The 554,469-nt window shown below is 46.5% G+C and overlaps 2 protein-coding genes, 1 long non-coding RNA gene, 1 other non-coding gene and 1 pseudogene across 14 annotated transcripts; 4 read left to right on the top strand and 1 right to left on the bottom strand.

Annotated features, from left to right (window-relative positions):
* Positions 1 to 84,881: 84,881 nt before the first annotated feature.
* Positions 84,882 to 399,485, top strand: ZBTB7C (zinc finger and BTB domain containing 7C). Of its 4 annotated transcripts, none has more exons than XM_072952317.1 (5): positions 84,882 to 85,962; positions 147,672 to 147,889; positions 260,326 to 260,387; positions 385,183 to 386,409; positions 396,532 to 399,485. In XM_072952317.1, the coding sequence occupies exons 4-5, from the start codon at positions 385,199 to 385,201 to the stop codon at positions 397,184 to 397,186; spliced, it is 1,866 nt and encodes a 621-aa protein (XP_072808418.1). In that variant the 5' UTR covers positions 84,882 to 85,962; positions 147,672 to 147,889; positions 260,326 to 260,387; positions 385,183 to 385,198; the 3' UTR covers positions 397,187 to 399,485. The 4 variants fall into 4 exon arrangements, with proteins under 4 accessions (XP_072808418.1, XP_072808419.1, XP_072808420.1 ...); XM_072952318.1 differs by lacking the exon at positions 84,882 to 85,962 and adding an exon at positions 116,703 to 116,960; XM_072952319.1 differs by lacking the exons at positions 84,882 to 85,962; positions 147,672 to 147,889; positions 260,326 to 260,387 and adding an exon at positions 304,264 to 304,610.
* On the top strand, positions 130,653 to 130,830 carry LOC140690537 (ATP synthase subunit ATP5MJ, mitochondrial pseudogene; annotated as a pseudogene).
* TRNAA-GGC (transfer RNA alanine (anticodon GGC)) lies at positions 276,158 to 276,231 on the top strand. The gene has a single exon. It is a non-coding gene; the product is annotated as a tRNA-Ala (tRNA).
* Positions 399,486 to 478,246: 78,761 nt separating the features above from the next.
* On the bottom strand, positions 478,247 to 481,722 carry LOC116286064 (uncharacterized). 3 transcript variants are annotated; one of them, XR_012065786.1, is made up of 4 exons: positions 481,613 to 481,722; positions 480,439 to 480,513; positions 478,952 to 479,052; positions 478,247 to 478,846 (listed from the first exon to the last, which is right to left on the bottom strand). It is a non-coding gene; the product is annotated as an uncharacterized lncRNA (long non-coding RNA). The 3 variants fall into 3 exon arrangements; XR_012065788.1 differs by having other exon boundaries at positions 480,439 to 480,510; positions 481,613 to 481,649; XR_012065787.1 differs by lacking the exon at positions 481,613 to 481,722 and adding an exon at positions 481,251 to 481,575.
* SMAD2 (SMAD family member 2) lies at positions 481,406 to 554,166 on the top strand. Of its 6 annotated transcripts, none has more exons than XM_072952310.1 (12): positions 481,952 to 482,086; positions 482,418 to 482,501; positions 505,549 to 505,837; positions 527,009 to 527,098; positions 528,104 to 528,297; positions 529,124 to 529,258; positions 531,932 to 532,006; positions 537,945 to 537,998; positions 539,200 to 539,412; positions 542,180 to 542,317; positions 542,475 to 542,619; positions 545,830 to 554,166. In XM_072952310.1, the coding sequence occupies exons 3-12, from the start codon at positions 505,602 to 505,604 to the stop codon at positions 545,951 to 545,953; spliced, it is 1,404 nt and encodes a 467-aa protein (XP_072808411.1). In that variant the 5' UTR covers positions 481,952 to 482,086; positions 482,418 to 482,501; positions 505,549 to 505,601; the 3' UTR covers positions 545,954 to 554,166. The 6 variants fall into 6 exon arrangements, with proteins under 6 accessions (XP_072808415.1, XP_072808413.1, XP_072808411.1 ...); XM_072952311.1 differs by having other exon boundaries at positions 482,006 to 482,141; XM_072952314.1 differs by lacking the exons at positions 481,952 to 482,086; positions 482,418 to 482,501 and adding an exon at positions 481,406 to 481,424.
* The last annotated feature ends 303 nt before the right edge of the window (positions 554,167 to 554,469 follow it).

Below are 554,469 nucleotides of genomic sequence, written 5' to 3'. Positions count from 1 at the left end.
AGGAGCAGACTACCAGGATGGAGCGTAGATGGGGCTGGGAGATAGTTAGGGAAGGCTTCCTGGAGGAGGTAGTACCTTAGCTAAGAATCACTAAGATTTTTAACAAAGGGAAAGGAAGGGGTGGGCCTCTAACTAAGGCTCCAGATGAGAGATAAGAGAGCAAATTCTGAAAGTCCCAGCAATTCGGCAGGGCAGAAGGAGGGCCACAAAAGTGGGGTCCAGGATAAAGGGTGGGTCTTGAGGGCAGAAGGAGCCTAGGATGGCTTTTCACCAAAGGTGGGGCTTGCAGTGGGCCTTGGAGGAAGGGTGGGGTTTTTTTTGAGAGTGTCCTCCTGTTTTGAGACTTAGCGTTCGAGAAGCCATCAAAGGAAGGAAGCTGCATCCACAGTCACATCCAGTAGGGCAGCTCATTTGACTTGTACTAAAGGGCATGGAGGCGTGTCACCCCCTCCCTTCTAGAGGGAGGCGGCAGGCCCATAGTCATGTATTTGTAAGAGGAAGAGTGGGTACCAGAAGCCAGCTGTCTGGGTGCCAGGCCCAGTCCCTGCGCCAGAGGAACGTGTTTAAGCACACCTGACTCTTCCCACTGGTTTGTCCCTCAGCATTTATACCTCATTGGCTCAGCAGTTATTTTTATGTTGTAAATCTGGATGATTTCGTGGGTTTACAAAATATGAAATGATAGTGCGCGAGTCTCTCCACTCAGCAAATTCTCATTTATCTGCCTTTTGTTGTCAGTGCTGTTTTGCACATTGTGTGATCTGTGTGCTATCTGCAAAGAAACGAGAATGGAATTGTCTGGGTCTTGGTTTTGCGTTTGTTTTAAATCACACCCCCGGAGGTGAGAACAGGATCCACCCCCAGAGGTGAGGAGAGCTTGAGCAACATGCAGAATGCAAAACATCTGTGGAGAGCACACGCCTCTGTTTCTGGGCTGTGCCTGCAGTGAGGCCAGTGGTGGGGACGCAGACTTAAGAGTCAGCCTGACCCCTCAGCTTGAATGCCAGGCATGACACTTCCTGGATCTGTGACCTTGGGCGGTTTACTTCACCTCCAGATTAGTGACCTTGGACAGCTTATTCAACGTTTATTGGCCTTGTGAGAGCCAATGGTGACAGTGCATTTCAACCGGCTCCTTTGCACAGCAGTGCTCCATGATGGCTGATCCCTTTCCCTGTCCCGTGGTCTTTCTGGGCCAGGAGAATGATCCTTCAATTTTTTACTGCACTTAGGCCCGCAGAGCTGGTGCTGCAAGGAGCGTTCCTGGAGATGACTCATCTTCATGTGTGAAGTAGGCTAGGTTTGTCTTCAAGGAAACTTCACCCAGTTTTAGTCCTTGGCTCCTGTAGGCTCAGCTCCCCTAACCCTCCCCAGCTGACGGTGGTTACACTCTCCCCTCCCCACCCTGCCGCTCAAGTGCCCCATCAAGTGTCACACCATCCAAGGCCACTTCTCTGGACAGTGTCCTGGGCTTCCCACCCATCAACGCTTCCCTCCTGCTTTGCACGTCCCCAGAGCCTGGCTCTCTGCTTTACTGCCAGTCTAATCAACCTTCATCAGTGGATGATCAGATAGTCTTTTCATGCTCTCATCCGACTCTGACATTTTTGTCTTCTTATCGAAAGCTCTCTGAAATGGCCTCTGCTGATGGGGCTCTCAGGATGGAATGGGGGTCTCTGAGAGGAAGACTCTGTGGGTCACTCAGACTGGAAACTGTGGGCTTCCCAGTGCGGGAGGCCTGGGGCTTACTTGGTCCCTCTGTGGTGTCTTCCTCTGTTCTGCAGTCAGTCTTATGTCCAACTTGCAAGCTTAGGTCAGAGGCGCTGCTGGATGCAGAGTCAATGGAGCGACACTGGATTTGGTTAATTATGGCAGATCTGAGTTGCTGAGAGTTGCCTTTGTCTGGCTTGTCACCACGTAGCCTAGAAATTAAGAGCCAGACTGTTTCTCTCTGATTTTAGCTTTTGCGTTTCCTAACCCGTACTTTCCTCAGGTATTAGCCAAAGGGAATATTTCTCTTTTCTTCCCATTTTCTCTTCTTCCTCCTGCCAGCCCTTCCTCCATCAGTCAGTATGTTTACTGAAGGCCTGGTGGGAGCCCACCAGACTGCAGGGGCCAAAAAATGGCCTGCTTTCTGGAACTGCGGAGGCCAGGCTGGTACCCATGAGATAACAGAAGAACTGATGGAGTGCTGTCCTGCATGAGGGTGCTGTTCCGTGAACAAAGTGTTCCTAGTAAGCTGGAATGGTCAGAGAAGACTTCTGGGAGGAAAGTGAGACTGGATCCACTTATAACTTCCCATCAGGAGGAGGTCAGCAGCGACCTAAATCCCAGTTTTGTAGCATTGGCCTGGGAGGGATTGCAGAAGTCGTGTCTTTACGTGAGAGCTAGAGAGTGGGTTTATCCTGCATCAGTTTGGTGGCCAGTGACCCCGCAGAAGGAAGGTAGTTATCTTAGTGTCTCCGTTCTGGTACTGTGGTGTTGGCCTGGAGAGATAACGGCTTGATAGAACCAGGTTAAATTTCACCCTTGCCTCATCTCAACTTCCGCTACAGAATCCCGAAGACCAACACCTGAAAGGCAGATGGAACGTGATCCTCCAGGCTTGAAGCTGGTGGTGGAGAAAGAGCATCAGTAGAAAATGATGAGCTTGAGAAAAGCGAAAGCTGAATAAGAAATAAACCAACAAAAGTTTGTTTGGCATACGCTACTCATAAGGCATTGCCAGGCACCAGGGGAACCAAGTGTGTGAAATGAGTTTCCAGGCCCCACCTGCCCCTATCCTGCTGTGTGACATCCCCTCTCTCTGGGCCTCAGTTTCCACACCTGTAAAATGGGAGGGTCTATGCTGTCTAAGATTATTTTCAAAACCTGAAGTTTTCCTTTCAAAAAATTTTTAGTCCAGCTGTCAAAAGAAGCTAGAAGTTGAGTAGCCAAAAGCATGAATTTTAAGCTGTTTAATTCCAGCCCAGCAGGAAGGGTTTGTAATAGTCATTTAACAAAGCCCTGAAATCCATGAGGGAACAGAAGACAAGCAGATCTTGTCTCGCAAGATTCAAGGGCAGTAAGTGAAATCCATGAATCGTCAAGCATTCCTCAATTTCTTTCACGGTCAGACCTCACAGGTCAGTGGCATGAGCCGCTCATCCATAGACGGACTTGCAGATGCCGAGGACTTGGGCAAAGATACACCCCCACATGCCTGCAGGAGACAGGTTTCATCGTTTGTCAGGCTATACTGTAGAAGAACTGTGCTCCCTTCATCCTGGGAGGGGCGGCCAGGCTTATTGGTCCAGGGGCATACACCTGATCCGAGGGATTCCAGGCCATTGGCTAGGCCTGGACTTAGGTGGCCCTGGCTCCAGCAGATGAACTGAGCCAATCAGATTCCCTTTTGCAAGAATCTGCAGGAAGAGGCTGAGAGACTACTGCTCAAGGTGCCTCTGCTCTCTTCAGGCAGGTGAGGGAAGGAGGGGCTTGCTGCCTTGATGGACAAGGTGCAAGAGGAGGATGTAGAGGAGGAGGGTAAAGGGAGGAAGAGGGAAGGAGAGAGGTGTATGGAGTAGCTGCAGTTCTTCTACTATACCTCTCTTGGATTCCTGATCTCTCTGTATCTTTATAGCAATTCCCTTTAATTTGCACTAGGTTGAGGGGGCTTCTGATTTCTGTAATGCAAAGATCCACATCTAGAAGAGCCTGAAAGAGAAAAAGTGCAGAGAGACATGCAGCCCGTATGATCCCTGTAGCTTAGAGTTTGCTCCTCTAAAGATGTTCTTCCCTTTCCCATCCTAGGTGTCTCCCTCTTCAGCTAGTTTGTAATCCCTGGCTCCTAAATCTTATTCTCAAATGTCTTCAGAATAACTTGGCCTTGAACCTTCCACAGCCTCTAAATGTCCTTTTCCAGAAAAATAGCTAATGTATTAAGTGAGCAATTACTATTTGCCAGACAAAAAACGAAACCCTTTCTGTGCTTTGTTTTATGTAGTCAACATAGCAACTTTTACAGTAGAAGGAACTGAGGCTAGGAGGGGTGAGAAACCTGCCCAGGGGTACACAGCCAGCAAGTACGTGGTGGTCCATTCAGGGCTGTGGACCCCAGAACCAGGGAGCTTAACCATAACCCCTTATCTCCAAACATCAGGATCCACCTTCCCTAAGTTTCTGGGAAGCACCTTTCCTTCAGCTGCAGGAAACATCCTTCTTCCTTACTGGTGCGTTTATAACGAGGTGCTTATTTTCCTTCTAAACCGAGACTTCGGAGATGAGTGTGTGCATTTATTTGCATACATCTGAGGCCCCAGGTGAGTCTATGCTGTACAAGAATGATCACTGTTCCTTTACCTCATCGGTCAAAAACAATTTTTGATCTACATCGATGTTTGTCATTTATTTAGTTATTTATTGCTTTATTACATTTATCAAAATAGAGATTTTATTTTTTTTTCCAGTTTTATTGAGCTATAACGAGCATAAAAGTAGATATTTTAAATGAGGGTCTAAAGATGAAATAAGTATTTTTAAACAATTTGAAATTTTTTTTTTTTACAAATTAATGATTCCTTTTGCTCTTAGGGAAGCTTATTTTTTGTGTAAATTTAACATAAAGGTGAACATCAATAAATATCACAAGATTTTCTTCTGGAATGCAAGTGGCTTGTTTTAGAACACACACACACACACACACACACACCTGTGGGGCCCGCATGCCATACCCTGAATTTGGGATGTTTGTCATGTTCCCCAGTTTGTTAATAATACAAGAGTTTCAGGAAATAATGAAGATGCAGTCAGCTAGATCTGAGTGACAGTTCATTCCTTTTCTGACTTATTTATTACCCCAGCAGTTTTTATTTTTTGTGTTTTAAACCAGTGATTTATTATGTATAATTGTAACAGTTTGAGATAGCATTACTTATACATTATTCATCCAGCTTTTCAGTCACTTAATAAAATGAAAAACAGATTTCTATGTTATTAAAAAGTCTTTAGAGACACCATCTGAAAAATCACTTAAATGACCTCTTTTTTTTAACCTAATGTTTAAGTATATCCAATGTGTTTGCTCGAAGTTTGATATCATGAATGAGAAATACACACAAAATATGTACTCTTCTAGGCTTAGAGGACCTCACTGTTTAGGTCAGATGAAAAGACAGACACATTTTAAGCAAACATGGCAGCATAAGACAAAAATCTGAAACATGCCCGAGGTATGTTCAGGGAAAAAGGAGCCTGGAGAACTGAGTGGCAGGGAAAGTATTACAGGAAAAGTGGCCTGAGCCAGGCTTTGAGGTCTGAATGTAGTTTGCATGGGAAGCGAATAGGAAGGTGCCTTCCCTGTGGGCAAACAGCAGGAGTTTATAAATGGGAATCAACGAAGGGGTAAGGGGGAGGAGAAGGACAAAGGGAAAAAGGAAGCAGTAAGTCCAGAAAGGCAGTGATGGGGAGATGGTTTGAGCCTGGACTCAGAACACACACAGACCAGAGTGTGAATCTCTCCATCACCTTTTATCACCAGGTGACAGCCTTGGGCAGGTTAAGCTCTCTGAGCTTCTGTGTCTTCTATAAATTGGAAAAATAATTGAGCCTTCCCTGGTAAATTGTCATGAGGATGAAACAAGATCATGTGTATGGAGCACTCAGCGCGTTGTAAGGGCTCAGTGAAGGTATTTTTTGGTTTTATTTTTTGGTTCTTGTTTTTGTTGTTACACTGGAGACACGCTGGATGGGACCTCGAATGAAAACCTGAGCAATTTGGACTTCATCCTGTGGCCCAGGGAAGAGAGGTTAGATTCTGTTCCTGGGTGGTAATTCGAACATAGTGGGATGTGCCCCAGTCATCCATTGCAGCTTGAGCTGAGGTCCCGTCATCCTCATCCACACCTTCAGGGTGGCCTCTGCAGGGTCAGCAGAACCTGGGGAATAAGGATAAGACCTCTGGGTGCTCCAAGGAGCCAAAATCCTCTCACCCACGTGCAGACATAAAAACGCACATGCCACCTCTTTCTGCGTTTTGACAATATTGATTATCAAATTTGTTTATACTCCATTCTTCCCAGAAAAGACTTGAGACAGCTTCTTAAATTCTAAAGTATACGTTGTATATGAAAATAGGAGTTTACACAAAAGACACTTTATGAGATGATTATACCTTTTACAAAAGGAGTAAACATAGTTTCTTTAAATAGCAGCTCATCTGGTGTATTCAACATCAGATCTGATTGACAAAATTTTGCTCTGCTAGCAACTTTTCCAGAATGTGTTGATGGTATTAGTGTGATTTATAGCGCTGACTGGTTCTGATCAAGTTTGGTACTTGAATAAAGGGTATAAGAGGCCCTTGAACTTGTTTTGTGCCACCTTAAACCAAAATAAGGGCTCTGCTATATTTTTTAATGAATTTCTGTAAAATCTGAGATGTGCAGAGCTAAGCTATTGAATTGACACTGGTCTAGAGACCACTGAGCTGCCTGCTGGTCAGGGAAGCCTGCTTGGAGGAGGTGGCAAAGGAGGTTTTCAGAAAAACAAGGAAAGATGCCAGTTGGCTGATGTTGAGTGCGAGACCATCCCAGGAGGAGGGAGAAGTGTGGGGAACTGTTGGGGCTGCCCCTCTCCCTGCAGGGCAGCAGTAGAGGTGGCCTGCCAGCCTGGAACCTTGGATAAGCCACAGAAGAGACAGGTGCCGACTGGTGACAGTTCTCCTGTCCCCTATCCTAGAAAACAGTTTTGGTCTGACACAGAAATCAGGTGTGCAACACTCCCTTCCGTCTATACTTGATTTCAGGCCTTATCAGGCGTACCCTTTCAGTGGGCATGTTGCCATGACAACCTTATAGTCACTGGAGGGCATCTGTAATTGGTAGAAAATGGCATTAATTTAGTCAGTTTTTTTTTTTTCCTGGGAGGAGTTTCAGTCCAGGGCTACTTTAAGTATGAGGATTCAGATGTAATCTTTTTGCCTGAGCAGACTAATAATCACCTTGTAATTTAATTACTAAGCCAGCACCAGTGAACTCTTCTGCTGTCGATTGAGTTGTAATTTTTGAATATCAGCTTCTTGGGCGGGGCCTAGTGCTGTGGTTACCCAGATGCAGGTCTTAACCTACGCTCTGCTTCATGAAGCCACTCGACTGTGGAATGCGCTCCAGGGGTGCTTGTGAAATGTGAGCACGTCCCGAGTGGCCCACCTGTCAGCTAGGACAGGCGTTCATTTCCGCCAAAGAACAGATTGTCCCCACTGTCACTTCTCCTTTTTCTACAGGCTCCTGCCCCCTGGTATCTTCTCATTTCCTAGGCGTAGAAAACCTCCACTCTTGGAATCATAGGGTTTATTTTTTTTCCTCAAATTTTTAAATCTTGGGGAGGTGGCTATAGCTTAGTTGTAGAATGCATGCTTAGCATCCGTAAGGTCCTAGGCTTAATCCCCAGTACCTCCATTAAAAAAAAAAATTTTAATCTTAAAAAATTATAGTGAAAAAAATCTAACATAAAATGGACCATCCTAGCTTTGTCTAAGTGTTCAGTTCAGTGGCTCTAAGTACATTCACACTGCTGTGCTACCATCTACTCACACACCTCTTCGGTTTGCAAACCTGAAGCTCTGGACCCCTTACACAAGAACTCTCTGTTCTCCCCTCCCGCCGGACCCTGATGACCACCATTCCACTTTTTGTCTCCATGAATTTAACTACTTTAGGGACCTCAGGTAAGTGGAATCATATAGCACGTCCTTTTGCGACTGGCTTATTTCACTTAGCATGATGTCCTCACGTTTCATCTATGTTATAGCATGTGTCAGAATTTCCTTCTTTTTTAATGCTGAATAATATTCCCTCTTATGTGTGTATCACATTTTCTTCGTTCATCTGTCAGTGGACATTTGGGCTGTTTCCACCTCTTGGCTGTTGTGACTAATGCTTCAGTGACCCATGAGTGTGCAAATATCTTGAGACCTTGCTTTCAGTTCTTTGGGGCATATACCCAGGAGTTGAACCACTGGATCAGATAATAGTTCTATTTTTAATTTCTTGAGGAACGACCAGACTGTTCTCCATAGTAGCTGCAGCATTTTACTTTCCCACCAATAGTGCACAAGGGTTCCAACTTCTCTACTTCCTGGCCAACATTTTTGTTTTGTTTTGTTTTGTTTTGTTTTGTTTTGTTTTGTTTTGTTTTGTTTTGTTTTTCTACAGTGACCATCCTAATAGGTACAAATGGTCATAATAATTTTTTATTAAAGAGAAGGCCTGTCTAACCTAATCATTTATTAACACTTCTACTAATAGCAATTATGCTAGCTGATATTAATTGAGCACATAGCACATGGTAGCTACTTCTATTAGGGGTCTTCAAAGAAAGAGAACCAATATGCTAGCTATATAGAGATGTAAGAGGAGGCTTTCTATAGGAATTGGCTCACACAATTATGGAGGCCAAGGAGTCCTAGGATATGCCACCTGCAAGCTAGACACCCAGGAAATCCAGTGGTGTAATTCAGTCCTCAGAAGGCTTGAATCAGGAGAACTGATGCCCCAGGACAGGATTAAATGGGTCTCTCAGCTCAAGCAGAGAGATAGAATTTGCCCTTCCTTCACCTTTTTGTTCTAGCCAAGCCCTCGGCCGACTGAATGATGCCTCTCCACATTGGTGGGGAGGTGGGGGGCAATCTTCTTTACTTAGTCCACCAATTCAAATACTAATCTTTTCTGAAGACACCCTCACAGACACACCCAGGAATAATGCTTTATCACTATCTGGGCATCCCTTCGCCCAGTCAAGTTGATGCAGAAAATTAACCATTATAACACTCTATGTTACTTATCCCATTTAATTTTCATATCAACTTCATCATTTCCATTTTATAGATGAAGAAACTGAAACCCAAAGAGTTTATAGAAGCGATGATTTGCCCAACCAAAGTCATACAACCAAGTAATCATTGTATACCACCAAAGGAGGCTACAGGATCCCTCAACACAGAAAGAAACCCTCTCCGGAGAAACAAGACAACCTCTAATAATGCAATCCTTTTCTTACATTTCTAAAATTAAGTGTCTTTCCTGGTGATGACAACAAAAAATAATGAAGACAATAATGATGTTAAAGAAGAAAAAAGGAATTGAATATAACCAAATGTTCAGCTATAATCTCCATAATGTGAAAAAAAACCCTCAATATTTGAGTATTTCATATTCACAGAGAACTAAATTAGAGGGTGATTACTCATATAATGGAATTATTTGCTTTATAGAAGGATTCGCTGAATTATCCTCTTCTGTGATGAGCTTTCCCCATTTATTTAAAACAGGAATTAATTTATAACAATGTGATGTACATATAGATCCCCCAGAACACATCTATTGCACAGCTTGAAGCCAAGTCAAGTTGCTAAAATGGTTTTGATTACTGGATAATGATAGTGGGGAATACTTGTTCACTTCAGCATTGGAGGATTCTAACTATAAACGGATTTGCAGACCCAACTATCAAACCACTATCCTTAATCTTGGTGCAGTGACGAAGGACCAGAGAAATGCCAAAAGGTGAGCGGAGGAGGTGATTAAGCAAGTGATTTGCAAGCACCCACCAGAAGAAGGGATCCCTTGAAAACTCCTTACAAGATGTAAATAACAATCCAAGCCAAACAGAGATCTTTTCCAGTATGGCTAATGCTAATAGGGACCTAGAGGACGAGTGAGCCATGGCTTTGCTATGCATTTGGCAGCCTCTCCTGACCTTCTCATGGAAAAGCAGAAGAAATGTCCGTGGAAGACAACGTGTGACCAGATGAGCACTTTCTTCTGGCTTTTTGGTTAAGATGTTATGTTGGTAGGTTTCTGTCCAGGGAATCAACACTCAGTAGGCACATACATTCCCACCTTATCAATTAGGAATTTCAGCTTCAGAAACTCAAATTACATTGGCATAAAAAACAATAGGGATTTTCTCTCACATTAAAAAAAAAAGTTGGTGCAACCACTTTGGAAGACAGTTTGGCAGTTTTTTACAGAACTAAACAAAATCTTACCATGGGATCCAGCAATCACGTTTTTGATTATTTACCCAAAAGAATTAAAAATGGACGTCCACACAAAAACCTGCACATGGATGTTTATGGCAGCTTTATTCATAATTTCCAAAACTTGGAAGCCACCAAGAAGTCCTCCAGTAGGTGAATGAGTAAACAAACTGCGGTACCTCCAGGCAATGGATTATTATTCAGCAGTAAAAGGAAATGAGCTCTCAAGTCATGAAAAGACCTGGAGGACATTTAAATGTATATTGCGAAATGGAAGAAGCCAATCTGAAAATGCTGTGTGATTGCAACTGCGTGACCTTCTGGAAAAGACAAGACTGTGGTAACACAGTAAAGAGACTAGTGGTTGCTAAGGGTTCCGGGGATTTTTAAGGCAGTGAAAATACTTTGTATGGTACTGTGATGGTGGATACAAATCCTTATATATTTGTCCAAACCCATAGGATGTACACCACCAGGAGTGAACCCTAATGTAAACTGTGGAGTTCAGTTAATGATAATGAATCAATGTTGGCTCATCAGTTGTAACAAATAGACCACACTCAGGCAAGATTAATAATAGGGGCAACTGGGGGGTCGGGAGGGGAGATACGGGAACTCTCTGTACTTTCTGCTCCATTTTTATGTAAATGCAAAACTGCTCAAAAAGTAAAATCTATTAATTAAAAAAAAAAGAAAAAAAGCAAGGCTGAGAGACAAAAAAAGCCCAGAGTTCAGCAAGCTCATGTTGGAATGATGGCTCCGTGTTTATCAGAGCCCCAGCTGCTTCCGTCTTCCTACACGATCCTCTGCAGCACATGGCTCCACCCACTAAGAGGGCCGTGGTCACAAAACCATGACTTGAACTCTGGCCACCTAAATGCCATATAACAGTAGGGACATGGAAGGAGAGGTAAAGGGACACTTGATTCTCTTCCAATAAGTCCCCTTTAAAATAGTTCCCAATCACTATGCTGCACACCAGAAACTAACACAACATTGTAAGTCAACTGTATTTCAATTAAAAAAAAAAAGAGAGAGAGTTCTTATTTACAAAACAGAAACAGACTCACAGATGTAGAAAAAAGAAAACAAACTTACATTTACCAGGGAGGGTAGAGGGTGGGAATGGATAAATTGGGAGTTTGAGATTTGCAGATACTAACCAATATATATAAAATAGATAAACAACAAGTTTATACTGTATAGCCCAGGGAACCATATTCAATATCTTGTAGTAATTTATGGTGCAAAAGAATATGAAAACGAATATATGTATATTCCTATAAGACTGTGCTGTACACCAGAGATTGACAGAACATTGTAAACTGACTATGCTTCAATATATATATATATATATATATATATATATATATATATAATAGGGGGGAAAAAAGAGAGTTCCCAATTAAGACCAGATTGGGAATTAGATGATATTAAGAAGTGTTAATTTTTTCAGATATGATACTGGGACTATGGTTGTGTTAAAAAAGAAATGACCCCTTGGAGAGACACGCAACTCAAGGAGGTAGGCACTCATATTAATTCCATTTTACAGATGAACTTGAGGCTTGAAAAGTACAGTATTTGCCGAAGTAACCCAGGTAGTAAGTGCTGGAGCTAGGACTCAAATTTGAGGCATTAGGCCTCAGTACTCTTCAATAATACAGAATACTCTTTCCTCCAAATTCTTGTGGAATTTAAGAATACAGGCTTTTCATGAGCTATATGTGCATTATCAAAACTTCAATGTTTCTGGTGGTGAAAAAGAAAGGGGGTGAAATCAAGCCCAGAGATTCAAAATTTGGAGACAAGGAAATACCTTCTCTCTCAATCTCCGCTCATCAATTCTGCAAATATTTATTGCATTGGATTTATGTGAGCTCAGAGCTGAGTTAATAGCTGTGGAAACAAAGCTAGAAGAATAGGTGGTATGTTTCCAGCCCTTGAGGACTTGCTAATGTGGCTGGAGAGACAATGACACAGCGGAGAAGAGCCTGAGGAGGAGTCTGATGCCAGGGCCGGCAGTCAAGGAGGCTGGGACCGAAGTGGGACTGGGGTAGGGGTGGGGGGTCGGAAAGAGGGTCACGAGCACAGAGCAGAATTGCATGAGAGAAGGACCTCCGTGCTTGGACTTTTAAGGATGGCCTGGAAGTCACCTCCCATGTGTTGCCGAATTTCTGCACCACGCCCTCCAGCTTCATTTCTATAGCTAAGAATGGAAGTTGGGGTTTTGTGGTTGGGCCAGGACAGAAAGGGAGGCTGTTCTCCAATTCCCAAAGAGCCACTTCATTTGCCCTGCGTCCCCGTGACCTTCTGCGGTGTTTCCAGGAAGGCGGCTAGTGAGTGTTCCCGTAATGGAGACTTGAGGGCTGCTGGCTTTTGAAGACCTTCACCTCTCCATTCTCTCCCTGGGAAAGCCAGGGTATAATTGGATATTATGTGCAGTCTCTAAGACACAGGGCCCTTTCAGCATGACTGTCCTGGGGGAGCAGCTGCCTTTGTGTTGATGGCAATTTTCCCCGGGCAGGTGAAATGAACAGGTCAGCCCTGGGGCTGCCTTTTTAGAGCTGGGACTCATACCTGGGTTTGGGGACTGTGGTAACATTCACAGTGATACAAAGCAGGTAACAGTGGAAGCTGTGACAATGACCATGGAGTGTAACTTTAGGACTGAACTACCTTCTTCTTCCTCTGGTGGGGGCTGTGCAAAGAGCTAAGATGGTTGCCCATCAGCACTACCTTCTCCTTGGGTGAAGAGGGGTGAACTGGACTGGCTTCTCCCCCTGGCTCCCTCTCTTCTCCACTCCTTCCTCCAGACATCCAGGACCCTTGGTCTTGCTCCCAGCCCTCCTCTCTCAGAGGTTGCACTTGGGAAGAGCAGCATTTATAGTTGTGGACAGAAGGAAGAGTTCTGAATGAGAATCTAGGGGCTGAGATTTTGGTGCGGATTTGGCTACTTCCTGGCTTTGTAACTTGGGGCAAGTCATGTCCTCCCTTCTCTGGCTCTGTTTCCTCATGGGGCAAGGGTGGGGACTAGATCAGGGGTTCTCAACTCTGGTTTTACAGTGGAACCATCTGGGGTTGCTTTTTAAAAATATCCATGTCTAGGATCCAGTGCCAAACATCAAAATCAGAATATTTGGATAGGGAGCTGCTGCTGATGTGAGACTATGTGGTACATAACTTTCTGGGTGGGTTTCCAGTAGAATGGGGTCATTTTCCCACATGAAGAAGATGTTTGCTTGGGAGTGTGCCAGGAAGAAGTGTAGGGGCCACTGCTACGTAATACAAGCTTTTAGAGAAAACCTGGAGATTTGTCATAATAACCGAATTCATTGAGATGTCAAAAAACAGTTTCACAGAAGAAACAGGATTATGTCAGTTTGCTAGGGCTGCCATAGCAAAGCATCGCACACTGATTGGTTTAAACAACAAAAACTTACATTCTCACAGTTCTGGAGGTTGGAAGTCCGAGATTAAGATGTCAACAGAAAAGGAAACCCTCCTGCACTGCTGGTGGGAATGTAGTTTGGGGCAGCCATTATGGAAAACAGTATGGAGAGTCCTCAAAAGACTAAAAATAGATTTACCATATGATCCAGCAATCCCACTCCTGGGCATATATCCAGAGGGAACCTTAATTCAAAAGGATACATGCACCCCAATTTTCATAGATACTAATTATAATAGCCAAGACATGGAAGCAACCAAAATATCCATCGACAGATGACTGGATAAAGAAGATGTGGTATATTTATACAATGGAATACTATTTGGCCATAAAAATGATAAAATAATGCCATTTGCAGCAACATAGATGGACCTGGAGAATGTCATTCTAAGTGAAGCAAGGCAGAAAGAGAAAGAAAAATACCATATGATATCACTCATATGTGGAATCTAAAAAAAGAAAAATAGAGGACACTAATGAACTCATCTACAAAACAGAAACAGACTCGCAGACATAATAAACAATCTTATAGTTAACGGGGAAAGGGGGTGGGAAGGGATAAATTTGGGAGTTTGAAATTTGCAAATGTTAGCCACTATAAATAAAAATAGTTTTAAAAGAACAAAATTTCTTCTGTGTAGCATAGGGAACTGTATTCAATATCATGTAATAACCTTTAATGAAAAAGTATATGAAAATGAATATATGTATGTATATGCATGACTGGGACATTGTGCTGTTCACCAGAAATCGACACAATGTAACTGTACTTCAATTAAAAAAAAAAAGATGTCACCATGGTTAGTGTCATCTGAGGCCTCCCTCCTTGGCTTGTAGATGGTCATCTTCTTTCTATGTCTTCTCTTTGTGTGTGTCTGTGTCCTCCTGTAAGGACACCAGTCACATTGGATAAGACCCACCCTAATGACCTCACATTGCCTTACTTACCTCTGTAAAGGCCCTTTCTCCAAATGCAGTCACATTCAGATGTAACTGAACTGGGGGTTAGGACTTGGACAGGTGAGTTTTCGGGAGGGACACGATTCAGCCCATAACAGAGTTTGAGGGGCCTGGACAGGAGAGCCGCGTCTGAGCAGGGCAAAGGGCAGAGCCTCCCTGTCCAGCATCCTCGCTGTGGTGTATTCAAATGCCCTTGTGGAGATTAAACTTCTTTTCTCTCTCCCTTGGTGAGGAAGATGCAGAGAATCACCCTGGTTGAGTTGACCTTAGGAGCATGAATCACCTCTGAGACAAGGAGGTGCCTCGTTGCCCCAGTTAGATCTCTGGGTTGTGCTGGCCTGAACCCCGTTTGAGGCATTTAGTTGCCACTCCTCGAGGGAGGGGAAATCATACTTTTATGCATAAGAATCTAAAGGAGAAACTCCCAGTTGAATATCATCACCCCCTGAAGATCCAGCTAGTACATTTTGGGAGACACATCCTGGGGAAGTCGTCCCAGCCTGACTTCACAACGCTGAACTGAGCTGTGGTCCTGGAGAAGGGAAGAAAGATGGGAGAAGGCCTCAGGACCAGGCTAGAACTACCTAGAATAGGAGATCCAATCTGGCATTTACTACTCCGCCCTACTTCTCAGCATCACCCAGGACCCCCGGAGCTGGAGGCTAGGTCTTGAGATCAGTTCTCTGGGCATCAGTTGGGGTGTGCTGATACTCTTGGAGCGAAGGGAAGACAGCACCCTGGTTACAGCGCCATCATTCTCGCCCGTCCACACTTCCCCGCTTTCGTGTGAGTGATCGCATCCTCATTGTGCTGTATCCCCTCTGCCCCTCCCGCCTCCTCCTCGCTCCCCCGGTCCCAGTCAACTTCCTGGTTTTAGCTAAAGCCTGATGCGTGGCAGGACAAACTTTCTGCAGTGGCTCTCGAGAAAAATGGGGTCATTTTCATACATGATGGAGATGCCGTGCTTCTGCTAGAAAGCGGCACTGCCTTCCCATCAGACCCAGCTCTGACAGCCTTTTGTCTGCTGCTTACGGTTCTGCCAAGCTTTTGCCGTGTCCTGCTGGGCCTGATTAACAAATCTGGGCCCGCTTTTCTGTTTCTGACCAATAGAAAAGGAGCTGACTGCCAGCGAGGAGGGTGATGGTTCCTTGCCAATGGTGGGGGTGGCAGGGGCAGAGAATTCTCCAGCTGGGCAGTTTGGACGGGCACACAGCATCCCACTGGGCCAGCGGCAGGTGTTCCAGATGGCCAGCCCTGAGTCTGTTTGTCTCCGTTGCCAGCTTTTGTTTTTGTCCCAGCGTCATCACTCGCCCCATCAAACACACGGTGAGTGTCCTGGCACACCTGTGACTGCAGCAGGGGGCTTCTTGATGGAGGTGGCATTTTTAAGCTATGTTTCTCTTAAAAAGGAGGACAGATGAGAGAACTTTATTGTGGAAAACAGTGCAGGCCAAAGGGAATTGGACTACATGTCTGTTTGCAGCATCTGGGGATGTCAATTAGGAATCCAATTTTCAAGGAAGTAATGTTTTTATAACAGCCTATTTGGAATGAAGAGTAAGTAACCTAGAAAATCTAGATGGGATGGTTGTAATTCCTAGAAATCATTCGTTGGTTAAAATGTTGAGTGCCATGATTTCATTTACAGGAAATTCAACAACACACACAACTAATTGAGGTGAGAACAGTCAGAATGGCGGTTACCTAGGGAAGGAGTTAACTGGGAAGGGGCGGAGAGGAAATTCTGGGAGGCGGGCAGTGGTCTACATCTTGACCTGGGTGGTGGCTACGGAGGTGTACTCATGTGTGAAACTCACTGAAATAGGTATCCACTTAAGGTTAGTGCACTCACATATGTGTGATAAACCTCCGGACAAAAGTTCAAATTTTTTTCCATTTCTACTGTGTGCCAGGTACTGCACTGGCCACTCAGGATACACATTCTTGTCGCAGAGACAGACAACCAGGAATTACCACGTGGCATGTTAAGTTGAGTGGGCAGAGACTACCAGTTGCCTGTCCATATCACTTTTCTCCCTTGGTAGTAATAGAATCCTGACCCTTAGCTGGGAACATTGCTACCCAAGGTAAAGATTACATCTCTCGCTTCTTTCCCTGTGATTAGTAGCCTCTGGACTAGCTCCGTGCCTGTGTGATGTGGGACATCCGGAAAGACTGCTTAAAGGGAGGGCAACCTGTGGCCCCTTCAGCCCCTCCTGGTGTCTGCATTGTGGACCAGAAGGCTGCATTTCCAACCGCCGTTTTGGATCATCTGGTGACCTGAAGGATGGAAACCATGCAGAGGGGATGCTGGCGCAGAAGAAGCGGATGACTTCACGGAGCTGCCACGCTGGCCTCAGACTGCCCACCTTCACATTTTTAAATGAGGGAGCAAACTGGTATATGTTTGTCGCTCGGTTTCAGATCTGTTATCACTGGCTAACTGCAGGTTAAGATAAAGGCCAACGCAGGGTGACAGGGGAGACCCAGGAACAGCATGGATGGCTGGCTGGCATTGGAGATGATTTCTTAGACAAGGTGCCACTGGAGCTGAGTCTTGAAGGATGAGTAATATTTGGCTAAGAGATATAATGCCTTTTAAAATGCTTTTGTGAGAGAGTCCCATCTGGGCAGGAAAATCTGTTAAGGGCTGTTCATTTCCAGTCAAAGAGACACTCTCCTACCTTCAAGGAGCTGATAACTGGACCTGCCTTTTGGACAGGTAGCTAGAAATGCCTCATTTCATTATTTGAACTTCGTTGATAGAAATGAATACGTGAAGTTTCTTTATTTGATTTGGAATATACCCCTAACAGAAATAAAAGCTGTTTTATGCTTAGAGGCCATTTTTTCTTTTTGTAAATTCAAAACTTTATGGTGAAATATGCCCAACACCTCTAGTCTAAAATTTACAAAGCATTGCTGAGATGTATCAGAGGAGATCTAAATAAATGTTTTGAGCTGCTCATTATTGTTGAGCCCCTCAAATTGAGACCTTTCTTCATCTTCTAAAATGATAACTTGATGCTGTAATTTCCCTTTAAGTGCTGCTTTAGCTGCATTCCACAAATTGATATGCTTTGTTTTAATTTTCATTCCAGCCAAAATATCTTCTAATTCCCATGTGACTTCTTTGACTCATGGGTTACTTGGAAGTATGGCACATAATTAATAGATATCTGCGGATTGTCCAGATATCTTTCTGTTATTTATTTCCAGTATAATTCCATTATGATCTGAGATCATCCTTTCCATGATTCCAAGTCTCTTAAATGAGTTGAAGTTTGTTTTATGGAATATCTTGGTGAGTGTTCCATGTGCACTTGTAAAGAGTGTGTATTCTGATGTCATTGTTTGAAATGGTCTACAAATCCAATTAGGTCAGGGTGGCTGGAAGTGTCGTGCAGGCTGCTAGGTCTTCATTGGTTTTCTTTCCACTTGTTCTATTGATTTCCATCACCATGTGCTCAGGGAGGGGCTGGGATGCTAGAAGGATTTTTCTCAGTGCTCCTTCCCTCCCTTCAGCTTCCCTGAGTGGCTGCACCACAGAGGGAGTCTCTTCCCATCCCCAACCCTCCCCCAGGGCTGCTGTTGCCTGTCACCTGGTGCTTGCTGGCCTGGCAGTGGGTGCGGAGGAGGGGGGGTGAGATTCTCTGTTGTTCTGATTCAGCCCAACCTTGGGCAGGCACTGGTCTCTGTGTCTTGGAAGTTGGTTTTTCTCAGTGATCCTGACCTTCCTCCAGTAACCAGAGACCCAAAGGTGTGGCCCAGCCCCTCCTCTGGGAGTAGAGGCTTCTTCCTCTTTGCTTCCTCCAGCTGCAGGGTGTCTTCCCCTGTGCTCTAGGGGCCATAGGGTGGCTTCCCTTTCCCCAGTGGCTTAATGCTGAATTTCACAGCGAGGGAAAGATAGGGGTGTGGTCTTATGGGTCTTGTGGGAAAGCCCACGGCTATGACCACTCCCCTCTTCCAGTCCTGAACCAAGGAGGAAGGCTTTCTCTGGTCTCCCTCCCTGTCCCCATCTTTTTCATGAGTGCCTGGTGGGGGCCACGGAGAAGAACTGCTGAAGGATGGGGGCTCTCCCACGTCTGCAACCCCCGAGGGTTTTATGGTCTCATGCTAGCCCACACCCGGCCTTTGTGTGTCCTCCGACATTTTGGCTGGGTGCTTCCTCTGACTTGTCTGGGGGCCCTGTCTTCCTTCTTTGCTCTGTTGCAGGTGGGCCAGGGCTCATGTCCTGTCGATCTTTGGAGGAGCCCATTCTTCCTTAGATTTGATGCTAATTGTGTTGCCCTGTGACATCAGTTTTTTGATGCGCTCAAGAAAAGTAATGATTTTTTTTTTTTGCATTTTCTTGTGGTTAATGCAGGAGTGACACTCTTTTCAGCTTTCTACATCCTAGATGGAATCCAGAAGTCAAAATACACTTTTAGATGATTCACTTTTACCTGAATCACTTTGGGTTCTCTTCAAAAATCGTATTTAATCTCTATGAATGAAAACTTATTGTCATAAAAATGATTCTCAAGAAGAGGTACTTCAGTGTGTGTGTGTGGCAGGGGGTGGGGGATGAAAAGGGTGAAGGGGGTCAAAAGGTACAAATGTCCAGTTATAAAATAAATAAGTCATGAGGATGTAATAATGTGCACAGCAAGGTGACTCTAGTTAATAATATTGTGTTGTATATTGAAAAGTTGCTAAGAGAATAGATCTTAAGTTTTCATCACAAGAAAAAAAATGTAACTATGTATGGTGATGGAAGTTACCTGGACCTGCTGTGATGATTTTGCAATTTATACAAACACCGAATGGTTACATTGTACACCTGAAAGTAATCTAATGTTATATGGCAATTATATCGCGATACAAATAGATAAAAATTTTTAAAAATATGTGCACCTCAAGTTCAGTGGGACATTCCAGAAGCACAATTCCAAATGTGTACAGTGACAAACACCATTGAAAGCTGTATAGTTTCTCGAGATGTGTGCTCCCAGCAAGGAGACTCACGTAGAAGTTCTAATGGTTCTTTACCGTCCGATTACTGTGTAGTTGTAGGAAAACTGAAACCTATTTTCCCCTAGACTTGGGTAAAGCTAATTTTCCAAGCCTCAGTTTTCTCATCTGTAAAGTGGGGGATAATAATAGTTCCCACACCATAAGAGTATAGAGAGAATAGAAAGAACTGAACACAACTTAACAAGTGCTGAACAGATATTGTATCTAGTATTATATACACTAGAAACATAAATATTTATCATTTTGCTTATGAGAGGAATGCCTAACTAACTATTATATATAAAACAAATCTACAAGACCCTACTGTGTAGCACAGGGAACTCTATTCAATATCTTGTAGTAACCTATAATGGAAAATAATACGAAAAAGAATATATATAATGTGTGTGTGTATAACTGAACTGCTCTGCTGCACACCAGAGACTAATACAACACTGTAAATCGTTGTACTTCATTAAAACGAATTTTTAAGAAAGAGAGGGATGCCCATACATTCTACTGCCCTTGTGAAATCATTAACAATATCCCCTTTCATTTTGTTTATTACTATTATTATTTTATCGAAGTATAGTTGCTGTGCAATATCATGTATGTTACAGGTGTACGATATAGTGATTCGCGATTTTTAAAGGTTATACTCCATTTGTAGTTAAAAGTATTCAGCTCTATCCCCTTGGTGTACAATACATCCTTGTAGCTTATTTTATACGCATTAGTCTGTGCTATTTACGCCCCTGCCCCATCCTGCCCCTCGCCCCTTCCCTCGCCCCACCGGGGACTAGTTTGTTCTCTGTGTCTGTGAGTGTGCCTCTTTTTTGTTATATTCCCTAGTTGGTTTTCCCCTTTCGCTTTCTAAAGTGTCCCAGTTTGGACAATAAATGACATGTCCCCCTGTCAAGATCATGCAGCTAGTAAGTTGGGGGAGTCGGGACTTGGGCACAGGTCACTCTGAGTTAGAACCAAGGGAATCACAAGGTTAAAAAAGTAAGGAGAATTTCTGGTGCGGAAGCCAGGAGCTCGCCTTTGTCTCTAGCCTTCGCACAGGCTTTGTTCCAGGCTGCTCCACAGACCAGGAATAAAGCCACCGGTATACTCTGCATACAGAAGGCCTCCCTCTCTTCTTATCAACCTCCTTTCCCATCCTGTTTGGTTTGGTTTCTCATTCCTTACACTTTCTAACCTGAATAGTTCTCATTTTTATCCTTCTATAATAGTCTCATTTAGGATTTCGTAATTAGGATTTCAAGGCAATTCTACTTCAGCTCAGAGAAGTTCCCTTGAACTTTATGACTTGTAACTAGTATTTCAGATCTGGTTAGTGTATTTTAACCTAGAAGCATCAGATAAGTGTAGGGACACCAGGGAAACAGGGAGGGCATCCTCTGGGGGCACATGAAAGGCAGGCTATTGACATTTACTAAGGGCTGTCCCGGTGCCCTCTCCCCCTTCTCCTGGGAAGGGCACTGTCATCTTCCTCTTGGGAGGCACATCTCTTCTCTGTTAGGAATGGAGCTGAGACTCAGACCTGGCCAATCGTTGACCGCAAGGACCTATGGGATGCACCTGGGACACCACCTGAGCTGCTGGGGGTCATTCCCGGGCTTTGCGTGAGGTGCTGGGATAGAGACAGTCTCTTTCAGTCAGGGGGTAAGTGGCGGAGAGTGGGAACAGCCTGGGGCTACTGGTGGTCCCCTCTGCCACCTCATGGGGATGTGGGAGAAGGATGTCACCCCAGAGGAAGGAAGAGCCAAAGGTGGAGAAAGATTCCTGGTGAGTTGCGTTTCCGCCTCTCTTGTAGCTGCTAGAGCCCAGATCACTGCAAGGAGTTCTCTAGGGAACTTAGTGGCCGTAGGGTAGTTACCTGGGTTTGTCTAGTGGATATTGTCCAAAAATATCTAGTAGTAACACTGCCCACTGTATACTGAATGCCTAGCATGATTGATCGATTGCTCTGTTAATGACTTCTCCTATCTCACCCTCTGAATGTGTCTTTGCAGAGTGTCCTAGCAAGAGCTGGAACCCACTTCCCCAATTCTTGAACCTGGGCTGGCTTGTGACTTATTTTGAACAGAAGAGTGAGGCAGAAGGGACAGAGTGCCAGTTCCAAGTCTAGGTCACTGCCATGGGAGAAGGCCCAGGCTGGCCTGCTGGGGGCTGAGAGACAGCGTGGAGGAGAGCCGCAGAGCCGCAAGCCACAGCCAGTCAATGCGGGTGAGCAGAGCCACCTCCCCACCCTGCCCCTGACCACAGAGGCCTGAGGGCGCCCAGCAAAGACCGGAAGAACCACTCAGGGGAGCACAGCCTAAGTTACTGGCCTGCAGAATTGTGGGCTGAATAAAAGCTGGTTGTCTCAGCCCACTAAGTTTTGGGGTGATCTGGTTCCTAGCAGAGTGAACTGATACTCTTACTATGACTGAGGCACTTTATAAACATTCATTAAGCACATGAGCTTTGGAAACAGACAAATCTGATTTTCAGTCCTGGCTTTAGCTGTGTGACCCTGGGCAGGCTTTTAAAAAGCTGTCTCTGTTCAGATTTCTCATCTGTAAAACAAGATAGTAATAGTAGCTATATAGTTGTGTTAATATAAATGAGATGATGCATGTGAAGTACTTAGCACAGTGCCTGGGGTATGCACTAAATCCTTATCCCTACGGTCCATCTTGCGAGGTAGCAGCTGTTAAGCCCATTTTACAGATGAGGAGACTGAAGCCCAGAAGGCTGACTCGATGATAACAGCTACCAAATATGGAGGATCCACTATGTTCTAAACTTTTCTTAAGCTCCATCTTCTAGAGTTGGAGCCATAGCGTTGGTGGGTGCAGCATGAGCCAGGGGAGCCCAGGTGAGGCTGGATTAGGGCCAAGGGAGGGAGAAGAGTCTGCCCCCTCACCTCCTGGAGAGAGCGTGACTTCTGGACCTGGAGCATTTCCAGGACAAAGTTTTGTCAGGGAGGAGTGAGCCTGGGACCAGGAGAACGAGGGAGGCCTGTCAGATTCCAGGGAGGTGTCACCTCATCCTCATTTCAGCTTTTACCAAGTGCTGAGAGGGCGGGGGTCCTGACAGCTGCAATTCCTTGATCGCTGTCTCATTCTGCTTCCCACAGCTGGGTCATCTGCCACTGAGCCCCACAGGGCACCTTGTCTAGATTCTCGCCCTGCCCCGGTCCAGACACAGCCAGAACCATGAATCATAGAATAAGTAGGTCTTGGACTCTCTGTTCCTCCCCAAATCAGAACAATTCTACCTCAATTAGTGGAAAGCTAAGATTAGGTCCATCTTCTCCTGAAGTGGGGCTAGAGAGCCGAGCATCTAGATGGAAAGTGAAGGCGAAAACAAGAGCAGCTGACAAATGCATCACTATTTTGATTTTATTTTTCTCCTGACTCCTCTCTTCTTGCAGGCAAACCCCAGTCCCCCAGCTAACTTGCTCATGCACCAAAGATAGGCTTAAATAGCTTTTTTTTTGGCACAAGACCCAGGAAGAGATCTTCTGCTGTCTCTTCCATCTTCTGATAAACTCAGGATGATAGCAGCACGAGATTTCTGTTTCATTTTCATATTTGAAAAACTTTGAACGAAGTGTCTTGACTGGAGCTATTTTTAGAAACCCTAAGGAGAATGTTCCTTCCTCCTTTCTCGCACTTTGCAGTTAAGCCAGCCTCCCTCTCTCTTCTGGGAAAGTGTTTGTTTCAATCTGCACCTCAGTATTTTCGGGGAGCTTCAGCAGGAGACAGCGAGTGGAGTTCAGAGCCTTCATTTGACTCCAGCTTCTGTCAACTAGACATGAGCCTGAGAAGTTGCAAAAGAGAACACATGGACCGGGTTACTGTGTTCCCCATGGTGGACAGCACGCTAGCGCTTGTGGGTAATTCAGGAATTGGGAGAGGGGAGATTTTCCTGTTGCCTTTCATAACCTATTTTCTCTATCTCTATGATCCAGGTCTTAATTGTCTATGTGGAGAGCTGTGGGGTTTATCACAATTCTTGTATTATTTCAATTCAATTCAATTCAATTCAATTCAATTCAATTCAATTCAATTCCTGTTTATTGAGCAAAATGTATAGAAGCAAGGCCAAGGAGCAAGATGATCAGAGCAGTTAAATAACAAAACAATATTGTAAATACCCCTCTTGTTCTCAGGAATAATTCCTAATGCTTAAGATATTGCCTGAGACATGTAAGGGACTTGGTAAATACTTCTTAAATGAATGAATGAATGAATGAGTATCCTAAATGCCAGAAGGGATAATGCCTCTCCAGGCCTTCTTAATGTCTCCCTGGATGACCACAATTTTTTCCGAAGGTCTCTCCCCGCCAACCTATTCTCCACCTGACTGCCACTGGGGTCTTACTTTAACAGTCTTTCATGGCTCTCTGGTGCCCCCAGGCAGGACCCAGTTTATTACATCATTCATTTACTTACTGAACCGAAGACCTCATGAGGCTGCGTTCTGAGCTGTGCTTGAACAACTCTAGTGACAGGGATCCCACTATGCACTCATCACACATTTAGGCAACTCCGGTTATTAAAAGGTGAATGAAAGAGCCAGGACTGGACACTTGAACTTCTGTGTATTAGTCAGGGTTCTCCAGAGGGCAGAACCAATAGGGTCTGTCTATCTATCTTATCTATCTATCTATCCATCCATCCATCCATCCGTCTATCCATCTACCTACTTATGTATTTATCTGTCTATCTGTGAGGCAATTTACCATAGGAACTGGCTCATGTGGTTACAGAGGCCAAGGAGGCCCGTGATCTGCTGTCTGCAAGCTGGAGAACCCGGCAAGCTGGTGGTGTAAGTCAGCCTGGGTCCGAAGGCCTGAGAGCTGGGGGACTGATGGTGTAAGCCCTGATCTGAGTCAACAAGCCCCAGAAGCAGGAGCACCGGTGTCTGAGGGTAGGAGAAGATGGATGTCTCAGCTCAAGCAGAGAGAAGCAGTCCACCCCTCCTCCACCTTCTTGTTCAGTGCGAGCCATTGGATGACGCCCACGTGCTCTGAGGAGGGCCCTCTGCTCAGCTGGGTCACTCTTACGTCGACCACTGACGTTCAGAGCGATTACTGATAGCTGTAGACGTTTGCCACAATTGTCACTGCTTCTATTTGCTGTTCTTGATCTTTATTGCTATTTTTCTCTTCCAGTCTTTTTCTATCTTTCGTGGTTTTCATCAAACATTTTATATGATTCCATTTTCTCTCCGGTCTTAGCCTGTCGATTATAGTTTTTCTTTTTCTTTTTCAATTTTTTTTAATGGTTGCCCTGGAGTTTGAAATATACATTTACAACTGCTCCAATTCTACTTTCAAATAATAACACTATGACATTTCGTGGGTAGCGTGAGTACCTTATACTAACAGAATAATCCTAATTCTTCTAATAATCCTAATAATGATGCAGATACTAAGCAGACATAATGAAACACGTTACTAAGATGCTTCCACTAGGAAGCCCGCCCCTATGCAAGGAAAAGTCCAAGTCCCAGATGGAGGCCACATGTAGGCTCTCCCGTCAACAGCGCCATCTGAGCTCCCAGCCAACAGTATCAGCTGCCAGCCACACAACGGAGATATCTTGGACGGCAGCCCATTCACCTTCAGACAACTCTAGGCCCACCTGCCATTGGACCTCAAATTCATAAGAGACTCTAAGTAAGAGGATTTTTAGGGCAGTGAAAAGACTCTGCATGATACTATAATGGTGGGTACATGTAATACTTTTGTCAAAACCTGTAGAATGTACAACCTGATGCACACTATGGACCTTGGGTAATAATGCTGTGTCAGTGTAGGTTCAGCATGGTAACCAAGGTACCACTCTGGTGGGAGATGCTGATAAGGGGGTGGATTCTGCACGTGCAGGGGGAGGGGACGTATGGAAACTCTCTGTACCTCCCTCTTAGTTTTGCTGTGCACCTCAAACTGCTGTAAAAAATTTTATCAAGGGTGGGGGAGTTATATTTAAAAAACGAAACCGCATCTTTTTAGTTCATTTCTTCTCTTTTCTTTCTCTGTGGGTACCTTGTCAAAAGCAGCTAAAAGAAACATGTTGGTCCTTAGAACCCTCAGCTGGGAAATCTCTTTAGTCAAATATACCAGTTCACTAGGTACATTTTCTATGTGATGTCACTGAAGTTACCGGGGTTGTGACTTCCCCACTGCGTGAGGGTGGAATCACCTTCTCCTCTGTGCTCTGCCTTCCTGTCCATCAAGCTCTCACCAACTGTCTCCTCGGAGTCTTTCTAGCTTCTGTCTGTTCGCTGCTCTCAAAGCCAAAGCCACCAATCTTAGATTAAAAAACAAAAAACAAAAACCAAAAAACAACCACCCCAGCAGGAGGAAGGTAGAGCTCAGTGGCGAAGTGTGTGCTTGGCATGCATGAGGTCCTGTGTTCAATCCCCTGTACCTCCATGAAAAACAAACCAACCGACCAATAGCACCCTGCTTCCAGGAACAGGTATCTATTTATTTTATTTGTTGCAGCTTAACAAACCACCCCAAATCGCAGTGGCTGAAACAACAATTTTGTGACCGCATCGCCTTCCTGGTTGACTGGCTCAGCAGGGCAGGTCTCACCTGGGATTTCTCATATGCTTATATTCAGTGGTGCCTGGGACTGAAGGCTCCACAGGGTTCGACGTTCGAGATGATTTACTCACACGGCTGCCAGTTGGCTTGGGACGCAGCGGGGGGTGGGTGACAGGGCACGTACGCATGGCCTCTTCTGGTTTGAGCGTCTCCAGCAGGACAGCTGCTTTCTGAGAGGGATGGTCCCAAGAGTGAGGGTTCCAAGAGACCCAGGCTTCTGAGGACCTAGCCTGGGCCATCCCAGAATATCATTTCCAACTCGCTCGGTTGGCCAAGCAAGTTACTATAATCAGCCCAGATTCAAGGTCAGGAAAATGAGACTCCATGTTTTGATGTGAGGAACCACATGCACACACCAGAGGAGTGGGAATGTTTGGGACCATCTTTGGAGATTAACTATTACAGATTTTTTTCCTTCTCATTTTTCCCCAGGAAAGCTCCAGTTTTTTCAAAGTCCTGGCCCTGTGTAAACTCACACTAAGTCGTTAAGGGCTGACTCTGGATGAATGTGCCCTGCTGGTGTATCAGTCAGGATGGAGCAGTTATACCATCATTACACATAACACCAAAATCTTGGGGCTGTTACCACAGAGCTGTTTCTCACTCATACTGTGTGTCCATGGAGGTTGACATCTTTCCCTGGGACCCAGGCTGCTAGACCCGACACTGCCTGGAGCACTGCTGGTCACTGTGGTGGAGGGACGGAGAGGGCACAGAATCGAGCATGGGGGTTGAAAAGCTTCCGGCGGAGGTGTCTGGCACCACGCCTACTCACATTTCATTATCCACGGTGAGTAGCGTGACCACTCTCAACTCCACGGGGACAGGGTGTGCCATCCTACCATGGGCTTGGATGGACAGCAGCTAGAAGTGTTTGGTGAGTGACACTAAGACCACCATGGGTAGTATTTGTATTTTAGCAGAGGCCGATGGATGCTTTAAGTCAGATAAATGCATCTGTAAAGGTAAGGGCAGGGGAGGTTCCAAGCAGCAGTTAAAAGTTGGGATAAGGAGCAATTTTGAGGCTTTCTGTAGATCCTCTCAGACCCCACCTTACAGCACCTCTGCTGGCCCTGACCATAAACTCGCCACCCGCACCCCCAAGGCAGTGCTCCCGCATCCTCCCGAGTTGGGGCAGACACCTGCTCCTCTCTGTCCACACCCAGGTAGGGGTGGGAGGCTGGGGGTGGGGGGGTGGTTTGCATGCAAGGTGACAGACCTTGTCCTCTTCTGATTCTTTTAAAGCAATTCTTGAAATAGTTCAGAACAGCTCAGCCCTGTCTACAGTGAAGGGCAGGCCGCTCAGTCCTTTATGGTGTCCCTAAGCCTGCATAAGTGACCCACGTGGGCCTAAGGACACCAGACCCTCCCTGTGAACTGATCTTTTTCTCCCTCTCAGGGAAGATAGTTTGTCTTCTGTTTTGTCCTGAGTCAAATTGACCTAGATTTGAATTCTGCTTCTTTGAATTCTAGGTGTGTAACTTTGGCCTCTTAATCTTTCTGGGCCTGGATTCCTTATCTGCAAGATAGGAAGGATGACACCTACCTTACAGGCTGTCCTGAGGATGAAATGGCCCAAATGACCATACTACTTACTAGCTGTGTGACCTTAGGCAAGTTACTTAACCTCTCTGTATTTCTCTACTTATCTCCTGGATTGTTGTCAGGCTTAAGTGTGTCAGTATTTGTAAAGAGCATACAACAGTGTCCCGTACACACCAAGTATTACTTAGTGTTGACTGTTATTAATCCGAAGGTATTTCGTGAACTGGCTGACATGCAGAAGGTCTCCAGTAAATGTGAGCTCTCTCTCCTCCCTCTCGTGCCCACAGCTTTGGCTGCGGAAGTTCAGTTTCTCTGAAGAGCACAGGATTCCAGGCAGCCCACTTAATCTGGCTTTGAATAGTTTTTTTCATAGTGGCATTTGTTTGTCTTCAATCATCAGAAAAATAAAGTAACAGAGCCCCCTAGTGGGACCCGGGAGCAAATGCTCTGGGTGACTTGGGTGCCTGTGAGGGATTCTGGGTGGGGACCTGGTGGGCAGTACAGCTGTGGTCCTCACTCCCCAGCAGAGTCTTGTCAGTGCACGGCCCCACAAGAAATGATATCTCTCTTCAGTTAGTTAAGTCCTCTTTAAAAATATTAGAGCATTTTTATAGTTTACTCCCTAAAATTCTTTCATATATTTTGCCAAATTTGTTCAAGTACCTTTTTAAAATCTTTATCTTATGCTTCATTTTAAAAACTCTTCGTTACTAATGTGTAAGAAAGCAATTGTTTTTGTATATTGGTCTCGTATCTACAACATTTGTGAACTTTCATCAATTCAATAATCTGTATATTCCGTTGTGTTTTTTACCTCATCTGCAAATAATTATAATTTTTATTTATTTGCTTTATATTATTATTACTATTATTATTACTATTACTATTATTATTATTATTATTATTATTATTATTAATTATTTGATGGGGAGTATCCTGTCTGGTCTGCTTATGTGTCAAGAGTAAAAACTAAACTGCCACTGTGACTACAACACCCTTGAGTTATGTTCTTAGTTAATTTTTTTTCTAATTTTCTAATATATAGATTTAAAGTTACGAGTTTTCTAAATTCTGTTTTTGTTCAAACTCACAGATTTGGTATGTAAGGCTCTTGCATCATTTATTTTTTAAGGATTGGGTAATTTCAGTTTTGGTTTCTTTTTTTAACCCACGATACCTGTTTTTTCCTCTGCTAGCTGTGTAGATTGCAGCTCTCTGGTATGCCGCTGAGGACCGGGTATGGAGTTTCTGCAAAGCTTCCAATGCATTCTTGTAGGTTCACGGGCAACCGGGTAGCAAGAAAGGGGCCATTTGATAACACCGGAGACTGAGCGAGGAGACAGGAAAAAAAGAGAGAAGAGGCTGGTGCAGTGACCCTGAGCAGCAATTTCAACCACAGGGCCCTCTGCCCTGGGTCTGGTTCCCCTGGTCAATCTAGACTCACCCCTGCATCTCCCAAAGTGCGTCCCTTAACAGTTTCCAGTATAGTCACATCCATTCCCTCTCTCATTATTCCCAATAGCCGAATGACCTGGTCCAAAAGCTTCCCCCGCAGTCTTGTGACTTGGCCATCCCCACAGCTAGCATCCACCCACACTGGTCAAGCTTGTAATTTCAGGCAGCTCTACTTGAATCCTAGTTCACACACTTGTATACATGCATGGAATTGTCCTTAGAGATCAAATATGCTGGAGGTTTCCAACCAATTTTAGCAAATAAACTCTTTTCAACAAATGAAATCGTTGGTGAATCTTCAATATAAAACAGGTAAAAAGAGAGTAAAGGATCCCCCTGGGAGTTCACATTTTTTTAATTTATGGAAATTTTATGACTGTTGTGGAACGAATGATGTACCTCCGTGAAGCCCCAGGTTTCACTGGAACAGTTTGAAAACCACAGATTTCTGCAAACTCTTTACAGATGAGGAAATGGAACCCAGAGAAATGAAGGGAACTAACCAAAAGCACACACAGAATGGCAGATCTAGGGGTGGGGGAACTCCGGTATCTCGGCACCTAGAATAGTACTTTTTCTATCACAAGCAGCTGCCCTCTGGTGACGAGGACCTTAATAGGAACAAGCTGACTAGTTGTTTAAGGAATTGCTTCTCAAGTGGGTTCTGGAGAAATTCTTTCAACGTTTGAATAGCAGGTTACCATGTTCTAATAAATTGTGGAAATGCTATCCTATAATTCCCAGTAGCTGACTCTCAGAGCACATTAATATGCTTAAGGCTCAGAGAAGTCCTGCAGTATAGAAAGCTATTTATCTTTGCTTAATCCAGTTTTTCCAAAAAAATCTTTTTTTTTTTTCCGGGGGAAAAAGGTGCTCTCTTTTTTCTAGATCGACTTGCATTCTGCTCTGAAGCCCAGAGAAGGCTTTCTCTCAAGGAATGAATTTCTAGGGGCTAGTGCGGGTCGGTTGGAGAGAGGGCTCAGGCATCACTCCAGTAGGTACAAGATTTCGGGTATTGTCACCTGTACCATTTCCTTTGCCTATGAGTTAGTTGGCCAGCCTCTCTGGCCGGTGTAGGGATGAGGCATAAAGGAGACAGACGAGGGGAAAGCCTGAGAGAAGCGGATGGTGCTGACTTCAGATTGCCCGATGGAGCTTTGTACTCTCTGTACCTTCTGGGGGAGGAGCAGTCGGTAGTAACCTGGCTCTGGCCAGTGTCCTGGAACCAGGAGCAATCTCCTAGCCTATTCTTTCATGGTTTTCCCTTCTTCCTCTCATTTGCGTCCTCTTCCAAACCCTGTGGTTTCCCGTGTTGAAATACTTGCCCCTCTCCCGCTGACCCCTCCTGTCACCTCTCTCATCTACCTCCAGGCAGAGTCCCCTGCCGTCAAGTCTCTGCCATCAGGCTCTTCTTGATCCAGCCTGGTCTTCCCCAGAGCTGCGTGTGTGAGTGTGAGTACCTGGATCTTGAAGAAGGGTGAGGTTCCAATGCTCCGGCACCGGCATTTCCATCTTACCTGCGAAGTCAGGAACAGACAGACCTGATTCAGTTCATAACCACCAGAGGGCGCAGCAACTAAGGACGTTGAAAGAAGACGAAAACTTCCGAAGGAAGCCAGATCACACAGTCTTGGAGAGTTTCAATCTAAGCAGTGCAGAGTGGAAGGCTGTAGCGTTGGTCACCACTTGTGATGTCTTCATCACCTTTGTTCCAAACACAGTAGAATTTTGATGTAACACAACTCGTGGTCGCACCATTTCAGTTATGCCAGGGCCTGATTCCAGCCCTTCAAATATGTGCAGGCAAAGAGTGTTTACAGTCGCTTTTCAGTCTGTTTTCAAAGACATGAATTCCAATGGAGGGGGAGAAGTCCCTTTACAATAAAAAGGTGGCCTTTTGGCTGCAGTACAAAGCAAGGCTGGTGAAACGAGGCATACAGTGAGACTGTCCTGGGCTAGCTGTCAGGAAACTGGGTGCTGACCCCGGCTCTGATGTTACTTACCAAGGATGCACCCATGTACTTGGTACCCACTTCTATGGGGCCATCTGCACATCTCTGCCCCGGATTTCCTCATCTCTGATCTTCCAACCTTTTCCTTCCAGGACCTTGACCAATTGGCCAAGCTACCTAATGCTGCCAAGAAAGCAGTGTGCACATCTATGTCTCGGGCCACTACTCTCTCCACACCAAGCGGATGGCCAAGTGAAGTGGTCCAGATTGTTTCACTGGAAGAATTACCTTCAGCCTCATCTTTAAGGGCCACCCTTGATTGAGGTGACAACGCAGAGCAATCCTGTTCTGTAAACCAAGACTGAGTTCAGAAGGGCATATGCTAGGAGGAATGCAAGTATGGAACAGTGCAGCAGAGATGAGTGAAATGGGAGTCCTGAAGACCTATTTACGTAACTTACTTAAACTCTCTGGATCTGCTAAAGACTAGACTCAAACCTACCACGTCCATTGCATAATAGATCGCTGACATATATGTCCGAACTCATAACTCTGCAGGTTAGAGAACATGCCACTCACAATGGGGACTCAGACTGCGCAGTAACGATTTGTCCCACGGTCAGCTCCCAAGTCTCTATCAGGGCCAATACGGTGCCAGGAGTTACTTTCCAAACAGCACAGCTCTCTGCCATAGTGCATGGCCTTGCTCCGGAGTCTGAGGCCTCTGTTCTGACTCTTCTACTGGGGACTGCCACACCCTTATCCACCACAGACACCTCTAGCTCCTTTGGATCTGTTTGTCACGTGGTCCAAAAAACAGTAACCACAACTTGGACTCGTTGCCCACTCAAAACAGGTGGCTACTAAAAGAAAGTAAAGAAACAATCCCCTTTAAAATAGCACCCAAAGTAATAAAATATCTGGGAATAAATCTAACCAAGGAGGCGAAAGAATTATACACAGAAAACTATAAACCATTGATGAAGGAAATTAAAGAAGACTTTAAAAAATGGAAAGATATTCCATGCTCTTGGATTGGAAGAATCAATATTGTTAAAATGGTCACACTGCCCAAGGCAATCTACAGATTTAATGCAATCCCTATCCAATTACCCAGGACATATTTCACAGAACTAGAACAAATCATAATAAAATTTATATGGAACCATCAAAGACCTAGAATTGCTAAAGCATTACTGAAGAGAAAGAATGAGGCTGGAGGAATAACTCTCCCAGACTTCAGACAATACTATAGAGCTACAGTCATCAAGACAGCATGGTATTGGTACCAAAACAGACATATAGACCAATGGAACAGAATAGAGAGCCCAGAAATGAACCCACAAACTTTTGGTCAACTCATCTTCGACAAAGGAGGCAAGAATATACAATGGAATAAAGACAGTCTCTTCAGCAAATGGTGTTGGGAAAACTGGACAGCAGCACGTAAAACAATGCAGCTAGAACACACCCTTACACCATATACAAAAATCAACTCAAAATGGATTAAAGACTTAAACATAAGACAAGATACAATAAACCTCCTAGAGGAAAACATAGGCAAAACATTATCTGACATACATTTCAAAAATTTTCTCCTAGAAGAAATAAAAGCAAGAATAAACAAATGGGACCTAATGAAACTTACAAGCTTCTGCAGAGCAAAGGAAACCAGAAATAAAACAAGAAGAAAACCTACGGAATGGGAGAAAATTTTTGCAAGTGAAACCGACAAAGGCTTGATCTCCAAAATATATAAGCAGCTCATACGACTCAATAAGAAAAAAATAAACAACCCAATCCAAAAATGGGCAGAAGACCTAAAGAAGCAATTCGCCAAGGAAGACATACAAATGATCAAAAAGCACATGAAAAAATGTTCAATATCACTAATTATCAGAGAAATGCAAATCAAAACTACAATGAGGTATCACCTCACACCAGTCAGAATGGCCGTCATTCAAAAATCCACAAATGACAAATGCTGGAGAGGCTGTGGAGAAAGGGGAACCCTCCTACACTGCTGGTGGGAATGCAGTTTGGTGCAGCCACTATGGAAAACAGTGTGGAGATTCCTCAAAAGACTAGGAATAGACTTACCATATGACCCAGGAATCCCACTCCTGGGCTTGTACCCAGAAGGAAATCTACTTCAGGATGACACCTGCACCCCAATGTTCATAGCAGCACTATTTACAATAGCCAAAACATGGAAACAACCTAAATGTCCATCAACAGGTGACTGGATAAAGAAGAGGTGGTATATTAATACAACGGAATACTATTCAGCCAGTAAAACCGACAACATAATGCCATTTCCAGCAACATGGATGTTCCTGGAGAACGTCATTCTAAGTGAAGTAAGCCAGAAAGAGAAAGAAAAATACCATATGAGATCGCTCATATGTGGAATCTAAAAAACAGAAACAAACAAACAAACAAAAACAAAGCATAAATACAGGACAGAAATGGACTCATGGACAGAGAATACAGACTTGTGGTTACCGGGGTGGGGGGCGGGGTAGAGGGTGGGAAGGGATAGACTGGGATTTCAAAATTGTAGAACAGGTAAACAAGATTACACTGTATAGCACAGGGAAATATACACAAAATGTTATGATAAACCACAGAGAAAAAAATGTGACAATGAGTGTGTATATGTCCATGTATGACTGAAAAATTGTACTGAACACTGGAATTTGACACAACACTGTAAAATGATTATGAATCAATAAAAATGTAAAAAACAAACAAACAAACAAAAAAAACAGGTGGCTACTTGTGTCATCAGAGAAATGGAACAGAAGTCTAGGCTATGTTGGCTTCAACATCTAAAGAAACCCCGAACATTATGCTTCTGTCTTAGTATTAGTAGATGCAAGGGGCAGCAACTTGCCCTTTACCTTAGAGGGATGTCTCAACATATCCCAAACAAATGGAACTTGAAAAAATTCACCAATGTGGAATGCTTCTCAATCTTTGTGGAGTTTACCTCCCACTTTCTGGCATGTATGTGTCTAGTTAGCACATTTAGGATACTTGCTAGTTCTGCTCACCAGTTCCACTTAGCACAATGCCATCAATCTACTGGACCAGCAGATGCTCTGCTGTATCAGGACAGAGCACAGGAAAGTTAGCATGGCCCTGGGGCAAGACAGTGACTGTGTACTGCTGTCCCTGCTGAGTAAAGGTAACTCTTTTGACTCTATCCCCTGAAGGACTGCCAGACACTGTGTGGACCTGCCCCAGTAAAGATCCATTTTCAGACCAGCAGCTGGAAATGGGTTCAATCTTGCTGTGGTCCAATGTCACGAGTGAATTTAATCAAAATGCAATAGGGACCACCTCCTTCATCTTTCACATCTTTGATGATGGTGCTAACTCTGAAATTTCTCCAGAAAGGTGACATTGCTTCTGATTTTTCTTGGAGGTTGGTGTCAGGGATGGGGAAATTTCCAGGGCTTCCACTTGACTGGTCCTCCTGTAATGACCCTTTACTCCACAGATCAGGTCAGTACTGTGAGGGATATGTCAGCTGCTGAGTACATGCCAAGTATATCCACCCTAACTATATATTTGGGAACCGGGAGAGTAACGGCAGGGTAGGTTTGCAGATGCACTGGGTCTTCTGGAGGCTGACTTTGGCTGGGACTTAGAGTCCTGGAATAGTTCTTCACCATGGGCTCTGGGTCTATGAACTGGCTTAGAGGCGAGGGCTGCGGCTTTCCTTTGCAGTGGTTAATGTCAGCCTACTGTTTTTCAGATCTAGATATTTTTCTGAGTATATAAATATGACAGCATTTTAATTGGTTGTCCATTTATCTACTCCCAGGACACCAAAAGCTATTTAAAACTGATGTAGACCGCTATGGATCAAGGCATCTGAATCTGCCACTCCAACTTTCTTCTTGTTAAGTAATTACTTTCATTGTGCCTCTGAAAGCCAATACTGAGCTTTTCTCAGATGCTGACACCTTCCTCCCCAATGGATTTTTTTTTTTTACTGCCTTAGTGAAGAGTGTGTTCTCTGAGTGGTAGGTTTTTGAACCATACAGGATCTAAATCTCTGTTTAATAATCCCACTTCCCTAAGCCTTCTGACTTCTCCTTTAATGCTATACCAAGCTGGGTTCTCCACTTGGTTTACTGTCATTTCTTGTGGAGTCCAGGCTTCCAGTAGTCAGCCCAGCAAACTACCCAGGTGTTCTTGGCACAAATTAAGTGAGTCATAAATGAGTTACCACATGTCAATGAATTCCCCGCTCTCCAGCCCCATCTCTGCCACCCCTGGGCTAACACCCTCAATATTTGTTTGCATTTATGTTCTTCAGTTCCTGCTAGGTTTTGTAATTTCTTTCCAATCTAGATAATTTCTTCCTGAAACAGAGATTTTGTTTCTGCATCTGAGCTTGCTGAGACCTGAGACCTGGCTATCAGTCTGGAGACAAGGAAGGTGGCTGGAAGTTAATTTGTCTTGAGGATGACAAGCATCATCTTGAGAAGAAACTGCTTCAGGTGAGATCACCGAACACTCTCCAGGCAAGTAGAGTCTAGTCTCCTCTGGCAAAAGTGAAGGTGCTGCTTCTTTGGGAAGGAGGCTTAAGGGAGGCTGGAGTTTCAAGATGCTTGTTTCATTCACGTAAATGCCTCCATCCCAGAGCTTAGAGTCCTGTGCATTCCCTATCAGGGCTCTGATGGGACATAGAATATTTTCCAAGCCTCTGCATTTTATCTTAATGGCAGTTCTGGAACATTTAGCACCAGATTCTTGCCCTGATTTTCAGCCCAGTCTTCCCTGAGGCTGCAGGAAATAAAGATGTGGTTTAGCATTGCCATAGAGGTCATCCGGATTTTAGATCGTGCCTTAAATTGACTTCCCTGAGCCTGTTGCTTATTTAAACATATTTAATGCTGTCATCAGCATTCACCCTAATTCACAACCCTTGTCATTAATGTTGTTTCTATGTGAGTTGGGTGCCATGACCACTTGATTCTCCCTGGGCATTGCCTTGGCCTACCTCCACCTGCACTTTATCCCAATTGGCTACAGTGAAAGTTGAAGAATTCATGAATCTACAAAATGCAGAGGGATTACTCCTATTCCATGTACCACCAGCAACGAAGTACCTATTACTTTCAGACAGGTGGACCATTCAATTCCCTAATTCCTTCCTAAGGGTTGTTTTCTAGAATCACTCTTGGACAATTGTTTTAGTCTGCGTTTTCTAGAAAGCAGAGCTTGAAGCAAGGACCAAAATGCTAATGTTATGTTTGTTTTTTGTTTTGTCACTTGCTTTTATTTATTATTTATCTATCTATCCATTGATTTTATTGAAGTATAGTCGATTCATAATGTTGTGTTAGTCTCTGTTGTACAGTGTGGTGATTCAGTTATACACACACAAATATATTATTTTTCATATTCTTTTTCACTATAGGTTACTACAAGATACTGACTATAGTTTCCTTTGCTATACAGTAGGACCTTGTTGTTTTAATGTTATATTTGTGAAATGTAAGACCGGAGGTTATGAGAGTGATGAAAAAGGACTGTCAGATACACTTTGCTTCAGGATAACGGGAACAAATTAGGTTCATGTTACTCTTTCCTTAGAGACTATTTAGCCAGATGCAAGTTTGTTACCTTCAAGGGCTCTACACACTATAAATTAAGGCTTAAGTGTGCTAACACTGTCCATGAAAGCACCCAAGTGTACCTAGTTTTATGCAATAGCTCTGCTCCCAAAAAGCATGAGAGAGCCCCAAGTTTCAAGGATCCTGGTGCATGACCCTTTCTGTCAAGTGTGGATTTGTTTGCTGATATGAACAATCATGCTCTAATTTAGCAGTGGGAAGAGTTTAGTTTCAGCATCATAATGGGTTTTCTTAAAGGTCCACGTAATCCAATGTATCCTGATCTCAGAAATCTAATTTGTTGTTTTCCCAAGTCAAATTGAATCTCTATTCACTGGGGATAAATCCAATGGCTTCCATATAGCATACATTGGCAAGTACATTTGAAGGGCATGCAATTCTGGACTGGGTTCTGTGGAGCTCCCTAGGCTAGGACAGTCACAGGTGCTGATGAAGGAAGACCAGAGGGAAGCCTTCACTATCTTTTGATGGCAGGACATGCCAATGACCAGATAAAGAATGAATTAAGCTAATTGAGCTCAACAGCGTTGACTTTTTAGGGTTTAATGGAGGAGATAATCACTGCAGTGACAGGTTCCCATTTCCTCAGTAGGAAAACAATACTTTTCACTGTGAAAATACTGAGATGCTTTCTCTTTCTTCCACAGATTTATTTCTTCATAGAGAGACTTGTACCATGATATTTGTTTGAGAACCATGGGTGAACAATATAATGTTAGCATAAAAATGCTTTCAAAGCCATATTACTTTAATAAAAATCATGTACAATTCTCTTAAAACCCACCAGCAATGAGGTCTATTTTCAACTCAAGGCCCAAGTCTGCCTCTATATTGAAGGGATAGAAGAAATTCTGTTTTCTGCCCTGGATAAGCCTCAAAAAACATGTTTTCTCTCTTCCTTGTGCTCTTTGTCTGGATCAATGTGGCTCCCTGGCCCTGGAAAACTGTCCCAAACTCAACTGTGCATCAAAGCCCCCCAGAAGCTTTAAAAATACAGATACCTATGGTTATATCCTCACTGACTCAGATTCTCTAGGGTTGTAGCCTGAGCATGATCTGTAATTTTGAAAATTCCTTATGTAATTCTAATACAGGTCCCACAATTCTTGGATATTCTCTTCTTCTTCTTCTTTTTTAAATTAGGGAATGGTTAGTAATAGCTTATTTTTATCTGCGCTGATACTTTTGAGCTACTTTTTGGATTCAATTTTTGAGGCTACCTCTAGGTACCTCCTTGGTAAGTGTGGGTTTCTCCTGAGTTTAATAAAGGATCATTTACCCATATGTTCAACTGGGTATGTATGTATGCATCCATCCTTCCATCTAGTGAACATATGTTTATTTATTTTTCTTCCATTTTTCCTAGGATATAATTGACAAAAATATTTACATCTTGTTGCTTACTACAGGGATAACTGCAAGTAGAAACCCACAGGATGACTTGAGCCTTACCTGTGTGGGGTCTGCATCTTTTACTGAGTCTGTGCTGGTCTGTGATTTCCCTGGAGGTAAAGACCACGTCTCACTACATGGTTGTGTCTTTAGTAATTCTTTAGTGTCATAACTGTGGAAAATTCTAGACATTTTCAATTATTGAAATGGAATGAAATCGAGTCACAAACTCCTGTTCTCTATCTGTTCCACCATACAAACAATACAGAAGTGCTGGGGGTTTTCCAAAGACCCATTACTTATTGGTATGAGCATTCAATAAGACTTAATCTATATACTTGAAGTCTGAAAGTCAGGGTAGGTCCCAAGGGGTTCTTGGGAGGCTGAAAGCATTTTCTCTAAGATCAGAAATAAGACACAGATGCCCTTTTTATTCAACATTGGAAGTCCTAGCCACAGCAATCAGACAAAATAAAATGGAATACAAATTGGAAAGGAAGAAGTAAAACTGTTACTGTTTGCAGATTGCATGATATCATACATAGAAAATCCTAAAGATGCCACCAGAAAACTAGTAGAGCTCATCAATGAATTTGGTAAAGTTACAGGATACAAAAATTAATATACAGAAATCTGTTGCCTTTCTATCCACTAACAATGAACTATCAGAAAGAGAAATTAGGGAAACAATCCAATTTACAATCATATAAAAAAAATACAATACCTAGGAATGAACTTACCTAAAGAGGTAAAAGACCTGTACTTGGAAAACTATGATACTGATGAAAGAAATCAAAGATGACACAAACAGATGGAAGGATATACCATGTTCATGGATTGGAAGAATTAATATTATTAAGATGACCATACTACCTAAGGCAATCTACAGATTCAATGCAATCCTTATCAAAATGTCAATGATATTTTTCACATACCTAGAACAAAATTTTTTAATATTTGTATAGAAGCACAAAAGACACCAAGTAGCCAAAGTAATCTGGAGGAATGGTGCACTCTGATTTAGACTGCAGTACAAAGCTACAGTAATGAAAACAGTATGGTACTAGCACAAAAGCAGGCACATAGATCAATTGAACAGAATAGAGAGCCCAGAAATAAATGCACTTATGATCAATTAATCTGTGACAAAGGAGGCAAGAATATGCAATGGAGAAAGACAGTCTCTTTAGGAAGTGGTGCTAGGAAAATTGGACAGCTACATGTAAAAGAATGAAATATTTTCTAATACCATATACAAAAATAAACTCAAAGTGAATCAAAACTTAAATGTAAGACTGGAAACTATAAAACTCTTAGAAAACATAGGCAGAACACTCTTTGAAGTAAACAGATGGGACCAAATTAAACTTAAAAACTTTTGCACAGCAAAGGAAATCATTGATAAAACCGAAAGACAGCTCACTGAATGGGAGGAAATATTTGCAACTATGTGACCAATAAAGGGTTAATATCCAAATATATAAATAGCTCATACAACCCAACATAAAAAAACACCAAACAACTCAGTTACAAAATGGGCAGAAGACCTGAGTAGACATTTTTCCAAAAAAGACTTACAGATGGCCTACAGGCACACGAAAAGATGCTCAACCTAACTAATCGTCAGGGAAATGCAAGTCAAAACCACAATGAGATATCACTTCAAACCTGTCAGAATGACTGTTATCAAAAAGACAAGAAATAACAAGTGTAGAAGAGGATGTGGAGAAAAGGGAACACTTGTGCTCTGTTGGTGGGAATGTAAATTGGTGCAGCCACTATGGAAAACAGTCTGGAGTTTCCTCCAAAAATTAGAAATAGAATTATCATGTGATTCAGCAATTCCTCTCCTGGGTATTTATTAAAAGAAAATGAAAACACTAATTAGAAAAGATATATGCACCCCTATGTTCATTGCAGCACTATTTACAATAGCCAAGAAGCAGAAACAACTCAAATGCCCATCAATAGATGAATGGATAATGAGGATGAAGTACACACACACACACACACACACACACACACACACACACACGCACACAATGGAATATTACTCAGAAATAAAAAAAGAATAAATCTTGCCATTTGTGACAACACATATGGACCTAGAGGGTATTATGCTGAGTGACTGAAATCAGAGAAAGAAAAATACTGTATGATTTCAATTATATGTGGAATCTCAGAAACAAAACATATGAATAAACATAAAACAGAAACAGAGTAATGGGTACAGTGAACAAGTAGGTGGTTTCTAGAGGGGAGAAGAGTGAGAGGAGTGAAATAGGTGAGGGAGATTAATAGGAACAAATTTCCAGTTGCAAAATAAATGAGTTATATGTATGAAATACACAGTATTGGGAATATAGTCAATGGCTGTGTAATATGCAATACCTTTGCGTAGTGGCAGATCATAACTAGATTTATCAAGTTGATCATTATGAAATGTGTACAAATATTGAATCACTGTATTGTGTGACAGGAACTAACATAGTGTTGTAGGTCAATGACACTTCAGAAACAAGCAAACATAAACAAATATATAGATTAAAAATAAGGAATTGAGAAAGATATACCATGCTAACACTCATCAAAAGAGAGCAGGGGTAGCTATACTAATTTCAGACAGCAGATTTCAGAATTTTAAAGAATTACCAGGGCTTAAGAGGAGCATTACATAATGATACAAACATCAGTTCTCCGAGATGACATAGCAATCCTTAGTATGTATGGGTCCAACAGCAGAGAATAAAAACACATGAAAAAAAATTGATAGAACAGCAAAGTTTGAGATCTCAACACCTCTCTATCAGAATTGAACAGATCCAGCAGGCAGAAAATAAGTGGGGACATTGTTTAAAAAAATAGTACCACCAATCAACTGGGCATAATTGCTGTCTATTGACTACTTCATTGAACAACAGCAGAATACATATTCTTTTTAAGCTCATGTGGAACATTCACCAAGATAGACCACATTCTGGGCCCCAAAATACACCTTAACAAATTTAAAAGAGTAGAAAATATATAATGTCTGCTCTCAGACCACAATGGAATTAAACTAGAAATCAACCATGAAAAGATAACTGGAAAATCCCCAAACACATAAAGATTAAAAAAAAAAAACTTCTAAATGACACATGGATCAAAGACTAAATCTCAAGAGGAATTAAAAAATATTTTGAACTAAATGAAAATGAAAATAGGACTTACCAAAGTTTGTGGGAAGCAGTAAAAGCAGTGCTTACAGGGAAATTTATAGGAAAGAAGATTCAAATTCAATGCCCTAAGCTTCCAGCTTAGGTAACTGGAAAAAGAAGACTAAATTCAATCCAAATAAAATTGACAAGACTCTAGCTAGGCTACATGAGGTAAAAAGAGAGAAGGCACAAAAACCAATTTCAGAGATGAAAGATAGGCAGTCACTGTAGATCCCATGGACAATGAAAGGATAATAAAGGAATACTATGAAGAATTCTGTGTCCACAATTTTTAATCTACATGAAATGGACTAATTCCTTGAAAGACACAATCTGCCAAAACTCACAAAAAGAAACAGGACATTTGAACAGGCTTATATCTATGAAATTAATTGAACCAATACTTCATAAGCTTCCACAACGGAAAACACAAAGCCCACGTGGATTTGCTGGTGAATTCTACCAAAGACTTAAGGAAGAAATTATACTTCTTTACACAATTTTCTGTAATTTCTTCCAGAAAGTAGAAACAGAGGCAGTACTTCCCAGCTCATTCTGTGAGGTCAGCATTGCCATAATATCAAAATCTGATAAAGAAATTATAAGAAAATCAAACCACAGGCCAATATCTCTCATGAAAAAAGATGCAAAAGTCCTAAAAAAAAATTTGGCAAATCAAATCCAACAACGTACAGAAAGAATTATGTACTATTACCCAGTGGGACTTATCCAGGCATGTTTCACAATCTATGAAACAGCTGATAAGCTGGACTTCCTTAACATTAAAAACTTCTGTCTATGAAAGATGCTGTCAAGAGAATGAAAAGAAAGCCTCAGACCATGAGGAAATATTTGCAAAAGTCATATCATCTCTGATATAGGACTGCTATCCAAAATACGCCAAGAAACTTAAAAGTCAGCAATAAGAAACCCAAATTAATTAACCCAAGCCCAGTTAAGAAATAGGCCAAACACCTCACCAAAGAAGATATACAGATGGCAAATAAGCATATGAAAAGATGTTCCACATCGTAAGACATTAGAGAAATGTAGACTAAAACTACAATGAGATACCACTGCATGCCTATTAGAGTGGCCAAAATCCAGAACACTGAAGACACCACATACTGGTTGAGATGTGTAGCAACAGGAGTTGCTCATTCTTTGCTGGTGGGAATGCAAGCTGGTCTAGCCACCTAGAAGACACTTTGGTAGCTTCTCACAAAACTAAACGTGCTCTTACCATATAATCCCAGCAATACCATTTCTTGGTATTTACCCAAAGGAGCTGAAAACTTAATGTCCACATGAAGACCTAAATGTGAATTTTTAAGGCAGCTTTATTCACAGTGGCCAAAACTTGGAAGCAACCAAGATGTCCTTCAGTGGCTACCTGGAGAAATAAACTGTGGTACATCCACATAATGGAGCATTATTCAGTGCCAGAAAGAAATGGGCTGTCGAGACGTGAAAAGACTTGCAGGAAACTTAAATGCATATTGGTAAGTGAAAGAAGTTAATCTGAAATGGTTACACACTGTATGATTCCAATTATATGACATTTTGGAAGATATAAAACTATGGGAACAGTAAAAAGATCAGTGGTTGCCAGGGGTTGGGGGGAGAGAGGGATGAACAGGCAGAGCACAGGAGATTCTTAGGGCAATGAAACTAGAATGATGGACACGGGTCGTTATACATTTGTCAAAACTCATAGGCTGCACAATGCCAAGAGTGAACCCTGAGGAAAACTATGGACCCTGGGTGATAAGGACGTGCTCATGTAGGTTCATGTAACCAGTGCACCACTGTGGTGGGGGATGCTGACCGTGGGGGGAATTGTGGGGGGCCGCAGACATATGGGAATCCTTTGCATTTACTGGTTAGTTTTTACTATGAACCTAAAAGTGCTCTAAAGAGTGAAATTTTTAAGAGGAAAAGAAAATGATCTGGAATTTCCACACAAAATCTCAGCATTTCCACCCATTCTTCAGCAACTGTTAAAAAAAAAAGGCTCATGCTTCGTGCTGGGACTCCTAAGTGCCAGGTCTTGGTGACGCCCAATTGAATGGTGCCGTCATTGCATGGAAACTGCCAATTTGTTGCATTGATTTGTATACATTTTAAAGTCCTTGGAGCAGATTGTATCTGGGATTGGGTAGCTCTTCTCTGAAAATTCTAGCCCTGAGGCATCAAAGTATAAAGCTTCTTTTGTTTGCTGCTCCTTCAATTTTCTTACTGCTCTTTATTTATTAAACTTGACACACATAGTAGGAGAAATAAAGAAGAAAAAAAGAAGGAAGGAAGGAAAGAAAGAAATCAAATTGCATCAGTCACAGAGCAAAGCATTAGTGGGTGGCGCCATCTTTGTTTAAGATTTACCTCCCTAAACCCTCTCTGACCAGGATTACAGTACCCATCTCCTTGGTGGTGGCAGGGCTGATGAGTGGGTGATTTGGCAATGATACTATTTTAGTATGATTTTGAGGGTGTTTCTGAGCTCAGATTTTCCTTATCCATTTTAAAAAATTCATTCATTCATTGATTCACCGCAGTTTTTAGGCTACTGGATGCCAGATATTCTCTGGATGCCTCCAGTCTTTTCCAGTGTGTGAATCTGCGCTTGGTCACTTACTACGCTGGGTGATCTTGAGAAAGCTCCTTCACCTCTATGAGTCTCAGATGACTCTTTCTTAGTTCATAGAATAAAGAAGAAAATATGTGTGAAGTACTAATCAAAATGCCAGGTACATGTTATTATTCAAAACCACTCCCCCGGCATCAGTTTCTCCCTCAGTGAACTCAGCTGCAGGTCTAGGTGGTAACAGCCACCAGACTGTGAATCAGCTCTACGCCAGGCACTGTGTTCTGAGCTCTATAATCGGAGCCTCTTTTAACCCTCACAGTAACCACTCGGGCGAGTTTTTTTTTCAAGTATTTTTTTTATGTCATTGTATTCTTTATTTCTTTTTCAGATCGTTTGTTGTTAGTGTATAGAAATACAACTGATTTTTTTTTTTTTTAGTGGAGGTACTGGGGATTGAATCCAGGACCTCATGCATGCAAAGCGCTTACTCTACCACTGAGCTACACCCTCCCCAATACTGGCAAGTATTTTTTTTTGATGTTTCACATGGGCTTCAAATCACTGGCTTTTGGGACTCCAAACTGCTTTTTTCACCAACTGCACTGCTTCGTGGGATCTTAGATGATCTCCAAGGTCCTTGCTGGCTTTAATCAGCTCTGTGATCTGCTAAGAGGAAAGGCTTGAGGCTGCTGGGGTGGGGTGGGGGTGAGGGGCCTGGGGCAAGGAGTGCAGCTCCTGGTCTGGCTGAAGGGAACTCCAATAGATCCGTGTTGGTGTTCAGCGGTGTAGCCTCCATTCTGGATCTGGTAGGGAGCTACCCTGATTGGGCTTGTGGTTGCACTGGAATTATTCTTACATAACCATTTTCAAGAGTTTTCTAGCCACAACAGTGAAAGCCAATAGGGTTTCCAATATCTAGAAAATATCAGAAAATTCCAGCCCCTGGACACTGTAATCATAGTAGAGGTTTTGTTCAAAGGCTGCTTTGTGTGGTAGGGGGTCTAACTTATTCTGCACCCTTGCTGGAGCCCAATCCTTACCTCTCAGAAGGAAGAGGGGCCGGGGGGGGCCTCATATCTGCCTTCCTCAGGGCCTCCTAGCTTCCCTGGGGAGAGAACCTCATCTTCTGGGTTTGTTTGTGTTAATTGGGGGAGGGGGCTGAAGGAAGAGGATGGGTTGCAGGGGTCTGTGCCTTGGGAACCTCATTTTTGGCGTCATCCCAGGCATCCTCATCTTCCCACAGTGAGCCAGTAAATCATTAGTAACATACATGCCAGAGCTCATTGCCTGGACTCGCAATCCAGCAAGTCACTCAATCTCTCTGTACCTCAGTTTCCCCATCTGTAAAATGGTAATAGTCATAGGATCTATTTCATAGACTTGAAAGGATTAATGAGTTAATAGAGAGCATTTAGAGGAGCATCCAGTAAGTGTGTCATATAAACTTGATGTTGCTGAGCCCAAGAAGTAGGAAGAAAGGCCACATCCTTAAAAGGTGTCTAGAATCTTAGAAAGTTGGAGCTGTAGGTGGCCTGGTCTAAGCTCCGTGTCAGCGTTAGTGACTGCACAGAATGCAAACCCATGTCTTCATCTCTGGTCTGTCTCCATGGAGACCTTATTTTCTGAACCCCAAGCCCAGATCTCATAGGGAATCATATGCTCTTTGAAACTTCCCTTGTACAGCACTGCATCTGGCAGTCGCTGGCTCTGAGGAAGAAGAGCCCCTGTGTGAGTCAGGCTGTGACAGCTTCCTGGGTAGATCAGGAGCCTGTGCCAGGGCGGGGCTCCCCAGGTGAGTGGAGAAGCCCGCCCTCCTGCTGCCTGCCTCTCCCTGGGCAGGGCTCCCTCAATAGACTCTTTGTTCTCAGGACTTTCCCCAGCCCCACCCAGTCTTTAGCGTCCCACAATCTGGGCTCTAAGCTTTACTTAAACCACCAAGCTCTTGCATCAAACCACAAGAAGAAAACCACATGTCCTTTGAATTGGGCTGTTTTCTCTTGTTTTGTTTTTTCCTTTCTCTCGTCTTCCCTCCCTCTTCCTTGCTTCCCCACCCCGATACACACACACACACACACACACACACACACACACACAGCCTTTTTCTCCCCAGCAATTTTCCCATCAGGAAGCTGCTTCGTGATTTCATGAAACAAGGCTGCCCAGGATTTGGCCCTGGAACACGGAAACAGCAGACTACCCACAGCCCTTAGGACACTCAGGAGACAAGCTAGCCCCTCTCTCGGAACCAGAGGTCTCCCCTCAGCTGCCTTTGGCACTGCCTCAAAGCACGGCAGATCTGGGGTGCAGGCTGCCTTGGGTCTGCACCTCCTTGGGCAGTGACCCAGCCTTGCACCCAGAGACTTGGCCAGGGCCAGGCTTGTGGATTCCTGGGTCTGGCGAAGACTGTGGAGTTAGTGCTGAGAGCCCGGCTCCCCTTTGCGCTGCCCACACTCAGCGGACTTCTGGCCGTGGGCACACAGCCTGCCTGTCTAGGACTATGGAGTCCTTTTTCGGGGCCAGTGGGGAGAGCCAAGGTGGGTGGAGGCGGGGAAGGGTTAGAGTCTCATCGTTTTGGCTGGCAACGTGGTCCAAATTCTCACTCTTGGTGGACAGCCCCAGAGTTCCTCCTGAGGGAAAAAAGGTGAAGTGCCTTCAAAACAGGAGAGTCCCAGGACACAGCCACGAAGTCATGGTGGAGGCTGAGATGGGCTGTACCAGGGGTCATGGATTCAAATGCTTTCTGGGCCCAAGCAGGTAATTAATATGCACAGGGCTAGAATGTAATAAGATACATGGCAGTCTAGACATTTAATCTGAATTCAAAAGTTATATTTTTGAAATATTCTTTTAGCTAAATAAAATGCATTTCCTGACCAGATACACCCTCCCTCGCCCCCAGGCTGAGTTCCCAACTCTCTTGTATACAATCCACAGTTCTGCTGTTCTGACACAGAAGAGGTTGTAAAGAGAACCATCAGAATCTCTCACACATAGCACTGGGTTGGGTGTGGGTAGAACTGGGGCTAAAAACACAGGTTTTGGTGTTCAGCTGGGATGGACATTCCTAATTTGCTTCCTTTTAGCTGTATGATCACTGGGCAGATTACTCAATCTTGCCAAGTCTGCTTCCTCCTCTGCAAAACAGGGATGATGAAATAAATGTATCTCATAACACGATGAGCCCCTTCACATAGCAAGCATAGCTCAATGAACAATTACTAGGCTATTCTGCCCCCCTCACAACAAACCCACATAAGAGTCAATGCCTTTTGCCAAAGAGCAATAGTTAGGTGAACTGAGGGTTAATGTTTTCCGTGGTTCTGGTCTGAAGCAAGTGGGGTGTGGTGTGGTGAGAGTCAGAGCCAAGGTCAGCGCTGCACAGGCCATTTCCCTGTGAACATAGAACAAAAAGTCTCTTTGCAGCTGGGCTGTTAATTTTAAATTCAGTAGAGGAAGGCTGGTTGGGGAAGTTTTGCCCTCAGGTCTTGGAATTTCTCACCAGACCTTCAGTGCTCACCTCTAGCTGGGGGTGGGGGTGCCTGGCCCACCTCGGTAGGCCCTTGATCTTAGCAGAAGAAGCTGGTCCGCCCAGCACCAAGGGGCCTGGTGGGTAGGGGCAGCTGCCCAGTTCCCTGGAGATACTTGAGAGAAGGGCTGGGCTAGGCTTCCTGAAATCCACCTTCCACCCCTCTAGGACCTGTGCCCTTGAACTTGCTACTTGCAGACGCCTTGAGGGTGGAGACTGGCTGATCTCTCCGGATTGCCACGACCCCAGCACAGCATCCTGGAAAAAAAGCCTGCTTAATACACACTGAAAAACTATATGAAACTCAGACTTGAAAGCAGGAAACGAGGAGACATTTTTCACATTTTTAAAAGGAATTTTCATTTTACAAGACATTTTCCCGCTGGAGTTCTTTAAATGGAAACTTGCTTGGTTATTTAAGATGAGATTTTAATTCAAGGGGCTGAAACGTAAACTGCTGGGCTAAGTTGATCTACACCATCCTCCTGCGCCTCCCCTTTCCCCATCATCACTGTAAGTTCAAATCCCACCGTCCTTAATAGCAGCGAGTGGTGGCTGGGACTGATTTCCAGCAGACCACCTCCTCAGCGCTGTGTACGCGATCAGTCTGCACCATCACAGCCACTTCATGGCCAGCGACAGTCTTTTTCCCATTTTACTGCTGAGACAACGCATGCTCAGAGAGCTCAGAACAACACGCTTGTGGGATGGCCGAGTCAAGACTCACATCCAGCCCGACGGCTGAACCACTGCTCAGTGCCAACTCTCACGGCACACCAGCTCCTCCACGGAGGGCTTCCTGTCCTGAAACAGTCAGGAACATCTCATTTCTCTGGTTCCTAGCGCTTCTCTTAGTCTTCTCGACTCCACATTCTACCCTGGGTGGCGGCCACTTAGGTGTTTGCTGCTTCACTGCTTCCAGTGTCCACACAGGACTGGGGAGGCCTCAAGGGGGGATGCCCGCCCCACCCCACTTTGGGTTCCAAGTGGTGCCAGGCTCCACTACAGCCCCCAAGGGGCCTCACTGAGTATTTGGGTTCAGTTCATCTTCTGTCCCTGAAGAGGGCGCTGATGTTCTCCAAGAAGGAGTCTAGCAGAGGCGACAGGCTGCTGAGGGCTGGGATGGGGTGGTTCCTGGGGGCTCATGCTGTCCTGGTTTAGCCAGGAGTACTGTCAGGTGCCCTCTAGGGCTGTTCCATCCCAAGGAAATCTGGGAACAAGCCACGAGGCTCCAGCTGGCCTTGTGATCCTACAATCTTCTGCTCTGCCCACCTGCCTGGGACCCTGAGAGGCCCCAGCTAGCCCTGTGGCACAGCCCTGAGTTCAGGCCGGCCCCCTGTCCTCGCTGGTTGCACCAACTCTCTATACTGTGGACCCAGGCCTGCTTCCAGCAGCCTTGCTTGCTGACTTGCTGAAACAGGGCAAGCAGATCCCAGCTGGGCCCCTCCCTGATCACTGTATGTCCATCTGATCATGTGATGCCCTTCTCTGATCCTTTGTCAGTGGAGCAGAGGTAATAATAATAATAATAATTAACCTGGAGCCCTGGGTGGTTCATCCTGGACCTCACTCCCAGTGTCTCCTGGATCCTGCTGGCAGCCCCCGGGGAGTGAGAAGAGGTCATCAATGGAACTAAGGTTCAAACTCATTAAGGAAAGACGCAGAGAGGGGCCTTGTGGGCTGGGGAGAGCTTGCCTGAGCTGAGAGTCAGCTGTGTCTTGCCCTGGGGCCAGCAGGGGTGGAGCTTTATGGCAAATCGTGGCAGCCACAGGAGTGCTTCTGGAAGGCCCAAAGTCATAGAAGTGGGATGAAGTTGGCCCTGCCTGAATGCCTGCCCTGAGTCCTGCCCAGGGACCCCACACTTACATGGGGGCACAGGAGGTAAATGGTTCACCTGGCCCTGCCCTGGGCCAGCTCACAGCTGCTGGCCAGGCTGGATGAATTTGGCAGCCAGTTCCCAGAAGGGAGCTCTTGCCAGCAGCACCTACATGGTGTGGTGAACCCAAAGGAACTTTCCTACAGTGCAGACTGGAGGATGGGGAGGCAAAAATCTAACCACTGTCTTCTCTCTCTTCCCTCTCCCCTCCTCTGCTCCCTTCTCTCCTCCCCCCTCCTCCTGCCACAATCTCTCTTCTGATTTTACTAGGGGAAGAGGTCTGGACAGGGGTGGGGGTGGTGGTGGTGGTGGTGGTGGTGGTAATATTATGTCGTCCTTTGCACTCACTGCCCTGCATTTGGAATATTCCAACTCAAACTACCCATGGATGAGATTCTCTGGGAGAAATGAGATTTTACAGTTCTGGGAACCAGGGTGACCCACTGCTCACCAAAATGGACGAGCCTTGTGAGGCCTCCAGACACCTCCTCCCGTGCTCTGAGTTATGCTTCCCGTCCTTAGGACCCTGTCTGCCACCAGACGCCACTCTCCCCATCCATCCTCACTTGGCTCATGTGTCGGCCCTGAGGGGCTGGGTTGGACTGCTTGCCGCTCAGCGCACGCGGGCAGCTCTCGCGTCTAGGCCTGGTGTACGACAGACAGACTTTAGAACAAATGCTAATAACTTGCATTCGACAAGGTTTGGTGCCCATCTCTGACCTAGAATCCTTTTATTCTGCAGAAACTTAGCTAGCGCAACAGATTTTTGCCTGGGTCTCCACCTCTGCATACACTTCCCTTAAACCCAGAGACTTGTGGGCTGCAGGATACTTAATAATGCGTTGGAGATATTTGATTTCATTCAACACATATTTAGGAGGGTCCTGCCCTGTGCTGGCCTATGAGGATATAAAGATGACCCCTGGTGTGTCTATGGCTGGTGCTAGACCCAGAGTTGAGGCGCTGGCATGCTTTCTCTATTAGGCTTCTGCGTGGATTCTCCCACTGTTAGCCGGGTCTAATTTGAGAGACCGCATCAGTAAAAGGGTGATGGGATCTTAACCACATCACTGTTCCCGGACTTTCTGGATTGCCTCATCCCTGAAGGCCCAGTTCAAGTCCCAACCCTGCTGTGAAATCTTCCTTTCATTCGTTTAGCCAGCAAACCGTCAGAATGCTAACACTGTGATAAGTATACACAAGATTGCAAAGAGTATAAAGCATGGCCCCAGTTGAATTCGAGTAGAGGAGATTCCTCTGTCCAGCAAGTGCTGATTGAGGGCTCATCACGGTTTAGGCACTGCACTAGGCTTGGGGCACGTGGCAATGAACTAGACCAGCGTGGGTCCTCCCTGCCCAGGGCGCTAAGCCCGCTGAGGGGCAGACTTGGAAGCAGCCCGTCCCGCTGCGCTGTGCTCCGTGGCACGGTGGAGGGAATTTCAGAGCCCTGGAGCCCACAGACAGGTTTCCCTGGAGGGGACGGGGGCGGGGACGGGGCCGGGGCCCACCTAGTCCCTAAACAATCACAGCAGGAGGCGGTGACCCTCACCACCACACCCGAGGCGAGGCACAGATTAGGATTGGCTCCGCAGGACCTGCAGTGGGGAGGGCCCCTCCAGGCCTGGAGAAGCCTTCCCAGGAGGAGTGAGCTTTGAATTGAGCCTTAAAGCTTCCAGAATGACTCCTGCCCATGGTCTTTCTCTAGAAGCACCTCCCAAGCTGTTTCACAAAATTAACTCAATTGTTTATGATATGACTACATAATTTTTCTCCATCTTGATTTGTTCTGTTTTGTGTGTGTCCCCTGCCCATCCCTTATGTCATAACTCCTTGGAAGACTCTGGGAACCGTAGCTTCTCTTGGGTCCCCCCATACCAGCTTGGTGCTGCGACTGGACCAAGGGCACCAGCCTGGGAGCCCAGGTGCGTGGGCAGGCGCTCCTCGCTGCCTCCCCGCCCTCCCCGCCCTCCCCAGGACACGCGATGCCCCAGGGCAGTCAGTGCAGTGCTGTGCGGTGGGAACTTCCCAGCAGGTTCGAGGGAAGCCAAGCCTAGGTTCTGCCCAGGAAACGTCTTTTAATGGAGCAGAGGAACACTGTCATCGCAGCCTGCCAGAGAATTTGCTTACACTTTCCATTATTCATTTACATTGGGAACATTAACTGAATTAAGTTTTGAACGAAAAGGGCTCCATTTTCAGAACAGTCAGGAGGGCATCACAGGGCAGCAGTTCCCTCCAGAAGCCCGCCATCTGACAATGTGACTGCAATTTGGAAACCAACAGGTGTTCCCGTAACGCAGTACCGAAGTGAGACAGAGAAAGGCGGGAGGGACAGCCCAGGCGGACACCACCTCTGATGGCTTCCCAGGTGGGTGGGGCAGGCGTGTGAGCCTGGGGTGCCGTCTCCTTTGTTGAGGGCTTTCAGACTGAAGAAACCATTAGCCTAAACTCAGGAGTTAGTCCTCCGGTGAGAGGGGGCTGAGCTAAATGCCTTCCTAAGGCTTCTTGTTCTGCGCGCTCACAGGTGGTAGGTCATTCCCCAGCGTCCTGGTCTGAGGACCTCGGCAAGGCATGTTCCCACCGCTCCTATATCCTCCCCATCCATCTGTGTCCATGCCTGACACCTGCAAAAAAGGTTAATTCTTTTGGGTTGAGATGGCTGTTTCCCAGGAGTTCCTTGCGATTTCACAACTTCCTCTAGTAGGCAGGCCAGCATCCTTCATCCTTCAACACAGTTTCTGGACACCTGGTATATTCCCAGCATGGTACGCAGAGCTGGGGACACAGCAAAGAGCCAAACAAAATCCCTGCTCTCTTGGAGCTTACGTTGCGGAAGTGGGACAGACTGTAAACAAACATAATCGATTAGGGATGGTGGGGCTGTGGAGGAACATAAAACAGGATGATGGGGCAGCAAGCTATTGTATGCAGGGTGGTCACAGAAGGCCTTGCTCATAGCTCAGAGCTTCCAGAAGGACTGCAACCCACTCTGACCTTTCTCTCTCCAGAGATGTACATGAACGCCCAGGCTGTCTTGTAAAATTAACTCAATTTTTTTCTGCTATGATATATACTCATTCTCCACCTTGCTTTGTTCTGTTCCATGTGTGTGTCCCTTGCCCACCCCTTACACCATAAGCCCCTCAGCTTTATTATGTCGTGTTTATTACAGTGTCTCAGGAAGCTTGAACAGAGACCTCAAGAAGGTGAGCCTGAGTCAAGAGGCTCCGAGGGAAGGTTCCAGGCAAAGGAAAGAGCAAGTGTAACAGCCCCAAGGCAGGAGAGACTGATGTCTTGGGAACAACCAAGAAGCCAGAGAACTGGGTGCAGGGGTGGAGAGGAAGAGCAGTGGGAGCTGAGATCAGATTGTGGGGCCAGGCAGGCTGTGCAAAGGGCCTTGGGTTTTACTCTGAGCGGCACAAGAGGCCACGGGGGGACTCTGAGTGGAGGATGTGATATGATGATGCTTTCCAAGACCACTCACCAGCCATGACCTTTGTGGATGTTCCACAAATTGAGACCAGAGGGAGGGGGAGGGCATAGCCCAGTGGTAGAGTGTGTGCTTAGCATGCACAAGGTCCTGGGTTTAATCCTCAGTTCTTCTGGTAAAAAAATAAATTAACTTAACACCCCACCTCCCCACCAAAAAAAAAAAAAAGAACTCTGAACAGAGCTTATTAAAAAAGAAAAAATAATAAATGTGAGGCCAGAGGGAAGGGCAGGGGTTGGAGACACCAAGGGCGTTACAGGCCAAGTGACAGGACTGGGACTTTATTATGAGGTCAGTGGGGATCCTTGGAGGATTTTAGAGTAAGAGGAGCTCTACCCCTCATTTTGGAACAGAGGGCACTAGCACAGAGAAGTGAGGTGACCCATCCCAGAACGCACAGCTGATAAAGGTGGAGCTGGGACGGAAAGCCAGGTCTTTGGACTCCTGTTTCAGTACAGTGTGAAATTTCTCCTGAATAAGAAGAGGGGATATTATTGAGCACATCCTAAGTGCCAGGCACGGCTCCGCTACCATCCCATCTAATTTTCAAAACCACCCTACACTAGGATTATTCCCATCTTACAGAGAGGGGCACAGGGCGTAAAGGGGTTAAGCAACTCATCTGAGGTTACATGGCTTGTAAGTAGTGGAGCCGGGGTTTGAACCCAGGCAGCCTTGAGCAGGAGTCCATGCAGGTAACAGATGTGCGACAGGGACTTGCTAAGTCTTCTGGACACGGATAGGGGTGGGTGGAGGGGACCAGGCACTGGGACCCACTGACTTGGAGTTTCCAGGGCTGAGCCAGCTCCAGACTTGTCTGGACTCAGGCCCCTGCACTTTTCCTGTATCCCCATCATGGACCCACTGCTAAACAGGATGTGGGCTGCAGCTCAGTTACCCCAGATCTGATGGAGCCACACCACCATTCGGGAAGCTGGAGAGGGCTCTGCTTAGAGTTTTTATAAAAAGACTGTTCCTTTATTACTTCAGCCCTTGCTGTTCTGTGCTTTTCTCTTAGCTCCAGATGGCCATCCACATGTATTTCCTGATGAATCCAGGGCTGGCTTCACATGTAGGCAAACAGTAGGGGACAGTGCCAGGACCCTCGGAGCCTTCCCCTTCCCCACCCACCTAAACCTCGGACCCTTCTGCTGCCTGGAGGACTCTTGAACAACCCCACTTAACTACATGTGTGAAGTCTCTAGAGAGTTTATAAAAACTCCTGGTGGCTGGCTGGGTCCCGCCCCCACACCAGATGAGTCTGACTTTCCGGGGTTGGCCCCAGACAACAAAGGATACTTTTTAAAAGCTTCCTGGGTGATTCTGACATGCAGCTAAGTTGAGATTCACTGGCTGGGACTAAGCCCCTTGTTATACATAGAGAAAGTGGCTTGTCCAGGGTCACATGGGGACATGGCCATCAGTGGCAGGATTGGAATGAAAATCCATCAGTGGTAGGAGTGACTCCTAGAAAAATGTCCTTTTCGGAAAGAAATATAGGTTGGAAAAGGCAAGTCTTCCTGGCAGAGGCACTTGAAGTCAGCGCACAGAGATGTTTGAATAATGGAAGGTACATTATGAGGATGGGCCCCAGAGATGGGGGACGGCAAGAAATGGGCCTTGAAAAAGGCCTGGGGAGCCTGGAACAAAAGCTGAGTTCTACCAGGGTTACTGCTCAGCCATGGATGGGCACCACCAGGGTCGCAGACATCAGCATGGTGGTGAAGGTACGGGCCAGGGACCCTGCCCCAGGCTGAGAAAGCAAATGTGTGGACGACCTTTGCTGGGGGTGAGGAGCATGCAGCCTTCAGCCGGAGCAACTAGTCCATCCAAAGGAGCCCGCTCACCAGAAAAACGCTCTCCTTAGTTCACTGAACACCTAGAAGGAAGCTGTCTGCTCCCACTGAGGCCTCAGCTGTGGGAGGCACTGAAGGAACAGGAACAGGGGGAGGGTAGCTCCTCAGCGTCGGGGGGTAGATGCCAAGGAGAGATGGCTCCTCGTAAGGAAAATTCACAGCTGCCTTTTTAGCCACTGGGCCCCAGTGCATCTGAAGATTTTGGGTGACTTCTCTGCCCAAAACAGTCCAGAATGCCAAGTCTCTGGGGGCGGTTTGATGGTATGAATTGCCCAAATGGAAAGATGAAAGTTATCAGGTTAGGAACGAAAACGATTCCTTCTGTCGCTCTGGACACACACCAGAGTCCCCAGGAGGGAGGCTGGGCTTGTGTCGGGAAGGAGGGGCCTGGTGGAAATGTCTGCAGTGGATTCTCAGGCTTTCTCTCCCAGCCTGCCTGCCTGCCTGTTTCTTTGCTTAACAGGCACCGGAGCGTTCCGGCCTACAGACCACCAGGGGGCTCCCACAGACAGGGCCTGGGAGGGCACCGGGGAGACTCCCGGTGGTTGATGTCAGGGCACAGCAGAGGGAAACGCATACACACTCACCATAATACACTGACAGACCCAGGAAAGGGGAACGTGGCACCCATCGCCACATACAGTGGCCTTTTCCACACTATGGCCCCGGCCACCCTCCCTTCCCGGCAGGTACCCCTGTGGCTGATGCACCTAAACAGTCCCTGAAGGATCTGGCTCAGAGACAAACTGGGATTATGTTTGTCCTTGTTTCCAAGATTAATTTGAAAGAGTCAAGTTCTCTGCAGATGTGCAAAGACCATGACTGGAAGGGACTAGTGACGCCACTTCATTAGCCCACCATGAAGGCCAGCTGACCCAGCCTCCAAACGCATGATCTGAATCCGGGTGACAATGACCAGTTTTAGCCCAAACCTACGTCTATGTAACTACATTTCTCCTGCACTTATCACATGGAATGAGAATTATCTGCTTATTTACATGTCTCCAGAACTCAGCTGGGTTCTCTGAGAGCAGGAACCATATTCTGCGAGTCTCTGGTCCCAGTAGAACTGAAATCGATTTCACATATATAGACCATGTGGTTTCATTTCTCCAGTGAGACCTGGGGGACAACAGGATGCTTGATTGGATCCCAAAGAGAGAAAACCTTTCTGTTCCACGTCCTGGAATTATTTTCAAGTAGGCTGGTCCATGACTCTAGGCCAGACGTCAGCAAATTACAGTCCTCGGGCCAAATCTGGACCACCGCCTGTTTTGTAAATAAAGTTTTATTTGAACACAGTCGGGGCCATTCATTTATGTATTTACGTGGCTGCTTTTGTGCTACTGCCGCAGGGCTAAGTATTTGCCGAAGAGACCATATTGCCTGCAAAACCTAAAGTATTTACAGAAAAAAAATCTGCAGACCCTGGTTTCAGGAGAACAAGTGGTCCACTAGGGTCTGGCTGGTGGCAGGGCGTCTCCCTCTGTGCTCTGGGACATAGTGGGGAAGATGATGTCACTGGAGCCTCCCAGGGCGAGAACCATGCTCCGGACAGGCCCAGTCTGCTCTGTGGGGAGAGACAGCCTTGCTGAGGGCCAAGGGTCTCACGTGGGCCCCTTCAGTTCCTGGTTTGGGGCTGCGGTGCTGGAGTGTCCCAGCAGAGCCTGGGAGGGGCTGGCCGTCTGACAACAACTCTATTGTCTCTCTCTGAAAAAGACTGTGATATAATTCACATACACCCCTTTGAAGTCTACAATTCAATCGAACATTGTCTTTTAACCTCTTCGTCTTGTGACTTTTTTTCTCCCCACTTCCTGAAGCTACACCTGTATGAACTTGTTTTCTGTATAGATTTCAGTGACTTCATTCACACTCAGGTGTGAGTGGTAACAGAAAAACCTCGAATCTCTGGGTGACCCACCCCATGCTGTATCCTTTTGTCTCAGGTAGGGTTTTCCAGAAGTACAGGCTGAGGTGGAGTTTGAGGGGCAGAGGAAGATGCAAACCCAACACAGCCTGGGCTAACCTACTCCGGAGTGAGTAGCGCCCGTCAGGGTATCCTGTAGCCAGCCTGGAGGTCCAGCCTTTGTGCCCCTGCTGCTCCCTGTCACCACGTGCAAGCCCCAGGAGGAGGCTCCCTGCAGCTGAGGCCGACCCTGAAGAGCTGACACTGGAGGCTCTCTGCCAACCACACTCCACACAGCTGGGCAGCAGTCTTTTCTGGAAGGGGATCTAGGGGCCGCATCTCCACATGCACCCACTCTTTTCACAGAATCCCATCACCTGGTGGCCAGCTAGCTCCTGCCTCCACTCTCCCAGGGCAGGGATGCTCACTCCCGGCTGAAGCAGCCCACCTGCATTTCACAAGGCTCCAGGCTTCCCTTTGCTAAGCCCAAGTCTAAAACTAGGTGAGCACCAGTCTGCATTCTGCCCTCTGGGGCATACAAATCAATCCGCGTGACAGAAAGAAGCTCCCCCCAAGTCCGCCCACCACTGGTCTCCTCCATTCTACATGAGATGCTTGTCTGTCTGCGATCTGTGTCCAGGCTGTGGCCGATTAGCCCAAGTCCCTCGGAGGTGTGGTTGCAGCTCTGCATGCAGCACTCCAGGAGGATCTGCCCATGCAGCTCAGCCATGCAGCACCGTGTCCTTCCTGCTCTGGAGGACAGCGTCGAATCACAGCGTTGACTTGACTGAAGTTTATCAAAATCCTCAGCTGTTCTCACCAGCTACTGCTAATCCAGCCAGCCCCAGACTGTCCTGCTGTCACTGGCTTCCCAGGTCCATGTATAGAACCTTAGCCTGGTCTTCGTTTGGTCCAATTTTTAGACCATTCCCAAGGGAATTTGCATTTTTACAGAAGAGAGGACAAATATCCGATGAGGGATTTCCAGCCCTGGAAAATGAATTTTTAGCCCTGGAAGCTCTGGTATCCCTGAAAACACCTGCGGATTGGTGCTTCAGCTCAAACAACTTTAACATGAAATCCTTTCCGGGAGGGGGCCATTTTATACTAAGATATGGGGATGAAAGTTTCTAGTTTAAATAACTTAGTAATAATGTAGAGAAGAAAGCAAATTTTACATGAATTTCTGAGGGAGATTAGAGCTTCAAAGTCATTTCACACCACCTTTGTGCAGCTGTAGGCCTGCCCAGGCCTCCCTGGAGCAGGCCACATGGTCACTCTGTAGGTGGGGGGAATTGATGTAGATAATTGTGTTGTCCACCCAGGATAGACGGCCATGCAGGCCAAGACACAGACAAGAAAACCAATCAAACAGAACCAAAGTGACACGTCACCTGCCATTCTAGCCCACTCGATTTTTAGAGCATGAGTGTCCTTCAGAGATGAACTAGCTGATTCTTTTGTTTGACAGGTACAAAGACTGAGACCCAGGAAGGGAAATCAATAGCTCGAGATCAGAGACGGAACCAGATTCACGGTGCTCTGATGCTGAGTCTCACTAATGGCATTTAATACGGGTGGTGCCAGGGAGATACTACTTGAGTAGGGGGACTGTGAGGTCGGAACGTGAAGGTGGGGACTTACTTCTCAGGTTCTGTTCCTGGTGATCACGGGGCAATGGGCCTGGGCACAGAAGGGGAGCTGCTGGAAAACCCTCCTGCTTGATGTGCAGAAAGGTAGATGCTCCCTGAACAATCTGTCAGTGGCCATGGAGAAGTGAACTGGGTAGGGAAGCCACTGATGCAATCTTGCATCCGATTGGCAGGCACTACTAAGGGCCATATATTTAATCTCCCCACGTATAAAATGGTCCTTTCTCATTTATCCAGCTTGGGTTATGGGCTCTCCTTTTGGTTGGATGCTCCTGTTTATCAGTCCATGTTAGAGTGTCAGTTATGTGTCTGAGACTGCATTATGGTGTCCAAAAGAATTTTAAAGGATCTCTGCACAGCGGGAGCTTGCAGGCTGGCGGGGACATGACCTACACACACGATACACACCTGAACACTAACAACGTGGTGCAGGAAAAAAATCTCCCTGTGGGTAGCCTCAGGCTTGGCCAGGTGACCAGGCGTTCATCCCAGATCCACTCTCTGTATGTGAAGCTACCCACAGAGCCACCGACCACGACCTGAGGAAGAAGCCACATTTCTTTACCAACAGTCATTTCAGACGGTTGATTTTTCCCTCCCTGATCAGTTCTTATAAAAAACAAGACAGCTTTCCCCCAAGTCCCAAAAGACTGTTTTCCTCGATCCTGCCCCAGGGGCAGTGCTCATGACCCTGACATTTGACATTTAGAAACCAAGCGGGATGGGGTTTCCAAGATCTGAGGCATGGTCCTTGCCCTTGAGAAGCAGCTAGTAATCTAGCTGGGAGAAGACGAACACAAAGCTGAGAACAGTAAGATGAGGGTGTGGTTCCGACTGCGACTGGGAGGACAGCTCTTAGATGAGAAGGATGTTGGGGACTGAGCAGTTCGAGTAAGCTTCTAGGGTCGGGTCACTCGTGTAGGTCTTGAGGTACCAGTACAAGAGCATCAGACTTGGAGTTTGGGGTACAGGCTTAAATTTGGGGTCACTCAAATTAATTTTGCAAAGGGACCCATCTCCAGTTTCTCTGCCCTTCAAATCCCCCACCCGCAGTGTCCTTAGTGCCTAACAGTTGCGTAACTCCCCAAGGTCAGGAAGTCTAGGGACCCAGCAGCGCACATTTTCTCAGGCTGGCCCTGCTGCGCTGCCTTTAGTGGCTCTTTTCACACAGTCGTGAGTCTCTGCAGTTTCCTTTAGCCTCAGTTTCCCCACTTACAGAATAGACAGGAGGCCTATTCCCCTGCTCCTTTCTAACAAGGCTGGGAAGATGCGTGGCAACCTAAGCCAGACCTATTTGGCACCAGCCCAGTGAAATACTATGCAGGAAAACTTCATTTAAACTGTCCTCAGTCTGTGAAGCATTGCCATAAAGACTGCTGGTAGAGGAAATTTAGACAATGGTGGCAGCCTTTCTTTCCCCGCCATTCAGTTCACAAAATAACCATTTGTGAGTTCAAAGAATGGAGGGAGGACAGTCATCCAGAAAGTACATAAGTGGGTCTCCTTGTCACCTCTCCTGGGTGTCTTTGGGCTGAAGCAGCCGGGGTTGGACGTGGCACTCGGAGATGTGGCACTTGGAGCCGGCTCAGCGGCTAGGGCAGACCACAACCAAACCAGTAAATACTTTTCCAGACGCTGCAAACCAGCCTTTCCGGGCTGGAGAGTGTGAGGCCCTGCAGTGCAGCTTCCAGTGCTCCGACCCGACCCATGTCAGGGGTCAGCTGAAGACTGACGTCCCCTTTTCCAAAGAGGAGGCCAGGACACTTCCGGGACGAGAGCCTGGGAGGAGCCCAGCTTTGGAGACCTTGGCACGAGATCTGCCTTCTGCCCCCGAGGCCTGGATCTGAGCGTGGTCCCAGAGTCTTGGCAGGAGGCCATGTTTCGTTTGGCATCTTCGGCGGCGGCGGAGGAAGCTGACCATGGCTGGACATCCTGTGCCAGTTTGGAGGGGCTGGGCGCGCCTTCCAGAGGAGTCCCGAACCCCGAGCACACACAGCCCCACTGCCTTCACTCAGCACAAAAGTCTTGGTTCTAAGTTCAGCGCCAGAGGTGACTTTAAAAATGCACAAAAGGAACACTGGGTTTCAGGCAAACAGAATCTCGCACGGCATTTGACTGTGATGACGTGATCATCACAGACTCCCTCTGCAAGTCTGAATTCCTTTAAGCCACCTTCCTGGTAGAGGGGTCCTGCCACAGAGAAACCAGCCACTGGGTCTGAGCACTTCCTCCTCGAGTTGGATTTGGAGGACTGCTGGGGCTGAGTGCTCAGCACCATTGTGCAGTGACTGGCTCCTGTTTCCTTGGGACTAGAGTTGGGGGAACAGGGTACAGTGGTGGCAAGATCCCTGGGAGTCGGGGCTTCTGGAGCGGAGTCCTTTCCAGGCCACTAAACAGCATAAGGCTGCAGGCACTCAACTCCTTCCCTGGGTGGTAGACTCAGCTTCCCTCTGGCTCTGGAATTCTAAGCAGGATAGTTCCAAGTGCAAGCGAAGATTATCTTTTCAATATGAGTAGGGGGTTGTTGACCGTCTCCAGTGAAGGTAAAGATTTTCATGAGTCCATAGACATTTGCTTTCCCTTAAAATTGCCATCTGTATGATCGATGTATAGTTTACATACATCTATATGGTTATAATAGCTTAAAGACATTTCTGGTTGGATCTGGGTAAGTAGAAAGGACAGAAATCCACTCAAACTAGTGCAAGGGAAAAAAGAGGTTTACTGGATCTCATAAAACCCAAGGTCAGGGCAGGTCTTACACGGGCTGGAGCTGGGAACTGGAAAGTTACTGGGAACGGAGACTGGGTTCATTCATTCTCTTTCTCCCTCTACTGTTAGCTTCCTCTGCTTATCCAGGGGCCCTGCTCACTCATAAATATCACTTGGCTTCAGCTCGCTGTGCTGCTCACTTCACCTCCCTCTGCTTTCCCTTGAAACTTCACCACTGGCGGATGGATACAGTCGTGGGTCAAGTCCCTCTTTGTTCTAATCAGCTTCGAGGGGAAGGAGAGTGATGTGGTGCCTGGACAGCAGACTGGAACGTTTCTCTAGAAAGAGCTGGGATGGGGCAGGTGGGAAACCTATGCAGGACACGAGCATCGTGGCTGCTCGCCCCAACCCCCGCCCTTTCCACATTGCTCCATTGCAGACATCCTCTCTCCGTTTGGCTCCTGGGAATACACATGCTGTGGTTCTTCTTTTTCTTTGGTGGTTACTTTTCTCCTTTGCCCTTCGTCTTCTCTTGCTGCTGGTCTGGTCGGTTTTGATACTCCCCAAGGTTCTGCCCATCATCTTTTGCTTGGTCCTCAATAAAGGACCTAGTATGTACCAGATACTGGGGATACAGCAGAGAATAGGGCACAGCCTCCATCTTCCCAGGATTTACAGCCTAGTGAGGAGACAACAGGGAGTTATGACTGATTATGACAAGCTCTGTGATGGGAAGGGAACAAGGGTGATGGTAGCCTGCAACAGGGACTTAATTACATCCAGTTCCAGTTCTTTCTTGGACTGCAGACTTTCTACCACTGCTTACTAGGCACCTCCACCAACAATTCTGTAGCAGCTTTAGATTTAAACATATCCACAATGGAAATGATTCTATCCTACCTGGAGCTGTTGTAAATCCAGGATGAGGAATAAGCTGGGTACTTAGGAATCCATTGACTCTTCCTTTCTTTGATTACCAAAATCCAATCAGTTTCTAGGTCTTAATCAGGTCTCCCTTAGGAATGTCTGCTGGATGAGCCAAAGCCATGTGTGTGACATGGGATGGATGTCTCTGTCCCTACTGCTACCATTTTTGTTCAAATACATATCGTCTCTTTCCCTCCCTCTTGCAGTGGCCTCAATTTCTCCTTGGCTGGTTCCTCCCTGCCCTTGACACCCCCTCCCTGCCCAGCGTCTATTAACCACATAGCATCTGGAGTGAAGTTTTCATTGCTTTTATGTTTTCACCTAGTTCTGCTAGTTTTTCCATTGAGATAAGCAATTATCCAAGCCCATTTTTTCAGAGTGTGTGTCTCCCCAATGTTGGTCACATTTTAGGGTTCCTTCTGTGTATTAGTAAATCTCAGGTCCCTCTATTTGGTTCTCTTGGCGTATTCTTTCTTCTGTGCCAGTACCACTGCTAATTTATACAATTTTCTGCAAAATTTTATTATCTGTAAAGCAAGTCCCCTGCTGGTTTGTTGTTCAGTCGCCTTAGCTATTCTTAGATCTTCCTACGTGTGTATGTACGTGTGTATGTGTGTGTGTGTGTGTAGCATGAATGTTTCCTGAATTTTGGAAAGAGTTATGCTAAATAAGCACAAACAATTTGGAAGATTGAGCATATATGACGGAGCTGTGACATTTCAAAATATCAGCCAGATTATAAATACTGACCCTCACAATTGTTCCTGGGCCTCATTAGCTGTGAAATATCTTTTACTTGTATGGCATTTTGCAGTTTTTCAAACCTGGTGGAATGGTAAGTGTCGGTATTATTTCTACCATTTTACTTCAAAAAATTTTATTTTTAAAATTCGTACTTTTATTAAAGTTATACATAAGCACAGTCAAATTGTTTTACAAGCTTTGTCGTGCAAAATAGCAGCTCCTCACCCTACTCCTCCCCATCTCCCTCCCTAGGAGCAATCGTTTTCAGCTCTGATTATTTTGGTATTTATTTCCATGTCTCCAAATAATATTTCTTAACTTGTGTTGCTACCTCGTAATTTTTTTCAGTTTTAATCGTTAAGTTTTAAACTTTAGTCTACTGAGAATTTCTCTGCTCTCTTCTGTTCCCCAGCCCCTCAGTGAGGTTAAGTCATAATTCTGGTTAGACTGATTTGGGGGGTTCACATTAATCTGGCTGTAAAACCATGTAGCAAAGCACGCTGACTTTCCTTCGCCACACAATTTTTTGTGTCTCCCGGAAGTAATAATTATCTTGCTTTTTTGTTTGCTTGGCTTTCTGTTTATGTAAATTTAATTCAACCATTGTCTAATTCTCCTCTCCACAATCATTTGCTGTTAAGTCAGTTAAATCTGAGGAGTCTTCCCTGGAAATTGCTGATGTGTTCTCAGGTGGACCAGAAGCCTCTACGTCTGATGAACATCTGTCATTCTGGGTCTTTCTTTCACCGCCAATCTCTCTTTCCTGTTGGATCTCCTGGGTCCCATTTCTTCCTTGTTACTGGTTTTTTTATTTCTTGGTTCTGGGGGCACGTGTCCATTCCTGGGAAGCAGTGGATGGGAGATAAATATTGTGAGGTGTCTGGAAATATCTTTATTCCCGCTTCCCAATTGATTGGCTCTTTGGATGGATGTGGGATATTCTAGATTGGAAGTACTTTAGCTTTAGAATTTTGAAGGCATTCACCATTATCTTCAAGCTTCCAGTAGTGCTGCCAAAAAGTCTAAAGCCTTTTTGATCTTTATAAACTTGTAGAGTTGTTTTTTTTTTCCTTTGTAGGCAGTGTTCTAGAATTTAGTAATGTTTCATCTGTTATGCTAGGTGCTTGGTAGGTCCTTTAAATCTGTAAATGTGACAATGAATATATACATGTTCATGTATAACTGAAAAATTGTGCTCTACACTGGAATTTGACACAACATTGTAAAATGATTATAAATCAATAAAAAATGTTAAAAAAATCTGTAAACTCATGTCCTTCAGTTCTGAGAGGCTTCCTTCTTTATTCTCTTCTCAGATTTTCTTTCCTCCCTCCCTCCATCCTCCCTCCCTCCACCCTCCCTCCCTATGACTCCTCTCTTCCACATTTTCTGTTGTTTTTGCTGGAGCTCCTATTGTTTATATAGCAGAGCTCCTGGATTAGTCCTCTAATTTTCTTCTCTTTCTTATTTTCCATTCCTTTTTCCTTGTCCTCTTTCTTCAACTTTGCCTTCTATTCCTCTGTTGAAATTTTCATTTCTGCTGTGATGTTTTTAATTCTCAGGAGTACTGGTTTATGTTCTCTGAGTGTTCCTTTTCCAAAAAACCTCTCCTTGTTCTATGAGGATATTAGTTGTAACATTTTTTTGAGTTTTCTTCCTCTCGAATCAACTTTGCTTTTTCTAAGTTTTTTTTTTTTTTCCCACTTATTCATTAGGGTCTCTGTCTTTCATGCTGGTGGCTTCCCTCACGTGTCTGGAGATCTTTGTCTATGTCCTTACGGGGACAAAAAGCTGCTTGGAAGCTCTGGATATGTGAGTTAGATTATCCTGAGATGATCAGTTTAGATCATCTCTTAGAGATTTTCTTTCTTTCGGTGGGGGGGCGGATAATTTGGTTTATGTATTTATGTATTTATTTAATGGAGGTGCTGGGGATTGAACCCAGGACCTCGTGCATGCAAAGTATGTGCTCTGCCCCTGAGCTATACGCTCCCACCCGACCTTGGAGATTTTCAGTATCAGTTAGGTTTTCCTTCTTTACTGATCAAATTGTTTCTTGTGTTGAGGACGAATGCCTGGCCTCCAGGGTTCTTGGAGGAGAGGCACAAGAGAGAGCTGCGAATCTCAGCCTCCAGTGCACATGTCCTCCTTAATATTCCAGCTCTTAGTAGGAGACTCTTGCCCTCAGCTTTGCCCAATTGGGGGACCATCTCCAGTTTGGTCTTCTCTGTAGAATAAACTTGCAGACTTCTTGCATGATGGGGTGGTGGTGTCTGGCTGTGCAGAGCTGGGAGAGGGTGTAGGAATCCAGGTCTTGCACAGAATTTCAGCTATTTCTTTTTGCTCTGCTTTTACCTTTATTTTCAGAGATAACTGTTTCCACCCTTTCCCGAGCCTTCGGAGAGTTCTAGCATCCAGTCATATGGCTTCTTACTTTTCCCCACTGTTAGCATAGAACTCGGTTTACTCAGATGCACTCAGTTGGGCTAAATATTAGTGTGGCCAGTTGCTTACAAGGCCGGGGTCACTGTATGTGTTCACACTCTAGGATCCACAACCCTTTGCAGGGTGATTTTGCCAATCCGCCCTGCCTTGAATCCAGGCTGCCCTGAAGACTTGCTTTCATCAGGGAAATACAGTGCAAAAGCTGTTGCATGTCTTCAGCGCCTGGATCTCACTCAAGATGACTTGCAGGTTCTGCTTTTACCTTCCTGGAACTCTTCCACTGCCACGTGGCTGAAGAATGGTGGCCTAGCCAGCACCAGTTCCAACCACCAGATGCTTGAGTGAGGGCATCTTATAACATGCAGCCACTGAGACTCCAGCTGACTGCAGCTGCGTGAGTGACCCCAGGTGGGACCAGCAAAGGAACCACCCCAGCTAAGCCCAAACCAGGTCTCGGACCTCTAGAACCAAGAGCAAATAGAATGTTGCTTTAGGCTGCTGAATTTTAGGGTGGCTTATTCCACAGCGATATTTTTTGAAAAAAATTGAGGTAAAGTCAGTTTACAATGCTGTGTCGATTTCTTGTGTACAGCATAATGTAACTATATATAGATATATTCCTTTTCATATTTTTAATGTGTTATTATAGGTTACAACAAGATATTGAATATAGTGCTATACTTGTTGTTTATCTATTTTATATGTAGTAGTATCTATTTTCCATGGTGGCCGCACCGATTTACATGCCCACCAACCGTGTAGGAGGGTTCTCTTTTCTTTATACACTGATATAGTCAATTTGTTAATTAGTTAATTTAGGATGATTGTATCCAAGTTCACACATGAACTTGATCTTTACTTTTTATTCCCTGTGCGATCTCTGCATTTGTAGCAGGGGTCGTAGTAAGCCTCATAAGATGGGATGGTTGGTTTTCTTTTTCTATGCTCTGAAAGAGTTTGTAAACAAAAGGAATTGTCTGTTCTTCTAAGTTTTGATAGAATATATGTAAAACTATCTGGGCTTTTCACTGTCTTTTCTTCTCCCTCCTCCTCCTTTTAAATTTGGAAATCATTTTAAACTAATGGAAAAATTGTCAATCAGAACAGAGAGTTCCGATAGGATTTTCACCCAAGCTGACCCAGACTGGTTTGTTTTTTTCATGGAACACGAACCCCATGACACGGCCTGACAGAGTAAGGGTCCAGCTGGTTCCTTCAAGGAGCTCATTCCCTCCATCCTCAGGGTCTAGATTTTCCTGACCACATCAACCCTCATGGAGACTTTGACTCCGTGGCTGTCTGTACATAAAGTGTAGGTAACTGGTAAAAAATCCCAGCACGTTACTGAGTATTCACAGAGCCCCTGTCCTGATGCTGCGGAGCTCTGAATGGATCGCAAAGATAATCAGACATGATCCCCAGCTTCATGGAATCTGCCTTCTCACTGGGAGGCAGATCTGAGCTCAGATCATGATAATACAAGGTGGAGTTCAAACCTGGGAGGAGCTAATTAGCCTTAATATAAGAGGGGGTGACAAGGGTTGGACAGTTGGATCATGGAGCAAAGGGATGTTGGTAGGAGATGGGGGTCATGGGGCAGGGGAGTAGGGAAAGGCTCAGGTCAGGGCTTCCCTATAGGGCAGGCAGCTGGGCTTCCAGATGCAGAGTAGGACATGTCAGAGGACAGAGCCAGGGCAGGGTGTGTGTGTGTGTGTGTGTCTTTGTATGTGTGTGTGTGTGTGTGTATTTGGGGGCAGGGAGGATGGAGAAAGATGATGAAATGGAGGGAGTGACAACAGTAAAAACACACTTTCCTCCTGCACAGTTTTGCCCGGGGCCAGCCCCAGGCCTGTGAGCCATCTGGCAGGACCTGCAATTTCACTCACATGAAATTGTCGAATTTCCCTTCCCCTCCCCTGCTCCCTCACTGCCGCCCATGGGTGTGTGCATGATGGCACCGTGCAATTGACAAAATTAGTACATTGCCGCTGACCCCACCCTGCACCGCCTTCCTGGTGGCCCTGTGATTTCACGGGTGACGTGTTTGGCAGACTCCTTGTAGCCCACACACTGCTGAGGGATGTCAGGCCCTCAGGCCTGGAAACCCGCAAGGGTTATGGGTACCTCCCCCTCCCTCCCCAACTCAAGTCATCCCAGCAAGCATTTGATTGAGCACCGAGTGTGTGAGACGTACCAGCCAGGTGCTGGCAGGCGACAGTGGGAAAGAAGGGTTGGACAGAAGGATGACCAAGATCTGATCCCCGTCCTCAAAATTTTCTTGACCTTTCTTCTCTTCCAAGAGTGTTTGTGTGTGGCGGGCACTTTCCAGTTGGCAAATCATTTCCCTTTGTAACCTCCCAATGTCCCCTACGGGAGGCAGGGAAGATTGTATAGATCGCTCGGTGAGGAAACCAAGCCGTATGCTCGACATTATGTCACTGGTGAACAAGAGGCTCAGGAAAGAACCCTGGATCTTCGGGTCCAAAATGGAGGGTAACTATGTCTCAGAAAAGAGGAAATTCAGACCCCAGCCTGAAAGACGTCAACGACCCACCATGCCAATCCTGTAGAACACTGTGGGAACTTCCTTCATCTCACACTTGGCTTTGAGTATTTCTTAAAGAAAGGTGAAAAGGCTAAGAGAACGAGAGACAGTAAGTGAGGGGTTGGGAGCACTAAGAGAATAGCCGTGTGCCTGCCTCACAAAGATCTCCCACACCCAGTATGTCACGTGAGTCCTACACGTGCGGTAACAGCCAACACGTATTGAGCTCTTACTCTGCGGCGGGTGCTGCTCTCCACACCTCACTCACCTTAATTCAGTTCACCCTCATCAACTTTATGAAGTAGGTATACCCCCATATTACATATTATTATCCTCATATTACAATTGAGGGAACAGAGATGTTGAGCCACTTGCCCAAGGTCACACAGCTTATAAGTCAGGGAGTCAGAATTTGAAACCCAAGTGGTCTGCCTGCAGGGCCAATTCCTGCAACTCCACTGATGAGGCAAGAGAGGAAGCACCTGAGCATGGAAAGGTGCAGGGACTTACTCAAGTCCCCAGAGTCAGTTAGCTTCACCCAGTCTTTGTGTGCAGCCTCCTTCCTGCCACACCATGGCCAGGAGGAGAGAGGGTAGTGTACCTGCAGCAGACAGGCTCTGATTCCAGCTTCATGGAATGGGGTGAGGGGCTGGCAGGGAAGCACTGCGGGGGCCAGTGCAGAGGTGAGTGTGGGAAAAGAGAGGGAGAGTAAATTGGGCAAGTGGGATAGGGCTGCTGCTGGTATAGAGGATTCTGGACCCTGCTAACACAGGTGGATGGGAATGGAAACTTCCAGGGGGCCAGTGGACTCAGAGAACCAGCATTCCACCTGCTTTTATCATTGGTTATTGTGTTATTGCTGGTGAGGGTTTCTGCCTGGAGGACTTATGCTTCAGTTTCCTGCAAACCCCAGGACTGAGGAAATTAACCAACATGCCTATGCAAAAGGAGTAAGATTCCTTCCCGAGTATATTCTAAATGTATAGAAAATCCTTCCAAAAAAGACCTCCTACTACTTTTGAATTACTTAGTTCTATTCAAAAGATGGAGAGATGGGAGGAAGAGAGGGAGGAAGCAAGATGGCCAGGGTCATGCAGTAATTAGACTCCAGGCCCCCTGATCCAAGAGCTGTCAGACAGGATGTGACTTGTTTCATGTAGGGAAGACCTCTGCTTTTTTCCAGATGAGGCTAAGCATGAGATCAGCTTATTCATTAGAGCTGATCGTAGCAACTCATGAGACCAGGGCAAAAAAAATGCATGAACTATCAGAGCATTTTCATTGGTACAAGAAAACCTGGTTTTGGCCATAGAGATGGTCCTGAAAAGCTGTGAACAAAACCAATTTTAGGAAAGGAAATGTGATTTTAAATGTATGAAGGGCTCTCTGTTTCTAAAGGGAGCTTGCCTGGAATGACTGAGGGGGGATTTTCTTTATGAAGAATCCTTTGTAAAGCAAAATTTTTTCTCCCATTCATCGCGCGCGTGTGTGTGTTTCTTCAACTGGGGCATCTGTATTCCAAATCAGTCCTCAGAATAACTGCAAGGTGGAAAAATTTGTCTTCAGGGCTTCTTCTCTCATTGGGTGCCCTGACTCTTTCTCTATGCTTGGAGTTCCTCCCTCCCATCACCTCCCACTTCTCTTTGGGAAAACTGCTTAGAATGGATGGAGCTAGGGGGTGAACAGGTCATTAGATGATAACAACATAAGCATGACCCTGGCCAGGAGCACCTCGATTTTTATGATGTCTTTTTTACAAAACTGAAAAACGTTGTAGATCCTAGTGAAGGGATCACTATAGATGATTTTGATCAATTTCTGTCAGACATTGCTTGTCCTGCTTTGATTTGGGAGATGTCATGCCCATCGCCCAAGGTGATTCCTTGGATTATTTAGCTCCTTCATTGTGTGCTGATTTCACAGGTTTAACACTTAGTGAGTAACTGTCTCCAACTTCTTGGGTCCTGTAGTAGGTTGAATGGTAGCTCCCAAAAGTTAAGTCCACTCTGCAGCTGCAAATGTGATCCTATCTGCGAAAGGATATTTGCAGGTGTAATTAAGGTAAGGCTCTCAAGATGAGATCATCCTGGACTAGCGTGGGCTCTAAATGCAATGACAAGTGTCCTTATAAGTGGAGAGAAGGGGAGAAGTCACGAAAGAAAGCAGGCAACGTGAGGACAGAGTCAGAGATCAGAGTGATGCATCAAAGGTTGCCAGGGGCCACCAGAAGCTAGGAGAGAGTCATGGAAGGATTCTCAGTCAGTGCTTCCAGACAAAACCAGCACTGCCAACACCTTGATTGCAAACTTCTGGCACCAGAACTTTGAGAGAATAAATTTCTTTTTCTTTTAATTGAAGTATAGTCGGTTTACAATGGTGTGTTAATTTCTGGTGTACATCATGGTGATTCAGTTACACACACATATTGTATATCCTTTTCATATTCTTTTTCATTATAGGCTATTACAAGGTATTGAATACAGTTCCCTGTTCTATACAGTAGGACCTTGTTGTTTGTCTGTTTTATATACAGTAGTTAGTATCTGCAAATCCCAAACTCCCAGTTTATCCCTCTACTCTCTTCTCCCTCTGGTAACCATAAGTTTGTTTTCTGTGTCTGTGAGTCTCTCTCTGTTTTGTAAATAAGTTCATTTGTGCCATTATTTTTAGATTCCACATATAAGTGATAACATATGATACTGTTCTTTCTCTTTCTGACTTACTTCATTTAGTATGATAACCTCCAGATTCATCATGTTGCTGCAAATGGCATTATTTCATTCTTTTTCATGGCTGAGTAGTATTCCACTGCATATATATACCACAGCTTCTTTATCCAATCATCTGTTGATGAACGGTTAGGTTGCTCCCATGTCTAGGCCATTGTAAATAGTGCTGCTGTAAACATTGGGGTGGATGTATCTTTCTGAATTAGAGTTTCCTCCAGATACATGCTGGATCATATGGTAAGTCTATTTTTGGTTTTTAACGGAATCTCCATACTATTTTCCATAACGCTGCACCAAGCTACTTTCCCACCAACCGTGTAGGAGAGCTCCCTTTTCTCCATATCCCAAGAGGATAAATTTCTGCTTGTGGAAATTTGCTATAGCATCCCCAGGAAACTAATACAGGTCCCCTTATTGTAGCCTTGTTATAACACGGAAACAGTAAGAACCCAGCTGCCTGCGTGGTGTCATATTATGAGTGCCCAGAGGGACTTCCCTGCGTAAAAAAGTCTTTTCACCCACTTACCATCACAAGTGCCCCTGAACCCACAGTAAGTCTATTCTGATGTACAGGGTCAACAGAACTGTATGATGCAGCAGAAATGAATGAACTGTGGGCAGGTGCAGCAGCACAGGTGACTCACACGTAAGATGTCGAGTGGAAGAAGTCAGACCCAGAAGAATATATATTAAATAAGTATGTTTACATAAAGTTCAAGAGCCGGTAAAGTTACCTATGGTGTTAAAAGCCAGGATGATGGCTAGGGAAGGGGGTTGTGTAAAGAGGAGAATCAGCAAGAGAGGGGCTTCTGGAGCACTGGCAATGTTTAATTTCTCGATCTGGATGATGGATACGTAAGTACTCATTTTGTGATAATTTATTGCCCTTTAAGAGGAGTGGTCAGATCAGGCTTCAGTGAGACTTCACCTCCCAATTCAACTGCTTGCAGTGAATCCTTGTCTGATGGAAGGTGTAATTCTGCAGGAAACTAAGCTAAACACATCTAATACAGTTCTGCTCACAGAAAATGAACCCACAGAGAGGCTTTGGGGGACCACGAGCTGGCTTTTGGACTGTTGTGGACTGCTTAAGGGTCTCCCAGTGTAATGTCTGGGAGGTGGCTGGACATCTGGATCCTTGGCAGCAGAAAGCAGCTGGGGCTGGAGAGGCAGACCGGGGAGGTCGGGGCACTTGTCCCTCTGGTCTAGTCTCCCCAGGGATCATGTGGTGTAAGAAAGCTAGGGAGGGGAGGTGCACACACAGAGAAACACAGACACATCCAGCTCAGGCAGAAGGAGGTGGGGGCTGGGAACAGCCCGAGAGGGAGGGACCAGAGGGGTGGGAGGAGCCGGTGAAGTCCTGGGACTTCAAGGAGAGAGGCTCAAGGAGGAGGGAGAGGTCAGATCACCCAACCTATTATGGAGGAGCAGGATGGGGAGCATGGCCCCCTGGGGTGGGACTTAGAGGTCCCTGGTGCCATCAGTGGGAACTGGCTCCTTGGAGCTGCGAGGCTCCAGATGACTGCAGGCTGAGAAGTGACTGGGAGATTGGGAAATGGAGAGGAGCCCTTTGGGAATCTTGGCTGTGACCTTGGGGTGGGCTGCAGAGGGAAGATTGACAGCTAAGAGTTTCCTCTAATGTTCATATCCTGAAAAATCCACGGTGGGTAAGGAAGTGCAGAATATTAAAAAAAAAATGAAAGTGAATGATGGTAGGGAAATATATTTAAGGAGGAAGGTGTAGAAATCATGTGGATAGAGGCAGGGAGGCAGGAGGAGACGCATTAGCAGGCTTTTGACTTTTCAGAGCCGTTCACACCCAGTCAGGACTGTCACTGGCCCCTAGAGCCATGCTGTGAGGTGACAGAATCCGGCTCTCTGTCTTCCAGGTGGGGAACCAGAGCACAGAGAAGTTCGTGCCTGGCCCGCAGCCCCACAGGGGGACACAGAATCTCTGATTCCTCATCCTGGGCACCGCCACTGGATCCCCCCACCTTCTGAATTTCCTCATGCACTTTCCAAATGCACCTGGGACAGTGCAGATGCTGACCAGTCTCCAAGTTGCTTTGAAAATGAACACTAGAGGCAGCAAGTGACTTGAGGAGGCAGGACCCGTATTTATCCAGGTCAAAGAAAGCCTGATAACCTGAGGGATCAGCAGGTGAGAGGAGGAAACCTGATTTCTGCAGTCTGTGACAGCAGGAAAGCTTCCTAAGAGCCGGCACACCTCGCCAGGGGTCATTCGACAAGCGTCGAGTGTTTCCTGTGTGCCCAGTGCTGCACCTGGATGAACTGGAGGGAGGAGGGGACTTGTGGGTACTAGAGAGCCTGGAGGCCTATAAACAAAGTGCAGCAGGAGGTTGGAGGTGGTAGCGTTGGATGGGGGCTGATTTAGAGCCAAACAAGCCGGAAGTGAGTGAGATGTCCTTGCCAGCCAGGAAGGGTGAATTGAGGAGCTAAGCATGTCTGGGGTGTCCAGGAACCTGGGCTTCAGTCCTGGCACTGCTAGTGATCGCTTGGACAAGTCTGCAGGCCTCAGCCAGGTTAAGATGTTTCTGAAGCCCTCCACCCTCATCACAAGATCCTATGTGAGCAGCAGACAGGTTGGTCCTGATCCTCTGCAGGGGATGGGGTGGGGGGATGGGTGCAGGGGATGTCAATGTAGAGCGCTCTAGGGTGGCAGGGAGGGAGGGGTGGCTGCAGTGACAGACCAAAGAAAAGTGCCATTTACACCGAGTTTCCATCCCAAACAGGTGGCAACGCCCACAGGTGCAATTTTCAAAGGCTGGTTAGCGCTCCCTAGATGAGAGCTCCAGGCCTCCAGGTGGCTCTGGACTCCTCACACCTCTGAGGGGCTCTGATCTCCAGGCTAGAATTTCCATGGAGACCTGAGCCAGGTTTAATATTTCATCCTGTTGCTTTAGATAGTCATATTTTATAGGCATCTGATTAAACTTTTTAAAACATAAGACTTGCTCTTTAGAAGCATATTAAAAATCAAGAAAAAAAACTACACCAACATAAAATGTTTTATTGTAAACTCTTTTACACCAAACTCTTTCACAAGTGCCCCTTGGGGATCTGCATGAACTTGGCTTGAACCTGCCTCTGTGGCCTCCCCATGATTTCTAAGTGGTCAACATTGCCCCTTCTCTGCTTCCCACAAAAGCCCCACTCACACTGGGGATTTTGTGGTTTTCATGGGTGTTTACTGAAGATCTGGCAGGTTAAGGGGAGGACTGTCCCAGCACATTGTCTAACTGCCTCCGAACTCCGGCTCCCCTCTCTGTTTCTCTCCTCGCAGCTCCTCCCCCCGCACACCCAACATATTCTGTCTCCTTTAGCAGAGCAGTCACGTTCCCCATTAGCCAACTCACCACCTCAGTGTCTACCCCAAGGGCAATTCTTACTAAATACAATGTTCTACCTAAAGAAATCTGGAGGATACAATTTTCTACACCAGGTTTTCCACAAAAGCATCTCATTTGATAGTTTCAACTCTCAATGTGCCTTACAGTTGCAAATCAGTGCGTCTGGGCATGGCAGTCAGGAACCTACACTTGAAATGGATCACTGTCATCCTCATTTCCCTCTCGCCCATGTCCCAGCCCCTTGCAAGCTTGCTTCTGTTCCTGTCACTTCCCAGAATCTACTGTAAGGCAAGTGCTGTCCGACAGAACATTCTGTGAGAATGGTAATATTTTATTCTGAGTGGTCCAGTATGGTAACCACTAGCCATATGTGGCTACTGAGAATATACAACGTGGCTCATGGAACTGAATTTTAAATTTTATTTAATTTTAACTTGAATTTTAATTGCTGCATGTGGCTAGTGGCGATCATATTGGACAGAGCAGCTCTAAGGTACTTGGTGACTTTCTAGTGACCAAATTCAATGCTCATGTTTCTGTCTAACCTCACTTTCTGTCCCTGAAGCATCCTTGTCCCTCTTCCAACCATCGCAACTTGTCGTGGCCCTTCTCCTTTGCTCCCATAACAGTAAACACCTTCCATACACCTATAACTCAAACAAACCCATTTCTTTTTGATCATACTTCTTTCTTGGGCTCCAGGCCTAATTTCCAATTGCTTTCTGGATGTCTCCGTAATAATCTCAAAATAAATATGTCCCAAAGTAAACTTATTATTTCTCCCTACTTTTCCATACCCCCTTCAAACAAACTGAGCTTCTCCAGGCTAAAAGTTGGGCGGGAGTGTCTTAAAATCCTCCCTCTCCCTCCATATGTAATCAGTCACTAAAACCTATGGAATCCACGCCAAACTATTTCCCGAAAGCGCCCCCTTGTCTCTATGTCCACCACTGACACTACTATACGTTCAGAGCTGACTCTGTAATTTGTGGGTCCAGTGTAGAGTGCAGGGCCCCGGCTGGGGGTGCATAATCAAGGTCCCTTCCTATGGGCCTCCACCCAACTCACAGGTGGATGGGCAGACCATAAGGGATTGCAACCAAAGAGAAGCTGGGTACCTGCTTTGGGGTTGGGCAAGGGGTCCCTGCCTGGTCACCCTGCAACGTGCCAAGGCACAGCCAGCCTGGGGCAGTGATGACCACTGCTTTACCCTATCCAGATACACCGAGAGGCCTGCACTCAAGCTTGGCCCTCTCTGAGCTTGACTTGACCTCCGCTGGGGGTGGAGGGCAATACAGAAAGTGACTCCCCTCTCCAGCCACCAGTGTGATGGGGTCAAGTGATGAGGGTGGGGAGGGGAAACTGGGTGGAGCCTGATGTGCGGGGGGCATGGAGTGGGTGGTGGAGAATCCATCCTGGGGAGACGGCAAGAGGTGGGAGTGCACAAGAGCAGAAGCTTCAAGCCCTCAGCACATTCTCCGTTGTTCATGGACTCTATCCCCCCAAAACAAAAATTCAAGGGTAAAAGGATCAAGAATGTCAACACTGTAATCTCAGAGCATTAAGCAGGACCCTTTTAAATGGGGGACCCTGGGCAACTGCTCCAATGGTGTGTCAGTGAACCCCCTTGCCCATGTGCCCTGGAAATAGACCAACCAGAAGCTAGCTAGGGATGGTACCCACTCTCCTGGTGGCATTTGGAAATGTGTCAGGTGCATGATATTGTCACAGTGACTGGGGAGTCCTTATGGACTTTAGCAGGCAAAGATCAGAGATGCTAAATGTCCCGCTGTGCCTGAACAGTCCTGGATCAGATGACAATAGAGCCCCCTACAGAAACATGGCCAGGGATGCTGCTGTATCCTGCGGTACATCCTGTTACTTCTGCCCAGGATGCCTGCCTTGGGCTCCTTACCTTATATAACTCCTTAGCTATTCATCCCCAATTCTCTGGTCTAACCCTGGAAAGCAGAGCCCATGGCTCCTCTGTGTCTACTTTCCTTAGAGTCCCTATTTCATTTTGCTGTCATCACTGACTCACATGTCATTTCCCTCATGGCTGCATGGGTGCAATCGCATGGAGAGCTTCATTCAACAGGGAACAGCCCTGGGTTGGGAGCCAGCCCGTCCATCCATGCCTCTAGTGCTGTCCTTGCCAGCCAGGAGCTGGGAGGACCGGGTAAGTCATTCCTCCTCCCTGAACCCGCAACTCTACTCTGCTGCCATCAGAAAGCCCTCAAGTGCTTCTCTGAAAACAATTCTTCAGCTGACACCATAACCTTGGTGAATGATGCCACATCCTCTCCTTCATTTCCTCTGTCTTTTTTCCTGTCCAGCCTTGAAGTGAAGGTGTAAATCATCTTTCCTTTTCTCCAGGATACACATATCTCTAGGTGGAGAAAGGACAAGATAAAGAGACAGGGGCAGAGGTCCCTACCTGTTCTTTTTTTAAAAAAATCGTGGTAAAGTATACATAGTATAAATTTTACCATTTTAGCCATTTTAAATGTACAATTCAGGGGCATAAATTACATTCACAATATTGTACAACTACCGCCAGTATGCATACCCAGAAACAAACAATTTTCCATACTGAGAAGCAGATCCTCATTTCTCCCTCCCCACAGTCCCTGGCAACCTCCATTCTACTTTCTGTTAGTATGAATTTGCTTACTCTGGGAACCTTATGTAAGTGGAATCATACAGGATTTGTTCTTTTGCATCTGATCTATTTCACTTTGCATGAGGTCTCCAAGGTTTATCCAGCTTGTAGCATGTGTCAGAATTTCCTTCCATTTAAAGGCTGAGTAACATTCCCTTGTAGGTCTAGACTACATTTTGTTTATCCATTCATCAGTTGATGGACATTTGGTTTGCCCATCTGTTCTTTTTAAAGAAAAGTGTTTCTGGATAACCCATTTGGAATCCAGGGGAGTTCAGAGAAGGATAAGTGAGGGCTCCAAGTGGATAGGATCTCTCAGGAGTGACTGAAGCCCAGGGATGCAGAGAGGCAGAGGAAGTGGTCCATGAGCCTCCAGGGCAAAGCGCCACAGCTTCAGGATGTGAGGGGAGAAGGGGGTGGGTGCAGATAGGGTAACTGGGATGTGCACAGAGCCCAAGGACCCGGTGGGCTGGTCTCTGTGAAGGAAGGAGGTGAAATATGTTAAGGAAGGTAAATGGAGAGATGTGGTAATGACTGTTTTGCTCTTGGTTAAGAAAAGGAAGGGCATAGGGAGGGAGAATGCGAAAGAAAGAGAAATAAGAGGGAAAAGGAGAGAACACTTTTCTCAAGTGGTGAATGTGGACTCAGAGGAAGGAACCAGGCATGGGGACTGAGCTGTTGATGGGAGAGTGAGGGCAGGACCAGCTCTATAATTTGCAAGGCCCAGTGCAAAATGAAAATGCAGTTAAAGGTACTAAAATACAAGGCATTTCCCTTTCTTCTGTGATCCTCTCAACCTACTTTTAAAAAATTTGTCATTTAATGTCATTATAAATAAAGCAAAATTAAACATTTAAATGATTAACATGAATTTTGCTGTTCATCTTTATATTGTGTCAATTATTCATTCATGCATTCATTATCTTTTAATTGTGGTAAATATGCATAACATAAAACATCATTTTAATCATTTAAATCACATTAACATTGTTCTACAACCATCACCACCATCCACTATGAACTTTTTCCCTCTTGCAAAACTGAAACCCTGTACCACTGCACACCAACTCCCACTCTGCTCCCCTCCCAGGCCCTGCTCTATTTTTTGTCTCTATGAGTTTAACAACTTTGGGTGCCGCATTCATCCACCGATGGACGCCTGGGCTATTTCCACCCTTTGGCTACTGTGAATACTACAAAGCCAGTTTTAAATATAAATATAAAAGCATTTCACTTGTATGCCAAATCACCAAAATTGCATACTTCGTATTTCATAGCTTGCAAATTCACGTGTATTTTATTTTTACCTCTGCCGAGGAAACACTGGATAAAACTAACTGAACTATCTCCATTTCACTTTTTGTTATACACACCCACGCCCACCTTTGGTTTACTGGTAGGTAAGGAAGGACTTATAGGAATTCAGGCTGCCCTTTCTTTTCCTTTCTTTTTATGTCATCATTTTCATCATAGTTGCTTGGCTAATACAGAGAAGTAACAAGAGAGAAAAGGATATGATCCATTCTTTGGCCATTCGTGTTTCCTAGAAGTGCCACTGTTGTCCTTCTGTATTTGAAGCAAGCTCTGGTTTGAGTGGGAAGAGTGGTCTCTTGGGGCTGTCAGTGTCCCGATCACTCAGCTGCAGCCTTGTGGACACGGTGCATGAGCACGGAAATCCTGCGGGCCCACAATACGTGGGAGTTCAGCCAGACACCAAGAGAGGACAGGCTGAGGGAGAACAGGTCTCCTTTCGCTCTGTGCACTGTTGCTGGCTTATTTGCAGCGTAGAGAGAAGGTAAGGAATGACCCTTGGGAAACATGACTTCCTTTTTGGTAGAGGTGGATCCTATTCAAGGTCCCTTGGATCGGAGTCCTGATGGGAGTAACAGATCCCTGGGGGATGGAGCCTTGAAGTGGTATGTGGCTGAGCCAGCCTGTTAGAGAAAGTCCAGGTCACTGGTCCAGTCACTGAGTTTTCTTTGGCAGAAGAATGTCCATCCTCTTCATGTAGCGGGTGCCAAGCAGGCCAGGCGTAGTGAGCTCATGGTGTTTCATGAGTCCTGGAGCTGGAGACTGAGGGTGGAGGGAAACAGAGGGCTGGAGATAGCTCTAATGGCTCCAGGTTTGCAGCAGGCAGGGCTCAGGGCCAAGGGAGACAGGAAATCATCTGGGTGTTCAGACATTGTGTCATATGATTGTTTATTTGGGAAGAGGAAGCCATCCAGGGAGCGCTGGTGCCCATCATCAGCTCCTGAGAGAGAAACTCAGCTGGTACATGTGTTATCCTCCCCACCCACGTGCCCGTGGAGCACATGTACGCACAGGAGCACATCCCCTCATCACCTGCCCACCGCCGCCCACCCCATGCTCACAGGTGGGGTGAGTTTGTCATGTTCAACATGAAACTTTCAAATAAGAGACCTCCAGATCCCCGCTGTCCCCAGTTTTTACCCAGATCGTGCCACAAGGGACCCATCACTTCTGTCTCTCTGGGGCAAGTCGTGTCTTGCCGAACCTCGGTTTCCCCATCTGTACAATGAAGAAAGGAAAACTTCTTCAACCTACCACCTGTGAAAACAGAGGGTGAAGAGCTGTGTAGCCCAGAACAGCTCCATCCAGCCCAGGAGCCATCTTTGTCCTCTTGACGGCCACCCAGACCTGAGAGTTTTGGAGTCACAGCAGACTCCTTTCTTGCCCTCAAGTCCTGTTGACTCTTCCAGGTACCTAGCAATCATCACCTCCTCTCTATCCCCACTGCCTCGGTCCTAATTTAGACCCCAGTTACATGCACCTGAGCCACTGCAATAGCCTTCTCACCACCTCCCTGCCTCTGTGCACCTACGCCCGTCTGTCCTCACACTGCCCTAGGGGTGGCTCTGGTTAGATGCTCCCTGTCCCCAAACCCCTCAGACCTCCTCCTGGCCTCCTTGCCTTTAATTTCAAATTCCTCCCTGATCTTAATTCATCTGCTCTTCCAGTGATATCTTCTGTTTTTCCCACATGAGTCTCCTATGCCATAGCCACACTAAGCTGCTCTGTCTTGAGCTAATCTTTGCAAATTCTTAACTTTCTACATTTGCCTTTATTCTGGGATGTGCTTTTTTTTTTTTTAAGTATTCTTCAGATCTATCTGTTTGGAAAAATGGCAAAGTAAGTTCCTTACCTCAAGTGACAGTCTACATAAGTTTCAGATTATCTAAAGACATATGTGAAAAAAAAATGAAACCATAAACACATTGGGAGAAAATACAAGTGAATATTTATATATATTTTGGAGTCAGAAAGGTGTTTCTAATAGGACACCAGTCATACAGTGGATGACATCTAAATCAAGCTTCAGGAGGTAAATCATTTAATAAAGTAAATTTGAAACTTTTACACATCAAAACAAATGTTAACAAATATGCATAAGAAAGAGTTTGGAAAGTCATCAACAAATTATTAGAGGTGGTTGTCTCTGGGAGGAAGAGTAAAATCCTTGTGTTTTGTGGTTGTGATGGTGAATTTAATGTTTTAACTTAATATATTTATGTATTAATAGAAGCGTAGAGAGAGGATCTATTTCTTTGTAATTTAGAATATTAAAGACATCAATAGAAAACATTTAAGAGCTAATGGCAAAGTGATAAAAATATTTGCAATATATGTGGCAGTCAGGGGATTAATATCCTCACTACGTGAAGCCCTTTTACAAAAGGAAGGAAAAAAAGGAACAACCCATTAGGAAATGAGCCAAGGGCACAAATAAGCAATTAACAGAAGAAAAGATATTAATGGCCAAAGTGCTTATGGAAAAATATCAACCTCATTAATAATTTAAAAATGTAGATTAAAACAAGAAGTTTGGCAAAGATATGCAGGCAGATTGATTGATAGATAAATTAAAAGATAGTTAATCTATCTTTGCCAAACTTCCTGTTTTAATCTACATTTTGAAATTACTAATGAAGCTTTTATTTTCCATTTCTTTACCACATATGTGGCGAACTCTTAGGTACTCTTCGGTACTGCCAGCAGGAAAGCACGGTGGTCACATCGGTACATTATTTTGGCAGGCAATTTGACAGTAGCTATTTAATCTTACAAATGTGTATATATTTTGACCCAGCAATTTCTTTCCCACATGTATGCTTAAAAAATTTTTTTTAAATTGAAGTATAATTGATTTACAATGTTTCAGGTGTACAGCAAATTGATTCAGTTATATGTGTATATATATTCTTTTCCATTATAGATTATTACAAGATATTGAATATAGTTCCTTGTGCTACTCTGTAGGTCTTTGTTGTTTACCTGTTTTCTATATAATAGTGTATATCTGTTAATCCCAAATTTCTAATTTATCCCTCCCCACTTCCCCTCTAGGAACCGTAAGTTTGTTTTCTGTGTCTGCGAATCTATTTCTGTTTAGTAAATAAGTTCATTTGCATCATTTTTAAAAGATTTCACATATAAGTGATGTCAGATGATAGCTGTCTTTCTTTGTCTGACTTATTTCACTTAGTATGGTAAGTGTCCATCGTAGAAGATCATAAAACATTACTACAGACAGCTATATGTGAATAAAATGGACAAAGAAGAAATGGACAAATTCCTAGAATTGTACAATCTCCAAAGATTGAACCAGGAAGAAACAGAAAATGTGACCAGACCAATTACCAGTAACAAAGTTGAATCAGCAATTTAAAAAAAACCCCAAAAAACTCCCAACAAACAAAAGTTCAGGACCAGAAGGCTTCACAGGTGAATTCTTCCAAATGCTTAGAGAAGAGTTAACACCTACCTTTCTCAATCTATTTCAAAAAATTTCAGAGGAAGGAACCCTTCCAAACTCATTTCATGAGTCCAGCATCACCCTAACCAGCATCATTAAAACCAGGCAAAGATATCACAAGAAAAGAAAATTACAGTCCAATAAAACTGATGAACATAGACTCAAAAATCCTCAACAGAATACTAGCAAACCAAATCCAACAATACATTAAAAGGTTCATATACCACAATCAAGTGGGATTTATCTCAGGGATGCAAGGATTTTTCAATACCTGCAAATCAATGTGATACACAGTAATACATTAACAAATTGAAGAATAAAAACCATATGATCATCTCAATAGCTGCAGAAAAAACTTTTGACAAAACTCAACATCCATTTATGGTAAAAACTCTCCAGAAAGTGGGTATAGAGGGAATGCACCTCAACATAATAAAGCCCTGGTGTTACGAGTAACAATGTTGTCACTACCTTTTCTCAAGGCGGAAGGAATGAAATTAACTAAGAATGGTGCATTTGACAATAGTGAACAAGAAAGAAAATGAAAAGGTGGTTTTTAAACTTGAACAGGAAGAAGTGGTGCCTGGACATGGTGAAGAATCATTACATGGACTGAAAAAAACCGTAAATAAATATCTCTTCTCTAGCTGTTATTCTAAACTTTCATCATTAAATCACTGTACTTCACATGGGGCATGGGCTTTGTAATGCATTTTAAAAATCAAATTGTTTATGAAGACAGGCACTCTGCAAAAAATATTTGTCCGGTGCCTTGCACATCCTACTGAAAGCAGCCCTCTCCTTCTGTACAGTCTCTGAGTAGGGAGAGGGCTCCCCATTTAATCACGTCCTCAGAGTAATTGTACAGCTCTGACCTGGTGCTTGGCTAACCAAGGGAAATCCCAGTGGGGACCCTGGCTCAGAGACAGGTCACTTCTGGATTCTCATGGGGGAACTGGGCAACGATTTTTATCTTTGTGTCTATCTCTATATCTCAGGGAGACAGGGTTGAAGGAAAGAAAGTAGTACTATGGCATTTCACAAAATTTAAGGTAACTAGAAAAAATTTTCTCTGATCCTTATAGATTTAGACTGAATCACCTCTGAGAATTGTCCTTAGACGCTGTGTGGGGAAAGTGTGCATTTTAAAGGACTGAGTCAATTGCTAGTCCCTCTCAACCAAGATTGCACCCTGCCCCGCCTGCCTTGTGGTAACAGGGACCACTGTTTTCAAGCAATTCTCTCAGCCTTGATGTCCTTAAAGGCTCTTCCCTCTTTTTCCTCTACAGGCAGCATCTCAGGATGGGTGGCTGTTGCATTCCTAAACTCACAAACCTGGGTCCCAAAGTTGCTTCTACCATTTCCCAGCTTTGGGACCTTGGTCAGTACCATTGCTATTGATACCAGACTTTTCATCTATAAATGGTTATAACAAAATGCATTGCACACAATCGTCCTAAGGAACATAAAACCATGAATGCCATGATTGATTCTAGAAGGAGCTTTATAAATGTTAATTCCCTCCTTTTCCTTTCTCCTGAATCAGCCTTTCACTGCCATTGGGACATAGGTGAATGTTTGAACCCAATACTCTGGTAATTTCTGTAAAATTTATTCCAATAACCAATATTGACAATTTACAATGTACTCCACAGTGCCTAATACAAAACAGCCCCTTAATGCACGTTGTTCACGAAGTAACACTTGCCCATGCCTTTTCTCATCTGGTCATCCTATTATTCCTAAGGAGTAGAAACATTCTAATTCTTATCTCCTCTTGACAGATTTGGCAGTGGAGGCACTGAGGAGCTGAATGAATGACATGCTTTCCTAGCTTACATGACTGATGAGTGCAGAGACTGGTATGAGTGAGTAAATCCTATTATTTATGGCAACACTTACAGCTGCACTTACATACAAAGAAGTAAATTGCAAACGAGTCTTATGAAGTTCACTGGATTTTTGTCCTTATGTGTTACCATGCTGACTCCACCATTCTAAAATCACTCTTCGTTCATTTGGTTTATCAGTCTTTTAATGAGCACCTATCAGGCACTGAGTGTGCGTTAAGTACTGGGTGTACAAAGATGGGTAAGGAGTTCAAAGTCTTGTTGAAAATTGACACTGAATAAAAATTGTGACACAGTGTAAAAGCTGCTCTCTTTAAAAATATTCCAGGGTGTGGGGCAGAGTATAGCTCAGTGGTAGAACGTGTGCTTAGCATGCACGAGGTCCTGGGTTCAATCCCTAGTACCTCCACTGAATAAAATACTCCATAATATCACTTATGCAGAGTATTCCCATCTTGTTTGCTCTTAAATTTATACAACTTTTACCTGTGGTGATTAGTGACCCAAAGCTTTGAAACATCTGCTGTGACCCAACTGTATCCAGAGAAGGAAGGAGAACCTTTCCGATTTAGGGGCACTTCTAACTTAGTACCCGTATCCCTCTTTTCTTAAACAAAACACCCTTTTCATGGTCATAGCTGTCCTTGCTCCCAGGACGCACTCCTGTCATCTGCACGTGTCTTGCCATTCCAGGGCTCACATTGGCCAGGTACTCCCTAAATGCACCCCCATGCTTCTGGCTTTGATGTTTGGCTGCATCAGTTGGGTTAGTAGTCTCCAAATGGCTGAAGATGCTTTAATGAAAAGAAGTGAGGCAGACAACCTAATTTAGATGGAAGACAGACAACCTAATTTGGGAGGGCAAAGGCCTCCAGTGCTGCTTAAAGCAAGTATATTATTTTGCCACTGGAAGCGTTAGCTACTTGGAAGTCTGACATCCTGAATCTGGAAATCTTAGTTTCCACGAGAGACTTCCATAGACTTCTATCATCTTTGAAAGTTTGGGTAAGGTGGTTGTTCAAACTGTCAAATGAATGATGTTTTCTTACTAGGAAAAGCCAGGCCTCTCTGGCCAGTGAAACATGATGTACACAACCCTATGTTTCAGCTCTCCCTTTCATGTTTGTGCCTAGCTTTCCACTATCACATCCTGTTCCAGAGCCTTTCCCCTTGTTTTCATTTCACCAGCGTGGTGCCATGCAATGTGCATTTGTTACACGAACGGATGAAACGATAGGAATTCCCAGTGAGCGAGCAGCACTGGCAAGAATCACCAAGCAAAAGGTCTACAGATTTATTTTTGTGAATTCTGTAAAGGACGCCATCGAGTATCTTCAACATTCAAAGACACTACGCAGACAGTGGCAGCCCCACTGCCCGTTCATTAGTCATTGGCCAGAATGAGGACAGGAGGGAGAAATTCGCTTTCTCGCCTGTCCCGGGCGTCCCGCGCGGCTCAGATAAGCGTAGTCCTTGTAAGACTTTGAGGACCGAAAACTTCCCCGCGTCTGAAGGAGGAGCCCCGGAGGGTACCCTCTGACATTAGAGGGTGTAGTCGCAGATGTCGCGCTACGGCGGCAGGCAAGGGTTTCCATGTCTGCGGGGAGTGCGGAAGGCAGGGGTTGTAAAAAGGTGGAACTCCAGTGCTCCCGGCCTGCTAATGGCCAGAACATCTGCCCAAGATTCCCCTCGCCCGCGACCGTTCACACCAACGCTCCTGGACCAAGACCCTCTCCTCTTCCCTCGGATGGGCCATTTGCGGTGTGGGTCACCGCTTCGCGCTCACTGTGCGTCTGGAGGATTCTCTCCAGCGGGTACCGTATCCGCGGAGGAGGAGCTTGGAGAGGCAGGGCGGAGCCAAGTCCTCCCAGGACCCGCCCCTTGGCTGCGTAGCTGGGTTATTGGATGCATCGGAAGGCCGCCTTCTAGGCTGTCCCGGGAAGTGACCCGTGTGGCCGGAGGCGGGTCCCTGGCGCGTGCGGTATAGAGTGCGGGGTACCTGGCCGGCGAAGGGTGGGGGATCCCGCGCCCAAGCAACCTCTAGGGCTGGGCTGCCCGCAGGGATTTGGGAGCTCTGGAGTGCTGCACGCCTGTGGTTTCTCGTGTCGGAGAGGAGTCTTTCTGAGCTCTCAGGAATTCCGAGAGCATTTGGGAAACTTCTCGCCCCCACTCCTTGCTCCCTACTTTCTGTTGGGAAAGCAGTTGCTGAGTTGTTTTATTTCCTCCCCCAATCAGACTCTGTAAAAATAGCCGTGCGCCGGGGCGACCGAGCCAAGCTCTGCCGCCCCGCTGTCCCGGGCCGGGTGTGGACCTAAAAATACCCGGCGGTCTGGAGCCGGTGCTCCGGGTGCGGGCGGGTCCGGCCGGGCCGCAGAGGGCGTCTGGAGACCGGAGAAACGGCCGTCGCCTGGCCCCTCGCCTCGGCCGGGGCTGTCGCTTTAAATCCTGGAGGAGGCAAAGAGAAAAAGGGAAAGAAAGAAAAAAGACGTGGAGCCCCGAGCGGAGGGTGGCTCTGCCCGGCCCCCAACTCTGCCCCTGCGCCGCGTCTTGACTGCCGCCCGCCGCCTCTGCGGGTCCTGGGTGCCCCCCGCAGCGCCGCCCACCGCCACAGTTACCGTCAAAATAGAAATTAATTGGAGCCAAGGAGGAGGTTTAGACGCAGCAAGTGCATGTGTGGCAGGGCGGGGAGGGAGCGCAGCGGAGGGGGCGGGCGCGAGCGAGAGGCGACCGCAGACATCCGGGCCCTTTAGCCCACTGCGCCCCCCGAGCCGGTGGCGCGGGCAGCGCGGGCGCCGGGCGCGGGGCGCGGGGCTGACAGCCGCTGCGAGGGAGGCGGGGCGCGAGGAGGGCGGAGGCGCAGCGCGGGGAGGGAGGAGCTGCCGCGCACCCGCCGCTGCCGCTCGGTTCCACACCGCGGGCGCAGCCCCGCCACGAGACTCTGACAGCCGCGCGGCCCGCGCTGCTCCGGCGCACAGGGACGGACGGACCGCGGCGGCCAGCGGCGGCGAAGGAGGACGCGAGGACCGCGGCCCGGCGCCAAGTGCGGGAGGCGCGCGGGTCCGGCGGCGCGCAGAGGTGAGTGGCTTCGCGCGCCAAGCCGGGGCACTGGCAGCGAGCGTCGCGGTCTCCTCCGCACCTCGGCTGCCGAGGCAGGTCGGGGGTCGCGGGGCTCCCGGAAGGTGGCTCTGCATCGCTGGTGCGGGAGAGTGATCTCCCGGACTGTTGCTAGGCGGCTGGCGGTCCGCGCGCCCCGGGGCGCGGGCGAGGGCAGGGGTGCCCTCAGCGCGGCGGGCAGGAGGCGGGGGGCTGCGGTGGCTATTCAGGGGCTCCGAGCGGCAGCCATGCAGCGAGAGGAGGCGGGAGGAGGGAAGGAGGGAGGAGGGGAGAGCCAGCGGAGAGCGAGCCAGCGAGCGGGCGCCGCGCCTCCTGGCTGGCACCGTGGCCCGGAGCGAAGTGGCGCGCGGGGCTGGAAGGGAACTTTTGCGGGCGCGTGCGGCCCTAGGCTCGGCGGCGCCTTCGGGCCCTGGCGGGACGGGCCTGTCGGCAGCCACAGGTGGTTTCTGCCAAAAGTTTTACCACACTTCTATCGGGAAGGCGCGGGAGCAGGTTGGAGAGTGGCGGTTTCCTGAGACTTTGGCACCCACACCTCATACCATCTTATCTTGAAGATTAGGACAGGGGTTGGAAAGTCTGGGATTCTGCATCTCGCGACGCGCCTCGAGGTCTTCGTGCTGGTCCCTGACCGAGGTGGCGTCTTTGCAGCACCTTGAGACCCATGCTGCTGTTCGTTGGGAAGTTGTAGGAAATGGGTGCACGCAACGGTTCCTCTGTGTCTCCGGAAAGCTAAGCCACGGCCAGCCGGGTACCTGTCGCCCGCTCAGGGCAGCGCGGTGCCTCTTGCAAGCGACACGCACAGGAACCGGGCGCGTCTTCCCTCATGGTGTGTGTGTCTCTTGCGTCTTTGAAAGCGAGTCCTCTTTGGCCGCTGTGTTGTTTTGTTACGCGGGCTGCTTCTCTGATTTCTTTAGGAAGAGGGCGGAAGAGGAGCCAAAGAAAAGCGAAGCGGCAACCACTCTCGTTTCCTTTGAATCCAGCCGCGGAGGCTAGTATCCTAGGCGTCGAGGGTCCAGGACCAGGGGAGCCAAGAGTTGGTGGCGTGTGCTGCCTGCCTAGGAAGCCTCGCAGGACCATTCGCTAGGCTAGGGCTGGGTTTCTCAGGTCTCTGGAACGGAAAGAGGGATGAGAGTGGGAAGGGAGGACCCTCAGAATAGGAAGATGTGCCGTGGTCAGCTCTGGGGAGAGAGGCTCCGACAAGTCCAGCGGTTTGGCCCCGTTCCTCACTGGCCAGGTTGATGAATCTAGGGCAGCGAGGTTAGCACCACCCGGGTAGGTCCGTCCTGGGATGAAAGAAATCATTATCCCGGGAGTGGGTCTGATACCCGGGTGTTGCAAGTCCATACAGAACTGCATGAGAGTTGGAAACACTCAGTCCTTCATTCTGGCTGGTCCTGCTCCCACTCCCTGTTCCCCCAACCCCAACAAGTATCTGAGGAGAAAGCATGCCTTTTGCTTTAAAGGAAGTCACAGAATTTTAGAGCTGAAAGAGACCCTAGAAATATTAGGAGCGCTCATTTTACAGATGAGCAGACTTGGGCCCAGGGAAGGAGAGAGACCTGCCACAGTGGTTAGAGGTCCAGGGGGACTAGAAATGACATCATCCTCACAGGCCAGGGTGGAAAGAGTTCCCTCAGCAAAGCCTTGGAGGGCCTGAGATCAGAAATGCCACCCCCACACTCCAAGCCCATCATGGGCTCATTATCTGGTACTTTCTACATCCATGCTTGCCAGCTAATTTCCTGTCCTCTGCCCTTGACTTGAACAGAATCAGAACTGTCACTGCAGATTTCCAGTCTGACATGATCCTAACTTTTCCTGCTCCCTCCTCACCCCGAATCCCTCAAACTCCTTTTGTAACATAATGTGGCTTGATTAGCCAAGATGAGTTTGCAGCTTGTCTCACTGTGAAGCACCCACTTTCCGTAGGATGCCAGAGCTCTGTTTTCCTGGTAATTAGGTTTTACAGATATTTTTGAAAGAGAGCCCAATTCTGGATCAATTACACTTGGACACAAATGCCGTGCTGTTGTGGATACTAAATGAGAAAGATGAGCAATTATCTGGGGGAATTGGAATAAATGTTGTTATGAGGATTTGACACAGCTATTAGACATCAATGAGTGGGTTTGCAGTAAATGTTTTTTACGCTGTATTTTATTGAGCAAACAAAGTGTCTTAATTAAAAAGAACTGCGAGTTGGCCACTTAAATTTTAGTCACTTGTTTCTTACCAGCGTACATGGGTGGGAAGGATTTGAATGATAAACAGAATGATTGTTGAGAGAACTTTCTTTTCCCTCCCAAACCTAAATACTCTAGCGCAATGCTTGTTCTTCAGTCTATAATGTCATGGTCTGGCCTGCAGAGCCATAGGAAATCAGAATCGGTCTGGATGTGGTGTATGTCAATCTGTATTAGTCAGAAATGGCCTGTAAGTGTGATGCTTTCAAGGGCATGCAGTATCAAGAATTCAAGGCTAATGCAATGTCACTGAGCATAATTCTTCTCTGGTGAACAGATAAGAATCAATGTCCCCAAAGCTATGCTTGGGGTGCCTGTGGAAGAAACCAAAATGGGTACCTTCATGATAATACAGTGTTGTTTTTTGACACGACCTTTTCAATTTCCATTGCATGCTAATCTCATGGGTAGTTCATAGTTCAGCTCTTGTCCCTCTTACAGATGGGGAGACTGAGGCAGAGAGAGGGGAGAATGTTAGTCCTGTAACTTTGCTCACTGCATTCACATACTCTGAGCATGTAACCTGGGGTTTCTGGGCTGACCAGGGTGTAAGAGGCCCCCCGATAATGTGGCAAGCCCCTTGCCCCTCTTCAGCGCTGTAATTACAAAGGGGCATAGAGGTGTGGTGGGGTTATAGTCACAGTTCATAGGAGGCCACTCACTCTCAGGGGGACCTGAAGGACTTTGTTCCCCACCCCCACTGTGGGCGTGCCGTTTCCCTCCCTCTTGCAGCAGGCTGTGGGAACTTGGGCGAGGAGGGACCAGCTGGCTGAGGCTGGGGCGGGGGTGTGGGATCTGTGCCTGTGTCGGGCTGAAGGAGTCTAGGCTATTTATAACCTCTCCTCCCCTCCTGGGAAGAAGAGACTCAAGGGTCTGGAGCCATGCTGGGCGCTGACTTCTCCCCCGGATGGCTGTGCCCACTGGGCAAAAACCTGCTGCCTGGCAGCATGGCGGGTGTTGGAGTGGCCGCTGGGGAGGGGTCTGCAGGGCTGCTCGGAACTTCGGCTGCTCTGGGGGATTTGGGATACAAACATTTCCTAGAGCCAGTGGGTGCACTTTTCCTTGGGCATGGAACCCCCATTTGCACAAAATGAGGCCACACCCCAGAAACCTCACAGGGCAAACCCAAAGTGGGGGTAATTGGCTTTTCTGAAATAATGGCAATAATGATTTTTATGCAGGAGGAGATTCCAAAAGCGACACGTTAGTCGTTAGTTGTGGTTCCCTGTGACTGTGAGCTCTGGCTTTCCTGAGTGGTGCTGGCTGAGGGGGTTCGAGGCCCACGCCCAGAGCTCTTTCCCCCCTTCCCCACCCCTTCCCCAGACCAGTCCCGGTGGTCCCCCTCACCTCCCACTCTTCAAGCCAACACCAAAACCCTCCTGTGTCCTCAGATGAATAGTACCTGCCGTCCCACCGATCACAGCTTCATTCCTGAGACCGGGCAGGCGTGTTTTCTCCTTGGGTCAGTGGAGGGAGGGATGAGGGTGGGGGCAGAGGAAGCAGGCCAGGCACCGATTAATCCCTTGGAGTGAGTTAATCCACCCTTCAGAACCATGTCAGGCGTTCACAGCAGGTTTTCCCAGGAGGCCTGCCTGGGGAAGTGGGTGCTGGGCAGCCCCTGACTGAGGGCGATGCCCCGTGAGCCCGGTGCAGCTTTGGGGGTCTGGACTTGTGTCACTCATCTTCACATCCTCCGCGCTTGGCACAAGGCCTGGGCACGGAAAATGTTTGCTGAACGCCCACCAAGGGCTGGGCGCCGTGAAGAGCCTGTTGGGAGGGCAAGGGTATACAGTGGGGTGTGGATGAAAAGAGACAGGATTCCATAGGCATTCTGAGAGCCCTGAGTCAAGCTGATTGGCCATCAGAGATGGAGGGAGCACCCGGTCATCGAGTCACCTGAAACAAGAGATGCAGTCCTTCTCCACGGGCTGTCACAGCACAACTCAGCCTCAAGGAGCTGGGGACTGAGTTTCCTATAGTAAGGCAGGGGGGCCACTCCTGTGCGCCCCTCCTGTGGGCTCTTCGGGGTCTATGCCCTGCCTGCCTCTCTGACCCCACTCCACTCTCTGTCCTCCAACCACCTGAGTCCTTTTTGTTCCTTGAACACATCAAGTTCACCTGTTTCTCCATGGTTGTCCCTGTCTGCCAGGCCCTTCCCATTGATCCTCCCACAACTGGCTTTCCCTTGTGGTTAGATCTCAGCTGAAACAGCCTGGTAATCTAGTCTTCATAGCAGCCCAGTCTATCTGGGGTATAGTCTTTAAAAAAAATTATTTACTTATTTTGTATATTATTTATTATTATTATTATTGTTATTAATTTTGGCAGGGGGTGGAGGTAATTAGGTTTATTTATTTTTAGAGGAGGTACTGGGGATTGAACCCAGGACCTTGTACACGCTAAGCATGTGCTCTATCACTTGAGCTATATACCCTCCCTATTCTGGAATATAGTCTTGATTCTCCTTGCATTTATTGTCTGCTTCCCCCACTAGAATGGAAGCTCTGTGAAGGCAGGGAGCTTGTCTGTTTTGCTCCCCATTGTATCCTCAGTGCAGAGCGGTACCTGGCATGGAGCAGTGGCTGAGGAGGTAGTTGGTGAGCAGATATGCCCATTAGTGCTAGGGGGCGTATGAAGATGAGCCAGCGGGGGATGGGGGAGCCCTGCCCTGGGGGTCTCTTTAGCCTAGAGGTGGAAGTAAAGCTTGTTCTTACATACTCAGATGTGTGGCAGGGAGGGAAGGTGACATTCAAGGGGTGCAGCCCAGGAGGGGCCGTGGTCAAGCAACGTTAGCCCTGATTTAACAAGGGTGGTTGGCGCAGGCAGAGGGGTCTTCCTCCAGATGCTGAGTTAAGAGTTGGGGAGCCCTGGCAGCTGACCCACCTCCAAGGCTGAAGTTCCTCCAGCTTGCTTGGCTGCCATCTTTCCCTCTCTTGCTCTGTTTATTTACTTCTTTGGTGAGCGAGAGTTCCAAGCATAATGCCATCCTTGGAGAGTCAGGAATGTAGTGTTTTTCCACCAGCTCCGTTCATTTGCAGCCTCCTCGGAACAGCTGTGGACAGCTGGCTGCCAGCGTGGATGCAGGGAGAGCTTCTCTTCAGGGCCAAGGGGTACGCTCAGCCCTGCAGGAATGGGGAATTTCATTTGTGTTTCACACCCTGCTGATTTCCAAACCCCACTGAAATGGTGCCTGTAAAAACAGATTCATGAGGAAATTAAAAAACTATTAGCGTTCAGTGTACTGCTTATTTTCTGATTATAAAAGCAATAAGAGTCATGATAGGAAATTTGGAAAATATGAAAAGGTGTAAAACTAAAACTCCAGACTGCTTACAACACGCCAACTTTGGTGTGTTTCCTTCCAGTCTTTTTTCTGTATCCACTACAACACACACACACACCCACACTCACTCACATACAAATATAATTAAGATTAAACATTGTTTTCTAAAACTTTAAAAATTCATATCATCTTTTCATAAACAGAAAGATTTCTTTTTCTTAGGAGTCTGGGACATTCCCACTGCGAATCACTGATATTTAGAATAAAATGTATTTTCCAAGTCTCCTCACTGGCTGAGAATATTTCATTGAGGTTTATCATCCGCAGTTTGAGTTAGGAAAACAGCTCCCCCATTCCGCCCCACCTCCAATACTTTGCGGATGTGCTTCGAAAAGTACTTCTCACTACACACCTCCCTCCATCGTTGTGTTAAGAGCTACTGGTACATGGTGTTGCAAGCTGTCCCTTACTGAACATTCTATCATTTTTACCAATAATGCCATCCTGTTCTTTAGACACATATTTTAATGGATGTGTTGCATTCCTTCAAGGAATGTATCATACTTTGTTTACCACTGTGAATAGCAAAACAAAACCCACTGCCCATTAACTACTCATTCCTTGACCTAAAAATAACAGCAGGAGAACCCCAAGAAATATGAACCTGTATCATTGGATTCATGTGTTTAGGGCATCGCTGTTTGGGGGAAGCCTTGGCTCCTTCAGGAGCCCGGGGGCTTTGTCGCTGTCATGGCTGTGCCCAGGGCCTAGTAGGATGCCCGGCCCGCCGTGGGTGCTGAAGAAGTGTTTTGCTAAGTGAGTGAAATACAGAATCCTTCCTGTGGGAGGTGAGGCCCTGATTAAGCCCACTGATGTCAAGGCCTCTGTTGAGAGTGAGTTCACGGGGGAGGGAGGAGAGTGGAGGGGTGGGGGAGAGCATCACCTCCTGGGAACCAGAGGGCGGGAGGGTGGCCTGGGATGGGAAGCAGCTTTTTGACTTAATATTTTATTTTATTTTATTGAGTTACAGTCAGTTTACAATGTTGTGTCAATTTCCAGTGTAGAGCACAATTTTTCAGTCATACGTGAACATACATATATTCATTGTTGCATTCTTTTTCACCGTGAGCTACCATAAGATCTTGTATATATTTCCCTGTGCTATGCAGTATAATCTTGTTTATCTGTTCTACATATGCCTGTTGGTATCTACAAATTTCGAACTCCCAGTCTGTCCCTTCCCACCCCCCTCCCCCCTGGCAACCACAAGTTTGTATTCTATGTCTATGAGTCTGTTTCTGTTTTGTATTTATGTTCATTTGTCTTTTCCTTTTCTTTCTTTCTTTCTTTTTTTTTAGAGTCCATATATGAGCAATCTCATATAGTGTTTTTCTTTGTCTTTCTGGCTTACTTCACTTAGAATGACATTCTCCAGGAGCATCCATGTTGCTGCAAATGGCACTATGTTGTCATTTTTATGGCTGAATAGTATTCCATTGTATAAATATACCACATCTTCTTGTTCCAGTCTTCTGTTGATGGACATTTAGGCTGTTTCCATGTCTTGGCTATTGCAAATAGTGCTGCTATGAACATTGGGGTGTAGGTGTCTTTTTGAAGTAGGGTTCCTTCTGGATACAAGCCCAGGAGCAGGATTTCTGGGTCATATGGTAAGTCTATTCCTAATCTTTTGAGGAACCTCCATACTGTTTTCCACAGTGGCTGCACCAAACTGCATTCCCACCAGCAGTGTAGGAGGGTTCCCCTTTCTCCACAGCCTCTCCAGCATTTGTCAGTTGTGGACTTTTGAATGATGGCCATTCTGACTGGTGTGAGATGATTGACCTCATTGTAGTTTTGATTTGCATTTCTCTGATAATTAGTGATATTGAGCATTTTTTCATGTGCCAATTTACCATTTGTATTTGACTTAATAGTTTTGATGGATTTTTGAAGGCAGTAAAGTTTAGGTGGAGCCTTGATGTAAGGGGCTAGAGGCACTTAACTCTGTGAGACAGGAAGTCGAGGGCACCCAGGTAGGAGGCATGGGCCACGTGGAGCCTCAGGGTCCAGAGAAAGGGGACATGTCTGCCAGCCTGGCATGTGGGGTGCAGCCCAGCCAGGGAGTGGCTAGAGTTGGGGACCCTGGAGACTGGAGGCTCTTCAGGAGCCCAGAACCTACTCCCGGGGAAAGCTGGGTCCCTGGGGACCACGGTGCCCCCAACTCTGCCTTCAGGCAGGTGTTGTCCCCATACTGCAGAGGAGGAAACTGAGGCCTGGAGAAGTTAAGGGGTGGTGAGGAGTGTGGGTCTGGAGCTGCTCAGACCTGAATTCTGACTTGGCCACTTTCCAGTGGTTACCCTCGGCCCAGTCCTCACCCTCCCTAAGCTGTAGTTTGCTTATCCAGAAATCAGTGATATCCAGCTTCACTGGGTGGTTGGGACAATGGGATGAGAAGATGCACACAGAACACTTGGCACAGCTCCTGACAAAGATGAGGGCTCCCCACAGGGAAGCCACTATTAGCCATGTGTTTTGTGAATTTCTGTTTCTAACCTGAAGGGAGAGGAGAGAGAAGACCAAGGATTCATGTCAAAGGTCATTCACAACTTTCTTTCCTTCCACCTCCTCCTTCCCAAGCCACCACCTGACTTCAGGGGATGGAAATCCTACAAGGAAGATGAGCTCTGGGAAGCCAGTGCCCACGTGTAGGTGGAGTTAATGTCCCTTGAGGGGCGGCAGGATTCCTTTTCTTCCCTCCCTTCTGCAGAAGGGGAGACACACGTCTGATGCTCACCCTGAGGCTTCGGAGCCTCAGTGTCGCTGTCGCTGTCGCTGTCAGGGGCACCATGTCTACTAAGGCATGCCTGGCACGGTTGGCCTTGAGAAGAGAGAATGGCTGCACAGAGGATGAGACTGGGGACAGGTCATTTTTCCTGATTGGGAGCTGAATGGATAAACGGCTTATGACCTGGAGCAGCACAGCCTAGCAGAGATACACTGTGAGTCATCCTGGTAATTAAAAGTTTTCCAGCAGTCACATTTTTAAAAAGTAAAAAGAAATGGGTAAAGTGAATTTTAGTAAGGTGTTTTGTTTAACCCAGTATATCCAAAATATTATCATTTCAACGTGTGACACTAGTCACATTTCCAGAGCTCTGTAGTCTCCTGGGGACGGTGCGGTGAGCCTGGGACACAGGTTGGGAGGGCCAGTCTTGGGGAGGCTGGTGCTACCTGGGGCCCTCTGTGTGGTGAGGGGAGGCAGCGGGGCCTCTGGCAGGGAACGTGTCAAAAGCAAGCAAACGAGGGAAGAAGTGAAGGGTTGTGAGACCTCCCCTGTTGTCTGGGCCCACGGTGGGCGAATTGTGTATTCCTGAGGGGGAGCGGGTCCACTATAGGCCTGTTTCCTCATCTGCAAAAATGAGGTTGTGCCATGTAAGAACCCTTCTGGCTCTGGTGTTCACTAATCCCTGTGAGAAAGACACGGAAAGCAAACTTAGCCACTTCCTAAGTTTGAAGTGGGTAGAGGTGGGGCTTAGAGAGAAAGTTCTGGCAAAAGAGAAAACTGTGGGGCCCCACGTTTTAAAGCATCTCGTTAGAAAGTTCTGTCTGGACAGTTTAGGGAGACGTATGTGTCTCTCTAAGTGTCTCCAAGGATGGACAATATCAGTCACTGCCGTTAAGCTGCATTTATTTAAAAGTATGTTTTGGGGGCGGTGGGGAGATATGTGTTAACTATTATTTTTAAAAAATGACATGTTTTCATTGTTTTTAAATCCTGAGGCTGCCTCTTGTTCCCGGTCATCCCAGATGGCTGTGAATGACAACCATGAAAGAGGGGAGCGGCCCTGCAGGAAATATTAGAGCAAAAAAGGAAATATTTCAGCCCCGTCATAAATGGGCGCTTGGCCTGTCCAGAGAGGATGTGGGAAGAGAGAGGAAAAAAGCAGCAGGTGTGTTTGGAGGGAAGGGCGTGTCCGCAAATGTATTTTAAGCTCCTGAAGTCAGAGGCCCTGGTCTCATCACACTGGGGAGGAGGAATTTGAGGTTTTTATCTCCCTGCCACAGGCTTCTGTGGGGGGAAGGAAACGCTTTCTCCTTTTTAAGGAGTGTCTCTTCGTTTTAAATTAGGTTGTCACTAAGTAACTAGCTGCGTCTACCTGAGGATTCCCCATTCCTGCACAGGAAAGCGCTGCGTGCTGTAAAGAGCTGATCCAAACACTTGCAGTCAGCGATGAGGAAACTGAGGGTCAGAGAGGCCCCACCACTCTCTGAGGTCCCCCAGAAAGCCCCTGCCTGCGCCGACACGGCTGCCACGTGTCCTTTTGACCACACAAGTTTGCCTCCTTGGTTTTTGTCTTTTCCACAGTTAACAGATGACTCAGCCAGGCTGCCTTGAACCATTTTTAAATGAGGACTTCTCTTTTATGTTTTCCTAAACTAGATTTTTTTATTACTTTTCTATGCATTGTTTGCTTTGAATTTCTAATTTAATTTTTTCGAATAGGTCAATACTTACGTGGTTTAAAATTCAAAAGGTACAAAAGGGTTATTCAAAGTGAAATATCTTTCTTTTACCCCATCTCCCTGTTCCCCTCTCCCTAGGCAACCGTGGCTACTGGGATCTTCAGTTTAAATATGTTTTATGCACAGACTGGGAAATACGTAGATGTGTGTGTATGTGTACATTCATGTGCGTGCATACTTCTAAATTTTTTTTACCCAAATGGAAGCACATGATACACATTATTATTTCACTTTACATTTGCTACTGAACAGTAAGTCTTGACTGTAAAGAATGTCTTTGATCTTTTTGCTTATTCGTTTTGAAGGCATAAATTCCATTATATGGCTATACTTTGACTTATTTAGCCAGGCCCTCATGGATGCATATTTTGGTTGTTTCAAGTCTTTCGTTTATCCAATTTTCCTGTTTTTAACCCAATGATTTCTTTTTTATGAAAGCAATCTTGAGTTTTCTGAATACAGGCCAACTGATAGCATTCTAAGCTTGTTGATGTATTGTTCACGAGATGCTTCAAAGAATAAAATTGCTTCCTTGTTTAAGGATGAAGAACAGAATAAGCCATCTTTGGCATTGAACTTCCTGGGAAACAAATCATGTGGTCGACATTCACTTGTTAAGTCAATGTTTCCTGAGTTCCTACTGTGCGCTGTGCCCCGGGCCCGGGGCAGGCAGTGCATGGGGGTAAGGGTGAGGAAGCAAAGAAGAAGGAGGTTTGCAGGAGAGCCCTCCCGTTCTGGGCCTGGAGTCAGGGGCGAGGGGTGCCTTTGATGGGGGAAGACAACAGTTAAAGCAACGCTGGGGGCAGCCTTGATGAAGGAAAATAAAAGTCACAGAGGGAACATTGGCCCTGTGACTGGGGGTGGGATGCGGGATGCCAGGCTGGGGCGCTAGGCTGATTGGCTGCATATGAGCAGCGAGGTTTCCACCTGTAGGTCATGGCACGACGTCCTTGGTCCCTTTCATCTGCATTTCTTGGTCCCTGCCCATCTGCAGGGTCCTCTGAAGGGCAAGGTCTGGGACCCCGGCTCAGCCAGGCAGACTCTGTGTGTCCTTGGTGTGCTCCTGACCTTGAGGGGCTTTGAAACCCCTCTTTTCCCCAGGAAAACAAAGTTGCCTTCAGTCTCGAAAGCAAGGCTCTCCCTCAGGCCAATTTCTTCTCAGCAAATGGGCGGCGATGGCAGAGCAGCCCCATGGACAGAGGGAACTGGGGTCAGCGGGGAGAAATCAACCCCGCTGTGCTGAAGGAGGCACCCTCGACCCCCCTGAACTGGAGCTCCCTGGGCTGTCCCTGTGTGTATGCGGCTCCAGGTTCCCTTCCTGGATGGAGGGGCACCTGCTTCCCAGGAATCCTGGCCCCGGGCCTGGCAGCCTGCCCTCTTCGGGGCTCAGAATGATTTCTGGTAGCATCCCACAGCCTGAGTGTGGACCTTTATCAGCAGGGCTGAAGGCAACGGACCGAAGTTGCTGAAGAGTTCCAGATTAGCCCTAGAAACTGCCCGTCACAAAGCAGTTTGGCTTGTGTGTGTTGAGGGGAAGAAGCTAGCATCCCGCCGAGAGCACGAGGCGCATCGGAACTCCCCCTGTATCTTCAGCCTGGGCTGAGTTCCGCGGGGCTTCAGAAGAAGCCCAAGACGTTGTCTTGGCCTCAAGGATGCGAAAATCTGGCTGGGAAAATGATGATATGTATATAAGGCTAACACAAGCCTTACGCTGGAGAACTAAATGATACAGGATATCTTGTAAGAGCTGTAAAACTTCAAGGTAAAGAGAGGGGTGTGCCCAGATGGAGACTTGAGATGAACCTCAGAAAGGCAGCATGGGAGGAGGATGGGCACTGACATCAATTTAGCAACTGCTCCATAGCTGGCACCCGTGCGATATGCCCATCAGATCGCACAACCACTTTCAATTAGACGTTATTATTCCCATTTAACAGAGCTCAGGGTTTCAGAGCCCACATTCTGTCCACTGCACCTACACTGACAGTCAGATTCCTGGAGATTATCCAGGGAGGGAGGAACAGCCTGTGCAAAGGAACAGTGGTGGGACCACCGTGCCCCGAGTCACTCTCCGCCAAGAAGTCTCCCCTCAGCAGAAAGGCATGTGTAAGGAACAGGTGGAAAAACATTTGGTTGAGGGGGTCAGGCTTGGAGGATTAATTGCAGTAAATCTTGACTCCTGGGTTCTTTACCCCTCTGTCCAGTTCACTTCTGATTTTTACCTGGTGTTATCTCAATTCTGGCATACGTCAGGTGATGCCATAATGTCGATTTTTGCATTAAACAATAGGCATTTAGGAAGAGATAATCCACTTTGATCCAAGTATTAAAAACCATGTATTTCTGTCCAGAACCAAACTGGGATGATTTTTATCCATTGAGCAATATCTCTTTCTTATAACACTTTGGGAAATTGTTTTTTTGGAGCCATTTTAGGCACTGTTGTAAAAATGCAACTACTAGCACAAAGGAATATCAGGTCACTGGAATCAGGTGTTAAGACACCCCAGAGATATGTGTTTATCCATGTTTTCAAATCCTATAGATGGATGGTTCTATATGTCACTTCTGTGAGAACCACATGACTTGCTAATGATCTTGTGGCTCATGGTCAAGGATGAAAATTCCTCTTTCATTATACTCTCTCTATGTGCTGCGGGCCATGTAGTATATGTTGTTAGGGGTGGTGAATGGACAGGAAGAGAGGAAAGGATGTGAGGGCTAGTAAATCCTGTGTGGTGGTTAAGGACCGCTTTCCAAGGCCCAAGTTTGCGTAAGTGTCCTCCAGTAGACTCCTTCTCCTTCTTTCCTTTTTAATGGAGGTAGTGGGGATTGAGCCCAGGACCTCCTGCATGCTAGGCTTGAGCTCTGCCACTGAGCTATACCCACCCCCCTTTCCAGTGGATTCTATCCATCTTTGTAATCCCAGGGTTTCTCTGTCTTAGTACTAACTTACAAATAAGTACAAACCATTGGAACAACAACAACAAAAAAATAGCACTCCTCTTGTTTTCCCGACTGCCTTTAGCGTTGGGAATTAATGAAGTGTTAGTAGATCCGAATCCCACCTGATGAGTTCGTGTCCATCTTAGGTTTCTTGCCTTGACTCTTGGAGAATATATAGGAAGGTCCCTGAGGGAAGGAAAATGCTTCCTGTTTCTGGTTTAGCTTTGATGTTAGATGTGCTTGTGCCCATTTTGAAAATCATCTCCTAACTCAGATTTCAGTTAGATTCTAGGAACTCAGAAATCCATGCTCACACAGCTGGGTGGTACCCATGAGAAGCAGAGGGAAAGGTCCCAGCCGCTGTCCTTGCCAGCATGGGGCTACCGACGAGTGTGTGCTCCTTGCCTTTGTCTCCCTGGAACCCCGAGATGTTTTCCTAAGACGCTTTGCGACCTGGGTGGGGCTGGAGAGAAAGGTTGTGAAAGTGAGTTATCTGATAAAATAATATTTCTGCTTACATTATAGAAAACCAAATCGTGCTATGTTTTATCTCCATTGCTTTGCCAGAAATTCCTCATGACAGATTCTGATGCACCAGATCGAGCCACCTGGCTGACTGTCCCCTATTTGCAGAAGTCACTAAAAGCCATTGTTTAACTAGAGGTTTTTCTGTTGCTTCCTTACAATTTTCAAGACCCTGCCTTTGTGCAGATCTGACTCTTCAATGTTCTATTTTGGGAATTTGTGACCTCTTCTCAGATTCTGGGCTTCAGTTCTCTAGTTTTCTGCTCTTTGCTCAGGACTGGTTTTTTTTTTTTTTTTAGCTTGAAAAAAATGGTGCTTTTTATTTTTATTTTTTTAACATTTTTTATTGATTTATAATCATTTTACAATGTTGTGTCAAATTCCAGTGTTCAGTACAATTTTTCAGTCATACATGGACATATACACACTCATTGTCACATTTTTTTCTCTGTGATTTATCATAACATTTTGTGTATATTTCCCTGTGCTATACAGTGTAATCTTGTTTATCTATTCTACAATTTTGAAATCCCAGTCTATCCCTTCCCACCCTCTACCCCCCCTCCGGTAACCACAAGTCTGTATTCTCTGTCCATGAGTCTATTTCTGTCCTGTATTTATGCTTTGTTTTTGTTTGTTTTTGTTTTTTAGATTCCACATATGAGCGATCTCATATGGTATTTTTCTTTCTCATTCTGGCTTACTTCACTTAGAATGACATTCTCCAGGAGCATCCATGTTGCTGCAAATGGCATTATGTTGTCGGTTTTTTTGGCTGAGTAGTATTCCATTGTATAAATATACCACATCTTCTTTATCCAGTCACCTATTGATGGACATTTAGGCTGTTTCCATGTTTTGGCTATTGTAAATAGTGCTGCTATGAACATTGGGGTGCAGGTGTCATCCTGAAGTAGATTTCCTTCTGGATACAAGCCCAGGAGTGGGATTCCTGGGTCATATGGTAAGTCTATTCCTAGTCTCTTGAGGAATCTCCACACTGTTTTCCATAGTGGCTGCACCAAACTGCATTCCCACCAGCAGTGTAGGAGGGTTCCCCTTTCTCCACAGCCTCTCCAGCATTTGTCATTTGTGGATTTTTGAATGACGGCCATTCTGACTGGTGTGAGGTGATACCTCATTGTAGTTTTGATTTGCATTTCTCTGATAATTAGTGATATTGAGCATTTTTTCATGTGCTTTTTGATCATTTGTATGTCTTCCTTGGAGAATTGCTTGTTTAGGTCTTCTGCCCATTTTTGGATTGGGTTGTTTATTTTTTCCTTATTGAGTCGTATGAGCTGCTTATATATTTTGGAGATCAAGCCTTTGTTGGTTTCACTTGCAAAAATTTTCTCCCATTCCGTAGGTTTTCTTCTTGTTTTATTTCTGGTTTCCTTTGCTCTGCAGAAGCTTGTAAGTTTCATTAGGTCCCATTTGTTTATTCTTGCTTTTATTTCTTCTAGGAGAAAATTTTTGAAATGTATGTCAGATAATGTTTTGCCTATGTTTTCCTCTAGGACTGGTTATTATGTAGATCTTGAGTCCGGATCTGAGGTAATCTCACTACAAAAGGACACATCTTTGTACCAGGACTCTGCCCAGCCACTGGGTACCTGAGTGACCTAGTTCCTCTTCCTGCTTGCCTCATGGGTAAACTAACATTTTCACCACTGCAAATTGTTACATTCGCTGGGAAAGTAGCCATTTGCCAGAGTGGTAAAACATTTCAATAGAACATACACACACTTTCTCTCTCTTCCTCCTCCCTCCCTCTCCCTCTCTCCTTCTCTTCTTAAATGACATCATGGATGGAAAGCACCCAGCAGAGTGGCTGTCACAGAGCCCAGAACTCAATAAATATTATTGATTACTACTAATATTATAATGATCATGTTCAAAAGGAAACTGTAACCCCCAGTTCCTTTGTGGTCATGCTTGAGAGTCAGAAAGCTCTCTTAGCCTGGTGACCCATTCTGTTGTTTTTTTATGCTCCATCCTTCATACACACACACAGCACATTAAGAGTCTGTTCATTCTTGGGATGTGTGCGAAATTCCAATTCCTGTCAGGAGAATTTATGTGTGGTTTTAGAGGGGATAATCGACCAGTTAGTATGTGCGCACTGATTTTATACACATACGCGTCGCCGTTTACAGCACACATTATAACATCTTCAGTCTCTGCCAAGAATGTGTATTTCTTAGCCCCGTGTATTTGCATATTATGGGTTCATAATTTTAAAGAGCTGTTAAGATCTCTACAGAAAAATGTAGTCACTGTACTCTGATGTTCTAAATCTCAATGTAGTAGTAAGAACCTGGCTAATTTTTGCCCCTGCTAATGTACCATCCCTATAATTTTCACACACAGACACATACATACACGCTTCTCTGACTTTACTTCTAAGCAAGGATTTAATAGCTGGGAGCTGAGTTAACGCTGCCTATTCCCTAGACTTCATCACCTTTCCAAAATATATTGCACACATGGTACAATGTCCTATGGTCTTATTACCGATGATTAAAAAGAAGAGATTTGTTAAAATAAATGAGCCCGCTGCATCTGATCTTTCCCTGGTTTGGGTCCCTCACTTCCCACTCCTCACCACACCCTGCAGCTTTAGTCATTTGCCTGCCACGCCTCTGGCTTAGCTGCGCTCCCTGACAGGGCAGAGAGCTCTTCACAAATTGCCCTTTCAAGCTAACATCACCAGAAAATCCAGCCATCCACACCCCACCCTCCAATCAGTCATTAAAGAGCCTGCCATTGGAAGTGCTTGATTGGACCAAACGAAACAGAGCAGAGGAGGAAAAGAGTCTTAGACATTTTTAAGGTCTCGCGGGTACCAGGTACCTGAATTCTAAAGACAGTCACGTGGAGGTTTCAGGAAAAAAAGGATGCCAAGTTGAAGCCTAGTCTATTCCATTTCAGTGCAGGGAGAATGAAACAGCTGAGCTGTAGAAGTCTTTATTTTATAAAAATATTTTTACTTGAAGTACAGTTTACAATGTTGTGTCAGTTTCTGGTGTATAGCATGATGTTTCAGTCATACATATACATACACCTATTGGTTTCCATATTCTTTTTCATTATAGGTGACTACGAGATATTGAATATAGTTCCCTGTGCTATACAGTAGAAACTTGCTGTTAATCTATTTTATAGATAGTAGTTAGTATCTGCAAATCTCGAACTCCCAGTTTATCCCTTCCCATCCCTTTCCACCCCTCTGCCTCCTCCCCTGTAGAAGTCTTTAGATGAGTTGGTTGCAATGGAAATGCTGCAAAAATCCACCGTCGCGCGGCCAACCTGGGCATCGCTGGGCTGAGGAGCCAGCCAAGGCTGGGAAGGGGTCCAGTGGCTTTCTTCATTGTGTGGTCTGCTTTGCTCTTTTGATGTTCAGTCAGAAAGCAAACGCTGCCCTGAAGACTGGAAGCTATGCCCTTTGGGGTATCAGGGAGGGTTTCGGCTTCCAGGAGGCAGAGGAACACCATTTTCCAGCTGCTGTCTTGGACTCAGACGCTGAGGTTGCTGACCTCTGGGGGCTCATGATCACCTTTCTGTCTCTTGGTACTTGCCCCTTGTGGCTTATTTTCACTTAGGAATATTTGCTTTAGTCCTGTGTGTGTGTGTGTGTGTGTGTGTTCATCTCGAAAGTGTCCTGATCAAAACTTCTTTTAGTTTTGATTCAGAGCTTAATTGCAGAAGAATCAAAGGAAAATTTTACATTTAAAGAATTCTCTTTTTAAAACCTTTTAAACAGCTTTACTGAGGTATAATTTATAAGCCATAGAATTCACTTTGTTTTAGGCTTACAATTCAATGATTGATTCGTGACAATGTGTATATGTATAGATGTATATATGTATGTCAGGGAAAGGGGAGTGTTAATGAGTGTCTTCCTCTCCCAGAAGGGGAGGAAAAGGGAAGGACACTTTTTGGTTCCTGCAGCCCAAGCAGGTGCGCTTTCTCCCTTCACTTTCCCTGCAGAAGGAGCCATGTGGGCAGGAAGTATGGGGAGCAGAGCAGGCCCACGGGGCTGGGGGACACACTCTGGGACAGGCCCCTCCAGATTCCTCCCAGGTCCCGCCCTGGTAGGTGGGGTTTTTTAGCACTTGGCCAACAACTGCTCCTCCCTGGTCGTTAACAGTTCACAAATGCCAAGGTATTGTCACATCAAAAGCGTATTCATTAGCAATTTGGCTAAAACCATTTCCTGTTCTCACTCACAGGCTGTGCTGCAGTGGATTTCTGAGGTCATCCAGGCCAGTTCCCCTATATACACACAAGGAATAATGTCCCTGGGGCTGAAGTTAAGTGGTCCAGGGCCAGTCATCAGCCAGTGGAAGAGCTGGGGCCAGATCCTTGTCTCCTGACTGTCTAGGACGGTGGCATGGCCTTCTCACTGTGTTGCCCTGTTGGAATGGCCTCGCGTGGGCACGGGGAAGTGGGCAGGAAGGCAATGTGGAGGTGACCAAAGACCTGTTTATTTCCTCACAGGCATCTTGGGTACCAGCTCCCAAGCCCTGCTCCAGAGCTGTCTTTTGCTGCTTTGAAGCACGGTAAGGATGCTACCCTGTCCCAGTCTGATTTTTAAGCCCTTCTCATTATCTCGTAACCCTGAAAAGAGCAGAGGTCAAGTGGAGAACCCCCTCACTTAGACCTTTTTTCCAGGAGCAGCAATCCTTTGTTTATACCTGACAAGTCCAAGCAAGAAATTAGGCCAGAGAAACAGCCATGCTTGTACTTGGACTTCTGTGTAGAAAACACTGTTTTAAATCCTGGTTGCATTTTGTTGGGGGTTGTGTGTGTGTTAAAAGAAAGTTTTGAAAAAAACTCTGTTTTGGGGTTAAGAAAGAGCATTTCCTCTTGAAAAATTCAAAGCTGTGAAAAAAAAAGTTAGTGAAGAAACCAGTTGTATGTAGATGGTAGTTACTAGAGACCCAACGTGTGGTGGGAAGGGAAGATCTTATGCTTTGAAAGGCGAACAGTCCTTCCCTCTGATTCAAGGCACTGTCACAGGGAGTTCGCCCTGCTGGGATGCTTGCTTCGAAGGCTTTTCCTTTCAGCCTTTGCCAGCTGGTGTGGAGCCGAAAGCCAACTAATGGGGCAGAAAGCCAAGCTTTCCCTTGTGCTGAGAGCCCGAGGGGGAGAAGTAGGTAGACAGCGGATCGGAACAGAGGAGCAGAGTCGTGACAGTCAAACAGTGGCAGTTACAGCTGGACGGTTGAATGCTTGAGCCTGTAGGAACTACACGATCCGAGAAGACAGCAGTGTCGCAGAACGGCGATTGTGTCTCTGAGGTCCCTGGACCAGCAACACCAGCATCTCCTGGGAACTTGTGGGAAATGCCAGTCATCAGGCCCACCCCATGGAGACCACCTGAATCAGAAATTCGAGGGACAAGTCCAGTGATCTGTAGTTTAACAAGCCTTCCTGGGACTTTCTGATGAACTCCCAAGTTTGAGAACCACAGCTGTAGAGAGAAGAGGGTTATGTAGATAGGTTCATTTGTATCACTTTTTTTGAATTCCACACATAAGCAATATCACGTGATATTTGCCTTTCTCTGGCTTACTTCACTTAGTACAAAACAGAAAGAGAAACAAACATGGTTACCAATGGGGAAGGAGGGAGAGGGATAAATTAGGAGTTTGGGATTAGCAGATACAAACTACTATATATAAGATAAACAACAAGGTCCTACTGTATAGCACAGGGAGCTACATTCAATATCTCATAATAACCTATAATGAAAAAGAAAATATGTGTATATTTAACTGAATCACTATGCTGTACACTAGAAACTAATACAACATTGTAAATCAACTGTACTTCAATTGAAAAAAAAAGAATGAGGGTTATGTTAAGCCGTTTTCCACGGACAGCAGCTGAGAGAGTACTGATTCTGTATTGTTTTGTGAATACTGTAATTTGTTGTCATATCTGGTTAACTTAATAAAGAATTTTATTACCCTCTAGAATATATAGTTGAGTGAATTGCATATCAAAAATCCAATGAATTGGACATTATACTTTGCCTTATAACGTGTTAAGCCTAAAATATTTCCATGCATTTCTAATAAAATTTTATTACAGGTGCTTCAGAAAACAGAAAACCAAAAATCCAATGAACTTCACTCAGAAAGAACATAAACCAAATCTTGAGAGTCAGAACGACTGCCTCTAATCCCTGACTCTGCCACTTACCAGCCACGGGAAGTTGATCATGTTCCTTAAGATTTCTGAGCCTCTTTTTTCTTGTTGAGTCAAGAAAAAAGTCAGGGTAAAAATGACTAACTTTATGGAGTTCTTGAGAGTAAAGGAGGCTGAGGGACACCACCTAGGCGGAGCTTAGCTCGGGGCCCCTGCCACACAGAGGCCTCCCCTCCCCTGGGTGGCGTAGATTGAGGGCACTGCCATCACGCGCTGCTTCTCTGGAATGAGGACCAGCCTCGGGAGGGATGTGGTGACCCAGTCCACTCCCTTCATTTTATAGATGAGGACATGGGCTCTTGGAGATTTTTAAGCCACGTAGCTGGTTATTAGCAGAAAGAGGGCAGGCGCCCCCGTCCACTGCAGCCCAGCTCTGTGACTTTCCTGCCCAGGCCATTTGTCCTCACGCGTTGACCCTGTAGCACCTGAAGGCAAATGCGAAGGCCAGAGAAAGGGTCCCTTGTCAGCTGCAGAGGTCTCTGGGCCGAGGAGAAGGAGCGGGTGACTGCCAGCTCTCACGGGGGTTGTCCCTCTTGCTTGCCTCTCAGTGCCTGGGTTTCCGGGCCGGGAGACCGCAGCAGGGATGGCAGAGCCATGGGCCTCCACACCTTGACCTTGGAGATGGAGTGCAGGTTTCATTCTGTCCCTGAAGAAGTAGGGGCTCAGGACAGCCAGGCCCTGGGGTGGGCTTGGAACTTACTCTGATTGTGAAGCTGTTGGAAGGTTTTAAGCAGGTGTGACTAAGGTTTTCAGTCTGCTGTGATTACAGTTTTAAAACGATCCCCGGTAGTTATTACACATTGGCCCCAAGTGCTACCTCCCGGCCTGTGACTGGGCACGATAGTGGGAGGGGCTTTTACTTTGCATTTTGTTTATTACTCTTTGTTACTCTTTGAAGTTTTTTGACCATGTCTTACTTTTACTGTGTGTATATGCATTAAAAAACTAATTCAAAAATGAAGCTCTTTTCTAGACTAAGGGAAAATAAATTCTGTGGAGAATATGTAGTGCTTTGGAAAAAAAAGATTGAAATAAATTGCTTAGCAAAAAAAAAAAAAAAAGACACCCTTTTTTGGTATGATTCCATTTGGACCAAAAAAAGTATCCATGTGTAGACAAAGTCTGGAATAATGAATATTAAAATATCATTAAGATGAAAGTTTTCTTGTTTTAGCCTGTATTTTCTAATTGTTCTAGTATGAACATGTATTACTTTTATAGTTAGAAAAATGATTGATTTTAATGAAACCAGAAAAGAGTTAGTCTTTGGTCAACCCAGAGGACTTCCCTTTAATAAGCGTCCCCAGAGCAGCCTTGTCCCTTCCTGTGGATGTCCATAGTTTCATCTGACATCAGTGATGGGGTCTTTAAATATACCAGCAGTGTTTTTCTGTTGGAAATCTGACTCCAGCTCAGTAAGAACAGAGCGTCTCCCGATGTGGTAAAGGGATTCTAGAGAAACCAACATAACAGAGAATTCGGAGAGCATTCGTTCATTCATTTAATGATTCATTCAGAAATATGTATCAAGTGCCTTCTGTGTGTCAGGCCCCGTGCTGGGCTTGGCAGAATCGGTTGTGCATTAAGGAGCGTGGTTGCTTGCGTTCCCCTGAGCGCTCTCCTTTTCTGTATTGAGCTGGTTCTTTATTTTTTATCAGGAGAGGGTCTTCCTGCATGTGAATGCAGCTCCTTCAGGCCTCTTCAGGCTGGAGTTCGGATCTGGGGTGGTCTGGGCGACAGTGAGGCTGTGAGGCCACTGGGGGAATACGGGGAGTACCTGGGGGCAGTCCTGACATCACTATCATTTATCGATGTTTTCCCCGTGCTAAGTGCTCACGCGTATTTTCAATCTTTACACCAACACTTGAGGTGCAAGAAAATCAAGCGCCAGTGAGGTAAAGGGCCTGGCTTAGGATCACACAGCCAGGAAGCTGCATGATCAGGATTTGAATCCACATCTTCCCATCTTTCTCTGAGTCCCACTGTTACCACCCTGCTCCCCTATGACCTAATCTAGAGAGGATACAGGCCCTCAGGTGTTCACAGGGTCAACAGGCAGGCCTACCACACACACACACACACACACACAGATACAGGGCACTGAACAGCACTCTGTGAATATGCAAATGAAAAAATGCGGCTTTGATGCATGCAAAGTTAACCTGCTGCTTCCAGCCTAAAGCTTCCACATTAATTCAGACTGCAGGGCAATTATTTAGAAAGTGTGATGACTCAGACAGGGTTGGGCTGAAATGTAACTTGGTCCAAATAAAGACAGGAGGCAGGGGGAGGCCAAAAGAATCCTGTAAACAAGATGAGGGGTTGCCGCCTTTGAACTCTTAGGGAACATCGTTTTAAAGTACCGACACACACGTCGAACAATCGTTTTGTCCCTGCTTGTTCTAGATCAGTTATACCAGTTGCTTCCATGTGAAATGGGCTAAGTTGTCCAAATGTCTCCCTCTTCCAGCTCCAACTTCTAAGATATTAGTATTTGTCAGTCTAAATGAAATAAGGTATTTTTAAATCAGTTTGCTAAAGCCAGCTTCTCTCAAGGATTTCCCAGTATAGAAAAACAAAGTAATACGAGCACTGCCATATTCTACAGACACTTAAAAAAAGTCAGTTACTGAGCAACAGTTTATTTGTTCTTTCTGTATCCCGACACACTGCTGTGTGCTGTAGGAAAGTCTATGTGACAATATAAGACACAGTATCTGACCTTAAAGGAACATATCCCCTCAGTGGGAAGAAGACATGAATATCCATTGAAACAAGATGAAGAAAATACAGGATAGATTCAGAATTTGGTGGCAGACTGTTTGGTATCATAGATGTTCAGGGGAACAGGAGGAGGGTGGGATAATGAGGGCTGCTTTGTGGTGGAGGTGAGTTGTGAAGTGTGGCTGGGATTTTTATTGGAAGGAGGAAACAGTTTTATAAAATAAACCTGCAAAACTAATTAGACCAGTATTTAGGGTGAAAACCATGCTTCCTTTCTCTCCCTGCCGATTGGTATCATTTGTGATGTTACACTGTCAGCTGGTTTGCCACATCTGACCAAGTTCCCTGCCCACTTGTATCCAGGATACAGGGGCCCAGGTCCGTGTCCTCATCTTGCTGCTCCTCCCTCTCCGGCCCATCTCACTGCTTGTTTCTCTGGCTTGAGGGAGGATAGAGGCAGAAGGTCAGACCCATCTGTTTAGCAATTAACTGAAGTTCAGGGAAGAGATTCACCGGAGGAGGCAGCTGGCCATAAGTGATGCTACAGTGAGCCTGGGAGTTACCTGTGAATTTCAGATGACCAAGTTTTCTGTAACCTCCACTACAACTGCCTACTAAATAGAAATAAAACCCCATTCATTTTGAGGATCTGTTAAAATGAAGGCTGGCTTGGTGAGTGGCTGCAGTACATTTCATACCAGCCTCCTCTCTAACCCAAGCAATGGGGCTTCCCAGAATGCTGTTTGGTATGCCTTATCTTTCTACCAAAAGACCTCCAGTGAGTCCAGACTTCTGACTTCCAAATCCACTCTTGACCAGGCTCTCCTGTCTCACTGTGTGTCTTTGCACACCCTGACCCCAGCTACTCTACTGTGCTTGACATGACAGGGCACTTTATGCCCCCTCCTGGTTTTGCTCATTATAGCCCTTCAACCTGGAATGTTCTTTATTTCTCCTCTTTAAAATTCAACTCATCTTTTAAAATTTACCATATGTGTCTCCTACTCCAAGAAGTCTCCCTGGATTGTCCCATGGGACCTAATTGCTCCCACTGCACTATGAGCTGAGGAAGAAGAAAGAGAATGGAGAATCTGCATGCTGGGCACCCAGGAGGGCTTGGAAGATTTGACACGGAGAGGCTCCAGAGAGGTGTAGGGGATTTGGGGGGGAGAGAAAGGGCACCTTGAGAAATGTTTCTGTGGGTTATCATTTGGTGTCCGATATTATTCTTTGAGATGAAGCCAGACAAAACTGGAATCTCTGTTCAGTTACTGTAGGTTGCTAGACTCTGCATCTGCAGTCCCCATAGAGACTGGGTGATGTGGGACCTCTGGATTTATTCAGGTTAGCAGTTGCATTCTCCCTGCACATCTATACACAGGCTGTATCTCACCATCCTACACTCAAGGTTCTTTTGCATTATTTCCTGCTATTCTATGACCTGGGCTTTCCAGAAGGGCTCTGATTTGTGGTTTGGAAAATATGATGACTGTGGGTACACCCAGCCTCTGCAGCTTAGAATGCATTCCCCTCTTTGGCAGGCGTCAGGGCCCCTCTGTTTGCAGCACTGCACTGGCTGGGCTAAGTCCTTGTTGAATGGATGGGAGGACTAGGCTTTGAATCCAAGTTCACCTGGATAGTAGGTTGGTGCACTTTTCCTCCCTGTGGACTCTCAGTATTTGCCCTCTGCCCATCCCTTCATCTCTTCTTTCCACCTGTCAATTTCCAGCCTAGAGGATGCTTGCTATTGGTGGCTGTGGTTGGGGGGGCGGGGGTCAGGGTTTCTTGATCAAGCACATCAGCTGTGATTGTCTGTAGGGTAGATGGAGAAGCCCTCTCCACCAGAGTGCAGCCTGCAGTGCGTTGGCCAGAGAGCAGCCTCTGCTTAGGAGACACCCCTTCCTGATTGCATTAGACAGGGGCTGGAATGGCAGGAATAATGGGTGGGGAGTCAGAAAAGAGCGGGGGTTAAGATCTCTGTTTTCTCGTTCAAGCATCCTATGATTCTGTGACTCAGCCGCAAGGGGTTAAAAAGAGTATACTTGTGGGAGCTTGGGGGGGTGTAGGGAGAGGGGAGAATCTCCTTCTGGTGGGATCAGGGCAGCTGAAAGGCCACTCTGAGGGAGCTTTGTAGAGACACATGGGCTATGTGTCTGCGGCACTGGCTGCCTGCAGCATAACCGTGTGGGCTGGCGAAGAGCGAGGAGCAAGCAGTGCTGTGCATGTTTGAAACCACAAATCACGACTCTGCAAATATCAAGGGTTTCCTGTGTATTTCTGAACTGCTGGCTGGAAGAGGTTAAAGGGACTTTTTGTCTGCTTCAGTTGCTTCTAGATGTACGTCCATCTCTGCCCCTCTACCTTCCACTCCCAGCGGTAAGTGCTTTCTCGGCAGGCCTGCCTTTGTGCAGGGCACGTTTCACCCCCTTTGCAATAGCACATGCATTTGGAATTGTAATGGGGGTGATTTTGTCTGGGGCCTTCCAGCCTCTCTGGCTATACCCCAAGGTGCGATCTGTAATTGCTGGGCTGGGCAAAACCATTCGGCCAGGATGGGGACTGAAACCCTGACCTTAGTCCTTGATCATGGTGCTCTAATCCAGTGACCCCCGTCAGCCTCCGCAGAGGTTGTCAATGGCTTCCTAATTGCCACACACCACAGGGCATTGTGGGAACTACTAGGGTCTGCAAATGTCTCAAAGACCTACAGAAATACTTGAGACCTGAAAAGGAAAATGCTGATTGCTAGCTGAAAAGAGATTTGCAAACCAAAAAATAGTCACCATTGAATACAATGTCTGCCAAATGTATACGAGGTCCGCTGCAACTCACCTGGAGCCTGCGGTCATTGCCGGGACCCCACTCAGCCAAGCATGTGGGTGCGTTTGACGAGGCGGCTGGGGTGAGGTTGCATCTGGTGCTGTGACTTATCTTCCAACATTGTTTCTGCCACATCGTCCCCAGTTCCTTCCCCAGCTTCCTGAACACACCCCCCGGTTTCCAGCAGCTTCTCTTCTGGGGGTGTGGTGACATGGAGCAGGGGCCGTGCTCCTTTTCGTACCTCGTTAAAGATGCCCCCAGAGTGTTTTCAACCCCCAGTTTCCAGGGTGCAGGAGCTCTGGGGACAGTCTGGCTGGTTCCAGTGCAGGTGATGCCTTAAAGTTCAGCTGGCCAGGCTGGCCAGGCACAATTCATCAGGCTGAGATGACAGAGCAGGTGTGTTCTGTTGTATCAGAAGCTGGGATGGGCTTGTCCTGGGGTGGGGGCCAGGGGGCTAAAACCACTTATCAAGCCTTGCTTTCTATTTCTATCCTTCTCTTTACCGCCCTCTTTGCAGCAGTCCCCGAATCTTGTTGATTCAACCATCTAAGTGTCTTTTGCCTTCATCCTATTGGCCCCACTTCTGTATTTACTACTCTAGTTCAAACTCTTGTGATTTAAAATAAGATAATATAAAAAGAACTGATGACACAGACAGATCCCTCTTTTCCACTTGTTCTGACCCCTAAGATTATTCAGCCCCCAGGATTATTTTCCTAATACCTAAGCTTAAAGTCCAGCACCTTCATCATAGCATGAGACCTTTTCAAGTCTGGTTCCCAGAACTCCCTTCCAGCCTTACCCAAATACAGCAGCCTGGTGATGCTCTGCTATTCGCTGTTCCTACAACATGCTAAACTCTCTTAGCTCTTTCTCACCGCTACCTCCTTCTCTGCTGCTCTAGAAAAAATTTTTTATTTGTTTTTTTGTGGGTTATTTTTTGTGGGGGGAGGTAATTAAGTTTTTTAAAATTTATTTTTAGAGGCAGCACTGGGGATTGAACCCAGAACCCTGTGCGGGCTGAGCATGCACTCTGCCCCTTGAGGTATACCCTCCTCCCCTAGAAAAATATTTAAAAAAAATTCGACAATTCAGACACCCAAAAATATAAGAAGAAATGCAATGAAAAGTATTCTCCTGTCCTTAAGCCGCATCAGTATTTTTTTTTAATTCTTTAAAAAATTTTTTTGTAGGGTAGGTAATTAGGCTTACTTTTTAATTTATTTTTAGAGGAGGTACTGGGGATTGAACCCAGGACCCTGTGTATGCCAAGCATGTGCTCTACCACTACCATGAGCTATACTGTCTCCCCTCATCAGTTTTTTTTTTAAGGGGCTGATCCTTTATCCTAGATCCTGGAATGGAGGAGATATATGTTACAGTTACCACTAACCCACAGCTATGCTGCAGTTTTACATGAGTGAGAACATTTGTAAACTGTTGAGATTTATTTTGTTACTGCAATGTAACCTAGCAAAACCTGACTGATGTCTTCCCCTTATCCTTCCAACATATTTATATCATAAATATTGAATGTTTACATTGTTACGATTGTGTTCATGCTCTTTCCAAGTGAAGCATCTGGAATCTCTGTGATGCTGTTCCTTTCTTGAATCACTCTTCATTTTCCTTAAACTTCATCATTGCCTAATTTTTCATTTGCTTATGGTTTCATGTTCTTATTACTAATTCAATCCCCAAATTCCTGCTAACTATCTAAATCTCTTCTTAAAATGACCGGGTTTCATTTTATTCAGAAATCCCTCTTTGTATCTCTGAAGTGCTCCAATCTGGAATGATTGATCTGTATGCCTGTGCATAGCTATCATCTTGGGATCACCTTGATATTCCCTTTGACTCTCTCCTGTGTTGGATTTTCTGGTTCCACTATTCCATGGCTTCCTGTTTCTTGGTTTACATCCTTGAATTGGTGGATCATGTCCTCCAGAACCTTCCTAAGAAGATGTGCAAGGAATATAAATTATTTGAAATTTTGTTTATCTGCAAATATGTTTATTCTATCGTCACACTTGATTGACAGTTGGGCTGGGTATAGAATTCTAGTTTGGAAATCATTTTCCTTCAGAATTTTGAAGGCGTTTCCCCATTTTCTTTCAGATTTCACTGTTATTATTGAGAAGTCTGAAGACATTCTGATACCTGATCCTCTACTTTCCGTGTTTTTTTTTTTCTTCTCTCTGGAAGGTTGTAGGAGTTTTTAAAAATAAACTTTTAATTTTAGAAGAGTTTCAGATTTACAGAATTACTGTGAAGATAGTACAGCAAGTTCCCATATACCCCATACCTAACTGTCCCTATTTTGAAATCCTGTATTAGTATGATACATTTGTCCCAATAAATTAACTGATATGGATATATTGTCATTTGCTAAATTCTATTCTTCATTTAGATTTCATCAGTTTTTCTCCTAAAGCCCCTCCTGTTCCAGGATCCTATACATGATACCTAACATTACTTTTGCTTGTCATATCTCCATATCTCCCTAGCTGCCATATCTGACAGTTTCTCAGACTTTTTTTGTTTTTGCTGACCTTGACAGTTTTGAGGCACACTGGTCATATATTTTGTAGAATGTCCCTTAATAAGGATATATCTGAAGTTCTTCTCATGATTAGACTGGGGTTGTTGCAGCAAAGTGTGTTACAGCTCAGTCGTGACAGCAACTTGGATACTAATGAGAGACCAAGCAGCACTCGGAGGGTTGGAGAACTCAGTGGGCAGGCCTCAAAGAGTTAACACTCCAAGCTCTGGCCCCCTTCTGTAGGTTTACACAGGCTTTTATAGGCTGTCAGTCTAGACTTTGCAACAGCGTATGTAAATAAGGTGTAACAAAGTTGACTAGTCAGGAATGAGCTTTTAGAAATGGACCAATCAGGAGTGAGACTTATGCAAATGAGCTGTTACAATTGGGCCAATCAGGAGTGAGCTCAGGAAACCAATAGAATCTTAGGGGTAAGTTCTGGTTTCCTGGAAGCAAGCCGTTTTATAGAGGCAAAAAAACGAGACAGTGCTGCTGGACCAGGGAACTGGATGGCGCTGGCAGGAAAGTAGTGGCCCTGCCTGGGGCTCCTGCTGGTCTTTTCATGGGGTTTCCCACCGCATTATAATACGTTTTGGGGAAGAAAATCATAGAGGTAAAGGTGCCACTGTCATCGCATCAAATCAAGACTACATCATATCAATATGACTTGTCCTTGTTGATGTTGACTTTGATCACTTGACTTGAGATAGTGCTTGTTATGTTTCTCCACTTTAAAATAACTCTCCTTTTTTCTCCCTATCCATAACTTTCTTAATTTTCTCTTTGAAAGAAAGTCACTATGCACAGCCGTCACTTAAGGAACAGGGAGTTACATTCACCTCCCCATAAATTATTTGGGATTTTTTTTCACACAGGAGATTGTCCATTCTCTTTCATTTATTTACTTAATCAATTTTTATTTATATTACTATGGACTCATTTTATACTTTGGGTTATTATCCAGTACTACTTTGTTTATTTTGTTGCTGAAAATGTTCCAGTTTTTCCATTGGAAGCTCATTCAATTAGCTCCTGTATTTCTCTGACACACCCCCATCACTCTGTGTGTGTGTGTGCACGCACGTGCGCGCATGTGTGTTTAAACACTTTTCTTATTCTCTGGCACTACAAGATGCTCCAGGCTCATTTCCTCCATCTCGCCTACTTTCAAGAGGGACTGGTACCACCAATTTTTGAGCTGTTCCAGACTTTTTGCAGTATAAATTGGGTTGGTTCTCAGCTTCCCCTGGGTCTGGTTTGTAATTTAGCTTTTTGGGATTCTTGGGCCATCTTGTCTATCTGATGTCCAGTTTCTGAAATTCTGTTACTTTTGTTTCCTCTCTGGTTCTTCCCATTTTTGTCTGTTTATACTTACTTTTATAAAAAAAAAACAAAAAACTGTTATTCCTGTAAGGTTCTGGGAGAGAGCGGAAGTAGATACATATGTCTAATGAGCCATGTTTACTTGGTAAGGCTGACATTCAAGTGAAGCATCTGTTCTGATTCGGCTGGGCTTGGGCCTTAGCAGTTGTTAAAGAGTTTGACTATTGCCCCTGTCCAGATGTGGTTTCTCCTGTTCATCCTTTAGGATCAGTTCAGATGTCATCCCCTGTGCTCTGCTTTATTGTGTTCTTCCCCTCTTCTCTGCACAAGAAGACTTGGCCGTCTCTCCTCCTGAGATCACATGGACTTTGCATCCATTGCTCTCACTGCATTTACTGATGGTAACTTGTACAGTTGCCTCGTTCTCTTAGACCAAGAGCTTTGAGCAGGGTGCACCTCTTGCTTGTCTTTAGAGCTCTGCCCCGACCCAGTGCTCAGATGTCTGTAGACTTACCAAATGTTTGTAACATGAACAAAAGCAAAACCAGGTGCTTTGTAGGGTGATGCTCCGGGGGTGGGCTTGCCTGGAGGCATCCCCCTCACCCACTGTGACTTGCATACGGGGCTGGAGTAAGAGCCCAGGCTGGTTCCCTGGGGGCTTGATCTCAGACCTCTTTCAGGCACTGGATTCTTTCTGGGAAAGGTCACTGGCCTTTTTCCTGAAGACTTTGTCCATGTGCCTGAGTTTGTGATTAGAATTACTGAGAACAGTGGGGATGGGAGGTGTCACTACATAACGACCTCTGCCCTCTCCATATTCCTGTGCACCAAAGGCAGGGCAGTGCTGGGTGGGGGGTTGGTGCAAAGCCACAGAGGAGGTGTCATTATTCTGTAATTGACGCGCAGGGCAGCTCTCTTCCCCGAGGCAGGCCCAGAGCATTAGCAGAATGACAGCAGCGTTTACAGAGCCCAGCCGGCTTGCTGGACAGGTCTTACAGGGACACAAAGGCAGGGAGCGAAGCTGAGAGGGGCTCTACATCCCAAACCGCAGATGCGCAGTGACAGCCTCCGGGGCTGCAGGCCCCCAGCTCTGTGGGTCTCCCCAGGCAGGAGACTGCTCCCCCAGGCCCGGGGAGGTGGAGGGACCCAGAATGTCACGGCTGACTGACAGCCCTGCTTCCAGCAATGGGGCCTGGCCTTGGGCTGATTTCAGGCAACCAGGGGCCTTTCCTCGGCCTCAGACGCCATGCCCCCAGTGGTAATTAACCAAGTGCAGCTGAGTCACTTGGGATGCCAGAGTTTTACAGATGATCTGACTTTCTGGTCACCCCTGCCTTGTGTGACTGGAGAGGCTTGGGAAGGCCTTCCCTCGAAAGCATCTTCCCAGTCACAGACTGGTGCTCTTTTGACACTCAGCTTAGAAGGAGAGGATTTCTTTGGGTCAAGACATTATTCTGTTTAGAAGTAGCTTTAAGAAGAACACATTGGACAAATAACTGCCACGAGCAACTTAACGTAGATTAGCTTAACATGCTCATTAAACCGGCAGAACTAGGAAGAGTCCTTAGACTGCCTCCACTTCAAGGCTTCTCAGAGCGTGTCTCCCAGACCAGCAGCCCCAGCAGCACCGGGGAACTCGTCGGAAACGCAGATTCGTCCAGTCCCGCCCAGAACCACAGAATCGGAAAGTCTGGAGATGGGGTCCAGTCACCTGTGCCTTACAAGCCCTCCTGGTGATTCTGACGCACGCCTCAGCTGGAGAAACACTGCTCTTCAAGGTTAGGAGACGTCAGGAAAGCCCGAGAAGGTAAGGGACTTGCCTGAGGTCACAAAGTGAGGTGATGGCAGAGCCGTTATTTTCAAATGACAACTGGTTGCCAGGATCTGGGGAGGAATGAACATTTATGGGGGTCCTTCTCCATGAAGTCTCATAGCAGGAGTGTTCTCTCATTTAACCCTCATCCTAATTCTGAAAACTCAGTGTAGTTAAATTACATGAGCGGATAGAGACAGGATTTCTATCCTGACCTCTTTTTTCTCTCTTCTTCTGCAGTTGCATATGTAGTGTGTGTGCGTGTGCGCACGCGTGGACGTGGAGAGTTGCCAGTCAGACCCTGCTACGCAGGGGCTGGGGCACTCTGAGTGGTCATGTTGGCATTCCGAGGGCACCCCTCTTTTGGGGGTGCTTTCTCACCTATTACCTTTCCAGCTTTGTTTCTGGTTGTGTCCTGACTCCAGTCTAGAGGGACAGAAAGAGAGACCGCCCCCCCTCCAAGCCCTTCTCCCCACTGTATTTCCATCTGGGCCGGGGAATTGGATTTCCTGGTTGATCTCAGTGTCCTTGCTGTTCAAGGAAGGCCAGAGCCTTCCCGTCAGTGGCCAGCACACCAGTCAGGGGAGACGCTGGGTGGAGGAGGGGTTTCGCACACATCTGGGATGGGAAGCCGGGCTCCTTTGGAGTTAGAGCCCGGGGGCATGAAAGGCTCCAGTGGGGTGAGGGAGGGGGGGAGCACAGGCGAAGCCAAACAGAAGAGGAAATTAAAGAGGCTCCAGTCTCCCTCCAGCTTCCTTCGCTGCATTTTTGGCAGGGATCGGCCAGGCTGGCCTGTCTGTAACTTTCCAGTCTGTCTGCTCATTGTCTTGCCCAGAAATACCAGATAAAAGAAACCATGGAATGAGGAGCGAGGAGCTCGGGTCCCACCCTCGGGACATTCTACCAGCATTAACTCTCTCCCAGGCCAGCACCTTCTGTGCCATCTGCCAGGGTCTAGCCACTTCCACAGCTCTTGTCTCTGCTGTGTGGTGGGTGGGTTGGGAGGGGGTTTGCTGGGTGTCTCCAGAGAACTCCTCACCACTGGCCAGATGTCTGTCCCACTGCCTGTCTTGTGCCTGAAATCCCGCCAGGGGCACCGGTCCATTGGGTTTCCAGTGGTGTCATATTAAAGTAGAATGTCAGAGGAAGGGTGACACCTAATGCCTTGCTGGTGAATGACTTGCCAGATTCCAGTTACATGAGTAGGGGGTTCAGTGGAAAGAGGCCAAGGTCTCTGAGTGGAGGCTTCTGGGAAAGACAGGGTTTACAGGAAGAGCAGGTGGGATGGCAGAGTCAGCCTCTCACCAGGCTCAGAACCATGTAGCTTGGTGCTGGGCGGGACCCCAGAGATAGCAGAGGAGGGACTGCCTTGCTCAGGGACATTGAGCCAAAGGAGGGCAGAGCTGATCAGACCTGGTCAGTTGGCCTCCAGGATGGAGGCCTTTCTAGAACTCCAGGTAATTGTGAGTCATTTTATTTCTCAACCTCCAGCATCCTCTTTTTATGAAGAGTTCCTAGAACTTAGTTAAGCCTCTCCTTCAAGAAGAGGCGAACGTCTCCAGAAAGCTTCAGGTGGGACCTATTTGTGGGGTCATTAAGCATCTTCTGATGGTCTGGGAATGAGCTGAGGCGGACTCGGGGGAAGATAAGGCTGGGGAGAACGCTCTCCTCGTTCTGGTGGTGTTCACAGTCCAGTGGGCAATAGCCAAAGTAAAACACAAAAGCTAAGGTGCAGTGCCAGCAGGGGCTCTCTGGGAGCTGGAGACGAGGTGCCTCAGGGCAGGAGAAAGTTGCCCCTAGCTCATCGAAGGGAAGTTGGAGTTGGGGATGCTTGAGCTGAGAATTGAAAAATGAGTGGGAGTTTGCTCAGAAGACCGAGGAGGCTGGAGTAGGGAGAGGTAAGGGCATTCCAGGTGGAGGGGACATCTCAGGTGGGAGGGGGCATAGCCCTTCCAGGACCTGCAAATATGGGCGAATCACGATTATTGAAAGGGTGTTTAGGGGGAGGGCCAAGAGACAGTCCAGACGGGGGGGCTGGGCCAGGCCATAAAAGGCATTGAACCTGGCTACATGAAAAGGTTTGGACTTATATCCTGAGGGCCATGGGGAGCCACTGAAAAGTTTCATTAGTCAGTGCTAACGGTCCAATAAGCAACCCCTAACATCTTGATGGCTTAAGCTCAAAGGTTTAATTCTACTCCAGTGGAGTCTGCTGAGACTTCCAGAGTCACAGTGGGAGGGAAGAGAAAGATGGAGAAAACACGTCAGCTTCAATGCCCTCATCCTGGAAGTGACACATACATTTAACTCTTAGTCTGTTGGTCAGAACCAGTCACACGACCCCAGCCTAACTGCAGAGGAGGCTGGGAAGTGTGGGAGGTGCACGCGTGCTCAGGGAGCACCAGCGGCTGCCGCAGAAGACTTTAGGCAGGAGAGGGCTGTGGTCTGGTGTGTGATCTGGGATGTCCACTCTGGCAGCAGATGGAAGAATGGATTAAAGGGGCTTCAAGTGCGGAAATAGGGCAGGAGGTTCTTCCGATGCTTTGGTGACAAGGCTCTCCCTGCTCCCCAATTCTCTGCAGACTGCAGCCAGGTGTGCCTTCAGGCTGCGAAGGAAGATGAGTGGAGACAGCAGTGAGGGAGGCGGACAGCTCTGGGTGATGGGAGGTCAGTGCTGGGCCTGTTGGTGCAGTGGGTGGACCACGGGTAGGGCTGCAGGGCTTGGAGCACGCCTGCGCGGAGTTGGCGGGTGGGCAGGGAGTCATTGGCATCCTCAGAGTTTCGGCTCTCACTGAGTGTGAGGTCTGAACAGGCGGGACTCCTGCCTCCTTACCCGTGTTCTTGGCGCCCTGGAGGTCCTCACCTGACGTTTGTGGAGCGAGTGGGTAGTTGGTAAATGAAGCCATAGGTGCGACTGAAGAGGCTTGAAGGAAGAACAGGAGCCAGACGGACACTTCCCTGGGAAAGACTGGCGTTCAGTGGCCAGGGTAGTAGCACTTTTCTAGTGTCTGTAAGCTTCATCGCCACCTGTTTGTATCTCGGAGGAGTAATGAAAGCTGCCGCATCAGAAGGCCTGTCAGGTATTTCCAGAGAAAGTGTTTGCTCATTACCTTCTGCGTATCTGTGCTCGTTTCAGTCCAGTGCTTGGCTGTGCTCTCACTGCCGTCTTCCACTGCTAATGACGTGGGGGTGGCAGTCCTCCCGCCTAGCCTTTGCTCTGCTGGATGCCCTGCCCGATGTCAGGCTCTCAAGCCAACCTAAGGGACAGATGCTTCAAAGCTGGCAGCAGGGAGGAGACCTGAGTTCTGGTTTGATCTAGGCTGCTAACTTTCTGGATGATCTTGGGAAGTCAGCCTGTATTTCTGGGCTTCAGTTTCTTCTTCTGTTGGGTGGGCATGGGGATTTTAAATGAGATGATCTTCAAGCTCTGACATTTCCAGCTCCATAGGGTAGAAACTGAATATCCAGAAAATTTAGAACAGTGCTTCTTCAACGAGGAGCAGGAATACCAGGTTTATTGGGAGTTTCCAGAAGGTGGCCTGGGCTTAGCCGAACTCACCAGGTGTTCCTGGGACCATTGAAAATGGGGGTTGTGTGTATCAAGTGTGAGCCTCTTTGGGAAGTGAACCCCTTTGAGAAATGGGTGAGAGCCACAGACTAGCTCTCTAGAAAAGCAGGTGGCGTGCCCAGAACCATGTACCAGACACATACCCTCTTTTACGTTTAATTTCAGGGGCTTTGGGTTCCGGATTACTTGGAAAATTCAGTGCTTTTTGCTGAGCCAAGCTGTGGAAGGACCTCAGGAGCCAAAGGAAAGGCCTCTAAGGTGTTTTCTCTGACCTCTGACCTCGCAAGTGACTGGATGAGGGCTCTCCAAGGAGAGGCAGGAAATCAGTGCAAATTTCTATGGCTACAGCTTGACACTTGATAGGTGGTTCAACAGCACTGTGTATATTTAAGCATATTTTGCCAAGCTGATCTATGAAAAACTGGATCGCATTGCAGTTTTAATTTGCATTTCCTGCCATGTGTGAGGGTGAGCATCAGTTCCGATGTGTAAAATGCATTTGTGTTTCCTGCTTTGTGGACCGACAATTTAATTTCTTCTTTATTGTACATTTCTCTTTTGGGTTGTTGGCATTCCTCATAGACTTGACATGTTTGCACATGCACGTTATTTATGTAGCAAGGAAGTTAGCCCTATGCCTGCCATGTATGTTGCCAATATTTTATTTCTATTTTTCATTTTCCTTTGATTTGTTATGTTTTATGGTATTAGCTATTTAAACATTTTTGAACTCAGATGTAGCCTTTTAAAAAAATGAATTTGGATTTGGGTTGTGCTTTGGAAGTCCTTCCTACTTCAAAATTATGACAAATATTCTCCCACATTTTTCTTCTAGCTCTTTTCTTAGTTTCATGTTTTTGTTTAGGTCCTTGATAGCATTCGATCCAAATTTTTTTTTCAGATCATTCCTGAATTGTCTCAGCACAATTATTTGAAAAGTTTATCTTGTCCCCAGTGGTTTGAAATGCCACCTTGATCTATTGTGGGTCTTCTCCATGTAGGCGCTTATCTGCCTTGTCAGCAAATTACAGGTGGCAGCTGGTGGCCTGGGGAGGCTGTGCTGAGGTAATCTCAGAGCCATCCGCAAGGAAAGAAACACTTTTGGAGAGAGATAAAGAGCAAGAGTGTCTGATACTCCCCATCTTGGACTGCTCTGTGTTTTGGGCTCATGAAAATGGGCTGAGCCTGTTTCAGGGACATTTTCCAACCATCTTACCCCTGATGGTAGGAGGTCCCTCTGTCTGCTCCTCTATCAGGATCCACAGGTCCCGCTCTCTTCTTAAATATCTCCTACATTCATCCCTCATCCCTCTTCCCCTCTTCTGCCCTTGACACCTGTTCACTTCAGGCCTTCACTGTTACGGCCTATTTTTTGAGTACCCTCCTAAATGTTTTAGTTATCTCTTACTACCAAACAAGTCAACACAAACTTATTTGCTTAAAACAACACACATTTATTATCTCATAGACTTATTATTTCTGTGGCCACAAGTCCTGGCACATCTCTGTGAAGCCCTGGCCTTCAGGGCTCTCATGAAGCTGCAATCAAGGTGTCTTCCAGGTCTGGGCTCTCATCTGGTGGCTCAGTTGGGGAGGATCCATGTCCTTTTTCATGTGGTTGTTGGCAGCTCTTGTGTGGTTGTTGTGGCTGTAGGTTTCATGGAAATTTGCTTTTTCAAAGCCAGAAAGGGAGAAAGAGTGTCTGTGGTGCCTGTCTATTAGTAAGATGGGGTCTTTTATAATGTAGCACGATCACACGCGTGACGTCCCATCATCTTTGCCGTGTTATACTGGTTAGGAGTCAGCCACGGGTCCCCTCCACACTCAGAGGAAGGGAATTATTACTCAAAGGTATGATCACCAGGAGGCAGGGCTCGTGGGATGCCCTTGGAACCTGTCCTCCACTCTAGTCCACGCTTCACCATGGAGCCAGATTAAATCTCCTAAAGCACGTCTCTGACCTTACCAGTCTTCTGCTCAAAAGTCTGCATTAGTTAAAATTCACATTTTCTTATATGAGCATTTAGGACTCTATCTAAGAGCTGTCGGGCAGTTACCTGTCAAAATTGCCAGGGCACAAACCTTTTGACCCAGACTGTATCCCAGATCTCTTCTCCTGCAGGAGTGAAATCATGAAAGCACAAATGTAATCACTGCAGACTTGTTTGAAGTAGCAAAAGATTGGAAACAACCTAATGGGAGGGACTGGTAACTGCATTATGTACAGCCAAACAATGGAATACTATGCTGCCATGAAGATGAATAAGGCAGCTCTTTATAAATTCATGGAGCATGATCTACACCAGTGGTTCTCAAAGTGTGATTCCTTGACCAACAGTATCACCTGGGAACTTGTTGGAAATGTATGTTCTCAGGCCCTACCCTGGACTGACTGAATCAGAGACTGGAGTGAGACCCGGCAATCTGTGTTTTAGCCAGGAAGTCAGTAATCATGATGCATGCTCCATTTTGATAACTACTGGTTTACAATATTTATAATTAAATGGAAAAAGGTACAAAGATACATATATACTATGCTACTATTTATGCATGAAAGGCAAAAGAGGTATATATTTTCTTGTTTATGCATAAAATCTCTCTGTAAGGATGCCTAAGAAATGGCCAACGTTGGTTGCCTTTGAGATGGGGACTAGAATAGCTGGGGGCATGGATGGAAAGATGACTTTTCACTGCATATCCTTCTGTACCTTTTGAATTCGAACCATTTAATATATTACTTTTTTCAAGTATTAAAATGCAACAGCCCGCACCCGTCAGACCTCAGTCTTCCTCATCAGCTTCCTCTCTTGCTTCTTCGGTGGCCTCTTCACACCAGTCAAACTTGTCTCTTCACTGTGCCTTGGGTTAGTGTTGCATTTCCTGGCCATGGGCCTTTGCTAACTTCTGTGCCCCCAGCTGGAATTCCCTTTGCTCTTCTCGGCAGAATTACAGCCAACTCAAAGGCAGCCCAGATGCTGCCTCCTTTGGGGATTTGGCCGACTCCCTCCCTTGCAGGCAGGATTAACCAGCCCTTCTCCTCGGCTTCCCCAGCCTGCTCCTCTGTTGCCCACTGCGTGGCTGTCTTCTCTAATAGGCTGTCGGCTCTCTGCAGGCAGGGACTCGGCCTTGCCCATCACTGTATCCTCAGCACCCAGCCCAGCCTGCAAGTCGGTACCTAAGAATTTTAGTGAATAACTGAACAAACAAAGGAATGTTGGATACGGAGATGGGGACTTCAGGACACAGGGTGACCTAGACAGTAAACAGACCTAGGAGTGGTAATTGCCCAGGGAGGAGAATGAATCTAGGCAAGAAAGATGGGGAGAGGCTGTAGGGGGAAGCTGCTAGTGGCTGGGCTTTCTACCAGCTTTGGTTCGGGGCTGACCCATCATCGGTGCCCTGAGGGGGAGGGAGGGGAGGGCACCTTCACCCGGGAGCCCATGGCATTTATTTAGTTTTATTGCAGGGGGGACTACCTTTAAAAAGGCAGATGTGCTCTGGAAAGGCAGTAATTGTGGGGTAGAATGCAGGTCTTAAAAAGACCTCATACAGCCTGGAAGGAGGGCAGGCTGCCTACCAAGGGGGTTATTCTGATGACAACCAAGTCCAGGTGAAGCTATTTTTTTTAAAATATTAAAAAGAATATGCCCCCAGTGGCCACACTGTCCCTAACCTCCCTCCATCTCGAGAAAGCATCTGACATTTCCTGCACATTTTAACTTTCTAACCAAATAATGAAATAATCATATTGGCTCCTCGGTCACAGGATTCATTTTCTCTCATTCCTGGGCTTCAAAATTCATCTCATATTTTAATCTGTTTTGAGCTCTTTTCAATTGCCTTGGAGATAGAGCCAAAGGTTCCTTGAACTCCTGTTGCCTAGAGTTGTTTGGTTTCGGTTCCTGTGGGGTATTTTTTTTAATAACGTGGTCCATCCGGCAGCAGCGGCAGGAATTCTAGGGGGGTCGGGGTCCAGGTCGGGCTGCACACAGCTTGCCTCCCTGTTAGTAAATTAATACCCACATTCCAACTCTGGGCATTCTTGTTTTTTCCTTCCTCTTCAATGGTACCCTCCCTTCTCAATTGTATTAATGTTTAAAATTAAGCTCAGCCTCTAGTAGAAATTCTCTCCCACATCCTCTAGGCCACATGGACCTTCCCTCTGAGCATCAGGTAAACACACACAAAAAAATCCACAACAGCAATGACAATGAGAATTTCTGAGCCTCGATATCTTTCAGGCACGTTCTGAGCACATTTATGGATTAATTTACTTGATCCCACACGCCCCTCTAAGGTAATATTCGTATTAGTGTCCCCATTATTTTGACGAGTAGACTGAGGTCAAGAGAGATTCAGTAACTTGTCCAAGAGCTGGAATACACTTCAGGTCAGTTTCAACCAGTTTAACTCTTGGTTTTCCTGTTTTGTGTTTGTGCGTCACAGCTTCCCACCCAGATAGCAGGTTCTCGGGGTGGGCGCTGCACTCTCCAGCTGCTGTGCTAGGCGTAAATACATGCGGTTTGGTGGAGCTTCTTATCTCATGAGAGACCAGAGAGGGACACTGGTTTAGAGCAAGAGGCAGGGGCCCTCTGCATCTTTCTTAGAGCCGTTTTGGGGTGGCGAGTGGAGTTGCTTGAGAACTTACCAACACTTCTTATTTTGCATAGACAGTGGCAAGGGGACAGTGTGATGCAGGTGACAAGGCTCCACTTTGGGGACATGGAACCGTATGTGTTGTAGGATGTTGGAGAGAGTTGGGTACACATCAAGAAGCACCCTGTGACCATGGGGAGAGGTGAGCTCACTGGCAAGGATTCCCCATATGAAAATGAGAGGGGCCCCTAGGAGAGAAAGCCTTGGCAATGGGGAGGAACCAGCATCAGCTTTCCCTCCCAGGGGTTCCTCTCTATCAGTACAGTCTCATCCTCTAATTGGGTTGTCTTTGTTCCATAAAGATGACCAAACTCAGGCAGGCATTTTGCATCTTTGAGCCTCAGTTACCTCATCTGTACAATGGGTAGAAATACCCAAACATGCCTTACTTGTGGCAGAGCACCAGGGCTTGGTACTTCATTAAAGGCTTCCTAAAGATTCCAATGTGCCCTTGTGTTGAGACCCACTTTCCTCAGCATGGCATGGCACAGGGCATGAGTGGAGAAAAGAGAGAGGGAAGTCCTTCAGAATTTCATGTACCTAGTAAAAATTTTTAAAAATCATGTTATGTTTTTAGATGCTATGATATGCTTTAGGACTGATACTGGATGTGTTTTGAAAGGTCAAATAAAATTAAATGAGTATATTAAATTTTTTTTAGAATAAAAATTTTTTTTTGTTGATGAATAGTCAATAGGTTTATAATGTTGTGTTAGTTTCTGATGTACAGCATAGTGATTCAGTTATAGATATACATTCCTTTTCATATTCTTCTTCATTCTAGGCTAATTTTTAAAAAAAAAACACCTTCATTGTGGTCTAGTTCCTGTACAGTAAACTGTGCATATTTAGATGTACAACTTGATGAATTTTGAGAGATGTATACACCCATGAAACCACCACCACAATCAAGACAGCTAACATTTCCATCCCTCCCCAAGAGGTGCAATTTTCCAATTCCCAGTTTAGCCCTTCCCATCCTCTTTAACCCCTGGTAACCATAAATTTGTTCTCTATGTCGGTAAATCTGTTTCTGTTTTGTAGATAAGTTCATTTGTATCCTTTTTTTTTAGATTCCACATATAAGTGATATCATGTGGCATTTTTCTCTCTTTCCGGCTTATTTCACTTAGATTGACAGCCTCCAGGCCCATCCATGTTGCTGCAAATGGCATTATTTTATTCTTTTTTTTTGCTGAGTAGTATTCCATTGTGTATATAAACCATGCCTTCTTTATCCAGTCATCTGTCAATAGACATTTGGGTTGTTTCCATGTCTTGGCTATTGTAAATAGTGCTGCTGTGAGCATTGGGGTGCATGTGTCTTTCTGAATTATATTTTTCTCCAGATATATGCCCAGGATTGCTGGATCTTACGGTAAGTCTATTTTTAGTTTTTTAAGGAACCTCCATACTGTCCTCCATAGTGGCTTCACCACATTCTAGGCTAATTTTTATATTTAGCAAAAGACTGTACAGCATGAGTCTCCTTTGAGATCTGAGAGTCGAGACCCCAGAGAAGCTGGGAAGCAGGCAGGCAGGCAGCAGCAAACGTGGAGCCTGGAAGCCTGGTTATCAAGGCTGACTCCATCACTCACTCACTGTGTGAGTCTGGGGAAGTTACCTACCCTCTCTGAACTCAGTTTTCTCCTCTGTCACATGGGACTATTCACACCTATCTTACTGAATCATTGTGTGGAAAAAATAAGATCATTCATGAAATTTTTTTTTTAGAAATCAAGACTTCTATGGAAATGAAAATATTGCATAAAAACACTTCTGCTCTGTGTTCTGTCGACTGTGGCTCTCTGGACATCGTGCCTTGGGAGTTCTGCCTGACGTGGGGAGACCAGATGTCCCAAATTCCTGGGCTCTGGCACAGGTTTACCCCACCGTGTGCATTCCGGACCTCATCCACTCCTGGCACCACTGACCAGCCCTTTCCCTCCTCAGCTCCCGTCTTCAGGTTCCATTGCCCTCCACTGGCTTCTTCCCCTCAGGACAGAAACCTACTCCTTCCCTCGCAGTAGAAATAATACACACCTGTGACCCTTGGGCCCCCTCCTCCTTCCACCTTTGCCTTTCACGGGATTCCTGGGACATGCCACTCACTCCTCACTCCTCTGCCCTGGCTGCCAGCTGCTCTGTCCTTGTCTACCTGAGGTCTCTGCGGTGTGTGCCCTGTAGGTCATTCCCTTCAAGGCACGCTCTCCTTCCTCAGGCTCCCTCACACCCTCCCCTCCCCCTCCCCCTCAACTTTGCCGGATCACCTAGCTTTAGGGATTCCACTTCGTAAGTATTTGTTATACCGGTAGACTCCCCTCAGTGCGCACCCCACTCCTTTGGTTCAACCCCTCACCTCTCACCTGGTCCAGCCTCCTAAGGTGTTCTGACTTCCCTTCTCAGCTGCTTCTGGCCTCTAGGGTCAAGTTCGATACAAAGCCCTTTGCGCTGTAGCCCTGCCTGCATCTCCAGACTCATCTCTTCCAACTCTTCCTTTCACATTTGCATTCATTCTGCAGATCTCTCCTGGTGTGGCATGTCTCTGTGATTTTCCACGTTTTGTAACATTCCCGTAAAACCTTCCCTGGCCACCACTACCCCAGCCTCGTGCTGGAAGAATGTTCATCTTATAAATCCCAGCTCAACTGTCAAATCCCTCAAGGAGCCTCCCCTGATTCCTTTGCTTGGTCCCCAAATGGGCTTAGTCTCACCTTGCCTTGCTCTGGGCCACCGCAGCTCACAGTCACGCTGCTTTCTGAGCTCCGCTCCCACTGCATCATGCTCGCAGCATTGCTTCTCCAGAGCTGGGAGCTCACTGAGAGAAGGGTTCATGGCTGGCGCCCTCTCTTTCCAGCTCTTGCCCTCAGATTTGCAGAGCCAGCTTCAGAGTTGAACCTCAACAAATTTGTAGAATTAAATTGAGTTGATTGATATGCAAAGGACAACTCGAAGCATCTTGACAGGCCACGGTGACTTCCGAATGCCCAAAGAATGTCCATGGTTCCTCTATTCCAATGTTTGGGAAAGTAGTTATCCTCACATGGGATCGAGGCGTGCTGATTCACAGTTAGTGAGGGTCTTGACTTGTCCGTGATCTCTGCCATCTTCTGATCTCTGCAGACAGCAGGGGGCTTCCTCCATGAGGGCCCTGTTCATGCATAATTCTGGATGCACACACATCCTAGGATGCTGTGACTGGGCCTGTGGAAGTAGCCAGAGCTCTGAGCCAGGGAGGGACTCCGATGTTCTGAATGCTGTTCTGGATTCTTTTTTCCTGCGTCCACGTCCCACAAGGGTAAGCACCTGCTGAAGGGCAGTGGTCCCTCCCCCTGCCCCAACTCTGATGGTTTCTTGCTCCTGTTTTGGACCACCCATGGCTTCCTTTCCAACATCTCTCTCACCGTTCTCTCTTTGGGAAAAAGGGAAAGGATGGCTTGTTAAAGTTACAACGCATCCTTGCGGAACGGACGCCTCTAGCGTTGGGTGGGTTTCCCGGGGCCCTACTTGCCGGGCAGGCCTCCTCTGCCCTCCTTTTAGATCCTTGAACTGTTGTTAAATTCATTCTTGAAATTTTCCTTTGTAACTTCTGCCGGTCTCACCCTCACAGTGGTATCTGGTGTCCCGTCATCTTGCCATCACTACAAAACCTTTCATTTTAACTTCCTGTTCTACCTAAAAATGTGTCATTTTATGTATTAGAATGTTGTTGTATATTAGAAGATTGTAATGTTATGTACTGTAAGAATGTCTGTCCCTGGTTAGACACTTGAAAACCAAGCCTTTGAAAACCAAGTTTTGATCATCTTCATGGTTTCCTCTTTCTAAACCTGCTCTGAAAGCTTTCCTTCATCCTAGAGTGAAAATGACAAATATGATGAAAAAGCTTGGCTTCCTACAGGGGAGGGGAAGGGATGGAGCTGGGATGCAGGAACGTTAGGCATCAGCTCTGGGGGGCTGTGGGCGTGCATTTGTGGGTGGTGTGGTCAGCAGCTCTGTCTTCTGGTCCTTGGCGGGATTGTCCTGGTACTCCTCGTGGGGCGGGGTCACAAGATGAGTTCTAGCCAGTGAATTGTGGATGCTGGGTTTGACCTCCAGCTTGGAGCATTAATTACCAGTGCGAGGCCCTCCAGAGCCGGCAGGACAGTTGGCCACGTTGGAGACGGTGGCTCCTGTATCAGCCTGGAACCCTGAGTGACTGCAACAAGGCCAGTCTACAGTGGATGCTTGTGACTGCAGCATGACCTGGCCTAGCCAGACTGGTGGAGGAACTGGTTCTGTGCCTAGAACAGCTGTGCTGTGTGGCAACAATGTAAACTGTGTGCCACTTGCTTCCAGCAAACATGAAAATGAAAAGGGCAGAGCACCCGTGCACGTGTACTGTGAGCATGAAATACACAGGCGCTGTCTTAGGCCATGGGGATGTTAGGGTTGTCTGTACTGCTGGCCTCCCTGACTGATGCGGGGAGGTGGGGAGGGCCTGAGCAGGGGTGGGTGGGACAATGTTTCAGGACCAGTGACACCTGTCGGGAGACCCCAGAAAGTCTGATCTTGGCAGGCGGTCACCTCTGTGCTGTTGAGGAAGGCCGATCCTGTGTCCTGCATGTCCGGGGGCTCCCGTGAGGATTCCCTGGACCCTGTGACCCACGGGCTGAGCAGGCTTGTTTTCTCCTTGGAGCTCTTCTTTGTCTGTTTCATTGTCACCTTTTCTGTGTGACAGCGTCAGGACTCTGGAGAGGCAGAGGTGAGAAAGTGTGAGCTCTGTGTCCTATTTCCCAGCTGTTATTCTCCAGGTGTTGACTCTGAACAGAATCCACAAGAAGGTGAAGTTTGTCCCTGTGACCGCCCCCTACCCCTCTCCCAGTCTCTACCCCTCATTGCTCTGGCTTCTCCCGGCAGTTCTGTACCTGTTCTGCAGGTGGCTCTTTGCTTCCCCCCAGAATGTGTGCATCCTTGAGCCCTCCTGGGGCAAATCTTCCAGTGTTTCTAGGTGACAGTCTTGTGATCTGATAGATTCATCTCAGTGCACATATTAAGGAGGAGTGCAGGCTGCCTGGGTAGGGGTCGGGGGATGCGGGATCATTCATTCCTCAAATGGCTACTGAAGCTGCTCTGAGCCCAGCTCTGAGCACACTACTAAGGCCCGGCCTCTAGACCCTTGCAGTTCAGTGGAGGAAGGCAGGGTTTAGAAGTATGGTGCAGGGTAGTGTGTGTGAGGAACTCTGGGTGGGATCCAGGCCATGGGTGCTGTGAGGGTCGAAAGGGTGGCGAGAGTGCTCTGTGGTCTGGAGTGAGTGGTCAAGGCCATGTCACTATTTTGGGGCCTCAGTTTCCCCATCTGTCAAATAAGGAGTGTGGGCTTGTTGATCGCTGTTTAGATTGCCCAACACAAGAGTTTCCAGCACCTTTCTGAGTCGTTGGTAGTGAGTTGGGGCTGCCTGAACCACGGGTCCTGCTCTGGGATGCTTCAAAGCCTTGTTAAGGAGGTCCGGATCCTCACGAAGCCCTACTATACCCAAGGTTACCAGATTTGGGTGGGGATGGGGTTGATGGACTTCATCGTTTATAAAATCAGGAGTGCTAAAAAGAAGTCAAGGCTTGAAAGCCTTCAGTCCTGCGCCTGCTCGTCGTCACCATTAATCAGCTTTACGTGGATGAAATGTCGGGCTGGCTGTGTTGGATGGGGACGTGGGACGTCGTTTTGACTTGTAGGTGTGCCACTGCCCGTGTGCATGAACAAGTGTACCTGTGAGATACACACACACAAAGAATTTCCAGGGACGCTTGTTCACCATCGGAACTCCCAGGCCCCTCCTAGAGATTCAGAGTCTGTGAGTCTGGAGTGGGGCCGGGAACCTGGCCCTCTGTTTCCCATCTGGCCTCCCCTCCCCACCCAAGCTCCGGCCCAGGAGCTGGGATGTTGAGGGTTGGGCGTTGAGCCCGGCAAGCTGTGAAAGCTGCAGGGCAGGGGTGGTGGGTGGGATGTTGGAGGAGGGCCTTTGAGATGCCCAGCCCTGCATGGGAAAAGCACTTCCTACCGCTGGGGCAAGTCACTTGGTAGGGAGACGAGGACATTGTGGAACTCTAACAGGCTGCTGAATCATCTGCTCACCCAGCTAGCAGGACCAGGGGAAGCGCTGTTGAGCAGGGCGCCTTTGGAGGAGAGCGGAGGCATCTGGACTGCTCGGCGCTGTTTGCGTTCAGCCTTGACTTGGTAACACTTCAGGCTGCTGGGAAGGCTTTCTGAGTGAGCTGACTCTGTGATTCTTCTGAACAAATGGGGGAGCTGGGTCCCCACGAGAGACGAATGAAACGGGCAACCCCAGTTGGGCCAGCTCCCCTCCTAGCTGGAGAATGCTGCTGACCAGTTCAGCAAGCCCAGCAGGCTGCGCTGAGGGCCCTGTACCTCGGTGGTTCTGAAACTTCCTGGGCCTCAGAAGTGCCTGGTGGGCTTGCTGAAAAGGATGCTGGGCCCGACCCCCAGAGCGTCTGATTGGGGGTGGTTGGGCGGGCAGAGAACCTGCCTTCTAACATGTTGCCAGGGGCTGCAGTGCTGCTCCCCGGACCACACTTTGAAAGCCAATGCCCAGTTCTTAACCGGCTAGCCTTGGGGGTTGGGAGAGTTTCTGCAGACTCAGGACCCAGTCACTCCCCCAACGGCATTTATACTGTAACTGGGGCCCCATTTCCACCCACCCAGAGCACGGGGATACGAGGTAGTGTGTCACAGTACTGCAGTGACCCCCAGGACGAGGGGCACTGAGGAGGCTGGGAGAGGGAGCGTGCACTGGGGGCAGAGGCCTCCTGCAGCAGACGGGCCTCGAGGGTGGGCAGACCTGGAGTACTGTGTTGTGCACCGCACACACATGACCTAGGGTGGGAGTGGCGCCCCTTGAGTTGTGCAGTGCAGCGGCTCTGGCAAACGAGAGGATCCTTGGTGCTGGGCCAGCGTGTAGGGACCCAGGTTGGGAAGCCCAGAGTAGGCCTGGGGCACAGTGCAGATGCCATGGTCCGAGTCGATTCCCGGTAGGAGCAGGAAGGAGAGAAGGAGAGAAAGCAAATGCTCAGGCAAGCAGCTCAGACTTTTATTCCAAGGTGAATTGGGAACAAATCAACAGTAGTTTGGCTCCCCAAAGCAGACATCTGGAAATTGACTCTTAAATTTTGAAAAACAGATTTTCAGTAGCAGCTCATGGCTGGTCCGTGTGACATGATTTCAAGGCTGAATCTCAGAGATTTCTCTGTCATTTCCTCTCCCCCACCACCCTGTTTCTTCTTCGCAGTCCTTGAAATTTCACTGTTAGAGATTATATCCTTTGTTCAAAATGTTACCCTCTCCCAGAGGCTCGTTTTATGAACCAGGAATGCTCAAGAAGGGAAGTAACTAACATTAGCATGCTATGCTAGGTCACCTTAGAGGAGGTTTACATGGCAGTCTTCTTCTCCAAGAACCAATGGCAGGGGACATACGACCAGTAAACTTTGACAAACCTGGAGGCAGAGGTACAATGGTCAGAGAGGAAGCAGGAGACAGAGCGGGTTTAGGGAGAGCCCTCCGGGGCTGGTCAACAAGAATGTTCTCTGGGTGCTGTGAGGCCGGAGGAGGCCTGGATGCCGACAGCACAGGAAGGCATCAGTGTGCTTGGCAGGCTCACAATAGTTCAGTCCAATTTCTTTGATCTCCCCCTCTCCCCTCCTTTCTGTGGAACGTTGAGGGCGGTATACTGCTACATTTCAGACCCAACCCAACCCTGACACGCCAGCCTTCTCTCCTGCTTAACCGGCTAGAAGGGCTGGAATTGGTGCTAGTTTTGCAGTCAGGAAGCAGGCAATAGCTGTATTTCTCAAGTCATGTTCCCAAGTCCATTAGATACCTATGTTCTAAAAACAGAGTGGGAAGAGAAACTGTACCAATTGTATTTGGGGATGATGAGCTGATGTGGAAGTCTCAGGTGAGTCCTTTTGCCCGATGATTAATTACCTCCTTCGCCTGTTCCAAAGTCAAGGTTCTCCGTGTAAGATGGTCTGTAAGTGGAAAGAGTGCGTACAGTGCATATAAAGCTCCAACAAGAACCTGTCATGAGCCAAGTCATTAATTGTGTTCATGTTGAGATTGATTATGTCAGCCTAACACACCTCTTTGTTTAAATGCGCCTTGTAGAAAGTTGGAGTTTTGCCCACAGGTGTGAATTACACAGGTGTATTCCCAGGCAATCCCACCCTCAGACAGTGCTTTAATAGAATGCCTGCATCTGAGCAACTGGAGTCTAATTTCTGCTACCAACTGAGTGTCTTTTGTTCCACGTCATTCACTGAAGGAAGGAAAATTTGGAAGGCCCAGGAGGTGTCTTGGAGTGCAGATAAAGCCTTTTTTTTTGGAGGCAGAAACACAAGAGTCTCCGCACTGTGCCTCCTTCTCCATCTCTCGTACCCATGCTGTGATGGAAAATGCAGGCAGGGCAATCTGGGCTGGACCACTTCCAGGCTGTGTGACGGCTGTGAGCAGGTCATGCAACCATTCTGCTCCTCGATACTAGTGTTGACCTGAAGTTATCATGAGATAACTGAGAGGACGTTCACGGAGTGCCCAGAGCCTGGGAGGTGCCCTCTCAGGGCAGCCAGCATCACCCTGCTTCCTGTGTTGTCACAAAGGCCCACAGCCTGGCCCTTCCAGAAAGGCCCCGAGTGCATTTTCCTGGAGGCACCTAGATGAGAGTTAGGTACTTTTACCATCAAAGATACATGGAATTGCAGGAAACTGGGGGACAAGGACTCTTTTACAGCCCCGTAGAGGGTCAGAGGCTGAGCCCAGCCTGTAGCCTGCCTACCTCCCCAACGCTGCTGGTTAGAAAGAGCCTGGGGAAGCTCATTCCTCAGTCAGTAAAGCTGGGGGAAGTGAAACGATTAAAGGAGGAGGGTTTCTGCACAGCTAGGAGCTGTGGTTTTAGGCCCTACTGGGTGCATCTGTGGGAAACAGAACAGCGTTTGGGGTTAGAAGACCTGGACACCGCTGTCAGCTCAGCCCCTTGTTGTCTGTGTGATTCTGGGCTTGAGCTGTCTGCAACTCAGTTTTCACATCTGTACGTTGGGTATGACTGTCCTTTCCTGTCTCCCAGGGTTGCTCTGAGGACCAGGAGGTACTGGATAGGAAGTTCTGCGCAGTCTGCAAGACACAGCAAAAGCAAAGGATTATTGTTATAACAGTTTCTGTTTCTATATTGCTTTTAGGTTTCCTGAGAAATTTCTTCTCTTTTCTCTTATTTAATGTACAACAGTTGTGTGAGGTGGGCAGGGCTCATGGTAGGATTCATGTACAGATGCCTAAGACTGATTGATGGCTTGTCTGAAGCTGCCGCTGAGAGCTGGGGGTGAGGTAAGCCTGAAACTCTGTCCTCCCGACTCGGCGATCACAGCTTTTTAGCTCACCTTCCATTTCGACATCACTTTACCCACTTGCTCACACATCACATTTGTCCCTAACTTTGGTCACTTCTACTCTTCTCTGAAGTTCAGCTCTTAGCGTGACACCCTCTGAGGCGTATTTTCATCTCCTGGCGTGTTGTAGAGCTGCCTACCAAATCCTGGTCTGGGGTTCCTAGCAGGGGGAACCCTTGAGCTGAATCGGCAAGCCAAGTAGAGGAAGTGGGGCTGGGCAGGGCGTGGCACCTCTGGGCTCTGTCCTGCCAGCGCCCCTCAGGCTCACCTGCAGGGACTCAGCCCCCTGCTCTCTCCTCTCCAGCCTCGTCCGGGCTCTGCCAGCGAGGAATCTCCCAGTGGATGGGATTTGGGGTCCTGTGGCCCAGCCTGAGCTGGCCCTGCTGCAGCGGTGGGCCAGGCTGGGTTGGCGGGAGGAAGGGGAACGTTTGGGGCTCTCCAGGTCCTGCAGTTGCTGCTGTGAAAACTTAAATCAGTCACTCCAATCAAAGTCTCCGTTTAACTTATCTTTTAGATCAAAATTGACTTAGCACATAACGGGCCATTCAATTTGAAGCAACCTCTCCACCAGGAATTTAGGTAAAGAGCAGGAAAACAGCACCTTTCGGGGTGCAGCTGGGACTTTGGAAACCCCCAAATGCTTGTAATCTCCTCTTAGGGCACATCCCTGCTGGGAGTCCCTCCTTAAGCAGCAGTAAGATGCTCCCGCACTGGGGAAGCCCCTTGGCACCCAACCCAGAGGGATGTCCGTGCAGGAGGAGCAGTTTAGTTGGTGGAGATGCACAAAGCCACGCCTTTAAATCTGAGGAACTTGTACCCCTCCTTTGCTGGCTGCTGGCTTCATCCTCCTTTCCGGTCCCTGCTCCCATCACCAACAGTCCAAGGAACTGTGAGCAGCGATGACCCCCAAGGGCTTCCTGAGTCCGTACCTGGAGTGAGCGCCATGGGGTACATAGAGAAAATGTGACCCATGGCTTCCCTGCCAAAACGAGCTTACATTTCACTCCCATACGTGGCTGGAGGTGGACCGTGTATGACTACATGTAAATTGGTTCAGCTGTGTGGAGGGCAATACAACAGCTGTTGTGAAATTTTAATGCACATATCCTTTGACCCAGGAGTTCCGCTGCTCTGAAATTATCCTATAGATCCAGGCACACACAGGAAAGGGCATATGTACAAGCTTGGTTGTTGCAGTGCTGTTTGTGAGAGCAAAAGATTAGAAATAACCTAATTCCGTCAGCAGGAGACTGGATTAATCAATTATAGTGTAGCCTGACCATGGAATAGTATGCATCCATAAAAAAGAACAATGATGTTATTATATACTGATCTGGGATGATCTCAAAGATACTGTAGTAAAAGCAAGATGCAGAACAATATTATGGTATCTCTCATGTGAAAAAGCACAAAAATAAAACATTGCTGTTTACTTATATAGGCATAAAGTCTCATGGGATAGAAACACAGGGGAGTATTAACAGGGAGAAGTAGGTTGTGAGAGACAGGGATGGGAGGAAAACTCTTCATTCTATAGCCTTGTGTGTCATTTGAATTGTGAACAATGTAAAGGTATTTTTATTTGTGGTAGGTGCAATAATGGCCCCCCAAAGATGCCCATGCTCCAACCCCCAGAGCCTCTAAATATGTTGCTTTACATGGCACCAGGGTCTTTGCAGATGTGATTAAAGTTGTAGACTTTGAGATGGAAAATTTGTGTTGTTTAAGCCCCACTGAGTTTGTGATCATTTGTTACAGTGTTCAGAGAAAACTAATGTACTACTGAGAACAGTAAATAAGACAGTTTTTGAAAGAAGTTTGCAGTCTAGTTAGAGTGGACTCATAGCCCATGCACAGAGGAAGCAGACACCAACTTTCAGTGCTGTGCTGTGTGGTGCAGACTAAACGCTGTGGAACCCAGCTCACTTTCTGGAGGACTGTTGGAGTGGCCAGGACGGCAGGCACTGTGCTATGTGCAAGGGCCACAAAATGAAAAAGACATGGTCGCTGCCCTGGGGGTACCTTGCGGCCAGTGTTGCAATGTCCCCTCCTTTAAAACTGGCCCCCAGGATGAATACACTGTGTGCCCCCTGCCCCGATGGCCTGCTGGGCAGGGCAGTTCTAGGTGCTTTGCCATTTGGGGCCCCAATGGACTGGACTTTCCCTCCTCCCCCTGCTCGCAGCTAGTCATCCTGCCTCGAATACCTCCAGGGCGGGAGAACCCCCCTGCTCTTGAGACTTGGCTCCGTTCTAGGCTTTCCTCTTGCAGCACTCAGCATACGCATGGTTGGTTTCAGCATCACTCCAGACTGGGTGACTCTGGGTTTCTGCTTTGGGAGGTGTGTGTCCTGCCTTCCCTCACGAGACCACTCTTACCCTCGTGTGTCTGTCGCAGCCATCACACAGCCTGGAAGTGGTCCAGCCCAGAGTGCCCTCCCTGCATTTTCTGTAGCACCCATCATCTTGACAGGACCGAATAGGGCCTCACTACAAACCTGTTAGAGGAAGCACATATGCAGATACTATCGTGTGCGTCGGGTGGTGCCAGATGGGCATTAGGAAGGATGCATGAAACAAAAAGGAATATATATGTGTGTATAAATGAATCACTATGCTGTTCACCAGAAATTAACACAACATTGTAACTCGACTATGCTTCAATTTTTAAAAAATGAAAAAAAAAAGAAGCAACAAATTGGAAACTTGGTCTTTGAACCGAGTTATAAAGAAAAAATGTATCATTGTCCTCTTCTGCTGTTTCCTTTGTTCATGCCCATTTTATATAGGAAATGAAGATAAAAATGATTTCTCCTTTAGTCCTCCCTCCCCATCATGTATTGCCAGAAGGCTGTTAATCTTCAATTTGAAGAAGCCACCAAACAGCTAATAGGTGCTTCGCAGGGCCTGCCAGCCACCACACCCAGGGCTGCGTGGCAAGTGCCCCCAGACCCAGCTGCCCTCTCCCTGCTTCCTTCTGCTCCCTCCCCTCCCCTCCTCACCCGCAGCTCCCTGTGTCCTCAGATCCAGCTCTCAAAGCTTCCTCTCCTGGCCAACGTATGTATGTGTTTGAGCAGAGGTGGCAATGCGCACAGCCAGGTGACACGCTGTAACTCTTGGAGACCGGCCCTCCCTGAGGGAGCAGTCCTGCCCGCACCACCTCAGCCTCTGCAGGAGACTTAGGGCAGTGTTTTCATGCTAGAAATGCATGAAATGCAGTGTTTTCAGGAGGAGGCTACAACGTCCCCTTGGACAAAGCCACCGGGGCCACTGTCCTTGCCCCAGCGAGGCAGCGTGGGTTGGACGGGAAGTGTGGTGGCCCAGGCGGCTTGTTTGGGAATCAGGCAGCTGAGATTTGAATGCAGACTCCTTGGTTCTTACTCTTTCCAAGCCCCGATTTAGTCACCTGTAAAAGCGGGAGCTGGACCCAGACGTGGGATGACACAGCGATGCACAGAGTTGGGGCTGATTCTGAACCTGAGCTTGTCTTCTGGTCTGGTCCCTGTCACAATCGCAGGGTAAAACCTGCCCTGGGAAAATCAGACGCCAAAGCAGGTATAGGTACCAGTGCAGTGGCAGCATCGCTGTGAGGACTGACTTGACTTGTCCATGGGAAACGCACGGCTCTTGGGTGGTTATTATTTGGCAAGGTTCATGTTGTTTTACTGTCTTGGCTCATTTCTTTGCTGCTTTGCTGCTGCCTACCTAGGCCAGACCCAGCAGGGATGCCGCTTGGAGGGTGGCATCCTGGGTCCGGCTTGTTTGTCAAGCAGGGCTGGTAGATGCGCCACGGCACTAACGTGCCCTCCTGGCCTCTTCAACTCCATCTCCACCCGGTTATCCATCACCTCACCTTCCTTCCTAGCAGCCTCCCACATCTGCCTCTGGGCCTCCTCTGTCCCCACTCCCTGCCCTTTTTCTTGCTGACCAGAGCATTTTGCAAACCATCTCCCACCTTGGTCTCAAAGTGGCTTTACTGTGTTTTTTTTTTCTGGAAGCTTCCCCCTCCTGCAGCCTGGCCACCCATAAAGGCTCCTTTTCAGAACTGCTCACCTCCAAGCTTGAAAACTGTGAAATTCCCTTTCCTGACCGCAACCTGCAGGCTCTCTGCTGGTGTCGGAGCATGAGCGGTGTGCTGGGTGGGCTCTGTCATGCGCCGGCAGGAAATTCACATGTTCCAGGGGGCGTGGTCGGTTGGTGATAAATGCGGAAACGCCTGGCTTGGGTGGGAAACTGGGTGTGCTCAGGGTACAGTAGGAGCTTGTTTGTGGAGCTGCTCCAACCTGGGGTGGAGGGGCAGAGGCAGAGGGCATAGAGGCTTCGTGCTGCCCTCCTGGGAAGAGGGGGGAATTGCTTGGATTGCTCTGCCAGATGTTTCTGATCTAGGGATGAGCCTGCATCTGGCCGAGTGCCTCTGGGTGGCTTCCTGAGGGAAAGAATAGAAAAGAAAGCCTAATTTGGGAAACTGTAGCGTCTCTTATGGGAAGAAGCAAGGCTAGGGCATAGCGAAAATTGGGGATCAGTTTGGAGAAAGGAGTGACATCAGGGATGTATAGAGCTGGAGCTCAATTCTAAACCTGAGCTTGCCTTCTGGTCTGGCCTGTGCGAACATGACAGCAACTCTAATGGTCTCTAAACACCCCCTCTGGGGAAACCAGCCAGCGAAGCAGAAATAAGTGCTAGTTCAGATGAGGGGTCAAGACACAGACACTTTACATATCCAGGGACCAGCCTGCTGTTCCCTCTCTTATCCAGAACATGGACCTCAGAGCAGGGCACAAGTGCCTTTGATCAGTAAGAATGGCTGGAGCCATGGCTCCTCAGCCTACCTCCACTGGCCTTTGCTCAGAGCCCTACGGTCGCCCAGCCCAGGGGGAGTCCAAGGTGCACATTAGAAGTGGGGAAGCCTCTTTAGGCTGGCATACCCAAACAGGTAGCGTGACCTCTGGGACACTTACCTTGGGAAGGGCAGACGGAAGAAGATAGAAGACCCGAGCAGCAGGGACAGATCACCTGACACAGCAGAGCATCTTACAGAGACGCCAGAGGGCCGTGAAGACAAGGCTACATTATGTTCAGCATCTCGGCCACTGCAAATGCTTTGTGGAACAAAGCTGGGGGGAGATGTACACAAATAAGTGTTAGGTTTCATATTCTTTCCCACAAAAGGAGGAGAAGCATATAAACATTAAAAAAAAAAAAAGACAGTGGAGGGTGTAGCTCAGGGGCAGAGCGCGTGCTCAGCATGCACGAGGTCCTGGGTTCAATCCCCAGTCCCTCTATTAAAAAAAAAGTTATATTCCTGAAACAAACAACATACAACATTTTCAAGTAGCTATGGAGTATTTTAAAAAACTGTTTATTAAACTCACAATAAGCTTTCCTACAATGGAATAAAAATAGACATAAAAAAAAAACTTCTTTCAGTCAGGCTAAAATGAAACACATCTTGCTGCTTGAAGGGACAATGTTTAGCTGTCTAGAAAATCCTCGTATGTGAAATACCTCATCTGAATTGCTAGATAAACGGTAAGAGGTTGTTCTTGTTGGCATGATGGAGTGTTAGGACTGAAAGCGGCTGTGTGATTCTATAAACCTACTTAAAAATGTTTACAGATGATGTAATCGAGGTTCAGAGATGAGAAGTGGTTTGCCCAAGGTCCCACAGCCAGATAGTGGCAGAACTGGGCCTCAAACTTGGTTCACTATAATGCAAAATGGATACAGGAGCTGGGAATCAGGCCTGGGTTCAGGTCCTGGGTCTCTGGCAGGAGCAGCCAGACTGAGGCTGGGACCACCTCCAACCTCCCAGAGCTCAGAGCCAAGGCCTAGGATGGGGGTGCCTGATACACCTGCCCAAGAACAAATTAAAGAGACATTGCGCAGAATGGGGCAAGGGTCTGGGTGAATGGGTAGGGGGTGGCTGGTAAGCCAGGAGAGCTGGACAGAAGTACACGGGGCGGCCTGGGGATGGAGCGCTGGGAGGGCTGGGAGGGCTGGGACATGCCTCCAGTCACGTCAGGAACCAGTTCGAAAGGCAGCTTACAGCCCTGAAATGGGAAGCGAAGAAGAAAATGCCAGGCACTGTGGGAAACAATTCGTGGAGTCTGATTTTTGCCTTCTGTTTCCTGAAAGAGAGGCTGAGGACTCCGAACCCAGCCTGTCCAGTGCAAACCCGTGGAAGCGTCTTACTGCACATCTATCTACGCACTTCCTATTTTTACACTTAATAACTGTAAGCTCGGGGTTACCGGGGTCTCCTTGTTTCTATAGTGAGAGGTGATAGTGCCAGCCTTCCAAAGCGCTGGACCCTTGGCTTAGAGGAAGACCAGAATCTGGGTTGCTTTATTTTTGTGTTTGACTGAGAAGGTTTAATGCACCATTTTCCAGCCCTCCCAGCAATGGCAGTTTGTGCTCAAAATACATTGAACCTCAGTAACACAGAATAACTGACGATTTTGGGAAGTGGGCATCTGAGCGTATGGGGAAGGTAGATTTTAAATTACAAAAATGATAAAACTTCATGCAGAACATCGAGAAAATAATCAAGAAATGAAAATACACGTGGTTATAATATAACACAGCCTTGATGGGCCTGAGCTGGTGTCCTACTCTCAGTTTTCTTACATGTGCATTTGGCAGAGTTGAAGACACAGTGTGTGTAAAACTGGTAGTCTGTTTTGAAAGTTAATATGTCATAAGCATCTTTGTGGGTTGCTGCATTGTCTCAATAAACATTATTTTTATTGGTTAGGTAATGCCGCATCATTTCATAAAACCCTTTCCTATTTTTCCTCTCTAGTGTCTCTTAAATCTATATTTAGTCTCCATCATGGCGTCTCTGTCAAAATTCTGCTCCTTCCCTGATTGGGATAACTAGCCTGCATTGTCCCTGTCCCCATTCCCCTACACACACATACACACACACACTAGGATTTCCTCCACTCTTACAGCCTTGCTAATCAAAGGATGGTCCCTGACCAGTGGCATGGACATCCCCTGGGAGCTTGTTGGATATGCAGAATCTTAGACCCCATCTGGGACCTAATGAGTCTGAATCTGCACCTGTAGGTTGACAAGATTCCCCAGGTGATTCCTAAGCACATTAAGGCTTGAGAAGCACTGGTCTGAAATATACATTCCCTGTGCCCCAGGACAGAACCCTGGCCAAGTGCACAACCTGCAGAGAGCAGAGCAACTGGAGAGAAGGCGGGGAGTGAGTGGAGAAGGGCCTGCCGGACAGCCACAGCCGGTGGGCATCTGTGGGCCGGGAGCCTTAGTGAGGCTAGGGGGAGGGAGGAGGCCTGTGAAGGAAGTTCTAAAAGCCAAATCTCTGGAAGACGCAAGATTGAAACCAAGGGCTCAGTTGGCAAGCGGGGGCAGGAGCCTGGGTGGAGGCAGCACAACAACCAGCCCCGGCCCACTCCCACTTTATAGGTGAAGAAGCTGCAGCGCAGAGAAATTAAGCTGCTTGGCCAAGGTCACGAGCCAGTAGGTGGTGGAGCTGGGATGCCAGCCCAGGTCCAGAGCCCACACTCTTAACAACCTTACAGTACAGTGGCGGGTAAATGACAGGAGGGAAGAAAGAGTAAAAGGATGTTCAGCTCCAACAATGAGCTGGGGACGTTTTCACTTCCTAGTGTGTCATAATCATAGCAACCTTTGGATGTGGGTATTTCCTACCCCGCGTTTCAGATGAGGAGGTCGATTTGCGCCAGTGACAAGCAGTTCCTGAGTTCATACAGTTACTGACAGCTTGAAGTCAGGATTTGAACCCAGGACGTTTTGGGTCCTGAAGTGACGCTCTTCCCACCTGTCACACTTCATCCTCAAGGCGTGGAATTGGGTTCTACTCTCAGAACAGCTTCTTTACTCCCACCCTCCCCGGCCTCCTGATTTGAAAACCCCACCTCTGCCCAGGGATCCATCCCCTTGCTCATTTGTGATGGAGTCAAACACAGAGTCAGTTTTAGATGTTTCCCTCAATCCTTAAAATTATGAAATGCTATGACTTGGTTTAGCATTTAATCCAACTGCTTCATTTCACAGTTAAGGAAACTGAAGCCCAGAGAGCTCAAGTGACTTGTCTGAGGTCACACAGCCAGTGAGTTATAGATCCGAGACTCTGATTCTGGATTCAGTGCTCCTTTCATGACTCTGGGCTGTGTTTGTACCGCGTGCCCTGGGTGCCAAAGGGTTTGTGCACCACCGGGCCAGCCAGCACCGGGCTGTCGGGTTGCTAGGTCAGTGCAAGTTCAGCCTTAAACTTAGGCTGTAGGATGCAATAGATTGAATCACCCCCCCATTAAAAAGTAAACTAATAAAAATAATATCTGCTTATTAAAACCCCAAGCAGTGTAGAGTGTGTCTGCAGACACTTGACGGCAGCCCCTCCCAGCCCTCCCCAGCCCGCTCCCCAGGGGTGACCGCTTAGTGCCGCCTCCAATGACTTCTTAATTTTTCTGCCAACCATTGGGTTTTGTAGGATCCATGCCACAGCAAGGCTATTTTTAACAAGAATCCCAGGCTTCAGGGGGTTGAAGAGAGGGGGAGAAAGAATACTCAGTTTGTATATTTTTAATCCATGTGCGTTTGAGCAAGCAGTGACTTTCCTGTCTCCACTGCCAAGGGTTTCGGGCAATTGATTAGACGTTCTGGGTGCAGGGTAATCCGTTCTCTTCCCCTAACGAGGCAGGAGGGCCAGGGAGAGGTTCAGGTGATGTTTCCCAGGCTGATGGCTGTCTCAGCTGGCTGCCTCCTGATCCTGCCTGCCCCCAGCCCTCTCCTTCCCGGCAGCCTAGACAATCCTGGCTGGGTCTCCCAGAGCAGAGGAGGCCTGGGAACCTGACTCTTTGTGCCAGGCTCATATTTAGAAATGTCTCCAGCCAGAGGTTGGCCTCTGTCCCGCTTGGGCTCTGGGCAGGGGGTACAGTCACATGTGCTGCCTTCGAGTGGGTAGATTCTGAGTGGGCAGTGGCCCGCTTTGAATATAAACACAGTCCTTTTATGCTGAGAAGCTGGCATCTGAGCCTGTGCTCCTGGGCACTGGGTGAGGGCAAGTGCTGGTAGCCGGATGGGTGATGGGGAGACGGAAGAGAGATGTCATAAGGCTTGAATTGGGCAAAATGGTGGTGGAGGAGGGGTCTCACTCCTTGTCCCCCTCTCTGCCCCAGTCCTTCCCCAGGTGCCTAGGACACTGGCCCTGCCTGAGCAGGGGGGCTGCAGCCCCACGGGGGTGGGAGAGAGGAGACCAGGCCAGAAGTGCCCCCTTCTGGACTTTCCTTTCTGCCTTGTGAGTTCCCCAGTCCACTGAGTGGCCATCCTGGGAGGCGGTATGGATTGGGCCCAGAGTGAGGCCTGGATGATGGGGCACCCATGGCAGAGTCTTGCTTCTCTCTCCCTGTCTGTGAGCTGCCAGCCTCTCAGCCTCTCCAGACGGCACCTGCAGAACGTGGCCCTGGGTGATGCCATCCCTGAAGGCTCTCTGGGCCCTGACGGCGGACTTTCTACAATTCTTGCTGGCCCTCCCCTGCTTTCTTTCCCATGAAAGCACATGACAACGGATGAAACAGACCAACCGAGCCCAGCCTTAAATAGTAGCCCCCTGGGTAACAGACATCATGCCAGAGCCCTGTAAAAGCTCTCTTTTCTTTTAAAATAGTTCTTTTAAGGAGGGGCATTCAGGTGCATTCACTCGGGCATCAGGTATTTAATGAACACTGCGAAGCACAGGCCCTGTGCTGTCTCCAGCCCCACAGCTGCTGATGGGGGCGCTTTTCGATCCCCTTACATCACACATCTCCGCCCCTCTGCAGACGTGCCCTGGGGATCAAGGCGGCTTGCTTACACATTCAGCTCGGCTCTCTCGGAGAGGAGGCTGCCTTCTTGCAGCAACAGGATTCCTTCCTACAGCTGATGCCAAGCCAGTGCCAAGAGCTGAAGCCCCTGGCGTCCCCACCTCGCTCTGCTCCATCCTCCTCCCCTCTCCCCACATCTCAGGGGAGGAAAACTCCAAGCAGTGGTCAAGAAGGCTGAACAGATACTTCCTTTGTATCTCTGCAGTAACTGAATGAATGAATGAATGAATGAACGGATAAGCAAGGGAGCAAATGAATGGAGGAACAAGTGGAAACTCAGTCTCTGCTCCAGAGGAACTTAAAATTCAAAGAAAAAGCATCATGCTTGTAGAATGGTAGCACTGTGGGACTGAAGGGGACCTTAAGGGTTGGGCTCACCCCCTCTTTTTATGGGAAAGGAAACCCAGACTCAGAGGCGGGAGGGGCTGCTGTGCGATGCCTGCATCAGACCACGGAGGTCAGAGGATGGCCCAGGGTGAGTGAGATTCGGAATCGAACACAAGTCTGCCCTACTTTCCCTCTGCCGCCGCCCTAAGTGTCCCTCGTCCTTGGGAAAAATCGCCTGTTCATATGGTTGGGAGTGGACGGTGCAATTTTTCTTAGAGGGTTAATTGTTTTGCTGACAGTACAGATAATTGGGAGTGAGAATCCCGGCGTGAGGGCGACAGCACCATCTGCTGTGAATATGTTCCAGCCCCACCTTGCAGGAGGGCACTCCCACCTGCAGCAAAAATTGGTGTGCTCCAGCCGTTTGCTTCTGGAGCTACAGCAGCGAGGAGATCGGCTTCTAAAGGGTGCGCCTTCTCCTCCCTTCCCCACGGCATCTGGTGGGCACAGTAGGGCTCACCTCCTAGTGGGTAGGAAGAGCCCCTCCCCCTCCTTGCCCCGCCCCCCGGTTGCCTGGGACACGGAGCCCTAACACCAGAGGATGACTTTCTGTTCTTCTCGTAGCCTGATGTTTTGAGGCCTGGTCCACTGCAGATGGAGGTGGGCGCGTGGGTCTGCACTGAGCTCGTGGCCGCCATGGGTGTTTGGGTCATTGTTCTGTCCAATTCCTTGCATTTGCCACCTATCCTGGGTTTCCTGGCCTTTGGTCTGCGCTGCTTGTCCTGGAAGGGGCTGGGCCTGCCTTCTATTGCCAGGTAGGAATTTCCTGGGTTGGGACTTCCTCCATGTCAATAGAAGCAGCGCAGCGCTGGAATCAAGCAGAGAACCCCATCGTCCAGGAGCAGCTGAGATCTTTCTTCATATGGGTGGAGCATGGCTGGAACATCATTTTTTGTTTTTTCATTTTCATTATTTAGAGACATATCCCATATACAACAGGGCGCCGACTTGTATATATGCTTTTGGAAGGTATTACTAGTAACTGCTTTGTTCTTTCAAAGGGACTTCTAACCCCCAGGGCTGCCTTGCCCAGAAATGCCTGGGAGGTCATGGCAGTAAAGCCAGGTCACCCTGGAGGCGCAAGGTCGGTACCCCGCCCCTCCCCCACCCCCAGGCGGTGGCTGTTTATCACAGCAGCTTCCTCCTTGCCCGAGCTGCTCCCCAGAGCCTCTGCATTCCTGTCTTCCCTATTTATCACTCTGTTCTCCGCTGTCTTCGCCCAGACCCTCCTAGCAGGGGAGAAGCTAGGCGGCACCGCTCTCTAGTTCTCCTCTTCTCCCCATCCCCCCACAGCAGGCCAGGCATGCCTCTGTTCCCCTCCCCCTCCCCAGTCCTCTTGACCCACTGTCGCCCTGATGTGATAGGAAATTACCCCAGGACCAGGGAGTTTGCTGGAAAGAACAGATAATTTAGAGTCAGGAATTCCAGACTTGACTCTTTCGCTACCTTACTGTGTGATCTTTAGTGAGATTCTCAACCTTTCTGTGCTTCCATTGCCTTATCTTTAAAATAAGCTTAAAAAAACACACACACCCCTTTACATCGCTCCTGTCAAATCAAATGGGCCCAATGGATGTAAAAGTAGCTTGAAGGGTACGAATCATGACATGCGTGTAAGACATTGTCATCGTTCTGCTTACAGCATCCGTGGGACTCCATGTCCCTGCCTTCCTTTGTGCTCATCCCCATCCATGGTGCTTCCCCTTACCTGTGGTGCTGGATGCCCTGCGGACGCTCTCCACCTGCCACAGGCCCTTCTCAGCACTGGGTCCACTGAGGCCCAGGGGAGCCCAAGGTTGGGGTGGAGCTCAGAGTCACAGCTGTCTGGGCAGTGCCCCCAGGAGCTGGAGGCCACAGCTGGTCGGAGATGCAGGGCTATGGCCATCGTGCACCCAGTGTCTGGAGACTGGCAGGTCTAAATGCTGGGGCATGGCTGCTTCTAGCTGGAGCCCCTTATCACTCACCGCCCTCGCCACTTCAGACTGTGAGCTGAGTCTTAGCTATGATATGTGATCACGCAGTGGAGCCCGTGGTGTCTGTGTCCCTCACCCAGTGAGCTTGAGATGTCTGGTTTTCTTTAATTAACAGTGATCTTTTGATGTTCTGACTACCTGTTTTTTTGCAAAAACTCCTTTATATTCTGGCTCCTCCCTTGCCTCTTCAGAGCAGTCCCTCAGAGCTGAGAGGCTGCCTCCTGCGCTTAAGTCCTCAGCAAGTCCACTGAATAAATCTTTACATCTTCACTTTTGTCTCTTGCTTTGAGTGAAGGGCTGTGAAAGGAGGTGTGTTATCGGTCACAGGTGAGTGGCCTCCCTGGAGCCACCTGGGGCAGGACTTCCAGTGTGCTGCTGCTTGGGGGCTCCAAGAGTTGAGGAAGGTTCCTGGTAGACATGGCCGTGTTCTATGTGAGTCTCTTTGGTGGAGGGAGGGCTCCTGGGTCCTCCCTCTCTCCTGGGACAGTGAGGGTCTGTTGTGGGTATGAGCTGAACTTTGAATGGAGAGTAGGATGGGTGACTGAAGGTGGGCCTTTCAGGAAGATGAAATGAAACATGCAGAGGTAAGAAGATAAGAACAAAGATGTGTGTGTGTGTGTGTGTGTGTGTGTGTGTGTGTATGTGTGCATCTGCACACATGCACTCTGAGGCCTGGGTATAGGGCTGGTGGGTGAGATCCTGGCAGTGAAGACCCTACAATCTGCATGGTCACCTGGAATTACAAGACCTAATAATAATAAGCAAACAAACAAACAAAAAAACAGTATCTGGAAAGTTCTAGAACAGTTAAAATTTGAGCCTCTTCCTGCAGGTCTCTTCGGAAGCAGCTGGGAACTCAGAAGGCCTCATTACCCCTGAGGAGCAGGCCCACCAGGAGAGCAGTAAGGGATGGCGTGGAGCCCCCCAGGGCCTGAGGAGTGAACACACTCTACAGCTCGCTGGCCTCCAAGTCAGAGGACCGACCACCGGGGAGACTCAGGAAGAATTGATACTCCGGCCCCCGGTGACATGTACATGGTGTAATGACAGGTAATGAGCCTGAGGTTCATCCATCCTCTCTGAATGATGTGGCAGGTAGGAGAATAGATCAGCCTGCAGTAGACATATAACATCAGCTCTTGGAAGATAACTATGCAAACGAAGCAGAGGACGGCCTGATAAGATGACAGATGGACGCTTTATAGTTATTAGTTCTGCCCCAAGCGCTTGCTGGAGCTAGGCACCGGAAGATTTAGCGTCAGGTGGGTTCACTTACTCTATACCTTATGGGAAGGCCTGATGCTGGGATGAATGTAGCACCTCTTGTTTTAAGACCTCAGAGTAACAGATTAAGACATTATTTCCCATCAGCTCCCTTGGGAAGCAGGGCATGGATGCCAGTGGGGAAACAGGAAGCAAGGGGAGTAGGAGTCTTTCCCGTATCGGTGACACCTGAGGGGTAGGCCGGGAAGCCTCACTGGCCGACAAGCCTTCTGGGTTGGGTCTGATTTCTTGAATGATGGATTGGTATTTCTTGTAAAAAGGGACATAGGTCCTTTGTGATTCCCTTTATCCCTCCAAGGGTGCTAGGGCGAGTAGCAGATGGCCAAGGCTGGCTGGGGGAGGTCATGAGTAGGGATCTGGAGAGCATAGGAGGGGGCTGGCAGACACCCTAGGTCTAGCAGCTTATCTGAGGAGATCAGCCAAGGCAGGAAGCATTGAGAAGGTTCCCAGAGCCTAGAGGGCAGGGCCCTGAGGCTGGAAGGAACTGGGCCCACTGAGACTGGAGACCCCAAAGATGAACTCTGGTCCAGTGGAGGACCTGTTCCCATTGGCCCTCTGGTCCTCACTGTGTGTGTCATACTGGGTACCACTCTGGCAGTTTCCACCATGGAAAAGACAGCAGTCTGGGGCCTGAGCAAAAATAGCTTGGGGCCTTGGGAAACTGACCAGGGCAGGGGGAGAAGGCCAGTGGCTTGAGGCAGGAGACCCAAGGGGATGGAGCAGATTCCATCCCAGTGCAAGCCAGTGTCAGGGTCCACAGGACCGAGCCAAGGGGTGGGGAGGGGCAGAGCATTAGAACTTCTGGGTGGCCTTGTACTAAATCAAGCAGAAAGAGTAAGATGAAGAAGGAACCCAGAAAGCTGAGCCCACTTCTAGGAAATGGATCAGCCATAGGCACCAGGTGGTCCCAGGACTTGGCTTCTGTCCCTATGAGCAAATGGAAGGGAACGGAGCTTTGGGGACCCCACTGAGGATAGCAGGGGTCTGGCTATGCCTGAAGGGGCTTCGCTAGGTGCCTGGGGCTGGCTGTGCCTCTGGGCACCCTAGACCCTAGTGTACTGGCCCTGGGCTGTTCTCAGACTCCCAGCTCTCAGTGGGCCCGGTGGTCTGTGCATTTTAGGCTTGACTGGGACGTGGGCAGAGCTGACCCTGTGGGGCCTCGTGATGGGAGGTAACGGGGGGCAGGAGGAGGCAGAAGAGGCCCGGCCTGCAGGTGGGTAGGTGAGGATGTACATCATCTGTGCAGCCTCGGGAAGGTAAGGGGCAAACTACTTCCTGATCAAATCAAGAAAGAGCAGAGGCTTGAGTCAATCAGAAGACTCTTAATCTACTTTCCCAATGTTGACCGAGTGCCTGTTGTGCCGTGGGCCCTGTGCTAGGTGCCAGAAATGCGAAGATGCATGAGGTGTGTCTGCTCCCAGGGAAGGGAAGACGGGGCAGAGGAAAAAGCATGGGAGTGGAGACAGATCCAGGGCTCTGGGAGCCTCAGCCTCCTGTCTTCAAAATGGGGACAAGACTTTCTCACTCACAGGCTGGTTGGGAAAATTAAATAACATAAAATAAAACATGCAAAACACTTAGCACAGCAGCTGGCACCATCGTAAGTGATCAATCATTTAGTTTTCTTCCATTGTTCTGCTCTTGGAGGAGCTTGAAGTCTGGCAGGGGAGGGAGCAAAGAAGGCTGGGAGAAGATACGTCTTGATTCCCAGGGCTTCTGACTGCTAACCGGGTTTGAGGCCTGGACTTTGAAAACCTGGTTATTGGCGTTCCTCTGGCCATGGAAAATGTGGTTTAAGGTGGATCCGGACACTCAGAAATGGTAATTGTATGTGAGTGCTTTGGCAGTCGCTGGGCCAGGGATCCTTTCCGGGCAGTGAGTAGGATAGAGGGTGGGAGGGGTGGGTCCAGGAGTTCACAGAATTGTTGAGAAGAGAGGGAGGACATTCTCGGAATGCTTGGAGGTTTCCAGAGCTCTGCTTAGGCAAGACTTAGGACTTGGAGCGGGGCTGCCCAGAGAGACTGAGCACCAGCACAAATGTGATTTTGAATTTTAAACAAATGAAATTAATCATAATAATGTTTCATTTAACCCAACACATCTAAAGTATTATCCTTGCAACATGTAGTGACTATAAAGATTATTTATGAGATAGTTTGCAGTCTTCTTTATGTACGAAGTCTTTGAAGTCCAGAGTGTATTAGATACTTACATTCGATCTCAGTCTGGACTAGCCACGTTTTATATGCTCAGTGTGGCTACTGGCTACTGTATTGGACAGCTCAGATCTAGAGTTTAGAATATCTTGCCCAGGGGCATCCAGAGGCCAGATGTGTCCTGAGCTAAATAACAGGGTTTACTATTATGGCTTCTTCTCATGACACAGCTGAAGCGAATCCCTGGGGAAATTGGCGTGAATAATCAGCGATGTCTTGAATGACTTGTTTGGATGGTGATGTCTGTTCTCTGGAACCAGCAGCCCTGGCTCTGGGTCTCTCCAGCTGACCTCAGGATGCCACCACTTGCTGGGTCTGGGGCTGACCTCGGGCAGTTCCCAAAGCTCTCTGAACTTGAGAAGCTTCATTGAAAGTGACACTAATAACGTCTCTCACTGGGTAACTATGAGGACTAAATAGAATAGTAATTACTCTGTGACCTTCAATGTAAAAAAATAATGCTTTTTATTTCCCTAAATTAAATGAAAACCAATTTGAGTTCCCCTGTGGGCTAAGTTTGGCAGAAGTTTCCCAGCAGGAATTTCCGTAGTTCCGTCTTCGCCATTCTGCTGTATGATTACCGTGGGGCTTCGTAGGGCGGGACAGATGGGGAGGGGGTGAGCCTGGACCTTGGCCCAGGGTGGCATGGTGGCTCTCTGTGGCCCTCCTCATCCAGAGCCACGTGATCATCCCTCAGCCAGCTTGTGCTCCACGTCAGCTCTGCCATGGAGCACCCGGGGGCCCCCAGGTTTTCATCTCCAGAGTGTGGACACCACCGTGGTGCTGTGTTTCAGCAGAGTGTTGCTGGCCGCTCCAGGGCCCATTGCCTAAAGCCATCCCAAGTGTCTTGGGGCCCAACCCAGGCACCCTACTCCAAAAGCTGCCCTTGCTCCCTTGCCTGCTGTCTCCCAGCCCTAGCCTTTGAAACGAAGGTCCATCCCCACCTTACCTGCCCTCTTTCTTCCCCAGCCATGAAAATACAGGTTACCCCTGTCAGGGCCAGGGAGCCCACTGCCATGGAATGCGGCCACTTTTTCTGGGCGGGGGGGGGGGTTTTAGTCCTCTGTGAATGACATCTGCTCCAGTCACTGGCTCCCAACAGCAGCAGAAAACAGCAATTGCTCTGCACGTGTGTTAGCATAGCATCCTGACCCGTGCCACTGGCACCAGGTTGGCACTCCACAGCGTCAAGTTCCGCTATGCCCAGCCCCACCTGAGGAATGAGTTAAATAGTTCCTGCCTTGGGGTTCTTCTGAGACTCAGTGAGCTAGTGTATGTGAAAGTTTTTCATCAAGTGTTCTTGAGACTCTTAATTCCCCACCTGGGGTGTTTTCTTGTTTGGGAGCTGGGTTGATTCTAAATGTGTCCTCCACTCAGCTCACATGGCAGGTTGGGCCACCATGCACTGTCCTCTCACTAGCCGGCCCCGCTGGGTGCCCCTCCCCGCAGGATGAGCACCTCTGAACTAACCCCATGTCTCCTGTGTGTCAGTGGCAGGTCTCCCTGACATCCTTATTTTCTTAGCCTATTGTGTGGGGTGTCTGACTAGTGCCCCTGAGTTTGGAATCTACCCCAGTTATCATGAAAGTTCATAATCTGTCTTTCCTGGGCCTCAGGGGAGTGAGGCATGGACCTAAGGAATAGGGTCCTTGTCTCCTACCTGCCTTGGGTTTGGTGAGGATTCTGCAATGGGGAAGGGCATTTGAAGAGTCTCTGCAGGCAGATCGCCCAACCTCAGGATGAAGCAGGATAAGGAGGTGCAGGTCAGTGATGCAAAGAGTAACCAGGTGTCAGCTGTGCTGGAATCAGTGCAAAGTCTACAGATGAACGGGAATTCTCCATGCCAGGGGACTGAAATGACATTTTCAAGGTTGGGTCAACGTCTGGTTGTGTGTGGTTGGGTCAGCAGTCCACTGATGCTCAGCACAGTGATCTGTGGGTCTTTGTGTTGCTGTCTCTCTGGACAGGAGCTTCCTTCCCCCAGAGCACTTGGCTTCTGCTTCCTGCACCTGTCCTGGGGCCTGAGCTCTCAGGGCTGTCACACATCCTTAAAGAATCCTTCAAACTGGTGTCCTTGTGACTTAGTCTCTATTTTAAAAGGTAATCTATGGCACCTGTGGGGGACAGTGGGGAGGGGATGTCATAAAATCAAGCACATTAAGGTAGAATGATAGTCTAGGTTCTTTCTAAGTTTGCTGTGTGACCCTGTGCAGATCTCTCAACTTCCCCAGGCCTTAACATTCTCGCCTGTTAAATGGGTGTGAGAAAGTGCAGGGATTTAATCCTGTTGCAGACATGCACGCGTTTGAAAAGTAAGAGGCGCTGTGAATCTTAATCACCAGAGCTTTGCGCATATCATGGCAACACCTTTTTCCTCGCCTAATCTAGCAGTGTGTAACTCTGCTCTTCAAAATTAGTCCCTTTATTGCTTCCTGGGAGTCCACGGGGAACAGTTTCTGATAGATCACCTTAAAATTTTGCAGCAGGGAGAGGCAGAAAGCCACATTGCCCTTGACTGACAACCTTCATATGGGTATTTAACAATTTTAAATTTTCATGATTCCTCTGATAAAAATAGTGCCCGACTAAAAACAAATACATTTGTATTTTCCATCTCCTTAATTAGTTTCTAATTTGGTGGTTCTTATTAGCTTAAAATCATCTTGCTGCAGTGGTCCTTGGATGATAAAAAATGTGAAAACCACAATCAATTCCTGAGGTATCTTACTATTTAATTATGCTGATTGGAGCACCAGAGACCCCTGGCAAAACAAACCTCTCAGAATAAGCTTGATTTGTGTAATTTGGTTTTTAAAAATTTTGGATGCATATTTATCACGTTCAACTACGTGTTCTTGTTCTCCTTGAGATTCTGACTCATCTCCTAAGAGACGGGTGGAGGGATCCACGGGCTGGGGGGACCCTGGGACTCCAGCTGAGTCTGTGGAGTTGCTGGCAGAGGCTGATCTGAAAGGAGCACGGGGTCCCCAGCTTGTCTGGTCATTGAAAAATGTCTTTCCTTAAAATTAAAAAAAAAAAAAAGGAAAGGTAAAATGTCACCCAGAGACCCAGAGACAGCCCAGGGAAGGATAGGCTGATACAATTTTGGAGCTTGGTGGTAAGAGAGAGCCCACCGTGAAATCCCAGGTTAGGGATGTATCTGGAACCTAATTCTAGAATGTGACATGACTTTGGAGACCCTGGGAAGACCTAGTTGCTCAAAAGGATATGTCCCCCATCATCCAAACCCATGGATCAATATTAGCTTTGCTGACAGTAGACAACCAGATGTGATGAAATGGGAGAGACACAGCACCATGCATGACACTTTCCTGCCACGAAGATGAACATCACTCTGCTCCATGAATCTGATGAACACCTTGTACAGGAACCAGGGGAGCAGGTGAAACCCCACTGCAGGGAGGCCGTCACAGATCCAGACAGAGAGGCTCCTCAGGACGAGTGCCCTAACTTCTCCAACAGGAGGTCGAGGGGAAATGACACGGAGATGGGAGGGAATTGTTACAGATTTACAGTCTTAAGAGACACACCAACTGAGCTCAGTGTATGGGCTGGGTTTGACTCAAGCCTACCTGCTGTGGGAGGACGTACTGGAGAGAATCAAGGAGGTTGGAGACAGGCTGGGCACTAGATATTCAGGAGTTGTTAATTGTTTTGTGGTGACGTTATTTACTGAAGTATTTACAGATGATATGATGCAATGTCTGGGATTTTCTCTGAAATACTTTAGATAAAAAAATACCAAGCAAAAACAGATTGTTGAATATTATTGAAGCTGGTTGGGTGATTGGTGATGGGTTTATCTGAAAAGCTCAATAACAGAAAGTAAAATAATAATAAATGATCTTACTAACTGGCTGAGCCCTGAAATTTCACCATTAGAGCTTTATTCCTCTAGCTTAAGCCTTTCTTCATCCATAATGTACAGCTTCTACTGGGAACATGATTTTCCTTCTGGGAAAGTAACAGTGGGGCGATAGAACGTTTCCCCAGGGCAGACACTGTAGATGTCCCATGCGAAAGGGTTCCAGGCAAGGTAAGGTGGTCTTGGAAAAGGTGGTCTTGAACTAAGCCAGACAGCTTTCTTCAGAGCCGTGGTTATACTCTGAATGTATGTTACTACATACCGTGCATCCTGGGTAGGGGTGGGTGATAGCAATGCCATGTTCCCCAGAATAATTTGTCATGTGCTTCAGAGGAAATAGAAGCTTTCAGCTCCTCTAAGGAATATCAGAAAGGTCAGAAATTTGGGTTCCAGAGCTGCTTCTATTTACTAACTAGTTTTTGGTCAATCACTCAAACTTTCTGAGCCTCAGTTTTCTTATCTGTAAAATGGGCTGCATGTCACCTGCCACTTACCTTCCAAGAATATGAAAGGGTTTTGTGCAGTGTAAAACCCAAGACCGAAGTTAAATTGTATGACTATTATTTGGTGCTACTTTCTGAAACTTGGTCCACAGATGTTTTCTTGGAAGCTCATGGCTCTGTGTACATGTGTAGTCTAACATCACCCAAAGTGTGGACTATGTTGGGTGTCATATGCTCAAAAGATACAGAGGAGGTAAAAAGCTCTCTGTCCTTTGGGAGCTCACAGTGGAACTGGGGAGGCAGTAAGAATAAACAGTGATGGGGCAAAGCCATCTAGCCCTGGGGATAAATGAAGGATTCCGGTTCAGAGGAAAGGGAGTTCGCTCTTGGCTGGCGTCATCTTCGAAGGCTCCCTGGAGGAGGTGGCACTTGCCCTGGGCCTTCCCCTGAACCTGGGGAAAATTTAGATGGTCCATCCCTTTGTTGGTTAGGGATCACTTGGTTGAAATACTTCCCTGTCTCCCGCCCCCACACGCCCACACTCTGCAGCTGAGCACATAAACCTTGTTTGGATTACGGTATTATCTGACTTGGGGGCCCGAGTCTTCTCTATCCGGAACTGGGGTCATGCTCCACTTGCCTAGCCCTTCCAGCCACTCCCATCCTCTCCTCCTCTCTGTCTCCACCCCTTGTTTCCATCTTCCCACCAGAGCTTGGAGAAGCTGGGATTACTCATCCTGTCCACACTCACGCACTCCTGCCCTGTCTTTTAAGCAAACAAAAAAAGTCAACCGCAGAAACAAAGCAATAAATTATGACTCAGAGACACCCAAGCCTTCATGTGGAAATGTTTATTATCATCATCAAATCATTCCTTAGGGCAGAGAGAGAAACCGGCCTGAGTAGGAATCTTGCAAAAGATAGGCAGCAGTTGCTTAAGTAAAAGTGAGGGATCTGAGGCCCTCCTGGGAGCTGGCCCAGTTTCTTGGGTGCAAAGAGCTGGCTGGGGGCTCCCACTCCTGCGGGGTGTGCAGGGAGTGATTCAGGATGAATAGCAGTCAAGGGCACTTGTTAGTAAGAGCCCACACTGTCCTTAGTTTGCACAGCAGAAATGGAAGAAAAGGTCCTAGAAAAGGACAGGGCTGTGGCAGATGCTTCAAGTCAACACGGGGTCCCAGCTCTGCACCACTCAAGGATTTAAAGATAACCTGGCTGCATCCCGTGTTCTCAAGAGTCTTGCATGGACAGAGTTCAGCCCACTTCTGGCACATGTTAAGGCTCAGAAAGCTGTTGGTACTGGTATTTTGGGACAGACCTACTCAGCGCCTGCCATGAAGTTGGCCCCACTGTGGACCTTCACTGCATCCGCACACCTCACAGCCCGGTGCTGGGTTCTGGCTCTGCCACTTGGGGCAGATGACCTAGTGTCCCTGAGCCTCAATGTCCTCAAGTGGAAGACGGGGTAACCACACTTCCCTCCCAGGATGGTTGGGAGGATGAAATGAGATGGTCCAGAGAGAGCTGTTGGCCCCCTGCCCCCGCCACTGGGAAGTAAGAGACATGGGACAAGGTGCCCTGAGCCTCAGTTTCCTTATCCATTAACTGGAAATAATTAGATTACCTGTCCTACTGACAGCATTTAACTATGAAAAGAGAGTTTTGATGGGCAGTGTATGTAAAAACACGTCAAGTAGTGTAAAGAGTTAGTCAAACATTTAACATCTGTGTTCCTGTGTATTCACGTATACAAACCCACACATGCAAACTGTCCTCAGAAGGTGAAATCTCAGCGTGGCAAAATGTGTCCACAGCATGTCAGGTGGTCTGGAGGGAAGAGATGAAGCCACCTGATGCTAGACTGGTTTGAATTGTGTTTCTTGGTCATTTCACTTTCCCAGAGGCTGTTTGTCCACTTTTCTGGATGCTGGCACTGGCGACAGAGCAGGGTGTGGGAGAAGCACATGGGGCCAAGCCTGGCAGGTCTGGCATCCAGCTCTGCCTCAGACATTGCCTTGTGGGACCCTGAGCAAGTCTTGGAACTGTTTCCGCAGACATGAAATAAATGTTAAAAACTGCCGGCCACATTTTTCACAGAACTAGAACAAAAAGTTTTTTTAATATGTATGAAAACACAAAAGATACCTAATTGCCAAAACAATCTTGAGAAAGAAGAACAGAGCTGGAGGAATCATGTGCCCTGATTTCCAACTATACTACAAAGCTACAATCATCAAAAGAGCATGGCACTGGCACTAAAACAGACACCTAGATCAATGGGACAGGATAGAGAGCCCAGAAATAAACCCACAAACCTATGGTCAATTAATATACAGCAAAGGCAAGAATATACAATGGTGAAAAGACAGTCTCTTCAATACGTGGTGCTGGGAAAACTGGACAGCTACATGTAAATGAATGAAATTAGAACATTCTCTAACATCATATACAAAAATAAGCTCCAAATGGATTAAAGACCTAAGTGTAAGATTAGATACTATAAAACTCCTACAGGAAAACAGAGGCAGAACACTCTTTGACATAAATCATAGCAATTTTTTTGGATCTGTCTCCTAGAGTAATGGAAATAAAAATAAACAAATGGGACATAATTAAACTTAAAAGCTTTTGTACAGCAAAGGGAACCATAAACAAAACAAAGGATAACCTTTGGAATAGGATAAAATATTTGCAGATGATGTGACCAACAAGAGATTAATTACCAAAATATACAAAGAGCTCATATAGCCCAATATCAAAAAACCAATCCATTCAAAAAACGAGCAGAAGACCTAAATAGACATTTCTCCATAGAAGATACGCAGCTGGCCAACAGGCATATGAAAAGATGCTCAATATAGCTAATTATTAGAGAAATGAAAATCAAAACTACAGTGAGGTTAATCACCTCACACCAGTCAGAATGGCCATTAAAAAGTCCACAAACAATGCTGGAAAGGGTGTGGAGAAAAGGGAACCCTCCCACACTGTTGGTGGGAATGTAAATTGGTGCAGCCACTATGGAGAACAGTTTAGAGGCTCCTTAAAACACTAAAAATAGAGCTACCATATAATCCAGCAGTCACACTCCTGGGCATATATTTGGAGAAAACTCTAGTTAGGAAAGATACATGCACCCCAATGATCATAGCAGCACTATTTACAATAGTCAAGACATAGAAGCAACCTAAATGACCATCAACAGATGACTGGAGAAAGAAGATGTAGTATATATTTACAATGGAATACTACTCAGCCATAAAAAGAATGAAATAATGACATTTGTAGCAACATGGGTGGACCTAGAGATTATTATATTAAATGATAAGACAAATATTGTATGATATCACTTACATGTGGAATCTAAAAATGATATAAATGAACTTGTTTACAAGACAGAAATAGACTCACAAACACAGAAAACAAATTTACAGTTACCAAGGGGGAAAGGTGGTGGGGAGGATAAATTAGGAGTTTGGTATTAACAGACACACACTACAAAATAGATAAACAACAAAGGACAAGGAACTATATTTAATATCTTGTAATAAACTATAGTGGAAAATAATCTGAAAAATTATATATATATATACATATAACTGAATCAGTTTGCTGTACACCTGAAACTAACACAACATCGTAAATAAAGATATTTAAATAAAGAGCAGGTTTTTTAAAAAAACAAAAAAAAATGCTGACCATATGACAAGAGGCTCCAACAGGACAATGTGTTAAAGCCTTTCTGTGTCGTAAAGCAGTGACCAGATGGAAGAGGCCACCGTCTTTATGACTGTCAGCCAGGCCTTCTGAGCCCCGTGCAACAAAAGATTTAATAACACTTGTTAATTGATTAATATGCATCCTGCCATTCCATCCGCTTCTGGGGAGGCAGTGGCAATTATTTTTATGTTAGGGAGACGCTCCTTAAAGACGCTTCCCCTGACCCTGACCCTCTGTTGCTTTTCTGAGTCAGAGGGTATATCTTCTTCCAGCTTTGGTGGGTAACAGTCGGGCGGCCGTTGGCGCTGAGACCAGCTAGCCATTTACCCACTTATTCTAATTCACTTTGTAACTCAGCACTCACTCTGGGCATTGATTTACAGTTAATGGTTCATCTTTAAATGAATACTTATCTGGAATTTTTCATGAGTCAATGGTGGTGGTATTGACCTGGCAGCCAGGTAATGAGTCCTGGAGTGCTAAGTTTTTTTTTTTTTCTCCAAGGGAGAGCAATATCCATTTTCCCTTCCCAGCCATGTAAAGAGCCCTCCACAAATATACACTCATTTTATTTTCAGTCCACAGTGGAAAGCGCACAGGGCTGAGTGGGGAGATAGGGGCTCTCAGCCCAGCCTTGCTATTAACTCACTGTGTGATGCCAAGAAAGTCACTTGACCTCTCTGGGCCTCAGTTACCCCATCTGCTGGATGCCGCAAGGTTGGGAGGGGAGTTCTTCCACCGAATCTCTGACTAGATACACCAGCCCAACAATGTGTGCAATAAATAAGAGAGACCCATGTTCGGATGACAAAAGTAATAGTTGCTTTGTATAAGGAAAAAAATTAAAACAATATGCAGGTGTTTCACTGAGAAAGTGAAGGAAATTGTGAGACCTCACCCATCCCAGAGATCATCACTGTCAACAGTGGAGGGAATTGTTACATCTGTATCACTGTCTATACGTACATTGTTACATGGATCTGGAGAAATAGACCCATATTACACAAAAATGGGATCAAGCTATATATTATGTTCCGCAACGTGTGTTTGTATCTAATATAATCTTTTTAAAAAACGACTCATCCATCTTGTTTTTTATAATATGGTTTCTATAATATGCATGTAGTTTTTGAATAGGCTAGAATTAATTTCACCTCCTCGGTGGCTGTCTGGGTGGTAGCAGTACATTTTAATGGATGTGATGGTTGGCTGCCCCCTCTTACTTTGGGAGGGGAAGAGCGTGTTCCCATGGCAAAGCCACTGTCCTGAGGGTGCCGCCCTCCTACCTCTCCAGGACTTTTCTCGCACAAGTACTGTGGCTGAGCAATGCCAGGGCACTGCCCCCCAGAGCTGGGGCACCCAGGCCGTGCTGGGACCACAGGGAGGAAGGAGTAGGGAGGGCTGGGCAGGCAGGAGCCTGAGAATATGAACATTGTACTTAGTGCTGTTTGGCTGCTCCTGGAACCTCAGGACGTCAGGAGCTGGGATAACTGAATCAGGGCTGGCGGGAGCAGATGTGGGCACAGCCCTCCTGCGGTGGGCACGCCTTGAGCAGAGTTGGCTTAGTGCCCCAGCCCTTCCTTCAGTCCTTCCTGCCCCCTCTAGAGAAGAGGCAGGGAGGCCAGTCCAAGCAGGCTGCCATGTGCACTCTGTCCCTGGCCTCTTCTTGGCCAGGGGCGAGTGACGCACCCTTCACTGCTGGGTCCGCGTGACTGTGGGCTTCCAGGCACGGCACTTTTAGCACACATTTTTCAGAGGGGGCAGAAGGGAGAAATGTTTGGCTCTTGCACATAGAATTATTTCCCATTTCCTCTTTCCTCTGTGTTTAATTGAATTAGAATTTTTTGTACAGGTAAAGCATTTATACAGTTGAAAAATCAAAATGACACACAGAAGTGTACACCAAGATTTCTCACTCTGCCTGCCGCCCTCTGTGGGCCACCGTTTATATAACTTCCAGGTTTATTCTTCCAGTGTTTTCTTCCAGTGTTTATGCTAAAATGGAGAAATCTGAATATACATTCTTAGCTTACTGCTTTACCATACAAAAGGTAGCCTACTGTATCTGTCATGTACACCTTGCTTTTTTATTTCCTTAAATATATGTCTGTGAAATCTCTCCATATTAGTACACAGAGCACTTCCTCAATTTTTAAAAATAGCTGCGTAGTACTCCACTGAATACATGGACAATTTTTTTAAACCGGCCTCCTTAGAGAGGGACACTTGGGTCATTTCCTTTTTTTTTTTTTTTGCTCTTAAAAACAAGTCTGCAATCTGATGTCAGTCAGAACCTTTTGTTGCCTGTGTGTGTGTTTTAAATTGCAAACCACCTCAAATCTTTTCTAGAAGCAGGCAGAGTATGTATTATTTATAAACAGTTAAGTGAATATGACTTTGCTCCCAGATTCCTGTGCTGTTTTCTTGTCCTACAAGCAATAGCCCCTTCGCATCCCATAGTCACCAAAGCATCTGCCAAGATGCGATGTCCTTTGCCTGCCAACCTGGGCTGATAGAAATAGTCTTTACTCTCATTCCCTATCGTAGTTTCAGTGAAGACTTAATGCAGGGCCTGAGGCATTGGGAATCTTTAGAAAGGTTTCCTGGGGTCCTGAGTGCAGTGGGAGAAGCATACTGGCCTGGACCAATGAGAAGGCGTGGATTCCAGTCCCAGATCTGCCACTGATGAACCAAATGATTCTGTACATGTCTCTTCCCACGCAGGTGAGCTGAGCACCTGAGGTCCATCCCCATCCTTACTTCTTGTGATTCTAGGAGCAACCAAGTGGCGATAAGTACAGTTTTTGAATCCTTAGGTGCTGGATAGCAGTCAAGCATCACCTTCTCGACAAGGGGGCCTGTGCTGGCGCCTCACCTCCCTGGGTGGCTGGAGTGCTTTCTTTAATGAGAAATCAAAGCTTTGATGACACTGGCTTGTAGCTGGTAATAAAATGATGCCCACGTGCAGATTCCCATTACTCAGAAGTACATTCATTTGGCTACAGATTTGCAAAGCCCTTTCATTGCCAGTGCATGAAAAAGGGATGTTTCACACACGTTTCACATTAGCACCGTGATTTCGCCTCTGAGTGAATAAGAATCAATGCAACAGCCAACTGCCACCTGAGAGCCCATTCATGTTATGTTACGAGCCGCGGCGGTCCCACCTTTGACTACGATCTTGTCAGGTCTGATAAGGTAATAATAATAATAACTTACATTTCGTTATATGAGCTCTTTCCCCAGGGCTTGGCCACCTGCATGCGTGTCTTTTCTGTGGTCTGTCTGTTCCTGTCCAGAGTGAGGCCTAAGTCGGTGGGGGCCCCACACGGAGCCTCACTCCACAAAAGAGATCTCGGCATCATTTATTAATGAATCAGTTGGTAGATCAGTTAGTCATTCAATCCAGTGTGGCCGTGCATAGCACCCCTCAAACGCAGGTGCCCACACCCTGGGGACCCTCCTCCAGGCCTCCTGCTTCAGCCCTACCTGCTCCCCTCTGATCTGATTTGCATGTTAAATGTCTTTGGAGTCTGCCAATTTCCTCCATCCCCCTGTCACCCTCCCCTGGATCTGCCCAACAGCCCAACAGGTCCCTCTGCATTTTCTCTTGCCACCCCGATCCCCACCCTGACCCTCACACAGCACACAGTAGTTGCTCTGGTAAATATGCTCATGTGACCAGAGCGCTCCCTGTTTAAATCCTCTCAGGGCCTCTTGCTGAATCTGGGATAAAGGGAGAAATTCTCTCCAGTGCCCACAGGTCCCGCCCCCCCCATTCCTCCTGGCTCCCTTTCCCCCTTGGTTTCTAGGACAAGCGGTGCTCTTTCCCGCTTCAGGAGGTGTACACCTGCTGTCTCTGGACACTGGCTGCCCTCACCTTCATGGGTTTAACCCCTGCGCACCCATCAGAGAGTAGCTGGGCTGTCCCGTCCCCTGAACCTCTGGGCTGGGTCAGGCCCTCTCTTAGCCCTAATCACAGTTGTAATTAGTAATTAGTAATTAGTGTCTGCCTCCTCAGGAGACAGTAAACTCCACGACTCAGTGACAGTGGATCCTGGCACAGCGCACAGAACCAGAACGTAGTAGGAGCAGACTGAATGCGGCAGGGAATGGCGCGCGAGCAAGCTGTGTCCTGGAGGGTGGGGCAGGGGATGCAAAGGATTCGGGATGCCCAGTGGACACTCTCTTTGTAGCAACCACATTGAAAGAACGGCGCCACCGTGGAACTGCAAAGGATTTCAGAGGTGGTCCTAGGCCCAAGCCCCTCTTTCAGGGAGAGAGTACAGGTGGTGGGTAAGACCAGGGGCTCTGGAGTCAAACTGCCTGGCTTCTGGGTGTGCGCTCTTGGGCAAGTTGTCTAACTTCTCTGAGTCTCAATTACCCATCTGTAAAATAGGGATAATACCTTTTCCAGAAAAACATTTTGAGAAAAATATTATGAGAATTAGGTGAGAAAATCCATGCTAAGTGCTTAGCACAGTGCCAGTCCATATATTTGGCCGTTATAATTATTATAGAGGATGACATTCAAGCTCAGAGAGGTTAGGATTCCTGACCAAGACCACACAGCCTGGTTTTCTGTGCCAGCTGCTGGACTGGGCTATCAGAAGTGCTGGCACAGCCCTTGCCCTCCAGAGGTTCCCGATCAAATTGCTGTAGCACAGTAGTTCTCAGTGGGGTGATTTGCCCCCTTCCCCACTCCAAGGAGTATTTAGTGATGTCTGTAGACATTTTTTACTGTCATGGATGTGGGGAGGGTGGGTACCACTGGCATTTAGTGGGTAGAGACCAGGGATGATGCTACACAGCCTACGATGCACAGGACCCTCCTTCCCAACAAAAAACCCCAAAATGTCAGTAGTGCTGGGGTTGAGAAATCCTGCTATAGCATCTCTAGGAGGGCTCCAGGGGAGCTAAGTCCACCAGAAACCGACCTGATGAAGGGTACCTGCTCTAAAAAGGGCAGGAGGTGCCTAGTCAGCCTATGCACAGGGAATATGGCCTCTCTTGTTTGGGGCTGAGCAGGGACAGAAGGCTGAAGATGGAACTTAGAAGCAGATGAGAGTCAAAATAGCTGCTTGGAGCAAAGGGAAAATATAGAAGGGGCAGCCTGATCTGAAGTCTGTGGGGCCTGGGGACTGTGGACTGTTTCTCCGAGAGGCATCTTTGCCAGAACCTTACAAATCACCAGCATCCTCCTTCCCCTGTTTGCTTCGCAAAGGGCTTTTGGATCTTTTGAGATTTCGAGGTGCTCGTGTGGAGATGTGGCTCCCGGCTGGGGCAGATCAGAGGGCAGCCTGTGCCACGCTACCGTCTGCCAGCGGCTCTGTGAGCAGGCTGCCGGTTCTGGCTGCCCTTGGGAAGTGTGAGGACTCGGGGTAAGTGTAAATCACAGTCCATCCAGTTTCCCCACCCCCAGCCCGGCACCATTTTCACCTAGGAAAAGTCTAATAAGAATGCATTCCAAGTCCTAGTCCTAAAGGAGGAAGGATGGGAGGAGCAGGGGAGGGGAGCCAGCCCAGCACAGCCTTGATTAAATGCATCTGAGCCGCAGGGCTTTTCTGGCCTTAGAAGCCGCCCTGGGGCCCCTGGAAGCGGGTGGTCCTGGGTATCCGCTCCACTCACCAGACCTGTAGGGTAGCCCTGGGTCCCAGCCCACCCGGTGAGTTAAGTCAGCACTCTCAGCTCATCTCAGGCCACGCAGAGGTGCCTCACCAGGGGAGGATGCACCTGCCAGGAGAGAAGAGGGCAGGAGAGAGGCTTGTGGGCATGAAGCACCTGAAAGGGATGGGGGCAGGGAGGCTAGACCAGGCCACTGGAGCAGCTGCTTGTAACCCTGGCTGCACGTTGGAGTCACTCGGAAACCTTGGCTACACCTCAGACCGATTACAGTGGTCTCTGGGGGTGGGACTCAGGCACTAGTGATTTTTCAAGTTCTCCAAGTGATTTCAGGGCAGCCAAGGCCTAGAGCCACAGATTGAAAGCTTCCCTGGGCTCCGATAGTCTGGCCACATTGAAGCCTATAATGAGGGCACAGGGAAACCCCAGTTAGGGTGCCAGGGAGGGCCCCATCATGAGGAGGACATAGTGAGGCTGGCAGACCCTGGGTGGAGAAGGAATGTCACCCATCCAGCAACAAAGGTGACCAGGATTTCCAGCTGCAGCAGGGTTTGGGAAAGTGCGAGGACTCAAAGGAGGTGGCTTCCCAGAGCCAGGGTCTGAGGAGCAGGGCTGAGGCTGCCAGCATCTCTGCACCTGGGCAGGGCAGCATGACTCTCACATAAATGCTGTTGAGTTGATGGTGGATTTTGTGTTGTGGTTATTTGGATGCATGTGCGGTTTTTGCTGCCAGCCTGGGAGCCCCCAGGAGAGCAGTGGCCGGGTCACACTTGTATCAGGATTTAGTCACTTCTCACCTGCTCCACTGTTATCTCTGAGGCGCCAGCAGCCTCATCTCTCACCCCAGTGATCACAGTTGCTTCCTGATTAGGGTCCCAGCCTCCATCCCCAACAGTCTAGCCAGAGGGATCCTTTAAAACATGTCTCCGTTGGTTTCCTTCTTTTCTCAGAACCTTCCACTGGCTCCCCATGTCGCTCAGAGCAAAAGCCAAGATCCTCAGAGTGGCCCCCATTTCCCTCCTGACCCTCTGGCCACACTGGCCTCCTCCTGGTTTTAGACACTCTTGCCCCAAAGCCTTTGCCGGGGATGTTCCCTCGGCCTAGAAGTTCAGCCCCCAGAGATCTGCAAGCCTCCTTCCTTCCCCTTCAGGCCTCGCTTGAATGTCAAGTTCTCGACGAGGCCTTCCCAGACCACCTGCTTCCCGTCTCCTGGATCCTCATTTCTCTCCGTACCTCTCATAGGCTGACACTATGTATGTCATTCACTGTCTTATCTCCCTGCACTAGAATGTGAGCTCCAAGGGGGTGGGAATTTTTTATTTTTGATTATCATCATTCCATTTGCTGGTGTAAACCCAGAGCCTGGGACAGTATCTAGTCTGCAATGGGCATCCAATGTATTTCCCCCACCTTGGGGACCATTGATGCTTCCAGTTGGTTTAATCACAATCTCCCATCTGATGACATTCCCTGTGTTGGTCCCTGCATGGTCTACCTTTAATTTTTTATGTAGTTATTTAGTTGTTTTTTATTCATGTAATAAGCAGCCAAGAGCTCATCACTCAAGAAAAAGCAAGGATTTGAGAAAACCTACATCCAGACGTGAGATCCCGCCTCAGGCCTTCCCATCCGAGGTCATCATCTTCCTTAATCCTGTCTTTATCATTCCCCCACTTCCCCTTTTATTAGTTCCACTGCATCTATGTGTATTCCTAAAAGGTATATTTTATTATAGTTATTTTTAGCCTTATTCAGAACCTATTATGCTTTATATAATCTTTGAAGTCCTTTCCATTTAAAATTATACTGTTAAGATCTATCTATATTGTTGCATGTGCTGTGGCTTGCTCCTTTTGACAACAGAAGATATTGGTGGAATGAATATTTAACACTACATCCCCCCACAGTGCCAGGTTACTAATAACAGCTGACATCTCCGATGTGTGTGCGAGGCTCTCTGCTAAGTGTTTTATTAACCCCACTTAACAGATGGGAAAACTGATCCCCAAGAAGTGACGAGGTCACACTGAAACAATTCAAGGGGCAGAGGCAGGACTTGAACTTGGATCTGTGCCTCTGGAGGCCCTGCTCCTGCTCCTGTGCCACACCATCTCAGAGTAAACGAGGGAGTGAACTCACACACACACTTGCCACCATTGCCAGCCCTTTACAAACCCCACTGAATGACTCTTGTTACAAATCAAAGTGAACACACATTCCCACACACACACATACACACATGTCTTCTGGAATTGCTCACAGATACTTGTTAATTTGACAGAAAATTTATAGGATGGGAAATAGACCTTACCTTCTGATACTTACCAAGATCCTCTATCTGTTTCTCTTTCTATCCATCTTCTCGCTATTAAAAGAAAATGCCTGCTGGGCCTTGTGCTTCCACAAGTTGGGGGCTCACAGCTTACCCCAACCCTTGGGCTTGGATCCCAGGAGAGGGGAGAAGGCTGGGGCCTGTGGGAGGAGGAGGCCTTCTCAGGGCAGAATTTATCTTCCTCCACGCCAGGACCCTGGGTGACTGCAGGGGCCTTACTCGGCCAAGTTGGTCACGTGGTGACTATAGTGGGCAAGGGCTGAACTTGTCGGGGGCCCCCAGCCACCGGCTTCTCTTCCTGGTATGAGGAGCGCCCGCTCAGGGCTGAGATCTCTTTACATTAGGAACAAACAGAAACGACAGAGAACTGGAAGACTGGGCACAGGACTGAGCAAACAGCAGAGGCGGTCCCAAGAACAATTGCCCCTGCCCTGGAGTACACACAGCAGGGCCAGGGGCAGGCAAATAAGTGAACGTTGTGCTGGCTTTGGTCCCAATCCCAACGTGGGGCCCGTGTGAGCCAAGTTTGACCACAGGGAGGATGGGGCGTGGATTTTACCCTCCCGGGTGAGGAATGGCGTGTCTGCTATGCCAGGAGGAGTGCAGGCCTGGAGCAGAGCTGGTCTGGAATGGGCTGCCTGGGACTTGCCTCATGAACCAGCCTAGGGAAGCCAGAGGGGCCGCTCCAGGAGCCAAGCGGGTGGAGGAGGATGAAGCCTCACCTGGGGGAGGGGGCAGGGGCTGATGTGTGAAGCAGGTGGTTCCAGAACAATCTGGTGGGAGGAGGAAAGGAAAGTGACATGTTCTGCTCACTGGTGTCCACAGGGGGCGGCAGAGAGCAGACGACAAACAGCTGGTCCGCCATGGTAATAAGGTCACCTGTGGGCCTGGATGCCTAGAAGTGCAGTGCAGGTGTGTGTCCCTGAGGGAGGGGGTGGAGCCTGTTGTTAGTGCCCGTGTACCTAGTGAGACCAGGGGTGGGGTGGTGAGGAGGGAGGCAGTCTTCCAGAAGCAGGGGAAGGGGTCCACTGAGCTCAGGGTGAGCTCTCTCAACCCAGGCTGCAGACTGGAATCGTGCCAGAAACTTCTCAAATACGGAGTCCCTGACCCCTCCCAGACCAATGGAGTCAGAAGGCCTGGGGCAGGGATCCAGGGACTGGTCTGTTTTAAAGCCTCTGCAGATGATTTGTCTCTTCAGCCAGAATTAGGAATCACTGGGTCAGACACTCTGCTCTTTGAGGACAGGATTCCCCCTCTGTAGTGTTGGACCTGGGCTGTTGATTCACTTCGTCTATACAGTGGCGATGCGAATAGATGTGCTGACATCAGGGCTGCTGTGAGGATGAAGGAAATACTGTGTACACTTGCCACGTGGCTGCCACCTAGGAGGAAACTGTATGGTCAGTTAACAGCACCTGTGCTTTGCAAACAGGCTCTTGACCTGGCATCTTCAGAGCAGGGACTGGGGTCCTTGGGGGGACACAGAACATTGGGGGAGATGTTTTGTTTCTGGAATCTGAGGTCTGTGTGAAGCTGGCCTAGAGTCCTGGGTCGAAATGGTAGACACTGTGTTGGACCAGGTCAGAAATGATGATGATGCCTGCTCCTTAGAGGCCTTAGCCTTGATCCTGGTGTCCAGCTCGGGACAGTGTTCTGGCCAAAGCTGCTGGACGGGGCAGCCTTTGGGGAGTGTCTTCTGTGTGCTAGACATGTTCACATTTATTACTTCACACAGGTCTTACAGCAACTGTGTGTGATGGATACATATCCCCATTTTATAGAGGGAGAAACTGAGGCCCAGAGAGGTCTGGCAACTTGCTCAAGGTCACACAGGAGAACCAGTGGAAGTCTTGACTTTTTATCACACCACAGTCACCTCCCTGCAGGCATAACCGGTGGCCTCCTCCCTAGGCAGACGCCCATGCCCACCTCAGTCGACTCCTACTCCTAATCCCGTACATGGAAGAGGCATTTTTTTCACACCCACTATTTTTTTAACTTCCTCTGTTTATTTTTCAGGAAGACTTTTAGTAATATTCTTTGGGCAATTCGAAGTCTACTCCATCTGTAAGGAAGGGGGGAAAAAAGCGAGTAAGGGAGTGTTTTGTGGTGGCCCAGTGCCCACGCTGGGTGTCCCGGGTGGTTGGTGGTGGCAGCCAGGGTCTGGGTGGGAGGCGGGGAGGCTCGTTGCTAGGTCTCTAGGGCTGCACAGTGGTGATGTGAACTTCCAGGGGCAAGAGAAGTGAGGGCCGAGGGAGCTCCTGGTCCTCCCGGAGCTGGGCTGGGCTGGGCTGGGCGCTTTAGGTGCTTCGGGTGTCATAAAAGCCCGTCCCTCCACCCACTTCTTTCCCTTTTGTGTTACACTTTGGCAGTGAAGGGCCATGAAGCAAACTGAGCCCCTCTTAGTGTCAGAGCTGGACACTGGTTCACCCAGCCCAGAGACTCTCCAGACAGTTGGATGGAGCAGAGTGGGGGTCAAAATCTGCAGTTCCCCCGACCTCCACCCCAAGAGGCTGACCCGTTGTGCCGATTAGGAGCTGCCATTCCACTGGGTGTGTGGGATTTATGGCTGAATACAGGTTCCAGTCTGCCTCCTTATGTCCCATTTGGCCTAAAGCAGGAGGTGGCTTCTTAGGGTCCAAGGCTAGAAAATGGCCAAGCTCATGAGTACCAGGTCAGTCCTCTTTGAACTAATCAGGGTGGGGATGGGTGAAGGGGAGGAGGAGAAAACGGGAAAATCTTGGACGTCATGGGCCTTTGTGGGGGTACCCTTCAGTCCATTGTGAATCCAAGCACGTGATTCTCCCCAGATCACAGAGGACCTCTGGCCATTTTCCTGCATCCTGTTAGGAGTTAAGAATTTTCAGAAGTCCCTGAGCCCCTTGAGCCTGAATCAGCATCGGTGTGCCAATCTTCCCCCAGCAAATTTCCAGCTGTTGGCGAGGGATGCGTACTTTCCTCAGGGCCAGCTCCCCCACCCACTGCACCTGCGTTATGCAGACGTCACTGTGTTCTGAGTGTCTCCGCTAAACCGGCTTCTGCAATCAGACACACTTTGTCCCAACTCTTGAAGGTGCTCCCCAGGCGGATGATAGGGTAGGCTTTGACAGCCCCCAAAGAGGGCAGGGTTCCATGGCGACGGTCACCATGCCCTCCTCTCACCCCAAGTGACTGTGCAGACCCCAGGCAAGGAGGGGCAGCTGAGCTGCGGGAACCATACCTACTAACAGCCCCATCAGGATGCTTCTGTTGGCTGCGAATAGCACCTGCTTGCCCGCGAGTGAAGTCCCAGGAGAATGGCTCATTAAAAATGAGGGCCGGTATCTTGGTTGGGTGGCCTGCAGCCTGAACCTTTCTTCCAGCTGTCAGGGGCCTCTGGAGGAGTGGGCTGACCTGTGGGCTCTTCTTCCTCTGGTCTCCAAGGAAGCTCAGCTGGAGACACTTTCTGAAGGGGCTCTCTGGAAGGTGTAGGTCTTGACCTGACTGGGGACCCAGTGTTGCCCATCCCTGCCACCACCCATCATCCCTTGAACTAGTTCTAGCAGCCCTCAGTGCACTTGGCCGTTATTTGCAGTGATTCCCTCCCACATGTCACCTCTCTCCCTCTTCACTGGGCTTCACCGGTTGGGTTGCCAGATAAAGCACAGGATGTCCAGTTAAATTTGCATTTCAGGTAAGCAATGAAAAAAAATATTGCACAGGACATCCTTAGACTAAAAAATCATTTGTCATTTATCTAAAATTCAAATTTAAGCAAAATTCGAATTTAAATTTAATCTTAAAGTTTTGTTTGCTAAATCTGGCAATCACCCATAAAGAGATTTCCCCACATCGGGGCTGGGACCAAGAAGGGGGTGATACCTGTGTTCTGTGGCTTTCAACCTCTGCAGGACCAGCTCTACTTTGGATGCCCTGGAGTTGTAATAAGATGCAGATTATGAGTCAATAGGTTTGGAGCAGGGCTGAAGTTCTGCATTTCTAACAAGCTTTCAGGCCAATGCTGCTGGTCCAAGGACCATACTTTGAGTAGCAAGGAAATAGAGCTGTGATTGCAGACTAACCATAGGTCCATGGCGGGAATGGAGGGGAGGGGCTTTGAAAATACTGCTTCCTGGGGTTTACTTCACAATTCTGAGTTAATTTATCGGGGACAGGGCCCAAACAAGGGACTTTAATTTTTTTGTGTGTATGGTAAAAGAAATTACAAAATGTATCCTCTTAACCATTTAAAGTGTACAGTTCAGTAGTGTTAAGTATGTTTACATTATTGGGAAACAGATCTCTAGAACTTTTTCATCTTACAAATCTGAAACTCTGTACCCATTAAGCAATGACTCCTCATTCCCCCTCCCTCCAGCCCCTGGCACCCACCATTCTACTTTCTGGTTTTTTAATGAACTTGATTACTTTAGATACCTCATATATTATCCTATAGTATTTGTCTTTTTGTGACTGGCTTATTTCACTTAGTATAATGTCCTCAAGGTTCATCCAGGCTATAGCATGTGATAGGATTTTCTTCCTTTTTAAAGCTAAATAATATTCCATTGTATGCATGTACCACATTTTACTTATCCATTTATCTGTTGATGGACATTTTGGATGGCTTCCATCTCTTGGCTATTGTGAATAATGCTGCTATAAACATGGACATGGAAGTATCTCTTTGAGACCCTGCGTTCAATTTTTTGGTATGTACTCAGAAATGAGATTACTGAATCATATCGTAGTTCTATTTTTAATTGTTTTCAATTTGAGGAACCTCTGTACTCTTTTTCGTAGTGGTTTCACCATTGTACAGTCCCATCAACAGTGCACGTGTTCCAATTTCCCCAGGTGATTCTAATTCCCAGGCAGGCTTGAGAACCACTGCCCTAGGCTCTTTCTTGCAACTTCCCTCTGCTCTTCCTGGCCTGAGGCCTCTGGATTTTGCTAAGCACAGGGTGAATTCATTCCACAACTCTATGGTGTCCCGTTACTGTGAATAGTGCCCCGTGGAGCTGGGCATGCCAGCGACACTGACCTGGGAAATAGAAGCCCTAGCTTTGAATTCACAGCATGAGTGCTGTGTGACCTTTGGCAAGTCACTTAACCTCTCTGAGTTTCAGGTTCACTCCTATAAAGGGATGGGGGAGTGTTAACTATAACAAAAGGAGGATCAGATGAACTGTGTACACAGCGCTTCTTGGATTCACAAACAGCCATGGGAATGTCAGATGAGATGACAGTAGGAGCTGAATGAAGGCATTTCAGTGTCTGTGGTCAAGAAGGCTCAGATGGAATCAGTTAACAGTTACTGAGGCCCCTCTGCCCCACAGCATCATCGAAGAGCTTGTCTGTTCACCGCCACCCCAGCTTCTAGCCCTGCACCAGCACTGCGCCTCACACGTGGCTGAGCAGCGATTACCTAAGACACTGTCTCAAAAACCTGGGGCGGACGTGCTCCGAGGGACAGGGCATGCGCCACAACCAGGGCTGACGCCTACAGAGCACTTAGTACGTGCCTGGTGCTCTTTATTATTTTGCAATTCTTCCCACATTGCTGTGAGGCAGGTGCTCTTATTACCTCAGCTCTTCATAGGGGGCCCAGAGAATGTAAGTAGCCTGCCCCAAATCTCATAGCTAGAGAGCAATAGAGATGGGGTCTGAACCCAGATTGTCTGCCTCCAGCAAACAGGCTGGTAAACATTGCCCTTTACAAATAAAGAGCCACATGCATGTTAAACCATGATATAAAGGAGTCATCCCTGGGACACCTGCTGGAGGAGCAGAAGAGATTGGTCACACAGTGGGTGACATGACTAACTATGGTGTGGGTGAGGCCGGGAGGGGACCCGCACAACCATTCTGGGCCGGTGCTGGGAAGGGTGGGATGGACAAGTGTGCCTGCTGCCTGGATAGCCTCAACGAGACCCTGTGGTATGGGAAGAGCCCGAGGGCCAGGCAACAAAGTGGACTAGCTGGTAGTGAGACCCAGAAGGGTCTGGGGCTCCGGGATGTGGCCAAAGCCCAGGCATGTGAGTTGGATGCCTGAGAGCTCCTTCAATGCCCCGTGATGAAGGTCAGCTCAGGGGATCGGACCTGGCTCCCTAGAGGAGGAAGGCCTCATGCTGCCCTGGAGAGAAGGGTAGAAAGTGGACAAGCAGAGGGGAGGTCACGAATGTCCTAAGTAGGTGGGTGACCATCAGCAAAAGCACAGAGATTCTGGCCTTAACCTGGAAGAGTAACTCACCAGGGAGAATTTAGGAATCAAAGCAAGCCTATTGAGAAGAAATATTTGGTCCAAGGTGGCTGCTTTTTCTAATTGTCTTTAATCTCATCAATGAAGAAAAATCAAAATAAAGGCAAATTTTAGTGAATAATTTTTACATTTCTACCATAAGTCATGCATGTCTTTGGGATCCCTACTGTTCCCTGGCTTTCTCAGTGAGGTACAAGGTGAGAGCACAGATTTGGTTTCAGTCATAGTTTATTTTGAGTCCCATTCCAGCCACTGAATAGCTGTGTGTTCTTGGGCAACTTACTTTACCTCTCTGAACTTCAGTTTTCTCATCTTTTGTGCAAGGATTGTCCTGAGCATTTTAGGATGTTTAGTAGCATCCCTGGCCTCTATCCCCTCGATGCCAGTAGTACCTCCCAACTCCTGAATTAGTGACAACCAAAAATGTCTTCAGAGATTCCAAGTATCCCCTAAAGGCAAAATTGCCCACAATTGAGAACTGCTGTTCCAGTCCCTGGCTCCCTTTTAGGCAGAAAAGGCTAAATTTCATTCACTCTTTTTTGATTCATTCATTTGATAGCTGTTTACCGTGCACCTGCTACGTGCTGGGCACTGGGAGATTCGGTGGTGAGCCAGACAGGTCATGTGCCCTCCCCAGCTCCCATGGTGGGAAGGCCATGGTGTGAGAAAGAGCAGGCATCCACCCTGCCTTGGGATACGCCATGTTGTGCTGTGAGAACGAACGCACAGAAGAGATGCTTAATCCTGAGTTTTTCATTGGCGGGGGCAGGGGGGTGTGGAGGGTGGTCAAAGACACCATAGAGTATCGACCTACAGGTGCCAGAAACTCTTAGATTCCTGTTGTTGATTGAATGGATCTGGGAATGGTTGTTAAAGGCTGCACATGCCATAAATTACTGCCAACTCGACAGAAAAGATGTGCACTAATTTATCACATGGAGGGGCAGTTACTTCGTGTTGACACTGGAGCCAGGGGGCCAGGAGCCTGCTGGTGTGTCTCCTAGGAGGACCAGTAACACAGAGAACAGGTGGATTTATTAGGTCAGCCTGCAGAAGGATGCTGTCGCTTCCAGCCCCAGCTCCCAAGCATGATGTGTCCCCACCTCAGACTCGCCAGAGACCTGGGCTGGGCGGAGAGCAGGGGAGGAGAAACCCATGGGCTTTGAGGCAGATGGGACCAAAAATGTGTCCTGAGAGAAAACTCAGGAAGGCAGTTTGCCTGCCCCGCGGGCTTGGACATTGCCCCGTGGACAGTGCCTTTCCTGGGCATTCTGAAATAAGGCCGCTTGCCATCCTTAGCAGAGAAAAAAAGAAAAAAAAAATCTTTCTCTCCCTTGCTTTTGTAAGCACGAGGAAAGAAAGAAAGTCTGTGTTCCAACAGTAAGCAGCCTTCCTCTGGAAGTCTTGGGTACAGCTCTCTTTTCCAACCTGAATCCACTTCTTACATTTCTGGTTTTAAAATCCAGGCCAGTCAGGAAAACAAAGTGGCAGGAATGATTTTCATTTGTTCAGAGTCAGTGGCAAGAAATGGAAGCACCTAAAAAAGCCTCATGGTCATCATGGCAACAACTGTGATTAAAGAAAGGTAATGGGAATGGGAACCTGCAACTGACCTATGAGTGTCTGCTCTGTGCCAGGCTCTTTGCTCTGCAGCTCTTACCAGATCCCTGCAAGGCAGGTCTCACCATCCCAGCTCAGAGCCGGGGGACTGAAGTCTCAGGTTGTCCGGCTAGCACGTGGTGAAGCCACAATGCAGACCTTCCTTGGTCTAGGAAGAAATCAGAAAATTAAGCATCGTGTAGTGAGTTTTCTGTAAGGTTACACTGATCTCTCTTATAAGGGTTGTCCTTTATTCTGAGATTTATGTCTTTTTAATAAGGTAACAAGATACACTATCTTTTATGATAACTACGGAGACAGTAGATGTGGGCAACATGGACACTCGGTACCCCATTCCTGAGAAAATTTATTTTCCAAGTTAGTGAAATTCTGAAGTCTGTTTGAGTCCTTCTCGAATGGGATGCTCTGCCAGGAATAACCCCTGCTGTCTTTTGCTACAAAAAGCAGGCCTGGGCCTCACGTCTGTGCTTCAGTGCCTTTCTTCCAGTTTTGCTTAGGGTTGTGGATTTGTCGGAGAGGGAGAGTCAGGAGGAGGAGAAAGCAGGAAGAATGATAAGTGACAACCCTTAGGGCAGCAGTGGTTTTCTAAGAAAAGATCGTAATTCTGTTGAAAATTGCTGGAGAAGAGAGTGCAGGCCAAGTAGACATATGCAAATTATATGCAAATCACACACGGCCTTCCTATTTTATAACCTGGATGTCCCCCTTGGGAAAATGCTAACGGAGACTAGTGGTCTCAGGCAAGCCTCCCTTGGTGATCTCCGGGAGTCTGGCCCTAATTAATGAGTATTTTCCTGGCAGTGTGGGGCTCCAGTGATCTTAATTTTCACCCTCTTTCCCCCTCCCTCATCTCCATAGCCTGTGGCCCAGCCTCAAAGTGCTCTTCTAACTCCACGGCAGGTGGGGTAGGGAACATGGCCAGAGACGTGACCTGAAAAGTTCTGGAATCCTCAGGTAGCCCTCACCTTCTGTAGGGCTCCCAGGGCCCGGCTCAGCTGACTCTCAGGGAAGGGGCTGCTTAAAGCACTGGTTCTCAGACTTAAGCATCCATTAGAATCACGTGGAGTCTTGTTTAAAACACAGATTTCTGGGCTTCACCCCAGAACCACAGATTCAGGAGGTCTGGGTGGAGAATTGGCATTTCTGTTATGTTCCCAGGTGATGCAGATACTGTTAGTGTGTGGACCACTGTCTAAAACCCACTGGCCTAGAGTGAATGGTCATACTCAAAATGGGGTCCTCTGGTGACTGGTTGTCACTGGTCCATGATGGAAACGAAGTACAGGGGTTAAGAATAAACATTCAGAAACTTCTATTGAAATGTGACATTGCTATGTCACCTAAGCACATGAGTATTTTTCTATTAATCAATTTTTATTTCCCTTCATGATGGTATTGGTCTAGGATGGCTTAGTAGTTAAAACAAAAACAAACAAAAAAACGACATCTTTTCCACAGATAGCAATTTGGGAACTCTGGCCAAGCAAGCCCAGGATGTCTAGTTCAGAGGAGCCCCAGGCTGGCAGAAGGCTGGAGTGCCCACCTAGAAACTGATGCAGGCTGGGCATGGAGTGGATTGGCCCCAGAAGGCATCTGGAAACATGTTGGGGCTCGGGGGAGGGAGGAAGGGCAAGATGTGGGTTGTCCCAGTGACTGCTGGCGTGGGGGAGGAAACTGGCATTTAATGGCTGAAGGCTGGGCCAGGGCAACGCAGAGACTTGTTCTGCCCTAAATGCAGGTTGAACCCCTCTTGAAAAACAATGGGGAGGGTGGAGCTAAGAAGCCAACCCCACTCCATACCCCCTGCCTTCTCTTGGGGGTGGGTGGGCAGTGGGCTGAGAGCTGGGAGGGGGCCACACTGGTCAGAACCGGCTCAACCAGAACACCCTTGTACATAGTAACTGTGTGCGTGTGTGTGTGTGCGTGTGTGTGTGTGTGTGTGTGTGTCTGGCCTTGCATGGATGGCAATGGTACTTTGTTGGTACTTACAGGTACCTCCTGTGTTAGGCAAAAACCAGTATACAAAAGCTCCAATGTGGACAAGGGATAGAATGTCAGGGGGTGGTGAGGATGATTCCTTTTAAAAAAAGTTAGTTGTAGGAGTCCCTGCTACATAAAAAGATGCACCAAAAATGTAGTCTTTGCATAAAGTAAGGGATACCTGTTCTTACAAGAGCAAGGTGGCAGAGTCGAAAGGTGGTGTGATTTTAGAAGGCCTTGTAAATTGCTCAGAGGGCTCTAACGGCAATAAATACCATGGTAATAAGTGGTTGGAGTTGGAAGGGATCCGGCCTGAGTCTGGGACTTGGCGGCCTGTTTCATCATTGCCCCTCATCAGCCCCGGGCCTGGGCAAGTCCTTTACAGCTAGGAAGGAAAATTCTGTGATCCCAGCCTGCCATCTTTGTAGATACTGTTTGACATTTTATGGTGACAGTGTGAGAAGTAATTAGTTGTCTCGTGCCTTTGGGCATATGAAGAGGCCACTGGCTCAGTGCAGGGCCTGCAAGGGGGCTTAGCATTCATCAACAACCCCTCATCTTACAGGATGGAAACTGAGGCCCTGGAGGCCCCAAATCTGCCCCAAATCGAGCTTGTGCTAAGGCAGGCCGCGGGCCTGTTGTTGGAGGCCTACCATGTAATTAATGGGATTTGGAGCAATTACAGGGACAGTAAAGCCCCTCGTTTGTTTCTTGTGCCAGGCCTGAGATTCCTCAGGAGGGTGGAGCGAGAGGGCGGAGGGAAGGTGGTAAGAAGGTGGCAGATAGTTGGCAGATCATCTCTTGCCAGGCCTGCTCCGTGGAACGCTGGCTTACATTTTTATACTGTGTGCCTTTTCAAAGGATTCCGGAGCAGCCTGCGTATCTGCCCGAGGTGCCCCACCCAATTTTCCTCCAGGGCTGTTGGCTTTTAGTGCCTGGCTATAAAGAAGCTGCTTTTTTTAGGGGGTGGGGGGGTTGTTTTGTTTTGTTTTTGCAGTGAATACCAACTAGAAAATCATAAAAGTTGGCATCATTCTGGGGGGGGGTGGTTCCTGCGCCCTCTTGGGCCTGGGGACAGTTGCTGAGCCAGAGCTGAACAGTCACAGGCTGGGGAGAGGAGAGGAGATCTGCTGTGTGGTGAGATGACACATCCGAGCGTTTGCAGCTGTCTGGGATTCTGTGTCAGGCCCCTGGATTCATTCATTCAGTCAACGAGTATCTCTTGAGCATCTGTTATTTCCCAGCCATTGCGCTAACTGGTGAGGCCAGAAGTGCTGGACATGGATGGTGGTGACGGTTGCATAATGATGTCTATGTTCTTAATGCCACTAAACTGTACGCTTAAACATGGTTAAACGGTACATTTTATGTTGTGTAATTTTACCATGATTTAAAAAAAAGAGGGGGACACAGCATTGTGAAGTTGCTATAACTCAATAAAAAATGTTAAAAAGGAAAAAAAAGAAGAAGAAGAAGGGAAACTAGCAAAACAGAACATGGTCCCTTACTGCAGGAGGTTGCTGATCCTCTGCGAACTGCCCCCGACATGGCCCGGAGCCTGAACCAGGGGGTCAGCGGGAGACCGTGGGATGCCAGGAGTGCCCCCAGCAGGCTGGGGAGGGGGCCTCCTGCAGGGATCGCCCACCTGCCTGCCCACGAAAGGAGGTGTCTGCACAACAGAGGGCGCTCTCTTTAACTAGATTTCTTGCTAAAATGTGTTTGTGAGATGTTGCCACTGTAGGGACAGTGCTCAAACTGGAACTTCCGTTTGGAACTCATGTTTGTTGACAGAGAGGTTAAGTGGCACAAACCTTGGGGCTGCCACCACGGTGATACCTGGAGCTCAGTTTCTAATTTTCTTCTTTCTAGAATGTGTTTCTGAGAGTTTCTTTTTCAAAACCCTAGGTGAGCTGAGGCTACAAAGCATCATAATTTTCTGAATGTTTCCTGGGGACTGGCCGTGCACACTCGTGCCACTTGTGGGGCTGAGGGGAGCCTGGACCAGTGACTTCAGCTCTCTGGGCCTCAGTTTCTCTGTCTGAGGAGGTGGTGGGCACCTGCGCTGGAGGACATGGAAAGCGTTTAGCCCCTGGCCTGGCCTACGTAACTATCACTTTGAGTAACTGTCACTTTGAGTGTCACTCCTCATTTGGGTATACGCACATCGTGTCTTGCAACCAAAATGCATTATTATTTAATGTTTCCCTCATGGTCATATTCTCCCCACTCCAATTACAAGAAGAGAGGTACCACCTGTTTCTCTGCCCACTCTGTCCCTCATGGTGCCGGGCACGTGGCAGGTGTCCTACAGATATTCAGTTGATTGAATAATCTGTTTTGTTTTTTTGGCTGGGGGAGGTAATTAGGTTTATTTATTTATTAATTTATTGTTATTTTATTTAATGGAGGTACTGGGGATTGAACCCCGTGCATGCCAAACACACACTCTACCACTGCGCTACGCCTTCCCCCTGAATAATATGTTTGGAAAGCCAGGTCTGGGTGGCATCTGCCAGGGCAGCCGTTTAATTCACCCACAGAGCAGCCCCGCTGACGTCCTCTGAGCCGGGACCGCTCCAGGTGGGTCAGTCCTGCATGAATCCAAGACCCCCGGCAGCTCTTGAACGGTTTCATTTTGGAACCATGGCTCCGGCCTCTTCAGACGGGCTCAGGCAGTGATGGCCAGGTCACCCAGCAACAGCCATTCAGATAATTACACGGGTTTCAAATTGTTCACCACTTTACCGTCCTCAAAGCAATTTCAGAATCAATTTGAGGTTTGACAGGGAGCTGGTGGAGGTCTCGCAGGCCCAGGAGGGTGCGCGGGGCCTGCTTAGTGCTCGTTATAATGCCAGTGGCAGGCCCCGCGCACCTGGGGAGCAGGGGCGCTGTCGTCTCTTGCAACTCAGGGAAGAAAATCAATCAATCAATCAATGAGAGCACACCTAATTAAAGGTAACAAAGGCCCTGGGCACTTCTTCCCTCCCCATGCTGTCAGGCCTGTAGAGCACCGCGGGGAGAAGAACCAGCCTTGTCTCAAACAGGACTGAAATGAAGTCCCAGTGCCAGAAATCAAATCCAGCAAGACTGGGTTTTTTAACAACAGATAACCTACTCCGCACTGGAGCGGAGAACCCCTCCCCAGGTGCAGCCTTAAAATGCATCTAGACAGTTACTCTGCTCTGAGTAGAAGGAGGGCTCCAGGCTGCTCCTGTTTTGTGACTGGGACACTGTGACCCTTGTGCCCGGGAGCAGAACCATAGGTGAGGCAGCCAGACATAAGCCCTGTGCTCACGGGCCCTGCACACGGAGGCTGCAGGGTGCGGTGGTCAAGGTGTGGGCTCCAGAGACAGACTGCCGGGGCTCCTTCCTGGCTCTGCCACTCACCGCTGGCTGGGCGACCCAAGGCTGGTTGCCCCCGAGATCTCCATCTGCAAAACGGGAGAGTTCCTAGCACCCACCTCTGGAATTGTGGAAGGATTACACAAGTGAACGTGTGTGAGACGTGGAAATCGGTACCTGGCACAGAGTGAAGTCCTGCAAGTCTTATCTCAGAACCGTTTCCCTAACAAGGCAACTGGGAAGGCCACCCTTCACTTTGCAAGGAGCAAGATAACTTTATTTTTGGTTCCACTTTGTAAAAGGAATAGGGAAGCCCAGAGAGGCGAGCTAACCCAGGTCACAGAGCAGAGTGGATGTGGAGCAAATCTGGAGCCGAGGCCTCGTCACCCCTCCTCCCAGTCACTCTGAGTGCCGGTCTTCAACCTCCAACTTTGCCGAGATCTTTCACCGCCACCTCTACTCTCACGGCCAAGATAACCTCGGAGCATCAGCCCCGCGGCGCTCTTTGTATTTTAACAGGGTCAATTCCCGATGCTGCGGGAGTGAACTTGTAGTGTGTCAGGAACCTCTCAAGGATTGGCCAGGTGTTCGGGGAGGGCCCTGCTGTCACAGCGCATAGCATTTTTCTATTTAATCTGGACTTCCCACCAACTCTGCCTGGTAGATCCTTGGGATTAAAGGGCTCATCGGAGCATCCGAGAGCTCGTTGAAGGTGGGGTGGGGAGTCTTAGGTGATTACCTTTTGTTTTGGAAACCTTAGAGCAGACTGTTACGGCTGGTTTATCTTCTCCCCCTTTTCCAGTCTGATGAGAGAGCAGGTCAAGAGCCAAGATGTAAATAGCCATGTCCCCGGGAACACAGAAGTCAGGACAGTCAAAGACACGTTCTCCGTGGCGGCTGCCAATCTGTCCTGTTGCACAGGTGCCAGGAGAAGCACCCCCAGTGACAGAAAAGGTGAAGGAGAGGGAAGACGGAAGCTTTGGTGGCCTGAGCCCCACGTGCTGCACCTCTAGCCTCGTGCTCCCGTTTCCTGCATCAGTCCCAGCCCTGGAGAACGTTACTGGGGTTCTAAGCTTTGAAAACCAGAGACTGTGCCTGGATGGTCGGCTCTGGGTTGCAAAGGAAGGTGGGTCCCGATGAGCCCAGGCTAGAGGACGCAGCAACAGATCGAATCAGAAAGAACAGAACTGCAAATAATCAATGGTTCGCAGACGTCTGCAGGGCCAGAGCTTTCCTGGGACTTGTCGTAGCTGCCAGCCAAATGGGAGTCAGGTTTGCAGTGTGTTTTTTGGGGAGGGGTCTTTGTGGAGGGATACTGAGAGGTTCAACTTCGGGTGCAAACATCTGCATCCGGCCAGTCCTTGCTAGTTCACCCGCCGTGGAGCAGACATCGATCTGGCCCGACTTAGGCAGCGCTCTGTTATTGAACATGCAGCGAAGAGAAAAATTATTATTTTACCTGCTGGCATTAGTGCTCTCCTAGGGAAGAAACTACTTGCACTTAAGAACTACCTTGATAGGTCGTTTGGGTGAGAGATGAGGCCTGGAGGCCATGAGTAGAAAGAGGAATAACAGAGAGAGAACTCCTTTGTATAAATACAAGCAGAAATTGTGCAACGGAGGGCGAGGGGGAGGATCCTGGTTGGCAGCTGGGACTGAGTTAGAGGAGATGGGCAAGAAAACGTGGAAGAATGGGAGACGTCTGCTGTCTAGTCTGAGATTCCTGGTGGCCCTCCCCTCTCCTGGACTGTCTCCTGGAGCGGTGTCCACTCCCCCTTGCCCAGCTGTGTGTGTGCCTTCCGTGCAGGGGATGACAGGACAGAGCTGAAGGAGCATCCTCAGCTGTGGAGGGGGGAGAAGGGATGCTGCTGAGCCAGAAATCGGGGGTGGAGGTAACGAGGGATCGTCTGGGCATCGGCCTCCCCCCAGGTCAAGAGACGGCAGTTGGAGCCCATCTTTGCTAGATGGGACAAGAGCTGGTTTTCAGATGTTTTCTGGAGAGTTGAGCCTTTCTTCCCTTCAGGCCCCCCAGTCAGGGTGCTGGCTGGTCTCCAGGAGGGTTGCTGGGGGGCAGAGGGGGCTTCCTCTCAGCGGGGATCCACGACAAGCCTCTCCCGCCACTGCCCCAGCCCCATTTCTCCCAAGCCAGCAAAGACAGAGAAATCCAAAGTAGAGCCTCGGTGCGAAAAGTCAGTGTAAGCTGAGATCTGATAGGAAATGTCCAAGGCTTCGCATCCATCCTTATCGCGGTCCGTCACTCTTCCCAAAGACTCCGGGTTAGCTGGCCGCTGCTCAGATGATTCCAGGATCAGGGGCTCACTGTGCTGGAGGGCGGGCGGTCCCATGCTCAGATAACTCTCCTTGTCAGGGAGTTCTCTGTGAGATGGAGCTGCATTCTGCACCCACTCCCCGCCCACTCCCCGCCCCCCTCCTCCCCAGCCACTCCTCATGGCTCTGCTCTCTGGCTGCCTTTCTGCACAGACAACCTTCCTGGTGCCTGCAGCCACGGGTCCTGTCCTCTGAGTTCTTTTCTGGCTCAGTCCCTCCTGTCCCTCCCTCTTCCTCATCTCATGGGTGCCCAGGTGCCCAACAACAGGCCGATGATAACACTCAAGTCAAGTAAATATCATTACCAGGTCCTCAAAGGGCATTTGCAGTGGATGGTGGAGAAGGTGATGGTTCTTACTTTCTGAAAACTTCCCAAAGGCGGGGCCAGACTGTGCCCAGCCTGTGCCCTCTCCTGGGTATGACCTCAGCTCAGAGAAGCCCTTGCTTTGCAGCAGAGCTGTCCTGTGGGCTCCTGACCTATCCCTGTGCTGGCAGCGTCTCTCTTGTCCCCTTCTCGTGCTCTTCCGAGCCTGCCTCTGCCCATCTGCTACTTCACAATGACCTTCCAGGCCTGCCTGTTGTGTGTGCCGCTTTAATCTTGTGGTTGGAAAGGACCTGGGCTGGGTTCCTCTACCTCTGCCCCGCCCCCAACATTCCCCCCACCCCGCCTCCATTTCTTTTCTGGATGTCACTCATGGCTGGAAACCCCTCTGGGTCCCACCGCACCCCGTCTAGCCCTGCCTCTTTCAGGGAGCCTTCCTGCTTAATACCTGTCTTGGGGGTGGAAAGAGCAGGGCGCTGGGGCTGGGAGGCCAGGGTTCTTGTCCTGGCCCTGCCACTCACTAGCTGTGTGGGCTCAGGACTTCAGTAGCTTCAGCAGGAAAATGAGATTGAATCAGACGTCCAGCTCTGACAGCACAGGGTTCCTTCTTGGGGCAGAAACATCTGTTGTCTTCTTCTAAAGCCAGCGCACTCACACACCCTGCCGGTAACAGTCCGTTTCACAAAGTAGACCGAGCGCACAACTCATTGGCCAGGTGGAGAAGATTGATATGACGTGAAACTCATGAAAAATCTGGCCGGGTATTCCCACTCAGGCTGCACGTTTAGTATCACCTGGGGAGCTTTTAAAATATGCTGATGCTCAGGCCCCACTCTCAGAAAGTCCAACTCCATTGGACTGGGTGGGGCTCAGGCATCTTTATGTTTCAAAAGCCCCCAGGTGACCCTGATGTGTAGCCACGTGAGAGCCACTCACTGCTCTAGCTTTGCTGCTTAAAGTGCGGTTCTCAACCCAGCAGCACAGGGTCACCGGGAGCTTGTCAGAAATGCAGACTCCCAGGTCTCAGCCCAGACCGCCCAACCGGTATGCGCATCATAACAAGGGTCCAGGGGATTCCTATGCCATTTGAGGAGCATGGTTTTCACCCCATAAGTGGCCTTTTAGGATTTCCTTTGTCTATATTGTCTGTTACTTTTTTGTAAGCAGCCACCAATCCATTTTGGGTGTAGATGTGGCATAAAAAAAGTTGTATCTAATGTCAGTTAATATTAATGTGCATGGAAACAGATATAACATCTATGCTATAACCATTTTCACTTTCCAGAGGAACCAAGCTCTCTCTCCCACAGGCCCTTTGCACATGCTGTGTTCTGCCTGATGTTCCCCATCCTCCTCCCAGACCCTGCCATCCTCCCTTTCACCTGGCTAACTCCTACTTATCCACAGCTGGGCCTAGTGGAACCTTTTTTGTCCAATCCACATCCTTTTCCACCCTGATCTCCCATCTCATCCATCTCTCTTCCTGTCTCTCCCACTCGTTGGCATCATAGCCCAGCAATGACAGCTCCCAGGGTGGTCCAGGGTCCAGGAGTCTGGTGGTGAGAAGATCTGACTTCAGAATCCAATTTATGTCTTCACTTCCTTTGTCACTTTCCTCATTTTCCTCAGGTTTATGCAAGTGTCCACCTTACTGGGGCTTCATGATGACAAAGAGGATGCTTTCTAAAGTTCAAAGAATCCACAAATATAAATCATAATCATTCTTATTGGTGTCGGCGGCAGGGAATGGATGCTGGAGGGAGCTGTGGGATGAGTATGAGGAAAACACAAAGTCTTTGGCCTGTGACGGTGCAGATGCATTTCTGTTTCCCACGAGTGCTGAGCATTAAATGCTTAGAAAGGTCCCACTGCAGTGACCCAGGAGAGCCTTTCCCTCTTCTTTGAGTCATCACTCTTCCCTTCATTCCCACTGCCAGTCGACGCCCTCCCATGTCGCCCGCTCCCACCTCCACCGCATGCCCTGCCCGCCCATCCCCGGGTCAGAACCTCTGGGGGATACAGGGACAGGACTGGAACGGATGATAAGGCTGAGTGGGGGCGGCAGGAAGGCCTCTCTGTCCCTCAGAAACCATGCAGCCAACCACCTCCTAATTCTGAGCTCTTTGGCCAGAGCTGCGGTCCCAAAATGCACATATGCACATAATTGCTGCTTTGGTTCTTAAGCTTTTCTTTCCTGAGGGCAGCTTCGGATAAGAGCCCAAGTGTTTGAGGACAGATCTCCAGAGCTAAGGAGGGACCTGGGGACCTGGGTGCAAGCAGGGGAAAGAGGCCCAGACAGGACCAGAGACTGAGAACTCCTCTCTCCCACCCTGGCCCATACTTGCTCTGGCCTGGCCCTGCGAAGGGGCACTGGCTCCTCTGAGGGCTCCGATGGGGCCAGCCTGCTGGGCGCCCAGGGCCGCTGGCTCCCTCTCTGTGCCTCTAAGTTGCCCTGTTTGAAAATGATGAATGTGGGGCTAGGATTGCCTTCAGGGTGCCCCAGCTGTGAGTGGTGATGACGTGGCCTTGGTCTGGGTCGTCAGCAGAGCTCCCCAGCACACTTCGGAGAATCGCTGTGGGCTGGGTTCCCGATCCGGAGGTGGCGGTCAAAGTGGCCAGGTATAGAGCCCCGGGCGGCTTCCAGAGCCCCCGCCCACATTGGTAGTGACCACAGCCATCTCCCCCAAGGAGGAAAGGCCGGTACCCTCAAGGAGGTGAGCAACGGGCAGGTCTGTCCTCCGCTCCAGTCACGGCAGCCTCATCTCAAGCTCTTACCTTGGGAGCGGAGCACTTAGGGACTAAAGAAAAGAGATGAGTGTGCATTTCATAGCTTCCGTAGGCACTTAACGTGTGACACGGGCCATACCAAGATTAAGGCACGTGTGTTCATTCCGGACCTCCTCTGAAGCGGCGAAAAGCCTGACCCGCACCAAGGAACATTTCATCCTCCTAATGAGCGTGTAAACAGAAGGAGGATTCGTGAAGCTAATGTTTCTGCCTTCCTGCAGGGACATTAGCAGGCATTGATTTTCAGCTGTGATGTATGCCACTTGCAATGGCTTCTGACTGAAGGGGACAATGCTATTTGGGAGTCTGTGAGGTTTAAAACATCCCCAATTGCCTGGTGCCGCAGCCAGGCCAAGTGCTGCTGTAACAGCACCTCATTTGTTAGGGTAACAGGGAAATAACTGTGAGTGCCTGCCGGACTCCAGACAGACCAGCACTGGCTCTAAAACCACGGAGCACATCCCCAGCCCAGAAGGGATTTCCTTAGGTAGGAGGGGGAGCCGAGGGAGATGGACGAGTAGGAAAATCGGAGGCTATAAGCAGCCCATGCCTGATAGAGCTTCTCTCTGGGGAGGGAGGGGCGGGGCACGGGGCCAGGGACGTGTCCGCAGGGACCCAACCCTACGTGCAACCTTCTGTGCCTAAAAACAAAGTCCAAAGGCAAACACGGCATAATAGTAGGATGTGATGATGCTAAAGGTGGGTTCGAGAATGTTTGCTGTATGACTCACTATTTGTCAGTACATTTGGAATAGTTTACAATGAAATAAAAAGGTAAACGGAAAAAGCAAGGTACAGGGTAGTTTGTGTGGTAAGCCGCCATCTGTGTAGAAGAAAGATCACTTAGGACTGTGCTGGGGTACACATAGCCTGTCCCTGGAAGGACTGGAGGACGTGGACAGCAAAGGTCCCCTCCACGAGGAGAGGCAAGACACTGCACGCGTTACAGGAGAGACACTTCTTCACACTGTATGTTCTTTCCTGCTTTCTGGATGTTGTACCATGTCCCTATATTATCTAATTTTTGAAAATAACATGATTATATCTGAAAGTTAAGAAAAGACAAATAGAATGGGGGGAGAGGGAAGGAGAAATTTTAAAGGAAAAAGAAGACAGGAGGAGGGAAGCAAGTCATGAAATGCTTGAGCTCCGCCTGGGCACTCGGTGGTAAAAGTTTAGCAGAGACCTTTTGAGGTTCTCCCAGGAAGGAGCCCTTCCTGGGAGCAGCTTCCTGGGGGCACAGAAAGGCAGCCTAGGGGAGAAGGCTGCCTGCCAGGCTGGACAGGGTGCCTGGGGAGCCCTTGCACACTTCGTCCCTGGGAGCAGCCCTGGACCTCCTAGCCATCCAAGAGGCCACTGCTTGGCTGGTGTCCTGAGCTGGGAGGTAGGGTAGGAATGGAGGGTGGTTGGTAAGGACGAGGTGACAGGTTCTCTTAGGAAGGAGGCACAGCCCCAGCGGGGCTCTTGGCTGGAGAGAACCCACTGTCCTGGACACGACTTCCTTTCTGGGCACCGCCTGCTGGGTGCCAGTGGAGGAAGAGGATTTATGCAGCCGAGCAGATGTAACTAACACGTGATCCACAGGCTGTGTCCCTAACTGACCCAGTGCAACCCTCCTTCCTAGGATTTTCAGGTATTCGGAAATGGACCCTTCCCCACCTGCCTTGCCCCAGCCGCCCTCTTAGCCGTGACTTCCTCGGGCACCTGCTGGCGCAGTTAGGGAAGAGAAGCGAAGTCACATGGTGTAGGGCTTTTTCTTTTAAGTGGTCTCAGGCCTGCCAACTAGAGTTTAACTTCCTTATGGATTCAAAGATGCTTTAGGCCTCTTGAACAATTTCAGCCCCAGACTGAGCCAGGTACATAGGAGGAACTCCAGAAAGTTTTGTTGAGTTGAATTTGACCACTGAGAGCAGCTGACTCCCTCAGGCTAAAAACATTGTCACCTGAATCTTCTGGGCTCGGGTCCCAGGAGGTGAGCCAGGGAAGGGAGATGCTTCCAGCTCCCTGCCACCGCTGAGTCCCACCCTCCTCACTCACATGGAGAAAGCATCCTGGAAGGCAACCTTGGACTAGGAGTCTGGTCCTACCTCTGCTCCCACAAAATACTGAGGTTGTCTGGGGTTAAGTGGGGGAATGGTGGGGGCCATGGCCCAGAGCAACTGCTTCCAAAGTGTGGTCCTTGGACCTGCAACATCAGTGTCGCCAGAGAGCTTACTGGGATGCAGATTCCCAGGCCCCACCCTGGACCTGCAGAAGCAGACACTTGGGTGGGGCCCAGTGCTCTATCTTTGTCAGGCCTGCAGGTGATTCTGCTGCACAGTGGAGTTGGAGACCCGGGCTTCCCCTCTGTGGAGGGGGAGGGGTGGGCCTGGTCCAGTGTGGTGACTGAGTGATGCTGACTTTCCTGCTCAACCGCAGAACACCTTTTCACCTCCTATTCCCCATGAGGAGCAGGACGCCTGAGCACGGATGAATCCCATCTGCTATCCTGCAACAAGCTTGCAGTGGGTGGAAACCAGGCCTCAGGTCCTTACATTCCTGTTAGGTTGCTTAAGTTGTATGAATGAAAAGGATGACGGTTAACGGCAGGGTGGTGAGTGAGGGGGATGTTACAGATTTGGAAGGGAAGGGTCCAGACTGAAATTTTGGAAGCCAAGAGCTCACACAACTGACTTACGGAGCAGTGATAACCTTTCCTGCCCTCCCCATAGGGCTGCTCTGAGATCGGCTAAAGTAACTGCCTTGCAGGTGCTGAAGAGGGTGACGGCCTCTGCGTGGGGCAGACAGTGACCAGGGAAGGGCCAGCCTTGGTCGTGTGGAAGCCGGAGCCCAGGCAGGTCAGCGGAACGCTTGCCCTGACGTGAAGGCCCTGCCTCGTTGGAGGGTGGAGGGGGGCCGAGTGCCAGGTCCATCTCAGCAGGTGGAGAGCCATCTGCCCGGCCTAGCCTCACAGCAAATGGCCTTGCTCCGGGCTGCGGTGTGCCCAGCTCCGCGGGAGCAGCAAGGACAGCTGGGAACTGTGCTTCCTTCGCAGCATCAGCACCAGAGGAGCTGGCCTGGGGCACCTGTCAAGGGGATCAACATTCGGAGGCCCATGTTATAATGTGAGCCAAGCTCGAAACAGAGAAACCCACCTGGGAACAGGGCCTGCGGGGTGGAGGGGTGGAGGGTGTGCAGGATTAATTTAATTAAGTCCTGCTTTGGGGACCAGGCTAAATTTAGCAGCTGCCTAGGCTGCTGGTTGGACTCCTTTCCTGCAACTCCCTCCCATCTGCCCGCTGTACATCCTGCAGGTGATTAATTCAGAATTCCCGGCCGGAATGTGCAAACCTACCTGCTGACCGCTTTGTCCCTTCTCCAGCCTTGGCTAAAGCGTCCTCCCTGGGTCCCAGAGGGTGGTGCATTTTGAAACACTGGAGCGACGCTCGCCCTTCTCCGGGGAGATAAACACTCTGTTCCCTCTTAATGGCTCCTGCAGTGGCCGCAGCACCTTGCCAAGGAAGCACAGCCACCGCGGGCCTCGATCTCTAGCTTGTTTCATTTCATTGTTCTCCAGGAAGTTAAAGCATGTTGATAAATGGTAGTGGTCTTCTGGACCGAGCGATGGATGCTGCTAGACCTCTGTGCCTGCACCTCCTAGGGAAGAGGTGAGAGGTTCTTTTGCTACCGTTTTTCTTCCAATTCGACACTCTTCCCCTTTGATGATTCACACTTGATCTTTTCAATCTTTGAACTGTTTTTTTCTTCACCGCCTGATTATCCTCCATCTTATTTGGGTGCCATTCTGAAATTTGTTAGTATCTCCACCAGATTCAAACGGTGCCAAAAAGAGAAGGAGATGAGATGGGAGGTGATGTGAATACTAATACATATCAAATGATGATTTAAGGTTTAGAGCATTCTTTTACTCATTTATCAAATCTCTAATGAGGGTCTACAAGCATTGTGCTAACACAGAAGCTGCGATACTGAGCCAGACACAGTTCTTCCCCGCAGGGAGCTGGCCATCTGGTGAGGTTAGACACGGTGAAAGTCCGCTGCAGCTCGGTGAAGTGTCGGCACCGTGCCCGCCTCTGGGTGAGGGATCAATGGTCAGTAGCAGACACATTAGTAGCAGTTGATTTCAGTGCTTCATGCCATGATCCAGGCTCAGTCTGGGAAGTCATGAAAGAGCTTTCTTTTTTCTCATTTTACTATTTTTCATATCACTTTTTGGACTTTCTTTCTCCAGTTCCTGTATCACGTCTTGGGCAGTTCCCCTCGCTTTTCTGATCAGACCCAGGAATTAAAGAAGAGCTTCCTTTTCAGAAGGTATTGAGAGTTCAGCCCAGCTTAAAACTCAAGCCTCCATCTCTCATCTCGTGTTAAACTCCAGCCTCCTTGTCCACCCCTGCCTCACCCCAGGTCCCTGTCCAGGTTTGGAATCTGCAGAGGAACACAGATGACATCTTTCCTCTACGCTTGCCCCTCTTCTTCTCTCTTGCCAGCTGCTGTTTCTGGCCTCTCCTAAGTCAGGTTCGGGAGTTGGAAGAATAAAGCTGAGTCCTCTGTAGCTGATTCTGGTGTAAAACTAGGCCCCTCTGGGAGGCAGGTACCTCAATACAGGTTGTTTCTTTCCTGGGCGCTTTAGTGAATCTGGGCAGCTTGGAGGTTGGAGGCGCAGCGGCTCGTGGTGAAAAGCTTTGGAGTCAGACAAGCCTAACCCCATACCTCCCTCTGTCCTCACTACTGTGACCCCCGGGCAAGTGACTTAAACTCTTGGATCCTCAGTGTTCCCTACCATAGAATGGGATGATATACCTGCTTCCCCAAGAAGTTATGGCTATGTATGTACAGTGATGGGGACATTGTGAGCGTGTAAGGGACGGCAGCAAGTTCTAAGAGGTTGAGTCCCCTCTTGGAGTTTTCAATAGCAGAGACCCAGCAACCTCGTTGGTTTGAGCTGGCCCTGCCTCCAGATCCCCCAACTGCTGTTCTCCCTTTGCAGCCCCCACCTCATCCCGACAGTGACACCACTCCTTAGGGCAGAGCGCTGGAAAATAACTTTGACCGCAGTAATCATAGTGGCTGTGGTTGTGGAGCGATGCGATATTTTGATTAGTTACAGGTCTATGAATACAAATGATCTTAAAATCTCTTTACACGTTTGCAGTGCCACGTAGACATTAGGACGAGTGTCACAGCAACCGGGTCCAGATGCCGCCCATGAGGCATCTTCACCGATGCCCACTTCACCGAGCTGTAAATGAGGAGGCCGTGGGTTCCAGGAGCGTGGGTCGCATCCCAGCTTTCCGCTTTGGCACATTCTTCGGGGCTCTTCGCCAACTTACTACTTTTGAGTTTCCCTCAGATTTAATCCCCCGGGGAAAGAAGCCGCTTTATGGGACTAGATTTTGTGGTTCATTGAATCCAGACCAACTAAACAGAGAAAGATTCAGCTGTCTTTCCTTCTCCATCCTGGGAGACTTGGCTCCGCAGATACCATCGCTATCCTCCCTGAGTTTGTGGGACCACCTAGAAGTGAAGGTGACAGCAGCTGGGATGGGAGGTGGCCGTTTCTATGAAAGTTTGGCTAATTCATGGCCTTAGACTCCTAAAATGCCTGGTTGACGAGAGACATTCTCTCCAGCCGAATCTGCTAAACCTAGTGGAGGTGTGTTCTTACTGACGCTGGCCAGGGCTCCGATCCGAGGGCTCCTTTCTGTTTTGTCCTGAAAGCAGGAAGTTCTGGAGTGACTGGAGATGATATCAGGCCGCCAATGCTTTTGACTTTCCCAATGGATTAGTATTACTTGAGGAGCCTCTCACTTTCGAGAGTCTGGAGAATGTTCTTTTCACAATTTCTAGGAAGTGATAAGCACGTGATATGTTGGCTTGGGCCAGGAGTTTTGACCTTCAGGCACTCTTTCCAGGCGCCTGTGTGGAGGAGGTGGAGGGCGTCCCCCGCAAGGGAAGTGGCAGGGGAGGGATGTGACAGTCCAGGGCCACCCCTGCATGGTTTTCCCCGGGCCATCCTGGCTGCAGCTCCCTGGAACATGGAGGGGGGGGGGTGTCTGATCTCCAAATACTCCCTGCGGTGAGAAGATGGGGCCTGGCTTTCCCTCTGCAGGGAAGAGCACGCGGGCTGGAAGATGCGGCCGGGCACAGGGCTGACTAATGATACAGCTCCGGGCAGGTTCTTTTTCTTCATCCAACGACAGGTCCTGTTGACTGACCAGGGAAGGAAGCTCAGGCTGTCCCCCAGTATCCCCCTCTATATTCCTAATGACTGTCAAAAATACCTCTGGGGAGCAGTTCTGCTCAGCAACCCAAGCTAATTAGGGTCTGCCCTGCAGCAAGTGAGTCAGAGAGCAGGACGTGCTCTCCACAGGCATGCCACCACCTGGCGTGAAGGTTGCAAACCCCTTCCACCTGCAGGAACCACTGCCCACCTTCTCCCCCACGCAGGGACTTGGGCACCTTAGAGGCTTGGGCAGCCCAGAGGGAGCACCACTAGTGTGGCTGAGACCCTTACAGGGTCAAGGTTGGGCAGGTTTCCCGAGGGCCCTGGCACCGCAGCGTTTGGACCTCGGCGCACACAGCCCCAGCCAGAACCCATGGGGGTGGCGTGGCGCCACCCGCGGCCCTCGAGTGGCTTAGACCTCTTTGCCCCCTTTGTGAAAGTATTAATAGCTGTCATTTATTGAGCGCTCACTACCTGCTAGATTCTCTAAACGAATTATGTCTTGGAAAGCACACACCAGCTCCATAAGAGGCACTAACATAGCTAGTATAACCCTTAATTTCACACGTGTGGAAACTGAGCCTTAGCAAGATTAGGTGACCACACGAAACACCTGTCTGTATCGCTGTATAGACAGCAAGTCCACGCATTTCAACTGCTGTATCGTGTTTCACTGTGTGAGCAGCCACGTTGCATCTATCCTGGGTGGTGAGTACTGTTGTGGTTAGTGTTCACCCTTCTAGGACTTTTCTGTGCCCAGATATACACGTAAGTCTACCTAAGGCCTGAAGGCCTCTGTGTGTGTGTGTGTGTGTGCCCTCGAATGTAAGTTCCGTGTGGGTGGGGGCTATTTGTATTTTTTGATCATTGTTGTATCCTCAGCACTTAAAAGCATGCCCGGCATGTAGCAGTTGAATGAATGCGTGTGTAAATACATAATTATGTTTTGTGGGGTTTAAAAAATCATATTCCATTTTCTGTATGTGTGACTATGTACAGATCTGCCTCATTCCTAGCCGTTGCTGCATCATACTTCATAGATCATCAAACCATTGTCTTGTTGAAGGCCGTTAAGTTTCATCTAATTCTTTTGCTGTCCCAATGCTGTGATTAATATCCAGGAACTTGTCTCCTGGCACACAAGTGTGAGAGACTAGAAATGCAGAGCACACCTGGAAGTGAATTTGCTAGGTCTGAGGAGACATACCTTTGTTTATTTGTATAGTGCCCACTCGCTCTCCAATGTTATTTTAAAACCTAATTACGCTCCCGGTGACACTGTATGAGCTTTCCCACTTACCCTCACCAATGCCTGGTACCGTGCCCGGGATGGGAGGTGGTACTGTGTTGCCTTGATTGGCCAGTGAAGTTCAATCAACAGTTTCTACTTAAAAAAAAAAAAAGTCTTCCCGATACCAAATGATATATATTTTTAAACATTTTTTCAATTATATAGTAATACAGTTGATGTATATGTTTATCTTATAACTAGCAACCTTCCTCTTCTTAAAAAAATTTTTTTACATATTTTAATTTAATTTATTATTATTTTTTTTATTTTTCCCCTTAACAGAGGCACTGGGGATTGAACCCAAGATCTTGTGCATGCTAAGCACGCGCTCTACCACTGAGCTATACCCTGCACCTACTTCTTATTAATTCTAACACATTGCTATAAGTTCTTTTGGATCTCTGTAGATTATGTCTCATTCAAATAATGATAGTTTCATTTCTCACTTTCCAATTTGTATACCCTTTATTACTTATTCTTGCCTTGATACACTAACTAGGGATGTCCAGTGAAGAGTTGAATAGAGGCACAGGGGATGGACAGCCTTGTATTGTTCCTGATACTGAAGGGAGTGCTTCCAGTGTGTCACCATTCAGTGTCATGGCCGCGGTATTAGGTGGCCTTTGTGAGGTTAGAGAAGCTGGCTGCCATTCCTAGCTTGCTAAGAGTGTAGTCAGGAATAACCGTTAACATGTTATCACATGGTTTTATCCTTTCTTCTGAGATGATTAGTCTCCTTTGATCCATTGCTCTGGTGAATTACACCAGCAGATTTTCTAATGGTAAGCTACTTTTTTTCAATTCCTTCAAAAATTCAACATGATAATGATGTATGTTTTAAAAATATGTTTCTGTATTTGGTTTATCGATTATTTTTCAGGGTTTTTTTTTGCTTCTTTTTTTATGAGTGAGATTGACTTGTAGTTTTCCTTCTTCAGACTTTCCTGGTCTGAAGTTTTTATTAGCCTTACAAAATAGGCTTTCTTTCCTTATGCTTAGAAGGTTACATAGAAGATGAAGTGGCTTACTCATCGCCTGTCTGATAGAACTTGCCTGTAAAACCATCTGGGCCTCTTGTTTTCTTTATGGGGAGACTTAAAATTATTTATTCAATGTATTTATCGATTATAAGGCTCATCATGTTTTCTATTTTTTTTAGAATTTATTTTTGTAAATTAAATTCTTCTAGGAATTTGTCCATTTTACTTAAGTTTTCAAATTTGTTGTCTTAAAGTTCTTCGTATTATTTTCTTTTGATCTTTTAAAATCATTGTAGTATCTGAAGTTAGCTGCCCCTCGTTTCCTTTCCTGATGTTATTCGATTTCATTCTTTTCCTTCCTCCTCTTTAATCAGTTTCACTGGATACTTGTCTCTTAATGAGACGTCTATTTCCTTTGTTAATTTTCTCCGCTGTTTCCTTGTTTTCTGTTTCATTGATTTCTTCTTTTTATGTTCCTCTCGCTCTAATTTTTTGGTTTTATTCTGTTGATTTTTTCTTCAGTTCATTATTAATTAACTTTTTTTAGTATAAGAATTCAAGGCTACAAATTTCTCTCTATATAATGCTATATCTGCATCTCACAAGTTTGATAGTTAAATTCTTTATCATTCAGTTCTAAGTATTTAAGAACTTTATTATGATTTTTGTCTCTAATTAGTATTTTAAAATTTACAAACATATTTCTTCTATCTTTTTAGTTATCTTTTGTTACAGATTTCTAATTTAATGCCATGAAAATCAGATTCAAATCTGACTAGACTAAGGTTCTTGAAAACAGGTCCGAAACCATATTCTTCACCCTCCCAGTGCCTGGCAGTGGAAGATTTCCGTACATACTTATTGAGTGAATGCTTCATTAAGTTATAATCTCTGCATAGGTATTAGCACTTATTTATTTCTCAGTAAGTCTTCTCATGTGATAAATGTCCACTGTAGGGAATTTAGGGGGAAAAAGGAGAAAGAAGAAATTAAAATTTCCCATAATCCTATTGTTAACTATTTTATAAAACATATTTTAGTGGCTGCATGTAGGTATATACATGCTCAGCATTTAGGCTATTTCCATATTTTCCCTATTATAAATAATTCTTTGACAAGTACCACTGCACACTCTCATTATTTCATGAAGATAAATTTCTAGAGCTGGGATTACTAAGTCTTAAGGTTATGAAGTTATTAAAGATTTTGATAAATATTGCCAGATTTCCTTCCTTAAAGCTATACTAATTTGCATTCCCCAGTGTAAGAAAGTATGGATTTCTGTGCACCCTCATCAATATTGTTATCCCCTTTTTTTTTTTTCCCCCTTAACGGAGGTACTCGGGATTGAACCCAGGACCTTTTGCCTGCCAAGCACGGGCTCTACCACCGAGCTATACTCCCCACCCCTTTTCCCCACTTTTAAGGTAAACTTTTTATTGAAGTATTACATACATAGAAGAAATGCAGACACCATAATTGTGTGGCTCAATAAATTTTCACACAGTGAATATATTCATGAACCCAGCCTCTAGATCGTGACACAGAATGTTATCAACATCCAAGAAACCACTTTCTAGTCATTATCATACTCCCCAGGGTAACCACTGTCCTTTTAACTTCATACGCTAGTCCCTGACTGTGTTTGAACTTTACGTAAATGGAATCGTGTAGTATTACTCTTTTGTGTCTGCCTTAGTTCACTCAACATTGTGTTTGGGAAGTCAGCCATATTGCTATGTGTAGTTGTAGTTCATGTTTTCTCATTTTTGTATTGCATTTCATTGTGTGAAGGTACCATAATTCGTCCATCTTACTGTTTCTAGACTGTGACTGTTGGATAGTTTCTAGACTGTGACTGTTACAGCCAGCACCACCATGATCATTCTTACACATTCTTCTGGTGAATGATGGTAAGCATTTCTGTTAGCTGTATTCCCAGGACTGGAGGACTGGGTCACGACACTATTTTTCTTTTCTTTTTTTTTTTTTTTTTTTGGTGAGAGGAATAGGTAATTAGGTTTCTTATTTATTTATTTTAATGGAGGTACTGGGGATTGAACCCAGGACCTTGTGCATGCTAAGCTAGTGCTCTACCACTGAACTATACCCTCCCCCTAAATATTTTAAATTTAAAAAATTGCCTAGTAAAGCTAATGCTGAAATCAACAGACAGTAGCTAATCGAGAATTTCAGACCATCTGGGTGTTGAATGCCAGTTGGACCCGGGGCCTTTTCCTAGATTTCTCATATCATGCCTTGTTGGCCCAAGTATGTGTTAAGCCTGTGAATAAGAAGACCCTCGCGTTCGAGTTCATTTATAGAAACGGAGACATTTGTAAGCGTGGTCAGAGTTGGGGGTGGAGCTCACCATGTGGTTGTGCAGGTGATCATGAGCAGGGATTGGGGGATTCCTTTGTGGGGACCTTTCGTTCCAGGTGTATTGTGATGGATTTGGGCAGATTGTGTAAGGTGTGAGAAGCTAAGCCAAAATGTTGAGGAGTTTATTCAGTAGATAGTGGGTTGTCATAGAATGCTTTTGAGCAAGTGGGTGCCTTCACGGGAGCAACGTTTCAGAAACATGTAAGAAGATAGCCAGAATCCAATCCATGCCGGATGGAACGGCACTGTCAGAGGAACTGTAAGACTCCAGGGAGGCGAGCACAGTGTCCTCACCTACGAGTGAAGCCGCAGGACCCTGTGAACCTCCCGGGGCCACGCTGCAGTGTGCTGCCACCTCCTCTGGCTTCCACTGTGGCTTTCCTGCCTAAGCCCCCTTTCCTGATGCTGTTCGGCCACAACACCCTCCAGTAAGGGCCCCACCTCTGTCCTTCTGCACAACAGCGGGCTGTGAGCTCCTTGGGGCAAGGACCATGTGTGTCCTGATTACCACTCTATTCCCAGCACCTAGGCCAGTACCTTGTTCACGGTAGAACTCAATCAATGTTTGTGGGATGATGAATGTTCTTTTATCTTCCCGATTTCACCCCTCTGCCAACCCCTTTCCAATGACTTTCCAGTGAGTACTGGCTTTGCCCCTAGCTACCACTGTAGGATTTTCCTTGTTTTCTTTCTTCAAAGCTCTTGAACTCTGTGTACAGGTGAGGATGTAAAGGCAAACTTGGTGCAAAGCAGGTCCCGTGCTCCCCTTCCAAGCGTTCATTGGTCCCCTCCTTCCGATGTCTGGAGCAACATCCCAACATTCAAGATGTCTGTGTTTTGTGCTGCCCCTACCTATGAAGCTGCAGTGGGGGAGCCACCTGAAGCTCAGGACCCAGGATGCCTGATTTTAGCCATGGCCAAGTGCAGGCCATCTGGGGGGAGCTGCCCCTTGTCTCCTCACCACACCCCCAACAAAATCCAGGCAGTGCTGCTCTCTGAAGGCAGAACATGCCAGGCCCCCTGCCGTCCTTTGTCTTCATTTTGTTTAGGCTCTTTTTTCCCCAGTGGAGTCTGGACATGATTCACTGGAGATAAAAGCTGCCACATCTTGCTGGATCCACCTGCAGCCAAATGTGAGGGGATGCCGGCCCCACCTGCAGCTTTGAGCGGAACCAGGTTGGCCTCTTTATTTTTTCCTTTTATTTGCCATGTTGACCGTGAAATGAGTGCAGGGAGGCAGGGAGACTGAAGCATCCAGCAGGCAGATCTGCCAGCCTGTCACTTAAGACTGGAGAGGGACCAAGGCCTGTGAGGACTGGATGTACTGGGTTTCCTTCTAGGGCATTCTTTTTTAACGGTGGAGCAGGAGCAGCTCACCCACAAAACAGTCATCGGCCTGTGTTCTGAGGACGGGGGGTGGGCAGGGATGCAGCTCCATAGGGCTGCCCTCCCGCCCTGGGATGGATCACACGTGGGCCTCTTTCCTCTGAGCACGTGTGAAGCACACATGACGGTGTGCTGGCAACCAGTCCCCCCTCCTCAAGGCAGGTTTAAGGGCTCTGTCAGCCTCAAGTCAATTTCCACTGTCCCCAGAAAGATTTTCCAGTTGACAAATTAAAAAAAAAAAAAGAAAGGCAAAAAGATGAACAAAATCAAAACCAAAACCCATTACAGTCCTTCAGGGGATAGCCTGTGAGGAGCTAGTTGACAGCAGAGAGCAGTTGATTGGTGTTTCAGTTATCTGTTGCTACCTGGCAAAGCAACCCCAGGTATAGCGGCTTAAAGTAACCGTTCGCCCAGGCCTTGGTGGGGACAGCTTTTCCCTCTTCTGTTTGGGTCACTCAGCTGGGGCTGGAGGATCCAAGATGGCACCACTCCCTTGTCGGGGCTGGTGCTTCTCCACATGGCCTATTTCTCAACTCATGGCCCCCACTCTCCAGGACTTCTCTCTCCCATGGCCTCTCTCTGCAGCACAACAGCCTGACTTCTACACACAGTCACTGGGACCTGCGTCTGTGCAAGTGGAAGCTACAAGGCCACTTCAAGCCCAGAAGTTCACTTCCATCCCATTCTATTGGTCCGTCAAATCGTATGGCCAGTCCAGATTAAGGGGAAGGGACGTATTGCCCAGCTCTTGATAGGGGATTGTCATTACCATCTTTGGAAATAATCTATCACAGGGAGACCCCCAAAGTGCTTGTTTTCTGTAGCCATCGTCACATCTGAGCCCATATTCCTCGCCCTATCCCGCTCCTGCTCTGCTGGACCCTAGTGTCCTGAAGGAGAGGAAACTGTTACCCGGAAGAATGGAGATTGATTTCAAAAAAAAGTCGTGTGCATTTCTGTGGTTATAAATTATGAACTCTGCTGTTCATGTTAAACCTACTACGTCTGTCTACAGTCTAGCACTCGAGGGAATGCTTTCTCATTTCTGGTGATGGAACCTCCGAAGTTGCCGTGAAGCAGGGCTGAGTCCAAGCGCCTCTCTCCCGCCTTCCGGTGGGTCCTCACCAGCCAGCGTTGTTCTTAATTATGCAGCCGTCAAACTTGCATCTCACATTTGTGTTAAACAGCTTGTTAGGAGTTCTGGCCTCCCTCAGAATAGATGTGTGTTTTAACTTCTCAAAATGTAAGCAGAGTAGCTGTTTATTTTGCACTTTTATTTGGGACAGAAAATCTTAAACTTAGGAACACAGTTGAGCCCTGTTAGGACTATTTACCTAGCTGGAAAATAAACAACAAACAAAGAGAGAAAAGGAATAAGAAGGGCTGTTTTTCATGAGGCACAGGAAGAATTTTTACAATATGAGAACTCTGGAAGTCACCTTGGATTATAAAAATCTGAGGTCTTTTTATTGTTCTGGTTGCTACTGTTTTTGTCGTCTGCCTGGTCCTCCTCCAGTTCCTCAAATCCCATCTGTCCTTCTCTCCTCCTTCCTCCGTATTCTGAATCCAGTTCCAGGATTCCATACATAAGATGTTTCCAAAAGCAAATTTCCAAAATCAGATTGACCTTAGCAGAGAGAAAACAGGTCTGTAGTTTGTCGGTCCCTGTTGCTTAATGTTCTCACCATCAAGCTGCTTAGCAGGCGATTGGAATTTGAAGGGCTTCTGTTTTTCATTGATTTTCAACGAGAGGCACTTCTGCTCTGTGCGGTCTACCTGCTTCTCGGAAGACGGTGCTGAAAGATTCTTTTGGGTCACTTACAGCTAGAAAAGCCAGCAAGTGCAGGGGAAAGAAAGTGTTAAATACACTTTTTTCCCCCTTTGGACACATAAAGTAGTGTGGATTGAGGGTCATGAGACCTAAGTGTGGTGATCCCAGCTCCATCAAAAGTGAACCTGGGCATTGAGCTTAGAGACTGACCTAGGCTGTGTCCTGCTTGCAGGAAATTCAGTTTAATGATCTTTGAGGCTCCGAGATACTCAAAATTCTCCAAATATACACACACCCTGATACTGTGCTTAGTAATGGTCCCACAGGAAAACCACACTGGTGAACGGTCTGCTGTCTGTTTTGCATTTTTATTTGGGACAGAAAGTCTTACACTTAGGAACTCACCTGAGCTCTTTTAGGATCATGTACCTAGCTGGAAAATGGTCCTGAATGTGGGAGAAGGACGCCTGGACCCAGCCCTGCTTCACGGCAACTTTGGAAGTTCCTTCATCAGAAATTAGAAGTTATAGGTGGGAAACCAGAGGTGTAAGAAGATCACGGTGTTGGTCATTAGCATTCACCTATGGTTTTGCAAGGTTTGTTTATGAAAAGCACTTAACCAGTTCAGCAAGGGAAGGTTTGGTATCTGTTAATTAATTAGTTTTCCATTGCTTGAGATCAGATCTTTCTTTTAATTAAGTCATTGTTTTGTTACTGTGACTCTTTTCCAGTAATATGTACTCCTTATAATTAGGAAAGACAACTTTGGTTTCAAGTTGGAGATGACAAGGCCCCAAGAGCAAGTCTCTGTGAAAGGAAAGTTACTGAATGGGCAGCGTGTGATGACAGCCAGGGGGTGTGGCACGGGTGGTGAGTAGTGAGGACACTTTTACACATGGCTCCTCAACCAAAGCAGAGGCAGATGCTCACTGACTTAAACACCCAAAAGAGGAGCCAGGGTCCTCATTTGCAGGTGGACTTATACCTTTGCCTTCTTGCCAAGGGTCCAATGACTGTGACCTAGAGTTTGGGGGAGAGGGGATGCTGACCTGGACCACATCAGTGATGGGAGAATGGAGACAAGTGCATGGAACTGAGAGTTGCTGTAGAGGCACATGCAACAGAATTTAGTGATGGGTTGGGTGTCAACAGTGGTAGGGTGGATAAATGGTGGCTGGGGAGGAGGAGGGGCAAGTCAGAGATAACTCCCCAGAGTTTTTGGATTGAGCTGTGGACCAAGGTGGCACTTATGAAAAGTCTGAGAAAGGACTGGATGAAACATAAACACGCTAGCCTTGGAAATACGAAGTTTGGGATACCTGGTGAATCATACTGGTGGAGAAGGCTGAAACCAGCAGCTGTTTACAACTCTTACAAGAGAGGTCTGGTTGGAGGTGATGACTTTGGTGAACCTTTGAGCTTAACTTGCTATCATAATGCTGTTTCTGGACTCACAGACATAGAGAACAATCTTATGGTTACCAGAGGGTAAAGGGAGTGGGAAGGGATAAACTGGGAATTCAAAATTTGCACCTCTTGGGGAGTGATGGAAATGTTAGCTGTCTTGATTGTGATGGTAGTGAATCTATCAAAATTCATCAAATTGTACATCTGAAAAAAATTATGTTGTAAACTGGTGCTGTGAAATAATGCTGTTTCTGTGATGAAATAGGATTCAAGTTCAAAATACTTGATTTAACAAATACATTTTAGAGGATAACTGGAAGCTGGGAAGCAGCTGTATATCTTTACACCAAGGGGCTGTCTGGGGTTGTTAAGAAGTAGTTGGTGTAGTAGAAAAAGTGTAAGATTAAGAATCCTGAAACGCTAGTTCTTGGTCCGGCTCCATCACGAACAACCATGTGTAATTAAGAACAAACAATTTATCACGATAATTTTCCTATCTGTTTCACACATTGATCATGAAACAGATGGGTGGAAGTGTGATGAAAAGGACAACACGCCATGAAATTTATGGAAATGATCACTTTATTCAGGTTACAGTGTAAGTTTCTTAGTGGGATAGAGCAGCCAAGGGGACTGGTTGCCTTTCTGACAGTTTTAATGTTCTCCTTTCTCGGCAATAACATCTGCTTATCATAAAAAAGGGAAAATACAGAAAAATAGAAGGAAAAAATTACTCTCATTTTTCTACCCTGAGAAAAACCACTCTTATATTTTGGCATATTTCCTGTAAGTAATATTTTTATGGAAGTTTAAAAATTACAAATGATTTCATACATGTAGAAATATGCAGAAAAATTGTATAACTGTAATCCATCTACCATGAGCCATAATTAATCAGTCTTAACATTTCTGCTGTATTTGATTTGGATCCTTTTTAAGAAATAATACATTGTAGCGGGAGGGTATAGTTGAGTGGTAGAGCATGTACCTAGCAGGCACACGGTCCTGGGTTCAATCCCCAGTACCTCCATCAAAATAAATAAATACCTAATTACCTCTCCCAAAATAAAGAAAAAAACAAGCAAAAATTTTTTAAAAAAGGAAATAATATGTTCTGGATACCACGGACCTCCCACCTTTACCCTTCCCTTTCAGTTCTTTTTCCTTTCTCCTAAAATATAACAACTATTGTATATTTTTTGCTAATCTGAATGTGAAATGAAATTTCATTTCTGTTTTCAACTTCATTGGTAACAATCGATTGTTTTTCCTCCTCTAGGTAAATTCATAGAAGGGTCTATATCCTTCCCCTACTGATTCCTAATGCCAAGTTTGCCTTACACCAAGTTTGCATCTATCTATGAATTTCTTTCTGGGATTGCTATTTCTTTTTGGCTTAATTTTCTATCCCTATAATAATAGCAGAGAAGCCAATTACTAAGTTTTCTAATGTTTTGATATATAATAGAACAAATCTCTCCTGTATTTTTTTTTTCCAAAATTCTCTGACCAATTCTTGGCCCTCTATATTTCCATGTGAGAGAAAATGTAAAGTGAAAAGCAAAACAAATAAAAATGATAACCACAGCAATTGATAAAACAGGTAGCTTGATTTATTAATTACTAAGTTGGTTTAAATGACTGATTTTATGTGTGGTTAAAAGAAAAGAGGAGATAAACTTCTAGATAACAGTAGCAAAAGATAGGAGAGGACATTCCACGTGTAGTTAGATTCAGCTAAGGGCCTTTTCTTGTTTGAGAGAAATAGAAAGAGACTGAATAATTTTAGGTTTTGTTAGAAAAATGTATATTTAACAGTGCAGGTTTTAAAAGTAAAAGGTAGCCTCTTCAAAATCCACCCAATCCATAGCTTGTGAACCAGTAGTGGAGAAGAGGCAAACAGCAAAAATGATACGAATCTAATGGGAGACAAGAGAGAGAAAAAGAGAAGAGCAAATTAAAAAAAATTATAAATTAAAAAACACACTCACGGAAAAACAGGTGGTAGAAATAAGTCTATCTCAGTAGTCAAAAAATAAAACTGGATTAAAATCACCTATCAAAAGACATATTCTCCTGTTAGGTAAACAGAGAAAAAAAATCCAGCCAAATATTGTTATAAAGGCACCTAAAACAAAGCAATATAAAGAGGTTGACAATAAAGTGACAGACAAAGACATTCCACACAGACAGTACTAAGACAACTAATACAAAACTATCAATTTAGACAAAAGGAAGCCAGGGAAGGAATAAATATAAATGAATTAAAGGTTCACCTCAGGAAGTTAGTAAATCAACAACAGATTGAACACAAGGGAACAGCTGAAATGTTAAACATCAGAGTGGACATTAATGAAATAGGAAAGGAATTACCAAAACCCAACACTGATTCTTTGGAAGACAAATCTTCAGCAAGATTGAACAAAAGGAAAAGTGACAAGACATACAAAAAATATTAGTAATAAGGTTTAAATGGGGATTTCTTGCCAAAAACAGTAGATATTTCTTAAATCAAAAGAGAAATTATTATCTAAGAGAGTAAGTTTTATGATCTCTGTTACAAATCACAGAAAACCTTAATGCTGAAATATGTCCTCCAGTAGTTTATTCAGTGAGGGTCTGTGGATGGTTAACTCATTCTCTCAGTCTTTGTTTCCATGAAGATACCTTTCTTTCTTTCTGTTGAATTTTTATTTAGCTGGGTATAGAACTTTAGAATAAAAATTCTTTTTTTCTCAGTACATTGAAGATATTACTTTATTGACTCCTGGCATCTCTTATTACTAGTAAGTCTGCTTTCCTTCATAATTCTGTTTCCTTCACAAGTTGACTCTGTGACAGCTTTTACAATTTTCTCTTTATTTGTCATACTCTTCACTTTTGCCATTTTATATCTAAGCGTGGACTGATTTGTGCATATCCTGCTCATGACTTTTCCTAGGCTTATTGAAGATGCTTTTTAATCTGACTTATCATGATATTAAAAAAATACCTTTCAATCTGGTGACTCTCATTGCTTCAAATCTAGGAAACTCTTAGCCATTATCTTTATGAATATTGCTTTTCAATCATTCCTATTTTGTCTTCAGAATGCCTACAAGATACATCAGACTGTCTATCTCATTGGTCTTTATATTTTAAAAAATTTTAGTTACTTCTATGTTTCATTCTGGATAAATTCCCTAAAGCTCTCTTCCAATTTGCTAATTCTGACTGTAATTATGTTTAGTATAGATTTTACAATTTCTCATACTTTATTTCTATGCCTCTAGTTTTAATTATCAGGATTTATTGGTTTTCTTTCACATAGAGCTATTTTTAGTTTATTTTTATCTGCTATTGTCTGGTAATTCTTTTTATTTTTATGGTTGTTATTCTTTACTTGAGGGTACTAAAGCATGCTGCTTTAATTTTTTTTTTAAGATTTTTCCATTATTTTTATTTCATTTTGAGTCAGTTCATCTCCCAGTTGTGGATTTTGTTAGTTATATCTCTCTGCATTTGTCTTCCTCCCTTTGTTTTGGTTAACAGGCTATTTTTCTTCCTCTTTTGATGTTTACTCTTCTCTGTCTAGTAACTCTGTGCTTGCCTCTTCTCAGTGAGAGGGCCTTCAGTGCAGTATCGGGCGCCATGCTGACATCTCATGGCTCCTGCTTTGCTTTCATCTTGAGAATATTGCGGATCAATTGGTGAGCCAGTGGCTGGTCTGCCTCAAGTCCTGGTGTAAGGCTGCGTCCGAGTCTTAGAGTTTCTCAAAGCACATAGCTTCAAATGGAGTGTAGCCCGAGAGAGCGATCAGACCCAGCTTTCATGAGCTGCCTCTATGAACAGGGGGTGGGCACCTGCCCCTGGTTTTGAGCAATGGCTCTTGCCCCTTGCCTTATATAAGGGCTTTATGCCATAGACGTTGAACTTCTGGTACCCTGTTCTTGCTGCCAGACCCCACATCAAACAGGCCATAGCATCAGCCCTTCACCTCTTGCTCTCCTGTTTTACTTCTAAATCCTGCTTTTGAGTATGGCTATATTCTCTCTCTCTCTCTTTTTTTAATGTTCTCTTAATTTTTGCTATAAAATATATCTGGAGGTGTTGGCAGGGTGGCTTACACAAAATATGAACTTACAACACCCTCTTGAGTGGAATCATTGCCAGATATTTCCCAGTGTCTTTTCTATACATAGGAGGTAATACTGTAGAGTTACATATCCTGTTTTGGTTTGGTTTATTTGTTTTTGCTTATACTGTCTCATGGCATAACCTCAGGTCATTACAAACTCTTTGTAAATACTTTTCATTGTTCTTTGCTCAATTCTGAGCTGAGTTCAGCTCTATAATGAAGTCTGTCCCCCACTAGAGTACTTCAAATAAAAATTCGTCTTGCCATTTGTAACGTGTCCAGTGCACATTTTTTTTCAGTCTCTATAGCCATATTGTGAATAAATTAATAAGTGAATAAAACAGACTTGGGGCGGTGCTTGTGGTTGTGAAAAGTATCCTATTGGACTTGGAAACTCAATGCCTGAAACAAGTGTATGGCTTGCTATTCCCAAATACCTCAAAGTCGCCCTGGTCCACCTATGGAAAATGTCTTTTTCAAATGCTGTACCCAGTGGCTGAAATGGCTGATAGGTTTTGAATGCAGGCCTATGGAGAGTGCTTGCATTTCACATGTGTGAGATAGAGACATTTAGAAGCTAGGAATCTAAAAGACCTTTCAACCAGCGAACCACAGAATGATGGTTCAGTGGAGACCAGTGGAGCCCTTGGAGAGAAGCCAGCATGAGTGGGAGTGTGAAGGAGAATTTGGTTTTCCTTCGCTCCTCTGGGCTTGGTTACCATACTGATAAAAATGAAGACCTCGTTGCAAAAAGACTTTGCTGTCAGAACCAAATGCATTTTGAATTGTGTGAACCCCAGCTGAGAGCGTGGTGCCAAGCCACGCTTTATTCCTGCCAGTCAGTTTTAGTTGTGTGGATCTGTTGCGGGGGCTTGTTGTCAAGCAGTGAGCGTGTGCTTTATCTAACACTGGATGAATTGCTGCCAGGGATCGGTCAGTTACTGAGACTCAAAAGGCATGGACAGGAAAAGGAAAAGAGAAGAGTCCTCATCATATAGTGTCCATGGTGCTGAGGGGAGTATCTGGTGGGCAGTAGAGGGGGCTTTGCCAGAAAGAAATGACCTTGTGCATTGATCTAACTTGACCTACTTTAGAAACTAATTATGTACCACTGAGGCAGGTACCAGGATGTTCATTGCAGCCTTATTTGCATCAGTGAGAAATGGAAAATAACCTCAACTAACCTAAATGTCTCTTAGTAAAGGAATGGTTAAGCTGTGGACTACTGTGTGGCCCTTTAAAAGAATGAGGTGGAGCCCACTAGACAGAACACTAGATCTCAACCATGGTCAACCCAGTGCCCTTTTTTATAACAAGCATCTGATAGCCTGAATGAAACCCATGAATACATATAAATATGTATACACAGGATTTCCCCAAAAATCCATTCTATAAACCTAACTATAACATAGGAGAGAAAGGAAAGGAAAGTAACTTGTAATCAAATCTTGTGTATTTCACTGTCAGTGCTCAGGTGGGACTAGACTCGGAGACAAATGAAGTGGTCAGAAGTTTGCCCCATGTGTCGAGCCACGGAGAGCGGTCCTGATGCAGGTGTGAGGAGCTCCGTTACCAAGAGCAGCATTGCTATTGCGATGAGGTTTATTTTAAAATGGAGAATAATTCCTGCTAAAATTATGAACAAAAGAAAGTGGTTTCTCTACAGTACTAGGATGCAGGGCGAGTCTTGGTTGTGTAGGACTGTGGATGCACTGCACTTACGTTTCCAAACGTCTCGGGTGTGGTAGTGCCCTTGTTAAAGACCGTGGGCTCCTGCCACCTGCTCATTCTATAGATGAAGAAACCAACAAGCAGAGAGGGGAAGGAAATTCTCTGTGGCTAAAAGCAGGAAAGGTACTAAAAATCCATGATTCTTTAAATTGTACTTAATTTTTAAGAGCCTCCTGAATGCCTTCCACCCTATGAATGTTCAGTGGGAGGAGCACTGGTTCTGGGACCAGAAGTCCAGGGTGTTAGTGAGTCTTGGTCCCACCAGGCCACTTAAACATCTCTAAGCATCATTTCACTTTTTATTATTTTTGAATAATTTGTTTGCTTTGGAACAGTCTCAAACTTACAGAAAGTTACAAATACAGCACAATGAATCTCCTTTGCCCTAGACCACTTGAGAATAAGCTGGTCTGATGCCTCATCAGAATCCTTGTGTGTTTTTCCTGCAAACAAGGACATTTTCCTGTAGAACCACAACCCAGCCACAAAATCAGGAAATTAGCATTGATACGCTGCTACTCGTTTATCTTCAGCTCCCATCACATTTTGCTAAATGTCTCAACAATTTCCTTTTACCAAAAGGCCCAGTTCATAATCACATGTTACATCTCCAGTTGTCTGGATTTTCTCTGTCTTTCTCTTACTCCTGTGGTCTGGATGCTTTGGGCGAATACAGGCCAGTTATTTTGGAAACGCTCCTCATAGCAAGTCCGTCTGACATTGGCGTGATTAGATTGAAGAGGCACATCTTTGACAGGACGACTGTAAAAGTAATGCCATGACTTTCCACTGTCAACTTTGTCATCAGTGAGGTCATAATAACCCCGTGTTCACCTGTCGCAGCCTCACCCCGGGCAGCGCTGGGCTAAGTGCTTTACCTGCATGGCCTCAGTTAGTTCTCTGGTGGGGTGTGTGGGGGACACTTGGTGGGGCCAGTAACGCAGGTTGGTAAGAAGAATTTACTAGAAAGGGAGAAGTTCAAGAACAAAGGAAAGTTTAATAGGGTCGCTGCTCCAGGCAACAGGGGGCCACAGGCAAGAAGTGTCTGCGTGTCCACGGAATGTGGACGTGCAGGGTATTTTATTGAGGAAGAGACTGTGGACACAAAGGGACAGGGAAACAGACTTCTGATTGGCTGTAAGCGAGGTAGGGGGCTTGGGTATATGGGAAGATGATGGATTTCTGACTCCGATAAGGAGGAGACACTGGCTGAGACAAGTCAGCCTGAGACTAGTCATTCCCCACGGCTAAGGGTCTGAGGCAAACACATCAGGAAAGGGTGTACTTTGGGTTTTTTTGAGGGACTGCAGATGGACATCTGAGAGCCCAGGAACGGGGTTGCCGGGCCTCGGCAGGCACCAGCTGGGACTACAGGGTTCGTCCCATTACACTCACTGTTCTGGAGACAAACAGTGGCCCCACGAGGATACGTAACTTGATAAGAGAGCATCAGAGATGAACCAAGACTTGAACTCAAATGTTCTAGTTTTCAAGTTCCAGGAATATACTGACGAGAATATATGTCGGCGAGAACCAGAGCCAGACACTGGATAAGGTGGTTGAGACACATTTTATTCAGAAGCGATTGGAGAAACTGGGCTTGGAAGAAGAACTTTAGTATAGAACTGAGCTCAGTCCCAGATACAACAAGGGCCAGTGGGAATGTGCAGCCACGGAGCAGGGTGAGGGGGTCGGTGGGTGGAAAATGACTGACAGAGGCAGCAAGGGTAGGGGGATTCTTGCTAAACTGACTTAGCAGCATTCCGGCTACAACTGGGCTTTGCAGGCTCAGAAAGGACGGGGCCAAGGTCGAGACTTGATCAGGAAGAGGGCTCAGAGAAGCCTGACTGAAGTCTGGTAAAAAGAGAGTATTTGTCACTATTCATGGGCCTTATGTGAGCATCTGGCATTGAGCTGTATTTATATTTTCAATTTACATATACATTCATTTTCTCACTTGCTCAAGTCAGGTAACGATCAGTATGCCCTTTAGACAGATGGAGATGCTGAGGCTCAGAGAAGCTATAAGTGACTTGACCAGGCCACACACTATGACAGTGGCAGGGCAAGAACCGGGCCCAGACCTCCTCATTCCCAGTGCAGGGGCCATTACTCAACTGGGCTTGGCAGTGAAGCTGGGCGGGAATCAACTGGGCAAATTTTAGTCAGTTGGGATTGGGATTTTGAGCACAGCAGATCCACTCACAAGGATGCGTGGCGAATGGAGATGTGGGCTCCCAGCCTCACTGGCCTGGGGCAGCCATGCCCAGCCCAGCGGGTTGTGGATGGGCTGAATAGCTGGGCGGGAGCGGAGGCCCTCTCCTCCCTGCAAAGTGCCTCTAGCCAGGCTTACAAGGCTGCGGGAGGTGGGGTTCACACCAGGCTGTCTCTCAGTGCTTAGGGGGACACAGTAGTAAATCAGACCTCCCCTTTGTGAATGGGGATTACAGGCACCCTGCAGAGAAATTCTGTAGCCTCGGGAACTTGTCACACTCCCTGCAGACTTCCACATTTGCATTGGCATCCCCCCCCCTTGCTGCATCCTCTGCTCTAGGTCCCAGCCGTCAGTCCTGCCCTTGATCCATCTCAGGATCCCAGATGCCTTGTCGCAGGTTGGGGAGCTCCCAGGATGGATGAGTTAGAAGCTGCGATTCTCAGAGTGTGGTTCCAGACTAGCAGCATCAGCACCAACTGGGAGCTTGTTGGAAATGCGAATTCTTGGGCCCCATCCCAGGCCCAGTGAATCAGAAATTCTGGGGTGGAACCTAGGAATCTGTGTTTTAAAAGGCACTGTAGGTTATTCCAATGCCGGCCCAAGTTTGAGCCCCAGCACATCAAAGAGTCGGGGACAGAGGCCATCTGCCTGGAACAGGAGCCCAGAGATGACTACTGTTCGTTCTGCCAGTTGCCGTGCCGTGGCTTTACCATTTCCAGGGGTGGGTACCATTCCATCTTTCTCAAAGGGCACACAGTCAAGTCAGGACCTCACAGGGTACAATGGGAGTGGGGGCTGCACTTTGGGCCAAGAACCTTTTAGCATACTTAGGCTGAGCAGCAGAAATTCCTCTGGTTAACCTGGAGAAACTGCTGAGGAAAAGGACAAACTGATTTTCTTACTGTGCAGGAAAAACATTGCTCCTGCCTTAGGAAAACAGAAAACAAAAGAAAACAAAAAACAGATATTGTTTTGCACGGCTGGGTTGGCCAGGGAGTTCCACAGTCCTGGAAAGGTGGAGGGCTTGTTGCCCACGGACAGCTCACCCCAAAGTCACATCTGTTTCTGGGATGGTGACGGCCACTGTGCTACTTTCCCCAGAGTTGCTAACCCTTCGGGGTCTGCAAACACTGGCCCTCAAGTCCCCATGAGTTATCACCAGTCTGAGGTGAAGTGATTTTACAATGCTCAGTATCTCCAGTTAAAGGATTATTCTTATTTTGAGGTTATGCCCTTCCCACTTTGGGGGAGTTACAATGTCCTCTTTTTTGGGAAATAATAGTGATACTGGATGGTTTATAGTGGACAGAGAATAGATCATAGGTGGTTTTCAATGTAACTATGGCAAACTTGGCACCCCGATGTCAGAAACCCTCATTTTTATTTTTATGCTCATCAGTTTACTCTGAAAGCCTACAAACTCTGGCTCTTGTCCAATTCTCCCGGTTCCCCCTTAACCAGAGAGGTTAAATGAGATGCCCAGGTCACATAGCCACGTCTAGAAGGCAGGTGTCTGCTCGCATTGTCTCTCCCCCAGAAAGGAGGTGCTTACTTGGCTGTGAGCTCCCCTAGGGGCTTACCCTTCCTGTCTGTTGCCTTCTCATCTGCAACCCCTGTCCTTCCACCCCCTTTATGGTTGTGGGGGGTGAATTGAGATAACAGGTGGAAAAAATGCTTTTCCTCAATCTTCTGTGAAGGTAAAGGGTTATGGGCCGCCTTTCTTCTCCCTCACAGGCACAAGCCTGCGGGAAGTGTCTGCCACACGGAGAAGCAGTTAGTCACAGTTCCCGTGTGAGCAGGCCAGTTGGTGGGGGCTGGCCGGGTTAGGGGAGGGTGATGCCAGGGAGACTGTTGCCATGGTGACTTCCTAGTAGCCCTCCCCAGCTTCCCTAATCCCAACCCCTGCAGCCAGCTTTTCGAAGCCCTGCTTTCCAGCACATGGAAAAGCTGTTCCTCCACCTCTGTGAAGCCAGGATTGTCTGACAGCTGGAACCCAGCCACGCAGAAGACCCCAGAAGGTCCTTCGGCAAGCCGAGCTTGGGGAACGGGGCGAGCCTAGCTAGATCTGTGAGGATGTGCTGTGACACAGAGCCAGCTGTGTGTGGTGATGAGCGGCGAGTGTGCCTTCCTTTGTTCCTCTCTGATTTATCCCAGTTTCGTTCATAAAGGTGATTTGATTCTGTGGTCATTTTAAACAATGAGCTGCTCAGCCTTCTTTGCCCCACGATCGCAGCTCCGCCTTTGACTGTAATTGATGTTAGCCAGGCCAGCTAATGTTATATCTTACAAAGACTGGCTCGTTAATTGACTGTAGAGATGTCACCCCCACACTGGAGGTATTAACAATCGCCATCCTAAAGCAGTGCTGATTCAGCAGCGGGGCGGGGTGGGGGGCTGCAGCGTCTGCTCATCCCTTTAGGATGACATCCCAGCAGCGGGATTACTAGGCTACAAGGCATGGATACCTATGTGGGCGTTGAGGGGGGTGGGTTATAGCTCAAGGGGTAGAGCGCACATGCTTAGCATGCACAAGGTTCTGGGTTCAATTCCCAGTGCCTCTTCTAAAAATAAATAAACCTAATTCCTCCCCCCCAAAACAAAAAGAAATGGGAGAAAAAAAGTTAAAGTGGGCGTTGATACATTTTGCTAAATATTTCCCCCCAAATATTGTATCGGATCTTAATGCCATTAGCCATTTATGAATGTTCTCATTTCTCCACAGTCCTCCCAGCACTTGATTTATTCATTTCATTTTTGGTGCTGATTTATAGGTATAAAGTGATACATGGTTGCCTAACTTTGCATCTGAGGGGGCTTGAGTGGTTTAATTTGCATACCTTTGATGACTAATTTATTCTATACATTTGTTATTTGTATTTCTTCTGGTGTATTATCTGCTTATATCCTTTGTGCCTTTGGGCTGAGGAATTTTTTTAGCAGCTTTATTGTCACCCAGGAGCCTCGTGGACTGAACAGACACAGTCCCCCAGCATCCAGAGGACAGATAGCCCAGCAGTGCCGGCATTGTCCCTGACCCCGCCCTCAGGGCTCCACTGCCATTGAGCTCAGCTGCATACATTTTTTAAGTCCATTTTTGAAGACCCTCTGTTCCTTCATCTGGAAAAAGGAAGGTGTGACTAAGTTACCTCTGAGTCTGTTTCGGTCCCCTAATCCCTCACTCCGATGATTCAGAGGGCAGGCGCAGAGATGAACACAGCGTGATACTGCCCCCAGGGCACTGGTGGTTGTGGGGAGATGTACGAACGTATCACTGCCCACACGAGCTGCCTGTGTTGGCACCGTGTGAGTGGTGCTGCTCACATGGGTACTGGGGACCCACAGGATAGCGAGGGCCATGTGAGCTCCCCCAGCCCAGCCATGGAGGGCAGTCCCGGAGGACAGGTGAGATTTGGCCAGATGGAGAGACCAGAAGGACTTGCTCGGTGGGGGGAAGCTTCTCCAAGCACTGGTGTTTGTGGGATGGGAAGAAATCAAGTCAGGCCAGAGAAGGGGGTTCCCATGGGAGCTGGGGCATCTTCAAGCCAGGGAGGAAGAGTGGGCCAGGCCAGCTGGAGGTGATCCAAGGGTGGGGCACAGAGGCTTCCTGGTGGTGGGAGCACAAGGTGACCATAGTTTTGCAGGAGCATCAGGCAGGCGCTACCAAGGTAGATACAAGGTGTCTGGCCTAGTAGGTTCCACATCAGCAGACACTGGCTGCTGGGGTGCTGTCAGGTTTTGTGAGTGCTCTGGGATGTGCTCTGTGCTCTTGGCCTTGATGGAACTTGAACCGCCCCTCCTCCCTGCCCAGTCCAGCCCCATATCCCCAGAAACAGAAGAGGGTGGTGTCCACTGAGAGGGACCTGCGTCTTGCAGTGTGTACTCATACTGGGTTGGTGGTTGTGTATCAACGAGTCCCTGTCTGTTGAAGTGTCCAAGGGAAAAGGCCGGCTGAGTGATGTTTTTCTGGGTGCTGGTAATTTGGGGTACCTAACTATGAAGTGGATCTGTAGGGCTCACCCTAAAATAACCCTCTAATGGTGCCATTTTCTTAGCATTTTCACATGATCTACATGATCCTTGATTTTATATACTACCTGAATTTTCTCTTGGAAGGTTTCTTGGGGATAAGCCCTGCCTCCTCAGTGGGAGAGTGAGGGCAGATCTGTAACAGTCTTTTCCCAGAGTCCCTACAGGGCCTTCCCATAGGGTAGTGATGTGGGAAGTGTTCCAGATACACCTACTGCTTGATTATGGGCCACCTCTCAGGGCCTCTTGTCCTTCATCTTCACGCTGCTGAAGGGTGGAAAGCACAATGTGACAGTCTGGACCGTGAAATGGGGCCAGGACTGCATCCAGCTCTGCCCTTCTCTAGCTGTGCAGCCTTGATCTGGTCATCTCATCCTCCTGAGCTTCAGTGTCCTCAGCTGTAAACTGAGAGAGCCACCAGAAAATGAGAGGAAGGGTATCTCAGCTTCCTTTCTGTGCTCGTGGGCTTTCATATGCTGTGTGACTTTCCAGGGATAGGAATCCCAGCCCTGTGACCAGACACCCCCAGAGTTCACCGAAGGATTGAGAAGATGACCTCAGTTCTCTCTGTACCTTCCTTCTGTCCCTTCTGCTTTGCCTCCATTCACCGAACCTAAGATGGCATTGGTCCAAGACATCCTGTCCAGACCACCCTCTCCCATTTGGTGCAGGAAATAGACCTTGATGGTGATTTAGAAGACTGAGAGTGGACATGTCCCCCAATACCTTTTCATGACCACCATGTCCTGCTCGAGGGAGTGCTTGGGGAGCCTGCAGACCCTAAGCTAAAGCCACCTGGCATTCACTTTCCAAGGCGAAGTGTCAGTGAGGGCTCCAGGTCTATTCTTGAGCCTGGTGTCCATGACATGAAGATGTTCTGTGATGCAGGGAGTGGCTCCAAGGAGAGGACTCCAGGCAGAACTCTTGGGTGGGATTCTACGATTAGAATATGAAGCATCCTTCAGATGCACTCTTCATTTGCAAGATGTTGTCCCATGAGGAAGCAGCCCTCCGAAGCCTGTGACTTGGCGCTGTCTTTCCCACGTGGTTCTGGCCGCTCTGGGTGGTGGTTATACACTATGGCAATAATCATCACCATCATAATAGCAACACTATGTTTGTTCAGTCTCTTAACTTGGAAGTAAATAAGACAGCTGATCTTGTGTGAGCTCCAACTCCAGTCTCTCTACCCCATCATCACTTAATAATGGTCATGGAACCCCCACCCCGGGCAAACAGCACCCTGCCCAGCACTTGAGATATTAAATCCGCCTAGAATCAGGGATAATAATGCTGACCCTGCAGGGATGTTCCAAGAATTAATTCCTGCGGGCTCTCCATTCCGCTCTTCTCTGATGCAGTCAATCTTAGGAACCCAAGAGTTGGTGACGTTTATTCCATGAATTAAGACATTCTGCTGTTGCCCCTGGAACTCTTCATTACAATCCTGAGTCGATCAATGGCAAAGAGGAATTTATTAGTTAAGTGGATACTATTGAATTCTTAATTTAAGTGGCTTTTAATTCAGTGTTCTACTTGCTGTCCTTCATTTTGCCCTTGCTCATATGAATTTGTCCATTAAAGGCCGGGGTGAGGCCACACTGCTGCCTTTGATGGTGATTTGGTTTTTCTGGAGAACGGTTTTCAGCTGGGAAGAGGGCAAGATTCTCAGAGCGGACAGAGAGATCAGATCTGCATGCCTAGAACAGACTTCTTTGCTATCTGCTGGAAGGAAGTGGGCCAACAGTGAAGGGGTGGGTGAGTCAAAACAGCCTTCCCGATCAGGGCCCAAGTTTCACTTGGCCTTCACTGATGTTTCTTGCTTTGGTTTTACCAGCTTGAAAATTTTCCTGTGGTTCTTCCACTAGGAGCTGACTCACAGGGATAGTAAGTGGGAGGTGTGGAGCATCTCCCTGACCAGAAGGAGGCTCAGACTGGCTCCTGCGGGGTGGCTGTCAGGGTCTGGCTTGACCCACTTCTGCTGGATACCCAGTGGTAGCTTATGGTGGCTACGCCTCGTTGCAGTGCACACTGTTGAGGTATAATTGGAACACAATAAACTGCACATATTTAGGTGTACAATTTGGTGAGTTTTGACTTATATACACCAGTGACATCAGCACCATGATGAAAATAATGAACATATCCTTTACCCCTAAAGTTTCCTTATGCACCTTTGTAATCATACCCAATCCCGCACCACTCCTTCCCATCCCCAGGGAGCAGGGGGTGCTCTGTGATAGATCTGCTTCCTGTCACTCACTACACATTATTTGGATTTTCTAGAATTTTATATAAATAGAATCATAGAGCATGTATGCTTTTTAAAAAGTTCTTGTTTCTTTCACTCAATGCAATTATTTTGAGATTAATCCATGTTATGGCGTGTATCAATAGTTCATTCATTTCTATTGCTGAATAGTATTGCATTGTATAGATATAGTACAGTTGTTAACTATTTATCTGATGCACATTTGGGTTGTTTCCAATTCTTAGCTATTATAAATAAAGTTGCTGCGAACATTCACGCGTGAATCTTTGTGTGGGCATGTGCTTTCATTTCTCTTGGAGAGGGAGGGTAGAATGACTTGATTACGAGATAGGTATATATTTCACATTTAAGAAACTGTCCAAACTGTTTTCCAAAGTGGTTGTACCATTTTCCACTCCCTCCAGCAGTGCCTGAGAATTCTAGTCATCCCACATCGTCCAAAACACTTGGCATGCTCAGTTTTCTTACTTTTAGCCATTCTGCTGGTTGTGTTGTGGCATCTCGTTGTGGTTTTAATTTGTATTTCCCTTTTAAGTGATGATGTTGATTACCTTTTCATGGGCTTATTTGACATTCGTGTATCTTCTTTGATGCAGTGTCTGTTCAAACTTTTTTTGGAAGAGGTGATTTCTTTCCTTACTACTGAGTTTTGGGATTTCTGTATTCCAGATACAAAATCTTTATCAGATGCACAGTTTGAAAATATTTCTCCCAGTCTGCAGCTTGTCTTTTCATTCTCTTAACAATGCCTTACAAAGATCAGAAGTTTTAAATTTTGGTGAAGTCCAAGTTTTCAATTTTTTCTTTTCCGGATAGTGCCTTTGGTGTTGTAGCCAAGGCATCCTTGCCTGACTCAGAGTTACAAAGATTTTCTCCTATGTTTTTCTCCAGAAATTTTATAGTCTTACACTTAGGACAGTGAAACACTTTGAGTTAATTTTTGAGTTAAATTTTGTATATAGTGTAAGGTGTATATCTCAGCTCATCTTTTTTGCATATGAATATCTAATCGTTCTAGCACAATTTGTTGATAAGACTATCTTCTCTCTACTGAATTACCTTTGCACTTTTGTCAAAAATCAGTTGCTCGTGTATGTGCAGGTCTGTTTTTAGACTATTACATTCCATTGATAAATGTATCTGTCTTTGTGCTAATATCAAACTGTCTTGATTACTGTATCTTTATAAGTCTTGAAATCAGGTAGTGTCAGCTCTCTAACTTTGTTCCTTTTCAAAATCATCTTGCCTATTCTAGGTCTCTTGCATTTTCATATGAACTTTAGAATTAGCATGTTAATCACCTGCTGTGATTTTGATTGGGATTGCGTTGAATCTATACATCAATTTGGTGAGAACTGACATATTAATATTCTTCCAACCCATGAAGGTGGTGTATTTTTCCATTTATTTAGATCTTTAGTTTCTGTAAACAGTGTTTTGTAGTTCTCAGTGTATGGATTTTACACGTCTATGGAATTTATTCTTAAGCATTTCATATGTTTTGATGTATTATTCTTTAATTTCAACCTCCAGTTATTTGAAATACAATTGAGGTATTCAAAGAATATAGAAATACAATTAGATTCGTATATAAGAAATATAATAGATATTTATATATCAATCTTGCATTTTGCAAACTTGTTTAACTTTATTACTAGTCCTAGTAGCTTTTATATAAATTCCATTGGATTTTCTATATAGACCATCATGTCTGTGAATAAATGTAATTTTTCGTCTTCCATTGCAATCTGAATGTTTTTCATTTCTTTTTCTTTTCTTATTGCACTTGCTAGAAACTTCAGAAGAGTGTTGAATTGAAGTGCTGAAAAGCAGACACCCTTCACTGGTTTCTGTTCTTAGGGGAAAACATTCAGTTGCTCACCACTAAGTATGATGTTAGCTCTAGTTTGTTTATTTATTTGACAGGACTTTTAGAAAAAAATCAGAAACAAATGGTGGGTTTTTGTCCAATGCTTTGTCTGTATCAACTCATATGATCATATGGTTTTTCTTTTTTAGTTTGTTTATATGATGACTTAAATTGATTTTTGTATGTTAAACCACCCTTGCAATCCTGAGATAAATAGCACTTAGTCATGATGTGTTATCCTTTTTATATATTATCAAATTCTGTCTGCTGAAATTTTGTTTGCAGTTCCTGTATCTTGTTGATGTGGGATATTGTTGCTGTGTGGTTTTCTTGTGGTATGTTTGTCTGCTGCCTCATGTAGTGAGTTGGGAAATGTTCCTTTTTCTTCGGTTTTCTGGAAAAGTTTGTGTAGAATGGGTACAATTTCTTCTTTAAATGTTTGGTAGAATTCAGAGAAGCCATCTGAAACTAGAACTTACTTTATGGGAAGGTTTTTAACTTTAAATTTAAGTTACCTTAATGGATATATTGGCTATTAAGTTCATCTTTTTCTTCTTTAGATTTTGTTTCAAGTTTTTTGAGACTCTGTTATTAAGCATACAATCATTTAGGATTGCTGTGTCTTTCTCCTGATAAACTGACTTCTATATCATGAAATAACCTTCTTTGTTTCTAGTAATGTTTTGGTTTTAAAATCTACTTTGTCTGACATTAATATAGCTACTCTAGCTTTCTTTTGATTAGTATTAGTATGGTATGTATTTTTTGATCTTTTTATTTTTGTAGGTTTATTTATTTATATTTAAAGTGGGTTTGTGTAGGCAACATAGAGTTTTCCTTTTTCATCCAATCTAACAATCTCTGTCTTTTAATTAGTGTTTACACCACTTATGTTTGATATGATTATTGATGATTAGGTTTAAATCTATTATCTTTCTTTTTGTTTTCTATTCATCCCATCTCTTCTTTGTTTCATTTTTCCTGCTTTTCTTTGGATTACTTTTTATGATTCTCTTTTATCTCCTTTGTTAACTTATTACCTATTATTCTTGCTTTATTACTTTAATAATTGCTTTCAAGTTAATGATATAAATCTTTAACATCATAGTCTGCCTTCAAATGATATTATATCACTTCATGTATAGTATACAAACCTTACAGCAGTACATTTCCATTTCTCCCCTCTGACCTTTATACTAATGTTGTCATACATTTTAGTTTTACATCTGTTTTGTAACATACTACATTGCTATTTTTTTGGTATAAAAACTCAATTATCTTTTAAAATACAGTTATAAATTCAATGAACTTTTCTGATTCTATCATTGCTTTGTATATTTCTATCTGATTTCATGTTTGTTCTGCTTAAAGAATGTTCTTAAACATTTCTTGTAGTGTAGGTCTGCTGATTATGACTTTTTTCAGCTTTTATATGTCTGAATAAGTCTTTATTTTACCTTTTCTTTGAAAGGTATTTTTACTGTGTAGAAGATTCTAGGTTGAAAATTTTTTCTTTCAGTGTTTAAAGATAGTGCTCCACTGTCTTTTTGCCTGCATTATTTATTGTGAGAAATTTGCTGTAATCCTTATATTTATTGCTTTGAATACAATATATCTTTCCTCTCTGGTTGCTTTTAAGATTTCCTCTTAAATTGGTTCTGAACAATTTGAATATGATGTGTCTCAGCATACTTTTCTTCATATTTCTTGTGTTTCAGGTTTGTTGAGCTTCTTGGACCTATGAGTTTATAGGGGTTTTTTTGTTTGTTTGTTTGCTTTTTTGTAACCAAGTTTAGTGATTTTCTGGCCATTATATTTTCAAATCCCTTTTTCTTTTCCTTTCCTTTGGGGACTCCAATTATACATATATTAGGCTATTTGAAGTTATCCCCCTAGTGCAGTGATGCTCTGTTCATTTTTTTCTTTTTCTTTTTCTCCTCTATGTGCTTCTTTTTAGATAGCTTCTACTACTATCTATTCAGTTACCCTGGGTTTTTTGTTTGTTTCTTTCTTTCTTTGTTTTCTGTTTAGCAAGGTCTAATCTGCTATCAGTTCTAACTATTATATTTTCATCTTAGACACTGTAATTTTCATCTCTAGAAGTTTGATTGTAGTCTCTGTTTTATATCTTCACTTTTTGAACATATGGAATACAGTTACAATAACTGTTTCATTGTCCTTTGCTAATTCTAACTTCTGTATTAGTTTTTGTCCATTTTGATTGATTGATTTTTTTTTCCTCCACATTATGCATCATATTTTCTTGCTTCTTTGCACATCTGGTAATTTTTTATTAGGTATCAGGCATTATGAGTTTCATCTTTTTGTGTGCTGGGTATTTTTGTAGTCCTTCAAATATTCTTGAGCTTTGTCCTGGAACTTAATTAAGTTATTGGGAATAGTTTGATCTTACTGGACTTTACTTTTAAGATTTGCTAGGTGGGACTGAATCTATATATAGTCTAGGGCTAATTATTTCCCCTTTCAGTGTGAAGATCTTTCTGAGTACTCTGACCAATGTCCTGCGAATTCTGAGGTTTCCCAGCTTGGCCAATGGGAGTAGTACTACTCTTGTTCCACGTGAGTGTCAGATATTGTTTCCTCTAATCCTTCTGGGGGGTTCTATTCCTGCCTTTGGATGTTTTCCTCACATGTGTGCATTGATCAGCACTTTGATGACTACTTGAGAGGACCTCTCTGCAGATGTCTGCACGACTCTCTTCTCTCTGGTACTCAGTCCTATGAACTTTAACTGTCTTAGTCTCTGTGGACTCTCAGCTCTGCCTCCTCAACTCAAGAAGAACACCGAGCTCCGTCTCAGTTCTGCCTTCCTGCTTTGTGGCCTAGGTACTCTCTCAAGGCTGTGATTGATGTAATCATAGGGCAAACATGAGTTTAAAAAAAATTTTCTTATCTCTCAGGTACTTTTTGTTGCTTTATCCCCGATGTCTTGAAGCTATTGTTTCATGTATTTTGTCCAGTATTTTGGTTCTTCCAGTCAGGAGGGTAAATCTGTTCCTGTTTCTCCATCCTGGCTGGAAGCAGAAGTCTTCCCTGGGCTTTAATTATTTTTGAAAACGTTTTTACATTCATTATCTTATTTTGTTCTGACTCTCCCCTTGTCATGTGAGGGATTTTTTTTTTGTTTTTAATTCTCACTTGATGGATGAGGAAACTGAGGACTAGAGAGAGGGAATGACTTTCCCAGTGTCACATAGAAAGTCATTGACAAGAGAAGGAAGTAAAATATTTTGATGTCTGAATGTAGCTGACACTGTTTTACATTCTTTATACAAGATGCCCGAATTCATGACACATCTGTAGTGCATTATTAGCACATAGTGTGATAGGGATATGGAAGGTCAGGAAGGTGAAAAACCCTTCCCCGAGACATACAGCTTAAAATGCATTTTGAACCTACAATTGAATACGAAGCTGGTAGTGCTTTATAATACAGTGGCTACATTCTTTTGGTGAATAAGTGCTCTTTTCATTTGTTTTTTTTTAAAGTTTGTTTATTCTTTCATTAATTTATTCTCTTACTGAACAGTTTAAACTATCATCTTTTATGTATCAGTCATGATGTTAAATTCTGGATAAAAATTATGAAATATGAGTTAAAAACAAGCATGATCCCTGGCTCCCAGGGACCTAACTATAGTATGAAAATTACAAAAGAAATACAAACTCTTTTAAGCTATAGACTATTTTTTGTGCTATAATAGGTTTTTTTTTTTTTTTTTTACTTTTTTCCCAAACATTTTGCTTTTGAACATGTATCAAGGTTTCAGTTCAAGCAGGTCACAAGGAAAGAAGTTTAAGCTGGCCAATTCTAGATTGTCTCACAGAAAAAAATTTATAGGAAAACAGAACGATTAGGTTATCACTGTTAAACTGGATACAAGAAAAAAGGATTGTTTCCAGATCATTAGATTCTGACTGACAGTCAGCTGAGTGGGTGGGTAACTGGCTTCCCAGAAGAGGTCTTAATCTCATTAAAGTTTATCAGAAAATTGCTTAAGCATTTTATCAACACTAATTTCTTCCCAGAAGGAGGTTGGGAATTACATCATGCAAAAAGGTTCTGTCCCATACCAGGTTTGGGACCGATGGTGTTTCTTTATTAGGAATGTGTACAGAATAGAGTGGAGGAGAGGAGGGGTGGGTGAATTCCATTCAGAGGCGACAACACAGTGATAACTAACGTTGTCTGAGTGTTTATTCTGTGGCAGGCACTGTTCTCTTGGCTTGGCAGATAGTAACTCATTTAATTCTTATTATTCCCAGTATTACAGAGGAGGAAAGTGAGGTACAGAGTTTAAGTAACTTGCTCAAAATTAGGATGTGGTGGAGAGGCCAGAAAGGTATCAAAAGGAAGGCTGGGGAATCTGTTCTCCAGGTGGATGATGGGGAGGAAAGCATTCCGGGCAGACTGGACCTCCACTCTGTTCTGTGCCGTCAAGCCACGCTGGTCGGCAGGAGTACAGAGGGTCTGAGCTCGAGGGTCTATGTGCCCCCCGTGCCTGATGACCGGGAAATTTACTTGGGCTTGTGCCTTCTGCTCTACAGAGTGGCTGACTCAAGTCCCAGCTGTGTTTTCAGACTGTGTTTTCTGGTTTGGGCGGGTGGAATCCTCCCTCCACCTAGAGCCTCTGATATATAAGCAAAGCTTCCAGCCAAGGCAGAAACACATTAGCCCCGCCGGCCATCCATAGGCAGCACGAGTGGTTATGAGGGTCATTTTCGCTCTAACCTGAGTGTCCTGTTTTATTTGTTTGACATATTTCTGCATCTTTGCCATTAAGTGTCAGGGCAGAAGGAGTGTTGAAAGTTGTGGTAAGAGAGATCCTTCTACTGTAGTGTAAATACAAGTAAAGATAATAAAGTTTTACAGGGACCTATACAAATTGGTGCTTTGTGCAGGGTTATTTCAGGCACAGGAAGAACCTTTCAGAATCTAACATGTTAGAAATTACAGGAGCTTCTGGGTGAAAATTTAAAGAGACCATTTAAAAAATAACATTTCTTATAACTCACTATAAAATCCCACTAACCTCAATCCCACTACTATATTATTTTTACATATTATCTTCTAAAAGCATATACATGCTGGTCGTTTTGTCCATGGTACATACCTACTATTTTGTATTCTGCTTGTTTTCAGTGACCAGTGGATCATAAACATTTTTCATGTTTCTGCATAATTATCATTTTAATGGTCACATAATATTCCATTGTGCTGAGGTACTGTAATTTATTAAACCATTCCCCTTAATGTTGGCCATTTATGTTTTCGGTTTGGGGCTTTTATAGATAACATTGCAGTGAGTATCTTCTTGCAAATAGCTTTCTGCAGCTGTTGAATTTCCATAGGAATAATTCCTAATAGAGGAATTACTGATAGAGGACACAGACATCTACATGGCTCTTTCTCTATATCACTGAATTGCTTTCTAAAAATATTGTTTAACACAGTGTCATCACTCTGGGATGCGTCTATGAGTTGCATCTCGACTTCAGTAACAGTGAGCAAAAGCTTTCTTTTTGCTAATTTGACTGATAAAGTCGTACCCCAATTTGCTCTAATTTACATTTCTTTGCTTCCTAATAAGACAACTATTTCTCCATGTGTTTGTTTATGTTGTACTAGACTAGCTGTGAATTTTGTGTTCGTTTTCCTGTTATGGTTTTGGTGTTTTTCTTATAAGTTTAAATGGGCTTTTTATAGATTGTAAGTATTAATCATTTTTGCCCTGTTGATTCAAATATTTACCCCAGTTTGTTGTCCTCTTTTTAACTTTAATTTTCATTATAGAGAAGCTTTATATTATGTATGGGAAATTGTCAATCTCTTCATGTGAGTACTTTTAATTTTTGCAAAGAAGAGAAAGTAATTCCTCTATGGATCTTATGAGTGCTTTATATGCCTTTCATTTAATCATTTATTCAGTGCAGAGTTATCAAGTGCCTTTCATGGGCCAGATATTCTTCTAGGCTCCAAGGACACAAAATTTCCATCTTATTGGGTGAGACGATAAGCAACTATATAACTAATATGTCAGGTAGCAATAAATCTTATAAAGAAAAAGTAAAGGATGACAAAGGAAGGATTTAGTGCTCAGGAAAGGCCACTCACAGAGTGATATTTGAGATGGCGAGGACCACTATTGATAGGTATCATTTGAGCAGAGACTTGAATAAGTAACAGTGGGAACAGCACATGCAAAGGCCCTGAGATGGGGGCACAAACAGCATATTCAAGAAACACTATTCTCAAAATAATGATGAACTTTTGTGTTCTCCAGGAAGATATGAATTCTAAGTTTATATGTACCCAATAACTTAATTTCAAAATACACAAAGTAAAAAAAAAAAAAAAGAAAAAAGAAAGAGAGAAAGACAAGAGTACAAGGAAAAGAAACAAATTCACCCTTACAAGTGGGAGATTTAAACACACTTGAATCAATAGTTGAATAAAATAGACCAAAAAGTAAGCAAATGAAAGACTTGAAAATGTCAATCAAGATGCTTCATGTGGGGCCGTCTGTAGAACACTGTGCCCAGCATTTGAGAATTCATATCCTTCTCAAGCACACACGAGTCGTGGAGCAAGGGCTCCGTGCTGCTGGCCTTGGGCTGTCCTCTGGCAGGGACCCACTGGCAGCTCGCCTCCCTGCACTGGATGTGGTGATGTCCCCACCTCCCCCCACACCCATCCCCTCACTGGTCTGGCAAGTTCACTTCAATTCCTGTCAAAAAATATCGTAAATACCAGTCATGGCTAAAACCCTGTCCTACCCTCAGAGGCAGCACGTCTGCTGTGGCTCTGGGGAAGTAGAAAGAACCTTCGAGCATCATTTTAGTTCCTTGGCTTAATTTTAAGGGGAAACTGAGGGTCAGAGAGGGGAAGGAATACACAGACATTTAACTGGCAAGCCAGAGAGCTGTGGTTTAAGCTCAGCCATTTTTCTATTCAGTCCAGGGCTGCTTCCCAAACCTTTTGGTTCCCACTGGAGGAGACTTCCGCCTGGGTTGGGGCAGACATTCCCGGAGCACTTGTACCATGAGTCAGCTGAGGGTCCTCGGCTAGGGGGTCAACAGAGCTGTGTGGTGAGGGGGGCAGGCGGAGGAAGCTTCCAAGCCTTCTTCAGGGGAGATTCCTCTGACGAGCCCGTAAGAAGGAATGTTGATTTCTGCACTTAGTTTCTCTTTATTGCTAATCTGCACAAAGAAACGTTAATGATTTTAATTACGGGGTTGGGTTAATACATCATGTAAATGATTTTATTTAGAAAATGCAAACTAATCCCCTTTGCAGAAAGACTCTGTCTGTGGGCCCTCCCACCTGCTTGCCTGGCTGGGTGGAGGGAGGGAGGGGGCTGGTGGCTTCCCAGAGGCAGAGCCAGCCAGGCAACGTGCAGGACACATGCCCCACCACGTGGAGGCCCGAAGGGAAGGCTGGCTCCGCTGGGCTGGCCCTCAAGAGTCTGCACCAGAGCTGCTCCCCAGACTGAAGGCCTGTGAGGGAGACAGACCATCTCAGGGGGTGCCTGGCCCTCCGACAGTCTTCCCCGATTCCTTCCTGTGGACTCTTGGACACTTCCCGCCAACAGAGCTGATTATTCCTCAATTTGTTCCAACCTGAAAATAAAGACAGATAAAGTGAAAATATTCTGGGAACAATGCCAAGCCAAAGGCATTAAATTATTAAGCGATCTCTATCTGAGTAATGGATTTATGCCCTTTAACAACTTGAAAAGAAATATAATGTTTTTCAATACCCTCTTTTAGGGAACTTCTTATAAATGAACTGTCCATTTTATTAGTATTAAAAGAAATGGGGATTGAATCAGAGCTTCTAGGGCAGGTGATTATCTGCAGATTTCTCCTTAGAGCTGGGGAAATTAACAGCATGGACTAATCCACACATGTTTTTAAGGGCACTTTACACAACACTGTATGGTAAATTGGAAAATGTATAACTATCCATCAAGGTAAATCCTGGGAATAAAATAATTAGAAACCACACACACATAGCCAGGGAAGCTTGGAGCTAAAATGAGACTCGGTGTGGCTGTTTCTGGTTGTCACCAGAGTGGGCACTGGTGTTGACCAGGCAGCAGAGGGGGTGGCGAGCAGAACGCAGAAAGAATCAGAGTCGGGGTGAGCTGCCCAGGTGGATGTGGGGGACGTGGGGGCTTCTTAGGGGGTGGGCAGATTGGAAGGGGATGAACAGGGTGTTTTGACCGGAATCTGGCAGCCGCCTGGTCCCCTCTGCCTCCCCTGCCCTGGCTGTCCTCACCTCCAGCCTGGCACGGCGCTTCGGTGCTGCTGTTTCCAGATGGTCTGAAGCTCTGTGGTTGCCACTGCAGAGCCAGATGGATTCCTTTTGGGGAGGGGTGGGGCGGGTGGGAAGGAAAGGGGAAGAAATATCCTCGTTGTTAAGTCTGGAGTGTGTGTGGGGGGGTGAGAAAGCGTGTGTGTATGAGCCTGTGGGAGTGTGTATGAGCACAGATTAGTGGGGGTCTAGGTGTAGGGGTGTGTGTGTGTGCGCGAGTGTACATGACTGTGTGTGTGTTGAATGTCCTCTGAGCCAAAACCTCCATCTTTGGTTTTACTTCTGCTCAGAGCCTCCTGACTCCTGGCCTCCAAGGATCATTGCGGGTGGGCAGGGGGAGGCCACCATGACGCACCAGGGCCGCTTCTGCTCCTCCAGCTGGAGCCTCCGCCCTTGGCAGCCGCTGTCAGGCCAGAGGTGGGGCAGGGCGGTGAGGAGGGGTCCTGTCAGGGAGGAGAAGGTGGAGATGTGGAAAGGATGTAAGAGGCCCCGCCCCACTCATTAGCACCAAGGCCAACAAACAGTCCCACGCCCTCAATGGGGACAAGGGCCTGGTGTCGTCTGTGCCAGGCAGAGGGCGCACAAAACCCTCCCCTCCGGAGGCAGACTTGGGAAGGGACTTCCCTCAGGGCTCACCCCGAACAAAGTCACCCGTGTTCAGAGCCGGCAAGTGGCCTTGGGAATCTTCTAGGCCACTCCTCCCACGCTACAGATGAGGAAACTGAAGACCACACAAGTGAGATGCAAAGATGCGGGTGGGTGCCTGCTGGCTAATGTGACTGTTTCTGCTACTTACTGCCTGAGGTCCTACTTTCCTGGCAGGTCCTGTTCGCTGGCTGAGGAGCCACACTTTGAGAATACGCCCCACCCATCTACCTTTGCTTCACGGCAACCTCTTTATGCATGGAGAGGCTGGGAGCATCTTCTGGTTTCCTGAGGACCCCGCCATCACCTTCTCAGCCTTCTTCCCTGTCTCCATGGTGCCTGTTTCTCTTCTCCCGTTGCTGCATTATAGCACCTCACAGAGTTTGCCTTCCCTCACTGAGCCAACTGTCTGAATCCGGCTTCACCTATGGAGGAAGAAGCTGTGCCCTTAAATGTCCCCCTCATCACGATGTTTCATTCCAACTCTTGCTTTCTCATTTTGAAGGGAGGAGGAGAAGGGGAGGGAACGGGGACCCTTTCCCTCACCATGGCTGCAAATATTATAATACCTTCCAGGCAGCATTTTTCCTTTTGTTTTTTATACTTTTTTCTTTTTCTAATTTCCCCATTTCCTCCTTTAGTTACGAGATGGCAAAGACTAGTCCAATGAAAATTTTATGGCGAAACAGGGTTTAATAAAACAGAATGCCTGTTTAACTGGGTCTGAAAAAATTAGCAGAACTCTAAAAGGTGGTCAGTTTATTTCCTATTCACTGTAGGTTTCAGTTAATAATAATAATAATAATAATAATAATAATAATAATAATAATAATAATAATGATGATGATGATGAATGTAAACGATCATTGACACAGTTAGGATTATTTGAAATACTTGTGACAAGGGGGATACAAGGAGCAAGTGGACTGATGAAATCTGAAGATAATTCAACGTTTGGGGGAAGCCATTACAAGTGAGACCGAGATCCATGCCGCTTCTCCTCAGCATCTGAAGGGAAGAGGATGGGTCGAGTGGGTTACCCTCAAACTCTCAGGAATGTAAAGGCACCTACTTTAAAGGATGGAGCTGGTAGCTTTCTCTTCTCTCATCATCCACAGAATACTGTGGCCTTTTACTTCCTAAATGCCCGTCTAACCTCCTGGCCTGGACAACCTTGCCAGGGCTCTCCTGAGGGTGGCTCTTGTCAGAGCTAGAGACAGAGAGGGAGTGAGGGCTCTCCCTATGCATTGAGGGTGCAGCGTGGAGTGTTAACTAGCTGGATGAAGACAGTCACTCTCCCAGGGAACATATACCTGCCACCACAGTGGGTGAGGCCCTTTGTGGCACCTGGGGGATGCAGAGGTGTGACATGGAGACCTTGTCCACAGGTGCTTCCAGACCAGGTGGGAAGAGAAGGGTCATGCACATACAGTTTAAGGTCCCTGGCCCTCAGTGTTCTCAGTTTTAAAAGGAGGGAGTTCAAGTATTGCATCCATAGTCCACCTTCTTCAGCACTACCATTGTTTCAAAACCTTTGACTGAGATGTGCATCTCCAGATCCTTAACAACAAAGCATCTTGATTGTCCGTGTTAAGGACTAAGATGTTGGGAGACAGAACCAAGATGGGAGGAGAGGGTAGCCACTTGGGGTGGTCATTCCATGGCAGCCTGGGATGAAGGAGCTTGGAGGAAGCCTTGGGGATGTTTCCTGGATCAACCTGTACCAGTTACCTACTGCTGTGTAACCAACAGTCCCAAAACTTTGTGGTTTAAAACAGTCATCATTTATGTGTTTACTGTTCTGTGTCAGCAATTTGGGCTGGGCTCTGTGTGGTGTCGGTTAGGGTGACTCACATGTCTAGGCTCGGCTGAGGCGGTCTGACATGGCTGGATTCTCTCTTCATGTGTCTCTCATCCTTCAAGAGGCTGGCTTGGGAGTCTTTGTGTGACAGTGACAACATTCGAAGAAGGAGAGAGCAGAAGCTGTAAGACCTCTTGAGGTTCAAGACTCAGAAGTTACCCAGGTCACTTTCATTGCATTCTGTTGATCAGAGCAAGTCCCAAGGGCAGCCTACACTCTGCTGGAAATGTTTCAGGTATATATCATGAAAGTATTATGAAAGTCTGAGTTAATAAAGGATATGGAACCCACTTTAAAAACTTCATTATAGTGAATGTGTATTAGTCTGTTTAGCTATTTGTTGGGTATTTACCACGTGCCAAGCATCATGCAAAATTTGTAGTTGGACACATGTTATCTGTGATCCACAGCTCTGAAGAGTTACTGTGATTATCCCCAGTTTACGGATGAAGAGAAAAGCCTGGCGGGGGCAGCTGACTTGCCCACAGCTAGTCAGCAGTGGTGCTGGCCTTGGTACCCAGCTCTGTCAGACTTACTGTGATTTAGGAATTGACTTATTTGATGAAGCCCCTCCTATGACCACTCGAATGTTCTGGAAAAGTCTATTCTTACCATGTGGTGCCCTGGGAATCTGAGATGGTGTGTGGGCCATTTGCTCCAGAGCTGAGGCCCGCAGGCTGTTCAGTGTCCTCTTTGCTTTCTTTCCCTCCATGTCAGGCCCTCCCTGTCCTCCACGGCCCCTGGCATCTACTTGTGGCTTCTGTCTATCACATGGACTTCCCACCTCTCCTTGTGCTGATGGCAGCTCTTATCTCCTATGCATTCAGTTCCCAATTATATTTAATCAGACCTTGTGTTTTGAGGTTTATTCATTAGTTCTAGATTTGTGACTTTCATGGGCTTTTGTGGAGTTGATCGTAGGATGCTGGATGAGTAGGTTATTAATGTAAACACATGCAGGTCCTGTATCTGTCACTTAGAAAACTAAGTTAGCAACTGAGATCATAAACAACAGTGACAAATAATTTCAAAAAAAATTTTTTTTCAAGTAAAGAAAGCCTGCAGGCAGGCAGTTCAGGGCTAGTATGAAATATTCACAGTGATCTAAGACTTTTATCACACCATCCTTACCCTAAAATCTTTGTGGCCTGAGATGGCTGCAGGAGCTCCAGCCATCATGACTTTTTAAGAGTTTTTGGTGACATTCCCCAGAAACAGCTGCATACATCCTATTAGCCACCTCTATCTGCAAGATTGTCTTGGAAATGTAATTGTCCAGGTAGGTAAGGCACCCAGACTTCTAAGTCATGAGGAGAGGATGACTATTAGGTAAGAAAATGGCAGTTTCTAAAACAGATCGTCTTCCTGAGACCTACCTTTATGCATGGACTGGAGGAGAGAACAGGAAATCCGCCCATTGTATAGATGCAAACTTGAGGCTAAAGAGGGTTAAGTGACTTGCTCAAAGTCATAGTAGCAGAACTGAGACTAAGACCTGGGGCTCCTGGTCACTTCTCTGGTGAGCCCAATGAAGAACTAAGGTGGGACACCATTCCCAACCTTCCTGCACACACACATCCACATGTGCACACATGTGACAAGGGTCTGTCTGTGAAAAAACTCACTGCGGCGTGCTCAAGTGGAAAAAACAGTCTGGGTCCAGTAAGCTTCCCCTCCCCCACCTTACCACCCTCTGCCCTCTGTCCTGAAAAAGCTGGTTAATCTGGTAACTCTGCTCGACACGTGCTGCCTGTCAGTTTGCTGGCTGGGGTGTGGGAGAGCCAGGGAGCCTGGGGCTGAGCCCTTTAGGTTTCTAGGCTGGTCAGTGATGGTGATTAGAAGAAAGGGTGGGGAAATTCCTTACCTCTTATCCAGACACCTCTGCCTTTGTTGCGGGGGGCCTCTGCTGGGGCAAACCTGTCCCTGCCCGGCCTCAAGGCTGACTCTTGGGACACTACTCAGTCTCAAGGCTGCCCTGGCCTTGGATCCGTTCTGCATGCCGCAGTGTAAAACCACCCTCCAGCTCTTCCCTGAGGAAGCGGAGAAGCTCTTTTGTCTGGGAGCTCAGTGTGTAATCACATGCACTTACTGGGCTGGGATCTTCCTGTCAGTGTCGTCTTCAGGATTTGCTGGGATTTTTTTTCTTTTTTAATGCTGCTGGCATAGAGCCGGGGCTTGGGGCTTGGGGCTTGCTATCTCAGAATGCAGCTTGGGGCTGCCCAGCCCCAGGGGCAAGGACCCTCTGCACTGAGATGTTCTCACTCCACCTCTGCCTCCTCTCCCACCCCTTTTGAGATTTCTAGCTGCTTCCCCTGGAGTTCTTTTGGGTGTAGAGCACAGGGTGCAAGGTTTTCAGAGCTGGTTTCTTGCTAGGTCCCATGGAGGGATGAGAAAGCTGAAGGAGACTCTTTCTCATGCCCTTCTGAAGTAGGGGGTCTGCTTGTAAATTCTGGTGCTGGTTCCATGTCAGTCACATACATACGTATTAGTTCCTTGTGCCCTGTGTCTGTGTGGGAAAGCTTCCGGAAACCTGGTGTGCTGGGAATTGCCCTGGGGGAGGCATCCAGGGCCAGCTTTGGATGGAGTCCCAGCTTCCTGACCCTGGATTTTCTCACCTGAGAAATGGAGGTGATACCACAGTTGCCTGCCTTAGTTATACCCCCGAGTGGGTAAAAAAGGATCGACACGAAATGCCTTTTAAATGTGACAGACTCTTGTACAAAGGTGGTTCTGCGCTCAGCACAGGGCAGGTGCTCCACCCAGTCATCCTCTCTTTGCCTACGGTCCTTCACTGGGCAAGCATCTCACATACATTTCATTCTCTGGGTCACCCAGGCTAGAGACTGATGAAGAGCAGGGAGCAGGCCCTAGAGAGGGGCCGGTTTCATACGCAGCCTACGCTGCATCCTGGGCTCACAGAATGCTTGCTAGAGGCAGGACAGAGGGAAGGGTAGAGGAAACACGTAGGGACACCAGGGGCGGGATAGCGGGCAAGGCAGGGGCGCTGGGAGCAAGAGACACAGTCTTGGTTCTGCCACTTACTTGATGCGTAAGACGAATTACTTTACCCTCCTGTGCCTCCACTTTCTCTGCTGGAAAATGGACTTAATATTTGCTTCACTGGGTTATTCCAAGGATTAAATGAGGTAACATCCGCAAAGCACTTAGAAAAGTACCTGGCACTTAATACACTTCCACTGTCATTATTGCCAGCTGTTGGCTGGCTTATGTACTTTCCCGCACACTTGGACAGAGACTCTCTGAATCTGGATTTCAGACTGAATTGTGTGTAAAAGTCAGAAAGTTGGGATCCTGGTTGCCAGGGACGTAAGGCTACATGCAGGTGAAAGTCTGAGCTCTGTGGGTTGGCCCTTGGCAGCTTGGGTTCCAAGCTGTATCCCCCTTACTCAGTGTGGTGCCTGGCACTTAGGTACGCAATAAATATTTGTTCCCTAGAGAACGCCTTGCTTGCCCCACCCTCATCTGTAGGGAGGAAGTAAGGCATTGCCACCATCTGAGTCATAGCCAGCATCACTGAGCAAATTCAAGGCTCCCACCCAAGATGCGGGCGCTGGGATTCCAGCCTCAGCAAAGCGGCTCTTGGCCGATGTGTATTAATGCATCTCCTTGCTGCTCTGGTCTGTGCCTGGTTTGAATATGATGCTACCAAAAAAATTTGAGGAGAAATGGTGTATGGGTTTGCTCCAGCTGCCGTAACAAAGCAGCACAAATGGGAGGACCTCAGACAACAGGAAGTTATTCTCTCACAGTTCTGGAGGCTGGAAGGCCAAAGTCAAGTCAAGGTCAAATCCAAGGTCAAGGTGTGGACAAAGTTGGTTCCTTCCAAGGCTGTGAGGGCAAATCAGCCCCAGGCACCCTCCTAGCTTCTGGTATTTTGCTGCCAGTCTTTGGTGTTCCTTAGCTTGTGGAAGCATCATTCCGATAGCTGCCTTCATCTTCACTTGGCATCTTCCTCATGTGCAAGTCTGTCTCCAAAGTTCCCCTCTTTATAAGGACAGCGGTCGTATGGGCTTGGGGCCCACCCTACCCCAGTGTGATCTCATCTTAAAAAATTACATCCGCAATGAGTCTATTTCCAAATAAGGGCTGGGCAGACTCAGGATGGACAGATGTGGGACTGAAGGAGGGGGCATTTTAGAAGGAAGTCTGTCTTCTGTCTTCAGCGCAGGGGGGCTGGAGGAAAGGATTTCCACATACTCTGGAAAATGGGCCCAAGGCTTCAGAGACGACTCTGGCCTGTGGACCTAGGACTAGGGGCTTCTAGCTCACATCTTTGCTTCCCAGGGAATGAGCACCAATGACCAGCCCCACCTATATCTCTTTCTGTCTCAATTCCTGCAGCTGTTGCAACTCATTGCACCTCCTAAACCTAAATGATTCAGTTGGTTATGTAACTTCAGTTACATCAGCCGTCAGTCTCTCCACAACAAGACCATGAGCCTCGGAGACCAAGATAGCCTTTTCTATCCCCTCAGGCTTCACCCATGACAAGCAAATTCACAGAAGAGCTCTTCCTCCTGACGGGCTGACTGGACAAAACGAATTTTCTGTTCAGCACGAGAAAGAGCTTGAAAACAATCAAAACGGCACCGCAGTGAAGTCAGTTGCTTGCTTGCTGAGGCAGTGAGCACCATGCCACTGGGAGTACGCCCACCCGGTGTGGGTGACTGTGCACGGGGGGTCCTGCACTCAGTCTGGTTGGCTTGGATGTCCCCTGAGGATCTGCTGATGTCAAGATGGCATAATGATGGTGAGCAGGATTATGGAGACTGGTCTTTGTAACCCAGATCTCAGGGGAGATTTGCTTATTAATCAACTTACTTATTATTTTACACTTTGCCCATTTCAAAAAAACCCCAAAACAAAATGGTGGCATTCTGAGTTTTTAAAACACATACACACAATAGGGTAACTAAAAATGAAGTGGAGACCATATGATGCAGGAGTTTCTCTTCTGGGTAAATATCCAAAAAAAAGCAGAGACTTGAACAGATGCTTGTACATTCATGCCCACAGCAGCATTATTCACTCTAGGCAAAATGTGGAAGAAACCCAAGTGTCCATTGATGGATGAATGGATAAGCAAAATGTGGTCTGTGTAGCCTCTGTGTACAGTGGAATATTATTCGGCCTTGAAAAAGGAAGGAAATTCTGACACAAACTACAACACAGATGAAGTTTGATGACATCATGCCAAGTGAAATTAGCCAGTCACAGAAAGACAAATATTGTATGATTCCACTTGTATGGCTATTTAGAGCAGTCAGATTCACAGCAACAAAGTAGAACACTGGGGGCCAGGGTTTGGGGGAGGATGGAGTGGAGAGTTGGTACTTAACAGGTGTAGAGTTTCCTTTGGGAAGATGAAAAGTTCTGGAGACAGATGGTGGTGATGGTTGCACCACAATGTGAATGTACTTAATGCTACCAAACTGTGCACTTGAAAATGATGAACATTTTATATTATCTATATTTTATCATAATTTTAAAAAATGGACCTAGAGGGAGAGAAGGCACCAGCCCTTCCAGGCTCTTACACCCAGTCCTGCCTGCACACGACGCCCGCTCTCACGGCAGGACAGGCTGGTGCGCGTCCAGGCAGCTTTGACTCACCTCATCCTGCGTGTGCCTCACACGCCGGCCCACCTGTTCATTTTGGAGGCCACTCGTCATCCCAGCGCTACGTTTTGACAGCTCCGTGGAGCCACCCACACTCGGGAGCCCAGCGCAGGGAGGGCCCCTTGCCCTCTAAACCGGCCTGTTACCAGCACTCGTCTTCCTTTATCTCCAGGTCCCATCTGGCCTGGATTCCCGGGCGAGTTCTTTAACCACCTGGGATGCGCTGCGTGCAGTTCAGGACACTCAGAACCAGTGCCCAAAAGATAGGTTAATAAACTTGGATAAAGCACAGGCTTTCTCTGCCCATTTCTCCTTACTGTGGTCTAAAATTTAGCTGTTTTCCTTTCAGATCTGATGTAGTTCAGCAGTTGGCTTCACTTATGTCAAGAGTGACGAGGTGCTGGTGCACGTGGAGTGTTCTCCTGGGAGAGCCGTCAGCAGGCTTTGCAGGCAGGGCCATGTGTCTCCCAGAGCCTGTGGGAGAGGCTGGTGAAAATGCGGTGGTGCCCACGGAGAGGGCGGGTCCGCTCAGTGCAAGCGCATGATGGGCGGGTAACATGGGGATGAGGGCCTTTGCTGAAAGCTCTTCTGCTGCAAGCTCTCCGGGACGGGTTGACTTCCTAACACGGGGTGGTTTGGGGATAGAGATACCAAAGTAAAGATACCATGTTGTCGAAAGCAAAAGGCCTTGGAGATTTAGAAAGTTAAGGGACACTGGGATGTAAGATCACGTCCACCTGGGCCTTATCCGGTTCCTCTGACATGACAATCTCGTCCCATCCCAAGGCCTCTGCGCAGCTGCTCCTGCAGGTAGAACCCTGTTCTGCCCTCGCTGCTGCTCCCTCTCTGGGTTTAGATCTCCGCTCAAATATGCCCTTGGCTTTCCCCGACCACCAGCCCAGAGTCGCCAGCATCAGCCCCACACCACAGGGCTTTGGTCCCACGCAGAGCACGTTACACCTCTGCTGTGTCCTTCATGCCTGTCACCCCCGCCTCACAAGCTCTAAGTCCTCTTGTCCGCCTCCTTTATGCTGAGTTATTCAGTGATGAATCATAAACTAACTTGTCCCTTTTCTTGTCTTCACTTGGGTTTTTTTTTTATTAATAAACTTAATTTTTTAAGAGCAGTTTTAGGTTCACAGCAAAACGGAGCAGAAAGTACAGAGAGTTCTCATATATCCCATCTCCACATGTGAACAACACCACCCGTTATCAACATCCACCACCAGAGTGATGCATTTGTTTCAACAGTGTAATCACCCAAAGTTCACTGTCTGCATTAGAGTTCACTCTTGGTGGTATACATTCTATGGGTTGTGACAATGTATAATCACATATATCCACTATTGTAGTATCTGACAGAGTAGGTTCACTGCCCTAAGAATCTTCTGTGTTCGTCCCTCCCTCAAATGCTTGTCAATTATAGATTTTTTTCTTTTTAGTCTCCATAGTTTTGCCTTTTCCAGAATGTCGTATAGTTGGAATCATACAGCGTGTAGCCTTTTCAGATGGGCTTTTTTTCACATGGCTTGATTGCTCATTTTTCATTGCTGAATAATATTCCATTGTCTAGATGGACCACAATTTGTATATCCATTCACCTACTGAAGGACATCTTGGTTGCTTCCAAGTTTTGGGAATTATGAATAAAGCTGCAATTAATATCCATGGGCAGAATTTTGTATGGATATGTTTTCAGCTCATTTGAGTAGATACCAAGGAGCATAATTGCTGGACTGTGTATTAAGAGGACGTTGAGTTTTATAAGACACTGCCAAACTGTCTCCCAAAGTGACTGTACCATTTTACATTCCCACCAGCAGTAAGTGAGAGCTCCTGTTGCCCCACATCCTCGCCAGCATTTGGTATTGTTGGTATTTTGGATTTTGTGGTGTCTCATTTTTGTTTCAGTTTGCAATTCTCTAATGATACGATGTTGAACATTTTTTCATATGCTTGTTTGCCATCTATATATCTTCTTTGGTGAGGTGTCTGGTCAGATCTATTTCTTATTTTTTAATTAGGTTATTCATTTTCTTATTGTTGAGTTTCAAGTGTTCTTTGTGTCTTTTGGAGAATAGTCCTTTGTGATATTTGATTTCCACCAACATTTTCTCTCATATTCTTTTGACAATGTCTTTCACAGAGCAGAAATTTTTAATTTTTATTAAGGTGCAGCTTCTCAGTTATTTCTTTCATGGACTGTGCCTTTGGTGGTGTTATCTAAAAAGTCACTGCCATGGTCAAGGTGATCTAGGCTTTTTCCTGTTATCTTCTAGGAGTTTTATAGTTTTGCATTTCACATTTAGATCTGGGAATCTACTCTGAGTTAATTTTTGTGAAGGGTGTGTGATCTGTGTCTAAATTCACTTTTTTGCACGTGGATGTCCAGTTACTCCAGCTCCATTTGTTAAAGAGGCTTTTCCCCTCGTATTGTCTCTGCTCCTTTATCAAAGATCAGTTGACTGTATTTGCGGGCCTATTTCTGGGCTCTCTGTTCTGTTCCATTGATTCATTTGTCTATTATTTCATCAATACCACAACTATCTTGATTCTTATTGCTTTATAATAAGTCTTTTTTTTTTATAGTAAGTCTTGAAGTCAAGTATCAAGTCCTCCAACTTTGTTCATTTCCTTCAAGAATGAGTTGGCTATTCTGGGTCTTTGGCCTCTCCATTTAAACATTATGGATTTTAGAAAAACAACTTAATTGAGTTATAATTCATATATTATGCAGTTCACCCACTTAAAGCATATAATTCAGTGGTTTTTAGCACACTCAGAAAATTTGCAACCATCACCACCTTCTAGTTCCAGAACATTTTCATCACCCCAAAGACATACCCTATATCCTTTGGCAGTCACTCCCCATTCTCCCCTCCTCCAGCCCCTTTCTCAATGGATTTGCCTCTTCTAGACTTTTCATGTAAATGAAATCATGCAACATGTGGTCTTTGGTGACTGGCTTCTTTCACTTTGCGTAGTGTTTTCAAGGTTCGTCCATGTTGTAGCATGTATTAGAACTTCATTCTTTTTGTGGCTGGAAAACATTCCACTCTTTGTATATACCACATTTTGTTTATCCATTCATCAGTTGATGGGCATTTGTTTCCACATTTGACTGTTTTGAATAATACTGGTATGAATATTCATGTACAAGCTTATGTGTGGACATATATTTTCATTTCTTTCGGGTGTACACCTAAAAGTGGAATTCTGGATCATATGGTGACTATATTTAAGCTTTCGAGGAACTGCCAGACTGTTTTCCAAAGTGGCTGCACCATTTTACACTCCTACCCGTAGTACATGAGGGCTCCAATTTCTCTACATCCTTGCCAATGCTTGTGATTAAGTGACTTCTTATTTTTTTTTTATTTTAATTGAAGTACAGTCTAATACAATTGACTACAAAACAGAAACAGACTTGCAGACTTAGGTGACTTCTTGATGCTAGTCACCCTAACAGGTGGGAAGTGGTACCCCATTGTGGTTTTGATTTGCATTTCTCTGGTGGGTAATGATACTGAGCATCTTTCATGTGCTTATTGGCCATTTGTCTATCTTCTTTGGAGAAATGTCTATTCAGAACCTTTGGCCATGTTTTAAAAATACTCTTTTTATTTTTGAGTTCTAAGATGTCTTTTATACATCCTAGATGTAAGTTCTTTATCAGGTATTTGATTTGAATATGTCTGTCCCATTTTGTGGGCTGTCTTTTCACTTTCTTGATGATGCTCACTGAAGCAAAAAAGTTTAAAATTTAGAAGTCCAATTTATTTTTTCTTTTGTCACTTGTGCTTTTGGTGTCATATGACTGAATTTTTAAATGAATTTTCTCATGAACTTTTGGTAACTTTGTGCCATGATAACTCAATTAAAATTTAAGTTTGTCAAGGGCAGAATTCATGTCAAATTCATGGTTGTATCTGTTCCCATGTCTGGACTTGTAGATTTGATTTAGATCTGGCTTGTACCTGGGGTCAGAATGCAAACACTCACATCACAGAGGTTCCCAGACACCAGCTAGCTGCCTCTTCAGACTCTAGACTCCGTGCATCACATTTTGAACCCCAGGACTAAATAGCAGGTGCCAGCACGGAACATCCGTCACCTCCTCAGCATCAGAGCGGGTTAAATGATGTTGTGCTCGGTGAGACCTCTTTCCTTCCTCTCTCACTCTGTAGTATCCATCTCGATAGAAATACATCCAGAGGAGTATTTTCTATTTTGCCTTATGGGCAACAGCTGCTGTTTTTCCAGGCTGTCATCTATTTAGTTGTAACTTTTTCGACTTTATTTTTAAACAGTATAACATGGAGAACAGCAACACGGAGTGCAGGACAGATGGAGAGCAAATCCAAATGACAGACTTCCAGAGCCACCCTAATACAAGTGGCGGGCGTGGGGCGGGGGGATGAAACCAGATTGCAGGATGCTTAAAGGCAAACAAGTATCAATAAGTCACAAATGATGCAGGGAGAGGAGGAGCAGATAAGGAAGTGGCCCCCTGAACCATCCTTCTGCCACCAAGAGCCGGAGACAGCGGGAAGGGTGGATGTGACCAAGTGGCCAGGGTTTCCAGATCAGCCGAGGTGGGAAGTGCTGACAAAGCCATCCTGGGGCAGCCGACAGATTCCACGTTCGGTGGGTGGGGTCGCTGGAGAGCCTGCAGGGGTTAAACAGAACAAGAGACATCTCTCTCATCTGGGTGAGGCTCCCGGCTCAGTGCCAGCTACTTCCCCCTCTTCCCCTGCCGAGGAATAAGAAGTCAGAACTGAGCTTGCAGATTGGGGTTTTTAAAACAGGAAGAAAAGAAAACTCATTTTATTAATTTTCTCCAGAGCAGCTGGCACTGGAAACAAAGCAAGGGCCTGAGATACAGGTCTCTGTTGTCCCCAGCGGCCACATCTGTGTCCAGCCCCTGCAGTGGCAGCTACATGTGACGTCCTCTCTCCAAAAGCCGCTCTTGTTTACTTGTCTTTTCAAAGTGGACTAGGTGCTGGTGAAAGGTGTCTTCTTTTATCCTCGGGGCAGACTCTCGTTGCAGTAACCTCTCTCTCAAGGCTCCTGGGCACGCAGACGGCCACCCAAGGCAGCATTAGCCCTCAGTTACCCCCCGACCAATCCTGCTTTATTCCCTTTCTGTCCTCCCCACACCTGCCCCCGCCCCCTCCGCCTTCTTGGTAAAGTGCCCAAATCTGAAAGATACAGCTTGAGGAATTTTTACACGGGTAAACACTCTCGTAATCCAACCATGACCGTGTTACAGAACATCCCAGCCCTCCAGACAGCTTCCTCTGCCTCCTCACAGTCTGGACCTTCTTATGAATAACCACTACCCTGGTTTCTACCATCACAGAGTAGTTTGCGGCTTTAAATTCACATAAATGGAACTGTGCCCTGTTCACTCCTTTGGTATTTCACTTGGCATCACTCGCATGAGATTTATCCATTTTGTGGATATACACCAGAAGGTACACCTGAAACCCCTGCTGTATCACTTTGTAGAATATTCCAGAGGTTCATTCCTATTTGTTGCTGTGCATTATTCGTGGTATGACCATGCCCCAATTTATTTGCTCATTCTATTGTTTATTTATGTATGTATTCCTTTATTTATCTTTAATGGAGGTCCTGGGAATTGAACCCAGGACCTCGTGTACTCATTCTATTGTTGATGGACATTTGGGTCCCTCCTAGTTTGAGAATATTTCCAAAAAAAGCTTCTATGAACATTCTTACTGACGTCTTTTGGTGTACGGAAGTGTCCTTTCCGTTGGGTATATGCGTGAGTGGGATTGCTGGGTCATGTGGTATATGTCTATTTGGCGTTCGGACGTATTGCCAGACACTTTTTGGAAGTACAGAGTTTTTAGACCTACACTTCTGCCAGCAACTTAACAGTTCAATTGCCCCACAGCCTCACCTACGCTGGGTATTTTATTTCAGCCATTTCTGGTTGATGTGGTGCTATGTCACTGTGGTCTTGTTTTTGCATTTGCATGACTTTACTTGTTTATTGGCCATTTTCATATCCTCTTTTGTGAAATGCCAGTTCACACACATACTTCCCCTGGTTTTAACTGGTATGTCTGTCTTTTTCTCGTCTGTAGGCTTTCTTTGTATATGGAGATCAGTTCTCTGTGGTATCTGTCTCTTCTCAATGGCTTGCCATGTTACTCTCTTAATGGTCATTTGATTTACACGTGTTCTTAATTTTAATAAACTCTAATTGATCAGTCTTTTCGTTTTTGTTAGTGGTTTTCCTGTCCTGTGTAATTACCCTCTATACCAACCCAAGGTCATGAAGATAGATTCTCTTGTGTTTTCTGTTAGCAGCCTTATTGTTTTCCCTTTCGTGTTTAGGTCTGTGATCCATCTCAGATTAATTTTTGTTTAGATATCCAGTTGACTCTGAGCCATTTATTGTAAGCACCATTCTTTTTTTCCACTGAATTGCAATGGAGCCCTTGTCGTAAGTGACCCTACACGAATGCGTCCATGTCTGGGCTCCATTCATTGGCCTTCTGCCTGTCCGCGCACCCATAGCCCCCTGGCTGATTACCGACACTTGGCAGCAGGAGAACTGATATTTCGTCATGAAATTTCTCCAGCTTTGTTCTTCGGCATTGCCTTGGCTATTCTAGGCCTTTGAATTTCCATATAATTTTAAAATCACTTGGTTTTCATACGCACGTACACAGACACATGTGGACAGATCTGCTGGGATTTTGGTTGGACTTACATTGAATCTGTAGCTCACACTGGAGAGAACAGACATCTTAACACTGTTGATCCTTAACTCCATGAACATGGTACTCCATTTACTGATGCCTCTGATTTCTCTCGCCTTGTTTTGTACTTCTCAGTATAGATGTTGTGCCCATATTTCACTGGGTTCATTTCTTAAATATTTAATTTTTTAAAATGCTATTGTAAGTGCTATCTAAATTTTTTTTAATCTTGCATTTGTTTGTTACTAGTCTATGGAAAATACAATTGATTTTTGATCATTGACCTTGTATTCATCAGCCTTGCTAAAAATTCACTTACTAGTCCTAGTTCTGTCTTAACCAAAGTATAAACTAACTGCAGAAGGACACCCCCCAACCCCTTCTGCAGAATGCTGTGCCTCAATAAACACACACTGGCTGTCCTGAAAATCTGCCCACAGCAGGAGGAGGAGAAAGAAGGATGTCCCCTGGGCCCTGGGGATCCCTGATCATTGGTCCTGGGGCAGGTGTAAACCCCTCAAACTCGCTCTCCACCCCACTCTTGCACTGAGCTGCTTTTTTTTTTTTATGGTTTACAGCCCCTTGCCACCATTAAAATGAGTCCTTACCTCTTTGCTTTGTGACTAAGAGAAGTCATGCAGAGGCCAAATGAAAATCACTGGTGGGCCTGAAGGAGACGAATTTACACAACTCCTCTCCTCTCTGAGGGGTCGTGGCTGGATTTCTGTGGGAGGCTGTGGCATGAGCTGGGCTATGCTGGCAAAGAAGGGCAAACTGACACCGAGGAGTGGGTGTGTGGAGGTCATCTGGGGCCTTGGAACACCTAACACAATCAGTCACCAAATATTCACCAGGGTCCTAACAACGGGCAAGCCTTTGCTTGGTCCTCAATTTGGGATACATCAATGCATGTAGTACCAGCCTTATCTTCCAGGATTGTGCTGGAGATAAGAAAGCAAAGTCCACACTACCCGAAGAGAAAGGATGTCTAAACTGGAGCAGGAGACCTGGGTTGGAGTTCTGGCTCCATCACCAGCAAAATGGAAGCCTTCTGACACGTGGCCTCCTGCTCTGCATGGGCCTGGCTTCCCAGCAAAGTTATAAGAGGGAATTGGTCATTCTTTACGGTGGCGTCCAGCTCTGAGGCTTTCCCTTAGAAACAGTCCAGAAGGGAACACTCATGATCAGTGGTCAGGCAGTCATGGAGATCAGAAGAGCAGTGTGTACTGAACTGGAAAGATCCATGTGCATCAAGGATGAGGAAGGTTTACTGGGGAGGTGGGTCTTGAGTGTGAGACTGAGTATGGGGAGAGTTGGGTGGGTGGAGGGGAGGGGGCTGGTCCCCCAGTGTGCCTGTCTTGGGGGGACCCTTTTTGGGGTATCCTCTCCCCACCAGGGAATATGACCTCATGGAGTAGCCTGGGTGTAAATCAGGGATGGAAAGGATGCGAAAGGCGGTGGGTATCTCGGAGAGAATGGGTGAGGGCCCCCATCTACAGTGTGCAAGGGAGGCCCCACACTGTGGTTGACAGATTGGGACACCTGGTTCAGGCTCAGAGACCCACATAAAATGGCCAAGGGTGGCCTACAGCTGTCACTGAAACATCGCCCGAGGAATCTTGAGGCGAGAAGACACCCCTCCTGGGAGGCTTTTGGTGGGGGGTCCTTCCTTCACTGAACGTTTGTGGAGCATCTCTCTGGTGGCTGGATGCTGGGGGTAGAAACATGAATAAGACACACTCCCTACCTCTGGGCATGAGTTTCAAGATGGTGCAGCGGGTGCCAGGGTGGCGCTAAGCCCAGACCCCAGGAACTCCCAGCCCGGACGGCGGGGCCGAGGGGAGGGCTGGTGCTACAGCTTCTCAGAGAAGGCGGAACCCGAAGCTTCACCCTTCAGAGAGTCACAGAGAAATGAAGCAGCTGAAGGCAGCTCCCCTGGGTTGCTGCCCCTATTGTTGGCATCTCCAGAGTATGTTTCTAGAATCAGGAGGTGACAAGGTCCATTCTTCCTCATCTTGGGGCGTGTGGTCCCACAGCCTGGGCGGTTTCAGTGGTGCCACCTCCCCACCTCTGGCTGCTGCCTGAAACTTGAGCTCTGACTTTGACTCTGCTGAGTTATAACCACCTTAGGGGACACCATTTGTGTTGTTTTCAGGCACTTCTGCTGCAGCTAATTGCATGTGGACTTTGCTAGGACGGTGTGGGCAGAGGGAAGCAGTGAAGAGGCAGCCTTAGACAGAGAAGGGGTGGAGACAGACATGACAGAGGCAGATGGCACCGAAGCCGGACACCTGTGCCCTGACACGCCTGCTTGACCAAGGGCCTGGCATCTGTGCTGGGGCCATGGGTGGGTGTGAGCGAGGGGTGGGGGCAGGAGGCTGCGGGGCCTAGTGGAGAACAGGGCCTGGAGTGCAGGCGGGGATGCGGTGGTGAACCCCAGTCTGGAGATCCCTGCGGAGGTGGGGAGGGGCTCCCTCACTCCTGAACCTTGCCTGCTGCCCAGAGCCATGGGTGTCAGGCACCACAGAGAACTCCTGGCTCTGTGGGTGCCCTTTGCTTCCTGGGCGGGCTGCAAGTGAGCCGGTATCCAGTGAGCCATCTTCCGCCTCTGCCCAGGCCGTGCCAGTGTCAACAGTGCCATCAGTGGTCCAGGCTGCCCTTCCGTGTCCTCCCGCAGGCTGTGTGTGGTGGGCGGCGCAGCAGTGACAAAGGGCTTCCTGGACACACGCACTCTCCCCCGACTAAGATCTGAGAACCCAGACGGGCCAGGCAGAGGGGGGCGCCCAGCTTTCTCAGCACCCACACCCCCACCTTCAGCTCATCTAACACCTCGCCCACCACATCTCCATCCTCTTCGGCCTGGCTTCCCTGCCCTCTCCTGTCGCCCCCAGCTGTCTCTACTGATTTATTGCTCTCACCTGGAAGGTCCCACCTCGTCCTTCTCTGTCTCTCAATCCCACTCACCCCCGGAGCTTGGGCTCAGTCCTTCTCAGCCTCCCCAGGCCTCAGCAGCCCCCATTCTCACTGCACAAGTGGGTCCCCAGACCCCAGCCTGCCCACTCGGCTTTGGGCCCCCTCTGTGTGCATTCTGTTGCCCCCTCCCTGCCGAAACAGCAAGGCACAAAGGCAGAGTATCCCCTTGTCCCAACTCCTCCCCAGCCTGACACCTGATGCACAGAGACCACAAATGCCCCCGAGCCCACTGGTGTGGGAAGGAAGGATGTGGTCCTGTCCGGCGGTATGGCCCACTGTAAGTCCTGGGTCCTGTGTGACTTCCAGCGAGGCAGGGGCCTTGGCAAGCAAGTCCCCCTGGGATAGGGGAGCAGTCAAACCACAAAGGGAGATGGCAGGCTACGGACTCGGGAAGCTGCACGTAGGCACGGAGGGAAGAGGAAGAATTAATACAGAGAGTCCAGGTGACGGCTGGGTATGCCGTGGATGTACGCAGCAACCTGGGCTTTTTCCAAGGAAGAATGGAACAAAGGCTCAGGAGGTGTGGTGTCAGAGAGGGACGTGGGCCTGGGATTAGAAGGAGCTGTCTTTTATTTATGCAGCCGGGTGGTGGGGACACAGGTGTTTGTAATATTATTTTTATGCCTTTTTGTATGTCTGGAATATTTCATCACAAGTTTTTAAAAGAGAGAAGTGCCCGAGGCCAAGACAAAGGAGGCGGCTCTGGAAAAGATGGAGGGAAGAGGCTTGAGGAGAGGCAGGACACCTGCAGTGCAGGTAGAGGAGGGGCAGGGCTCCTGGAAGGGGAAGGAGGAAGACGCAAGGAAGACCCAAAGGTCGTGAGTCACTGAGGCTCCGTCCAGAACTTGCCAGAGTGCGGCCAGGACTGAGCCAGGGGTGATGTCGTCACGGGGATGGACCACAGATGAGATCTGATCAAGTTTACTCGGATACAAAAGAATGCCCTTCTGTGGCCTGCCGGTCCCTTGGATTGTGGTCCGAGGCTTGTAACTAACTGCTTCTAGGCACTTAGGCTCGGCTGTCAGGGGAGGAGGGGAATTTCTGGTCCTATCATTGTGTTATTGTTTTTAAAAAAATCATTTAAAAGTAAGTGAATCTCCTTTTCAGCATGGCTGGCATTTGGAGGGCAGAGAAATTATGTGTTGTGGGGGCAGAGGAGGTACTGTCAAAGGGGAATGATTCACTTTACAAGCATGACTTAAATAACAATGCCTTCAGTGGGCTTAAGTGAGATTCAAGGTGTTAGGCTGTTTAGACCCAGTCTTGCACAGAAAACAGAGCTCACCTGCGCAGGTGCCACGGCCTGCTCCCCTGTGGGCGTGCCTGCGTCTGTGTCGGGCTGAGAGGACAGTGCCCAGGGCGACGGCCCTGCCCTGCGTGGGGCTCTGAGGAATGAGACCAAGATTGTTGCTTTCCAGGGGGGTCGCGGGGACCCATGCTGAGTGCTGACTGTCCCACAGGGAGCACTCCTACATCCTGCCCACCCACAGGGCTGCTTTGACCACAGGCCTTTATTTCAATTGCTATTGTGCACAGTTGGAGCCGGGAGGAGGGCAGATGGCTGACGGCAGCTCTGGGCCACGCTTTGTGGGGGCACAGGGCTTCTGGAAGACTCTATCCTAATGACTCAGCGGACGTTAATATTATTTACAAGAAAACCGTGATAACAAGGTGACAACTGGCCTCTGGGTCTGGGGTGTCCGTTGTGATATTAGATGCTTCATTCGTGCCTGCTCGCGGTTGGTGTGGCGGTGTGGCGGTGTGGCAGTGAGCCTGGGACTGATAAGAGCCTGTCTCCTTAGGCCGAGGTTAGATTTGCCAGACTCGTCTTGCCCACGCGCAGCCACATTGGGCTGCTCGCCAGGACTGAATGAATGAGTGGGTGGCAGAATGAGTCTGCGTGGGATTTTCTTACCTGTGAACCCGAAAGAGGTTCACAGAAGAGACCAGGTGGACGATGTGGCTGATGTTGTGGAGCCTGTTCCTGTGATGGGTTCTTTGCTGCTTCTCAGTGGCCAGTCCGCCCTATAGAGTCCCCGGGACCGGCCCTGTGTCTGCAGTGTGGACGCCCGGGTGTTGTCCTCAAGAGCAATTGGGGAAGCACCCTGAGTGGGAATGGGAGCTGAGGGCTGTTGATGAGAGTGAGTAGAACTTCCTAGAAGCTCCTGGCACTGCAACCAGAGGTGGTGTGAGCACTGGAGAGGGGGCTGTGGGCCCTGAAATGGGCAGCGTGCTGGGAACTGGGTGCCCAGGCAGAGGTGGGCGGTGAGGCTGAGTGTGCCCTGGGCGGTGGAGGGGAGCCCGTGATGCAGGGGTGTGTGAGGCAGATGCAATCTGGTTCATGGGCCCAGAGATCAGGGAGAGACTTCTGGTTAAACATGGCGACCGGCCACATCCGTTTAGCTCTGCCCGCTTCCTAACCACCCCCCAGCTATGGCACTAATGAGAGTGGCAGAGCCCAGCTCCACAAAGACCATGGGACAGGAGAGAAGCCAACAGCAGGCCAAGGGTGTTGGCAAAACTGTGGGGGCCGGAATGTCTATGGATGGATGGTTACTCATTTAGGAGAGGAGAGTGGAAACCCAAGCTTGGGTAGCGAGAAAAAGCCTCTAGAAGCATTCATCCTGGACTCCCCCGGCCCTCACCGACCCTCAAACAGCTCAGAAATAGGAGTTCCACATACTTCTGAAGGTGAGGTGAGGAATAGGTTTGAAAATTTGGAAACTGGTTGAAAATCTTCAGAAAGAATCGTTGGACCCCAGGTCCCCTCCCATAACTTCCCATCTCCGCCTTGGTCAAAGACCAGAAGTTTCTAAAAGGACATGATTCAGAGAAGTTCTGGACTCAGACACTGTGTGCAAGTGACAGCAAGTTCGCACACTGTACTCAAAATGAGAGAATTTATTGAAAGTTTACATCCCTAGTCGTGAGACTTCCAGCTTCTCTCCACTCTCGGCTCCAAGAATACTGGCAGCTCATGTCTGTTCCCCAGGCAGGGTGACTGGAAGGTTCCTTGGCGTGTAAACTGATCCACCCAAGAGGGAAAAAAATCCTACATGTACATTATGTGTGCATGTGTGTGTATATGCACATGTGTGTGTGTGTATATGTATATACCTGCCTGTACATATATGTTTGTGTCTATATGTGTATGTTTGTATGATTCTGTATGTTTACGTGTGTATGTATGGATTCCCCCAAAGAAATGACCCCATTTCTCCCTAATCCTCCAACTTTTTAGTGTCTTGCTCTTAAATATAAATGCTAGTCAAGGATCACCTGGCATTTGTGAAAAGAAAACCTCTAACATGAATGATCAAGAGAAAGAAAGAGAGAAAACAATTAAACTGAAAAAAAAAAAAAGAAGCTGGAAGGAACAGAGCCAAGTCTAGAGAAGAAAACTTCAGTAAAACTGTAATTAACGTCCTTAGAGAGATAAGAGGAGATAATGCGTCCATAAAATGAGAACAGAGTTATCAAAAAGGAACATTCAAAGAATAAAGAAGAACCTTAAGAAGTTAAACATATAAAAGCAGAAGTTTAAAAACCAGCAGAGGATATGAAAAGTGAGTTCAGGGACTTTCTCAGAAAGTAAGAAAAGAAGGCAATAAATGTAGGAACCAGGATAGAAAAAAAAATCAGGACATCAGAGGCTGCGTCCGGGAGGGTTGGCAAAAGAGACCCCAGAAGTAGAGAGCAGAGGCCCCCGAGAGGAGGAGATTGTCGGAGACGTCACACGAGGCAGTTCCCAGGACTGGAGGGCACGTGCTTCCAGACGACGTGAAGGAAGGTGCGTTCTGTGGATGTTCCTGTGGATGGAACAGACCGACCTCTGGGCCCATCCTCGTGGAGTTTCAGAATGCTGGGGGCAGAGAGAAGGTTCACACACCGTTCAGGGAGGAGGAGAGTGGATCGTGTACAACAGTGGGAGCACAGAACAGAACCGGGCTTTCCGACAGCACCCCTGGAAACTAGAAGACATGGGCCAAAGCCTTCGGCCTTCCCAGGGAAGGTGGTTTCCAACATAGCTTTTTACTCACAGCCAAACAGACTATCAAGAGGGAGAGGGAATAAAGTGGGTGCAGATTGAGGTGATCTCAAAGGATGTACCTCCTGCACACTTTGTACCGATGAGGCAGGAGAGGAAACCAAAACAAGAATGACGTGTATAGTAGACCAAGGAATGGGCCCCCAAAGATGTCTGCAACCTAATGCCCAGAACCTATGGACACGTGGGGTTACACAGCAAAAGGGAGTTAAAGTTGCAGGTGGAATGACAGTTGCTCATCAGCTGACCTGGAGATGGAGAGATGACCCTGGATTATGCAGTGTAATCACAGGGCCCACTGTAATCACAGGGTCCTTAGAAGTGGAAGAGGAGCAGGTCGGAGGTCAGAGTGATGCAGTACAGAAAGGACTCTTCTGGGGTTGGTTGCTGTGGAGATGGAGGAAAGGGGCCATGAGCCAAGGAATGCGGGCATCCTCTAGAAGCTGGAGAAGCAGACGGCCTCCCCTAGCACCTTCAGTACAACCCTGCCACCACCGTGATTTTAGTCCCGTGAGACCCATTTCAGACTTCTGACCTCCAGAACTGTAGGGTAATAGCTTTGTGTTGTTTTAAGCCACTTAGTTTGTGATAATTTGTTCCAGCAGTAATGGAACTGAATACAGTGTGGGATCTCGGAAACGAGGGGGTAGGAAGTCCCAGGTGACAGCTGTACCAAAGGGTCAGGTCCAGACTGGGGCTGGAGGCTGGGGCCTCTGGGTGGGATGGCTCCTGGGAAAACCCGCAAAGGGGATGGCAGATTCCTGACTCACTGAGCTGTTTGGGGAGGGGTTTTAGCCCTTCTGGCAGTCAGTTTGTGTGTAACCAAGTGTTAGGTGCACACAAAGCCATTTTTAACACTAGAGAAAATAAGTTTTGCAGAAAAGGATAGCCTGTGAAGAATAGAATAATCTGTGCAGTCACCATGGTGTGAACACTGACGACTGATTTAACCGAGGTGGGGGTGTCCCTCTATTGGGAGGATACGGAGAACAAAACTGTGGATTTAGAGGAAGCAGGGTTGGGGGCATAAGAGAGAGAAAACCTCCCCTTCCGTCATGGGGCACTAACAGATAACCTCGAAACGTGGAAGATGTAGAAACAACATATAGCACGTGCTAGGAACAAAGTCGTGCTCCCCCCGAATACAGGTGCTGTGTGGCTGTATTCAGAGTAAGGACGTAACTGAGGTTAAGTGAATTCGTAAGGGTGGAGCCCTGATGAGCATCCTTACAAGAAGAGATACGGGCGAGTTTGCTCTTGACCGCGTGAGGACACAGTGAGACGGTGGTTGTCTGCAAGCCAGGAAGTAGGCTCTCACCCGAAACCAAATCGGCAAGCACCTAGACCTCGGACTTCCTAGCCTCCAGGACTAGGAGAAATAAATTTGTGTTGTTTGAGCCGCCAGTCTATGGTATTTTGTTATGACAGCCCTCATTGACGAATACAGCATGTTATTTAGAAATGTGTTGCTAAAAACATAATAAATAGCTAAAATAATTGAGAGTGGTTATCTCTGGGAGTAGGTACTCAGTGTGGAGAGGCTGGAGCAGGGACTGCTATTTTTAATTGTTGGGCTTTTATTAGTTTTGATTTTTCAAGCCATGTGTATGTGTTAGTTTAATTTTTAAAAGTAAATCCATTAAAAAACACTAAAGGGAATGGATTGGCTTAGGTTAAGTGTAAAATTCAGAAGCAGGGTGATCTTCAGGAGGAGTTTGATGAGGTCTCCAGCTCCATTTTTATGTAGCTCAGTGCTGTCCTCTGGACTCTTATAGTAACGAAATGGCTGCAGCAGCTCCAGGCCTTGCATGTGCCTTCAACATCTCCAGTGATGGAGCCTCTCCCCAGAGGTCCCCAGCAAACATCTCCTTACATCTTATGTGTTAGAATTTGTTCCCTCACCGTGTCCAGGGGGCTGAGCTGAGCTGATTGGCTTAAACCAAACATAATCCACCTCTGAAACACTTGGCTATAGGGGGCAGGTGGTAATCTGGGAGGAAATTAGTGTTCTCTTGCCAAGAGGAAGGGGTGGCTCAAAATAGCAAGTGTCCACTACAAATGTGCTCCTCTGGAGAGTATTTTCCTACTTCTTCTTGTGAGGGGTGGGTCCCTGCTAATACTTCTGATTGGTTGGTTGTTTGGTTGATTTGATGGCGTTTAAGTTAGATGTTAACTTTTGATCTGTGTGATCCATGAAATAGGGACGGCTGAACGTAGACAAATGGCTTTGATAAGGGAGGCTGAAAGAGGGAGGGCATCCCACGCCATGGAACGGATGTGGGAACATCAAGAATGAAAGACAGGTGCGTCCAAAGCCCCACTCGCAGGGGAAGGGTGCACAACTGCGACTCAGTTGGATGTGATCAAAAATTTCAGCCTGGGGAAGATGGTGTGATGGAGGGACGACTCCTAGACGTTGCCTTGACTCCACATTTCTCCCCAGCCAACCTACTGCAGATGCTAGAAATTATGTCATTAGAAACTCTTCTCTGTGGAAGAAATTCCCAGGCCGCTGGGAGAGGGCACACTTGGCTATTGCCTGTCTTAAAGCAGAAGCGTTTGCCAAACCCTTCCTGGACAGCTGCAGCGGGAGGAGGCTTCGGGTGTGGGAGGGGAAGAGGGGAGAAGCATCCGGAGGGGTGGGGCCCACTTGGCACAGGTGTGGAGGTGGGAGGAAGGGAACCAGGTGAGGACCAAGGTGGGGGCGGGGCAGCACTGGGTCCTCAGTCCCTGGAGAATTAACCTTAACCTGAGTCCTGATGAGGGGAGCCCTAGACGCTCTCTACGCCGCTATTAACCAGCTTGCCAAACTCACCAGCGTTCTCCATACCCTCTGATGGATGCCCGCAGCTGGAAGAACACTTGGGGCAGGAGGGCGGCTGTCCAAACCGTCCACCATGTCTGCTCCCACCAGCTGAGCTGAATGCTTTCCTAGAGGCAGCTGGCTTACTTCCCAAACCTGTTTATGCCGGTGGAACTTGCTATTGTAATTATGCAGTTTAATTAAGTATTATACAAACCAATTAAGTGCCATTGCAAAAAAAAAAAAAGGAAAAAGAAAAAAGAAAAGAAAAAAAAAGTCATTTCAATGAAAGCTCAGCTGAAGCTTTGGAAAAGCTCAAAAAGGACTAGTCGATGTTGTAAAGCATTCAGTTAGATGTGGGTGAAATGGCTATGAGAGGTTGGGGAAATAGCCAGAAAACTGAGGGAGATTTTTTTATTTTGTAAGTATGGTTCATTTCTCATTCCACTTTTAAGAAAGTAATCAGAAATTATAGTGCCATGTGGGTGTGATTTATGTCACAAAAACAGCAGGAATAATTCCATCCGGGAGATGTGAAGTTAAAAAAAAGGCCTTGGCTTTACAGCCAAAGTTTGGTGAATGAATGTACAAACATACGTTAAATGTTAAAATGCTTCAGTTAGCTGACCAGTCATCTCAGCTAAGAGGACTTCGGCATAGTGTGTTTGTGGGGGGCTTCAGCTCCTGGAAACTCGCTCCCACCCCTCTGAATGAGAGGCTGGTAGGCAGGGCGAGATTACACTTTTGGGCCACAGATGCTCAGTTGGCTGGGTTTCCCAGAGCTGACAGAATTGGGAGCAGCCAGGCAGCAGCAGAGGGGGCTTGGGGACGGCTTCAGCCTGGGCCGGTCGCTCTGCTCCCTCCTAGCCATTACCCCGGCGGCCTGAGCAGGAAGCTCTAGCCCAGCCTCCATTCTCCGCCTGGACAACAGGGAGCAGGGTGATTCCACAGATGCCGAAGACTCAGCTCAGAGGCGGCTGACATTTGGGTTCTTTTCCTGCCCTTGTGGTTTTGCATCTCCTGCTCCTTTGCACACATCGACTGCTCCAGCCAGACCTGGTAACTCACTGCCCCGATTATATGAGACCGTTCTCACCTCGGCATCTTTGCTAAGAGTCTCCCTACTCTCTACATCCTCCTCATCCTTCAAGCCTTTGCTTACTGTCTGCTGCCTCCAGGAAGCCCTCCCTGATTACCCCCTGAGCTTACTGCGTGTACCACCCTTCTGCACTTAGTCTTGACTGCCTTCTCATCTTTCTAAGATACGGGGGGATTTTCGGTGCTGAATGGAAGTACTTACCCAGGTTCACGGGCCAAACCAGGCCTCCCCCAAGCTATGAAAATGAAGTTCTACTTGAGACCCTTCCTGGATTTAATTTCAGACACTCCCACCTAACGATCACCACCCTGCATGATTGCACAAATTTTACCTTTAATGCCCCTGCAATGGGCATAGAGGCAAATACTGTTTGCTCTGAAAAGAGTGTTTGTTCTGAAAAGCTAATGTGGGGAAAGCAAAGATCTCCCGAAGGCCTCCAGGAGTTTCCTGCCCCTGAGTTTCTAGTGCTGAAGCAAAAATTTCAGGAGTTCAGCTCAACTGGGTTCTTTACAAAACCTTCAGATCAGAGACTTCCTGTAAGCCAGGCACCAGGGTCGGGGCGGGGGACGATGAGAAGGGATGGGCGGATCCAGGGATGAATGAGCCAGGATGGCACCTCCCTCCAGAGCTGATGAGCTGGTGTGGGAGATGGCCACATCTCTGAGGGACTAGGATACATGGTACACAAAATGCTGAGGGAGATGGGTAATCCGGGCAGACTTCTTGCAGGAGGTGAGGGCTGAGGGGATCTGAGGGAGAGAACCTTGAGGGAGGCCAGGCCAGCCAGGAGGGGTCTTATATTTCACACAGATGCAAATAGCGCTTCCACCCAGCCCTGATATGCCTGGGGCCTCGCTCAGGATCATGTCTGATGCCTCCTGTGGGGGGAACTGGGGGGCTGAGGCAGACACCTCTTTCCTCTGTCATGTGGGGGATGTTCCAGGGAAGAGCTCTGACTGGGTTTTCCCAAACCCCAAAGGTTGGGTGGCACTGCAGGTGCGACACCTCCTAGTCGGCCTGGGACAGCCATTTTATGCCTGCTGTCCCCAGGTAACTGGTCAGAGTGTCCCCTTTCACTCTCAGCGGTGTCCTTGTTTGGACAATAAGAGGAGGGTTGGCCTACCAATGCTGCGTGTCGGTGGCAGGGATTCAGTCCCAGGGAGAGAAGGGCCAGCCACTCCCCTTCTGCCATGGGGGTCGCCTGTCCCCCTTCCAAACATCCGCCGCACCGTCCGTGCTGCCTGGTCTCACTTGCATGGATGCTACCTGCAGGTTTGTCTTCCGCGTCACTGTGATACAGGGTAAGCAGTGGAGTTCAAAGATAAAAAGTGAAATACATCCCTTTCCCAGGGGATCAATGTTTTCTTCCACCTGAGAGGGGCCTGGAAACATGTTTTAGAAAGAAAACCTGATGTTAAATTATTCCTGTCACACTGGACACCAGGTGAGATAGAACTTTCTGGAAAGCAGGTTTAGATTCAGGGAGGCGGGTGAGTGATAGGACTTGGAGACCAGGGAATAGGACAAGTGGCAGGACTCCCAGAGGCAGGAAGAGCCACCAAGGGGAAGCCAGTGGCCACCGAAGACAGAGCAGGCCTGCCTCCCTGTGTGGCTGGCTGGAGCTCCGGATGCCGCCATTGCCAGCCTGATATCAGTCCCTCCGAGGACTGACGAGCCTTGCTCCCACTGTCCCCCGGTTTCCCCTCCCAGTACTTGCTGAAAGCCAGCCTTGAAACCCCAGCCCCAGCGGGGAGCAGAACCAGGCCGGCAGGGCTGGGGGTACCACCAGGCAGAGTCCGCAGGACATCCCTCCCCAGACTCTGTCAGCCAATGAAATCAGGCACAGAGAACCTCCGTGTTAAACCCAAGAGGCCCCCTCCTCCCCTTGCCCCTGCAGGATGAATTCTGCTGCCGCTAAGATGCCTTCTCCACGAGCCCTGCAGACATGAAGACTTGATCAAACTTTCTTCCTGCTGTTATAGAAAGAAATCTTTTCCTTTCTCCAAATTGGAACCATTTTCAATATCACAACACTGAATATTCTTTGTCATCCCCCTGCATCCACCCATGTTCTGGTGAGCCTGGAGCATCCTGCCTCAGCAGTCAGAGAGCCGTGGCAATGACCCCCCAGTGGGCGCCTCCCCTGCTGGTCCGGGCAGGGTGCTGCCGGGAGCCAGGGTCTGGGCAGCCACTGCCATCTCCTTCAGCTCATCCAGGCCAATCCCTTGCTCAGGTTTGCCAGCCCCAGAAACACTCGCCTGAGGCCAGAAAAAATAAAATGTGTGTGACTGAGCAGTTGGGCGGGGCTGGGCAGCCTGACCAGGGAGATAAGGCCTTTGTTCCTTGGACAGGCTCTTCTCCCGTCCCCGCCCCCTGGCCCAGGCCCTGGGCTTGGCTTTGGCTCTGGGCTCAGCCTTCCCTCCTTCTCAGGCTACTTAGGATTCTAGGCCAAGGTCACAGAAATTCAGACTCCCAAGGGGCCATCACCCTCTAAGCAATGTGACGAGCTGGACCCCAGTTCATGGGTTTCCCGGAGGTGCCCCTGTGTCAGGCCCTTGGGTCGAGGACACACACACACTTATCTATCTCTCAGCCCTTCCAGGAGGAGCAGGGGAATGTTCTCCTGCCACGTGGGGTCTCGGGCCGAGCAGCGCAGTGTGGCAGGTGCGCCTGGGGGAGGACCGCAGGGCTGGGAAAGCGGCCTTGTGACCGAGCACAAGGCCTCGCCCATGGCGTGGGGGCACTGCTGCTGATTCTTTGCTGGGGACTTAGGGAGGCTTACAGTCAGATTCCTTCCTTTAATGCAGAAAGCAAGAGGCGTACAAATAATCACTATGTAATCCAAAAAACATTTCTCAAGCACCTGCTAGATCGGATGGTGGGGACGGAGGGAGCAGAAGAGGCTGGGCGGAGTCTGGCTTGCGGGCCGGGGGCTGAGTCTCTCTGTGACTCTCCTCTGGAAGGCGGGGGCGGGGGGGAAGCCTGGCACAGGGCGCCGGGTCAGTGCCTAGTAGCCAGAGGTGTCCCAGTTGCCGGGGTGCACGGCTGTTTGCCTCCCGAGCTGGGGGTCCTGCTGGCCTCCCCACTTGGCTTTCCCACGCTGGCTCTAACATTTTGGTCGGACACAGTTGCACTTGAAGCTGGAAGGATCGTGCTGGTCTCTTGCTCTTCCTCCAAGTCCCCAGCATGGGGCCTGGCTGCCCAGCGGGGCTCAGTGACGGCCTGGGTACTAATTGGCCCTGGGTGTTGTTTTTCTGAGATGTTTTTTAAATCAGTAGACTACTTTTCAGAGCAGTTTTAGGCTTATAGAAAAATTGAGCAGAACATACAGAGAATTCCCATACACCTTCTTTCCTTCCCCTCCCTCCGGTTCTCTCCCGTTTTCGTGCATTAGTGTGCTACATGTGTTGTCACTGACGAATTAGTATTGATACATCATCATTAACTAAAGCCCACAGTTTACATTAGAGTTCACTCTTTGTGTCGTGCAGTTTTATAGGTTTTAACAAACGCACAAGGCCGTGTCTCTGCCATTACAGTATCATACAGAATAATTTCACTGCCGGAAAAATCCTCTGTGATTTAACTGTCCTTTCCTCCCCTTGGCTACCACTAATCTCTTTACTGTCTCCATAGTTTTGCCTTTTCCAGAGGGTTATATAGTTGGAATCATACAGTATGTAGCCTTTTCAGACCGACTTCTTTCACTTGGAAATATGCACGTAAGTTTCTTCCACGTCTTCGTGGCTTGCTAGCTCATTTCTGTTTAGTGCTGAGTAATACTCCACTGTCTGGAGGGACCACAGTTTATTTGTCCATCACCCACTGAAGGACATCTTGGTGGCCTCCATTTTTGACAATTATGAATAAAGCTGCTGTAAAGATCTGTGTGCAGGTTTTTGTGTAGACATAAGTTTTCAGCTCCTTTGGATGAACACCTAAGGGTGTGGCTGCTGGATCCTGTGGTAAGAGTAGGTCTCATTCTGTGAGGAACTGCCAAATTGTCTTCCCAAGTCTGTGTGCCTTTCTGCATCTCCAGGGTGGCTGAATTACTCTCAGAGGAAAAAGCACTCTGCAGCCCACGCCACACAGCCTCTGAAGGATCCTGAAAAGAGAAGCCTCTGCCTCTCTGTCATCATAGACCCTTGGCTGGCCAGCCAGCATCCCCACCCTCACTGACAGCCCATCGCCCCAGGCCTCTTCTCACAAGGTGCTGGGCTGCCACCAGCCCGCCAGCGCTTTCCAGAAGGAGCGAGGTCAACTCTCATCCACGTGCGGGTCTCGTACTGGGCACTGGGAGTTTAGCGTGAAATTCAACCTGCATCACACCAACCAGAAGGGCCCAGCCAGAGGACGGCATGGCTTGGGGACTGTGGAAGTCTGTGCCCTGAATGAAACAGTGCCTGGGTCAGGCCACAGGTCCACCAGGGAGCAGACCTCCCAGGGGGAACCTGGCCTCACTCTGCTCACCCAAGAACGACGGATGCCGGGCCCTGGGCCAGGTGTTTCCCTCCATTTCCTCATTTCATCCCTGCTTTAGCCCTGGGAGGCAGGAGGTCCATGCCATCATTCTGCCCATTTTGCTGTTGCAAAGCTGAAGTAGAGAGGAGTTAAGTCACTTGCCCAGCGCCACACAGCTAGTCCACGGCAGGGCCAGTCTGGCTCTAAACCACTAGGCATTCTGGCCTCCGGGGAGCTGCAGGGCCCCAAGGCAGAGACCATGACCTCACTGTCCCCTGAGGGCACGTCTCATGGCCTCTAAGTCTCCCTGTGAGGCTCACTACTGGAGACTAGGAGCCAGAGCTGGTCACTCCAGTATCACTGCAGGGGGAGGCTGTGATCTGCCCACCTTCATGCAGCATCAGAGAGCCTCCCTCCCAGCCACACATGCTTGCTAAGGGGCTACTGGGGGGCCCAGGGTAAGCAGGACACAGCCCGAACCTCCCCTCCCAGCAGGGTAGGGTGGGTGTGTGTAGGCCCCAGACTGGGAGTCTGGGACTTGGGTTCTGGTTTCGCTCTTGTCTTTGGTGTGAGTTGGGGTGAATCATTTGCCCTCTCGGGGTCTGGGGGCCCTGGTTGCAGAGTGAGGGATTTCAGGGCCTCTCCAGCACGGACGGACATTTGATTTTTCAAAAAACCATTAGGGACTCTGAGAAGAACAATACCCAGTTTGTGTCATGTGCTGAGTGTAAGTGCCGTGGCAGTTCCTAGAAGAGAAAGGTTAGTACAGATTCGGGGAAAAACAAAACAAAACAAAGGCGAGTTCATGAATTTGCAGCAGCTCTCAAGACAGCGTCTCTGCAAAGGCAGCTGACGAGAAGAGGGTTCTTCACCGATGAGCAGAAAGGCCACGAGGGGCCAAGGCCAGTCTGCAGCAGGGTCTGGCCTGTACCCTGCCCGGGTCCTTCCCCTCTGGAGGGTCCAGGGTCAAATGTGGCCTGACCCAGGCACTGTTTCATTCTGGGCGTAGACTTCCACAGTCCCCAAACCATGCCGTCCTCTGGCTGGGCCCTTCCGGTTGGTGTGATGCAGGTTGAATCTCATGCTAAACTCCCAGGCCACACAGGAACAGCTGGAAAAGGCCCTGAGTCTGAGGACTCGGTTGAGCATGGCTAGCACTTGTAAGGTAGCTGACTCAGAGGAAGTCACTCAGCATCTCGGTGCCTCCATCTCCCTGACTGTAACCTGTCCTGGAGGGAGTTCGCAGGCAGGAACCACACCTTTTCATGTGTGCATCCCCAGCAGGTAGCTAAGACCTGGGGATTCAGCCAATGCTCACTAAATGGGTTAAATCTACCCCACTTGCCTGACACGTATGTGGGAAAATACTTTTTAAATTATCAAATGTTGTACAAATGTTAGTTCATAGTAACTAATACGAGCGCTAATACTAATGCGAGAAGCAAGCTGCCAGTCATACAGTTCTGATTCCCACTTTGTCTTCCTGTTGCTACTGAAAGCCAGGAGCGGTCGGAGATGGAGTCGTGTTGCTTGTGGCCACACGTTTGCAGACAAATGCGGACCTCCCACCTTCGCAGTGTCTGTACGCTCAGGGAGGAGAGAGGAGAGAAGAGGGGATGAGGATGGAGAAGGGGAGGGATGACGTACTGCACAGTCTGGTCAAGGGCCAACTGTTTCTCCCCTCGACGGCAGGCTGGAGCCAGACCCCTCTGCTCCTGGACCGCTGCTTTCTTCTCACATGGGGGAGAACCATGAGTGTGTGCCTCCCAGAGGCCTGGCCCTTGGTAGACAGCGCCAGCTGGTCATGGAGCCAAGGGCTGGGGAGACGGAGCCTGGAAGATGCCCTTTGGCCCATTTCCAGCCATTCCTGGAGATGCAAGGAAATAAGTCTTCAGTCTGGAGTGTTCCTTAATGATCCAAGGAGAGCGAGGCAGCCAGATTTTTGGGCTTTAGAGCCCCCAGGTCAGGGTCTGGGAAGGCACCTGGCGTGAACCTTATCTCTCCAGAGGCGAAGTGGTGTCCAACACCTGGTGGGATGGATGGAGTGGCGGGGTGGGTAACCATTAGCTTGGAAAGTTGATAACTTTACATCCTCACCTCGAATCATAATTTTACTTTTTAAAAAAATTGTTTTTATTTAATTCATTTTTTTAATGGCGGTACTGGGGATTGAACCCAGGACCTCATGCATGCTAAGCATGCGCTCTACCACTGAACTATACCCTCCCCCTTTATGTACTTTTTAAGTTGGAAGGGACTTTAGTGATAACTCCCTCAATTTGAAGATGAGAACAGTAAGGCTCAGAGAGGGAAGGAGGCTTGTCCGGAGTGTTCCCCTTGTCTTATAAGCCTAGATTTTTTTCTTTTACTTTTAACACTGTTTTTTTTTTTTTTTGAGACTTAAAGCACATTCCAAGAAAAAATCAGGACACTGAAAAAAATTATCCATGCTATTTATTCACTCTCACTCAGAGAAGCTGTTAGCGCTAATGACCTTTCCAAATTAATAAAATCTGTAAAGGCTCACTTGTTTATTGCACACACTGAGTTACACCTCTAAGTGGCTGGAGGGAACTGCATGCCCGCCTGCAAAATTTAGTTCTAGGGTTCTGCAGGCAGCAGACGAGCTTTGTACCCCAGGCAGGGGAGCTGTGACCAGATTCCCTGAGAAAGGAGGTGAAGCCCATTGTCCCTCCCAGAGCCTGTGGCAACAGCCCACGGTGCGCTCAGGGTCCGTGGCAGACAAAAAATATTAGTGATGCTCCCCGTCCAGGGGTCATTTGGGGGGATTTTTTGGGGAGAGACAAACCTTTCAGACATGAAGATAGAACAGTAGCTAAGTGAGTGCTTCATTTCAGCTGTGTGACATTCAAAGCAAGCAGAAGTGGGAGGTACCCAGAGGGCTTGGAGGAGGAGGTGGAATTTGAGGTAGACCCATTAAAAAGAGGAGAGTTAGGTCTGGTGGAGGCCACAGGAAAGGGCTTTCTAGGCGAGGAGCACAGGGTGGGAATGAGCCCATGTGCCTGGGAGAGGAAGCGGGCACAGGGCATGGTGGATGGGATTGCTCGGGCAAAGAGACCCTGTTCTGGAGGGTGACGCTGTTTGGACTCCAGGAAGCAGGCATTGGAGGATCCTGTTTCTTATGCTCAGACACCTCCACCTGTGACTGTGCTGCGTGGACACCATGTTTACAAGCCATGAGATTCCCTGGCCCACAGTCACACTGTCCCATTTGTCCCTGAGTCCTGGTGACAGTCTCCCTGTTGGAGCTTGTGGGTGACATAGGCCACTTTGACTTCCAGGATGAAGTGGATGAAAGTCTTTAAGAGAAAAGCTGTGCACGTTGTACTATTATGGCAGGAGGAAATTTTTTAATTGTAAAATACATGTTACATAAAATTTACCACATTAACCGTTTTTAAGTGTACATGTGAGTGGCATTAAGTATATTCACATAGTTTCACAACTGTCACCACCATCCCTCTCTAGACCTTTTTCATCTTCCCCAAATTAAACACCAATGCCCCGTCTCCCCATCTCCTCAGCTCCCGGTTAGCATCTCTATTCTACTTTCTGTCTCTAAGAATTTGACAACCCTAGATACTTATATAAGTGGAATCATCCAGCATTTGTCCTTTCGTGGTTGGCTTATTTCACTTAGCATAATGTCCCCCAGTTCATCCATGTTGGAGCAAGTGTCAGAATGTCCTTCCTCACTAAGGCCGAATAACTTTCCATTGTACGCATATCGCACACTTTGCTTAATCCATTCATCCAGTGGACACTTGGGTTGCTCCCATCTCCTGCCTGTTGTGAGTAATGCTGCTATGAACATGGGTGTGTGATTATCTAAGTCCCTTGCAGGACGATTTTGAGCTTTAAAAAAAAAAAAGTGCTCAGGCTTTCAAATGATCAGGTCTGATCTGCTGGCCCTGGCTGCTGTCGCTCCACAAGGAGCAGATCGCCAGCTTGCTATTTCCCACGTGGGGAGACTCTCCTGCCTTGAGCAGGGCTCTCCATTACCCTCTGCCGGGGACACAGATCGCAGGCTGGCCTCGGGCGCGTGGGGCCTCTCCCCCACGTCACGCTGAGCTGCTTCACTCCGTGTGTTAGCCTGTGCCGAGGCCTCTTTGCCTTCACTTCTTATCCTGAAACACATCAGTCATGTTCAATTTGTCCCTCGCCGAGGAAGCAAGCGCTTTGTGCTCTTGCTTGGTAAGTTCTTTCTCCTACCTTCTAAAATGTATTTAGCCAAGGGGAGTCACTCACGCACCGCTCTCCCTCCTTGTCCTGTATCTTCACCCTCCCCTACTCCCTCCAAAAATCTCCGCAGGCTGCCAAAGAACTAAAGGGCATCCTGTCTTGAAGCATCACTACCCCTGGGCATTAATTGCCTCTACAGATCCCAAACTCACCTAAAACACATTAAAGTGGTGACACGCTTGGGCAGAAAGGCAGGAGGACTCACAGTTCAGGTTGGCATTGTCATTAACTCAAGTCTTTGGTGTCAACTCCCTCCTGCACCGAATGTCCCTCCCGGCCTCACAGTCAACCTCTGAAATGCATTTTCTGGCCTTTGTTGGTTTGCGTCAGCTCTTGAACGTTATTTAAATGTAGTCTGGGGCCCATGCATGCAATTACCATTGTGTTATTATTCAGAACCAGATTGTTAAGATTCAGGCAGCTGTACAAGGAGATGCCCTGTGCTGTGAGGTCCAATTTAGGAGGGCCTTCCGAGCGGGCGCGCGGGGTTGCTAGGCAACCCCATGCTACAGCAGAGGAGGCCTCACTCCGGAGCGGGAAGAAGCCCAGCGCCTTCGGGGAATTGGAGGCAGTGGTCAATCTGAGACTGGCATGGCGCCGGGGAGGGGGAGGGAGGCGATGTGGGCTGAGCCCATGGCCCTAGGTGGGGGGTGGGATCTCGCCAGGGGCGCCCACCCAACTAGCACGCGGTGTTCCTGGGAGGGGAGAGTGCTGCTGGGAGCGAGGACGCAGAGAAGGTGCAGAAGCCAGAGGTCAGCCAGGAAACGGCTGAAGGATACCCAGAGCAGATGCTAATATGCTTCTCCGTCCCTTTCTTCTCTTTGCAGGAAATGAGCAGGTTTGCAGAGAAACTGCTGGCCTGAAATTTAAGAAGAAGGCGTCGTTGCTTGTGAGTCTGAATCTTGCTTTTTTAGGTCTGTGGTTTGACAATGTTCCTGGGAATTGGGTGGGTTTCCCTGTTTGGGGAAGGGAGCACGAATGACCTTGATGGAGTCAGCTTTTGGTTCGTCTGGAAGGTGCCTCTGGCTGGGTGGGGCTGGGTCCAGGAATGTAAGGCTGTGAAGGCGCATGGTTCAAATCCTGGCTCTGCCCTCTGAGTGGAAAGTTCTCCCACTGGCTCCTGAAAGAGAGTCACTCCCTTGTGGTTGGTTGGTGTGCGGGAGGAGCAGGACTCCTCTGCGATAAAGGATGGACGATGTGTCTTTGTTTACCCTGGGGCCACAGACAGTTTGTACAATCCAAGTTTGCTGCTAGGATGAACAGGTTCTCAGAACAGGAAATTCTCATATAGGCCATTTAACAGTGTGTTAAACTAGGAGCAATCATATGACCCAAACCATGACTCCCATCTGAGAATATGATTAATTCACTAGGTGCCCAGCACCCGGAGGCTCTAAAAAATACAGAAGAGCTGTCAGTCCAGTGTGGGAGGAGAAGACATCTGAACATGAAACCGTGCAAGAACCTTATGAAAGGACATACGTTCCACTCTGGCTCGAATGGGTCCAGGTGGAAATGCTGGTGATGGGAGTGGTCAGGGGAGACTTCCTGGGGAAAGAGAGGCAGGAGCTGGGCTGATAGAGGAGGGAGGCCTTTGCAAGGAGAAAGGCACAAGGCAGGGGCGCCAGGTTGGGAACACCCAGTGGCCCACGTGGAGGACATCATAGACACGGGTCTGATGTGGGAGGGGAGGAAAAGCTGTGGATGTTGGGGAGGGCCAGGTGGTACGGGACTTGAAATGGCTTCATGAATGGTCCATGTACAAAGAATCAGGATGGAGTAAAGTTTCCTTCACCTATGTAAGTAAAATTGTCTGCCAGTTTATGCCTCATCACGTGAAAATGGCCACAGATTTTTTTTTAATCAAATTTGAGGTTGTATTTGAGATTAATGTACACACTGGATAGATAACACGGAATTCACATTGGGGATCCCTCTTATATCTCAGTGAGAGAGACAGAGACAGCCTTCTCCAGACAGCTGCAGCTGAGGGTCATGAGACAGGTGGGGACACACCCTAAGCTCCAGGTGGACAGTCAGCAGGACAGCGCCCCCCACGTCCACTCGCTTTTCCTGGGACCTGCTTCTCACCCAGGGAGCTCTAGGTACAATGTCCACGATGAGGAGCAGCTGGAATTTATTTATTTAACAAAGGTTAATTAACCATTTTGTTCCAAGCAAGCAAGGGGAAGCTAGCTTGTTCTAAACGGCAAGAACCACCACCAATATTTATGTGGCGTTGCCAGTTTGCAGCACACTTGATGGTACTGCCTCATCTGAGCCTCACCAAGGCCCCGTCAGGTCCTGTGCAGATGAGGAAACTGAGGCTTGGAGTAGTTAAATGTTTTGTTTGAGTTTGCTCCACGGGTGGAGCTGGCACTCGCGCTGACTTTCCGGTGCACGTCTCTGGGGGTCTGATAACAGAGCAGGCCTTCTGGGTCTGCCGCTGCCGGCTGCTCTTGCATCCTGGGGAGGAAGAGTGCTGTGTGGTTCCACTGGGTCTGGCGGTGGGAACTGTCTTCTGGACGGGGGACGTTTTGCTGTGCCGCCTTTCATGGGATGTAGAGTGTCTGACTGGTGGTTTTGGTTGAGCAGGAAGGTGGTTATGGTTCTGCCCTCAAAGAGGTAGGCTCACGTGTGCTTCTATTACCAGGGACGATCCTCTGGAAATATGTGGGAGGGTTCCATTTGGAGCCATTGGTGACTGACTCAGGTTGGGTTCCCTAGAAGCAGAGCCTGAGACGAGGATTCAGGCGCACATGATGTAGGAAGAGAGAACGTGCTGGGAAAGCTTGTAAGGAAGGGAGGGAAGCAGGATCGGGAAGGAGGGGCTGAGCAAAGGTGTGTCCGGGCAGGTCTCTCCTTGGCTGGGTGCCCAATAGGAAAAGGGATCTGGGAGGGGCATTGGTCAAATTCACTGCCACGCCATGAGCATCACTGTCATGAGGATAGCCAAAGTAGTTTCCGCCCGACCTGGCAGTAATTTTCATTGTAGTAAGTTCACATTTTAAGAGGATAGGTATTAAAATAGAAATCAATCGTGTCAAAGTCTGTTTTCACTGAAATAACTAGGTGCTGTTTTAACTGTAATTTATTCTTAATAGGTAATACAGTTCTATGGCCCTAAATGCAAAAATACTTAAAAGCATACTGTGAAAATCTCCTTCCCACCCCTGTCTGCAAGCAGCCTAGCTCGTCCCCTGGTGACAACCAATATTACCTGGGGTTTGGGTTACTTTCCAATGATAGTCTACACACTCTTTAACAACGGTGTGGTTTAGATTTCAAAGTTTTGCAGTAGAATAAGAGTAAGTCTTCTTGGTCCTCAAGAATCAGCAAAACTGGGTCTGTTCCAGAAGGAGTTGAGCTGAAATGTGCCTTTTGTTTGGAGAGAGAGCAGTTCACCAAGTCAGCTCTCAGTGGAATGTTCAAAATGCATAAAAGGTTTACAAACAGGTTCAAACTCCTCCTATAGTATAGAGTCACTATACAAACAATTGATGTAAGAATTGCAAATTATTATCATTTCCTCGTTAAAGCAGATCACTTATAAAGAGTTTGAGATGCTGTATTACAGCCCTTGAAATTCCCAAATATTTTCAATAACTTAAAATTCCACGAAATTCACTATTTAATTCAAATGGTTGCCGTCTCACCGCCTTTATCGTCTAATGTCATTTGCATGTCGTTTGATGGCTGCCTGAAATGTGTCCTGTTTCCAAAGTGTGTTTAGATCGACGGCAATGTCAGCACCTTGTGAATTTCCTTTTGTGAAGTGACGTTCCTCTGTGATTTGGACATACTTTCTCAACTGAGGAGCTGGTCATGGATGGCACAGGTTCCTTTGTTGATGAGCTCCCTGTCTTGGGAGGTGTTGAAAGAGCAGCTGGGTCATCTGTCAGCAAAGTTATGCGGGAAAATCTACCCTACGTGATAGGCAGGCTTAGAAGACTTTCGAGTTGCTATCCTAGCTAAGTCTGGTCTAGGCAGATTCATTATCATCATTACCTTTATAGGCCGTTTACCTCCCTTGAAATCCAGGCTATTGGGCTAATGCCGCACGCTTATCTTCCAAATTTGGGTTCCACTGGTTTTGTCTAATGCTTATAAATGTCCAAATAGAACTGACTGTGTAATCCCTGAGGCCTGGCGTGTTTTTCTCTTGCAAAGGGACTCCCTCCTTTCCTCTCTCCTTCATGTTTACGACCTCTCTCAGGTTGCAAGAAAATCCCTTAACTTGTGCATGACCTGTTCAAGCCCCGAGACAGATTTTGGTGGCAACCCCATGCGACAACGGAAAAAAATCTCATTTCCGTCCAAGAAGTAGAATCATTATCTTGATTGAAATAATATCTTTCCTCAACCTGCCACCAGATAAAGCATCAAATTGGTGGAGTTTCCTTATCACTGCACAGAGTTTGCAGGACCCAGGATAATGGCCTGTCAGCTGCCACTGGTGGGGCGGGTTCCGTGAGGCAGCGCCAGCATCTCTTGGCCCGATTTGGATTACACGGTGTCTGGTGCAACGTGAAATCGTTCCATGAATGACGAGTATTATTATTTTAAAAGGAGAAGGTAGTGTTGAGCCTAGAACAGCGCAAGCAATAAATGCAACTACTATTCTTATTATGATCGTAGATTTTCAGTAGGTAACATCTAACACGTACGGACAATTGCAGGAGCGACTGAAAGCTACAGAGGTTTTCGGATGTGGACTTTGCAGGTATGAGTGTTCTGGAATTCTGTGCTCTAGGCCTGAGCTTCCCAGGACTGCAATCAGAGTAAGGGGGTGACTGGGCTTGAGAAGGAGGACTGGGTCCTAACTGGAGGTGAACAGCCAGAGGCCAGCAAACCAACATCTTTGGGAAGGAAACTGAAAAGGCTGTGGGCAAGGAGCCAGGGGATCTGGGTTCCACCCCACACCCACCAAGCAGCTGGGGCTTTGGGGTTCCTGTCTGCTCACCATTCAGAGCGGGTTACACGGAAGCGTCAGGAGAAGGAAGTGAGACAACATTTGTGCAAAGTCTAGGATGCTGCCTGTACCCTCAGTCTTTCCTGTCCCCCATCCACTGAGGGGAGACTCTTCTATATCCCAGGCGTTTTTGAGTGCTTACTCTGTGACAGGCATATTCTAACCATTTTCTGTGTATTAACTTACTTAACCCTCACAACGATCTTACTCATTAGCAATCACCTGCCCTTTACAGGGGAGAAGGAGCAGAGAGGTTAAGTAAGTTGCCCAGGGTCACACAGCCAGTCAGTGATGGAGCTGGGATTTGAAGCCAAGCAGTTTACTTGGAGCTCTTGAAAACTTAAAATAGACTATATCACGACTAAGTAATACAGTTCAAATATCTGGGGCTTTTACCAGACCTTAAACTATAATCCTGTGATAGGAAAAATAATAACAACAACAATAATAATAATGATGATGATGATGATGATGACCCCTTTGTAGTGTTTCAGCAGGTGTGGAGGTGGTTCCTGTGGCAGAGGTGGGAGGTCGAGTGAGATTCTAGCCTGATCTTGGGCACCTGGTCACTCAGATCCTTTCTTGGCTGGGGACCCCAGCTGCATGCACACTATAGAGCACTCAGGTATGCGGGACTCGCCCCCACTGACTTGCCCCCTGTCTGGTCCCTGCCCCCATCTTCCTCCCAGGTCCTTGCGGCTGTACTGTCTGCCAGGGCTTCCCCAGAGAAGGGATCCATCCCCCCAGCCATCCTGCCCCGTGCTTGCTTCACTCCCCTCTCTCCCCAGGCACAACTTGACTGAAATGAAAGCCCATATCTTCAGAATCTTGTTTTCAAGAGGAGCGCTGGCCTGTCGATGAGCGTTCCTGATTACCATGGTAATCACCAGCCGAATGGCGTGATTTTATAATACATTTCCATCCGAAATATGAACAGGTGTGCAGGGGAAATCAACATGTATCAACAAGATAGGTCTTGGGAGGTTAATAGTGAATTTAGGATTGCTCAAGAAGACAAAAGGAAGAAAGAAAGAATTACTTTTGCTTGCAGCCAAGGTCCTTCCAGCCTTACCTCTTGCCTTTCCCTGTCCCATCTCCCTCTCACCCCGCCTGTGAGCTTTTTACTCACAGTCTTCCTTGCCCTTCCCTCGCCTCTCTCCTTTCCAGTGTTGAACCATCTGTCAAGTCCCAGCTCCTCCAGGAAGCCCTCCTTGGTTCACTCAGCCTCTAGGAATCTCTCCCTCCTCTGACCCTTTGCACGCCCTCACTGGGCCTGTGCATTCCCCCTCACTCCCCAGCCAGCCAGAAGGCTCCTGAGGAAACATGTATTCATCTTACTTTGCAACCTGGGGCCACCAGGCAATGGAACCTGCTGAGCCAAACTCTTATCAGCTGGGGGCTCTGGTCCCACCCACTGAGCTAAGAACCTCACTATCTTCCTCAGGGCCTGATAAAAATGGCACCAACATACCCCTGGGTGACTCTAGAGATCCGAGTGCCAAAATCCAGATCTGTCTGTCCCTGTGAGATTAGAAGAGTTCATTTGCGTAGTGGTCCTCCTTCCACAGGACCTGGAAGGCTGCAGTGAGGATCCAAGAAAGCATGCAAAACAGTTTTGATTTCTAAGCCTCTGTGTTCCTGAGTCATCACCCTGCTGACCTCCTTCAAAGTCAGGCTGGCTCTGGATGTGGGAAATCAGGAGGGCCTCCCGCTCGCGCTGCTCAAGGCCACCCTGGGATCCTAGGCGGTGCGCGCGCTCGTGCTGGGAGAGGGGGCCGAGGAGGAGGCAGCCTTGCCCACCGGCCCTCGGCCTTTGTCCTGGGTCCGCAAGTGTCTCAGACACAGCGTGTCAGGGTTTCTGTGTCATGATGGGACCAGAGGGACTTGACAGAGGCCTCGGCTTGAAAGGCCTTCTTCACTTTCAAGTAGGACAATGCATCAGAGGAGTCGCCAGGCCCGCTCTGACGACACGAGAGGCATTAGCTAATACTTCGATTTTAATAGAATGAATAATAAAGAGCCCCTCGTGTCTCTTGGAACTAATTTTGAAGAACAGGTGCTGCCACGCATTCTTCTAGTTGAATCGGGCCCCTAAAGAGTTGATAACAAAAGGTTTAACCAAAAAAGAAAAAAAAAGGCATTCCTCCACCAACTTTTCCTTTAATTCCGTTCTTGTAATGCCTCTCAGTTAATAGTAACTTGTGAAAAGATGAAATAAAATTGGAACAGGAAGCATTGCGCCTCCAAAGACGGCCTGGAGAGATGGTCCTTGCTTTTCTTCTGCTGCGTGAAGGGCTTCGAGGTGGGTCCCCTTGAAGGGGTGGTAACCCGGGCCTCGCGGGCAAATAGCCAGCACATCAATGGGGGAGGGCCTGGCCTCCCTCCACAGGTGTCTGCATGAGGCAGAGGCTGGTGGGAAACAGACTCAAAGTGAGCAATTGGAAGAGAATTGAATCCAAAGGCCAGAGCAGCATGTAGGGAACCCACAGGACCCAGTGCTGTGTCCCAGGGCTATTGACGCTGGGGGGCAGTTGCGCCTCTGGGAGGGAGGATGCTGAAAGCAGAGACGGCAAGGGTGTGGAGGGGACCACCTTGCCTGGGCTGTGACCCAAGGTGCCCTGGAAGACAGTGACAAGGCATTAAACATCCAGCCTCCCTCCCCACTCCCTGCAGTCTCCTCCGGGGTCTCCACTGGCTGAACTAACAGGAAGGAGGGCAGAGGGCAAGGGGCCACTGCTGTGGTCTGTAGGGGTCAGAGCCAAGGGCAGAGGTGCAGAGTGAGCCTGGAGGGGCATCTGGGGACAGCAGCACAGCATCTCTGACAGGCTGAGGGCAGAGAGGAAGGCCAGCATCCTTGTCAGGGCAGACCTGGTCTTAGGGCCTATTTCCAAGCTTCCAGGAAAGGCCCCAGACTATTCTCCACGGATCACTATTCTTTTTCACCAAAACAACGCTGTCCAGTGAGTTCCCCTGGAAAGGAGAGCCGGGCCATGGCGAATCCATACTGCGACGCCCCTCCTGATCCCTCACCAGAAGGAGCTCTAGCAAGATGCCAAGAGAGCCACCAGGAGCGGGCCCTGAAGGAGGTGCCAGCCAAAGGAAAGTGTGGGTCAAGGACAGAGCAAGGGCACGGAGGCTCAGCCTGCAGAGGCCAGCCCGGGACAGTGCCTGTCCTGGGTTCACAGGCCTGGGGGAGGGGAGGCCATGACCGTGGCTCACGGAACTGCAGGCAGCTCTCAGCTCTGCTCCCTGCAGAGCTCACCGTGATCTTGCCCCTGGATGGCCGTCCAGCATAGTCTGTTTCAGGTATCCAGCAGCCCACGAGGTGGGGATGGGCCTGCAGAGGGGGAGCACAGACCGAGAGAAAAGGCACTTGCTCAAGGCCACATTGAACCCAGATGGCTTGATTTCAGAACTGCCCCCCTGGCCTGGCCGCCTGCCTGGGGTCTCCTGACTGAGGAGGGTCTGTACCTGCAGAGAAGGGAACATCATTCAAATGTTGGAACATAGATTTAAAATTGGGACCATTTGGGAATAATTTCAAATTAAAGAAAAACTGCAAAAAATAGAAACACAAAGAAGACCCTTACATCTTTATATTCTAGACTCATCTATTGTTAAAATTCTACCCCATTTCCTTTATTATCTGTGCTCTCTTTCTAGCTATCATTTACACACACTCACACACACACACATTTTGTCTGAACCACTTGAGCGTGTTCCTTACAGAGGGTGTCAGTACCGCGTTATGCATCTTTTAAGAATAGGCATATTCGCTGGCATAGTCACAGTGTGCTTGATCAATGCACGTAACATTAATGCACACTTTCATCTAATCACCAGTCCACCAGTTGTGGCCCAGTGCCATCACTTAACTTTTTGATGTTCTTTATGGCCCGACTCCCTCCACAGAGGGTCCCGTCCAGGGTCGGCTGTTGTGTTTAGTTGTTCTGTCTCTTTGGCTTCCTTTAATCTGGAACATTTTCACAGCCTTTCTTTGTCTTTCAGGACTTCGAGATTTATAAATCATACAAATGCCCCCTTATGTTTATTAAAATGTTCCTCAGTGTGGGTTTGTCTGATGTTCCCTTGTCGTTAGAGCCAGGTTATGTATTTTCAGTATAATCCTGCAGAGGCAATCTTGAGTTCTTCTCAGGCAATCACACCGGGAGGACTCCCTGGTCCTCCTTGGTGATATTAAGTTTCATCTCCCAGTCAAGGTATTGCCAATTTCTCCACTATGTAAGAATCGCCTTTTTCCTCCCTTGTAACAAGTATGCTGTCTCTGGGGAGACACTTTGCAATCATGCAAGTACCAGCCCCTCATCAATATCCCCCAGATGTATTATCCATTGATGACTCTTGCCTGATCCAGCTGTTAACACTACGGTTGTTGCAGATCAATGCTTTTCCAGCTCCAGCATTACCTCCATATTTACCAACTGGCCCTTGGCATTCTACTGTAGCAATAGAATTTATTTACACTGCAAGCAGTAATGCATTTACTACTGTAAGCAGTACAATGTCTTTATTTGATACTTGTCTCATGAATTTCTGTTTTTCCAAGAGTTTATTATTTCTCACTGTACTCAATTATTTTGGTGCTTAAATTACCCCAGAGTTGACCCACAGGACCCCCTCTAATCTAATTCCCATGTTATTTTGATATGCCACCATCTCCCTTTTGCAACACTTTCTTACTCTCAGGCAATAAGAGGTTCCAGGCTTGTCTTGTACCGGCGCTAGTCCTGCAATCAGTCATTTCTCTGAGAAGCCCTGCTTCTTTCTAGTGGGAGATGGTATTAGAGACTAAAATCTGGGCTCTGGGTGTGCTCACTGCTGCTGAGTGTCTTTGCTTCTTGGCCCTTTCCGGAAATATATGTATGTATAAAACATATACATAAGTTTCATACATACATATACATGTATACATGCATGCACATACATTTACGTATTCATATGTTAGAAATTATCCAGACTGGTCCTCCAATCCACTTCACAGGGTTGCTTCTTGTCTTCCCCTATTCCATATTTATATGTCTTTCTTCCACAGTGAAAACGTGGGGTCCCTAAACCATTCACTTACGTGTTTAATTAATCCTATACTGCATCTAAAATGATGTCAGAATTGTCTCACCCACAGCACTACGTCAGCCTACCTCCATCCCTCACCCCAGCCCCCCTGCTGTGCTCATAAATCGCTCGGACTTGTCCTTCTTTCCTTCCTTCCTTTTTTCTTTTCTTGCCCTTCAATGTGGTTAGAGTATTTATTTGAAATACAGCTAGGTTCATTTTTTTTTCATTTTCCTTTTCATTTTAGGGATTTTTTCCCTTCTCATTCTTATTGATTTAAAATTATCTTAATAGGTTGAATATTAGATACTTGCAAAAGTCAGAACTACACAAAAAATATACTAAGAGATGGGTCACTCTCTCCTGTGTTCCTTCTGCCCCATCCCCCCCTTGTCTAAAATCAACTTAATTGTTTGATGCCTCCACTTCTTTTCTTTTTTATAAAGATGAGCATATTTTATATACATTTTTAAAATCTCCTTTCTTTTTTACACAAAACATATCATATTATGTATACTTTTTTTTTAATACTTTGCTTTATGCATTCGATCTCCTGGGAAACACTCCGTATCATTCACAGAGTTCTTCCTAATTCTTTTTAATAGCTGCATAGTATTCCATGTGTGCATACCCTAGTTTATCCAACTTCTCTCCTATGTATGACAAATTGGGTGGTTTCCAATATTTATGATTGCAAATGATGCTGCAAAGCTTGTGAATATGTTTCATATACTTGGAAGTATGTCTTCAGGGTAAATTTCTAGGATGGGATTACTGGATTGAAAAGTAAATGTATAGATAGTTTTATAAGGTATTTCCAGATCCTCCATGAGGTTTTACCAGTTTATATTCTGACCTGTTTTCTCAAAACCTTGCCAAAGAAAGTAGTGTGAAGTTTTGGAATTTTTACCAATCTTATGCGTATGAAATGGTATCTTGATGTAGGTTTCATTTACATTTCTCTTATTATGGGTAAAGTTGAACATTTTTTCATATATTTAAGGATAATTTTTATATTCATTTGGTAAGTATTCCATTCTTTTGCCCAGTTTTCTATTGTCTGCTTTTCCATTGGGTTCTTGGTCCCTCAATTCTTAAGAGTTTTAAAAAATATATTAGTGATATTAAACCTTTATCTATGATATATGTGGCAAGCATTTTCTCCCAGTTTATTATTTACCTTTGATTTTACTTCTGGTGTTTGCCATATCATTTTAAAATTATAGTACAGTAAAATTCATCAATCTTTTATTACCTCTGGATTTTCAGTCATAGTTAGAAAGCCTTTTCTTACACCCAGGTGATAGAAGAATTCGCCAATGTTGAAGCATCATTTTAATGGCTATATAATACTTCACTGCAAAGATTAAACCATCAGATAAATTGGAGTTTCCAGGCAGATGGGCAGAGGACTGAAGAGTGCAAAGGGGGAGTGGTCTGAAGGTTGGAGATGTAAAAGACTTGGCACCCTTTTGGTTTAGGGATGGGGACAGAGCAAAAGTTGTCCCTGCCCTGCAGTGATGGACACGCATGCAAACAATCAAATCTCACTCCACGACATAATCTAGTGACAGGGTCCACCAGGGAGGGCTGTGGGAACTTCAGAGGACTAACGGATCCTTTGGGCTGGGCAGAGGGACGATGGGGCAGGGCTGGGACCAGGGTGGGCCAGTGAGGCACATTGGGCAGATTTAAGGAGACCTCACTCTCAGGGTTGCACAAGTGCAGAGCTGATACCCAGGAGCCAGGGCCTCCTTAAATTTTGTTTCTGCCCACCTCACTTGCCTCCCCTGGTTCTAGCCCTTCTTTGGGGAGACACAGGACTTGAACTGGGCTTGAGGAAAAGTGGAAGTAAATAGATGGGGCCAGGGGATTACTGTCGCCCTTGGCTGAGTCAGTAGGAGAGGCATGTGCCATCCATCGGAGGACTGGCCGAGTCGGAAGGTGGCGTGGTGCTGGAAAGGTGGGGTGGGGAGGAGTCTGGATTTCATCCAGGTGGTAGGAAGCCACTGCAGGACTCTACGAAATTCAAGAAATCCTGTTAAATTGGGGCAAGTGGGGCTGATAACTGGTCTCCCAGGACTGGTGTCAAGATTGTAGAAGCTAATCAATGTAAACATTTTCTGCTGGCGTAGGGCCTGGCGTGGAGTGGACGCTCAGGAAACCTGAGTTTCCTGTGCTTTGAGGGCATCTACTGATGTTCTTAATCAGGTTTCAAGTCTAATGCCCTTGACACAGGGGACTGTTCACTTCACAAGGTAGGAGGGGAAAATTACAACAAACAAAACTTGAGGGAAACTAACCGTTCACACACCTTGGGAAGAAATGTGTGCCCATTTCGGAAGAGGAAGATGGCATTGTTCAAGGACTATAACAGGGGCAGTGTCAAGGTGTCCATTTTGCAGAAATGGAAACTGAGGCCCAGGAAGGTTCTCACGGTGTGTTAACAGCTTACAGTAGGTTAGGGTTTGTGTTCCCACGAGTCCTCTCAAGAGCGATATGGATGCTCACTTCCACCCCACACTCTGCCCACCCTCCCCGGCCCTAGAAAGCACAGGAGCTTCAATGCCAGAGGCCATCCCCAGAGCCTTGCCAAGTGTTTCCTCCCTGAACCGTGCTGACCCGGAAGGGAGGAAAAACAAAACCTAGAAGGAGGCCAGAGACAGGGGCTGGGAGACAGCAGCAAGCCCCACGGCCCTCTCCACCGCCAGGCCACATCCCTGGGGAAGGGGTCGCCAAAGGGCCCCAGGCCGGTCATTTCACTCCTCTTCCCGGCATCAGCGGCAGGCCCAGTGAAGCCCGTCCCCCTGCAGCCCCTTGTGTCCTGTCAATCAAGTGTGTGGGAAAAATAATAAGTCTGCAGCCCTGTGGCTGGAGTTTGCCCTTCAGAGCTCACTTATCTGCTCTCCCACCCACCCCACCCCCCACCGCCCCCAGGGCTCCTGCTGCTCGAGGCCAGGAGGTTGGCCGAATCTCCCAGACCACACTGGAGGAGGGAGGGCATGCAGATGCCGGGCTCCACTCCCCCAATCACACCAGCAGGGGCCCGTGGGTCCTAAAGCTCTCCCCAAGAGATGGACACCTGGAGCAGAGGCTCTGCCCGGCTCGTGGAAGTGGCCACCTGACGACCCGCGCGCGTCATGGTACTTAAGGAAAGCCCCCACCTCAGCCTCATCTTCCCCCCAGGAAGCTGCTTAAAGTCCATCTTTAAGCTTCTTCAGCCTCTGTCCCTGGCTCGGAGCCTGTCTGTCTTTAGTGGCCCAACCCCACACCACGTATTCCCAGATGCCTTTCTCCACTCCAGTCCGAATGAGCGTCTCCCTCTGCCTGCAGCCTGCACACAAAGGTTCTAGCATCTTAGGCAGGACTTGCCATGTCTGTCTTTCATCCCAGGTAGTTGTGTAGGCACTGTCTGCCCATTTCGGTGTGAACTGTCCGAGAGTCGGGGATGCTTCTCAATCAGCTTTCAATCCCCCCATGCTGAGCACAGACCAGCAGCATTGACTGAGTCACTGAGATGTGAATGGGAAGACCACAGTCTTTAAAGTCAGGAAGAATTAAGCTTCAACTCTGGCTGGATATTTGCTGAGCAGCTTTGGGGAAGCCTCTCAACCTCTCTGAGCCTCTACTTCCTCATCCAGTCAATGGGCTGATCACATCTGCCTTACAGGGCCATTGCACCAACAGAGTAAGCAGTGTGCCCAGCACAGAACCTGGTCCCCAGGAGGCACACAGACACTTACAGGCAATCACCATGTGCCTCTTGGGTACCGGGCTGCAGCACAGCCAGAGGGCAACAGTGAAGACTTGAGTCCGGTTCTGCAAAGTGATGCTGAGAGCCCGCTCTGCCCACCTCCTGCCGGGGCTGGAGCTGGGGCCATGGATATAGCACTCCTGCCCTCAAGGCATCGTGGGGACAGTGCGTTTTCCAGGCCTGTCCAGCCAAATAGTTGCTGAGATCAGCTCCCAGATGGATGAATTCTGGGGTATTCCTCACAGAGTAGAGGGCTGGCCTCAGTGAGGAAGTGAGGGCTGGCAGGGAGAGAGGAATTCAAAAGAAACAGAGGGCCGGGCTCCTGATCTCAAAGCGCTCTCAGTGTGTCACACCCAGGGCTCTCCAGGAGAGGGTGAGACAGCCAAAGCCGGCCTGGGTTCCTCCTTTGGGGAAACTAGGCATCAGCCACCCTGGGGAAGAAGCCAGGAGACCGGCCTTGTCCTGCTGGAAGAGCCAGGCCTGGGAGCTCTATAGGCCAGGGAGCCACAGGCGCAGGCAGGACTCGGGGAGGGCAAGTGAGACCCCAGGCCATCTTCAGCTGCGGCCAAGGGAGCTTCATGGCGCAGGCCTCGCAGGGTGGCAGCTGCCAACCCCAGGCTCTAAGACCCGACTCTGAGTTGCGTGGTGGGCAAGTGCCAGTTGAGGCTGGGGTGTGTGCAGCGCCAGGAAGTGAAGGGTTCCTGCCCTGATGGGAGGCAGGCCATCTTGCAGTGGAAAAGCACCCCACTCCATGAGATGCCAGGGGCAGGGGGCAACCACAGCAGGCCTCTGCGCCTGCACACAAGCAAGTCTTCTGTGTCTGTGCAGAGAGGATGGACACGGACGGTCTGGGTGAGCCCAGGAAAGGCTCTGGGAGAGACTCCTGCGGAGCTGGGCCTTGAAAGGTTCCATAGATGTGTGTTCTTGCTTCTTTTGCTGACGTGTGAATGGTCTTCTTTTCCTCCTGGCCATCGCTGAAGATCTGAGGACCAGGAGGAGGACCAACCCCATCCCTCAGTCCAATAGCCAAGCCACACGAACCGGAACGTGGCTGAAAATGCTCATCTCTGAGGCTGCCCGCTGGTTTGCTGTGCTTGCCTGGAACGTTTCTCTTTCTCCCTGAGCCTCTCTGCCACCCCCAAGCTAAAGTTTCTCTAGACGGATGGACCTCAGGTCCCCAGCTCTCATCTTGGCCTGCCTGTCCTTCTCTGGAGAGGCTGCCAGGCCCAGCAGGAGCTGTGGTGAATGTGTCCCTCTCCATCCGTGACCGGTCCAGGGACCCCTGCGGAATAGGAAGGCTAGGTGCCAGTTACCAGGATTGGGGGTGGGAGGTGCTGCTCCAGCACAGACCCAGCAAAGGCAGTGCCCTTGGTCCACTCCTCGGTGGTGACACAGTGGAGGCAATTAGGCAGCAAGGAACCCCATCACCCCATGTGTAGGCAGTGAGAGCAACCTTGATGGTTGATCTCAGCTCTCATGGGTTTTGCTGGGAGAAGGCGGCCTTTGGATTGAGCACAGTTTAAATAGGGCATTCACTGAATAGAGGATGGAATGACATTTTACTTGCATAACTGACAAGTTAAGAGAAATGAGGGGTGAGGGATTAGGCAGTCAGGGAGACACAGAGTCCTTCCCTCCACTCTCCCTCCGGACAGGGAGAACAGATCATTTGAGACTGAAGGTGGGCATTATTATAATTATCAGGGGAAACAGGTGCAAAATGAAACTTTCCTGGCAAACATGAGACTTCAGGGGCCAATATAATTGGCTGTATGTTCTCCCCTCCATTTCGCCCATGATGAAAAAAGAGAGAAGACTTACGACCCTCTCTGGGTACGTAATGAGTTGTCTAGCCCTGAGGCTCCACTTCAGCTTTCTGAGCCCTGATTTTCTCATCCGTGAATTTCATTCATTCATTCCACAGGTGTTATTTTGTGCCGTCCACACGCCAGGCAAGATGCCAGGTGCTGGAAGTTCAAAAGTGACCATGACAGGGCTCTGGCATTAGTCCACACTCGCAGACCTCTGGGGCCGCTGCCCCCTCCAGAGACATTCTCCTGCCCATGAAGTCATAGAGTCTGGTTTGGGGGCAGAAAGAGTTACGTAGCTGTGAGATAAGGCTGTGTTCTTTCCTCACACTTGCCCTTTCTGTTGTCTGCCCCTTGCTGGCATCCCCTTCCCATCCCCCAGGCAGCCATCTGGCCAGCAGACCCCGAGGCACAGACAGAGTCCCACGGACACAGGGCAAGAGCCCCGGGCCAGTTGTGACACACACGAGGTGCTGCTGAGGGGCCTGGGCTCAGCCACTTCCCTTCCATCCTCTCAAATCCCACAGCTGGCAAGGGCACCCAGTAAAACTTCTGTTTCTAATCTTCCAGAGTGGAGAGGGCGGCGAAGCAGGGTATGATAAACATTCTGGAGCTGCTCAGAGAAGGGGAAAGGTATAAGAAACCATTTTTATGTCTGATGCAAAAGACACAAGACCAATAAATACCATGCCTTAATGCAACTTCCACTAAAATGTTAACTAAAAAGCTGTCCCAGACAGAGAAATGATTTGCCTGAGGTCTCACAGGACAGATGACTGGACCTCACGTCTTCTCTGTCTTTAATCTAGAGCCCTTCCACTAAGCTGTCTGCCCCCTTGTTTCTTCATAAGCACCTAACAGCTGGTTTTCAAATTTAAAAAATCATTAGTGAGATTGGGAGATTTCAATAATTTTAGTGGACATTTATACTTCATGTTTTTCCTTATTGATTTATAGGAACTCTTTGTATATTATGGGTCCAAACCTACATCTGCTATATATAGTGGAAATAATTTTGACTTGGATTGTTGACTTTTAACATGGATTGTGGGGGAGGGGTATAGCTCAGTGGTAGGGTGCATGCTTGGCATGCGTGAGGTCCTGGGTTCAATCCCCAGTACCTCCATTAAATAAACAAACAAATAAACAAACCCAGTTACCTCCCCTCACCCCCAAAAATGAATTTAAAGAAAGAAAGAAAAAAAATGAATTGTGGTATCTTTGTCATATAAAAGTTTAAACTTCTATCTAATTAAAACTCGTTTTTGAAATGAACAAGTGATCTCCGGGCTACAGTCTACAGATCACCATCCATCACATTACGGTTTGTGGGTTTTGTGTCATGTTTAGGAAAATCTGCACATTGACCATATATTTGTCAAAAACAAATTTGCCAGAGCTCTAGGATCCGAAAGCTTTGGTGCAGATATCCAGGAAGGCTGTCTTGCAGCAAACATTTTCCGAGGGTCTCTTTGCAAGAAGCCTTTGACCTGGGCTGCTGCTCACCAGCTCCCTCATCCCAGACACATCACCCAGCACCCAGGTTCTGTGGGAGGCTTCATCCTTTGCTCCCCCACAGGTTGAGGCCTGGTTGATAAGCTCAGCGAATCCAAGATTGACTGTGACACCTTCAGAGTATGTTTTCCTGGTCACCAAGGCCAAATCAAGACACAGGAACTTGTTCCTTTTCGTACCCCTGTCCTCCCTTCTCTCTTCCCTACTCTCTGAAAGAGATCTGAAAATCGATGAAAACTGTTTTATGTGGGCGGCACCTTTATCTGCCAGTTGCTGCTTTTATGGGAAACTTTACACGGAGCCGACTACAGAAAATTATCTTTTCAAACATTACCATTCAGTGTAATTTTCCAAGATCCGCAGTAATTGCTCTAGCATCTTCTCAAAGAAACCTTGAAATCCAGCGGCTGCTGGGTGATAAAAGAAGCAAGAAGCTTAGGTAACCAGAAAAGGACTATTAATCCTGTTGGGGCTTATCCTTACTCATTCATCGTTTCGGGTGAGGGGGAGAAAGATTGCTTGGAAAAGCTTCTTGGGAAGACCCAGAGTCTTATGGGGAGGCTGCGCGGATGTATGCGCCTGTGCGTGTGCGCACGCACACCCAGCAATGCAGTGGCCTGTATTTAACATTTCCAAACAGGTACCCAAGCACTTCATTCTGCGCGGAATCTTGCTGCCGCTGGCGCTCCTGTGTCATAGTACCACCCGCTCTCAGGGTGCGTTTTGCTGGCAGGGCTGAGTAACATTCCACTCCAGACAGAAGAGGCAAGAAATGGAAGACTGGTAAGGGAGCAGCTGGCAGGGGAAGGCGCTGGGCCAAAGCTCAGAATAGCTGGTCCTGACGCCAAAGGGTGAAAAGGGCAGAGGAAACGGGTAGGCTGGAGCCCATGGGAGGGGCGGCCTGGACTGGGAGGGGAAGCAAGGGTGGTGTGCGGCTGTGGCCTGGAGATCACTAGTCCATGGGAAGTTTTCAAAGTATAGATTCAGGCGTGGGTGGGAGGCCTGGGAGGGTGGAGGAAGGGTCCGGACTTTGCCTCCGGCCAAGGAGGGACCGGACACAGGGCTCCCTCCGGATGGCCATTGTGCAGGGAGCCGGCACAGACAGCTCTGGTGGAAGGGTGGAACGGGGCTCAGTGAGCCAGAGAGGGGCAGGGCTGAGCTGGACTTGGATCCTCCTGAAGATGGAGGAAGAGGCTGTCTGGGGTCGGGGCTGGGCAGTGGGGACACAGCATCGAGAGCTTCCTCCCATTCAGTGAGGACAGTGCCGCTGAGCCACCTCCCTGCTTGGTATACGAGGGGTGGCCAATAAGTGTCTGTGGCTTCGCTGGCTGAGTTCCAAAGAGTTTGTTCCAGGGAAGACAGCAGCTTCCCAGGCCACTTCACCAAAACCATTGCCAAGTATTTTTTAAGCTCCTCCTGGTCATGGTATTCTGGACCAGACTCTTCAGGAAAGAAGCGACAAGTGAAATGCAATAAGCAAATGTGGCAAATATAAAATGAGAGCCTTTGCAGCCCCTTCCAATCTGATTGCCAGCTAGAATCCCAGAATCTCGGGAATTCAAGGAGATTTTTCAAAGATCACTTGACTGGTCCATCACCAGGCTCAGGTTCCACTCTCCCACTTTTGCCTGAATATAGAAGGTGACGGGGAGCTGACTGCCTACCAAGAACCCTCCTTTCATCCTGGGCAGTGCTGAATATTAGAAGGATGTTGGGGAGAAGACTGAGCATCCACTGGGAGTCGGAGGTGGCTCCAGGATCAGCTCTACTTAGAGCCTCAGGTCCCCATCTTGATCTCCGGAGGGGTGAGCACAACCCCTGCCCTGTCTGCCTCAGAGGGCTATGGTCACAGCACCTTACACTCAGGCGCTGCTCACAAAGTGCCTGACTTGCCCACCTCTCTCACTGACCTGCAGTGGGGAGCAGTGAAGTTAATGCTTCTTTACCATGGCTCCGTTTCCTCCAACATGTCTGATGTCATCTGCAGATCCCGCAAGGAAACTGTTGTTAGGACATTTTTTTTTAATTTTAATTTTTTTATTGAAGTATAATTGACCTATAATATTATGTTAGTTTCAGGTATATAACATAGTGATTCAGTTTATACACTATGAAATGATCATCACAATTAGTCTAGCTACCATCTGTCTCCATACAAAGTTATTACAGTGTTATTGACAATATTCCCTATGCTGTACATTACACTCCTGTGACCTATATATTTTATAACTAGAAGTTTATGCCTCTTAACCTCCCTCACCTAGTTCACTCATCCCCCAACACCGTCCCATCTGAAACCCACCCATTTGCTCTCTGTAAGTCTGTTTCTGTTTTGTTTGTTCATTTGTTTTGCTTTTTAGATTCCACATATAAGTGAAATCATATGGTATTTCTCTCTCTCTGTCTGACTTACTTCACTTAGCATAATATGCTTTAGGTCCATCCATGTTGTCACAAATGGCAAGATTTCCTTTTTCGTGGCTGAGTGATATTCCACTGTATATATACACCACATCTTTATCCATTCATCTATTAATGGACACTTAGATTGCTTCCGTATCTTGGCTATTGTAAACAATGCCACAATGAGAACTGGGGTGCATGCATCTTTCTGAATTAGCATTTTTCTTTTTCTTCAGATAAATACTTAAATGTGGAGTTGTGGGATCATATGGTATTTCTATTTTTAATTTTTTGAGGAACCGCTGTCCTGTTTTCCATAGTGGCTGCACCAATTTACTTTCCTACCAACAATGCATGAGTGTTCCCTTTCTCCACACTCTCGCCAACACGAGGATATTTCCTGTCTTTTTGATGATAACCACTCTGACGGGTGTGAGGTGCTATCTCACTGTGGTTTTAATTTGCATTTTCCTGATGATTAGTGATGTGGAGGATCTTTTCATATGCTTGTTGGCCATCTGTATGTCCTCTTTGGAAAACTGTCTCTTCAGGTCCTCTGCCCATTTTTAAATTGGAGTTTTTTTGATACTGAATTATAAGGATGTTTGGTTTTTTTTTTTTTTACTTTATAGGTGTGTAAACCCAGGCTCAGAAAGGTTAAGTGATAAGTCCAAGGACATACATCCAGCCTGCGATGGTGCCGCAGAGACAAAAGTTCTCCTGGCACTGTGGCCCCACGTGCTTCCCACCCAATGCTTTGCTTCTCCCAAGGGAGACCAAGTGACAATACCAACCAGAGGGTTTACAGTGCCACTGCTTTACACTTGTCCCCCCAGTGACAATTGGGGGAAACACCACAAGTGCCAGGCATTCGACCTAGCCATGGCCTCACCAGTTTACCCCAGCAGCACTCCAAACACAGTGGGCCGTGCAGACTGTGACTCCGAGAGCATCACTAACGAGGCTCCCAGAAAGCAAGAAATGCCCTGAAAGTTGCCCATTTTGTCTTTTAAAAGCAATGCAAGTTCTTCTATTTTATCCAGAATCATCTCTCTCTTTTCTTTAACATCAAAGAATGCATTTGCCCCAAACAGTTGAGTAGAATTGAGCATCAGGAAGATGTCCCATGTGGGATGCTGTGTGTTGGAGCAGCTCAGCCACATACCCCAGTTACAAGCCACAGACATACTCTCCTTGTCCTGAGGACAACGCCCAGGCAGCAGGCATTTTCATGTCCATTTTACAGATGAAGCACTGAGGCTCAGAGTGGTTGAGCAGTGGGTCCTAGATCAGCTAGAACATGGCAGCAGCAGGACTCCAATGCAGAACGCTTTCCACGGGGCGTGCCCCGGGAGACAGTGTCCCCCAGTGCGGTGGATCACGTGATGTAGATTGAAAAGGGCCTGTGGAGCTGGAGAGGAACCACCAGGGGCGGGAATGCTCTTTGGAGGAGCTGGGGGCACTGGCAGACAGAGCACACAAGAAAGGGACTGCATGAGTAGTGCCTCAGGTAGGAGGGAGATTGCCCCGCGGGGACCACGGGGTGGGGCAGACAGCAGGGAGGAGTGAGGGAGAGGAGCTGAAGAGGCTGTGGGCCCCTAATCAGTGGGAGGGGGCAGGTGAGCCTGAGCTGGGTCACCCTTTTTCTCCCCAGGGATGCAGTACTCCCTATGGACCACCCAAGGCCCACCCTATGATAACACAGCACTGCCCAGGCCCCCAGAGGTGCTGGGGTCCCCTCTTGCCTCCTTTCCCTTCTAGAGCCTCTGCTTTCTCCTGTACCCCTATCCCCAATATGCTGCTTCATTGGTCCCCTTAGTAATGCTCAGGACGGGAGAAGGCCTTTCTTGCATTCAGTAGCCGGAGGTGTGGCACCTCCACAGGACTGGTGCTCCCCTGATGACATCTCCCACCCCCCAGGCTGGAATGGAATTCACATTTCCACAGCATCCTTGGGAAGGAGGCAGGCCAAGGGTCCTTGTGTCCTTTTGGCAGGTGAGAAACTGAGGGCCTAAAAAGTTGAAGAGTCTGGCTTACTATTTAAGAGAACTGAAGGACAAATGTATGATTCCACTTACATGAGATATCTAGAACTCACAGAGGCAGAAAGGTTGATGAGAAGTTAGCAGGGGTTGGCTGGGTGGGAGGGGCGTGGAGGGGGTGGCATTGGGAAGTCACTGCCTAATAGATACAGAGCTGTTGTGCGGGTTGATGAAAAAATTTTCGAAATAGTGAAATAGTGATGATGGTGGCACAACTCTGCGAATATAATTAATGCCACTGAATTGTGCGCTCACGCGGTCAAAATACCACCTTTCATTTTATATATAGATTTCACCACAATTAAAAAGTTATTCTCGTATAAAGAGGCAATTAAAGAATATCAGTCCACAAAGGTGGGGAAGATGTAGCCTGCAGGTGTGCCGTAGGCCTGGCTTTGAATCCAGGCCCCGCCAGGTGCCAGCTTTGTGTCCTTGGGCAAGCAGGCTCCTTTCACCTGAGTTTCCTCACCTGTAACGTGAGGTGGTGGGACGATTAGATGTGTGCCTGGCACAGAGCGACACAGCCTAGGAGGAGTCGCCGTCACGGTTATGATGACTGTGTCCATCACTGTTATGACGCAGCTCGCGTTCACGGAGGCGGGGAGGGGCTGTGCGCGGCCAGCATCCGGGGCTCCGTTTTGAGGTTAATCTTGAGGGTAGCGGGAGGTGTTGTAAGTGGGGACAGGGCTGGGGTGGGGGACTTGGAAAGCCTGTTGTGCAACAGAGGTAGAGCGGCAGGCTTTGTCTCCTAAGGTGTCCTGGCAGGTTGAGGCAAGGCTGGAGCAGGTCCTGATGAGGCTGTGGTGTGGGGTGTGACTCCTGAAGGGCCAGGTCCCCACTCTGCCCTGCTTTGTCCCTGAATATGCACAAGGTCACAGAAAATGGGCAACTCCATCCCTGGGCACACATCGTCTTCCCTAAAGGACAGCCTAATTGGGAGTGATAGCCCCCAGGACAGAAGTGACTGGAATCATCAGTAACTTTTTGCCCTGGCCAGAGCTGTTCAGAGTCCGGGGCCAACAGGATACTCTGTCCTCTGAACTGCCATGTGACCTTGCATGAGAACCTTCCCCTGGCAGGTCTGCAAATGTCCTCCTCTATGAAATGAAGGGTTGGTGAGTGTCCCTTCCACCGGGGACAATGGAATTTTGTGACCTTACTTGTTTGTAAGAAAATCTTCAAATAGACAGGGTGAAGCCATCAGCAACAGGGCTTAGAGAATTGTTTGGTTTCAGATTTACTGAGAAGCAGTTCAGCTGTGCTCCCTTTACCAGCTGGGTGACCTTGGTGACCAGTTACCTGAACTTTCTGTGCCTCAGTTTCTTCACCTGTAAAATAAGGACAATAATGATCCCAATTTAGAATGGGGACAGGGGGTCGTGGTGAGGATTAAATGAGTTAATGTGTGCAAAGTCATTTGACCAGTGCCTAGCATACAGCAGGTGCTTAATAAATGTTTGGAGTCCCTTCCATGTGCAGAGTACTCTGCTGAGCTTCCTGAAAGTTCCAGAGAAGGCCAAGGCCCATTCTCTGCATTCAAGAGGAATGTTATCTTTTGCTTAGTGATACAAAACAGCCCCTCGTGCAAGAACAGGCAACCAGAAAGTGCATCACCCAAGGACATGGGTGTAAGTGCTGGATGGGTCCTGGTGGGTCAGGAAAGGAGGGGGAGGGGAGGAGGGGGAGGGGAGGAGGGGGAGGGGAGGAGGGAGGAGGAGGGGGAGAGCACTTGGCCTGGACCATACGTAAGTAGGCAGAGGGAAAAGGAAGTTCTAGCTGGTGAGCGTGTGTGTCTGTGTGCGTGTGCGTGTGTATTTGCCTAAAGAGCACAAAGGCCTCCCCCAGAATGGGAGGTGTGGGCCTTCCGCTCCCCTAGGCAGCCCCTCGCTTTGCGGTCCTGTCACCAGTGGCAGTGAGCGGGCATGTGCCCGCCTTGAGCACAGGAGCAAGCCCTTGTGCACAACCCAGGGTGTGATTAACTTAATTATTTCAAAAGCCCCTTTGGTATTTCACGAGGGTCGTGCCCCTGGCTGTGGGCTTGAATACCACTGCAGCAGGTTTCAATAAAATCAATTAATTTAATTTGATTTGGTTTTATGTACTTGGAGCCGGTGCCTCTTGAACTCAGTATGAAAATTATTGCAGAATAAAAATGCATATTAGTATTCAAGCTCCGTGTCCTTGGGCTCTCTTCAGGGAGCCTGCAGTGCTGATCACAGGAGCAAATGCCCCCCGCCTGGCAGGAGCCCCTGCCCTGCTGGTCACCCCTCCAGCTTCGGACGGGGGCTGGGTGGGCTGGCTGTCCTGCTCACTCACTTCGGAGAGACATTTTCTTACCTGGTAGTAAAGTGAATGCCTTTTTCATTTTCTTTCATGAAAGGAACTCAGAGAGGTTTTGATTGGCCTCAGTCATCAGCTTACTGGGGTCTTTTGTTGTGGTTGCTGGGAACCGAATTAATTGGAGGCAGTCTGCTACAGTGGGCTGAACCTCGGCGCTGCCCCCAAAGAGACACATGAACTTGGGCAAGTCCCTTTCCTTCTCTGGGCTTTTGTTTCCGGGTCTATAAGTGAGAGGGCTGGACGCCTGCTTGCAAGGTTCCTTCCAGCTCAGAGTCACATTCCCTGGGACAGCTGGTCTTCCTGCCTCAGGGAGCTGGCCGGGTGCAGCCCCGCCACATTCCTGCTCCTCCAAAGAGGGCTCAGAGCCAGCTCGTGGACTGGTTGACAGGACTGAGCCCTGCACCTTCAAGGAGGAGCAGCTTCTCCCCCACATTCCTACAGGTCAGAGCAAGTATTGCTTTCAAGAAGGGTGGAGAGGTGCAGCCAAGGGGGCCTAGAAAGCATCCTTGTTATTCTGCAGATGAGGGAACCAGTTCCAGGGTCACACAGCCATAGCCGAGGGTGGCAACGACGTTCTGCCACGTTCACAGCCATTGAAAGGGGTGGAGATATTGCTCAGGTCTCATTTTCCAACTGTCCTTCTAGTTCTTTCTCCTGTCAGGATGGGAGAGAGACGACTAAGCTGTCTTTGGGGCCTCCCCCGTCAAGCAGATGCTGACCTCCGTCATTCTGGAGAAACTGCGTCCCCTCTCAAGCCCCGTGGTTGCTCCCTTGATCCTGGTGGGAAAGGGCTGCCCCTCCATCCCTGTTTCAAAGCATCCCCACCAATGCCTGGGATTCCATCCTTAGCAGTTTATTCGTTCTCATGGATGCTAAGGGCACACCTCCTCCCAAAGCCCTTCCTCCTGACTTTGGATTTGGCACTGAGCTTTGATCCCCTTGAGTTAGTGATATTTTTTTCACCTAAGTCTCATCTCTCCAGAGCTCCCACATAGCAGACACTGAGGCAGTTCCTTCCATCCCCCTACCCCATGCCTCCCATTGACTAAGAGGTACCTATTATGTGCTAAGAACTGCCCCAGACGCTCTCCTTACATTACCTCGTTTATTTCCTGCACTGACTCTGCAAAGTGGGCATTACTGTCAGTTTTACTGTTGGGGGACTGCGGTTCAGAAAGGACAGATAACTTGCTCAAGATCACATCGCTGCTAAGTGACAGGGCTGGGATTCAAACCCACATCTCACTCCCAAAACTCTTGAACTCACAACACCCATGAGGTGGGTACTATTATTACCTCCACTTTACAAATGCAACAACTGATGCAGAGAGAAGTGACTCGCCTGAGGCCGCCCAGAAAATAAGTGAGCTGGGCTTCAGCCTAGTTCTGATTATGAGGCTCAGCCCCTGGCCTCCCTGTTGTAACAAGATCTCAAAGTGAACTGGGGTCTTCTGCCTTCTCCAGGTTTCAGGGAGAAGGTGCTGCTGGAGGGAGGGCTAGGGCTGGTGGGAGTGGTGTCTGAGCTTCAGAGACGCCTGCAGCTGGCACTGCCCTCCACCCAGCTGATAGCTGCAGCCCGGCTGGCTGCCTGCCTGGCCCACGTTGGGCCCTGGCACCAAGCCTGGCAAGGGGGTGGGCGGGCAGTGAGGCGATGGGGCAACAGGGGCGGGGGTCCGGCTCTGCGTTCTCCCCTCACGGCCCCTCCCCACCCCCATCCCCTCTCTCGGGTCAGTGCAGTTCCCGCCGGGGCCGGCGCCGGCCTCTCCGGCGTTAACCACGGCGAGGGAGGCGCCGCGGCCTTCAGGGGAGGAGGGCGGGTGATGAGGTCGGGCTGGGGCAGGGTGAGAATGCGGAGGAGAGGCCGGGAGAAATAGGATGGGGCCGCGAAGAGGGGCGCGGAGAAGGCGGGGTAGAGGCCGGGAGGGGGCCGGGGAGGGGAAGGGAGAGGTCGAGGGCGCCAGGATGCCCCAGAGAAGGGCGAGGACCCCCGCGAAGCAGAGGGTGCGGGAATTGCAGAGGGGAGCGGGGCGGGGCGTCCAGGAGGGGCGGGGACGCCCGCGAGGGGCGGGGACCAGGGCAGGACCTGGGCGGGGGCTCTGGGAGGCGGCCCTGGGGTGGCGGGGGCGGAAGGGCGCTGGAGGAGGAAAGGGGCTGCGGGCGGTGAGGCGGCTCTGAGTCCGGAGAGCCTGTGGCCGGGGCGGAGCGGCGGTGGTTGCATCACGTTCTTGGTTCTGTTTTCTCAGGGATCAGGCCAGAGGGGCTGGCGGGGAGGGAAAGGTGGGCGAACCAGTCTGTACCGGCCGGGCAACTCGAGGGGCGTGGGCCGGGCTAACTGGGGTGCTGCCCAACACCCTCTACCCTCCCCACACTCTGGAATTTTTCTGTGTATCCGCACCCCGCCCCCCCGCCCCACCCTTTCTCCTGACTTGCCCTCCCCGCCCTCCCCTCTCTGCGTTGGCTCCTCTGGGGAATCGGCTATCCAAAGGGAGGCACCAAGCGCTTGCCCTCAACGCTCCCACCCCCACCCCTCCTCGAGAATTCAGAGCCTGTGCATGCCCTCTTTTGCCCTGCACCCGCGCTCCCACTCCCCTCCCGTTCCCCTACCCCCAGCCCCCATGAGGCCCCTTCAGGGTCCCCCCTTTTTTCTGGCCCCAGGGACCCAGTGACCACAGGCTTCCAGGCCCCTGCTGGCATGGAGGGAAGACCCAGGCAACCTTAGGGGAATAAGAAGAACCTCCCCTGTCTCTAATGTCTGCATTTTGCCAGAGATTCCTGCAATGGAACAGTGACACCCCCCCCACACACACACACACCCTAGTTACTTTCAAATGGTAACACCCCAAAGGCAAGACACCAGAGTGGGGAGAAGGGTTATTTGGGGGCACTAAAAGTCTTCCAGGGATCCTTCAGATCCCATCATGAAGGCCACCACAGCCCCCCTTAGCCCCTCCGCTGCCCTGCCCCTGTGTGTCCCTGTGGTCAGTTCAACTTCCAGTTCATCCCCAAGGCTGCTAGTTCTTATATTTCCAGGGAGCAACCAGGAACCAAGCCCTGTGGCTAAGGAGAGCTTCAGGGTTGCTGAGCTGGCGTGTTTTGCAAGCTGGGAGCTCTTTGACGGAGATGGCCACTATCCGTACATCAGGCGTGTTGTCTAACAGAGTAAATAACCAGGATCTTTAACAGAGCTGGACCACAGGCGTTCTCAGCCCAGTCCTGGGTTTTTATCGACTGAGGCCCTTGAGACCCCGAGAGGGAAGTGACCTGTCATACAGCTTGTTAGTGGTAGAGCTGGAAGTCCAACCCACCTCCTAGTCCCAGCCCAGTGTGTATTTGTTTTAGGGTAGCTCTGTGTTGGGGACCTAACTTAGCACCTGTGTGGCACAGAATAGATGTTCAGTAAATACTGGTGAGATGAATGAGTGAGCTCTCAGTGAGGAAGCTGGAGAAACACATTTTGGAGAGAAGTTAGAAGACCCCCGGATTCCCCCGGGCTTGGGACCCCAGCTGCTTCTCCCAGAGTGTGCTAGTGACCTGTCTCTCCGGGGTAGTTGGCTAGTGGTGACCACCATTAGGAGCCTGGCATCAGCTCGGGTCACTTCAAGCCCAGTCATTGTGCCTGAGGAGACTGCGGGTCTGGAGGTGGGTCTAAGCATGAACCAAATCGGCAACTCCAGATCAGAGTGATTAATGTTGTGACTCTTTTCCATTCACTGTCCTCAGCCGATATCTGAACAGGTTGCAAAAAACCAAGGCATGTCTGTTCCTGCAGGGGCTCCTGTTACCCTGGGTCCCCGCCAGGCATTGTGTTAGGAGACCATGGCCCACAAATCCAGAACCTCGGAACTGGAGGCCCCCACTCCCAGCTCTGGGCTGCCTAGGGCTTTGTGGGACCTGTGCTTCTCTGGGGTCCTGCCCTGGTACATGGGGCCGGGAAGAGCAAAAGTTGGAGAAATACAAGTCTACTATTATCAGTTTCAATAAAGTATTTGGAGAAGAAATGGGATGAAATGAATGATTAATATTTTTGGTTGTAGTACAAGATCATGAACTCGGACCTTACTGATTTGGAATTTAGGAGAGTTGAGCTTAGCTGTGATGAAATTCACCTTTGCACTGTCTGTGAACACAGAGCTCAGTGAAAAAATTAACAGTTCACACATGATTTAGAGTAGGAAGGATGGTGTATCCGTGTTACTTTCTTGTGATGACAAATTTGGACCAGAAGCAAGCAGGTCAGCTCCATTCACCTTGGTAAGTATTTTATTTACAAACATTTCTCAGGCACCTTCTACATGGCAGGCCCTGTGCTAAGTGTTCTAAAAACGTTAATTATTTTTTGAATCCTTAGAAGAACCCCAGGAGGTAGGAATTATTATTATTCCCATTTTACAGACAAGGAAACTGAGCCTGGTAATTGGGAGACCATCAGGATCTACACCTGGGCAGTCTGGCTCTAGGGTTTGTGCCCTTAACCACCACATGTGCAGGTATTTTATAACAAAGGGGATAGGATGGGGGAAAAAAAAACAGGCCATGACCCCTACCCACTCCACATGCTTCTGATCTATTTGGAAGAGGTAAACACAGGGCTGGTATATAATAGGTGCTCAATAAGTGTATTAATTAGTGAAGCAGTGGTAAGGACACAGACTGAGCTCCTTGAAGGCAAAAGTGGCCTTGAATCTCTCTTGTACCCCCCACCTCCATTCCAGTGCTTGTGCATAACTGGCAGGGAATAACCAGTCAGATGCAGGGGACTGGCCCGTGAGAGGGATGCACCCAAGGCTGCAGGGGTTCCAGGTGGTGTGGACCCGGTGGGGTGACACTCTTCCCCTTGGCCTCTCCTCGCCATCCTCTGCCTTTGGAGTCTACCCTCTCCTGATCCCACCGAGGCAGGGCGAGGGACATGGGGACACTCACTGCACACCCCTCCATGCTGCCAAGTTGGTAATGACAACCGAGCAGCTTGCAGGAGAGGCCCAGGAGCCACGAGAAGGCAGGCCCACCAACAGCCATTTGGAATTCTGCAGCTCTGGTCCCAGAGGGCTCCCTGCAGAGTCACAGATGGGAGGCCTGAAAAGAACCTCCAAGTTCATCGCCCTGCTCCACCTCTCAAGACCCTCATTTTAGAAATGAGAACAGTGAGGAGCTGGAGGGAAGAAGTCCTTGCCTATGGACACAGAGCCCTGTGCGGCAGAGCCAGGGCCGGAAGGAGGAAGCCTGCCTCCGGGTTCAGACCCTGCCCCAAGTGTATGGGCCCGTGGCTCTCGAGAAGCACCGTTCAGACCCACGGTCATCCTGTGGCCTGTTGGGGCCAGAGTTACGAGAAAGCTTGCTGGGACTTGTCTGCCAAACACAGCCCTCCCCAAAGGCAAACCTCCCATGGTTTCTGATGGGTGCCCTTGGCAGCAACTAAAACAAATCCACCAAAGCAAAGGGAAGGGGAAGGCGGGCCGGCGTGGGGAGCTGGTGTTTCCCCTTGGAGGGAGCCTGGGCACACTGAACTTGTCAGCCTGTCAGGTCCAATACCATCTTCTTCCTGCTTGGCACGGGTTTATCTAGCCTGTGTGTTCCTCCTTGGCAACGTCCTCGAAGGGAGAGGATGGGGGTCTGTCCCCAGGGCACTGGAGAAGCTCACCAGGGGCCTGCTCCCCACCTCCCCTCCGGCTCTGGCCCCCTCTCTCCACCCCAGTGACGTCTGTCTGCTGACACTGAGTGGGTTTAGGATTTCTCCTGCAGGATGGAGCCCACACCCTTGGGATCCTGCTACGGGTCTGATTTGGTTTGGGGTCTGCAGGGGGGGCTTTGAGCTGGGAGTTGATGTGTCTGTTTAGGTAGCACTGGATATGTGTCCAGGGCTGTTCTCATTTTACAAATATGGACTCAGGCGATCCACCCAGCCACCTTTACAGATGAGGAAACTGAGGCAGAGAGAGGCTGAAGAACTTGCCAAAGGTCACAGAGGGAGTGATGGCAGGGCCAGGATGCAGTCTGGCTCGAGAATTCACGCTCTCAGCCAGGATTTCAGGCTGCTTTTCTGCTGGGACCACCGGATTCTTGCCATTTTGACAAATGAACTTCAACCAGTCCGGCTCTCAATTTCCTCATCTATAAAATGGGTATAATGATATTAACCCTATATTACCTCCTCAAATAGTAACTGTGAGAAATGTGCAGGGCTCTACAGACAGGAGGGCAGGTCCTCATGTGACCACGTCTCAGCTGAAGCTGATTCATCCTTACTTGTTCATGCTTACTTGTCCCCTGAAGGTCAGTGGGCTTGTGGGGTCAATGATTTCCCAAGGAGAAGGCTGGACCACCTTTGCCCATAGTGACCTTCCCTTGTTCGATCCTAAACCAAACATAGTATCTATATGTTACTGATAAATTTCTATTATTATGGTATTTATATGATTCTTTTGCTATGAATGCTTTGTTTTTTGAAAAGCTCTTCTCAGTGATTACCCCCAGTTTATTATCTCAGGCAAGATGGGGGAGGCAACTGAGGCCCCCCAGGCTCTGCTTGCTTAGATTCGGTGGCTTCTTTGCCCCCTCCCACCTCTTAGAATCCCAGGATGCCGATTCCTGCCCACTAGTTAACTTTTAGGTAAAATTCTGGCCTGTGTTCAGAAGATGCCTTATTCTACCCTGACACTTGAGGCTGGGGAAACCCTCTGAGTGACAGGTAGGGGCAGTGGCTGCCAAACTTCAGCTGGAGAGGCCCCTGAAGGGCCCATCTCCCCGTCCCCATCCTTACTCTCTCCTCTCCAATATCCAACCACACTCCTGCACCCGGAAACAGGAATTTTCTAGCGGGTACTTAAACTTCACGTTAGAGTTTTACATTCTCGGCTGCTTCTAAGAATCTTAGTTTTTCCCAGTCACAGCAAGGAAAGGGGAAAAGGTATGATGGTGGAAACAGGCTTAATGTGAGATCAGAAACTGTTTTAAGGCTTCTGATTCAGTGTTTGGACAGTGCATGGTGTTCTTAAGAATGCATACAGAATTAACTTTGACCAACTCTAACCACTTAAATCTGGGGGCTTCATCAGCCCATGGAAAATAAGAAGTGTTTAAATCGTTACAAGGAGGCAGTGAGAAAATAAAATGATAACCCCTTTTGTACACAGTACTTTTCAAATACTTTCTTTTACAGGTAAGATTTAACTTGATTTTCATGAAGCTCCTACAAGGCAGGATTTACCCATTTTACAGACTGGAAAACTGATGCCTGGAGAAGGAAGCAGCAAGTCCTAGAGAACAAGAAAGCAGAATCCTGTAGGGCTGGCATATTTCCTCCTACTCTTGACTGCTGGGCATCTTGGTACGAAGTCTAGGGCCACGCTGGATTAAGCACACAGGTCTGGCCAGTGTCCATCTCAAGCCTGGCTCCATCTTTGCTCTTACTTGCCCCATGTCTCATTTTTCTTTCTTACTTTTTATGTGTGTTGACCTTGCATTGTGGGCATATTTGTAAGCTGGCTCAAATCCTTCGGAACAAGGATTGTAAATGCCCACATTCCTGCACAGATGTCATTGTTAATCATTTCATAAAGTCTCCCATGGAGGAGATATTTGTCGATTGGCCAATAGCTTCTTTTGTAACCTTGGACGCACCCTATTTCCTTAGGGGTAAAGTGAGGGCGTGGGTTTCTAGGCGCCCTGAGGAGCCTTGGCGCTCTCACAGCCTGAGTGTACATCTATTTCCAACCTTGTTAGAGTCACGCAGCTCAGTGTGAGATAAAGGAAGATCAAAGAATCTGGTTTTTCTAGTGTAGCCATGTTTGCGGCGAACCAGTGGTTCTTAACCTGGGCAGGGGAGCAAAACCTGAAACTTAGGAGCCCCCCCCCCGCCCCCACGGAGATGACCACACTGTACAAATGCTACAGTATCAGGAAGGAACATTGAACATTTCCAAGAAATGAAACCCATGTAACATAGCAAGGAATATTAGAGGTACAGAGAAACCTCACTTCCTTGCTTTCCTCCTTTGTCGGAGACACAGCCAAGAATCTGAAAGGAAAGTGAGACGACTTCGAACCACCAGAAGACGTCACAGAATACGTGCTCTAACACTCATTCCCTGAGGCCCATGTCACTCAGAGGCTTATTTGCTCTTATTTCTGCACAGTTCTAACATATACGTGGGACCACATAGAGCAAATGAGAGTCCTGGGTAGAGTTTTGTATCAGCTTTTTCCAGGAGGCAGCACTGGTTGATGACTGGCACTGCCCCGGAGGGTTTCTCTGGCTTCTGTTCTGCAAACCTTTTCTGATTGTTTAAGCAATTCCCGTGAAGAGACTAGAACCTGAACCTTTAGCAGTGACAGCGTGGCTTGCTTAATCTGAGTACACAGATGCCAGCCAGAGGCACCTGCAGGTAAGGCTTGAGATGAGTTGGAACCGCAGGGATGGGGGGATGGGGCAAGTGCATCATGGGAAAATGCTCACGGGAAAATGGCTAGTGAGGAAACCAGGGTGAAAATCTACCTTTATAATAGCATCGTCAGCCCGTGAAGCTTTCCTCAATGCCTGCATGTTACTTTCAAGGTCAAGAAACGCAAAGTTTTATTCTCTGAAATGAAGGAAAATGCCAGGCACAAGAGGACTGTAGAGGCAGGAGAGTGAGACCTCTGAGAACAGGACAGGGTGGATTCTAGAGACCTCCATGGAAGAAAAGCTGACTTCTGGGCACGGGCTCTAGCCCCAGCCTCCTGGGTGCCGCTCTCCCAGGTCAAGCTCAGCTCCTGTCCTGCCCCAGATTACAGCCCCCAGGACTCTGAGTGTGGAGCGCCACCCCATCCAGAGGAGAGCGTCCGCCTTGCCTGGGTATCCCCCAGGCTCACTGGGTCATTTGTGAGGGGGTCCTCTCCCCCCAGCCAGGGCCTGGGATCCAGCCCAGACGATTTCCTCCTAGCTGTTCAGATGGACTCCTAAGGCTTGGTCATCCCTGCCCTGACCCCTGATAGCTTACTTGGAATGCTGGCTGTGGCTCTGCCCTGAAGGCCTCTCTGACTCTGTGTCCAGCTTTGGCCTCTGGACTTGACAAGACGGGCAGAGTTCTCCCTTCAGGTTTTCCCAGCCATGGCCCTGAGCTGCAGCTGTGACCCTGTCCACCCCCACCCTCCTAGCTCCATCCTAGGGGCTGGCTCTTCATTCTGCTGCCTGCATTTCATGCCTCCCAGGCCCTAGGGCTTCCAGAATTAAGGTCAAAACCCGAGAGAGAAGAGGAGCTAAAAGGGTTGATTTTAATCGAAGGAGCATGCTCCCGCCTTTACCTGAGCCTCAAAAGAACATTTCATGAGGCATTCAGCGTTGGCCTCAAAGACTGTAACCAAATTCCAAAAAGGCATGGGCCACACATCTGCTGTATCCTGGAGCAACTGACTCCGGAGGGATTGTTTCACTTACTGTCGCCAGTGGCCAGTGGTCCTTTTTGGTGGCGCTTTTGAAATTACAGCTCTAGATTTGGGTCATTCATCAATAGCTTGGTACTGCCCGAGAACCCGTGCTACCATCCGTGTTCCCTCCCACCTTCCCTTCTTCCTTTCCCTCCCTCCCTCCTTCTTTTCCTTCCTTTTGACCATGGCAGTGAGCCCCTGGACCTTTTCCATGCCCTACCCATCAAGTGGGCGCCAACAAGAAAGCCAGCCCTTGTTCCTCTGTGCCCTGCATTACCCAGCAAGAGACAGAGCAGCAGAAAGAGCAAGGGTGCAGTCTAGCGCCCCCTCCACTCACTAGCTGACCTCAGGCAGGTTATCTAAACCTCCTTGGACCTCAATACTACTATCTGTAAAATGGACCCACTGATACTCACCTTGGAGGCTTATTCTAAGGATGGAATTAAGAAAATGACTATAAAACCTTTTGTACATTGTCTGACTCAGATGCTCACTAAATGGGAGGTATAGCTACTACTATTATTACTATTTTTTTTTAAAGAACAAATATAGACAATCAGCCTGGATGATTTCAAGTGTATTCACTACACTATCCCTTTAAAGGCAGAGAGAACAGTCAGGCCAAGCTCTTCCAGCTCCAGCCCCTTGTGGAAGGCAGAGATGGGGTTGGTTACTGACCACACAACACGACTGCTCTCAGAGGCTGTGTTGAGCCCCAGCTGCGGGACCCAGCCCGCCTGGCTCCCGGCACCTGCTGTTCCACTTACGGCTGTTTGCTTTGGGGCCAGTGACTTCACATCCCTGGGCCTCCATTTCCTCTTTTGTGAAATAGGAGGTACAGTGCTGCCCAAACCGCCAGGGCCGCTGAGCAGTAAACAAGACAATACTTGTAAAGCACTTAGCGCAGTGCCTGACACCCACTAAGTGCTCAAGAAGGGCTCGCTGTGATGACTGTCAAGTAGGTCCCCTCTTACGCAAGAGATGGCTCTGGGAAAAGCTGTGAAACCGAATCCCGTTTTCCCACTGACTTCATCACTTCACAAAGGCTTTATCTTTGCCTCTGATCATCCTTGGAGGGCAGTGATCTGAACGCCTCAGCACCAGGTATACCAGCTCCTCCCAGCTGTGCCGGCTCCCTGTCACGCAGGGGAAGAGCAGAAAACTGAAGTGGCACAAATAATGACTGTTTACCGTAACTGTTTGCTAAATGTAGATCTGTTCTGGCTATCTGTCTATCAGTAATCCGTCTATCATCTATCAATTATCCGTCTATCTGTCATCTATGAGTCTTCTATCAATCACCTATCTATTTATCTATCATCTATGAATCGTCCATCTACCATCTGTCAATTATCAATTATCTATCACCTATTAATCTTCTATCAATCATCTATTATCTGTTAATCATCAATCTATCATCTGTTAATCATCTATCAATTATCTATCGTATATTAATCTTCTATTAGTCATCTATCACCTATTAATCTTCAATCATCTATTAATCTTCTGTCAATCATCTGTCATTTATCAATCATCTGTCTGAAAAGGACCACCTCTAATTATTTCCTGTCTTTATACCATGCGTAAAAAATCTATACAACTCATACAACAAACAGTTTATATTTCTAGTTGACTTTAAACTTTCATTTTAATTTTATCTTTTGAACTTTGGAGGCAGGGGAGGTTAGGAACCTTTTTGAAAATCTGATGAACACCCTGGGCTGTCTCTCCAGAAAAAGGAGCATGCTCACATACTCAGTGTTACATGTGGTCTAGCTGGAAGTTTAAGGATCCTCTGAAACCCACAGAGACACCCTGTTAAGGGCCTTGCTGAAGCCAGAGCCCAGCTGTCCTTCGGAACAACCCCTGTCCCAGTAGCAGAGGATGGCTGGCTAGGCGTGTGCTCAAGACCCCCCCTACTTGAACTCCCTAGTCTGGCGCGCCAGGCCCCACCCACTGTCTCACTGTGTCTTTTGTCCTACGGCACCCACTGCTCTGGCCAGTCTGGCTGGCCTTTGTCCCTCCCCTGGGCTGTCACCTCACCTTTGTCCCACTGCTTCCCCACCCACTTATCTACATCTAACCTGCAGTTCAGGTATGTAATGACCTCCTCTGAGTGATCAGAAGAGGGTTCACGGAGGGTGTGGAGCTTGAGCAGAGGAGAGGCCCCGGTTTTAGAGGCAGAAAAACAATGAAAAGCACTGAAATGTGCGTTCCTAGAGCAGCTGAAGTCGGAGCTGGCAGGGAGGCTGGGACAGAGAAGGAAGGATGTGCCGGGCTTGGTGTCCCCCCCCCCGTTGGAGGTTGAGAAAGTCCACAGCAGCCAAATGCCCTGGCAGGTGAATAAGGAATCGCTGGGCTCCTGGTCCCCAGCTCAGCATTGACTGTGTACCTTCGGACAGGCCACAGGGCACTTTGGCAATCCAGCCTCAATTCCTTATCTTTAAAATGAGGGGTGAAAACAATAAAACAAAACAAAACAAAATAAAATAGAATAGAATAAAATAAAATGAAATAAAATAAAAGGGGAAAGGGCTGGCGTGGTGATGAGATTGACACCCTTGAACGTTGCAGGTGTCAGCCTAAACGCACAACCTTTCTGGAAAATGCAGTTTCTCATTACACATTAGGAGCCATGAAAATGTTCATACCCTTTTCATCCTTTTTCTCAGAACCTAATCTAAGACAATAATCCAAAATACAGGGGAACTAGTCACAAGGATGTTCATCCTAACATTGTCTGTAATATGGGAAAGCCCCCAGGGTCCAAGAGTAGGGAGGGGCTAAGTGTGTAAAGGTGTGCCTGCCGGCTGGCCTTCTGTGCAGCCGTTAAAAATGGCTGGTGTGGGGAACATGCTTCGGGTGCAGTCCTTCTCCCCCTCCCCGCCCCCAACACACACCTGAAGGACCGAGGTCAGTGACAGTGGCTTCTCACAGCACTGATTCTCAACCGGGGGCCACTCAGCCGCAAGGCCAAACCAACCAGTTACCAAGCACCACTGCTTCCACCACAGCAGCATGCACCCCCTGGGGTGTGTGAGAATGCAGACTTGGGGTTCAGGTTCTGACTCAGTGGGCCTGAGGTGGGGCCCAAGAATGTGCATTGCAACCATCTGTGCAGAGATACTTGCAGAGGCTCAGGAATCCGTGTTCTGAGAAACATCACCACGCTGCCATCGCCACAGCCCGGGCCCTGGCGCCGCGCACACTCCAGGCTGTTGCGCTTTCCTCATCTTCAGTGAGATGTCAAGTCTTTACCGAGGACTCTCCTCGTCCTAGAACTCACTGCTGTGCGAGCCTGCCAGCTCTGCCGCACAGAAGGCTGTTTAGGCTGTTTTGAGATGCCTCAAATGGCATGGACAGCCTCAGACAAGGGACCGCTCTGATATCTTACCCCTGTTGTAAGTAACAGCTCTTACCTTCTGTCTCACTCTGGTTTCTCCTACTCCATTCGAAGTCCAAAAATATTCTGAGCTACCTTATGCAGTTTCCCAGGATTAAAAGTGACTTTTAGAGGTGGTCATTGTGACCTTGGTTCAAATCCCGGCTCTGAGCTGCCGTTCTGTAAAAGAGGATGCTAATGTACAGGCTTCGGAGGATTGTTGCTGAGGATTGAAGGAAATAATGCCTGCAAGGCTCTGGGCACAGTGCTTGCAGCTATTATAATTATGAGTGTTTTCCTGTCCTTGGGGGTTAACAGGGAGTCGTTTCTTTGATGTGGTCCTTGTAGGAGGCCAAGGCCCTTGTTTTGATCTCCATCTCTTTCCCCTGTTCAGCCTACAAGCCTCCCCTTGACCTTAATGAAAACGCCAGCTTCAATGAACGAAGGTCACTGTGCTGACCCTCCAGCCTGGCTGGCTTGTCTGGCTGGCTTGTCTGGCCCTCAGGAAGGGTTGTGGGCTGTCCCAGCCATTCTCAGCACCCCTGGCAATGGCACGCTGCCCAGCACAAGACGAGAGGTGAGACCAGCCTCTGCCTGGGCTCCCTGGAGCAGTTAGGGCAGACACTTTTCTGGAGGGTGTTGGAGCCCCGTTCACTGCTTCATCCAACAGAGAAGGGGCTAGTACCCCTTCCCCATCCAGCAACCTGCCATCCAGCCCGTCCTCCTCACACAGTACAGCCACACGAGCGCCCGTACGTGCACAGCCCTGCCTCACCATCCCCGTTCCTGCCTCCGCCCTTCCCCATCCTGGTCGAACAGCAGCGAAGGGATAAGTAGGCAGCCAGGTTATGCCCAAGGGTACCAACAACCCAGTTGGGTAAGGGAGCCTCACACATTTGCAGGGACCCAGGAAGGAGAGGCCAGCTTTCATCCTGTTCACCAAAGGGAACTTGGGTCAAGGCCAGAGTTTGCAGCTGGTGCAGCTGGGACCTCAGCTCCGCAGGCTGCTTAGACCCAGGGTCCTGTCTTGCAAGGGTCATTTAATATGCTAAGGTAGTTGTTTGTCTAGGTTGAAGTTCTTAGTTTTTTTTTTTTCAGTCTTCTGAGTGTAAATAACCCCTTAAAAAAAAAAAAGTACTTCTAGAAGCATGGAGTTAAGTCCTGACCCCTTTGCAGGTAAGTCTAGGTGACTGTGCTGGGTTTGACGGACAGCACTGGGAGCACTGGGCAAGGAGTCAGGTGGCCGGGGTTTCACGCGGCAGCTTCAGCACTGCGCCCAGAGTGACCTTGGGCAAGTCACCTCCCCACCCTCAACCCTATTTCCTCACTCTCTGTGGGAGTTATAAATCCTGCTCTCCTGGTCCCTAGGGGTGGGGATCAAATAAGGTGAGAGGCTGTAGGAGACAATGAAGAGGTGGTGTCCCTGAGGAAGGGACTAGGGACAGAGACTTGGCCTCACCCAGCTGATTCCATGGTTGATGGTTATCTGTTCATTGTCTTTCCCCTGCTGGAAAGTCAGCTCCATGAGGACGGAGACACATCGATGTGGTCACTTTAGAGCCAAAGCCTAAGTAGTGGGAACCACAGAAAGGCGGTCAGTACTTAACTGTGAATGGAAGGGAGGGAGGGAGGGTGAGATAGGGAGGAAGGAAGGAAGGAAGGAATAAAAGAAGGCAGGCAGGCAGAGAGGAGGGAAGGGAGGAAGGAAGGAGGGAAGTTGCCTCTCTGGCTGGTGGTACTGCCCGCTTTCCCACCGCTGCCCCGTTCGCCAGGTCCTGGCCAAGCCCTCTGCCTCTGGATGCCCAGCCTGCTCTGGGGGTGACAGGCCCAGTCACCCAGAACCCCAGCCGCTCTGCTGAAGTTCCTGGTGCCCTCCCCTCCTCCCTAGCGTGCCTGACTATGTCACTGATGCAACCTGGAAGAAGGGCGAGGCCCTGGCAGCCCTGGGGGCCCTCAGGCTGTGAGCTCACTCGCCCTGTCTATTGTGTGGCTAGCCAGGGCCCCAGCCCTTCCCTGTGCCCAGCCAGGCAAGGTACTTTCCCCTCACTTCCCCAGAAAGAACAATTCCGGTACCCAGGCACCTGGGAGGCTCCCACCCAGGGTCAGGACAAGCTCCAGCTGGTCTCCCAGTACACTTGAGAGGTGGGAGGTGGGCTCGGAGGATCTGGCCCCACCCCCACAGGCCTCGCCTTTTTCTCCAGCATCCACTGGATGGGGCAGCCAAAGGCCAGCCGGTCATGGTCACGGGACTCCACTCATCTCTCAACTCTGTGTGCTTGAAGAAGTGGGGCAGTCTGGGCAAGAAGTCTGGCAAACTGCCAGTTGGTTCTGGATGAGGGGTCTGTCCCTCTAAGACACAGTGGCAGAAAAGTGTGTCGCACTGGCAACCAGCAGATGCGAATACATTTTGTCACCCTGGAAGCTTAGCTTAGATTCAACTGTGGCTCCTTGTCTGTTCTTGACGCTTGATGAACGGCGATGAATTGTTATTTTCCACTGGCATTTTAATATACTTCAATAAAATCTGATCTGACGATCAAAACGATAGAGCCACGTGATTACAAAGCCATGTGTGGAACAGTACACATAGTGGCCTTCAGGGTGGTGAGGACTCAGGTGTCATCAGACAGGATGTAGGGGGCTGCGATGGGAGAGGCTTGGGGCCCCCCTCGAGCACCACCTTCGTGATCCAGCCGGTGGAGTTTTCTCTCCATTTTCCTCAAAATGTAATTAAACATTTATTGAGCACCTAAGACGTGCAAAGCGGGATGTCGTGAAGCCTGTGTTTAGTGCAGTGTGGACTGCTCCCCCCAGTGAGAGAGAGAGAGAGAGAGAGAGAGGAGGGGGCCCTGAGGGGAGACCAGGGCCCTGCACTGCTGTCAGGCTGGGGTCATTCCCTGACTAGTGTGGTGGGATTAAGGGTCACAGATTTTCTCTATTATGGAAGAATTGTATATGATTTTTTCTTCTTTTTTAATTTTAATTTTTTGGGGGGGAGGTAATTTGATTTACTTATTTATTTAATGTTTTTAATGGAGGGACTGGGGATTGAACCCAGGGCCTTGGGCATGCTAAGCACCCACTCTACCACTGAGCTATAGCCTCCCTGGTTTTTCATATATATCAGTATTCTCTTTAAAATTATCTATTCATATACATGCATTTTAAAAAGAATATTATTCTCATGAGAGTTTTTCATCGCTGATTTCAAAGATCTCCATTCTGCCACTCACTCACGTTTTAATCTAGGTCTCAGTTTCCTCATCTGCAAAGTGGGCCTCAGGGTGGTTGTGAAGGCCAAGCAGGATAGTGGGTTGAGAAGCCACTGAAAACACCACATGTACAGACGTTGACCTCATTGGATGGAGGCTGGGCCCTCAGACTCGATACATCAGAGGACCACGGCCATTGGGGTGGAAATCTCTAGAGAAGAGCAGCTCTGACTGGGCCTCATGCTGGTTCTCTCCAAGGTCCTAAGTGCTTGCTCTGGACCCGCCTGTTGCCACACTTGCGTGGCAGCCTGTGCAGTGGGGGTGGTGGGTGGTCAGAGCCACAGGAATACTTCAGTCTTCACCAGCTGATTGGCCTCAAAAATCAGCAGGGCCGACAACAGAGGTAAAATCTTCTCGAAGCCCTGTCAAGTGATGATGGCCAGGATTCTCTTGTTTGTTTATTGGCACCTGCACAATTTCAGAGGATGAAGGCCAACCTGGCTGCAGGGCGTCAGACCTGGTGGGGCTCCTGGTTGTCATCTCATCCGTAGTCCCCCTTTACAGAGGATGAAGATGAGGATGTGGGAGGGCACGTGACACCCCCAGGAGCACTCACCCTGCCAGTGGCCGAGCCAGGACTAGATCCAGTCCCCCTGTCTCCTGGATCTAGGGTTTTTTCTACAAAGCTTTGTTCCCCACATATTTGCCAGGAATCTACAGTGTACCAGGTACACACAGTGGAAAAGACACACAGGGTCTTGGCCCATGAGCAGCCTCTGTTCCAGTGGGAGGGATGGTCAAAAAATAATTCAACGTATGCATGCAGTTAAATAAGAGTATGCAAGCTGCATGAGTGCTCTGACCAAGGGTCAGAAATAGATTATGGGGGAGGGTTCCTAATTTATCTGCGGTAGTCAAGGAAGCCTTCTCGGAGGAGGTGACACTTCTTCAAGACCTGAGGTGGGGGAGGGCATGTCAGGCTAAGGGAAGTCCCACATCAGGAAGGCAAAGGAACTGAGTGTGTCTGACTGGAGGATGGGGGCGGTGGGAGGCAGCGGTGAGTTTGGAGAAAGAAATAAGGATTTCGCCGTGCCTCGTGGGTCATGGTGAGCAGTTTGGACTGCATGTTAAGTGCCCGGCGACACGACCAATGCATGTTTCAAGATTACCTGGGCAGCTGCATGGCACCAGTTCGAAGGGACAGAGCAGAAATAGGAGCAGGGGGCCAGTGAGGAGGTCCTGCAGAAGTCAAGGTGAGGGGGTGGTGGCTCAGCCTAGGGCAGTGGTGGAGGAGGAGGCAGAAAGAGGGGGAGATTTGAGATCTGCTTTGGGATCTGAGTCTTATGGATGGATTGGCTGGAGCAGGGTGTGGGGCAGGAAGGAGGGGGAGGGAGCAAGGGTGACTCTGAGTTTCCAGCTTGAGTAACCCTCAACCCCAGTGCCATGTGCGTTCTTTAGAGAAGACTCGCTCTAGCACTTCACCAGTCTCACCTCCATCTCAGCCTCTTTCTGGCTGTTCCAGCCTCTCAGTTCAGTAAGTCATGATTCTGCCTACTCAGCCAGTGAAGAAACTGAGGCACACACCAGCAAAGCAAACTGCTCCTTAGGGAACCAGCCATGGAAACTAGACAAAGAGCTGGAGCCGAACCCTGGGGGCAGCCTCTGGGCAGCAGAGTCCTAAAGACCCAGGACTAAAGAGCCTAAAGAGCCTGAAGACCTGATGTTCAGTGTTACGATTTATCAAGCTGTGTGACCTTGAACAAGTGGCAAGACCTCTCTGAGCCCCAGTTCCCTCATCAGTAAAATGGAGATGGTAAAAGGATCTACCTCATAGTGTGGCTGCAAGGGATTAAATGGGGGGGGTAGGGTAGAGCCTCAATAGATGTTCGTGATTACTATTTTCGGATCACATGGCCCATCTCTGTATCCCCCTCTCTATACATGCACATATAGACAGTCTGTAATTCTGGCTGTGTGCGCGCTCGAACAGGAGCCGTCTGTGAGCCTAGGTCACTGCTGATGACCAGACACCACCAAAGTTTCAAGTTAATGGTAGCAGATTTGCTCCCTGGCTTCTGTTCTGCCTTCTGAGCCACTGCCTGGTGGTTGGGGCAGGAGCTTTCATCCTCCTGGAACAAGAGTGCGTTGTGGGTTTGGAGGCAGATGTGGAAGGCAAGGCGTCTGTAAGCCAGCCTGTTTCCAAGTGTTCTGACCGACCTGACCCAGGAAGGGGGTGGGGCGGGAAGGAGGGGGAGAGGGGAGGGGAGTAAGAGGGAGGGGCCAACGATGGCGGCCTAGGAAGGAACCACCTCCCAAAAAGAAATGCACAGTGACAGATCGAGAGTCTGGCCCGCCCCGAGCCCCTTCTGTGTGGCTTTGGGAGCCTCCCCAGCCCCCCTCCCCCACCCTCCAAGACTCCTGTGTTTCTGTTCCCAGGAAGCAGCCGGCATAGGGGCTGAGAACAGGGAGTCTCAGCTGAAGGGCAGTGGGGCCGGGCTCCCCATTTTCTGCCCAGAGCCCTTCCGAAGGGCGTGTCTCCATAAGGCGCGCACACAGTGATTAAGGGGGAGGGAGGAATGACATCCACTGTCCACTGCGGTACCCAGCCGGCGGGCTGGACCATGGCCAGCTCTCCCCCGGGCTCTTGGCTGCAGTATCGACAGTCCTGGCACCACCCGCTGCCCTACTCAGACACTCCTTCAGGTCCAGGGGCCGGAGCCCTGCTACGAGGGGCCGCCTAGGGGCAGGCTGGGCTGGACACCGCATCTCTTCCCCACCCCTCCCTGCAGCCTCCCTCCTCCACCACCCCCTCTGCCCACATCCAGCTCCAGCTGGATTTGAAAGAGGTGCTCCAGTCCTCCCTCCCTCCCTCCAAAGCAGGCCCTGCCCTGTACTCTCTCCTTTCAGTTGGAAGCTGTATCCATAAACTGGTCCAACCTCGAAGACCCTAACCCAATGCTTTATCCACTGGGAGACCCCTCTAAGGCCAGGTCCCACCCCAACTCCGGTCTTCACTTCCCCCACCTGACATGCCCTCCTGCTCACAGCAACACAGACTTCCAGGCCTGCCCAGACCACTTCCAGAGCCCGCTCCACATGAGTCCTCTCTTCATGACTGCCCCTCGGCTCCGTGTCTGCTCCGAGGATCTGCGCCCTTAATGGATGCCACACAGGGCTCCATGTTCCCTGCCCCATGCTGAACAGCCCTGTGCTTTAACTCCCCACAAGACATGAGGCTCCGAGGGCAGCACCCCACTGCACCCACCCCACCTCCACCCAGGCTGTTGCGGCAAACCTCAACTTACGGGTGCACAACAAACACTTCTGGATTGACACTGATTCCAACCGGGTCATGCGTTGGCACCTTTACCTCCCGGGTCTGGGAGTGGAGTGTGGAGTCACACTTGATTGGATATTTAATTAGCGCCTTTGTGGACAAAGGGATTTGACTTTTCATTCTTTGGCTTGGGTGTTCCGGGAGTACATGGTTTTTGATAAAAAGCTATGGAGTCATCCAATCTTGGAAACTGTCCACCTGCCCTGATTAAGCACCTTCCCTTCTGACCTTCAGTGCCTGATTCTCTGATTTAGCACCCCCTCTCCACCCCAAGTCACCCCTCCCTGGCTCTGAGCCTCTCTGTCCCCATGTGCTGCCAACCGCCACCCTCCCACCAGAGCAAGAAGGGTCTGACAGACTCATTCCAGCCCCCTGGGGAGACTCCTGCCCCCGACCCATGGCTATTTATGGTTTTAGAACCATAGAGAGAGAGACCCTTCCTGCCTTCCAGGAGCAATTTTGCCTGCCCTTGCCCCGGCACAGGCTTTCTGCAGGGCGTGTCCCACAAAGAAATGAATCATTAACACTGGGATTTCAGGCAGGGGGCACCTGTTGGAGAAGATATTAAGTCTGAACTGTCTTCCTGGGATTCTGCAAACCTCAGCCCCATCCTTGGCGTTCATAGATGAACGGACCTTTGGGATTCACCTCTGGCTTTGGGGTGCCTTAAGGCTTGTGACCTGCCTCTGAAGAGTGGCAAAGGTCGTGGAGGGCCAGGCCTCTCATTGGTCGCCTTTGTCTTGTGCTGATTCTCCACCGCACACCAGGCAGTGGGTCACCAGGGAGGAAGGATTCCCCTGGCTCCTCCCCCATTTCTGAGAACAGCCAATCTAGGTACCAAGGAGTTAAGGAAGGTTCCCCTCAGATGAAGGACAGTTCCTGAGGAAGAGGGCTGACAGTAGCAGGAGCCTCTCAGCTGGCAGTTTTCAAAAAGAGTGTGGGGTGTGGTTTTAAGGAACAGCTTGGAAGAGGGCGCTCCCGCCACACCTCTTGGATTGGTGGTTGGCTCACCCCAAACGTGGACTATTGGGTCTCTGGTTGGCATTTCTGAGTCAGTCTCAGAACGGAGACAAAGCCAAGGAGAGCCTGGTGATACTGTGTTTGTTGTTGGAGAGGAGTGTCAGTGGGTGCCCCCACCTCAGACCTCTTGACTCCCTCTGGGCCGAGTTCCCCTGGGCAACCCCACGGAGGGAGCCACAGTTCCGTGCTTGCTTCCTGCACTTCCTTCTTTTTTATTTGCCACTTGAAGGCTTGCTGTGCGGTGTTTTATTTAGTAAGTTACACTCACGACCCTTTAAGGAGAAAACATATAATTCTAGTAATTTTATTGGGCTCAGGTTTCAGGCAAATGGAAATAAAATTGCCTCTAAAAATAAAAGGCACACAGAATTGAAGAAAATAAAACAATAACAATGAAAAGCCGATCCTGATTTGAGATAAGTGGTGAGGCATTTTGTGAAATATTAGAGGAAAAAATAAACAAACGGAGAGACCCGGGAGAAGAGCAGGAGGAGAACTCCCGCAGCCACCCTTGCTTTCGTTTCTGCTTCACCTTTAGGAAAGGGCTCACTGCCTGTTATAAAGTGAGGCGTAAAGCACGACTGGTGAAATTGGTCCTTGTCCCGCGCTTAACAGTACAGGTGGACGAAAGGGGCTGCCTGCCAAATACTTCTGGTTGGAGGGAGGGGTGGGAGTGCTCTCTCAAAACCACTCCTGGAATGGCTTAACTCGCCCAGCACGAATCAATGACAACCTCTCGCCGGCTGCGGCAGGCTCCCCTGAGCAGCGCTGCCGCGTGGATTCTCAGCCAGGGACCCTGGCGGCGCTCAGGACACGGCCCGGCCACGAGCGCGGCGTCCCCGGGGCGGCCAGGTGGGTCTGCGGCGGCCTCGGCCGGAGCGGGCTGGGATGCGCGCGGGGCCTCGGGCGGCCGGCAGCCCGCGGAGGTGGGTTGGGGAGGAGGCCCCTCCGGCTGCGGGCGGCTGCGTCCCCTCTCCCGGCGCTGCGGGCGCTCGCGCTCGGCGTGGCGGGGACCGCTGGCTCGGGTGGCACTCGTCGAGCGTGAGCGGCGGCGTTTGCAAGGAATATCAGAGCCGCGCCTGGGCTGGAGCGGCGCGTACTGGGGAAAGCGGGACGGGGGCCCCGCGCTCACATAGGGGCGCGCAGCAGCGTATCCCCAGCGACACGCAGGAAAGAATGGGGGACTCGGGATGCAGCAAGTCTGCTCCTTTCTCAGCGCCCGCAGTCCTCGCGGCGGGTTTTGGGTTGGAGGAGAGGGAAGAGTGCGAGGGGCACTCGGGGTGGTGGCTGCCGATAGACATTGTTAGTTTCAAAACCTTCCCCCAACACCCCCTCCCCCTAGTATCAGATGCAAAACTTTGAGGGTGGGGGAGCCAAAAGCCAAGGCAACTCCTGGCAGAAGTCAGATCAGGGGCGAGGATAAAAGAGGGGATTGGCAGAAGTCGCTGGGCGAGCGGGAGGGAGTCCCGTCGCGTCCCTGGGCTGAACCGCCGGCAGAGCTGGCTGTGCGGGGACCCTTCCCTGCGCCTCGACCTGGGCGTGGGTGGGCGGTCGCGCCAAGCCGGGGGGTCCCGGAGCTCCCGAGGCGGCCCGCCGGCTTGGGGTGGGACGGGCCGGCTCCGTGCGTCCGCACCCCTGTCGCCCTCTCGAGCGAGCCCCGGGTGCCCTGCAGCCGGGCGGGCGCAGTGGCTGCGGGCTGGGCTAGGAGGGACTCTGGGAAGAACTCGCGCCCCCTTACACACCCCGCGCGGATCATCGAGTGCAGGTGGGGAGGCCTCCGAGGGTCGCCGGGCTTCGGTCGTCAGGTTTCTGGCTTCGGCTGTGGGCGGTGGGCCCGGGACCGCTGCCTTCTTTCTTTTAACCCCTGGCACTGGGCTCTGCACAGGGGGCAGCCCCGTTCTCGCGATTCATTGGCGGACTGGCGGGGTACCCCTTCCAATCTCTCCAAGTGCAGAAATATGAAAATGTGAAGGAAGTGGCTGAAACAATCAGGCGGTTTTCTCCAGAGTCGATAGGGGATTTTGTGGAAGGGGAGGGGGAGGGAGGGTGAAGGCCCTGCCAGGTTCAAGTTTCAGCTCCACTCCTTCACCCAGTTAAGGCCTGCGGATTAGAAGGGTTCAGGAACCTTCTCTGGATAGATCTCCAGGAAGAGAAAGTAGCTGATACCACCCTCTCCCCTTAAGGCCCAACCTGGGCTGGAAGGGAGAAGGAACCTACCCTCTTAAAAGATGGCTGGGGTCAGCCTGTGCTCTGGCTTCTGCACATGGTGTTTGGTGCTGCTTCCTAAGTTCCTCTAAACAACTGCACTAAGGACCACGCACGGGCAGCCACCACCGTCCTCATCACCCCCTTCTCACAGGTGGGGGACTGAGACCCCAGGTGAGTCCTGTGCTCCTCACCGGCACGGGTTCCGGAACTTGATGAAACTGATAGATTTGGATCCCACCAAGCACCTTCTAAGACCTGCTGGGAGATGCAGAAAAGGATGCAGACCTGGGCCACCGCCAAGGGGCATCCGGTGCAGATAGATGAGGCTTGTACAGAATAAGCAAAGGCTAGATAGTGAGTCAAACGTCCTCAACAGACTGCTGGGGGAGCCACTTTGGGATCTGAGAAGAGGCACATTGGCAGCCAGAGGTCAAGAAAGGCTTAAAATAAGAGGAGGCATTGGGCCAGGACCCTGAAGGAGGAAGATGGAAAGTGTGAAGTTCTGGAGATCACAGAACTCGAGGCTTATCCTGCCACGTCAGCACTGGGAGATAAACCAGAGAGGTCCGGGCAGGGAGGAGAGGGATGGGACATCCAGAGACCATCTACCATGTGCCAGGTGCTGTGCTTGGCACACATCATCTCCTGTAACCCACACAACCCATCAGATATGAACCATTAGCTCCGCTTTGCAAGTGAGAAAATTGAGGCTCAAAGGGGTTCAGTAAGCTGCCCAGCTACTTAGTGACAGAGCCAGGGATCAAAGCTACCTGTTTTACCACCATCTTTTAGAATCTTACACTTTAGTTGGGGAGACAGGAATCCATCACTCTAGTATAATTATTGTACGACACAAAATAGTATGTGTTACATCCAATGTTAATGTTCTTGAACTTCAGTTTCTTTCAATCAGTCAATCATTTATTCGATAACTACTGTATTGTCTTACGTGTGATTCTAAGCACCATGCTAAGGGCTGGGCACACATTAGTAAATGACTCCGACCTGGGCCCTGGCCTCTGTCAACATGAATGTACATCTTTCAGTGGGTATTGAGTGGCTGAAATGAGACGCTATGTGGGAAGGTGCTGCAGAAGCATGGCCATGAGGCAGGAGAAGCAGCAGGAGGCCTGGGGGAAGAAGAGGGGTGGGCAGTGGGAGTATGGGCTCCCCTGTGCTGCAGTCATGAGGACTGGGGCCGGCTCACGGAGACATTGTGGAGTGCACACAGTTCCCCATGATGCTGTCTGAGCCCCTGCTGTTCAGATGATCAGTCTGCCATCATGGGTTCCAAGATGAGCCTTTAGTGTTGGCGTGTCCCAGCTGGAGATGACAAGAGCCCTGTGCAGCCTCCCGGAGACTGGCACCTCTCTGCAGCCATGCCAGCCGGGCTGAGAGCTGCCCCAGAGCATCACATCCCCACCCACAATGTGTCAGCCTCGTTCCCAGTGACTGGGATGGGCTGGAGCTGGAGCTCCAAGGCCCTCATCCTAGCGCTGGGGAAGTTTGTCCATGTTCACAGGACTTGGTAGCAAAGTCAGTAGACCCCAGGTCTCCCGGCTGTCCATAGCAGCTCACACCTGCCAGCCAGGGTGTTTGACGACTCAACTGAAAAGATCGTGCTCCATCTGCTATGTCTCCGCTCACCATGCCATTTCCCCATGCTCCTGTCCATCTCCGTTTTAGCTGACCTGACATATCTGTCCTCATAAAATGGTGTCAGATGGATCTTTGAGACAGGGTGTTCATAAATATTCCGGGACATTTGGCCTGTTAACTCTCCTTCCATCTTGAATAGTGTCATAGGTGTAAGATAACTACCTCTAAAATTAACTCTCACTTTGGTGAGGAAGGTGAACTGATAAATCTTGCCTTGAAGCTAAGCCCATCAAAGAGATGCTCTGGGGCCTTCCTTCTTCGCAACTGACACCAGCTCTTCCAGGGAGAATGGTTTTCCTCTTCCTTTCTTCTTCTTTTTTTTAAAGTGTCTTGGATTTGAGGTCACAAGATCATACTGCATTCGTTTAGATGTCACTCTGCCAGAATAAAGGCATTTTTCTCCTAATATTGAGATGATCAGCCTGATAGGAGCGGCGAGCCCCTGCCTGGCTGCCCCATGTTTACAGTCATTGCACAGGTGTATAATTGCATGGGGATGTCTGTTTGCTCAGCGCCCTGCTCAGCCGTGCAGCCCTACAGGTTGGGCCAGGGAGAGAGCTGTTCAGTTTATTTTCCTTTGGCTGGGAACTGCAGAGATGAATAGAGGGAGGGGAATCTGGGTTGAGAGATTGTTGCCAAGAGCAATTTGGAGTCTCCTTCATATTAGTCAGAGATTGTGTTTTTTCCTTTCTAAAGCTGCCCGCCTCACCGTAACTTCCACGAAGGATTTTTCCCCCATCTTTGTGTGCGCATGCGCTTGTTAGTTTTTGTTTTGATTTTTAACTTGCCAACTTCTCGTGACTTAGCAAAAAAAAAAAAAAAAACTTGGGAGAATGGAGTGATGAAATGAGTCATTTGTACCATACATTCTGCATGTGATTGCTTAATAAATTTGAATACTGATAGACCCTGAGGTACCATGATGGAATGAGATGAGTAATTCCTTTGAAGGGAGAGTTTATCTTCAGAGGATGACTTTCAAAATTGCAGCATAATTGAACTTTCCCTATGTCCATCTCGAGCCTGTGTTTAGAAAAAGAGGAATGTGTGCTCTCCTCTGCCTCACTCACTTTTGTTATTTTTGGAAGGCCCCTCCATTGGGGCCTTGCTTGGAAAGGGACCAGCCAGATGGGCCTCCTTCCCTCACCTCATCACCCCTGCACCCCCTCCACCTGCAGGATCCAGCATGTAAGAAGGAAGCTTCCCCCAGGGTAAGAGCTCTTCCCCAGTGGTGGCCCGGCTTGGGTCACGTGGGGTGCAGAATGGGAAAGCTGGCACGACCAAAGCCTGCCCCTCCTGAGCCAGGAAACTGGGGCGGGATGTTCTTCATCGGTCAAGAAGTGAGTTCATCCTCTGAACGAATTGAGTAGAGCGACACCGAGACACTGAGCTGGAAAAATGGCCTAATGATAGAGTGGCTTTTTCAAATTAGATACAAACCAGAAGCAAATGTCCACGTGACCTTCCCAAATGCTATCATCGACCTGAACTTGGCCTTCAGGAAAACTCTGCCTTGCCTGCATACACATATGTGCACACACACACACAATCAGAGCTCTGGCTTTTTTGGACTGTGGATTCTGGCTGATAATTCTGTTAAGTTGTTTCCGGAGATAACTGGTCAATCCACTTGTTTTCGTGAATCTACTGGCAAAGGGAGGTGACAGTGACCAAGGTTCCTGTTGTTACCTGCCTTCTTTTGATCCCTGAGGAAGTGTAGAAAAGGATGAACTTTTCTAAGGTTTTTTTTTAATAATATCTTTATTGAGATGTAACTCATATACCATACAATTCACCCATTTATTGATTTATTTATGTAACTGAAGTATAGTCAGTTACAATGTGTCAACTTCTGGTGTACAGCACAATGTCCCAGCCAAGCATATGTATTACATATATTCATTTTCATATTCTTTTTCATTAAACAATTCGCCCATTTAAAGTGTACAAATCAGTGATTTTTAGTGTATTTGTAAAGCTATGTCACCCTAACCACCATCAATTTTAGAATATTTTACATCACACCAAAAAGGACCCGGTAACCGTTAGCAGTCGCTTCCCTTTTCACCCCAACTTCCCAGTCTCAGGTCACCAATAATCTACCTTCTCTCTATATATAGATTTGCCTGTTCTGGACATTTCCTATCAATGGAACTACAGACGACGTGGCTTTCTGTGACTGACTTCTTTCACTTCACATAATGTTTTCAAGGTTCATCCACACTGTAGCATGCGTCAGTACTTCATTTCTTTCATTGCTGAGTAATGTTCCCTGTGTGGATATATTGCATTTTATTTATCCATTCATCACTTGATGGCTAGCTGGGTTGTTCCCCTGTTTGGCTCTTGTAAATTATACCCTGAACATTTGTGTGTAAGTCTTCCTGTGGCCGTAGGTTAGCTTTCTCTTAGATACATTCGCGGGAGTGAAATCGCTGAATCAGGTGGCAACTCTATGTGTTAACTTTTGGGGAAGCTGCCAGACTGCTTTTCACAACGGCTGCACCATTTTCCATCCCACTAGCAGTGCGTGAGGATTCTAGTTTCTCCACATCTTTGACAATGTTGATAGTATCTGCCTTTTTAATTGTAGCCATCCTGTTTTCGAAGGGCTTACATACTCAGGGAAGCAGCACCCAGGCAGTATTCTGGAATCAGCTCAGTCACGTTTGCCTGCCATACCTGTGGGGAGAGCCATTTATTTCAGCTGCTTGAGCATGCTCCCTAGCCTGGCATTTCCTGCGCATGTCCTAGACCTCTCACCAGGTCTTCCCCACGAGTTTCTATGGGAGAGCGCAGGGTCCCATGATATGACACAGCGGTTGGTGATTTCATTCTGTTTTCCAAGGAATATTCCAGAGAGCCAGTAGTGGGGCCCGCTGCCTCAGCCCCACTCTGTCCAGACGCAGCTGCTGATGGAAAGCCAGGCCCTGGGAGGGGAAGAAATTGACCTAAAGGGAAATGAATTTGACATTCACTGGGCAAGCTGTTCAACACTTGGGGCTTTGGTGGAGACTTGACTATGATCCTGACCTTTTAATTCCACTTGACCCCTTTGGGAGCACAAGTAAAGCTGTCGGCGAGCTAGCATCTTAACCAAGTGGCAGCTGGGTAAAGCAAGGGTCCTCATCCTGTTCTTGTTGGGGCCTTGAGCTGCTGGCAGGAGCGGCTGATTCAACCCAAACGGCGAGGGGTATGGCTGGGTGGTCTGTGTCACACTGGTATTCCAGTCCCACGATGAGATCATTTTATCCCATTGTCGTACCTACGGGATTGACTGGAGTCACACTTTTAACAGAGAAAAATGTGAGCCAAGTCGTGCAGGGGAGACTCACCTAATTTGAAAGACTGCCAGTGATTATGAAAAATTACCCTTTTACCAGAACATGTTAAAATCCCGATTGATCAGTGGCCATTCTGTGGCATTAAGTCCAATATAAGCAAACCTCAGTACCAGAAATTAATTCCGATAGCTGCTTGGAAATCACTGCCAAGCAGCTGGGGTCAGGCCCTGCTACTGATGTAGTGAAGACGACTTCCCCTCCAAACTAGAGCTTAACCCAGCTGTTCCTAAACCTGACTACAGGTGCTCATCGCCTCTGAAACCTTTTAAAGATGTTAGGTGCCAGGGCCCCACCCCAGAGGTACTGACGTAGATGCTTGGGCGAGACCAGGCACCTGAGAGTGGGTGTGATGGAGTCTGAGAGCACAGGTTGAGCCCTCCGGGCTTTGGTTTCCTTACTCGAAATGAGGAGTTGGGTTAGACTGATGTTCTCCGAAGGGATTCACGGAGCTGATTCAAGAACAGTTCTGGGTGGGTCTGTTTTTGCACAAAATTGTATTTGTACAAGGGGACTTCTGCTGCTGAAAAAGAATTCAGAGTGCCCTTGAGCGGATCGTTTCTGAAGTTCAGCTGTGACAGTTCTGAGCATCCCATTCTCAGAGGACAATTGTCCCAACTTCTCAGAGGAAGATTTAGCAGGAGTTGTGCAAATGGCAGTTACTTGGTAATGGAGTCACGCTCTGCGAGGGCGGGGCCCATGCTGCCTGGCTGTTCACATGCACAACAGTGACGGGGTAGAAATGGACTTGGGACCCCATTCTTCTCCCACCCCCTCGATGGCGTCCCTTCTCACCTCCCTGGACGCACCCAGAGTTTCCCTCCCCTTCTTCTACTGTCGTTTCTAACAGTAGCCCAGGGTGTCAGTCATTCACTCATGTGTTCATTCATTCATCCATTTAGCCACTTCCCACACACCTCCTATAGGTGACAAATTGACTAACACTCTCTTTCTGCCCTCAGATAATGTGCCAGCACGTTTTAGCCAGAGAGGCAGCCCCAAACTAATCCCCCGAGGTGCCATTTCTGGGCCCCTAGATTTGGCTGGAGGGTTTTGGGGAGACCCGAGTTCATAGCACGTAGGGAGGGCAGCCTCACCTCTAACCCTGCCTGGGAGCTCTGCTCCCCCACCCTCCCCCACTGGGGCTCTGCCCTCAGCAGGCAGCTCAGAAACCGCTTCTGCCATCCCTGGTTTCAGCCAGAGACCTGCCCTCCTCCTCAACTCCCACCTGCTCGGGAGAGGCAGATGGAGGAGGGGAAGGGAGGGCTGGTTTATGTGGAGATCCGAGCTCCACACTCCAGCCCTTGGCTCCCACCCCGGACCCCAGTTGACTGGACAACTCGCAGGACAGCTGTGCTTGAAAGACGGAACTAATCAGTGTTTTTTAAAGCTGTCGGAGGGAAGGGGGAGCAGGGCAGAGAGGGGAGGATGATCACATTATCTGCCTCCCAACAAGAGAGGCCAGGCGAGGCCCGCAGCCTGCTCCCGCGCTTCCTGGTAAGCGCATACTGGGCGACATTAGAGCCTCTGCTTTGGGATGTTTTGAGATTTTTTTTTTTTATAATGAAGGAAGAAGCTTGAAGGTTCATTTGAATAGGGATTAATGGCCTGGACCTGCAGAGAAGGAGAAATTCTAGAAGGGTAGAAGTTTCAATAAAAGGAAACGGGCTTGCTCTGCCTCCCACTGATCCGTGAGGCCTCCGTGGTGGGCAGCTTGGAAGGGAACATGTTTGAGGCAGTTTCCTGGGCACTGCTGTATCTTCCTTCATTCTGTGTATGTGTCCTTGGTGAACATTCCACTCTGAGTGCAGACCGCCTGAGCCTGGGGTTCTAACCAGGTGGCGGAGAAACTGGGAAGTTATGAAGGCCCCCTGAGTGTGTGTTCAATCCCTGGTTTTCATCGCTCCGTTTCGGCAGTGTTTGTGCAGGGCAGCAAGACTTTTTTCCTGGTACTCTCGTACTATTCTGTCGCTGCTCAAATTCCTCCATCCCCCTGAGCCTACCCATCCAGGAATCATTCCATGTTCCAGAATCACCCCACCCACCCAACCTCTTAGCACCCCTTCCGAACTCCCACTCCATCCTCTCTTTCTGAGGATCCGACCCAGTCATTCGGAGGAAGCCAGCCCTTAACGCTAATTCACACGCATGGGTGGAAGACTGGCTACCACGTTTCCCACTTCGTGGGGTGTCTGACTTTGGAAGAAGAGACGGCTGTTTCTGATGGTAGGACTTCAGGCGTGAGGATAAAGCAAAGTAACCCCAGGCAGAGGGCAGGGGCAGTGTATGCGGGATGCGGACCTCCTAGCATCGCTTTAATCAAGTGACATCTGTACCAGCTTGTGCGGCCCGGGCACAGAATTGGCCCCGGGGTGGTGGGGGAATCAGCGAGAAGAGGGTGAACGACCAGAATGAGGGCACTTTGGGGAGGACTGTCAGTTGGGGTGCCCGGCAGGGAGAACCAGGGGCTTCAAAGGACAAGCTGGACTAAGCAGATCACAGGTGAATGTTTGGGCTGCTGAGCACGGTTTCCTTCTCTGTAGGCCAGTGGGTTTCTTCAAGGTAACGCTGGGTGTGACTGGCCCCAGGAAGGTCGGGGAACAAATGGAGTGAACACAGAGCTGGAGCTGGAGGGGTGGCCCTGAGGACGGGGGCCTGGGGCGGCGGGCCCCTCGGTGGGCCTGGTGCACACCCAGCTGTGAGGTCTCGACTCCTCCGCCCCCTCCTCCCTGCCTTCTCTCTCCCGGCTCCCTGCTGAGGGGCTTCTCCCTGCACCCTCCCTCCCCGCCCTCCTCCCTTCCTCCCGCAGCGCACCCTTTGAGTGACCCTGGCCTCCAGTTCTTGGAAGCCTTTCCAATAACATGGTGGTGAACTCTTCACAGACCCAGGCAGAGGAGAGGGGCTGAGCGTCAGCCAACCCCGGGCCCATGCTGGGATGAAAGGCTAGGCCAAGAGCCTCTTGGGTGGGGGGCCAGGAGAGGACGGGTGGGGCCCAGGGAAGAGAAACGCTGGCCCACAGGGCCTTCCCCGCAGCCAGGGGAGCCATTGCAAGTGATGCCTCTTCAGCAAGGACAGAAGCAGCCCCTACTGTGTGCCAGGCCCCGTGCTGGCCCCAAAGAGGACACAGATGCAGCTTTCTGGCCCCTGCCCCCATCAAGATTGTCATCTGTTTACCCAGTTAAGACCAGAACTTGAAAGTGAAGCAAGAGTCTATAAAATCGAGTGATGGACACAGTGGATTGGTCCGGAAAGAAGGTGCTGTTCAGAGTCCGAGCAGGGAATGAGGGGCAGAAGGCTCAGGGGTGGCTTCATGGAGGAGCTCTGGGCTGGGACTCAGCTCATAGGCTCTGCAGTCAGGGTTCAAGTCCTGGCTCTCGTTTCCAGGCTCTGCAGCATTGGGCTAGTTACATAACCTCTCTGTTCTGTGGTTTCCCCATTTGTAAAGTGGGGGCAAAACCTCCCAGGTATGCTGTGAGAATTGAATGGGAGCACCCCTCAGTGCCCAGCCTTCACCATCTGGACAGGACAAATTCTGATGCAGCAGGATGTCCTGTTCCAAGCAGGTGTCCCCCCCCACCTCCCCAGGTGACACAAAGCTGGATGGGGACATCCATTTGGCCAGGATCTCCCTAAGGGGCTGGAACTGTCTGAAATTTTAGAAATAAGCTGAGCAGCACCCTGTGGAAAGCAGTGGAGGTGTGAATCCCCCATCAGTTTTAGGAGACTCAGTTAGAGAGTCACACTGGGCAGGGCTGGGCTCTGAGCCCCGCTGTGATGGGGACAGAAGGGGCAGCACACCAGGGCTGTCTTCACGGCCCAAGGTGTTGGGGGGTAGTTTAAAGACATAGTTATTGTGATGTATTTGGTAAGACCTGTCTCTGACAAAATCCTGGCCTGCTCTTAGACTAAGTCAGTTTACTAATGGGAGTGAAGAATTACCATATGGCGGGTTCAAAATAATTATTACCGAGTATCCAGCCAGAGCAGGTAGTAATGGAGGGGGCGATTGGCATGAAGGGTAATAAAGGAGATAGACAACATCAGTGTGGAAGCTTTTCAAACAGGATCCTTTGAAGAGATCAAATGTTATAAAAGTGACGTTATCACCAAAGAATGGCCCGGCCACGTTTGCACAGCTTCCCAGAGTACACATTGCTCTCCCAGTGGCCCCACGCTGGCACACCCGTTGCCCTGCTCTTGGCAGGCCCTTCTGGGATCACTTGCCCGAAAAACACCAGGGAAAAGGTTCTCCATGTCACGCATTCTTAGAATGCACCACTGGCTATGGCAGTGTGGCGATGCCACTCCAGAGGGACATCTGCTGGATGGTGTCTCCCAGGGCTGCCTGGCAGGGTCAATGCCCTGGATGGCCTAGACTACTGGGGCCACCTAACGAGGGGCCAGGCAGACAAGGTCAGGCCATCAGAAGGACCTCCTGCGCAAAAGTCCTTCCTGGCAGATGGAGGAGCCAGAATATGCATCTGCCTACACCCAAGACCACACTCTGGCCAGAGGGCTTGATGGCATCTTGCAGCCCTTGGGTCAGTACGGCCAGCAGCCTCCATTTTGCTTCCCCAGCTTGCTGTGATCTGAATACCAGGATAGAAAAGTTCAGAAACAAGTTTCTTTGAGCAGTGGTGTCCCTGGCACAGAGGGCTGTCTGTGCCCCTATGATCAAGGGGGCTCCCCAGCAAGGGGGCCAACAGTCAGCGGCCCAGTGGGGCAAGAACGGATTTCTGGAAGGCAGCCCAGAGAAGACACACCACTCAGGCCTGGGGAACTTGCTCCTTGGGATGCTGTCTAGTCCAGAATCCCACTCAGGAGCGGGGTCCGTCCCACGGCTTCCACAGCTGGAGGCACCTGCTGGGTGAGACTCAGGGAGACCTGAGTTCCAGTCTCAGCTCATCCGCTTTCCAGCCAGGTCACTGTGGGCTTCGTGGAACCTCTGAGCTTCAGGCTACTCGTCTGTACAATGGGAAGATCAGGGCTGATGAAAGAATTAAAAAGACAAATTGTGCACCGTGTCTAGCATGTAGTAGCCGTAATTTTGAAAATAGTTTTCAACTCAGCACTTCCATTCAGCAAATTTCTGGGCCCCGACACCCCCACCCCTACCAAGAGCCTCTCGTTTCTTCTGTGGCTCCTGTGCCCAGCTCATGACCATGGTATTTTTCCTGCCACCACTGTGGAAAGCTGAGGGCTTACATCAGCACCACACGCCTGCCTTAACCTGGCCCTGGCTTTCCTCCTGGTTGTCCCTGTTGGCCAGTGCTGTTGCTCCTGGAGCAGCGGGGCTGGGAGAGGGGGTGACAGCAAGAAGACGTCTCCCCAAGTAATGTTCGACCCTTCACGCCCATTTTCTAAAACTTCGCTTTTCTGTCTTCTCACTCACCCCTGCTCCTTGAAGAAGTCGAGCTCCCCCAGAGGTGGCTCAGACAGCACTTGACAGGCTCCAAGCTAAAAATGCCAAGCAGTACCCCATGAGGATTCCCAATGTGTCAGCCAGTGAGAGCGAATGCCCGGGCTTTGATCCCAAGGTCCTGAGCCTAGCCAGCCACCACCCCTCAAAGCCCTGCATCACTCTGCCCCCAGGACCCTTGTGGTCCTCACAGTCAGGGCTCCTGGTAGCTGGTCCTGTGGGCCAGGACTGCAGGGTGGGCCTACAGACTCTCTCCCACCCCCCACCCCAGCAGCTGTCTGTGGTAATGATTCATGCAGTCAATAATAAGGTAAGTAATACGTTAATAGTGAAAGCATCTGAAAAAGGTAATTAACAGCAAAACACCTTGGTTCTTCCAGGTGGTTGGTTGCATTTTGTTTGGCTCAGGGGACTGTGTGCAGATTCAGTCCCAGCATGTGCTGTTGGCTTCTGATGAGCTGTATGCCACCCGGTGTCTCCTGACACGTCCGCATGGGGGGCCGTTCCCACTTCCTCCCATCCCAGTCCCGCCCGAGGGTCTCAGACAGGCAGACAGACTGCAGGCTTTGCTTGGCTCTTCATTGGCTTTCATCAGCCCTGCAAAGTTCAACGTTACCAGCTAGAGGTCACCACGCCCCAAAGGAACGGATGCCAATTAAAGGGGCCCCGTTTGCCTGAAGAGTCGGGGAGCTAGAATCCGGCCTGTGATCCCCAGGTCACAAGGTTAACATTACAACTAAAATGTCTCCTCACAGACAGCTTTGCCTTAATTGGCATTCTTCCTGGCTGGCTGAGTCCTACGGGAAAGAAACCATCTCAGTGTCCCCAGGCTGCATCACCTCCTGTCCATCAAGGACCCCAGAGCCCAGCACCACACGTAAAATACAAGAGAAACACCTCTTCATAGTAACAAACAAGACTGTAGTATATAGTTTGTGTTTTACAAGTTAATTAATAAAAACACATAATAATTCCTAAGGAAAATGACATTGTAAGGATGTATTTCTATATCCACCGTTCTTCCGGTGCTGGGAGGCTGAACTACAGAATTAACCCTGAATGTTCTTCTATGAATTATATATTCAGTATTAGAGTCCCTGTTTCTCCAAGGTGGGGATGCTCTGGGCAGTCAACTAGGAAGCAGAGTTTAGCTCGAGGATGTTAGTCAGGGGCACCCTGGGGATCCACCCCTGCAGGAGGCTGAGGGGGCTGCGGGAGGAGCAGGAGGGAGGGAGCTGATGCAGCCTGTCAGCTTCAGCAACCCCTCGAGGTCCTCTGAGCTCACATGGCCTCCTCAGGTTTGTCCTGTGCCTTTATGGGGCTCTTGGGACCCCAGGCAGTCATGGAATGTGTGTGTCCCTGGACAGATGGGCAGGCCTTTAGGTCAGGTGGCTCTGCAGCCCAGGCCGTCCTGACGGGGCGGTCCTGCGCTGAGGGCTGACCCCTAACCACATCCCAGCAGCTGGGGGTGCTAGTTCTTCTTAAAGGAGGACCCAGGTGGCTTAAGTCTGTGCCCTCCACAGCCTGTATATGGTTCATCTTTCTCAGTTTGTGAACTCCGCATAGATGGGAAGTATATCCTATATGGATGGCTCTCTTTCCCCCACAGCCCCCAGCGTGGAGCCAAGCACGAGACAGGTGATAGCGATCCACACTGAAATACAGTTAGAGGTTTGCTGGAGGCCTCACCGATCACCCTGGCCACAGCTGCCAGGAGGGCGATGCTACAGCTCAGGGTGTCAGCTCCTCTGGGCAGAGCCCCAGGGTCAGTTTCCCCCCTGGGCCATGGATGCACACCCCTTCCTTCTGCAGGGAGTCAGGGGCCAGGAAAGAATAGTCTAACCTTCTTGGGGGTGGGGCTAAGACTGTGTGAGTCACATAAGCTGCTCCTATCTCATCTGTTCACTCACTCACTCATTCATGGATTTAATGAGCATCTCCCGTCACTGCTGCAAGTCACCAGGGCTGGTGTTGTGCACGGGCCCTCAGCACAGGTCAGCTCAGACTTTCATCTCTAGCCTCTCTGCTGCTGCGCAGTGAGAGCACCACCTCCCTGGGGCCACCAAGGCCCTCAGGACCCCGGAGCCAGCCATCGAGTGCGGCACTGCCCTCTGCCACTCTCTGCATCCCCTTGGCACCAGGGCCCCACAGTCCTCGGGCTCTCCTCTGAGCCCTAATTTCACGGACTCAGACCTGACTTCCAGGCCAGGTCGGGGTTCACAGCATCCATCTTGCTATTTCTCCTGCCTGTCCCCAGCCCTGCTGGCCAAGCTCTGTCATTCAACCCAAAACATCCATGCGAATTACTGCTCATCAGTTCCACACACAGCTAAGTCCAGAATCCCATTTGTATAAAACGGGAACGCATAGCTTGTGGCCCAGAGAGAACCAAGAAACAGAATCAGGTGTATTGAAGCATGAGCATGGGGCAGGGGCGTCAAGTGTGTGCATTTTTCATATCATCCCTTAATGTATAATACAATAAATACATATATTTTGAAACAAGCATTAAGCTAACCTGAAAAGAAAAAAAAGGAGGGATGGAGTGTTGTAGAAGGCAGTAGAAGGTTCACAACACACACGCAGAACAGCTGGCATGTGCTGAGGAGGGGAAGGCTGTGGTGACAGTGGCGGGACATTGACTGACTGCGAAGATACAAACACATGAGGGCCTGAGGGTTGCTTACATTATGATTTTGCCACCAGCTGGGTGGTCCACCTTCTCCTTCTCCCCCAGACATCATTCCTGGACCCTGGTCCGGCTGATGGTCTGGATCTCTGTCTCCAAGGATTGCTCTCTTCTTACCTGGAGTGGAAGGCAGGGAAGGACAGTGTTCTTAGACATGGCTCTATGGGAGGTATGGCAGTGGGCAGGGATGTGGCTTCCCTCCCCATGAAGAGCCCCAGGATCAGGGGCAGTTCTGGGGGGCTCATGCCAGCTGAGAGTCCTGGCAGACTCCTGAGGTGCCCACTTCCCCTCCCAGAACCTCCCAGAGCCCGTCCACTACCTGCAGCTGTGCCCCTTCCTTTCCGAGCTGGTGCTCTAGGACCCAAGCTTGAAAACTTATCATGTGTCTTCCCAGCAGCCTCTGCAGGCAAGTCAGAGAGGGCCTGGAACTCGGACTGTATGCGCCTGGTGCCCAAAGTCCCCAAGTGAATCCCTGATGGGCTGATCGGAGAGTGGGGCTCATCACAGTCCTGCCCTTTGTTGGGGTTTCCAGACCTACCTGCTGGGTGGCAGGTTAAATCTCCTTTGCTCCCCCCACCCCCTGCCTCCCCTGCCTGTCCTGCCAGCCCTGGTTCCAACACACATCCTGGACCCGACCACTTCTCTGTATCTCCACTGCCACCTCCAGTGGTCCAGTGTCCTCAGCTCCCACCCAGACTCCTGCCTCCCTGCTTCTGCTTTTAAGCCCTCCCAGATATTCTATCCCCCAGAATCATCTTTTGAAAACATAAATAGGATCTGTCACTCTGCAGCTTTATACTCGCAGTGGTCTCCCACTGCAATTAGGCTGAATTCCAAACTCCTTACTGTGGCCTAAGGCCTTGCTCCTCAGAGGGGTGGTCTCTGGACCAGCAGCTTGGAACCCAGGAACTTGATGGAAATGCCGCACCTCAGGCCTCCTCCGAAACCAACTGAATCAAAATCCCTGGGCCAGGAGCGGGTTACCATTGGAGAAACACTAGCTTAAGGGACCCCACGAGATCTGCCTCGCCTCTTTGACCTCACTTAGGACCATCACCCTGCAGACTCGAGAGGCCCTCTCTGAGTCCCCAACTAAAGGAGTGCCCCCCAAGTCGCTTACCGTTCTATCCCTCTGTTTCATTCTCTTCAGCCTGTTCATGCCCATCAATGAAATCACTGTTTACACTTTTGTGATATTATACATCTTCCCACTAGAATGTGAGCTTCAGAAGGGAAGGACCCAGCCAATCCTGCTCTCCGCCATGTCCTCCCAGCCTATAGCCATCCCCGGCATGCAGGAAGGGCCCAGTCAGACCAACACACATTTTCTGGGCCCCAGAGATGGGCCTGTGCAAGGTGCCCCGAGCCCACCATGGTTGGGCTGGGAGGACCCCCCAACCACATATGAAAGTTAATTTAAAATGTGGGAGCTAATCATGAGAAATGCCCTCATTCCCCAAGTTCATTTGGTTGGAAAATGAGAAGGAAAGGGAGGTGCCCAGTAGTTTCAGGGAAGGAATGCTAGGAACGTAGATCTTCCAGGAATGTGGGGCTGGCAGCGAGCATAGGACGCTTGCCTGCTGGGCTTGTGGTGATGTTCGGGCTCCTTTCTCTGCTGGTAAAAACAGTCTTCGAAGGTTGAGAGGATCAGGTGCCAGTGTTCTTATCTTCTCAATCTAGAGGAAAACTAGGCAATCGGGGAAAAAACAAAAAACCTTTAGCACAAAGCTGTGGTTCTCAAAGTGTGTTCCCTGGACCAGCAGCATCCACATCCGCATCTGCATTTGCATCATCTGGGAATCTGTTAGACGTGCAGGATCTCAGGCCCCCACCCAGATCTACTGGGTCAGACACTCTAGGGGTGGAATCCAGCGATCTGTGTTTTAACAAACCTCCAAGTGACGCACCTGATGCGTGCTGGATTTCAAGACTGACGTGATAAAAGTAAACCTTTATTTTAAGAAACACGTAAAATATTACATGTATTGTCGAAAATTTGGAAAATCAGAAAAGCATGAAGAAGCTTGAGGCATCAATAACTCCATCACTCAGAAATAACTCCGATGAGTGCTGTCAATGTTTTGGTGTATCTTCTTGCAAACTTTTTAAAAAGCGTATGTATTTTTTTTAACTTTACTGAAATTGGAATTATTTTGGATGTTATGATGCTCTTATTACTTAGCATTTTAGCTTTGAGCACTTCCTAATCATTCCTAGAAAATCTCATTTTAACTGCTTCATATTATTCGTTCACATTAATGTACCAGAAAAGGTATATATTTATTTGGGTAATGTCCAGTTTTTCTTATTATAAATAGGACTAGAATGAACATCCTGATTCAAAAAATCTGATTTGAGGGGTGAGGAGGGAGATAAAATGCTCGAATATGAATGATTAGGCAAAGACTAAATATTTTAGGTCTCTCGGAGGATATTTAATAAGTTTAAAACCTTTTAAAGTTTAAAAACACTATTTATAAAGTTTAAAAACATACGTGTGTATTTGTAAAACATACGGCAAAAAAGTTAATGTATTAACCCTAAAAAAAGAGCTTCCGTAAACCTTAAGAGAAGAGCATCCTCTCAGCAGCGTAAAAGGGGAAACAGGATCTGATGGTTCACATAACTGCATACGGCAAGTGGCCAATTCATATACGAGGCAATGTTGAACCTTAAAACCAGTGGAAAAACTCAAGTTAAAGCTCTGGGATACCACCTTTTAAAAAACTCATCAATTTCATAAATCTTTGTTAAAAAAAAAAGTTCGAGTCCACTGGCCAGCAGGTCCAGGGTCTTTCCCCGGACGTCACACTCCCATCCACAGCAAACGCTGAGTCATAGGAAGGATGCTTTCAAGAATTACTTAAGAAACCCCTTCCTATCAGCTTACTTGTTCTGTATGGGCAGATTTTCCTGCGCTGGGCGTTCAAAGCTGGCTGCTCCCAGTGTACAGGCCAGGCATTGTCCACGTGGACATGCCGTCTCGCCTCCCCTAAAGCACTGGGCCCACTTTGCATTTCAGAGATCGCACCATCATTAAATTCAAAACTTTTTACATTTTACGTAAAATTTTATGTTTATATTTTATGCAAACAACAAGAAGAGGGGTGAAACACTCTTAGTCCCACTACTTAGAAAGAGATAAGAAACAGAGGCTAGTTAATCCTCTGTTTGATATTAACTATTTTCCTCATTTTTTTCTCTCAGTGTCTACAAACACACACACGATAGATTTCTGCACATACATTTTGCAAACTTTTCTCAGCACCTATAATGATGTTCTTTTCCTACAAAAAGCATACATGTTTTAAACGCTTTAATTACAAAAGTAACATATGCCCATTATTGAAAGAAAGAGAGAAAGAGAGGAAGGAAGGAAGGAAGGAAGGAAGGAAGGAAGGAAGGAAGGAAGATAAGAGAAAGAAAATTAAACTATTGCAACCCCCCCACTGCATGTTATTACTACAAATTTACACCACTCTGGATATTTTCCTGTGAACATAGATTTTATTAAACAAATTGGGCTCTTCCTGGCAGCACTGTTTGTATGTGTGACCACCTAGCATATTTCCATGTCAGTAAATACTTATCTGTACTATTTTAATGACTACAAGTCATTTTGTTGTATAAATGTACAGTCGCATACTTTATTTAACCTTTTTTGTTGGACATTTAAAATTTCATCCACAGCATAACAATACCGAGATTAATATTAGGTAATAAAACCATTGCATGTACTTAACTATTAGGGTAAATCATGAGAAGTGGAATTGCTGTCTCAAAGAGAACGTACATAATAATTTTAGGCCCCAGATTGCTAGCTTGCCTACCCCAAAAACTGTGTATTTGTGTTTCCCCTCTTTTTTCTGGACTGGCTATGCCTGAGTTTCTTCTTTATACAGACTCACACACACACATTTTCTAGTTTCTGTTTTGACAAAGTTGGTCTAAAAATGAGTGAGCATGGGAAGTCCATCCCCAAGGAGGCCACCTCGTCAGCTTTCACAGCTGAGGTTAAACAGAGCACACCTGCTGCACCCCTTCCTGCGTCTCCCACCCAGGCCCCCCCAACACCCCCCCTCCCCTGGACAGTTATGACAAGCTCAGAATAGTCTTGGGTTACCAACTACGTAGACAAGGGAAAAAAACGCCACCTAAAGTTTCGAAGATTCGTATTGACTTTAATTTTTTTTTATTTATTATTTTTGTTTTTTAATAGAGGTACTGGGGATTGAACCTAGGACCTCATGCAGGCTAAGCATATGCTCTACCCCTGAGCTCTACCCTCCCCCATATTGACTATTAATCCTTAAATTAATTGTGAATTTCACAAATAATTGCATACATTTATTCTAGACTTAAAGAAAAGTAAAGCTAAGTCCCTGCTGATAGTTCCTCCAATCCAAATATTTCGTTTCCTGTCCCTGTTGGACTTTTATGACTCGATGAAGCTGCATTTGTTTTCTGTTTCAACTCAAATTCCGAAGGGCTGTGAGAGGGGCTGGGGACTGAGTCAGGCACAGTCTTGGCTTTGGGCGTGGGGGAGACAGACAGACCCAGACGCCTACAATGGGTTTAGGATGGAAGGGGGTGCAGAAGAGGGAGGAATCCTTGTATCTTGAAGGTCGGGAGCCATGAGCTGCCAGAACACATCTGGCCAGCCGAGGCTGGTTCTCCCAGATAGTTCTCGCCATCCTTGGCGCAGCTCTAATTGTCAGAAGGCTATTCTGTGAAACTCCAGTTGAACCTCGATACAACGTGCTCGTTGATTTTAGTTCTGTCCATGGAGCCATGGAATGAGCCTAATTTCTCTTCTACTGACAGGCCCACCAGATTGCCAGCAACAGCTGTACTGTGCTGCTCCCCCTGCCCCGTCCAGTCCCCCTACCCACCCATCCCAGACCCCTCCTTGAGCCTCCCTGTCCACACACACCCTCCCCAGGACAGGACCCACTGGCACGGGGAGACCCCAGCCTTGGTGGCCAGGCAGGTGGGTGGCTACAGGTGTTCTCAGGCTAGACGTAGCCATCCCCCCATCACCCCGGAGGAAAGACACTCAACCGTGTATTCGAGGAAGGCCAAACGAGGAAGCGAATGAAATCTCAGGGGTTCTGACGGGAAAAGAAGTGATTAAGAATCGTAATTAATAATTTGACGCAGAGAACGAGCCTGACGGCAAGGAGCCGCCTGGCACAATTGTTTCGTGGGTTTTGCCTTATTATCAGCCTCATAACGTAAGCCTTCCTCTGGATGCACTAATTAGGTAATTAGCTCCCTAAAGAGCGTGCCTCTTAAAAATGCACTGCAGGCTGGATAAGAGGTGCCAGCAACCGAGAGGCTTGTAGAGCTCAGCTCTTCAAGCCAGGTGAGGGGATGGGGCAGCCAGAGCACGGACAGCGAGTACAGAAGTGGGCAAGGAAGTCGCGCGGCACCCGCCCTCTGGTCACTGTGGCGTAGGACTGCGTTGGGCCCAAGGACTGTGTGAAAAAGACAGAAAAAAACGATTGCTTTCATCCGTATGAGACAAGAATACTGTAGCAATGGGTGATGATAATGATGGTGGTGGTGATGGTGATGATGATAATAAATTCAATAAAGCAAGGTATAGACTAGAAAAGATCACCCCGCTGCAATTAAGGACCTGTGGTCGCTCCCACTAACTACTTTCCATGGGCCTGTGGTTAAGTCACTTCTCCTCTCTGGGCCTCAGTCTCCCAGTCTGTGAAATGGGGCCATCCCTCCAGCCTGCAGTTTTGGGCTGAGTGGTCCCACGGGTTTCTCTGAGGACCATCCCCATTGCTCTCCAGGCCCGTGGAACATGCAGGGAACGGGAAGGAAATCAGCATCCCGAGTCTGGGGGGAAGAGAGAGAAGTGTGTGTGGTTGAGTCATTCTCTGCACAAAAAGTCACCCCTTGTTCTTTTTTAAAAATATACTATTTTTTCTTTTTTAATAAATAACATCTATGTGCATCCTTGATAACAGTAACACATGCTCAGTATGGAACAAGTGGAAAATATACATCCACAGTCCTGGTCCTGCTCCTCCTTGGCTCATCCCTCATCCCACGTCCTGCCTCAGACATCCTGGTTCATCCATCATTTGGCTGCGTTCCCCTCAGTCCCTTCCCATGCAGGCACTGTTTGTGAGTGTGTCTGTTGCAACATGGTGATGGTTATACGGTTTACAATTTTAAATCTGCTTTTTCACTCATCTTCATGGGCATTTTCAAGTCATCTCTGGATCCTTCCAATTCCAGAAAGGGAAGGGGCCTTCCCTATAGGAGCCCGAGGTCCAGGTATCCAAAGTTAGGAACCTAAGGCTGGGGCCAGGCTGGTTGCCTGGGGTCCCTCTGCTCAGAAGCTGAGGCCTGGTGTCCCCTCATCCCCTGGGCCTCCATTCAGCCTGTGACAGCCACCTCCAGACTGGTTCCCAGCAGCGCCCCAAGGCCATTGCTGCCCTTCCCCTCACCCCACACTCGGGACTGTGTGGTCTTCCCTCTCCAAGCTCTCCTCCCCCAGGAAGTCTCTCTACTCCAGAACCTTCTGGGAAATGTCTCCTGCCAGGGCTTTGTCGAGCTACAGCTCACCGCCCTCCCGCCCAGGCTCCCCTCAACCTACTTCCTGACACACAGTTTCGGGGACATTTAACAACTCTAATAATTCGCTGCTCCCATGGCAAGGAGCAAGGCCACTGCCACTGAGAACAGAAGAGGTGGGACAGGACACAGCAGGACAAAAGGAGTGGAAGGCGCTGCCCACAGAGCTCAGCCCAAGCCCGGCCACTGCCGTTGGGATCACACCGTAAGACGTCAAGAAACACGGCACACAAACCCCAGTGCCTCGGTCCGGGGGCTCGTTCTGGCCTCTCTGCAGGAGCGCCTCCTCATTCGCCGTGGCTGACCCCTCACTTGCTTTCCTGCTCCTCCCCGGCTGCCTTTAACTTGCTGGCCCCTGTGAGCAGCTGGCCCTGGTAGAGAGAAGACAGCACTCGGGCCAGTGAGCAAGGGAACCCGTGGTCTGGCCCATCTGTCCCAGACTCACTGTGGACAAATCCTCCCCTCTCCGAGCCTCAGTTTCCTCAACGATAAAATGGCTTCATTAGGGTGGTTGAGGCTTGAGGTCTGTGCAGCTCTGCCCTTCCCTGAATTCCCCTCTTCTGGGTTCTCACGCTGGGAAAACATCCCTCCTATATACTTCCTGCTCCCTCTGACCTAACCTTCCTGCCCAGCCAGGATCGCCTCCTTGCGCGTAAATCTCTAAAATCTGCACTGCAAGTTTCCTGTCAACCATTTCTTATTTCCCACTTTCCTTCTCTAGATTTCCCCGACATGGGAAAACTGCAAGCCCTCCATATTAGCCTGCTGCTACTGTTCCTGGGTGCTTCACCCCTCAGGGCACCCTACTGCTCCCCTCAGGTGGAAAGAGCACAGACCCCTATGACCATATGCAAGTGACTTCACTCTCCAAGCCTCAATTGTATTCAAAGGAATGACTTTCTAATGGTGGAATTTCATGTGCGCTAACAAATATCTGAGCGGAAGGTTTTGTCTTCTGAGAGGAGAAGGAAGAGGTGACATTTGTTTGGGCATAAAATCAAACCTGAGGAACCTCTGAATTCCTTTTGAGAGCAAAGGAGGACAAGGGTGAAGGAAATCAGCTCAACCAGCCAGTTCTGCAGCTGCTTTCTAGGTGACTTGCTCTTTACTTCACCGGGTACCTGCAGAGTTCTCTGAGACTCCATCTCAGCACCTGAGCCAAGCTCATTTTTTTAAGCTCCAGGGATGAACCCAGACTCTATCCTTATTTGAAAACAACCTCCCAGGGAGTAAGGAGCTGCTGTCCAGGAGGGTTCCCATGTCAGTGTAATGAGTGACTTGCCTCCTGGGAGCACGCATATGGCCAGAAGCACTGCGGGCCCTGCCAAGCGCCCTGGGGTTCTGCCCAGCCCAGACTCTGGGCCTGCCTCTGGCATCAGCCCAAGCTGAGCTTATCTCCAGAAATATCTCCAGGCTCCCCTTTCCTTCCCGACTGCCGGAAAGGTGTTGGAGACCTCCAGGAATCTTTTCAGGGAGCTCACTGTGCAAGCTTCTCCTGGCCTTGCTGTGTCAGCGCCTTTTCTCCCCTGATTCTCAGTCTGCCCCCTCCCTCTTCCTTCTTTCCCCCTCTTCCACCCTTCTCCCACCCCTCCTCCCTTCCTCTCCTCCTTGGCCTCCCCCCACTCTCCTCCCCTCCTCCTTGGCCTTCCTCCCTCCCAACCTCCCCTCCTCCCTCTCCTGACCCTTCCTCCACCTTTCCCTCCAAAGCTCCCTCCCCACATTCTCCACTCTCTGCCCTCCTCCCTCCCTCTCTCCTATTCCTTTGGTAAACTTTGCATCCTGGTATTTAAATCTCCACTCATTTCCTGGTTCAGCTGAGGCTCTGATTCCAATTATATCACCTTCATCCTTGCAAACAGACAATTCCGGGCAGTCAGACGGCTTGCTGATTCTGCTTACATAACATGCCCCTCCTTGCCCCTCCCTGGGCCCCCACAATCCTTCCAGTCTGGAGGGGGGGTAGTCAGAGAGGTCCTACGCTCCCCACCCATCCCCCCACCCTGCCTGAGATCCCTCTTCCTTGGTTTTTCCTAATGCCAAGATGGTTTGTTCCAAGCTGATAGGTCTCTGGGTCTAGCCAAATACCCACCCCCACAGCTTGCCTGGGGGATACATTTGCAGCTTTACTGAGGTATAACTGACACACAATAAACCATGTGTTTTTAAAGTGTACAGTTTGATACGTTTTGTCGATGACAGCATCACCATGATCAGGAGAGTGAACAAATCCATTAGCTGCCAGGAACCTCCAGCCCTTGGTAACCCCTCCTGCCCTCCTCGCCTCCCCACCCGGGGAACTAGTTCTCAGCACATGCCTCTTTTAAGGGTTTCAGCGTCTTTTCTTGTATCTTCTTCTCATCCCCCTCCATGACCTCCCCACCCCCCACACCATGATAACAGGGTTTCCGCCCCTTGTTTCTTATTACAGCTGCTCTCTCTGTGCCATGCTGGCCTCTCAGGGCTGCCTTGTCTGCCTGTGCCTAAGTCTGGGATTCTTTGGTTTAAGTGTTGCCCTCTTCCTTCTGTTGCTATTTTTGGAACCGCAGGGTCCCCTGGGAGGAGGCACACGTGAGGTCTGTACCACCTGGGGGCAGGGGAACCCATCGAGTGCCTTCTGAAGGAGAGATGCTGGGCACAGGAGAGGATTCTGCAGCGGGTGGGAAAAGGCGAGGAGGGAGGAGCCAGCCAGAATCATTCAGTCCCTCAAGCTGTGGGGCGAGGATTGCCGCCAAAGCCAGGTGGAGCAGAGGAGCTGGCAGCTTCCTGCTGCCCCCGCCTGGTCCCATGCCCACCTGGCGTGCACACAGCAGCCTTGCTGTTCAGTGAAACATTTCTCATGTTTCCATAGCCTGGTTCAGGTCACAGGATGCTCTCAGGATTTTCATTAGCTAGTATTATTATTTGGTTCTAAAATATGACCCTAGAAAGAAGATTCCAACTGAGTTCAATTCAGGGCATCTTTCTTTTTTGCCTTGAATTATTTTATTTTTATTGAAGTATAGTTGATTTAGTTGTGTTAGTTTCAGATATACAGCAAAGTGATTCATTTATGCGCATATATATATATTCTTTGTCAGATTCTTTTCTATTATAGGTTATTATAAGATATTGAATATAGTTCTCTGTGCTATACAGTAGGTACTTACTATTTATCTATTTTATGTATAGTAGTGTGTATCTGTTAATCCCAAATTCCCAATTTATATTTTAATCCCCTTTCCCCCTTTAGTAACCATAAGTTTGTCTTCTACCTCTGTGAGTCTATTTCTCTTTTGTAAATAAGTTCATTTATGTATTTTTTAAAAAATTCCACATATAAGTGATATCATATGATATTTGTCCTCCTGTGTCTGACTTACTTCACTTGGTATGACCATCTCTAGGTCCATCCATGTTGCTGCAAATAGCATTATTTAATTCTTTTTTTATGGCTGAGTAATATTCATATATATATATACAAACACCACATCTTCATCCATTCATCTGTTGATGGTCATTTAGGGTGTTTCATCTTTTAAGTTAGCACTAGAGCTGGATCTTCTATTACAACTAATAGTTACCAGTTACCAGAGCTGTGCAGGAAAACGCCAGATCCCATTGTCAAATTTTGTAACCAGTTGTTCAACACAACCATCCTTGAAATCGACAGTGGTGGGAGTATTTACACCGCGGAAATCAGCATAGTATACACACCAAGGCTCCCCCGTACCCCTCCTTTGTTCTGGAGAGCCGGTTGTTAAAGCTTTCCCAGCCCACTGATCAGGACTGGAAGAAACCCTGAGATCCTCCCGATGCCCTGGAGCAATACCTCCTCAGGGGGCGTTTGGAAAGTGAGTTCAGGAGGCTTGTTTGGGGTTGTCCCGTGGGGGCGGGGGGCACTGTGGTATTTAGTGGACCAGGGCCATGGACCCTAAGTGTCCTACAAGGCCTGGTGTTACCCCCCATGCTCCCAAATTATACCCAAGATGCAACAGTGCCTCTGTTGAGAAGCCGTAAGAGTTCTTGCAGCTGCTGGCTCTGTAAAGGAGGTTCCATCAGAATGTATCAGGTACCATATGTTGGGGTGGGGGCGATGAAGATGGACAGCTCTCAGCTCTGCCTTCCCACAGGCTCACCATCACTTTGCTACATGAAGGTTTGTAGTGGGCACAGGAACCAAGGCTGCCTATAAACCCTATTCCAGACTCTTCCCACATCAGCAGAATTGGAGGCCAGAAGGAAGATCTTGTCTTCTGTGGAAAGACCAGAAATGAAGCGGAAGGGGGCATCCAGCCTTTACAAACACCCTCAACACTGTTGAGCCCTATGGGAGGGAGCCACCCAGTTGGAACACATTTCCCTGCAGAGCCACAGAGACATTTATCAATGCGTTGCCAGCGACAGCAAGCACTCTGGGAGGGTGGCATTAGCAGAGATCAAGGCTGAGATATCCCAAGACAACTGGATGTGAGCTCGTCTTATATAAGCCCCACACCCCGCTGCCCCAGGCTGCAGGACCTGGGAGGCACTGCAGTGGCCCTAACATTGCACGTTATACCCACACCCTACTGGGCGACGCCCTGTTCTTTTACCCTTCACTTCCACCTGGGGAATGGACCACCCAGGGAGACCTGAAACTTGCCTCTTGTCAGAAGATGGACCTGTGAGGACACTGAGGTCCCCATGCTGCTTGCCTCTCCTGTATCCTTAAAACAAATAAATGGAAGAAGGAGAAAGAATCTTCTATTACAACTAATAGTTACCAGGTACCTTCTACGTGCCTGTAATGTGCCAGGCACTGGCTGGATTTTATATGTGTATAATTCACATACCATGCTATTTACCCTTTAAAATTGTACAATTCAAAGTTTTTAGTATATTCACAGAGTTGTACAACCATCTCCCTTAATCATTTTTAGTACATATTCATCACCTTAAAAAAACACCTCATACCAATTAGCAGTCACTCCCCGCTTTCCCCTATGGCCCCTGGCAACTACTAATCTACTTTCTGTCTATAGATTTGCCATTTCTGGATATTTCACAAGGATAGAATTGCACAGTCCATGGTCCTTTGTGATTGGCTTCATTCACTTAGCATGATGTTTTCAGGGTCCATCCACGTTGTGCCATATATCAGTACTCCGTTCCTTTTTCTTGCCAAGTAATATTCCATTGTATGGATCTACTGCATTTTTGTTATTTGATCATCAGTTGATGGACACTGAGGTGGTCTTCACTTGTGGACTCTTAAGAACATTGATGTACAGGTTTTTATGTGAACAAGTGTCCTAATTTCTCCTATATATATATATATATATACACACCATACCTGTGGAATTGCTTGGTCATATGATAACTTTACATATATTTTTATCAATTTGTCCAACTTGTCAAGGCAGCTATTAACATCCCTGTTCTATGGATAAAGGAGGCAAGGCTCTGAAAGGTGAAGAAATTGCCCAAGACCACAGAGCAAGGGAGTTGTTCGGGCTGGATTCAATCCAAGTGGTGTAACTCTGTCTGTGCTGAGACTGAGAGCTACTGGGTCAGAATCTCCTGCATCCCGGCAACTTTCTCTTCTGTCAGCCCAGTAAACTGACATTCCTTCCTCTTTGCCAGAGCCCTTGATTGTTAATGATGTCTTTGTTGTTTTCCTATGAATCTTGGCCTTCCTGATGGCGCCAGACTGGACCTCTCATTTCTCTTTCTGGAAATGTGCTTTCCTGACCTTTGGAAGTGTTGGGCTGTTCTGTGACCCACTAGGACCCCGTCATTTTCTTCTTCCCTTGGATATACATGCCACCAGGTCGTCCCTGTCTTAAGGTTGCCTTTCCTGCCTCTCTTCTCTATCAATTTAATCATTTATTCTGATAAAATAGAAAATCAAACAATGGTGCTATGAATCATGACCTCCCCTTTTGAAAGATTGGCATCCCTTCTCCACACGTCCCCTTGTAAGGTGTTTTGCCCTGATGGAGGGAGGAAGGCTGACTGTGTGGGATGTAAATGCCGTGCAGCCCTGGCCGTGTCTGCCTTCATCCTCTGCCGGGACACTGCTGTCCTTGCATGAAAGGCTCTGCCAGCTTAGGTCGTCCTATTCCATTTTTCTGTTTGGATAACCATTCTCAGTTGTAAAATAGTTAGCGGTTAGCGTGGATAACTCTTTCTTTCAAGCCCTGTCTACTTTTCCACGAAGACAAGGTTAGCCAGCCCTTCCAGCCAGTATGCACTGAGCACCTACTCGGCTGCAGAGTGTTGGGCCTTTACTGTTCATACATATCTTCTTGATGATGAGATGATGATAACTGTGGGGACCATCCCCTGTTGCGTCTTTTGCTCTCCTACTATTCGGTGGTGGATTTGAGGATGTTCTTCAGTGTCAGTGTCAGAAGTCATGGCTGTCAGAAGCCTTTTTGTAAAGTTGTTTTTGAAAGGCTGCCTTTTTAAGGCTCACCTCTTGATTGGTTTTTTTCTTTTCTCTTTTTCTTTTCAAAATAGAAGCTACATGTTGGCAAGTTTCCTATTTGAGGAGGATCTCCTGGTATTAGACACATACCCCCAGACAAGTAGCTGGTGGTGGTTACCTGGACCTTCCGCGGCCAGGGGTGTCGGTCACACGGAGGGAGGAAACCAGCTGCTTTCCGGTGGCTTGGTGTGCTGGGGAGTCTGTCAGCACATTTACTAGGCCATTTAGGGCTCAGTTGCATTTAGATTGAGCAAGGGGCCAAATGGTCAACATCAAATCCACGCTCAGCCCATCCCTTCAAGGTGGCCCATTTGGCTGGTAGCATCACAGGCTCTGACTTGAAACAAATTACTTAACCTCTCTCTGCCTCAATTTCCTCATCTGGAAAATGGGCGTAATAGTAGCATCTCTTCAAAGGGCTTGTTGTGAGTGTTAAATAAATTAATATGTGTAAACTGCTTGGAACAGTGCCTGGTGTAGAATAAGCGCTCAGTAACAGGTAAATACTTGGAAATCTAAAGCTTAAATCTGTTCTGTCTGAGATGGCAGTCTGTCTCTCCCACATGTGGCTCTGGAGCACTGGAAATGTGGCTTGTCCAACTTGGGATGAGCTGGAAGTGTAAGAGTTAGTGCGAAAAGAAGAATGTAAGATAGGTCCTTAATCATTTAAAAGCTACTGATTACATGTTGAAATGATAATACTTGGGATAGGCTGGGATTTAAATATGTCCTTAAAATTATCTGTTTATTAAAATGGCTGCTAGAAAATTGAAAATTACACACATGGCCTGAGTTTGTGGCTCACACAGGACAGTGCTGGTCCAGAGCAGTAAAAAGTAGCCAACAATGACTGAAAATCTAGAGCCTTCAGCCTGAGACGGCCCAGTGTAGAATCAGGTGCTACATGACAGCTCTGAGGATGCCGTTGTAGGAGGCCCGAGGCGGGGGTGGGGGTGATGGGCTCCGATGAGGAGGGGCGGGTCGGAGAGGCCAGGGCCTGGGCTGGGCCTGCAGGCCACCTCCTTCCCCACCCAGCAAGGACGAGTCTGAGAGCACAGGCGCTTCCAGGCCAAGGACACTGTGCACCAAGGTGTGGTGACAGCTCAGAAAGCTCTGAACTGATTCACCAGGAGGCCAGAACACCCTGTGACCTGCCTTCCCCCATCCCAGGCAAGGGTGGAGGTTCCAGGCCCTCATCCCCACCGCCCCCACAGGGCCCTCCTCCCTCGGATCAGGTTCCCGGACTTGCTCATCTGCATCCCCCTTCCAGGGCTCACACTTGATTTGCGACCTTGTTTTCCAAAGGCAAGCCTGCCTCCCCCTCCCCAGGCCCCCAGGGGGTTGCTTCAGCCTCCATTACCAAACCCTGTGACAAGAAATGCGGCCCCCTTATTAAAATAATGTAATGTCTAACTAAAATAGAAACCCCAGATAACAGTTTTTGATGTTTTAATGACTGGGCTCATTAGACAGACTTCCCACTTAAAGTGTCTGTCTAGCAATTAAGGCTAAAAAAATCATAAATGATGACCACACCTTCTGTGGCTTAATGGTTACTCTGAAGGCTGGTCTTATTATCTCGGTGATACAGTCTGTGATAAAAAAGAATTTAAGATACTCTCCCAAGATTTATTTCCCCATTAGCAAGCTGGAGGAGGAAGGTTAAGAGTACTCTTAAGGTCAGATCTGGAAAGGGAGCGGGTGAATAATAAGATGCCTTGAATTTCCCTCCTGCAGAACCAGCCTCCCCCTCACCCCGTGGGGAGGTCCTGCACGCCGAGGGGTTTAACTTTTGCCTGTCACCGGGAAGTCTGTGAATTGTTACTCCAAGTGACCCCAAGCAGTTTATTTAGTTAATTGTCAAAAGCACGCAGGCTGAACTATAGAATCACCTACTTTCACGTAAATTATTTTCAATCCCAATCTGCTGACGATGGAGGAAAAGTTAAAAAAAAAAAAAAGAAAGAAAGCTTGATGAGAAAAACCTGGGCGAATGCATCCAACTCCCCCAAACCAAATGTCCAGGATGGCGGAGGGGGGTTGGTGATGATGGGAGAGAGATGGGAAGCATCAGTGAAGAGTCCACTGTTGCCAAAGAAAAGGGGGTGCAGGTGCTCCCTCCTAGGAGTAGCTTGGGGCTCAGGCATGAAAGGAGGAACTTGAAAAGGGCTGCAGAGCAGCAGCTTAAAGGGAACACGAACAATTTAAAAGTGAATTGTGTTAGAAGTTAGTATGGGAGGGGACACCTTTAGCCTTTTATTAGGCTTGTCTTAGGCAATGAATGATATTCGGAGGACAGAGGCCATTAACAGAGCCATTGTACCCGTGCTGGTGGGACGGGAAAGGCTGCCAGCTGCTGAGACCGGCTGCCAATAACCAGACTCCATTTCAGAAGGGCCGCCTGACTCCCGTCCCCCACCCCAGCCAGCAGGAGGGGTTGGTGGGGCCCGCACCCTGCCAATTCATTTTCAGGAATCGCCCTTAATCGCCAAACTTTCCCCATCCCTCAGCTGGCTCTGCCCCCCTGCAACCTCTCCCACCCGCTTGGTAGAGCGAGTAGGCTTGGGGTTTCCAAAGGTATGTACGGGGAAGTGGAGGTGCTGGGCGGTCCCAAAGTTTCAACTAAAGCCAGAATGCAAGCGGAAGTCCACTTAACTGCTCTGCAAGACGGGCCCTCCTTGGGCTGACTTCACTCTGAATGGAGGGACTGGGAAAAGCCTGGGGGGCCAGTGGTAAGGCACGCGAGGAGTGTTCTTTCAAAGGCTTTGAACATTTGACCATTTATGAAGCATCCATCCTGGGCCAGGCAATGTGCTAGGATAAACTGTATGGAAGATGAGGCAACACTCTCCACGTTAATTTTTCCCTGGAGAATACTCAAGGCCCCTTCCCAAAACCACTTATCGGAGCGGTGTTATCACTGACCGCTAGGACCTGCTTGGTAATTAATAAAGCATTTTACAGGCACACAGTCCTTCCTGGCAGGAGTCCTGTGCAAAGGATAGCTGTTGTTAATCCCATGTTATAGATGAGGTGACCGAAGCAGGGTGTAATAGGACTTTTTTTGGGTGCAAATGAAAGAAAATCCAACTCAAACTGGCTGAAGCAAAACAGAATATGCATTGGCAACGATCCATGGGTGGGGTCAGATTCAGATACCCTTGCACCCAAGCCCAACAAACTCAGGACACAGGTTTCTTTGTCTCCTGGCGCTGCTTCCCACAGGGACTGGCTTCATTCTCAGGTCTGCAGGGTGGCAAGATGGTAGCAGTAGGGACAGCCTCATGGCTCCTCCAGCTCCAGTAGAAAAAAGAAAACATCTCTTGCTGGTTGTTAAAGACAAAGCCTTAGGATTCACTCCGATTGAGCCTGGCTGACCGTCTTAAGTCACATGTCCATCCCTGGACCAATCCCTGTAGCTAGAGCATAAAACTCATTGATTGGCTTATGCCTGGTCACACCAGATATGGAATCCATCCCACACCACTTGGACCAGAGTGGGAGCCAGGAATCTACCAAAAAAAAAAAAAAAGTCAGAAGCTGTGGCTGAGAAAGGGGGAGTGGATTCTGGGATGCCAAAGCGTAAGATTTCATTAGAGAGAGTGCACAAAGCCAGGCCTGGAAACCAACACCATCCAAGTCATTTGGTCCTTCTCCAAGCCCCACAGGGGACTGGAAAGCAGTAGAGGAACAAGCACGCTGGCTGTGGATGAGGCCAACTTTTGGCTTTGGTTAGGATCCCTTTTGTAAGTACAGGGATGCTTTCTAGAGCATCCTCAACAACAACAGTGACAAAGAAGGCATTCTGAGATCCAGAGACAGCCTGGTCAGGTGTGACTAGGAAGGCACTCAGGTGGGTATTGGATGTGTCCATCACACGGTGGCTGACCCATAAAGGCTGCCCTTGTCGCCTCTCACACCTGAAGTGCACCCTGCCAGTCTCCGACAATGTACAGTCACACTCAACGTTCAAGAATGATTCACTCCCTCCCGTGTTCTCCTCCTGTGCTCTTTTTGGTACTCCAGCCCATCACAGACTTTTGGCTAGCCAGTAGTTTGTGGAGTTTGTTTCTGCCAGTAGATTTTTATCTCGTCTACTAGCTTGGCTCAATTGGTAATGATGGTCAGATGAAGGATTCTGAGTTTTACCAGGAAGATCACTTGGTTGATTAGTGATGCTTCCTGATAGGGGCAGGACTTAACTAACCTTGTGTTAGTTAAGACACTTTTGGTTATGAGTAAAGAAAACCAACTCATGCTAGCTTAAGCTGAAAATACCATTTATAATACAGATAGAGGGATATGTCATGGGTCTTAAAAGCAGAGAAAACACTGCAGCCAGACCTCAGGAAAGACTGGAACCAGGACAGCCATCAGCAACCAATGTCTTCCTCAGTATCTGTCTCTCCTTCTGGGGCTGTGTTCTCTCTCATCTTGGCTTCTCTCTTTACAACTGATTGATCCTTTCCGCTCTACAGATTAGCTCTCTTTGATTTTCCTTGTACGTGATCGGTGGTCAGACAAGATCCATATCTATACGGCCATCAGGTCTGGCCAGAGGTAGAGAAAGTCTGGGCTCTGATCCGATCAACTCTGGTCAGTGAGCGGGGTTCCTTAATAACCAGGGAACCCTATGAGGTGAGAGAAGAGCCAGTTTTCAGGCAAAGAGGGTCACTGGGGCCAGAGAGACACTCCCCCAAAAAGGTTCCTTTCTACTTATTCTCTGTATCTGCTGACCACACCTTTGTAGGAGAGGTGGAGGCCACCATGGTAATGATGGTGACAGTGATGGTGACGGCAGTGGCAGGGACACAGAAATAAAATTAGACTCCCCTTGAGAGACTTGCAATCCAGCAGGGAAGAATGATGTCGACCCCGCACGGACTCTGGTAAGTGCCGAAAAGCAGGTCCCATGGGCTGGGTCACCCACACCTCCTCACACTCAAAGATGGGACAGTGTTAGTAATAAGCTTCATGATCTTGTTGAAATGTAGCCTTTCCACCTCTTGTCAACTGTCCCTTCCCTTCACCCCCGTCCCTGACCATTGGAGCAGTGCTCTCACCCCGAAACAACCTGATATCCCCCCAGCCCCCTGCCCTCCCTCTTTGCCATCTCCCTGTCAAACATCATCACATCCTGATCATTATTTAAAAGGAAAAAAAATCAGTGTAAAGTCATGCCAGAGCCCAGAAAGCATGCCCTGATGTCAGGAGGAGCCCCATTTCCTTTCCATCCAAGTGCGCTGCCCTGAAAGTGCATTTGCAGTCGGAGAACTTGGCATTTCAGAGCTTTCATAAAAAGTCACAGCTCAGCTTGGGACCTGTCTTTAAGAGATCAGGCCTGGGATTCAGTTTTCTCTGTCTTTCCTTTGCTTGCCCTCACATGCTCTCTTAAGAAACCAAAACGCCTTCCTACTTTTTGGTTTTCCAATCCGATGTTCACGGTTGGCACCTTCTCCTTTTTCTCTTTCTTGCGAAAAGAATGTAACCGTGTTTACCTGTCTGAATTAAAAGGAACTTCTGGCAAGAGGGTGGGAGTGCATTCGTGGGACCAGGGACCCGAGTCCCCCAGTAAAGACAGAACTGCAGGGTCTATCGGGCAGTGACAGAGGTTTCCAGGAGAAAGGGCAGCTTTGAGGAGAGAATGGGTGATTGCTTTGACAGCAGCCCACCTGCCTGATGGAAATATGGCTGGCTGTAGTTGCTGCGTTCTGCATAAGAGCTTCCCAGCTGTTTGTCCCAGCTTGCAAGCTGTGGGTTTTCCCCATCTGGTAGGAGATAGCCACCTGTCCCCCAGCTGTGGGCTGCGGGACCCTTCAGCGAGACACAGTCATCCATTCATTCCTTCATCCAGTAACCAGTTACTGGGATCCCACTGGTTGCACCTGCTCAGGGCTCCCCTCCCAGCCCTCCCTGCCCTCTCTTGCTTTGACCAGGCTATAAACGGCTTTGCTTTCAGAGACCCCACCTCTGCAGGAAATGGTAGCATCACTACTGGCCATGAAACAGCCTCAAAGCGGCCAGGAAAATTCAAGGACTCCTTATTTTTGTCCAGACCCAAGAGTGCCTGAGTTCTGATGCACAGCATTTGGCGAGTCCTGAGATAATGTTACACTGCTCAGCCAGCCAAAGGTAAATAACGGTCTCTATGAAGAGGGATTTGGGGGAGATTGCGGCACCAAATTTACCTGCCCCAGAGTGAGAAGAATAACCTAGAAAGGCTTCACCAGGTTGAAAAGCGCTGCGAAGTGTGGTTGAAAATACAATTACTGCCTCTCAGGCAGGGCAGCTGATGTATGGGCACGGCTGGACGCTGTGTGTCATCACCTTGACTGCTGTTTCCCCAGAGCTGTATCCAGGTGGAACCATCTTGCTCCGTGCTCCCTTTTTCGTTTCAAAGTGTTCAATTTTAATGAAACAGATATGAGGTCAGGGAACAGAAGTCACTTAAGAAGTAACTGCATATGCAAACCACTGTGTGTAACTCACTGCAATTGAAAATGCAGTAAAACCTTGATTAAGTGCACCCCAAGTAACCAGAACTCTCAATTAACTAGGATTTATTCCCTAGAATTCTGCTTTTAGGGGAAAAAAGCATATGATAAGGAGGTGGGGGGATCTCATCGCAGTGATTTTTTTTAAAACTTCTTCCAAGGTCTGCCTGAACTCAAACTACCTTCTTCCTAAAATCTCTTTCCTGCTTTACCTCCATTTATAAGCCTGCATGATGGAAACGAATGTCAGAGGGATGACCCTGAAATGTAGAATATCAGTTCAACTCCCTTGTTTTACAGACAAGGACCCTGAGACCCAGGGGGGCGGGGATGAGCTGCCCCAAGATGCATAGCTGGTGGCTGTCAGCAGCCAAGTCTCTTAAATGCTGCTCAAACGCTGCAACTCTGACCCACCGCCACCCTCAACAGCAGCCACCTGATCTTTGTAGTCACCAAAAGGGTGGCATGTAAATTGAAAACACGAGGGGAAGAATGAGAGGGGCGGGGCCAGATGACAGCATCGTGATCCTGGGATCCGAGACGCCATTGTCCATCGAGGCCAGAGCATCTAACTTCAGGACAGCAGTCGGACAGCAGCCAAACCAGAGTACAGCGGCCATTCATTTAAATTTGCCATCTTTTGGATTTGGTTAGAATCAATAAGAAGCCTGGTAAACTTTAAAAGCCTTAAAAAAAAACCTTTAAAGCCTTAAAAATTAAAAGGCCGGGGTGTAGCTTGGCATGGCCTCCTTCTGAAGGGTCAGACTCCCCAGGGCACGTGGCTACCTCCTCTTCTGTGAACTCCCATGTTGCATCTGAAGGAATCCCTGCCCCCGTTTTTGCCCTCAGAGCTGCCCGTAATAAGGCCAGCCTCAGAATGGGCAGCCACTCGTGTAGCACAATTGTAAAGCAACAGGAGGGCAACCCGCTCCTTGCACCGGCCTCAAATATGCACTTTTCCATGAGCAGCCTTAAAAGTGTCTTAAATTCCACTCGCTGAGTCACTGAGTGGGGACTTCTTGGATTTTAGGAGACCTGGGCCAGTCCCAGGCCTGGGCGCTCTGAGCTGAGGCTGTTTCGCACCTGCAAAGGAAAGCCGTTAGACCGGGTGGTCCTGAGATTTCCTCTGGCCCTCGCATCCGGTGCTTCTGTGAGCTCTGGTGAATGATTCCTGCCCTCCAGGTGCGTTCAGTCTAGAGCCGTCCAACACAATAGCCATGAGCTGCCTGTAGCTATTCAGCATGTGACATGCGACCCCTCCAAACTGAAGTGCCCCACAAAGGTAAAACACCAGATTTCAAAGATTTAGTACCAAAAAAACTTAACATGCCTCATGATTGATACATCTCGGAAACAATCATATACTGGACATACTGGGTTAAAAGAGGTTGTTCAAATGAATTTCCCTGTTTCTTTTTACTTTTTTTCTGTGGCTACCAGACCATGTTAAATTGCATACGTGGCTCGCAATGCATTTCTAATGGAGAGCATCGGTGCAGAGAGAAGCTGTGTGAAAAGATAATGGGTACCCAGAGCAGGGGCTGCTGGAGTTCAGAGAGGGGAGAGCTCGGGGGGCTGGGGTCACCCAGCAAGACAGGACAGGGTGGGGAAGGTGAGGGGGCCTGATTCAGTAACAGAGGAGGGAGGGTGTGAGTCTGTCTGGCCTGGGAGAAGCTCAGGTAGGGAGCTGGAAACACTCATTCTGCAACCAAGTGGCCTGGTTGGCCAACCTTTCTGGAAGTTGAGGCCTTAGAAGGGGACGAAAGAGAGCCTCCAAAGGCAGGCCTGGGTCATGCTAAGCGTTCCTAGACCCAACCTCTCTCCACAGCCCCCTCTTCTGTTATTCATCTCCCATCCTCTACTTCTCTCTTTCCCCTTTGTTCGGTGCCCCTCACTGAGCATGCTCAGCCCAGCTGGGGCCTTCAGGATGAGCAGTAGCTCAGAGAGAACTTGGTTCCTTCTTCCTGCCTTGCTTGTCTATAAGGCCAGTTCCACATTCCTCACCTGGGGACCGTGATTGTTCAGGAATGGGTGGAATTGCACCTGGAACTCTGTAGGTGTCATTGCAAATGACTTTTAAGTCCCTGGGCAAGAACTCTGTTTGATGGAGATTTGAACCCCAGGAGTAGGTGGGTAGCCAGGCACTAACGAGCAAGCTTCCCTGGTTGCCAGCCATCCCATTGGTGGTGCTCCAGCTGCTAAGAGCACCCCTCTTCTCCCCCATCCTGGGCACACAGAGGCAGGACCTGTGACTGACCCCGTGCGTGCTGCTGCCTCCCTTTTCCCTTTTATGACCTGAGAAATTCTGGGGCCTCACAGAAAAAAGCGCATGTCTTCTCTGGACTTAGGTGATTTCCCATCACTTTCCATGGCTGCATCCCACCCACGTTAGCCTCCCTGAGTGCTGCGTCCAGTTGGCCAAGGGTGGGAGGGCTTGGGGCTGCCCACCTCGTTGCTCTGCTTGCTGGCCACGCTCCCACTGCCTGTACCGGGTTCTGAATCAGGGAACTATTCTTGATGGTCTTGGGAAGAGAGAAATGCTCACTTCCAGAGTTGGGGGTGATGGATCGCAACCCACCTGCTCATTAAATGCACCTGGGGAGTTTTAAATTTTACCCAGGCCTGGCTCCTCCCCGAGAGTCTGAGTCATTAGACTGGAGCAGCCAGGTGGAAGTATTTTTCAAAGCTTTGAGGAGTGGAAAACAACTCTTTAGGTTGAGGACAAAACTTTGTCACCTTGCTATATCAGGTGTGGCCCTTGAGTGAGCAGCAAGGGCCTCCCCTGGAAGCTGATTAGAAATGCAGGCTCTGAGGCCCCCTCCCCAGGCTTCTTGAATCAGAATCCACAAGTTAATGAATCCCCAGGCGGTCAGAGTGGACCCCTGAAGAGTGAGATGCTGTTTCTAGGTAAGTCAGAACCACCTAGGGGAGTTGGGGAAATGAAAAACCCTAGAGCCCTGATTTCTGAACCCGATCCTTGAAGTCTGGACAAGGCGCAGGAATCCTCATTTAACCAGCAACCCAGATAATTCTAATTAATCGGAATAATGAATTTAGGACTTTTGTCTTTCCCAAGCACTTTCTTCCGTCTGTGATGGGTAAACCTGACCCAGTGAATTGTGTTTTCAACTCATCGCTCTTGCATCCAAATATCTTCAGTGGCTCCCCACTGCCTATCAAATTACGGTCAGATTCCTTAGGCTGGCACTGAAGAACACTGTCATTTGACCCCCTGCCCACTGTCCAGTTCACACTGCCAGTTTCTTTCTATCCATCCATCACATCAACCAAAATGGAACACTTGATACACTAAACAGGTCTTCTATATTCATTTCTTTGTTCCTTTGTGTATACAGGTTGGGGATGTTTTGTTTTGGTTTGTTTTTGGTAGACTGTCTTCCCAGCCCCTTCTCTGCCTAAAACTTATCCATCCCTAAATGCTGTTTATCCTTCAAGGCCCAGTTTCTCTGAGAGCCCAACCTCTGAGCAATGTGTCCCTCCTGTGAGTTCCTGTAGGGCTGACTTAAGACTGTCTTTACCGTTTTCCTCTTCCTTATCCCTATTTAGCACGGTAGCGTGTTTGGCCTGGGTTTCACTTGACTGAAGGTGGATGATCAGAGTAAAACCTTGATGAGGAGGGTGTTAATGTTTATTTCTGTACTATATATTTATGTAAATCTACTGCTTTGGGGCTTTTTGAAGAGTAAATAGTAGCTTTAGAAAAATAGAAAGAAAAGAATGAACTAGAATAGGGAAAAAAGACAAAAGTACTTCATTAAGATGCATGACGAACTGGAGCTGTTTGGATTCCATCAGTCACTGGTCCTGTGTTAGCCTGCACGAGGCAGCAGGCTTAGCAGCCTCCAGGAGCCAGGGATGGGGATGAGGGCGTGGCTACCCTAAGCCCAGCTTTCATAGGGGACTCACAACTCTCATCGCTTTGACTCAAATCGGAGATGGAAGAGAGTAACAAGAATAAGAACGTAGCCTATTTAAAATACGAATGTATTCCGAAAAGTCACGTAAGCCGGCACTGGGACACCCAGGGTTGGCTCCAAGCATGATCCTGGGAGGTCACTGAACATTCTAACCCTCAGTCTTCTCATCTGGAAAATGGGGATAATTATAGTTACTTCTCGGAAAGGTTGGACGGAATTACTGAGAAAATATATGTTAACCGTTTAGCACAGTACTTAACAAATGGTACATACTGTCATTTGCACAATGGGGTGACAACACTCACTCTAACACAGAGTGACGGGTATTAAATAAGATGGGAAGTATTCGAGTGTCTGCAAAGCTTAAAAGCTGTTGCACATCATATATTCATTTGTTAAACAAATAGTCCCAATGCCACCCAGGCTGCTGCGAAAAGACCAAAGATGCTCAGTGGACCCTCAGAATCCAGTCAGGCAGGTCAAGTGATGTTCACACACATCTCCAACAGCAGAGACAGGATGCGCAGTCGGGTGCTCTCTGCTGGCTCCCCAGGACCCCTGGCGTGGGCTCTACGGTGGACGAGACGGGACTCTGCAGATGACGGGGGTGGAGAGCATTCCAGGCCATTTGAGAACTGATGTGAACAGTGGGACCCGCCCTGCCAGGGGTGTCGGGGGAACAGAAGATCACCCAGATGGCTAGGAGGTTGGGGGCGGCCCTCGGGGACTGGGGGTAGGAGGCAGGGTCTGCAGCCTCGCTCCCGGGGCTCCGTCCCAGCCCCACTGTCATCTAGCTAGGTCGCCTTGACTGTGTCTCTTAACCTCTCTGGGCCTCAATATCCTACTATAAAGTGAAGATAGGAACAATGTCTACTTCAGGAGGTTGCTGTGAAGATTAAAGGAGATAATGCACGTGGAGCCTCAGTGCGTACTCACTGTGCTTACTGCGCACAAGCAGCAGTGCGAAAGAGAAGAGCCCAGGAAGAAGGCGGAGGCGAAGTGAATGCCAGGTTAAGGAACTGTCCTCCATACCGCGACTGAGGTGCTACGTACCAAGTACTTAGCACTAAGTACCAATCACCCATTGAAGATGACTGAGCAAGAGAAAGACATGATCCAAGTTGTTCTCCAAGATGAATCGGGCAGCAATGTTCAGGGCAGACTGGTGCAGGGAGAGAGCGGAGGGGGCCTGCTGCCCGCCCTGCCCCTGGGGTAACCGGGGGTTCCCCGGCCTCTGCTGGCCTCCGGCTGAGATGGGACAGGCGTGGTCAGGGCGGTAGCAGGAGCTCTGGAGAATGGCCTGGAGAAGGAGCCAGAGCCCTTCAGATGCCCCCTCTGAGGCTGGAGTCATTGCGCCTCCCACCAGACAAAGCAGGGCCGCTGGCCAGGGCAGGGAGGGGTCTCTGAAGACCCCAGACATTCATAAAGACCCCAGAGTCTGCCCATGACCACCATGCCTTACAGCGAGCCTCAAGTCCAGGGCTGCCCAGTCAACACTCAGTTTCCCCTGAAGAGATTTCCTATTGGAGGCTATTAATAGCTCATGTTTACTGAGCACTTTCTAAGTACTCACATTATTAACTCTTTTAATCCTCACAATAACCCTAGGAGATAGGTATTATTGTTATCTGCCCCACTTGACAGATGAGAAAACTGAGGTACAGAGAGGTAAAGTCACTTACTCAGAGTCGCAGCTATTAAATCGCAGAACAGAAACCCAATCCTGGCCCAGGGCTGCCTTTTTACCTCTTCTATTCCTTGTCAGTTCGCGTTTGTTCAGGAAGTGCAAATCTGTGTCTAACATTTCCCTGTGACAACTCCTTGGGTGGGGAAAGTTCTACTGGGGAGGGGCGGTGGGCCCCCTCAGGCACGCGTCACTTGCGGGGAGATGGGCCCCTTCCCCCTCCGCCTCCTTTCTCCAGCACACTCCCGACTCTCCCTCAGGAAAGAGCCCATGAACTCGTCCGCAGCCCCTTAAAAGCAGGACTATGTCTTCTCACCTTTTCACTCCCCCAAAGGCCCAGCCGCAGGTAGGCCGTTGAGTTCAGCTGAGCTGATTTGAATGAACTCATTCATTCTAAGATGTAAATGACTGATAAGGTTTTAAAAACACCACTCCCAGATATGGGCATTTTAATGCTGGCTAAAGTCCAGGTTTGTCTTGCCCCAAAGGGGTGAAGTTTTGACTGGAATTACGGGCACCAGCCAGCCAGGGAGGCTCCGGGGCACAGCAGGAAAAGGGTTAGGGTGACAGAGGCCCTTCCTGGCTCCCAGAAACCATATCCGACAGAAGCAGCCCCTGTTTCTGCCCACGTCCTGCCAGATGCTGCAAACTGCAGACTATTCAGGTCCTGACATAGGACTGCATCTGAGTAAGAACACGCCCCGAGGCCCGGGGCCGGGGGAGGGTCTGTGGGCCTTCCTCCCGCCTGTGGCTCGGCCCACCGTGGTCTCCAGGGGTCTGTTGAATACCTCAATGAAGGGCAGGTGTGACCCCAACGGAGTCAGCCCAGAGGGCACAGGAGCCGCAAGGGAAGGCTGGCCGGGACTCGGAGGGCCACCTGCCGCTGTCTTAGGAGTTAACTCGAAGCTGAAGATAGAACAGCTCCTAATATGACACGTGAAACTTCAGAAAGTGTGAGGTGACACACAGGGATATGTCCCCTCAAGGTGATGTGAAGGGTCCCTGAAAGGCCCAGCGTGGGGAGGGGGTGGCCCGTTTTGTGGCAGGACCTCATGTCCTAGAATGAAGACTTCATTTCTTCAGGGACAAGCTAGGAGGGGAAATCAGTTCCTGATGGGGGTTGCCAAGACGAGACTCTAAATTTATAACCTCGTAATCAGAAGGGGCAGTGGGATTTCCCTGTGCTGGCGCCGTTCGCAGGCAGGAGGACTTGTTCAGTTTCATCCTCTCCAGGGCCCTGAAGCGCATTTCCCTGCTAGACTGGATGCTGAAGCCTCCATCCCAACAAATTCTGTTACAGAGGAGCAACGTGTTAACATAGGGAGATTTCGTGTCCCAGAAAACAGCCTGCATAGACGAGGGGCCTGCTGACGGGTGGGAGGCCACGCCTTCTCGGCAGGCTTCCCTCCTTCCCCTCCGATTCCAGCGTGCCCTTGGGCCGAGAGAAACACATTAAGTTCTCTGCGCCTCATCTGTGTAAGGAGGGTGGGGTGGGTGGAGTGTGAGGGGCAGGGGGAAGGGGAGTCAGAAGATGGAGAAACACGGAGAAGGGAAGAAAGCTGATCTGAGACCAGGGTGCTTACAGACTCTTAGTTTGGCATCAGTAACAGACCCTCAGAGTGTTAGTTCTGGAGAGAAGCTTAGAAGTCAATCATTTAGAGCACTGTTTTTCAAACCATAGGTGGCAACTTACTATGGGTGATTTGATCAGTCTAGTGGGTCACAAACCACCAGCTTAAATATATAAATAAGCATAGAGAGAATAGAGTAGGAAATATTAAGATGCATCATATAGAGTTAAAGCAAATATTGTACAAACTTTTCTTTCAGTTTTACAAACACAGAGATTTGGATCCTACTCATAAAAAAAATGTTGTAATGGGTTATAGTTGAAAAAAGTTAAAGAAAAACTGGTTTTGTCCACATTGTTTAAGAAAATTGAGGTTCAGGGAGAGAAAGCCACTTGTCCAAGAGCACCCAAATCCTGAAATTTGAATCCAGCACATGAGGCCTGATTTCTAGGCCAGGCCTAATCCCCTCAGCAGTCTCATACATCAAGTTATTTCTGTGGGGCAGGCAGTCAGAAGCAGCCTCCACACCTATACCTAGGCAAGTCACTTAACCCTCTGAGCCTCAGTTTTCTCATCTGTAAAATGGGCCTATACCCACCCACGCAGGGTTGTGGTGAGGATAGTGAGATTACATAAAACCCATGCCCAGCACATGAAAGGGATGCAGAGTGTGCTGTGTGCCTAAACTTTCTCTTCCTTTCCACATATCTGTTCACATGACCCACCTCCCCACACTAATGCCTCTCCACGAGGGAACATCCCAGAAAGAAGGTGAAGAGCTGGCACTTTGCACACATCTCCTCCTTTCTCAGCCTGTTCCCAGCATTTCTTTGAACTTGCTGGTCCTCTGCTGGGGGCCTGAGTGACAGCTCCTCCCATCGTGGGTCCCTGCAGGTAATGAACGTGACTCCTGATAACACAGGTGGGTTGAGAAGATTCCAACATGACTATCAATTGGCTCACACCCAAAGGCCATTGTGAAGGAGGTTTACCTGGAGTCTCCCTGGCAGAGAATGAGGGACCAGATCCCATCTCCTACCCGAGATGATCTCACAATCTGTCACCCTGTTACGAGACTCAGCATTTTGGAATCTTCTCCAAGAACAAGGAGATGATGAATAATTACGTAGAAAGCAAATGCTTTATGGAGACTGTTTTAATTTCAACTCACTCAGAATGCCCCAGAACCCCAAACTGTTGTGATGCCCGGAGGGTGAGGACCAATATTTTTCTCTCGTGTACAGACCAGCACTGTCCTACAGCAATACCATGCGTGTATTCACTTTAAAATTTTCCTAGTGATCACATTAAAGAAAGAAAAAGAAATAGGGGGCATTAATCTTGGTGCTGTATTTTATTTAACCCCATGTATCCAAAATACTATCATTTCAACATGTAACTTATATAAAAATGATTAATTCTTGTTTTAACTTTGTTTTGGCAATAAGTCTTCAAAATCTGGTGTATAATTTACACCCGCAGCTCATCTTCATTTGACTAGCCGAATTTCAAGTGCTCAGTAGGCAAGTGGGCCCGGTGGCTTCCATGTTGGGAAGCTCCAGCAAAGAGTCTTCGGCACATAGTAGTGAAAACCTTTTGCTGAGATGGACTTTTTTTTTAAGTTATGAAGACACTTGTCTTTAATTCATCCAAACATTTCACGTTCATGAAGTCATTCATTTCAGGGCAAATCTAAGCTTATAATATTAAATTTTAAAATATTACAATATTTACAAACCAGTTGGCAGAGGTAGCTTGGACACCTGTTGGATTACAGGCAGTTCACCGAGATCTGAGGAGAGGGACCGAGAGAAGAAAATGGGAGAAGGACCCTGATGGTGGTATTAGAAAGGAATCCCTTAGAATGAGCAAAATCGTCACCTTTAAATCTGCCGCAGAACTGCCTCCCTTTCAGAGGCTACATCAGATATGTCAGTCATGAGGTGGACAGTTCCAGAGGGCTGGACAGTCAGAAAACCTGAGTCAGAAGTGCAGACTGGATGCCCCTGTACTGTGTGCTGGTGGGGCCAGTTGCAGGATGAGGGAGCCATGCTGAGCATCACCAGAGGTGGGGCTATTTAGTTGGCTTGGGGTTGAGACCTGGGGTCTCAAGTTCATCATAGGTGAGGTTTCTACTCCCCGTCTTAAATGTTGGTATCAAGAAGAACCATAATCTCAGTGTTTGTTGTCCATGAATTTAATGGAGTTAATCCTAAGTAAGGGGAGATGCTCTGTGGCGTCTTTGGAGAGGACTAGTTCCCCAGGGGAAGCTGGAATTGGGCTGCCCTATTGATGCTCCGCGTGCTGGGGTATGGGAGGACCCCCTGCTTGGAGGCAGGATGGCAGCCCGAGCACCATTTGCCTGGCAGCTGTGTCACTAAGATGAACAGATGAACCCTGACTCATATGAGGGCACCTGCCCCATGCCCAGCCCAGATTCTGGAAGGCACTGGAGAAATCAGGAATAGGAGATGAGGTCCAGGGTCTTGTAGGATCTGTCTCAGAGGGCAAAAACCATCAGCATCAGAAGTGATGAAATGCTAACTATGGGGCTCAGACCATGGATCTGCAGAGACTGGAAGGAGAGGGGCACAGTGGACCAGGGAGATGCTGGGGTGGGAGATGGAGTGTGCAGGGGCATGAGGCTTCTTACCTACAGTTCAGGTCTTTAAGTATAGCTAACTGCCCGGGATCTCTGGGCTTTCGTCCTCTCTGTTCCCCTAAGAGCTAGTCCAGGGGCGACTTACCCTAAGGTGGCTCCAATCCTCCCTTCAGCCTCGGCCAGCAGGCTCGACCCCTTCTTTGTGCTGCCCCCCTGTTCGAAGTACACATCTTTATCCTCAGCTGTTACCCTCAAGAGAGCGTGTTTATTTGTGCATAAGGCTGCCTGACTGTCTCAGCTGGGGGGCTCCTCCAGGTATGGCTGTACCTCTGCCCAGAGTCTGGCTCCCAGGAAGACTGCAGTAATGCTTGATGAAAGGCTAAGCAGAGGATGAGTGGAGGAAAGAATGAATGAATTCTGAGTAGGGAAAGAGGTGGGAAGGAGCACAGGGGCTCCCCCAGCTCCCTGGAGTCGTGGAGGGAACGGAGGATGCTGGACAGCTTGGCAGCTGGTCTGGGAGGAACGTGGGCTCTGTGGTTGCTCCAGCCTTGTGGACATCTAGCTGTGTGCAGCCATGACGGGGACTGGCAGAGCCCACGGCAGCTTGTCTGTTGGGACAGCTCAGACCACGTCCCATGATGCCGTGTCAGCCGCAGCCTGCTGTCACACGTCCAGTGTGGCATACACGTGTGCCCGAGTATGGAGATCACTGCCGACAGCACTTCAGAGCTTGGAGGGATGGTACAGAAACCACTCCTTCCTTTACAGATGCAGAAACTGAGGGCCACAGAGGTAAAATGACTTGCCAAGGCCAGGCAGGGATACAGTGGGGGCCAGAACGATACCTGGGAATTGTCCATTTCAGGCACTTGCCCCATCCCTTCATGTGTGTTAATCCAAGTCCTGTTTGTGGCTCTCTTCACTTTCTCATGCATGTCCAGACCTGAAGTGTGTGGACTTCCACTGGGGGCCACGGAGGACGAGGAAGAGCCATCCTCCACCGAAGGTTGCATGTCCCCCAGCTGCACTGTCATTTACAGGCAGCACCACTGACTCTAATGGACACTCACGCACATTTCTTCTGACCCTTGTAAATTGTTCCCCAAGATGCTTTGAGCCTCTGAGATGGGATCATGGACACGTCCCTTTTCAGAATAGGTAATACTTTGAAGAATTGGGTGTAAATGTTTTCTTTCATTCATTCACTCCACAAATACTTAGTGCTGGGCTGGACACCATGGAACCCACACAACAGGTGCGTCTTGACATATGGCTCTCTCCCGTCAGGGCTCCTGCCCTAGTACGGAACCTGGTACCTGGTGGGTGCTCAACACTTATGTGTTAAATGAATGAATGAACAGATAAATGAGGGGACATTGAAATCCTGGGAGATGAGCCAGAGAGCCATGACAGCGACAAAATCCAGCTGCACCCGAATCTCCTGTCACCTCCAACCCTGAGGGAACCATCTGAGGACCCAGCTTGTGGCCTTCAGCTCTGTCTGCCTTAGGAAGAGTCACATTTGGTGGGCAGCTTGCTCCTTCAAACAACAGATGCCCAGCTGCCTGGTTCCCAGGCCCTCCCAGATGTGCCCTGGCATGCTCTGATTCTGAGTGGATGCAGCTTAAATTCAGGCTGGATCTGACATGGGAGCTGGGGAAAGTATGGAATAGAAAGAGCCTTGTGGTCAGCCCTCTCCAGCCTCTTATATTGGCACCCAGGGAGGCAGCGGGGCATCGGGCAGGACCTGAGTGCTGGTTCCGCCTGCTGGGAGATGGCAATGGAAGACCCAACTCCATCAGTGAGGATGGAGGACACGGGGTGTGACCCAGTGCCTGGGCACTTACAAGTGCTCGGTAAATGGATCATTGCACCACAGTTAGCTCTTGTCCCCTCAGCAGCTCACCTCCCACCACTTTCACACATGCATCTGATGTAGAAAGCACCTAAACTCTTTGGTATCCTGTACATATGCCCTGGCCCTACTGTCTCACCCTACTTCTCTGCTCGTTCATTCATTCATTTAACAACTTGTCTTAAGCAGCTACTCCGTGCCAGGCCCTATGCTAGACTCAGGCTCGCTGAGTCGGTGGCTCTGCCCCACCTAGCCTTCCTCATTCTCTAGTTCTGTATGTTTACTGCAGGGACTCTCAATGAGAGGTAGGATGCTTGGAGTGGATTAGGGCGATGCCATATCGGAATTACCAGTAAGACGTTTTCAAGTACCACCCACCCCATTCTCCTAATTGTCACTCCGATTCACCGAACGGAACTGGGAACAGATTTCCTGCACTGAAACGCTCATGGGCACATGCCCAAGAGGCATCTGGGATGCTCCAAAGCACTTTTGTAATTTTTCTGACTTTTGACTTTTGATTTTTTTTCATGCCATGCTCGGCTATGGGAGAATTACATTCCACAGGTTGGCAGGCCTGACGGTCACCTGGTTAATTCAGCCACACTAAATAGTTCAGGTCCAAAACATTTACCTCCAGGTAGACCATCTACTTCATGTCAATTCCCTGGTTAATTATCAGTTTCTCCTTTAATTCCGTGTTTTTGGAACACAGCCTTCAGCAATGAGTATCTGATGAGCAGGACGCAGATCTCAAGGAGACCCGGGGGACAAGGATTTGCCTCCACCCGCTCACTGTTGCCTTCTAGAAGTGTTCACATGTCCAGGAGTTCCTGCCCACTCAGAGGAGATGGTGCTAGAATCTCGCAGGCTGGAGGGCGAATTCTTCAAACATCTGTTCTGGAACAAAATTTTGCAAGATAGCTGCCAGTGTGCATCCATAAACTCTTTTTTTTTCTTTCCAACATCTTTTCAATGAGTCAAATTGAATCAAGGGGGAGATTTCAACTAAGTACTAACCTGGCTTTAACACCCGGTTTTAACACCTAAGGTATATATGACAGCTTGTAACCAAGAGACCAGCCAAACTCCTTTCTAGCAAAGGCAATAGGGACCATACAGAAAGAAATATATGAATATTAAGTTAAAAAAAGCAGAGCACAAGGAATAAAGATTATAGTGTATATTTCCATTTTTAAAACACCTGTATGCATAAAAATACAAATACGTGAGTTGTGAATGGGGCTGACCCCTAATAGCTGGATGGACAGTGGCTTTTCTTTTCTTCCCTTCCTTCTGTATTTTCTGAGTTTTAAGGAGTGAGCCTTAAAAAAACAGAATGAAAAAATTTCCCCCTTTTCCCCCCACGTAATATATCGTTTCTTTCCATTTTAGCCCTATTGCATTTGCCAGAAGGGACCTTGGGTGCTGTCCTGGTTAGAGATTATTCAACACCCAGAGGATGCTGAGGAGAGGTATTAAGCCAGGTTACTACGTAGTTGAAGCTTACTCCTTGATTTAATTAGATTCAAGAGAAAAACCAGCGTATTCGGGGTTGAGGGGGGAGGGGGAGGCAGGTGTAGGGCCACGTGCTCCTGAGCTCCTGTGGGTTCTCAGTGGAGCAGTGCACTGTGGGACTCGTGGCTCTGACCTGCAAGCCCGGGGGTTCCCCGCGGAGCCAGCACATGGTAGGAGTCGCCATCCCAACAGCTCAGCGGCTCATGGAGTCTGCAAGTCCATCAGTAACTTGCACTAGGCTCCTGCCCAGCCCAGAGCCCTCACGGTGCTTCCTGCCCCCAGGCTTCTTGTGTCCGCTCTGCTTGGGAAATCAGCCTCTCGGGCAACCAGTATTTCCTGAGCATCGACCGTGCTCTCAGAGGCCAGGAGGTGCTCGGAAAGCAGGGAGCACTTGGGGTTAGTGTCCTGGACAGAGGAACACTGCTGGAGGCCCGTCCCCCAGAGGAAATCCCCACCCCCGCCTTTGCTCCTCTGGACCCCTGAGCACTCTCTGCTTTTCTTTCCCAGGCCCTCACCACATGGAGCTTTATGGCTATTTGTAAAGAACCCATTGCAGCTGCTAGATTGTCAATTCCTTCATTCACTCTGGGAGCCTCAGTCTTCTTATAAGAAAATTAGGACACTAACAGTTACATCACAGAATTGTAGAAATTAAATCAGGTTATGGGAGTGAAGTACCTCACAAAGTACCCGTGACACAGAAGCAGCTCATTCAGTGGGGTTCTGACCCATGCTGCCTTCCATTCCTGCCCACCCCAGGACCTGCCTGTCACAGAGAAGGGGCTCAGTGACAGTGAGCCTCTGCAGAATTTGCCTGAACCTGCCCTGGGGAGGAAGGAGGCGGGAGGGAGGGGCGAGGGAGCAGACATTCCGTTAGCACCGCGTTCTAGTGCCAGGCACTGTTTTAAATACACATCAATGGATTATGTGTTCACTCTGTAGAGGACGGCTGGGGTCCTGTGTTTCCGATTTCTGCAGGTGCTGGGGGATTAGCCAGCTGGGCAGGTGGGGCCGCTCTAGGCACCTCTGTTTAACCTGAACACTCACCCGTTCAGATGCAGGGAGGAGAAAACCGACACTGGGGAAAAAGCCGAAGGGATTTATGCGCCCCTCCCCCAGAAGAACTGAAAGCAGGCCTGGGGTTCCTGCTCTCCCAGAAGCTACAGGTCAAGGCTTCAGATCCCATCCTGGGACTGGGGAGACGGGAAGTAGAATAAATCAACTCAGAATGACATGATCATCACTGGGATCTCAGCCAAGCCCACAGTAGGGGCAGAAAGGCCACTATTGGGCTCCCTGGAACCCCAGGCACCAAACAGTTCCTTGGAGGCTGTAGCACGTGCCTCCTCTCTGGGCTGGCTGCTGCCACTTCCACCCTGCTTCTGTCGTCTTGTCTCCAGGCACTGGGCTAGAAGCCCTTTCCCAGAACCACCCCACCCCAGACAGGAATGCAAGGAGCTGCAGCTAAAACCAGAGGGTCCCTTTTATGTCCCTGGTCACCATAGAACCAGGTGGGCATTTGAGTGGGAGAGAATGACTAGGTAGAAACCAGAACTCTGTTGAGCTGGCTGTTTAACAGTATGGTCTATGGCAGCTCGTGTGCTAATGAGGCTCAAATACGTTTCTCAGCGATGACACCTGTACCACGGTGGTGAGGAGACACAGTGCTTGAGGAAAAGCGCAGAGGCTTGTATGATGGCAAAATTGTAAAGCAGCGCCCTTCTCTTCTCCCGCTTCTCTGTGCACTGAGAGAGATGATTTATTTTGATGCTGGCCAAGATGTGAGTTTAATTAACTAGAGGGGCCAAAGGATCAAGGAAAATTTGAGAATTTAAAAAAAAAAGTGCCAGTATGTACATAACTACGCGACTCATCACAAAAACATCACTGAATGGGAAGCACTTTGGACAGCAGGAGACGGAGGTCGCAACTTCTTTGACAAGCAAACGTCCTTGACCGTGCTGTTTCCCGGCACTGCGTCCCCGGCTGCCCAGCTCGAGCCCCTCCTGCTAAGAAATGCTTTCATTCCATCTTCTCTGCTGGGCCACAGAGAGCATCTCTGAGGGCAGGCTGTCCGTCTTCTCTCCATTCTACCTTTGGGAGGTCTGGGGGGCTGGGATCACCAGGTCACTCTGTCTCAGACCAGTTTTTATCTTTAATGGGCTGAGGATAACATGAAAAGCTTCCTCGTTATACAAGGATGCTACCTCAGTGTATGGATATCCGCACAGGGTGCTGGAATGTTCTAAGGTCCTGTGCTCTCCTGGGGGCTCCCAAGATGCCCAGCGGTACTCATCTATTTACCAATGGCAGACCCTTGCTGAGCCAGGCCCACTGTAGGAGGGCTAGAGGGCCACCAAAATGGGGGTGTCCCTGCTCCTGAGAACTCACATTTCAGGGGACAGTGTCACCAGGCCACCCACACAGAGCTGGGGTCCCTAAGAGCAGGGCCTTCATGCCAGGAGCTCATATTTCCATTGGGAACTACAGGAAATGAATTCGAGTGAAGAGAGAAAAGGGAAAACTGAGGAGAGGGCAGGGTACACGACCCAGAAGCAGGGTGCCCAGCACAGCAGGAGCCTGGGCAGGGGCTGAACCCCACCGTCAGCAGCAGGATGGCCTGGCTCTTAAAGAAATCATGTGGGAAAGCAGGGGTGGGGACCAGCTGGCCAGCCACAGCCAGACTTAGCCCTGCAAAAAGGGAATTGCAAGGTCTTGTTGGGTGGGGAGGGGAGGAGAGCAAGAAGCCAGGGGCCGAGGTGGGAGGAGAGGCCTTTTCCCTGTTCAGATTCAGGGCCGGTTTGAATTCTCTGGCCCAGAAAAGCAGCCTGTCTGTTCCTGCCTGCAACCCTGCGCCCGTCCCAGCCCCAAGGACTCTTCTGTTCTCATTGTTTCCTGCACCCCACACCCCAGCGCAAGAATAAAGATAAACACCCCTTGCCCATTGCAGCCCGCCCTCCCCAATCGGGTGACTCAGGCTGGTGGCCTGGTGGCAGTGGCTCTGCTCAGCCTGGCTCTGTTCAGCTGCCTGCATCTGCTGCTGGTTTGCTGATCTGAACCAGTAGCCCTTTATGTCCCTGCAACCTAAATTAGAGTGAGTTTTTCACTCTGGATTAAAAAAAAAATGGTACCTTTCTCCCCTGTGGTGTGCAGATTATTATATGTCTGCTTGCTGAGAGGGGACAAGAAAGAAAGTGAACTCGGACAAGTCCAGTCTAATTGTGACGTACGGCTGCCCGAGGTCTCCTGTCCACTCTGGCCGGTTCTGAGCCAAACCAGTTTTCCATGGCCAGACCGGGCCCGGTTTCCACAGTGTTTCCTGTCAGGAAGCTCCCCCGCCCAGTATGTGCTGTTAAATGGGATCCTTTTCATTCCTTTTCCTCTTATAAACTTCCCTTTCAGGTCATCCTGAAGGGAAAGTGGGGATGTGGCCGGGCAGGGGGAAGGGAACCCCAGGCTCCGTTCCCAAAAGGGAGGAGGCCGGCTGGGCGCTGGCTGGGGTCAGCTACCTGGGGCCCCAGCCCCAGGACGGAGCATAGAGCGACTTCCTCATCTGCAGGGGCTGTGCTGCCTCACCCCGCAAACGGAGCCCTGAGGTGCCCCCTCCTCCCTTCCCCACAGGGGAGGTGGTGACCGGTGAAGTGGGATTTGAGGAGTGGGAAGAGTACCCCATCCCAAAAATACCTCCCTCCTTCTCCCACCCTAAAAATACCTCCACCACAAGCTTCCCACGGACAGTGAAATTCTACCTTTCCCGTTTCAGTCTTTGCTTGCTGGCTGGTTGCAGGCACCCTGGGGAGGCACTAATCAGGCTTGGCCAGCTCGCCCCCTTCCTGTGTCTACTGAGTGTGGGAAGCTGGCGGCTGCCCTTCAGGAGCGGGACGTGGGAAGGATGCACATCGCTGGGCAAGGCCAGCTGGAGTCGGGCACCAGCGGCCAACCTGGCCAACTGGAGCGATTGTCCAGGGACCAGCTGGGGAGAAGGGAGGAGGGGGAGATCAGGGGAGGGTTCATGTCTCCCCACCTGGTGCAGCAGGCTTCACATTGTCATCTCAATCCTGGGATCCGTTTTGTAACATGAGTACCTTTTCCTTGATTTGGGGTGTTCTTACCCATTTTATAGATGAGGGACTTGAAATTCAGAGAATCAAAATATCACCCCGTCTCACAGAGCTGGGACTAGAAATCATGACTGTCTGATTCCAAAGATCAGAAGCCTTCCTCATACCCTAGGCTGCCTCCAAGGGCCATCCAGGCTTCATTCATTCATTCATTCATTGTAGAATGTACGTAACATAAAATTCACCGTTTAAGTGTATTATTCAGTGGCATCAAATACATTCAGTTGTTACCACTCTTCATCTCCAGAACTTTTCCATCATCCCAAACCGAAACTCTGTGACCTTAAACAATAGCTCCTCATTACTCCTCCCCTCAGCCCCTCATGACCACCATTGCGCTTCCTGTCTCCATGAACTTGCCTATTTCAAGTACCTCATATAAGTAACTGACTTATTTCACTTAGCGTGATGTTTTCAAGGTTCATTCATGATGTAGCATGTATCAGAGCAGCTGAATAATATTCCATTGTATGGATATACTACATTTTATTTATGCAGTCACCTATTGATGGATTTTGGGTTGTTTCCACCTCTTGAGCACTGTGAATAATGCTATTGTGAACAAGGGAGCAAAAATACTTGTTCGAACCCCTGTTTTCAATTCCTTTGGGTACATATCTAGAAGTGAGATTGCTGATCATATGACAATTCTGCGTTTAATTTTTTGAGAAACCACCATACTGTTCTCCATAGCAGCTGCAGCGTTTTACATTTCAATCAGCAATGCAAGAGCGTTCCAATTTCTCCACACTCTTACCATCACTTGTTCTTTTTTTTCTTTTCTTTTCTTTTTCTTTTTTTGACAGTAGCCAGCCTAATGAGTGTGAGGTAGTATCTCGTTGTGGTTTTGATTTGCATTTCCCTAATAATTACTAATATTGATCGATCATCTTTTCATGTGCTTATTGGTGATTTGAATATCTTTAGAGAAATGCCTAGTCTTTTGCCCATTTTTGAGTTGGGTTGTTTGTGGGGCTTTTTGTTGTTATGGAGTCATCCAGGCATCTTTACTCAAAACTACAAGTAATCGGAAATTTTTCAGAGAATCTAAAGTCATCATTTATGTTCATAATTAGGACCCCTGGGCAAGCTGTAGTGCTTTCTGGATTTGCTAAACAGCACATGTAGTGCTTTTGTGTAAAGTGTGTTTTGTTGCATTTGAAATGTCTTAAAATCCATGAGTCCTGTGAAATTTCCATTCATTTACTGTGCATGTATTAAGAACTTACTAACATACCAGGTACAGTGCTGCAGGCGTTAAAGGAATATGACATGGTCCCTGCCCTTAAGGATTTAGCCTCTGCTGGGGAGAAGTAGTTACAACACAAAGTGGTGTGTGCACATTTCCTGAACCAGAAATCTCAGTGTATAATCTGATGGGAATTTTTGGTGCACTAGGCTGGGCCCTGAGATAAGCTGGAAAGGGAGAGAACCCAGGCTCAGAAGGAAGCTAAGGAAAGGACCAGCACAGAAACAGCAGGAAAGATGATGATCGGGGCCCCTCTGGTCCCTAGCCCTCTCTTCTTGTCCAGAAGCGGCTGTGATGGCGTATTGGCATCTCTTCTCTCCAACATGCACAGGTGCTGGACCTCCACTGTAGCTGCTCTGGGCTTCTAGTCTGGTGCAGACTTTTAGGGGGGCAAGGGGGTCTAGGGATGCAAAGTAGGACTCAGAGGGGAATCTCTGACCTCTCGGTGCTATTTCCGGGGAAAGATTTCCTTTCTCCAGGAGAACACTGAGTGGGAGGAGGAGAGGAGGTCCCACTCTGGGATGGGGCAAGTTCTTTCCAGCTTTTCTAGGCTCTTCGTTGGCATCCTTCCTCCTCTTCTTCTTCCTGCTGCCTCAGACCTCAACCAGCAAAGCAGCACCAATCCTTTTCTCAAATGCTGCCACCCAATGACAGTGTCTTCATGGTTTTCACAGCTGGAGGCCAGGTACCAGTCTGCAGCCAGGGGTTTGCCTATCGGGTCCTGGTGGAGATCATTCTAGAACCAGCCTTGTTACTTTCCAGGATGCCAGGTCCTAAAGTATTCCATCTCTCACTCAATAGACCAGAAACTCATTGTGAACTTGTTTTTGCCGTTCTGTGCCTCCCAAAGCCTGGTCCATCATAAATGCTTAACATGTATGTGTTGGTGAAGGAATGAGTCCCTGTCTGCCTCCTTGACATTCACTTGAAGTCACACAGACCTGGGTTTGGGTCCTGGCTCTGCCCTGTGCCTTGAATAAGTGAACTCATCTCTGTGAGCCTCAGTTGCCTCACCTGTGAAATGGGCATGATTCCAGGAGCCTCATCCAGAGAAGCTGTATCAAGGGACAGCAGGAAACCTGACGCATCACTTCCCTCTCCTCCTTTGCCAGGGGCCAGACCTGACTCCCCTGGAGCGATTTCCTAGTCTCTCACTCCCTAAGCCTTTTATCACATCTTCTTTCTAATCTCCCACTCTGACTCCAATCCTGACCCTCATTCTTGCCTCTCTCAGGGCCAGTAAACACCCCTTTTCTGCTCCATTCCCAGGGCACTTGAGAGGCCTTTTGATTAAGAGCAAAAGCCTGAATTGGAAGGAATAGGGTCCAAGATAACGCACGTATAGCTCAAAGCCTTGTTCCTGATAATAAAGGCTCCCAGGAAAAGGGGGCGGGCGTGCTGGAGAGGTTGGAGCACCTGGACACCTGCTTTCTTGGGCCTCCATTGGCCACAAAGCCGGGAGTTGTCCCAGCTGCCTACCCTGGGTAGACCCTGGAAGGTGGCCTGTCCTCACAGTCTGGGGACAACACAGAGGATGAGATATCCAGAGGGCTCTGTGGCAGCTCCCTGTCAGATGCGGTGGGGGAGAGAGGAGTCAGGGAAGATCTCTGAGAGGGAGGGGATGTAAGCTGGGCCCTGGAAATGGCTCAGAGCTGAGAGGACAGGGAAGGGAAGGGCCTTTTCAGGTTGTAGCCAGGAGAATTGGGAACGGGGAGCGGCAAGCCACCCACAGAAACACCTGGACAGGTGAGCCCCGTGGTGACGAGGCAATGTGTTCATTTGTTCAATCAGTGAAGCAACAGCAATGTGTGAGCAGCTGTCTGCAGCATGCCCGGCACGGGGGCTGGGGATTCAGAGGCGGGCGGGACACTGTGTGTGCCCTGCAGGAGCGTAGGTGACTTCCCCGGCAGGTACAGCGTGTTCTTGGGGGAGGAGGGCGGGATGCAGAGTTTGTCCCCTGCTCAACCATGGTGCTCTGCTGGCCTCTCCCACTGTGATGGCCTCCGCCTCCACCGGAGGGGAACTGTGTGCTTCTGCCCCCAAACTGGACCACAGAATGTTCGGCTGTCAAAGTGAAGAGGGTCGAAGAGGGTCCTGAGAGGCGATCCAGTCCCAGAGGTCTCAAATTTTAGAGAGCAGCTGACCCGTGTGCTGGGGAGCTTGTTAGATCTGAAGATGCCACAGGCCACCCGAGAAGTTCTGAGTTGTAGGAGCTGGGTGGAGCCCAGAGAATCTGCATTTTTAATAAGCTCCAAAGTGACTCTACCATGGTTCTCAGCCTTGGCTGCCCATGGGGAGGCGCTGGGGAGGATAAAACACTGATGCCCGGGCCCGATCCCTGGAGAGTTTGATTCAGCTGGTCTGGGATCTGGACACCAGTGGTTTTAAGAGCTCCTGCAGTGGTGTAATGTGCAGCCCCGGTTAAAGCCCACAGGACTCAAGTTTAAAGACCACCACTAAGTCATCCAACTATCTTGCATTAGTCAGGAGTCTCCAGAGAAGCAAAACCAGCAGGGGGTGTGCGTGCGTGCGTGCGTGTGTGTGTGTGTGTGTGTGTATGTGTACACATACAGGGAGCAAGGTGGATTTATTTTAAGGAATTGGCTCATGTAATCGTGAGAGCTGACAAGTTCAAATAGGATAGGCCTGCAGGATAGGCCAGTGGGCTGGAGACGGAGGGTAGAGTTGACTTTGCAGTTCGAGTCTAAAGGAGGCCTGAAGGCAGAATTCTCTCCTTTGGGGACCCCAGTCTCTTTTCTCTTAGGGTCTTGAACTGATCCGATAAGGCCCACATACATTATAGAGGGTCATCTGCTTTACTCAAAATCTACTGATGTAAATGTTAATATTGTCTAAAAAATACTTATACAGCTCCATCGAGGCTGGTGTTTGAACAAGTATCTGGAAGCCGTGGCCTAGACTGGTTGACACACCTCAGCTTAACCACCACACATCTAATTCATTTTGCAAATAAGGGAACTAAGACCCAGAGAAAGAGAACTCATCGAGGGCCCCACCCGGTTCTTCCATTGCTTTTTCATCTGTTGTAGACAGATAACTTGTAAAACCATGAAGAGACTATAAAGATAAAGTCTCATTTCCTCATGTACAAGGGAAGCCATGAGTCCCGGGGGCTGACCCCCCTTTCTGGGCCATGCGTTTTGGCAGAGTGTAGAGCAGGGTCTTCAGCCTAAGACTTCTAATGTCCAGTGGCTGCTCCTTCCTCTCCTCCCAGCGACAACGTAGTGAGGGCTTGAAGAGAAGGAGCTTTCTGTGATCGTGTGGACGAGCCCTGCCTCTCTCCCCAGGCCCCCACCCGCAGACTCACTCTTCAAGATCTTGGGAGTAGGGGAGAGGGCAGCTGCATGTTGAGCCACCTCTAAGGAGCGGGCAGAGCTGGGAGGCCTCCCAGTGGTTGTTGACTCCCCGCATTTATTTTTGCCCGGGCTCCGTTGGTATCTGTAATTTTGCGGCCGCTTCGAATAAGACCCCTTCTCCAAGAGTTCTGGACAGGAAGCTGTGTGGTGTGCTTAGGGGAGGCCGCAGGGGGGGCCTGTGTGACCCTGGGGAGGCTGGTTCGAGCCAGAGCCAAAGCAAGGGGTCAAGCCTCCAGGCTCCTATCCCAGAGGGGCCTGCCCTCTGTTGCAGAGCTTTCCAGTCAGTAGCTTTGCCCTCGTCCCTCCCATCAGCGGAGCAGCCAGTGACCTCCCAAGGGCTGTCATACCCCTGTGCGCCGTGGAAATAGTGTTTCTCCGTGGATCCCACGACTGAAAAAATTTGGAAAGCACAGCTCCGCGCCAGTGTTCCTTCCAGGGTCCTCGTCACACCAGTTCTGCAGGATATGAAAGGTGTTCGGCAGAGCAGCAAGGTTGAACAGGTCTGGGAAATGCAGAGTTAAACAAAGTTAAACAGTTTCATTCATATGGGCTTTCTTGGTGTTTGTGTGCATGTGTGTGCGTGTGTGTGCGCAATAGCTATTGTGAATCCCGAACAGGACGCTGGGGTTCAGGTTCCCAAACATATTTGTGTTGATACTTTGAAATTCACACTTGCAAATTAGAGGCACGAACCGTCACTGCTGGTAGCTGTCACTCCCTTGAGAGTCAAAGTCCTGGCCGCAGTGTCCAGGCCGGGCCTGGGTTAAGTGCCCAGGAACCCGTTCCCAGGGGAAGGGAGTGGAGGGAGCCCCTCCTTCCCCAGCGGGAGGTCGGGTTCCCACCAAGGCTTTCACAACGGGGGCCTCTCCCGAACCAAAAGGACATGTCCGATCTTGGCCGTTGACACCTTTGACCAAGGAGTCTTTTCCTTGGATGGGGGAGGGAAGATGCTTTAACAACACCCTCAAGGAACCAGTGTTATGAGAAGCCCAGTGTGGGCTTCTCTGCTCTATAAACTAAGCCGTCCCCTGCCCCTTCTGTCTAGAGCTCCTACTCATATTCATTCTCTCCTGAGGGAAGGCTCCCTGCCTTCAGCCCCCCTTCCTCTCCCTGTTTCTATCACCATCCTTCCCCTTCGCACACCTCACACGACCAGCAGTGTGGACAGTAGACCTGAGACCCAAGGGGTAGGTGCATAGATCCAAGGGGGCACCTTCCAAGGGGTAAGTAGTTGCCCCAAGGAGTTCATTCATACCTTTCTGGGACTAATCCAGAAATCCTTAAAATTTGATGCAGGATAAACATGGCTTTGGTGGTTCCCACCAACAGAGTCCTTTATTAAAATCCCCCTGGTGGGAATTCCCAGTGGTGGGACTGACAATCTGGGAAGCATCATTTCAGGCGGGTAGAAGGGGCACCGGGGTGGGGTGGGCAGACCTTAGTGAGGTGCCCTCCAGTTACCCCATCCTGCAGCTGCCCACGTGTGGGGCCCGCCCTGCTTCTGTTTCCAGCGGATTAAGGCCACTTCCTCATCCTTCATGGCCATATTACTCAAATGTCCAAGATAGTTATCCAACCTTGTGTTGACAGTGACTCGGAAAGACCTGCCAGAGAACTGGACGGCCAGAGATCAATGTCACTACTGTCACATTCCTTATTAACGAACATTTAAGAACGTGCCATTCACAAGATACCACGAAAAGTTCTGGATTGAGTGCAAAAGATAGTTTGACATGATTCTACTCTGGAGGCTTTTACCTTCCAGTCCTAAAGGCCACAGATTTCTCAAAATCTGCAAAATGGGGGCGCTAAACCAGATAGTCCCCACAGCCCCGTATAAATTCATCTCTGCCCAATGCATTTGTTGAAACCTGGACCACAGCTAGCCACTGCAGTTGGCCGTTCCCTTATTTGTATGACCCATGTGGCCAACCCTGCTCTTTCTCTCCTTTTCCCACACCTCCCTTATCCCTGCCTCCTTTGGGTCCCTCTTCTCCTTGTCTCAGTTTCAATAACTTGCCCTCCCTCCTTTCTTCAGTCTCCTCCACATCTGCCCCTCCCTGCCGTACAGGAGCCCAGAGACAGAGGGCTGCCCCCTCACACGTAAAGAAGAAAGATGCCAGGGTTGAGCAATCTGCAGGGACAACAGGAACCTTTCTTCACTTTGACTGGGGCAGGGCAGTACCTCAAGGGTGTGGGCTGGGACCATAAGCCCTGCACTGTGTGTCTAGTGAAGCAGGGTCACGTGGTCATGAAAGGCAGTGGAAGTGGGAGGTCTATATGGGAAGGTGGAGATCGTCTAGGTGACCAACCATCCCCCTTTGCCCAGACTCAGGGGCTTCCTGAAGTGTGGGTCTTTCAATGCTTACACCAGGAAAGTCCTGGGAAAACCGGGTTGAATTGGTCTTACCTCGGGCTTTGGGTGGTGGAAAGCAGGGAGGGTAACCTTTGGGGTGAGAATGGTGCATGATGATCCTTTCTGGGGTGCTGGTAGGCAGCCACAGACTTCTCACGCCCATAGAGAGAACTGAGCAGGGGGAGCAAAACAAGAGAGCCTGGGATTCCGCCAGCACCCTGGCGTGGCTCCTAGCGCAAGCCACATTTCCCGCTCACTGAACCTCAGCATCCTCAACTATCAAAGGTCCCATCCAGCCCTGACATCCTAGGAAGCTTCTTCAGATATTTGCAGACTGAATCCCCAGCTCCTCTCACGTTATCCCAGTTGTTGGCCATTGGATGCTCTCAAGTGGAGCCCCTAGAATGGAGCAGACCACTGACTCACTGCGCGTGCAAGAACATGTGACTTTAGCACGCCTGGTTCAGTCTCCTCATAGGAAAATTAAAGTAGAAATAACCAGCTCACTGGGTTATTGTAAAAATTACATGAGGTAATACACACCCAAGAGCCCACTCATTACCTGGCACATAGTAGGTGTTCAGGAAGTGCTGGGTGATATTAAAACTGTTCTGGTGTGTCTGACATGCTCAGCACTCAGTGGGTCTGTGAGTGCGATGGGATATGATGTTTAGCACAGAAGTGACATCCTGGACCAGAGTGGAATCCAGTGTGACCCAGGCTTCCAGCTCCCCCAGGTCCTCCTGGGAGAGGAAGTAAGGGAACTCCTCCACTCTCTTCTCCCAGGGAGCGAACCTCTTCAAAGGCACCGACCAAATGCTCACCTCACCTCTCAGACCGAATGCTCAGGAACAAAACGGGGTGTCTCTTAGGGGCCGTTCTTATTTTGAGGTTATAGCAATTACAAAGCACTATTGGGCTAACGGTTTTTAGAAGAAGAAATTCTTTTTACCCTGATTCATAAATTGTTTAATCAGAGGAAATAAGACTCTCCCATTTTTTCCTTGGGAGATTCAACTCATGTCCATTTCCTAGTTCAGCATTCTGCCTTCCTTGGCTGCACCGAAGCACAGGTGCACAGTGTGGGGCCGGGCTGGCGTTGCTAACAGGGCAAAGCCCGCCCAGCATTTGCTGCTTACTGAGGGCTTTGTTGTTCTGTATTACTTATGCTCCCAGGTCATTTCTTCATCAGGGAAGTCAAGGTGATACTGACCACTTCAAGGTAACCAGGCCCACACGTGCTCGGTGAGTCACTCAACAAACACGCCAGATGCCTGCTGGTTTGCAGCTCTGAGCTCCATTCTGTGCTGGGTTTGGAGGAGCAAACCATTCTTACTCTCAAGAAACTTACATTCCAGCCTTGGGCCTCATCCCTTTGAAGATGAGGATCCTTTCTGAAGCTCCAAAAATTTCATGGACCTCTACTTGGCTGTACCTGGCTCATGTGATTCAAGAATGTTTTTTTTACATGCCTTTGTGTTGAATCTGTCACAATCCCATCTGCTCACATTTGAAAACTAGCCATTCGTGTATGTGAGTGAAATTGTTCACTCAGCATACTAATGGAGTTGGGAGTGCGTATGGGTCTGAAGACCCCCTCCCTAGCCCCCACCCTCCTCTCCACCAGCCTGAGTGGCTTCATGAGTGTTCAGGACTATTGGAGGGAGGCTGTTGGAGGCTCAGACTGTTGGAGAAAGCAAGAGATCCCTGACAAAGGAAAGGAGGAGGCCGGGAGCTCCAAGGTGGGAAGGCACAGATGGCAGCCCTCAGTTGCTGACCATGGTGAATGTTGGGGCGAAGGAAAAAAGAAAGAAATGACACTTTCCTGGAGGGTAGAAATAATCCAACTTCTGTCTAATCCTGCTACTGTCTGTTTGAGGAAGCCGTCCTCACTACTCTTCTTTCTGATGGCTTTGCATCAGGCACACATTGTTCCTTTTACAATGTTAATAACTGAAGCTTTGTAACTCAACCTGTGGCCTTTTCCAAGGGGTCCTGCCTTCCTGCGAGGAAAATCCCTCAGCCTGTAGAGGTCAGAGCAGGGTCACACTCCTGTCTCTACCTCTATCCAATCCCACCCCAGCCCCAGAGCTCCATGGCTGTTTGGTCACCATCTTTCCAGCACTGGGATTGGACCGGGGCACATTTCCTCCAATGCTGGCAGCCCCTTCCACCCCGTGGGTTATGGGGATCCCTGACTCCCCAGGGCTCATCCTGCGGCACCCACTGTGGTCTGTCTACCATATCCTGACACCCCCCCACCTCCCAGAGTTACTTCTCTTTCCTCTCCCTCAGGTGGATCACATACACCCATTTTCCAGTCACATCTCTATGTGGTAAGGGCTAGGAGAGAAGGAAGGGAGAGAACATGGAGGGTCAAGCACTTAATTCAGGAAAGCTTCCTGGAGGAGGTGATGCCTGGGTCAAGTCTTAAAGGATGAGCAACAGTGAGCCCACTAAAGGTGCGGTAGGTTGAGGAAGTTGGTCGGCAGCCAAGCTTCAGCAGAGGGGCCAGAAAAGCAAGGCGGAGGTGGTGGGAGCTGGGTACACTAGTAACACCCTCCGGTTGTTGGAAGCAGGCCACCAGGGAAGGCAGGGGCCATGTGGCAGAGCCCCAGATGTGTACGCTCTGGGAGCCAGTGGTGAGGTTCACTTCTGAACAAGCGGCAGCAGGAATGGAGAGGAGGGTACAGGCAAAAAGATGGTGCAGGGACAGCAGGATAATGCTGGGAGCAGGGGGACGAGAGAGAGGGAGACCGTGATCTCAGCCAAGGCTTGGACCTGGACCGCTAACAGTGGCAGAGGGCGGAGGATGGACTCCCCGGTCCCGGCTCAGTAGGCTCCCGACTCTTCCTTCTTCCAGGGAACTGTAGCCTATTTGTTTGTTCCTGCAACCCCCACCCCCACCCCCACCCTCGCTGGCGCAAACTCTCCAGAAAAGCTAAAAATTCACCTCATCCGACCCAAATCAGCGGGTGGATGGGCTGGGGCTTTATTACACGCTGGTTAAAACGGGTCTTGTGGGAGAGGATGGGCTCCATTATAATTGTATCTTTGGTCACCTCCACCCACCCGGCCGAAAAACTGCTGGGGCTGCCGCTGTTTACACACCGTTTTACAAAAGGGCTCCCCTCCTCCCTTCAACTTTTTTGGACTAGTCTTGAAAGATCAGCCTGCTGGCCTGGGAAAGAGATGGGAAGAGGGAGGGAGCAGAGGAAGGGTCGGGTCCTCCCGCCTGGCTGCCTTCAGGGAAAATAGCCTGGGCGGGTTTGGAGATGTGTCTCCGGGGAGAGGCTGGTGGGGGATGATGGGGGGGCAGAGGGTGGGGTTGGGCACTGTTTTAAAAGCAGCAGCAGCAGCTCCCCTGGCAATATTGCTCTTTATGATTCTTAAACTCCTAAATTGTTCTTTGGGCTTAAGCATACCATCTATTTAGAATTGAGCCTCAGAAAGAGGGGGCTGTCACTCCAGCTTTGAAAGAAGTATTTTTGGAAAGGGTGTGGAGCCAGCATTCAGTGTCATTAGTAAGAAGCAATGGCCCTCTTCCCCCTCCGTCCCTCTAGGAGACCCTTGGGGGTGAATCATGACTGTGACTCACCGTGGAACACTCGAGAATGCTCACACACTGATGCTCTGGTGTGAGGGTGAGCTGTAGGTCTTAGGTGGTGGGTTTGCAGGCATCCTGTGCACATTGTTTGCATACATGTAAGGGTACCAGTCGAGCAGGAAACAGCGTGCATGTATGCGCTGTAGCCTTTCAGTTACTCACTCACCTTCTCTTCACAAAAGTAAGCCAGAAAATGATTGTGGATTTCACCCTCTGTTCCTAGCACCCCCACTGGGTAGGATGGGAGATATAGAGGAATTATAAACCACACATGTTTGTTTTGTTGGGGAAACAAGCTTACAGATGTGAAAAGCTAGGAAAGACAGTAAATGGGTAAAGACCAAGGGATAAGATCCTAACCCCTGAAGGGGTTGAGCAGAATGTGCATGAGTCAGCTATTACTGTGTAACAAAAATGCCCCCAAACATTAGCAGCTTAAAATAACACTAAACATTTATTATCCTTATGATTTTTATAGTCAGAAATTCAGGAGCAGCTTAGCTGGGGAATTCTGGCTCAGGGTTTCCCATGAGGTTGCAGTCAAGATGTTGACTGGGCTTGACCAGGACTGAAGGACCTGCTTCCAAGATGGCTCGCTCAGTAGTCAGAAATTTGGTGCTGGTTGTTGGTGAGGCCTCAGTTCCTCTCCACTTGGACCTCTCCATAGGCTGCTTCTGTATCTCCCAACAGGACGACAGGTTTCCCTCACAGCAAGAATTCCCAGAAAAAGCAAGGCAGAAGTGGCAATGTGTCTTGTAACCTAGCTTTGGAAGTCTCACATCATCACATCCCTGCATGCTCTGGTCACACTGACCGGACTGGTATAACATGGGAGGGAATTCACATGGTGTGAATACCGGGAAGTGAGGATCATTGAGGGGTCACCCTGGAACCTGGCTGACACAAGGTGAAAAGTCACCTTGGGGTAGAGGGAGTGGGTGTCAGGGAAGACATGAGACTCAAGGTCGGTCTTGAAGAGACTGGGATGACAAGAGAGGTGGGCTGGGAGATGTGGCAGGTTGACGCAAAAGGCACAGAGGCTACAATGAACATGGTGTTTAGAGGGCAGTGCACAGACCAGCTTTAAAGAGAGATTCCAGGCCAGAGAGCACTGGGAAATCCAGGTCAGGAGGCTCAGCCTCTTACCATCTGGGTGCCTTGAATGAATCACTTCAATCCTTTGGAGCTCAGTAAACACATCTGTAAAATGGGCATAATGAATGAGTCCATACATGTGTGATAGGTGCTGACTGGAAAGCAGAAAGGTTTTGATCATCCTGAAGATTATCATTTGCAGCCAGACCCTCTCAGGATTCTCGAAGTTCAGATGGGGTCGAAACAACCTCCCAGCTCCTTTTCTTCCCCGTGTTCTCTGTTGCTGGGTGATAAATGTTAGACTAACAAATGACCTCCTGGGGCTGGAATCACGTGCTCTTCCATTATAGGGGAATCCAGCCCCATGCGTAGCCTGCTCTTCTAGCCACAGGAACATGGCTATGTCGTAGGCAGGTTCTGATGAGGACACGGGCCACTCCTAATATCCCACAGTCATATCCTACAGGACTTGACGGCAGCCAGAGCCTGTTCTCATCCAGTCCTCATCTGATCCTCACAACCGCCTAGGAGAGAGACAGCCCAGTGTCATTAACTCCATTTGACAGACAGATAAACTGAGATAGAGTAGCTGAAAGGCCCCAGAACAAATCAGTAGTGATCACACACCACAAACAATCCCAAAGAAGATTTTGGGAGCTTCGTGAAAGAATGATGAGAATTCGAATCATTCAACATTCTTCATAGTAATGACATTAAAATTCAAATATCACTACAGAATATATATTCAAATATAAATCTACCTTCTACCCCTCACTACCAGCTCTCTCACACTGTCTCAGAAAAAACTAGTACCCAGTTTTTAGTGTATCTTCCCAAAGATAGTCCGGGCATCTACCAAGAAATAAAGAGGTGCACATGGTTATCTTTTTCTTTCCAAACATGGTAAAAAAAAACCATGCACAATGCAGCATTCTTTGTAGTTAAGTCTTAGAGCTAATCCCCATATATCCACATACAATACACCCTGTTCTTTTTAATGGTTGCATAGTACTCCATAATGTATCCAGCCAGCCCTCCATTGATTTTTGCTTAAGAATCTTTGGCTACAGAAACAATGCATCAGGGATGATCTTTGTATATAAGCTGAGTACATGTGATAATGAAACTGTAAAGTAAATATAAGGGAAATTACTAGATCATCAGAATCTAAATCTATTTCTAGGTCATCTTTATGTCTCTAATGCTGAGTGATGCTGAGCATTTTTCACATTTAAAACCTGGTTGTATTTTTTTTCTGTGATCTTGTCCATGTTTTTTGTAAGCTAGAACAGTTTTGGCAATTTTCTAGCAAGCTACAGGTCTTTTCCTGATTTCATATGAGCTCTCTCTCTAAAGGAAATTAGCTCTTTATCATGTTTTGCAAATATTTTCCCCAGCTTATTTGGGTCTTAACGTAGAAGAGCATGACCCTTTGAGATTATGAAACAATTCTCCAATTTTTTTATGATTTTTTTAACTTTAAACCTTTGCTATATCTGTCATTTACTTTGTGGTAAGGGGTGGGGAAGGGATCCAAAGTTTGTTTTGTTTTGTTTTGTTTCCTACATGATCGGCCAGTTGTCCCAATCCCATTTATTGAAAAAATTCATCTTAAGATAAAAATTGAAATCCCATGTTTGTAATTTGCTAAATTCATATGTATATGAATTGATGTGAATCTGTTTATGACTGCCCATGACATTTTATTGATCTGTCTCTCTGTTCATGATCCAGTACCAAGTATTTTATTTTTATGGCTTTATATTGTGTTTTCGTATCTAGCAAGGTTAGTCCCCTTACTCCCATTCATCATCTGTTTCAAAAATCTCTTGGCTATTCTTAAATGCTCATTTTTCCTATATGAACTTAAGAGTCCGTTTATCTAATTTCAGTAGAAATTCTGGTTGATATTTTTATTGGGACCATATTGCATTCACTGAACCATTTGCGGGGAACTGACATGTTTACAGTATCGTGGCTCCCTATCCAACAGTAGCGTGTCTTTCCGTTTAAGTCTTTCTAAAGAGTGCTTCCGTCATGTTTGAAAACGGTCTTTGCATGAATCTTGCACATTGTTTATGTGCTTATTCCTCGATACTGTGTCTATTTTCATTGCCAAGTAAATGGGATCCTCTAATATATTTTTAAACTTGTCCTTTTTGTGTATAGGAAAGTATCCAATCATATCCTCTGCAAATAATGTTTTTCCACCAACTCTTTTGTAACTCTTTAACCTTGTATTTCTTTGACATTTTTGATCTTGAGGCTTCAAAGGGGGACCAGACTTCCTGGGTACCAGAAATCACTGAGCCCATTCTGGGTCATCAGTATATCAGCCAGGCTTCTTTGGGCTGGGGGCTGAGGACTGAGGGGTGGGGAGTAGGAGATCGGGGTCGGGGTTGGGGGGTTCTCTCATCCTGGAGACTAGGATTCTCAAGCCTTGAGAATATTTTCACTGTAGTTGATGATAGTCTGGAGACCAAAACTTTCTGCGAATGGATGATGAGTAGCGGTGGTTGGGGAGGAATGGGGCAGGTGGGGAATGGGGTGGGGGAGTTACGTTGTAAGGTGCTGACAGGTGAACCCCCCTCCCTAGAGGCTTTGAAACAGTCCAGTCCTTGGTTCTGGCTGCTGAGGCTGGGGACAAATGTGGCAGAAGGAAGGAAGGTTCCTATCCCCTGAGATGTGCCCTGGGGAAGCCAAACATAAAGGAGGTGCTTGCTGCACCCCCTCACACGGTCTCTCCATCACTGCAGCCTGGCGCTGGAGTCCTGCAGACAGCTGTGTAGCCCAGACATTCATCTACTACTTACTGGCTCCCACAACAACTTACTGGCTCCAGCATCCTGCGTTGTAAGACGCAGCCCGCACCAGATTCCTTCCTGGTTCCTGTTTCTCTCTAATATTTTGCTGTGAGCTAGTCTTATCTGCTCAGGAAAGCCAGCAGCCCCTCCAAAGCAGAGGCAGGGTCTTGTTTAGAGCCCCACAGAGCACGGACCCCGGTCAGGATGTGGTGAGTGATCAGTAACATCTGTGAATTGACAGATATTTCATGAGTAAACCGTTTGTGACAAATGAGTTTCCACTCACATCCTAATTGCCCTTTCTTTGGAGAGGGCTCCTGGAACCAAACAGCTGTCAGCTTCTGCAGCAGGCAAGTGGGGAAATTATAGCCAAGGAGGAACTGGGCACAAGTATAAATAAGAAAAGGAAATGCTTGGACTTTCTCAGTGCAATAAAAGTTCTATATAATAATATTATACGTAACTGTGCAATTAAGCCTGAAAATTGCAAGCTTCCAGTTGGTCCTTCCAGCCAAATGTCAGGCGGTTCTCGTGGCGGATGGTGAGTGCTTAGAAGAAAAGTGTAAGTTCTGAGGCAAATCTGAGGTTTCACTTCCTTTGGAAAACACAGGCAGGGCTGGGATCCTTGAGGCCATCTGGCTGGACCGCTGACCCGGGTTTTGTCTCCAAATCAAAGCAGACAGCGAGAGGCAGGGAGGCAGACTTGTGTTTCAGGAGCCAAGGCTTAACTAGGGCCTCCTACACCTGGACGAGGCCTGGGCGACTCTGCCCTCCTCCCTCCCTCCCTCCCTCCCTCCCTCCGGACCCAACGAGGGTCCGCGGCGGGAGAAGGGCATGGGCGTGGCTGTGAGTAATAGGGAGCAGCTGGGTGGCTCAGAGGATACACTATCCTAGCTGGCTTCCAGCCGCCCTTCCTTGCCCTCCCAGGACTGCCTGTTGCTGATATCTCCTGAAATGCAGCCCCAGGCAGATTCCTCTCCAGTCCAGAAGCTTCCTTCCCGTCGCCTCTGACATCTGAGGCCTCCTCTCCAAGCCATCACTTCCTCAGTGGAGTCCCCTCCCTGAGCCGGCGGGTCCCTGCCCCTTGGCCCTGCCCCCACAGGGCCCTGTCCGCACCTCTGGGCTCGCAGCACTTCGCACCGCTGTCTGTAGCTCCCACTCCTCTGTGACTTCTAAGGCCAGGAATTCCATCCCGTTCATCCCTACTTCTCCAGCCCCAGATGGGTAAACGCTACAGGAGCTGGCAAAGAGGCAGCCTCGCCGACTGCTTAGGAAACCTGGAGGCCAACGAATGGCTTGGGTTCAAGGCCCACCTCTGCCTCAGTTTCTCTCTTTGAAAAATGGGTTTTGGAGTGGATTAAAAGAGAGAATATATGTAAAATATTTAGGACAGCGACTTGCTCCGAAACACGGAGCACTCAATACATCTCAGTCACTAGTTTCCTTCCATCAATATCAGTGGGAGGAATCTCAGAAGTAACTCTCTACCTCCCAGATACTGTACCTCGGTCAAGCTGGGTGCCTGTCCCTCCACACTCCCCATACAGGGCCTCTGGGGTTATTTGTAATGAATTAGGGCACATTCTGGAGGCGCAACTTCCAGACCCTGCCCAGCCACTTTCCAGGTCCACGCCGGTCCTTGGCCACTGACTGAGAGCTCAGAAGATAAACCCAGAGTCAGCCTGCCCTCCTCCCACCCTCCGACCAGGCTGAGGGAACGCATCAGGCACCTTGTATCAAGCTGTCGAGTCTCCATCACTCTGCCCAGTGTGGTCAAATGCTAACCCCACCGCGATCTGTAGAACACTTGACCTCTGAAAACCTAACATGTGTTCACACATTTCCCATGTAACTGGGCAGCGTCCCTGAGACGCCTGGGGTGGGGGCATGGGGGTAGAATCGGGAAACCCACAGTCGGGCACAGAAGTCCCAAGACAGCAGAGGTTGAACTATTCGTGACCTCAGAATCCGAGGATCCACCCTAGAACCAAACTATTTAAGTGGGTTCACTGGAGGACACCATAGAACCGTCGAGTGCGTGGGCATCCTCCTACTCTTGCATCATAGAAGACACTGAAGCTGAGAGAGGGAACTTGGCCAGTCGAAGGTCACCTGTGACTCAGTTGCAGAGCACAGATTAATTGTAAATACTTCCTCCCCAAAAGGGTTTTAGCCCCTCTCTGCCGACTGCACACCTGGGCATTTCTCAGCCCTTATTCTTCACGTCCTTTCCCCAAACAGGACTCGGCCTTTTCCTGCTCCAGCCCTGACCCTCCCACCTGGCCCCGCTTTCCCTTCTCCCACCATGAGGCCCCCTGGCGGGGCCGTGATGAGTGCATGGAGGCTGGCGGGCTGTGTGGCCGCCGCCTTGGTGACTTCTAGAAGAGACACTGAAATATATCCCCAGGACGGGTTGAAGTTAGCGGTGCCTCTTAACCCACTCCAAACACAACTCCTTAAGTAACTCTCAGAATGGAAACCATTCCCGCTCCTCTGCAGGAGGCGGCCCCTTTGGGCAGAGATGCTAAAAAGAGTAGGGCTCCCAGGCGGCTTCTGTGTGGCCCCCGCCTGCCCACCCCCCACCCCGCCGTGAGCCTGTGGCCGTGGCCGTGGCCGTGGGGAGCAGAGCCCGCGGGCCCACCAGCCCGGACCCCTCCTGAAAAGGCAGCCGGGGCAGCCAGGCTTCTGAAACTCAGTAACCCGGGGCGCAGTGCTGTTTATGAGAAACAAGTGATTTATTTTATTATCTAAATTTTCAGTGGTTTAATAAGGTTTAATAAGCCTCCCAAGGAGCTTTCTGGCTTGGGAAATCGCCTGTAATAAACACAACAGTAAATCCTTTGTTTGGAACATAAAGAGGTGTGCGATTTTTCTTAAAAGAGACCAAGTCTTCCCCCCTCCCCCCACCTCGCCCGCTAATTAATAAAGGATGAATAAATAATTAAAGAACAGCAGTTGGAAGGGGCACCGCTTATTTGTCTGGCCCAGACTCCCGCCGCCAGCCCAGCCAGCACTCCAGCAGTGGGACCCTCCCCGCCTCCGAGCTCTGCCGGCCTCAGCCCCGCAGCCCCGCTCCAGGTCATGCAGCCCCTTAGACAACCCACCCTTCCTGTCTTCCCTGCAAGGTTACCCCACGGCACGGGCCCCCAGATTAATGGCCTTGGGGGATGTGTGAACTCCCCAGCATCATTGCTGGACTTCGTGACCTTAACCTCATTTCACTTTGTTTCTTTATCTGTAAAATGGGTATAATGCTGGCCTAGCCTGCCACCACAGAGGTGGAAGTGCTTTGAGAGGTCAAAGGCTCCAAGCTACCCCTTGGATGAGGGGATGGGGGCAGGGGCCTGGGAAAACCCACTTTGGGTTCACCCAGATGCTGTGAAGAACAGGTTCCTCTAGGGGGAGATTAAACAGCTCTGACACTCAGACGCCCCCGCTCCACCCTCAGCACCAAAGCCCAGTGCAGACCTGCCCCTCGTCCTTCCTTGCCCATCGCTCAGACCGCCCTTTGAGGTGCCCCCCACATCTGTGAGTTTCCTTCCTGTAAGAATGTAGAGGGAGAGGAGCCCACCCTGGCTTTTGCCCCGCCCCCAAACTCCCATGGTTGTGATGGAGGTTGGGGCAGCAGGGCTAGGGGGTGGGGGTTCTAGATCTTGTTCTGATAAAACCAAACCCATGTAGGGTGTGGAGGTGGTGATGACAGTGAGGTTCGGGGTGACAAAGGATAGATACAGCATGAAACAGTGGACAGAGTCTGGGTGACAAGTCAGGAGGTTTGGAGTCTCGGTCACTTATCTAGTACTGTGGCCACATGGGAGTCAGTTCCCCAGCATGAGCGTAGATTTCTCACCAGTGAAATGAGCCAGATAATTCTCTCTGTCCCCAGGATCCGAGGAAGATGTATAGAGAAAAGTGGATGTGCTCAGCAGACCCGCAGCAGAGTTAAGCCAGGGGCTTCAGAGGACAGCGAGGCAGGGACCGGAACGCCTGGTCACAGAAGCAGCAGCTCAGGCCCCTGGGTGTGGGGACACCAGGAATACCTGTCTGTGCACGAAGAGAGCTCGGAAGTGGCTGCCAGGCCTGGCCTCTTCCCTCTCATGTCTGGTCCTGTGGGTGGGGTTGGGGGGCAGGCACTTGGGGGGAAGAGAATGGGGGAGCATGGCCATGTGAGGCAGAGAAGGCCTGCATTCCAGCTGTAAGGGAACATCTGGCATGGCCGTCACCTTTGGCAGAGAAGGGAGGCCCAGAGCTCATTCCACAGAAACCAACCAGCTCCAAGCCTGGGGCCCGAGGCTGAGCTGGGGACCGTGGGCTCCAGACATGTCCTGGCAGGGTGGCAGAGCAGGTAGGGCTGTCTTCACCCAGCTGTGAGCACTGTGCCTGGGGTGCTCCTGCGGGCGGGGTGCAGGCTGGAAGTTGAGGAGGCCCCGCCCAACCTTCCAGCCCACATGTCTGGCCCCAGCCTCTGGGGCATTCCGGGGCCAAGGGGTGTGGCTGCCCTGCTTAGGGGAACTGCCAAGGGCAGGGTAGGGTGCGCCCAGCCGAGATCTAAGGGGGCTGGCCAGCTGCCTGAGCCAGGCCTCCCTGCCCTCTCTCCTGTCCTAGCCCACCAGCCCCTTGTAGTTGCTGTGCCAGAGACTAAGAACTTGCTTGAAGGAGGCAGGTAGCTGCTACCCAGCCTTATTCCCAAATCTGGGGGAAAAAACCCACATCCCTTCTGTGCCCCTGTGCTATCCCACCCACTCTCTCGTGGCAGGCACTAATTCTGCCAGTTGGCTCTGAAGCTCCAGGCCCAGGCAGGGGAGGAGCTGGAGGCTGGAGAGGGGGTGGGGCCGCTCCCAGGGCAATGGGAGCCTGCCAGCTGGGGCCAGCCTGCCCTGGGGATTTGGCAGATGGAAGCATCATCCTGGGCCCCAGATATGCTGATCTGAGCACAATTCAGGGAGGCGCTGGGCTTGTGGATCATAGCAACAGAATTGTCCTGAGAGGCACATCACCAAAGCCACCGTGGAGGATGGGCAAGAGATGGGACTGGAGCGGAAATCAAGTCCCCGCCCCTCTGTTTTCTAGCTGTGTGACTTGGACAAATTACTTAGTCTCTCTGATGCTTGTCAAATGGGGATTATAGTAAGGATGAAATGAATAAACATAAATACTTCACAAATGATAGGCCTCTGTTCAAATGCCAGGTGTCCCCAAGGCAGAGTGTTGGGGCCGCCCACTGCCTTTTGTGACATCAAGGCTACCCCGCCGTATATGAACTGATCTCAGTCACTCAGCGTCTTCCATGTTCCTGCTTGATGGCGTCCCAGGAATGATACAGACAGATAAGAAACAAACCCTGCCTGGAGCAGATGACATCCTTGCAATTACTTCCCCATTTCCTAGATAAGCAAACTGAGGACAGCAGGACTATACGCATAATTTGCCTGTCCCTGCACTTCATATCTATAGTAAAACCAGTCCTAGAGCAGAGGGCACCTACCAGCCAGGCCACCCCACACCTAGCTGGGGTCACTGGCTTGGGCATCAGAACACCCTAGTTCTAGTTCTGGCTCTGACATTAATGTGCCTTGTGACCTTGATTCCTCTCTGCATCCGCACTGTAGACTCCTCTCTGTGTCTCATTTTCCTCATCTGTAAAATGGGCATAAAGTGTAAACCAGCCTTGGCTGCTTCTTTGGGTTAGGAGTATATGAAACAGAAGATATGAAAGGACCTTGGAAGATTGCAATGCTCTACACATGTTGCAGTGGCCCTGGCAGTGTCTTTGGGAGAGGTGCTTCAATAGCGTAGACAGATCTCTGCAAAAGTATACGGAGGGCAGTTCCCTCGGTCAGGACCCCTGTTAGGGGTCTGTGTCCCTCCTGGACTTCGCAATTGCCAGCACTAGTTGAGCACTTGTTCTGTACCAGGTGCACTTTATGTGCCTTCCCTCATTTGATCCGCCCAGCAACTCGGTGGGGTAGACAGTTATCACCATTGCTCAGATGAAGAAACTGAGCTCAGGAAGGTGATGATACCAAGTGGGAGCCAGGATGTGGACCCAGGAGGTCTGAGAGCAGGTCCCTCACCACTCAGCCTTGCCCTGTTGTCAGATGGCCGTCAGTCAACTCCAGGCACACGCTGGCTGCGAACAGCTTCTTGTGTGATCCCACTCGGGATCCAGGCTAAACACATTTTCAGACATGATTCTGGAACTCGAAACCTTTCTACATTCAAATGATATGGGGCAGGTCCTTCCTGCCTCTCTGTCCAGCGAAATTTTCTCTATCCTTTGCAGCTCAGACAGGGCCCTTCCTCCTGGAAGCCTGCCTTGATCCCCCAGGCCACAGGGGTCTGCTGCTTCCCTGTGCATACCTCTCACTCCCTGTCCATACCACTCAGTCTTGAGCCCCCCTGGCTTGTGTGGGTCTCAGGTTCTTGGTGCACATCCCTCAGCCCCGGCTCTGATCAGATCACTAAAGTAAGACAGTCTTTGCAGGGGAGGGTCCAAATCTGCCTACCCACAGGTTGGACTTTGTAAGGAGCAGCACGGTAAAGGGAAATGAACTTGAACTTTGGCACCAAATGCAGCTGGGTTCACGTCCTGGCTCAGACACTGTGTGGCGTCAGGCAAGTCATTTGCCCAGTCCATACTCTTTCTTTATCTCTAAATTGGAGATGATGATAAAAATATGTATCTTTCAGGGTTGTGTTGGTTGAAGAAGGACTAGAGGTGTGATGACCGACATGTTATAGGCACTCGATAAATGGTGGCTGGTATTGATTACTATTATAACCTGGCTTGCTTGATTTCGTTATTAGAACGGGACACAAATGGAAAAAAAAATTCAAGTCACACTCAAAAAACCAGTTTGGAGCCAGGTTTCTACAATGCATCTCTGTAAGGCGAAGTCCCCCTCTCTCCTTCCACCCCCAGCTCTCCTCTGTTCCTCTCACAGAAGCACCCCTCCCCATCTTTAGCTGGTGGGCTGAGGGCACCCCATCTCCCTAGAGACGGGAAGGCAGGTAGGGCACCTGAGGTCACTGATGGTCTTATGTTCCAGTTGAATAAACCAAAGCCAGAGGTGAGGCTACTTGGACATACCTGAGCTCTAGAAACTTCCACTGAGGGCAGAGGCCCAGGGAGGCTGTGGCAGGAATGTCCCCCAGAATGGGGACGATACCTAAAAAGGTTTTACTGCCCCGCATCCTTCCTCTTGAACCTCCTTTCTCCATTGCGGACTCCTGTTCCCTGCCCGTCTCTCCCTTTATTTCTGGGCTCTGTGCTTTTTCTGTCTCCTTCCTACCAGAGGTTCGTATTTTGCATCAAGCCTCTCTTAGCCATTGAGAGGTTTTGTTTTTCGTGTGTGTGTAATTTTCTTTCCTGAGCGTGTTATTCTTGGAGACAAGAGTGCCCTGGCTTGGGCGATGGGAGAGATGCAAGGGGGGCGTGTAGAGGATCTGGGAAGGAAGCTGGGGACCAGGCATGGAACATTTCTGGCTGCAGGCCCTCCCGGCCTGGGAATCCTGGGGTCACCAGGGAAGCTCCCAGAGCACACGCAGAGTCGGGGCACTTCTTCCCAAAGGGTCAATAAAACGGCAAGCCACAGTCTCCCCTTCCCCCACTACCTCCTGCCAGGACAAACAGCCCCCAGCTCCGCGGTTACATCTGTTCCTCCAGGAGTGGGTCAAAGTCTCCAAAGCATGCCACGGACAGAAGTCATTGCTGGACAGACCAGCCTTCAAGTCCAGAGTCCCCCAGGCCTGTTGCCCTCTCCCCATCGCCAGATCCACTTTGTGCTTCTAGATCCTGGTGGTCATGATGCTGGTTATCAGATTTCTCGTGTCCATCTGATGACAAGATGAGAAAAGAGGAGCCCAGAGAGGTCGGGGTTGGGGGTGCTCCCGAAGTCACTCAGCTGCGGTCGTGATTCTGAGTCCCAAGCAGACCAGGCTCCAAGAGCGCAGGGGGTGGGGCATCTAGTGTAGGGACGGGGCTCTCATCCCTCGGTGGGCTCAGATGAGACACTGACCACTGCAACCCCGTCAACAGGTTGCAGCTCCTCTATTTAAGCAGGTGGGAGAATGTTTAAGGCATTGTTGAAACTTTTCCCGGAAAACATTTACAAATATTTTTGTCTTTAAAGGAATAAGCCCTTAGCAAGCAGGAAAACTTGTTTGAAAGAACTAACTTCCTGGAGTTTTACTGATTTGGGCTTTTTACTTAGTAGTTAGAGAGGCATTTCAGTCACAGTCTTTTCTAATGAGAATTTCCTCTGAGGCTCAGGACCCCGCTACGTTGTGGTAGCTTCAAGGGAATTAGAAAAAGGTCACTTCCTGAATACATCTACTTCCATGTATCAAACGAGCATTGTAATACACTGATCTTGTTCGAAGGCAGCATTCAACTGCCAGAATACATCATGATGGATATTACAGATCTATAGTCTATGAAGTAGATCGTGCCCCTGGATTCGTTATCCATTGCTGCATAAAAAATTACTCCAAAATTTGGCAACTTAAAACAAGAGTAAAAATTGACTATCTCTCAGTTTCTGTGAGTCAGGAACTCAGAAGTGGCTTTGATAAGTGGTTCTAATTCAGTGTCTTTCATGAAGTTGCAGTCAGGATGTCAGCGGAGCTGCTGTCATTTAAAGGCTTAACTGGGGCTGACTGACCCACTTTCCTGGTGGCTCCCTCACACAGCTGGCGACGTGGACCTGCTCAGCCTCTTGTCACGTGAACCATTCCATAGGGCTGCCACTGTCCTAACGTGGCTGCTAGCATCCCCTAAAGGGACTGACCCGAGAGACAGCCAGGTTGACACAGCCATGTCTTTTATGACCCCACCTCAGAAGTTACATATCATCACTTACAAATCCCATTAGTTACACAGGTCAGCCCTATTCACATGGGAGGGGACCACACGAGGGCATGAATTCTTGCCACTGGGAGGCAAGAATCCCAGGGGGCCATCTTTGAGCCTGCTACCCACTTTGATGGGGTGCTCTTGTACAGTGGACAACCTGCCCAACTGTAATTTCAGCCCTGCTGAGCCCTGCCATCGACCTTCACCAACCGTGTGCCTGGACTGTGCTAAGTGTTGTAACAATGGTCTACCCTGGAGCAACTTCCAATCTAGCAGAGAAGCTGAGACACACATAAAATTAGTGACAGGACAAGGCAGAGTAAAATCAGTGACAGGAAAAATCAAGTGTTCAGGAGAACCAAAGGCTGGAGAGGCCCTACATCTGATTTGAGAGATGGGGAAAGGGTCATCTGAGTGGGGCCTTGACCCCTGGAGATGCTGGAGATGCAAACTGTGGGATGTTTTCTCCAGCGCGAGTAAAGGCAGGGAGGCTGAGAAGCAGGATTCATGTTTGCAGACTGGAGAGTAGGGGTTGCAGGGGGGTATTAGGGACACATCTGGGGGTATGTCATGGTCACTCAGCCCATCCAGGTGACCATCCGCTCACAGTAGTGCTCAGAAGGTGGGGTGGGAAAGCCTGGCTGAGCCTCTGCTCCATCTCTTCCTCCCCGCCGCCCACCACGTGGCAGAGTTTTGCCAAAACCCCACCAAGGGGGCCACCTCCGCAGAGCAGGGGAGACTGTCCGAGGGGCAGCAGGCACTCTGGGGCTCTCAGCTCTCTCCCTGTGGCCTGGGCCGGGGAGGCCTGGATGCCCCAGCCACTGAGCCTGGCTGAGCCTCCTGGAGGACCTCCCCTGCACTGAAGCCCTGCCTGCTCGGCCCTCCCAGGAAGGGAGGGACACCTCCCTGCTGACCTACTTCCTTCCCATGCTCCACCAGGGCGCCTCTGAGCACCTGTGAATGCCCAGAGGCTGGGCCCCTTGGGGGCGTTAGCAGAGACTCCTGCCCATCCTTGATTACCTTCGTGGGTCCGATGCAGGGGCTAGATGGGTTGTGGTTGAGAGCATGTCCTGGGAAGTCAGCCTGTGGGCACAGATCTCTATGCTATAACTTACTATCTGGGTGATTTATCCTTTGCTGCCTCATTTATCTCACCTGTAAAATGGGGATGATGATCATAATAGGAGCTAATCCCAGTTATTGTGAAGATTTAGCAGGCCTGAGGGCAGATGGGGTCCCAATCCCGCATTTAGGAAACCCATTGTGTAGGGCTGGAACTCGGTCTGCAGGGTAAAGGTGCTGGTGCAGGCCCTGCCCTAGCCTCCCAGTCTGCCCCAGGGGGCCCGAGCATCTGAAGTGGGGAACTGGGGGCCAAGGAGGCAGAGCCCTGTGACCTTGAGTCCTCTTACCCACTGCTGAGAAGGTCACCCTGCACCTGGCTCCAAGCCTTCAGAACCAAATGTAGCCCAGATGTGAGGTCTCCCCTCTGACCGGGACTCAGAGAGGCTGTCTGCTGGCCCTCAGCCCAGCTGCCCACAAAGCCACCCTCCTGGGACCCCATGGCTGCCCTGAAGGAGCCAACTGGCCTTGAGCCTGTCAGCTGGCCCTAGTTTCCCGAGCCCTCTGCATTCCCTCTGGCACCCAGCATTGCAGCAGGGTGTACGGGGAAGGACGGAGCCTCAGGAAGGTTCTCTCCTAGGATGTGGGGAAAAGGGAACCCTCCTGCACTGTTGGTGGGAATGTAAATTGGTGCAGCCACTATGGAGAACAGTATGGAAGCTCCTTTATAAACTAAAAGTAGAGCTACCATATGATCCCGCAATCCCACTCCTGGGCATAAATCCCCCAAAGAAGGAAACTTTAATTTGAAAAGATACATGCACCTCAATGTTCATAGCAGCACTATTTACAATAATCAAGACATGGGAACAACCCAAGTGCCAGATAATTGGTAAAAGAAGATGACTGGTTTAAAAAGATGTGATAGATATATAATGTATATTATATATATAATGGAATATTATTCAGCCATTAAAAAGAATGAAATATTGTCATTTGCAGCAGTATGGATTGACTTAGAGATTATCGTACTAAGTGAAGTAAGTCAGACAGAGAAAGACAAATACCATATGATATCACTTACATGTGGAATCTAAAAGATAATACAAATGACTCTATGTACAAAAATGAAACAGACTCATAGACATAGAAAACAAACTTCTGTTTACCTAAGGGGGAAGGGGTGGGAGGAGGGATAAACTAGAAGATTGAGATTAACAGATACAAACTACTATACATAAAATAGATAAGCAGCAAGGATTTACTGTATAGCATAGGAAACTGTATTCAATATCTTATAATAACCTATAATGGAAAAATAATCTGAATATATATATAGCCACTAACAACCACTCATCTGTTCTCCTTTTATATATCTGAATCACCTTGCTTACACCTGAAACTAACACAGCATTGTAAATCAATTACAGCTATATTTCAATAAGATAAAATAAAGGATGATGTCAGTTATATTAAAAAAAAAAAAAAGATTGTCTCCTTCTCTGGACAGAAGAAGGCAGACTCAGAGCTCTCTACAGCACAGACAATTGAGGCCTGAGGTCTGGGGACACCTTCCCTGGTCAGAGGGAAGGAGGGGAGTCCTACACAGGCTCTCAAGTGGATCTAGGTAGGTGTGGTCCATTCTGAGCCCCCTCAGAGAGATGCAGAAGTGGAATGGTTTCTCAGTAGAAAGAACCAAGTTAAGCAGGGCCATTCAGAGCAGAACCTGGCCCCCGAGACCTGGAGCACCTTGGTGGGACTGCCTGCTTTATGCTTGCTGTTCCCACAGCCTGGAACACTGCTCCCCACTTCATCCTGTGACTGGATCCTTCTCACCATCCAGGCATAAGCTCAAATGACGTTTCCTCCAGGAAGCCTTCCCTGACCACCCTGGATGAAGTAGTCTCCCTGCACTACCCCAGGCACTGCTATAGACAGAGGACAGAAGTCGGGGGTGGGGGGAGAAAGATCGACTGATTTAGTTTATTTCCTATCATTTGAGGTTTTTTAAATTAAACTTATTTATTTTACCAAAACTGTTAATTCACATGTAGTTTTAAGAAATAATACAGACATCCCAGGTACACTTTACCCAGTTTTCTTTCAAAACCATAATAACATCAACCAAGACATTGACATTGATACAGAACAGGCTACAGAAGATCCCCATCACCAGGAGGACCCCTCCTGTTGCCCTTTGATACCCTCTCACCTCCCTTCTGCCCCAGCTCCTTCTTAGCCACTAACAACCACTCATCTGTTCTCCATTCCTATAATCTTGTCACCTTAAGACTGGTATACAAATGGAATCACACAGCATGTAACCTGTTGGCACCGGCTTTTTTCACTCTGGTCACCCAGCTTTCTAATGTGTCCGTAGCTCATCCCTTTCTGTTGCTGACTGGTGCTAGGGCTGGTGCAGTTTCTCCAACCGTTCGCCCACTGAAGGACATCTGGGTTCTTTTCAGTTATTGACTCTCACGCATGAAGCTGTGAAAAACATTGACCTGCAGGTCTTTGTGTGGACGTAAGTTTTCATTTCTTTGGGATAATTGTTCAAGAGTGTGTTTGCTGAGCCAGAAGTTCCTATATTCAGTTTTTTAAGAAATCACCAAAATGGTTTCCAGAGAGGCTGTACCATTTTACATTCCCACCAGCAAGGTGTGTGAGTGATCCGGTTTCCCCACATCCTCGCCAGCATTTGCTGTTGTCACTCTGCTATTTTTTTAGCCACTCTGATGGGTGTGTGGTGTTAGCTCATCCCTCTTCGATGACTCATGCTGCATCTTTATCACAGAACGGCTGCCTGCTTGGTCTGCCTTCTGTGTATCCCCGGTGCCCCGGGCAGTGCTGGGCACAGGAGGAAACTCAATGACTATTTAGGGAATGAACGCATGGCCTGCGGGGTCGCCTGCCCTTTTAAAGATGAGAAGGAGGAACACAGATAGGCCTTCGCTCTGGGAAACCACTTGAGCACCTGCGGTTTATTTTCCATTATAGGTTATTATAAGATATTGAATACAGTTTCCTGTGCCATGCAGGTGGAATTGCTCAGAGGAGGCTAAGGCCATCTGCCATCCATGGAGGAGAAGGGGGAGGGAAGAGCACCCAGCACCCTCCACACCCCACCAGGGCCCTGGTGCCTCCCGGCCCCACTCAGGGCCCATATTGTGGGCCTGACACGTCTCCCTCCTCCCCTTCCACTGAATCTGCCTTCTTAGGGCAGAAACATCCAGAAGATAAGTGTGTTGGGCTCCCCAAGGCCCATGCTACTGCGGTGTGGGGCTCCCAGGCTTCATTTATCTTTTCCTTTTCGCCCCACTGTAACCACACCAGGGTAAGGACCTTTGCTAGGATTTACCAACGGGACACGACCAAACTTTGCCCTCCGTGCTCCGGAGTAAAAATTGAGGCAGCCTGTTATCCAGGTTGAGTCTGCTGACCTGGGCTGTGGGTTCTGCTCCCTGGAGGGAGGGGATGTCCCTTGTCCTCCGTCCTGTACCCCCCCCATGGTGGCCATCACTGGCCACACTTCATGTGTAATGTATGTATAATGTTGAGCTGTCTCAGAGGAAGCTTCTCCCCACAGCGATATGGTTCCATGAGAGTGACAGAATACAGACATGATCAATTAACAGTGCACGCGAAGTTAACATTGAATGTAAATATTTATAGGTCAAATGGCTCACAGATATACATAGGATGTCAGTATATTTTTTAAAAAAAATCAAAAACTGCAAATGAAGAATTGTAAACTTCATTATCGAAGATGAAGCCAGCCGTAAGGTCAGAAGTTGAAGCACATATCATAAAGCCCCCATCCTCTTGCTGAAAATGGGCCACAAAAGTGTTTTTTTAGATTCCTAATTAAAAATTAATTAGTTAACTAATTAAATTAAAGAATCCTAGTAGCTACATCAGTTTGCTAAACTGTAACAAATTACCGTGGACTGAGGTTTAAATGACAGAGGTTTATTTTCTCACAGTTCTGGAGGCTGGAAGTCCAAGATCAAGGCGTCGGTAGTGTTAGCTTCCTCTGAGGCCTCTGTCTTCCATTTGTAGATGGCTGCCTCCCCTCGGGTGTCCTCACAAGGCCTTCCCTCTGCATGTCTCTGTCCTAATCTCTTCTTGTAAGGGTACCGGTCATATTGGAGGAGGGTCCACCCATACAACCTCATTTTAACCTCAATTCCTCTTTAAAGATCCTCCCTCCAAGTACAGTAACATTCTGAGATACTGGGATTCAGACTTTAACATTTGAAGTTGGGGGTGGGGAACAACTCAGCAACTGTTAAGTCACCAATTGTTAGTGCAGCCCACAACAGTAGCCAAAAGTAGCAAAATGTGAGGAGTCAGAGGGAATAAACCAAAGTGTTTTCCCAGCGGGAGCACTGAGTCATGAGAGAAAATTCCATCTCCGGGCCTGGCCTGGCAGACAGTGTGTGAGTCAGCTGCGAACACCATCCCCGTAGCGCACAGAGCAGCGGAGTTTCACGTAGCCATCCATACTCGTGTTCAGGAATCGCACACCCCCAAAGTGGAATTCAGTGAAATCGTGCCCGAGAGAAGATTCTGTAGCCTTTGCTAAACGGCAGATGCCAGCTGCCCAATGAGAAGCCCCACTCCAAGGGCCTTCGGTGCCCCGGGAAGAGCCCAGAGGTACAGTGAAAAGCCCCAGCTTGTGAGCTGGGCTCTGAACTGCAGGTGAGATAGGGGAAACCTGAGGAAGGAGGGCTGGCTTTCCAGCACAGAGGGAGGGAGGGGAGCCCCAAGCAAAGACAGGGGTGGGTTAGACAAGCACGCCCTGGAGAGTCCCAGAGCTGGCAGCCCTCCTGGGGCTGTGTCCTCTAACCCGGTCTCCCTCTGCGTGTCCCCGCAGGGCTCTGGCTGAGAACATGGCCAATGGCATTGACGAGCTGATCGGCATTCCCTTCCCCAACCACAGCAGCGAGGTCCTGTGCAGCCTGAACGAGCAGCGGCATGACGGGCTGCTCTGCGACGTGCTCCTGGTGGTGCAGGAGCAGGAGTACCGCACCCACCGCTCCGTCCTGGCTGCCTGCAGCAAGTACTTCAAGAAGCTCTTCACGGCCGGCACCTTAGCCAGCCAGCCCTACGTCTACGAGATTGACTTTGTCCAGCCTGAGGCTCTGGCCGCCATCCTGGAGTTCGCCTACACCTCCACGCTCACCATCACCGCCTCCAACGTCAAGCACATCCTCAATGCCGCCAGGATGCTGGAGATCCAGTGCATCGTGAATGTGTGCCTGGAGATCATGGAGCCCGGGGGGGATGGGGGGGAGGAGGATGACAAGGAGGACGACGATGATGATGAAGATGACGATGACGAGGAGGATGAAGAGGAGGAGGAGGAGGAAGAGGAGGAGGAGGAGGATGACGACACGGAGGATTTCGCAGATCAAGAAAACTTGCCTGATCCCCAGGACATCAATTGCCACCAAAGCCCTTCCAAGACGGACCACCTATCGGAGAAGGCCTACTCAGACACACCCAGGGACTTCCCTGATTCCTTCCAGGCCGGCAGCCCTGGCCATCTGGGCGTGATCCGGGACTTCTCCATCGAATCTTTGCTGAGGGAGAACCTGTACCCCAAAGCCAACATCCCCGACAGGGGACCCTCCTTATCTCCCTTCGCCCCGGACTTCTTTCCACACCTCTGGCCAGGGGACTTCGGTGCCTTCACCCAGCTGCCCGAGCAGCCCGTGGACAACGGGCCCCTGGACCTGGTGATCAAGAACCGCAAGATCAAGGAGGAGGAGAAGGAGGAGCTGCCCCCGCCCCCACCGCCTCCCTTCCCGAACGACTTCTTCAAAGACGTGTTCCCGGACCTTCCCCGGGGGCCGCTGGGGCCCATCAAGGCGGAGAACGACTACGGTGCCTATCTCAGCTTCCTGAGTGCCGCCCACCTTGGGGGTCTCTTCCCGCCCTGGCCGCTGGTGGAGGAGCGCAAGCTGAAGCCCAAGGCCTCTCAGCAGTGCCCCATCTGCCACAAAGTCATCATGGGGGCCGGGAAGCTGCCGCGGCACATGAGGACGCACACCGGGGAGAAGCCATACATGTGCAACATCTGTGAGGTCCGCTTCACCAGGTGCGCTGGGGCGGGGCCTGCCCGGGGGGGGGGGTGGGGGGGAGGGCCGGGGCCCCGGGGACGGAGAGACACCCAGGTCAGGGGCGGCCCTGGCTCCTCCACGTACTGAAAGCTCATTGCCAGAAGGGGTGCTCAGCATACCTGGTGCAGCCATTTTCAAATATTTTCTAATACACCATGTCAGGTCGAAGGAGGCCAAGATGTAAAATCGATAAGCGCAGAGTGGTTCTGGCGAAGGCAGGAGTGAGGGGCCTCGGTACCCACCGTCAATCCAGTTTGGAGGGCAGCCCCCTTTATTTTATTTGGAGCTCAGTCAGCATGCCAGGGCCTGTCCCGAGTGAGAAGACAGGCAGGGTCCAGGGTCTTTGTCCACAGATAGGCGGTCCATCTCTCAGTAGCTAGCCAGCCACTTGTAAGCCCGGCTGGATAATAGCAGAGCTGGGACTTGAGCCCCAGTTCATGTGTGACAGCGACACCTGCAACAGGGGACCCTAGAGGCCCCTGGTGGCCCTTTCAGTCCTCTTTCAGGTCAGACCTAAAGGATGGGCCTCCTTTTGTGTTCTCCCCCTTGACTGTCCATGTTAGGAAGAGGGTTAACTTTATGCTGTTATAAAGTTGAAATTTGAAATCAGTACATTATAAAGCTTTCATCTTTCCTGGACTCCATCCCATTCCACACACGTGGGCTATATACGTTCTCTTCCCAGCCACCAAGGCTGATTGGTGGGAGGATGTGGGGCCCAACTTGTCCATTAGGTTTCATGGGCCTCATCTGGGGCGAATGTGGTCCGTTGGTGCCGCTTGTGGTCCCTGGTGTGAGGCTGGCCTTCCCAGCCTTGTCCACAGTGGGGCAGGGCCTGGTGAGTGGCCCTGCATCAGGGCTTGGTCATTTCAGTGTGTTGGATGTGGACAGAGCCTGGTGGATACTTGTCCTGGGACCGTGACTTCCTAGACCAGGTCCTTTGCCCACACTGCCACTGTCCCCGTCAAGGCATGTGCCATGAGAAACCCATACTTGGTTCCTACTGCTATCACCGCACATCCTCTTGGCAATTTATTCTGGGAATTGCTGGGGGCTTCTTCTTTGATTTTCCTCAGTGGGCCCAGAGCTTTGGTATTTGAGGATGGAGTGAAGTGTTTTGAATCAGTTTGATTATCAAATCAGGGCAATGCTTTTGGGGGGAAAGCAAGATGTGTCCTGTTAAGTAAGGAGACTCACCTTTGGTGGCTTGAAAACTCTACTTGAGGTTGCCAGAGAGGGTACAGGGATGTGTTCAGATGACAATGTCATTGCACAAACAGCTCTGCAGGCTCCTCCAGTGACTGCTTCAAAGGACATCACTGGTTGTTTCCAAGGTGGCCTTGGCTCCCCTCGCAGCTGCTTCTGTGAAGGACACCCCAAGCAGAATCTCTCCCAGATGCTCTGTGCTGACAGTAAAGGGAGAATTTGCAGGTGCAGAGGAACAGGGCCCCGCCTCCCCAGGGCATCCCCCTTCCCCCCAGCAGTGCTGATCTCATGTGCTCTGTTCCTCTGATCACCGCAGAGCAGCGGGACCCAGAGTCCCCGAGATTCACCCCCTCTTGGGTGTCCTTTACCTTGAATTCACCTTAGAGCCACAGAACACATGTAAAGGCTTGACCAAAGCACAGGGATAACAGGAGGAAGATAAACCAGAGCCTAGTCCAAATTCAAGTCCAGTCCACGCATCTGAAGCCAGGGCCTCCCTGCAGCTTGTGCCAAGTCCAGCCCCCGGGGAATGACCTCAAGACGTGGATGCTTTTCACGGGCCAGATCCAGAAAAGCCAGATCCAGACTCCTGCTATCCGGGGTCCACTTCCCTTGCTTGTCCCCTGTGCAGAGGCTGGCACTGGGGACACCGCTCCCTGCAGGGGAGACCCATGTCTGCAGCTTCAGTGGAACGGGTTGCATCTCAGGCCACCGCACAGTGAGCCTGCCTGGCCCCCACCCCCGAGTCCCCGTCTCCCTTCCCTCCCCCACTTCCCTCGGGGCCTTTCCCACACTCAGCTTTCGCTAAAGGCCACGCCAGTCTGTGCTCCTGCCTTCCCGAGGGAAAGTTTAAAACTTGGTCAGTCAAGATGGTCAGACTACTCACCCTCTTGACACCAGAACCTCCTCAGCATGGGCCTCCTGGTTTCGGCCTGGATGCTATGTTGTAGAGAAGGGTCACATTCCAGAACCCTCCCTCCAGGCACATTCCTGCTGATCACTCAGGGCGGCCCCCTTGCCGGCCTCTCCCCACCCCTCCAGGCCTGATCAGCCATGGGGCGGTTCTGGCCATCCAGCCCTGTGCCCGGCCCTCCCTTCAGTTTTCTCCTGCTCAGCAGAGCGACAGGCAGCCGTTTGGGCCCCCAGGCCCATCCTCACTGAAGCAGCTGCATTCCCACCTCCATCAGCAACTCCCCTCACTTGGTTCCCACTGAGAAAGAACAGAAAAGCTCTTGAGTCCACTCCCAACTCCCAGAAGCAGAGATACTGGAGTGGAGGGAGGTTGGAGGAGATTTCCTGGGCCTCCTCACAGGGGAATTTATTTCTCACTGTGGCTGTCCCAGCTGAACGTGTGGCTGTCCGAGCTGAACACTCCCCAACGCCCCTCCCCATCACATCCTTCAACATCACTGGTTCCTTGCTTCCCTTCTGCCCCCTCCCCAGAGCTGCCCTACAGGATTCTTTTCAGTCTTCAGGGAGCCTCAGCCCTGGCCCGTCCAGATCGCGGGTGCCCGTGATTCTCTCTGTAGCCAAGTCCCCGAGCAGTGAGCAGTGTGTCCCAGGGACCTCCTTCATGGTTGACTTCTTGCAGCCCCCACCCATCACACCGCCTTCGTTTCCCAGCTGGAGGCTGAAGAAGCCACTTAGAGCAGCAGCTGCTGCCTCTTTGACTCAGAATTCCCAGACTCCCTTGCGAGGCAAAGCCAAGGCCTGGGACTGGAGCATCCTCATGTCCTCTTCTTGGACACTATTTCCCTTTCTGGAGCCTGAGTCTTTGCTTAATCGCAGCTGAGCCTCAGCTCTCTGGCCAAGCTTCCTATCCTCTCTTCTTGATGTTCAACCCACCTCCCCTCCCTCCTGGGCGACATTGATGCACCCTCCCCTCCCCCTGCCAGATGACCCTTTGACCCAGGCTCTGAGTTATGGCCTCAGATGCCAACTCCTAGCATGCCCACACTCCGTGGGAACATCATTCCTCATGACTTGAGCAGCTACAACATGGTGGAGGGGCCTGGGGGAGGTCCTTCCAACAGAGCCCCTCCTGCCCCTAAGGCCCCACCTGCGGCTTTCATTCTGTGGGTCTCCAAGAAGGGACTGAGGTCCCCCCACCATCTTTGTCTGTCCTAAGTATCAGGTGCCTCACCTCCGAGTCAGCTCTAGATTTCAGCCATTCCCACCAGTTGTCCCTCCACTGATTTGTTCCAGATATGGGACACCCCTGGGGCCCCTCAGAGGCTTCAACCAGACTGCGTATCTCTGGCTGCATGCTTTCCCCTCATAGCTCTGGTCACCCTGTGATCACTTTGACTCCGAGTCCCTCCACCCATGACGGAGTCTATGTATACACTCCCCCAGCCTGGGCCAAGGTCACCAGGGGCCTGTGCTGGCTGCCGAGAGCCAGCTCCTGCTGAAACCGGTCTTGTGGTTCTGACCTGGGAGAGAGAAACAGCTCTAGGACTTAGGGAAAAGGCAGTCTGGGCCAAGACTCCCCCAGACTCTCCTCATCGGGAGTCCTTTACTTCCATTCCCAGAAAGTCTGCAAGTCCGGGCCACAGGTCAGGCAACCTTTGGGTTCCACCAGAGGTGCCCTGAGGACGGGCCGTGAAGAACGGGGAGTGTGTGGGCCAGGGAAGACAAGACGGTATTTGTCCTGTCTGCATGCAGGATGCTACTGCACTCTGTGGGTCATTTCCCAGCCCGCCCACATCACAGGCGCCCCCCACCCTTGTCACCCCAACCTCAGTCATCATCACTGCTGACTGGGCCTGGCCTCGGGTCTGTGAGGCCCTCGGAACACTCTCAGTTGCTCCTGTCCTGCCACATCGGTCCTTGAGTGCAGGAAGCCTGTCAGGGAGCCCCTCGAGAACATGGCTGGGCAGTCTTCCTCCCGGACCGCCTGCGTCCCGTGCCCCTTGCGTCCCATGCCCCCTGCGTCCCGTGCCGCCTGCGTCCCGTGCCCCCTGCGTCCCGTGCCCCCTGCATCCCATCTGCAGCCGAGCTTTTCCAGATGCCCCAGCCACACCTGGTGGGCCATGCAATGAAGGCGAGAAACTGCAAACCTTAAGAATAGACCAGCCCCCGAGACAAAGGCCCTGGGAAAAGGACGGGCAACCTTTGTACCCTGAGAAGTCAGTCTTTGATGAGCCACGATGTTCCCAGTTTCCACTGAATCCCCTTACCAACTTCCCATAAAGGCTATAACTTTTAGCTGCCAACCCCTGCCCCCAGTGCAAGCCAAATGCTGATTGCTCTGTACCCGCTGGCTGCTGTCTGCTTCCCAAACAAGGCCAGGAGCCTGGCCACTGCTTTTTTTTCCCTTTTCTTTTCTGTATTTTCTTCTTAGTTCTCCCACTCCTGGCAGCTCTGGGGACCTTATTAAGATAATGTAATGTTATTAGCAGGGGCAGCAGAGAGAGAATTTGTCTCAGACCATCAGGTTACCAAGAAGTCTGGGTGGATGGTGCTGGGAAAGCGTTATCCTCTCTGGGAACCTCCATGGAGGCCCAGGACCCCAGGCCCTTTCCTTTCACTCAGGGGAATGAAATCATGACGACTGTCTCTCCTGACCATGAGCTCTCCAAGGTGGAAGGGGAATGCCGATCAAAGCTCAGGTGCACGTGACCTGGGCTGGGTCCCCGGTGCAGGGTAGAGGGATGTGATGGCAGGGGGACAGGGAAGGAGAGAGAGTGTCAGATTTGGGTTGGGGAGTTCTGGCAAGTGGCCCTGAACCAGCAGGTCTTGGCGGTGAGCACCCACTGTACACTCAGTGGTGGGCACCGAGCGGAATATCAAAGCATCTGACAGCTTCTTATCCAAGTAGGTTCCGGTACCATCCGGGCCACGTGCTGAATGGGGTGGAGAGAGCAGGGGGTTGAAGCATGTGCTCCATGAGTTCGTTCCCAGTTTTATGACTCCACGTATCGCCCAGTATCAGGAAAGCTCTGGGCACATCATTGCACCTCTCTTTGCCTCCACTTCCTCACGAGAATGATGGAAATGCCGACTCCACAGGCTGCAGTGAGATAAGCTGGAACGGCCGGGTGCCCAGCAAGGCCCTGACCTGTGCTCACGATTAGTCCTGACGGGAAGGTCCCCGAGCCTGGGTTCCTTCCTGGCATCTGCCAGGGGCCAGTGCTCCTTCTCCGTGAATTTGCTGCCTCCTACATCATCTTGCTGGCAAGGCTCCTAACAAGCCCCAGGAGCCAGGGACGGGGTGGCGGCTCAGCAGGCAGGAGGGGCAACTAGGGGAAACGTCTCTCCTGGTGGCCCTGCCCTGGGGATAACATGCACCGAACATAAAGGCAGCAAAGGCGGCCTCTGAACAAGTGTTTCCATCTGCCAGCAGCACCTGTGCGGTCCAGCCTGGGCCACAGATGGTGCAGACCGGGAGACCGGACCCCCGAGGCCAGGACTTGCTGGGCGGGCACTGCTGGCACGTGGGGCCACGGCAGGGCAGGAGAAGATGATGCTGACACATTGTCCTCTGTTGCTCCCTCCTTGTCCCTCGGGTGACCTGCCTTGGGGTGCAGTGTTCAGGTGCTCTGGAAGGGCAGGACAAAGGAGGAGACCTGGGTGGAGAGGGAAGAGTTTAGGAAGGACTGCCCTTGAGTTTGACCTTGAAGGATCAGGGAGATAGGAAGTGGTAGACATTTCAGGCAGGGCAGTTTGCAAGAGTAAAGTCAGAGATGAAGGACATGGGTGCAGGGAAGAGGAGGGCTGGGATGGGGGGCTCAGGGCTGGGAAGAAAGGGGCACGCATGCTGGCATCTAGGCTTGGACATCTGGTGGGAATCTAAGGATGGAGAATGATGTCCACAAACACAAGATACACAGAGAAGGGGAAGGAGCCAGAGTTTGCCAGGATCCATTCCATAATATGGCAGTCTCCACACCAGGGGCTGGCAGTCCAGCTCATGCCGACAGAAGTTCTAAGATGCAAAGCTGATCAGAGCATGGCCTGCTAGGGGAACAGCATGCCCCTGTTGTGTGTGGGTGCAGCACTATGAGGAGGGACGGGGACTGGCAAAGGAGATGGGGTGACTATTTACCTCCAGCTTTATTGAGATATATTTGCCTCAAAACATTGTGTAAGTTTAAGGTTTACAATGGCGGTGATTGGATATGCATATATATGGTGAAATGATTACCGCCATCAGGTTAGTTAACATGCCCATCACCTCGCTTAATTACCTTGTGTGTGTGTGTGTGTGTGTGATGAGAACATTTAAGATCTACTGTCTTAGCAACTTCCAAGTACACAATACACTGTTGTTAACTATAGTCACCCGGGGTTCCCAGAACTTACTCGTCTTATAGGTGGAAAGGGTGAACTTATAAGGAGACTTGAAAACCATGCTAAGGGGTGGGTTAGTACATAGGCCATGGGACAGGAAGGGCCTCTGAAGATTTTAATGGGGATCACTGGATCCCTAGTCCTGAAACAGTGGGACTGAGAGCGCAGGTCCTGAGAGTCTGGAACATTCCAAATTTATTCATGCTTAAAGAAGCAAGGATAGAAGAGCCACAGCATATGAAACTGACCTTGGCCAGAAAGAGATTCACTATTAGCCCATTACCCAGATGCAAACACTCTCAGAACACCAAAGGTGGAAATGGTCCAGCCTCCCTTTCCTGACTCCAAGGTCAGGAAACTGAAGCCCAGGGCAGCCCAGGACCTGGTCCAGGTCTTGGAGTGTGCCCGAGCCCGGGCGCAGCTCGGCCAGTGCACATGCGCGTTGTAGCCACAGAGAAGGTCATTACAGAAATAAGGAGGCTGCCCAACCTTAGAAAGTCATTGCCTCCCCGGGAATGTGCTGGATCAGATCAGTATTTTCAAGGTCCCGGGAAGCGCGCTGCAAATGATGCAGGTTACCCGGCCCGCTGACTCAGGCTGTGAATTAGGACGTGTTAACGTGCTCCTGATAGACGAGATGCTCTCTAAATGTTTTTGCAGAACTAACTTATGAGCTTTGTCCACCCCCTACCCACCCCCCACCCCCACTCCCATGAAGCCTCTACTGGGGACAGCGGTTCCTGCCCGGGCTGAGCTGCTCCCACAACCTGGCCCCTCTCCTGGCCCCAGAGACAGCAGGCTGGCTGCCGATGCCCTGCTTTGATTGTTCAAGCTGGATTTTAGGAGGCAGCTCCCACAGGCCTCCGGCTGGGAGCACCCAGCATGAAAGTCCTTGGAACAGCGCGCAGACAAACCACGCCCAGATAGCCCTCCAGGACCCCCTGCCTCTCACTAGCTGATAATCTTTGGGAAGGCAGCTTGATGTCTCTGAGCCCCTAGCTCTTCCTCCATCCAAGTGAGGAAATTATTCCTGGTCTGTTGAACCAAGCTCGTGCCAACCCAGATTCTCTCATCAGCCCTGGAAAATAGGACCTGATGTCTAGTCCTAGGTTCAACTCCGCACAGAGAGGTTGAGTAACTTGCCTAAAGGTCACCCAGCAAGTTAGTGGGGAGGCGGGGCCTGCAGCTGGAGCAGAGGCTCCCACACCCGGCATGGGGCCCCTCTCCTGCACTATAACTTGCCTGTGAATGACGACCTTCCAGGGTCACTGAAATGGTGTATTCCCCTGCCCATAGCAGCTGCTCAATAAGAGGAAGTTATAAGCGCCTTCTCATCCCCTCTTGCACACTCGGGCCAATCGCCACTGAAACGTGCTTTATTTTAGATGCCCTAATGAAAAGCTTGGGAGCAGCAGTGCATATTTAAAGGAGCCCCTCCACCCTGGAAGCTTTACCGTTTGCACTCTCTCCATTATTTGAGGGTGACCCTCAGGATCGATTCTATTCCATGTGTGTAATAGTGATTTTTGAAAAATCAACCTTCTAAGGTTGTGGTGAGGATTAAATGCGATGACGTAGTTAAAGCCCCACCCCGACGTTTTTACACAGGTCACAGTGCGGTGGTGAGGAAAGACGACCCGGCTGTTCTCGGCCCGGCTCTGCCATTGCCCTCTGGGCGGCTTTGAGTTCCCCTCCCTGGGCCTCAGTTTGCCCACTAGCCAGATGAAGGATGAACCTAGGCCCGTGGTTCTTGGACTAGCGGCAGCAGCAGCACCTGACAACTTGTCCAAAATGCAAATTCCCGGCTCTCTTCCCCACAGACCTACTGACTCGGGCTGTCTGGGAGTGGAGCCCAGTATCTTTCATCAAACCCTGATAGTGGTTCTGATAATGGTCAACGCGTATGAGATCCACTGGCCTGGATGCTCCCCAAGGCCCCTTCCTGCTCACAGATCCAATCACCTGCGTGAAATGTGGGTTACAGATACCATAAGAGCAGCATGCTGGTGGGAGAAAGGAGCATGCGATGTCACAGCAGGGTCCCGTGCAGCCTGGGGGCAGCTGGTGGGTTGTGGGAAGGGCAGGGACAAGGAGATGTGGGAGAGGGGAGGGCCTGGTGTGTGGAGGACAGCAGCAGCATTCCCTGTCTCCTCCCTGCCCACCCCACTCTCCACCCGCACCTCCCAGTGCCCTCCAGCCTTCCAGTGAGCACAGGCGGGAGGGGCCGATCTGCCCTCTCCGGTCCTTCTCCCTGCACCCTGCCAGCATTCACATGAATGTCCTTTTCTCTCCTGGCCTGCCCCTGGGGAGCTAGTTGGAAAACGAGAGCCAGTGAGCCCTCTAGCGGCCAGGAGACACCACGCGACCAAGACCCGCTCCTGCTGTCCTGGGGTTGAGTGTGGTTTAAATCTGGCCATTTTAGGGCGGATGCCTGCGATCCACATCTGCTCCAACCTCAAACCTCAGCCAAAAATTACAGGCAGACGCTCCACCCAAGCCACACCTGCAGGGAGGAGGTGGGAGGCTGGACACAGCTTTCTGGCCTACTGGGTCTAGTCAAGGAAGCCTGCAGAAGGATCCTGAAAGTTCTTGAAGCCCAACTGACTCTCTCAGAGTGGAGGCTGAAAGGTTCCTTTAGCGGATTTAGGCAGTGTTTGGTGTTTACGAAAACAACCCTGTGGTGTCAGTTTTCCTCTCAAGACCACCAGGAGGTGTGCCCAACCTAGCTCAACACAAACCCAAATTCTCACCATCAGCCCTGAACAACGGGAATTAATATCTAGTCCTAGGTTCAGGTCTGTGCAGAGAGGTTAAGTAACTCTGCTAAGGTCACCCAGCACGTTAGCGGTGGGTCTGCAGCTGGAGCAGGGGCTCCCACCGCCCCCTGCTGGGAGCCACACCCCCTACATCATACTTTGCCTCTGATAATACCGCTTAAACCCTGAAAAGCTCTGCCCTAGATTAGGCTGCGTTCTTGTTGCACCTGGCTCTTTTGTAAACCCTGGAATTGTCTGCAGACAAAGAGGAGAGCCCAGGGCTGGGGAAAGGAAACCCCAGCGCAGGAGGCTTGAACAAGGTGTGCCTGGTCCCTGTAGCCTCGCAGATTAGTGCTGAGGACAGACGGATCTCAACAGCCCAGGGGCTGGAATGGGACCAGGACCTCCAAGCAAAAGCACGAGGTGAACCCCTAAGAAAGCAGACATGAGATGAAGGTGCAATCCAGTATCAGAAGTGGGTGCCCCATTGGAGGACATGGAAGACCGCCGACTTTCAGGGGCATGTGTCCCCCACAAGTCTATTTCCAGTGAGACAGGCCCTGACCGAGTGGGCACTTCATTCCTCTGAGCTTATGTGTAAAAGAAGTTCTGGGGTGACTGTGGCTTTCCAGGACCCAGCTCCTGCTCCACTCTCTAATCCAGGCGAGAAGCCACACCTGTTTGGGGTGGCACAGTAGTTGAAGGTAAGTCTTAGCTGGGGTCCCGTTCCTGGGATTGTCGCCATGGTAGTAGGGAGCCTTAGAGGGTTCTGGAGGAAGGGGAGCAGAGAGTTAGGCGTGCCCCCTGGGGTTCCGGGCAGGAACTGACTCAGACTCTGCGTTGCAGGCAGGACAAGCTGAAGATCCACATGAGGAAGCACACGGGGGAACGGCCCTACCTGTGCATCCACTGCAACGCCAAGTTCGTGCACAACTACGACCTCAAGAACCACATGCGCATCCACACGGGCGTGCGGCCCTACCAGTGCGAGTTCTGCTACAAGAGCTTCACGCGCTCCGACCACCTGCACCGGCACATCAAGCGCCAGAGCTGCCGCATGGCCCGGCCCCGGCGCGGCCGCAAGCCGGCCGCCTGGAGGGCCGCCAGCCTGCTCTTCGGGCCCGGCGGCCCGGCCCCCGACAAGGCGGCCTTCGCGGTGATGCCGCCGGCGCTGGGCGAGGTGGGCGGCCACCTGGGCGGGGCGGCCGTGTGCCTCCCGGGCCCCAGCCCCGCCAAGCACTTCCTGGCGGCGCCCAAGGGCGCGCTGAGCCTGCAGGAGCTGGAGCGGCAGTTCGAGGAGACGCAGATGAAGCTGTTCGGGCGCGCGCAGCTCGAGGCCGAGAGGGACGCGGGGGGCCTCTTGGCCTTCGCGCTGGCCGAGAACGTGGCCGCCGCGCGGCCCTACTTCCCGCTGCCCGACCCCTGGGCCGCGGGCCTGGCCGGCCTCCCCGGGCTGGCCGGCCTCAACCACGTGGCCTCCATGTCTGAAGCCAACAACTAGGCTGGTCCTTGTCAACCCCGGTCCTGATTCCCTGCCCCCCTTTCTCCTCCCAGGCCCACCTGCCCCATCCGATGGGTCTGAACTTTTTATTTCAGAATCACAAAGGAAAAAGGAAACAATCCAGCAGCCATGGAATTTTCTGGGCCTCCTGAGGCAGCTGCCTCCCCTCTGCTGGTGTCTGAGATAGGCATCTCCCAATGGGCCTGGCCTCTCCCTGGCTGTCTCTCTGTTCTCACAGAAGCTCGCAGGGGCCAGTGCCACAGCCGAGGCCCCCAGCTGGGTGCCCAGGAGCACTTTGGAGCTGTGGGGGGTAGATGGAGGGTGGTGGCTTGGCCAGAGGCCGACCGGGTGGAGCAGGGATGAAGGTAGGGTCCTGAGGAACACACCCCGTGAGCCCTGCCGCTTTGCGGTGGAGTCCCTGCTGACACTGCTCTGATGGGCCACTTTTCCAGTCTTCAGCAGCCCTGGGATCCTGGGGGGATATGCCCTGTTGGCAGGGAGGCCTCCTGGAGTCAGGAATGAGGCCCGAGTCTCCTGGAGTCCAGGCCTACTTTTCCATCACTGTCGTGCGATCTCTGACAGATGAGCCCTCCGTACCCCAGCTTCACCCTGCTGTGGAAGGGGGCCGCTAATTTCATTGCCTTGCTCCCCTCCCCCGATACACACACACACACACACACACACACACACACACACACCCCCATCCCTCCAGAGAGAGGCCTTGAGAGAGTAGGAGCTTTGCATTCCTAACATCCCGGGTGTCACGTCTTACTGCGTTTAGTTTTGTCACATCCACAGGTGAGGAATGTGGCCACACTAGGCAGGGGTGGCAGAGGGAGAGGGTTGGGGTGCGGCTTGTCCACAGCCCCCAGGCAGCTTTGGGGAACTGCAAATCCTACCCTCCTCGCGCCACTATGCGCATCTGCGGACAGCCACTTAGCATCCCCCCCAGCCCCCCTCTCCGTGCTCCCTGCAATGCCTTAAGGAGTCTTTCAGGACTCCTGGGGCCAGTGTAGAAGGGAGGGGGGCCACCTCTTAACTCCTGGCAACTGCCTCCCTCCACCTGATTCCTGGAAACAAACAAAACACCCAGTTACCCAGGTGGATGTTTGCTTTTCAGTTGTGGGCTTCTCGGGGCTTTGGCTTCGCTGTGTTTGAACAGCCCCTCAACCCCTCCCTGCTCCCCTGGGGAGGGATCCGGGTGCCCGGTGTGGGGAGTCAGAGCCTCGGCTCAGCATGAGTTGGAGGGCTCTGTGAGCGTGGTCTGTCCACAGCCTCTCCCCGGCTCTCCAGTTTGTAGGAGGTCCTGAGAAGGAAGATAGCTCTGCTGGCCCAGTGCCTTCCTGATCTTCTCTCCCTTTTCCTGCTTTTCCCTCCCTTTTCTTGCTGAATTTGCTTTTGTATCTCAGTGGCCCAGAAGGGAGGAGCATTCCTCTGCACGGATGGCCCGGGGCTGGTGTCCCAAGCCCAGGAGCTGTGGGCACAAGGGACTTGGGCTCTTCCTACGGCCTTGGCTTCTCCCCAAGCAAACACAAACAACAAAAAGGCCAGAGAAGACCACAGACTCCGTCACTGTCCCAGCTCCCCTCAAAGAGACCCCTGACTCCACACACCGCCAGCTGCCATCTCAGCCCGAGGGCACTGCTGCTGGCACCCTCCCTGGCACCCTCCTGTCCTCAGACATCATCCGCCCGGGCAGTAGCCTCTCCGCTCCCCGTCTCCATCTCTGACACTCGCTTCTGGGACCCACCAGCCAACATACCCGTGTCCCCACTCCCCGTCACCAAGGGAGTGGGGCTGACCCAAACTTCAAAAGAAAACAAGGAAAAACGAACAAATTAGAATCCAGTGGTGTTGGGGCTTTTGGTTTTTATTTTGTAAAGGTAATGACTTCTTATAAACTCAATTTTTCAGACGACTGGTTAGTTCTTTTTGTTTTCTCTTGGCTGCAGTTTGGAGTTGTATATTGTAAAATATCCAAAGATGTCGAGTACTGTATGATCAAGAACTTGAAGCAAATGGGTCATGGGGATAGGGGTGGTTGTGTTTTGTTTTATTTCCTTTTTTTTTTTTTTCGAATGTTTCGATTTCCCTGTCTGTCTGTGGGAGAACTTGGGAATTTTTTCTATTTATAAGTCTTTTTTTATGTGATTGCTTTATGTAAAATGACACTCAACAAAGTTTGCCTTAGTGATTCAAGGGACAATCTTCCATAACTTTGGTCGCACGCCGCATCCCGCCGAGAAGAACTCTCAGCTAATTTTCTGGCTTATTTATTAAACAGGATTAATTGACTTGATTACGCTACATTGAGAGTTGCACTTCTGTGAGAGGTGATGGCACCAAGACAGCCTGCAGACATTCGTGGCTTAAGATTTTGACAGTTGGGTGTCACAAACTTATAAAAATGTCAGATGCCTTTGTAGAAAACACAAACCTTTGACCCTTATTTAATAATGTCAAAAGGAAGCCACACTTACTCAACTTCCCGGTTAAGGCTGATCCCCCTTCCCGTTCTTATTGCAAGTGTCAGTGGCTGGTCACTTGGTGGGGAGGCCAGAACTCAGATCTTTCATGGTCCTCTACATTTTTAATTTGTGAGTCTCTGCTTGATCATAAGCTTCTGGGCATCTGTGACCCTGAGCGCAAGAGGTGTGTGTGTGTGTGTATGTGTGTGTGTGTGTGTGTGTGTTCACATGTGCAGGTACAGCTGGTGGTGTGTGAGCAAGGGAGACTTGAAGGGTTGCTGGCTGTTTGAACACATCAGTCCTCCTCTATCTGGACATGGAGTCCCGGGCAGCCTCTCACCAGCCTGGCTGTCATCTCTGCCTTGGTTTTTTTTTTTTTTTTTTGAGTATAAGGTTCTTTTTTAAAAAATATATATATTTTTTATTGAAGTAGAGTCAGTTTACAAGGTTGCGTCCGTTTCTGGTGTACAGCACAGAGCTTCAGTCATATGGGAACATACATATATTCGTTTTCATATTCTTTTTCCCCGTAAGTTACTACAACATACTGACTATAGTTCCCTGTGCATCTCCGCCTTCTTCCTTTCATTCCCTAAAGCTGGACTTCTCTTCCTTGTTCACCTCTTTCCTGGACGGGGAGTGATGGGCCATGAAAGAGGAAAGGAAACTTCCTGCTGTCATTGAACAGGATCTACTCTGCTCAGGACCCAGAGCACTGACTCTTTGAATAAAATTGGTCTTTGAACTGAAGTTTTCTGTATGACCAAGGGCTAACCCAAATCCCCTAACACAGATTTCTGTGTTCAGATGTCCTGCCTTGCCACCAGGAACACTCTTATAAACCCAGTGCAGCATTTCTGGGAAAAGAACAGATTTGGGTTTCAAATCCAAACTCCAAGCTCCGTGTCCGCAGGCTAACTGATTCTCTTACCTTGGTCCTCAGCAGCCTCACTTTAATAGCAAAGGAGATTGAGTTTCTCCAAGAAACTCAGAAACCCAGAGCCTCTCCAAGTTTTCTGTCCAAATACCCTCAGCAGAGGGGGCGGGCCAGTCGGGAGGCTGGAAACTGAATTCTAAAGAAACAGCCTGAAGCAGCTTCCCCATAGTGTGAAACTCCTCTGAAGTCTCATGTTATGGCTTTGAAATTGATGCTTCTACATTGTTACATAACATGTGTATGTTTGTCTTAATATAAAAATCATCTTGAGCATCACCTGCCTTTTCCCCCGTTATCTTCTGGGAAAGTCACAGTGTCCCTCGGCCCCCCTGCAGCTTTGAGCGGCCCAGGCTCATGGCTGGTGGGGGGCTTGGGGGTGAGCGTGGCCCACCATGAGGACTGAGGCCAGCTTCTCATCAAGAGTCCACTCAGCTTGGGCCTCCTAGGGTAACTGAGTCCTCATTCTGGGGGCCAGAGGTGACCATGGGGAAGGGGTAGGGACCTGGGCCCACAGGCCCCAACCTCAGGGGCTCCTGAGCACCTCATGTGAGTGAAGCCTCCGCTGGTCCCAGTATTCCATGGGGCCAAGCAGGGTATGACCTGCTCCCCATGGAATGTGCTAAGGGAGACCCCAATGTGCTAAGGGAGTTGGGGTGCTGACAGCAAAGAGATCTGCAGCAGAGGGGGAGGGAAAGGAAGGATGAGGCCATTGAGGACAGGCCAAAGCAGGTGCAGGGAGGCAGGGCATAGCTCAGTGGGAGAGGCTGTGCTTAGCATGCACAGGTCCTGGGTTCAATCCCCAGTGCTTCTGTTAAAATAAATAAATAAGTAACCATAACTCTGCCCACCCCCCAAGGGAAACAAATGAAAAGAAGCCTGGAGAAGAAGGCTTAAGGAATACATTAGAACAGGCTTTGGAACTTCAAAAGTTCTGTCAGGTAGATGAAGGATCTTACCAAAAGTTTGGCCAACTCAAACCAATAGGAGAGAGATTCCAGGAGCAGCTGGATAATAACTTCCTAACATTTGGAGTTGTTGAAAAGAAGAATGAGGTCCCTTGCAAGGGAGTGAGCTCTCCGTCATTGGAGGGGTTTAACTTCATCTTTCAAGAATGAGGAGATTCCTAGGGGGAGGGTATAGCTCAGTGGTAGAGCACGTGTCCAGCAGGCACAAGGTCCTGGGTTCAGTCCCTGGTACCTCCATTAAAAATTAATTAATAAAAAGCTAATTTCTTCTCCCTCCAAAAAATAAAATAATAAATAAATAAATAAATTTTTTTAAAGAATAAGATTTCTTTCATGAATGGAGAACTTTCTAGATGGCCCAACCCTTGGGTCACTTCCATCTGATTTGTGAAAAACAGAATATATATCCTCCTCCAACTGTGGAGGAGGGGCTGTGCCAGGCAGAGCGGGTGACAAGTGCAAAAGATGCATTGGGACAAATTCACAAAACTCAACTTGGTGGCTCATGGCTGCCTGCCACGCCCCAGCCCCCCACGCAGTGACCTACTTGGGGTCAGAGAAACAGGACTCTGTGTAGAAAAGGCTGTGACTTATTTTGAGCCCCCGGATATGTGACAGGAGAACAGGAAGCAAGACCGTCTCTCATCTCAGGCCTCCATCTGAGCCCAGGGCCTGCCCTTCCCGATGGGAGCAAAGGTCCCCACTGGCAGGGCTGCCGGGATCCGTGTCACGTCCTGCCCCCCTCTTCCCAGACCCCATCCTCCTCTTCTGGGACCTCGCCAGCTCTTCCTGCCTGAGGCTCCTCCAAGCAGTTCCAGAAACGGGCACAACCGGGTGTTTCCCTTGCAGGCTCTTTCCCTTCTGAGAGCCCGGTGTGGTTAGGGCTTCTTAAGGGAAAGCAAGAGAGCTGGACAGGGAGGCCTCCTGGGCCAGTTCCCCTCATCTGTCACTCAGCCAGAGTGGAGAAGTCACGCAGAGGCTCAGGGGCCCCCCAGGGACCCAGGATAAATTCTAGAATCAAGGATGTTTGCATCCAGTGGTCCCAACCCCACCAGCCCCCTAGTGCCCCCTCTCTTCTTCTCCTGCTGCCCCTCCCCCCCCACTGCCCTCCAGAATGTGGGCACCCTCTCCACTCCCTGCCTCCCACTGTCCAAACCCTGATAGGAGCCACCACCGGGAAACACGACTCACAGGCGCCCTCTCCCGGCCTCTGCAGCCCCTGCTCCTCGCTCAAGAAAGGCCCCAGCAAAGTGATGTCAGGCCCCAGGTAGCCCACAAGGGTGGCTGATTTGGACAGATAGTCCTGCAATCAGACCCTCCCTTTTCTCCCCTCCCTGCTTCGGGCACCGGAGGGGAAGAAGGTGCGGGAAGCAACCCAACAGCCTTTTCTCTCCATTCAGGTTTGAAGCCCAGAGGACTGAGTCAAACATTTCCAGCAATTGATGGGGAGAGAATTCCCTGTGGAGGTCCTGCTCATTTCTCCCTCCTTGCCACACCCTGGGTGGGGGGGGCTGCGTCCTGGAGAGGCAGCCTCACATGGCCTAACCAAAAACTGTGGGTCTGGAAATGGTCTGACAAATAAGGACAAGACATCTCAAACCTGGACAATCCTGGAAAGCCTCAAAAGCGATCACTTTATCTACAGCCAGACATGCACGCGCGCGCGCGTGCGCACACACACACACACACACACACACACACACGGTCATCAGACAGATGATACACAGGCTGATGTCATCCCTCCTTGTAACAATGGGAGATACGGCTGCGCATGAACGAGACACAGTAAAGCCGTTTTCCCCACAAGTTTCCCTGCTGGAATATTTACACCACACACTCTCTTTTCCATCCTTGTGTTTCCTCTATTTGACCATGAACTCTGACCCTGACAACCAGAAAGAATAAACAAACAGATTTCTGGAATAAGGAAGGAAGACGACGTGAATCAGACCCCTTTCCCGTGTTCCTCTAAAAATGAATAAATTACTCACAAACCCTCTGAGTAAGGTAAGTCTTCACGCCCCTTGGAGATTCTAACTTCCATCAGTTAGCTGGCTCCAGCCTGAGTATCAGTTGTGCTTCCTCATCAAACACCAGGTAGCTTAAGCAGAAAAGGCAATTATTAAAGGAAATTAAGTCCTTAATAAAATCTCCTCAAGGGCCAAAGAGTCAACCTGGCAGAGTCACCAAGCCCAGTCGTGCAGGTTGCACACTGCACAACACTGCATTTGAAGGGGCACCACTCACACCCTAGACTAAAGTTTGGATATTCTAACATGTACTAGATTTGATATCATAGCAATTTCCCAGCAGATGGCAGTAAAGTGTCTAGAAGGTAGCACACAAGGGTGGCTGATTTGGACAGATAGTCTTGCAATAACACCCTCCCTTTTCTCCCCTCTTTCCTAGTTTGCACAAAGTCCATGGCCTCTAAGCCAGGCATCTAGAAACAACTCCAAGCCGCACTGTAGCCGATGGCTCCAGCAGAGCTTTAATTGCTGCTGCTGTGATAGGAACAGACCCCACAGCTCACCCCGTTAACACCAGGCCTAGGACCCTGGGACTCTGCCCCATGGCTCAGTCTTCACCCCCATCCTCCCCAGAAGACAGATTGCCATGTCTGGCCCTCTTCCGGTCACTCTAGTGCTGGTACGTGCGATGGGAAGGGCGCAGGCCCCGTGCCTCGGCCTCACTGCGGGCCTCACTGGAGATGTAAGCGGCTGGCTTCCACCTGGAGGAGGAAGGATTCATGATGCAAATTCACCAAACGGAGGAAGGGTTTCAGTAATGTTGGGTGGCCTCGACACATGTCACATATCCGCGCAGTATTTTGCAGAGGAGGGACCCAAAGCTCAAAGTGGCAAAACAGTGGAGACAAGGCTATCGGAAGCGGGGCTGGAACTGGCTGCTGCACCCGACTGTCCCCTTAGAGGCTGAAGCCAGAAAGAAGCAAGGACCACCAGGAGCAGAAGTCTGCTTACACGGAGCTCATACTGGCAGTTTGTCCCGACACCTCAGCCCCCTAGAGCTCTGGTTAACATCTCTCACAGTGACACCCTCCCCGAGCTGCCTTCCCAAGCAGGAAGCTTCATCTGCAAGGCGTGTCTTCGTCCCCCTACTCCCCTGCAGCAGATAGCGCCATCTCGGCTTTCTCATTATACCCGGGGATGCAGAACTTTAACCCTCACTTCTCTGCTATTTCACTGAGATGCATCCTCCAGGCTGAGCCTCCCTCCTCAAAATAGGTTTCCCTAATTTAACCCACACAGCAGAGCCCGAATGTGTGTTTTAATGAAAATGGGTTTTTTCATTTCAGAGCCACACTCTGAAATGCAAAAGGACTTTTTCACTTTCCAATAGCTGGGACGTCCCCACCTAGGTGGGCCTTTGGGGGAGAGAGGGGCGATTCGCTAATCGGGCCTGTACGGACACCCCGGGGGGTACGGGGCTCACTACCTTGCTTCCTCCTCCAGAGGGAGCTCCTGGTGTCCAGAAGGGATTCAGAAGACTCCCAGTCTGCACTTAGGCCTGGCCCTCTGTCGAGGGGAGGGGGTGTTGCTAAGAAACTTGCTCAGCTTTGTTTCTTGGTTCATAGAAAGGAAGTGATAACCTCTACTTGAAGGGGTCCGGTGGGGCCAGAGGGGGCGTGGGGAGCACCAGCCTCACCTGCCACTGAGCAGGGGCGCTCCATCAAGGTTGGTTTCCCGCCTTCCTTCTTCTGTGATCCAATAACATTGAACATAATTGTGCTTATTTATCTTTCCTTACCTGTTTCTTTTTGCTTTTCTTTTATTCTCCAAATGGAAAAGGAAGGAAGGAGGGAGGGAAGGGAAAAGGAAGGAGGGAGGGAAGGGAAAAGGAAGGAGGGAAGAGGGGTGGGGAGGAGGGAGGGGAGGAGCAGAGCTGCACACATTACTTATCCCAGTGATGATCTGAGCTGTTGTTCTGGGTAATCAGATAAGGACGGTTAATCTGTTACTGGTTCCTGTGGGAAAGCTGGGAGAAGGAAGTGACTAGGACATCCTCTGTAAGTCAGAATGACGAGCTGGTCATTTCTCAGGGTTTGCCTGGCGTGCAGAGCTGTTGGAAGACACCCAGGGAGACCCACTCAACTGCACACCCGTGATGACATGTGGCTGGGGCTCCTGTCCAGATGCTGCCCGATCGCAGCCCAGACTCCCCCCGGCTCCCAGGGCACAAGCAGGACCACTCTGGGGCTGACAGCGTCTGGCGCACTGTGTTGGGCCCCCGAACTCGACCCCAGCTGGTACATCTAAGAATATGCAGATGAATGAGGAGGCAAAAGCCACCCACAGGGGGGCGGCAGGGAGCTCCCTCAGCATCCAAGCTTCCACTTCGGGGAAGTGAGAACCCTGGGGTCATTTTGATTGAAGGCGCAGTTTTAAAACACCTACACAAAGGAAGTAAAGTCACAAGATTTATTACTTACAAATCCCAGAAACAGGGAGTTGAGGGGAATGAGCAAGAGGGAAGGGCAGTCCTCCGTCCCGGGTCATGAGCAAGCAGCACACGGACAGCGGGGCAGCCAGCACTCAGTATTTAGAAGGTGGTTAGGGCAGAGGTCGCTAACTTTTCACGACCTTGACTCTAACCCCAGGAAAAGCGAAGCGGGAAATCTGGCGGGGATCCTAAATTGAGGTCCTTATCTAAATGCCCAGACTCTGGGTGTGAGCAGGGTTGTCGAGCTATGAAATGCCTAGGCAGCAACTCAGAAGAGCCGCGTTCTCATCACATACCCCGCTGTGGGGGAGGGAGGCCAGCGGGGGATGCTGCGCCCGAGCCCCGTGCCAGGAAAGGAGTTGTGATTTCAGGATCGGATGCTGATGGGTTAGGCTTGGACAAGTAGGAGGGGTCATCCGTACTGCCCTTTGGCCTAGAAACCAGGCGACTGCCCTGGTTAAAAAGGGGTCTCCCTGGGGCACAGAATCCAAGGAGCTGATGGGGGTGTGTCCTCCACCAACCTATGCCCCTTCTAGATGGTTCATGCAGAAGGCACCTGGGACCCCTAATTCCCTGGCCAAACAGCTTCCAGCCCGCTCCCAGCACCTGTGTGGACCTCTCCCCAGGTCCGTCTTTCTGAGGGCTGGCTGCTGCTGGAGTCCCTCCCCTAACCTGAGGTAGAGGGGGAGGTGGCTGTTTGTCGAGGAAGATGGACGGTGCTTAAATGTGTGGAGTGGGGGGTTCACATGCCAGACCTGTAACCACGCGGGCCGGAGCCGGGGTGGGAAGAGAGGCGTGGCTCTGCCCCACCAGCATCCTGAGGAATCTGAGGCTCTAACTGGGACCTGGCTTCCCGGGGCCTGATGAAGGCAGACTCGTCAGGGTAGGAAGGTACAACGTAGTTCATTTAACAGTTTGTTAGCTCGGCTTCTACATTTAAATATTCAGACCCCTGGCATGTGGCCCTCTATTTGTACTGTCACCCAGGTTCTACAGGAGTTAGGGAAAGATTGAGGTGGGGCCCCAGCTGTGATGGTCCTGTAAGTTCTGTAAAGGTAGGGCACAGGGTGTGGAAGTCTGGCAGGGGGCAGGGCCCTGAGACTGCCTGTGCATTTTTTTCTATGTGGTTCTTTTATTATTATTATTATTATTATTATTATTATTATTATTATTATTATTATTATTGTTATTAAAGTATAGTTAGTTACAATGTGTCAGTTTCTGATGTACAGCCTAAAGTCCCAGTCATACATATATATATATATACATTTATTCATTTTCATATTCTTTTTCATTAAAGTTTATTACAAGATATTGAATATAGTTCCCTGTGCTATACAGAAGATATTTGGTTTTTATCTATTTTTATATAGCTAATATTTGCAAATCTTGAACTCCCAATGCCCGTGCATTTTGGCTTCACGTGACGTTGTCTGCACTTTATTGAAAACGCCAGACACAGTGGGGGCGCCAGCAGGGAGGGCTTCCTTTCCCCACCACTTCCTTCACCCCCACTTTGCTGGATCTCTCTTCCCTGACTCCACATTTTGAGAAGATCCCAGGCATTTTCTGGTCACATTCAGGTATAAGGAAAGTCTCATTTTCAATTATCTGAACAGTCCAGCCCACCCCAACATCAAAGCTTCCATGTCTTACCCATCACAACCTCCCCTTCCTACAGTCCCTTCACACAGCTCAGCCTCCTGCAGTGGGGACAAGATGGGGACTCTCTCAGTCCGTTTGAACTGCTGCAACAAGATACCACAGACTGAGGGGCTCAGAGACAACAGAAATGCGTTTCCCACGGCTCTGGAGGCTGGAAAGTCAGAGATCAAGATGCCAGGATGCTTGGGTTCCGGTGAAGGCTCTCTTCTGGGTTGCAGATAGCTGTCTCTTAGCTGTGTCTTCATGTGACAGAGAGAGGAGAGGGGAAGCAAGCTCACTTAGGACTCTTCTAAGGGTGCTGATCCCATTCATGGGGGCTCCACCCTCATAACCTCATCTCATCCTAACCACCTCCTGACGATCCTCCCCCCCATACCATCACACCATCACATGCTGGGCAGGGTTTCAGCATCTGAATTGGGATTGGAGGGACATAAGCTTTTAGTCCATCACAGCCTCATTCCACTCTTTGCACTATGTCCTCTCATGCCTGTTAGCAACTGTTTCTAGTCTGCTGGGAGGCAGCAGAGAGGAGGGATGTGGGAGAAGGACAAGGTTGCACTGCAGGTGAACAGTGTCCTCGGAGTGAGGATTTGTCCAAATGCTAACTTGCCCTCTCCCTAGTTGGGACCTCCAACTCTACAATGTCCCCTGATGGAGAAGGGGTCACCCTGGCTGATTTCCTACAACACCTGTGGTTTCCCCATAAACCAGCCTGAGTCTGCATGAAAAGTACAGAGAGGAGGCTGGCTTGCGGCCCTCCCACATGCCACTTGGAGCTGCACTAAATATTCCCCTTCCTGAAGGTGGGTCTTTTCAATTGTATGGGCAGCCTGAGTCCCAGCATTGGTCACTCCATGGATGGAGGAGACGACAGAAGGGTTGCTTGTGCCTCACACAAGCTTCTATAGGCTCCTCTGGGTGATTAGCTGGACATGGAGACATTCTGACCTTCAAAGTTCCCTTCCCTGGAGCAAGGCTATTGCCCCTGGTGAAATTTAACTATAGCCTCCCAACAGTGAAGCAGAAAGGGGATTTGTTTAAAGGATATTGTAGAGGGAGTGGGTATAGCTCTGCGGTAGAGTGTGTGCTTAGCATGCATGAGATCCTGGGTTCAATCCCCACTGCCTCCAATTAAAATAAATAAATAAAGGCTATTGTAGCTCAGAGGACTGGCAGGAAGTTAGAAAGTCAGCCTCAGAAAACAGGGAGGAAACAAAAGAGGCAAAACATTAGCACCAGCCCGAGAAGTTGCCACTCTGTAAATACTGCCTCATCTGGGCATCACTGTCTCCAGATGCAAAGTCCCAGGCAGAAGTATCCTACAGCACAGGTCCCCAGCCTCGTCTGTGAGGCCCCCTAAACTTCTCCATAACTGGGAAGTATCAGAGGTTCACTGCAGTCATTCTGCTTGGCCTGAGAGCAATGGTCACATTCTGCTACTCTCATCCATCCATATGAGGAAGAAATATCACCCTGGCTTCTGATGCCAATAACCGGGTCCAACCATTGGTTTACAGTTTTGTATTTCAAAGTCACTTATTTATGATCTGAGGATTTTTGAAACTTTCCTTAATCACTTACTAATTTCAATCCCATTTTACCACTGCTAAGGATAGCCTGATGGGGTTACCAGAAATTAGGAGGCTGGTTTCCAAGTCTTCCTCTGCCGCTGATTCTCTGTGCAACCTTGAAAGTTACCTCAATTCTCTAAATCTGTGTTTTACCATCTGGAAAATGAGGGAATGGATGAAATGCTCCCCAAGGTTTCCTTCCACTCTCACGCTGCAACAGTCCACGCTTCTGTCCCAAGGAGTATTTGGAAAGGGCCCAATTTCCCAATCAAGGGCCATCCCCACTCTTTCCAGGATTGAAGTTGCCCCAATATACAGGATGTGCACAGTCCAAGGCTGTGTGATGTAAATATGATTGAGAATGACTCCATTCAGGGACCAAAGTAACGCACTGCGATGTCGATCCAGTCAAATTACCAAACAACACACAGAATTGCTTCCACTGTTGTCCTTCTGTGCTGACTAGTCTTTTCTCGTACAAACAGGCAGGTGTGGAGACGTGCAGGCAGCTACACACACCCGCCTGTTAGTCCTACTGCGGCTCAGAGCTGCATATGCACTTATCTCTGTAAAAAGCTTCCCTCTTCATGAGTGTTGCTTTAATAGAACACACAGAACAAGTTCTTGGACTTTCTTTCTGTTCACACTCCATTTTTCACTTTCTCCTTTATGATGGATAGGTTGCCTGTCTGTAGATGTGCCAATTGACATCTGTATACAGACTAGGACCTAGCCAGGAATGTCCAGATCCTAGACAGTTGGTTTTTCTCTGGGACGACCGTCCTCTCTCTACCCGCCAACTCCCTGCTGTGGAGAGGTGGGGAAAAGGGGAAATCGAGGTGGGATGGAATGTGATGAAAAGTGTCTTTGAAGTGACATGGGAAAGAGCCTAAGTAGACATATGTATCTACTTCCAAGTTTTGTCTGAAGATAAAATTAAATTTCCATGACCAGAGTCGATGCTGTACTTTAATTTATGAAGAGAGGCCAACTTCCCAGCAGCCCCCAGGGTGCCGTGGAGACGGAGCAGCAGAGATGTGCAGCAGGGCAATGAGAGGGCCAGGGAGGCGCGGATGGATCTCTCCGGACCACTCCCCCACCAGGTCCATAAACAGAATTCTTAGCAGTAAAAGCATGCTCACAAACCACATATATTACCCTATATAAAAGACACAGACCTGTATCACACTGGTGATCAGAAAGTCCGTGTTACCAGTGTTTTTAAATCAGTCCCAGTCATGGTTTTCTGAGCTTCTCTGTGATGTTCTCAGACCAGCCCTCATGGAAGCTGGGAGGTGGGAGAGACTGCATCCCGCAGTGCAATCCTGTGTGTCCTTCCAGACCACCTGAGGGTTAGTCCAGAAGAGAAGGATCAGGCAAAAAGTGTAGACGTGGTGGCAGAGGCCAGGGACAGAGATAAAGTACAGCAATGTGATCCAGTCGCTCTTAAGTGATGGGAAACAGAACCGCCAGTCAGCTTGCTGAGTTGGTGTGTACACGTCAACAACTAAGAACACATAAATCATGACTTGCTTTCCAGCAAGAATTCAGCAAGGCTCTTTCCTTACGTAGAATTGCATGGAAGTTTTGCCTTTGTATGTCCCCAGCCTTTGCCTCATTTGGGATCACTCATATATAATGGGGGGAAGATCCCACTTCCACTAATGCCCAACTAGGACCAACACTTCCACTGAGATCATTCAAAAGATCTGAAAAATATTTTTAAAAAACAAAACTGCTTGGAAGTATCAGAAAACAACTGAGGCAGCAAGAATTTGGGGGAGTTTGGAAGCCACTTAAGGGGAAGGGTCTTGGTAAAGACCCCAGGCTTCGGTTGAAATCCCAAAGGGCTACACCCTGGGGGTGTGAGCTAATGGAAAAAAGACCAGCGCTCACAATGACTGAAGCCAAACTGACTCCTTCAGGGAATTAGCATAGATTTCTCTTAGCCTAACATCTACAAGAAGTAAGAGTTTTCTCGGAGAGAAAACTGTTCAGAATCTCAAATTGATTTCTGTTATTTTTCTTATAAGATGTTGACTTGCAAAAAGACGAGACTTGCAAAAAGACAAAACTGGACTAAAAAAAATCAAGAGAAAAAAACAGACAATAAAAATAAGATCACAAAATACTCAGGTTTGGGGATGACCAGGAAAAGGCTTTAAACTAATGATAACCAGTACATCCATGGAATTAAATAACAAGACAGATCATTTGGGGGGAAAGTGGCAAAGAGATTCAATTGTTAAATCTGTAACTAAAACTATAATATATGAAATTAAGAATGTGTGTGATGGAAAGGTTTAATGGCATATGACATTGGGTTGAAAAGAAGATCAGTAAACTGGAAGATAGATAGAAGAAAATGTCCAGCTGAAGGACGGAATCAAAAAAAAAAAAAAGAAGAAGAAGGACGGAATCAAAAGGATGGAAAATATAGAAAAGAGTGGAAGATCGGGGTAGGATGTATCTCAAGTGGCAGAGTGCATGCTGAGCATGCATGAGGTCCTGGGTTCAATTCCAGTACCTCCTCCAAAAATAAATAAACTTAATTGCTTCCACCCCCACAAAAAATTAATATTTTAAATAAAAAAGAAATAAATGAATAAACCTAATTATATATTTTTTAAAAGAGCAGAAGAGACAAATGGGATGTGTGAAAAAATCCAACATATATGTAACTACCTTCCCAGCAGGAGAGGAGAAAGAGAATAGGTCAGAAGTAAATTTTAAGAGATAATTATTGAGAATTGTCCCAAACTGGATAAGGTACAGACTCAAGGAGCTCTGGGTAACCTGAGAGGAGCAAGTACACACATACATACATCTAGGCATGTCAGGGTCAAACTGCTGAAAGCCAAACACAAAGAAAAATCTTAAAAAACATCCAGAGGATAAAAAGATATACATTAAAAGAAGAAACAATAAAACAGAAAGTTGACTTCTCAACAGAAACAAAGTAGTCAGAAGTCAACAGACCAGTATCTTCATAATCCTGTAAGAACACCACAGCCAACTTAGAATTCTATACTCAATAAAATAGCCTCCAAAAAGGAAGCTGAGATAAATTCGTTTTCAGACACTAAAATGAGAGAAAAATTTTCACCTGTAGAACCACACTAAGGAAATACCAAGGGGAATTATTCAGGGAGAAGAAAAATCACAGAAATGCAGGGGGAAAAACAGGAGAACTAGAAAAGTTAAGTTTGTAGGTAAACCTACTTATAAATTCAAACACAAAACAATATGCAAAAAGCAAGAAAAGAATAAATGGAATTAAAGTGTTCCGAGATCATTGCATTGCTTGAGGATAGTAAAAAAATACCAATTTATGTTAGACTTGTGGATGCATATTTTTCTCTCTAAGGAAATCAATAAAAATAATAAAATATTATGTAACTAAAACAACCTACTGGGGGGAAAATGGAATAACAAAAAATAATTAATTAGAAAACAACAAGAGACTTACAGTAGAAATGGAGAGCTTTAAATAAAGCTAACTAAGGTCAGTTACAGAAACATTTTAAGGTTAAGATTTTTGCACATTTGAATCTTGGCCGGTAAATTTTGACTGTCCTTTTCCATGGCGGTAAACACGGAATTGCATGACCATGTGATAAGGACAATGCGGGCAAATTTAGGAAGACCCACTCTAGCAAATATCAAGATTTACAAAGCTTCAGTAATTGTCAGTGTGTTATCGGTGCAAAGATAGACAAATAGACCAATGGAACAGACTAGAGATTCCAGGAACAGACATATACGCATACTTGATTGATAACAAAGGTGCACTGCAGAGGAGTGAGCAGAGTGCTGCCAATATATGGAGTTGGGTGAACTGGACAGTCATGGGGAAAAAAAAGAAAGAAATTTTGACCCTACTTTAAAAAAAACTCAAAAACCTCTCAATTCCAAGTGAATTGTAGGTCTACACTGAAAATGCAAAGCCAAGTTTCCACAAGACAAACATAGGAGAGCACCTTTATGACCTTGAAGTAGAAAACATTCCAATAAATGCATTAACCACATAGGAAAAGACAGATGAATTGGACTTTATTAAAATGCGGAAGTCCTGTTCATCCAAAGACATCATTAAGGGAATGAAGAGCCACAGAGCAGAAGCTATTTGCTACACATATAAGCGACAAAGGGCTTAAATCCAGAATATGAAAAGGTCAGACAACTCATTAGAAATATAAATTTAAACAGGGATCTCACAAGAGACAGTATCAAAAAGGCCCAAAACATAGGAAAAGGTGCTCAGTCTCTTAGCCTTCAGAGTAACACAGATTAAAACCACAGTGAAATGCCACTAGACAGAAACCAGAATGGCTAACATTTTTTAAGCTGACAATCCCAAGTGTTGACAAGGATGAAGGGGTTGTAGCTTTCACACACTGCTGGTGGGAGTGGAAACTGGTACAACCCTTTTAGGAAGCTGGTGATACCCACTCAAGTCAAACACATTAAACCTTGTGACCCAGCATCTCCACTCCTAGCTGGATGGCCAGCAGAATGCACCCACGTGTTCAGCCAAACACACGGACGTTCACAGACAGCATTGGTCAGAGCTGTCAGAAACTGGAAACCATCCAGGAGCTGAACGGGGAGATAGATTGTGATAAATCCAGGAGGGATAGACAGAAGAAGGCGAAGGAGCAGGAGGAGGCGGGGAAAGAGAGAGATGGAGAGGGTGAAGAAGAAGGCGAAGGCAAACTCTGGTCTGGAAAATACTGTATCAACGGTTTTGGTGGCACAAGAAAACAAGTGAGACTCAAATACAGTTAAAAACAAGCAAACAGAAACACTCACTAGACCGAGAAGTCAGTGGTGCGGGAAGCAGGAGTCGTCAGTGTCCAGAGGAGAGAAGACTTCTGTGGAAAGACTGTCAGGGATGAGCTCTGACAAGGGGTCTCGGGAGGGCACAGAGGCAGAGGGATGTCAGGCCAGCACTGAGACCCATGATCCCAACATTGCCTTCTCTCCCTGCACACCGAGGCCCTCTGTTTGCTCCCCTGGACCACAGAACAAACCTCGACCCCTACCCTTGGTCTCCCTGCCTCCTTCCCATCATGCACCTCTAAACCTTGACTTCAGTGGAAACCCAAGAGATTTTTCTGACCCACACACCCTGGTGCCATCACTTTCCCTGCTTCCTCCCTGCCCAGAGGAAACAGTCCAGCCTTGGGGTCTAGGGACTTTGTGCTGAGGCCTCTGCCCTCTGGCAGCTCATCCTCAGGCTCTCACGGGCTCTCTGCCTCCCCTCTGCCCACTGGGCTGTGATGCCCTTCATCCCCCTGCCCCATCCGGCAACATTGTCTGTCTCACTATGAGGACCATCTCCTTTGTAAGCCATTCCTGACCTCCCGGGAACAGGGACCCCACCGTCCTCAGATCCCCCGTCCACACAGGATACCCTGTCCACACTTATCTTGCCTGGCCTCACGCCTTCCCCACCAGACCTAAGCTCCTTTGGAAACTTCCAGTGTCTCCTCCAATTGACACAGGGCCTGGCCCCCGGGAAGCGCACCACACACACTGGATTCATAAAGAATGCCTTATGCTTACAAAGCACTTTCCCAATTGCAGGTTGCTTTCATGTGTGACTTCATTTGATGCTCACAACAAACCCACTCTTCAGGTGAGGAAGCTGAGATAGAGAGAAACTGAGGATGTGTTCTGGGCCGGCTGGGGAGGGGGTTAGGAGACCTCCTGCCTGTTCAAGCCTTGTCCGGGACATGGCCCTGAGGACAATGGCTTCTCTTTTCCAGGAAGCCCCTTTCCAAGCCACGAGGGACCAGAACTCAGCTTCTCAAAGAGTCCTGTCAGCCCTTCACAAGAGATTTTCAGAAATCGTTCTGGAACGTTTGTCTTGGCCTCTCTACCACCCCCAACCTCCTCTCCCTTGGATGACTGCTCCTCCCGCCACCCTGAGAGACCACACAGCTGGTGGACCCAGGCCCGGGGCATGGGCACCGACAGCAAGCCAGCAGGAAGGCTCCCCTCTGCCCTGCTCACAGGCTGTCCGCCCGGTTTCCCTCAAGTCCTGCCCGATTTCCGTCATGAGCAGGCCCAGGGGGCTAACTGTGATGAAAGGGTCATTTCAGCTGGAAAAGCAGGCCACACAGCCAACGAACATGCTATTTCACTGCTGCAGTTTAGGAGTTTGTCGGTTTCCCCACCTGTCCTCCCTAACTCTGCTGGGAACTTCCATCCCCCTGCCCCCTGCCCTTCTCCAGCCTTCTTAGAGGGACAGTGAGGTGGCCATAGCTGTAAGCTCACTTCTCTGTTCCCATTCCACCTCCCCTCCTCCTGTGTCCTGCCCCCACACCCCACCCAACACACATGCATTCCAGAAGCCTTAACGGTAAATGTTATTGTCAAGCCACACTGGCTTCCCAGCTAGCTCTTGGCAAGGACTTTGTCCCCAGCATTCCCAGAACCTAGGACCCTGCAGCCAGGACAGCCTTAGTTTAGGTGACTGAGGCCCCTGCCCTGAACCCCGTCTTTCAGGGGGCCCCACTCACACCTGTCTCCCGCTGGGTCTCTCCCCATGGGTCAGGAGTCCATTGGGTGGGGTCAGCAGATAAAATACTGACACACAATTAAGTATGAATTTCAGGTAAACAATTTTTTGTTTAAGTATGTATTGGGGACATATTATAGTAAAAAAAAAACATGTATTCATTGTTTTTCCAAAATTCAAATTTAACTAGGTATGCTGTATTTTAATTTGCTAAATCTGGTAGCCCTACCACATGGTCAAGGGGATGTGTCCACCTGGAGCATGCTCTGGGTACCTGGGGCTTCTGAATAAAGGGCCTGGGACCCACTTCTGGGGCCTCTGCAGGTCCCCGTCCTGTGGGTGTCTTGTTCCACCAGTGTGTGTACTCCTAGCCCTGAGGAGTGGCCGGAGGAGGACGCAGCTGGCCCTGGGCTCAGGATGGAGCTAGGACTGCAGGCTGGGTGTCCACACATGCTCTGAAAGTCCCTCATCAGGAGGTAGGAGCTAAGTGGGGGGGAAATGGGGGCTGACCACAGGCCAGGGGCCCCCCATTAGTACTCCTGTGCCAGCCCACTAAGTCTGGGGGAGGCCTGCCAGCGGCACAGCAACGCTGTGCAGTGGGCACCTGAATTCCCCTTTTCCTGCTGCAGAAACATCCAGGTAGAAGAGCGGACTCCCCCAAGCGAAGGCCCCTGAAAGGGAGCCTGTTTCCTGGCCATGGTGATTGGCTTCCGTGGGCTCTTGCTGTCATAGCATCACTGGCGTTACTGTTCAGGAGTGTATCTCACTCAGACCAGGGATGCAGAGAGCCTGGGAACACAGTGGCCTTCCTGCCTGTAAGCCAAGTTGGCACCAGTAACGTCTCTGACAAGAGTTCTGATCTCTTGGGTGATTATGAAAATTAGGTATGATTGAGATTAGTGACTTCCAGGGGTTGGGGGTAGGGATGAACAGAAGAGCACAAAGGATTTTTAGGGCAGTTTACTCAAGAGGATAGTACAATGGGGACGTCATATTGTATTCATCAAATCCTTTGGAACACGCACAACGCCAGGAATGATGCCTGGTGTAAACTATGGACGCTGGGTGATAAGGACATGTCAGTCACCCATCCACTTTGACAGGAAAACCACTCTGCCCCAGGGGTGACAACAGTGGGGAGGCTGAGCTGGTGTGGGGGCACTGGGGTACACGGGAACACTGCATCCCACTCAATTTTGCTGTGAACCTAAAAGTGCTCTTTAAAAATAAAGTTTATTAACTTTTAAAAATTAGGTGTGATCATGAATGCATCAACGCCTAACATATTGCATTCACTTAGTCTATCAGCAGATGTGTACTGAGCGCCTTCTATGCATCTGTAAATATTTATGACCAATACGAATGGGTAAGGAAGGGATTCTCTCCCCACTGTAGGCTGAGACTCGGGAGAAGTCTCCTCCCGGAGAAGCAAAGCACCGCGGTGCTCACCGAGACACAGGGCGGCAGCGCTGCAGGTCGCGGGGGTCGCCTCGGCGGGGCCGGAGATGCCGGGAGCCGGCGCCGCCCTGAGCCTGTGCCCGACCCCGGAGCGGAGGCAGGAGTCGGGGAGCGAGACGGGGCTGGGCTGGGGTCCAGGCGAGGTCCTGGGGAGGAGGCTGCTCCGCCAAAGGGGTGGAGGCTCAGAACGGGAAGTAACCCCCACCCCACAGTGTACCCCCGGCGCCCGACCTCCTCCCCGGGCGCCGACGCTCTCAGCGCCGGGCCCGCGGGGGCGGGGGCGGGGCGCGGGGGCGGGGCGAAGGCGAAGGATGAGGGCGGAGGCCGGTCCCCGCGGGCCGCCGCCAGCCCCGCCGCGCCCCCGTGTGGCCGCTGCGTGCAGCTGCGCTGCGCGGGGAACAAAGCCCGCGGCCCGGGTGGGGGCGGGGCCGAGGGGGCGCGGGGGCTCCGACTCTGCGAGGGGGCGGGCTGGGGGGAGACTCCCCTGGATTACGGACCAAGGTTCCAAATAAAAGGAGGCGTGATTTCAGGCAAGCCTGCGGGAGATTACTCAGTAATCTCGCAGTAGGGGAGCAAGCAAGGGAGTGAGGAGTCGCTGTGGCTCCCCACCCATTGAGAAAGATCGCCCCCACAGAAGGTCCAATCCAGTCGCTCAGCAGCTGGCAGAGATCCAACTCCGGACAGAGACTGAAGGGGAGAGAGGGAGGGCGCCTGCCTTGGAGCAGAAGCTCCCGTTCATTTCTTGAGGTCCAGCAGGCCCAGCAGAGCCAAGAGACGCCCCACCCTCCGAGCCCCGAGATACGGACTGAAGTTAGAGGAGATGCAGAGAAGCCCTTGAGGGAGGCCCCCCACCCAAGGCTCACGCGCACACAGTCAGCCAGGAGACCCTCCACACGGTCACCGTCCCCAGAGCAAGGGGAATCTCTCCTGTCCAGGACCCTTCAATGCCTGGTCACGCTGTTGTTTGTCCCTTGGTCCTTGCCATGCCTGCCCTCAGCGGCAACCCTTAACTAGCGTCTCCTCAGGAGGGAGTGCCACTTACCCCTACAAAACCAAACCCAGAGCTGCCAAAGTTAGCAAGGGGGGAAACTCTGCTGGGCACATACTTCAGAGCTGTGGCCTCAAACTGGCCTTAACCCCTAACCCTTGCACTTGGCTGAGACCGGGCTGGAACATCCACTAAGGCCGGACTGGGGAGTTAAGGACGATGCGAAAGAGGCAAATGCAGACCACTATGAACCTAGACCCTCTCTGCCTTCAAAGACACATCTGCTTCGTCAGCTCCATGACCCACATCCCAATGAGGGCCACAACAGGTCCCCTTCCGCCTCCCAAGGCCAGTCCCAGGGTGGAGGGGCTCCAGAGAACCTCCTGGGAGTGCTCGCTTTTCCCCCCCAAAACTGACACCTCTGTAGAGTGGCCACGTAGACCCCAGCAAGACAACCACTGCAGCCTGGGGGACACACACACACACTGAGCTGGGGCCCAGCAATCAGCTGGAGGGGATGTGAACTCATTCCTTTCCATACAGCCTGTGGCCAGGGGAGGGGGACTCTCGTCTTCAGCAGCCCTGCCTCCTCTGCCCGGGGTTATTGTTCACAGGGCATTTGCTGATGGAGCCCCCACCGTGTGCACCACCCTGTGCCAGCACTTTACACCATCTTATCCAGCCGAGGGGCTTCCTTCCCCAGCTGGAGCTTTGGAGTTTGCTCTCTGAGCTTAGGTCAGTTTCCCCTCACACTGCCCTCCACCCCTACTCCCCAGCTTCTAAGCTTCAAACACAGCCCTCTTCCCCTGGTGGTTCTTCCTCACAGTCACGGCCCACGGCTCAGTAATGGCTTTGGTTAAGATGTAACTTCCCTGATGACCTGCTTTCTTGGGGAAATCTGTCTTGATTTACATATTCTAGACTGGAGCAAACATTTTCTGAAAAGGGCCAAATGGTAAATATTTTAGGCTTTGAGGGCCATTTGGTCTCAGCTACAACCGCTCAACTCTGCAGGTGGAGTGAGAGCAGCCACAGTCAATATGTGATGAATAGGTGCAGCTGTGTTCCAATAAAACTTTATTTACAAAAACAAGCAGGGAGGTGGATTTGGTTCCCAAGCTGTAGATTGCTCCTCCCTGTTTTAGACTTGGAATATGTATTTTGGCATCATGGCTTAGTGGGGCAGATGGAATGGGTGAAAAAGACCTCAGCTTGGCCTCAGAGCACCTGGGTGGCAAGGCCAGGCTTGAACCTCACAGTTGCGTGACCTCTGAGTCTCAGTTTTCTCACCTAAAAATGAGATTAATCATGGCTGTGTTGGATGGGAGAGATCACTCCAGACACCCCATTCTCAGAGGCCTCTAATGCGGGCTGAAATTAGCTGTGAGAGTTAAACACTTTTATAAACTCTGAAGTGCTCTGTACATATAAATTGCCCGCTGTGAGTCTGAGGACCATCTGAGAGCACGGATCTGGAGGAAGGCGGAGGGTCCTGCCATGACTGGCCTGGGACCCTGTGCTGGGCTTGGTGGGTTCACCCAGCAGCTGAAAACTTTGGAATATTATCACCTGCTCTTTTGCATTCTCTGGAACATCGGTCAGCAAGCCGAGTTTTGCACAGCTCTACAATTGCTCTATGACTTCAGTTTCTACTCTTTCAGCTCCAGCTAGGCTGATGGCAGCTGCAGGACAGAAACTCCTTCTAGAGCCATAGCAATAGTGGGAGAAGCAAGATCACCTTGTGGTGAGGACGACCAACCTCCTGGCTGCTCCCAAGCGCCTCTTGCCCGGTCCTCCATCTGGCACCAGGAGGCTTTAAGAGGAGGATGGAAGTGCTGGCCTCTTTCTCCTCTTGCCCAGGCCGGGTCGGGCACTTCAAAGGCCCTCTGTCTGCACCAGTTATGAGAAGCTCGCTGGTGGCCTCGCTGCCCCAGGGGCTGGGCCCCAGAGCCTCAGAGGCTCCATGGGCATCTGGGCGCCACTCCAGGGGCCTCTGTGTCATTTCCTGGCGATCTGCAAGCACACAGAGGTTGTTAGGTGGAGCAGGGCCTGAGAGGCCCGGCCTCCCTGGGAACCAGCTCAGCATCAGACATCGACCTGGAACTTGTGTTCTCACCATTCTGCCCAGAACCTCAGAGGCTCTGAGCAGATTAAGACCCTTGGTTCTGGGTCAACATACTTACTTTACAGCTGCAAACTGAGACCCAGAGAAGGGAGCATGAGCCCTTCTGGTGCGCAACACCAATTCCAGACTCTGTGTGTGTCTCTCCCGATCCTCCCAGCAGGCAGCTTCTTGCATCAACATTAATTACTTTATTTATTGCTTGTCCCGCCCTACTATTCCGCACCCGCCTGTATCAGCGGAACAGCTGCTGGGACCCCCCCCGAAGGCGGGGCCCCCAAAGGGCAGGGACTCAGAGCTGTGGACAGAGCCCTGGGGAGCCGGAGCTGCCCAGCGAGAAGGCGGGGTGCTGTCCTCCCTTCCCAGGGGGCCAGGGCGGGCCTGCAGTAAAGGAGAGGTTAGGGCTAGAAGAGCAGTCTTCCCAGCCCTTTGCTCGGACTCTCCAAAGGGAGGTGGCAGGATGTGTCAGCCACCAGGGGCGCCCGCGGGGTCCAGCCCCCAGGGCCCGGGTGCAATGATCTCATCAGGCATTTCCAGCCTTTATGATCTGCCAACCAGGCCCTCGAGTGACGCAGGCCAACCTCCCCTTGCTGCCTGTTCTCGGGGTGTGACCATCGCAGCCCGGTTGGAATACCACTGCCACTGCATGCCCCAACCCAGGCCACAGGCCACAAGGTGCAGGCCCAGGCACTGAGCAGGGTCCAGAGGGAATGGAGTGGCCTAGAAGAGGACAGAAGTCAGAGGAGAGTCCACATCACTCAGGAAGCAGGAAACGGGAGCAGGAGGCAGAGAGAGCTTGATGAGCAAGAGAAGTCACAGAGCACCACCCAGCCTTGGAATCCCCAGAAGGGCCCATTTTCCAGCTGCTGCTTCCTCTCCTCCTCTACCTGGGAGTCTCCCAGAACCACTGTCTCCCTCCAAACACATACGCACACACACAAACATGACTTTACACACAAACACGACTTAAGCATACAGGTGACAAATCACTAGTTCAAATCCTGGATTGGACACATCATGATGGAATGAACTTGGGCAAGTTGCATGCCCTCCCCGAGCCTTGGTTCCTTGGGAAAATGGAAATAACACTAAAAGCATCTTCACAGGGTGGCCAGGAGCCAGTGAATGAGGCAGCGCACAGAGGCGGTTCAGAAAAGGATGGCTATTATTGCCACTGGGCCATGGGACCAGGCGAGAGAATGGTCAGGCCGCCCCACCTTTGCCCCCCAAGGCAATAAGCAGGGATTCCTGCTGAAAACAGCAATCACAGAAGCAGATTAGGAAGTGATGGGGCCCTGCACCAAAGACCTCAAGTGCGGCTGTTCGAAAGGGCGGCAACACGGAACTTCAGTTATGGTCGGTCTAGCTCGCTGGACTTTGGACACTTCAAGAAATTATCCCTGTTTTAACAAATGACACAACTGAGGCTCAAAGGGTATAATCGGCTGGGCAGAGCCAGTAGATGATAGAATCAAGGTGGAAACATGGTACTTCACTGCCTGCCCAAAGCCCCACGGTTCACTGACCTCTACTTTTGTAGTGCTTTGGACTCGGTTTTACAGGTTTGTATTCATTTAGCACATATTCAGACATAGTTAGAACGTCTGCTCCCTACATGACCCAGATCCAGGTATTGTCAACACGCAAGAGAGGAAGAGAGAGTTAGAAAGGGCAACTAACACAAAGCTGTTTACATAAAAGTATAAAACAGGAGACAAGCAAGTCATTTTCTCCCTGGATGCAGTAGTTAGGGTACAGAGCACGCTGCTGTAGCAAGCCCCACCCTAGAGGGAAGGGTGTAGCTCAGTGGTAGAGCGCATGCTCAGCTCCGTGGCCCCTTCCGGCTTCTGCTGTTGCCTTCTCCCTGGGTTCCCGTTACAAAAAAATAAATTCCTCAATTCCATTTATATGAAATATCCAGAAGAGGCAAATCCACGGAGACAGAAGTAGACTGGTGATTGCCGGGGCACTGGGAAGAGTGAGGAGTAGGGAGGGACTGCTTTCTGGGTATGGGGTTTTATTCTGGATGGGGATGCTTTGCAATTAGCTAGAGATGGTGTCTGCACAGTATTGTGGATTTACTAAATGACACCGAATTGTTCACTCTCAAATGATTAAATTTTCTGGGGGTTTTTGTTTGTCTTGTTTTGGGGGTGAGGTAATCAGTTTGATTTATTTAATGGCGGTACTGGGATTGAACCCAGGACCTCATCCATGCTGGGTAAGCACTCTGCCACCAAGCTCAGCCTCGACGCCCTCAAATGATTAATTATGCTGTGTGGATTTCACCTCAATAAATTATCAAAAACAATCTTTCAATTGTGTTTCAATTTCGATTTCAACTCAATTTTCTGATGTATTTCATCCAGGACTGTTGAGGACTTCAGTTGGGATTGCTCTGCATGTGTCTGTAAATGTGTTTCATGGATATGGATTAGTAACCTGTATGACTGGCCTTGGGTACAAGGCAGGGTCCTTTAATGCTTCAGAATAATTAAATGTGTGAATACTGCCCAAAGTAACAGAAAACCCAGCAATTCCTCCAGAGACCTTTCTCTCAGCCCAGAACTGCCCAGGGCTTCCTTATTCTAAAGGATTCCACCCAGGCTGCAAATACCAGCGCAGAGAAGCACCAAGTGTGCTCCACTGAGCAACCCTGCTGCGTCCACGGCTGCTGGTGGGAGAGCTGCTGGTCGCTCACGACTCTGCACGGCCGGGTGTAGGCTTGGCCACGCCAATTGTATTATTCACAGTCATCAGCACTGTCGGGCACCACCGACCCTGAATCCAGGGCTCAGTTCCAAGGGAGCCACTCTGTTTACACTCCTCTGCGCTCAGTGTTGATTTCGCAGCACAATCTCTAAGCTGGAGAAGCTGGGTCAGGAGGGGTTTCCAGCCACAGCCTTCCCTGCCGTATCTAGGTCCAGGTGATGATGGGTGAGTACCAGTCTCCCCTTTCCTGCTGCTTCATAACCCTGCCTCCTAGGCAAATGTGCCACCTCCTTCCCAAACACGAGTGAGCACATTAGGAAGCAGGGTAGCATGGACCCAGCCACGAAGGGTCTTACTGTCTCTTTCTCCCAGGGCACTTGGTACCTTTGTGACTCTGGATATTTGACAATAAAGAATATTTCTTGTAAGACAATGTTCTCCTTCAACTTAGACCAAGAAGCAGCTGGCACTCTCTCAGGTAGTAGTAGTAATAATAACAATAATAATATAAAATAATTTTAAAATAGCTCACATCTGTTGAGTACCATGTGCTAAGCTCTCACCACAATCTGTGAAGTGGGTACCAGGTTTGACCCCATTCTGCAGATGAGGAAATGAGGCTTTATCATTCATCCTAGGTCACACACATCCCGCAGAGCTATTTGATCCATACACACCTGCCCATGGAATACCCTTCCCGGGGAAGACAATTAGTGGAAATACACATCTTACTTACATTTTTAGTCTTGTCACCCATGTTAGTTCTTTCTGTTACTCTCCATTAAGTAAGTTTAGAAAATACTACACTAAACAAACAGTAATGTTAATAGGAGTGGTATGGGACTAAATGCTGGAGATGTGAGTTTTCGTCCCAGCTCTGCCAATATTTTGATGTGTTAATTCAAGAGGAATCGTATCACCTCTCTGAGCCTCAGTTTCCTCATCTATAAAACGGCCGGTGGACTAAACATTGTGTAGATCCCTGCTAACTCTAAAACTATATAATTCTGCAAACCAGCCACACTTCTCATCCTGAATCACTGCGGTGTGACATCGTGTGTGCACACCCAGGCATAAAATCTTGCGGGAGCAACCGTTCGGCTAAGCATCCATTTATTCATTTCTTCCAGACGGCTTGAAGGGAACCTCTCAGAAAAGATTAGCAGCTTGAAGCAAATGACTGTGAAATCCCCACATGAGCCAGATGCACTTAATCCAGGGCTGGTTATTGGATCACTTCTGATTCATCTCTCTTGTCTGGTCTTAATTTGCTTGTTAGTGGCTTGTCCTCTTTCTCCCTCGCCTCCTGCTATTGCCCATTCTTGTTCCTTTCAGGAATCCTGACCACCAAATGTCACTTTTCTGCCAGGAGAGATGGTTCTGCCTGAGGAGACGCCAGCCTCTCACACTCCCCCGGCTTCCATCCTGACGTGGGGATTGTAGACGGCAGAGCTGGCTACAGCAGCTGCCATCTGACCATCTCCTTGGGGAGCCAAATATTGAAGTATTTAGTGGAAATTTAAAGTTTAGTGGGTGGCATCTGCATTGGTTGCCGGTCAGTCTCTCCCCATGTGACTCTCACTGTAATGGAAAAAACAAAAGCAAGCAAGCAAAACATTTTAGAATTTTAAAAACTTATAAAACCCAGTGTTGATGAAAGAATGATGAAATGGGCACTATTAAATGCCGTTGACAGAAGTGTAAATAGGTGTGACCTCTCTGGACGGCAATTTGACACAATGAACCAAAAGGTTTAAAACACACACACCTTTGAGTCTATGTTTCCTATTAGAAAGCTGAATTCTAAGAAACAACCATAGGATGGCAATATTTAGATATGAGGCTGTTCATCAAAACATGTTTATCATCAGAAAAAAAGGTAGACACCAAGCAAATTTCCAAGAACAGGGGATTTAAAAAATAAATGATGGTACATCCATTACAAGTCACTTTGTAGAACATTTAATGACATGAGAAAAATGCTCATGAAAATGCTATGTGAAAACATTGGGTTACAAAACGGTGTATGTATGTATGTATAAATAAAATCTGTATACATGTGAGAGTGTGTTATTTAAAAACAAAACAAAGCAAAACAAAACCAGAATATACACCAAAATGGCGTAGTGTTTATTTCTGCGTGGTGGAATGATACATGATGTTCACTTTCTTTTTTTTATACCTTTTTAGAATTTAACTTCATGAAACAGGAAAAAGATATGTGTGTGTGTGTGTGTGTGTGTGCAACTTCTTAAAAAACAAAACACATAAAACAAATCTTTGTGTCCCAGGCCAGCAGGCAAGAGAAGGGCAGGCCAGGTCTAAGTATCCTCTCTCTTCTTGGAGCATCCAGTTACTACCTTCTGGTCACTCTACTCTCATACTTTCTGCTCCTCATTCTTCTACTGGGAAGCCTCAGAAATCCTGCATGGAGTGGCTGGACTTCTGAGTCATTCCAGCAGACTCCTCAGTTATAAACCTGTTCCCCAACAGTAAATCAACCCTCCCTGGGGCCCTGAAGGAGCTGAATATGTACGTCTTTTCCCAACATTCAGTGGCATCATGTTGGTATCTTGAAATTGACCATGATGGAAGTATTTACACCATGGAAATTGGCAAAAGCTACAATTAAGGCTTTTTTTCCTGGACACTCTAGGGTGGAGTCTGGTGATCTGTTTTTGTCACAAGCCCCACAGGTGATACAGACACGCACTCAAGGATTCAGTGGGCAGGACATTCCTAAGCTCCAGGAAGGATCATTTGTACCCAAATGGAGGTGGGACATGACCTGGGCTGTTTCTCTCTGAATCTGGCTTTGCCAAACAAAGAACTCCCAACCTTACTCTGCCAACCAGAGAGTAAAATTCTTACACAAATCCCCAATGCCTCACGCCTCCCTTCCTCCATGTTTCTATAGTGGAGAGGATGCCTAAGGGCATCAAAGCCCTGAATCCTGAGGTTGTATGTGGCAGTCCCCTCCCACACAGACATCTAAAGTAAAATGACACAAAAGGAAGTCTACCAATGTTCAAATTTTTCCACGTTGAAGGAAGTATCAAGTGCCAAAAATTTAATAATTCTCTGCTTTTTTTTTTTTTAACCCTGCTTTGTTCTTTCCTTAAGTAAGTGCTTTATTGACTTCTTGGTTAATCAACCCAGCACGGAACGGCCATTGAAACTGGCATAAATTTTCATTCAGGGCTTCCCAAGCAAACCTTGGCGGCTCCTGCTCCCCAGACACATCCTTTCTGCATATTCCAAGGAGGTGGTGAGGACAAAGGTCCATTTTGATGACAATCACTTACCTCGGGGAGCCATTGAGGGGCTGCAAGAATGAGACACATAGTTCTGGCCCTGATCTGACATGTCACAGGATGGACGGGACTTTGGGATGTGCGTTTGACCAATGCTCTGGATGAGTGGGCAGCCACAGAGCAAACCCAGGCCCTGGCCAATCAGGACGAAGGCATTTTCTTCCGCTTTCTCGCCTTCAAAGCTTAGGTACAGCTGGATTGTCTTGGGATCCATCAGTCTCCCAGCGTCACCTGGCTCTTTGATCATCACCCACCACCTCTTATTTCAAAGGCAGTTGTCCTTCGATCCACACTTACAGAAGAGAGCAGTCACATGGCTAACGTGCATACAAATAAAATTACTTGCATTTGGCTCTGTTCAGTACGGCATGTTTCAGGAATAACATATTTGCTTTTCTAATTTGCTTTGGCTGCAAATAATATTAAAATGAGGGAGCAGGGAGCAGGGACAGAGACTGGCTTTAATGGTTTGTCGCCAGCAGAAAACTGAGAGCAGTCAGCAACTGGAATCTTGCCCTGTGACTGCAAATGGCTGGCTCAGCTGAAGCTGGACAGCCTTTTCCCAACTGCCACCCCACACCCAGCCCAGGACCGCAGCATCACCCTTTGCATGGCAGTTCTCAGGGAGCTCCCGCTGCCTTGTGTCTGATGCGAGGGGAGGCCAGAGCTCACAAAGGGCCAGCATGTCCCCAACAACTGCCGAAGTTCTCAGGTGGTGCTCATGGCCATGCCCCATGGCCATGGGCGGGAACTTGGGGGTTTCAGCCTGTTGGTGCCGCAGTCCATGGCTCTAGGAAAAATTTCAGCACAGAAGTAAGGGAGACAGGTGTTATTTTGAGATAACGTGCTGAAGTTTATTTATTTACTTTTACTTTTACTGTTTTAAATTGAAGAATATTTGATTTACAATGCCTCAAGTGTACAGCAAAGTCATTCAGTTATATATATATATATTCTTTTCCAATTCTTTTCCATTATAGGTGGTTATTACAAGATATTGAATATAGTTCCCTGTGTTATACAGTAGGTCCTTGTTGTTTATCTATTTTCTGTATTATAGTGTGTATCTGTTAATCCCAAATTCCTAGTTTATCCCTCCCCACTTCCCTTCAAGTAACCATAAGTTTGTTTTCTATGTCTGTGTCTCTATTTCTGTTTTGTAAATAAGTCCATTTGTATCATTTTTTTAGATTCCACGTATAAGTGATATTATATGATGTCTGTTTTTCTCTGACTTACTTCCCTTAGTATGATAATCTCTAGTTCCATCCATGTTGCTGCAAATGGTATTATTTCATTTTTTATGGCTGAGTAATATTTCATTGTATATAAGTATACCACATCTTTATCCATTCATCCATCAATGCATGTTTAGTTTGCTTCCATGTCTTAGATGTTGTGTAGTTTATTTTTAAAAAGGAAATGATATTCACAGTTCAGCACTTTATTATTAATAACAAAATATTTGTAAGATGCTTCCTCTCTGCCAATGAACTATCAGAGTCACCATGCCAAAGTGAGGAAACTAAGTCTAAGAGGAGAGACCATGTTGTACGTTCTTGGAGCCCCCTGGGCTGGGCACAAGGTAGCTGCTCAGTTAACATTGGGAGGATGATGACCCAAAGGCCCAATGAGCTGAATGTCTTCCTCCTCCCCGTGTCCCCAGGGTGAGGAGCCTGTGGCAGACAAGGCTGGTGTTCTGCTCAGATGCCCTGGTATCCCTCCCTACTAAGCATGCACCAGCCCTCTTCTGCACACTTTTGGCTTTGATGGCTTTCACCCCTGGCTCCTTCTCTGAGAGCTGCCCTTGGCTTGAGAGTCTGCTCTGGTTACAAAATTAATATACAGACATCTGTTGCATTTCTATACACTAACAGTGAAGTATCAGAAAGAGAAATTAAGGAAACAATCCCATGTACCAGCCCATTAAAAAGAATGAAATACATAGGAACAAACCTACCTAAGGAGGCAAAAGACCTGTACTCCAAAAATTACATGACACTAATGAGAGAAATTGAAGATGGCACAAACATATGGAAAGATATGTTCTTAGATTGGAAAAATCAATATTATTAAAATGACCGTATTACCCAAGGCAGTCTACAGATGCAATGCAATCCCTACCAAAAGACTATTGGCAGTTTCACAGAACTAGAACAAATCATTTTAAACTTTGTATGGAAACACAATAGACCCTGAATAACCAAAACAAGAGAGAAGAACAGAGCTGGAGGAATCACACTCCTTGACTTCAGACTATACCACAAAGCCACAGCAATCAAAACGGTATGGAACTGGCACAAAAACAAGACACATAAATCAGTGGAAAAATATAGAGAGCCCAGACATAAACTCATGCACTTATGGTCAATTAATTTGTGACAAAGAAGGCAAGAATATACCATGGAGAAAAGACAGTCTCTTCAATAAGTGGTGCAGGGAAAACCGGACAGCTACATGTAAAAGAATGAAATTAGAACATTCTCTAGGACCATATACAAAAATGAACTCAAAATGGATTAAAGACCTAAATGTAAGATCAGATACTATAAAACTCCTAGAGGAAAGCAGAGGCAGAATTCTCTTTGACATAAATCACAACAATGTACCTTTGGAATTGTCCCTTAAAATAAAGGAAATAAAACCAAAATTAAACTTAAAAGCTTTTGCCCATCAAAGGAAATCAACAAAATGAAAAGGCAACCTATTGAATGGGAGGAAAATTTGTAAATAATGTGACCAATAAGAGATTAATATCCAATAACTATAAACAGCTCATACAACTCAACATCAAAACAAACAAACAAACAAACCACCCAATTAAAAAGTGGGCAGAAGAACTGAACAAACATTTTTCCAAAGAGGAAGTGCAGATGGCCAACAGGCACATGAAAAGATGCTCGACATTGCTAACCAATGTTGGTAACAACATGGAGAAAAGGGAACCCTCCACACTGTTGGTGGGAATGCAAATTGGTGCAGCCACTGTGGAAAACAGTACGGAGGTTTCTCAAAAAAGTGAAAATAGAACTACTTATGACCCAGCAATTCAACTCTTTGGTATATATCTGAAAAAAAAAAAAACCCACTAATTCAAAAAGATACACGCATCCCAATGTTCATAGCAGCATTATTTACAATTGCCAAGATATGGACGCAGTCTCAAGTGTCCATCAAGAGATGAATGGATAAAGGAGATATGATATATATATGTACACATACACACACACAATGGAATACTACTCAGCCACAGAAAAGAACGAAATTTTGCCATTTGCAGCAACATGGGTAGACTCAGAGGGCATTATGCTAAGTGAAGTATGTCAGACGGAGAAAGACAAATACTGTGTGATATCACTTATGTGTGGAATCTAAAAAATACAACAAACTAATGAACAACAACAACAACAAAAAAGAAGCAGATTCACAGATACAGAGAACAAACTAGTGGTTACCAGTGGGGAGGGGAGGGAGGAGCAAAACAGGGTTGGGAGAGTGGGAGGTACAAACCGTTTGGTGTAAGACAGAATCAGGGATGTATTGTACAACATGGGGAATACAGCTAATATTTTGTAATAACTATAAATGGAGTGTAACCTTTAAAAATTGTATAAAAAATTAAAAACTAAAAAAAGCAAACAGAAAAAAAAATCTGCTCCGCCCACCCTCAGAGCAGGTACTGCCTGAAAATTCCTTGTGGCAGCTTCTAATCAATGACTGATGGGTGGGGGCTTATGAAGGCTCCGGACTTCCAGCCTCGGTGGGGACATCCCTGAGACAGCCCTTCAGAGAGGTCAGGCTGAAGCTTGGGACTTTGCCTTGCTTTGTGCCTCATTTTAATGGCAATTGATAATTCTCCAAAGCTCTGACACCTACAGAGTGTCCAACAATTCAGTTCAATTCTGACACTAGCTACCAGGGTCAGTGCAGACCCTACAGGTTGGTTAAGGACTCAGTCATACAAGACTGGCCCCACTTCAGGTGCCAGTTGGAAGCAGTGGGTCCCCAGAGTACCTACACTTCTGCCCAGGAGACTGCAAATTCAGAGGTTCTCATAGCCACCGCCCAGGTTCAAGAATTCACTAGAACAGCTCAAAGAACGGTAATTACAATTATAGTTTATTATAAAGGATACAAATGAAAAGCTAGACGAGGGGGCACCAAGGCAAGGTTCAGAAGGGTCCAGAGAGCATTGGCCTCTGTCCCTGCAGTCAGGGCGCAACAGTTCCCCAATGCATCTGTATGTTTACCGACCAGGAATCTCATTGATCAAGGGATTTTATCAAAGTTTCATTACATGGACATAATTGATTAAACCGTTGGCCATCTCTGATTGAACTCAAATCTCCAGCCCCTCTCCACTCCCTGCAGGTAGGGGATGAGGCTGAAAGTGCCAACCTTCCAATCACGTGGCTGGTTCTTCTGGTGACCAGCCCCCTCCCGGCAAGCTACATAGGGGGTCTCCCAGAGTCCCCTCACTTGCCTAAGCTCAGGTGTGGTTGAAAGGAATTCCTTATAAATAACAAAAGACATTTCTCTCACTCAGGAAATGGGTATTGGGAGCTCTATGGGGGGGGTGTAGGGGGTGTGGGTAATGGACAAAGACAAAACGTACTTTCATTCCATCACCCTTGACTCCCCTCAACTCCTTTACCAGTTTCCCAAGGGTGCCCTTCCTGAATAAGCCATTTGTTCACAAATCCTCTTGCTAGGGACCCAACACCAGAAAACCACACCTAGAACAGACATTAAATGCAATGCAGTCAGAGGACCTGACCAGTCCCCCAGTGAGTGCTAATTGTGATGTTAAGTAACTACTCCAGACTCCCTTTCATCTCCGAGGAATCTGACAAAGTGGGTTTTAATTCTCCTTCAGATCTGGGCATTTCAAAGTCAGAGGAAGAGAAGATGGAGGGAGGTCTCTGTGACTCCGCTGAGTGGAGGGCTGCACTGCCCCGGGACGAGCCTTCCTTCCCTGAGCTCCCTGGCTCTGCAGGCCGCTCCCTGGGGCAGAGGATGGGGTCTGCGGGCTGTGAGCCGTGCTCTGCTCCGGGGGCACCTCTCACTCCTACTTTCAGCTCTTAGTTTACACAACCCAAGGTGGGTTTTCCTTGGCAAGCAGTGGAAATCCAATTCCCCTAGGGCCCAGGATTTACAGAATTCAGCTCCACAGTTAATTGTTGAGGACTTACTCTAACCTTAGCTCTAAGGACAATCATTTGTTTAGCGCCACTTAAGCAATGAGCATCCATTTTCCCCAATGTTTGCAACAAGCCTGCAAGGAGAGGTCATAAACCCATCCTACAGGTAAGAGGAAAATGGAACCCAGAGAGGTCAACAGCATGCCAAGGTCACAGTCAGTGAGTGGGGGCACCATGATTGCTCCCATGTGGATTCCCAGACCCCACTTTTCTGCTCCCTGTGCTGTGAGTGTTCCCTGCACTTCAGGTGCTTCCCGTCCACCCAAGAGAGAAAATTACAGACGTAAAACAGTAACTAATGCTGTGAAAAGTGGCCAAGCTAGAAACACTGAAGGTGAGATGAAAGAGAGAAAGAGAGAAAGAGAGAAAGAGAGAAAGAAAGAAAAAAAAGAAAGAAAGAAAGAAAGAAAGAAAGAAAGAAAGAAAGAAAGAAAGAAAAGGAAAAGAAAGAAGGAAGGAAAGAAAGAAAGAAAGAGAGAGAAAGAAAGAAAGAAAAGGAAAAGAAAGAAGGAAGGAAAGAAAGAAAGAGAGAGAGAGAAAGAGAAAGAGAGAAAAAGGGAGAGAGAGAAAAAGGGAGAGAGAAAAAGGGAGAGAGAAAAAGGGAGAGAGAGAAAAAAGGAGAGAGAAAAGGAGGAAGGGAGGAAGAGGTCAACTTTGTGCATGGAATTTTTTACTTATTCTCATATTTAATTACCCTGCAACCTTATGATAAAAGAGTGAATAATACTTTTTTTTTTACCAACATCACATGATACAATATCACATAAATACAAGTTGGCATTAATACTGATGTGGTGTTACAGTAGTGTTATTTTAAGCTCAATTTTGAATTCTTGTTTGGAACCCATTCTGAAGCTCATGCTCTTTACTCTGGCACACAACTTGTAAAGAAAAAAGAGCCATATACACACCAGGATGCTTGCTCATAGCCTGGGCAGTATCTCCAAGACAACTCCCACCACCCTCACCAACCACATTTTTCCAATGCTCCTGTGGTCCCCAAAGCGGCCAGCCCTATCTCTGCGGGAGCCATCTTTCTTTCTTCAGTCTTGATTCCCTCATCCTGCCCCCTGACTTTCACCACTCTTTGGCCCTGTTAATCCCCTCACAGTCCCTTTCTCAAAAATCAGACATCTTTAACCAGCTCCTTTCTCATCACCTTCTTTTCCATTTTTCTCAGAAAACATCTGTCCTGTCTCTTCTCCCCTCTCACTTCTTTCCTCACTCTCTCCCCATCATCCCCTCCCCACCTCCTCCCCATCCACATCTTGCTGTCTTTCTTAGGTCATTGCAAATGCAATCTCCAAAGAGCATTCAGGTCAAAATTGATAAAGTGAAGTGCTTACTAATAATTCTCTAACTCTAGAGAAAAGCATGTCTGAAGTTTTGAAGTGAGATCAGGTATAATAAAAAGCAGACTCTTCAGCCATGGAAGCCTTGGACGGTGCCCTGAAGTTTCCTCCAGCACATCTACTCGGTCACATCCTCTTCCATCTAAAATCAAGCCTGTGGGTTCAATCCCCAGTACCTCCCCTAAAAATAAATAAATAAAGCTAATTATCCCCCCTGCCCCAAAAAAGACTTTAAAATTAAGCCTGCTCGTCCTTGGTCACTTTTCTGATATCTACCAAATTTCAGGAATGAATAACTCCTAGTCCACTTCGATTCTCTCACAAGTGATACACCAGAAAGCTGCTCCCTCTCACATATGCCCAGATGTGACATTTTCGTGACTAAAAAGCGAAGGCCATTTCCCATCAATACATTGAGTAATTATATTTTTTAAAATACATTTTTCCCCATGAGATTCAATCAATTTATTTTCCTTTGGGATGAAAATATGCAGCCTATGAACATTTTAATTTTTCTTGGATTGCTTCTCATGCAAAAATAAATAAATCCATACAGCTTACTCACCACTAGAATTTGGTGTTGAACTGACTTCAATTTAACTCCTGCCTCTGCTGCTTACCAGCTGTGCGACCTCAAAACAGGGCACTTACATGTTCTTTACAAAATGCAGTTCGAAATAACCAACTCATGAGGCTGTGTGGGGAGTAAACCAGGAAGCATGTGACACCCACTGTGTTAGTTTTATGCGTCAAAACACTGACTGGGTCAATTGCTCATTGGCTTGGGTCACAGTGCTCAGATGTTTGTCAAACATTATTCGAGTGTTCCTATGAGGGTTTTTTTTAAAAAGATGAGATTAACATTTACATCAGTGGACTTCCAAACAATAAAAGCTGGAGAGGGTGTGGAGAAAAGGGAATCCTCCTACACTATTGGTGGGAATGTTGTTTGGTGCAGCCATTATGGAAAGCAGTATGGAGATTTATTAAAAAGCTGAAAATAGACTTATTCTATGATCTGGCAATCCCATTCCTGGGCATACACCTGGAAGAAACTTTAATTTGAAAAGATTATCAACCTCAATATTCATAGCAGCGCTATTTACTATAGCCAAGACAAGGAAGAAACCTAAATGTCCATCAACAGGTGATTGGATAAAGAAGTTGTGGTATACATATACAATAGAATACTACTCTGCCATAAAAAAGAATAAAATAATGCCATTTGCAGCAAACTAGATGGACCTAGAGATTATCATACTAAGTGGAGTAAGTCAGACAGAGAAAGACAAATACTATATATTATCAGTTAAATGTGGAATTTAAAAAAAAAGACACAAGTGAACTTATTTACAAAACAAAAACAGACTCACAGACATAGAAAACAAACTTATGGTTATCAGAGGGGAAAAGAGGCAGGGAGAGATGAAATGGGAGTTTGGGATTTGCAGATATTACTATATATAAAGTAGATAAACAACAAGGTCCTACAGTATAGCATAAGGAACGATACTCAATATCTTATAATAGCCTATAAAAAAAGAATAGGAAAAAGAATATATATATATATATATATATATATAAAATAGGAAATATATATTATATAGGATATATATATATTAAGAATAGGAAAAGGAATATATATATATAAAAAACTGAATCACTATGCTGTACAATAGAAACTAACACAACATTGTAAATTGAGTATACTTCAATTTAAAAATTTAAACATTTTTTAAATTAAAAATTAAAAAAAAATCACTGGACTTTGAGTAAAGCAGATTGCCTTCCAGAATGTGGGTGGGCCTCATCCAATCAGTTGAAGGACTGAATAGCACATAATGACTGGTCTCCCCTGAGCAAGAAAGAATTCTCCAGCAGAGAGCCTTCAAACATCATCTGTGACATCTGCTCTTCCTAGTTCTACAGCAGATGGCCTTCAGACTCAAACAAGGACACCAGCTCCTCAAGGTCTCCAGCCTGCCAGCTTACCCTGTAGATTTTGGACTTACCAACCTCCATAATCATGTAAGCCAATTCCTTTAAATGAATCTTTTTCTACGTATATATACATCCTATTGACTCTGTTTCACTGGTGAACCCTAATGCACGCACCTAGCTCAATGCCCATTATAAAGCAAATGCCCAGCAGGACACTGCCACTTGCAGATTTTGAAGTCCCCCACCCTCAGGTTTATCTGAGGGTTGGATGGATTTCAGTTTAGTTTAATTGGCAAACTCAGAGGTAAATGATAAAATTCAGGAAGCTTATAATTGGCAAATGGAATGGAATTTGTAAAGCCTGAATTCCTACTCAATTCCATATAGCTGGGGATAGGCCCCCCTTGACCAGCTTGTGGGAAGGAAACCCAGCTGAGGGGAGAGCAGTGGGGAGAGGGTAGTTAGAGTGTGGAGGGCTTTGAAAACTAGTCCGAGGCGTGCAGATCTTATCCTATGGGCGATAGGTAGACACTAATGTCCTCTAGATGGAGCGTGACATGCAGGAAGTAGTGTTTCGGAAAGAGCCATCCGCAGCCCTGTCTGGTAGGGCAGGACTGGAGTCAGCAGTAATGCTGGTCTGGGGGCTGTGAGACAAAAGGGTTGTCTAGCGGGAGGAGGGGAGGGGGAGATCTCCTGTTTATGATTCTTTGTGAGTGTTCTTACATCTTTTCTGTGGTTGCCCTGGAGGAGGGGAGTGAAGAGACCAGGCCTGACTAGAGCCCCAATTCCCTGCATGACTGAGCAAACCTCCTGGTCAGAAACCTGCATCCTTCAGGGAGAAGGTGATGTTGGCCTAATCCATTTTCTCTTCAGAAAAAATCAGTTTGCTAGGAACCATTCATGTGCCCACAGAACAAAGCACTAACTCCTCAGCATTGAGGAAGGTCTCCACATGCCAACTCCTCCTTCCTAATGCAAACCTTCCTTCCAGAAAAACATCCCCTCTCAGACTCCCAAATACATCTCGTGTCTCCCTGTCTTAGACTACGGCCTCCTGGGACATCTCTGCTCTCTCCTTTCAGCTGCAGTAACTCTTTGCCCATTCGGAGCCCAGCTACAGCCCCTCCTCCAGGAAGCCTGCCTGGCAGCCCCCAAATGAATCTGCGCAATCCTCCCTCTGCCCCCCACCGCCTCCTCACCACCTCAGCAAGCCCCACGCTACCCCACGTGCCCTTCTAAGATGTTGCCTGTGAAACTGTCTTGTCAACACAGCTAAGCAGGAGGGCAGGGCCTGTGTCTTACTCATTTCTCTTTCCTTCACAACGCTCAGAGCAGTGTTGATGACACAGGAAGTACCCAACATGAAAGTAAAGAAAGAGGAATTGTTCCTAGCCACAAGCCCTCCTCTTTCTGTGCAGCTAAGACACAGATTCTTCGACAATTAGCTAGAGGTAGGCAGTGTCACAGTAAAGCTAAGAGATCCCCTTATAATCAATAAACATTATTATGATGATTATTATCATCTTATTACGACTTTCCTAAACATTCCTTATTATCAAAACCATTAGAAGTGCTGAAGAATGCACTCCTCATTTGTAGTTTGTTCATGGTGGCAGCGAGGGGTGGAAGACAGACGTCCGGGCTGGGTCCACAAAAAGAAGAGCCTGAGACAAGGATTTGGTGTGCACAACTGATTGATTGGGGTAGTGTTTTCAGCAGTGGGGGAAGCAGGACTGGCTGGGAAGTTGCTCAGCAAGGAAGGGTGGAGTCCCCACTGGAGTCTAGTCCCAGGCTGATCCCAGGGTGGGGCTTGGAATACATGCAGGGCAAAACTAGCTCTAACAGAGATAAAGGTAGGGTGACCAACTGCCCGGGTTTGCCCGGGACTGTTTCAGTTTTAGTAATGAAATTCCTTCATGTCTTGGCTATTGTAAGTAGGTGCTATGAACTAACCTAAATGTCCGTCGATAGATAATTGAATAAAGAAAATGTGGTATATATATATATATATATATATATATATACACACACACACACACACACACACACACAATGGACTACTACTCAGCCATAAAAAGGAATGAAATAATGCCATTTGCAGCAACATGGATGAACCTAGAGATTATCATACCAAGTGAAGTAAGTCAGACAGAGGAAGAAAAATATATAATATTATTTATGTGTGGAATCTAAAAAAAATACAAATGAACTTATTTACAAAACAGAAATAGTCTCACAAAGATAGAATACAAACTTACAGTTACCAAAAGGAAAGGGGGGAGGGATAAATTAGGAATTTGGGGTTTGAGATTAACAAATACACACTACTGTATATAAAATAGATAAACAACAAGGTCCTACTGTATAGCACAGGGAACAATATTCAATATCTTACAATAACCTGTAATGGAAAAGAGTCTGAAAAAGAATAGATTTTTATGTATAAACGTATATAACTGAATCACTTTGCTGTACCCTTGAAAACTAGCACAGCATTGTAAATCAACCACACTTCAATAAAAAAAAATATGATGAAACAGGAGGAAAAGAAATTAAAAAGGAATGCCCAGCGAAATGAGGGAAAAATCAAGAGCAATGTTCTGAAAATCAAGTAAAAAAAATGTTCAGGAAGGGCACGGTGATGAATTGTTTCAACGACCATGGATAGACTAAGTAAAATTACAATTAGCAAACAAACAAAAGCAAAGGCCTTCATCCTAGAAGGCCCCTCAGTTCTGGGCACGCACTCACTATAAGAGGCCCACTTTTGTATCCCAAGTCAGTCGGCCCTTGGCTCTGCTGAGCCCGAGGGGAGCTGGTCTCCTAGGCGGGGTGCCACTCACACTGAGGGCAAGGCTCTAGAGAAGGGGGGTTGGTACTCCAGCCCAGGAAAGGGGTGGGGCTCGCTCATGGTGTCTCCGACCCCAGGCAGGCCCCTTCAGCACCTCCTGGTCCCCGCCCTGTCCAGCGGGAAGCAGCACTGGGACCCCCCCACGCGCCCTCCTGTGGGTGGAACAGCCCCCAGAGCTCGCCTCCCTCAAGACCCTCCCTGCGCTGATCTGAGAACACCTAATAGGTTACAGACAAACCCTGTTGGCTTCCTGGTTGTTTGCGACTCAATTAAATTAACAAATTGGTCTCTTTGCCCAGAGTCTTTCCACCGCCTGTATTTTAGCATATGTCAGTCAGGGCGGCCCAGCATCTCCAGATGGCTGCGGGCTCACTCTACTAATCCGATGCCAACTCATCACTGGGGAAGAGTGTGTGTGTGTGTGTGTGTGTGTGTGTGTGTGTGTGTGTGTCTGTGTGCTGTGTATGTGTGTGTTTAGAGGCCTAGAGATGGAGACACAAAGCCATAGTGAGGAGAAACAGAAAATGAAGCGGGCAAGACAGAAAAAAAATGAAAGAGGAGGAGGAGGGAAGGGACAGGAGGCAGGAGAGGAGGTTCTTCCTTGTGGATTAACCAGCTGGTGCCATGGACCCTAACCTTCCTGCAGGGAAGCTGTCTCCTCCACGGGGTGGGCGGTGTCTGAAGAAGACCCCCTCAGCCTCGAGTTCCTCTTGGAGGACAGCGACAGTGCTGGTTCTCAAAGTGCAGGCCATGGACTAACAGCATCAGTGTGGCTTGGGAACGTGTGACAAATGCTGAGTTCTGGGCTCTGCCCCAGACCCCCTGGATCAAAGGCTCTGCAGGTGGGGCCCAGGCGTCTGCATTTTAACAAGCTCTCCAGGTGTGCACGCTGGAGTTTGAGAACCACACTCCTGGACCCTCCTGAGAGCAGAGCTCAGGGGTAGAGAGGGCAGCCCAGCAAGGCAGTGTCAGTCCCCGCCGTGGCTGCTGCCCTCCAAGAGGAGTGAAGTGGGTGGTCTTGAGAGCTGGCACCATCTTCAGAGTCACTTGAAGGCTACCTCTCTAGTGCCCGATTAGATGATGTAGGAATTGGGGAAAGGGGAGGAGGAGTCAGGGAACAGCCCAGAGGAAGGAAAAACGGCAACCTGGGGAAAGGGATGCTTTAAAAGGGCCAAAGCGGGAGCGGGTCTGTGAAGTTGCAGAAGCTCTGAAGTCGCAGGCTCTCGGCTCCTGTCAGGCAGGACTGTGATGGAGAGGAGGCCCTCGTGGAAATGCACCCTGACCCCAGCTTCAGGCACATTTGATGGAAGGTCAGTTTGGGGATGAATTGTGGTGTGCTGTCTGGATGCTGAAGGGAGAGGGACAAAGGAGGGCAGAAGGGGAGTAGGGAAAAGAGATGCAGGGAAACAGGGGGGCAGATCTGGAGTTTCCAGAAGACCATCATCATCATCCGGTGAGGACATTGCTCTTCTGGCTTCTGAGACAGAGACCGGGGGGAAAGGCTTGGTGTGGCCCTTGGGGAGAGGCCTATATCAGTTCAGCAGGTGTGGGTGTTGAGTCTGGTCCATATGTCTGGCCTGGGGTAGGATGGTCAGTGACCACAGACTCAAAGGTTTTGAGGGTTCAGGTAGATAACTTAAAAGAGGAGTGCAGGTTGGATGGAAACGCCAGTGCAGACATTGTGCTGGGGATCGTGACTGCGTGAACTGGGAACGCTGGCCTCGTCTAGACCACACGGCAGCCATCAGACTCCAGCCTGACGTTAGTACCTGGAAACGTAGCCAGCTGCCCTCAGGCGGGCTGACTTTTCAAGGGATGCTCCAAGTCTAAATGGAGGTATAAACAGCAGGGCCTGGAAGAAAAGCTGTAAGGAGCTCACATATTGCCTGGGTGTCCAGGGGGGATCTGTCCAGACTGACAGTGGGGAATAGGGTTGTAAATGGTCCAAGACTCCATCCTGCAGCAACCGAGGGCAGTGAGGTATTTCACAGCAAGAAGCACTGTCATCAGATCCCTGTAAGAATGGGTCTTGACAGATTAATGGAAATCACTACTGCAGAACAGAAAAAAGAATGGAAAGAAATGAGAATATTTTAAGAGAATTCTGGGACAATATGAAACACACTAATATTTGCCTTATAGGGGTCCCAGAAAGAGAAGATAGAGAGAAAGGACTTGAGAAAACTTTTGGAGAGCTAATAAGTGAAAACTTCCCCAACTTGGGAAAGGAAACAGTCACCCAAGTCCAGGACGCGCAGAGTACCGCACAGAATCAACCCAAAGAGGAGCACACCAAGGCACACGGTAATCAAATTAACAAAAATAAAGAAGAAGAAGAAAATATTAAATTGGCAAGAGAAAAGCAACAAATAACACACAAGAGAACTCCCATAAGGTTATCAGCTGATTTTTCAGCAAAAACCCTACAGGCCAGAAGGGAGTGCCACGATATATTTAAAGTGATGCAAGGGGGAAACTTACAACCAAGAATGCTCTATCCAGCAAGGCCGTTGTTCAGATTTGATGCAGAAATCAAAAGCTTCACAGATAAACAAAAGCTAAAAGAATTCAGCACCACCAAACCAGCTTTATAACAAATGTTAAAGGAACTTCTTTAGTCATCAAAACATAAAAAAAGAGAACAAAAAGAAGAAAGAGGAAAAAAAAAAAAAAGACCTACCAAAGATTGCTATGGCAGTTCAAGGTCCTTTATGGTTCCATATAAATTTTGGAATTGTTTGTTCTAGTTCTGTGAAGAATGTCCTGAGTGTTTCGACAGGGGTTGCATTAGATCTGTAGATTGCTTTAGATAGTGTGGCCATTTGGATAATGTTGATGCTTCCAATCCAAGAGCACAAGATATCTTTCCATTTCTTTGTATCACCTTCAATTTCCTTTGTCAATGTTTTACAGCTTTCAGAGTACAGGTAACCTCCTTGGTTAAGTTTATTTCTAGGTATTTGTTTGTTTTTGATGCAATGGAAACATTTATGCCAGTTATAAAATTCTGGTTTTTGAAGTGAAAAAAAAAAGTGAATGAAGGGTGGCAAATGGCAAAATATCCTTCTTTCTTATGGGTGAGTTGTACTGCATATATATGCTGCATCTACTTTATCCATTCATCTATTGATGTGCAGTTAGGATGCTTCCATATCTTGGCAATTATAAATAATGCTGCTGTTAAAAAAAAAAAAGAATGGGTCTTGAATTTCCTCTGCATTCTGATGCCTGTTTCTTTCTCTTTTCTCAAGGGCCAGCATAATGCTGAGCCCCTCGCGTGCATTCTTACCATAAGCCCCCTGCCTATGGGATATCAAATATTTATCTTTTCTATTCGGCACAGCGTAGCTGAGGACCATGAAGTGAAATGACCTGTGGTGAGTCTCCAACCAGAGGGTTTGGAGTCAAGACAAGAACCAAGTGTCTGAATTCTTGTAGGGAGGGTCCCACAGCTGGGCTGGTGGGCAGGGAGGAGGGGGGAGCTTGAGTGAGTGGAAGTCTTTACAGTCGGAATATATCAAGGAGCTGCTTAGCTTTGGCCTTGAATAGCAGGTGCAGCCCGCCTCATCTTTGCCTCCTCCAGACGTCTTCAAAGCCCTGATACTTATTTTTACTTGGAAACAGCAACAAATGGATGAAGGAACATCAGGGACACTGTTTACCTTCCTCCATGAGGCTCAAAGCCCCATTTCTTACTTTCCAATCCATAATTCTGGCAGCAGCGGGAATCCATTGCAGTTCGAAAACCAAAGGTCTCAGGATGCCTGCCAACTATTAAAAGTGGCTTCTCTCTCATTCTCTCTCTCTTTTCTAAATTTTCAATTGAAGAGCTATGTTTACTTTTTATACTTTCATATGATCGAGGCTTTTTTTTTTAAGCAAAGAGCAGGTGTGTCATTTTCATGTTTTAAAAACAAAGGGAAAATAAACAAAATAAGTTGTAAAGAGAAATTATTATTTGTACCAAACTGTTTACTCTTTTGCTTATTTTAGTTTTGTTTTTGTTAGTGTTTTAAACTCTGAATGCATCGGGGGCAAATGAATTCAACAGTGGGGCTGCTTTGAACTCCTTTCTCTGCCAATTAACACCCCCTAGGAAGGCTGAAGTGCCTCCTAGGACCGGCCCAGGGGCTGTAGCACTGAATGGACTTGTCCATTTCAGCAGTCAAATGAGGTGGGTGGGGGTGAAGATTAAGGTGGATTAAAGGATTACATTTAGGAATACTTAATCAAATGCCTAGCATCTAACTGAATTAAATTTGGGATTGGGGTTAATAACATGTTGCTGTGAAATCGGGTAATTATTTTAGTGAGCATCCGCTTGATTCAGTGGGAGAGCAGCTTCTTGTTTACTAAGCACTTGGATGTGTCAGCATCTTGAAGGCAGAATGGACAGGGATCGCTTTAGTGGGTTTGGTTTTTTTTCTAACCCTATTGATTAACCTGGTTTTCAGCTGTGTTTTCCTGTCTTGTCTAAAGTTGGAAACAGGAAATGATATTCTGAAATACTTTTCCCTGGAGCACAGCCATTCATTTAAAAAAGACAAGGAAGAAATGAAAACCAAAACACTTTGTTTAGTGTAACTACGGGAGAGACAAAACCCTGCGGTGATACACGAAGTAGGGAACGGGTATGGGAAGGAAGATGGCAAGGAATTGAAACTCCCAAAACCTCTTTGATAAAAGCGAAATAAATGGGCCTTGCCTCATCTAGGAGGAAAGGGAAGGGAGAAAACCACCCTGCTGTTAATGCCTCTCCTTTACTCCCCTACTCGCCACTGGAACTGCCCATTAACCCTTTCCTGAGATAGGTTTTGGAAAAAGAGAGTTTTGAGGGTCCTGCACACCCGAGGGGAACTGTGGGAGCCCCAGAGAGGCCCGTGGGCTTCAGCGATGTTTGGCCTGAGATAAAGGAGACTTGTGGGGCCTGGAGGGAGGATGGAGAAAAGGAGAGTGTTCTTAAGGGATGGAGCTGCAGAAGCCCAGGCCCAGGGACCCTGACTGGGGAACTGGATGCAGAGCACATAGAGCACCGGGCAGGCTTAAGATTGGTCTCGTTCCTTTTTGCGTCCTCTGGCTTTGGTGGTTTGAGGGGTGAGAGTAACACCTGATGCCCAGACATGTGGATTGAAAGTCACTGAGTAGGGCACCAGGCTGAGTGCAGGTTAGAGGCTGGTGAGGGGCACTGGGTCAGGCCTCTGGCTTCTTCTCAGGGTGATGGGATTGGCCTGGCCACCATCAGGTGCCATGGGGTTGGACCTGGAAGCAGGGACCTTCACACGGGGCTGTTGCAGGCACCCCAGGCCTGCTTTCTTGGATGCCTGCAGAGCGGCAGTGCCTTGGACAAATCCAGCCCTTCTAGGCGACGGGAGACCCTGCTGCTAGCCTGGGGGGCTGGGCATGACGCCGTACCTCTGAGAGAAGCAGTGGCATTGGAAAGCCCAGAAAGTTTGTGAGGGTTCAGATAGATTCGGTTTAAGGTGCAGAATCCAATGTGGTAAAGGAAGAGCTCCAAGGCTAAAAAGGATTCAGAAATGGGCAGGGCGGGGAGGTGGCAGGCGAAGCCAGCCACTGCGGTGGCATCTGATGGTCGGGTTCCCAGATAACATACAGGGCGCCCGATTAAATTTGAATGACAGGTTAACAACAAATAATTTTTTAGTACATGTATGTCCCAAATATTACATTTCCACTTTTCTTTGCTAAATCCGGCAGCCCTAGCTGAAGGGGGATTACAGGTGATTTTTATCTCCTCCTTTGACTCTTTATCGACTAAATTATCTCATAAACAGGTATGACTTTGGCATCAAGGAGAAAAAAAGCCTAATCCTAATTCTGTACGTCCTGATTTCTGAGCAAACGGTGGTTTTATTGTTGGATCAGGCTTAAGAGATGGACAGAGCGGAGATGGGGGCGGGGCACTAAGTAGCACGAACTCCCTGTCAGCCCCACTGTCTAGGTCCAAGGCCCCCGGACTTTGCAGCATCTTCCAGCCATATGTCCTTACTACCTTCGTGTATCCATTTCTATCACATTCAGTCTCCTTAAAACGCTGGGTGCCTTTCCTCCTCTCCCCGCTAAATCCATGAAGAGCCTCTGCACGTTGAGTCCTGAGGTTTTATACCCTCTCCTGTCCATCAGGCCTTTCCTGGGAGAAGGAGCCCCCAGCACCACTGGCTGCTCACCTGACAAAGTTAAGTCCTCGGGCATCTTTCCTGTCTAAGACACTTACCTCTTGGGACATCCATACCATATACTTTACATATGAAATCATATAGACACCAAAATTTATAACGTTACTCTAATGTTCAATCCTTCCTTATTTTTAGCGGATTTGAATTCTTAATGAAATTCTGCTTAGCTATATACGTATATCAAAAGCATCATAAAATATTTAAAATCTATACCATTGTCAAACCCCTCATCTGAATCTCACTGTTTAGCAGTGTAGTTGTAAGCAATCCAGTCAAGACTTTGTCTTTCTAATTAGACTATAAATGAGATTTTTGCTCCTTTAATATCTCTCAGAGCACCTGCCACAGAGAGGGGTCTGCACAGAGGAAGGTTCATGACCTGACTCAAGCCACTTGGCCCAGGCTTCTCCTGGTTCCTCCCTACCTGAGTCCATCCCTCTAGTTCAGTCCCCTCACCATTAATAATGGGCCCAATTTTCTTACCTATCACTTATATTAATTGAAGTGTAACTGATTTACAATGCTTTGTTAGTATCTGGTGTACAGTATAGTGATTCAGTTAAACATATATATTTTTCATTATAGGTTATTATAAGCTATTGAATATATTTCCTTGTGCTACACAGGAGGATCTTTTCACATATGTACCCTCGATGGGCAAGTTACACTCTTTAAATTTAATTGGCACATCATTCAGAATCACACTTCTTTAGCTATTAAGTATGTTCAGAAAAAAACTATTTCTTTCAAAATGGGAGATGGAGGGGTCATGAGCCTCCCTGATTTCTTGATGTCTGTTGATTAACATGCATTTGTATATTCACAAAATTTATTGCCTATATAAACTTGGATATAAATAATGTCCTTTAAAGAAATAAAATATATTTTCCCTAAATACAAAGGCAATGCTTTAGAAATAGAAATAGAAACAGAAAAGCACAGAGACAGAAAGCAAAACCCAAACTTTCTCTCCTACTGTAATCATTTCATATGTATCTCTCCAATGCTCTTCTATTTGTATATATGTGTATATTCACATACATATATATACACACATATAAATGTATGTTTTTATCACAAAAGAAAGGCACATATAACTTTATCTAATTTTTTTCATTAAGCAACGTAGAATAAACACGTTCCTGTGACCCATCCCGTATTGTTAAGCATTTAGGCTGTTTCCTATTTTCTTTGTTACAAATAATGCTGCAATTAAAAGTCCTTGTCTGTCCACCTTGTGCCTACGTGTCTCTTATATTTCTTTAGGGAAAGAATTCTTAGACAGGAAAGAGTTGATAATGCATTAGTTGTAAGTCTTTAAATATTTAGCTCAACCATCCTCCAGAGAGTCTGACTATTTACACTCTGCCCTCAGAGTGTAATCTTGGGGAGAAGGTAGGGGGTTCCATTCCTCCTCTTGGTTTTCATTCAAGTCATTTACAGGGGATGGGCATTCCAGTGGCTCCCAGATGCGTCAGTATTTCTAACCACTAAACTCCATTCCAGCCTTTCTTTTAGGCACATTCATTCATCTAGCCAATGAATGTTTTTTTGGAGCTCCTCTTATGTGCCAAGCACTGTCCCAGGTGCTGGGGACACGGCAATGAACAAAACCAAGGGTCAGTATCGACGCTTGTCCTAGCCCACAGAAAGTCGCTACACCATGATCCCTTCCGGGAATTTTCACTGATTCTGAGCGAGGTGCCCAGCTCTGCGTTGGGTGTGTGAGGCACAGGGAGTACAAGGTGGGCCTTTGCCCTTTGGGGACTTTCCATTTGCTCGGTGGAGAGAGGCCAAAACCACGCAAGCAAAACACAACAAACAAGCAAACAACCCAAAAACCCAGCTAATCTGTGGGGAGAGGATGTAACTGAGTGCCAAACCGTTGGGGACGGGATGGTAATGCTGCAGGAGTGCAGGAAAGGAGCTGTATTTGTTAGCAGTTTTCTAGGTGCATCGAGGGGCCCTGGAAATGCTCTAGTCCAGCCCCGTCTAGATACAGATGCGAAGAGCCCAGGAAGGGAAGGGAAAGGGTCAGGAAGTGCACCTTTGCATGTACCAGGGGCACACCTTTGTCTGAAGCTGGGATTTCTTAGGGGCCAAACTCAATAGGGGGATAAAGATAAGACGGGAAGCAGAGTGTTGAAAATATCTCAGAAATTTAGAAGAAGGGTAGCCATTTGGGGGTTACCTATCCCATAGGGCTGAGTTTTTGACTGCAACTTCTTCCAGACAGCTAGTATTTACTTGATACACGTAAAAAAAATTTTTTTAAGTTTCTATCTTTATTCAAAGTTAAACACATACAACATATTTTAATAAAACCAAATACTTCTAGTCTTGTTATTAAAACAATAAAAGCCGTCCATTGCTTGCCAGCCCTAATTTCTCCCTCCCTAGAAGCAACCAGCTTTATTCTCTGAGCTGATTATTTTGATACTTATGTTTATGTCCCTAGATAATATCGCTGTATTGTAATCTTTGCTTTTTTAGCTTTAGCCATTTTCTGATGACTCACAGTCTAATAACACTAGAATTGGTCAGATCAACATTTATTCTTTACCTTCTTGTAGCTATGAAAGCTACCTATAGCTGAGCCATGTACTACACGGTTATTACTTCTCTCTACTTTTTGTTTTCACTAAGAGTTGTTTGATTTCTTCATTTGTGTAATTGTCATCTGTGTAATTGTGAATTTCACAGTCAACCCCCCAGTTCTTCAGCCAGCTGTCCACATCTTCTCTCAGGAGGATCATATGCAGCCGTCTTTCTACTGGTTATCACAAAGCATCTCTCTCAGAGCCTACCAGCCTCCTCCAGCCTGGACTGGCTGCTCTCCACCACTGGTGTCTGTCTCTCCTCCAGGCTGTTTCCTTCCCCATTGTTCGGGGCTTCCCTTCTCCATCCTTTGAGTTGACTCAGGTCTCGCCTGGATATGTGGACTTGAGGAGGAAACTGGAGATGTGGCTACTTCATAAATAGACCTTCAACCAATTCTAATCTAGCACCCCTCACCCTCACTTCCATTTCCAGCAGTATCTGGTGCTGCCAGGTACGTTGGGGAATTCTAGCTTACAAACTGAGATGTTTTCCACATTCTGTACTGTTGGCTTAGGATTCAACTTTCTCTCCATTTTCTTGGGTCTGCTAAATAAATTACCCGTTATCTAGCTGCTTTTCAAGTTTCAGATTTTGCTGCTGTTTCCTTTTCTCCCATTTTCCCCATTCATGTGGGTCTGCGACTTAAAAAAAAAAAGTCTCTTTACTGGCATTTTAATGGGGTTTCAGTAAGGAATGAAATCAAGCATATGCATCTTTACACAAAACTCTCTGCCTTTCTAATTCTCCCTTCCTCCTCCCATCCATTTATTCTTCTACCTAGAAATCACATCAGTGGGAACAGAGAAAAGAATTACAGTTAGTGGGAGTATCAAAAAAGGCATGAGGAGGGATGGGGAAGGACAGGAATTATGTGTATGGATTAGAAAAGTATATTGAGCATGAACATGGCATCTGAATCTCGATGCTTTCATAATACACATTTTAGGAAACAGGGGTGAGCAATGTCTGGGTGTATGAAATTACAATGAAAATACAATTCTTCCTTAAGGATTATATCCCACTAGGACTTTTTTTCAGAATTCCCAGGGAGAGATGAGATTTTAATTTTGATCCAAAGTGGGTCATGATTTTTAAAAAGGAGGGGAGCAGATTAAAGGATTGGCCTAAGTACTGTGCAAAGAAAGATGCGCTCTATGGCATGCCGGACTGTGGCTCCTCGGGCTGGAGACCTTTCAGGACAGGCCACCGCCCCAGACAGCAAATGCCAGGCCCCCAACCCTGTGAGTACAGACCTTGGCCAGGTGTCTTGCAAGTACGTTTGCATTTCTTTGCGGGCCTCCTGCAGACTGTCATTAATATATTCTTTTCCTTGATAAAATGTGGATTAAAATCAGATTCTCAAAAACGGTGGTTCTGAACCCTGTGCAGCAGAATCACTAGTGAAACTTTAAAAAAGACTCTCAGACCTCATATGAGTCCTACTAAGTCAGACTTGCTGTGGGCCCCGGGACCCCTGCTGGGGGCAGCGCCTCGGAGGGGCTCGGAGGATCCATGACCTTCTGGAAATTATGGGCAACATAGAACTAACTCACTCTTTCTTTCTTTCTTTCTTTCTCTCTCTCTCTCTCTCTCTTCCTTCCTTCCTTTCTTTTGGGAAAGGAACCTCAGTTTTCATCATATTCTCAAAAGGAAACTCCACAGTGTTTATGCTCGCCTGCCTTGTATATTATATTACATGACATTATGTCATTTTTTGTTTGCTTTCTGTTTTACTCACTGTAATAAAAGTGGAAAGCTGTCAGTATCCCAGAACAGAAATAATCCTTTTTGCAGTATCAATAAATACTGATTAAGTGAATAAAAGAATGAATGAGGAGGGGAGGGAATATCTCAGTGGTAGAGTGCGTGCTTAGCGTGCACAAGGTCCTGGTTTCAATCCCCAGTCCCTCCACTAAAAATAATAGATAAACAAACAGACAAAGAAACCTAATTACTCCTCCTTCCTCCCCCCACAAAAAAAGCCAAAAACAAACAAGCAACAAAAAACCAAAAACCAAACAAAAGAAAGAATGAATGAATGAAAGGAACTGATAAGCTCCCAGGCTTCCCAAAGGCTAAAATTACTCTCTGGAGCAAAGGGACACTCTAGACGGAAATGAACCCTTTATTCTGACCCCACAGGGACGGTGCTGGACTGGATATTGGACACAGGGGTCAATGACACCACTTTTGACTCTGAATCATTTGCAAACTCTACCTGCACTGTCACTCGGTGCTTCAGGGGCGGGGGTATTGTTGAACAAAGTGTTCTGACTGCTCTTACAGTATCTCTCCCTGGCTTTATTTTTAGCCCTCTGGTCTTCTCAAATAACAGAAAGGACCCTCTGCCTCGTGAGGAGCAAACAAAGAGCTCTTCCGCAGCCCCCGGCTCCCTGGCCTCTCAGCAAATGGTCATGGCTTCCAGGTTTTATCTCCTAGGAGCACCGGGTTGGTGATCTGGTCCCGCGATGCAGAGAGAGCTGTCTGGTGGCCTTAGCCACAGCCGGCTTTTCTCCCCGCTCCAGATGTGCAGGAAGGCGGTCCGGTGAACACTGGAGAGAGGGTGCAAGAAGCAATGGGGAGGGGTCAAGGGAATTAGGAAGAGAACCACAGTTTGACTAAGAGCTTCTATGATAGTAATTTGACCATCTAAGACTATCATCCTGAGAGGCTCCCGCTGGAGACGCGGGAATGCCTCAAGGCGCAGAGGACATAAACCAGCACACTTCATCTTTCCTTTTTTCCTAGCTCCCCCTTGATGCCATCACAGCAAATGCCTTCCCTTACTGCTTTTAACCAGATCTCAGTGACACTCATACCTCTAAGGGACCTCTACGATGACACGGAGAGTTTCTGGCCCACAGGTCGCCCAGCCCCGGTGGTCTGGGTACAGAAGGCTGTACAATGTGGGATGGAGCTGCTCCTGGCAGAACTGAGGCAGAGAGGGAACTGGGGGCAGGGGGGGAGGAGATGGCAAAGACTTTCTAAGACAAGCCAGCCTGTGACACAGCTGGGCATGTTGATGGGGACCAGTTAGTAGTCACCACGCAATGGTAGGAGTGAGGAAGAAACTGCCTCTACCATCTGATGCTTGAAAAGAGACCCAAGGCCCGTATACCTCCGTTTAGGAATTGCTCCGCTGCCCTTCCCTCCCTCCGCCCCTACTCTTTGATGACATTTTCCTCTTCAGAGTTATCCATAGTGGCAGGCAGAATTCTAAGCTGGCCCTCGATTCCTGCTCCCTGGTGTATGTGCCCTAAATAATCTCCTCCCTTTGAGTGTGGGCTGTTAGGTACAGTATTTGCTACGTGTGATGAAGGCTGCTAATCAGTTGACTTTAAGATAATCAAAGAAGAGATTCACTGGATGAGCCTGACCTAATCAGGCACGCCCTATAAAAGAGGGTGTCAGAGAGATTCAAAGCCTCAGAGATGCTCTTCTTTTGGCCTCGAAGAAGCGGCAGCCCTATTGTGGAAAAGGCCACATGGCAGGATGGCAGGTGGCCTCTAGGATCTCCAGGTCTCAGTCCTACAACCACAAGGCACTGACTCCTGCCAGCAACCAGGGAGACTGGAAGGGAACCCTGGGCCTCGGCTGAGGTCACAGCTCCGGCAGCAACTTAACTTGGAACTGGTGACACTCTGAGGAGAGGACCCAGACTAAACCACATCCAGATTCCTGACTGTGTGGTGATAAATCCGCGTGGTGTTAAGCTGCTGAATTTGTGGTCATTTGTCATCCGGCAATAGAAAACCAATATCTCCTAAAAGCTCATTTTAATTCCGTTTTCCTGGTATTATGATCATGAGTGGGAGCATGGTGAGGAGGAGAGAGACTACATACCAGACTCGAGCTAATCTGCTGGTATTTGAACCCCAGAACCACTCACAAGCTGAGTGAACACGGGCAAGTTACTTCACCTCTCTGTGCCTCAGTTTCTCCCTCAGACACGATGATAATAACTGCTCCTCATAGGTCATTGTGAAAAATGCTTGGCACATAGTAAGTGCTCAGTAAATGTCAATCTCGCAGTTATACTTGGGTCAAAAATGTAGCAGGAACTTCCAACAATGGTGCCAGGGATGCAACCCCATAGAAGAAACATTTTAATGCCTTCTCTTCCAGCCTCCTGGCTTTGCTGTTACTGTCTCTCCATTATCATCTTAACTGTCAGTTCAAATGTCACTTTTAAAGAGTATTTTTGAAGAACGTATTACAGAGCTTGGCTACTGGCCCATGCTCCAAGCACCCCTGGGTGGCAACTTTCCTTTTTAAACCATAATATTATAGAATATTTGAGGGATTCAACTGGACAACCAAACCTCAAAATAAATGCAAACACACTGAATTACCAGTTGTTCAAATGGAGAATCAGAGTCCAGGTCCTTAGCAGTCTGATTCTATCCCAGCCCTGAACTGAATGAATTTCTGACTCATGGACACCATCACCACAGCAGTGGGCAGGGGCAGCCTGGGAGGCTGAAGGCGATCCCAAGTGAGGGAGTTTCACTGTTTAGTGACAAACTCATTGGAAAGAAAAAGGTTTTGTTATCATTTTTGTAAGGAAAAGAGGAAATAAAGTCCTTGGCTACAGAGAAGCTTTGCATGTTTTGAAACCTGTGTGCTGACCCCCCATCTCTGTCCCTCCACAGTGGACAAGTGACTCAGCCTTTCTGGATATTAGCTTCCTCATCTGTAAAATAAGAAGGCTCTTTTACAGAGAGATGTGCAGCGCCACGCTCTCTGAAACCCACCAGAATGAACAAAGGTCAAAACAAAGAAAAAAACTTCGCTATGGTATTACTAGGGAATGACCACAATCGCACGCCATAGATTCAAAACATATTCATTCATTCATTCATTCATTACTACTTCATCCATCCCATTCCTACTTCATCCATTCAACACAAATTTATGAGTGCCTCTGAGGTGCCAGCACTGGGCTAGAAGCCAGGACTCTAGCAGCCAGATTCAAAGCAAACAAGAGTCCAAAGAAAGGAGAGTCCCAAGGTCTGACACCTTTTCCCTCTAATTTGAAACATGTACAGATTTAGAAACATAAGTAAGAGTGCTCACCGGGGCTGTGTAGGAAGGAATTTAATCTTGCCCAATGAGAGGTCTAGTCTTCGCCCTCGGCTTCTGGGAGGTAATCTCTAAAGCTGTTGGAATGTCATGCCTGATAGGAATGTTTTTGTTTGTCTAGGGACCTTGGGTCACTTCAGATAGTCTAACAGTGTGACTTCGGGTAGGGGATTTGAGTCACGTGGTACTGGCTTAATCTCGGAAGGGGCCGGAGGCTGCGATCAGCCACGCAGGAGTCAGCCATGCCCACGTGACAGCGCCCTGGTAAAACCCTGGACGCCGAGGCTCGGGTGCGCTGCCCTGGTTGGCAGCCCTCTGTGTGTGTGTCACACGTCATTACTAGCAAGGGCAGCACTGTCCCCAGTGCCACTGGGAGAGGATAGCTGGGAGCTCTGCGTTTGTAACTCTCCTGGATGCTGTTCCGTGCGCCTCTTCCCTTGGCGGATCTTGCTCTGTGTCCTTTTGCTGTGATAAACCATAATTTTCAGTATAACAGCTCTCAGTGAGTTCTGTGAGTCCTTCTAATGAATTCTTGCACTTAAGGGTGGCCTGGGAGACCTGCAGACTTTCAATTGGTGTTGTGATTGTTCAAGTGACAATGGCTTTATGGACTATTGCTCCATAATGTTACAATGTCCCTTACCATGGACACAGACTAAGCAGGACCCAGAAGGAAAAGGGAATGTGTGGGGCCCATTTTCAGGACAAAGGCCTGGTAGGTGGGGCTGAAGGCCAGCTTTCAAGCCTGGGGTCCTGACAGCTCATTCAATTTCCTACTGAGAACACTCTTCAGGGTGACCAGCTGGTCCCCAAAGCCCAAACCAAAAGAGAGCTCCTGCTAAGGTGGAGAGACAGAAACAGCCCATTTAAGCTCCTTCTTACTGCTGCTCATTTCCCATCCCTCCCCACAGGCTGAGGTCACCACCCTCAGAGGCTGCTGTCAGTAGCCCGCTCACCCACCCAAATTCTAAGCACACTTAAAACACCACTTAGGAAAAAAAAAAAAACAAGAACAATTAAGGATGGTCCATAATCAGGATTCTCAGGCAAATAATAAGCTGGAATAGAATGTTCCATCCAAAAATAAATAATATGCCTGCCTGCCCCCACCCCCGACCCCAAGGCATTATTATTGCAGGAGAGCAGAGGAAAAGACTGGAAAGAATACATCAGGCAGATAAAGAGCAAGAGAAGAATGACTCCAGCAAACAGGGGTGATTTAGTGTGGTAAACACATGTGTAAAAACACATTTTTATATAAAACCGTTACAGTATTAAAACCATAACGTTTTATAAATACATGCTGAAAAAGAGATAATGCCACAAGATGAAAATAATAAAATCTAACATCTATTGAATATTTATGTGCCAGACACTGTTTTCAATGTTTTATATGTATTAATCTTTTAAAACTCACAATATTATTATTACCCCTACATTACATACAGGAACATAAACAACTGTCCAAGTTCACTGGTTAGTGGGGGGACCTGGGCTTCAACCCTGGGCTTCTATGCTACACCACCTGAAATGTTTGAAAACATTTTACCAAATAGAGCACAATGAAAACCTAAGTAAATTCCAAGAGGAAGCTCTCCTGGCTACATGGTCTGATGGCAACAAAATAGTGAAAGTCGTAATTCTTAAAGAATAATTGTTCACTGCTCTATCCTTAATAAATTTTAAAATCTGAATAAAGTGGACAAATTCCTAAGAAAATCTAAATTATTCAGAACGATTTAATAAAAAGAAGGTAGATTCAAATGAGCCACAACAAGAACAAAAACAATGGGATACAGTGAGCAAAAATGTGGTCCAAGTGCCAGGCTGGAGAGCTCCTTGGGGGAACACTTCAAGAAACAGATTAATTTTGATGCTAGTCAAAGATTCCAGAGCACTGCAAAACAAGGAAAACTTTCCGCTTCTCTTCTTCCCCACAAATCCAGCATTACAGCGATGTGAAAAATCTGATAAATGTGGCAGGTGCACACACACAACCTGTACGTCAAATGAGATGCTTTGAGCTACAAGGAATAGAATCTGTGAGTCAAAGTGGCTTAAATACCAGGACATTTATTATCAAACTTAGCAGAAGTGTAGGGCTGGGTGTTTTCATGATTGGGGCAGATGTTTAATGAAGCCCTCAGGGACCAGAGCCCCAGGGGTGCTGGCCTCAGAGCTGGAAGTTGAGGGGTGAAGGTGAGTCAAGGAGCCAGATCCAACTCCAGAAGGTGACCTGTGTGGCCCAGGCTGCTCTGTGTCCTGTGCCTGCCCTGGGTGCTGAAGGGTGGTGTCCTGTTCTAAATGACTGGGGGTCTGTGTTGTATCGGTTTTTTAAATATTTTGAATATCCCTCTGAATATATCAAAGATGTTTAGAAATTTAAGATCTTCTAAAAATGGTGTTTCAAATCAACAGGGAAAATATGGCTTATACACATACCTACTTCATTATTTAGAAGAAAATAAAGCTACTTCTCTGCCACACCTCTTCTAGTATTTATTACCAATAATTCACAAATTTAAACATTAAAGAGAGAAAGAGCAGGGAGGGTATAGCTCAAGTGGTAGAGCATATGCATAACATGCATGAGGTCCTGGGTTCAATCCCCAGTAACCTCCTCTAAAAATAAATAAACCTAATTACTTTCCCAGGAGCAAAATAATTAAATAATACAATAATAAATAAATAAAATATTTTTTAAAAAAGGAGAGAAAGAGAGAACATAAGATAACTAGAAGAAAGTACAAATGAATTATTTTTATAATCTTAGAATGAGAAAAGCTTTTCTAGGCATGATATGAAAACCACAAGCAATAAAGAAGACATTTGATAAATTTGACAGTTTTGAAAGCCTGAATATTCTGTATGGGAAAAAAAGGACATTCTAATAAAGTCAAAAGTCAAAACATAAAAGCTTATTTACAACACATTTGACAGATAAGGGGCTAATTTCCTCTAACTTAAAATCAATGAAAATGCTTACAAATGAAGATCCAATAATTAAGAAAAGATATACAACATCACGAATACTTACACAAATGCAAATTAAACAAGGATGGGATTTTTTTGTTTGCCCAATGTTGGCTGGGGTGTGGGAAAATAGGTACACTCACACGTTTGCCAGCGTAATTGTTAGGAGGAGAATTTGTCAAGTCTAGGCAAACTTAAAATACTTACACCTATTGGCATAATCATTCCTTGCAGCATCATTTGTAGCTTCACAAAATTGAAAAAACAACTCATACATCTATTTATTTAGGATCAATGAAACAAATTAACGTACATTTTTTAATTCAACAAAATGTTGATTGTCTGACATGAAACTTGCGTTCTTGTGGGAAGAAATGCAGAGCAAATAAGTAAACAGGTAGCCATACAAGGTTTGGAGTAAATGCTTCTCAGGAAATACACATGATAATATTTTACAGCAAGAGTTGGCAAAATACAGTTCATGGACCAAATCTGGCCTGTGATTCTTACACTTTTAAATGGTTGGAAAAAAAAAGCATTAAAAGATGAACACAACTTCATGATGTGAAAATTATACGAAGTCCAAATTTCAGTGTCCATAAGTAAAGTCTTCTTGGAACACAGCCACCCCTGTTTGTTCATATATTATCTATGGCTGCTTTTTTACTGCAGTGGCAGAGTTGAATTGCTTCTGTAGAAACTGTCTGTCCCACAAAGCCTAGATTATTTACTATCTGGTCCTTTTTTGGAAAAATTTGCTACCCTCTGTTTTAGAAGGAAGTAATGGAGGACCCAAGAGAGTCGGAAATGTATGTTCACACAAAAACTTGTACATGAATGTTCATAGCAGCGTTGCTCATAAGAACCCCAACATGGAAGCAATTTAAATGCCCATCGACTAATGAATGGATAAACAAAATGTGCTAGTTGCCTACCCAGCGTCCATTTGATTTTCTTTACGGCTTTAATCCTGAGCAGCACCATGTCTGCCCCCCAAATGCATTCCCAGCTCCCTCACATCTGGGGGTAATCGTGTGACGGTCTCTAGCTATGAGACCTAAGTAGAAATGTGTTGGGGATTTCTGGGAAGATTGTTGTCCCCCTCATTTAGATGACAACCTTTCTTCCTTGTGGCTTCCTTCTTCCTTGTCCTGCTTGTACAGAGGACGGGAGGCAAAAGATTGAACAGCCATTGTGCAATCAAGGCTAGCCAAGTTGACAGCTACACGCTAAGGATGGAAGAGCAGAAAGAAGTTGCTTGGGAGACTGAGGACACTGCAGGGCCACTGCACTAGTCCTGGACTTGTTCTGAAATAAGAAAAAACAATCCTTATTTTCTTAAGTTACTGTAGTAAGGTTACTCTTATGTGAGGCTAAATGTAATTCCAAGCTGATACAGCAGAGACCAGGGCGAGAGAAGGAAAAGTCAGATAGCTAAGAGGAGAACCAGAAAAGAACAGCATCTCATAGGCTGAGGGAATAGTGTTTGCACCAAAAAGGGTCATTTGCTGACAGTTACAGAAGGAGCCAGAAGGCAGAGAGGGCGTTCTAAGGACAAGCTCAGACAGAGCAGAGGCGTGAGTGAGATGGCGAGGCTGGCAGGGCATCTCTGTGGAGTGGAGACGAGGTCCATGGAGTTGAGGAGGGAGAAGTCAACACACTTGTCAGGCTGTTGGCTTGACTGTTGAAAGTTACTGGGATAATGGCAAGGCGGAGAGAAAGAATGAGAATCAGGCGCCAAGAGTGTGTAGGAGCTGAGGAGTGGGTCCCCGAGAAGAGGACGAGTATTGCATTTAAAAAGAGTAGCAGCCAGCCCCAGGCAGGGTCTCACCAGTCAGTCCTGCTCTGGTGCTGTCACATCAACTCAGTTTCCACTTCTCCACAGTTGGCCAGGTGCTCAGGAACAGACACCACTCTCATGATTAATAAATCTGGACCTAGAAAGCCATGTGCCTATTGACTTAGTGGGAAATATACCTTTTCTTGGATCTCACACTCAGAGTTATGTCTGTTCTTCTTGGCCCCCTTTTCCTGGTATCCATGTAACTGGGAAACCAGATCCACAGTCAGAGATCATTTGAGGAGCCCAGCGCCAGAATGAAAGCACTCCTGCTTGGATTAGCGTGCTTGTCCAGGGGTGATGGTGCAGATGGATTCCCTTCTGCCGCCCTTTGTCTGGCTGTGTGCACATCTCTCAGCTTGGATCCCCAAGTCTTTCTTCAGTCATGCAGAACCCCTGAGGGCTGCCTGGGCTATGGCCTTCCTCATGCTGTGATCCAAGCATAAGGATATCCACTGGTCAGCTGGGCAGCTCTGATGCAGGTGCGTCCCTTGTCTTCTCAGTAGCTATTTAGCTATAACTATAAATAAGTTATATTACGTATTTCATAAATATATTAATATTGTAAGTTATAATATAAATTATTTAAATTTATATTATAGATTATAATATAAAATTAATAGTATAAATGAATATTATAAATGTATAAATATACTATTTTATATAATTTATATATTTATATATAAATATTTTTTATATATTTATACATATTATATATAAATATACTTTATATGTGTATAATATATAACAAAATATTTAAATTAATATAGCATCTTATATATTATAAATATAATATATAATAATAAAATATAAATATACTTACATCTTATTTTATATATAAAATGTAAATATTATATAATATATAAATACATATTACATAAGCATATAAATTACATATAATATTATATAAGTAGCTATAGTTAGGTGGAGAGACTTCTGTAGTTGGTTATTCTCATTTGTCATACATTGATTAGTACCATTTGCACTTTCAGGAAATGACTGTATCCAGGCTCGTCCTTAAAATCAGGGGTGGTATTACTGATACCCCTATGAACCGAAGACAAACATGGATAATCATCACGTTAGTTCTTCCCAAGTTGATATCATAAATTCATATTCTTTAAAAAAAAAACCACACCTCCTAATGGTGGCCACATTTCTCCATAAACTTCCAAGAACCAGCGGGAGCCCTTCGGCTGAGTACCAGCCTGCCTGTCTACGCTTGTGCCTGCTCCTTCCTGCACAGTGGGTATGGGGTGGGCTTCCCCACAGAGCATACAAGCTTTTGGCTGGTGGCTGATGTGTGTACTTTTGGGCTTAGAAAATATGGCTGTTAAATCCATAGGATAACACTTGTTCTGGGTGTTTTCAAGGAAACTAGGGAAATATTTGGAAGAGGTGAGCAAGGTCCCAAGCAATATCCTTTAGTCCCCAGGCACGACTCTGTGCCTTTGCTCTGTGTTGGCCAGACCCCTGCTTTGCAGCCCTGCCCTGGTCTGGTCTGAGTACCTGTCTTTCAGATAGAAGGCAGCAAGGTGCCTGCCGAGGAAGGTGGGTGGCGTGAACACCTGGGTGGTCCTGGAGCAGTGGAAGGTCCCAGAAAATGGCAGTCTGGAAAGAAGGCCTGAGGTGACAAGGCAGCAGCCATCAAATTCCTGAAAAGATCACTAAGAAGTCAACTTTTACCTTGACATAAGACCTTAAACACTCCAGAGGTAGAATGGCTTACGCTGGGGGGAAATGGGATCCCTGCAGAGCTTACCTCAAACAGAGGTTGTTTGAAACTGTCAGGAAGAAAGTGGAAGAAATTATTTTACTGGGAAAAACATCAGACCATAGGACCTTCGAGGTCCCTTCCAATACTGGGGTGCTGGATTCTGTGGTTTTCGATAATATGGCAATTTCCCAGACTTGTATGTGGAGAGTATCCAGCACTTAGGCATGTGTGTGTGTGTTTTTGTACCCATTCACTGTTAAAAAATCCTCCCAGTTGTAATCTTGAAAGGAATAGAAAGAAAAGTTCCAGTTGAATGTAAATGAACACAGAATATCATGGCTTTGGAGATAGATCTTTATGCACCATACATTTGGCATTGAAAATACATAGCTGCTTTGTTTTCTACGTGCTAATATGGAGCAATAGTCAAGAAATATTAAGTGAAAACAAAGCAAGGGGCAACAGTGTAAGTAGCATACCTCCATTCATTTAAAAAATAACATATAGAGATACATACATATATATATATTATATATATATATATACACACCTTCATATTCATAGAATAACTCTGTAAAGATACCCAAAAATCTGGTAACAACGGTTGTGTATGGTGAAAACTAAGTGACTGAGTGTGTGAAAGAGAATTACTTTCAATTGGATTTTTAGGAAAGGGATTTTTATTTATTTATTTATTTATTTATTTATTTATTTATTTATTTATTTATTTTACTTCTGTCAAAAAAAACAAAACAAAACAAAAACTTTAGCTGTTTTACTGAGAAACTCCTGTTAGCAGCAGGTGCAAGGAACTCTGCAAAGGCAGCCCTTGCGGGTCCAGGGAGGCAAATGCTCATTTTTAAATACAATTTCATTTTTAAATACAATTTGTCCCTGCCCAAGTTTATAAATTATCTATGGTGAATTCCAGGTAAGACCAGAATAGTTTGAATTTAAGCCGCCCTCAAGTGACCATAAAAATGAAAAGGGTTTTATGACTCTTGGTAATTAAACAAGTGGTGTAACCTTGGGCTGTGAGCATCTTCCTCTTCTTTCTGGGATCTTTCTTGGACTCCTGGATGAGCAGTCATGACACCAGGGTCGGGTCCCCATTCTGCCACCAGCCAACGATGTGACCTTGGGTGAGCCACTCTGCTCTTCTCCGCCTCCTGGAGAATTAATAAACTCACAAATTCATTACCTAATTCATTTTGTCTGAACCAGGGTGTGTGTGGAAAAACCACCTCAGAGCAATAAAAACCCAAAGCTGGTCTTAGGAAATCAGAGAGCATATCAAGGAAACCACAGCAGAGTTGAGCTAAGCCTCGAGAGAATTACCATATCCTGTTTTCTGTTGAGTCTCGCCAGAATCTTTACCAGCTCCGGTGAATCACCAAATCTCTGTCCGGCTCCTCCAGGCCCCGCTCACTGCACAGATGGCGCTGGGAGCGCCGCGAGCCTCGCTAGGTGGTAAATCTCTTCTCCAGAGCTAATCCCAGTAAGCATATGCTTAATTAGGCAAGGATGTGCTGGACCTCCAAAATACAGATTAAAATCAGTGCAGGAGATGGCTCGTTTTCATCTTAAAAAAAAAAAAAAGATACACATAGAGATAAGGTCTAAATTAAGGAGGCCAATTTTGTTAACTTTAGAATTTTTCTTGGCTCCCTGCATATCCGCGGAACTGGCTCAGGACTCCAGCAGATACCCAAATCCGCAGGTGTTCAAGTCCCTTATATACAACGGCGGAGTACAGTCAGCCTTCGGTGCCTGCCTGTTCCGCATCCGCGGATTCCACCTACCGCGGATGTGGAACGTGCAGCTACTGAAGAACGACTGTACTTAATTTTAGAGAAACTAATTTTAACTAAAGCATCACCGTGGATTTTCTTCTGCTTAATTCTCTTAGACGTCTCTTCTTGTTAAATATAAGAACGTGTCTTTAAAAAATGTTTATTACATTTGTTTATTTCAAAGGTAATGCGTGCTTTTATTTTAAAAATCGGAAAATACAGACATACGTAACAGAAAACATAAAACTCAAGAAAGAAGAAAAAAGTACGTGGTAACAGGGTGGTAGATTATTCAAGTTACACTCTTTCGTATTAAGAAGCTGTAGTTTCATCATGCTTTAAAGATGCTCTGATTTTCTTCGTGGGCGCCGGGCGCCTGGCGCCTGGATGGTGGGAGCCCCAAGACTTGCCAGGGAACATTATTCCAATGTCCTCTGGCTAAACGTATATTTTCAATTTACAAATTCGGACTTTCCAGAAATCAATTCTTCATAAGGCAGCAGGTGCTCAGGGACTGGAGCTATCTGCTCCCTGAATCTGGTACTGAAGGACACCTGCACCCACCTGGCCTCATGGGATGATTCACTAGCATCCATTGCTGGGGTCTTTGAGTTTGCTTCTGTGGTCCCCTGACCCTATCGGTGCTGCTGCTTTCTCTACCAAGTCATGCGGCTTCAAGTGGATCCTCTGCTTGCTGCAAGCTGGCCATGGAGAACCAGGAGCACATGGTTTGTCTAACTGTCCATCTCCTGCCCATCCTGCCTCAGCCTCTCTCCGAACCTGAAGAAGCCACGGGTCGGGTTTTTCCTACACTGAATCCTGCAAGTGAGCTGCTACCTCCAATATCCGTGGGCGCCCCAAAACTTATTTGGATGTTTTTGAGTGTCTGCCTGGCATAAGAGGGGAGAAAAAATATCAGTCTTTCTCCAGTGTTCTTTCCACCTGAGCAGGAAAGTCTGTCTTTGCACTCCCCTCTGCCTCTGTATTGTACCCTCCTTGTCCCTAAGTCAGCCTGTCTCAGAGTTCAGCCACGATGGGCTGAAATGGAAGTTTCTTCCACAGTGGAAGAAATTGCATGCTCTGAGCCCTCCTGGATTAGTCCCTAATCTGGTTAAATAAGAGCTACAGGAATTTAGAAATCCTGTTCCTCCTGACAAAATCTGTCTCTCAAGGTTTTTTCCATGTTATGCAAGCCTATTTATAAAACCTATATATAAAAAGCAAATTATTAACTTCCTTTTTCTTACAGTAAGAACTCTATCTTCTCCTCCTGCTCTCTGCCCTCCTAACTCCTCTCCTTCCCCTTAACCCAACACAGATGGACTTCACAGGCTGGTGAAAATCAGATGCATAGACCCGTTAAGGAAAAAAAACCACATTAATCATATACTTAGAAATATTATTCTAATTCCAAAATTTTTAATGTGCAAATTTTTTTGTGACCAGTAAGACTGAACATTTAAAAAAATCTCATGTTTATATAAATTTAACATATTTTCTTATTGCTTTAAAATAGCTTTATATGTAGTAAGGGTATTAATTCTTTGTTTTATGTATGTACAATTTTTCTATAGAATTTTTTCATCTTATATTTTATGTAGATATATCATTCTTGCATTTATATTTCTTTCATAATCTCATGCCTAGAAAATCAGTCCCAAGACCATTTAAAATATTTGCTTATATTTCATTCACATTTTGAATCACTAAAATTTGTATAATCTTATGTTTTCACTTTAATATATTGGGAATTTATTTTAGGATTTAGTGTAAAGTGAAGATCTAACTTGACAACTTCTAAGTTGCTAGTTTTTCCAGAATCATTTGGTGAATATTCTAGAAACATAAATATTTATATTGCTGTATTTGGTGCAGATGCATTAGATGATGCTTTTCATCACTTAACTTCTTTTAAATGGCAAGCATATACAATCTCTTATATCCAAATGAGTGGTTCCCCTCCTGAGTAATCTCTTTAGTAGATTACATAACTATTTTAAGGATGCTTCCATCGCTGGAAAATTCTTTGCTGATTTCCTTCGGAAATTCTTTTGGAAGCAACTTTTGCACCACATAGAAAATCAGTCTTATACCTTAAAAATCCTTTTTGCAAACCTAAAATTTTATACTGCAGCTTGATTACCCACCTTATTGGCCAGATAATGTGGTTCCAAATAGCTCCTTCCTATTTCCAAAGGGAAAATACACCTTTGAAGCACGTTGAAAATGGGGAAAAAGATGGACCTCGGTTTTCCTATGTTTGTTTTAAAATTAGTCTTCAGACTTCATAGTTATACTTGATCAGATGTGTGTATGCATGTACACAAATGAGCTTCAACCTTTCTGCTCTGTATAGTTGGCTGTAACTATAAGTTGAAATCAAATCTGACAAGAAGTATAAGAAAGAGTCATGTGCGCTTGGGAGGAAGATGGCCTTTTAACTATACTGGCCTGTAAACAAACTCAGTGGTCCTCTCTCCCTCCAGGAAGAGACTCACTGGACCCTGATCCTCCTCCTAGAATTGAACTCACTGATGTGGGTAATGTGTGATTCTTGGAATAGGATGAGCTCTGCATGTCAGTTGTAAAGCCCATGGTTCCATTTAATCTTTTCTAGGGCCCTACGCATGTCTAACAACACTGACTGAAGGAAAAGAAATGGCAAAACTGATATCCCTCTCGATCTTATACATTTCCCAATCTTCTAATTGCTCCCGCTACTGCCAACAAAGCACACTGAAAGCATGCCCCACAAGGAGAGGTCTCAGAACACACCACAGGCTCGGACTGCAAATTCCAGTGATTACAAACAATTAAAGTGGGCGGCCAACATGCAATTTTCTTTTTAGGCATGGACATAGAATGAGAAACTACTTACTGGGTTGGAATAGATAGAGACAGAGCCGTTTCCCTTTGTGTAAAAATCATACTTGATCAAATTGAGATTAAAGCTAATGTGCCCTCCCACATTAGCTTTTAAAATTGAGACGCGTGGAAATTAGTGAAATTAAACTCACAGCTGTGTTAGTTGTAAGTAACAAAACAATTCTATTTGATCCTGCATAAGCCAAAAAGAGGAATGTTTTGGTTGTGGAAAAATAGAAAGAGTTGAACATCCGAACAATAGGAGAGGCAGGGATGCAGTGGGGCTTCCAGGAACCATTGGAATCATGGCTCCCAGTATGACTGGAAACACTTCCTTCTTCTGTTCTACATTTGGCTTCTTTCCGCCAACTGACTTCCTTCCATCGCGCTGCAGACCAGCTTTCTCCACGTGTCAGAGTGGATGTCTGTCCTCAGTTTCTGAATGTTATCATCTCTGCTACTGGAGAGACGCTGCCTGTCATATTGTTTTTAAGTCTGAAGTTCAAAAATCCTGCTGGAGGAAATCACTGCACAAACTTAGGGGCACTGTTCATCCCATAAACATTGAAGATGTCAATGATTTCCTCACAGATGGACATAAAGTGTCCCAAGGGACGGGGTATCTTTTCTAATTTCCACAAAGGTGCCACATGGGCTGGTAGTGGCCCTAGACAGGGCTCTGACTGGCACAGATTAGGTCAGATGCCCCCCACCTCCAGTCCAGTCAACTGTCTCAGGCCATAGGTCTGAGGTCGTCTAAGGAAATGGCAGCCACTGTGGGATCCTGATTAGTGAAAGAGGAGCAGTTTGTAGTGAAGGGAGGTACAGTTCCCTAAAAAAAAGGAGTGTTGCGGGGCAGGCAAAATATTAATTGCCCACTATACCGCTAGAGCAGTTTTGCGAGCCTATTGTACATTTCCTCTTTCCTTTGAAAACATTTCTTGCCTCTACCTTCCTTCTTTGCTCTGATAGGGCAGTGGCTCCGATAGGGCAATGACTGAGGCTTCATACGTTCCCAGAGCCAGGGCAAATACTACTTGTTACAAGAATAGGTGCATCAATTCATTTGTTAGATGGTTAGTCTGAGTGTGGAACACCTTCATTGAATCGATGTACCTGTTTCTTTGGCTCCTATACTATCACACAAGATTCTGACCAGATAGCTACCTTAGGAAGGGTGCTTAAACTCTCTGTATCTCTGTCAGTTCTGAAAAGTGTGGAAAATCATTTGTGCCCAGATCTGTTTCAGAAAGGTGTTGTAAAACCAAAAGAGCAAAATTAATAACGTAAAAAGTGTTGGTAACATAGGAAATGTAATCATCTGTGTTGGAAAATCACGATTAATCTTCAAAGCGTTATTTGGTAACGTGACTTCCATCAGAAAATGACAGGTTCTTCTTACTGATTTTGCAATCCAAGAAAGAGCCCTAATTACAGACTTTTATACTTCTATCAGCTGGCTCTTGTAAAAAAAAAAAACTGTGATGTGGCCATTGTTATGGGGGAATTAAAAACAATCACTAGTTATATTTGATACTCTTACATCAAAAACGTTAGCCTAAGGGGAGAGAAGTACTTTTCTAGGGCCAACTCATACTGTTCCTGCTGTCATTCTGGACTCAGGTACATTGAGGTACATTTTCCAACCAAATTCTTTAGTCTTCAACTTCATTTATCATAACTATGCACCATTTTCTACTTTTTAATCTTATTAATATTATTAATGACAGTAGTTATTTACTGAATCCTACAGGTAATATTACTAGCTACTTACTGAATATTTTTGATGTGTCCAACACAATGCTAAATGTATTATTAATTTTTTTCTCCCAACAATCCCATTTATTAAGCACTATTATTATCTCAGTTTAACAAAGTAGGAAGAAAAAGCACATAGAAAATTGTGGAGCTGGGTGTGTCTGACACCAAAGCATGTGTTTGTCTGCCTAAGTGATGAAGCCATGTCCCACTAAAATTTTCTATATTCCCTTTCTTAAATCCCCTTTTTGAGAAGCTGTAGATCTATTTTTATTCTTTAAAATGGTTACTCTAAATGTTTAATGTTGCTGGACATCATCATCTTACAAAGTTACAGGAAGGGTCTATGTCATTGTCTTTGTAATTTTTACAACTATCATCATGCTTTGCACATAGCAGGCACTCAGTATGTGCCAGGCACTTTAAGTTCTTTACAGACATTAACTTGATCCTCATTACAAAACCCAGAGATCTACATCTTACTATTATCTATTTCGTAGAACTGAAGTTTAGAAAGATTAGAGTGTTTTGCCCAAAGTGGCTGAGTCAAGTTAGGAGCCCATGTCTTGAGCTTCCCCCCTTTACAAAGTCCCTGCCCTACAATGGGCGCCTCTGGGACCCTGCCCTTCAGTTCACAATTTGTGGGGCCTGGGCTTGCTGGTTGAGGATGCCCCCATGTCCCAAAGTGCAAGCCTGTGAGTTCTTGCTCTAACCTTCTCCCAAAGAGCCTGTTAACCAGCCTCCCAACCAGCAGGGTTTTCCAAACAATCTATTGGATAATATTTCTCACTATTGTTATTCAAATTTTCTGTAACTTTTCTAATTTTTTGTCTGCTTGATTTAGCAATTTCTAAAAGAGGCAGGTTAATGTTCTACATTGTGACTGTAGATTTGTCAATTTCCCCCTATAAATGTATCAGTTTTATTTTGTATATGTAACGACTGTGGTTAGATGAACATGAGTTCATGAATATTATATATTCTTTCTAGATTGTTACTTTTATTATTATATGGTATATATTATATTACTTTTTATTATTATATGGTATACCCCTTGCAGTATATGGACTTTACTTTATTTGTTTAATATCATTACTACTGTCCTCACTTTCTTTTGGATAGTATTTGCATGGCATATTTTTTCCATCCTTTTATTAACTTTTCTATGTGGTTTTGTTTAGGTGTGTCTTATAAGCTACATATACGTAGATTTTAAAATCCAATCCCATAATCTCTTTTATTATGTGAATTTAATCTTTTCCTATATATTAAAATTGTTAATATTTTTGTTCCTACCATCTTAATTTTGTTTTCTGTTTACCATATTCTTCTTTGCTTTTGTCTCCAATGCAGACTTCGGTATATAGAAAAAATTTTCTATATTCCCTTTCTTAAATCCCCTTTTTAAGAAGCTGTAGATCTATTTTTATTCTTAAAAGTCGTTACTCGAAGTGTTTAATTTATATATATTGAATAACTAATTATTCAATATTCCTATCCTTCTTTAAAAATAATAATAGCATGAATACACTTTAACTATTGAATATTGTGCCCTCAATCTTCTAATTATTGTTTAGAATATTAATTTACTCACCCTTTATATATATAATATACATATTACATATGTAATAAGTTATTTTTATTTTTGTTATAGTCACTGTTAATTAAATTTCTGGAAGCACACATTCTCATTCTGTACTCACCATTTTTTCTTGTACAGGCATACTTCATTTTATTGCAACTCGTTTTATTGTGCTTTGCAGATATTGTGTTTTTCACAAATAGAAAGTTTGTGGCAACTCTGGGTAACATGTGTATTGGCATCATTTTTCCAACAACATTTGCTTATTTCATGTCTCTGTGTCACATTTTGGTAATTCTTGCACTATTTTAAACTTTTCCATTAAGAATGTATTTGTTATGGTCATCTGTAATCAGTGATCTTCAATGTTACTGCTACTACTCACTGAAGGCTCAGATGATAGTTAGCATTTTTTAGCCATTAAGGATGTTTAAATTAAGGTATGTACATTGGAGGTTTTTTAGACATAATACTATTGCACACATAATAGACACAGTATAATGTAAACATAACTTTTATATGTACTGGGAATCCAAAAAATCTGTGACTCGCTTAATTGTGACACTCCCTTTCCAGCAGTGGTCTGGAACTGAACCTATAACATCTCTGGAGGAGGCCTGTATTCCATGCCTTTGCTTCTCTTTCTTTAACTCTTTTCTTCCTTTTTTCTTTCTCTTCTTCATTTCCTGCTTCCTTAAATTACAAAGTTTTACTGTTCTCTTTTAGTGAGTATCTGTGGGTGATAAACTCTCTCAGATTCTATGTATGTGTCAATATTTTGCTGCATCTTAAATGACAGTTTAGCTAGGAATAAAATTCTAGTTCACTGAATATAGTTTCTTGCATTTAGAGGATATTATTTCATCGTCTTTTGGCCTGTATTGTTGATAATAAGAAGCCTGCTGTTCGTCTAATTGTCATTTATTTTTAAGTGCTCTATCTTTATCTCTAACACTTCCTAAAATTTTTTTCATTTATTTTGTTATTTTGCAGTTGTACTGTAAAGTATCTAGGTGTAAATTTAATTTATTTTTCTTACTTGGTGCTCCATACTTTCAAACCAAGAATATGTATCATGTTAATACTAGTAAATTTTCAGCCACCACTTCTTCACTTATTGCTTCTCCTTCATTTTCTCTGTTCTTTTCTTCTGGAACTCTTACATGTATTGTGTGGTTTCTCATTTTATTCTTTATGTTTCTTAACTATTCTCTAAGACTTTTTATGTGTTCTGTGCTGCATTCTGAGGGAACTTTGTGATACTGCCATTGAATTTACTAATTTGATCTTCAAAAGTATCTGGGGGCCTAGTAAGTTTTAAATTTCAAAATCTATATTTTTATCTCAAAATTTCTAATCAGTTCTTTGCCGTATATCGCTGTTCTCTTTCTTTTATTTACTTAACTGTAATTGATTTCCAATATTGTGTTAGTTTCAAATATACAGCTTTATGTTCTTTTCCATTATGGGTTATTACAAGATATGGAATATAGTTTCCTGTGCTATACAGCAAATCCTTGTTGTTAACTGTTTTTATTTTTGCCTATTTACTTCTCTTTCTTTTTTATGGATATGATTTTAGCATGCCAAAATACTTAAGTTTAAATCTTCTTCTGAATAGCCTCTAATACGGATTTCTAGTGAAGCAAACTTGTATTTTAATTAGTGAATTTAATTGTGGTCTTCTTAGCCTTAGATTTCTTCTAATGCCTTGCAGTACTTTTTAGTTTGTAAACTCATTTTGAGAGGGACGTTTGCTTCTCTTTCCTTCTTCCTTATTTAGTAAGTTTGTGACTTCTTCTTATGTGTTTCCCCCACCCTCTCCCCAGTATCTCAATCTAAGTCTCCTAAATGTGGGTCATGTGTAACCAGGTCTTATAGATGAGGTTGAGGGCTCCTGCCCTAGAGTGGTACTGAGGATGCTTCAGATCCAGTCACAAGGCCAGTGAGCAGCTTGTTTTAGCCCCTGGTAGGGGGACTGTGTTCTGTCTCCTATCTCCCTAGGCTTCCTTCCTGCCTGTATAAAAGCTGTAAGCTCATGCATTAGTCAGCAACAGTTTTCTTTTTCAGCTTCCCTTCACGGTCAGGTAAGTGTTCCTGGCTTCAGTATTCCATCTCATGTGGAGTACATTTGGTCCTCATTATTCTGCAGGAGCTGAACTCCTAGCCACGGCTGCTGCCTCTGGAGCAGAAGCCCAGCAAGCTGCGGCTTCAGCCCTTTTTACTTCTTGATGTTTTTTATTTTGTTTCTGGGTCGTAGAGATTTTTATCTCATTTTTGAACCTGGTTGTGTCATTTTAGTTTTATTTTCTATGTTCCTCTGTAACTGCAATACCTTGGAGTAAAGTGGCTGCTTCAGAATTTACCATCTCCATTTACTGGAAATTTTAACTCCATCATTTTATAGTAAAGAGGGGAAGGGATATTCCTCAGATTGAATACTAATGTATGTACTTATTTATACTTTATTCCATAAATAATTTGAGGATTTTTTATATAATATAATAAAATAGTAAAATATAAATAAGGTTTAAGGAAAATATAAACTAGGATAGAATACTAAGATTATGAAGAAAACATACAAGTCACACAGTTACGTATGCAGATTATAAGGTCCTACATGTTGAGCTGTATTTTTAAAAATTTTTTTGATTTTTTTTGTAGGGGGAGGTAATTAGGTTTGTTTGTTTGTTTGTTTGTTTGTTTGTTTATATATAGAGGAGGTATCGGGGATTGAACCCAGGACCTCATGCATGCTAAGCATGTGTGTTGAGCTGTATCTTTGACTCTAAGCTTCCAGGATAGCCAAAGTTAATACACACAATTGCTTACTTAGTTCTCTCTTTCCACAAAGAAAACCTTTGCCAATTCTTCGAGAGAAGTAAAGTTGTTCTGGCAACAAGTTCTAGAAGCTGACCCCGAGATGAGGGTTGAGTGCAACAGTTTATTTGAGAGGTAATCCCAGAAAGCGTTGGTAGGCGTATAGGAAAGTCAGACGTGGAGGGGAAAGAACTGAATAAAGGGCATTTTTTGAGCAGGTGTGCAGAGCACTCATGCGGTTAGTCCCCTCTCAGGGGCAAGGAAACTGCGGCATCCCATCCATCACTAGCTGAAGCTTACTCCTGGGGGCACTGACGTCCCAGCACGTCTGGCCTGCCTGGAACACACACCAACAGGGAGCACTCAGACGGAGAGTGACATTGTGCCAATTTTCAGGCCCAGGCCTTAAGACCCCGGCAGCTTCCACCTTCTCTTAGGACACTGACCTTAGGAGCCTTGAGATGCCATTCAGGCTGCTGAGGCCTCTGGGCTGTGAAGTAATGGGACTGCATGAAGAGACCACGTGTAGGTGTGCGAACCAGCAGTCAGCACCACCTGCCAAGCATGGGAGTGGAGATGCATCCAGATGATGCCAGTGTGAGTGGAGCCAGCCCACCCTCCAACCTTTGGGGTTCCCAGCTGAGACCCCAGACGTCATAGAATGGAGACAAGCCATCGCCACTGTGTCCTGCCCCAGCTCCTGACACACAAGACCCGTGGTTGTCTTATGCCATTGTGTTCTGAGGTAGCTGGTCACACAACAGTGATAACTGGAATGATTCATCATTGTAATCACTCCTCAGTTCCTCTGCCCTTCTCCCAGTTCTTTGTTTTCACGTGGCAAAAACTCAGCCCTGGCTAATCCAACTCTCTCTTTATTCCACACCTGCAGTCTCACAGCTGAATACACCAGAAATGCTCACCTTACCCAGGTTAAGAGGCACGGTCCCTACAACAGCCTCCACCCCACTTGCCCTGCTCTCCCCTTGCTCATTCTGCCCCTCCTTGCTCTACCTTAACTGGCCTGCCTGCCCTGCTCCTGCCCCAGGGCCACTGCCCTCACTCGTCCCACTGCCTGAGAGCCTCCTTCCCCAGATCTGTGTGTGGCTGGCTCCTTCACCTCCCGCGAGTCTCAGCTCCTATGTGACTGTCTCAGTACAGACTTCTCTAACCAACCCCTCCATCCCTACTCCAGCATGTCCTATTCTCCGTCCCTGCTTTATTTCTCTCCTCCAAATTCAGCCTGATATTTACTACTCATTGTTCTGGTTTTCTGAACCCCGCCCCCCAGTTAGAATGCAAGCCTGGAGAGGACAGAGATTTTCTTTCATTTCATTGAATGATTCTCGCTGTTTTCCAGCATCTAGAATAGTGCCGGACACATTGCACATGCTTCGTAGATATTTTAGACTGAGACGCTCTCCGTTCTAGGGATGAGCTAGCCACTCCATTCCAGGCTAGGCCCGGCTGAAACCCCGTAACAGAAAGCCTCCTACGGCAGCAAGCCTGACGGGCCGCAGCCTTCCGGAACTCCTTGTCCGGCATGATCACATCTCTGATCCCGCTGAGTTGCAGCCTGCAGGCCACTTGGCCCTGCCGCTTTTTCTGGAGCCTCTGGGCTACAGTGCTCCTACATCCAGGCAAGAGCACTCTGCTCCCAGCTCCATCTCTTGTCCTCCCTCTGCACGCCAGGATACAGCCCCATCTCGGGGGTCCGAGCAGGCTTAGGTGGGGTGTGGAGAAGGGACCCGGGCCTGGGCAGCAGCATGCCTTCCCCTGTGCTACGTCCCCACCAGGCTCAGAAGTAGAACCGAGGCCCTGCAGAAAGACACCTGCATTTCCCTGGTGACTGCCAGTGTCCAAGCCTAGGTCTCAGATGGCCTTTCTATCGCTTTCCCTAGAGCCAAAGAGTGGATATGCAAACAAGATCCCGAAGGTCAGTTATCAGAGAACCCAGCCTCATTCCTGCTCAGCTGAACAGGGAGGTTGCCCACATGTCTGCACTTGGTGCACATTTCCTGGTTTTACCTCATTTGGAAACATCCACTGTGGCTTATTGATCTCAGGCAAGTTATTTTTATCTCTATGGGGACTTCGTTGTTTATAAGAAAAATCCTTTATTTCTGGAGTCATTTGGAAATTAAATGAGATAAAGTAAGCTTTAAGGAGCCTTGCACAATGACAGGACTAACAATGATGTTTCGCTGTCTTCCTCCCCCTGACCTCCCTTATCCTTGGTTGAAGGGGAAGTTCACTGAGAGAAGGAACCACATCTGCCATCCTTTGTATCTTTCACATCTTCAGAGCCCAGAGGATAGTGCTCTGCCTGTGATGTTTAATAAATGCATATTTATTACACTCCCAATTATCCACCCTGAATTGCACCAGAGGATACAAAGATTTCCAAACCAAAAATATCTAAAAGACTCTTAGTTGAAGGCCTCTTGATATAGGGTTCTTTTTTTTTTAAATTGTATTTTTATAATTGTGCTAATGAAAGAGATTCGTGCTGAGACTGAATTATTTTGTAGTGCCTGCTTTTCTAAATAAGTAATTCATTAAATATATACAATATATCTTTGTGGGTTTTTTTTTTCTTTCTTCATGTCTTACTTGATTTACTATCTAATGCCTGGAAATGACGAACCAAGCATAAGGAAACATTTTATAGTCGCAGAGATCAGAGTAATCTCTTGTATATAGGAGGGTCTAAATCCATATTTATTGAATGATAAAACAATGTAAAACATTACTAGTATTACAAGTTGACAACAAATTTGAAAATTTTGATTAAAAGGAAACATATTTGCTTCTAATAACAAGACAGAGAAGTAGCATTTCATGAATTCTTTTTCATATTGTACATTTTTCAACAAGCTCTTGTGTTTATGTTTTGTTTTTTGAGGGTCAGACGTTCAGTGACTGCTTAAGTCTGCTGAATTTTGAATCTTTCCCCTTCAAGCCATGGATCTTTCCTTAACTTGGCATTCTTACTCAGTTTCATCTCTTTCCCCAACTCCTCATGCCCCTCCTCTGTCTTGTCCTCCCTCCCTCCTCTCACTTCTGGGCCTCTGCACATCTGCTTTCCTTCACTTTCTTGACTCCTTGCCTGGATAACTCCTGGCAGTATCATCTTAGTTACAAATGCCTCTTCTTCTAGGAAGCCTACCCTGACCAAACCAGGTGAGCTGCCTCCCCCACAGCTGTCTCCTCTAACAAAAGAAAGGTTCCTGCAGGGCAAGGACTGTTTCCGGCTCCTTCTCCTCCCAACACAGCACTAAGTCCCTGACACAAAGTAGAATCTCCCGGAACACACAGCTCTGTTGAATGAACAGAAAACTTGCCTCCTTGGCATCTTTGGACAGAAGTCACAAAATGTCATTGGGAAGATAATTGTTTCATTAGCTTAGTGAACTATTTTATATATTGGCAGCCAATTCCAATAGCAGCAAGGCTGTATGTTTACCAAGCTTTCAATATACATTAAAAATCCTTTATAAAAAGCCTGGCAGAATCTTGTAGACTGAGGGGCAGCATACTTAGAGTGGAACAAAAGGGGAGAGGAAATTTTAGAATAAAGTTATGATCTATAAAGTAGTAGAAAAATTTATATAATGTTCATAGCAGCATTTTTCTTCAGAGCCAAAAAAGTGGAAACAACTCAAATGCCCATCAAGTGGTGAATGAATGAATAAACAAAGTGTGGCATACCCATCCCATACAATTGAATATTATTTGCCCATGAAAAGGAATGAAGTTCTGAGGCATGCTGCCACATGGATGAACCTTGAAAACATTATGCTAACTGAGAGAAGCCAGTCACAAGAGGCCATGTACTGGATAATTCCATTTACATGAGACATCTATAACAGGAAAATCTATAAAGGCAAAAAACTAGATTAATGGTTGGTAGGGTTGAGGTGAGTGAAGAGAGAAAGGGGAGTGACTGCTAATGGTATGAAGTTTATTTTGGAGGTGATGAAATCTTCGAAACTTAGATTGTGATGATGGCTGCATAGCTCTGTGAATATACTAAAAAACATTGAACTGTGTAGTTTAAATGGGCAAATTGCATGGTTTGTGAATATCTCAACAAAGCTGTTTTCGAAAAGCAGTAGAGAACATTTGTTGAAAAGTTATACCTCAGTTGACTGTGGAAAAAAATTAATTTTCTAAATAATCCTTACTGGTTATAGTTCTAGTTGGTGCTTCTTGGTAAGTGAAAAACCAGATCTCTAAAATCTGGCCCTTCGAACCCCTGTGTGCACACCCAGGAAGCCCCACTTATGGTTGACCTGCCAATGATTGAGTCTCAATTATGAGATGCTAAAGATGCCAGCCGAGCTGCCACAGCGTGATGAACTGAAGGGAGAAAGCAGTAAATGAGGTGAGCACAAAGTATTCAAAGCACACAGCATAATGAGGAAGGAAACAGCAAAATTACGTTTATGGTGTAAAATGTGAACACATACCTGGAAACTGACAGCTTGTGAAAGCACAATTAGTTTTGTGGAGACCTCTCCTGGCTAGCTGTCCGATTTGGGGAGTCTTCATTCCAGGCACCAGTGTGGTTGGAGGGAGGTAGGACACCCGCATTCCAGTCCTGGCTCTGTCATTTATTCACCATTCAACAAACGATTATTACAAGTCCTCTACAAGCCAGGCACTGTATCTAGCCCTGTTGACTCAAAGTTCAAAGAGACACACCCTACCTCAAGGGTACAATTTTTCAGAGAAAGGCGATTAAAAAGTATAGAAAGTGCTGTGTCGGGGAGACGGGGATCTGTTCCCCCTCCAGGAATAAAGAAAGAAGAGGTCAGAGTGAGGACAAGGCGTAACCATTAGTCGAAGTTGTATGGGTTCCTGGTTGTTTGCTGTCCCACAAGCATGTCAGCTACTTGAGGAAGGAGAGGCTTTCTATCTAATTCTTTTTTTAAAAAAAGCTTTATAGAGGCATGATTCACGTACTGCACAACTCACTCATTTGAAGTATGCAATAGTTTTTAGTATTCACAGATTTATACAATTAACACCACAGTTTAATTTTAGAGTAGTTTTATTACTCCAGCAAGGAACCCTGTATCCGTTAGCAGTCCTCCCAATCCGAGCCCCCTCCACTCGCAGACCTGGCCAACCACCACCTTCTGTCTGTGTAGATTTGCCTTTGCTGGATGTTTCCTACCAACGTGACTGGCTTCTTTCACTGAGCATAATGTTTTCAAGGTTCATCCACGTGCTAGCATGCCTCTGTACTTCATTCCTTTTCATAGCCAAATAATATTGCACCGTGGGGTCTTTGTCCATTCATCAGTTGACGGGCACTTCAGCTGTTTCCACTTTTTTGGCTTTTATGAATAATGCTGCTCTGAACGACTGTCGGTAATATTTTGGGCACATGCTGCCATTTCTCATGGGGGTACCCTAGGAGTGGAACTGTTGGATCATATGGTTACTCTTTAATCTCTTTTGAGGAACTTCAGACTGTTTTCAAAAGTCCACCATTTTATATTCCTCCCATTGATTTCTCTCCATCCTTGCCAACACTTGATATTTTCTGTCTTTTTGACCATACATCAAAGTGGGTGCAGTCACCACAATCATTTCTGTATCCCTAGTGCCTCAAAGACAACCTGGCACGGGCAGATATAAATTTATTTGTTGAGCAAATCTGAGAACATAGTGGACATTTGTCATCTGGGGGATTCCCCAAATCTGACCCTCTTTCCTTTTTGGGTGGGATTATCTAGTCATTGCTGGAAAGAAGTAGATCCCAATTACTACATAGAAGCCAATTACTACATACTTTGCCACACCTACCAACAACTAGCGCAAGGAACACGTTAAGCTTAGTAAACCTAATGGATTCGCCACAGGCTTCGAAGAGGGAGCTCCCGTAATGCAACGTAGGTTTGGTGGAGAATCCGTTCTGGTGGCAGTAATGGGCACTGCAGTGACATCCGGTTTCCAGAGCAACAGAGCTGGGAATGCCAGTGGTGGGTGGTACCTGTGTTCAGTGCCACGGAACCGGAAGGTCAGCTGAGGTATCCTGTTCTGAGTGGAGGTGGTGGCCTCCCTCGATGTGCTGTGCTGTGATATTGGTTGCGATCCAAGCTGCTGCCCAGACTTCCTTGTTCTTGCTTACTGTCTGAGCCTGTGTCTGCAGACTTCCCAGAAATATTGTCAGCCACCCAATATTCTTTCACAAATTCTCTTTTCTCCTCAAGCCGGCAAAGTCAGTTTCTTCTGCTGCTTGCAACAAGAAATCTGACTGTTACAATGAATACTGGATGCGTGAGTGGGCAGATGGACGGACTGATCAGTGGATGAATGGGGCTACATGGAGACAGTGTTTTGAAGTATGAGTAGAGGTTCCTCAGGCACAAATGCATTCCAGGCAGAACAAAGAGCACAGCATAGGCATTGAGCAATGAGACAGCATGGTGCACTGGGAAAATGTCAGGAATCCAGTCTGGCTCGGGTATAAGTGCAAGGTGGGGAGCGGTGAGGTGTAAAGCTAGAGAGACTAGCCTAGGACAGATCATGAAGGATCTTTTAGGTTATGCTAAAGATTTTTGATTCTACCTTAAAAAAATCTCTATCAATTTAACCAAGATAGTGACATTATCAGACTTGCATTTAGAAAATATGCTATTAAAAAAGGAAGCAGGAAGAATGAACTGGAGGAGAGCAAGACTACAGATGGGAAGACCAGTTAAGGGGCTCCAGCAGTCATTCCACTGAAAGATACTGAAGGTCTGAATCAAGGCAGTGAGCTTTGGGCAAGAGGCACTGGGTCTGCGATGTATTAAGGAGGGAGAGCCGAGAGGAATTTTCCTCCTCATTTTGATATACAGGAATTAAGAAAGAAGGAAGATCATGCATGACTTCAAGGTTTTGTCTTGAATAAGGCAGAGATGGTGACGTCATGTATGCATGCAACTACTCCTTCAACAAAAATTTAATTAGCGACTCATTGTGGGAGGTGCTGGGTACAATGCAGTGAATAAGGCAGACCTGCTCCTACCTTTGCTGTGGTGACAACAGCTCTATGTTAGGCCCTGTGTATGTGTCTTCGATTTTCTGGGTCTCTTGCTCTGACTCAGCTGCCACTATGAGTGACTTAGGGTGTGGTCTGACTGCCCAAGGCAGACCAGACACATACCAGTAGTTTCTTTCCATCTCTTCTGGACTCCAGGGAAGGGAGGGATCTGGCTTTCTAAGTGGCTATTAAATAATACGGATAGCAAAACTGGTAAGTATGGGAAAGTTTGCTCCCTGTGGAATCAAGTTTGACCAAGTGGAGACAGGAGACATAAAGATAAAATTCCTTCCTTCCTCAGATTGTTCCAAGGCATGATTCCTCCATAGTGTCTGTCTGGTCAACTGGTTGTACCTGTCAAGGGACTGGCTGCATCTCCTCAGGGCTCGTCATGAAGCAGTGTTCAGCCCAGTAATGCAGCACTATGCATTGCTTGCCAGGCTTCCTTGCCTTTCCCCTGTCCCTGCCCTGGGATAATATCTCTTAAATCAAGCATCAGCATCCTCGCATCAGGCTCTGTTTTCTCGGGGACTGGGCTAGAACACATCCAGAGAGGAAGACAGGAGATGATTTCAGTTTTCACATGCTTTGAGTTGGAGTGAATTTGAGGGGAAATTATCCATCCATTCAAAAATATGTATTGAGTGCCTCCACGTATGCTTGAATCAGGGACAAGATGGTGAGCAAAATAGACACGCTTGAGTGGCGATGCTCCAGCAAACAACAGACATGTTTCCTGTTCTTATAGAGCTTACATTCGATAGGAAGAAGTGACAAATGATAAATCAGTACAGAAATAAATGAACATGATAAGTCCAGATAATGATAAGCGTTTTGAAGACAAATTTTAGAAGGTGATATGACAGTGTGACTGGTGTGGAGGGCGGTGGTTCTAATGTAGGCTGGGTAGTCAAGGGAACAGAGGATGGGTAGAAGCGAAAGACTTCCCCAGGAGGAGGAGCTGGTCGCCCACAAGAAATGGCTGGGTGAACAGACTGGGAGACAGACATATTTGTCTGGTGTTGGGGTTTAGGTGTGGAGAGGATATTTGCCCCTATTTTCACTGCGAAATAGTTGGTCAGGACGTATGCATAGAAGAGAAAAGGGAGACTGGAGAGGGTGGCAAAGGCATGGGTGAGGGAATAGACCAGGGACAGGTAAGAGGGTCAGCAGGCAGTGTCCGAGCAGGAGAGGTAGACTCTGTATGTATAACCCCTGGCGCTAAGTGGCCATAGGGCTTTGGAAGAGCCTGGCTCTTGGTTTCCTTAGCTGCAGAGTAAGAGAATTGATCAGGCTCCATTATTGTACGAAGGCAAGGAGGAACTGATAAGAAACTTCTACAGAGCTATATAATTCACCTCTTGAAAGACTCCTGAAGTCTTTATGACCCAACAGTAATAAGCTCTCTCCCATCATTCATTACATCCTGGCGACTCATCATCTAACACAACTGTCAGACTCTTTTGGCAAAATGTCTTTTTCATAGCTGAGGACTGTTTACAGTAAGGACAAACAATTGGGGCTTATTAATGCAATCATTAGGACACTGATTATGCCTCTATTGTCTACCCTAGCCAGTTATGCTAAATAAGCTCTTTAGTCTTCATCAGAGCAATTATGCTAATATGCTTGAAATTTTCCAAGAGTATTATACCTTCATGCTTATCTTGCCTAGCAGCAGCCTGGCTCGGTCAATATTGTCACACAGACAATTATAAACAAGGCATATGGTCTTATTGTTGACATATGACTACTGAATTATCCCCTTCACAACAGAACTTTAAAAAATTTGTCCATTGTTCTTCCAGGGTTTAGATACTGGTCCCTGTTTAGTTTTTTCCAAAATATGTAGATTTCAGATACTGTTTAAATGCCTTATGGGAGTGATCATTGCATTGGAATTGTATTGCAATTTTCCAGGTAATGTTTGAACAATCATTAGATTAGCTATCCAATGATAAATTATCAAATGATTCTTTATGCTTTTAAATGTAAAGAAACATTAATTATCAGATGCCTGGAGAATGATGAGAAAAATAACTTTTCTCCAAATGTTTTTCTCTCTACCATTGCCAACTTCTCTCCCAATCTCATTCTCTTTAAATCTAAAAAAACAAAAAAAACAAAAAAACAAAAAAAAACTTTCTTGCATGCTTTGTTTTCTTGAATGATTTTGGCCATGGAATGAGAATTACCCACCATGATCAACCAATGCTTTTATGATAGGCACATAACAGATACCTGATAAATACTTGCTGAAATTAATCTTTTGTCTTGTATCTGCTTTATTCTTGCCTCCAGCATTTCCCATCAGATGTTAAATATTTTTAATTATTAATAAAAATTAGCATGTGAATGAGGATTCTGTATGTGGCTATGTTTGTAGAGGCAGGTGTACACATCTTCAACATAAGTTCATTTAAAATATGAAATTTCATTGTATTAAGATAAAAATCCAGCTGGTGTTGGGTTTCTTCTTTATCATTTACAACAAAAGTAACCCCACACATTTGCTCTTTACAATTTTTACTTAGATTACCTCATTTAATCAGTGTCCTTTCAGTTGCAAATAACTGGATCTTTAAAATGTAATGTTCACTACAACTTAGTTCCAAGAGGATGAGCAAATATAGAGATCAGATGGTCACAAGATACTCAATAATTATATTGAGGGCAACTACAAACTGGAAAGACGGGGCAAAGTGGTGTAGAATGCTTGCAGACCTCTGACACACATACAGCCTTCTGCTATGCAAATGCTGCATTTCACATTTCTTCAATTACATGGTGTTTTTTTATCTTAGGGTGTGGGAAAACAACTGAGAACAAGCCATTGTCCTTGTCCTTCAGGAATTTACAATCTAAATGGACAGACAAAACACACACATGAGAAGTTAAAAAATTGCTCAAGACTGAACTAACAGATCAAGACATAATCAAAGTCGTGGAATGTAAATAATTCTGACCATGAGAAAAAACTCATAGGTGAGTGATTCCTTTGGGCTGGAGTAACCAGGAAGAGCTTCATAGATTTAGCAGAGTAAAGATGGAATATGAGTTGTATCTTCTGAAAAAAAAAGATACATATACACACACACATACATATATGTATATATTTTAAACTCAAACTACAGAAGAATTAATAAAATTAAAATTCTCCACTCTTGACTTCAACGTTCTCTTTCTGGAAGCAACCACCATTACCATTTTCCTTATGTGTCTTTCCAGTACATTTCACTACTTTTAAATGGATTCTGAATTGATTTTGGTTTTTCAACATCATGCATAATGAAGGGTTAAACTTGGTGTCTAGCCTCATAAAAATAAGACTTACTCAATATAATTTATACAATAGGGACCTCCTGATAAGTCTTGAGGTACCCGAGTGGATTTCCAAGTTGATTGTTGCCACGGCAATCCCTGCTCCATCTGCCTTCAGTTTCTGTCTTGACCCACTTTGGCTTAGATGAATTTCTAGCTGAGGGGACACTAGGCATGCGCCTTTTCTAAGCTTTTTGGGGACTGCATTGGTAGCCAGGTTGCCTTTCCTCCCCTTTCCTCAATCTTACAGATCCTGGAAGGCTTCCTAACTGGAAAAGTTAGGGACCCAAAGTCTGACGCTTTGGAGAGATGGTCTAACTTAGACCTCAATCACATTATCCACTGGATTAATGTGCCCCTCAAAGTATCTAACTCCCTGGGAACAGGTTCTTCTGGAATTCCAGCTAGATCTGCTTCTGTTTTGACTTCTACTCACCCAAAATGGACACTCAAATGCATACCCTGGTTACATATGAGAAAATATTTGTGTGACTCAGGGTGGCTTTTTATAGGCTATTCCATATTAAAATCATTGGCTTGTGTTAGCAGGAAGAAGGACCAAAAATCGTAAACAGCCTTCCAACTTCTCAATGGAACAATCTTTGCCCCAGACCATCCTCCCTGGTGGCTCTAGGAAGTGTAAAGAGAAGTCTTAGGAGGTGGAACAGCTCCACCAATTGGCTTCCTGGATCTCCTTCAGAAGCTATTTTTAGAAGGGTGAGTAGAGCTGCCTCTAAACTGACAATGGGAGACACCCTCCTGGAGGGACACTTCTGAAGGAAGAATTTCTGCTCAGTAGGTTCATTTTAGCATTCGTGCTTGTAGGCAACAGAAGGGAAGAAAGGATCACAATTACTGCTTCTCTTTTAACTTCAAAGCCCTGTGCTATTCATTTTCATATACATATTTTATTTAATTAGCACCCAACTAACTATATTTAAGTAGCTATCATTGCAGGTGAGTTTCAATGGCCAAAGGTTACAAAGTTGGCACACAGCTGCATTCACAAATACAATCTGCCTAACTCCAGGGTTCACTCTCTTCATCACAAACTTTGGATGAGAAAAGCATTTCCAAGTTTGAGGTGCGAGATGGTGGAAATGAAGGGGTTTTTAAAGGATATTTAGAAAACCTGTAAGACTCAGAAGATGGCCAAATCTCTCTCCAGGTCCATCTGAAGGTACTCTCCTCAGGGATGCCTTCACTTCTGAAAAGAAAGAGTATATTTTAAGCACTCTTACTGTTTGAAATGGTCGTTTGGTACTTCCTGCTTACTGATTTGAATTGGTAGTGACGCTTTATCTTGAGTCCCCTGTTAAATCCACGAAGTATGGAGTACATGAGAAGGAGTGCTGGACAGTGAACCAGACAACTCTGTTTTAGTCTTGTCTCTGCCACCAACTACGTGAGACCTAAGTTTCTTTTTAACTTTAGTTCTATGGTGCTCCCTGCCTAACATTGTAGGTGCTTAATAAAGTGCTTGATGTGATTAGTTGGGTTCAGTGTTTCAGCAGGTGACGGGGGTCCGAAAGGCAAAAGCGATAAGGTTACGTAAGTGCGGTTATGACCCCACCAGCTTTGGGCAGTCAGCAGCTTAGCGGCTTGTACTGCAGACGCGTGATGTTGGGGCCTAAGAGCATTGCCTGAACAGTGCAGAAATAAGAAAGGACGATAACTCAGCAGTTAAGGGTCATCGTGCCAGGCACTTATACTTTAGCCTTCACAAGAATCAGTTAGAGCATGCATAAACGGCACCATCTTCAACAAAGGCAGAACTGAGGACTCGGTTAAAGAAAAATACCTGGCATCCCCTTCCCAGGCCCTAATGCTCAGAAAAGATCTCCGCCCAGGGCTTATTTACATCTCGCACCCCGCCCCCGTTTACCACCACGAGGGCCCCGCCCACTTATTCACATATGGGCGCGCCCAGTGTGGGTCTGGTACCCCGGCTTCTGCAGAACCCTCTTCTGCCCCTGGCTTGTCCGGTCCCCGGGGCCTCCCCGGGAATGAGCACTTATCCACTCCCGGCTTGACTATGGAAGGTGGGCGAGGCGGCGGCCCTCGACAGGCCCCACCCAATGGCTCTGGAGAGAGACCGGGAGGGGGACCAGGGCAGAGGTAATGAGGGATGGGTGGCGCTAGAGTAGCAGGTTACGTGCCTTCCCCTCCCCTTCCCAGAGCCTCTCGTGGAAGCGTGCCGGAGACGAAACCAGCCGGAACCGCGGGCGTCCCACCCCACCTCGTCCTCCGCCGCCCCGCCGCCCCGCCGCCCGCCTGACCGCCCGCCAGGCCGCGCCTCGCCTCACGCTCTACGGGGGAGGCGGGACCAATCAGCGAGCGACGTCTCCCTTCCGATTCGAGGCCCCCGACGCGCGGCTCACACCCCGAGCACCCCACGCGCTGATTGGCTGCGACCGCCGCCGGTCCGGCCGGGAGGGCGGGGCGTCCGAAGGGAAAGGAGGTGGGGAGGTAGTGGCCCGCGACTCTCCGAGCCCCGCTCGCGCCACGGCTCTTCTCGGGCGCTCGGCCTCCTTCCTTCCCTCCTCCGCTCGCCCCGTCTTCCGTGCGCGCCGAGCGCTGCGCTCGGCCGGCGTGCCTAGCGCCCTAACGGGCGGCCGGGGGCTCCAATCAGCGGGCGGCAGGGTGCCAGCCCCGGGGCTGCGCCGACGAATCGGCGGGGCTCGCGGCCCGGGGTGGGAGGCGGGTCTACCGCGCGGCCGCGGCGGCGGAGGAGCAGCTCCCAGCCAGCAGCCAGCGAGCGCCGAGCGAGCCGCCCGGAGGTGGGTGCGCCGCGCCGCTGCGGCCGGCGGCGGAGGGCGCAGGGCGGAAGCGGAGGTGGGCCGGCGGGCGCGGCGGGGGAGGGCTCGGCGGTCCCGGCCGCCCGGGGTGGGGGCGAGGCGGGCGCGCGCTTGAGGGGAGGAGGGGCGGCGGCGGGTCGCGCGTCCCCACCCCCTCCTTCCCGCGGGCGGCGGCCGGGCCCGCGCCCCCTCCCCGTAAGCCGGGGCCGCGGGCCGGACTCCGACTGGGGGGCGGGGCGGGGCGGGAGGCCGGGCGGCCGCGAGAGTGTTTTCAGTTCCGCCTCCAATCGCCCATTCCCCTTTCCCCTCCCAGCCCCTCATCCCATTCGGAAGAGGAAGGAACAAAAGGTCCCGGACCCCCGGCTCTGACGGGGCGGGACCCGGAGCCTCGGTCCAGGTAACGCCGCGGCGCCCGGCGGGCCCTCGGGGCTGGGGTGCGGCGGTGTGGGGCCCGGGTCCGCGAGGCTGGCCGCGTCACATGGCCTCGGGGACCGGGGGCTGGGGTGTGGCGAGGTCGGGGCCGCGGGGCGCCGGGCCCTCGGGGTGCGGGATCGCGGGGCGGGGTAGCCGGAGGGACGGGGTCGGCGCCAGGAGCTACCAGCCCGCCCGCGCGCCCGGGGCGGGGGCTGGCTGTGGCCCGTCCCCTCCGCCGAGAACACACACTATAGTTTGTGGTTCTGATTTTCAAAGCCAGAGGGACAGAGCTCTGGTTTCGGGAGTCTTTGGGAAGCCGAGTTAGGAGCGTGAGATACTTTGCTTCCACTTTTTTTTTTTTTTTGGTGCTGTAACCTTTGTTAACCATTCTGGTCTTGGGGTTCAGAATCGCTTGTGTGTACTCTCATACAAACACGCACACGTCTCATACTCTGTGCAGATCCTTCTCTACTCACTTGTGAAAGTTGCCCTGTGAGCGCAGCCTATTAGTTTTTATCACACGCCTTTAGAGAGCACGCTAATTGATTTCATGTATTTCAAACTTGGTTTTCAGATCTGCAACTTCAATTGTTTTGTTCTCTCCTGAGGGATACTGCTCTTGGGCTGGGTTAGGTACTTTTGTCTCTTACTTATTTAACCCTTTTGTGGTTGTGGTTTCCTTTTGATCCTGAACAAAAGAAGAACATTACTTAGGTCGGTTTTGTTATTCCTTCCTCTTGACCCTTTAAAAGCTGAATACTACCAGTTTGTTGTCAACTAAATCTTTAAAAAGCGTTTCCAGGTAAGACGAATTTGGAAATAGTATTTTCTCTGTAAGTCATGTCTTGTTTGTTAAGAGTTTGGAGTATCCTAGATTTTGGTGTTTTAAACTTACAGAACGACGCAGGTGAAGTAAGTGATCACACAAACTTACTTGGATTAATTACATCTTTTCAAAAATGGTCCCTGAAATTTGATTTATTTCCAGAATTCTGAATTTCTTTTAAATAATAGTTCCTTTTCATTTTCTCTCTTCTGATTTCATATGAATTGAACCTTCACTGATTGTAAGCTGTTTTCCTTGAGACTAAGAAGATAATAAATTTTCGGTTACTCTGAAAATACAGTAGCTTTTGTTCTAGTTTTGACCCGTTTAAAATAGAAAAATTTTCCTTACACAGATGTGTAAGGCAAATAGTTACATGAAATTTGAGTTTAAATGTGAATGAATAAATAAGTGAAGCAAATATATACAGAGATGGAAGAAATAATGTAAAATGGATTTCATAAATGTATCATGATTTGAGAATTCTTTTTTCATTTGCCTTAAAAAAAAGCCGTATAGGATATTGATAGAATTTTATCCACCAAAAGGTCATTTAGCAAACATATTAAAATCAGAAAGTAACACTGATTTATTTTTTAAATTCCTAAGTCTTTTTTTTTTTTCCACCATAAAATTAGTTGTGGTAGTAAATAAGAATAGTTCAAGTCTGTGGGCATTTCTAGGGTGAGTATCCACTTATACTCTTAATGTTAAAATTAATTGAGTTTAAAATAGTTCTTTGGCCTGTATAATAATGTAATGATTGGAAACATCCATTTCTGTGTTTGTTTTAGTAAGAAATTGCTGTTAGAACTTAATTTTTGTACTTTGTAGCTGTACCTTCTAAAGTGATTTCACATTGTAGGTGTTCAACAAAAGTTTAGTTTTTCAAGGTTGTTACCTGGACCGAGCCGTAAGTGTTCAAATCGCTGCACAATCTGTAAGGTTCATGAAATAATAGTCTTGTAAGAAACTGTGCAGAGTAATTTCCTGTTGTTTGTGGTTGTCAGGCTTGGTATGTGTTTTAACTCTTAAGTTGGAATTTGGGGATAGCTTTGTATGTTTCAGCAGAAAATCTCTTACTCAGGAACAAAGGTGGTTTCTACTTCAAGATGACAAAAGTCCTCTTTTCAATTTCCTATTATAAATATTGCAAATATGTTGCTATAATCTTGTTACTTCACGTTGTGGAAAATATGTGAGTGAAAAACAGTTTACTTAACCTGCTGATCAAAGACCTATTGAATTTTTACGTTTTGCAGATATTTTCAGTTTTGACTTTCATAAAGGTCTGAAAGCGCTCCATATTCTTACTTGGTTTTGATTCTGTTGTTTTTGTACTTGAGGACTTCTAAGGCCTCGTTTTGTAGCAGCTTTTTCATACAGGTGTTTTTGTAATGCATATAAAAGCTGTATTTAGTGCAGTCTGGCAGATGGAGGCTTATTCATATTCTTGGGACAAGAGTCATTTTTAGAGGATGGAGAGGGGCATGTCTTTTGATGGGAGCAGAGGAACCATTTTTAAGCTCTTAGTTTCTGTAAGAGAGAAGATGTTTTCCACTAAGTATTGCAAAGGCATGTTAGAAAATGTGAAATACAGAGGTTTCAAAACTAGTTCAGGAGAGGTTACACATTTATGCAATAAATAATTTATATTTGTTGAACAAGCAGCATTTATTCATTTAACCAGCAGTAAAATAGCATTTTGCTATGTGTCAGGCTCTGGACTAGGCAGTAAAGTAACAGGGAATAAATATATCCCAGACCTTTAATGGCATTAGAAAAGTAGGAAGTCTTCATATCTCCTTGCCCTGTCCTCCAGTGTTTAGAGTAAGAAAGTCATGTTAGTGTGCAAATTGAGGGGGATTGTAATACATGACTGAGCTAGTTTCTAAAGTATGCTTACATTGCTTTCTTTTGAATGTAGAGGTCAGCATTAGGGAAGGTGTCGAGTGTTAACCCATATTGTCACTGGGCAGAGTTAGTGTATGTGAAGATGGAGATACTTGTCACCATATTTGCATAATCTGTACAAACTGAAGATATAGCCAGTCTTTCAGACACATTAGTTGCTGAGCAGATGAACTCTTGCCGATCTAAGCCTAATTTGGCCGCTGTTTGATTATCCATTGCCTTTTAGTTATAGAAACTGGTTAGGGAAGGAAAGCAAACCTGAATCAGTCAGGTTCCAATGAACGAATCAGAAATAAAGTGTAAATACAATTAGCTAAAGCGAGAATAAGGATTGGGTTGCACTCTTGTGTAGTGGAAAGGCCATGGGCTTTGGAATCAGAGAGACCTAGGCTTACAGTCAGTTCCTCAGTTAATGTGTTGGGCAAATTACTCCTGAGCCTTGGTTTTCTGAATGAAAATGGAGGTAATAACACCTACCTCTTAAGATTATTACAAAGATTAAATCATCATTGATCGTGATTAAAGTACTTAGAGCAGAGCCTCAGACCTGAGGGTCTTCTCACATGATCTCTTTTGTTCTCCTCTGGTTGTAGCTTTCAGTTGTTTTCTTTCTAAACCAGATGATTTTCCAACTCTTTTATCCTTGACCTATTATAAAATGAGTTTGAGGAACAGACACTAGCGAAAAGGCCTAAGGTAACCAGATTGTCCAAATCCTTACATCTTACAGCTGTAGTCATCGGAGAGCCCTTGCCACCCTTAGTTAGAGCATGTTCACGTTTATTTCAAATGTTTCTAATGAGCAAAGTTTTCTGGCTTTTAAACTCACAGTAGATTAGAGACAAGTAGATTGTGGGTAATGTGGGAGGTTTGGGGGAGTCTAGCCGGGGGTGGGGGAGGAGGATGGGGAACTGTTAAGTCTGTCTATTGTAAGGAAAAACACATAACAGCCTGGTGAGGATAATGGAGATAACACGAAAACGAATACTCAGAGCCTAACCAGCATGTCTGGGACCATTAAGTGCAGGACCAGACCTGAAAGCGTAGTAATGAATGTTCATCAATTAGCTTAAATCATATTTGGGAAAAATTTTTAAAGGGCACAATAATCTACATAATATAACTTAGATTGTTATTCAGGATAATTAACAAATGTTCTTAAAGGGGTAGAACATGGTTCTATAGGTAGTGACTTATTTCCTGAAAGTTGCCTACTCTGACCAGGGTGTTTTTCATTTGTTTCGCCATTCAGAGTGCTGTGATTCCAGACTGAAAAGCCTTTCATGCTAGGCCGGTAATAAAGAAAGCTGATCTAAGTGGTGTAGTACCCCATGCCACACCTTTTCTTCAGAATAAGTCCTTCTTTTTGTCAGTCTGCAAGAGTGTCATGTAAAACTTTTCACTCAGGCTTTAGGTGTGCTAGGAGTTTCTAGGACTGAACAAGTGTGAATAGTTGGCTAGTCTGTTGAGGGCTTCCTGCCTCTTATATGTGACTTCTGTCCAGTATTAAGCTTGATAGTTTTTTTTGGATGCTTCGCCTTCCTATCTGAGGGTTAGTTTCTAAACCATCTACTCCATCAAATATTAGTTGGTGACCTTGTAATTTGTAGGTAGCCTTAGCTTTTTTTTTTTAAAAGGACTTTTTTTTTTAACCAGTAGTACAAAAGTGGTCTAGTCTTTTTTGTTTAGTAATACACAGTTTAGGCATACTGCTTATGTCTGATGAATTTTGATCATTTCTCCAGATTGGTATAATTGAGATGTGTTCAGCTAGGACGTATTTCAATGCTGATTATAGATAAGTATGTCAAGGATAGCTCTGAGCTTCAGTTTCAGTACTTTCACATAGAGAATGTAAATTTGCCAGGCAGATGGATTTGGACACTGCCTCTGTTTTGGCTAAATAGCCAGAAATAATTTTGGCTTGTATGTATGTAAGGTAATTGTGATTTACATACTTGTCTTACATTCCAGAGTATATGGGTTCCTCTTAGATGTAAGTGAGCCACACTGTTAGGACAGGTGCCCTGTTACTTCGATCTATCTTAACGTTTGTGCTCTTCGGAAAACAGAAATCTGAAAGTGATTAATTCTCATTAAAATTTGTCATCAATAGTTCCAGGTAGTTCTGTCATTTTTCAAAATACTGGGATTACTTTGGCCTCAAGATTAGAGCAGTGGAAAGTAAGTGTACACAGACTTTAGTTTTGATCTCTTCAGTACACATGCTCAATTTGCATCTGAAAAACCTGCATTTCCTTCATCTAGAGTGTCCTACCCTGACCTCCCTTCTCTTTTAGAGGGGAGGGCATAATTTCAGGTTTAATGTATTCAGTTAGTAAGGAAGAATAACTGGGTTCATTATGTTGAGCCTTTCAATTCAAAGACTCTGAGGAAACAGCATAGTAAATGTGTAATCTTGTAATTTGCCTGTTTAAGATAAAATACGTTTGCATATGCTGCTTCAGCTTTTTCCAAAAATTGTATAAAGAGATAATGGTTAAGGGCTTGTAAATATTAAGGAAATGGTCCGTCTTAATCACATCCTTCATTACAAAATGTGGGGTGGTAAATCTGGTTTTCAAAGTTCACAGAATAAACTCCTGATAAATGGTGCAACGGAACCTGGGCGGGCCCATGGGCTTTCTCCCTTGATTTGAATGAACTATGGAAACTTTTTTGTTGACTGGAGATGCTCTGTCTGTGGCAGTGAATGCAAATTTTCCACGTTAAGACCAACCTTTTACTTTATAGATAGGAGGTTAGGCTGTAGTTCATGTAGGCTGGTCAGTTAAACTTTTCTTTATACAATGTTTTAGGTATAGGGAGGGTCCTGCTTTGGCCTGAGGTTTGTGCATTGTCCATTTCTGCTTTAAACCAGTTATCAAATCTAAAGCACATAACAGCAACCAGAAAGAAGGCTCTTCAAATAATAACAGCAGCACCATTATGCAGAATCTCAAAATGTAAGAAAAGTGGCAGTTGCCTGCTTAGTTTTCCTCTCACCCTTACCCCCAGGAAGCATTTGAAGCTCTACTGAGGAATAATAGATCGTAGAGAAAAATCTTTGCTTGTAGACCTACGCTGTTCGGTATAGTAGACACTAGCCACATGTGGCTGTTTTGCACTTGAAATATGGCTACTGTGACTGAGGAAATGATTGTTAAATTTAATTTAAATAAATTTTAATCTAGCAGAAAGCTCTATTGGGCAAAGCTGCTGTAGATTTTACTTTAATTGTACTTTTACACTCTGACGACTATACCCATTTGATGTGAGTGTAAGTTGTTGTTTAGCAGAAGGTCAGTACAAACTCTGGGAATTTGAAGAGAAATTGGAGTACTGAATATTTGCTGATTTGAATCTGGGCTTGTTTAGTCTCTTAATAGTTGGATGCTTTTTTATAATCTGGAGATGATAAACTAGTGTGTAATTTTATGTTTACAAGCTGAATATAGACCTATAGATTTCACACAGTGCATTAAAGGTGAAAAGAATGTAACTCAAATAAAGAACAGATAGACTCTTTACACAGCAGTCCCCATAGGATGTGGACTTGCACTACACTAATGACCTGCTTTTAGGGTTAAATTCAAGCTCTGACATTAGGTTTTAACAGTCCATAAAACTGAATACATGAATGTTTTTTATTTGCTTTTGTTTAAAAGCACCCATCACTCTCCATGGGGCCAACTTTGGTTTCCAGTTGGCAGTGTCTGGCTTACTAGTGTACAACTATGGGGAAAAAAAAAAAGCATAGTTACAGTGAGAATTGAGAAATCTGTGATTTTTTTTTTAATAGACTAGTTTTTATTTTTTAATGCTTTCTGTTATCTTGGTTTCTTTGACTAAAACAGTTGTAAAAATCCAGGTCCTTAGTAATCTTGCTTTTTTCCCTACCTTGGGTGATGCGTGTATGAACACAAATTGGCAAAGATCTGATGGTGGTTGTATATACTATTTCAGCAAGAATTTGGGTGTTCTTTAAGGGGCAGCACCGTCACATTTCAAGTATTTTATGTTGAAATGTCTAAGTTGATTTTCTTTTGAAATAAATATATAGGTATTTGGGGAATATTTTGTATTTGCAGTTTGAAGACATTTGAAATCTACATTTGCTTTCTGTATTTAATGACTTTTCTTTGTTCCAGACTTGAACTTCATGAAGTGTCTTTTACTGCTCTTTTTCATATCCCCCTTCCCACTGCCCTTGTAGAAGTCATCACTGATTTCAGAATTGCCAAGTTTAGCAATCTCTTCTCAATTATCCTACTGGTTTCTTCAGTGTTTGCCATCATTGACTGTACTCTCTTTGTCTAGATTTCTTAAGATCACACAAACAAGCATAGACTAGGCTCATTCCATCTGCTACAAATGTTGGATAAAATGTTAAGTTTTTTTTCTCTTATGTGTATAGCTGGTATAGAGGGGGAGAGAGAGAGAAAAGTCTCCAGGTAACAGAAACTTAGAAAATCAGTGGCAAGGAAAAGCTGTGCAAAAGGAGATAAAACTGGGAACAGTATGCTAACACACACACACACAAAACACGCGCACGCATGTGTGCGCGTCTCTATGGAAGAACTAGAAAAACACTAGTCTTTGTAGATGGACTTAGAATCACGTGAAGGCCAAGCTGGGTAAAATAAAAAGCAGACACTAGCTGGATGTAGAAGGGTGGATTTTTTAAAAAATAAGTAATATATTATTCACCAAAAGATAAAAAAGGATATGGAGTGAAAAGTCTCTTTGCCAGCCTGTCCCTTGCCACCCAGTTGCCTTTCCAAAGGCAAGTAGCTTAACTAGGTTTTCTTGTATTGTTCCGGAGATTTTATGCATAATAGGAGCAACTTTGTGCATATGTTGCCTCTTAGTACACATGGTCCTATATTTTGCTTAATAATGCGTCTCGTGGGTTAGTCCGTGCTAGTGCTTACTGAGTGCTTTTTTACTTTTTTGGTTGCACAGTATTCTTTTGTATGAGTGTCTATAATATATTTCATCAGTCTATTGATGGACACAGTTATTTCCAGTCTTGCGGTATTAAGAACAGTGCTACAACAAATAATATTGTTTATACATCATTATCCACATAGATAGGATAGATTTCTGGAAGCAGGTCAGAAATACCTACATTTGTGTGTTTATTTTAGGGAATGTACTTTATTCATTTTTTGAAGGTAGTAAGTGCATATGGTGCGAAATTCAAAAGGAGCAAAATAGTAAATAATGAAAATAATCCTCCCTCAGATCTCTTACCTCCTCATACCCAGTTCCACTATCTGAAAGTGTAACCACTGTTACTCGGCTCTTGTGTGTCTTTCTGGAGCTGCTCTGTTCAGTAGGTAGCCACTAGCCACATGGGGCCCTTGAACTCTTGAAATGTAGCAAGCCAAACTGAGATGGGCTGCAAGTGTAAAATACACACTAGATTTATAACACCTAATTAAGAAAATAGAGTGTAAAATAGTTCCATCTTTCGTGTTGGTTATACCTTGCATATAGTATTTTAGGTTTAGTGGGGTAAATTTATTAAATTATTAAACTGAGTACTTTTAACTATTTTTACTGTATTTTTTTTTAACATAGCTAGTAGAAAATGTACAGTTACCTGTGTGGTTTGCATCCTATCTCTGTTGGACGGCACTGGCCTAAAGAAATTCTATACGTATATAAACATGTCTGAATATATGAGAATTCCTCTTATCAGGTAGAGTTTTTTTCCTTTGCATTATAATCTTTAGGGTCAGAAATCTCAGTGTTGGTTCAAAGGTGCCAGGCAGTTCTTTATTGTCACATTCACTCTCAGCCATTTAGCATGATCATAGTGAGTCTTATCAGTGAAAGTCATGCCTCCATTGACTGTTAAGATGTTTGTCCACTTTGGAGAGAAGCCTGGTATTATTCTTGTTACGTGTTTTTGAACCTGCGCCAGTCTGCACCCATTGCCGACACCTGCTACACAGCAGTTGTCCTGGGATCCCCGTCACTCTCATCTTATGGGGTTCCTTACCCTTTCTCCTTTGTTTGAGCCCCTGTTCTTTTCTCTCCCTTCTTTTGATGAAACATATCCTTCAAGGCTTTCCTTGAGACAGAATGTGTTGGGTAAATATCTGGAGATGTCATATGTCTGAAATTACCTTTATCTGATCCTGGGTGGATAATAGAATTCTAGGTTGAAAATAAATGTTTTGCAGAATTATGAGGGCATTGCTCTATTGACTTCACTTAGTGTTACTGTGGAGAAAACCGAATCTATTCTGATTCTTTTCTAAATGACCTTTTTAAAGATTCATCTTTGGAGACTTTTGGCAATTCCTTTGGCCTGAGCATTCTGAAGTTTCCTAGCCAGCAGCCTTGATGCTGATGTGTTTCATCCATTGTCCTAGGGTCTTGATGAGCCTTTTTAATCTGGAAAATTCCATCTTTCAGTTCAGGGGATATTCCTTGAATCCTTTGATTGTCAATTCCCCTATCTCCCCCCAGCCCTGCCTCCATTGTCATCTCTGATGTCCTGTTTGGACATTAGACCTCCTGAACTGGTCCTCCAATTTTCTTCATTTTTCTCCACCATTTTCCATCTTTCTTTTTGTTCTACTTTCTGGGAAATTTCCACTACTTTATCTTCCAACCCTTCCATTGCTCCCTGCTCCCCTCCCCCCATCTCTGCTATCTAGAGCTGTCAAGCTGTCCAGGAGCTCTTCCTTTATTCTTTGAATGTTCCCTTTGTACATGTTTCATTTGTAAAGCTGCTGCTCTTGCTTCAGGGTTGCTATGCCTTCTCTTATTTCGCTAGATACAATGATGATTTTGACAATGTTTTCTTTCTCTGTATAGTCTCAAACTTCTTGAAGTTGCATTTTTCTGTTTTTGTTTGTACTTTTCCTTGGATAATCTAAGTAGTCTCTGATTAAGAAGGTAGGGGTCGAAAAAGCTGATTGGAAACTAAGCATGTGGGTGAGGCTTGTCTCCTTTCAGTTTCATTGTAGAGTGATCTGAGTGGGCTGTTTGTTGGTAAACTCTCAATATTAGTATCTGTATGTCTGTCCTCCTGGGTTGGTCAGGTACCCCAGAGAGGAGTCTTGATCTGACTAGTATTTTGGGAGTCAGAGCTTGGTAGAGGAAGGGGTTGGGGAGTGTCTGCATTTAGCATGCTCATGCTCATTTACACCCTCTCTGCTCCTGGTGGTACCCAGGCCATCTCCTTGTCCATCCAGGTAGACGGTTTTACTCTGCCAAGAATAAACATTTAGAGAGAGGGGAGCAGTTACCCAGTGGCATAGAGTGGTGGAGCGGATCTAATTGCTAATTGCTTCTCAAATATCTCTCACCCAGTGCTGCCTGTTTTATCTCCTTCTTCCTGACCCTCAGTTCCTGCTACGACTGGTGCTTGTCTGTTACTTAACCTTTTGAGGATTCTGCTGTGTAAATTAGGATGTTTCCCCATAGCTAGCCTAGAGTTAGTGGTAGTCTCTGATCTGTTCATAGTTATAATTCATCCATCCATTTTCCAGTTACCATTTAAAAAACATTTTTTTTTGTGGGGGGAGGTAATTAGGTTTACTTATTTACTTTTTGGAGGAGGTGCTGGGGATTGAACCCAGGACTTTGTTCATGGGAAGCATGCGCACTACCACTTGAGCTATACCCTTCTCTCATTTTCCAGTTATCAAAATTTTGCTTGTTTTCTCCATGCTCTTCTCCCTGTCTTCATGAGATTGTCTTTTTTTTTTTTCTTTCTGTCTTTACCTGCAACCCACTGATTAAAGTTTTCCTTTTTTTTTTAAAAAAAAAAAAGATAAGGCCCTGAAAGGATTGGAATAGACTGGATAGCTCCAAATCAGTGGGAATGAGGGAGGGGGTGGCAATGAAGAATATTTGATCATTCCAATAGAGGGCAGGAAAGGAGAAAAAAAGAAGCAAAGAAATTGCATAGGAATTAGAAAACAAAAATAAAATGATTAAAAAATAAGCTTAAATATCTCCATGAACCCAATACGTAATTTTAGATTAAGCTTGCTGGTTAGAGGAGAATGAAAACTTAAAAAAAGACAAAAAACCTACCAAGTGCTTTTTTAGTAGATACACCTGAAACTGTGATAGTTTTAAAGTAAAAGGAATGCAAAATGATATACGAGGCATAATCTATGTCTTAGTCTATTTGGGCTATTGTAACAGAATTTCATAGACTGGGTGACTTACAAACAAGAGAAATTTATTTCTCACAGTTCTGGAGGCTGGGAACTCCAAGTTCAAGGTGCCAGCAGATGTGGTGTCTGGTGAGGGTTCACTTCCTATTTCATGGACAGCTGACTTTTTGCTGTAACCTCATATGGCAGAAGGGGGCAGGGGAATTCCCTGGGGTGTCTTTTATAAGGGCATTAATCCAAATCATGAGGGCTCACTCTCATGATTTAATCCCTTCCTAAAATCCCCACTTCCAGATACTATCACATTGGAAATTAGGTTTCAACATAAGAACTTGGGTGCAGGGCTGGGTGGGTGCGGTGGGGACAGTCTATAGCAATTTATAGGGTAACATTGCCAGAATTACAAGGATAAATCAGCAAATGGATAATAATCATAGTAGGAGATTTTAACATATCTCACAGTAATTTAAGAAAATATAGATTAAACTATAAGGTTATATAGGGTTGGAAAGTTGCAGTTAGCAAGCAGGCAACAATTACAGAACAATTACAGTCTTTTTAAGTACCCATGGAATTTTACAAAGCTTGGTTATGTACTAAACCTCAAAGCAAGTGTTGACAAATTCCTAAGAATTTGTGCCTTGGACCCCAGTGCAGTTAAGTTAGAAATGTAACAGGAGGATAGCAACAACTCCCAGATCCATAGTTGCATGCTGAAAAACAAATTTTAATTTATGGGCTAAAGAACAACACATAAAAATTAGAAAATGTTTAGAATAAGATGATGAAAATACTACTTGTCGAAACTGAGATACAACAAAAATCCATTTGTCTATCTGGGAAACTTAGAACCCTAAGTGTTTATTAAAGCTTTAAGAATGTTTAGTAAAGAACTAAAAATTAATGAGTTAACTATACAATGTAAAGAGTTAGAAGAAGGAAGGAAGTAAAGTTGAGAAATACTAGTGAAGGAAAAAAGAGATGTAATTGGGACAACTAAGCCTAAGGTACTAAGTTGAAAAAACTAAGTTTGCTAAGATCGATAGAGGAGATAAAGAAGGCACAGGTGTATGAGAAATGAAAAAGGCTTAGGGCTACAGACAAAGTGACATTTTAAAGCTAAGGATGCAGTGAACAGCTTTTTGCCTTTAGATTGAAGAACAGGTAGATGGAAATTTCTAGCAAAATAAATTATCAAGATTGGTTGAAGAATAAGAAACTCGGTTAGATTGTAATTTTAAAATTTAAATTAATAGTTGGAAATTACCTATACCAAAATGAAATAAAGATACAAAAGCAAAAAAAAACAAACCCCAAGTGAAAATCCCAGATAGGCAATTTCTAGAAAACTTATGAAGAATCAGTAATTCCAGTGGCATACAAAATGTCATAGAAGATAGCAGAAAAAATCATTTTGCTGGCTACCGTAATCTTGATACCTCCCTCCTTAGGATAAGTGTAGTATCAGAAGGGAAACACACAGGCCACATCTCGCTAATGAACATGGCAATAAAATATTAAGTGAAATGTTAGTATTTGCTCAAAATAAAAAAACACTATGACTAATTAAGATTTGTCTGAGGAATATAAAAATGATTAAACACTAGAAGACCCGTAAGTGAAATTCATCACATTAACACATCGAAGGAGAAAAGCTCTATGTTCATCTCAGTGGGTGAAGGGAAAAAGTGTATGATAAAATTCAACACCTATTCTTGACAAAAATTCTTAGAAAACTAGGAATATAAGAGGACTTGCTTAATTTGAGTAAAGAGTGTTGGTTAAAAATTAGACATGGAAGTGTACATATGGCATGAGTTCAATTATATGAATTTCTAGAACAGATAAGATTACTTTGATAGCAGTCAGAGGTGTGAAGGGTACATTGACTCAAAGGGACACAAGGAAACTTTCTGAGATGATGGAAATGTTCTGTGTCTTAACTGGGATGGTGGTTATATGGAGATATTTAATAGGACTCATTGAATTATATATTTCACATCTGTGCATTTTATTGTACGTAAGCTATGCCTTAATAAAGTGGATTTTAAAAAGTCAATGTTGTTGACCTTTGAGCAACGTAGTTTTGAACTGTGCCAGCTCACTTATTCGTGGGTTTGGTTTTTTTTTTCCTTTGGTAAATATGTACTGCACCATCCATGGTTGACTGAATCTGTACATGCAGAAAAACTGATATGGAGTGCTGACTGTTGAGTTACAGACACATTTTTGATTCATGGAGGCTAGCACCTCTAACCTTGTTGTTCAAGGGTTGACTGTATATAAAAATCATTGCATTGTTCTGGAGAGGGTGTGGAGAAAAGTGAACCCTCCTACATTGTTGGTGGGAATGTAAATTGATACAGCCACTGTGGAAAACAGTATGGAGGTTCCTTAAAAAAACTAAAAATAGAGTTGCCATGTGATCCAGCAGTCCTACTTCTGAGCATATATTTGGAGAAAACTGTAATTTGAAAAGATACATTTACCCAGAACTATTTACAATAGCCAAGACATGGAAGCAACTTAAACGTCCATTGGCATATGAATAGATAAAGAAGATGCAGTGTATATGTACAATGGAATACTACTCAACCATGAAAAAGAATGAAATAATGTCATTTGCAACAACATGGATGGACCTAGAGATTATCATACTAAATAAAGTCAGAAAGAGACAAATACTATATATTATCAGTTACATGTGGAGCCTAAAATGTAATAACAAATGAACTTATTTACAAAACAGAAATAGACTCACAAACATAGAAAACAAATTTAGGGTTACCAAAGGGAAAAAGGGGTGGAGGAGGGGTAAATTAGGAGTTTGGGATTAGCAGATAAAAACTACTATATATAAAGTAGATAAACAACAAGGTCCTACTGTATAGTGCAGTGAACTATATTCAGTATCTTGTAGTAAAGCATAATGGAAAAGAAAAAAAAACATTGTGTTTCTTTATGCTAGGATCAATTTAATTGTGAAAAGCCACCCTTTAAAATGGCAACACAAACTACAAAATACCTAAGAAAGAGTAAAAAGGTGTGGGACCTTAATGGAGGAAATTGTAAGGCCCATATAATTCAAATTATAAGAAGGTATACTTGTGTTTATGAATGGAAGACACAGTATCATAAATGTCACTTTTCTTCTGCTTATTTATAAATCCAGTGTCATTCCAATGAAAATCCCAGGAGGTGAAAGAGAATTCACTTTATTGGATACCAGGACACATTCTGTCGCTTTAGTGGTTAAGACATGATGATGCTTGTCTCAGATATAGACTAATGGAAGGAAAGAAAGAAATCCTGGAACCGCAAGCAGCAGCTGTCATTACTAGGGAAAAGATTCAATACAGGGTGCTGGTATACTTGATTATTTCTTTAGGGAAGGGGAAGGTATCTACCTCACACTATGCACAAAAATGAATTACAAGTATGGAAAGCAAAGCTTTACACATTGACTCTTTTTAAAAGGTGACAGGGTATGGAAGGGTTTTTAAGATGGTACAAATGTGTACATATGATTTAAAATACTGATAAATTTGAGTATATTAAAGTGAAATAAGTATAAAGGCCATCAAAAGGCACTTGCTGGGTAAAGACGTATGTGGCATGTGTAATCAATGAAAGTATTATCCAGAATATATAAATAATTCCTGTGAATTAAGAAAAGATTGGTGTGTGTGAACAAATGATTCGAAGGAATAGAGACCTGAAAAGTCAGTAAACGTGAACATACATCCTCAGACTGTTCTTAGGGGGGAAGTGCTAAACGACAGCCCTCTGTGTTGCACCCATTCTTTTGACAGCAGTTTGAGGGACCAGGCAATGTGTTGGTGATACTGGGTAGCATGAGAACTGGTATCTCCCTGGTGGGAATGGCAGTTGGTATAACCACGTTGCTAGTACGTGGTGAAGTTGTATACGTGCGTGGCCTACTGTGCCGTGTTTCCACTCCTTGGTATATGTCCTAAGACAGTGACTGTCATGTGTATTTTGACAGACCCATGGTGGGAAATATATTTTACATGAGAACACAGACTGAGTTAAGATTTTCGAAATAATTGAGTGTGCTGTTTTCTACTGTATTTTCTTTTTCTATTTTTTCTTTTCTATTCTTTTAGAAAGATACTCTCAGGATCAACTAAATTGATTTCATGCTTATTAATGGTTCACAATCCTCAGTTTAGAGAAATGGCAGAGGGTAATATATGGTAAAATGTCTGTTTTAATTGTGTGTGTGTGTCTGTGTGAGAGAGAGAGAGAGAGAGAGCCAGAGACAGAGGGAGGCTGCAGTGTAAAATTTCTCACTTCGGGGATTCTCTTTTGAGCAAGAAGTTTGGAAGATTCTGCCCTTGAAGAGCTTTCATATACATATGAGAACGTATATGCCAGGCCACTCATGGCAGTTTGTAAGCGTGGAAAATTGAACACAATCTAGTCATTAAAAGGAGAATGGACAGTGAGCTGTGATAGAGCCATACAGTGGAATGCTGTATGACAACTAAAGTGAATGCTCTGGAGGTGAGGATTAGGTATGTATCAGCATGGATAGTTATAGCAGTGAGTGGAAAAAGCGAAGTGACATCAACAGTATTAAACTTACACATAAATTTATAAAATATGCACAACTTTATTGTATGGTTGTGACACATATCAAAACCATTAAATGACCGTGCGGGAAAGTCAAGGTAGTGATTATCTCTGAGAAGCAGGAGGAAAGGGAGTGGGGTCATAAAGGTGTTCTTCGGGGATTTTAGCTATCTCCATCTATCATGTCTTACGTCTTATATCTGATCATTTACTGCAGAATGCTGAGAGTTGACAGAGCTGGATGGGAGGACCAGAGGTGTTTCAATGTATTTTTTGTATGACTGAAGTATTTAATTTTTTAAAATAAATGCCTCATTCGCAATAAAACTACGATACCATGAGGAATAAGTAAATTTAATGAGATGTGTAGGAACTTTATGCAGAAAAGTAGACAACGTATTGTCTTCCTGGATGCAGGAGTCTTCCCTGTGTGTTTATCAATAATTTTTGTTACCATAATTCAAAAGAAAAATTGGACAACTTACTGGTGGGTATTAAGTCCAAAATAAATGGAAAGATCTCATTTTCGTAAGTAGGAATACTCAATGTGAATATGTTGGTTCTCCACAAATTAATATAAATTCATTGCACTTCCAATCAAAGTCCTATAGGGTTTTAGTGGAATTTGACAAGCTCAGATAACTGACAAGCTAATATGTAACATGAATTTGAAAAATAAGGCAAGGCTCAGATACCACACTTACTTCAAAGCAGTAGTAGTGGTGTCGATATGAACAAGTACACAAGTGAACAGAATGTAAAGCCCACGATTCAGACATTTATTTATAGGGGTTTGATATGTGACAGAGTGACATTTTGAATTACTAAAGAAAAATTGAACATTTAATAAATGATGCTGATACAATAGGCTGTCCCTACAGGAGCTATTTAGATCACCATCTCACCCCTTAAAGACAAATTCCAGATAAATTAGAAACCTAAATGTGAAAAGCAAAACTGAAATATCTGCAAGAATATCTGAGTGGGGGAGCAGTATCTTCATAAGATCAGGGTATCTCTTTGTGCTTCACATTTCTCGTTTGTAAATAATAGTACCCACACCACTGGATTCTTAGGAGATTTTAATGAACTAATGCTTACCTGACTCTTAGACCAGTGTCTTGTGTCATTGAATAAACACTTAATAAATGTTTCCTACTATATTTGGATGCAGAAAGGAATTTCTTTAAAAAGAAGCAAAGTTGTGTCATAAAAGATGTTAGATTAAAATATAAATTTGTATATGCTAAGAGACAGTGTAAAAAAAACGTTCTAAGGATTTGGAGAGGTTTTTTTTGTAATGTATATTCAGTGATAGGGTTTATATCAGAATATAAACAGTAAGCAGAGAACAGCACAGCTGAAGACTGCAGAGAAAATGAACTGTAGTTTAATAAGAAATGTAGAGGATGCTATTTGCAAAACTTTGTATACAGTTATTAATAGCTTGAAGGCTTTATTTGCTGGTTCCAGGTAATCAGACCTCTTACTTAACTGAAACTTTCCAGTGAGTAATCTTGGAATACCAATTTTACTAAAGTATCACTTGATAAACTTTCTTATTTAGTTGTAAAGGTAGTCTGCCTATTCTGTTGAAACCTGCATTGTGTAAGTATCACTTATTGCTGGAGTTAGGAACAGAGCTAGTGTCTGAATCTATTTTTCAATTCTTACAGATGTTTGGAAAAGAAATTCTTTAGTACAGAGCTTGCTGCCATGCTATTGAAGGAAATCTGTATGTTATGTAAATGACTCATTCACATTTTTGAATACAACTTGATCATAAATCTAATTTTCATCTTTTCTTACTCCATTTTGTCTTCAGTTTGGAACACAGAGAAATCGATACCTTGTAAAAACCTAAATTCATTGTGTTTACATTTCAAAACCATAGCCCAAATATGATATACCTTAGCTTTTTAAAATAAAACACTCAACTAATTAAAATGTATTATCAGCATTACTGAAAAGTCTTTATTTTATTGCATAATTGAAAAATTCTCCAGATATAATTAGCCAGGAGTCAGCCAGCCATAGTTACTAACATGACAAGTTACTGCTGGTAACTTCAAGTGATCACATAGTTCAAAGTAGTCATAACTGCTTTTCTGAGACACGAGACACTGAAATCATGCGGCATTACTAGGTCATGAGGTCGTTCAGATGAATGGGCTTAAACTTTTTGTATTTTCATTTCCACGAAGAAAAAAGTTGTAAAAGTTTTATAGCCGACTTTCAGATCCCCAAGAATACATCTTAACTCAGAAGAAACATTTCTCCTACAAAAGTGTAACAGAGAGCCTGTTTATTCAGATTCTTCCTAACACTGGGAATCGCTTTCATTTTTACTGATCATATAAAAATTTAGTTTTTATTCCTTTTTGTAGACTGAATTCTCATGAGTGAATTAATTGAACTAAAGGCTTAAGCACTTTCAGATTCTTGTTACATTTGCTTGTTCTATTAGTTTTTCACAAGGGACAGGGATCTCATATAACTCATGAAGAGTTGCAAGGATAAAATTGGCATGGGGCTGAAACAGTGCCTGGAGGGTCCGCAGACACCAAGCCTAGAGACCTGCACTGCTCTGCAGGGCTCTTGCCTGTGCCTTGCTTGGGTGTACCCTCTTATCTCTGTGCTGACTACCCTCTCTCCTGAGCCTCTGTCATATTTTCTGCCGCCCCCGGTCATGTGGTGAACACAGTTATGTACGTAAAGCCATGTATTAATACTGACCCTGTAACCTTAGCCTTCAGATTTGCCTCTGTCTCTGCGTTCTGAATAGTGATTACCACGCCATTCGCACTGCTCAGTTGCATTGCTTAGGAGCCATTATCTTTGAATCTTCCTTTTCCTTGGCCAGTAATGTAATGCGAATTTTTTCTGAAATCAGTGAAGTAATACTCCAACCATTAGCACTAACTTCTGTCTTCCATTTTTAAATCTGGGCTGGCCTAACTCTCCCCTCTCTCCTACCACATTGCTTCCTTGTACTCCATGTTCCAGCAATACCTACATTTTTCTTTGGTAACTTGTGAAATGTTTCCTGTCTTTAGAAAGTGTGCTGCACTTTCTGCTTGGTGTTGTCTCTCATGTGTCTCTTTCTGACTTCTGCTGTGGTGTCACTTTTGTGATACCTCTCCCTTCCAAAGGTTAAATTAATAAGCATGTTCTTTGTGCTTGGAGAAGACTGTCACATGGTATTGAGATTCACACAGTTGGCTCCACCAGAGCATGCTTTGTGGCACAGTAGGAGTTCAGCTGAGGTCAAAGGTAGCCGAGTACAGCTTTTGCTGCCCGGCTGTTTCAGATGTCTGCTTTGGTGGATTATTACATGTGTTTGATGTAGTTTTGTTTGCTTTATTTTGCCACCTTGTAGTTTTACATACTGTAGCATTTTTTAATCATAGTATTTGGTATACTACAATGTATAGCATTTTTGTATACACTTACTTATGTACATTTTTTTTAAGTAAATTATACTTACTTTTTTTTTTTTTTACAGCAACCTTGGCACCACTGCCCCAAATATATTTGTGATTGGATGTCATTTGGGCTCAATTTTTGTTCTCAAATAATAATTTTAACACCCTCCCCCACCACACACATCCCCGGCACTGTATCCCAGCATATGCTAGATGGGTTTGCAGAGGCTCGCCCCCAAGTTGTGGGCAGACACCTCTAGGCTTACATCTTTGGTCAGTTGCCAGCTCCTCCCTTCTGAGGTCTATAGTATATGCTGGCGTATTAAAGCTTTGAGAAGTTCTTAAATAAAGAAATCCTTTTAACTTCGATTATCTAGGAACTTCTTAGTGTATTTGTCCAGATGCTTTATAATTTTTTTTGAATTGTAATTTACGTGTGATAAATGCCCAAATTTTAAATGTTCAGTTCTGTGAGTCTTGATAATTATGTATTCACATATAATTACTTCTCAAAATAAAATAGGAAAAAATGTTATTGTCCCAGGAGGGCATTTGTGCCCTTGACCAGGCATTTCTGTGTTCTTCCCCTTTCCTGAGACCGTCGTTTTGACTTCTGTTACTAGATTAGTTTCCCTAGTTGTTGGAAGTCGTAAGTGGAATCGGTATATATTTTGTGTGTCTTTTGTCCAACATAATATTACTGAGATTCATCCATGTTGTGGGAGTGTATAAGTAGCTCACACATTTTTGAGCAGTAATTCCATTGTATGAATTTACCACTGTTTTATTTTTTCAGTTTTCTTGATACTAGGGCTGTTTTCCAGTTTGGGGCTGTTATGAATATGTCTACTATGAACATTCTTGTACAAGTCTCTTTTTGTGAACAGAAGTTTTTACTTTTATTTTATTTTGAATGTATATCTAGGAGTGGAATTGTGATGTAGGGTAGCTGTTTAACTTTTTAGGAGCTTGCCAGTTTTCCAAAGGCATTGCACCATTTTATACTCACATCAGCAGTGCTTTTGCTCTGCTCTTCCCTTTGAAGCAGGGGATCCTTCCTTGGGCCCTGGGTGTGGGAGGCTTTCCTGCATCTCCTCTACTGGTTGAAGGCTTTTGCTTCATACAAGGTAGCACTTAAAACGGAGGAGCTCTCTCCCATCTCTTGTTCCATGCCATTATTTTTCAAGAAAACTCATTTGAGGTCTTTGGGAAAGAAGTGAGTGAGTGCAGATTCCTCTTTTGCCTGGGTCTTCCTGGGATTCTTTACTGCCATTCTAGCTGACACTCATCTGTCATCTCTACTTTTATTTTTAATATTCAGCAGATTGACTATGGTATGTTTCCTTCGCATCTGTGGTTTGATATCTGCTATCATTTCTGAAACATTCTTGGCCATTATCTCTTAGGTTTTTTCTGCCCATTCTCTCTTTCATCTCCTTCTGAGTCTCCGATTAAACTCCACTTAAGGGAGGCCCAGATGACATTTGGTCTTGGATGTTCTAGGATTTTTCCATACTTTTTTTTTCTTTGTGTTTCAATCTGGGCACTTTAATTTGGCCTGTCTACAGGTTTACTGCTCACTTCTGTCTGTTACTAAATCCATCTAAAGAAATCTTTAATTTCTGATACTGTATTTTTCATTTTTAGCATTTGTCTGTGATCTTTTTTTATAACTTCACTGTGTATGATGACATTCTCTGTTTCCTTATTCTTGTTGTCTATTTCTTCCATCAGTTTTCACCATAATTATTTTAAAGTCTATGTCTGATAATCCAAAGATCTGGGCCCTCCCTGATCTGATTATATTAATACTTCCATCTTTTGACTATGGTTTGCTGCTCTCCCTGTCTTGTGATTTTTGATTCAGTGCTGAATATTTGTGTAAAACCAGTGTAGACTGAAGAATATGTTAATTTACTTTCCCCAAATGGCCCATCATTACTGTGGGGCTAAGTCAGTAAGACGTGTGTGTAGTTGTGCAAGTTCTGGGCTTATTTGCAACTTTAGTTTGATTAGTTCAGGTATTTTGAGAGTAGAATTAAAGCTTTACCTTCTGCACGATTGGCTGTCTTAGTGTAATTTCAGTTGTCTCCTTATGCTTTATATCTGAGTCCTCAGCTTTCTGAATGGTGGGTGATTTCTCTGCTTAAAGCCCAGCTCTTGGGTCCTTGGTCATTCTGGAGTTCTTTTTGCTCCCCAGTCCTGCCCTAGGCTGTTGTGCCTAGTGGGGTATCTCTCTGCTAGTAATACCTTCCAGTGTTCCCTCTCGGCAGTCCTTTCCTACCCCAGGCTTGGTGGTACAGTTTCGAGAGTGGGTAGAAGTTTTTGTCTCAGCTCTAGCTCTCCCGTCCCACCTCATTCCTTGGTAGCTGCATGTCTGGAGCCTCCTGAATTGATTTCTCTCACTTCTCCTGTCCATTTCCTCTCCCCTCACCTCCCCCCAACCCCCTCAAAGACAGGTCTGTTGCATTTGAGGAAGACCTTAAGCTTCGTAGGGTATCTCGCAGCTTTCCAGCCTTGTCCTCCAGCTTTTGGCATTTTTGCCCAACGCTTGGTGGAGACCTGAGGGACTGAGTGGTTGAGTGGGGCATGTTTGTTCCATGGAATCCTTGGAATTCTGATGTATCTTGTCAGCCTACCCGTTGCTGTTAAAATGTATTGAAATCTAGGCAGATTTCTCCTTACCCTCATCTGTGGTAGGATTATTCCTTCTTAGCCACTCCACCAGGAAAGAGACCATCTGTGGGCCCCTCTTCTATCAAGACTCAACACTTTCTGGAAATTAGTTCCACTGAGGTTACTTTGCATCTTTAACTTTGTGATGGGTTCAGAAAAAACATAATTTATTAGCTAATCTGACTTGTTTTGATTGCTAGAGTGTCTGCTGTGGCTTTCTACATGCTGATTAGAAGTGGATCTCCTTCGTGGAGTACTTTTGATATACAGTCTGGCAAATACCTGATAAAATTTGTTATCTCACTTCACTCTAGTTGGTTTTCTACAGTGTTTCGCGGAGCTAGGTTTCTAAATCTTTTCCGTTCTTCTGAAATCTGAACTCTCCACTTCCATCCTCAAGTGGTAAATGATCTTGTCTCTTACTTCGAGATTAAAGCCATTGACGTTAAGTTTTAATTGAGGGGCTTGTGAAGAGTGTGGGTAAAATTTATGGTAGAGGCTTAGAAAACGAGGCAAATGAAAAACTGGCATAATTAACTCTGGGGAAAAGAAAGAGTTGTACAAAAAAGGGAAACATTGTTATATAGTAGTTTACTACTAACATCATCAGGTACAAAACTACAGTTGGGAGATAATTATTTTTAAGGTTGGAGGAAAGCAAAAAAATAAATCCTCATTTTCCATAGAAAAATTGATATCTAAACTGGGTATTTTCAAAGGCTACCATTACTGAGGTATAAACAGCAAGAATGAAAGTTGAAAGATAGTAAAGAATTGTATCACGATGTGAGAAGAGGAGCTATGTTTGACTTTGTTCACTATGCATATTATTACTTAGATAAAAATGAAAATATATTTTTTAAAAGAGCCTTAATTAAAAATCTTCTCAGGGGGTGGTAAAATGAACCAAATCTTTTCTTCACAGACTCTCTTTACCTTTAGTTTTTTATTCTTATGCCTTTTCCTTTGTTATAACTTTAGATTTTACTTTATGATACTTAGTTATGAAAGTTTAAAACTTTGGAGAAATTGGGCTGGTAAATTTTTTAAAATATTTTTTTTCAGTTTTGAGAACAGATTGAAATTCTAAAAAAAATGAGGAAAACTTTCTATTGGTGAAAATATTTTCTTGATTTCATTAAAAATTAAAAATAAAGTAGTATGGGTGATGATTAACTTGTCCAGTGTTGATAAGAGATTTTACTTGCAAAATTATTATATTTGCCCACTTAGAGCACTGTCTTGTTTTTAGAATGATTTGTTTCCACAGTTCATTTCAATTAGTAAAGACATTTTCATGGGTGAAAAAGATAACTTCTATAAGTCTGTTGTGAAAGTAGTAATTTGAACTTCTGTTTCATTTTGTAATTTGATTTTGACACTGTATTGAAATTACTGTTGATTGTAAAGTTAGTCTCTAAATTACCCTTTCCATATCTTTTCTAGGTTAGATTAAAGAGGATATTTTCTTAGTGTGGATCACTGCCTTTGGTAAGAACATGTCGTCCATCTTGCCATTCACTCCACCAGTTGTGAAGAGACTGCTGGGCTGGAAGAAGTCAGCCGGTGGATCTGGAGGAGCAGGTGGAGGAGAGCAGAATGGACAGGAAGAGAAGTGGTGTGAGAAAGCAGTTAAAAGTTTGGTGAAGAAGCTAAAGAAAACAGGACGATTAGATGAGCTAGAGAAAGCCATCACCACTCAAAATTGTAATACTAAATGTGTTACCATACCAAGGTAAGTGTTGTTAGAGCAGAAGTTTGATGGCCATGCTGTTGAAAATTGCTTAAAGGAATCTGAAGGAAAGTTACTGAAATTTTGTTACTTTTCAAGTCACCTGTCAACCGTGATTATTAAAATATGACAGCTGTTTTTAACCTGTCATATTAATTTGTTTGACTCATTAAGACTTACTTATTTTGCAAATCATTTTCTTGAACAGCGAGAAAGTTTAATCAAGCAAAGTAAAACACTTAGGTTGTATTAAGTTTTATCTTCACTGTCTTCATTTACCTTCATTGCCCAAAGGCTTCATGGTATGTTATCCTAATCTCTCTGATAGAATGACATTTGAATAAAGATTCCAAGATGTTTCTATCCCTAGTGCAGTAGGGGCTGGCAGTTTTCTCCCCCCTTGGTCAAAACTTCAGTCAGTAAGGAGTTAACAGAAGCTGCTAACATTGCGATGAATTTTATATAGTTTTGTTTGAGTTTCAGCATTACTTCTAAGAAAACAGTATGTTAGGCAGCTTGCGAGGTGTCACAGGTAGTTAGAACCTCTCTTGAAGACCTACCTCTTGTATTAGAAAGACCTGTTACTTAAGAGGTTGAAGTTTTATTAGTATAAATTTAATCATTTATAGATCATTACCAATATCAGAGATACTATTTTTTAAAAAAAAGTGGCTAGTGGTTTTTAAGTGTTTTAATGTGCACAGCTATTTGTTACATTACAGGGTTTTGGGCAGTGACAATTTATAGCATTTCCGAAAACGATTATTTGCAGTGTCGTAGAAATAGGCAAGCATATGGCATATGAAACCATTCTACTTGACATGTTCCTAATGAGTTTTGGGAAATACACTCTGGGTGCTTGTTGATAATAGATCCCAGTAACGCCAGCCTGTCTGCTTGCAAATCCTGACACTAAAATGTGTCCTGCCTTGTTTGGTAGATTAATTATCCATTTCTCTTACCTTACTTGTTTTCATGTAATTTTTAAGTGAGTCACTTTTCTTAGTTTATTCTTTCGTTTAGAAATGCTTATGAGTGCTTACTGTATGCAAGAGACTGGTTTTAGGTACATGGGATACAGTAGGAACAAAACCCAAAGTTCCTACCCTCCTGAAGGATAGATGTACATAGGAAACAAGTGGACAAATTAATATAATTTGAAATGGTAATGAGTACAAAGAAAACAATGACTGAAAAAAAGCTGCTTCAGTTGGATTGTGACACTTAAGCTGAGCCTTCAGAAGTAGCAGCTAGCTGAGGGCAGTCTGCTAGGCAGAGGGAGGAGTGAGTGTAAAGATGCTGAGGTGGGCCTGGAGGATGTATTGTATTGCAGTAGAGGTGAAGTGATACAGAATGAGAACAAGGCTTGGAAGGAATCAGGTCATATAGGGCATCATAGGGCACTGTGGGAGTTTGAATTTTAGTCTGAATATAATAGAAGGCAAATAAAGTGGAAATATGGTTTTTAAGTGGATTTTTTAAGTTTAAAACCATTTTTAAAGGATTTTTTTTACATTTTTATTTTACAAAGATTATTCTGGCTGCTGGATACAAGTGGTTGGGGCAGGGAAGAGAGAAAGTGTGTGTGTGTGTGCGGGCGCGCGTGTGCGTGTGCACTCATGTTTGCAGTAGACTGGTATAGTGGTCTGGAAGCAAGGAAATCAAGAGGCTATTAAAGTAATACAAAACAGCGATGCCAGAGGCTGGGCTGGGGTGGCATGGTGCTAACACGTGAAGTGGACGGATTTGGATGGAAGTTGAACTTGACAGGACTTGCTAATGAATTGGCTAAGCGTAAGTCAAGCTGTATTTGTTGATTTGTCATTGTATAACTTCTGGTATTTCAGTTCAGTAAACATTTATTAAGTGCCCACTCCATGTGTGATGACTGGAGTTAAAGTATAGTCTTTGCTCTTGAGTTGCTTACTCTCTAGTAAGGGAGATAAACTTTAACAAATAAGGAAGATCATTTCGTAATGTGCAGTAAGTGTTCTGAAAGATGTATGCTCAGGGAGCTGTGTCCAGAGGAGGGGAGCCTTGCCTACTCTGCAGCTTGTGGAAAGTTCTCCTCCTGGATAGAGACTGGTTGAATCTTGATGGATGTAAAGGAGGAATTTAGTCAGGAGAAGCGCGATTCATCCAGATGGCACTGTGTGTTGAGAGCACGGTGGGAGGAGAGGATTGGTGAAGGGTGTCCTGGGAGGGCAAAGTGGGAGAGGAGAGACATGGCAGGTGTGAAAGGCTGTGTGTGTGAAGGTTATGCCATTTTTACTCATAAAAATAACTGCAAAAATTAAAAATAATGTATCAAAAACTAGAATTATAAAACCAAAATCACAAAATCATGACGAGGTAAGGTTTATTGCAGGAATGCAAGTGTGATTCCACTACAGGAGTTAATGTGAGAACTTGTGTATTTAAGAACACTGATCATCTTGATGGATCTAGAAAGGGCTTTCTATAAAATTCAGTGTTTATTCATGTTAACAAATTAGAAATAGGAGTCTTCTTAACTTGATAAAGCATACTTTTAAAAATGTTAACACTTAATATGAAACTTAAGAAATACACCAAATTATTAATAGTGGTTATTGGTAGATTATCTGAAAAAAGAAATCTCTTGTAATTTTTTCCTAATACTTATATATAAAAATCTGTGTTACTGTTATAGTCAGCACAATTATATGCTTAAATAGGACTTTTGGGCAATACTTAGACTATTCTTGTCTACCTTTTTTTACCCTTTAAGTCAATTTTTCAGTTAATGGGCAATTATATTTTTATTTTTATTTTCTTAACATTCTAATACATGTATTTATATCTGTTTTTTTTTAAAAAAGTATGTTCCTTAACAACATAAAGTAGTATGTGTACATGATTCTAAATCCAAACACAGATTATACAGTGGAAAACTGTCTGCCTCCTACACCTGTTGTCACCCTTCTCACCCAGGTGTGTTTCTAGTGTCTTGTATGTTTCCAGGAGAATGTGTTTCTTTTTAATGCTGTCACTGACGTTTGGATTTTGTTTTCCATCTTCTAAATTTTTAAACATCAGAGTAATTGATGCAAACTTTTTTTTCGTATTTCAGTTTATTAGGTAGAATTGTTACAGTTTGACTGCACATATTACAATATATTGCATGTAAATATATATACACATAATTGACTTAAACCTTATGCAGATTGTCAACTTTTGTTTTTAATGTCATATTCCTACTCTTTTACTTCTCTGGATAATCCAGGAAGAATTACAGAAAAGTCTTTTAAAATCCAAACAGTGGTAGCCTTCAATTCAGTCTTGCTTTACATCTTATCTGGTATTTAGGCTAAAAGGACTGGATCCCACGTGTCTCGTACACTGTTTTTTATATTCTTTTTGTTTTTCTTGTTTCAGTTTGGATATTTTCTGTTGGCTTCACTTTGAGTTTACTGGTCCTGTTTTGTGCTGTGTCCAGTCTTCTGTTAAACACATCCCATAAGTTCTTAATTTCAAATATATTTTTCATTTTTAGTATATTTCTTTGGCGTTATAGATTCGTAATCGCTATTGAAATTCGTGTTTTTTCCTATTTTCCTGAATTCTTTAATATATTTATAATAGTTATTTTATGGTTCCTGTCATCTCTGATATCTGGATCATCTTTCAGTCCGCTTCTGTTATTGTCTGTTCGTTCTTTTATCATCACATTTTCCTGCCTCTTCATATGCGGTGCAGTTTTGATTGTATGTCATAGGTTGCATATAAGAGAATTATAGATGCTGCAAATGATACTATCCCCAAAGAGTAATTGGCCTTTCCTATGTCAGGTAGATAGAGAGGCTGATCACCTCAATCTTACCAGGGAATGACCTGGGTTGAGGCTTGGTGGCCATTTTAATTTGATTTAGTCTACCCCTGGCACATACCTTTTCTGCAAATAAGGCTCTCCTAGGATTTTGAAAGAAAGCCTGGCAGGTCTCTGTCCTTCAGACACTATGGGGGGGGGTTCACCTCTACCCTTCTTTCCATAGTTGGAGTCTGGCTGCTAAGCCCCCCGCTGCTTGCGCCTTCAAAATCAGGCAGACACCTTTGAGGGAGGAGACTCTTGGGACTGTCAAAGTTTTGACGGTTATTTTCTTCAGTGGAGTTTCTCTTCCCAGACCAAGCCTGATCCTCAGCCTGTGCCTAGAATCTGCAGATGACCCCAGAGAAGGAAATGACAGACGCCAGTCAGTTTACTAGAAATGTTCCCTCTTCTCACAGTTTTTGTTCGTTTAGATCTATTTACTTTGATGGTTCTCCATTGGCTTTGAACTGGGTTTTTTTTGTTGTTGCTGTTGCTGTTAATCTTTCCCCTGTAGTTGTTGCAACAGGGAACATTAGCCTACTGTGACCTGCTTATATTACCTGGAAGTAAAATTGTAACGGTAGTTAAAGTGGAACTCTTCTCACTTTATTCAGCGACCCTAAATCTGAGAACAATAGATTGCAAGTAACTGACACTTAGCCTTGTGGTGCGATACCATTCATGCAGGATTTGCAGAGAGGTTTCCCTGAGGTGACTATTGCTGCTGTTAACCCGTCACTCACCTCTGAGCCATATAAAGAAAATAGAAGAGTTCATCAGAGGGATCCCATGTGAGAGCTTTGGAGAGAGTACTGCATGCTGTGATATTTCCCCTTCCTTCATCCAGCCTGGGGGCTTCAGGGGGAGATTCTCCGTTGAACATGACGTTTGGGAGACAAATAGACTGGTACCTTGCTGTCACCTGAAAAAGACGAAAAAGTCAGAGAGCAGCTGGAGGTGCTCCTGTGTCAGTGGAATGAAGGAAGGGCTCTGTGGGAATGGCCTGCACATTCAGAGTTCAGTGCGTCAGTGATGCAGGAGTTTCCCATGGGCCAGGTGCACTTTCCTAAGGTAGCTGAAGTTGACTTGTCTTGAAAAGATCGACTTGGAGAGTCAAAGTGACCCATGCTGACCAGCTAGAGAAGTTTGCAACAGGAGCGAACTACAGGGAAGAGGTAGCATTTGGGCTTCTGATGTTGACCAGGTTACCCGATCACCTTGTTAACTGTCACATCAGATTTCAGTCAAGTCAGTCTGATAAGGCTGTTCCCTTTTCCTCTAAAGCCCCTTCTTGCTATTCCAGAACCTCACAGGGCCCTTAAGAATAACAGCTCAGGAGTCCTAGAGGGGGTGAGGGTAGCAAAATTAAATGAGAGAATAAAGTTTTGATTTAGATCCAGGTAAATTTTTAATTTCTGCAAAGAGGTTTATTGTTAATACATATATCTACTTGGGTATGACTATAGAATAGCCATGGGATCTCTTTGAGATTTTATGTTGAAAGGAGGAAAACAGTTTGACAAGAGCTTGTTTGAGGGTAATGATATGGGAGGGCTCACAAAGTCCAGTGTTTTGAATAAATTGTCTGTATTCTCCTTTGGAAAACTTGGGAATCCAAATTTAGTGCTGCTGGGGACAGGTAGAATATTTGGGGAGAGGAGGAATTCTGCACAAAGTATGTACCATTTTAACAAAACAAAACATCTTTTTCTAAACATAAAGTATCTGACCATATACCTGTTAAATTATCCAATGACACTTTATTTCTAAAGAGTCTATTTTATAACTAGAGTTTTCTTCTATTACTGTCACATTTTTCCCCTTGAACTTAGATTACTCTCCTCCAAATCCAACATTCTTTAGCTTTGCTTTTGAGTTAAAATGGGAAGCACTGTGAAATAGTTGTCTTGAGGCTCTTATGAAACTATGATCATGAATAATGCTTAAATTAGAACTGAAATATATACAATTTTTGATTAACTCCCTCATCCCAGACTTTTTTCTTTTATGAACTTTGCTTATCTTTATGGCTTTATATTTATGTAAGAGGGTGCAATTTTTCCCTAACTTGATTTACTCTGAGTTTGCTAGGCCAGTGGGGGAGAGGAGGTTAAGGAAGGCTATATTTGTTTTAAGGATGTTGTAAAAGTTCAGAGTCAGATACTAAACACAAATTTATAATGAAAAATAACTTAAGTAACTTAAAAGAATTTTTCCCCATAGTTTTTATGTGATGGCTTATATAATTGGCATTAACAGTAAAATGTTAGTCTGTGTACATTACTTAAACATTTTAACCTGTACATGTAGAAGCACATTGTCAACTTTAAGGTGCTATACAAATGTGAGTTAATTTTTATGTTTCGTGCATTTAATTTAAGAAATTAGAATGACCATATACTTATATTTTCTGTTAGGATTTCTTTTGTCATTTAGGATAATACTTTTATAATTATTAAAAACATGAAATACATATTAAAATAAGTATTCCTGGGCCTATTTTAGTGTTAGCTTTTTTTTTCAAGTAAAAAGCTTGTTTTTTGGAAGGACTTGAAATATCAAAATCAGAAGCAGCTATTTTTAGAATTGATATTTAAATCTTTTCAGTGATAGGGACTAGTTTACTTGTGTGGGAGACTTTTTTTTTTTAATTTTTCCAAAGACAGTAGACACATCTAGCAAAATCTCACAGTAGTATTTTTAACAAGGTGGAATTTTTTTTAGTCATTACCTGGTCTTTTCTTTTGCTTCTAAGAGCTGTTTGAAACCAAAGAATAAGAGTATCAGTTTTATCTGACAGAACTCTGACTTTGGAAATTCTCTTGTGTTGTCGTTCCCCCCCCCCCGCCCCCCACGTTTTAATTTGGGAGTGGCTCTACTCATTTCCTCATTCACACATTCAAGAATTTTTTTTTCCCTGAGAAAATAAATCTTATAAAGAAATTTCTAGTTTTTATAATTAAGCACATTTATAAATATTTTACTTATCTGGGCTACTATACCAAAGTTATTTAAATTTTGGCTGTGTTTTTATTTTTAGTAAACTATATTAGAGGCAGAATAGTGCTACTAATTAAGAATGCCGCTCTCTCCGTGCCAGCTACTAGCTGTGTGACCTTAGACATGTTACTTTATCTCTGTGCTTCCATTATCTTACTTGTCAAATGGGGTAACAATGCCTAATTTGTAAGTTGTTGGAGCATTAAGTGGTTTAATATGTATGAGGGCTTAGTGCTATGCCTAATACATAGTAAGTGCTTAGTTAGTATGAACTACATGTGGGATGGATCCCTCCCAAATTTGATTTTGATGTGAGACTGATAAAGCTAAACATGTACTGAGAGGGCATGAAAAAGATTACTGCTCATGTAATGAGGCTTTCTTGGGGAAAGCAAGGCAGGTTCCCAAACTGGTCCAAAAATTACTTGAGAAAACAGTGATAGACGTGGGGCTAGGATAGCAGTTCCTACCTCTTGTGTGTGCCCAAGTTTTGCCTGGTTTAAAATTCCCACTAGCCCCAAGGGAGGGGGCTTGAGACTATCAACAGTCAGTATCAGAAATGGAGTCCCATTCCTCATTAAACTTAAACAGGATAAGTGAAAATTAAACCACAGCTAGGTGCATCATAGTCAAACCCACAAAAGAGAAAATCTTGAAAGCAGCTAGTGAAAAGTGTTACCTACTGGGGAATGGGGAGGACAGGTGACCTTTCATCAGAAGCAAGGGGGCCAGAAGATTATAAAGTGATGTCTTTGAGAAGCCATAACCATAAATGTGTATTTGCTTAATAAAAAAAAAAGCTTCAAAATACATGGTCTAAAACTTCATGGAATTAATGGATCAAATTTGCAGTTATAGTTGGAGAGTTCAGTTAGACCAAAAAAAATGAATAAAGACATAGAAGACCTAAATTATACTATTGAACACTTATTTGATATTTATAGAATACTAAATCTAAAATCAAGATAATACAGTCTTTCAAGTGCTCATGGTAACCTCGCCAGCAAAGACTGCAGGGCACAAGTCTCAATAAATATTAAAAGATTGAGTATGGCAAGTATGTTTTCTGCCAGCAATTGAACAACCTTAGAAACCAGTGCCAGTAAGATATGTACTAAAAAATGGAGATTAACACAATTCTTTGACCCATGGGTTATTTAGAAGAAAACCATGAGGGAAAATGTTTTTCAAACTAAATGATAATAAAACAACAACGTATCAAATAAGTGAGATACAGCTAAAACAGTGCTTAAGGGGAAATTTATAGCGTTAAAAATTATACTAAAAAAGAAAAGTTATCTAAGACTTCACCTAAAAAGCTAGGAAAAAAGGTCAAAGAGCATAGGAAGTAGAAGAATTATTAAAAATAAGAGCAGAAAATTGATGATTAGAAAAGGGACAACAGAGACAGTCAAAAATTGATTCTTTAGAAAGATCAATAAGATTGATAAATTCCTGTAATATTGATGGAGGAATGAAAAAGTGAGAGAGCCTATAACCATAAATTACTTAAACAACTTTATGCCAATTTATTACTAGATTTACTTAAAAACATGTTACCCCAGCAAGGGCAAGAGGGAATGGAATATTTGGAAACCCCTATATCAATTAAAGAAATTGAGTTCATAATCAAAACCTTGCTGATGAGTGAGGGGAGAATTCTGGCATGGAGAAAACTACAGAAGAGGAGCCCCAGATTCTGCTTAAAAACTTGGCTAAAGTCACTAGTCTGACCCCTAAATCCACATGTGTGTGGGGTGGACTTAGTACAGTCTCGCTGAAGGTAAAAAACTGATTTGAATTATTCAAAGACAGAATTTACAGTTTGAGTGCAAACAAGTTAATTGCGTGCCGAAACAGAGGCAGTTAACACTTACCGGAAGAATATAATGGAATCTGGTACTTCCACCATGTAATGTTCACAGTGTCTAGCATACAGTCATAAATTACTAAACATGAAGAACAAAGAACATGTAGCCCTCTCAGGAGGAGACCAGTGGAGACCAACCCTGAGATAACCTTCAAATTGGAACTACCATGTAATAAATTAACAGAAATATCATATTTAGGAATTGAAACACTCAATAGTATTGTTAGTTCTCTCCCAGTTTATCTAAATCAAATCAATTTCTCATGAAACCCTAAAAAATGTAAATTTATTTTTCACAGACTATACAGACTGACCCTAAAATTTACGTGGTAATATATAGGACCTAGAATACCCAAAGCAATCTTGAAAAAAGATCAGCAAAATTAGAAGACTTAAATTATCTGACTTCAAGACTTACCATTGAAGCCACAGTAATCATACATTGTGATTCTGATATAAAAACAAACAGATAAATGAGATAAAATAGAGAACCCCAGAATAGATACTTATACTTAGGTAGTTACTTGATTTTTGACAGAGATGCCATAGCAATCCAGTAGGGACAGGTAAGTCTTTTCAGCAACTAATACTGGAAGAACTGGATATCCACATGGAAGAGTAAACATTGGCCCCACCCTGCACCATTCAAAAAAAAAATTAATTCCGGATGGATCACAATTCTCATCTAAAAGCTAAAACTATAAAGCTTTTTATAGGAGAATATACTTGTGACTAGGAAGTAGGCAAAGGGCTTTTTTCTTAAAGGATATGGAGAGCAATAAGAGGAAGTTACTAAGTTAGGCATCATCAGTGTTTAAAAAGCATTTCATCAAAAAACATTAAGAAATGAATAGAGTGGAAGAAAATATTTGCAAACCTATTTCTGACAAGAGGATTGTACCCACACTTAATAAAGAATTTCTATAACTCAGTAGTGAAAAGGAGAATAGCCTGATTTTAAAAATGGGCAGAAGATTTGGATGCATCACAAGAGACGGTATACAGAGGGCCACTGAGCAGCCAGAAAGTGTGCAGTATTGCTAGGCATCAGGGAAACACTAATTGTGAAACCGCAATGAAGTACCATGCACAACCACTCCAATGGCCTACCCTGAAAAAAGCCAGATCAGTGATTGCCGTTGAGGGGAGGGAGGGGATGACAGAAATTGAGAAAGGATAGGAAGGGCTTCCTGGCAGGGTTCAGGGTTCCCAATTTATGCATTTGATAAAACTCACAAAATAGTATAATTAAGATTTGTTTTACACTGTAAATTTTACCTCAAAAAGTGAACGGCGAACTCTAGATAACAATAGACACATGATTAAGTGTCTTAAGTTTGAAGTATGTGCAACTTAATTTTTAATGTATCAAAAAATGAGATGTTTTGATAAATAGAAGCAAGAACAGCACAGGTCAGGGCCTTTATTGGAGTTTTCCAGGGAAATAATGACAGTGCTGGGTAGATTTGCTGAGTAAGTTTCGGACTGGGAGTGCGAGGGATTTCGGCCAGTCTCTGGGCTGTAGGGTGGCTCCTGCTTGCCTAGTACCTAGCCCTAGGGTGAGGTAGGGCCGGAAGCACACAGACTTGGTGTGGCAGTTTGACTAAGTAGCTAGGGTTGTGAGCTCTGGATTGGTTGGTTGTGTTTCTAAGTGAGCTCTCGAGGGAATCTCTTGCCGTCTCTAGACCTGGGAGGGGAAGTCTCTCCAAGGTCAAAGCCCCAAATGCCAGAGTATCAAGGATAGAGAAAATAGGAAAAGATAGTTAATACATATTTCAGTAAAGTTTGAAACTATGGATTTTCAGCCTTCATTCTTCAAAAGTGTACCTTGGAAAATTTAGGCTCTTAAGCCAGCCAGAAGTGGATATAAATCCTGGCTAGTGTCTCAATAGCTTTGTGGCCTTTTGACTTATTTAACTGCTCACATTTATTTCTTTATTTGAAAATAATGGTCCAGTTAATTCACTTATGGGCTGATAAGAGTATAAATGAGATAATACATCTGAGGCACTTTGAATAGTACCAGGTACATAACAAATGCTTTTTTTTTTAATACTTAGAACTGAATTTTTAGACCGTCCTTAAGTCAGGCAGTCAGATAAATTCACTAAATGTCGAGCTGTTGTATGTGGGATGGTGATATCACTATGATTAATTTTATAGTCGATAATATAATGTAATACTTTCTTTAGGATATATAGATTTCACCTACCAAGTATTTTTATTGGTTTACCATTTTCAGACCCATCCTTCTCATCATTACTCTTGTCAACAGCTGAATATTGTGCAGGTTGAGGCTTTTCATCTTCTAGTAATGTACAGACGTTTCTTGTGGACCTCCCTTAATATTGCTTAAATGTATAGAAACATAGTTTATTGTAAACTTAATGCTTATGAAAAGGCTAATTTATACTGAGTTCTGTAACCAAGAAAATTCTAACGTTAAGTTAATGAATGAGGCCGTTTTTGTTAATACTGATTTTCTGTTCCCATTGTGATTGTGGTGCTGAGTGCTACCCGTGACTGAGGCTCTTTTTAGGTCAGTATAGTACCATGTTGTCCTGTGTTGCTAAATTCTCTACCTCTTTTCTCTAAAACTGCTATGAAGCGTAGTTTATTTAGCACAGCCTGATCTCACTTAGCCTTTTCAGTGTGATGCCATCATTTACGTGTAAGTCAATCTCCCTGCTTACCTTTGGTGCTGAGGTGATTACCAGGCCCAGATCCAGACCCAGACAGAGGTGATGAAGCGCAGCGAGGCTGGTGCTTGTCTGAGTTACCCAGGATATGTGTTTAGAAGATTTAAGTAAGTTACTGTCTACTTAGAATAAAAATGTAACTTTAAAAATTACTGTAGGAACCAGACAGACCCTTGACAGTACTGTATTTGAGGTGCCCAGGGGTCCCCAGATTTCAGCCACAGAAATGCTGGTACAGACGCTGTGAAAGTGAAAGCTCAGAAAGCCCCTGGTAGAATGGAAAGCACTGTTGGACGTGAGCGGGCTGGAATCCTGGCCCTGCCTCTTGTGAAGTGTATGACCTTGGTGAGATTGTTTTACTGTTCCTCTGAGGCTCAGTTTCCTCAAATTTAAAATGCAGTAATAATACGTAGCTTGCAGGTGATTATGAGGTCCATAATGTATTTGAAATTTCACATAGTTTCTGACATATAGCAGCCACCTTATGAAGGTAATTATTATTACATATTTCATTTCACTTGTTCTAAAATGTACTTTTTTCACTGTGGGATGAATCATATAAGTAAAACTTGAAGTTTTTCTTTTTAAGTTTAATGCAAGATAATTTTGCATTTTAGATTTATTGAAATAGGGAATGTGCAGAGGACTTTTATAAAATAGTTGTCATAAGCAGTTCTATCTTTCTGACATTTTTTCCTGCGTTCGTTTCTTTTAATATCTTTTAGGAACTTGAAATTATAACTTTCCACTCCTTGTTAACAAACTGGAAACCAGGGAGATACTTTTTTTCCCCCACTGTTATGTAAAATATTATGATTTAGTTTGACTAGGAAAATTGTGATCCAGTTTTTATGCTATAAAAATACTAATTTAGTTACTAGGTACCTTGTTTGCTAGGTGTAGGTGTACAAAGACCTTTGGGAGCCCAAGGTGTTACAGGGAATTGTTTTCCCCATAAATAAAAACTGTGGTTAGAAAGAATCAATCTTTAAGGAAGAGGGAACGATAAAGCTGCCTGATTAATTCCCCTAAACTCCTAGGTCTTGAAAATTGGCCTGGCTTGCTAAGCATACCCGAGGAATTAGTAGGTAAGTCAGAAGGTGGCTAGGAAGGGGCTGTTGACATAGATGTGTGTGGAAGGAAACAGGTTCCTAAGGTCCGTGTCAGATGGAGAGGACATTCTGCTGGAAGAGCATGCACAGGGCTTAGGCTGGCGTTTCGTCATCTCCTGTAGTGAGCTGTCCAGAGGGAGCTGAGACGTCGCAGGATAGAAAATAACAGCCTGTACTTATTCTTATCTAAGGTTAGAAGCATATCTTTTAATGGAAATGTCAAGACAGCTTGACTTACATTTAATTCTGTGGCAGTGTTTTCTTTTGTTTGATTTGTTTAATTCTGGTAAAAGGCAATACATTCATGTGGTTTAAAAATCTGTATTTCATGTGTACGCATACACACGCATGCACACATAAAAACAACATAGTAAATAAACCTGTTGGAAAAGTTTCCCTTCCCTTGCCCACCTCCAGTAACTACTGTTCATGGTGCGTGTGTCTCTTTCCCGCATATAAACACAAATACTTAGAGATTTTTACTTGTCTTTTTTATACAGAGAATAGCTGTACATGCTTTTTTATTTTAATATTGTGCATGCTTTTTTCACTTTATTATATTTTAGTGGCCTTTCCATATTGATTCATGGGGAGTTTTATCATATACGAAATTACCATATGAGTATTTTTTGTTGCTGCTATCCATTTTGATTATTGTTTCATTATCTGAAGTTCCTTTTTTTTCCTTTGGTTTTTTTTAAGGTGAAATTTTCAAATGGTAAAGTACACAACTTGTGAGTGCTTAGTAGGATTAGATTTTAACAAGTGCATATACAGTGTGTATCAAGATACTCAACATTTCAGTCTCCCAGGAAGTTGATTTTATCCTCTTTCCATCTAAAGGCAACCACTGTTTGAATTTTTTCACTCTCGTTTTGTTTTGCCCCTTCTAGAACTTTATGTAAATAGAATCTCTCAAGTTCTGCTTCTCTCGGCTGAGTATTTCTGAGATTCTTCCATGTCATGTGTGTCAGTAATCCTTTTTCCAGATTGTTTTGCTTTTCAAGGTCTTTTGCATCTCCATATACATAATTAGATCAGCTTATCAGTTGCTATAAAATATCTTGCTGAAATCATGATTGCAATGGAGTTGAAAAAAATAGACCAAATATTATTAGGGAATTAGACTTCTTAGTATTGAGTTGTTTAATCTTTGAATGTAGTGTATTCCTGTACATACTTAGATTTATTTAATATCTTTCAGCAAGATTTTTAGTTGTTAGTACAAGGGTCTTACACATCTTGCATTAAACCTTTTGTCTAAGTGTTTTACGTTTTGACACTATTGTAAATGGAATTTAAATTTTTAATTTTCAAATAGTTTATTGCTATAGTAGAAATATAATGGATTTTTATAACCTCCCATTAAATCCTGCAACATTGCTAAATTCACTAATGAGTTGTAGAAGTTGCTTCAGATTTTCTGTGTAAACAGTGATGCCATTGTTCAGGAAAAGCGGAGTTTTTATTCCAGCTTTATTGAGCTTATTGACATATAACAAATGTAAGTTTAAGGTGTACAATGTGATGATTGGATACATTTTGATATATATTGCAAAATGATTGCCACAATAAAGTTAGTTAACACTTCCATCCCCTCACATAATTACCTTTTTTGCGTGTGTGGTGACAAGGATTTACGGTCTGCTTTCTTGACAGCTTTCAAATATGTAATAGAGTACAGGCAAACCTGGGAGATACTGTGGGTTCTGTTCTGGGCCTCACAATAAAGTAGATGTCGTAATAAAGCGAACCACTTGAATTTTTTGGTTTTCCAGTCCATATAAAAGTTACGTTTATGCTACACTGTAGTCTGTTAAGTGTGCAGTAGCATTATATCTTTAAAAAAAGAAACAACGTGCATACTTTAATTTAAATATATTTTATTGCTAAAAAAAAATGCTAGCCATCACCTGAGCCTTCAGTGAGTGGTAATCTTTTCTCTGGTGGAGGGTCTTGCCCCGATATCGATGGCTTCTTCCTGATCAGAGTGACGGTTGCTGAAGGTTGGGGTGGCTGTGGCAATTTCTTAAAATGAGACAGCAGTGCAGTTTGCTGCTTTGATCAACTCTTCCTTTCACCAGCTATTTCTCTGCAGCGTGCGGTGCTGTTTGATAGCATTAGACTCACAGTAGAACTTCTTTCAAAATTGGAGTGAGTGCTCTCAAGCCCTGCTGCTGCTTTATCAACTCAGTTTATGGAGTATTTTAAATCCTTTGTTGTCATTTCAACAGTGTTCACAGTATCTTCACCGGGAGTAAGTAGATTCCATCTCAGGAAACCACTTTCTTTGCTCATCGATAAGAAGCAGCTCCTCATCCGTGAAGGTCTTCTCGTGACGAGGCAGCAGTCCAGTCACATCTTCAGGCTCCACTTCTGAGTCTAGTTCTCTTGCCGTTTCTGCCACGGCAGCTGTTAGTGCCTCCCCTGGAGTCTTGATCCCCTCCAAGTCATCCCTGAGGGCTGGAATCAGCTTCTTCCGTGCTCCTGTTAATGTTGATATTCTGACCTCTTGTGGATCACGAATGTTCTTAATGGCATCTAGAATGATGAATCCTTTCCAGAAGGTTTTCAATTTGTTTTGCCCAGATCATCAGAGGAATCACTATTCATGGCAGCTGTAGCCTTACAGAGTGTATTTCCTAAATAATAAGGCTTGACAGCCAAAACTACTCCTTGATCGGTGGGCTGCAGAATGGATGTTGTGTTAGCAGGCACGAAAACGACATTAATGTCGTTGCACATCTCCATGATTGTTCTTGGGTGACCAGGTGCATTGTCAGTGAGCAGTAAAAATTTGAAAGGAGTCTTTTTATCTGAGCAGTAGTTCTCAACAGTGGGCTTAAAATATTCAGTAAACCTTGTCAACAGATGTGCTGGCATCCAGGCTTTGTTATTACACTTATAGAGCATAGGCAGAGTTGATCTAGCATAGTTTTTAAGGATCCTAGGATTTTTCCAAATGGTCAGTGAGCATTGACTTCAACTTAAAGTCAGCAGCTGCATTCGCCCTTAACAAGAGAGTCAGCCTGTCTCTTAAAGCTTTGAAGCTAGGCATTAACTTCTCTTCTCTGGCTATGAAAGTCCTAGGTAGCATCAAGGCTGTTTCGTCCACCTTGAAAGTCTGTTGTTCCACCTTCATTAGTTGTCTTAGCTACATCTTCTGTGTAGCTTGGTGGCCCTTCTACCTCAGCACTTGCTGCTTCACACCTTGCCCTTTACACACAGAATAGAAGGGAAGAGAAAATTGTCCTGAGTTTGGTCTAGTTTTTTGAGTGATGTAATTTGAAAGCCATTTATGGGAAGAAATTAGCATGTCTAGAAAAATTTAGGCAATTTTCTTACCTCTTCTAAAGAACCAAGTACCTACCCACCAGCTGATTGTCAGGCACTGTTTTTTCACTTCTTTTTAAAATATTCCATGTATACCCGAAGAGGAGTCTATAAATGTCAGTTGATGTGGTTGGTAGTATTGTGCAGGTCTTACATATAGGTTTTGTTTGTTTGTTTTGGTAGGCTAACTGTCCAGAGAGTTACCGAGATCACTCTGATGGCTAATTTGCTCATTTCTTCCTTTCGATCTATCAGTTTTTACATCTTGTATTTTGAAACTGTATTGTTAAATGCATACAGGATTGTTAATGTCTTCTGATGAATTGACCCTCTTAATGAAACGTTCTTTTTATCTCTGGCAATATTCTTAGACTTACAGTCTTATTATTTCTGGCACTATGCTTTATTAAACTTACTGCTTGTATGCACTGTATATTTCCATTCTTGTATTTTCAGCTTACCTATATACTATGTACAAAGCACATGATTTTGTAGACATTTTGCATCTTGCATTCATTCTGACAAGTCTGTCGCTTGTTGGAGTACATGGTGTATTTATGTACATGTTATTGATAGGTTTGGACTTAGTCTTTGTTTTATTCTATATACTTCATTGTTTTCAGTTATCTGTTTTTTGTTCTTTTCTCCTTTCTTTCCTTTGGGATTATTTTTTAGTTTTTCAATTTCGTTTTTAGTTATATGTTTAGTTACATCTCTTTGCCCTTGGGGGAGGGGATTTGCTTTCCCCGCGGACAGTGTGCATCTTTAGTTTTGCAATAATGTAGTGGTTATTAATGCCTCCTGTTGCTTCTGCTGCTGCTGTCACATAAATGACATCTCTTTACTTTTAAAGTTATAATTTTTTTCTGTAGTTGATCTTCCCCTTTTTGTAGAAATTAAGAGAAGAAAAGAATGTTGTCTTTTATGTTTATTTACATACCTGTACTTCCTAGTTTTCTTAATTTTCCCCCATGATTTAGAGTTTCCATCTGTTGACATTTCCCTTTATCCTGAAGAACTTTTCTTTAGCATTTCTTTGTGCAAAGTCTGCTACAAATCTCTGATGAGAAATTGTCATTCACATCTTTATGCCTCTGCATGTATGAATTTTTCTGGTTTGGCTGCTGTCAAAGTTAAACAAAGCTGGATTTTGGGTAAAGGTGGTAAAAACAGATTTTATTCAGTAAGCATTGTAGTAGGGGGAAGATCTGAGCTCAGTTCCAACTTGCACAGAGGTGACTGGCAGAATGAGGGGAGTAGCAAGAGGGTAATTAATGAGTGGGGTCTCGAACAGAGTCAAGGAAGTAAAAAACTACCCAAAAAGTAGGTAAGAGGCTTGGTCAGTGTCAGTGTGATCAGGCCATCTGTGTCGGCTAACTGGCATTTATCTATCCACAGTTAGGCTTCTACCCTGCCTCAGAGGATAGATGAAGACCCTGTGTTTCCTGATGATTGGTTACATTTCAAAGGAATAGTTTTCAGGTCTTTGAGAAAGACCTTGTGGAAGTCACATATACATCTCAAAGAGACGAGAAGGATTTGCAATTTTAAGCATTTTAAATGGTTGCTCTAAGAAAAGGAGGTCAAGGCCTATGGATGAGTGTTAGCTGGAGCAAATGGTAAATTCTTTTGGCAGTCTTGAGCTTTTCCAGACAGCAACTCAGATGGATCTGGGCCATACCATTGCTAGTAGCCATGCTAGAGTCTGGTCACATCTCTTACTGCAGGGGTTTGGATGGAGTTCTTTGTGCCAAAAATTTTTGTAGTTCTACCAGTTTAAAGATTTTCTTTTCATTTTTTGTTTTTAGCAGTTTGAGAGTGATATGCCCAAGTGTGTTTTTGGAGTGTGTGTGTATGTGTGTGTATAATATATATGTGTGTGTGTGTGTGTGTGTGTGTGTGTGTGTGTGTGTGCCCTTTTTTGGATGTTTAAACTGCTTGGTATTCACTGAGTTTCTTGAAAGTATAAGTTTTTCACTGAAGTTGAAAATGTTTCAGCCATTATAATTTGAAATATTTTCTTGTCTTCCCCTCTTTCTGGCCTTGCACATGTTACTGAGACTGTTCATTTTGTTCTTCAATCTTGTATTTCAGTTCTTCTGATTGGATACTTTCTGTTGATCCATCTGCAAATTCACTTACTCTTCTGTCTTCTCCAACCATTGGGTTAATTTTTAATGTCTGATTTTGTAATTTTCAGTTCTAGAGTTTTCATTTGATTCGTTTTTATAGTTTCCATTATTCAGCTGAGATTCCCATCTGTTTATTAAGTCCATGAACATATTTATAATAGTTACTTTAAAATTCTTGTCTGTTAGTGCTCCTTGGGGGTCTGTTTCTGCTGACTATTTTTTCTTTTGACTAGGGGTAACATTTTCCTATTGCTTTATGTTTAGTTTTTTGTGATTTTTTTTTCAATACTGGATATTTGATTTGGGACCAAACATTGTAGAGACTAAATTCTATTATCTTCCTCTGAAGGGTGTTGATTTTTATTCTAACAGATAGTTTTGGCTGACCTCTAAGGCCAAACTGCCTCTCCAGAAAGCCACAGCTGAAATCTCAGCTTGTTCTTTCAGATTTTGAAGTGCTGGTTTTCAGCAGTCCTCCACAGTCTCCCACATGTATAGTTTAGGGGTCTGGACAGAGTTCATACCCCTATTTAGATTTTTTTTTTTCCCTTTGTGGCTTCCTTCATTATGGGATTTCTCCCTTCTTTTTTCCAGCCTTTCTGGCAGCCCCCAATCCACTCTCTAATTCTGCAGGTCATTAAAACCACTATTTTCTGCTTAAGGTCTCGTTGCCCTGGGTAGCTTACATTGTGGGGTGCCTTTGGATGCAGAGCCACGTAAATGCAGCTCTCATCCAGCGCAGTTCCCCCCTTACAAAGGTTTACTTGCCTTCAGTTAGTATCTGTTTTTGGTCTCCTCCTTTGTTATCGTATAGTTCATTTTATTATATTTTGTTCAGAGGGTATCATTTTTATCCAGAGGAGGTTTTACCTAATTGAGGCTGCTCTGCAGGCCGAACCTCTCTTGTTTTGTTTGTGTATTCTTTTGTTAATTGCACGCTTACTTCCGTTGTTGAGGATTCATAATGTGTTTCAGGATCTGATAGGGCCAGTCTTTTTGTCAGAATTTTCCTGGTTGGTTGGTTATATTTTGGATAATTTTGTCTGGGTCTTAAAATTTTTTAAATTTTTTATTGAGCACATCAAATACATAAATTTGGCCCAACTGATCCTGCTGTGATATTGTGTTCCTCTCTAGGAAGATGTGTTTTCTCTACTCAGTTTACTTTGTGTTCTTTAGTAATAATTAAAATGTTTCTTTGTGTAGTTTTGACACATTTATAATTACATTTATTCTAGATGCTTTGTGTATTTTGTGGTAAATTGATTCTTTAAAAAATTTCTAATATAAACAAGGAAAAATTTTACTAGCTAGAACAAATTTAACATTTTAAAATAAAGCTTCCAGTTTGTGAGAGAGAAAATAATCAATAAAACTGAGGCTTAAATACACCCTACGATGGCAGTTGGAAAGTAGCTGGGTTAGAGTTGGGATCTAGATCTTTCTGCCTCTAGAGGGCCTGTTTTTAACAACTGATTACTATTTATTGTTCTCTGATTTATCTCAAGGCTTGAATAAAGCACAGCTTAAACTCTTTGTGCCCTCGTACATTATGGTTCTCGTGACAGCTCCAGATTTACTTGAGTGAAATGTTCACTTTAATCTCGTAAGAGCCGAATAGCCTCTTTATCTACTCTTGTCAGTCATTTTCCTCAAATCATTTTTAAGGAGAGAAAAGTAAGACCTGTACTGTTCCTTCTGAGGTTTAAATTCAGATTTATGAGATGCCGGAATTTAGTTGATTTTATTGTATTTTAAACTACATGGTGCGGTATGTTTCCAGTAGATATTTGATAAATATCTTAAATAAAAGAACCATTTATGGCATGGTGTTTTAGTCAGTACACCTTCAGGGAAAATAAAAAAGGTGTGAATTATCTTCCAATTTCTTGACTTTTTCTGACTTATTTTTATAGTCTGAGAAATGGAGGTTAGTCTTCTGACACCTAAAAATTAAGAGAATCTGTAAAATATTGCAAAAAGCTGTTGGAAAATGTCTGAAAATGAAATTTTAAAAGCCATCCAGTATTATACTTACTGTAGCCCCCAAAGCGTGGTGTGAAATGTTGCTGGAGCCCAGTGGCTGCGCAGGAGGCCCTGGGGCGCTGAAGCCCGGCAGCCTGCCGGGCAGACCGCACTTCTCACCACGGCCCTTTGAACTGCTGACTGAGTTAGCTCATTAGCAAAGTATACATCTGGAATTTAATCAGTTGTTTAATTTTATTTTCAGAAGTTGTTTGGAAGTGATGCTTTTGTAGTATGTAAGAAATGGAGTTGAGTTTCAGAAATTATCTTTTGCCTCTAAGTTTAAAAGTACAACTTTTGCGACCTGAGACATCTCTGGCAGCCAGAAGTTCCATTCCAGACTGTTTTCTTCCCTTCTCGCATGGATGAGAACTTAACTTTGGAATGAAGTGATGGCAGGGAAAATAGGCCGACTTATATCTGGGCTGCCCATGTCCTGGAAAGAAATGTGGAAGGGAAATTTTGAGGTCTTTCTGGTCTATATCTTCCAGTGTATTGATGAGGAAGACTAGATGTAGCAGCTTTGTCATATTCATACTGTATCTTAAGGATTTAGTGCTTTCACAGGTCTTTAGTCCTCACAGCAATTTCTTAAAACTTTTAAAGTAGTGTGCTACGTTGGAATGACTTCATAATCCATTCTCGTGTCCTTAGAAGTAATAAAAGCAATAATAATTTTCAGTAAAACTGAATATTCAAGTATCTCAAACAGATATTCTGAAAATCTTAACTGTGGTTGTATGTCTATTTTAATTGGAATTTTTCCTATTTTAAAAATACCAGTTGACATCCGTTTTTAGATAAGCTTTTTAAAAAACTGAATTATAAAATGAAGCACTGTTAGTAAGGCTAATGGTGTAAGTATTAGATCTTTTGTTGTGAGTAGAGGAAATTGGAAAAGTCATAGGTATGATTTCATTAAGCTAGAGGGTGTTGGTGTTCACATTTTAAAAACATAATCATAACTTATCTGGAGTCACATGTTCCATTTTATTGGCTTCCTTCATATAGAAAATATAGAAACCAGTACTAAATGCCTGTGAAAAAGTGAAGCAGTGTATATTTTCTGGGTGAAGGAAGTATTCTGTACATTTTCCATGTTTTACATCATGGTAATTTGAATAACCATGCTTCCATGTTCACATCAATTTTTTGTTTTTCAATTTATGCACAGCACTTGCTCTGAAATTTGGGGACTGAGTACACCAAATACGATAGATCAGTGGGATACAACAGGCCTTTACAGCTTCTCTGAACAAACCAGGTGAATATTCTGCCCTCTGTCGAATCCTAGAGATCTTGTGGGAGGGAGGGTGTTTTGGAAGACCTATAGTGGGTTGCTTAGTATATTTTGCCTAGGATGTTTCCTTAATGTAAAATAAGGCATGGCATTTAAAGTAACTGCTTGCCAGTATTAAAAATATATTAAATGTTTCAGCTGATGTTTTCATCGATGAAATTCTAGTTTTGAATCTTCTTTAAATTATTACACCCCCTAAAGAATAGGAGCTTTGATGACTATATTCTCATTTTAGTTTGAGGTTAGATTATAATCTGTTGTTGGCCTAATTTTTAAGTAGCTACATAACCAGTTTTTGCTAAATTTCTTGCTATCATCTAAATCTCATCTTTATACTAATAATTACATAGTTATTTACTGAACCCCTTGTCACAGTTAATGCTAGGCTAACTCTGTTTTATGTTATCTTTTTTTTTAAACCACCTTATTCTCTTTTTTGAGCATATTGGTATTTGTCCATTTCATCTCATCATACTCATCACCATCTGTATTTATGTGTGAGCTACAGAAATATACCTCAGTACTCAAAACAATCACAACTGGGTAATATGTTACATTAGTTTAGTAAGTTACTTTTACATCATTGTTGGATTTATCATTCTTCACACTAGTTCCTTTTTTGATAATTCAGTCACCTGCAGAATTAATGCCCTTACAAGCCTCCCTGAAAAAGAGTTTGATTCACTAAAGATAGAAGTTGAGTTTTTTTTACTTTAACTATATGATACTCTTTAAAAAATCATTTTCCCCGAATGATTACCCATCCACTGACACTTGGGTCGTTACGTAGCATGTTTGTAAGAGACATACTGTGCTGCTGCTTCCTGTTATATCAGGTCCATTAGATAGTACGTTTTTCTTCCTTGTCCTCACTGAAACTAACTAAGTGTCCGTCATTCCTTTCTTTATGCTCGTATTGTACTAATTTAGCCCAACTGAGTGTTTTATTTTTTTATTGCTTCCCAATAGGTCTCTTGATGGTCGTCTTCAGGTGTCCCATCGGAAAGGACTGCCGCATGTTATATATTGCCGATTGTGGCGCTGGCCTGATCTTCACAGTCATCATGAACTCAAGGCAATTGAAAATTGTGAATATGCTTTTAATCTTAAAAAGGATGAAGTATGTGTAAACCCTTACCACTACCAGAGGGTTGAGACACCAGGTAGGAATATTAGATTTTTTTTCCCTCTTGTTTTAAATTAAATGCTTGAATTTAAGTATGTTAGGTACTCCTATAGCTAATTGACCTAGGGAAATTTTTATGTAAAACTCTAATAAATTACCTTAAATTCAGTGTTTCGGGGGTTTTTTTGGTGGTAATTAAAAGTACTTTGAAAGTTTTTACATATATTATGAAAAAAATACATCTTAGAGGAAAAGGTATGTTAGCTTTTTTGGGATAGCGTAGTATTTCACATCAAAGTACATACTAGGAAATTCTAATCTCACACATTCACAGTCTGCTTAGAACTGAATGATACTGCTCATTACCTTTCTGCTGCATAAACTGTTTTCAGTCATTTTGCTCTTTGTATGTTTGTTTTTTGTTTTGATGTACTTTTATGACATCATTTGGATCTAAGCAGTTTGGTAAAACTCATAGCAAGACTTCAAGTTTACTTAGCTTTATACTTGGAGCTTTCTAAAATACGACAGCTGTATTTTCAAAAAATAACCTTAAATCTGATTTTACAAATCTTTCTGCAACCTTTCCAATGGGGATTTATGAACTTCTATGGTAATATGATATTACCAGGATCACTTTGTCCTCAAAAGTACAAGATAAATTGGGGCTTGGAATTTATTCATGGTGTGTTAAAATCATAATGAGGTTTGTCAGTTTCTCAATAACCAAATAATAGTAAATAGGCAGACCTTAAACTTTAAAATTAATCAGGCTTTCTTCATTCTTTGTGAAAGCTTTTAATAAAGGCGTACGCCTCCCTGTTTTGCTCTGCCATTAACTTGGATTTCTTTTGCTCTTTTAGTTTTGCCTCCAGTCTTAGTGCCCCGGCACACTGAGATCTTAACAGAACTGCCACCCCTGGATGATTATACCCACTCCATTCCAGAAAACACTAACTTCCCAGCGGGAATTGAGCCACAGAGTAATTATATCCCAGGTATTTTTGTCTTCTGAATCTCCTAAAACTTGAGATAGATACAAATTTTGTTCATAAACATTCAAGTATGGTTTGACTTAAAAAAAAAAAGCTTCTGGATTTTGAATACAAAAATCTGATTTATTGTGTGATTATTTTGTGAAATGTATTAGCCTACCACTTTAAATGTTTTTGTCTGGAGGAGGAATGTTTTCCTTTGTATTTCATTTTCTTTTGTGTTAGCTTTAGTTAAAGCACCATGAGCAGCAGAAGAGATCTAGTAAGTTTGTCTTAAGTTGTTAAAGCTGAGATGCAGAATGTAAGCAAAATAAGTAAACAAAATATTTCTGAAACAGGCGTAACTAAAAATCGACCAAATAATCACTTCTGTACCTCGTTTGATAACGTTTAAGAGAAATGTAACATTTCTGTAGAAGGTACAAAATTTTAGTTCTGCAAATACAGCAATACGTATGTTGTACTGAAAAATCAGAAAGCCTCTATTTTAGTTCTTCTTCATCTGAGCCTCAGTAATGCTGAAAAATAAATGCACTCAACTACATTGTTCTCAAATTCTGCTGTTTTATTATGTGTCCAGTGCTATTCCATGATATGGGAGCTACTCTTAGTTTTCACTATTTGTTAGGAGAGCAGCTAATAATTTCTTACTTTTTTGTCTGTTTCCCTGCTTTGATTTTTGGTTTCTTTCGAAGCACAAACTAAAGGTATAATATTAAGATGAGCATTTAGCTACACATTGGATTTTTGTGTCTTTTCTTTTTTTCTCCTTGTGTAGTATTTCTCTGTTCCACTCGTGTTTATTTTATACAACTGAAAATAGGTAAATAACTCAGAGTTTCTAGGATATTAAAAACATTTAATGTGTCTTATCATGGAAATAATGCTTGTTTGTTAGAGATAATTTTGAAAAGATAGGGAAAAGACAGGATTTTTTAAAATAGCTAACTTTAAAGTTTGAAAGTGTTTCTAATTATTTTAATTTTTTTTCTTTTATTACTATTTTATTCCAAAAAGCAGATTCAAATCTGTGAGTTGGGGTGGGGGCATATTTAAGTGTGTGATGTGGAAATTAGTATTATTCAATGATTCTGAGGAAACTGAAGTGTAAGCATACGCTCTTGTAAGACAGCCTACCCAAAAATCCCTTGGAAGGCTGTTAGTCAGAGTGTTCAGTGGCTTTCACTTGTGGAGATGTTTGGGCTTCTTTTCCCTCTCATCTTTATTTGTTTGGATTTGGTTATTTTACAGAGCAGAAAAATCGCAAGTGGGTTATTACACCTGTCTGCTTATCTGAACAGTGGGGCTTCAACCCAGCCCCGAGTGACAGCAAAACCTTTGGGTTCATTTTTTATTCCACTGCAAAAGAAATTTTAACATTTCCTCCAAAATGCTAATAGCTTATTTATTATTTTATAGATAAATAATAATGGAGAAAAGTGGAAAAGGATAAAGTTTTTAGAAGTTTGGTGTTTTCTTCCTATTTAGACCTTTGAGATATGGGTGGTTAAACTGGCAAAGCTTAGTAGCTCTTTTTAATTTTATTTACTGTAACCTTTAAAATGGCACATAATGGCATGTTTTATCCTTATTTTTATATTCTTTGTTGTTTGAGTATATGAAGGATTTTTTAAATTAGAACTTCATTATTAAAAATTTGGGGGTACTGACACTTAAATGAAAAGCTTTATACTTAAGTAAAATTTATAGTTAGCTTATTGAAGAGAGGTTGTAAAGAGTTAATGAAGGAGACCTTCAACCCACATCTTCTCTCTCCTCTCCTGATAATTACAAAATTCTTTTAGGTATATATATCCACATTGCTTAAAACTGTACAGCAATGTAAAATGTTAAGACTATTGATAATCATTTAAACTTATTTTTTCTCCTTGAAATTATAATTGGTAGAATTGTATAAATGTTTTTATTTTGCGTAAATCTTATTCAGATATTCATATCCCTCCTGAATATAAACATTTTGTTCACAAACCATATTGGAAATCATACATTAGAATCTTACATCTTTTCAGGAAGTAGTTTGCCTCAGTTTTGTGTAGTTGTCAGTATTTGAATTTAATTTTCTGCCTCAAGCACTCAGGATTTACTGGTTAGAAATCCCTGGAGCAACACACTTTTTAAGGTAAAATTCAAACTGGACCAATCCTGAATTACATTACCATATTTTGCCCTGTAGAACCTCGTATAAGATGTAATGCTGTATTACTTCGTTATCTGAAATCTTGTGTGCGTGTGGTGTGTGTCCTTTAATTATCTCTAAGTACCCATCCATGATGGCCATTAGTTTAAAAAAAAAACTGTCGGTATTAATTTCTTTGAAGCATACTGATTCAGAACTGAGGCATCTTTGAACTTACATTCTTGGCTCTTGCCCCAGGTAATATACATATAAGAATGAGCCAGATATGTAAATAATAGCTATGAAGATATGCCCAGAGAGCTCAGTTGCATTAAAAGTAGGTTTTAAGGATTCACCTGTAAGGTTTGGATCAGAACCTGAATCATAAACCCTCAGTGTCCAATACTGTGTTTTATAATAATGTTATATAACGTTTATATGTGTTACTTGGGATGGTTTGTTGGTTATCTTTGGCACCTGGGAGAACAGGCAATGAGATTAAACTGAAGCTGTGCTTGATTTGCTCTAAACTTCTCTAGAAACGCCACCTCCCGGGTATATCAGTGAAGATGGAGAAACAAGCGATCAACAGTTGAACCAAAGTATGGATACAGGTAAAAAAAAAAAAACTCTCAAAATTTCTCAGTAATTAGATACACATTTTTGCATTGTTTGTAAGATTTGTAACCCTTACATTTAGAGAAGTTGGGACACATATCAAAAAAAAGAATCTTTTATCTTGATTTAGTCATATTTGAACCATCAAAGGGAGGACCCTGTTGTCAGTGAAAGATTAACATGCTACTTTGCAGAATAATTAAGTTTTCTCTTATTAAAGTAAATAAAAATTAGAGAACACTCAGTACTTTCTAAGTATTCTTTGCTTCTGTTTAAAGTTTTATGAATACATGTCTGTGAATAAGTGTCTTTGTGATAAAGCTAATTAGCCCAGTAACATTTTCAGAGGAGTTTGGAGATAAGAGATGGGGATCAACTTTTTCATGCTCCTTTAACTCAGAAGTGAGTTGTGAACTATGGTAGATTGTTTACAGGGAATACCTTGCATATGGTACCTGACCTAATACATTTCTAATATTTAGCTTCAAGTTCAAACACAATGAAGAAAAATTTTAACATGTAATAAATATTACACACATCAAAGCTTTAAAACAGTTGTTATGTAATAAAATGTATATAATTCATAGGAACTGGTAGGTTCCAGTGAAATAGCTGTGATGACATTGTAGTTATCTGATCTGTTTCACCCTCGTTGTATCTTAGGGATTGGACACTTTAACATCACAAACTGACAAATTAGAGCATCCGCTTTTCTAAACAGTTTATACTAAAGCATCCTATAGTTATGATAATCTAAGTTATTTTTTAAATGCTGGGGTGGTGGTTGCCTTTACAATAATTCTGTTGTTTGAATTCTTTCATTGTTTAGACTCCAGGTAAAGAAGCTTCTGCTATAGCTAATCATACTTACAGTTTCTCAGAATAGTAGATAACCAAGAAAAGTAGATAATGATCATTGCAAATAAAATGCACATCTTAATGCAGATGTCTTACTGCAAATGATACTTGGCTTTCCAAATAGATCTTCCTAACATGCTTGTATGTCAAGAACTGTGTTCCTGAATCAACCCATGTTCCTTTTTGACCCGTGATGGATAGTTGCTACTGTGACGCTTCAAAGTGAATGTCATGAAAGTATGCCCTGATGACATCATTAGTCATCAGAGAAATGCAGATCAAACCCATAATGACATACCACTTCACACCCTCTAGAACGGCTGTAATTAAAAAAGGACAATAACTACTGTTGATGAGGATTAGGAGAAGCTGGAATCTTTATATATTGCTAGTAGAATGTAAAATGGTTCAGTTGCCTTGGAAAATTTTGCTGTTCCTCACAGTTGAATATAGAACAACAATATGACCCAGCAATTTTACTTCTAGGTATATACCCAAGAAAATTGACAGGATGTCCACACTAAACTTGTACACAAATATTCATGTAAGCATTATTCATAGGGGTCCAAAAGTGGAAACAGCCCAATTGTCCGTCAGTTCATTAATGGATAAATTAAATAAGTTATATCCACACGTTGGAATATTACTCAGCCACATAAATGTACAAAGTACTGATGCATGCTACAACACGGATGAACCTAGACGGCATTATATTAGGTGAGAGAGGCCGGGCGCACACGGCCCTAAGGATTCCAGTTAATGTATAAATGCCTTTTTGATAATATAGCTGAAGCATGGGAGGAGCAGTAAGATGAATATAATCACTGGTTATGGTAATGGGTCAAGATCCAAAAGGGGAGAATAAGCTGAGTCAGCTGAAATGAATTCCATGTTCTGGAGCTAGCTTTGTACCTAATATTTCTAATTCTGTTTCAGTGGGGAAATGGTACTGTCTTTTTCAAAATGACACATTTAAAACACTATAATGACAATGACAGTGTGAATATTTGATTTATAAGATACTAAAAGTTGGTTTAAATACCAGTCTTCTACCCGCTATCTAATTAGTTCTCTTAGTGCCATGGCAAGAGTTTTCTGACTGATGCAGGGTCCCTGTTTAGAACAAAATTGATCTCTCTTTAAACTCTGGTGCATACCTTCCCAGAGGGAAGGACATAATTCAATTAATGTGTCAATCCCTGCTGGGATAGAAGGAGTTAATTTTTTTTTTAAGGGTAACCAGAGGCCAGATAAAGCAGAATAAAGAACTATGTGAACAAGTACCTGTTATTTTTTGCTTTGCCTTTTCTTTTTTTTAAATAAATTTTCTGATGAAGACTTTATTCTTTAAAGTTTGGGGATATCAGCAATCAGGGTGGACATAACAAGAAATCGATTTGATTTAGTTCTAAGTTTTCGTCTTGCAAGCCAGTCATTTTGTGTACCCCTAGACAAGGGTTACAAGCCCCACTTAGGAGATGGCTACTCTAACCAAATGTGTGCCATCAGGAGAGCATGGTCGGACTCTGAGCCAGACTACCTGAGTTTGAATTGTCTGTCTACCATGTATGAGCTAGATGACCTAGGCACATCTCTAAATTAGGGGTAATTATAGTATCCTAACTCATAGGGTTGTTAACAGAGTCAATTTTTGTAAAGCAGTTAAATGTTCTTAACTCATAGCAAATACTGTATGAGTGTATTTAAAGAAAATATAAAAAGATGGATTAACCATTAAGAAAAAGGAAGAAGGTTGATTGCGCAAAGATTAGAAATAAGTTGAGGGATTGAGATCCAGAAGCAGAAGCGGTTCATCTTCATGGTTAGGATTTCCTCAATAAAATAGGGAAGTGAGGATATTTGTCAAGAATGAAGTGTCAGGTTTGAGAACTTTAGGGTAGTGATCATATTGGCTATGTCTTCTCTGCATTGTTTTTCAGTTTTTAGCATAGACACACAGCGTATCTGTCATTAGGTGTATTCTTCACTGTTTTAACATTTTTAGTGCTGTGATAAATGTTATTTTCAATTTTATTTTCAATTCTTCCTAGGATGTAGAATAAAATTTGATTTTTGTATATTGATCCTTTTCCCTGCAGCTTTGCTAAAGTCACTTTTTGTAATATAGTATTCTGTAGATTACTGAGATTTTCTGTATACCTTGTCATCTCTCAAACAAAGACGGTTTTACGTCTTGTTTTTTTAATCTTTATGCTTTCTATTTTTTTCTATTCTGGCTAAGATTTCCAGTAAACTATTGAATAGAAATATTAAGAATAAGGTGGGAGGGTAAGCTCAGTAGTAGAATGCGTGCTTAGCATGCACAAGGTCCTGGGTTCAATCCCCAGTCCCTCTATTAAAATAAATAAACAAACCAACCAACCTAATTACTCCCCACCCCACAAGAAAATTTTTAAAAAACCAAAGAAATACCAAGAATGGACATTTTTGTATTGTTTTTGATACAGAGGAAACACATTTAATAATTCCCTGCCATAAGTAAGATGTTAATTATAGATTTTTAATAGATTCTCTTTATGAGACTGAAGATGATCCTTTCTGTTCCTTGTGCTCTGAATGTTTTTAATGAATGGCTGTGGAATTTTACTGCATCTGTTAAGAGGATCACACAATTTTACTCCTTTTTGAAGTGAATTCCGCTAAGTGATTTTTCTGATAACAGACCCACTTTGACTTTATTCGGTTATGATAACTAACACTTTTAAAATATTTATGGGTTTGATTTGCTAATGTTTTTAAAGTATTTTTATCTCTATGTTTATGAGAGATTTTGGTCTTTAGTTTTCTTGTCATGTTTTTCTGTAGCTTCAATGTCATAGTAATCGTGGGCTCAAAATACACTGGAAGAGGTTTTCTACTGTTTTCTACTGTGACTCTGCTGGTTGCTTCTAATAAGTATTTAATGGAGTAAACAGTTTAAAAGATATGAAAAATTGGGCAGTTTCCTCCATTTCTAATAGTGGCTTTGTTTATTTTATCTCAGCTTCAGGAAACAGCAGTGAGTTTTAGTTCATTGTTCTAAATATATTTTGACCTTTCTGAGTTGTACCTGCTGTGACTTGCCAACAGATTTTTCAAACTGAGGAACGAAAAAAGAACATAAGAACTTTGTTATGAAAGGCTGTTGTTTACCAGCTTATTATCACCTTTTCTCTATTTTTGATTCATTTGTTTATCTGGGGGTTGCCATTTCACCTGTGTTGCCTGGTGTTTTATGTCATGGTTATAGCAGTGTGGAGAGGGGAGAGATGCACACGGGCATCTGATCTGTCTTACTCTGCATCTGTGTTAGAGTGGTATTACTGTGTGCTGAAAGCGTGGGAGCTGTAGGTCATGCTCTTCTAGATAACATTCCCAAAATATGTGGAGAATGATGATGAGAAAACAAAATTTATCCTACGATTACATAATGATTATTTAACAGCAGTTTACAACAAATATGTTTTAAAATTTAGTTGCATGGAGTTGAGTGAAGTAATCTCATTCTTTTTTTCTTGTGTCTGTGTTTCTTCCTTCTTTCTCTAATTTTATGTGTTTGTGCCCCTCCTTATTTGCTTGATTAAATTTAGCCACTTTACCTAAAACTGACAGAAATGAATAATTTTCTAAGAAAATATAATTTGCTGAAACTGACTCCGGAAAATAGAGCTATCTTAACAGTCAACTTTCATAGAAGGAATAGGGAACTATCTTGGAGTAAACTCTAGAAAATTATTGACTGCAGACGATTTCACACAGGAATTCTAGCAAACTATTAAAGAACATGTTATTCCAATGCTGTTTAAACTGTTACAGGGAAGATGTAAAGCTTCCAGCTTGTCTTTATAACATTGCACTTGCAGTGTGCATCTACAGACTAGTATTGCTTGAGATTATTGATGCAGAATTCCTAAATAATTTTATCTTTCTCATCCTCAAAGCAAGCCTCATACTTAATGAACATATACTAGAAGCATTCCCTTAAAGTTAGGAATAAGACAGGAATTTCCACTGTCACCGCTATTTTATCAAAATATGACATACCCAAAATGATTGATAAATTAAATCACATTTAAGTTTTTTTTAATACTGCTTAATCAAAATTAGGATGAAGCCAGATGACCGAATACTTGTGTCCCATATCATGAAAGGACTAATTATTGCTAAAATACAGAGACCTTTCTATAAGTCAGTGAAAAAAGTGATCAACACCACAATAGAAAATTGAGCAAAGGTAAAGAACAGACTATTCATAGAAAGGAAATAAAATTGAAACAAGTGTAAAGCTACTCACTGTCATTTATAAGAGAGATACAAATTAAAACTATACTTGTTAAGACCTCATTCTCAGTTATCAAAACTAACATACGAGCCTGCCCTCACTGTTTGTGTTGTTACTGGGAATGTAAACTGTAAACTTCTATAGAGGGCAGTTTTGGAAAATCACACGTGGACAGCCCTTTGATCTGGCAGTTTCTTTTAGAGTCTCTCCTGGTAAGATTGAGAGTATGCAAAATGTGCAAGATTAGGCATTAGAATCTTGGTTCCTAAAGCAAAAAATTGAAAATAACCTGAATATCCATTAATATGGGATCATAATAGACCATAATGTAATGCTATGCAGCTAATAGATAAATGGATGAATTGGTGGATAAATAGATTGATAAGTAAATAAGGAGACACAACATCTCTGATAGAAGAAGTAATATAAAAGCACAGTTTAGAAGTGTATTGCCACTTGTATATAGGAAGTCGGAGGCACAGAACACAGTAATACTTGCTTGTGTGGTTCCTAGAATATTTCTGGAAAGGTACACAAAGAACTGGCAACACCGGATGCCTTTGGGACAGGGTAGCTAGAAGCCAGGACTCTCTTGTGTCTTTTATATACTGACGCTTCCAAAATTAAACTTCCATAAAGCAGTTATGCATGTTGAATTCTTGGCATGTAAATTATCTATGTATTATTTGTGATCATTGATTACAACCAGATGCAATCAATTTTATTACTATTTGGGGTCAGAAGTTCTAGAAATACTTCCATGGCTATTTTAAAATTGAATCCTTTTGTTTCAGGATCTCCAGCAGAACTGTCTCCTACTACTCTTTCCCCTGTTAATCATAGTTTGGGTAAGTTGCAGATACTTTTCCCTACTGTCTTTATATTATATTACTTATTTAATTAAGTGTCTTTTCTTGTAGTTATTTTCCATATCTATGAGAAAGAGATCTCAGTGAATAATCCAATGATTGTTCAAATTAGTGCTTTTTTGACACTGATGATGCGCCTCAGTATTACTAAAGCTCTTTTCTCCTGGCACATATGAATGTAGAAATTAATCATTTTATTCATGGAAAATTTATGTCCTATATGGCTAGATTTTTAAGGTTATGTTTATTTTATGATACACTTAAAAATAGTAATTGCAATTATTAATTGCTATAATAACAATTATTACTATGAAGTGTGTGTATAAATATATACATGTATATATCATTATCATAAATATGTGCATGTGGTGTGGGAGATATGTATATGTGTGTGTGTGTGTGTGTGTGTACACTTGTGTCTATACCTTCTGTAGTTTATTCTTGGCCTTTATTTTAACCTGCTATTTCACAGTTTCTCTTCAGTTTCTACACATTCAGAATTTATACAGAATTGTCATTTTTTTCATGATATTCCTTATAATGCATTTTAATCAAAATTACAGAACTTAAATACATGTGATCCTCATTTTCCTCTGGAATATGTGGATTCTTTTGATTAATATTATGTTTCTACTTGCATACTATATGTTTTATTACTTTGTTTCTTGTGTATGTGTTTTTTTTTCTGTTTTTGTAACTAGGTTAGCTCAGTGAGAATCTCATGTTAAAACAGACAAATATCAAAAATATGTTAATTTTGTATCCTATTATGCAGAATCTTTTTTCTTGTGGCTTTTGACTCGTTAATCCTTGCATCAACTTTATTCCACTTTATCCTGCCCCAAGTTACCTTTATAATGCAAACTGATTGACTTTACCTGTGGTGCAACTGAGGGAAAACTGTTAGTAGAACAGGTGATCCACCGTAAAGGCTAAAAAAGATGTTGGGAGGTTTGGATGACTTAACGAGATGGGGGAAATTTGAGAAATTGGAAATCTGGTATGATCTTTGGAATCTGGAGCTGGTGATGTAGATGTGAAGTCTGTTTCCTGGGCTGTTGCCAGTGTTGCCTGGCACAGAACATGTAAAGATGACGATATTCAATCTATTCTTGGCTTGGCTTGCATTGTTCACACAACATTTCTTACTTTTATGGGTTTGGTTTTTTTCCCCTCCCAGATTTGCAGCCAGTTACTTACTCAGAACCTGCATTTTGGTGTTCAATAGCATATTATGAATTAAACCAGAGGGTTGGAGAGACCTTCCATGCATCACAGCCCTCACTCACTGTAGACGGTTTCACAGATCCATCAAATTCAGAGAGGTTCTGCCTAGGTTTACTCTCCAATGTCAACAGAAATGCTACAGTAGAAATGACAAGAAGACATATAGGTATGTTTTTTTTTTTCCTTGTGTGAAAAACCAATGACATATACTCATAATGTGAGCACTTTGTGGTTTACCACATCAAGAGATTGTGTACAAAAAAGCCTGCCTTCTCTCTGTCAGCTTAAGTGCAGTCACGTTTAAGTGCACAGCTCCGCAGCTTTTAATAGATCCTGGTGATCCTTCCATCTGCAGACTTTCATCTTTGGCTTCTCTTTATCTGGCACCGTCAGTACTGGGAAGTCCTTCAATAAATACATGTTGAAATAACTTTACTTTGCTGAGTCTCTACCAGTCATAAAATTGTCATGTTCAGATGTTAGGGTTGTAATTTTAACAAGTCATGAATTTTTCTTCAATTTGTTTATATCTCCTAGTTTTTCCCTCCTTTCAGTGACTTCATATACTACATCAAATCTGCACATCATAAATCTGAGGCAAGATCTCTAAAACAAAGATCTACCATTTAATATAGTTCAAAAATAATTCAGAGGATCCCAAAATATGGTGGTCCCAGACACCCTTTGAGCAGGTTTGTGAGATGAAAGCTATTTTCCTACTGTTACTAAGGTGCCGTTGGCCATTTTCACTCTCGTTCTCATGACTGCAGGGAAGTGTTCCAGAGGCTACAAGGCTTACAGTTTTGCAAGCAATTAAATGTAGACTCTGAACAGAATTCTGCTCTCTTCTATTAAGCCAAACATGAAGGAGATTTGCAAAAATTATAAAACATTGCTACTCTTCTCACTAATTCTTTTCTTGCTTTGGAAAATGGTTATTTTTCATGAAGTTATTTATGTTAATGTATAGTGGGGTATTATTTTTAGTTGCAAATGAATTAATTTTTTTTGAATCTCAGTTTTACGTGTAATATGGTAAGTTTCCATAGATGTAATCCATATAAACAACAACTCTTTGGAATCTTGAGGATTTTTTTGACAAGGAGGTAAAAAAAATTAGTTTGAGTGCCACTAGTATACCTGGACATAGTTCTCATCACCTTAAAGTAACTTTTTAATAATAGTTTGCTTCTGTTTCCATTTAATTAACCATCATCTCCTATGAGAGATCATGCTGATCACTGAGTGAGGGTGTTATTGCAAAGTATTGGTGACTTCAGAAATCTGTTGGCTTTGCGTGGAATTTCTCAAATCTTGCTTGACGTGTAAATGTTATATTATCTTGTTAAGGTATTCAGGTGTCTTGTAGGTGAGAGAGGCCTCTGAATATCCATCCCATTTTAACTAAAGTAGTTCTGATTTTTCTGTGTTTTAATTAGGGTTCTGCATAAAAATTTAACAGAAAGTTTACCCTTCCTTATTTACTTCTACAAAATTTTAGATTGCTGTAATTATTGCATCATTTTTCTTCTGATTTCTGGTTTATTGGGTGATTTTGATCAGAGAATATAGCCTGAAAAATCTCTACTTTTTGGACTTAACGTTTTCCGAATGGTGACGTGTATGACTCTTTTTTAAAATAAATATTCTGAAGTCATAAGAGAACAGGGCGCCAGGTACTATATTTATTTATGTATTAAATCTGTCTTGTTGGTTGTTCTATTAATTTTCTTTTGCTGTGTAGTATATTACCACACACTTACCAGCCAGAAACCGCACAAATTTATTGTCACAGTGTCTGTGGGTTAGGAGTCTCCTCAGGGCCTCACAAGAGGAGGTCAGGGTGTCAGCTGGGCTGTGTTCTCATCTGGGGCTTGAGGTCCTCTTCCAAGCTCACAGGTGATTGCAGAGTTCACTTCTTTGAAGTTGTAGCACTGAGATCCTCATTTCCTGCAGACTGTCAGCTGAGGCTGCTTTCAGTGACTAGAAGCCTCCTGCATTCCTTGCCACATGGCCCCCTCCATCTTCACAGTCAGCAGTGGAGATGCTGTTGTGTGGAATTCCTCTCATTCAGCACTCTGAATCACTTTTACCAGAGCCGGCCCCATCCTTTTTAAGGCCTGTCACTTAAGTCAGACCCACCAAAGATTGTCTTTGTAGCTTGCAATCAGTTGATTTGAGACCTTAATTACACCTGAAAAGTCTGTTTTAGTATTTGATTGAATAATTGAGAAGATGTTTGCACACCATGGGTGAGAATCTTAGGTGCTGTCTTAGAATTCTGCTTTTCACAATTTTTAAAAAATTTTTTATCTCTTAATATTTTATGTATAATTTATCTGTCAAATTTTTATGTCTCTAATATTTTACATATAACTTACCTGTCAAAGAGGTATATTAAAATACCCCAATATAATTTTTTCTTAATTCTGTTTGTATAAATAGGGATCTGGTAGCCACCATAATATATTGTGTTAAAGGGGGAAAATGACTAACCTTTTGATAATTTTTATTACCTTTTTTCTTAACTTCAGTGGGATCTTTTAGGAAATACTGTTTATGATAATGAAGGCATATTTATTCAAATATTAGTTAACTTCTGATTAACTCAATTTCTTTTACTTATTTAAAAATAATGTGTAATTTGTATGAAATTCTTTATCTTGCTATCCATGCACTTTTCTACATTAAGTACTTTTAATGAGCATATATTATCTTTACAAATCAATGAAGCCATTGTTAAAAAAATACTTGGAAAAATATATAGTGTGGTATGTTTCGAGGTTAGATTTCAGAAAAGCATAGCTATGGACTATAGGAAAGGTCATCAAAACGCTTTGTATCATTTTTGTATTCCTCTAGGAAGATTTCTTCCATAGTCATGCTAAAATAGTAAATGTTGTGAAACTAATCCCGTACGTATTTTGTTTTAGGAAGAGGAGTGCGCTTATATTACATAGGTGGGGAAGTTTTTGCTGAGTGCCTAAGTGACAGTGCAATCTTTGTGCAGAGCCCCAATTGTAATCAGAGATACGGCTGGCACCCTGCAACAGTGTGCAAAATTCCTCCAGGTATGGATACAGCAACGTAAATAAACTTCTCTCAACCGGCTGAGTTTTTCTAGTTGCTATTAACTAGGAATTAGATCGTATTCTGTTATCTGTAGCCCTTTTATATTATAGTGATTTTCTTTTTCACACAATTTTGTTTTACTCTTTTCAATCATAGGCTGCAATTTGAAGATCTTCAACAACCAGGAATTTGCTGCTCTTCTGGCTCAGTCTGTTAATCAGGGTTTTGAAGCCGTGTATCAGCTAACTAGAATGTGCACCATAAGAATGAGTTTTGTGAAAGGGTGGGGAGCAGAATACCGGTATGAAATAACATATTCAGTTCTTAAATTTCCACAGTGTAATTGTTTTTTCTCCATTCTTTTTGTCCTCTGGGGTTCACATACATTTCTTTTCATCGAGGTTTACAGAGTCAGCAGATCTTTATGTAGAATAACAAAAGAAAGCGGGTGGCCTCTAGATTCAAAACTGTTGCAAAGTCCTGTGCTGGCATTATAGACATAGACCTAAAACGTGTACGGACAAGCACTGTAACAGAATGCAGTGTTAAATACCATAAATGGCGCACCTGAAGGGTTAGGTCAGTTCATGGAAGGAGAGATGGTTCACTGGGGCTGGGGGAGGTAGAGACAGCACAGGATCTAGCTTCTGAAGGATGCATGGGATTTCAGTACTCATAGGTTTGAGGGGCTGGGAAATGATGATGCTGGCAATAGAATGCTGTTCGGTTTGACAGTATGAAAAATAAAGAATAAGGCTGGACAAATAAGTTGAGACAACTTATTTGTATAATGTTAAAAGGTAGAACTTTATTCAATAATAGAAGGGGATACTTGTTAAGTGAAGGGGTTACTGTGCTGTGTTTTAAGTGCAGTATCTCATACCTTTCAACATGGCTAAGAATTACTGTTTCTGTTTTTATCCTTTCTTTATAAGGTTGCAATCTCTGTAGGTAAAAAATGGTCCAAACTAATACTTACTTGGAAATCGGCTCAAAAAGATTTGATAATTTGCCCAAGGACACATCCTAAGTGGTAGAGACAGGACTTGAGGAAAGCTCTCCTTGACTCTTAGCCTCTTCTCTAAGGATAGTAGTAGCAGTTACATAGTTGAGTTTTACAAAACCTGATCTGTCATCAGGGGATAAGATAGATTAGGTTATTGCTAAATTAAACGATTGGATTCCACATCAAAGAAAGGGAAGATTTCATCAGCATATTGCAGAATGGAAGTATAAGTAAAATACAAAATCTTTCTCTAATTCATATTACTTACTCTCTGAATGCCTGCTTAAGAAGATACGCACATAGTAACAGTATTCCTGTTTCATCCAGCAGTTTGGGCCCTTCTTCAGAATTTATTTCATTTCATTTGAATTTGACTCCCTGTCTTAAACCAGGTTTGTGAGGTATATGACTTTTGAGATGGTGAGACTTGAGATCTGCTGGTTAAATACTTTTATAAAAGTATATTATGTGTTACATACTTACATCCTAGAATGAAGACTATTGTCACTATTTTGCCCAAGTTACATTAGTAGAAGAATTCATTTTTTGACTTTGCTATAGTTCTCTTTTGTTTTAATCATTTCCCTTTTGAGATGTGATAACTTTAAAGAATGCTGAGTTTCTTTCTTCCTTTGGACTTGAGTTGATATTAAAATTAGATTCAAATAGTACTATCTGATAACAGTTTATTAGGTCAGACTTTTTTTTTCCTTCAAAAGATTCGAATGTTGCGGAACATGGTAGAAATTCAGTGAAATTAAATGTGAACTGCATAGGTCAGAATTCCATGTGTATCTATGGGTCTCTTGTTAAGACCAGTTTTTATTGGCAGAGAGAGATACTGCCCTTTATTTTTATTCACTGTGAACTCTGCTGTTCTTTAACCCAAAGATAATTTAAAATCTATAATTATGAGAGACAGTAATATACAGTATGTTTTCATGGGTAATGGGGTCAGGTACAGCTACTTTGGATAACAGAGTAGTTTCCTTTAACATTTATAGATCAGGATAACTCAGATACCCATATATCTGTGAACTATGGAACCTTTATCCTTAATGACACTGGAGCTGAGGAGGTAGGTCTGATGGTTGGGTTCTAAAACTATTATTCAGTTTCTTTAGTGCCACCTGGATTGTCAGCATAAAAATCAGGAAATGTAGTAAGCAGGAAATAATAGATGTATAAAGAATTCATAGTTAATTGAGAAATATGTCTCAGTTACGTAAACTAGTACTGAAATGAGTAAACGGGTAGGGGGACAGATCATGTGTGTCTCAGACCCTGAGACAAGGGTTCGCATGCAGGGGGTTTATTTCAGAAATAGAGGGAATGCTAGTAAGGAAGGAGGAAGTAGGCATGGGAGGTAGGGGAGGGAAGGCAGCCAGTACCATTCTTAAGCCATCACGATAGTGGGTGGGTCACTAGAGCTATTCCCTTAGGAAAACAGTAAAGAACACACTGAACTATCCCGCCCAGAGGAAAAGGAAACCTAGCATTTAAATGCCAATTCCTGTGTCATTGGTTGAAGGCTGTTCCTAGGGATGTTAATTTCCTGGCACTGTTAGTCTGCTATGTATGCGGACAGAACAGAGAAGTTCTCAGGCACAGAAATGCAGATACCTACAGTTGGGGGTTGGCTAGAGAACACTTAAAAATCTGAAGAGTATAGTGGGGCCCGACACCTTCTGCTACTGAAAGTTATATTGAGTTTTAAATTATATTGAGCATGTGTCACTTGAAAGTGGACGGTTGCTGTTGGCCTTTTCTCATCTTTGAAATGCTGTCATGTTGAAGAAACAAGCAAGAAACAAGACTTACTGGCTTACTGTATATAATAAATAAGACAAAACTAAAATCAGTATGTAGAAGTGACAGGATGTCCTTGAACAGCTTGTGATTCCCAGAGGGTAGCTCATTTTGTTGACGTACTGGAGGTGTCTCCTATTAAAACCCTGCGTGGTGCTGCTAAAAGGGGTGTTGTTTGTTGGCTGTGCCAGGGAAAGTTGAGCTCCAGCTCTTCACATTCTGTGATACATTTGAGTCAGGGTTCTGTTTTGTTTTGATATACTTCAAATTTGAACCGTGTTCCATTTAGACCTCATTTGCTATTTGTCGCTCTTCTGTTCTGTGGATGATGAGTAAGTGGGGTGACTTTATATAATCCGGATAGTGCTGGTTTATGTCTTTTGCGCTGGCAGTGATTATAGTGACTACATTCTCTCTTAAAGGTGTTCCATTTTGGATTGTAAATAATGTTACCAGACTAATTTTAATTTGAGGGGGAAAGAATGTTTTTAAAAATCTCTTTAAAAGAAAATAATTAATCAGAAGTACTTTGTTAGACTTTGAGGATTGAACAGTTTTCAGAATAACAGATATCTGAATTTGGTACTTGTTCAGAAGGTTCTAGGTTTTAGTATCTACAGCTTTTTATCTGAATTTCTTACATAGTCTTGTTATTCTTTTAACTTTATGATTATTTTCTTGCATTCTTTTAAACAGAAGGCAGACGGTAACAAGTACTCCTTGCTGGATTGAACTTCATCTGAATGGACCTCTACAATGGTTGGACAAAGTATTAACTCAGATGGGCTCCCCTTCAGTGCGTTGCTCAAGCATGTCGTAAGGCCTCGTCACCGATCAAGTCCCATCGAAAGACTCAATGTACCAACTCTTCTGTCGTAGTGTTTGTGTGTGGTCCCCATGGACTGTTTACTATCCAAAAATTCAAGACAGAAAACAGCACTTGAGGTCTCATCAATTAAAGCACCTTGTGGAATCAGTTTCCTATGTTCGAATATTAGATGGGAAAATTAGTGTCTAGAAGTATCCTCCCATGAAGGAGGAAGAGAAGATTTTAAAGACTTGCTGATGTCTTGTTGGGCATAAAACCGAGTGTCCCAAAGGTTAATTAATAACAGCAGTAGTTATGTGTACAGGTAATGTATCATGACCCAGTATCAGTGTTGTGCTGTTTATATACATTTTTAGTTTGCATAAGTTAGGTGTGTGCGTGCTGCTTCTTGACTTAGGCAAGCCTTTATAAAGTTACAGTACCTAATCTGTTATTCCCACTTCTTCGTTATTTTTGTGTGTCATTTTTTAATATATAATATATATCAAGATTTTCAAATTATCATTTAGAAGCAGATTTCCCTTGTAGAAAAACTACTTTTTCTGCCTTTTACCAAAAATAAACTGTTGGGGGAAGAAAAGTGGATTAACGTTCGAAATCGTTGACCTTCATGTGTTCAGTGGGTCTTAAATATTCATTCTTTTTGTGTTTGTTTACTTATGCTAAATCTGATTATAGGGAAACCTTGTGGAAAATCTTTCCAAACCTCTTCTCCTTTTCCACTTTTGTCCTGATACCAAAACAGCGTAGCCTGACATCCAGCACCAATAATGGGTGCACTGATACTGCCGGCGCCAGTAATTCTGGGGTGCAGGGAGGATTCACATGGACTGAGTCCCTTTGTCTTACACCAGATTTCAGTTTCAACAGATAATAGACTTGTGTAACCTAGCAGCCTTTTGATTTATCTCTGCACCTCATACAGAATGCACAGGTGGCAGTATAATTATTTTCAGGGATAAACTACAATTATTTCAATACGTTTATCCCGTTTAAAAACTCAATCTATAGATATAGAAAGCTCTTTTAAAAGATACTTTAAAATATTTCAGTAGCAGACCTAGTGCTCTTTGGGTTGAGTTTCATTGGATTTAGTTTTACCAGATTGTATTATGAAATGGACCTTTTGTAAATGTAATTGCTTCTGCAGAATATCTAGAAAAAGTACTGCTGAGGTCTGATCAGCAGACAAAAGGCCATCTGTTTTTAAGGTATGTTGTATTAAATTTATAAAATCTGTTTATTTTACGTAATTATGAATTTCAAATTTTAAAAACTGGGGGAGAAACAGTTAGGCAAGTTTTTTATAATTATAATTAATTATGATTACCTACAGTCTGAGTCATTCTTAACTACTCCGAATATGTGGTGACTGTTAGAACCACTCATGCTTTACACCCTGCAGTGACAGGAGATTTCAGAATCTCTGTTAGAAGTCCGTTCTGCAGCAGATAATCCGTATGTCTGTTGTTAACTCATTGCAGTTTAAACATTTCTTGTTTGCATCTCAATAGAAATGGAAAATAACCACTCCTGGTTCCCTTCTAGTAAGTTTTCTTATTTTTGAAGACAGATTATCTTTGGTACTTGTTTTTTGAAGACATACTCACCTGTCTCTACAGGTGTTATTTTGAATACTTTCAGCATTTGGTTTTCTATTAGATATTCCCCGTTTCCCTGTATTTGTGTGTGCATATATGTGTTCATGTAAACTTGATGCAGTAATTTTTTATTCATTCAGCAAATATTTATTGTTCACCTGTTATGTGTGCCAGGCAGTTTCTTGGCCTTTGGGTGAAGGTGAGTAAGACGGATACGATCCCTGCCTTTGCTGAGACAGCAGTTTCTATGACTCTTAATGAGCTTATTTGTCTATGAAGGAGATGAACAGGGTACTGTGACGGAGCACAGCAGAGGGAAGGCGGCTTCTCCAAGGTAGTAATGCTTGAGCCAACACTTGATGTGAGAGAGGAGCAAGCCGTGTGGAGAGCCAGGGAAAACAGGGATTCCTGGCATGCAGAATGGCACCAAATGCAAAGGCTCATTTTAAAGGAAACTCATTATTGGGTATTAATGCTTTATACAGAAACCTCTACACAGATCCAAACTTACGGACCAGATCAGCTCTACAGTTCATAGTAGTTGAAGGTGGCCTTATTTTGTGATAGACTGCTTCATGCGTCATTCTTACTAACACTCCTTCCTCAAGCCCTTACTGTAAAAAGTTTGCACCAAGTCAATACCTGTTAATTTTACAACCATTTCTTTAACGCTGCCTTGGGCAAATTTTCAGCATTGTAGGGACTAGCTGCTTGCTTCCAGATGTCCTGCTGCCCACTAACTACTGCCTCTACAGCCCATCTTGTGGGCAGAGTAAATGTCTTAGGTGTTACCACCGTCAGACCTGTTGGAAATAACCAGTGGGGGCTCTGCCCTTTGGAAGTGTTTACTCGAGAACTTGCAGTGATGTTGGGGAACAGGTCTGGGGATAGAGAACAGCTTCAGAAGTGGTGGGAGGTCCTGGCAGTTACTCCTGCGTTGATAGGTTAAGTTGAAGCTGTGCCATCTCTAACATTGCAGAGGCAGAGCACATCACTGCGGCTACGGTGGGATTCTTCTGTGCTGTATGAAACTGGCACTGAACTCTGTGGAAACACCTATTGTATTGAGCAGTTAGACCTGTCGAGCAGTTGACTTCGTGGTGGTTACATTTGCATGAATATGTTTCATGATCTTACTTGCTTTTTAATGAGGTGCTGTTTTTGCATCCTGTTCTGTCCACTGTGGCCTAATTTTGGCTGATTGTTATTTTCCTTTATAGAGTTTGTTTTCATTCTTTTCCGTGATAGGATCTCTGGCCTAGAATTTTGCCTTTATTTAAATTAGCAGCATCATTTAGAAAATCTTCTACACAGTGGGGGTAATTTCCTCAGTTTAACAACATGAGAACTGAGTGATGGTGTTTTCTAGCCCATTTCTAAGATGAATGGTGGTTTTCACAGTGGATTACGTACACCTAAGGGCTGGTTTAGGGAATTGTAGTCCGGTGACATTCCCACTGTCTGGTCTAACCAGTGGGAGCTTCATATTTATTCTGTATTGGAGTTCCACATAGATTACTTTTTTTAAAAAGTTTTATTGCTTAAAAAAAAGTTTGACTTTCCTGGCTAGGTTTGAACTACTCTAGTTAGAATGCTAATTATACATCATGATACATATTCATTCAGTAAGCGTTTATTGATGCCTGTGCTTTCCCCAGCCAGTGTGATAGATGTTGAGTAATAGAAATGTGACTGGGATTTGGTACTGACCCGCAAGCTGTCTTTTGGGGGTTAACTTTCTCTCTCAGGACCTACCACTTTGCCAGAAGGAAATCTGCCCAATTTTTCTTGAAAGCTAAATATTCTTATTTTGTACTTTTACTCTTATTCTGTATTCTGAGTATGTATTTGCAAATTGTTAATATCTACTTTTTTTGAACCTTAAATCATACCTAGTTTCGCTTGATTCACCTACCTTTTAAACATTGCCAGATTTTCTCCTTTGTTCACTTTATTTGTGCCTTTATTGTCAGTTTCATCAAGACTAAGATTTTGAAGGTGAAAAACAATCAGTCTAGTTTCTTGCTAGTTAGTTGAAATCAAATAAAAGAGTATATATACCCAGTTGGTTTCTCTACCTCTTCCAAAAGCTGTCCAAATAGACCTTTAACATCTTTCTCTTTTTTTAAATAACTGAATACTTTGAGCATTTATTCAATAATCAGCACCCTCCTGGTGTGGTTGATGGTGGGATATAATGTAACGTTAGACAATCCTCACTGTGCTTAAAACCTGTCTTTATGTATGGTCTTTGCTTTCATAGCTTAACATTCGTTTCAGTTTGCCACCCCTCCACCGTTCCCTGTGTCTCTTTAGATAACTGAGTAGTCTGTGGACATAAGCAGCCGTGATCTTTTCTCTTACTCTGATGCAACACATTGGTGTTTAGACATAACAAATCATTGCTCATTTTCTTTCCTTCATGAGCTTTACTTGCTAAATCCACTATGCTCGTCAGCTGAATTTTATTCTTCCTCCCCTTGACAGCATGTATCCCTAGTGGTTTTGCTGGTTGCCCTCTTCCTTGCCAGCCACGTTTTATCGGCATACATCAGTGTTTCTCTCCTTTGAACTTTTACTAAAGACCAAAAAGGACGGTGCTGTTCGTGCCCAGGGTCCTACTTTCCTCATCATGAAGGTCGATGTTATTTAGATTGGTCAATCACTTAAATCTTACAGATGACTCAGATTCTCTTCCGTTAAATGTCTTTGTGATGATCAAATAGTACATAAACCATCAGGTTCTGTTTTAAATTATATTTAGGGTTATGAACTTTTCTGGCAATTGCAGCCAGTGATTTCCCCATAATATTCGCCCCGTTTCCACATTGGAGCCTATTGGATTGTTGTATTTAGTACAATCAAGAGTAGTAATGATAATGTGTGATGTCTAGAGGTTGTCAGAATACTATTGAGTTCCTTTTCTGTCTTCCTTTTCAAGTTTTCATAAATGTTTTGTCTGTTCAGACTACCTTTTGTGTATGCAACTGAGGGACAGATTATCTCTTGGAGTGGAATTCCTGTGTTTGGAGCCTCAACCAGGAAAGGTGAGCTACACTCGGCATTGATAGCCTCGTGATAGCTTTCATGATAAGAACTTGTTAACGTGTTCACAGAATTTGAGTAGGACCTGTTTTACCTTGCATATTATAGCTAACTTTATATATAGCATAATTGCCTTAAATCTTTTTAGTAGGAAATATATAATGTGTATGTATGGATTTATATATACATATACACTCATAGAAAAATCTTAACACTAGGGGGTTATTTATCTGCACACATTTTAATAGTGTTCAATGATTCTGTTGTTTATATCTCAAGATCTCAGTAAAAGATTAATTTGCTTATGGACATTTTCCTTTCTTGGGCAGCCCTTCAGAGTAAATTTTGTATTCTACCGGAGTCCTAATTTGGTGGTTCAGTTAGTATGCCATTTTTAAGCAGCTTGACAATTAAGAGTCATAACTGGAATTCACTAACATCAAAAAAAAAAAAAAAAGCTCTGGAAGGTGTACTGACTTAAGGTTAACTTAAAAAAAATAATAATGTTAGAGTGTGTGACCCCCACCCTTGCTGTTTCCTCCTGGCGTAAGATTGCTGCTTAAGATACCCTGGGAAGTACCACTACCAAGGCAGTTTGCCCTGTATTTAAGGATAGCCTGAAGACGGTTCAGACATGTCTTTCTCAGCTGTGCTCAGCAGAAATGGATTTTCCAAAGTTCTTTGGGCCACTTCTGATTCACAGAGGATCTGACCAGAGTGTATTAGCCTGTTGCCTTCAGTGTCAGCTGGTTTGCTGCCATGAGATCCATAATAGACCCAGAATTTCCCTGTTGGTTGAGATGTGTAAGGGCCCTTTGTAATAATGCTGGGAGTGAGGATTCATTAACTCCACATAAAGCAATTTTAGATTTTTCTGCAACTAAATTTCCCCCAGAATGATGTTTTCCCACCCTCTCTAAAAAAATAAAGCAAAGCAAAAACCCCACAAACTCTTAGCTTTTCCAGAATTTCCAGTTTGCTCTCTCGGATGGAGGGTAAGGAATTTACTTCTCCTTTCTAATTAAGGATGATAATTTATTGAATCATGAAATCCATAATATATTGATTTAAAGATAAAAGTGAAGTTTTAGAATTCCAAAATTCCTTAACTATTATGTACTTTTCATCTCGCAGTCTACTGTTCTTACTCCCTGTGGCTTTAAAGTTTTTGGCTATTTTACAGTGTTACTCACTATAGATAACTTGCTCTATTTCTTGTTCTGTATGAAGTCCTACCCTTTACAGTGCTGTAGCGTAAAGTTGGTTCCCAGCATTTGTCTATAGGAATAGAAGTCTTACTGAAGTCTCTTTCCTTCCAAAGAGGTTTTTTCCTTTATCAATAAGTTCCTAAGAAAATATCTGTTACCTGTTTCTCACTCTCTATTCACATTCTTGAATTGTTCAAATAGGTGGGAAATGGTGAAAAAGATTAGGGTCTTTTTCTGATGAATGTAATGTACCTGCTTTAAGAATGTAGTCATTTGTTGGTTTTATGTAACTGATATACACACAGGTTAATTTACATCCTGAGAAATAATTGTCAAACACATAGCAAGTAGGTAACATGCATGGATTTTACCTTTTTTTTTAAAGCCCTATATTTTGCCAAAATGTAGAACCCAAAATGGTTATTTCTTAGATCAACTTTGCCTCAGGCTTTGTTTTTGCTTTTTTGGCCCTGGCCTCTAAGGCATAGATATTTATGTCTTTTTATTACTGATAATGAAACTGTGACACTAACCATTTCTATATAAGAGGACAAAACAAGAAAAATGAAAGATTAAGATGAAAGCAGTTGTGCAGTTGTTGAGCTAGATCACAACACTGTAGGCAAAATAAAAATGTTCATATCAGAGGGTTTTTTTTTTTTTTTTGCCATCTTTTCCCAAGGCCAGACCTTCTGGTAGAGCACAGTTAAAAGTAACATAATTCTGCGCCTTTGTAATCTGGGGGAAATATCTCTAGTTGGCAGTCTTCTTTTTAATATATGAAGCAAGAATGTGGGAAATAGTTGGCAGTGTTTTCAGCTAAAAAATAAAAAAAGATAAGATATAAAACTGGATTACTCATTTAGCTCTGAAAATCTCAAAAAGATACTGTATGGACAAAACCAGAAGAGTCTACAGAAGATTTGTCTAAAAACAGGTTTCAAGGATGAACTTTTATATACTGCTCACTAATTTGCTTAAGGGCTGCCAACTATTCTTAAAATCGACACTGTTAAATAAGGTATTTATGGACTTCTAAGAACTAGGTATTAGCCAGTGTCCTAGAAATATTTCTGAGCTGATTCCCTCATAAGTAGCCCTGTGCCCTTGAAAATTCTTACCGTTTCTCTAGCGAAGCTAAGGTAGGAGTGAGTAGTGTTCTTAGGGTGACAGACTGCCCTGTTGGCCCGGGACTGAGTCCCCTGCGTGCAGGACTCTCAGTGCTGATCCCAGCAAGGCCCCGGGTGTTCTAATTTACCCTCACCTTAATGGTTGTGACAGTTGCAGTTAAATTCAGCTGCCCGGTGGCTGTCACCATTTCTGATACTTGGATATGTGTCCTCCAATCACTGATTACTGCGGATGGAATGTGAGATTTTATAGCAAATAATAGCTTATGGCACCAGTGTTGTAGTGAGACTAACACTTAGTGATCTAGGAAAGGTAACTGGGAGCCTAATGAAACAGAAAAGGCCACTAGATAGCAAAATTCTTCAGAACCTGTGTGTATCCGTAAGCACAGATCATGTCTTAATGGGGTTAAATTTAACCTGAAATTTAAATTTTCATGGTAAAACTGAATAGCGTTGTGGATTTCTTCTCTCTTGAGGGAAAAATCTGGCTTTTGATGCTCTATTCTCTACTACATTCCCCAGACTATCCTGCCCAAGAAGCCAGAATGTGGTATTACTATGTTTCTTCTCAGTGAATGTCATGTTGAGATTACTAAATGCATCAGCCAATGGCGGGTGAAGGAACTGAGTGTGCTGACCCAAACCGAGCAGTGCCCTCAGTTCTGACAGCCTCCTACCCCTCAGGTGCTCTAACCAGCTACAACAGCGGCCACGGGAGGTGAGACTTCTCTCAGACGGCATTAATTCTGTAATGCAATATGATGGATGCAGAGTCTGTTACTGTTCCCCTGTGGTAGTCCTCAGAGACCGCATCCTCTGTGCACTGTGATGTAGATGGTAGATGTGTTCTTTGTAAGCTTTAATTCTATGATTGTCGAAATATGTGGTTCCATTTAAAAAAAAATTAAACAATGAGCTGAGGCTTTATTTCAGCTGGTTTTCAAGTTAAGATTGTGAAATACTGATTTCCTTCCCTCCACCCACACCAAATATTTTAGTCTATTTAAAGTACAAAAAAAAAAAAAGAAATAGTTCTACTTCAGAAAACATTGCTTAAATGTCCTGTGATTTCTGGTCAATTTTTATATATATTTGTGTGTGTCTGTATGTGCTCTCACTTTTTACCTTGTTTGCTCTACCTGTGTTAACAGTACTTTCACCATTGAAAAGGTGAACATTTTTCCTAGCATTAAAAAAAAAGCCATTTGAGTTGTTTACCATGTTATTATGAGACTAATTATTAATTGTTTGCATTGATTTTGATTTAAACTGATCTTTTAGAGGGGATTATATTTTGCTGACCACACCCTAAATTATACAGAAACGAAAAAATTTATTGTGTGTATTTCACATAATGGAATTACAATATTAAGAGTGTATCCTTTTACTTTTTAAGCTTGGTGTTACATAAAAAGTTTATCCCACTCCCCTGGCACACAGATACGCACTGCTTATTATACACACCCAACACCTCACAGTGCTAGTAAGTTAGGCGTTTTAGTTTATTTCAGAGCTTGCCT

This window comes from Vicugna pacos, chromosome 30, assembly GCF_048564905.1.
Source record: "Vicugna pacos chromosome 30, VicPac4, whole genome shotgun sequence".
In the NCBI taxonomy this organism is placed as follows: Eukaryota; Metazoa; Chordata; class Mammalia; order Artiodactyla; family Camelidae; genus Vicugna; species Vicugna pacos.
Note: the sequence above shows the minus strand (reverse complement) of the source record. Positions and strands in the feature narration are given on the sequence as shown.

Coding starts and splice junctions, on each gene's coding strand:
- SMAD2 (XM_072952314.1), top strand. CDS start 505,602: ATGTCGTCCATCTTGCCATTCACTCCACCAGTTGTGAAGAGACTGCTG. Junction 529,259..531,931: donor ACAGAGTAATTATATCCCAG/GTATTTTTGTCT, acceptor AAACTTCTCTAG/AAACGCCACCTCCCGGGTAT. Junction 532,007..537,944: donor GAACCAAAGTATGGATACAG/GTAAAAAAAAAA, acceptor CTTTTGTTTCAG/GATCTCCAGCAGAACTGTCT.
- ZBTB7C (XM_072952316.1), top strand. CDS start 384,913: ATGAGAAGCCCCACTCCAAGGGCCTTCGGTGCCCCGGGAAGAGCCCAG. Junction 385,008..385,182: donor AGCTGGGCTCTGAACTGCAG/GTGAGATAGGGG, acceptor GTGTCCCCGCAG/GGCTCTGGCTGAGAACATGG. Junction 386,410..396,531: donor TGTGAGGTCCGCTTCACCAG/GTGCGCTGGGGC, acceptor TCTGCGTTGCAG/GCAGGACAAGCTGAAGATCC.